Consider the following 576,716-nt stretch of genomic DNA (forward strand, 5'->3'; position numbering starts at 1 on the left):
CCTGGCAATGTTTGGATTTCAGTTATAAAGGGGGCGGCGTGATTTCTGTCACTGCTCTGTGTATGGAGATGGGCGACTGTAACCACGCCCCCTGCACTGACTGACAGCCACTCAGCATTAGTGGAGGTTCTCAGTCAGTGCAGGGGATGTGATAATAGCATTTTTACTGCTGACAGGACCCTCTAAATGATAAAAACAGAGGTTATACTGAGTCGTGTCTTAAAAAACTCTATATTAATCTTCTCTGCTATATAACATGATGTGTACAGATTGGTCTGCATCTTCATGGTGGCAAACTCCCTTTATGTCACTTTTTTTTGTGATTTGTATTTTTTATTTTTTTATATCAGAAAACTATTAAAAAAATAAATAGAAATCTTGCAATGTTCACAGCGGCTGGCGGGGCTATTTTAGACTAAAGGCGGCGTTACATGCTGCGATTTATCTGACGATCTCAGTAGCGATGTGACACGCCCAGATCGAAGTTACGATTTGCCGAGATCGCACATAGGTCGTTTATTAGCGGTCACACGTACACATCTCACCAACGACGCAACAGCGATAAGTGATATATTGTTTGACCAAGGCGGTCGTGTGGATGTTGTTCGTCGTTGGCAGGGTGTCAAACGTAGCAATATGTCTGCTGCGTTACAAACGACGACCAATATTTTGAAACTGAACGATATGTCAGCGATCAACGATTTCAACCTATTTGCGATCGTTCGGCGTCGCACATAGGTGTCACACGCAACGACGTCGCTAACGATGCCAGATGTGCATGACGGAATCCGTGACCCCGACGACATACTGTCAGATAAATCGTAGTGTGTAAAGCGGCCTTAACACTTCCTGTTTTATTTATTTTTTCTTAACAGAAGACTTATTATCTTCTTTATAATCACGGATTGAATTACAATGATATAAAAAAACTCTAATGATACAAAATCCACCTCTCAAAAAAGGCAATGTCACATCTGGCCTTGTCCCTTTACAATCCCCTTTGCACACGCTCATTAGATGCTTTAATACAATGAAATAGGGATTGAGTTATTCTATTGCTGCTAATGTACATGTAAATTTCATAAAAAGACAGCAAGTAGCGATCTAGAAAATACTCAGCAGTCAATGTGAGGATGAAAAGATTTCTAATTTTTTAATAGATTGTGATGTGAAAAAAAACACATTCCTTAAAATTTTGACGAACTACATTGAACATTAAAATCTGATTTAAGCAGTAGGTCAAAAATTGCACATCAAATGTCCAAGTTGATTTTTTATCCCTGAAAGAAAACAATGAAGTTTCCTATTTATTTGAAGAGAGCAGAGATTAAAAATAATACATACAAATTGCTTATCTCCATTATATAAAATTTGGTGAGATTTTCTGCAAGAAGATGAAAATTTGGGGGAAAAATCTGGTGCAGACATTTCAGCACCAAATTTGCATCTCCTGGCTGAAAACCTCACTGAAACAGCGTCAAAACAATTTTTGTGCATCTTTTTGCCAAGAGATGCAGATCTGGTGCTGAAATTTATGCACCATATTCCTGCACCAAATCTGCCTCTCCTGTCAAAAAATCGCATCACTATTGCATCAAAACTGCATTACGTGTTGATGCATTTTATTGCCAGAAGATGCAGATTAGGTGCAGGAATATGGTGTGTAAATTTCAGCACCAAATCTGCATCTCTTGACAAAAAAAACCCATGTTTTTCTGCCAGGAAATGCAGGTCTGTGAACTCCTTGACCTCACCTGAGATGAGGTCCCTGAGTTTAATGAGGTCTCCTAAGGTCAAGTTACTTTTCGTCACAGATCAAATAAAGGATTTTTTTGCATTATTTCTTTTCCCTTACAGATTAGTAATGGGGAATCTCATAGATGTCTCCCATTACTAATCTAGGGCTTAATGACATTGCACCAGAGCAATTGGGATGAGCTGGGTAAAGTTCTGGGATTGTCACATCTAATGAATGCAACAATCCTGGTTAGCTGCAGGCTGCTATTTTTAGGCTTTGGGGGCCAATAACCATGGGTCTCACCAGTCTGAGAATACCAGGCCCCAGCTGTCGGCTTTATCTTGACTGGGTATCAAAATTGGAGGGAGACCGCATGCTACTTTTTAAAATGATTTATTTAAATAACAATAATAATAATAATAATAATAATAATAAAAAGCCCCATGCGGTCCCTCTTATTTTGATACACAGCCAAGATAAGCACACAGATGGGGCTGCAGCCTGTAGCCACATGCTTTATCTGTGCTGGGTATTATATTATGGGGGGACTCTATGCCAATGTTTTTATTTATTTATTTTTTTACACCAATATAGACATGCACACAGTGTCTGTGATTGGTTGCAGTCAGACATGCTGTCACACAGGGTGGGGGCGCTGTCTGACTGCAACCAATCAGAGATGCCAGGATTGCCAGTGGGTGGGGGAAGCAGTGCATATGCATGAGGTTAATTATTGTCCCCGGAAGTAGTGTTATAGCCATGAGGGAGACTGATAAGTATAATGCGCCTGCTCTAATCCCCCTATCCCTTTTACCACCATGTTAAAGCACCAAATTCGGGTCCCCATAGACGTTTATGAGACCAGCGTCTGGGCAGATATTTGCGATCAATAATAAGACTGAAGAAAATTCAATGTCTTAAAAATATGCTACTGGTGAAGGATTTTTTCAATACCATGGATGGCATGAAGAACAAAGTAATCAATTTTGGAACAAATCATGCAAGACATGTTACTCGGAGCAAGGATCACCAAGTTACAACTTGCCCAGTTTGGACACATCATACGAAGAGAGCCATCACTGGAGAAGGAGGAAGACCAGCAACAACCCGATGGCTTGATACTATCAAGATAACAGCAGAGAAGTCCCTAGCTGACCTTCGTATGCTTGCACAAGAACAATCTTCCTACAGAGCATTCATTCATCCAGTCGCCATGACTTGAGAATGAGCTGAAGGACATTAAAAAAAATATAAAATAAAAAAAAATCATGATATACGGCCTCTGTACATTTCTCTTGCATCTGTTTCACAGATGAGCCATGATATTATATGAAAATTGATATCCATTGCTTGTTGAATAACTTTAATATAGTCTTTGTGGGGGGATACTGGTCAACTTTGTGTCATCATTCACCTGCAAGAAAGAAAAAGAGAAATTATTATTATTTTTTTTTTAACTTTAGCTTTCACAAGCATTTCAACATAATCCTCTGGCAACAAACTTGCTTAACATGAGTTATTTACTCACAAAGGTTTTCTTAATGATAATATCCCCAATCACTGTGGCCCTTAAGTACATTATACATTTATAGTACATAAAATATTTGATGCTCTCCCATGTCAAGCATTAGCACCAGGTGTTTGGCAGGGATGAAAATGACAATAATGGACATGCTAGTGATGCTGAATTTTTAATTAATGTACATTGTTGCAATGTTGTAGTCTAATTATTTATTTCTTATAATGTCTGTAGTTATTTTAGTATCGTGCACCTATTACGCTTTCGACTTTTTTTTCCCCCATAAAGTTTCATCATTCGTTCTATAAGGCATTTTTCATAACAAACTTTTTTGGTAATCTGTTAAAAAATTTTTAAAAGTGAGATTGAATTTATACCTTTCAAGTTACTAGTAGATTAACTGTCTTTCAATTAAACTGGCCCATGCAAAAGCTGAAAAAACCCCCAAGAGGTCCATCTACTACTCTTCCCTTTGCAAGAGCATATGTAGAACCCTTCTGGGCTCAGCAAAGCCGGAAGCATCAACCGAGGCTCTGGAATGTCAGTGCTACCGACACAGAACCGACAATACATTAATGACTGGAGGTATGGCGGTGAGTAGTGAAGGAGCCGAAGAGGTGGGTAAGCTTTTTTTTTTTTACATTTTAATGGTCTTTCATAATTTAATTAGTGCTGGATTCTATTTGCCTTATAAATTTGTGGGCTTTTGACCTAGGAAAGTCATGTTTGATTACAAATATGTCTAGATATCAGAAAAAGATTTCCTTTGATGTGGATGGTGGGCACACAAGATATTAGATCTAATTAGAAAAAGGTCCCCTTGACATGGTTGGAGGGCTCACAAGTAATCACCAAGCAATGCGCTAAGTATCTTATTTTTTGGATTATAAGACACACTTTTCCTCCCCAAAAATTTGGTAGGAAAAGGAAGAGTGCATCTTATAATCTGAATGTGGCTTACAGGGAGGTGGCGAATGGGAGCTGTGCTGGCTAAGGGCGCTGTGCTGGCTGCGGGGGCAGTGCAGGCTGAAGTAACTGTGCAGGCTGAAGGTGCTATGCAGGCTGCAGGCACTGTCCTGACTGTGGGGGCTGTGCTGGCTGTGGATGCTGTGCAGGCTGCAGGCACTGTCCTGGTTGCAGGGGCTGTGGTGGCTGCGGGGGCTGTGCAGGTGAAGAGAGAAGTTAGGTGATGGCCGACGGTTCGTTCCCCTGCTACAGATAATGTGAATATGTGTGTGCAGCTCCCATTTGGACCATAGGCATCAGCCGTTACCTTCGGGATCACCCCCATTTCTCCTTGCTGTTTCTTCGCCTTAGATGGGGGAAGGGTGGCAATAATTACATGTCAGTTTCTGGTAAAAACAACTGGAACTCCTTTATTGTGGCACACTCCGAATCCGAACTTCAGGTCTGTAGGACCGCTCATGATGCTTCCAACTAACCTCAGGGGAAAACTCTGCTTCAGGTCAACTTGTCCTGGGTACTGCCTTCCAGCAGCTAAATCCCATGTAACACTTCCCCCCGGAATCATTTCTGTGGGGCTACCGTATCTCACTCGTGCCCACGTCCAGGCATACTCCTGGCCAGTATGAAGTCCCGCTGGGGTCTCTGAGTCCAAACGTCCCACCGGTCTGAGGTTGACCTGCCACCCGTTCGCTGAGTGAGATCTTGACACCAGTGTGGGTACCCCCCTTGCTAGACAGGCCCTGGCACTGGGTCCTGCTATCTGCTTCAGCTCCTGCCACTTGACTAACTAATCACTTATTACTAATACTACTACTAATACCCTCTGCTTCTCTCCTCCCTCCTGTCTCTGTTTCCCAGACAACCAACCCCAGTGCTCACTTCCTATGACCCTGCTGAACCTTATGAGCTAATGTGACACCCTGGCCTATCAGGTCGTCACAAGGGTGCCATGCAATCTGCCCTTCTGCATGGTACCAGCTCCTCCGTGATTACGGGTCCTGTCACCTTGTTGTTGCTATCAATAGGTGTACACAAATCCTGAGGAACACTCTGCACCACACCCACCAAACACCCATTGGGCAGCTTGAGGGAAATAGGGCCACCCAGATGGAGGGCTGGTAGATGGAGGGCAGAAGTGTCAGTGCAGTTGAGAGTTGAGGTTCAGCAGTGACAGTGAGAGGTCACGTTGTGGAGCAGGGCTCCTGTACCCGTCCCAGGTGCCACACGATGGCCTGGCCAGAAGGAGCTGGAACCCCGGTCGCAGGGGGTAGTGGCAGGGAGTACGGTGCTGCTACAGAGAGCAGGCCGGCTGTCTTGTGCTACAACCGGGCAGGGACCAGGGCATGACAGGGTACGTGGACCTTAGGCTGGGAAGTAGCTTCATGCAGCCCAGTAATTCACCTGACGGGAACGGAATCTTCAGGAACCGTTCCCCACCCGCTCCAGAATCGGGGTACTAGCGCAATGAGCGGGATAGGACTTCCCACAACCGTCCAGAAAATCCCAAGCGTGAACCCTGAGAGCAAGCTCACCCTGCTAGCCACGCAGGTGAGTGGGACTCAAAACGCTTCAAGTGTAAGGGATCCACATGTAGGATACACAGTGCCAAGGGACAAGGCTTCAGGTCAACAAGCAGCACCAAGAGGACACAGACCCAGCGTGCCCATACAAGGACCACAGAGTGCTCAAGAGTTTGGTTTACCTGGTGTCAGCGTCAGTGACTTTGGACTGTGTGAGTACACGTTACCCCCCTTGCACCCGATGGGTTCCCCACGCCATCCATCACCGGGCACCGGGACACCACTCTCCTGCCCACGGAGGGGTTAACAACTTCAGCTGCTACGCACCAGTGTTCCCGGGCTCCCCAAACCGGCAGCGGTGGTCCCTCACGTTACCACACACCATGGCTGGCGTCACAAACCCTATCCCAAAACACCAAAAACTCCCCCTTTGTATTTTGAGAGGCCGCGCGACCCCGCCTCAGGCCCGGAGACCCCTCGAGCCACTGCGGATCCGGGTCCAAGGAGCCTGTCGGCTGTCGTGGGGGCGGCACACTAACTACTACTATTAACAACTTCAGCTGCCACGCACCAGTGTTCCTGGGCTCCCCAAACCGGCAGCGGTGGTCCCTCACGTTACCACACACCGTGGGTGGTGTCATGAACCCTATCCCAAAACACCAAAAACTCCCCCTTTTTATTTCAAGAGGCCGCGCGACCCCGCCTCAGGCCCGGAGACCCCTCAAGCCACTGCGGAAACCGGGTCCGAGCAGCCTGTCGGCTGTCTCGGGGGCGGCACACTAACTACTACTATCATCCACCTCCTGCTCTGCTTGGTCCCTGGTTACAACGTATTCCTATGCTTTTACTAATACTGCACCTATCCTTACCTTATTTCCTATTCCTGAATTTGCATCTACAACATGTCTGCCCTGTACTATATCCCCTGCCTAACATAGCAAGAAGGACCTGTATTCTCTATACACTTTACATGGTATTTACTACTACATGACCAGCGGTGACCACCAGGTGGAGCCGAACGGAGTGCCCGTTCAGCTCTGCTACATTATACCTACACATTACAATTACATTACAATGGCACTACCTTCGTAGGAGAGGGTGCTGTTCACCCCCACCTACACAGGTGGCGGTAGCTGTGCAGGCTGTGTGGAAAAGGGCAATGTGGCGGGTGTCCTAGATGCTCTGTCGGCGGTGCGGGTTTCAAACAGTAGCGTCCGGAGTCGGCGCATGTGCAGATGGAGCTCTTGGCTGAAGATCTCATCTGCACACGTGCCTCCCCCAGCCCATTGATCTCCCAGCTGCGGCGCGTGCACAGATCAGATCTCAGCTTTACACCAGATTATAAAATGGATGACATTTTTTTTACCTTTTTTTTTTTCTCTAAATTTGGGGTGTATCTTATAATCTGGTGTGCCATATAAAACAAAAAATATGGTACCTTTGTGGCACCCCTGAGTGTTAGGTGCCACAGGATACTGCATCTAACCCCGGATTCCTGGAAGACCCGTGCCAGTAAATAACATTCAAACACACACATCCACGCCCTTTTTCCCAGACTGGATAACAGGCTAGAGACGGAACTGAAGGATGGCCACCTATTGGTCGAGACTCATCCAATCTACTAGTCAGAAACCTGGGAGGAGGAAAGGCTAGTCAGTGGAGTGGACGGGAGACGGACATCTTATCAGATAGTCAAAAAGTCAGACAGTCAGTCAGAAGTTGAGGTGCTTACGTAAAGTGTAAAGTGGCTTATTTGGCTAAAGGAATACGGTTGCTAGGGAGAGTACGGTGTGAGTACTCACTGGACCGAGCACCGGCAGGGGTCAGAGCTCTAGTTTAAGAAGACGCTTCAAGCTCACCTGATAAATCTGCTCGGTGAGGGGATCATCACGGTTCCTCATCAACGTTAGTGTCCGGGGCACAGCAGCAAAGAGGGAACCCGGGAACGGGGACAGAGGTCCGACCCAAGAGAGGTTCAAGCTGCCTGCCATACGGGCCAAGACAGTGACAAGAGGAGGGGACCCCAAAACGCTTCAGGCCACGGGGACCCAGCAACTACAGACGGGTGCATGGAAGTATAGCTCACCAGGTCACTACATCGACACTGGAATCAAGGGGATACTGAGTCACCTGAGGCCCAGATTGGTAGAAACCAGCACCAGCTGGATTACAGCTACTCCAAACCAGTGAGTAAAGCACAAGTTAAACCACAGCCCCTGTGTTGTCTGAATTCTTCCTACACATCTGCATCACCATACTACAACCACCATCATCCTCCCCTGGGGCCTAGCTCTACTTGCAGAGAGCCATAATAGCCAAGCTACCCAATACTAACAGCCCCAGCAGTGAGAGACTTTGCAGTGGCGGCTTTCCCCACGTGGCGTCACGACAAACATTTTATTTTTCTTTTTCCCTTTTTATTAATCCCCTTTTTCAAGCGACCCCCAGGGTCACGGAACCGGGCAACGGCCACCCGTGATACGTCCCAGTAAATACAAGGCCCGGGGACCAAGTACCCCAAAGCCCTGGGGTGCGTCACCTTCATTTTCTAAGTATATATTATATAGTAGTAATACATCACAAGTGTCACATATTTAATGTTTGCATACCTGGCGCATACAGTGTGAGGCTGTATTCTTTGGTTTGTATATAAGGCTGTCCTAGCAGCTTGTGTGGCGCCCCTGACCTGGTCAGGCACCAAAGAGTACTGCACTCAGGCTGAGTGAGTACAAACAGGTAATCCCAAAGCCTGACTAGGGTGTGGACACACAGACACTTAGTAACCAGGAACACACACTCAGCTTAGAGGGGAATCCTGGGCAGACCCAGGGAGGGGGCATAGCCCTCGCATCCCAGCTAGTGGTGGGTAGTGGGACTAGAGATAGAGAGTTGTGCAGTGCCAGTCAGAGGAGTAGGAGTGGAGCAGCCGCGTCTGAGGTGTAGAGCAGAAGAGCAGGACACTGTCAGACCCTGCACCTGTAGTGGCTGCTGGCGGGGGAGAGTGGCTACCCAGTAGGGCTGCCTGAAAACCACCTAGTGAAGAGGTGGCTGAGTAAGGAGACTACCGGTAGGCCAGGCCCGCACAGGGAAACAGGTCCCCAAAGCAGGAACCCATCTACTCGGCCTGCTAAACCTGCTGGTGAGGGTGCTGGATGTAACTCACCGAACCACACAGAACCCGCAGCATTAACAGCAATGAGGGGGCCCATAAGGAGGATCGAGCCTGGAGCCATCTTATGCTTGGTCCACGCTGTCAGCAAATGGGTCAGTTGCGACTTAACTGGGTGATTCCCACAGTACTACAAGTCAGGGGTCACCCTAAATAAGAAGGGCTAGGAAGGCGAGTCAGCAGTCACCCCCTACATCAGCCGGAGGGATACCTGGTTCCACCTGGTTCATCATAGCATCGCTCGGGTTGTCTCACGTTAGTAAAAACCCTGAAAGACATTGCTGTCTGTGTGTGAGTTCTTCTGCGACCTGTGGTACTAAACACTTACACTAAGCCCCTGAGGCCAGCCTCACTCTCCGGAGGCCATAACATCAGTCTGCATTTACCATCTGCCCCAGAAGCTCCCTAAACTGCAGTGGTTGTCGCCCCTGACCGCAATTACCGAGAGTGGCGTCACGATTCCCATTGAAGTTAACCTGACCTGCCTGTTGTCGGGAGATTTCCAGCACGTGAAATCCCTGAAGACCCTGAGGCGACCTGAAGGTAATGGGGCTTCACATCTGCACCTGTTCACATTTATTGTATTTGGAGGTAATGGACAGTTTTGTTTTTATGCTACTATCCTTTTTTGTTTACTATAAAGATTTTCTGTCTTTATTTAGAATTATTTAAGGAAGTCCATATAAAAATATCATACATTTCACAACTGTATTTTTGCTTCATGCTCATATTTTAGCTCTGTGCAACCACTAAATAGTAAGGAGTCATAATACGACACTCAAGAAGTTTTCAATTAGAGTCATGCAGAAGCTGACAAAAAGAGAATCATGTCATGTTGTGCTATCGAGATATTCTCTGTAATGCTGTGCTGTGTGGAGGCACCATAAGGTAGCACATGAAGTGCCTATGGCTTCGTAATGTAGAGCCACAGGGACTCTGCATGTCTCCCCATAGACTCTGTACACATGGTTCTGCCGACTGTCTAATACTACGATAGATCTTAACAAATGCAATAAAAATATATGTCTAAGTCAATCAGAAGACTTCCAAAATTGTTCATTGACTCTTGTAGAAATTCGAATCACAACAAGCAGGTCAGAAGTAAAGTGTACAAAGGTTATTATGTACTACAGAGACGGCAAGTGTGCTGACCCGCGAAGGTCCGGTCACAACGTTCATACACTCTTAGTAAGATGGAATCAGTAACATTTTTATACTTGTCTTGGAAGATGTACAAATTATGTCTTTTTTTGGAAGTTGGTGTTTTCTAGGCCCAACATTTGGAGTGTCATTTTTACTTAAGAAATGTCATGTCACTATTTGAAAACAATTTGGGAAGAGAATAAATCATAGGAAATTTCAGTCAGTAATCACTTAATTTTGTATGAAACTCACAGTGACAAGTGTAAAAATGAATAAGACTAATCGACTATCACTACTGAAAGCTTATAATATGGCTACCTTACTGACTGAATTGGAAATAGAAAATAAATCAATATACAATAATGAGTAAAGAGGATTAAATCATTTACAATTTTAAAATCAGAATTCTGCAGCTGGGACAAATATTTTCAGAAAATTTCCAAAGGGTCTAATTGCCTGGAAGATCCCTATATAATGCTGAAGCTGTCATTCCGTCCAATGCCTGGATGGAAACAGGACACGCCCCCAGCTACTGATTGGCTTCAGCAGTGCACGAGAGACCAGTCACAGGCCACGCCTCTTTACTGCTGCAGAACTAAAACCCAGAAAGAAAAAGGGCCCATTTTTTTTTTTTATAAAAAGGGTATTAGATGTCCCCTCAGAATACGGCACATTATTTACAGGGACGGACATATCATTGGTGCAGCCCCACAGGAGCCCAAGAGGTAAGGGGGCCCACGCTACCTCCAAAGTACATTTTGATGCGCTCTTGAGCTGCAAAGGGCCCATACATTGTCCTTGCACAGGGGCCCTTTTCTGTCTGTGTCCGCCAGTGATTATATATATCAATCCCCTCAGTATACAGCTCATTATATACATTAGTCCCCTCAGTATACAGCTAATTATATATATATATATATATATATATATATATATACTAGAAGGTGGCCCGATTCTACGCATCGGGTATTCTAGAATTTACGTATTGTGTAGTTCATGTATGATTTTTGTTATAGATATAGATATAGATATATATATATATATATATATAGAGATGTTGTTGTGTGTAGTTACCAAGTGTTTGTGTAGGGGCTGTACATGTTCTGGGTGTTGTCTGGGTGTGGCAGGGGGTGAGAGCGGTGTTGTATGTGTGTTGCGTTGTTTGTGGAGCGCTGTGTGTCTGTCGCGTTGTGTGTGTGTGTTGCGCGGTTTGTGTGGGTGTGGTGTGTTTTGGGGGGAGGTATGTTTTGTGCAATGTGTGTGTTGTGCGGTATGTGCGTATATTTATGTATGCCGCGGTGTTTGTGTGTTGGGTGTCTGTGTATGGCGGTGTTTGTGGTTCCCTGTGTGTGTGTGTGTGATGGGGGGAGGTGTGCACCTCCCATTGTGCTCCATCCCCCATGCTGCACACCCCCCATCATGCCCCATCCCCTATGCTGCGCATTCCCCATCATGCTCCATCCCCCATGCTGCACACCCCCCATCGTGCTCCATCCCCCATGCTGCGCACTCCCCATCGTGCTCCATCCTCCATGCTGCGCACTCCCCATCGTGCTCCATCCTCCATGCTGCGCACTCCCCATCATGCTCCATCCCCCATGCTGCGCACCCCCCATCGTGCTACATCCCCCATGCTGCGCATTCCCCATCGTGCTCCATCCCCTATGCTGCGCACTCCCAAACGTGCTCCATCCCCATGTTGCACACTCCCCATCGTGCTCCATCCCCGATGCTGCGCACCCCCCCATCGTGCTCCATCCCCGATGCTGCGCACCCCCCCATCGTGCTCCATCCCCCATGCTGCACCAGCATCAGCCTCTCTGCCCCCAGCATCAGCTTCTCTGCCCCCAGCATCAGCTTCTCTCCTCCCAGCATCAGCCTCTCTCCTCCCAGCATCAGCCTCTCTCATCCCAGCATCAGCCTCTCTCCTCCCAGCCTTCCCCAGCATCAGCCTCTCTCCTCCCAGTGTCCCTCCTCCCACCCTCCCCCAGCATCAGCCTCCCCCTCCCAGCCTCCCCCAGCATCAGCCTCCCCCAGCATCAGCCTCTCTTCTCTCAGCCTACCCCTCCCAGCCTCCCTCCTCCCAGCCTCCCTCAGCATCAGCCTCCCTCTCCCAGCCTCCCCAAGCATCAGCCTCCCCCAGCATCAGCCTCTCTCCTTCCAGCCTCCCCCAGCATCAGCCTCCCCCAGCATCAGCCTCTCTCCTCCCAGCCTCCCTCGTCCCAGCCTCCCCCAGCATCAGCCTCCCCCTCCCAGCTTCCCCCAGCATCAGCCTCCCCCAGCATCAGCCTCTCTCCTTCCAGCCTCCCCCAGCATCAGCCTCCCCCAGCATCAGCCTCTCTCCTCCCAGCCTCTGTCCTCCCAGCCTCCCCCAGCATCAGCCTCCCCCAGCATCAGCCTCTCTCCTTCCAGCCTCCCCCAGCATCAGCCTCCCCCAGCATCAGCCTCTCTCCTCCCAGCGTCCCTCGTCCCAGCCTCCCCCAGCATCAGCCTCCCCTTCCCAGCCTCTCTCAGCATCAGCCTCTCTCCTTCCAGCCTCCCCCAGCATCAGCCTCTCTCCTTCCAGCATCCCCCAGCATCAGCCTCCCCCAGCATCAGCCTATAATGTATAAAAGACATTATACATATAAGATACCAGACACGTAGGAAATTCCACAATAAATGGACTTGTGCTCCTTATGAACTTTGGTATAAGACAACCAAATTAAAGTGTATTGGGACCTTGTTATGTCATTAACAGCAGTTTGTGGACATCATGTGACTTGAAGATGGCTGCACCTGTATGCAGGCTGCTGTCCACCGCGTGGTGGTGCAGGGCACAGGCTGTGCACGCCAGGGTTGTGGGATGCAGGGGTTTTGAATCCTTTTTGAGTTATCTAACTTAAACATAGCCTTATTAACATCCTTGTAATCTCAACATATGTAGTTATGGGTAGAAAAGGGGGATAATGATTTATTCCAAAGTAGTAAAGTATATTAGGAGGATTGTACCAAAAAATAAAGGTCATTATGTAATGTCTCCAATAATGACATAACAAGGTCCCAATACACTTTAATTTGGTTGTCTTATACCAAAGTTCATAAGGAGCACAAGTCCATTTATTGTGGAATTTCCTACGTGTCTGGTATCTTATATGTATAATGTCTTTTATTTATGCCACTTGAACTCCTCATACATGATTTAGATGGCTGTACAGCTTAGTAGACGTTGTTCTAACATCGACACTATAAAGGATGCCTATTGCAAATTTTATACCAAGCAGTCCTGTGCTACACTGACTTTCTCTGGCATTCATGACCGCACATAAATGTGGACAAACAAAGATGTCATCACATATGTGTCCTCTATGGTGCAGACAGAGCAACCATGGAAATGCAGGGGATTGTTTTTATTTCCTAGGAGACGGAAATTCTTCTAAGATCTAAGGGTACCGTCTCACTAAACGACGTACCAGTGATTCCTACCACGAAATGATTGGTCAGGATCAATGGTGCGTCACTACATGGTCGCTGGTGAGCTATCAATCAGGCAGATCTCACCAGCGACCAGCCACCAGCGACTCTGCGCTTGGTAGCCAAGGTAAATATTGGGTAACTAAGCAAAACGCTTTGCTTGGTTATCCGATATTTACCTTGGTTACCAGCGTACATCACTTAGCGCTGGCTCCCTGCACACGTAGCCAGGGTAAATATTGGGTAACTAAGCAAAGCACTTTGCTTGGTTACCCGATATTTACCTTGGTTACCAGCGTACACCGCTTAGCGCTGGCTCCCTGCACACGTAGCCAGGGTAAATATCAGGTAACTAAGCAAAGCGCTTTGCTTGGTTACCCGATATTTACCTTGGTTATCAGCGTACACCGCTTAGCGCTGGCTCCCTGCACACGTAGCCAGGGTAAATATCGGGTAACTAAGCAAAGTGCTTTGCTTAATAACCCAATGAGTACCCTGGTTACGTGTGCAGGGAGCCAGCACTAAGCGGTGTATGCTGGTAACCAAGGTAAATATCGGGTAACCAAGTAAAGCGCTTTGCTTAGTAACCCGATGTGTACCCTGGTTATGTGTGCAGGGAGCCAGCGCTAAGCGGTGTACGCTGGTAACCAGGGTAAATATCGGGTAACCAAGCAAAGCATTTTGCTTAGTTACCCGATATTTACCCTGGTTACCAGCGTATGCTGCTTACACAGAGTTGGTGCTCATTGGTCTCCCGCTGTCAAACAGGCCGATGTGTGCTGCACAGCAGGAGACCAACGAACAAAAAATGAACTGAACAGTGTGTAACTATCAGCGATTTCACAGCAGGGGCCAGGTCGCTGCTTAGTGTCACACACAGCGAGATCGCTGATGAGGTCACTGGTACGTCACAAAACCTGTGACTCAGCACCAATCTAGTGATCTCGCTATGTGAGAAGTACCCCTAAGTGTAAATCAACTTGTTATCTACATGGGACATTAGTATTTTTACTCCTCCTATGCACCAAAGACCTATTAACCCTTATGTGGATGTAAGCTTTATCTAATCTGCTACAAGCTCAGCTCAGTCTCTCCTGCTCAGCATTTATTAAAGTGAGAAAGAGCTATGCAGCTGCTTAGTTATCTCAGCGATATGATTTAAGTCATCAGGGAGGTCTGGCACTGCTGACCTTATTGACTGAAGACAATAAGATGCATATGTGGCGCCCCTGAGGCTTCAGTCACCACAGAGTATTGCACCCAAATTTGGGTGTAATGCTAAACCCGGATCCTGAGGAGGTCAGTCCCGGTTTCCTCACATTACACACTCAAATACACACCAGGTTGCCCTGTTCCCACTGGGCTAGGGTAGGGTAATAAAGGGGTTGCATACAGAGTGGCATTTACAGGATGCCCTCACATATGGGCCCCAGTCCCACTAGCTTAGGACCTGGGAGGGGGGAGTTGCAGCCAGCAGGGGGAGTCAGGAGCCAACACAACAGTTAGAAAGTTCTCCAGCTGGAGAGGAAGGGAGCAGTCACATCTTACAGGTGCTCAGGTGGGATGGAGAAGTTCACACGATTGCCATGGGGAGAGTGAATCTGCCCCTAGAGCACAGTGCCATATAGGATCCTGGGCCTAGGATAGCGCCAGATTCCACAGCGGAACCGCGGCACCTGCATATAGGGACAAGAGTTCTACTCTTGAAACCTAGGGTCCCCTCATAGCTTCAAGCCAGGGGATCCACAGCACAGGCATTACAAGGAGGGAACCCACCGAACACCAAACCGGATTGATCTCTAAACGAGTTTGGGTTCGACGGAGCCCATTACAGCAAGTGACTGTTATTACTTGTGTAACTCCCCTGCGGTAACCAGGTGTCATAAAAACAAGGTAAAAACAAGGTAACAGCCCGGGTCCAACATAACATGACAGTCAGAAGAGTTTAGGAGGAGGAAGTAGTAGGTTGGAGCTTGGGAGTCTGAGTAAGGAAGGGAAAGAGGAAGGAGTTGTGAATTGAGGAGACGAGTAAAAAGGAAAGGTGTCAAGACAGATCACAGACTCTTGAGACACATTGAAAGTAGCAAAGAATCTGTAAAGACCTGAGTAGAAAGATCAGCCACTCTGAGGAGAAAAGTAGCTGGAGAGCGAGAGAGCAAGGTCCAAGGACAGAGGGATCCTGTGGGGTGGACATCCAGGGCTCACAGTACTTTGCTGGCCGGGTGGGATTCCAGGACTCATCTGCCACCACTAACGTCTGAGGCATCAGCAGCAAAGAGGGGACCGGGAGAAATTCCCTTAAATAGTCCAAGATGCTTGCGGCAGGACCCAGACACCAGGAGGACCTCTAAGTGCTCCACGCCAGGGAGGACTCACATACACCAGAGTGCATCGGAGGTAGAGTGGCACCAGGTTGGCTGGCACAGCCAACAGGGACACTGGCGCACCTGGGATCCAGTACGTCCCTAGGGCGTGAAGCCAGTAAGTAAAGACAATCAAACTGCACTCTCTGTCTGCACTGCTTCATTGCGCTGCACCTCCACCTACCCTTGGGGAAAAGCCCTGCTTGTGGAGGACACCAAGATCCACGCTGCCCCCATCCATCATCCCCAGCGGGAACCCGCAGCAGCGACCCTACTATCCCTGGTCGCAAACCGCGAGTGACGTAGTCGGACTTTCTTTTTCTTTTCATTTAAAACGGTTCCACGGTAGCCCCGGATCGGGGACCCCTCGAGCCATGGACCGCCCGGATCCGAGCAACTCGGCTGTCCCGGGGCGTGACACCTGGGTGAGCAGCACAGCACAAAGAGTGAGTAAACAACCTGGAACTGCAGACATAAACTCTGTCTCTTGATTCCCGGCGCCATGGCCCTGCGCCTCGGCACCCACCATTACTACTCCCTCTCATCATCCTCTCCGGGGCCTGCTCCACCTGTGGGGAGCGATACCATCCATAGCTGCTACTACCATCCGTCCCGGAGCACAGCGACAGCAGCGACGGCTACTTCCCTGGCTGCATACCACAGGTGGTGTCACGACAAACACCTCACTACTACCCCCATCATCCTTCCACAGCCGTCTTCTGTACGCCTCAGGGCAACATAGCCGGGCTACGCTGCCCATGACAGCGACAGTCGACGACCCAGTGACGAGTAGGTTAACCGCCTGCCCCGTGGGGCGCTACATATATACATCTCAGCTAGATGTTATCTTAGTAAAAAATGCATCTTAAGGCCCTGTTACACGCAACGACATCACTAACAAGATGTCACTGGGGTCACGGGATTCGTGACGCACATCCGGCCTCGTTAGCGACGTCATTGCATGTGACACTTACGATCGACCGCTAACGATCCCAAATACTCACCAAATCGTTGATTGTTTACACGTCGTTCATTTTCAAAATCTTTTTGCTCGCTTGGGACGCAGGTTGTTCGTCGCTCCTGAGGCAGCAAACATCGCTACGCGTGACACCCCGGGAACGAGGAACAACAGCATTCCTGCGTCCTCCGGCAACGAGGTGGGAGTGATATTCTTGTGGCTGCTCTCCGCCCCTCAGCTTCTATTGGTGGCCTGCTGTGTGACATCGCTGTGACACCGCACGAACTGCACCCTTAAAATAGAGCTTGTTCGCCGGTTACAGCGACGTGGTTAGGAAGGTAAGTTGGTGTGATGCGTACCGGCAATATTGTTCACCACGAGCAGCGATTTGCCCGTGACGCACAAAAGACAGGGGCGGGTGCTATCGCTAGCGACATCGCTAGCGATGTCGCTGCGTGTAAAGCAGCCTTTATAGTCAGAAAAATACGGGAACTACTAATGGTGGCATTCGAAGTAAGACCAGTGCCTGTTGTTTTAGTCCATAATTATCTGACATGTTGTTTTTACAGATGATACAATATATGTAGTGCTAAATTCCATAATGTTTCAATTTCACAAATCAGCCGGTGTCTCATTCATACAGCTCTGCTGCTGAAAATCTTGGCAGCCATTTTTTGCCATGTAAGAACAGTTGAAGTAGCAGACCACAGTTTCTACCATGTGAAAGTGTCAGGCAGATATGTTTGCTGAGTATCTTCCAATGAAGCTAAGTGCACACAATTATTTTGCAGAAAACAGTACAATCCAGGTGGTTCAACAACAATTATGGTGAACTCGGACAACTTGGAATTCAATTTCCGCAAAACAGATGAATGAACACGTTTCTTGGGTCACAAAAGGCTCACTGACAGTGCAATGGAGGGAGAACAGAAGCAGTGGATGTAGATGATGATGGGGCTGATGACAACTGGCTATGAAAAAAAAGATCATAAAGAGAAGAAGGCCAGCTTGAATCTTGCTCACCCTTCTTGTTACTTTGTATTCATGTGCTGATGGGGAGATGTAGTTCCTAGCCAATGTATTCCAGGCTGCACACAGAATAATAAATCAAATAATAAATCAGAAATGCCTCCAATAAATTGGTCCTTCAGTAAACATGGAAAAGAATTTTCACATCTGCAATGCCCACAAAGGGCCACCACAAAGGGCCACCACAATTCAGTGCCCTATACTGCCTCCACCTCCACCCCTCAAACCCTACACACTTTCCCCACCATTCTTGGAAAAATGTGTGTAATATATATATTACACACACAATCCACACACAGTCATGGCCAAAAGTGTTAGCAACCTTGAAGTTGTTCTAGAAAATGAAGTATTTCCCTCAGAAAATTAATAATACACTCCCTACATGGACCCTCTCCATAATACACCCTCTACATCACTCCTCTCCATAATATCTCTCACACATTGCCCCAATGCACAATATCCTCCCACACACACTGCTCCTCAGTATAATATACCCCCACACAATGCCCCTGTGTGTAATATCCCCTCACACTACCCCTCTGTATCTCTCCCACACACACTGCTCCTCTGTATAATATCCCCTCCATACACACACTACCCTTCTGTATAATATCCCCACACACTGCCCCCTGTATAATATCCATCAAGTACACTGCCCCTTTGTATACTATCCACCCACACAAGCTGCCCCTCTTTATATATGTACACACACACACATATATATATATATCCTCCCATACACACTGCCCCTCTGTATATTGCCCACTACCCACTGTATATATCACCCCCACCACACACACCTTGCACCTCTGTATAATATCCTTCTGTTATATGTCCTCCTTCTGGTATATATGTCCCCATCCTGATATATACATCCTTAACCTGGGCACTTCCTGGTATGTATGTCCCCATCCTGGTTTATTGTCCCATTCCTAGCATATATGTCCTCCTCCTGGTATATATGTCCCAATCCTGGGACACTCCTTGTCTACATGTTCCCATCCTGGTTAATTTGTCCCAATCCTGGGATATATGTCCCATCCTGGGCACCTCCTGGTATATATGTCCCCATCCTGGTTTTTGTCCCCTTTATAGTATATATATCCTCCTTCTTGAATATATGTCCCATCCTGGGCACCTCCTGTTATGTATATCCATCTCCTGGGCATATTCTAGTATATATGTCACCATCCTGGTTTCTGTCTCCATTCTAGTATATATGTCTTCATCCTGGTATATATTTTCCCATGCTGGTTTACTTGTCCCCTTCCCAGCATATATGTCCCCATCCTGGGCACATTCTGGTATATATTTCCCCATCCTGGTTTTTGTCCCCATCTTGCTATATATGTCCTCCTTCTTGTATATATGTCCCTTTCCTGGGAATCTCCTTGTATATTTGTGTGCTACTAACAGAAAAAAAACAAACATTTTACTCACCCTCCCAGGCTCCCACGTCGCATGACGTCCTCTCTGAGCCAAAATAAATTTTAGCTGGATGTGCACCCTCTGGTGCACATCCAGCTGAATCAAGGCAAGGACTGGGAATGGTGGCTCCTCCTCAATCCCCGGCAGAGGTGTAACTAGGTGTTCAACTCAGGGAGAGAGAAAAATGAATGGGCCCTGGACCAGGTAACCATGTTTACCCCTCTGTCACAGCCTGCACCCCTGTTACACCCTACACCCCACATGTCCTTCTCTTCCCTCATTACCTGTTATGTGCCCTCATATTCTACAGCTTCTCCCTTATTCCCTGGGCTTGACGTTATCGCAGGTCCTGCAGCACTAGCAGGTATTTTCTTCCATCTGGGCCTGGAGAAAATTAGAGCTTCCCTGCCATTGCAGTACGATCATTTATTGAACCCAATCCACTCCCACTTAAAAAAAAATTGCTGGTTTTGCTACTTGGTCCGGCAAAGGGGAATGGGGGTTTAAAAAAAAAGTTGTGTGTTAACATGGCCCTGGGTATCAGTAGCTACAAGTGGGCCCCTCTAGGTCATGGGTCGGGGGCAACTGCCACATCTGCCCCCCTAGTAGCTACGCTACTGACCCCCGGTGATCTTCAGCTCATGGAGTGCCTACCTGTTCCCGCCAGATGCTGCGTCCTCGCCACCTTTGCATTGCCTGCAGCAGTGTGAAGACCTCATCACTCTGGGTTGTGGGATGACGCGTCACCTCCCTGCTTTGCTCCACTTACCTTGCCTCCCACCGCATGGCTAATTTGCATGTGATGCCCTAGAAAGGCTTTGCTTGCACCTTAAGGCCCCTTTACACACTGAGACTTTCTAGCGATCCCACCAGAGATCCCGACCTGGCCGGGATCGCTGGAAAGTCTCTGGTGAGCTGTCAAATAGGCAAACCTGGCCAACGACACAGCAGCGATGCGGACCTGCAGAACGACATAACTGGTCATTGGGGACGTGTCAAAGCAGCTATTTGAAAGGGTAGTCGCTAACAAAGTCATTGTAACGGTGTCAAACAATGATGTTTGCTGCGCAGCGGGAAACAAAGGACCAAAAAATGTTCCTGAGAGATGTGTAGCAATCAGCGACCTCACAGCGGGGGCCAGGTCGCTGATGCGTTTCACACACTGCAATGTCGCTAGGGAGGTCGCTATTACGTCACAAAACCGGTGACGTTACAACAATATTGCTAGCTATGTTGCAGTGTGCAAAGGGGCCTTTAGTCATGTGCAGTGGCTGAAGCGACACTGAAGAGCCCCTCTGATGCGGCTGTGTCTGGGGCCTAGTGAAGAAAGCGACCCAGCCCAGGGCTTCATAAAGCTAAGTAATTACCCAGGCCCCATACACCAGTCATGGTTGTAATGCCCTAATGGTGGCTCCAGCTGTGTTCTTAAATACTAACTTCCCTACTCTCCCCCTGATGACTTCTCCTCCTCAACACCCCCCTCCGGTTCCCAATCAGAAGCAGCATTATTTATGACCCAGTGTAAGAATTATCCTCAGCTCTCTGCTCCCATGCCTAGTTTCTACATTTAGATTTGCCAATGTCAATGTCAGTGACACTACCTCCATGGCTTGCAGAGGCAGTAACACAGGTAGGTGTTTGAATTGTGTCCTCCATCTCCTTCTGCTCCATTATTATAATTAGGGCAATCTGGCCATGGGCCTCTCAGAGCTTTAGGCCCAGGGTGGTGGCCCAGACTGCCTTCATTATAATCTACCTATGCCTGCAGCTATGACATCTATTGGATTATCATACCTTATACAGTGGTAGTCAGTGCCTGGGCCATCATAAGTCATCTTGTTCCCAGTGGAGCACAGATTGTATGACAGAATAATTTGCCATTTCCATAGTCACTGGGGAAGTGCCTGTTTTCTGTAGAATGTACAGTAAGTTCTTATGATCTGTAGGGTGTCTCTTCTGTAGCTTGTAAGCTCCTATCATCACCAAGGTTCTCTCTCTCTTTCTTCTGTAGAGTATAAGCTCCTGTGGTCAGCAAGGTCCTCTTTTTCGCTCTCTCCTGTAGAGTGTAAGCTTTATCTCCTCAAGCCCATGTGTATTTTTCAAAAAATTATAAGCTTTCCAACACTGAAATTATCGATAATATATTTTGCTGCAAATCAAATCTATCTGTCCGTACATATATCTATCTGTATGTAAATTTCAAGATGTAGTTTGATTACTTTTCAGCCTTCATTTCCAAATCTGTATCTCTAAAAATACAAAAAAGCTAAATGTTTTTTCCACCATGTTCTTTTTAGTAAACTGATGTTCTGAAAAATAATCTTTATGAATTCAATATATTTCAGATGTACATCATGTGCAGTATGGGGTTTGGTTTTGTAATTTATTGTGAAGTAACAACTTCCCTTGGGACTGTTCTTGTCAGAAACAAGGATACAAGTTGTCTAAAAAGTTGACTTTGTTCTAGGAGCACACAAGAAAACACTGAGCTATCGGAACACAGTGTAGTATTGCTTCTCTACAGTTTCAACTTTTTTGAACTGAAATCATAATTTAGCAAGAAGCAATATGGCACAATACCAATCATTTACAAAGATGGCTTGGATCAAGTGTAAGTTTAATGGATTTGCTTTATAATTGAAAGCTCATCATTATCAGTCATGATAATAGTAATACTAATAACAAAAATATGCAGATAGGGTAGGTACCTGTCTGATTTACTTGGTTGAGATATCATTCTTGCAGTGTATTTGTTGGTATAATGTTGCCTTAAGTGAATGACATTTTTTATTATTACTGTATACAGAACAACTGTGGCATTAATTGGAGTAAATAGCAATGGTATGCAACTTTCTAAACATAAGGAGGAATCAAGCTCGGTATTTTCATACACCAGCCTTGAATCAAGAACCCAAAGAAGAAAAGTGCATCATACCGTATATATTAAGAACACATAATGAAATTTCTTACATTTTTGGAATGACAGAGACACATAAAAAGAAAGATTTCAGCTACAACTCATACCAGTTTCCCACTGTATATTATACTACATTCTTTGCATGATGATTGGTGCCTTCCACTTGGATAAACCCCACCACTTCAAAAAATTGCTGGAATTGGCTCAAAAGGGCAAAAAGTCAATATTTTTCTGTATACTGTATACCTCTAAATAATGTTTTTTTTTTAAATTGCAGGAAGCTAGCGCATTGTAAAAGTATTCATACCCTGTTAATGCTCCTATATTTTTTTCATGTTACATCCACAAACTTAAATTTATTATGTTGTATATTGACACAAAGTAACAAGTATTTGTGCAGTGGAAAGGAATTGATACATGATTTTCTAAATATTGTAAAAATATAAATCTTAAAATTGTGACATGCATTTGTATTCAGCCTCCCTGAGTAAATATTTTGTAGGACCACCTTACTGACGCATGTCGTATGTTCTACCAGCTTTGCACATCTGGAAGGTGAAAGTTTTGTCCATTTTTCTTTGCAAAATAGATCTATCTCAGTGAGATTGGACAGAGAGCGTCTGGATAACAATTTTCAAGTCTTTCCACAGATTTCCATTATGGTTTAGGTTTGGACTTTGACTGGGCAATTCAAAGATATGAATTTGATTTGATGTAAACCATTCCATTGTGGCACTGTCCTGCTGGAAGGTATGTCCCAGCTTGAAGTTTTTTGCCGTCTTTAAACAGGTTTACCTCCAGGATTGCCCTCTATTTAGCTTTAGGCGGGCTTTGCACACTACGACATCGCAGCCCGATGCTGCGATGCTGAGTGCGATAGTGCCCGCCCCCGTCGCAGCAGCGATATGTGGTGATAGCTGGCGTAGCGAAAGTTATCGCTACGCCAGCTTCACACACACACTCACCTGCCGTGCGACGTCCCTGTGGCCGGCGACCCGCCTCCTTGTTAAGGGGGCGGGTCATGCGGCGTCACTGCGATGTCACACGGCAGGCAGCCAATCAGAGCGGAGGGGCGGAGATGAGCAGGATGTAAACATCCTGCCCACCTCCTTCCTTCCGCATATCCTACGGAAGCCGCAGTGAGGCCGGTAGGAGACGTTCCTCGCTCCTGCGACTTCACACACAGCGATGTGTGCTGCCGCAGGAGCGAGGAACAACATCGGACCGTCGCGTCAGCGTAATCATGGATTACGCCGACGCTGCACCGATGATACGATTACGACGCTTTTGCGCTCGTTAATCGTATCATCCAGCCTTTACACACTGCGATGTCGCATGCGATGCCGGAAGTGCGTCATTTTCAATTTGACCCCACCGACATCGCACCTGCGATGTCGCAGTGTGCAAAGTGCCCCTTATTCATCTCTCCATCAACTCTGTCCAGCTTCCATGTCCTGCTGAAGAACAGCATACCCTCAGCATGATACTGCCACCACCATGTTTCCTGGTGGGGATGGTGTTTTCAGGGTGATGTGCATTGTTAGTTTTCTGCCACAAATAGCATTTTGAATTTAGCCTAAAATGTTGTACTTTGTTCTAATCTGACCAGAGACCCTTCTTCTATATGCTAGCTGTGTCCCTGTAAGATGGCTGCCTGACATTTAGTTGATGGGAGGTATGTGTCGCAGAGGGGATTATTCTCTGTGATGTAAGACCGGGTGTAAGCTCTAGCACACTTAGTTTTAGGAGACTTCTTAGGGCGCATCAGGGCCACGTTTTACAAGCAGCCAGAGAGATGGGCATGTCTGGCTGCTCACATTACCCCACCCATGGATGTGATACATTTGTTAAAATAGAGACTATTTGTCTCACACATGGTCTGTGTGTGGAGGTTTTTACACCTCCAGTGGGACTCCTGTGGAAAGGAACTATGTATTATCCTGAGCAGACGATCTTGCAGCCAAAAATTACTTAGTATTTTCTGTTTGGTTCACTTTATCTCTAAGTAAGGCTTGCTGTATGTTTTCTGGAGAGCAGTTTATATAAACTGAAATAAACCAGCCAGATGTTTAAATCAAATCGTCACAGTCCCCTAAATGGCTTTTTGCAAGCTGCAAATGGGACTTCTTTTGGTTTGCTTTCAAAAATATCCTGCTTTTTGCCACTCTTCCATTAAGGACAGATTTGTGGAATTGTCAGTTTAGGTTCTTGTTAGGTTTGCAGATGTGCCTAAAGACTGCTTTACATGATACGACCGATTGTGCGATTTGACAATCGATCGTACCCGCCCCCGTCCTTTTTGCGTCACGGGCAAATCGCTGCCCGTGTCGCACAAAGTCAGTAACCCCCGTCACACATACTTACCTCTCGTGCGACCACGCTGTGGGCGGCGAACGTCCACTTCCTGCAGTGGGAGGGACGTTCGGCGTCACAGCGACGTCACACGGCCGCTGGCCAATAGAAGCGGAGGGGCGGAGATGAGCAGGATGTAAACATCCCGCCCACCTCCTTCCTTCCACATAGACGGCGGCCGCGGGAGGCAGGTGAGCTGCTCATTGTTCCCGTGGTGTCACACGGAGCGGCATGTGCTACCACGGAAACGATGATCAACTAAATTAAACGATATTATGGAACCTAGCGAGCAGTACACGACTCACGATTTGTGAGCGATACTGCATAGGAGGAGTCACACAGGCCGGCATCGCCAGCGATGCCGGATGTGCGTCACAAAAACCGTGACCCCGACGATGTATCGCACGATAGATTGTCTGGTATAAAGCAGCCTTTACTCCTTCCATTGTTAGACAATGGGTTGAACAGTTCTCCATTTGATCTTTAGAGCTTGGATTTTTTTTTTTCTTTAGAATTTATGCCTGATTTAGTCTTTTCCACAACTTTATGCCTTACCTGTCTGGTTTGTTCTTTGGTTTTATAATGCTGTTTGATCCATAATGTTTTCAAACAAATCTATGAGGCTTTCACAGAACAACTCTTGTTATATTGAGAATAAAATACACACAGGTGGACTCAATTTACTATTTAGGTGACTTCTGGAGGCAATTGGTCACACGGGATTTTATTTAGGGGTATTGGACTACAAGAGACTGAATACAAATGCACATCACAATTTTCAGTTTTAAATTTTTTAAATATTTAGGAAACAATGTATACTTTCCTATACATTTCATAGATACTACTTTGTGTTGTTATTTCACATAAAATCCCAATAAAATACATTTACATTGTGGGTGTAATGTAACAATTGCTATCTCTGATCTCAGTAATGGGAAAGTCTTCACTAAATACAGATTTTACCTCAGAATTGAGAATTTTGATGATGACTAATCAAATCTGGCTGAGAAAAAAGGAAATTTGATAAGTTACAAAGTTTTTTATTTTCATGTGTTCTATTGATTTATTAAATAAAAATTAAAACAAAGATTACGCTTTAACTGTGCTCCCTGATTACCATATTTTTCGGACTATAAGATGCACCGGACCATAAGACGCACCGGACCATAAGACGCACCCTGGTTTTAGAGGAGGAAAATAGGAAAATAAAATTTTTAAGCAAAAAATGTGGTCATGACACATTGTTATGGGACGAGGATCTGCTGCTGACACTGCTATGGGGGTAATTTAAAAAAAAACAAACAAAAAAAAAAATGGCATGCGGCAAAAATGGCGGTTCCCCCAATTTTGATAACCAGCCAAGATAAAGTCTCAGAGCTGGGGGCTAGTATTCTCAGGCTGGGGAGACTCATGTTATTGGGAGCCCCCAAGCCTAAAAATATCAGCCAGCAGCCTCCCAGAATTGTCGCGTCCATTAGATGCGACAGTCCTGGGACTTTTCCCAGCTCATCCCGATTGCGCTGATGCAGTGGCAATCAGGGTTATAAGGAGTTAATGGCAGCAGCCCATAGCTGCCACTAAGTCCTAGCTTAGTGATGGCAGGTGTCTATGAGACACCCTCTTATCACTAAGCTGTAACTAAAAGTAAATAAACACAAACACATAAAAATCCTTTATTTGAAATAAAAGACAATCCCTCCCTCTTTCACCACTTTATTAACCCTTAAAACACCCAGGTCCGATGTAATCCACACGATGTCCCACGACGCATCTAGCTCTGCTACATCTGAGAATCACAGAGAGCAGCCATAGAACACGACCGCTCTCTTTGAGGGTCAGGCCGCAAGTGAAGTGAGCTGCCGGGATCAGCAGTGACTTCAGCTGTCACCGCACATCTCTTGACTGAAGTCACCGCGGATCTCGCACTCACTTCAGCCGCGGCCGGATTTGCGGTAACAGCTGGAGGACTCCCGCTGTATACTCACATCTCCTCACTCCACGCAGCATCGCTCCCTTCCTGTCTGTGTGCCAACTGACCTGTTTGGAGCCGTGTGTACAGCGATGACGTCATAGCTGTGCTCACCGCTCTCTACACAGATCAGCTGACCGACAGACAGGAGGACATTGCGATGCTGCAGGGGAACAGTGAGTATATCGTACTTATTCACTGTTCCCCGTGCTGATGATGGTGCACGGGGGGCAGTGAATACAGCCACACATGATTACTCCAGGCTGTAGTTGCCTGGGGTGATCACGTGGGCCTGCTCTTTAGTATGCGCGCATCCCCCGCTCATCATCCCACCCACCTGTCAGTGCCGACTTCAGGGCTGAGAGATGATGGGCTGGATGAGGGGCGTGCATATCAAATGAGGTGGCCCACGTGGTCAGGGTAGTGCAGCTACAGCCTGCTCCTGCCTCTGATGAACTGCTCCACTACCACCGCACCCGCCTTCACCTGCTCCGCCACCACCGCACTGCAGCAATCGGACTATAAGACGCCCCCCCCACTTCCCCCAAAACTAGGGGGAAAAAAGCGCATCTTATAGTCCGAAAAATACGGTAATCCTCCTCTCCCCTAGATACTCCTCCTCCTCTGCGTTCTGTTACTCCCTTTTATAAGGAACCTGTCACCAGGTTTTCCCACCTTTATACCCACTTTTACAACATTTTAGTGTGCTGTATATATGTCCCCAATCCATTATGCAAGGCACAAAAAAATAACTTTTATTATACTCACAGATACGTAGCACGGTCTGAGCTGATGGGAGTCTCTTCTCATCTTTTGATTGCCGTTCTCATTCCCATCTTCATGTGGATGACGCGTCCTACTTCATCCACAGTGTCCCCCATCGTGCCCCTGCTAAAGGCAGAGCAAAGTACTGAAGTGCGCATGTGCCAGGAAAGACCAAAAGAGCACCGATGACCCATAGGTAAAGCCGGCGTATGCACATTACAGTGCTATTCTTTTACATAAGCAGGGCAGAGAAAAGTGTGCCTGTGCAGGAGTGTGATGTGGCACACTACAGTATGTTGATGAAGTAGGGCACTCTTTAAAGGGGGCAGTGATCATAAGAAGAAAGGAGGTGTTGGATCAAGACAAGATATGCATATCGGACCAGACTGCACTGTCTGTGACTATAATAACAAGTATTTTTTGGATCTTGCATAAGGGATTGGGGACATTCATACAGCATACTAGAGTGCTGTAAAAGAGGGGTTAAAGGTGCTGACTTTACATTCTATTGGGAGCAACTGGTGATTGGTCCCCTTTAAAAGCTTCTAATTCCCAAACAATTGCAGTTTATACTGCTAACAATGATTTACAAGGCTGCCCATGATCTGTATCTGAATAGATTTCCAAAATTATCTCCTGATATATTCCCCATGCATATCTATGGTCCTCACAAGATCTCCTTTTCTCCTCTCATACATTCCTCACCCAATTGCTTACAGGTAAAATATATCTTTGTACTGTGTTAGCCTGTAGAATGTACGTTCTGGTTCCAAGATTTTTCATGAGTATCCCCTGAACTCTGGAATTTAATGCCTCGGCATGTCCGATGGTTTCCCACCCTGAATCTTTAAAATGTAACTTGAAAACTCATCTCTTCTGGAAAACGTAAACTTACAGCCTGCACTAACTACCATCTGAGCTAATCCCCCGATCTGCTATCTCCTTCCCCATTAGTCTGTAGATTATAAGCCTGTGAGGTTAAGGTCCTCTGTACCAGGTGATTTGTTTACTTCATTTTATTTATGTATTATGTATGTAACTCTTCACACATGAACAACGCCATATATAATGGTACTTTAAAAATAAATGATAATAATAATGTTAATAATTTCTGTAAACTGATTTATACCTGTTGTATAAAGGTTTTATATTTGAGATCAAATTGTGCCTTTTTTGAATATCTGCATTATTATTGTGCTACATGGTAATTAGAAATTATAAAGAGATAACATTTGTCCTATTATGGAAAATCATGATCTATCTACAGTATCTATCTATCTATCTATCTATCTATCTATCTATCTATCTATCTATCTATCTATCTATCTATCTATCTATCTATCTATCTATCCCTCTATCTATCTATCTATCTATCCCTCTATCTATCTATCTATCTATCTATCTATCTATCTATCTATCTATCTATCTATCTATCTATCTATCTATCTATCTATCTATCTATCTATCTATCCCTCTATCTATCTATCCCTCTATCTTTCTATCTATCTATCTATCCCTCTATCTATCTATCTATCTATCTATCCCTCTATCTATCTATCTATCTATCTATCTATTATCTATCTATCCCTCTATCTATCTATCCCTCTATCTATCCATCTATCTATCTAACTTTACAGTGTAAATATGCTTCTTTCTCGTCTAATACATCATTCCTCTATTTATTTAATCATATATCAATTCTAAATTTTTGCCCGTAGTTTTAAAGGCAAAAGTAAATTTATGGAGATGGAGTGTTTAATATTGTGAAATATTTATCAGTCTTGATTGAGATGATAGCAGACTGCAAGAGCATATGTTCTAAATTTGAATTTAGACTGTCCTATGTAAAAAATATCTTTCTGTCTTCTGATGAGAAAGGCAAGGGGTCAGATTAGATGGAGCTCCTATCTTAGCATAATGGGTTTAACATTTCCATGACATCATCATGGATTCTGCAAGAGAGTCCGAGGATCATCTGAGTGGTCATTCTGCAGGTGTAAATATTTTATGAGGATATATAGAAGGAGGAAGAAGTGTTCAGAAAGGTGAAATTATAGTGTTCATTGTTCTGTGAAGACTGCTATTCTGTTAAGCTGGCTAAATTTAAAATTGTTGAATTTTCATTGTAAATGTAGTATTTAATCCTAGGATCCGATTGTTATGAGAGCCATGTACTTAAATAAAAATATAAAATCTGACTTATTTTGACAGAAATCATAATCGACTTTTCTTTCTTGGACAAACCCAATTCACTGATTTGTTTGCATTTTCTTTTTATTGTTATACACATTGTTTATACACATAAATAACTAGTTTATAAATATTTGTGTAAGCTCATTATAAATTGTAAAATATTCTTTTAAGATTAGTAAATAGGGTTATTTTCATCTGGGTTGCTGTGTTGAAGGGCTGAATATGGCACTATATTTAAGATACTAGTAACGTGATACATTTAGGATCTTAGTGTCTTAGATACTCTTCTGATTAGGAATGTAAGCAAAGCAGCAATTGTGTATATGAAATTAAAATTACTTACATAATAAAAGTGTATATCTATGCAAATTATCAGTTTACAGATTAATGCATGCGCAGATGAGATCTTGAGCTGAGAGCTCCATCTGCGCACACGCCGAGTCTGGTACCATTATTTGAAGCCTGCACTGCCGACAGCGCATCTCGAACACCCGCCGCTCCGCCCTGTTCCACAGCAGCCCGCACAGCCACCAGCTCAGGCAGCACAGCCGCCACCACAACCTTGACCGCAGCCAGCACTATAGCTAGCACAGCACAAACCGCAGCCAGCACAGCTCCTATTCTCCACCTCCCAGTAAGCTACATTTGGATTTTAAGATACACCTCTCTCATTTTGCTACCAAATTTGTGAAAGGAAAAGTGAGTCTTATCTGAAAAATACGGTAATACTTACCTTTGTAATATACTGTATGTATTACATTAATTTAAAACATGTACGTTTGAGGGTATAACATTAAAAAATGTTATGTTATATACTTACAAAGTAACATTTTTTATTGGGAGTTTATGTGAGTACTAGAAGGTGGCCCGATTCTAACGCATCGGGTATTCTAGAATTTATTGTGTAGTTAATGTATGTTTTTTGTTATTTATATCGATGTTGTTGTGTGTAGTTGCCAGTGTTTGTGTAGGGCACTGTAAATGTTCTGCATGTTGTCTGGGTGTGGGGGTGTGTGAGAGCGGTGTTGTATGTGTGTTGCGTTGTGTGTGTTGCATTGTTTATGGAGCGCTGTGTGTCTGCAGTGTTGTCTGTGTGTGTTGCGCGGTTTGTGTGGGTGTGGAGTGCGTGTGTGTGTTTTGGAGAGGTATGTTTTGTGCAGTGTGTGTGTTGCGCGGTATGTGCGTTTATTTGTGTATGCCGCGGTGTTTGTGTGTTGGGTGTTGTGTGTGTGCGGCGTTGTCTGTGTGTGGGTGTCTGTGTGTAGGTGTTTGTGTAGGGCGGTGTTTGTGGTTCCCAGTGTGTGTGTGGTGTGTTGTGTGGTGTGTTGTGCACTGCGCGTGTGGCGCTGTGTGTGTGTTTTGGGGGGAGGTGTGCACCCCCATTGTGCTCCATCCCCCATGCTGCGCACCCCCCATCGTGCTCCATCCCCCATGCTGCGCACCCCCCATCGTGCTCCATCCCCCATGCTGCGCACCCCCATCATGCTCCATCCCCCATGCTGAGCACTCCCCATCGTGCTCCATCCCCCATGCTGCGCACCCCCCATCGTGCTCCATCCCCCATGCTGCTCACCCCCCATCGTGCTCCATCGCCCATGCTGTGCACCCCCAATCGTGCTCCATCCCCCATGCTGTGCACCCCCATCGTGCTCCATCCCCCATGCTGTGCACTCCCATCATGCTCCATCCCCCATGCTGCGCACTCCCATCGTTCTCCATCCCCCATGCTGCGCACTCCCCATCGTGCTCCATCCCCCATGCTGCGCACTCCCCATCGTGCTCCATCCCCCATGCTGTGCACCCCCCATCGTGCTCCATCCCCCATGCTGCGCACCCCCTAACATGCTCCATCCCCCATGCTGCGCACCCCCCATTGTGCTCCATCCCCCATCCTGCGCACCCCCCATCGTGCTCCATCCCCCATGCTGTGCACCCCCCATCGTGCTACATCCCCCATGCTGCGCATTCCCCATCGTGCTCCACAGTCACACATCAGACAGTATACACGCACACATCTGATCGCATACACTCACACCCCACTTCTCCCTGTGCTCTCCGGTGGGCGGTCCCAGCAGCGGTGCTGCACGCCGTGCTCCTCTGCCTTCTGCCGACACTCACAGATCCGATCACATACACTCACACATCAGAACACACACACACATCCGATCGCATACACGCACACATACGATCGCATACACGCACACATCCGATCGCATACACGCACACATCCGATCGCATACACGCACACACACACTGACAATATCGCACATACACGCTCACACACTCACAACATCCGGAGATACCCCATGCTTCCGGCCATGTGATCCTCCGGCAGGTCCTGGAAGGTCACTGCACGCACAGTATCGCCGCCAAGAAGTAAGCGGTATCACTGGATGTTGTGAGTGTGTGGATGCGATCTGATGTGTGTGTGAGGTGTGTGTGAGAGTGAGTGAGTGTGATCTGATGTGTGTGTGTCTGTTCTTATGTGTGTGCGTGTATGTGTGTTCCGCCGCTGCAGGACCTTGATGCGCTCACCTGCTCCCGGTCGTCGTCTGGTGAGTATGACTGCGGGGTCTTCTTTCTTCTGTCTTCTCTCTTCTGGGGGTGCCCGCTGCCTATAATGAAGTGTCTTGCAGTGTCTTTAACTCTTTCACCGCTGCATGACACTTCATTATTGACTGCAGCGTATGCCGGCTCCCTGCACATGTGTACCGGGAGCCGGTGTTCGCTGGTAACCATGATACACATCGGGTAACTAAGGGAAGCGCTTCCTATAGTTACGCGATGTGTATCATGGTTACCAGCGTACACCGGCTCCATCACGATCCCAGCATCGCAAGGTTATGACCGCCGGGGGCGGGGCCGAGTGTGCCAACATGTGGCGGGGGCGAGCGGGCGAGGTGTCAGCGTATGCCGGCTCCCTGCACATGTGTACCGGGAGCCGATGTACGCTGGAGCGGGCGATGCGCGCGGAGGGCCGGGGCGAGCGGCTAATCTATGCGGGGGCGGGGCCAGGCCGAGGCGAGCGGCCATTCCGTGGGGGGGCGGGGCCAGGCCGAGCCCAGCGGCCAATCCGACAGTTGTCACTGATATGACACTGTCACGGTGACACAATTTTGGAGCAAGACAGACAGACAGACAGACAGACAGAATAAGGCAATTATATACTGTATATAGATTGACTCACGGTGGCTGAATACAAATGCATGTCACAATTTTCAAATTTTTATTTTTAAGAGTTTTAGAAAATCATGTACCAATTTATTCACTGTTCACAAGCACATTCTACTTTTTGTTAGTATAATACATGAAATCCCCCAAAAATACATGCTAGTTTGTGGGTGTAATGTGAACAGATATGGAAAAATAAACAGGATTTGAATACCTTTTTCAAGGCAGCATATATATATATATATATATATATATATACAGTACAGACCAAAGGTTTGGACACACTTTCTCATTCAAAAAGTTTTCTTTATTTTCATGACTCTAAAAATTGTAGATTCACATTGAAGGCATCACAACTATGAATGAAAACATGTGGAATGAAATACTTAACAAAAAAGTGTGAAACAACTGAAAATATGTCTTATATTCTAGGTTCTTCAAAGTAGCCACCTTTTGCTTTGATTACTGCTTTGCACACTCTTGGCATTCTCTTGATGAGCTTCAAGAAGTAGTCACCGGAAATGGTCTTCCAACAGTCTTGAAGGAGTTCCCAGACATGCTTAGCATTTGTTCGCCCTTTTGCCTTCATTCTGTGGTCCAGCTCACCCTAAACCATCTCGATTGGGTTCAGGTCTGGTGACTGTGGAGGACAGGTCAGCTGGCGTAGCACGCCATCACTCTCCTTCTTAGTCAAATAACCCTTACACAGCCTGGAGGTGTGTTTGGGGTCATTGATCTGTTGAAAAATAAATGATCGTCCAACTAAACGCAAACCGGATGGAATAGCATGCCACTGCACGCATGCATGCTGTGGTAGCCATGCTGGTTCAGTATGCCTTTAATTTTGAATAAATCCCCAACAATGTCACCAGCAAAGCATCCCCACACCATCACAACTCATCCCCCATGCTTCACGATGGGAACCAGGCATGTAGAGTCCATCTGTTCACCTTTTTACAAAGGCACGGTGGTTGGATCCAAAGATCTCAAATTTGGACTCATCAGACCAAAGCACAGATTTCCACTGGTCTAATGTCCATTCCTTGTGTTAAGTAGCCCAAACAAGTCTCTTCTGCTTGTTGCCTGTCCTTAGCAGTGGTTTCCTAGCAGCTATTTTACCATGAAGGCCTGCTGCTAAAAGTCTCCTCTTAATAGTTGTTCTACAGATGAGAAGGTTTGTCCAAACTTTGGGTCTCTACTGTATATATACAGTATATACTGTATAAATATATACTGTATATATACAGTAGATATAAATATATATATATATATATTTATTTCTAGATAGAGCACACGTGACCACTGGGAAATAAGTTAGTATTGTAGGTCCTCGTCACTGGATGAGCCATATAAAGCGCCTGGAGAACCAGGCAGCTGTCGGCTGGGATTCTCGGCAGCCTGCAGCCACTCCTGGAAATGGCGCATTGTTTCTTAGCGCCATCGACCAGCGGCACTGATGGCGGTGGCACGCTGGGTAATAAAGGAGTTAATACTAGCTTTGTATTTTCAGCTGCTACTAAGCCCGAAATTCATGGTGTCAGGCCAAATTAGACATGGCCACCATGAATTTCCAGTAAACAGTAAAAAAAAAAAACAACACAATGAAATTTTTTTTTATTAGCAATAAAACAAAAAAAAATTTAGAGACTCTATCTTTATTATAAAAAAATCCTTAGTCTGATGTAGTCCATAGATAGAGCAATGTCAGCTCAGCTTCATCACTCTGTACAGACAGTGTCTATACAGAGTGAGAAGCAGAAAACAGGAGAACAAAAGTGGCTAATATGCAAAGAATTACAAGTATTTATTCAAAAGTATACAATACATTACAAAAATAACGTGGAGAAGAGATACAAGACATGACAGAAAACTGGCATAATAGGTGGTAGAACAATTAGTACAAAAAGCTGCACTGAAGGCTGAAAAGGTACAATACTATGCATACACAATGTAAGTATATAATCAATCACAAAGACATACCCAGAGCAGCCAAAATGAAAAGGTATTAAAGTGCCAGTTGTGCAGAGGATGGAGGTCTGGATACCCCCCTAGGAAGGGTAACGCGCGTTTCGCGTGAGCAGAGTAGCACGCTTCATCAGACCGTGAGGGATACAATTTTCTCCGTTACCGGAAGTACTAAATGGGCCAGGTGACCCGTCACATGACCGTCGTTAACCAATGAATGGTGAGAAAGTCGGCGCATGCGCGGTCGGCGCAGGCGGCCGGGGATGCGCGCACAGCGTCAGGCAGGGCGTGCACGAGAGGGGGCGTAGACCCCAGTCCTGCACGCCGCTGCCAAGGAGACGCCGTCGGGCAAGCCGGGACGCCAAGCGCGGGCCACGCATGCGCACAGATACACCATCCACCTTGGGAAGACAACAACTAAAGATAATTCTTACTCAGTACGTAAACATAGATAGGGTCCGCCGGATGCCAAAAGTAGGTCATATCGAAACATATAAAAGTAAGTCCAGAGAATAAGATAGAATAATTGGCAGATGTTAGATATCCATGGCGAGCACACATGCAGACGTAAAAACTCCGAAGTGGATTCTTCAAAACGACAGTGGTGGTTAAATGCTGGTCACATAAAACGGAGAAAAGGAACTATGAAAAAAATGTGAAAATAAGAAAAAAATATATTAAGAACAGTATAAAAACATATAAAAATCTGGGACAAATGCCGAGGAATGAAAAGCAGGCAAATGCTCCAGAACTGAAGGGGGGGAGGAGGGAGGGACTACAAGAAAGGGGCAAAGCTAAGGGACTCATTCAGGCCAGCTGGGGTCATAGAGCCCAAGATGGTAATCCACTTAGTTTCCTTTTGGGCAAGGATTTTCCTAACATTGCCACCCCTGCTGCCGACATGAATTACATCTATACCCTTAATCCTAAGGGACTTGCTATTACAGTCATGATGACTCCGGAAATGTCGGGGCAGGGTTTTAAGGGTGGAAATATCCACCACCGTCTTGGCCGCACCAATGTCCCTCACATGTTCACGGACCCTGATTCGGAGTTCCCGTGAAGTCAGACCAATGTAGACCTTCGGACAGCCGCAAGTGGCATAATAAACCACATTCGAGGTTGCACAGGAAACGTAACACCTGATGTCAAAGGTGCGGCTGCCATCTACAGTTGTAAAGGTCTTGCTGCGGGGGACATTGGTGCAGGCAAGACAGTGGCCACACGGAAAACAACCGTGTATAGGGGCAATATGGCCAAAAGGATGGGACACCGCTGGAACGTAATGGCTACGCACAAGATAGTCCTTAAGGTTCTTAGAGCGTCGTGCCGTCATAAGTGGGTGGTCAGGCAGATGGGAACTCAGACTCGGGTCGCTCTTCAGGATTGGCCAGTGTTTATTAAGAATACCGCGCATAGTTTGCCACTCATGATTAAATGTCGAGATGAAACGAACCTCTCCGAACCCCCTACTCCCTCGACCAGAAGACTGTAGGAGCTCCTGCCTCTGGGTATTCCGAGCCCGATTGTAACCCTTCTTGATGGAGCGATGGCTATATCCCCTAGCAACTAATCTAGACTTAAGATCTTCAGCCTGGGTCTTAAAATTATCAGAGGTAGAGCAGATCCGCTTCATTCTGAGAAACTGACCAACCGGGATGGCTTGAATGGTACTAAAAGTGTGGGAGGATGAAGCGTGTAAAAGGGAGTTGACCGATGTCGGTTTCCTAAAGACATCCGTCTGTAGTTGCCGACACGGGTCAACTCCAATAGAAATATCTAAGAAATCAATCTGCTGTAAATCAAATTTGTATGTGAGTTTGAGATTAATGGAATTATGATTCAATGTATCCATAAATAAAGTGAGCTGCTCCGCTGTGCCCTGCCAAAGAATAAACACATCATCGATGTATCTAATCCAGCACTGCGCATGGGCCGCCGCCTGGACGCCCTCGTCGCCAAAAATGCCCCTCTCCCAATAGCCGAGGAACAGATTGGCGTACGAAGGCGCACAGGCCGCGCCCATCGCAGTGCCGCGTGTCTGTAAATAAAAACGATCTTTGAATAAGAAAAAATTATGTGTAAGAATGAAACGGAGCAGCTCAAGTATAAGTTCACAGAAATGGCCATCCCGGTTGGTGTTGCCCAGAAAGAAGCGGACCGCCTCCAAACCATCCTCATGATTGATGCTCGTATATAAGGCCTCAATGTCTGCTGTCACCAAGAGGGTATCAGTATCCACAAAAATCCCATCAACCCGATTCAGGACGTCCGTCGTGTCTTTGGCGTACGATGGTAAGGTCTCAACGAGTGGCTTAAGATAGTAATCTATAAATCGGCACACTGGATCGCAAAGACTATCAATGCCAGACACGATCGGACGCCCCGGCGGGTTTTCGGGATTTTTGTGGATTTTGGGCAGAAGGTAAAATGTCGGGATCTTAGGAAAAGTTACAACTAAGCCATCAAAGACTTTGTTCGTAATGATGCCATCCTCAAAAGCTCCAAACAGTATCCGGTGGAGTAGGTCGGAATAGGGGACCAGAGGGCTCGAATCTAATCTTGAGTAGGTTTGTCTGTCGCGTAACTGGCGATATGCCTCTTTTTCATATAAACTGTTGGGCCAGACCACAATGTTGCCTCCCTTGTCCGCCGGTTTTATCTGGACATCATCAAGATTTTGTAAATCACGAAGTGCCCTCCTCTGTGCATGGTTAAGATTATCAAATCTACGTCTTGTAGATAAAAGTTTAAATTCGTCAGAGACAAGTCTAGTGAAAATCTCTACAGAGGAGCAGAGGGACAAGGGAGGGAACCGTGTGGAACGTGGTAAGATGGAAGGTGGAAAGACGCCTTGTTGATCTACCTGTTGTTCACTCAGTAGGTCTTCCAAAGCCTGGAGAGCTTCTTGTTCTGCCCGGTCAGTAGAGTTAAAAGACAGAGGATTTTTGGAATGTAACTTTTTCAACAGGACCTTGCGAGAGAAAATATGGAGGTCCTTCAAGGCTGTAAAAAAATAAAATGAATTAGTGGGAGAAAAACTAAGACCTTTAGATAATAAATCAATCTGGGTTTGAGAAAGTGCATGTGAAGACAGGTTAATTACCTGTAGAGCATTTTTGTGCTGTTGTCTAGTCATGGGGGGATCAGTTAGAGGTCTAGGCGTATCCACCTGTTTCTTCTTATATTTCCTTTGGGGTATAAGCATCCTATTACCGGATGTGGAAGGATCGTACGCCTCTATGGAAGATTCCTCACCTGAGGTATAGGACCGTGTTGAGGTAGATCTGGAGCGTGATCGATTCTGATGAAATCGTCTAAATGGTCTAGATCGGTCAGATGACATTCTCCATTTATAAACCCTATTGGATTGCAGATCCAATTCATCTCGGTGGAATTTTTTGATTTTGCTGTCCTTAACTTCCTTCTCCCATCTGGACATATCATTCTCAATATCAGTCTCAAAAATTTTGAAGGCCTCCGTACTGAGTCCCGCAATGATCCTGTTTTGTAAATCAGCTGTCTCTGTTTCAATTGCCCGAAGTTGTGAGCTGTTAAGGTCACATAGTAGTTGAATGAAACCCTTCGAACAATTATTAGCAAAATCTTCCCATTTGTCTTTAAAGGTATTATCATCTATATCGAATGATGGGAACACCTGGACCCTCAGTCCTCGTGGTATGAGTCCCTGTTGTAGATACCGTTCCAAAAAGGCACGGTTCCACCATATTTTGGTGCGTTTATGAATGAGCCCCTTATACTTGGCCACCTCATCCCGCAGGCTCACCTCACCCGACCTGGCATCTGCACCACTGTCATGTCTGAAAAAATCATTGAGCTGAGACCGCCATGTCTCTTCTCGCACATGGAAATCCATAGCCGTCAATGGAGACACTGTGCAAAACACAGAAAGCAGAGTTAGAATACCATGAAAATCCATTAGGTATCACACATGATCTCAAAATGAGAGAAAACCACGGGAAAAACAACAACGGGGTTTAAAACCGTGGAGAAAGGTGCACACCACAGGCAGCAATCAAAAAACAGGAGAACAAAAGTGGCTAATATGCAAAGAATTACAAGTATTTATTCAAAAGTATACAATACATTACAAAAATAACGTGGAGAAGAGATACAAGACATGACAGAAAACTGGCATAATAGGTGGTAGAACAATTAGTACAAAAAGCTGCACTGAAGGCTGAAAAGGTACAATACTATGCATACACAATGTAAGTATATAATCAATCACAAAGACATACCCAGAGCAGCCAAAATGAAAAGGTATTAAAGTGCCAGTTGTGCAGAGGATGGAGGTCTGGATACCCCCCTAGGAGGGGTAACGCGCGTTTCGCGTGAGCAGAGTAGCACGCTTCATCAGACCGTGAGGGATACAATTTTCTCCGTTACCGGAAGTACTAAATGGGCCAGGTGACCCGTCACATGACCGTCGTTAACCAATGAATGGTGAGAAAGTCGGCGCATGCGCGGTCGGCGCAGGCGGCCGGGGATGCGCGCACAGCGTCAGGCAGGGCGTGCACGAGAGCGTGCACGAGAGCCGCAGCCGCACCTTTGACATCAGGTGTTACGTTTCCTGTGCAACCTCGAATGTGGTTTATTATGCCACTTGCGGCTGTCCGAAGGTCTACATTGGTCTGACTTCACGGGAACTCCGAATCAGGGTCCGTGAACATGTGAGGGACATTGGTGCGGCCAAGACGGTGGTGGATATTTCCACCCTTAAAACCCTGCCCCGACATTTCCGGAGTCATCATGACTGTAATAGCAAGTCCCTTAGGATTAAGGGTATAGATGTAATTCATGTCGGCAGCAGGGGTGGCAATGTTAGGAAAATCCTTGCCCAAAAGGAAACTAAGTGGATTACCATCTTGGGCTCTATGACCCCAGCTGGCCTGAATGAGTCCCTTAGCTTTGCCCCTTTCTTGTAGTCCCTCCCTCCTCCCCCCCTTCAGTTCTGGAGCATTTGCCTGCTTTTCATTCCTCGGCATTTGTCCCAGATTTTTATATGTTTTTATACTGTTCTTAATATATTTTTTTCTTATTTTCACATTTTTTTCATAGTTCCTTTTCTCCGTTTTATGTGACCAGCATTTAACCACCACTGTCGTTTTGAAGAATCCACTTCGGAGTTTTTACGTCTGCATGTGTGCTCGCCATGGATATCTAACATCTGCCAATTATTCTATCTTATTCTCTGGACTTACTTTTATATGTTTCGATATGACCTACTTTTGGCATCCGGCGGACCCTATCTATGTTTACGTACTGAGTAAGAATTATCTTTAGTTGTTGTCTTCCCAAGGTGGATGGTGTATCTGTGCGCATGCGTGGCCCGCGCTTGGCGTCCCGGCTTGCCCGACGGCGTCTCCTTGGCAGCGGCGTGCAGGACTGGGGTCTACGCCCCCTCTCGTGCACGCCCTGCCTGACGCTGTGCGCGCATCCCCGGCCGCCTGCGCCGACCGCGCATGCGCCGACTTTCTCACCATTCATTGGTTAACGACGGTCATCTGACGGGTCACCTGGCCCATTTAGTACTTCCGGTAACGGAGAAAATTGTATCCCTCACGGTCTGATGAAGCGTGCTACTCTGCTCACGCGAAACGCGCGTTACCCTTCCTAGGGGGGTATCCAGACCTCCATCCTCTGCACAACTGGCACTTTAATACCTTTTCATTTTGGCTGCTCTGGGTATGTCTTTGTGATTGATTATATACTTACATTGTGTATGCATAGTATTGTACCTTTTCAGCCTTCAGTGCAGCTTTTTGTACTAATTGTTCTACCACCTATTATGCCAGTTTTCTGTCATGTCTTGTATCTCTTCTCCACGTTATTTTTGTAATGTATTGTATACTTTTGAATAAATACTTGTAATTCTTTGCATATTAGCCACTTTTGTTCTCCTGTTTTTTGATTGCTGCCTGTGGTGTGCACCTTTCTCCACGGTTTTAAACCCCGTTGTTGTTTTTCCCGTGGTTTTCTCACATTTTGAGATCATGTGTGATGCCTAATGGATTTTCATGGTATTCTAAGAGTGAGAAGCAGGCTGACACTGAGGCTGGAGTTCCAGTTACGTATGACTTGTGCAGTCTCGCATCAGCATCACCCCGCACGGACTGACACTTTCTGGACACGAGTGCCTCAGCTGCATGGAATTTCATGAAGCTGACCGCTCCTGTCGGAAGAATGTGCAGCCGTACTGGGTGATGGGATGCCACACTCGCACAATGACAGTCAAAGTTCAGTTAACAAGACCTTCGATGATGTTGTAAGACGTGCACCGGGGTGGGCTCTTTAGGATACAGCGAAGTCACGAATGAGAAATAAACGGCCCGAAAACTAGATTAACTAACAAAAGTACTTTACTACAATATGGATATGAATGCAATCAAAACAGGGGAAGACACTCAGGGAAAAGCCACAAACACTCAGCGAAGAGGCTGAGACCCTTGTGCTATACAGGGTGGCGCCTTATAACATGAGTCAACTACAATATATACACTATATGTTACCTACAGGCATGACTGGATATTCAAACCACCAACTACCTATTAATACCTTTAAACATGAAAAAAACTTGGATGGGTGTGAAATACAAGCTGCCCGCGGTATAGCACAACAGTTTGCAAACTTAAAATAAATTTACTCTAACCCCCAATTGACTATTCCCCTGCCCCAATATAAATATAGTGCCCATTAATGGAGGATCTGTCCCAAGATTCACCTTGAATAACCAAACAACTTACTATATACAACGGTTGCTTAGTAAAGAGCATAAAAACTTAAATAAGTAACAGATATTTTGTTCAACACAAGTTCCCTCCTGGATGAGCTCAATTATGGCCTAAAGTCCGTGATGGGTCTTAGCAACATCCGGGTGTGAGGTCATTGTGATCCACAGAGAAACCTCAATGGCAAAGAATTAGATAATGTAGTCGTGGAAATGATGGTCCCAAATGGTGATTGTGGCAGTAACTCTGGCCTGACAGGGTTACTATGCCTAACTAAATTAACTACAGACCCTGCCTCAGTCTCAAATATTCTGGCGCCAAACTGATGTGAGGTGCGTGCACGGTTACCCACTGCGATGGTGCAGTGGGCCTTACTTATCTTACCGACTCGGGTCTGCTCTGGACAATATGTCTGAAGTATGCAGTCAGATGAGAGACCTCTCAAACAGATGAGCAATACTGTTTGTAACTATGGCTGGTTTCCTTGACATCTTATCAACTCCACTACAGCGTCCTTTTAGCCATCTTCTCCCTTCTGGTAAGGATTCGGATACCGTCACGGTCTGCTCCACTCTGTCACAGCTGTGGTCAAGATGATAGATTTCTACTTGCAAATATTCTCTCTTCCCTCTTCTGCATGTCCTCTGTCTCTGAGTTCATTAAGTGCCAACTGCCAACCGCTTCCAAGATGGCCGCTGCTCTACTTCCTGTGATGTACTTTTTTTTATCAGCCTGTAGCTCTGCCCCCATCTGAGCTACCTATTGTAGTCTTTCATCTGTGCTGAGAAACAGCGCCCTCTGTGGTTGAATAATGACATTTTTGTCCCTTATAAAGTATTATCACATCATTACTGACAGCAGCAGGTGGTAAAGTTACATACAATAAATACTGTTCACATTAATGAGACCAAATAAATACATCTAAACCATGCTTGTGAGGTGATACATGGGCTTGCCATGCACATCTTTAACCAGGTACATACTTCTGGCCATGAACAATGAGGGCTGTTTCACCATCTCGCAACTTCATAGCCATGTGACTGGTCTGTAAGCCAATGTCTGAACAACATTCACACCAGACTGGTCACATGGCTATGACATCATGGAAGGTCCTTTAGTCAGTGGTGCTTACTGCGGACACAGCAATGATCGGATGCGGAAGCAGACGCGGCATGGAGACAGAGTCTGTAGGACATGTCACGGGACCTGTAAGTGTGATCATAATGTGTTTTTAATAATGTGCTTTTTTTTACAGCCCCTGGACTTGAAATGGACCCGATCTGTAACACGAGCTGCCCAGGAAAGCTTGTGTTCGGGATCGTGTACACGATCACTATTTGTTCGGTACGAACCCCGAACATTACAGTTCGGGATCGCCCATTACTAGAGATGAGCGATGTTCGAGGTTCGCCAATTTTATGTTCGAGTGATTTTGGGGGGTGTTCGAGCTCGAGCTCGAGCTTTTTGCTAAAAGCTGGACAGTTTGAGTTAGGTTCGAGAACGGTTCGATCAACAAAAACGTGGCTTTTCACAGTAAGGCTATGTGCACACGTTGCTGTCTGCATGCATCCTGCGTCCCCAGCACAATCCCTCTCTCTTTCCTACTCACCGATCACGGGCGTCTCGCTGCATGGCTGTCACAAATCTGCGGCATCTTTTCCTCTTTAGAAAATGGCTGCCGCTTCATTATTCAATCAGGTATTCCATGTTTTCCCCACACACCGGCGCCCATGATTGGTTGCAGTCAGACACGCCCCCACGATGAGTGATAGCTGTCTCACTGCAACCAATCACAGCCGCCAGCGGGCGGGTCTATATCGTGCAGTAAAATAAATAAATAAAGAAAAAAAAAACAAAAATGCGGTTCCCCCCATATTTGATACCAGCCAGGATAAAGCCACACGGCTGGAGGCTGGTATTGTCAGGATGGAGAGTGCCATGGTATGGGGAGCCCTCCAGCCTAACAATATCACCCAGCAGCTGGCCCGGAATTGCCGCATCCATTAGATATGACAGTCCCGAACTCCACCCAGGTCATGACGAATTGCCCTGGTGCGGTGGCAATCGGGGTAATAATGAGTTTAATCATGCCAGGCGTCTCCCCGAGACACCTTACATGATTAAACTGAAACTAAAAGTGGGGAGACAAAAGGGCGCAATAGGGTCTTACCTGATATAACAAGTGGTGATAGGAAAGGAACAGTAACACTCACCTGATAGGGTTGTGCCAGTCACAACTCCTTCAAAAGCATGTGAGTGTCCGTGTGGTTCAAGCAGCGGCCCCGTATACACAATATAGAATGTAAAAATATACAGAGGAAAAACGGGTATATGCCGCGCTTAAAAACCACTGAGGTGGAAATAATGTGAAAATTTCTCTTTTATTTACAGCATTCCTACGCGTTTCAGAGACAAAGACCGTCTCCTTCTTCAGGGAAAAAAGAAATCATACAGACAGTCAAAAGCTGGTATCTTATAAAGGATCCATACTGCCACGTTGACAGCTATGACGTCAATCGCCCCTCAGGATTGCAGGGTGATGACTCCGAGTTATTAGGAGTCATCACCCTGCAATCCTGAGGGGCGATTGACGTCATAGCTGTCAACGTGGCAGTATGGATCCTTTATAAGATACCAGCTTTTGACTGTCTGTATGATTTCTTTTTTCCCTGAAGAAGGAGACGGTCTTTGTCTCTGAAACGCGTAGGAATGCTGTAAATAAAAGAGAAATTTTCACATTATTTCCACCTCAGTGGTTTTTAAGCGCGGCATATACCCGTTTTTCCTCTGTATATTTTTACATGATTAAACTGAAAGTGAAAGTAAATAAACACACACAGCGAAAAATCCTTTATTTGAAATAAAAGACAAAAAAACACCCTCTTTTACCAGTTTGTTAATCCCCATATACACATCCAGGTCCGACGTAATCCACATGACACTGTCAGCTCTGCTACATGAAGATGCAGCAGCACCGTAGAACACGATCGCGCTGTGTCCTCTCCACGTAGCAATGAAGTGAATCGCGCTGTCACGAGAGACTTCACTCTACAATGCAGACGTCAAGATTACCAAATCTACCTATCTTTACCATTAGAGGCAGTAGCTCAGTGGATAGAGCGCTCGCTTAAGAAGCATAACTTTACTGGTCCCGGTAAAGAATTTAATTTTTATTTTTTTATTTTTAATTTTAAATTATAATTATTGTATATTTATAGATAGAATTTAATTTAATTATGCACTGAGGGGAGGAGCTGGACATCAGCTGTGAGCCACGGGACACACCTCTAAAATCGGAGCAGTTCACGGAATAAGGCTGCATTGCTCTCTCCTCTCTCTCTTCTCTGTCTCTCTCTCCCTCTGTCTCTCTCTGTCTCTCTTTTTCTCTCTCTCTCTTTCTCTCTTTCTCTCTTTTTCTCTCTTTCTCTCTCTCTCCCTCTCTCTCCTCTCTCTTTTTCTCTCTTTCTCTCTCCTCTCTCTCCTCTTTCTTTCTCTCTCCTTTCTCTCTTTCTCTCTCTCCCTCTCCTCTCTCTCCTCTCTCTCTCTTTTTCTCTCTCTCTTTTTCTCAGTCTCTCTTTTTCCCTCTCTCCTCTCTCTCTCTTCTCTCCTCTCTCTCTTTTCTCTTTTTCTCTCTTTCTCTCTCACTCTCTTTCTCTCTCTCTTTCTCTCTTTTTCTCTTTCTCTCTCTCCCTCTCTCTCCTCTCTCTCTTTCTTTTTCTCTCTATTTCTCTCTCTCTTTTTCTCAGTTTCTCTTTTTCTCAGTTTCTCTTTTTCTCTTTTTCTCTCTCTCTCGCTCTCTCTCTCCTCTCTCTCTTCACTCTCTCTTTTCTCTCTCTTCTCTCTCTTTTCTGTCTTCTCTCCTCTTCTCTCCTCTTCTCTCATCCCTCTCTTCTTTCTCTCTCTTCTCTCTCTCTTTTCTCTCTATTTTTCTCTCTTTCTCTCTCTTTCTCGCTTTTTCTCTCTTTCTCTCTCTCCTCTCTCTTTTTCTCTCTTTTTCTCTCTCCTCTCTCTTTTCTCTATCTTTTCTCTATCTTTTCTCTCTCTTCTCTCTCTCTTCTTTCTCTCTTTCTCAAACCTGGCAATGATCAGCTGATGCGGTCACCTGACGGAATCAGCTGACACTATAAGTCGAGCGGTGTGGCCGGCTTTTTACCGCCCGGCCGGCTAAACTATCAGCTGATGCTGATTGACAGGAGTCTGCACTGAAGTGTGTAGTTTTTTTTTTTTGCACTGATGCATCAGCTGATTGTATAAAAGCCGTTTATACAATCAGCTGCTGTGTCATTTGATTCAGGCCCTTGAACCTGACACATCATCTGATCGCTTTGCCTTCCAGAAAACTGATCAGATGATATTGGATCCGGATTGGACGGCGCGGGACCCTTGACCCAGGATTACTGCGGAGGGGGGTTCTTTATTTCAATAAAGATGGAGTCACTAATTGTGTTGTGTTTTATTTATAATAAAAATATTTTTCTGTGTGTTGTGTTTTTTTTATCTGTACTAGAAATTCATGGTGGCCATGTCTAATATTGGTGAGACACCATGAATTTCGGGCTTAGGGCCAGTTGATAATATACAGCTAGCCCTAACCCCATTATAACCCAGCGAGCCACTCGTCACCAGGGCTGTTGGAAGAGTTGGATACAGAGCCAGAAGATGGTGCTTCTATGAAAGCACCATTATCTGGGGCGACTGCAGACTGCAATTCGCAGCATGGGTGCCCAGAAAGCTTGGGAACCCTGAGCTGCGGATTCCAATCCCTAGCTGCCTAGTTGTACCTGGCTGGACACAAAAATTGAGCTTCCCTATATTTTTGGTTCCCAGCCGAGTGCAAATAAGCAGCTGGGGTTTGGGGGCAGCCCGTAGCTGCCTGCTGTACTTGGCAAGCATACAAAAACATGGCGAAGCCCACATAATTTTTTTGGGGGGCAAAAAACTCCTGCATATAGTCCTGGATGGAGTATGCTGAGCCTTGTAGTTCTGCAGCTGCTGTCTGTCTGTATGGAGGAGAGCAGACAGCAGCTGCAGAACAAAAGGTACAGCATGCTCCATTCACTAGTGTATGCAGGAGAGCAGACAGCAGCTTCAGAACTACAAGGCTCAGTGTACTCCATCCAGGACTGTATGCAGGAGTTTTTTGCCCACCAAAAAAATAACATGGGCTTTGCCATATTTTTGTATGCTAGCCAGGTACAGCAGGCAGATACGGCTGCCACCAGCTGCCTATTTGTACCCATCTGGGAACAAAAAAATAGGGAAGCCCTTTTTTTAATTATTTCATGAATTTCATGAAATAATTAAAAAAAAAATCGACATGGGCTTCGCCCCATTTTTGTGTCCAGCCAGGTACAACTAGGCAGGTGGGGATTGGAATCCGCAGCACAGGTTAGCCAGAGCTTTCTGGGCCCCTCTGCTGCGAATTACAGTCTGCAGCCGCTCCAGAAAATGGGGCTTTCATAGAAGCGCCATCATCTGGCGCTGTATCCAACTCTTCCAGCTGCCCTGGTGACGGGTGGCTTGCTGGGTAATAATGAGTTAATACTAGCTTTGTTTTGCTAGCTAGTATTAAGTCAGACATTCTTAATGTCAGGCAAGTTTGACCCGGCGATTAGGAATCTCCAATAAAGGGTTAAAAAAAAGACACCACACAGAGAAAAAATACTTTAATAGAAATAAATACACAGACACACTTAGAGACTCCATGTTCCTTACTCCCTCGCATCCCTCCACAATCCATGGTCTTCTGTGTTCTTTGTTCTTCAACCCATGCAGCTCTGCTACATCAGACAGCGCTGCATGGGAGGAAGACACTGCTGCTTCCCGTGCAGTCTATATCACTCAGTGAGTATCAGAGGCTGCAGGCTGTAAGCGGTGACGTCACTGCTGACAGGCGCCTTGCTATAGCAACGGTGATCTCCGTTATTGACCGGCTTTGGCAGCCGGTGAATAACGGAATCGGGAAGCAGAATGGGGAGCCTACCATGTGCCGAGCATCTCGCCGGTACACGGGGATGCACAAACGAGCACCGCGTACCGGAGAGATGCACTGACAAGACCTAGCAATGACGTCTAGCCATGTGACCAGTCTGTAGCTAATGAGATAATAGACACGTGACTGGTCACATGCTTTTTTTGACGTCACGGAAGGTCCTATCATCAGTGCTGGTTACCGGGAGGACGCAGTGATTATCGGAAGGAAAAGCGGCGGGAGACAGAGTGCAGGACGCGTCGCGGGGACCTGTAAGTGTTATGGCAATGTTTATTAACTGTATGTGTACATTTATAATGTGTTTTTATGTGTTTGTGTTTGCCTGCCATTGGTTTCAATGGGGTTCATCGAACGGTTCGGTGAACCGAACTCGAGCGCGGCCTCTGTTCGATGAACCGAACCGAACTCGAGCCTCTAGAGGCTCGCTCATCTTTACCCATCACTAAACATAATGAAAAATGTAATTACATTTTATAGAAAAATAAAGATTTTGAATGAAAACAAACAGATGGATAAGATGGACAGAAAGCAGATAGTTTACCATCACAGTAAGAATCCCATTATGTCTTGATATTACAAACTATTACAAATTTGTTACATATTATTAATATTATATTAATTTTAATGAGAATTACTTAACCCCTTCACGACCGATCATGTACTGGTACATCATCGGTCGTGTCGCAGTAATCACTGGCGGTGATCCCTGCACATGTCTGCTGATTTGAACAACAGAAATGTGGGGCTAACAGGCGCTGGAGGATCTGCGATCCACCTGCGCTTGCTTGCCACTTAAATTGTACTGTCAAAATGTGACAGTGCGATTTAAGTGGCTGCGGAGGGGATAATTTTGTGCCGTTCCTGGCCGCCATCAGAGGCCCAGTGATGTGATCATGGGGAGCCGACGGTTGCCATGGTAGTTCGGAGTTATGGGACCATGATGTATTTCTGTAAGAGCTGACAGAGCGGCGGCTCTTAAATGAACAGTGCTGTGCAACTCTGATCAACAGAAATGCACATGCAATGTAGAATAAACTAGTTTTTCAAAATATGAAAAAGAAAAACAACTAAAAGTTCAAATCACCCTCCTTGAAAATAAAAAAGTTAAAAAAATAAATAATATACACATATTTGGTATCACCGCATTCAGAAGTGCTTGATCTATCAAAATATAAAATTAAGTAATCTGATGAGTGCACAGCGTGGTGAGGAAAAAAAATTCCAAACACCAAAATTATGTTTTTGGTAACTACAATTTTTTTTTAAACTGCAATAAACAAAATGTAGCATCTGCACAAAAATGGAATAATTAAAAATGTCAGCTCAAGACGCAAAAAAATAAGCCCTCACTGAGCCTCAGATCCGGAAAAATGAGAACACTATAGTTCTCAGAAAATGGCACCAAAATCTCTACTATTTCTTTGGACAAACTTCAGAATTTTTTTCACCCCTTAGATAAAAGTAAAAGTATACATGTTTGGTGTCTACAAACTCATACCAACCTGAGGCATCTTAGAGACACATCAGTTTTACCATATAGTGAACACTGAATTCATTAGCAGGAAATTATCACTAGAGGACTAGTAAACCTGCTGCTATGTAGTCCTCAATATTCATGAGCTCTGCATAACCACTCCCACACCTTTGCTGGTGGCTATCTGCCTATGCATAGTGTACACAGAAAGATGCCAACCATTGGTGTGGTTCGGGTTATACAGAGCTCAGTACTCAATTAACTAATGGATCTGTAGCAGATAATGCAGGGATTTGATCAAAACTGCATCAAGCAACTCACTAAGTGATACATTACTAGAATCAAGGTCTCCACCCCTAGATTTTTTTCAGATGGAATAGAAAAAAACTGCTGGCAGATTCCTTTTTACATATTATTTCCCTTATAGTGGTGCAACAAGAAAATTGAACACCGCTTTCTTCAGCAGCCTACTGGGGATCACTGTGGGTTCCAGCCACAAGTTGCCAGGGAAACTTCTACTTAAAAGGGATTGTCCAACATAGAAAGCCTCTTTTATTATAATGGACACCAAGCATGTCATTTGTTAGGGCCTATTTAATAAAATACCACTTTATATATCAGCGTATTTAAAAAAAGATGTGTGGCAATGGCCTGTATATTTATTTATTTTACTTGCTTATTTATATAGTCATGGCCAAAAGTGTTGGCTCCCTTGAAATTGTTCTAGCAAATGAAATATTTCTCTAAGAAAATTATTGAAATTACACCTGTTTTGTTATACACCTGTTTACTTCCTTTGTGTATATTGGAACAACACAAAAAAACAAAGGAAAAAAGGGCAAATTGGACATGATTTCATACAAAACTCTAAAATTGGGCCAGACAAAATTTTTGGCACCCTTAACTTAATATTTGGTTGCACACCCTTGGAATAAATAACTGCAATCAATCACTTCTTATAACTATCAACAAGCTTCTTACATCTCTCAACTGGAATTTAGGACCACTCTTCCTTTGTAACCTGCTCCAGGACTCTCCTATTTCAAGACTGCCTTCTCCAAACAGCAATTTTAAGATGTCTCCACATGTGTTCAGTGTGATTCGGACTCATTGCTGGCCACTTCATAACCCTCCAGCACTTTATCTCCATCCATTTCTAGGTGCTTCTTGAAGTATGTTTGGGATCATTGTCCTGCTGGAACACCCATGACCTAAGACACAAACCATCCTTTCTGACACTGGGCACTACATTATGATCCAAAATTCTTTCGTAAGCTTCAGATTTCATGATTCAATGCACACAGCCAAGACACCCAGAGCAGCATAACAACCTCATTGATATTTGACTGTAGGTAGTGTCCTTTTCTTTATAGAACTCATTCCATTTTTGTTAAACAGTAGAATGATGTGCTTTACCAAAAAGTTCTATCTTGGTCTCATCTGTCCACAAGATACTTTCCCAGAAGGATTTTGGCTTACGCATGGAAATTTTGGCAAACTGCAGTCTAGCTTTTTTATGTCTCTGCGTCAGCAGTGGGATCCTGCCATAGCATTTAATTTCATTCAAATGTTGTTGGATAGTTCGCACGGACACTGATGCAACCTGAGCCTGCAGGACAACTTTAATTTAATTGGAACTTGATTGGAACTGTTTATCCACTATCTGGACTATCCTGCATTGCAACCTTTCATCAATTTTTCTCTGCCATCCACATCCAGGGATATTAGCTACAGTGCCATGGGTTGTAAAATTCTTCATTATGATGCAGTCTGTACAAAGGAACATCAAGATCTCTGGAGGTGGACTTGCAGTCTTGAGATTGTTGAGACTGTCACGCCCCGAAGCAGCCGGATTGCTCGGATCCAGTCGATCTGTGGCTCGAGGGGTACCGGATCCGGCGGCACCGTCGACCAGTTTTTAAATGAAAAAGAAAAAGAAAAAGAAAATATAAGTTCGACTACGCCACTCGCGGTTTGCGGCCAGGGATGATAGGGCCACCCCTGCAGGTTCCCACTGGGGATGATGGATGGGGAGTAGCATGGATAGTGGAGCCCTTCGCAAGCAGGGCTTTTCCCCAGGGGTAGGTGAAGGGTTAATGTGGAGGCGCATATCAATGAAGCAGTCCAGACAAGGAGAGCAGTTTGATGGTGTTTACTCACTGGTTCGATGCCCTGAGACATACTGGATTCCAGGTGCGCCCTCGTCCTGATTGCTGTGCCTGCCAACCTGGGGCCACTCTCCACCTGTGCACTCCTGTGTATCTGGGTCCTCCCTGGAGTGGAGCACTTGGGGGTCCTCCTGGTGTCTGGGTCCTGCCGCAGGCAGCTTGGATTATTTAAGAGTATGTGTCCTAGTCCCACTTTGCTGCTGATGCCTCAGACGTTAAAGGGTGGCAGATGAGTCCTGGAAACCCACCCGCCTGGAAGAGTTAACAGAGGGCTTGAAGTCCGTGTCTGTTCTGGGGATCTGCACCCCTGCGTGCAAAGTGCTGTGAGCTTTGGATGTCCACCCCACAGGGTCCCTCTGTCCTTGGGGCTTGCTCTCTCACTCCACAGCTACTTTCCTCCTCTGAGTGGCTGTTCTTACTACTCAGGTTTTTCGCAGTCTCTTTCTCTCCTTCTATGTGTCTCAAGAGCCTCTGGTCTATCTTGACAGCCTTCCTCTTTCACTGTCTACTCCTAATTAACTACCACTTCCTGTCTTCTGCAGACTACCCACACTCCCCAGGTCACTATCTCCTCCCCCAGGTCTGGTCTCTTCTTCCCAGTTGGCTGCCTGTTATCTACAGTGCAGCCCTAGCAAAGTGAGGCTCCCAGCCGGGTACAGCAAGTGTAATGTCCTGGTGTGCTAGTGTGTGTGTAGTGGCTGGCACAGTTATGGTGGACTTGGGCTGTAACCTTAATTGTTACCTTTTTTTGTGACTCCTGGTTACCGCAGGGGCGTCACAAGATTTTTCCAGAATTTTGGTTCTCAAGTCCTCAGAGTATTCTCTTCTCATTTTATTCTCCATGCTTAGTGTGGCACACACAGACACACAATGCAAAGATTGAGTCAACTTCTCCCACTTTTATCTGGTTTCAGGTGTGATTTTCATATAGCCCTCACCTGTCACTTGCCACAGATGAGTTTAAAAGAGTATCACATGCTTGAAACAAATTTATTTACCCACAATACTGGAAAGGTGACAACAATATGAACCTTTTTGGTTTCTTTGTGAAATTATGTCCCATTTCACTTATTTGCCTTTGTTTTTTTATGTTGTTGTAATACACACAAAGATGAATAAATGTGTATGACAAAATATGTGTAATTGCAGTAATCTTCTGGGAGAAATACTTCATTTTCTGGAACAATTTCAAGGGTGCCAGTACTTTTGGCCATGACTGTAGAGCCATTAATTCCACAGCGCTTTATAGACATCATCATCACTGTCCCCATTTGGGGCTCACAATAAAAATTCTCTATCAGTATTTTTGGAGTGATGAAAGAAACCCACGCAACATGGGGAGAACATACAACTCCATGTAAAGTTGTTCTTGGCAGGATTTGAACCCAGGACATTAGCACTGCAAAGCAACAGTGCAAACCTCTGAGTCAGCGTATAAAACGTTTTCACATTTTGTAGCTTTGTACGGACCTTTAACATTTGAATAACTATTTTCCTTTATTTTAAGCATTTAAGACTAAACACTCCAAACACTCCATTCTCACTCCACCACAATAATAATGTTTTCCATTGTAGCCCAAATATAGTAATTATGTCCCACATTTTGACCCCATTAAAATAATAATGTCTCATATTCTGTCTCTCTTACAGTAATATCCCCTATTTTGACCCCAATATAGTAATATTGTTGCCCATTCTGGCCTAATATGTAATAATAACCTATATTCTGGCCCCGATACAGTAATGATGTCCAAGTTTTTGGCCCTGATCCTCTCAATGATGGCATCTCTTCCTCCCCTTTTTCTTTCATTGTCAGGTGCAGGTGGAGCAATGCAGAGACATGCATAACCTGCAATTTGACCGTGACGTAAGCTATGTGCCTCTGGTAGGCTAGTTATTGCAGTGCAGGAAGCTACTGTCTCTTTTTGCAATTCTTTTCAACTGAATCTGCAACCGAAAATAGTGGTGGCACCAGTGGGCCCCATCCTACCATAGGCCCCATCCCACCGTAGGCCTCATCCCACCCTCTGTGATCATTGTTGTTCCTGCTCAGACTCCCACTGAGGGATTCTCAAGTCCTCCAGTAAGCCAGTCCAACGCTAACTGTATCTATTAACATAATAGAGCATATCTGAGTGCATATGTTTTTCCTAGATTTACATGCCAATAAGCCGTCTCACAGAGACAAGAGAATGCACGCATGCAAACATCCATAACAATGTCTACACAATCCAAAATTAATTAGCTTTTACACTACAGGAATACAATGACCTTCCTCATCCACAATCAGATGCTGCCAACTTGGTATTTGAATCTGAAAAATTGCACTAATGAAGCTATTTGAAAGCTCTCGTGGACAACTGCATCCTTTTTGAAGATTAAATGAAGGATGTTGATGTGATTAATCTTAGTACAGGGAGTGATGCACAAGCCAGAAAATACCTTAGTGATTTTCATAATTAAACTGAATCAACATTTCAAAGAAATGCCAGTGTTATCACTTGTATATTGGAATTACATTCATTAGACAGAAGAAACAAATAATTTAAGCAAACAAGATTTTGCTCTCAGCGCACTGAGACTTGGGACATGCCTTACGGTGTACTCTAAATCACCATTACTGTTTCAGCTTTCATTTACACAACTATGGAGGTCAGATATTTTAAGGAACAATCCACAAAAAAAAGAATCTTGAAATATTCCAAGTTTACTTTTGCCACTAGAGGACAGACAATAGGATATTATTTGTTCCTCACTTTTTTTAAATTCAGGTGAATACTCTGGGGTAACCAAAATGACCTAATTAGAGATAAGTGAATCGGTTTCATGTGAATGGAAGTCATGTCAAAGTGTATGAGATTCACAGGTCCCAACAAATGTGAACAATTTGTGATTTGATTTGTGTGAATTTCCCCCAAAATGTCCGTCAACATTTTACACATTGCAGAAGATTGCATCAACAACAGAAGACTCACATGACTTAAGGCACAACCACACGTAATGCCTTGAAGCTATTACATCATGGGTTATTTAGCAGCTAATCAGGAGTCAGGAGGGACTATCATAGCTTGTGTAAAAGTAGAAGCAGGGAATGCAGCAGTCATTTTAGGATGATTCATCATAGTGAGAGTATGTCAAAGCTCACATCTCAGCAATAGATATCAAACAGAGCTGTGGAGAAAAAGCGCAAATAGGGTCTTAACTGGTAGACAGGTGGGTATAAAGGGTAAGACAGTGCTCACCTGTTGAAGTTGTGACAGGCACAACTCCTTTGCAGGCATAAAGCAAATTAATGCATAAGGTGGTCAGTCGCAGCCCCGAAGATGCAATAGAAATCACAGAGTAGGTGAAGAATTCGGGTTAAATGCTGCGCTAAAAACCACAAATCCAGGAGATGTAGTAAATTCTTACCTTTATTTTCACAGGTCAACGCGTTTCAAAGGCATCTCCGCCTTCTTCATCAGGACAAAGAAAGAACAGCAAGATACGGAGTCCACCGTCTGCCACCTAGCCAAAGGCACCAGGGCTCCGACCCTGACACCGTTCAACTTGAGCTTCTCCTCTGCTGGAGCTACACCTTGCTCCAGCCCACACTCCTCTCAGCTTGAACTACAGACTAATCTGCTCTAGACTGACTGTTTTCCCGCCCCGGGCTGTCTAGACCCCTAGGTGGGCATTTCCTAACCGCCTGGTCCTGTCCACTGGTGTGCCTGTCTTGCCCTGAGGGGGGTGACTAGGGTTTCAGGTCGGCTGTATGTAACCTAGGTGAGGGAAGGTGTTATGCGGAGGCCTACTGTGCGACTACCTGTTTTTTCCAGGGCGTCACAATTGTATTATGTGGTCCGGCCATCAATATAATAAGCAGGAGATTCAAATAATGCTGTATGAACCAGACACTAGCCAGGGAACCTGTCACTAGATTTTTCCCTTATGAGCTGCGGCCATTACCAGTGAGTACTTATATCCAGCATTCCAGAATACTGTATATAAGAGCCCAGGACACATAAAAAACACCTTTATTATACCCACCTAGGTGGTGGTCTGGTCAATGGGCATTGCTGGTCTTGGTCTGGTGCCTCCACGATAGCTGTCCTCCTTCTCAGCCCCGTGTGGATTATGCGTCCTATGTCATCCACACAGAGGCCTCAATTGTGCTCCTGTGCATGTGCACTCTTACCTGCCCGGCTGAGGGTAGATCAAAGTATTGTAGTGCGTATGCACGGGTGGTCTTTAACCTTTCCTCAGCAGGGCAGATCAAAGTGCTCATGCACAGGAGTGCAATGGTGGATGCTGTATGGATAACGTAGAAAGCGTCATTCACACGGGGATGAGAAGGAGGATGGCAATCAAATAAGATGGAGGAGGCGTCAGACCGAAACCAGCAACGCCCATCAGATCGCCCTCCAAGGTGAGTATAATAAAGGTGTTTTTTACATTCTACATAGTGGCCTGGGCTCTTATATACAGTATACTAGAAGGTGGCCTGATTCTAACGCATCGGGTATTCTAGAATTTATTGTGTAGTTAATGTATGATTTTTGTTATATATATAGATGTTGTTGTGTGTAGTTGCCAAGTGTTTGTGTAGGGGCTGTAAATGTTCTGGGTGTTGTCTGGGTGGGGGTGTGTGAGAGCGGTGTTGTTTGTGTGGAGCGCTGTGTGTGTGTTGCGTTGTTTGTGGAGCGCTGTGTGTCTGCAGTGTTGTCTGTGTGTGGTGCTGTGTGTGTTGCGCGGTTTGTGTGGGGTGTGTGTGTGTTGCGCGGTTTGTGTGGGTGTGTGTGTGGAGTGCGTGTGTGTGTTTTGGGGGGAGGTATGTTTTGTGCAATGTGTGTGTGTTGCGCGGTATGTGCGTATATTTGTGTATGCTGTGGTGTTTGTGTGTTGGGTGTTGTGTGTGTGCGACATTGTCTGTGTGTGTGGGTGTCTGTGTAGGGCGGTGTTTGTGGTTCCCAGTGTGTGTGTGGTGTGTTGTGCGGTGCGCGTGTGGCAGTGTGTGTGTGTTTTGGGGGGAGGTGTGCACCCCCATCGTGCTCCATCCCCATGCTGTGCATCCCCATTGTGCTCCATCCCCCATGTTGCGCACCCCCCTTCGTGCTCCATCCCCCATGCTGCGCATCCCCATCGTGCTCCATCCCCCATGCTGCGCACCCCCCATCGTGCTCCATCCCCCATGCTGCACTCCCCCCATTGTGCTCCATCATCCATGCTGCGCACCCCCCAACGTGCTCCATCCCCCATGCTGCGCACCCCCATCGTGCTCCATCCCCCATGCTGCGCACCCCCCATCGTGCTCCATCCCCCATGCTGCGCACCCCCCATCGTGCTCCATCCCCCATGCTGCGCACTCCCCATCATGCTCCATCCCCCATGCTGCGCACCCCCCATCGTGCTCCATCCCCCATGCTGCGCACCTCCCATCGTGCTCCATCCCCCATGCTGCGCACTCCCCATCGTGCTCCATCCCCCATGCTGCGCACTCCCCATCGTGCTTCATCCCCCATGCTGCGCACTCCCCATCGTGCTCCATCCCCCATGCTGCGCACCCCCCATCGTGCTCCATCCCCCATGCTGCGCACCCGCCATCATGCTCCATCCCCCATGCTGCGCACTCCCCATCGTGCTCCATCCCCCATGCTGCACACCCCCATCGTGCTCCATCCCCCATGCTGTGCACCCCCCATTGTGCTCCATCACCCATGCTGCGCACCCCCCATCGTGCTCCATCCCCCATGCTGCGCACTACCCATCGTGCTCCATCCCCCATGCTGCGCATTCCCCATCGTGCTCCATCCCTCATGCTGCGCACTCCCCATCGTGCTCCATCCCCCATGCTGCGCACCCCCCCATCGTGCTCCACAGTCATATATCAGACAGTATACATGCACACATCTGATCGCATACACTCACACCCCACTTCTCCCTGTGCCCTCCGGTGGGCGGTCCCAGCAGCTGTGCTGCACGCCGTGCTCCTCTGCCTTCTGCCGACACGCACACATCCGATCGCATACACGCACACATCCGATCGCATACACGCACACATCCGATCGCATACACGCACACATCTGATCGCATACATGCACACACACGATCGCATACACGCACACACACGATCGCATACACGCACACACACGATCGCATACACGCACACACACATTGACGATATCGCACATACGCGCTCACACACTCACAACATCCGGAGATACCACATGCTTCCGGCCATGTGATCCTCTGGCAGGTCCTGGAAGGTCACTGCACGCACAGTATCGCCGCCGAGAAGCAAGCGATATCACTGGATGTTGTGTGTGGATGCGATCTGATGTGTGTGTGAGACTGAGTGTGATCTGATGTATGTGTGTGTGTTTGTCTGTTCTTATGTGTGTGCGTGTGTGTGTATTCTGCCGCTGCAGGACCTTGATGCGCTCACCTGCTCCCGGTCGGCTTCTGGTGAGTATGATCGGGAGTCTTCTTTCTTCTGTCTTCTCTCTTCTGCACAAGTGTACCGGGAGCCGGTGTACGCTGGTAACCATGCTACACAATATTATCTGATGTGTACCATGGTTACCAGCGTACCCCGCCCCCCACACGCACGGGAGCCCACACCAGCGTACACCGGCAACCCCAGCAATTCGAGGGTATGTGTCGGCTGGGTTGTGGGCTCCCGGGGGTACAGCACTCACCTGGGAGTCGGGGCTTCGTGTCGGTTCGGGGAATGCGTGCGGGGGGCGGGGCCAGGGCGAGCGTGCAAAGCGTGAGGGGGGCGGGGCGTGGCCGAGTTGCCAATGCGTGCAGGGGGCCAGGGTGAGAGGCCAATCTGTGTGGGGGCGGAGGCTGGGCGAGTGGCCAATCCGTGCGGGGGGCGGAGCCGAGGCGAGGCGAGCGGCCAATGAGACGCTTTTCACGGTAACGACAGAATTTTGGCGCAAGACAGACAAACAGACAGACAGACAGACAGAATGAGGCAATTATATATATAGATTCCAGAACACTGTATACAAGGGCTCACTGGGCTGGCCGCAGCTCATAAGGGAAAATCCTGGCGCTTCTTCCCTTCTTCACTTTGTACTGTGCCTCAAAAATAGTTTTCAATCTCATATGGGGTATGGTTGTATTCAGGAGAAGTTGCACAACAAATTGTATGGTCCGTTATCCCCTGTTACCCTGGGGAAAATTAAATACTTGGGGTTAAAGCTACATTTTTGTGGTAAAATTGTATTTTCTTATTTTTTAGGATCAACGTTATAAATTATGTGAAGCATATCGGGGTTTGAGGTGCTTAATAAACATCTAGATCAATTCTCTGAGGTTCTAACTTACCAAAATGGGGTTACTTCTGGGGCGCTCCACTGTTTAAACACTTCAGGGGCTCTCAAACAAGACATGGCATCCACTAATGATTCCAGACAATTTTGCATGCAAAAAGTCCAATGGTGCTCCTTCCTTTCATCTGCCAAAACAGTTTATTTCCACCCTATATGAGACATTGACATAATCAGGGGAAATTTCACAACAATTTGTATGGTATATTTTCTCCTGTTACCATTGTAAAAATGAAAGATTTGGGGTTAAAGCAACATTTTTATGGTGACTAGCCAGACATTAGGGTCCCCGGCAACTTCTCCCCACCCACTGCCCTGGATTGTCAGGTATCTACCTACACAGATCAAAATGCTGTAGCTTTCAAATTCAGTCAAGAAAAAGAAAACAACTGGTATTATAAAAAAAGCAACCTTTAAAAATGCATTAATTAAAAAATGCAACAAAAAGCTGCAAAAATATTGTATGTCAACATAGCCTGTCAGTTGTCTTAAATTAAAAGTGCATAAATCTTGATATAAGTTTCAAATTTAGAGAATTAAGAAAACCAAAAGTGTTGGAACGGTTATTGATATGGAAATTACATTTGTGCCCTCTTGTGAGGAAGAAAATTGCGTGTTTTTTCCTGGGAAAGGAAAAAAGATATAACCTGCAATAATAAATCCCGAGAACCCATATCTATACCTATAGTACAGCTTTGGAGAAATTTCTTTACAAAACAAACAAAAATACATGATTACTGTAAACTCAGCCTTTCCAATCAGGACACATCAATATACATTTTAGTGCATTTTTTTTTCTTATTTCCTATTTCAAATTATGTCAAAGGCTCCTCTGTGACTTTTATTAACCTTGATATTTGCAGTATACAGAGGAGGCATCGCCCAATCTATTCACACTCCATGGTTTAATAGAATAAATAAATGCTATGTATAGATCACATGACCTAGGAATATACCTTTATTTCAGATACAGACATTCATATAAACTCATTTAGTTTTAATCAAAATTGTTTTGGTGTCCTGAGAAAACACATAAGACACATATCATTATTTAAGGCTATGTCTGCGCTTTGCATTGAGTTAGTTGCAGTTCTAAACTCATCCTCTGGCAGAAAATGTCTTTCTTAAATTTGGTTTTGTCCACAAAAACGCTAGAAATACGCATGCGTTTTTACCGCGTTTTTGATGCGTTTTATCTGCTTTTTCAGTGCTTAAAGTCAGATGCGTTTTGAATACAAATACACTACTAAATAAAGTTTAAACATTCAAACACTATGAAAAAATGGAAAAAAAATGATAACAAATATCTTGAATAAAATCATACACGAAATATCTAATTTTAATAAAATGATAACTGTGTTCTAATATTTTTGTATAAAATATCGTTAAATTAATGATTTTCATTAATTTAATTGTTGGACTATGTGTGTGTGTAAAGGGACATATCATGCCCTTAATATTTTTTCAAAACCGCAGGCAATTAAATTGTCAAAAAAGCATGTAAATTGCTTGGATTTTGATTAAGGATGCGTTTTGAAACATCTCATTGACTCTAATGTTAGCAAAACGCTGCCAAAATGGCAAAAACAATTGACATGTTGCTTCTTTAAACGCAGGTATTTTGACAAAATTTCTGCATCAAAAACGCAGCGTTTTTAACAGCATAGTGCGCACAAGAAATCCCTATTTCCCATAGACTTTGCTTGAAAATCAAAACGCATGCATTTTTGCATTAAAACGCTGCAGTTGAAAACGCTGCGGAAGCGCATGAAAAAAACACAAAGTGCGCACATGGCCTAAGAGAAGCATAGTATGCCGACATAATCTGTGTGAGGTCACAAAAGGAGTAATTTGTTTATAATTTAAGACCCATTACATACTGGGTATGTCATAGATCGTGTGAGGTTAATCCCCACGGGCTGCCATGGGCAGTCCGCGGATATCCGCATACACATCAGCTGATTTCAACAGCTAACATGTGTGCCTACCAGTTGCAAGTGGAATTGCGTTCCACCCGTGACTATTAACCCCTTACATCTCGCTGCCAAAATCTAGCAGCGAGATGTATGTGCGCACAGCCATAACGATAACTTAGCCACCCCCATCGGAAATCACGTGATGTGATCCCGTGACTTCCAGTGGTTGCCATGGTAGCACAGGGTCATGTGATGATGCCTGTAGCTATCATGAGTCACTTTCTCTCAATGCAGGCAGAGCGTCTGCAGTGAGAGTTAGGGTATGTGCGCACGTTGCTTTTTACCTGCTTTTTTGCTGCTTTTTCTTCTGCGCTGTTTAATGCCAAAATGGATGTGTTCTTCTATTCAAGCAAAGTCTATGGGAATTTGGGTTTCTTGTTCACACTATGTTGTTCAAAATGCTGCCTTTTTGTGGCAGAACTTTGGTCAAAAACTCAGCTTTTCAAAGAAGCAACATGTCAATTGTTTTTGCCATTTGGGTTTTGCACTGCAAAGCTGAGTTTTTGACCAAAGTTCTGCCACAAAAAGGCAGCATTTTGAACAACAATAGTGTGAACAAGAAACCCAAATTCCCATAGACTTTGCTTGAATAGAAGAACACATCCATTTTGGCATTAAACAGCGCAGAAGAAAAAGCAGCAAAAAAGCAGGTAAAAAGCAGGTAAAAAGCAACGTGCGCACATACCCTAAAGCAGCATATCTGCAGATCTCAAGGGTGAGATGACGCCACCCACAGTGTGTGGTGAGGTGGGACACCACCGCTGCTGTTACTGGGCACCCGGGGGGAGATGTTGTGCAGCAAGTTGTTAACCCCTCCGTGGGCAGGGATGGTGGCCCCGGGGCCCGGTTGGGGCGTGCAGGGGATGGCGACTGCAGGGAGTGCTGGTGTACTCACAGATAGTAAAACATACAGGTCTCTGGTAAACCAAGGTGATGGTGGCCAGTGCCGCGGCCGGTTGCGTTCTGGTCCCCCACTCGGCTGGTGGTCTCTATCCTTTTTCTGCACTGCTGTGTGTAAGGTGGACTTTCCTAGTGTGAAACTCAGGAGTCCGCTCCTGGCTGGATGTGGCCTAAGGAGCCGTGCCCGCAGACGCTGGGATCTATGGGCCCTGGCAGGGACCTCTTATCCCTAATCGGTGGGCTGTTGTCTTCTATGAGGGACTTTGGGTGGGACAGGACCTCTAGTCCTGGTCTCAATCGGTTAATTAACCAGGTCCAGTTAGTTCTGGTCCTGGCTTCAGGGTCCGAGTACCCCCCTTTGTGCTACGGTTTCCGGGTCGGTTCCCTGTGTTGGTACCGGCGGGCTACAACCCTGTCCCTGTCTACCTCGGTTCCACCAAGCCGTCTTTACGTCTCCTGCTAACGAAGACCACCGTCTGCCTCCTAGCCAGTGGCACCAGGGCTCCTACCCTGGTACCGTTCAACATGAGCTTCACTGCTGGAGCTACACTTAGCTCCAGCCCACACTACTCTCCAAGCTCCACTCTCAGCTTAACTACCTGTTTTTCCCGCCCAAGGCTGTCTGGACCCCTGGGTGGGCATGTTCCAACCACCTGGTCATGCCCACTGGTGTGTCTATCTTTCCCTAAGGGGCGGTGACTAGGGTTTTCTGGTTGGCTGTGTGTTTCCTAGTAAGGGAAGGTGTTATGAACAGGTGAATCCTTCACATGTGACCGCAAATCAGGCTGCGACACAGAGAGAGAGCTGTGCGATGTCAGTGAAATTAGGTGAAACTCTGACGTCACTGGTGCGGATTCCTCTGTCCTGTCACCGACCTCGGAGGTTCATCTGAGTTCATGACAGCACACAGAGAGAGAGCCGCGGAATAACAATGAAGTCGGGTGAAGTTCATCCGAGTTCATTCTCATCGCCCGTCTCTATCTGTGTCTGCTGTCAGTGGGCATGTAGCAGAGCTGAATTGCCGGGGGACCGCACTGACAAAAATGCATCCAAAACACATGTAAAATGCATGCAAAATGCATGCAAAATGCATCCAAATACATGTGTTTTGGATGCATTTTTTTTGTCAACACGCAAAGTTAAGTCTGCCAGAGGGTGAATTTATTTCTGCACTGGTCAGGACGCAACGTGCGCATGAGCCCATATACTGCAATACTCTGGTATCAGAGTACACAGAATAAGCGATCAAATGGTCATAGGTTTAAGTCCTGTAAGGGTTTAAAAAAAAAAAAAAGAAAGAAAATTACCAAAATTAAATAAATATTCTTAAATATAAAAAAAATAAAAGCTTAAATCACTCATATTTTCCATAAAAAAATTAAATAAAATATGAACATGAACATATTTAGTATCATTGTTTCTGCAAGAGTCTGATTTATTAAAATGTACAATTATTTTTACAACATCTTTAATGGTAAATACAAAAAAATTGAAACACAAGAACAACCTTTTTTTCTGTCCACTTCACTCCCAATAAAAAAATACAATAAAAAGAGATCAAAACATTGTATGTAAGTCAATATGGTATCAATAAAGATGTGAGCTTAGCTTGCAAAAATATTCAGGCCCTCATAATGACCAAAAAAAGTCTCAGAAAAAAAATTACACAAATTTATTTAGGAAATTCAACATTTTTTTTTGAAACCTAAAATATAAAATCCTACACATTCTGTGTCAGCGATGGATATCGCACATCAGCGCTGCACGGCACACCTTAATCTTCTGGCAATCTGTACTGATGAAGGGCTGAGTTGACCGAAACATCTACCATTTTTTGGATTGCAAGCACTTTAATAAAAACCTTAATAAAAAAATACCGCCACTTAAGTCAATAATCTGCCAAGTGTCATTGAAGGATTTGAAGTAAAAAGTTGCAAAATGTTTGTCCAAATTTTGTGACATTTGCAACAGTTTTATAGCATTTTGGGGGAGGTGCAAACTGATGAATTGAGGCTCGTTGCCTTTCATACTGGCCATTTTAAAGTGTCTACTGACATTAACTAACTAATAAACTATGTTTCTCTGTGTTTCATTATAATTTGGTGTTTCTTGTAATCCTTTTTCTGTCTAGTACCTGTTATCTCGTTATGTGCAGGTGTTTTTTAATTGATGTCATGTGATCTTTATGATCTTTAGTTGTAATACCTTTTCCTGTGCATTCATTTTCGTAGTGAACTTCATATGACTAAGGGTGTCTGTAGACGACAGAAACGCGTCAGGTTGTCCTGTTCAGCGACATTTGCACTTTTTAATATAATCTGAATATGGGTTTTTCATTTTAATTTTAATTTCCTGGAATAAATGTACCTTCACCATCATTCTATTTTCAAGCATATTATACTGAATATGCCTCACCAGTGACTTTTGCACCCGACCAGGACGCCACTGCATTTGAATTTTCATTACAGAGCGGTGAGCATTTTTTTCCTTTTTTTTCACCTAACTAAAACCCCTCTTGTTTTTGCATGCATTATTTCTTGCATCCAGATAATTATTGTAAAATCTGCTGTTCACTCACCTCTGTCTGGAATACCACTTGCCTTTATTGTGTGGCATCCCAGTCTTCGCAGATGCTCTCCTTGAAAGGTGATTTTTGACTACCTTCTTCCTACTGACAGAATTCTCCTGCTGGCACACTGGCTGCACTAATTTCAGACTTCTTAACACTAGAAGTCCCAGAAATTTCGAGCTCCCCCCTGAAGTCCCGAAAGAGGGTCAAATGACCCTTAGTCAATTATATTATCAAATACAATAAACTGAATAGAACTAACTAGAAACTAAATGGCTAAACTCAATGGAAAACAACAACCTCCTGTGGTGCGACAGTAATGGCCTTAATTATAGAACAAAAGACAGTGATTATAGGATGTTAGCTAAAATCCTTCAGGTCATTCCACCCATCTCTGGGTTCCAAAGGTAGAAATGTTAAATGACCCCTCTCTGGGACTTCTAGTGTTAAAGGGAACCTGTCACCAGTTTTGGTGACTATAAGCTGCGGCCATCACCATTCTAACATACTGTATATAAGAGCCCAGGCCACTGTGTAGAACATAAAAAACACTTTGTAATAATTACCTAGAAGGTCACTCCGGTGCACACCAGTTGGATGGGTGGCTTCGTTCTCCGGGACCGGTGCCTCCTCTTTCGGCCATCTTGGTCTCCCTTCTTCTGAAACCAGCGTACATGACGCGTCCTACATCATACACACTCGCCGCCACTGGCACGGAGGTCCTGTGCAGCTGCACTTTGATCTGCTCTGCTAAGGGCAGATCAAAGCATTGTAGTGCACCTGCACAGGACCTCAATACCGGCCTGTGTGTATGACGTAGGACGCGTCATGCATCCAGGCTTCAGAAAAAGAAGACCAAGATGGCCAAAAGAGGATGTGCCGGTCCCGGAGAATGGCGCCACCCATCTGACCGTTGTGCATCGGAGCGACCTCCTAGGTGAGTATTATAAAGTGTTTTTAAGTTCTACACAGCGGCATGTTAGAATTCTGTATATAAGAGCCCACTGGGGGTGGCCGCAGCTTATAGGCCCCAAAACTGGTGACAAGTTCCCTTTAAGTATCCAATGTAGTTTCTCTCCAGCCTATGCCCAATTGCCCTAGGTTCTATTTTCCATCTTTTCATGCCAGACCAATAAGGCCCTTTTGGTTCCAGAATCACGGCTATGTATGTGGTACTCTTAGGCTAGGGACCCCTTTGCGTTTTTACCTGCGTTTTAGGTGCTTTTTAGGTCCGTTTTGGGAAGCACCTTTTTCATGCCAAAAGGCATGCATTTTGATTTACCAGCAAAGTCTATGGAAAAAGTGGATTTTCCGACCTCACTTTGCGTTTCTAAACGCTGCGTTTAATTTGCATAATTTGTAAAACCATGCGTTCAAAGAAGCATCATGTCAGTTGTTTTTGCCATTTTAGGTGCGTTTTTCTAACATTGAAGTCAATGAGAAATGGCAAAAACCAAGATTCCTTCAAATTCCTGCGTTTTACCTGCTTTTTCAGTGCAGAAAACATGCGTTTTGGACTTCAAAAACTACTGTTTTTTGGACATCAAAATAATGAATTCATATGTCCCTTTACACACACATAGCCCGACAATTTAAATTAAGGAAATTAATACTTTTTTGCTATTTTTACATAAAATATCATATTACCGCAATAATTTAATGAATAAAATTTAATTTAATGATTTATTCTATGAATATAGATTTGATTCTTTTCTTCCCATTTTTTCAAAGAATTTGACTATTTAAACTCTATTAAGCTATGTCTTTATGTTCAAAACGCAACTATCAGAACGCAGGTGAAAACGCAGGTAAAAAGCGCTGAAAACGCATCAAATACGCGACAAAAACGCATGCGTTTTCAGCGCAAAATTTCTGAAAAAGGCAACTTTGGTCAAATCAATTAAGCCCAAAACGTGCGTTCTAAACTACAAGTAGGTGAACGCAAAGTGGGTCCCTAGCCTTAAGCGGGCTTTACACGCTGCGATATCGGTACCGATATCGCAAGCGTGGGTACCCGCCCCCATCTGTTGTGCAACACGGGCAAATCGCTGCCCGTGCCGCACAACATCGCCCAGACCCGTCACACGTACTTACCTGCCCGGCGACGTCGGTGTGACCGGCGAACCGCCTCCTTTCTAAGAGGTTCAGCGTCACAGTGACGTCACAGCTGCGTCACTGAACCGCCGCCCATTAGAAGCGGAAGGGCGGAGATGAGCGGGACGAACATCCTGCCCACCTCCTTCTTTCCGCATAGTGGCCGGGAGGCAGGTATGGAGAGGTTCCTCGTTCCTGTAGCGTCACACGGAGCGATGTGTGCTGCCGCAGGAACGAGGAACAACTTTGTTACTGCTGCAGTAACGATATTTGAGAATGGACCCCCATGTCACCGATGAGCGATTTTGCACGTTTTTGCGACGATGCAAAATTGCTCATAGGTGTCACACGCAACGGCATCGCTAATGCGGCCGGATGTGCGTCACCAATTCCGTGACCCCAACGACTTCGCATTAGTGATGTCGTAGCATGTAAAGCCCCCTTTAGACTTTAACCTGGCTTACCTTTTGATTTGTCTGCTCATCTTAAAAATTGAAAAGGAAATAAAACATTAATTCCCGAGGACTCCAACTGATCGTAGTACAATGGCATACCCTTATAAAATGGGTGTTCTTGCTTTTAATATTTTCAGTTATCCATGAGATAAGTGGTAACTGTAAAATTTGTAGCTTTAGTAGATTTCTGCTGGGGCCCACATTTGTCACATGAATGAGGGACCCCCATTTTTTGTCTCTCGTTACCAACCATGACAAAGAGGGGTCTTCTGGAAAAGTGTTAAGGGTGCTTTACACGCTGCGACATCGCTAACAATATATCGTCGAGGTCACGTCGTTAGTGATGCGCATCCAACGCCGTTAGCGACATCGTAACGTGTAACACCAACGATCGCAAAAACGTCAAAAATCATTGATCGTTGACGTGTCGCTCCTTTTCATAATATCGTTGGTGGTGCATGCCGCTGGTTGCTCGTCGTTCCTGCGGCGACACACATCGCTATGTGTGACACCGCAGGAACGACAAACAGCTCCTTACCTGCATCCACCGGCAATGAGGAAGCAAAGAGGTGGGTGGCATGTTCCGGCCGCTCATTTCCACCCCTCCTCCACCCCTCCTCTGCTATTGGGCGGCCGCTTAGTGATGCCGCAGTGACGTCGCTATGACGCCGATCGCACCTCCCCTTGAAGGAGGGATTGTTCGGCGGTAACAGCGACATCGCTGAAATGTTATGTGCGTGTGACGCTGCTGTAGCGATAATGTCGCACGAACGACGGGGCGGGTGCTATCACGCACGACATCGCTAGCTATCGCTAGCGATATCGCAACGTGTAAAGCACCCTTTAGTGTGTATACTGCTACATTACATAAGTGAGGGTTTTCTTAACATTTCAACCTCCCGTGACTCTACAAGCCCAGTTTGTAATTTTGTTTCCACTTGAAACTTTTAGTTTAAATGTTTTATTTCTTGGAATTATGCTCTAACATTAGCATAGTAAGTAAGAACAGATTCTAAAACTGAATAAACGAACTTCATATCACATAAATGTCTCGGTTTTCTGTTTCAAAAATATGAAAGCCACAGGCACATTTTATTACAGTGATGCAGAAAGTGTCTTTTGTTGGATAATTTATTAGTTTCTGTAAACAGTTTTATTGTGGTTCCTAAGTAATTTGAGACTCAAAACTCATAAGATTTTAAAAATGCTTCACTTGTAGAAATTCAAATGATAAAGTTTAGGTGCATTGTAATATTTTCAGCTCTTTATTAAATACTGTATATCAACTATACATATGTTTTCACTTACCCTTATATTTCTACAGGTAAGGCCCGTTTCACGCGTCAGTGAAAAACACTGATGTTCTTCACTGACGTGTAAAACACGCACATGTCACACGTGAGTTGTCCATGTGCAATCCGTGATCCGTGATCCGTGATTGCACATGGATATTACTTTGCCTTCGCTCCTGCTGTCCATGGTGCTGAAGTCTCCAGCTCTGCAGCGTCCGCCCACTGCTCTCAGCACCTACTTCCTGGTCGGCTATTCCTGCTCTCATGAATATTCATGAGCCAGGCAGGAGCTGCTGAGAGCAGAGGCTGCAGAGCAAATCGCAGGTAAGTTGAAAATATTTAATATTTAATATGTCCGTGATTTTATGGTAAGTGTTTCACTGATCACACATGGATCACACCATAGTGTGGTCCGTGGGTCATCAGTGATGCCAGAAAAAAACTGACTTGTCTCTGTGCAGAATCACGGATAAGGCCCGTTTCACACGTCAGTGAAAAACACAGACGTTCTTCACTGACGTGTAAAACACGCACATGTCCCTCCGTGTGCCGTGATTCACGTCACACGTGGGTTGTCTAAGTGCAATCCGAGCTCCGTTCTCCATGGTCTGTGAATGCACATAGAGATTAACTCACCTGTGCCCGCTCCCGCTCTCCATGGTGCTGAACGCTCCCGCAGTGCAGCATCCGGCCGGTGCTGACCTCCGCAGCAGCTGCTTCCGGGTAGGCTGTGTCATGCATTCATGAATATGCACGACAGTAATGAGCCGGCTCAGAAGCAGCAGGCAGAACAGGCTGCAGAGAGCGCGGCTGAAGCCGGGTGAGTAAAAATGATTTTTTATATGTACATTTTTTTTCTGGCATGTGTTTCATGGATCACTACACTGCGTGGACCGTGGGACATCAGTGATGCCAGAAAAAAATGGACATGTCTCCATGCGGCAATCACGGACATGCGGGTACGCCGCATGGAGACAAGGTCAGTGAAAAATCACTGATGTGTGTGCAGACGCATGGATTATAATGGGTCTGCGTATGTCTGTGATTCTGGTACGTAGAAAAAAAAGCACAAACGTACCAGAATCACTGACGTGTGAAAGGGGCCTAACCTATATTTTTCTGAACAATTTACTTGGCTTCGCCCTTGGAATGGAGGACATCGAAGGATCACTGTTATTGAAATAGGTGTTACCTTATGTCATTCATTCACGATCAAAGCCTTCAATTGCATTAAGGCCTCCGACACACATCTGTGAAAATGCATGCACGTGTGTTATGGTCCGTTTTTCGGGTCCGTGTCTCGTTTTTGTGTCTGTTTTTATGGTCCGTGTGGCATTTGTGTGACCGGCGTATGCTAGCCGTGTGTGCGTGTGTAATGCCCGTGTGTGCGTGAGATGTAACTGACGTGTGAATGTGTTTTCCATGTGAAATGTCCGTGTATGTGATGTAAAATGACGTTGATGCATACCCGCAGACAGCGTCGCATGCTGAGAATGAACTCGGGTGAACTTCACCCGACTTCATTGTCATACCGCGGCTCTGTCTGGGTGTCGCGTACTGATTAGCGGTCACCCGTGAAGGACTCACCGGTGACCGCTAATCCCCTGAGTGACTGAAGTGAGCAGCGCGATTAGCGCTGCTGTCACTCAGGTTACCCGCAGCTAGCTGGATCCTCCACCCATGACTGCACCTCACCTGTGACTTCATCGCTGTCACTCGGGCGACTTGCTGTCACAGTTGGAGGATCCAGCGGTGGCTGCGAGTAACCTCAGTGACAGCACAGCTGATCGTGCGGCTCTCCTCAGTTGCTGTGTGGATCTGGCAGGAGCGGCGGTGTTCTTCTGCCGCTCCTGTCATCTTCATGTAGCAGAGCTGGAAGCGACGCGGGACCTCCGTGGATTATGCCGTACATGGATGGTTATTTGGGGCTTAATAAATTGGTGAACAAGGTTTTTTTTAGTGTTTATTATTTCAAATAAAGGATTTTTCGTTGTGTGTGTTTATTTACTGTAACTTACAGATTAATCATGGAAGGTATCTCGAGGAGACACCGGACATGATTAATCTTGGACTTAGTGGCAGCTATGGGCTGCCATTAACTCTTTATTACCCCGATTGCCAACGCACCAGGGCAATTCGGGTAGAGCCGGGTAGAGTCCCAGAACTGTCGCATCTAATGGATGCGGCATTTCTGGGCGCCTGCTGGCTATTATTGTTAGGCTGGGGGGCTCCCCATAACGTGGAGCTCCCCATCCTGAGAATACCAGCCTTCAGCCGTGTGACTTTACCCTGGCTGGTATCAAAATGGGGGGGAACCGCACGTCATTTTTTTTTTATTATTTATTTATTTTACTTGACAGTATAGACCCGCCCACTGGCGACTGTGATTGGTTGCAGTGAGACAGCTGTCACTCAGCGTAGGGGCGTGTCTCACTGTAACCAATCATAGGCGCCGGTGGGCGGGGAAAGCAGGGAATACGAGATTGATTAATGAGCGGCCGGCTTTTTCAAAATAGTAAAAGCCGCAGGAGCAGTGTGAACGCCGTGCAGCGCCGCGCCGGTGATCGGTAAGTATGAGAGAGGAGGGAGACTGACCGACAGACAGAGAGAAGGACAGACAAGACAGAGAGAGAGTCCGACCGACAGAGAGAGACCGACAGACGGACTGAGGGAGATTGACCAACATAGACAGAAAAAGAAAGAATAGCCGACATTGCTACAAAAAAGCACAAACCGTACACGGAGCATATAGAGATGCATCCATGTCACGTACTTGTGCGCACCAAACCATTGACTTTCATGGTGTCCGTGTGTTCGTGTTCCGTGCAGGAAATGGACATGCTGGCGTGAAAAACGGAAAAACATACGGGTCACGGACACGGACATGATGAAAAACGCAAGTTTGACCACAAACATAGATTAACATTGGTGCACGTTTGTCTGTGTCTCCGGTATATACGGAAACGGACAAAACACGCACGTTTTTAACGGATGTGTGTCGAAGGCCTTAAAGAGTATTCTCATTTTATAAACTATAACTGGCACTTAGGATCTGTGATACCTTGTTGATCAATGGGATCACATCTGAGGCTGTAAAGTGCCTAGGTTAAAGAGAACCTGTCATGTGCAATATGCACTCAGAACCACGAGCAGTTCTGGGTGCATATTGCTAATCCCTGCCTAATTGTTCCATTATACTAGCATAGATAAAGAGATCTATAGAAAAAGTATTTCTAAAGCTCTTTTACCGTATGCTAATGAGGCCAGGGACTAGCCCCAAGGGCGTTGCTACCCCTGACTAGCCACCCTGTTAGCATGTTAGTATACCCTCAGGCAGGTGTGGGATTCAAATTTTTAACAACAGGTTCTCTGTAAACCCCACCAATTTGAAAAAACACACCCACTCTGTAACCACACCCATTTTTTAGCCACACCCATTTTCACACACTTTCCTCAACCAAAAAATACAAATAATTTAAAGTAAAATCTCTTTCCCCTTCTTACCCTCCTATACCTCCACTCCACTGTCCAGAACCAGTTGATCCAGTCACTGTCAATCATATTGTATTAAACGTTTTTTTTACAATTTTTAAAAATATTACTAAAGGAGCCCTTCTAAAATTGGAATAGACAACCTTCCCCATACAGATCTCATCCCATGGGGCTGCTTTTCCAATACAGATCCCATCCCATGTGACTCCTTTCCCCCTACAAATCCCATCCCATGTGGTCTCTTTCCCCTGCAGATCCCATCCCATGTGGCTACTTTCCCCCTACAGATCCCATCCCATGTTGTCTCTTTCCCTTGCAGATCCCATCCCATTTTGGCCTCTTTTCCCAGCAGATCCCATCATGGCCTCTTTCCCCAGCAGATCCCATCATGGCCTCTTTCCCCAACAGATCCCATCAGGGCCTCTTTCCCCTGCAGATCCCATCATGGCCTATTTCCCCAGCAGATCCCATCATGGCTTTTTTCCCCAGCAGATCCCATCATGGCCTCTTTCCCCAGCAAATCCCATCCTATGTGCTCCTTTTCCCCTGCAGATCCTGTCCTATATGGCTCCTGTTCCCATCTTATGCGGCTCCTTTCCCCCTACAGATCTCGTCCCATGTGGCTCCTTTTCCCATATAGTTCCCATCTTATGCGGCCTTCACTCCCCTGCAGATCCTGTCCCATGTGGCTCTTTTTCCCATATAGTTCCCATCTTATGCGGCCTCCACTCCCCTGCAGGCTCCCATGCAGATCCCATGCGGCCTCCACTCCCTTGCAGGCTCCCATGCAGATTCCATGCAGCCTCCACTCCCCTGCAGGCTCTCATGCAGATTCCATGCGGCCTCCACTCCCCTGCAGGCTCCCATGTAAATTTCATGCTGCCTCCACTCCCCTGCAGGCTCCCATGCAGATTTCATGCAGCCTCCACTCCCCTGCAGGCTCTCGTCCCATGTGGCTTCCACTCTCCTGCAGGCTCCCGTGCCATGTAGCATCCACTCCCCTGCAGGCTCCTGTCCCATGTGGCCTCCTCTCCCCTGAGGACTCCCGTCCCATGTGGCCTCCACTTCCTTGCAGGCTCCCGTCCCATGTGGCCTCCATTCCCCTGCAGGATGCCATCCCATGTAGCCTCCACTGCCCTGCAGGCTTCCGTCCCATGTGGCCTCCTCTCCCCTGCGGGCTCCCACCCCATGTGGCCTCCACTCCCATGCAGGCTCCCGTCCCATGTGGCCTCAACTCCCCTGCAGGCTCCCGTCCCATGTGGCCTCCACTTCCCTGCAGGCTCCCGTCCCATGTGGCCTCCACTCCCCTGCAGGCTCCCGTCCCATGTGGCCTCCACTCCCCTGCAGGCTCCCGTCCCATGTGGCCTCCACTCCCCAGCAGGCTCCCGTCACATGTGGCCTCCTCTCCCCTGTGGTATCCCTTCCCATGTGGACTCCTCTCCCCTGCAGAGTCGTTTCTTTGGCTCACAGAGCGCTTACCTGCTCCAAGTGCCGGCGGCCTCTCCTCCATCATCCTCTACGGCACTCTGTACACTGACGCTGACAGGCGGCAGCGTGGTGAGGTAATCTCACCACGTTGCCGTGTCCTCTGCAACATCATCACGCCGGGTCAGAGAGCAAACTAGCTCCAGTGAACTCGAAAGTGCGGCATGCACGAAGGTATGGGGTTTCATTTGTATCGGCCTCTTAAAGACGCCGATACAAATTAATACAGGGAACTGGGTCACGGACGCCGATTTTTGCCGATTTGGCAAACCGGCTGTTATTTTAACAACCGGTTCGCCCGAACCGGACAGAACCGGCTGAATCCCACCCATGCCCACAGGTGCGTGCTAACATGATATTCAATGCAGCATCACCAGCAGTGATGTGGGTACCTGTGTCCGCAGTTAACGCTGAGCTGAGTGTCCCGCACTTATGGTCATGCGCAGTATGAAGCCGGGTCTCTGCAAATGTTTGCTCCCCTTTGTCATCAGGGTGGCCAACATGCAACACCAGATCTGAATGTTTATCTTTTTCCAGATACATGGTGAGCTTATGAGAAAGATGGTGTAAAGCTCCCACACCTTTATTATAAGTTTAAACTGAATTTCATAACCTATTAAAACAAATAAAGGCCTTTTGAATCAACCCCTTTATGACGGTCTTACGGATTAAAACGGTGGCAGAAAAAGGTACTTATGCAAGATCGCTGTTTTAAAACGGCGGCTAGAAAAAAGTGAATAGCGCCCTCCAGTGTCAGAAAATCTTTAGGGTTTCAGCTACCGGGGGTAGCTGAGATCCTGGAGATCATGATTTGGATTGTTTTTTTCCAGTCCCTGGTCACGTGATTATCGGTATACACCATATACCAATGATCACATTATAGTAAATGGCAACGCCGGTAAAAAATGATTTATCTCCCACCTGGCATGATCAAACATGTCAGATCGGAGATAAATCTCCTCCCCGGGTCCCCTCCAGTCCTTCGGTGTTGCCAAAGTGCCCCCTTGACCCCCACCCCCTCACAATCATCCAAGATTGCGGTGCGCACGACCAGCGCACCTGCCGCATTTATCATCCTCCTCTCATTTCTGTAGCATGTGACATGTCACATGCGACAGAAAAATTGTCCCCAAGTCCTGTCAGGTCACCCACTGTCACCCCGTCATCCCCTGGTCTTCCCTGCTACCTGCTGTTGCTCTGGTCCTAGCGATCCCTCATCTTCCTTCTGAAAAGATGGAGGCCGCCTGTGTGATGCCCCAGGGCTGTGGGGTACCCGTTCCCGGGTGTGCAGTGCGCAGGGGGGGATTAGTTGTGGTCGCGGCCCATGCCTGGTTCCTTGACCCTGGGGGTCGGTCCGATAAAAAGGGGTGAAACAAAAGGAAATAAAAATAAAAGAGTTCTCGACTACGCCACTTGCGGTGTGCGGCCAGGTTATTTAGGCCACTGCAGGGTCCTGCTGGGGCTGATCGAGTAGCGCAGGCCCCAACAGTGGATGATGAGGGGGCAATGCTAGGGGACAGTCAGTGTATGGGTACGGAGGCGAGAAGGAAACAGTCCACACCGGTATTGTAGTTTTAACTTGCCTGTTACTTGTGGCTGGTACCTGGACCCGCTGGTGCCAGTTACAGGTGTTCCCGCTCCCCTTGTTCTCCATGCCAGCTATGACCTGGGTTATCTGTCCTCCATGCACTTGTTAGTGGTGGTCTCCCATGGCTTAAAGCTTCTGAAGAGCCCCTCCGTTTCAGTCTTGGTCCTATTGCAGAAAGCCTTGACTATTTAATGCGTGAACTTCTCTCCCTTGTCCCAGGTCCCCTCTTTGCTGCTGATGCTTCAGACTCTTTGGGTGGTGTAGGATCCTTGAAATCCCCTCACCTGGCAGAATTAACAGTTGACCATAAAGTGTCCCGCTGTCCTAGGGTCTGCACCCCGCCTTGTGCTGAGTCCTGTGAGCCTTGGTTCCAGACTTCCACAGGCGTCCCGCAGTTCCTGGAGTATTACACTTCCACAGGTAACCCACGGTTCCTTACTCCACAGTCCCTCACTCCGGTTACAGTGATCCGTTGTTACTTCAGGTCTTTTCTGTATGTGCACTCTCCTTGACTTCTTCCTCCACACTCCTTCTCTTCCATCTCTACACCATTTCTTTCCTTCACTTCTAACTCTCCTCTTCACTTCATCCCAGCAACTTCCCAACTGACCACTCGCCCCTCCCCTTGCTGGGTCTCTCCCTATAGATTGGGTGGCAGCTATCCAATCAGTGCCCATCCCTTTTACCTGTTGCTAGGCAGTCTCCCAGTCTGGTGTTGGGGTTGTGTATGGCCTGAAGGTGCTGGTGTGTTGACTGGCACGGATATTCCGGGGTTTGGGTTTCCACAGGTTACATTTTGTGGCACCTGATTCCTCAGTGGTGCTACCCATGCACAGAAAGTGTCTGTCAGCCAGCTCCTTGCAAGCAGGGAAGCTGAGCTCATTGATGCACATACTGCTGTACTATAGACCTGGGGAGCGTGACTGCTGTAATCTTCAGCCACACTCTTCCCATGGAGGACCTGCTGCTCCAGAAAATGGGGAATACGTTCTCTGAGCATGCCCCTCATATTTAGGAATAAGGTTACTGCAGGTCACTCTGCCTTTGGTTGGACTGGGGCAGTGTGAGTGCAGTATTCTCAGAACACTGCACCCACACTTCTCACATGGAGAGCTTGCTCTTCCAGAAAATGAGGGATACATTCCCTGAGCATGCCCCCATATTGTGGAAGGTCCAGAGTCATCGTGGGACCTCTAAAATGGATTACGGTGGACCAGATTTTTTTTCTTCTCAATAAATTGGTGAAAGAGGGAATGTATTGGGGAGCGTTTTTTCAAATAACATTTTTTTTTTTTTTAATATTTAACATTTTTATTAATTTTCAAATAAGATAGTTAAACAGAAACATTCAAGTTACATGGGGGAATAGTACATCGATACATTAATCACAATAAATGTGGGCCCACCAGTGAGAATAAATCTCTTCTTCTAGTGACAACCATCCAGGTCACTTCAAAACTGAAAATATTGTAACAAAGTGACCCACCCAATTTTCATTCCCCTTTTATGTTTTAAGACATACACATAAAGAAGGGAAACAATTGTTCCCCACACACATGAAAAAGAAACACCTAAACAAAAGATCTTTAGAAGGAAAGATAGTGTAAGGGAGAAAGGGGAAGGGGGGATTAGGATCCCATGGGAACCTCCACCTATTAGGTCCAAAATACAAAATTGCAAGGCGTACAGGTGCCTCTCATCCCAAGTATGGCTGCAAAACCGCGCACTAACTCAGATTCCAGAAGCCTGGATTGGTTAAGAAAGGTTCCCAATGAAACCATTTTATAGCATTGGACACTACATCGTTGCGGGACTGTGCCAGTATCCTTTCCATCCGATAGATCACATCCACTTCCCCCACCCATTCCTCCAAAGTCGGGGGATCAACCCATTCCTCCAGTGTCGGGGAATTACGGTCTTGGCAGCCTGAAGGAGGTGTCTGAGCAGAGATTTTTTGTACAATTTTTTAGATAACGGAAACATATATAGGAGGAACGCTTCCGGTCATCTGGGCACCACGATCCCTGATATCTCCTGGATCGCTTTCAGGACCCCATCCCAGAAAGCCGCCAAGACCGTACAAGACCACCATATGTGGGTTATGGTACCACCCTGCTGTCCGCATCTCCAGCAAACATCCTGCACCTCGGGAACCATCTGTGGAGCAGAGTGGGGACCCTATACCACCGTGATATAATTTTGTAGCTCGTCTCCTGAGACCTGGTGGTGGTCTCTGCAGACGATCCCCCAAAATCAAGGGGAGCGACAGTACTGTACCCTGCAACATGGAGCACGCGCAAAGGTGTTCCTTTGGTGGCCCCGAGAAAAGAGGCAGCGGATACCCCAGGGGGAAACCTCGGGTTGTCTGTTATTGGCATTAACGGCCCCATGGGTTGCAGTAAAGAGTGTTTCTCTCACGCAGCATGCAATGTTCGCAGAGTCTGTTCCACCCCGTAAGCAATAGTAAGTTTACTTTTGTTCAGCAGGGGCCAAGTCCAGGGCAGCATCAAGACTGATAAGGAACAGGTGTCCTGGGCAATGCGCACCCATAATTTGGAATTTCTATTATGTAGCAGATCAAGGGTCCTCGCATGTGCTACCGCTAAATGGTAACTCCTACAGTCCGGTAATCCCAATCCACCCGCGTCCTTCGGACGGGTCAAAACAGAGCTCCGTATCCTTGGACGACCCTTGGACCAAACAAATTGTGTAAATAGCTGCTGGACTTTGCACCAGAACGATGCAGGAATGTGGACAGGCACCGTCTGCAGAAGATATAACAGCCTAGGCAGGGCCGTCATCTTAAGGGCTACAACCCTGCCAAACCAGGACATGACTCCCCGATGCCACGTGTTAATATCCTTCTCCAGCCTGATGAAAAATTGTTGGAAATTAAGATGGAATAGCCTGGAAAAGTCAGAGGGTATAGTAATGCCTAGGTAGTAAATGCTATTACTTTGGGGCCACTTACAGGGGAAACCAGACCGCAACACCAAAACTTGATGCCGAGGTAGGGTCACATTGAGGGCCTCCAACGTCTCCAGGTTAATTTTAAACCCTGACCATCCACCAGAATCTTTCCAACTCGGACATCAACGCAGGAAGCCCAGCCGTAGGGTTGGATAGATAAATCAACAAATCATCCGCAAATGCAGAACATTTATATTCCTTATTCGCAATCTGAATTCCTCGGATGTCCGTGTTGGCCCAAATGGCCGCCATCAAATGCTCCATTACCAGAATGTATAATGAGGGGGATAGAGAGCATCCCTGTCGAGTCCCATTGCGTATCGTAAGGGGAGGAGGGGAGGGTACCATTTATTTTAATGCGAGCAGACGGAGATCGATAAAGCGCCAATATTTTAGAGGTAAGGTTAGGCCCCAGATCTAAATGACTTAGCGTTTGCGCGAGGGCCTCCCATGATATTCTGTCAAAAGCCTTTTCGGCATCCAGGCACAGAACCATGAGAGGGACCTCTTTTGCATGGGCATGATGAATGATATCCAGTGTCTTCAGAGTGTTGTCCCTGGCTTCTCTTCCGGGGACAAAATCGATCTGGTCTGGATGTATCAGATCTGACAGGAGGGGATTATATCTATTGGCAATAAGTTTTGCATAGAATTTGAGATCTACATTTAGGAGAGAAATTGGTATAAAGCTACCGCATGCATTAGGGTCCTTCCCCGCCTTGGGGATGACCCTAATATATGCTACTGTGGAGTCTGCTGGGAAAGAGAAAACCTCAGAGATGGAATTAAAAAATTCCAGCAACAAGGGGGCTAGAAGTTCCGAAAAACATTTATAAATTTTTGTCGTCATACCATCCGGACCCGGTCTCTTATTTACCGATGCTTCCTGAATGACCTGCTTAAGTTCCTCCTACGTGAACGATGCCTCTAGGTCCTCAATTATGGCTGTGGACATCTTTTTAAAAGGGGAGTCAGGAGCATAAGTGCTGCCTCCGGAGGCCACAGGGGGCGGGTTTAGGTTATATAGTTTAGAATAATAGCAGCGAAAGGCAGCTGCAATATCGGGTGTAGTGTGCACTAATTTATCCATTGAATTCTCAATGCATGGGATTAGGGATAATGCCTGTTTCGCCCATATCGCGTTTGCTAACAATCTCCTCGGCTTATCACCAAAATCATAGGATCTGCTTTTACCTATTTGAATAATGTGCCTATAAGCCTAGTCCATCAGTTTCTTAAGCTCTAGCCGGGCTCCTAAGAGCACTCTCAGATTAGTGGTATTGAGCGCACGTTTATGACGGAGTTCTAAACTAGTGACCTTCTGGAGGGCATCTTTTATGTCCTGTGACCTCTGTTTTTTGATCCGCGAGCCGTGTTTAATAAATATTTTCAGAACACTGAACCCACACTTCTCACATGGAAAGCTTGCTCTTCCAGAAAATGAGGGATATATTCTCTGAGCATGCCCCCCATATTGTGGAAGGTCCAGAGTCATCGTGGGACCTCTAAAATGGATTACGGTGGACCAGATTTTTTTTCTTTTCAATAAATTGGTGAAAGAGGGAATGTATTGGGGAGCGTTTTTTCAAATAACATTTTTTTTTTTTTAATATTTAACATTTTTATTAATTTTCAAATAAGATAGTCAAACAGAAACATTCAAGTTACATGGGGGAATAGTACATCGATACATTAATCACAATAAACGTGGGCCCACCAGTGATAATATATCTCTTCTTCTAGTGACAACCAACCAGGTTACTTCAAAACTTAAACTATTGTAACAAAATGACCCACCCAATTTTCTTTCCCCTTTTATGTTTTGAGACATACACATAAAGAAGGGAAACAATTGTTCCCCACACACACGAAAAAGAAACACCTAAACAAAAGATCTTTAGAAGGAAAGATAGTGTAAGGGAGAAAGGGGAAGGGGGGATTAGGATACCACGGGAGCCTCCACCTATGAGGTCCAAAATACAAAATTGCAAGGCATATGGGTGCCTCTCATCCCAAGTATGGCTGCAAAACCGCGCCCTAACTCAGATCGCAGAAGCCTGGACTGGTTAAGAAAGATTCCCAATGAAACCATTTTGTGGCATTGGACACTACATCGTTGCGGGACTGTGCCAGTATCTTTTCCATCCGTTAGATCACATTCACTTCCCCCACCCATTCCTCCAAAGTCGGGGGATCAACCCATTCCTCCAGTGTCGGGGAATTACGGTCTTGGCAGCCTGAAGGAGGTGTCTGAGCAGAGATTTTTTGTACAATTTTTTAGATAACGGAAACATATATAGGAGGACCGCTTCCGGTCATCTGGGCACCACGATCCCTGATATCTCCTGGATCGCTTTCAGGACCCCATCCCAGAAAGCCGCCAAGACCGTACAAGACCACCATATGTGGGTCATGGTACCACCCTGCTGTCCGCATCTCCAGCAAACATCCTGCACCTCGGGAACCATCTGTGGAGCAGAGTGGGGACCCTATACCACCGTGATATAATTTTGTAGCTCGTTTCCTGAGACCTGGTGGTGGTCTCTGCAGACGATCCCCCAAAATCAAGGGGAGCGAGAGTACTGTACCCTGCAACATTAAGCACGCGCAAAGGTGTCCCTTTGGTGGCTCCGAGGAAAGAGGCAGCGGATGCCCCAGGGGGAAACCTCGGGTTGTCCGTTATTGGCATTAACGGCCCCATGGGTTGCAGTAAAGAGTATTTCTCTCACGCAGCATGCAATGTTCGCAGAGTCTGTTCCACCCCGTAAGCAACAGTAAGTTTACTTTTGTTCAGCAGGGGCCAAGTCCAGGGCAGCGTCAAGACTGATAAGGAACAGGTGTCCTGGGCAATGCGCACCCATAATTTGGAATTTCTATTATGTAACAGATCAAGGGTCCTCGCATGTGCTACCGCTAAATGGTATCTCCTACAGTCCGGTAATCCCAGTCCACCCGCGTCCTTTGGACGGGTCAAAACAGAGCTCCGTATCCTTGTTGACCCTTGGACCAAACAAATTGTGTAAATAGCTGCTGGACTTTGCACCAGAACGACGCAGGAATGTGGACAGGCACCGTCTGCAGAAGATATAACAGCCTAGGTAGGGCCGTCATCTTAAGGGCTAAAACCCTGCCAAACCAGGACATGAAACCCCGATGCCACATGTTAATATCCTTCTCCAGCCTGATTAAAAATTGTTGGAAATTAAGATGGAATAGCCTGGAAAAGTCAGAGGGTATAGTAATGCCTAGGTAGTCAATGCTATTACTTTGGGGCCACTTACAGGGGAAACCGGACCGCAACACCAAAACTTGATGCCGAGGTAGGGTCACATTGAGGGCCTCCAACTTCTCCAGGTTAATTTTAAACCCTGACCATCCACCAGAATCTTTCCAACTCGGGCATCAACGCAGGAAGCCCAACCGTAGGGTTGGGTAGATAAATCAACAAATCATCCGCAAATGCAGAACATTTATATTCCTTATTCGCAATCTGAATTCCTCAGATGTCCGTGTTGGCCCGAATGGCCGCCATCAAATGCTCCATTACCAGAATGTATAATAAGGGGGATAGGGGGCATCCCTGTCGAGTCCCATTGCGTATCGTAAGGGGAGGGGGGTAGGGTATCATTTATTTTAATGCGAGCAGACGGAGATCGATAAAGCGCCAATATTTTAGAGGTAAGGTTAGGCCCCAGATCTAAATGACTTAACGTTTGCGCGAGGGCCTCCCATGATATTCTGTCAAAAGCCATTTTGGCATCCAGGGACAGAACCATGAGAGGGACCTCTTTCGCATGGGCATGATAAATGATATCCAGAGTCTTCAGAGTGTTGTCCCGGGCTTCTCTTCCGGGGACAAAATCGATCTGGTCTGGATGTATCAGATCTGACAGGAGGGGATTATATCTATTGGCAATCAGTTTTGCGTAGAATTTGAGATCTACATTTAGGAGAGAAATTGGTCTAAAGCTACCGCATGTATTAGGGTCCTTCCCCGCCTTGGGGATGACCCTAATATATGCTACTGTGGAGTCTGCTGGGAAAGAGAAAACCTCGGAGATGGAATTAAAAAATTCCAGCAACAAGGGGCCTAAAAGTTCCGAAAAACATTTATAAATTTTTGTCGTCATACCATCTGGACCCGCTCTCTTATTTACCGACGCTTCCTGAATGAGCTGCTTAAGTTCCTCCTACGTGAACAGCGCCTCTAGGTCCTCAATTATGGCTGTGGACATCTTTTTAAAAGGGGAGTCAGGAGCATAAGTGCTGCCTCCGGAGGCCACAAGGGGCGGGTTTAGGTTATATAGTTTAGAATAATAACAGCGAAAGGCAGCTGCAATGTCGGGTGTAGTGTGCACTAATTTATCCATTGAATTCTCAATGCACGGGATTAGGGATAATGCCTGTTTCGCCCGTATCGCGTTTGCTAACAATCTCCCCGGCTTATCACCAAAATCATAGAATCTGCTTTTACCTATTTGAATAATGTGCCTATAAGCCGAGTCCATCAGTTTCTTAAGCTCTAGCCGGGCTCCTAAGAGCCCTCTCAGATTAGTGGTATTGAGCGCACGTTTATGACGGAGTTCTAAACTAGTGACCTTCTGGAGGCATCTTTTATGTCCTGTGACCTCTGTTTTTTGATCCGCGAGCCGTGTTTAATAAATATTCCCCGAAGGACACATTAGAGAGCCTCCCATTTAAGGGCCGGCGCTGTGGTGTCTGATGTATGATCTGTGGCAAAATTAGTGACAGAAGACTGTATTTCTGAGGCACAGGACTCATCTAAGAGCAGAGACTCATTCAGCCACCAGGACCTCACTGTCTTCGTCATGGAGGGCACACGCACGGAGCAGAATACCGGGGCATGGTCCGACCAGAGGATATTTCCGATCCCCGTATTGGAGAGCCAAGACAGCGCATTATGCTGAACTAGGATGTTGTCCAGACGGCTGTACGAGTCCTGCGGGTGGGAATAAAATATAGCTCCTCTCTGAGGGATGTTGAATTCGCCACGCAATGGAGTAGTAATGGTTTTTAATCCGCTTAATAAATGAGTAGGATAAATTGGATCAGCTCTTGGAAATATCCAAAGCCGGGTCCAGTGTTACATTCAGGTCCCCGCATAGGAGCACCGGACCTCTCACCCAAGGCCAGGGCGGTATCTATTAACTTAGCGACAAAGAGCCCCTGGTTCTGATTAGGGGCATACGTATTAATTACCGTGAAAACCTGATTACTGAGTGAACATGCCGCCCACCTCCTTCCTTCCTACTTTTCCAGTGGACGGAGGTAAGGAGATGTTTGTCGTTCCAGCGGCGTCACACATAGCGATGTGTGGTGCTGCAGGAACGACAAACAACATCGTTACTGCAGCAGCAATGATAATTGGGAAGAGGGGGGCATGTCACCGATGAGCGATTTTGAATGTTTTTGCGACGATTCAAAATCGCTCATAGGTGTCACACACATCGCTAAAGCGGCCGGATGTGCGTCACAAATTCCGTGACCCCAACGAGATCGCTTTAGCGATCTCGTAGTGTGTAAAGCCACCTTTAAAGTGGGTCTCCTGAAAACAGGCCAAGTGTACCTTGCGTTTGTGTAGATAGTATAGGATCTGAGCCCGTTTCTCCGGTTTATTGAAACCCTTCACGATGAAGGAAGCGATGTTCAAGTCCGCCATTCATGATACTGCTCGGTTTCTGTGTTTGCCAATGGAGTAGACCTAGACTTCCATGAAGGGCACCCGTGGTTAGAACAGGAATAGAGATGGGGAAGGAGGGAAAGAACAAAGAGTAAGAAAGAGATAAACATAAACAAGCAGAGGTACCGCCTCTGCGTTTAACTCAAAGCGCTTAGTAGCGCACCCTGGGAACATGCCCGCTTCACACCAGACAGGCAGAGGTTTCCAACCTATGTGGGGGAGAAGGTGGTAAGGCATTGTAAAAGAACAGCTCCTGCACGCATAGGTAAGCACTAAAAAAAAAACCAAGGGATAAACATGTAGAAAACATCGGCATCCGAACAACAATTATCTCTAAAGTGTTGGAACAGTTGACAGTCACATTATTCTGCAAATAGATGGCCCAGGCACTACAGGAGATTGCCATGACTCTTCGCTCCGAAACCTTCTCACTGACAGAGGGTAATCAGACCCAGGGGGAATAAACCGAAATCAGCAGTCTACTCCTCGTCCAGGTAGAACGGGATCTAGGTGTTGTCCCGTGAATGGTGTTCTCGGTCATTCCTGCCATGCGTCAACCTGTTACTCCTCCTCCTGCTTGATCCACAGCTACTTCCTCCAGCTCCCATACAGGCCGCACGGGAGCTTCAGCTGACAGGCTCCTCGGTTCAGAAAGGTAAGCCTTGATATCGGGTCCCTGGAGAGCTGGGCGGATGGAGGAGCAGGTCCTGGACCGTCTGGGATTAGTTTTGCCCATGTTAGCAGATGGATGCCGGTGGATATGAAGTTAGTGCTGAGGAGCTGATACAGAGCGCGTCCTCACTCAGCCATGTCCAGCCATGCTCCCCCTTGTCTTTTTTTTTTTGTTACTGACTGGGTTATTCATGTCGAGTATCTGTTAGATGCCGTGACATCACTAACTTCTGGGCTTGATGCCAAGTGACATTACACAGCTGGTATCAACCCCATATAGTACCCCGTTTGCCACTGCACCAGGGCAATACGATGAGTTGGGGCGAAGTGCCAGGATTGGCACATCTAATGAGTACACCACTTCTGGGGCAGCTGTGGCCTGCTATTTTTAGGCTGAGAAGGGCCAATAAGCATGGACCTTCCCATCCTGAGAATACCAGACCACAGCTGTCTGCTTTACTTTGGCCTCTAGTCCAATTTGGAGGGGACCCTATGTTTTTTTATTACTTATAAATAATTGAAAAACAGCATGGGGTGACCTCCAAATTGGATTACCATCCAAGGTGAAGCTGATAGCTGGGGTCTGCAGGCTGCAGTCGTCTGCTTTACCCTAGATGGCTGTCAAAAATGGGGAGACCCCACGTGTTTTTTTTTTTTGTCTGACAGACATTCATGTGGTTTCTGGCCGTAGAAGGTCACAACATCTGGCTGCACAGAATGTTCCCTGATTTTCCATTGTTCCTGCTGTCAGTATTCATTGGTATAGGTAGCCTTCCTGCTGGATTCATCTCTCTCCCTTCTGGACCCAGCAGGAGCTCGACTTCCACCCAGCTGTTGATTATCAGTATTCCCTTGGTGTTTAAATATCCCTTCCTTACTTTGGACAGGGCTGGTGATAATTTCAGTTCCTTCAAGCCGAAGTTGCAAGCAGGTGGTTTGTACTCCTGATTAGAGTTGAGCGCGGTTCGCGGTTCGAGGTTCTCCAGTTCGCGGCTCGAGTGATTTTGGGGGCTGTTCTAGATCAAACTAGAACTCGAGCTTTTTGCTAAAGCTCGATAGTTCTAGATATGTTCGAGAACGGTTCTAGCAGCAAAAAGACCAGCTAATTACTAGCTGGCTTTCCGCTGTAATAGTGTAAGTCACTCTGTGACTCACACTATTATGAAATTTCAGTGTATAGTGTGCGGGAACAGCGCATTCAGATCACTGCTGTATGGATAATGGCGATCGTCATTTTTTTTTTTTTATCCTTGTCCTCCTTCCCTAAGCGCGCGCGTGTAGTGGGGCGGGCCAGCATGTCAGCCAATCCCAGACACACACACAGCTAAGTGGACTGTTAGCCAGAGAAGCAACGGCATGTGTGATAGGATGTCCATGTCACATGTCCCTGCATTATAAAAATGGGTATCTGCCCGTCCAGACGCCATTATCTCTTCTGCGTCTGGGTGTCAGTCACCACAGGAGTAGCTCCTGTCTCCGATACTGCTGTGTACACTCTATACACAGCGCTGTGCAGAATAGGGATAGAAGTTTCTATCAGTCCTTTTAAGGGCTAATACTGGCAGGGTCAGAGGCATAGGTGACAGGTCCGTGAAAACAGAGTTTAACAGCTACACAAGATGACAGCGTCTGTGTAGCTAAGGTCAGGGATTTCCTCGCTGCATTTCCCCATTAGGAGGGATAGAAAGGCAGGCTTCCTTTCCTCTACCCAGAGACCCACAACCCTGCCACTGTACCCTCTTGCCCTTTGCACACTCAAACTCATTGTTACTAAGCCATTATACTAGCAAACACTGAGTGAACTTAGTGGCATCCTAAACATGGCTGTTGGACTTCTGTATTGTCCCACTAGTGCAAAGATATTTGCAGCATGTCTGCCTGCATTGCACACTCAAACTCATTGTTACTAGGCCATTATACTAGCAAACACTGAGTGAACTTAGTGGCATCCTAAACGTGGCTGTTGGACTTCTGTATTGTCCCACTAGTGCAAAGATATTTGCAGCATGTCTGCCTGCATTGCACACTCAAACTCAATGATACTAAGACATTATACTAGCAAACACTGAGTGAACTTAGTGGCATCCTAAAAGTGGCTGTTGGACTTCTGTATTGTCCCACTAGTGCAAAGATATTTGCAGCACGTCTGCCTGCATTGCACACTGAAACTCATTGTTACTAAGCCATTATACTAGCAAGCACAGAGTGAACTTAGTGGCATCCTAAACGTGGCTGTTGGACTTCTGTATTGTTCCACTAGTGCAAAGATATTTGCAGCACGTCTGCCTGCATTGCACACTCAAACTCATTGTTACTAAGCCATTATACTAGCAAACACTGAGTGAACTTAGTGGCATCCTAAACGTGGCTGTTGGAGTTCTGCATTGTCCCACCAGTGCAAAGATATTTGCAGCACGTCTGCCTGCATTGCACACTCAAACTCATTGTTACTAAGCCATTATGCTAGCAAACACTGAGTGAACTTAGTGGCATCCTAAAAGAGGCTGTTGGAATTCTGTATTGTCCCACTAGTGCAAAGATATTTGCAGCACGTCTGCCTGCATTGCACACTCAAACTCATTGTTACTAAGCCATTATACTAGCAAACACTGAGTGAACTTAGTGGCATCCTAAACGGGGCTGTTGGACTTCTGTATTGTCCCACTAGTGCAAAGATATTTGCAGCACGTCTGCCTGCATTGCACACTGAAACTCATTGTTACTAAGCCATTATACTAGCAAACACTGAGTGAACTTAGTGGCATCCTAAACGTGGCTGTTGGGTTTCTGTATTGTCCCACTAGTGCAAAGATATTTGCAGCACATCTGCCTGCATTGCACACTCAAACTCATTGTTACTAAGCCATTATACTAGCAAACACTGAGTGAACTTAGGGGCATCCTAAATGTGGCTGTTGGATTTCTGTATTGTCCCACTAGTGCAAAGATATTTGCAGCACGTCTGCCTGCATTGCACTCTCAAACTCATTGTTACTAAGCCATTATACTAGCAAACACTGAGTGAACTTAGTGGCATCCTAAACATGGCTGTGGGACTTCTGTATAGTCCCACTAGTGCAAAGATATTTGCAGCACGTCTGCCTGCATTGCACACTCAAACTCATTGTTACTAAGCCATTATACTAGCAAACACTGAGTGAACTTAGTGGCATCCTAAACGTGGCTGTTGGACTTCTGTATTGTCCCACTAGTGCAAAGATATTTGCAGCACGTCTGCCTGCATTGCACACTCAAACTCATTGTTACTAAGCCATTATACTAGCAAACACTGAGTGAACTTAGTGGCATCCTAAACGTGGCTGTTGGAGTTCTGCATTGTCCCACTAGTGCAAAGATATTTGCAGCACGTCTGCCTGCATTGCACACTCAAACTCATTGTTACTAAGCCATTATACTAGCAAACACTGAGTGAACTTAGTGGCATCCTAAACGTGGCTGTTGGAGTTCTGCATTGTCCCACTAGTGCAAAGATATTTGCAGCACGTCTGCATGCATTGCACACTCAAACTCATTGTTACTAAGCCATTATGCTAGCAAACACTGAGTGAACTTAGTGGCATCCTAAAAGTGGCTGTTGGAATTCTGTATTGTCCCACTAGTGCAAAGATATTTGCAGCACGTCTGCCTGCATTGCACACTTAAACTCATTGTTACTAAGCCATTATACTAGCAAACACTGAGTGAACTTAGTGGCATCCTAAACGGGGCTGTTGGACTTCTGTATTGTCCCACTAGGGCAAAGATATTTGCAGCACGTCTGCCTGCATTGCACACTGAAACTCATTGTTGCTAAGCCATTATACTAGCAAACACTGAGTGAACTTAGTGGCATCCTAAACGTGGCTGTTGGGTTTCTGTATTGTCCCACAAGTGCAAAGATATTTGCAGCACGTCTGCCTGCATTGCACAGTCAAACTCATTGTTACTAAGCCATTATACTAGAAAACACTGAGTGAACTTAGGGGCATCGTAAACGTGGCTGTTGGATTTCTGTATTGTCCCACTAGTGCAAAGATATTTGCAGCACGTCTGCCTGCATTGCACACTCAAACTCATTGTTACTAAGCCATTATACTAGCAAACACTGAGTGAACTTAGTGGCATCCTAAACGTGGCTGTTGGACTTCTGTATTGTCCCACTAGTGCAAAAATATTTGCAGCACGTCTGCCTGCATTGTACACTGAAACTCATAGTTACTAAGCAAAAATACTAGCAAACACTGAGTGAACTTAGTGGCATCCTAAACATGGCTGTTGGACTTCTGTATTGTCCCACTAGTGCAAAGATATTTGCAGCACGTCTGCCTGCATTGCACACTCAAACTCATTGTTACTAAGCCATTATACTAGCAAACACTGAGTGAACTTAGTGGCATCCTAAACGTGACTGTTGGACTTCTGTATTGTCCCACTAGTGCAAAGATATTTGCAGCACGTCTGCCTGCATTGCACACTCAAACTCATTGTTACGAAGCCATTATACTAGCAAACACTGAGTGAACTTAGTGGCATCCTAAACGTGGCTGTTGGACTTCTGCATTGTCCTTCTAGTGCAAAGATATTTGCAGCACGTCTGCCTGCATTGCACACTCAAACTCATTGTTACTAAGCCATTATGCTAGCAAACACTGAGTGAACTTAGTGGCATCCTAAAAGAGGCTGTTGGAATTCTGTATTGTCCCACTAGTGCAAAGATATTTGCAGCACGTCTGCCTGCATTGCACACTCAAACTCATTGTTACTAAGCCATTATACTAGCAAACACTGAGTGAACTTAGTGGCATCCTAAACGGGGCTGTTGGACTTCTGTATTGTCCCACTAGTGCAAAGATATTTGCAGCACGTCTGCCTGCATTGCACACTGAAACTCATTGTTACTAAGCCATTATACTAGCAAACACTGAGTGAACTTAGGGGCATCCTAAATGTGGCTGTTGGATTTCTGTATTGTCCCACTAGTGCAAAGATATTTGCAGCACGTCTGCCTGCATTGCACTCTCAAACTCATTGTTACTAAGCCATTATACTAGCAAACACTGAGTGAACTTAGTGGCATCCTAAACATGGCTGTTGGACTTCTGTATAGTCCCACTAGTGCAAAGATATTTGCAGCACGTCTGCCTGCATTGCACACTCAAACTCATTGTTACTAAGCCATTATACTAGCAAACACTGAGTGAACTTAGTGGCACCCTAAACGTGGCTGTTGGACTTCTGTATTGTCCCACTAGTGTAAAGATATTTGCAGCACGTCTGCCTGCATTGCACACTCAAACTCATTGTTACTAAGCCATTATACTAGCAAACACTGAGTGAACTTAGTGGCATCCTAAACGGGGCTGTTGGACTTCTGTATTGTCCCACTAGTGCAAAGATATTTGCAGCACGTCTGCCTGCATTGCACACTCAAACTCATTGTTACTAAGCCATTATACTAGCAAACACTGAGTGAACTTAGTGGCATCCTAAACATGGCTGTTGGACTTCTGTATTGTTCCACTAGTGCAAAGATATTTGCAGCACGTCTGCCTGCATTGCACACTCAAACTCATTGTTACTAAGCCATTATACTAGCAAACACTGAGTGAACTTAGTGGCATCCTAAACGTGGCTGTTGGACTTCTGTATTGTCCCACTAGTGCAAAGATATTTGCAGCACGTCTGCCTGCATTGCACACTCAAACTCATTGTTAGTAAGCAATTATACTAGCAAACACTGAGTGAACTTAGTGGCATCCTAAACGGGGCTGTTGGACTTCTGTATTGTCCCACTAGTGCAAAGATATTTGCAGCACGTCTGCCTGCATTGCACACTCAAACTCATTGTTACTAAGCCATTATACTAGCAAACACTGAGTGAACTTAGTGGCATCCTAAACGTGGCTGTTGGACTTCTGTATTGTCCCACTAGTGCAAAGATATTTGCAGCACGTCTGCCTGCATTGCACACTGAAACTCATTGTTACTAAGCCATTATACTAGCAAACACTGAGTGAACTTAGTGGCATCCTAAGCGTGGCTGTTGGACTTCTGTATTTTCCCACTAGTGCAAAAATATTTGCAGCACGTCTGCCTGCATTGCACACTCAAACTCATTGCTACTAAGCCATTATACTAGCAAACACTGAGTGAACTTAGTGGCATCCTAAATGTGGCTGTTGGACTTCTGTATTGTCCCACTAGTGCAAAGATATTTGCAGCACGTCTGCCTGCATTGCACACTCAAACTCATTGTTACTAAGCCATTATACTAGCAAACACTGAGTGAACTTAGTGGCATCCTGAAAGTGGCTGTTGGACTTCTGTATTGTCCCACTAGTGCAAAGATATTTGCAGCACGTCTGCCTGCATTGCACACTCAAACTCATTGTTACTAAGCCATTATACTAGCAAACACTGAGTGAACTTAGTGGCATCCTAAACGTGGCTGTTGGACTTCTGTATTGTCCCACTAGTGCAAAGATATTTGCAGCACATCTGCCTGCATTGCACACTCAAACTCATTGTTACTAAGCCATTATACTAGCAAACACTGAGTGAACTTAGTGGCATCCTAAACGTGGCAGTTGGACTTCTGTATTGTCCCACTAGTGCAAAGATATTTGCAGCACGTCTGCCTGCATTGCACACTCAAACTCATTGTTACTAAGCCATTATACTAGCAAACACTGAGTGAACTTAGTGGCATCCTAAACGTGGCTGTTGGACTTCTGTATTTTCCCACTAGTGCAAAGATATTTGCAGCACGTCTGCCTGCATTGCACACTCAAACTCATTGTTACTAAGCCATTATACTAGCAAACACTGAGTGAACTTAGTGGCATCCTAAACGTGGCTGTTGGACTTTTGTATTGTCCCACTAGTGCAAAGATATTTGCAGCACATCTGCCTGCATTGCACACTCAAACTCATTGTTACTAAGCCATTATAGTAGTAAACACTGAGTGAACTTAGTGACATCCTAAACGTGGCTGTTGGACTTCTGTATTGTCCCACTAGTGCAAAGATATTTGCAGCACGTCTGCCTGCATTGCACACTCAAACTCATTGTTACTAAGCCATTATACTAGCAAACACTGAGTGAACTTAGTGGCATCCTAAGCGTGGCTGTTGGACTTCTGTATTTTCCCACTAGTGCAAAAATATTTGCAGCACGTCTGCCTGCATTGCACACTCAAACTCATTGCTACTAAGCCATTATACTAGCAAACACTGAGTGAACTTAGTGGCATCCTAAATGTGGCTGTTGTACTTCTGTATTGTCCCACTAGTGCAAAGATATTTGCAGCACGTCTGCCTGCATTGCACACTCAAACTCATTGTTACTAAGCCATTATACTAGCAAACACTGAGTGAACTTAGTGGCATCCTAAACGTGGCTGTTGGACTTCTGTATTGTCCCACTAGTGCAAAGATATTTGCAGCATGTCTGCCTGCATTGCACACTCAAACTCATTGTTACTAAGCAATTATACTAGCAAACACTGAGTGAACTTAGTGGCATCCTGAAAGTGGCTGTTGGACTTCCGTATTGTCCCACTAGTGCAAAGATATTTGCAGCACGTCTGCCTGCATTGCACACTCAAACTCATTGTTACTAAGCCATTATACTAGCAAACACTGAGTGAACTTAGTGGCATCCTAAACGTGGCTGTTGGACTTCTGTATTGTCCCACTAGTGCAAAGATATTTGCAGCACATCTGCCTGCATTGCACACTCAAACTCATTGTTACTAAGCCATTATACTAGCAAACACTGAGTGAACTTAGTGGCATCCTAAACGTGGCAGTTGGACTTCTGTATTGTCCCACTAGTGCAAAGATATTTGCAGCACGTCTGCCTGCATTGCACACTTAAACTCATTGTTACTAAGCCATTATACTAGCAAACACTGAGTGAACTTAGTGGCATCCTAAACGTGGCTGTTGGACTTCTGTATTGTCCCACTAGTGCAAAGATATTTGCAGCACGTCTGCCTGCATTGCACACTCAAACTCATTGTTACTAAGCCATTATACTAGCAAACACTGAGTGAACTTAGTGGCATCCTAAATGTAGCTGTTGGACTTCTGTATTGTCCCACTAGTGCAAAGATATTTGCAGCACGTCTGCCTGCATTGCACACTCAAACTCATTGTTACTAAGCCATTATACTAGCAAACACTGAGTGAACTTAATGGCATCCTAAACGTGGCTGTTGGACTTCTGTATTGTCCCACTAGTGCAAAGATATTTGCAGCATGTCTGCCTGCATTGCACACTCAAACTCATTGTTACTAAGCAATTATACTAGCAAACACTGAGTGAACTTAGTGGCATCCTGAAAGTGGCTGTTGGACTTCTGTATTGTCCCACTAGTGCAAAGATATTTGCAGCACGTCTGCCTGCATTGCACACTCAAACTCATTGTTACTAAGCCATTATACTAGCAAACACTGAGTGAACTTAGTGGCATCCTAAACGTGGCTGTTGGACTTCTGTATTGTCCCACTAGTGCAAAGATATTTGCAGCACATCTGCCTGCATTGCACACTCAAACTCATTGTTACTAAGCCATTATACTAGCAAACACTGAGTGAACTTAGTGGCATCCTAAACGTGGCAGTTGGACTTCTGTATTGTCCCACTAGTGCAAAGATATTTGCAGCACGTCTGCCTGCATTGCACACTTAAACTCATTGTTACTAAGCCATTATACTAGCAAACACTGAGTGAACTTAGTGGCATCCTAAACGTGGCTGTTGGACTTCTGTATTGTCCCACTAGTGCAAAGATATTTGCAGCACGTCTGCCTGCATTGCACACTCAAACTCATTGTTACTAAGCCATTATACTAGCAAACACTGAGTGAACTTAGTGGCATCCTAAACGTGGCTGTTGGACTTCTGTATTGTCCCACTAGTGCAAAGATATTTGCAGCATGTCTGCCTGCATTGCACACTCAAACTCATTGTTACTAAGCAATTATACTAGCAAACACTGAGTGAACTTAGTGGCATCCTGAAAGTGGCTGTTGGACTTCTGTATTGTCCCACTAGTGCAAAGATATTTGCAGCACGTCTGCCTGCATTGCACACTCAAACTCATTGTTACTAAGCCATTATACTAGCAAACACTGAGTGAACTTAGTGGCATCCTAAACGTGGCTGTTGGACTTCTGTATTGTCCCACTAGTGCAAAGATATTTGCAGCACATCTGCCTGCATTGCACACTCAAACTCATTGTTACTAAGCCATTATACTAGCAAACACTGAGTGAACTTAGTGGCATCCTAAACGTGGCAGTTGGACTTCTGTATTGTCCCACTAGTGCAAAGATATTTGCAGCACGTCTGCCTGCATTGCACACTTAAACTCATTGTTACTAAGCCATTATACTAGCAAACACTGAGTGAACTTAGTGGCATCCTAAACGTGGCTGTTGGACTTCTGTATTGTCCCACTAGTGCAAAGATATTTGCAGCACGTCTGCCTGCATTGCACACTCAAACTCATTGGTACTAAGCCATTATACTAGCAAACACTGAGTGAACTTAGTGGCATCCTAAACGTGGCAGTTGGACTTCTGTATTGTCCCACTAGTGCAAAGATATTTGCAGCACGTCTGCCTGTATTGCACACTCAAACTCATTGTTACTAAGCCATTATACTAGCAAACACTGAGTGAACTTAGTGGCATCCTATACGTGGCTGTTGGACTTCTGTATTGTCCCACTAGTGCAAAGATATTTGCAGCACGTCTGCCTGCATTGCACACTGAAAGTCATTGGTACTAAGCCATAATACTAGCAAACACTGAGTGAATTTAGTGGCATCCTAAACGTGGCTGTTGGACTTCTGTATTGTCCCACTAGTGCAAAGATATTTGCAGCAAGTCTGCCTGCATTGCACACTCAAACTCATTGTTACTAAGCCATTATACTAGCAAACACTGAGTGAACTTAGTGGCATCCTAAACGTGGCTGTTGGACTTCTGTATTGTCCCACTAGTGCAAAGATATTTGCAGCATGTCTGCCTGCATTGCACACTCAAACTCATTGTTACTAAGCCATTATACTAGCAAACACTGAGTGAACTTAGTGGCATCCTAAACGTGGCTGTTGGACTTCTGTATTGTCCTTCTAGTGCAAAGATATTTGCAGCACGTCTGCCTGCATTGCACACTCAAACTCATTATTACTAAGCCATTATACTAGCAAACACTGAGTGAACTTAGTGGCATCCTAAACGTGGCTGTTGGACTTCTGTATTGTCCCACTAGTGCAAAGATATTTGCAGCATGTCTGCCTGCATTGCACACTCAAACTCATTGTTACTAAGCCATTATACTAGCAAACACTGAGTGAACTTAGTGGCATCCTAAACGTGGCTGTTGGACTTCTGCATTGTCCTTCTAGTGCAAAGATATTTGCAGCACGTCTGCCTGCATTGCACACTCAAACTCATTATTACTAAGCCATTATACTAGCAAACACTGAGTGAACTTAGTGGCATCCTAAACGTGGCTGTTGGACTTCTGTATTGTCCCACTAGTGCAAAAATATTTGCAGCACGTCTGCCTGCATTGCACACTCAAACTCATTGTTACTAAGCCATTATACTAGCAAACACTGAGTGAACTTAGTAGCATCCTAAACGTGGCTGTTGGACTTCTGTATTGTCCCACTAGTGCAAAGATATTTGCAGCACGTCTGCCTGCATTGCACACTCAAACTCATTGTTACTAAGCCAGTTTACTAGTAAACACTGAGTGAACTTAGGGACATCCTAAACGTGGCTGTTGGACTTCTGTATTGTCCCACTAGTGCAAAGATATTTGCAGCACGTCTGCCTGCATTGCACACTCAAACTCATTGTTACTAAGCCATTATACTAGCAAACACTGAGTGAACTTAGTGGCATCCTAAATGTGGCTGTTGGAGTTCTGCATTGTCCCACTAGTGCAAAGATATTTGCAGCACGTCTGCCTGCATTGCACACTGAAACTCATTGTTACTAAGCCATTATACTAGCAAACACTGAATGAACTTAGTGGCATCCTAAACGTGGCTGTTGGGTTTCTGTATTGTCCCACTAGTAGAAAGATATTTGCAGCACGCCTGCCTGCATTGCACACTCAAACTCATTGTTACTAAGCCATTATACTAGCAAACACTGAGTGAACTTAGGGGCATCCTAAACGTGGCTGTTGGATTTCTGTATTGTCCAACTAGTGCAAAGATATTTGCAGCACGTCTGCCTGCATTGCACTCTCAAACTCATTGTTACTAAGCCATTATACTAGTAAACACTGAGTGAACTTAGTGGCATCCTAAACATGGCTGTTGGACTTCTGTATTGTCCCACTAGTGCAAAGATATTTGCAGCACGTCTGCGTGCATTGCACACTCAAACTCATTGTTACTAAGCCATTATACTAGCAAACACTGAGTGAACTTAGTGGCATCCTAAACGTGGCTGTTGGACTTCTGTATTGTCCCACTAGTGCAAAGATATTTGCAGCATGTCTGCCTGCATTGCACACTCAAACTCATTGTTACTAAGCCATTATACTAGCAAACACTGAGTGAACTTAGTGGCATCCTAAACGGGGCTGTTGGACTTCTGTATTGTCCCACTAGTGCAAAGATATTTGCAGCACGTCTGCCTGCATTGCACACTCAAACTCATTGTTACTAAGCCATTATACTAGCAAACACTGAGTGAACTTAGTGGCATCCTAAATGTGGCTGTTGGACTTCTGTATTGTCCCACTAGTGCAAAGATATTTGCAGCACGTCTGCCTGCATTGCACACTGAAACTCATTGTTACTAAGCCATTATACTAGCAAACACTGAGTGAACTTAGTGGCATCCTAAACGTGGCAGTTGAACTTCTGTATTGTCCCACTAGTGCAAAGATATTTGCAGCACGTCTGCCTGTATTGCACACTCAAACTCATTGTTACTAAGCCATTATACTAGCAAACACTGAGTGAACTTAGTGGCATCCTATACGTGGCTGTTGGACTTCTGTATTGTCCCACTAGTGCAAAGATATTTGCAGCACGTCTGCCTGCATTGCACACTGAAAGTCATTGGTACTAAGCCATAATACTAGCAAACACTGAGTGAATTTAGTGGCATCCTAAACGTGGCTGTTGGACTTCTGTATTGTCCCACTAGTGCAAAGATATTTGCAGCAAGTCTGCCTGCATTGCACACTCAAACTCATTGTTACTAAGCCATTATACTAGCAAACACTGAGTGAACTTAGTGGCATCCTAAACGTGGCTGTTGGACTTCTGTATTGTCCCACTAGTGCAAAGATATTTGCAGCATGTCTGCCTGCATTGCACACTCAAACTCATTGTTACTAAGCCATTATACTAGCAAACACTGAGTGAACTTAGTGGCATCCTAAACGTGGCTGTTGGACTTCTGTATTGTCCTTCTAGTGCAAAGATATTTGCAGCACGTCTGCCTGCATTGCACACTCAAACTCATTATTACTAAGCCATTATACTAGCAAACACTGAGTGAACTTAGTGGCATCCTAAACGTGGCTGTTGGACTTCTGTATTGTCCCACTAGTGCAAAGATATTTGCAGCATGTCTGCCTGCATTGCACACTCAAACTCATTGTTACTAAGCCATTATACTAGCAAACACTGAGTGAACTTAGTGGCATCCTAAACGTGGCTGTTGGACTTCTGCATTGTCCTTCTAGTGCAAAGATATTTGCAGCACGTCTGCCTGCATTGCACACTCAAACTCATTATTACTAAGCCATTATACTAGCAAACACTGAGTGAACTTAGTGGCATCCTAAACGTGGCTGTTGGACTTCTGTATTGTCCCACTAGTGCAAAAATATTTGCAGCACGTCTGCCTGCATTGCACACTCAAACTCATTGTTACTAAGCCATTATACTAGCAAACACTGAGTGAACTTAGTAGCATCCTAAACGTGGCTGTTGGACTTCTGTATTGTCCCACTAGTGCAAAGATATTTGCAGCACGTCTGCCTGCATTGCACACTCAAACTCATTGTTACTAAGCCAGTTTACTAGTAAACACTGAGTGAACTTAGGGACATCCTAAACGTGGCTGTTGGACTTCTGTATTGTCCCACTAGTGCAAAGATATTTGCAGCACGTCTGCCTGCATTGCACACTCAAACTCATTGTTACTAAGCCATTATACTAGCAAACACTGAGTGAACTTAGTGGCATCCTAAATGTGGCTGTTGGAGTTCTGCATTGTCCCACTAGTGCAAAGATATTTGCAGCACGTCTGCCTGCATTGCACACTGAAACTCATTGTTACTAAGCCATTATACTAGCAAACACTGAATGAACTTAGTGGCATCCTAAACGTGGCTGTTGGGTTTCTGTATTGTCCCACTAGTAGAAAGATATTTGCAGCACGCCTGCCTGCATTGCACACTCAAACTCATTGTTACTAAGCCATTATACTAGCAAACACTGAGTGAACTTAGGGGCATCCTAAACGTGGCTGTTGGATTTCTGTATTGTCCAACTAGTGCAAAGATATTTGCAGCACGTCTGCCTGCATTGCACTCTCAAACTCATTGTTACTAAGCCATTATACTAGTAAACACTGAGTGAACTTAGTGGCATCCTAAACATGGCTGTTGGACTTCTGTATTGTCCCACTAGTGCAAAGATATTTGCAGCACGTCTGCGTGCATTGCACACTCAAACTCATTGTTACTAAGCCATTATACTAGCAAACACTGAGTGAACTTAGTGGCATCCTAAACGTGGCTGTTGGACTTCTGTATTGTCCCACTAGTGCAAAGATATTTGCAGCATGTCTGCCTGCATTGCACACTCAAACTCATTGTTACTAAGCCATTATACTAGCAAACACTGAGTGAACTTAGTGGCATCCTAAACGGGGCTGTTGGACTTCTGTATTGTCCCACTAGTGCAAAGATATTTGCAGCACGTCTGCCTGCATTGCACACTCAAACTCATTGTTACTAAGCCATTATACTAGCAAACACTGAGTGAACTTAGTGGCATCCTAAATGTGGCTGTTGGACTTCTGTATTGTCCCACTAGTGCAAAGATATTTGCAGCACGTCTGCCTGCATTGCACACTGAAACTCATTGTTACTAAGCCATTATACTAGCAAACACTGAGTGAACTTAGTGGCATCCTAAACGTGGCAGTTGAACTTCTGTATTGTCCCACTAGTGCAAAGATATTTGCAGCACGTCTGCCTGTATTGCACACTCAAACTCATTGTTACTAAGCTATTATACTAACAAACACTGAGTGAACTTAGTGGCATCCTATACGTGGCTGTTGGACTTCTGTATTGTCCCACTAGTGCAAAGATATTTGCAGCACGTCTGCCTGCATTGCACACTCAAACTCATTGGTACTAAGCCATTATACTAGCAAACACTGAGTGAACTTAGTGGCATCCTAAACGTGGCAGTTGGACTTCTGTATTGTCCCACTAGTGCAAAGATATTTGCAGCACGTCTGCCTGTATTGCACACTCAAACTCATTGTTACTAAGCCATTATACCAGCAAACACTGAGTGAACTTAGTGGCATCCTATACGTGGCTGTTGAACTTCTGTATTGTCCCACTAGTGCAAAGATATTTGCAGCACGTCTGCCTGCATTGCACACTGAAAGTCATTGGTACTAAGCCATTATACTAGCAAACACTGAGTGAACTTAGTGGCATCCTAAACGTGGCTGTTGGACTTCTGTATTGTCCCACTAGTGCAAAGATATTTGCAGCACGTCTGCCTGCATTGCACACTCAAACTCATTGTTACTAAGCCATTATACTAGCAAACACTGAGTGAACTTAGTGGCATCCTAAACGTGGCTGTTGGACTTCTGTATTGTCCCACTAGTGCAAAGATATTTGCAGCACGTCTGCCTGCATTGCACACTCAAACTCATTGTTACTAAGCCATTATACTAGCAAACACTGAGTGAACTTAGTGGCATCCTAAACGTGGCTGTTGGACTTCTGTATTGTCCCACTAGTGCAAAGATATTTGCAGCATGTCTGCCTGCATTGCACACTCAAACTCATTGTTACTAAGCCATTATACTAGCAAACACTGAGTGAACTTAGTGGCATCCTAAACGTGGCTGTTGGACTTCTGTATTGTCCTTCTAGTGCAAAGATATTTGCAGCACGTCTGCCTGCATTGCACACTCAAACTCATTATTACTAAGCCATTATACTAGCAAACACTGAGTGAACTTAGTGGCATCCTAAACGTGGCTGTTGGACTTCTGTATTGTCCCACTAGTGCAAAGATATTTGCAGCACGTCTGCCTGCATTGCACACTCAAACTCATTGTTACTAAGCCATTATACTAGCAAACACTGAGTGAACTTAGTGGCATCCTAAACGTGGCTGTTGGACTTCTGTATTGTCCCACTAGTGCAAAGATATTTGCAGCACGTCTGCATGCATTGCACACTCAAACTCATTGTTACTAAGCCATTATACTAGTAAACACTGAGTGAACTTAGTGACATCCTAAACGTGGCTGTTGGACTTCTGTATTGTCCCACTAGTGCAAAGATATTTGCAGCACGTCTGCCTGCATTGCACACTCAAACTCATTGTTTCTAAGCCATTATACTAGCAAACACAGAGTGAACTTAGTGGCATCCTAAATGTGGCTGTTGGAGTTCTGCATTGTCCCACTAGTGCAAAGATATTTGCAGCACGTCTGCATGCATTGCACACTCAAACTCATTGTTACTAAGCCATTATGCTAGCAAACACTGAGTGAACTTAGTGGCATCCTAAAAGTGGCTGTTGGAATTCTGTATTGTCCCACTAGTGCAAAGATATTTGCAGCACGTCTGCCTGCATTGCACACTTAAACTCATTGTTACTAAGCCATTATACTAGCAAACATTGAGTGAACTTAGTGGCATCCTAAACGGGGCTGTTGGACTTCTGTATTGTCCCACTAGGGCAAAGATATTTGCAGCACGTCTGCCTGCATTGCACACTTAAACTCATTGTTACTAAGCCATTATACTAGCAAACACTGAGTGAACATAGTGGCATCCTAAACGTGGCTGTTGGGTTTCTGTATTGTCCCACTAGTGCAAAGATATTTGCAGCACGTCTGCCTGCATTGCACACTCAAACTCATTGTTACTAAGCCATTATACTAGCAAACACTGAGTGAACTTAGTGGCATCCTAAACGTGGCTGTTGGACTTCTGTATTGTCCCACTAGTGCAAAGATATTTGCAGCACGTCTGCCTGCATTGCACACTCAAACTCATTGTTACTAAGCCATTATACTAGCAAACACTGAGTGAACTTAGTGGCATCCTAAACGTGGCTGTTGGACTTCTGTATTGTCCCACTAGTGCAAAGATATTTGCAGCATGTCTGCCTGCATTGCACACTCAAACTCATTGTTACTAAGCCATTATACTAGCAAACACTGAGTGAACTTAGTGGCATCCTAAACGTGGCTGTTGGACTTCTGTATTGTCCTTCTTGTGCAAAGATATTTGCAGCACGTCTGCCTGCATTGCACACTCAAACTCATTATTACTAAGCCATTATACTAGCAAACACTGAGTGAACTTAGTGGCATCCTAAACGTGGCTGTTGGACTTCTGTATTGTCCCACTAGTGCAAAGATATTTGAAGCACGTCTGCCTGCATTGCACACTCAAACTCATTGTTACTAAGCCATTATACTAGCAAACACTGAGTGAACTTAGTGGCATCCTAAACGTGGCTGTTGGACTTCTGTATTGTCCCACTAGTGCAAAGATATTTGCAGCACGTCTGCCTGCATTGCACACTCAAACTCATTGTTACTAAGCCATTTTACTAGTAAACACTGAGTGAACTTAGTGACATCCTAAACGTGGCTGTTGGACTTCTGTATTGTCCCACTAGTGCAAAGATATTTGCAGCACGTCTGCCTGCATTGCACACTCAAACTCATTGTTACTAAGCCATTATACTAGCAAACACTGAGTGAACTTAGTGGCATCCTAAACGGGGCTGTTGGACTTCTGTATTGTCCCACTAGGGCAAAGATATTTGCAGCACGTCTGCCTGCATTGCACACTGAAACTCATTGTTACTAAGCCATTATACTAGCAAACACTGAGTGAACATAGTGGCATCCTAAACGTGGCTGTTGGGTTTCTGTATTGTCCCACTAGTGCAAAGATACTTGCAGCACGTCTGCCTGCATTGCACACTCAAACTCATTGTTACTAAGCCATTATACTAGCAAACACTATGTGAACTTAGTGGCATCCTAAACGTGGCTGTTGGACTTCTGTATTGTCCCACTAGTGCAAAGATATTTGCAGCACGTCTGCCTGCATTGCACACTCAAACTCATTGTTTCTAAGCCATTATACTAGCAAACACTGAGTGAACTTAGTGGCATCCTAAACTTGGCTGTTGGACTTCTGTATTGTCCCACTAGTGCAAAGATATTTGCAGCACGTCTGCCTGCATTGCACACTCAAACTCATTGTTACTAAGCCATTATACTAGTAAACACTGAGTGAACTTAGTGACATCCTAAACGTGGCTGTTGGACTTCTGTATTGTCCCACTAGTGCAAAGATATTTGCAGCACGTCTGCCTGCATTGCACACTCAAACTCATTGTTACTAAGCCATTATACTAGCAAACACTGAGTGAACTTAGTGGCATCCTAAACGTGGCTGTTGGAGTTCTGCCTTGTCCCACTAGTGCAAAGATATTTGCAGCACGTCTGCCTGCATTGCACACTCAAACTCATTGTTACTAAGCCATTATGCTAGCAAACACTGAGTGAACTTAGTGGCATCCTAAAAGTGGCTGTTGGAATTCTGTATTGTCCCACCAGTGCAAAGATATTTGCAGCACGACTGCCTGCATTGCACACTCAAACTCATTGTTACTAAGCCATTATACTAGCAAACACTGAGTGAACTTAGTGGCATCCTAAACGGGGCTGTTGGACTTCTGTATTGTCCCACTAGTGCAAAGATATTTGCAGCACGTCTGCCTGCATTGCACACTCAAACTCATTGTTACTAAGCCATTATACTAGCAAACACTGAGTGAACTTAGTGGCATCCTAAACGTGGCTGTTGGACTTCTGTATTGTCCCACTAGTGCAAAGATATTTGCAGCACGTCTGCCTGCATTGCACACTCAAACTCATTGTTACTAAGCCATTATACTAGCAAACACTGAGTGAACTTAGTGGCATCCTAATCGGGGCTGTTGGACTTCTGTATTGTCCCACTAGTGCAAAGATATTTGCAGCACGTCTGCCTGCATTGCACACTCAAACTCATTGTTACTAAGCCATTATACTAGCAAACACTGAGTGAACTTAGTGGCATCCTAAACGTGGCTGTTGGACTTCTGTATAGTCCCACTAGTGCAAAGATATTTGCAGCACGTCTGCCTGCATTGCACACTGAAACTCATTGTTACTAAGCCATTATACTGGCAAACACTGAGTGAACTTAGTGGCATCTTAAGCGTGGCTGTTGGACTTCTGTATTTTCCCACTAGTAGAAAGATATTTGCAGCACGTCTGCCTGCATTGCACACTCAAACTCATTGTTACTAAGCCATTATACTAGCAAACACTGAGTGAACTTAGTGGCATCCTAAATGTGGCTGTTGGACTTCTGTATTGTCCCACTAGTGCAAAGATATTTGCAGCACGTCTGCCTGCATTGCACACTGAAACTCATTGTTACTAAGCCATTATACTAGCAAACACTGAGTGAACTTAGTGACATCCTAAACGTGGCTGTTGGACTTCTGTATTGTCCCACTAGTGCAAAGATATTTGCAGCACGTCTGCCTGCATTGCACACTCAAAATCATTGTTACTAAGCCATTACCATTATACTAGCAAACACTGAGTGAACTTAGTGGCATCCTAAACGTGGCTGTTGGAGTTCTGCATTGTCCCACTTGTGCAAAGATATTTGCAGCACGTCTGCATGCATTGCACACTCAAACTCATTGTTACTAAGCCATTATACTAGCAAACACTGAGTGAACTTAGTGGCATCCTGAAAGTGGCTGTTGGACTTCTGTATTGTCCCACTAGTGCAAAGATATTTGCAGCACGTCTGCCTGCATTGCACACTCAAACTCATTGTTACTAAGCCATTATACTAGCAAACACTGAGTGAACTTAGTGGCATCCTAAATGTGGCTGTTGGACTTCTGTATTGTCCCACTAGTGCAAAGATATTTGCAGCACATCTGCCTGCATTGCACACTCAAACTCATTGTTACTAAGCCATTATACTAGCAAACACTGAGTGAACTTAGTGGCATCCTAAACGTGGCAGTTGGACTTCTGTATTGTCCCACTAGTGCAAAGATATTTGCAGCACGTCTGCCTGTATTGCACACTCAAACTCATTGTTACTAAGCCATTATACTAGCAAACACTGAGTGAACTTAGTGGCATCCTATACGTGGCTGTTGGACTTCTGTATTGTCCCACTAGTGCAAAGATATTTGCAGCACGTCTGCCTGCATTGCACACTCAAACTCATTGGTACTAAGCCATTATACTAGTAAACACTGAGTGAACTTAGTGGCATCCTAAACGTGGCAGTTGGACTTCTGTATTGTCCCACTAGTGCAAAGATATTTGCAGCACGTCTGCCTGTATTGCACACTCAAACTCATTGTTACTAAGCCATTATACTAGCAAACACTGAGTGAACTTAGTGGCATCCTATACGTGGCTGCTGGACTTCTGTATTGTCCCACTAGTGCAAAGATATTTGCAACACGTCTGCCTGCATTGCACACTGAAAGTCATTGGTACTAAGCCATTATACTAGCAAACACTGAGTGAACTTAGTTGCATCCTAAACGTGGCTGTTGGACTTCTGTATTGTCCCACTAGTGCAAAGATATTTGCAGCACGTCTGCCTGCATTGCACACTCAAACTCATTGTTACTAAGCCATTATACTAGCAAACACTGAGTGAACTTAGTGGCATCCTAAACGTGGCTGTTGGACTTCTGTATTGTCCTTCTAGTGCAAAGATATTTGCAGCACGTCTGCCTGCATTGCACACTCAAACTCATTATTACTAAGCCATTATACTAGCAAACACTGAGTGAACTTAGTGGCATCCTAAACGTGGCTGTTGGACTTCTGTATTGTCCCACTAGTGCAAAGATATTTGCAGCACGTCTGCCTGCATTGCACACTCAAACTCATTGTTACTAAGCCATTATGCTAGCAAACACTGAGTGAACTTAGTGGCATCCTAAAAGTGGCTGTTGGAATTTTGTATTGTCCCACTAGTGCAAAGATATTTGCAGCACGTCTGCCTACATTGCACACTTAAACTCATTGTTACTAAGCCATTATACTAGCAAACACTGAGTGAACTTAGTGGCATCCTAAACGGGGCTGTTGGACTTCTGTATTGTCCCACTAGGGCAAAGATATTTGCAGCACGTCTGCCTGCATTGCACACTGAAACTCATTGTTACTAAGCCATTATACTAGCAAACACTGAGTGAACATAGTGGCATCCTAAACGTGGCTGTTGGGTTTCTGTATTGTCCCACTAGTGCAAAGATATTTGCAGCACGTCTGCCTGCATTGCACACTCAAACTCATTGTTACTAAGCCATTATACTAGCAAACACTGAGTGAACTTAGTGGCATCATAAAAGTGGCTGTTGGACTTCTGTATTGTCCCACTAGTGCAAAGATATTTGCAGCGCGTCTGCCTGCATTGCACACTCAAACTCATTGTTACTAAGCCATTATACTAGCAAACACTGAGTGAACTTAGGGGCATCCTAAATGTGGCTGTTGGATTTCTGTATTGTTCCACTAGTGCAAAGATATTTGCAGCACGTCTGCCTGCATTGCACTCTCAAACTCATTGTTACTAAGCCATTATACTAGCAAACACTGAGTGAACTTAGTGGCATCCTAAACATGGCTGGTGGACTTCTGTATTGTCCCACTAGTGCAAAGATATTTGCAGCACGTCTGCCTGCATTGCACACTCAAACTCATTGTTACTAAGCCATTATACTAGCAAACACTGAGTGAACTTAGTGGCATCCTAAACGTGGCTGTTGAACTTCTGTATTGTCCCACTAGTGCAAAGATATTTGCAGCACGTCTGCCTGCATTGCACACTCAAACTCATTGTTACTAAGCCATTATACTAGCAAACACTGAGTGAACTTAGTGGCATCCTAAACGGGGCTGTTGGACTTCTGTATTGTCCCACTAGTGCAAAGATATTTGCAGCACGTCTGCCTGCATTGCACACTCAAACTCATTGTTACTAAGCCATTATACTAGCAAACACTGAGTGAACTTAGTGGCATCCTAAACGTGGCTGTTGGACTTCTGTATTGTCCCACTAGTGCAAAGATATTTGCAGCACGTCTGCCTGCATTGCACACTCAAACTCATTGTTACTAAGCAATTATACTAGCAAACACTGAGTGAACTTAGTGGCATCCTAAACGGGGCTGTTGGACTTCTGTATTGTCCCACTAGTGCAAAGATATTTGCAGCACGTCTGCCTGCATTGCACACTGAAACTCATTGTTACTAAGCCATTATACTAGCAAACACTGAGTGAACTTGGTGGCATCCTAAACGTGGCTGTTGGACTTCTGTATTGTCCCACTAGTGCAAAGATATTTGCAGCACGTCTGCCTGCATTGCACACTCAAACTCATTGTTACTAAGCAATTATACTAGCAAACACTGAGTGAACTTAGTGGCATCCTAAACGGGGCTGTTGGACTTCTGTATTGTCCCACTAGTGCAAAGATATTTGCAGCACGTCTGCCTGCATTGCACACTCAAACTCATTGTTACTAAGCCATTATACTAGCAAACACTGAGTGAACTTAGTGGCATCCTAAACGTGGCTGTTGGACTTCTGTATTGTCCCACTAGTGCAAAGATATTTGCAGCACGTCTGCCTGCATTGCACACTGAAACTCATTGTTACTAAGCCATTATACTAGCAAACACTGAGTGAACTTGGTGGCATCCTAAGCGTGGCTGTTGGACTTCTGTATTTTCCCACTAGTAGAAAGATATTTGCAGCACGTCTGCCTGCATTGCACACTCAAACTCATTGCTACTAAGCCATTATACTAGCAAACACTGAGTGAACTTAGTGGCATCCTAAATGTGGCTGTTGGACTTCTGTATTGTCCCACTAGTGCAAAGATATTTGCAGCACGTCTGCCTGCATTGCACACTCAAACTCATTGTTACTAAGCCATTATACTAGCAAACACTGAGTGAACTTAGTGGCATCCTAAATGTGGCTGTTGGACTTCTGTATTGTCCCACTAGAGCAAAGATATTTGCAGCACGTCTGCCTGCATTGCACACTCAAACTCATTGTTACTAAGCCATTATACTAGCAAACACTGAGTGAACTTAGTGGCATCCTGAAAGTGGCTGTTGGACTTCTGTATTGTCCCACTAGTGCAAAGATATTTGCAGCACGTCTGCCTGCATTGCACACTCAAACTCATTGTTACTAAGCCATTATACTAGCAAACACTGAGTGAACTTAGTGGCATCCTAAACGTGGCTGTTGGACTTCTGTATTGTCCCACTAGTGCAAAGATATTTGCAGCACATCTGCCTGCATTGCACACTCAAACTCATTGTTACTAAGCCATTATACTAGCAAACACTGAGTGAACTTAGTGGTATCCTAAACGTGGCAGTTGGACTTCTGTATTGTCCCACTAGTGCAAAGATATTTGCAGCACGTCTGCCTGCATTGCACACTCAAACTCATTGTTACTAAGCCATTATACTAGCAAACACTGAGTGAACTTAGTGGCATCCTAAACGTGGCTGTTGGACTTCTTTATTGTCCCACTAGTGCAAAGATATTTGCAGCACGTCTGCCTGCATTGCACACTCAAACTCATTGTTACTAAGCCATTATACTAGCAAACACTGAGTGAACTTAGTGGCATCCTAAACGTGGCTGTTGGACTTCTGTATTGTCCCACTAGTGCAAAGATATTTGCAGCACGTCTGCCTGCATTGCACACTGAAACTCATTGTTACTAAGCCATTATACTAGCAAACACTGAGTGAACTTAGTGGCATCTGAAGCGTGGCTGTTGGACTTCTGTATTTTCCCACTAGTAGAAAGATATTTGCAGCACGTCTGCCTGCATTGCACACTCAAACTCATTGTTACTAAGCCATTATACTAGCAAACACTGAGTGAACTTAGTGGCATCCTAAATGTGGCTGTTGGACTTATGTATTGTCCCACTAGTGCAAAGATATTTGCAGCACGTCTGCCTGCATTGCACACTCAAACTCATTGTTACTAAGCCATTATACTAGCAAACACTGGATGAACTTAGTGGCATCCTAAACGTGGCTGTTGGACTTCTGTATTGTCCCACTAGTGCAAAGATATTTGCAGCACGTCTGCCTGCATTGCACACTCAAACTCAGACTGTGGAGACCCGTATGTTTGAAGCGGTGCCCTCCCCTCTTCCCCCCAGTCCCCAAATGAAAACACGGGCAGGCCTAGATGGGGTGAAAACAGGTCGGTCACAGTTTATTAAGTTCATAGGTAGAGAAGGGGCCTTCCATGTCATTACGAGCTCGTCGCCGCAACCTTGTCTGCGACCGACCGGCGTGCAGCCAACGAGCTGTTACGACCTTGGCCCCCTCTCCGCCATTTTCCGCTGTGACGTAATTTCAAATACAAGGGTTGCATCTATATTCATATATTCAGTTAACACACAATTATTCTGGTAAAAAAACAATAAAACTAATAAGAGGGTGCTGAGCATATAAGGGAGGGAGGGTGGGACAAAAGCTTCTAGAGGGGCAGCCAGAGGGAAAGAGGAAATCGCTGACCCCGGGCACTGAATTTAACCCCTGTAGGTGTGGCTGGACCCCCCTTTCCCTTGCGATCCTGTTGGTCAGCTGGGCATCCCAATTAGTGGCTCACCTAGGGAATGGTGGGAAGAGGGGATATGGGCACGACCCTTGCTTCCTTTAGGATTGGTCAGGGGGGCTCCACAGTCAGAGACACGTTCCTTAAGCAGTATCGTGCCTGCCAGACTGTGGAGACCTGTATGTTTGAAGCGGTGCCCTCCCCTCTTCCCCCCAGTCCCCAAATGAAAACACGGGCAGGCCTAGATGGGGTGAAAACAGGTCGGTCACAGTTTATTAAGTTCATAGGTAGAGAAGGGGCCTTCCATGTCATTACGAGCTCGTCGCCGCAACCTTGTCTGCGACCGACCGGCGTGCAGCCAACGAGCTGTTACGACCTTGGCCCCCTCTCCGCCATTTTCCGCCACGGAGGATCATGTGTACCGCCTACACAGGACTCCGACCCCACCCATCACCTTCAGGGCCTGATCCACTCCGTCCTGTATCCCGGACAACAAAATGTCTTGACCAATGTCCGTAAGGTGCACTCCGTCTGCCCTCAGCAGTGCAGAGTTATCGCCTTCCAACTGGTGGTGACGCACCACGATTCCACATCTTTCTCTCATGAATTTTGCCATTCTCGCATTGATCTTTCTCCTTGACCGCTCTATGCCATTTGCATTTTTTGCTCCGTGCCATACCGCTCGTGGTACTATCTCTGACCACACCCATACTGTATCCAGGAAGAGGTAGGCCAAACGTTCGATGTCCGTCTTCATCACTGTTAGTAGTTCGACCGTACTGCGTTTCACCAAATCATTGCCACCAGCATGAATCACCATTACCAACGGCCCCGTGGCCGACCTGGAGATGTCCACCATCTCCGGGAAAATTTGTTGCCATCTTAGCCCTCTGATGCCTCTCCAATTGACCTCAACGTTTCTGAAGCCGAGGTTCTTTCCTCCTGGTCGAATCATGGCTCTTTTTTCTGCCCAGTAAATATAAGAGTGACCAACTACCCAGACTGCCGGTCTGCAGTCGCCTGTAATAGATAAACGTGTTATTTCAGCAAATCCGGTCTTATATATCTGGCAAAGCAAGCGGACTTCCATCGACCCATTCTCTGCACTTCAGCCTCCGTTACTCCTGCCCTCGCTGCCTCAGTGGCTGCCCCGATTCGGAAGGAATGGGTCCCGTATTCCTTCGGATTCTCCCCAGCTTTCGCTAAGCACTGTTTAAACATTGCTTGGAATTGATACTTGGTAAGCGGGGACCCGTCCGTATGGGAAAGAAAAAATCTGCTTGCGTGTCTGATCAGCGCGTACTGTTTGACTATTTTTAGTGGGCATACTGGGCCGTCTGCTGAGTTAACCAGGACCCACGTGCCCCTCCCGGTGGGGTCGCATTTGGATTTACGCACGCGAATGCGCAGGGCGTTGCTGCATATGACTACATCCTCGTTGAGTAACCCGCCTTCAGTTGCTGTTTTTGAGCGTGGTAACAATTCACCAATGCGCAGCGCGCCGAAAAAAACGATAGCGAAGGATGCTGATATGAGGGACGCCTCGTATGGAGACTTGCATATTGAGGGGGATATTGCAATAATGTCGTGTAGTAATTTCAGTGACATGGGGCGACGACATTCCTGACTAGGTTGAAGCCTTTTCCAGCCTTTCATGGCTTGCTTAATGACAAAGAACTTCGTCCCATCCACCCACCCTGCTAATTGAAAAAAGAAGGCTATCCCTGATAAATGCCGTTGTGCCGATGTGCCCGACGCCCCTTGTTCTTTGAGCCGAAGCAAAAATTCCGTCGTCACTTCGCTTCTTGCGCGGTCGCAGTTATGAACGGGCCTACCCTGGATTAGTGAACACCACTCCTCCCAAGCCTTACCATAGACCTGCCAGGTAGCCGGTGTAACGGAGGCACGGATTAGAGGCATTAGTGATTGGCTACAGTGTCCCATAGCGATGGAGGACACTGGATACCCTCTGGATGCGCCATTGGGAGATGGTCTGTGAAGGCCTGCCAATCGGAACATAAAAGAGAGTTAACAAGGTTATCGTCTATGTCTGCCGTTATATGAGCTCGGCACCAGATGTTGTGTCTCAGGCATAGAAGGGCGAGCCTGCGTAGCAGAGCCAGTAAGGGCAGCGACGCAGACGACATGTGATTTAAGCTCTTCGCCGTTATCGGATTTTTTTGTTGGAAATCGAATGTTTGAGTTTTCCAGCTGGTGACCCCATAACTCCATGGATAATACAATTGTGAAATATTTCTAGCAGGGCTGGGTCACTCCTCCAGCTTGATGTGGCCCACAGATCCGGCCAGCTGCCGGTACACCACTGGTTCTTGTAGATTGCCGCAAAGCTCTTTTTATTACGTCCTCCTACAGTGAGCCCTATGTCTGTGCTTGACGTCTCTTTAGCCATGACGCAGGTATGGCCATTGAAGGATTGAAGGAAAGTCTTCCAGACTAGTAAGTCTGCCTTCAGCGAGCGAGTGAGCCTGATTCTATGGCCTGGTTGGGAAATGCCCTTTGTTGCTAGTGATAATCGCCGAGAGAAGGCCCTGCCAACCGGCATTACGCGGCTGGCGAATGTCAGCAGACCCAGCAGGGACTGCATCTGTTGGAGGGTAACCTTTTTCGCCTCGCAGAAACCCTCCAGCATATGCAGTGTTTTCTGAATTTTTTCTGCTGGTAGGCGAAAAACCATTGCGTTAGTGTCTATCTCGATGCCGAGGAAAGGAAAGACGTTACAGGGGCCGACTGTTTTTTCGGGTGATAGCGGGACGCCGAACCGCTGAGCTATAAATTTAAATTTTATGAGGAGGAGGGAGCAGAGTTTAGAGTTTACGGGGCCGACGAATAAAAAGTCGTCGAGGTAATGGATCAGGGAATTGCTGCCTGTTTCGTAACGAACTACCCAGTCCAGGAACGAACTGAACAACTCAAAGTAGTGACATGAGATGGAACATCCCATTGGCAGACACATATCGTAATAATAGTGTTCGTTCACCTTGCAGCCTAGCAGGTGGAAGCAGTCGGGATGCACGGGTAATAGGCGGAATGCCGCCTCTATGTCAGATTTAGCTAGCAGGGCACCGGGCCCCGCTGCGCGGACTAATTCTACTGCTTTGTCAAAGGACGCGTATGTTACCGATGCTTCCTCTGGGGGGATTCCGTCGTTAACCGATGCGCCTTTTGGGTGGGACAGATGATGGATTAGACGATACTTCCCGGGTTCCTTTTTTGGGATAATGCCTAGCGGGGATATCCTGATATTTTGGAAAGGGATTGATTCAAAGGGGCCCGCCATTCGGCCTAGGTTTACTTCATTTTGAATTTTTTGTTTCAAGATGTCGGGGAATTCGCGAGCGGATTTTAGGTTATGTGCCAGGGTTGGTGTTCTATTAGGTTTGAAGGGGATAATAAAACCGTGTGTAAAGCCGGAGTGCAATTGCCTTGCAGCTTCTTTGTTAGGGTAGAGGTTTAACCAGGGGGCCATTGCGGTTACGCTCACCGGGGTTCTGCCTTGTAGGCACCCTGATTGCTGGACGGGTACACCTTGCTGCTGGGTGTCCTCCTCCACAAGCAGAGCAGTCGTGTCTGTATCTGCACGACGTGAGGAAACGGCAATTTCCTTCATTAAATAGCCAGCAGGGCCCGTTTTTTCGCACGACCACTGAGTGTTGGGCTGCGGGGTAGCTAGTGGTCGTAGATGAAAAGGGGGGCTGCTTCTGTGACAGCATCAGTCGTAACCATACGTCTGTCGCTTTAACTCCCCAGCCTAGGCTGGGTTGCAGGGCCAGCCGCCTGCGGAACTCCTCGTCATACCGCCTCCAGGCTGACCCGCCATGGGCCTTGTATGAGTTATATATCAGATCCTGATATATATGGAGCTCGGAGCAGCGTTCCGGATGCTTCTGGCCCATAATACAGCCTAAGACTGCGAAAGCCTGTAGCCAATTATTCATCGTCTGCGCTATTTTCGGTCTATTTCTGTCGTATGAACGGTCGTTTGTCCTCCTTTCTTTATCTATAGTCAGTTGGTCGGGGGATAATAGGGACCATATGTCAATATAGTCATTATTCCAGATTTTGTCTCTTGTCTCCTGATCTATGTGCGCCCCTAGGGGGCTAATACCGCAGAAGAACGCGTCCTTGTGAAGGCTCGCTAGCTGCGGTGTAGCTTTATCTTCTGGTGTAGCGCTAGAGCGCGTCAGCTGATGAATTAATGACTTAATGGTTGACGCTAGCTCGTTCCCCACTGCGTTATGCCCGATATCATGTACAGTGTCGTGTGCATTGGCCTCGGAGAACTCACCGCTGTGTGATGCAGGAAGAGCGACTCCATGTGATGGAGGGACCCCGGCTCCCACTCGATTGACGGACGGAGGAGCGACTCCATGTGATGGAGGGACCCCGGCTCCCGCTGGGATGATGGCTAGAGGAGCGACTCCAGGTGATGGAGGGACTCCGGCTACCGCTGGGATGATGGCTGGGGGAGCGACTCCGGGTGCTGGAGGGACTCCGGCTCCCGCTGGGATGATGGCTGGCGGAGCGACTCCGGGTGCTGGAGGGACTCCTGCTTGGATGATGGTCTGGTTAATTTCGCCGGGCGCCCTGGGAGATGACCGGTCTCCCTGGCTGACAGCCATGGATGCGGCTCGTGACCGCTGGCGTCGGTCGAGAGGCCGGGCTAGTCTGTTGGGACTCTCGGATTTGTCGGACCATTGTGATGATGATGATGGGGAACGCCATCTAGAGGACTGCGATCTGTGGCGGCTCCTATGGGAGCTGCGTCTCCGGTGGTAATGTGGGGATCGCCTTTTAGAGGGATGTGGGGAATGGCGTCGGGACTCGTCGGAGGAGGTTGGGGAGGACCTGCCGCGCCTATGCCTGCGCCTGCTGTGGCTATGGGTGCACTGGGGGGCGACCGAGGGGACATTATAACTTGTGCTAATTGTTTCGCAGGGCGGGTTATGTGCAGTAACTAAGTGGTTTCCGCTGGTTAATATTGGGGTGTGCACTGAATGTGGAGAGTTAGTGGGGATTACGTGGTTAGTGGTGTGCTGAGCATTGCTGGGGGGCAGGAGGGGGAGTATAGGGGGCATTGTATGTCTGGTAAGGGCTGTGTGAGGGGGGGCTGTTAGTGGGGCTGTGGTGTGTGTGTCAGTGGTGATTGGTGCACTGTGTGTAACGTTATAGCCCTGCTGCAGGGTGCGCTGATCGGTCAGGAGAGACCGAGCAGAGGAACCTGCAGCTGTGGACATTACACTGGTGATCTCCGCCTCCTGTGTAAGCATCACGCTGGAGCCTGCTGGAGGGGCGGAGCCTGTAGGAGGGGAGGTGCTCGCCTGCTGGCATTGCAACAGGGGAGTGGGCGGTGCCCGGGAATGACGCTGCATGGTGGGCGGAGCCAGGACGCTCGGCCTGGAAGAGGAGGAGGTGATTTGTCTCCTGGATCTCTGGAGGGGGCAGGGCGCTTCCACGTGGGGCTTAGCTTTTCCTGGCCGGCGCCGGTGATGCAGGGGTTCACCGGTGACCCGGAGGCGCTGTGGGGGGCGAGAGCAGCGCTGGGAGCGTCGGTCTCCCTGGGTCGGCAGCTCCCTGGGCTTGGCTTGGGCTGAGAGCTCCGTGTGCAGGGGGCTAGTGACCGGCTGGATCCCGGGGGAGCTAGTGCTGGAGTGTGGGGCTGCGGGGGAGGCTAGCGAGCACTCGGGCTGATCTATGGGGAAGTCCGGAGGGGCTGTGGTGGGGGCTTGTGAGGAAGAGGCCTGGGCATACAGATCTATGGGGTGGCCTGGAGGGGCTGCGGTGGACGGGGTCCCAGGGATGGATAGAATTCCCTGAGAAGCCGGAGAGGGCGCAGGGAGGGGAGCGCTGAGGCCAGAAATAGTGCTCACCTTCCTGTGCCGCTCTCTGCCGCAGGGCCTCCATCAGGGAGTCAGCCATGACGATCGTCTCCATGGGGTCCTCAGGAAGCCATTATACTAGCAAACACTGAGTGAACTTAGTGGCATCCTGAAAGTGGCTGTTGGACTTCTGTATTGTCCCACTAGTGCAAAGATATTTGCAGCACGTCTGCCTGCATTGCACACTCAAACTCATTGTTACTAAGCCATTATACTAGCAAACACTGAGTGAACTTAGTGGCATCCTAAATGTGGCTGTTGGACTTCTGTATTGTCCCACTAGTGCAAAGATATTTGCAGCACGTCTGCCTGCATTGCACACTCAAACTCATTGTTACTAAGCCATTAGACTAGTAAACACTGAGTGAACTTAGTGGCATCCTAAACGTGGCAGTTGGACTTCTGTATTGTCCCACTAGTGCAAAGATATTTGCAGCACGTCTGCCTGTATTGCACACTCAAACTCATTGTTACTAAGCCATTATACTAGCAAACACTGATTGAACTTAGTGGCATCCTATACGTGGCTGTTGGACTTCTGTATTGTCCCACTAGTGCAAAGATATTTGCAGCATGTCTGCCTGCATTGCACACTCAAACTCATTGGTACTAAGCCATTATACTAGCAAACACTGAGTGAACTTAGTGGCATCCTAAACGTGGCAGTTGGACTTCTGTAGTGTCCCACTAGTGCAAAGATATTTGCAGCACGTCTGCCTGTATAGCACACTCAAACTCATTGTTACTAAGCCATTATACTAGCAAACACTGAGTGAACTTAGTGGTATCCTAAACGTGGCAGTTGGACTTCTGTATTGTCCCACTAGTGCAAAGATATTTGCAGCACATCTGCCTGCATTGCACACTCAAACTCATTGTTACTAAGCCATTATACTAGCAAACACTGAGTGAACTTAGTGGTATCCTAAACGTGGCAGTTGGACTTCTGTATTGTCCCACTAGTGCAAAGATATTTGCAGCACGTCTGCCTGCATTGCACACTCAAACTCATTGTTACTAAGCCATTATACTAGCAAACACTGAGTGAACTTAGTGGCATCCTAAACTTGGCTGTTGGACTTCTGTATTGTCCCACTAGTGCAAAGATATTTGCAGCATGTCTGCCTGCATTGCACACTCAAACTCATTGTTACTAAGCCATTATACTAGTAAACACTGAGTGAACTTAGTGACATCCTAAACGTGGCTGTTGGACTTCTGTATTGTCCCACTAGTGCAAAGATATTTGCAGCACGTCTGCCTGCATTGCACACTCAAACTCATTGTTACTAAGCCATTATACTAGCAAACACTGAGTGAACTTAGTGGCATCCTAAACATGGCTTTTGGACTTCTGTATTGTCCCACTAGTGCAAAGATATTTGCAGCATGTCTGCCTGCATTGCACACTCAAACTCATTGTTACTAGGCCATTATACTAGCAAACACTGAGTGAACTTAGTGGCATCCTAAACGTGGCTGTTGGACTTCTGTATTGTCCCACTAGTGCAAAGATATTTGCAGCACGTCTGCCTGCATTGCACACTGAAACTCATTGTTACTAAGCCATTATACTAGCAAGCACAGAGTGAACTTAGTGGCATCCTAAACGTGGCTGTTGGACTTCTGTATTGTTCCACTAGTGCAAAGATATTTGCAGCACGTCTACCTGCATTGCACACTCAAACTCATTGTTACTAAGCCATTATACTAGCAAACACTGAGTGAACTTAGTGGCATCCTAAACGTGGCTGTTGGACTTCTGTATTGTCCCACTAGTGCAAAGATATTTGCAGCATGTCTGCCTGCATTGCACACTCAAACTCATTGTTACTAAGCCATTATACTAGCAAACACTGAGTGAACTTAGTGGCATCCTAAACGTGGCTGTTGGACTTCTGTATTGTCCCATTAGTGCAAAGATATATACAGCACGTCTGCCTGCATTGCACACTCAAACTCATTGTTACTAAGCCATTATACTAGCAAACACTGAGTGAACTTAGTGGCATCCTAAACGTGGCTGTTGGACTTCTGTATTGTCCCACTAGTGCAAAGATATATACAGCTCGTCTGACTGCATTGCACATTCAAACTCATTGTTACTAAGCCATTATACTAGCAAACACTGAGTGAACTTAGTGGCATCCTAAAAGTGGCTGTTGGACTTCTGTATTGTCCCACTAGTGCAAAGATATTTGCAGCACGTCTGCCTGCATTGCACACTCAAACTCATTGTTACTAAGCCATAATACTAGCAAACACTGAGTGAACTTAGTGGCATCCTAAACGTGGCTGTTGGACTTCTGTATTGTCCCACTAGTGCAAAGATATTTGCAGCACGTCTGCCTGCATTGCACACTCAAACTCATTGTTACTAAGCCATTATACTAGCAAACACTGAGTGAACTTAGTGGCATCCTAAACGTGGCTGTTGGACTTCTGTATTGTCCCACTAGTGCAAAGATATTTGCAGCACGTCTGCCTGCATTGCACACTCAAACTCATTGTTACTAAGCCATTATACTAGCAAACACTGAGTGAACTTAGTGGCATCCTAAACGTGGCTGTTGGACTTTTGTATTGTCCCACTAGTGCAAAGATACTTGCAGCACGTCTGCCTGCATTGCACACTCAAACTCATTGTTACTAAGCCATTATACTAGCAAACACTGAGTGAACTTAGTGGCATCCTAAACGGGGCTGTTGGACACTAGTGCAAAGATATTTGCAGCACGTCTGCCTGCATCGCACACTCAAACTCATTGTTACTAAGCCATTATACTAGCAAACACTGAGTGAACTTAGTGGCATCCTAAACGTGGCTGTTGGACTTCTGTATTGTCCCACTAGTGCAAAGATATTTGCAGCACGTCTGCCTGCATTGCACACTCAAACTCATTGTTACTAAGCCATTATACTAGTAAACACTGAGTGAACTTAGTGACATCCTAAACGTGGCTGTTGGACTTCTGTATTGTCCCACTAGTGCAAAGATATTTGCAGCATGTCTGCCTGCATTGCACACTCAAACTCATTGTTACTAAGCCATTATACTAGCAAACACTGAGTGAACTTAGTGGCATCCTAAACGTGGCTGTTGGAGTTCTGCATTGTCCCACTAGTGCAAAGATATTTGCAGCACGTCTGCATGCATTGCACACTCAAACTCATTGTTACTAAGCCATTATGCTAGCAAACACTGAGTGAACTTAGTGGCATCCTAAAAGTGGCGGTTGGAATTCTGTATTGTCCCACTAGTGCAAAGATATTTGCAGCACGTCTGCCTGCATTGCACAATTAAACTCATTGTTACTAAGCCATTATACTAGCAAACACTGAGTGAACTTAGTGGCATCCTAAATGGGGCTGTTGGACTTCTGTATTGTCCCACTAGGGCAAAGATATTTGCAGCACGTCTGCCTGCATTGCACACTGAAACTCATTGTTACTAAGCCATTATACTAGCAAACACTGAGTGAACTTAGTGGCATCCTAAACGTGGCTGTTGGGTTTCTGTATTGTCCCACAAGTGCAAAGATATTTGCAGCACGTCTGCCTGCATTGCACACTCAAACTCATTGTTACTAAGCCATTATACTAGCAAACACTGAGAGAACTTAGGGGCATCCTAAACGTGGCTGTTGGATTTCTGTATTGTCCCACTAGTGCAAAGATATTTGCATCACGTCTGCCTGCATTGCACACTCAATCTCATTGTTACTAAGCCATTATACTAGCAAACACTGAGTGAACTTAGTGGCATCCTAAACGTGGCTGTTGGACTTCTGTATTGTCCCACTAGTGCAAAAATATTTGCAGCACGTCTGCCTGCATTGTACACTGAACTCATTGTTACTAAGCAAAAATACTAGCAAACACTGAGTGAACTTAGTGGCATCCTAAACATGGCTGTTGGACTTCTGTATTGTCCCACTAGTGCAAAGATATTTGCAGCACGTCTGCCTGCATTGCACACTCAAACTCATTGTTACTAAGCCATTATACTAGCAAACACTGAGTGAACTTAGTGGCATCCTAAACGTGACTGTTGGACTTCTGTATTGTCCCACTAGTGCAAAGATATTTGCAGCACGTCTGCCTGCATTGCACACTCAAACTCATTGTTACTAAGCCATTATACTAGCAAACACTGAGTGAACTTAGTGGCATCCTAAACGTGGCTGTTGGAGTTCTGCATTGTCCCACTAGTGCAAAGATATTTGCAGCACGTCTGCCTGCATTGCACACTCAAACTCATTGTTACTAAGCCATTATGCTAGCAAACACTGAGTGAACTTAGTGGCATCCTAAAAGAGGCTGTTGGAATTCTGTATTGTCCCACTAGTGCAAAGATATTTGCAGCACGTCTGCCTGCATTGCACACTCAAACTCATTGTTACTAAGCCATTATACTAGCAAACACTGAGTGAACTTAGTGGCATCCTAAACGGGGCTGTTGGACTTCTGTATTGTCCCACTAGTGCAAAGATATTTGCAGCACGTCTGCCTGCATTGCACACTGAAACTCATTGTTACTAAGCCATTATACTAGCAAACACTGAGTGAACTTAGTGGCATCCTAAACGTGGCTGTTGGGTTTCTGTATTGTCCCACTAGTGCAAAGATATTTGCAGCACGTCTGCCTGCATTGCACACTCAAACTCATTGTTACTAAGCCATTATACTAGCAAACACTGAGTGAACTTAGGGGCATCCTAAATGTGGCTGTTGGATTTCTGTATTGTCCCACTAGTGCAAAGATATTTGCAGCACGTCTGCTTGCATTGCACTCTCAAACTCATTGTTACTAAGCCATTATACTAGCAAACACTGAGTGAACTTAGTGGCATCCTAAACATGGCTGTTGGACTTCTGTATAGTCCCACTAGTGCAAAGATATTTGCAGCACGTCTGCCTGCATTGCACACTCAAACTCATTGTTACTAAGCCATTATACTAGCAAACACTGAGTGAACTTAGTGGCATCCTAAACGTGGCTGTTGGACTTCTGTATTGTCCCACTAGTGCAAAGATATTTGCAGCACGTCTGCCTGCATTGCACACTCAAACTCATTGTTACTAAGCCATTATACTAGCAAACACTGAGTGAACTTAGTGGCATCCTAAACGTGGCTGTTGGAGTTCTGCATTGTCCCACTAGTGCAAAGATATTTGCAGCACGTCTGCATGCATTGCACACTCAAACTCATTGTTACTAAGCCATTATGCTAGCAAACACTGAGTGAACTTAGTGGCATCCTAAAAGTGGCTGTTGGAATTCTGTATTGTCCCACTAGTGCAAAGATATTTGCAGCACGTCTGCCTGCATTGCACACTTAAACTCATTGTTACTAAGCCATTATACTAGCAAACACTGAGTGAACTTAGTGGCATCCTAAACGGGGCTGTTGGACTTCTGTATTGTCCCACTAGGGCAAAGATATTTGCAGCACGTCTGCCTGCATTGCACACTGAAACTCATTGTTGCTAAGCCATTATACTAGCAAACACTGAGTGAACTTAGTGGCATCCTAAACGTGGCTGTTGGGTTTCTGTATTGTCCCACAAGTGCAAAGATATTTGCAGCACGTCTGCCTGCATTGCGCACTCAAACTCATTGTTACTAAGCCATTATACTAGCAAACACTGAGTGAACTTAGGGGCATCCTAAACGTGGCTGTTGGATTTCTGTATTGTCCCACTAGTGCAAAGATATTTGCAGCACGTCTGCCTGCATTGCACACTCAAACTCATTGTTACTAAGCCATTATACTAGCAAACACTGAGTGAACTTAGTGGCATCCTAAACGTGGCTGTTGGACTTCTGTATTGTCCCACTAGTGCAAAAATATTTGCAGCACGTCTGCCTGCATTGTACACTGAAACTCATTGTTACTAAGCAAAAATACTAGCAAACACTGAGTGAACTTAGTGGCATCCTAAACATGGCTGTTGGACTTCTGTATTGTCCCACTAGTGCAAAGATATTTGCAGCACGTCTGCCTGCATTGCACACTCAAACTCATTGTTAGTAAGCCATTATGCTAGCAAACACTGAGTGAACTTAGTGGCATCCTAAAAGAGGCTGTTAGAATTCTGTATTGTCCCACCAGTGCAAAGATATTTGCAGCACGTCTGCCTGCATTGCACACTCAAACTCATTGTTACTAAGCCATTATACTAGCAAACACTGAGTGAACTTAGTGGCATCCTAAACGGGGCTGTTGGACTTCTGTATTGTCCCACTAGTGCAAAGATATTTGCAGCACATCTGCCTGCATTGCACACTCAAACTCATTGTTAGTAAGCCATTATGCTAGCAAACACTGAGTGAACTTAGTGGCATCCTAAAAGAGGCTGTTAGAATTCTGTATTGTCCCACCAGTGCAAAGATATTTGCAGCACGTCTGCCTGCATTGCACACTCAAACTCATTGTTACTAAGCCATTATACTAGCAAACACTGAGTGAACTTAGTGGCATCCTAAACGTGGCTGTTGGGTTTCTGTATTGTCCCACTAGTGCAAAGATATTTGCAGCACGTCTGCCTGCATTGCACACTCAAACTCATTGTTACTAAGCCATTATACTAGCAAACACTGTGTGAACTTAGGGGCATCCTAAATGTGGCTGTTGGATTTCTGTATTGTCCCACTAGTGCAAAGATATTTGCAGCACGTCTGCCTGCATTGCACTCTCAAACTCATTGTTACTAAGCCATTATACTAGCAAACACTGAGTGAACTTAGTGGCATCCTAAACATGGCTGTTGGACTTCTGTATAGTCCCACTAGTGCAAAGATATTTGCAGCACGTCTGCCTGCATTGCACACTCAAACTCATTGTTACTAAGCCATTATACTAGCAAACACTGAGTGAACTTAGTGGCATCCTAAACGTGGCTGTTGGACTTCTGTATTGTCCCACTAGTGTAAAGATATTTGCAGCACGTCTGCCTGCATTGCACACTGAAAGTCATTGGTACTAAGCCATTATACTAGCAAACACTGAGTGAACTTAGTGGCATCCTAAACGTGGCTGTTGGACTTCTGTATTGTCCCACTAGTGCAAAGATATTTGCAGCACGTCTGCCTGCATTGCACACTGAAACTCATTGTTACTAAGCCATTATACTAGCAAACACTGAGTGAACTTAGTGGCATCCTAAACATGGCTGTTGGACTTCTGTATTGTTCCACTAGTGCAAAGATATTTGCAGCACGTCTGCCTGCATTGCACACTCAAACTCATTGTTACTAAGCCATTATACTAGCAAACACTGAGTGAACTTAGTGGCATCCTAAACGTGGCTGTTGGACTTCTGTATTGTCCCACTAGTGCAAAGATATTTGCAGCACGTCTGCCTGCATTGCACACTCAAACTCATTGTTACTAAGCAATTATACTAGCAAACACTGAGTGAACTTAGTGGCATCCTAAACGGGGCTGTTGGACTTCTGTATTGTCCCACTAGTGCAAAGATATTTGCAGCACGTCTGCCTGCATTGCACACTCAAACTCATTGTTACTAAGCCATTATACTAGCAAACACTGAGTGAACTTAGTGGCATCCTAAACGTGGCTGTTGGACTTCTGTATTGTCCCACTAGTGCAAAGATATTTGCAGCACGTCTGCCTGCATTGCACACTGAAACTCATTGTTACTAAGCCATTATACTAGCAAACACTGAGTGAACTTAGTGGCATCCTAAGCGTGGCTGTTGGACTTCTGTATTTTCCCACTAGTGCAAAAATATTTGCAGCACATCTGCCTGCATTGCACACTCAAACTCATTGCTACTAAGCCATTATACTAGCAAACACTAAGTGAACTTAGTGGCATCCTAAATGTGGCTGTTGGACTTCTGTATTGTCCCACTAGTGCAAAGATATTTGCAGCACGTCTGCCTGCATTGCACACTCAAACTCATTGTTACTAAGCCATTATACTAGCAAACACTGAGTGAACTTAGTGGCATCCTGAAAGTGGCTGTTGGACTTCTGTATTGTCCCACTAGTGCAAAGATATTTGCAGCACGTCTGCCTGCATTGCACACTCAAACTCATTGTTACTAAGCCATTATACTAGCAAACACTGAGTGAACTTAGTGGCATCCTAAACGTGGCTGTTGGACTTCTGTATTGTCCCACTAGTGCAAAGATATTTGCAGCACATCTGCCTGCATTGCACACTCAAACTCATTGTTACTAAGCCATTATACTAGCAAACACTGAGTGAACTTAGTGGCATCCTAAACGTGGCAGTTGGACTTCTGTATTGTCCCACTAGTGCAAAGATATTTGCAGCACGTCTGCCTGCATTGCACACTCAAACTCATTGTTACTAAGCCATTATACTAGCAAACACTGAGTGAACTTAGTGGCATCCTAAACGTGGCTGTTGGACTTCTGTATTGTCCCACTAGTGCAAAGATATTTGCAGCACGTCTGCCTGCATTGCACACTCAAACTCATTGTTACTAAGCCATTATAGTAGTAAACACTGAGTGAACTTAGTGGCATCCTAAGCGTGGCTGTTGGGCTTCTGTATTTTCCCACTAGTGCAAAAATATTTGCAGCACGTCTGCCTGCATTGCACACTCAAACTCATTGCTACTAAGCCATTATACTAGCAAACACTGAGTGAACTTAGTGGCATCCTAAATGTGGCTGTTGGACTTCTGTATTGTCCCACTAGTGCAAAGATATTTGCAGCACGTCTGCCTGCATTGCACACTCAAACTCATTGTTACTAAGCAATTATACTAGCAAACACTGAGTGAACTTAGTGGCCTCCTAAACGTGGCAGTTGGACTTCTGTATTGTCCCACTAGTGCAAAGATATTTGCAGCACGTCTGCCTGCATTGCACACTTAAACTCATTGTTACTAAGCCATTATACTAGCAAACACTGAGTGAACTTAGTTGCATCCTAAACGTGGCTGTTGGACTTCTGTATTGTCCCACTAGTGCAAAGATATTTGCAGCACGTCTGCCTGCATTGCACACTCAAACTCATTGTTACTAAGCCATTATACTAGCAAACACTGAGTGAACTTAGTGGCATCCTAAACGTGGCTGTTGGACTTCTGTATTGTCCCACTAGTGCAAAGATATTTGCAGCACGTCTGCCTGCATTCCACACTCAAACTCATTGTTACTAAGCCATTATAGTAGTAAACACTGAGTAAACTCAGTGACATCCTAAACGTGGCTGTTGGACTTCTGTATTGTCCCACTAGTGCAAAGATATTTGCAGCACGTCTGCCTGCATTGCACACTCAAACTCATTGTTACTAAGCCATTATACTAGCAAACACTGAGTGAACTTAGTGGCATCCTAAACGTGGCTGTTGGAGTTCTGCATTGTCCCACTAGTGCAAAGATATTTGCAGCACGTCTGCCTGCATTGCACACTCAAACTCATTGTTACTAAGCCATTATGCTAGCAAACACTGAGTGAACTTAGTGGCATCCTAAAAGTGGCGGTTGGAATTCTGTATTGTCCCACTAGTGCAAAGATATTTGCAGCACGTCTGCCTGCATTGCACACTCAAACTCATTGTTACTAAGCCATTATACTAGCAAACACTGAGTGAACTTAGTGGCATCCTAAACGGGGCTGTTGGCCTTCTGTATTGTCCCACTAGTGCAAAGATATTTGCAGCACGTCTGCCTGCATTGCACACTGAAACTCATTGTTACTAAGCCATTATACTAGCAAACACTGAGTGAACTTAGTGGCATCCTAAGCGTGGCTGTTGGACTTCTGTATTTTCCCACTAGTGCAAAAATATTTGCAGCACATCTGCCTGCATTGCACACTCAAACTCATTGCTACTAAGCCATTATACTAGCAAACACTAAGTGAACTTAGTGGCATCCTAAATGTGGCTGTTGGACTTCTGTATTGTCCCACTAGTGCAAAGATATTTGCAGCACGTCTGCCTGCATTGCACACTCAAACTCATTGTTACTAAGCCATTATACTAGCAAACACTGAGTGAACTTAGTGGCATCCTGAAAGTGGCTGTTGGACTTCTGTATTGTCCCACTAGTGCAAAGATATTTGCAGCACGTCTGCCTGCATTGCACACTCAAACTCATTGTTACTAAGCCATTATACTAGCAAACACTGAGTGAACTTAGTGGCATCCTAAACGTGGCTGTTGGACTTCTGTATTGTCCCACTAGTGCAAAGATATTTGCAGCACATCTGCCTGCATTGCACACTCAAACTCATTGTTACTAAGCCATTATACTAGCAAACACTGAGTGAACTTAGTGGCATCCTAAACGTGGCAGTTGGACTTCTGTATTGTCCCACTAGTGCAAAGATATTTGCAGCACGTCTGCCTGCATTGCACACTCAAACTCATTGTTACTAAGCCATTATACTAGCAAACACTGAGTGAACTTAGTGGCATCCTAAACGTGGCTGTTGGACTTCTGTATTGTCCCACTAGTGCAAAGATATTTGCAGCACGTCTGCCTGCATTGCACACTCAAACTCATTGTTACTAAGCCATTATAGTAGTAAACACTGAGTGAACTTAGTGGCATCCTAAGCGTGGCTGTTGGGCTTCTGTATTTTCCCACTAGTGCAAAAATATTTGCAGCACGTCTGCCTGCATTGCACACTCAAACTCATTGCTACTAAGCCATTATACTAGCAAACACTGAGTGAACTTAGTGGCATCCTAAATGTGGCTGTTGGACTTCTGTATTGTCCCACTAGTGCAAAGATATTTGCAGCACGTCTGCCTGCATTGCACACTCAAACTCATTGTTACTAAGCAATTATACTAGCAAACACTGAGTGAACTTAGTGGCCTCCTAAACGTGGCAGTTGGACTTCTGTATTGTCCCACTAGTGCAAAGATATTTGCAGCACGTCTGCCTGCATTGCACACTTAAACTCATTGTTACTAAGCCATTATACTAGCAAACACTGAGTGAACTTAGTTGCATCCTAAACGTGGCTGTTGGACTTCTGTATTGTCCCACTAGTGCAAAGATATTTGCAGCACGTCTGCCTGCATTGCACACTCAAACTCATTGTTACTAAGCCATTATACTAGCAAACACTGAGTGAACTTAGTGGCATCCTAAACGTGGCTGTTGGACTTCTGTATTGTCCCACTAGTGCAAAGATATTTGCAGCACGTCTGCCTGCATTCCACACTCAAACTCATTGTTACTAAGCCATTATAGTAGTAAACACTGAGTAAACTCAGTGACATCCTAAACGTGGCTGTTGGACTTCTGTATTGTCCCACTAGTGCAAAGATATTTGCAGCACGTCTGCCTGCATTGCACACTCAAACTCATTGTTACTAAGCCATTATACTAGCAAACACTGAGTGAACTTAGTGGCATCCTAAACGTGGCTGTTGGAGTTCTGCATTGTCCCACTAGTGCAAAGATATTTGCAGCACGTCTGCCTGCATTGCACACTCAAACTCATTGTTACTAAGCCATTATGCTAGCAAACACTGAGTGAACTTAGTGGCATCCTAAAAGTGGCGGTTGGAATTCTGTATTGTCCCACTAGTGCAAAGATATTTGCAGCACGTCTGCCTGCATTGCACACTCAAACTCATTGTTACTAAGCCATTATACTAGCAAACACTGAGTGAACTTAGTGGCATCCTAAACGGGGCTGTTGGCCTTCTGTATTGTCCCACTAGTGCAAAGATATTTGCAGCACGTCTGCCTGCATTGCACACTGAAACTCATTGTTACTAAGCCATTATACTAGCAAACACTGAGTGAACTTAATGGCATCCTAAACGTGGCTGTTGGGTTTCTGTATTGTCCCACTAGTGCAAAGAAATTTGCAGCACGCCTGCCTGCATTGCACACTCAAACTCATTGTTACTAAGCCATTATACTAGTAAACACTGAGTGAACTTAGTGGCATCCTAAACATGGCTGTTGGACTTCTGTATTGTCCCACTAGTGCAAAGATATTTGCAGCACGTCTGCGTGAATTGCACACTCAAACTCATTGTTACTAAGCCATTATACTAGCAAACACTGAGTGAACTTAGTGGCATCCTAAACGTGGCTGTTGGACTTCTGTATTGTCCCACTAGTGCAAAGATATTTGCAGCATGTCTGCCTGCATTGCACACTCAAACTCATTGTTACTAAGCCATTATACTAGCAAACACTGAGTGAACTTAGTGGCATCCTAAACGGGGCTGTTGGACTTCTGTATTGTCCCACTAGTGCAAAGATATCTGCAGCACGTCTGCCTGCATTGCACACTCAAACTCATTGTTACTAAGCCATTATACTAGCAAACACTGAGTGAACTTAGTGGCATCCTAAACGTGGCTGTTGGACTTCTGTATTGTCCCACTAGTGCAAAGATATTTGCAGCACGTCTGCCTGCATTGCACACTGAAACTCATTGTTACTAAGCCATTATACTAGCAAACACTGAGTGAACTTAGTGGCATCTTAAACGTGGCTGTTGGACTTCTGTATTTTCCCACTAGTAGAAAGATATTTGCAGCACGTCTGCCTGCATTGCACACTCAAACTCATTGTTACTAAGCCATTATACTAGCAAACACTGAGTGAACTTAGTGGCATCCTAAATGTGGCTGTTGGACTTCTGTATTGTCCCACTAGTGCAAAGATATTTGCAGCACGTCTGCCTGCATTGCACACTGAAACTCATTGTTACTAAGCCATTGTACTAGCAAAAACTGAGTGAACTTAGTGGCATCTTAAGCGTGGCTGTTGGACTTCTGTATTTTCCCACTAGTAGAAAGTTATTTGCAGCACGTCTGCCTGCATTACACACTCAAACTCATTGTTACTAAGCCATTATACTAGCAAACACTGAGTGAACTTAGTGGCATCCTAAATGTGGCTGTTGGACTTCTGTATTGTCCCACTAGTGCAAAGATATTTGCAGCACGTCTGCCTGCATTGCACACTGAAACTCATTGTTACTAAGCCATTATACTAGCAAACACTAAGTGAACTTAGTGGCATCCTAAACGTGGCTGTTGGACTTCTGTATTGTCCCACTAGTGCAAAGATATTTGCAGCACGTCTGCCTGCATTGCACACTCAAACTCATTGTTACTAAGCCATTATACTAGCAAACACTGAGTGAACTTAGTGGCATCCTGAAAGTGGCTGTTGGACTTCTGTATTGTCCCACTAGTGCAAAGATATTTGCAGCACGTCTGCCTGCATTGCACACTCAAACTCATTGTTACTAAGCCATTATACTAGCAAACACTGAGTGAACTTAGTGGCATCCTAAATGTGGCTGTTGGACTTCTGTATTGTCCCACTAGTGCAAAGATATTTGCAGCACATCTGCCTGCATTGCACACTCAAACTCATTGTTACTAAGCCATTATACTAGCAAACACTGAGTGAACTTAGTGGCATCCTAAACGTGGCAGTTGAACTTCTGTATTGTCTCACTAGTGCAAAGATATTTGCAGCACGTCTGCCTGTATTGCACACTCAAACTCATTGTTACTAAGCTATTATACTAGCAAACACTGAGTGAACTTAGTGGCATCCTATACGTGGCTGTTGGACTTCTGTATTGTCCCACTAGTGCAAAGATATTTGCAGCACGTCTGCCTGCATTGCACACTCAAACTCATTGGTACTAAGCCATTATACTAGCAAACACTGAGTGAACTTAGTGGCATCCTAAACGTGGCAGTTGGACTTCTGTATTGTCCCACTAGTGCAAAGATATTTGCAGCACGTCTGCCTGTATTGCACACTCAAAACTCATTGTTACTAAGCCATTATACTAGCAAACACTGAGTGAACTTAGTGGCATCCTATACGTGGCTTTTGGACATCTGTATTGTCCCACTAGTGCAAAGATATTTGCAGCACGTCTGCCTGCATTGCACACTGAAAGTCATTGGTACTAAGCCATAATACTAGCAAACACTGAGTGAACTTAGTGGCATCCTAAACGTGGCTGTTGGACTTCTGTATTGTCCCACTAGTGCAAAGATATTTGCAGCACGTCTGCCTGCATTGCACACTCAAACTCATTGTTACTAAGCCATTATACTAGCAAACACTGAGTGAACTTAGTGGCATCCTAAACGTGGCTGTTGGACTTCTGTATTGTCCCACTAGTGCAAAGATATTTGCAGCATGTCTGCCTGCATTGCACACTCAAACTCATTGTTACTAAGCCATTATACTAGCAAACACTGAGTGAACTTAGTGGCATCCTAAACGTGGCTGTTGGACTTCTGTATTGTCCTTCTAGTGCAAAGATATTTGCAGCACGTCTGCCTGCATTGCACACTCAAACTCATTATTACTAAGCCATTATACTAGCAAACACTGAGTGAACTTAGTGGCATCCTAAACGTGGCTGTTGGACTTCTGTATTGTCCCACTAGTGCAAAGATATTTGCAGCACGTCTGCCTGCATTGCACACTCAAACTCATTGTTACTAAGCCATTATACTAGCAAACACTGAGTGAACTTAGTGGCATCCTAAACGTGGCAGTTGAACTTCTGTATTGTCCCACTAGTGCAAAGATATTTGCAGCACGTCTGCCTGTATTGCACACTCAAACTCAATGTTACTAAGCTATTATACTAGCAAACACTGAGTGAACTTAGTGGCATCCTATACGTGGCTGTTGGACTTCTGTATTGTCCCACTAGTGCAAAGATATTTGCAGCACGTCTGCCTGCATTGCACACTCAAACTCATTGGTACTAAGCCATTATACTAGCAAACACTGAGTGAACTTAGTGGCATCCTAAACGTGGCAGTTGGACTTCTGTATTGTCCCACTAGTGCAAAGATATTTGCAGCACGTCTGCCTGTATTGCACACTCAAACTCATTGTTACTAAGCCATTATACTAGCAAACACTGAGTGAACTTAGTGGCATCCTATACGTGGCTGTTGGACTTCTGTATTGTCCCACTAGTGCAAAGATATTTGCAGCACGTCTGCCTGCATTGCACACTGAAAGTCATCGGTACTAAGCCATAATACTAGCAAACACTGAGTGAACTTAGTGGCATCCTAAACGTGGCTGTTGGACTTCTGTATTGTCCCACTAGTGCAAAGATATTTGCAGCACGTCTGCCTGCATTGCACACTCAAACTCATTGTTACTAAGCCATTATACTAGCAAACACTGAGTGAACTTAGTAGCATCCTAAACGTGGCTGTTGGACTTCTGTATTGTCCCACTAGTGCAAAGATATTTGCAGCACGTCTGCCTGCATTGCACACTCAAACTCATTGTTACTAAGCCATTTTACTAGTAAACACTGAGTGAACTTAGGGACATCCTAAACGTGGCTGTTGGACTTCTGTATTGTCCCACTAGTGCAAAGATATCTGCAGCACGTCTGCCTGCATTGCACACTCAAACTCATTGTTACTAAGCCATTATACTAGCAAACACTGAGTGAACTTAGTGGCATCCTAAACGTGGCTGTTGGACTTCTGTATTGTCCCACTAGTGCAAAGATATTTGCAGCACGTCTGCCTGCATTGCACACTCAAACTCATTGTTACTAAGCCATTATACTAGCAAACACTGAGTGAACTTAGTGGCATCTTAAGCGTGGCTGTTGGACTTCTGTATTTTCCCACTAGTAGAAAGATATTTGCAGCACGTCTGCCTGCTTTGCACACTCAAACTCATTGTTACTAAGCCATTATACTAGCAAACACTGAGTGAACTTAGTGGCATCCTGAAAGTGGCTGTTGGACTTCTGTATTGTCTCACTAGTGCAAAGATATTTGCAGCACGTCTGCCTGCATTGCACACTGAAACTCATTGATACTAAGCCATTATACTAGCAAACACTAAGTGAACTTAGTGGCATCCTACACGTGGCTGTTGGACTTCTGTATTGTCCCACTAGTGCAAAGATATTTGCAGCACGTCTGCCTGCATTGCACACTCAAACTCATTGTTACTAAGCCATTATACTAGCAAACACTGAGTGAACTTAGTGGCATCCTGAAAGTGGCTGTTGGACTTCTGTATTGTCTCACTAGTGCAAAGATATTTGCAGCACGTCTGCCTGCATTGCACACTCAAACTCATTGTTACTAAGCCATTATACTAGCAAACACTGAGTGAACTTAGTGGCATCCTAAATGTGGCTGTTGGACTTCTGTATTGTCCCACTAGTGCAAAGATATTTGCAGCACATCTGCCTGCATTGCACACTCAAACTCATTGTTACTAAGCCATTATACTAGCAAACACTGAGTGAACTTAGTGGCATCCTAAACGTGGCAGTTGAACTTCTGTATTGTCCCACTAGTGCAAAGATATTTGCAGCACGTCTGCCTGTATTGCACACTCAAACTCATTGTTACTAAGCTATTATACTAGCAAACACTGAGTGAACTTAGTGGCATCCTAAATGTGGCTGTTGGACTTCTGTATTGTCCCACTAGTGCAAAGATATTTGCAGCACGTCTGCCTGCATTGCACACTCAAACTCATTGGTACTAAGCCATTATACTAGCAAACACTGAGTGAACTTAGTGGCATCCTAAACGTGGCAGTTGGACTTCTGTATTGTCCCACTAGTGCAAAGATATTTGCAGCACGTCTGCCTGTATTGCACACTCAAACTCATTGTTACTAAGCCATTATACCAGCAAACACTGAGTGAACTTAGTGGCATCCTATACGTGGCTGTTGGACTTCTGTATTGTCCCACTAGTGCAAAGATATTTGCAGCACGTCTGCCTGCATTGCACACTGAAAGTCATTGGTACTAAGCCATTATACTAGCAAACACTGAGTGAACTTAGTGGCATCCTAAACGTGGCTGTTGGACTTCTGTATTGTCCCACTAGTGCAAAGATATTTGCAGCACGTCTGCCTGCATTGCACACTCAAACTCATTGTTACTAAGCCATTATACTAGCAAACACTGAGTGAACTTAGTGGCATCCTAAACGTGGCTGTTGGACTTCTGTATTGTCCCACTAGTGCAAAGATATTTGCAGCATGTCTGCCTGCATTGCACACTCAAACTCATTGTTACTAAGCCATTATACTAGCAAACACTGAGTGAACTTAGTGGCATCCTAAACGTGGCTGTTGGACTTCTGTATTGTCCTTCTAGTGCAAAGATATTTGCAGCACGTCTGCCTGCATTGCACACTCAAACTCATTATTACTAAGCCATTATACTAGCAAACACTGAGTGAACTTAGTGGCATCCTAAACGTGGCTGTTGGACTTCTGTATTGTCCCACTAGTGCAAAGATATTTGCAGCACGTCTGCCTGCATTGCACACTCAAACTCATTGTTACTAAGCCATTATACTAGCAAACACTGAGTGAACTTAGTGGCATCCTAAACGTGGCTGTTGGACTTCTGTATTGTCCCACTAGTGCAAAGATATTTGCAGCACGTCTGCCTGCATTGCACACTCAAACTCATTGTTACTAAGCCATTATACTAGTAAACACTGAGTGAACTTAGTGACATCCTAAACGTGGCTGTTGGACTTCTGTATTGTCCCACTAGTGCAAAGATATTTGCAGCACGTCTGCCTGCATTGCACACTCAAACTCATTGTTTCTAAGCCATTATACTAGCAAACACAGAGTGATCTTAGTGGCATCCTAAATGTGGCTGTTGGAGTTCTGCATTGTCCCACTAGTGCAAAGATATTTGCAGCACGTCTGCATGCATTGCACACTCAAACTCATTGTTACTAAGCCATTATGCTAGCAAACACTGAGTGAACTTAGTGGCATCCTAAAAGTGGCTGTTGGAATTCTGTATTGTCCCACTAGTGCAAAGATATTTGCAGCACGTCTGCCTGCATTGCACACTTAAACTCATTGTTACTAAGCCATTATACTAGCAAACATTGAGTGAACTTAGTGGCATCCTAAACGGGGCTGTTGGACTTCTGTATTGTCCCACTAGGGCAAAGATATTTGCAGCACGTCTGCCTGCATTGCACACTGAAACTCATTGTTACTAAGCCATTATACTAGCAAACACTGAGTGAACATAGTGGCATCCTAAACGTGGCTGTTTGGTTTCTGTATTGTCCCACTAGTGCAAAGATATTTGCAGCACGTCTGCCTGCATTGCACACTGAAACTCATTGTTACTAAGCCATTATACTAGCAAACACTGAGTGAACTTAGTGGCATCCTAAACGTGGCTGTTGGACTTCTGTATTGTCCCACTAGTGCAAAGATATTTGCAGCACGTCTGCCTGCATTGCACACTCAAACTCATTGTTACTAAGCCATTATACTAGCAAACACTGAGTGAACTTAGTGGCATCCTAAACGTGGCTGTTGGACTTCTGTATTGTCCCACTAGTGCAAAGATATTTGAAGCATGTCTGCCTGCATTGCACACTCAAACTCATTGTTACTAAGCCATTATACTAGCAAACACTGAGTGAACTTAGTGGCATCCTAAACGTGGCTGTTGGACTTCTGTATTGTCCCACTAGTGCAAAGATATTTGCAGCACGTCTGCCTGCATTGCACACTCAAACTCATTGTTACTAAGCCATTATACTAGCAAACACTGAGTGAACTTAGTGGCATCCTAAACGTGGCTGTTGGACTTCTGTATTGTCCCACTAGTGCAAAGATATTTGCAGCACGTCTGCCTGCATTGCACACTCAAACTCATTGTTACTAAGCCATTTTACTAGTAAACACTGAGTGAACTTAGTGACATCCTAAACGTGGCTGTTGGACTTCTGTATTGTCCCACTAGTGCAAAGATATTTGCAGCACGTCTGCCTGCATTGCACACTCAAACTCATTGTTACTAAGCCATTATACTAGCAAACACTGAGTGAACTTAGTGGCATCCTAAACGGGGCTGTTGGACTTCTGTATTGTCCCACTAGGGCAAAGATATTTGCAGCACGTCTGCCTGCATTGCACACTGAAACTCATTGTTACTAAGCCATTATACTAGCAAACACTGAGTGAACATAGTGGCATCCTAAACGTGGCTGTTGGGTTTCTGTATTGTCCCACTAGTGCAAAGATATTTGCAGCACGTCTGCCTGCATTGCACACTCAAACTCATTGTTACTAAGCCATTATACTAGCAAACACTGAGTGAACTTAGTGGCATCCTAAACGTGGCTGTTGGACTTCTGTATTGTCCCACTAGTGCAAAGATATTTGCAGCACGTCTGCCTGCATTGCACACTCAAACTCATTGTTACTAAGCCATTATACTAGCAAACACTGAGTGAACTTAGTGGCATCCTAAACGTGGCTGTTGTACTTCTGTATTGTCCCACTAGTGCAAAGATATTTGCAGCACGTCTGCCTGCATTGCACACTCAAACTCATTGTTACTAAGCCATTATACTAGTAAACACTGAGTGAACTTAGTGACATCCTAAACGTGGCTGTTGGACTTCTGTATTATCCCACTAGTGCAAAGATATTTGCAGCACGTCTGCCTGCATTGCACACTCAAACTCATTGTTACTAAGCCATTATACTAGCAAACACTGAGTGAACTTAGTGGCATCCTAAACGTGGCTGTTGGAGTTCTGCCTTGTCCCACTAGTGCAAAGATATTTGCAGCACGTCTGCCTGCATTGCACACTCAAACTCATTGTTACTAAGCCATTATGCTAGCAAACACTGAGTGAACTTAGTGGCATCCTAAAAGTGGCTGTTGGAATTCTGTATTGTCCCACTAGTGCAAAGATATTTGCAGCACGTCTGCCTGCATTGCACACTCAAACTCATTGTTACTAAGCCATTATACTAGCAAACACTGAGTGAACTTAGTGGCATCCTAAACGGGGCTGTTGGACTTCTGTATTGTCCCACTAGTGCAAAGATATTTGCAGCACGTCTGCCTGCATTGCACACTCAAACTCATTGTTACTAAGCCATTATACTAGCAAACACTGAGTGAACTTAGTGGCATCCTAAACGTGGCTGTTGGACTTCTGTATTGTCCCACTAGTGCAAAGATATTTGCAGCACGTCTGCCTGCATTGCACACTCAAACTCATTGTTACTAAGCCATTATACTAGCAAACACTGAGTGAACTTAGTGGCATCCTAAACGGGGCTGTTGGACTTCTGTATTGTCCCACTAGTGCAAAGATATTTGCAGCACGTCTGCCTGCATTGCACACTCAAACTCATTGTTACTAAGCCATTATACTAGCAAACACTGAGTGAACTTAGTGGCATCCTAAACGTGGCTGTTGGACTTCTGTATAGTCCCACTAGTGCAAAGATATTTGCAGCACGTCTGCCTGCATTGCACACTGAAACTCATTGTTACTAAGCCATTATACTAGTAAACACTGAGTGAACTTAGTGGCATCTTAAGCGTGGCTGTTGGACTTCTGTATTTTCCCACTAGTAGAAAGATATTTGCAGCACGTCTGCCTGCATTGCACACTCAAACTCATTGTTACTAAGCCATTATACTAGCAAACACTGAGTGAACTTAGTGGCATCCTAAATGTGGCTGTTGGACTTCTGTATTGTCCCACTAGTGCAAAGATATTTGCAGCACGTCTGCCTGCATTGCACACTGAAACTCATTGTTACTAAGCCATTATACTAGCAAACACTGAGTGAACTTAGTGACATCCTAAACGTGGCTGTTGGACTTCTGTATTGTCCCACTAGTGCAAAGATATTTGCAGCACGTCTGCCTGCATTGCACACTCAAACTCATTGTTACTAAGCCATTATACTAGCAAACACTGAGTGAACTTAGTGGCATCCTAAACGTGGCTGTTGGAGTTCTGCATTGTCCCACTAGTGCAAAGATATTTGCAGCACGTCTGCATGCATTGCACACTCAAACTCATTGTTACTAAGCCATTATACTAGCAAACACTGAGTGAACTTAGTGGCATCCTGAAAGTGGCTGTTGGACTTCTGTATTGTCCCACTAGTGCAAAGATATTTGCAGCACGTCTGCCTGCATTGCACACTCAAACTCATTGTTACTAAGCCATTATACTAGCAAACACTGAGTGAACATAGTGGCATCCTAAACGTGGCTGTTGGGTTTCTGTATTGTCCCACTAGTGCAAAGATATTTGCAGCACGTCTGCCTGCATTGCACACTCAAACTCATTGTTACTAAGCCATTATACTAGCAAACACTGAGTGAACTTAGGGGCATCCTAAACGTGGCTGTTGGATTTCTGTATTGTCCCACTAGTACAAAGAAATTTGCAGCACGTCTGCCTGCATTGCACACTCAAACTCATTGTTACTAAGCCATTATACTAGCAAACACTGAGTGAACTTAGTGGCATCCTAAACGTGGCTGTTGGATTTCTGTATTGTCCCACTAGTGCAAAGATATTTGCAGCACGTCTGCCTGCATTGCACACTGAAACTCATTGTTACTAAGCCATTATACTAGCAAACACTGAGTGAACTTAGTGGCATCCTAAACGGGGCTGTTGGACTTCTGTATTGTCCCACTAGTGCAAAGATATTTGCAGCACGTCTGCCTGCATTGCACACTGAAACTCATTGTTACTAAGCCATTATACTAGCAAACACTGAGTGAACTTAGTGGCATCCTAAACGTGGCTGTTGGACTTCTGTATTGTCCCACTAGTGCAAAGATATTTGCAGCACGTCTGCCTGCATTGCACACTCAAACTCATTGTTACTAAGCCATTATACTAGCAAACACTGAGTGAACTTAGTGGCATCCTAAACGTGGCTGTTGGAGTTCTGCATTGTCCCACTAGTGCAAAGATATCTGCAGCACGTCTGCCTGCATTGCACACTCAAACTCATTGTTACTAAGCCATTATGCTAGCAAACACTGAGTGAACTTAGTGGCATCCTTAAAGTGGCTGTTGGAATTCTGCATTGTCCCACTAGTGCAAAGATATTTGCAGCACGTCTGCCTGCATTGCACACTCAAACTCAGTGTTACTAAGCCATTATACTAGCAAACACTGAGTGAACTTAGTGGCATCCTAAACGGGGCTGTTGGACTTCTGTATTGTCCCACTAGTGCAAAGATATTTGCAGCACGTCTGCCTGCATTGTACACTGAAACTCACTGTTACTAAGCCATTATACTAGCAAACACTGAGTGAACTTAGTGGCATCCTAAACGTGGTTGTTGGGTTTCTGTATTGTCCCACTAGTGCAAAGATTTTTGCAGCACATCTGCCTGCATTGCACACTCAAACTCATTGTTACTAAGCCATTATACTAGCAAACACTGAGTGAACTTAGTGGCATCATAAAAGTGGCTGTTGGACTTCTGTATTGTCCCACTAGTGCAAAGATATTTGCAGCGCGTCTGCCTGCATTGCACACTCAAACTCATTGTTACTAAGCCATTATACTAGCAAACACTGAGTGAACTTAGGGGCATCCTAAATGTGGCTGTTGGATTTCTGTATTGTCCCACTAGTGCAAAGATATTTGCAGCACGTCTGCCTGCATTGCACTCTCAAACTCATTGTTACTAAGCCATTATACTAGCAAACACTGAGTGAACTTAGTGGCATCCTAAACGTGGCTGTTGGACTTCTGTATTGTCCCACTAGTGCAAAGATATTTGCAGCACGTCTGCCTGCATTGCACACTCAAACTCATTGTTACTAAGCCATTATACTAGCAAACACTGAGTGAACTTAGTGGCATCCTAAACGTGGCTGTTGGACTTCTGTATTGTCCCACTAGTGCAAAGATATTTGCAGCACGTCTGCCTGCATTGCACTCTGAAACTCATTGTTACTAAGCCATTATACTAGCAAACACTAAGTGAACTTAGTGGCATCCTAAACATGGCTGTTGGACTTCTGTATTGTCCCACTAGTGCAAAGATATTTGCAGCACGTCTGCCTGCATTGCACACTCAAACCCATTGTTACTAAGCCATTATACTAGCAAACACTGAGTGAACTTAGTGGCATCCTAAACGTGGCTGTTGGACTTCTGTATTGTTCCACTAGTGCAAAGATATTTACAGCACGTCTGCCTGCATTGCACACTCAAACTCATTGTTACTAAGCAATTATACTAGCAAACACTGAGTGAACTTAGTGGCATCCTAAACGGGGCTGTTGGACTTCTGTATTTTCCCACTAGTGCAAAGATATTTGCAGCACGTCTGCCTGCATTGCACACTGAAACTCATTGTTACTAAGCCATTATACTAGCAAACACTGAGTGAACTTAGTGGCATCTGAAGCGTGGCTGTTGGACTTCTGTATTTTCCCACTAGTAGAAAGATATTTGCAGCACGTCTGCCTGCATTGCACACTCAAACTCATTGTTACTAAGCCATTATACTAGCAAACACTGAGTGAACTTAGTGGCATCCTGAAAGTGGCTGTTGGACTTCTGTATTGTCCCACTAGTGCAAAGATATTTGCAGCACGTCTGCCTGCATTGCACACTCAAACTCATTGTTACTAAGCCATTATACTAGCAAACACTGAGTGAACTTAGTGGCATCCTAAATGTGGCTGTTGGACTTCTGTATTGTCCCACTAGTGCAAAGATATTTGCAGCACATCTGCCTGCATTGCACACTCAAACTCATTGTTACTAAGCCATTATACTAGTAAACACTGAGTGAACTTAGTGGCATCCTAAACGTGGCAGTTGGACTTCTGTATTGTCCCACTAGTGCAAAGATATCTGCAGCACGTCTGCTTGTATTGCACACTCAAACTCATTGTTACTAAGCCATTATACTAGCAAACACTGATTGAACTTAGTGGCATCCTATACGTGGCTGTTGGACTTCTGTATTGTCCCACTAGTGCAAAGATATTTGCAGCACGTCTGCCTGCATTGCACACTCAAACTCATTGTTACTAAGCCATTATACTAGCAAACACTGAGTGAACTTAGTGGTATCCTAAACGTGGCAGTTGGACTTCTGTATTGTCCCACTAGTGCAAAGATATTTGCAGCACGTCTGCCTGCATTGCACACTCAAACCCATTGTTACTAAGCCATTATACTAGCAAACACTGAGTGAACTTAGTGGCATCCTAAACGGGGCTGTTGGACTTCTGTGTTGTCCCACTAGTGCAAAGATATTTACAGCACGTCTGCCTGCATTGCACACTCAAACTCATTGTTACTAAGCAATTATACTAGCAAACACTGAGTGAACTTAGTGGCATCCTAAACGGGGCTGTTGGACTTCTGTATTGTCCCACTAGTGCAAAGATATTTGCAGCACGTCTGCCTGCATTGCACACTGAAACTCATTGTTACTAAGCCATTATACTAGCAAACACTGAGTGAACTTAGTGGCATCTGAAGCGTGGCTGTTGGACTTCTGTATTGTCCCACTAGTAGAAAGATATTTGCAGCACGTCTGCCTGCATTGCACTCTCAAACTTATTGTTACTAAGCCATTATACTAGCAAACACTGAGTGAACTTAGTGGCATCCTAAACATGGCTGTTGGACTTCTGTATTGTCCCATTAGTGCAAAAACATTTGCAGCACGTCTGCCTGCATTGCACACTCAAACTCATTGTTACTAAGCCATTATACTAGCAAACACTGAGTGAACTTAGTGGCATCCTAAATGTGGCTGTTGGACTTCTGTATTGTCCCACTAGTGCAAATATATTTGCAGCACGTCTGCCTGCATTGCACACTGAAACTCATTGTTACTAAGCCATTATACTAGCAAACACTGAGTGAACTTAGTGGCATCCTAAACGTGGCTGTTGGACTTCTGTATTGTCCCACTAGTGCAAAGATATTTGCAGCACGTCTGCCTGCATTGCACACTCAAACTCATTGTTACTAAGCCATTATACTAGCAAACACTGAGTGAACTTAGTGGCATCCTGAAAGTGGCTGTTGGACTTCTGTATTGTCCCACTAGTGCAAAGATATTTGCAGCACGTCTGCCTGCATTGCACACTCAAACTCATTGTTACTAAGCCATTATACTAGCAAACACTGAGTGAACTTAGTGGCATCCTAAATGTGGCTGTTGGACTTCTGTATTGTCCCACTAGTGCAAAGATATTTGCAGCACATCTGCCTGCATTGCACACTCAAACTCATTGTTACTAAGCCATTATACTAGTAAACACTGAGTGAACTTAGTGGCATCCTAAACGTGGCAGTTGGACTTCTGTATTGTCCCACTAGTGCAAAGATATTTGCAGCACGTCTGCCTGTATTGCACACTCAAACTCATTGTTACTAAGCCATTATACTAGCAAACACTGATTGAACTTAGTGGCATCCTAAACGGGGCTGTTGGACTTCTGTATTGTCCCACTAGGGCAAAGATATTTGCAGCACGTCTGCCTGCATTGCACACTGAAACTCATTGTTACTAAGCCATTATACTAGCAAACACTGAGTGAACATAGTGGCATCCTAAACGTGGCTGTTGGGTTTCTGTATTGTCCCACTAGTGCAAAGATATTTGCAGCACGTCTGCCTGCATTGCACACTCAAACTCATTGTTACTAAGCCATTATACTAGCAAACACTGAGTGAACTTAGTGGCATCCTAAACGTGGCTGTTGGACTTCTGTATTGTCCCACTAGTGCAAAGATATTTGCAGCACGTCTGCCTGCATTGCACACTCAAACTCATTGTTACTAAGCCATTATACTAGCAAACACTGAGTGAACTTAGTGGCATCCTAAACGTGGCTGTTGGATTTCTGTATTGTCCCACTAGTGCAAAGATATTTGCAGCACGTCTGCCTGCATTGCACTCTCAAACTTATTGTTACTAAGCCATTATACTAGCAAACACTGAGTGAACTTAGTGGCATCCTAAACATGGCTGTTGGACTTCTGTATTGTCCCATTAGTGCAAAAACATTTGCAGCACGTTTGCCTGCATTGCACACTCAAACTCATTGTTACTAAGCCATTATACTAGCAAACACTGAGTGAACTTAGTGGCATCCTAAATGTGGCTGTTGGACTTCTGTATTGTCCCACTAGTGCAAAGATATTTGCAGCACGTCTGCCTGCATTGCACACTGAAACTCATTGTTACTAAGCCATTATACTAGCAAACACTGAGTGAACTTAGTGGCATCCTAAACGTGGCTGTTGGACTTCTGTATTGTCCCACTAGTGCAAAGATATTTGCAGCACGTCTGCCTGCATTGCACACTCAAACTCATTGTTACTAAGCCATTATACTAGCAAACACTGAGTGAACTTAGTGGCATCCTGAAAGTGGCTGTTGGACTTCTGTATTGTCCCACTAGTGCAAAGATATTTGCAGCACGTCTGCCTGCATTGCACACTCAAACTCATTGTTACTAAGCCATTATACTAGCAAACACTGAGTGAACTTAGTGGCATCCTAAATGTGGCTGTTGGACTTCTGTATTGTCCCACTAGTGCAAAGATATTTGCAGCACATCTGCCTGCATTGCACACTCAAACTCATTGTTACTAAGCCATTATACTAGTAAACACTGAGTGAACTTAGTGGCATCCTAAACGTGGCAGTTGGACTTCTGTATTGTCCCACTAGTGCAAAGATATTTGCAGCACGTCTGCCTGTATTGCACACTCAAACTCATTGTTACTAAGCCATTATACTAGCAAACACTGATTGAACTTAGTGGCATCCTAAACGGGGCTGTTGGACTTCTGTATTGTCCCACTAGGGCAAAGATATTTGCAGCACGTCTGCCTGCATTGCACACTGAAACTCATTGTTACTAAGCCATTATACTAGCAAACACTGAGTGAACATAGTGGCATCCTAAACGTGGCTGTTGGGTTTCTGTATTGTCCCACTAGTGCAAAGATATTTGCAGCACGTCTGCCTGCATTGCACACTCAAACTCATTGTTTCTAAGCCATTATACTAGCAAACACTGAGTGAACTTAGTGGCATCCTAAACGTGGCTGTTGGACTTCTGTATTGTCCCACTAGTGCAAAGATATTTGCAGCACGTCTGCCTGCATTGCACACTCAAACTCATTGTTACTAAGCCATTATACTAGCAAACACTGAGTGAACTTAGTGGCATCCTAAACGTGGCTGTTGGACTTCTGTATTGTCCCACTAGTGCAAAGATATTTGCAGCACGTCTGCCTGCATTGCACACTCAAACTCATTGTTACTAAGCCATTATACTAGCAAACACTGAGTGAACTTAGTGGCATCCTAAACGTGGCTGTTGGACTTCTGTATTGTCCCACTAGTGCAAAGATATTTGCAGCACGTCTGCCTGCATTGCACACTCAAACTCATTGTTACTAAGCCATTATACTAGTAAACACTGAGTGAACTTAGTCACATCCTAAACGTGGCTGTTGGACTTCTGTATTGTCCCACTAGTGCAAAGATATTTGCAGCACGATTGCCTGCATTGCACACTCAAACTCATTGTTACTAAGCCATTATACTAGCAAACACTGAGTGAACTTAGTGGCATCCTAAACGTGGCTGTTGGAGTTCTGCCTTGTCCCACTAGTGCAAAGATATTTGCAGCACGTCTGCCTGCATTGCACACTCAAACTCATTGTTACTAAGCCATTATGCTAGCAAACACTGAGTGAACTTAGTGGCATCCTAAAAGTGGCTGTTGGAATTCTGTATTGTCCCACTAGTGCAAAGATATTTGCAGCACGTCTGCCTGCATTGCACACTCAAACTCATTGTTACTAAGCCATTATACTAGCAAACACTGAGTGAACTTAGTGGCATCCTAAACGGGGCTGTTGGACTTCTGTATTGTCCCACTAGTGCAAAGATATTTGCAGCACGTCTGCCTGCATTGCACACTCAAACTCATTGTTACTAAGCCATTATACTAGCAAACACTGAGTGAACTTAGTGGCATCCTAAACGTGGCTGTTGGACTTCTGTATTGTCCCACTAGTGCAAAGATATTTGCGGCACGTCTGCCTGCATTGCACACTCAAACTCATTGTTACTAAGCCATTATACTAGCAAACACTGAGTGAACTTAGTGGCATCCTAAACGGGGCTGTTGGACTTCTGTATTGTCCCACTAGTGCAAAGATATTTGCAGCACGTCTGCCTGCATTGCACACTCAAACTCATTGTTACTAAGCCATTATACTAGCAAACACTGAGTGAACTTAGTGGCATCCTAAACGTGGCTGTTGGACTTCTGTATAGTCCCACTAGTGCAAAGATATTTGCAGCACGTCTGCCTGCATTGCACACTGAAACTCATTGTTACTAAGCCATTATACTAGTAAACACTGAGTGAACTTAGTGGCATCTTAAGCGTGGCTGTTGGACTTCTGTATTTTCCCACTAGTAGAAAGATATTTGCAGCACGTCTGCCTGCATTGCACACTCAAACTCATTGTTACTAAGCCATTATACTAGCAAACACTGAGTGAACTTAGTGGCATCCTAAATGTGGCTGTTGGACTTCTGTATTGTCCCACTAGTGCAAAGATATTTGCAGCACGTCTGCCTGCATTGCACACTGAAACTCATTGTTACTAAGCCATTATACTAGCAAACACTGAGTGAACTTAGTGACATCCTAAACGTGGCTGTTGGACTTCTGTATTGTCCCACTAGTGCAAAGATATTTGCAGCACGTTTGCCTGCATTGCACACTCAAACTCATTGTTACTAAGCCATTATACTAGCAAACACTGAGTGAACTTAGTGGCATCCTAAACGTGGCTGTTGGAGTTCTGCCTTGTCCCACTAGTGCAAAGATATTTGCAGCATGTCTGCCTGCATTGCACACTCAAACTCATTGTTACTAAGCCATTATGCTAGCAAACACTGAGTGAACTTAGTGGCATCCTAAAAGTGGCTGTTGGAATTCTGTATTGTCCCACTAGTGCAAAGATATTTGCAGCACGTCTGCCTGCATTGCACACTCAAACTCATTGTTACTAAGCCATTATACTAGCAAACACTGAGTGAACTTAGTGGCATCCTAAACGGGGCTGTTGGACTTCTGTATTGTCCCACTAGTGCAAAGATATTTGCAGCACGTCTGCCTGCATTGCACACTCAAACTCATTGTTACTAAGCCATTATACTAGCAAACACTGAGTGAACTTAGTGGCATCCTAAACGTGGCTGTTGGACTTCTGTATTGTCCCACTAGTGCAAAGATATTTGCAGCACGTCTGCCTGCATTGCACACTCAAACTCATTGTTACTAAGCCATTATACTAGCAAACACTGAGTGAACTTAGTGGCATCCTAAATGTGGCTGTTGGACTTCTGTATTGTCCCACTAGTGCAAAGATATTTGCAGCACATCTGCCTGCATTGCACACTCAAACTCATTGTTACTAAGCCATTATACTAGTAAACACTGAGTGAACTTAGTGGCATCCTAAACGTGGCAGTTGGACTTCTGTATTGTCCCACTAGTGCAAAGATATTTGCAGCACGTCTGCCTGTATTGCACACTCAAACTCATTGTTACTAAGCCATTATACTAGCAAACACTGATTGAACTTAGTGGCATCCTAAACGGGGCTGTTGGACTTCTGTATTGTCCCACTAGGGCAAAGATATTTGCAGCACGTCTGCCTGCATTGCACACTGAAACTCATTGTTACTAAGCCATTATACTAGCAAACACTGAGTGAACATAGTGGCATCCTAAACGTGGCTGTTGGGTTTCTGTATTGTCCCACTAGTGCAAAGATATTTGCAGCACGTCTGCCTGCATTGCACACTCAAACTCATTGTTACTAAGCCATTATACTAGCAAACACTGAGTGAACTTAGTGGCATCCTAAACGTGGCTGTTGGACTTCTGTATTGTCCCACTAGTGCAAAGATATTTGCAGCACGTCTGCCTGCATTGCACACTCAAACTCATTGTTACTAAGCCATTATACTAGCAAACACTGAGTGAACTTAGTGGCATCCTAAACGTTGCTGTTGGATTTCTGTATTGTCCCACTAGTGCAAAGATATTTGCAGCACGTCTGCCTGCATTGCACTCTCAAACTTATTGTTACTAAGCCATTATACTAGCAAACACTGAGTGAACTTAGTGGCATCCTAAACATGGCTGTTGGACTTCTGTATTGTCCCATTAGTGCAAAAACATTTGCAGCACGTCTGCCTGCATTGCACACTCAAACTCATTGTTACTAAGCCATTATACTAGCAAACACTGAGTGAACTTAGTGGCATCCTAAATGTGGCTGTTGGACTTCTGTATTGTCCCACTAGTGCAAAGATATTTGCAGCACGTCTGCCTGCATTGCACACTGAAACTCATTGTTACTAAGCCATTATACTAGCAAACACTGAGTGAACTTAGTGGCATCCTAAACGTGGCTGTTGGACTTCTGTATTGTCCCACTAGTGCAAAGATATTTGCAGCACGTCTGCCTGCATTGCACACTCAAACTCATTGTTACTAAGCCATTATACTAGCAAACACTGAGTGAACTTAGTGGCATCCTAAACGTGGCTGTTGGACTTCTGTATTGTCCCACTAGTGCAAAGATATTTGCAGCACGTCTGCCTGCATTGCACACTCAAACTCATTGTTACTAAGCCATTATACTAGTAAACACTGAGTGAACTTAGTCACATCCTAAACGTGGCTGTTGGACTTCTGTATTGTCCCACTAGTGCAAAGATATTTGCAGCACGATTGCCTGCATTGCACACTCAAACTCATTGTTACTAAGCCATTATACTAGCAAACACTGAGTGAACTTAGTGGCATCCTAAACGTGGCTGTTGGAGTTCTGCCTTGTCCCACTAGTGCAAAGATATTTGCAGCACGTCTGCCTGCATTGCACACTCAAACTCATTGTTACTAAGCCATTATGCTAGCAAACACTGAGTGAACTTAGTGGCATCCTAAAAGTGGCTGTTGGAATTCTGTATTGTCCCACTAGTGCAAAGATATTTGCAGCACGTCTGCCTGCATTGCACACTCAAACTCATTGTTACTAAGCCATTATACTAGCAAACACTGAGTGAACTTAGTGGCATCCTAAACGGGGCTGTTGGACTTCTGTATTGTCCCACTAGTGCAAAGATATTTGCAGCACGTCTGCCTGCATTGCACACTCAAACTCATTGTTACTAAGCCATTATACTAGCAAACACTGAGTGAACTTAGTGGCATCCTAAACGTGGCTGTTGGACTTCTGTATTGTCCCACTAGTGCAAAGATATTTGCGGCACGTCTGCCTGCATTGCACACTCAAACTCATTGTTACTAAGCCATTATACTAGCAAACACTGAGTGAACTTAGTGGCATCCTAAACGGGGCTGTTGGACTTCTGTATTGTCCCACTAGTGCAAAGATATTTGCAGCACGTCTGCCTGCATTGCACACTCAAACTCATTGTTACTAAGCCATTATACTAGCAAACACTGAGTGAACTTAGTGGCATCCTAAACGTGGCTGTTGGACTTCTGTATAGTCCCACTAGTGCAAAGATATTTGCAGCACGTCTGCCTGCATTGCACACTGAAACTCATTGTTACTAAGCCATTATACTAGTAAACACTGAGTGAACTTAGTGGCATCTTAAGCGTGGCTGTTGGACTTCTGTATTTTCCCACTAGTAGAAAGATATTTGCAGCACGTCTGCCTGCATTGCACACTCAAACTCATTGTTACTAAGCCATTATACTAGCAAACACTGAGTGAACTTAGTGGCATCCTAAATGTGGCTGTTGGACTTCTGTATTGTCCCACTAGTGCAAAGATATTTGCAGCACGTCTGCCTGCATTGCACACTGAAACTCATTGTTACTAAGCCATTATACTAGCAAACACTGAGTGAACTTAGTGACATCCTAAACGTGGCTGTTGGACTTCTGTATTGTCCCACTAGTGCAAAGATATTTGCAGCACGTTTGCCTGCATTGCACACTCAAACTCATTGTTACTAAGCCATTATACTAGCAAACACTGAGTGAACTTAGTGGCATCCTAAACGTGGCTGTTGGAGTTCTGCCTTGTCCCACTAGTGCAAAGATATTTGCAGCACGTCTGCCTGCATTGCACACTCAAACTCATTGTTACTAAGCCATTATGCTAGCAAACACTGAGTGAACTTAGTGGCATCCTAAAAGTGGCTGTTGGAATTCTGTATTGTCCCACTAGTGCAAAGATATTTGCAGCACGTCTGCCTGCATTGCACACTCAAACTCATTGTTACTAAGCCATTATACTAGCAAACACTGAGTGAACTTAGTGGCATCCTAAACGGGGCTGTTGGACTTCTGTATTGTCCCACTAGTGCAAAGATATTTGCAGCACGTCTGCCTGCATTGCACACTCAAACTCATTGTTACTAAGCCATTATACTAGCAAACACTGAGTGAACTTAGTGGCATCCTAAACGTGGCTGTTGGACTTCTGTATTGTCCCACTAGTGCAAAGATATTTGCAGCACGTCTGCCTGCATTGCACACTCAAACTCATTGTTACTAAGCCATTATACTAGCAAACACTGAGTGAACTTAGTGGCATCCTAAACGGGGCTGTTGGACTTCTGTATTGTCCCACTAGTGCAAAGATATTTGCAGCACGTCTGCCTGCATTGCACACTCAAACTCATTGTTACTAAGCCATTATACTAGCAAACACTGAGTGAACTTAGTGGCATCCTAAACGTGGCTGTTGGACTTCTGTATAGTCCCACTAGTGCAAAGATATTTGCAGCACGTCTGCCTGCATTGCACACTGAAACTCATTGTTACTAAGCCATTATACTAGTAAACACTGAGTGAAATTAGTGGCATCTTAAGCGTGGCTGTTGGACTTCTGTATTTTCCCACTAGTAGAAAGATATTTGCAGCACGTCTGCCTGCATTGCACACTCAAACTCATTGTTACTAAGCCATTATACTAGCAAACACTGAGTGAACTTAGTGGCATCCTAAATGTGGCTGTTGGACTTCTGTATTGTCCCACTAGTGCAAAGATATTTGCAGCACGTCTGCCTGCATTGCACACTGAAACTCATTGTTACTAAGCCATTATACTAGCAAACACTGAGTGAACTTAGTGACATCCTAAACGTGGCTGTTGGACTTCTGTATTGTCCCACTAGTGCAAAGATATTTGCAGCACGTCTGCCTGCATTGCACACTCAAACTCATTGTTACTAAGCCATTATACTAGCAAACACTGAGTGAACTTAGTGGCATCCTAAACGTGGCTGTTGGAGTTCTGCATTGTCCCACTAGTGCAAAGATATTTGCAGCACGTCTGCATGCATTGCACACTCAAACTCATTGTTACTAAGCCATTATACTAGCAAACACTGAGTGAACTTAGTGGCATCCTGAAAGTGGCTGTTGGACTTCTGTATTGTCCCACTAGTGCAAAGATATTTGCAGCACGTCTGCCTGCATTGCACACTCAAACTCATTGTTACTAAGCCATTATACTAGCAAACACTGAGTGAACATAGTGGCATCCTAAACGTGGCTGTTGGGTTTCTGTATTGTCCCACTAGTGCAAAGATTTTTGCAGCACGTCTGCCTGCATTGCACACTCAAACTCATTGTTACTAAGCCATTATACTAGCAAACACTGAGTGAACTTAGGGGCATCCTAAACGTGGCTGTTGGATTTCTGTATTGTCCCACTAGTACAAAGATATTTGCAGCACGTCTGCCTGCATTGCACACTCAAACTCATTGTTACTAAGCCATTATACTAGCAAACACTGAGTGAACTTAGTGGCATCCTAAACGGGGCTGTTGGACTTCTGTATTGTCCCACTAGTGCAAAGATATTTGCAGCACGTCTGCCTGCATTGCACACTGAAACTCATTGTTACTAAGCCATTATACTAGCAAACACTGAGTGAACTTAGTGGCATCCTAAACGTGGCTGTTGGACTTCTGTATTGTCCCACTAGTGCAAAGATATTTGCAGCACGTCTGCCTGCATTGCACACTCAAACTCATTGTTACTAAGCCATTATACTAGCAAACACTGAGTGAACTTAGTGGCATCCTAAACGTGGCTGTTGGAGTTCTGCCTTGTCCCACTAGTGCAAAGATATTTGCAGCACGTCTGCCTGCATTGCACACTCAAACTCATTGTTACTAAGCCATTATGCTAGCAAACACTGAGTGAACTTAGTGGCATCCTAAAAGTGGCTGTTGGAATTCTGTATTGTCCCACTAGTGCAAAGATATTTGCAGCACGTCTGCCTGCATTGCACACTCAAACTCATTGTTACTAAGCCATTATACTAGCAAACACTGAGTGAACTTAGTGGCATCCTAAACGGGGCTGTTGGACTTCTGTATTGTCCCACTAGTGCAAAGATATTTGCAGCACGTCTGCCTGCATTGCACACTCAAACTCATTGTTACTAAGCCATTATACTAGCAAACACTGAGTGAACTTAGTGGCATCCTAAACGTGGCTGTTGGACTTCTGTATTGTCCCACTAGTGCAAAGATATTTGCAGCACGTCTGCCTGCATTGCACACTCAAACTCATTGTTACTAAGCCATTATACTAGCAAACACTGAGTGAACTTAGTGGCATCCTAAACGGGGCTGTTGGACTTCTGTATTGTCCCACTAGTGCAAAGATATTTGCAGCACGTCTGCCTGCATTGCACACTCAAACTCATTGTTACTAAGCCATTATACTAGCAAACACTGAGTGAACTTAGTGGCATCCTAAACGTGGCTATTGGACTTCTGTATAGTCCCACTAGTGCAAAGATATTTGCAGCACGTCTGCCTGCATTGCACACTGAAACTCATTGTTACTAAGCCATTATACTAGTAAACACTGAGTGAAATTAGTGGCATCTTAAGCGTGGCTGTTGGACTTCTGTATTTTCCCACTAGTAGAAAGATATTTGCAGCACGTCTGCCTGCATTGCACACTCAAACTCATTGTTACTAAGCCATTATACTAGCAAACACTGAGTGAACTTAGTGACATCCTAAACGTGGCTGTTGGACTTCTGTATTGTCCCACTAGTGCAAAGATATTTGCAGCACGTCTGCCTGCATTGCACACTCAAACTCATTGTTACTAAGCCATTATACTAGCAAACACTGAGTGAACTTAGTGGCATCCTAAACGTGGCTGTTGGAGTTCTGCATTGTCCCACTAGTGCAAAGATATTTGCAGCACGTCTGCATGCATTGCACACTCAAACTCATTGTTACTAAGCCATTATACTAGCAAACACTGAGTGAACTTAGTGGCATCCTGAAAGTGGCTGTTGGACTTCTGTATTGTCCCACTAGTGCAAAGATATTTGCAGCACGTCTGCCTGCATTGCACACTCAAACTCATTGTTACTAAGCCATTATACTAGCAAACACTGAGTGAACATAGTGGCATCCTAAACGTGGCTGTTGGGTTTCTGTATTGTCCCACTAGTGCAAAGATTTTTGCAGCACGTCTGCCTGCATTGCACACTCAAACTCATTGTTACTAAGCCATTATACTAGCAAACACTGAGTGAACTTAGGGGCATCCTAAACGTGGCTGTTGGATTTCTGTATTGTCCCACTAGTACAAAGATATTTGCAGCACGTCTGCCTGCATTGCACACTCAAACTCATTGTTACTAAGCCATTATACTAGCAAACACTGAGTGAACTTAGTGGCATCCTAAACGGGGCTGTTGGACTTCTGTATTGTCCCACTAGTGCAAAGATATTTGCAGCACGTCTGCCTGCATTGCACACTGAAACTCATTGTTACTAAGCCATTATACTAGCAAACACTGAGTGAACTTAGTGGCATCCTAAACGTGGCTGTTGGACTTCTGTATTGTCCCACTAGTGCAAAGATATTTGCAGCACGTCTGCCTGCATTGCACACTCAAACTCATTGTTACTAAGCCATTATACTAGCAAACACTGAGTGAACTTAGTGGCATCCTAAACGTGGCTGTTGGAGTTCTGCATTGTCCCACTAGTGCAAAGATATCTGCAGCACGTCTGCCTGCATTGCACACTCAAACTCATTGTTACTAAGCCATTATGCTAGCAAACACTGAGTGAACTTAGTGGCATCCTTAAAGTGGCTGTTGGAATTCTGCATTGTCCCACTAGTGCAAAGATATTTGCAGCACGTCTGCCTGCATTGCACACTCAAACTCAGTGTTACTAAGCCATTATACTAGCAAACACTGAGTGAACTTAGTGGCATCCTAAACGGGGCTGTTGGACTTCTGTATTGTCCCACTAGTGCAAAGATATTTGCAGCACGTCTGCCTGCATTGTACACTGAAACTCACTGTTACTAAGCCATTATACTAGCAAACACTGAGTGAACTTAGTGGCATCCTAAACGTGGCTGTTGGGTTTCTGTATTGTCCCACTAGTGCAAAGATATTTGCAGCACATCTGCCTGCATTGCACACTCAAACTCATTGTTACTAAGCCATTATACTAGCAAACACTGAGTGAACTTAGTGGCATCATAAAAGTGGCTGTTGGACTTCTGTATTGTCCCACTAGTGCAAAGATATTTGCAGCACGTCTGCCTGCATTGCACACTCAAACTCATTGTTACTAAGCCATTATGCTAGCAAACACTGAGTGAACTTAGTGGCATCCTTAAAGTGGCTGTTGGAATTCTGCATTGTCCCACTAGTGCAAAGATATTTGCAGCACGTCTGCCTGCATTGCACACTCAAACTCATTGTTACTAAGCCATTATACTAGCAAACACTGAGTGAACTTAGTGGCATCCTAAACGTGGCTGTTGGACTTCTGTATTGTCCCACTAGTGCAAAGATATTTGCAGCACGTCTGCCTGCATTGCACTCTGAAACTCATTGTTACTAAGCCATTATACTAGCAAACACTAAGTGAACTTAGTGGCATCCTAAACATGGCTGTTGGACTTCTGTATTGTCCCACTAGTGCAAAGATATTTGCAGCACGTCTGCCTGCATTGCACACTCAAACCCATTGTTACTAAGCCATTATACTAGTAAACACTGAGTGAACTTAGTGGCATCCTAAACGTGGCTGTTGGACTTCTGTATTGTCCCACTAGTGCAAAGATATTTACAGCACGTCTGCCTGCATTGCACACTCAAACTCATTGTTACTAAGCAATTATACTAGCAAACACTGAGTGAACTTAGTGGCATCCTAAACGGGGCTGTTGGACTTCTGTATTGTCCCACTAGTGCAAAGATATTTGCAGCACGTCTGCCTGCATTGCACACTGAAACTCATTGTTACTAAGCCATTATACTAGCAAACACTGAGTGAACTTAGTGGCATCTGAAGCGTGGCTGTTGGACTTCTGTATTTTCCCACTAGTAGAAAGATATTTGCAGCACGTCTGCCTGCATTGCACACTCAAACTCATTGTTACTAAGCCATTATACTAGCAAACACTTAGTGAACTTAGTGGCATCCTAAATGTGGCTGTTGGACTTATGTATTGTCCCACTAGTGCAAAGATATTTGCAGCACGTCTGCCTGCATTGCACACTCAAACTCATTGTTACTAAGCCATTATACTAGCAAACACTGAGTGAACTTAGTGGCATCCTAAACGTGGCTGTTGGACTTCTGTATTGTCCCACTAGTGCAAAGATATTTGCAGCACGTCTGCCTGCATTGCACACTCAAACTCATTGTTACTAAGCCATTATACTAGCAAACACTGAGTGAACTTAGTGGCATCCTGAAAGTGGCTGTTGGAATTCTGCATTGTCCCACTAGTGCAAAGATATTTGCAGCACGTCTGCCTGCATTGCACACTCAAACTCAGTGTTACTAAGCCATTATACTAGCAAACACTGAGTGAACTTAGTGGCATCCTAAACGGGGCTGTTGGACTTCTGTATTGTCCCACTAGTGCAAAGATATTTGCAGCACGTCTGCCTGCATTGTACACTGAAACTCACTGTTACTAAGCCATTATACTAGCAAACACTGAGTGAACTTAGTGGCATCCTAAACGTGGCTGTTGGGTTTCTGTATTGTCCCACTAGTGCAAAGATATTTGCAGCACATCTGCCTGCATTGCACACTCAAACTCATTGTTACTAAGCCATTATACTAGCAAACACTGAGTGAACTTAGTGGCATCATAAAAGTGGCTGTTGGACTTCTGTATTGTCCCACTAGTGCAAAGATATTTGCAGCACGTCTGCCTGCATTGCACACTCAAACTCATTGTTACTAAGCCATTATGCTAGCAAACACTGAGTGAACTTAGTGGCATCCTTAAAGTGGCTGTTGGAATTCTGCATTGTCCCACTAGTGCAAAGATATTTGCAGCACGTCTGCCTGCATTGCACACTCAAACTCATTGTTACTAAGCCATTATACTAGCAAACACTGAGTGAACTTAGTGGCATCCTAAACGTGGCTGTTGGACTTCTGTATTGTCCCACTAGTGCAAAGATATTTGCAGCACGTCTGCCTGCATTGCACTCTGAAACTCATTGTTACTAAGCCATTATACTAGCAAACACTAAGTGAACTTAGTGGCATCCTAAACATGGCTGTTGGACTTCTGTATTGTCCCACTAGTGCAAAGATATTTGCAGCACGTCTGCCTGCATTGCACACTCAAACCCATTGTTACTAAGCCATTATACTAGTAAACACTGAGTGAACTTAGTGGCATCCTAAACGTGGCTGTTGGACTTCTGTATTGTCCCACTAGTGCAAAGATATTTACAGCACGTCTGCCTGCATTGCACACTCAAACTCATTGTTACTAAGCAATTATACTAGCAAACACTGAGTGAACTTAGTGGCATCCTAAACGGGGCTGTTGGACTTCTGTATTGTCTTACTAGTGCAAAGATATTTGCAGCACGTCTGCCTGCATTGCACACTGAAACTCATTGTTACTAAGCCATTATACTAGCAAACACTGAGTGAACTTAGTGGCATCTGAAGCGTGGCTGTTGGACTTCTGTATTTTCCCACTAGTAGAAAGATATTTGCAGCACGTCTGCCTGCATTGCACACTCAAACTCATTGTTACTAAGCCATTATACTAGCAAACACTTAGTGAACTTAATGGCATCCTAAATGTGGCTGTTGGACTTATGTATTGTCCCACTAGTGCAAAGATATTTGCAGCACGTCTGCCTGCATTGCACACTCAAACTCATTGTTACTAAGCCATTATACTAGCAAACACTGAGTGAACTTAGTGGCATCCTAAACGTGGCTGTTGGACTTCTGTATTGTCCCACTAGTGCAAAGATATTTGCAGCACGTCTGCCTGCATTGCACACTCAAACTCATTGTTACTAAGCCATTATACTAGCAAACACTGAGTGAACTTAGTGGCATCCTGAAAGTGGCTGTTGGACTTCTGTATTGTCCCACTAGTGCAAAGATATTTGCAGCACGTCTGCCTGCATTGCACACTCAAACTCATTGTTACTAAGCCATTATACTAGCAAACACTGAGTGAACTTAGTGGCATCCTAAATGTGGCTGTTGGACTTCTGTATTGTCCCACTAGTGCAAAGATATTTGCAGCACATCTGCCTGCATTGCACATTCAAACTCATTGTTACTAAGCCATTATACTAGTAAACACTGAGTGAACTTAGTGGCATCCTAAACGTGGCAGTTGGACTTCTGTATTGTCCCACTAGTGCAAAGATATTTGCAGCACGTCTGCTTGTATTGCACACTCAAACTCAATGTTACTAAGCCATTATACTAGCAAACACTGATTGAACTTAGTGGCATCCTATACGTGGCTGTTGGACTTCTGTATTGTCCCACTAGTGCAAATATATTTGCAGCACGTCTGCCTGCATTGCACACTCAAACTCATTGGTACTAAGCCATTATACTAGCAAACACTGAGTGAACTTAGTGGCATCCTAAACGTGGCAGTTGGACTTCTGTATTGTCCCACTAGTGCAAAGATATTTGCAGCACGTCTGCCAGCATTGCACACTCAAACCCATTGTTACTAAGCCATTATACTAGCAAACACTGAGTGAACTTAGTGGCATCCTAAACGTGGCTGTTGGACTTCTGTATTGTCCCACTAGTGCAAAGATATTTACAGCACGTCTGCCTGCATTGCACACTCAAACTCATTGTTACTAAGCAATTATACTAGCAAACACTGAGTGAACTTAGTGGCATCCTAAACGGGGCTGTTGGACTTCTGTATTGTCCCACTAGTGCAAAGATATTTGCAGCACGTCTGCCTGCATTGCACACTGAAACTCATTGTTACTAAGCCATTATACTAGCAAACACTGAGTGAACTTAGTGGCATCTGAAGCGTGGCTGTTGGACTTCTGTATTTTCCCACTAGTAGAAAGATATTTGCAGCACGTCTGCCTGCATTGCACACTCAAACTCATTGTTACTAAGCCATTATACTAGCAAACACTTAGTGAACTTAGTGGCATCCTAAATGTGGCTGTTGGACTTATGTATTGTCCCACTAGTGCAAAGATATTTGCAGCACGTCTGCCTGCATTGCACACTCAAACTCATTGTTACTAAGCCATTATACTAGCAAACACTGAGTGAACTTAGTGACATCCTAAACGTGGCTGTTGGACTTCTGTATTGTCCCACTAGTGCAAAGATATTTGCAGCACGTCTGCCTGCATTGCACACTCAAACTCATTGTTACTAAGCCATTATACTAGCAAACACTGAGTGAACTTAGTGGCATCCTGAAAGTGGCTGTTGGACTTCTGTATTGTCCCACTAGTGCAAAGATATTTGCAGCACGTCTGCCTGCATTGCACACTCAAACTCATTGTTACTAAGCCATTATACTAGCAAACACTGAGTGAACTTAGTGGCATCCTAAATGTGGCTGTTGGACTTCTGTATTGTCCCACTAGTGCAAAGATATTTGCAGCACATCTGCCTGCATTGCACACTCAAACTCATTGTTACTAAGCCATTATACTAGTAAACACTGAGTGAACTTAGTGGCATCCTAAACGTGGCAGTTGGACTTCTGTATTGTCCCACTAGTGCAAAGATATTTGCAGCACGTCTGCTTGTATTGCACACTCAAACCCATTGTTACTAAGCCATTATACTAGCAAACACTGAGTGAACTTAGTGGCATCCTAAACGTGGCTGTTGGACTTCTGTATTGTCCCACTAGTGCAAAGATATTTACAGCACGTCTGCCTGCATTGCACACTCAAACTCATTGTTACTAAGCAATTATACTAGCAAACACTGAGTGAACTTAGTGGCATCCTAAACGGGGCTGTTGGACTTCTGTATTGTCCCACTAGTGCAAAGATATTTGCAGCACGTCTGCCTGCATTGCACACTCAAACTCATTGTTACTAAGCCATTATACTAGCAAACACTGAGTGAACTTAGTGACATCCTAAACGTGGCTGTTGGACTTCTGTATTGTCCCACTAGTGCAAAGATATTTGCAGCACGTCTGCCTGCATTGCACACTCAAACTCATTGTTACTAAGCCATTATACTAGCAAACACTGAGTGAACTTAGTGGCATCCTGAAAGTGGCTGTTGGACTTCTGTATTGTCCCACTAGTGCAAAGATATTTGCAGCACGTCTGCCTGCATTGCACACTCAAACTCATTGTTACTAAGCCATTATACTAGCAAACACTGAGTGAACTTAGTGGCATCCTAAATGTGGCTGTTGGACTTCTGTATTGTCCCACTAGTGCAAAGATATTTGCAGCACATCTGCCTGCATTGCACACTCAAACTCATTGTTACTAAGCCATTATACTAGTAAACACTGAGTGAACTTAGTGGCATCCTAAACGTGGCAGTTGGACTTCTGTATTGTCCCACTAGTGCAAAGATATTTGCAGCACGTCTGCTTGTATTGCACACTCAAACTCATTGTTACTAAGCCATTATACTAGCAAACACTGATTGAACTTAGTGGCATCCTATACGTGGCTGTTGGACTTCTGTATTGTCCCACTAGTGCAAAGATATTTGCAGCACGTCTGCCTGCATTGCACACTCAAACTCATTGGTACTAAGCCATTATACTAGCAAACACTGAGTGAACTTAGTGGCATCCTAAACGTGGCAGTTGGACTTCTGTATTGTCCCACTAGTGCAAAGATATTTGCAGCACGTCTGCCTGTATAGCACACTCAAACTCATTGTTACTAAGCCATTATACTAGCAAACACTGAGTGAACTTAGTGGTATCCTAAACGTGGCAGTTGGACTTCTGTATTGTCCCACTAGTGCAAAGATATTTGCAGCACGTCTGCCTGCATTGCACACTCAAACTCATTGTTACTAAGCCATTATACTAGCAAACACTGAGTGAACTTAGTGGCATCCTAAACGGGGCTGTTGGACTTCTGTGTTGTCCCACTAGTGCAAAGATATTTGCAGCACGTCTGCCTGCATTGCACACTGAAACTCATTGTTACTAAGCCATTATACTAGCAAACACTGAGTGAACTTAGTGGCATCCTAAACGTGGCTGTTGGGTTTCTGTATTGTCCCACTAGTGCAAAGATATTTGCAGCACGCCTGCCTGCATTGCACACTCAAACTCATTGTTACTAAGCCATTATACTAGCAAACACTGAGTGAACTTAGGGGCATCCTAAACGTGGCTGTTGGATTTCTGTATTGTCCCACTAGTGCAAAGATATTTGCAGCACGTCTGCCTGCATTGCACTCTCAAACTTATTGTTACTAAGCCATTATACTAGCAAACACTGAGTGAACTTAGTGGCATCGTAAACATGGCTGTTGGACTTCTGTATTGTCCCATTAGTGCAAAAACATTTGCAGCACGTCTGCCTGCATTGCACACTCAAACTCATTGTTACTAAGCCATTATACTAGCAAACACTGAGTGAACTTAGTGGCATCCTAAATGTGGCTGTTGGACTTCTGTATTGTCCCACTAGTGCAAAGATATTTGCAGCACGTCTGCCTGCATTGCACACTGAAACTCATTGTTACTAAGCCATTATACTAGCAAACACTGAGTGAACTTAGTGGCATCCTAAACGTGGCTGTTGGACTTCTGTATTGTCCCACTAGTGCAAAGATATTTGCAGCACGTCTGCCTGCATTGCACACTCAAACTCATTGTTACTAAGCCATTATACTAGCAAACACTGAGTGAACTTAGTGGCATCCTGAAAGTGGCTGTTGGACTTCTGTATTGTCCCACTAGTGCAAAGATATTTGCAGCACGTCTGCCTGCATTGCACACTCAAACTCATTGTTACTAAGCCATTATACTAGCAAACACTGAGTGAACTTAGTGGCATCCTAAATGTGGCTGTTGGACTTCTGTATTGTCCCACTAGTGCAAAGATATTTGCAGCACATCTGCCTGCATTGCACACTCAAACTCATTGTTACTAAGCCATTATAGTAGTAAACACTGAGTGAACTTAGTGGCATCCTAAACGTGGCAGTTGGACTTCTGTATTGTCCCACTAGTGCAAAGATATTTGCAGCACGTCTGCCTGTATTGCACACTCAAACTCATTGTTACTAAGCCATTATACTAGCAAACACTGATTGAACTTAGTGGCATCCTATACGTGGCTGTTGGACTTCTGTATTGTCCCACTAGTGCAAAGATATTTGCAGCACGTCTGCCTGCATTGCACACTCAAACTCATTGGTACTAAGCCATTATACTAGCAAACACTGAGTGAACTTAGTGGCATCCTAAATGTGGCTGTTGGACTTCTGTATTGTCCCACTAGTGCAAAGATATTTGCAGCACATCTGCCTGCATTGCACACTCAAACTCATTGTTACTAAGCCATTATACTAGTAAACACTGAGTGAACTTAGTGGCATCCTAAACGTGGCAGTTGGACTTCTGTATTGTCCCACTAGTGCAAAGATATTTGCAGCACGTCTGCTTGTATTGCACACTCAAACTCATTGTTACTAAGCCATTATACTAGCAAACACTGATTGAACTTAGTGGCATCCTATACGTGGCTGTTGGACTTCTGTATTGTCCCACTAGTGCAAAGATATTTGCAGCACGTCTGCCTGCATTGCACACTCAAACTCATTGGTACTAAGCCATTATACTAGCAAACACTGAGTGAACTTAGTGGCATCCTAAACGTGGCAGTTGGACTTCTGTATTGTCCCACTAGTGCAAAGATATTTGCAGCACGTCTGCCTGTATAGCACACTCAAACTCATTGTTACTAAGCCATTATACTAGCAAACACTGAGTGAACTTAGTGGTATCCTAAACGTGGCAGTTGGACTTCTGTATTGTCCCACTAGTGCAAAGATATTTGCAGCACGTCTGCCTGCATTGCACACTCAAACTCATTGTTACTAAGCCATTATACTAGCAAACACTGAGTGAACTTAGTGGCATCCTAAACGGGGCTGTTGGACTTCTGTGTTGTCCCACTAGTGCAAAGATATTTGCAGCACGTCTGCCTGCATTGCACACTGAAACTCATTGTTACTAAGCCATTATACTAGCAAACACTGAGTGAACTTAGTGGCATCCTAAACGTGGCTGTTGGGTTTCTGTATTGTCCCACTAGTGCAAAGATATTTGCAGCACGCCTGCCTGCATTGCACACTCAAACTCATTGTTACTAAGCCATTATACTAGCAAACACTGAGTGAACTTAGGGGCATCCTAAACGTGGCTGTTGGATTTCTGTATTGTCCCACTAGTGCAAAGATATTTGCAGCACGTCTGCCTGCATTGCACTCTCAAACTTATTGTTACTAAGCCATTATACTAGCAAACACTGAGTGAACTTAGTGGCATCGTAAACATGGCTGTTGGACTTCTGTATTGTCCCATTAGTGCAAAAACATTTGCAGCACGTCTGCCTGCATTGCACACTCAAACTCATTGTTACTAAGCCATTATACTAGCAAACACTGAGTGAACTTAGTGGCATCCTAAATGTGGCTGTTGGACTTCTGTATTGTCCCACTAGTGCAAAGATATTTGCAGCACGTCTGCCTGCATTGCACACTGAAACTCATTGTTACTAAGCCATTATACTAGCAAACACTGAGTGAACTTAGTGGCATCCTAAACGTGGCTGTTGGACTTCTGTATTGTCCCACTAGTGCAAAGATATTTGCAGCACGTCTGCCTGCATTGCACACTCAAACTCATTGTTACTAAGCCATTATACTAGCAAACACTGAGTGAACTTAGTGGCATCCTGAAAGTGGCTGTTGGACTTCTGTATTGTCCCACTAGTGCAAAGATATTTGCAGCACGTCTGCCTGCATTGCACACTCAAACTCATTGTTACTAAGCCATTATACTAGCAAACACTGAGTGAACTTAGTGGCATCCTAAATGTGGCTGTTGGACTTCTGTATTGTCCCACTAGTGCAAAGATATTTGCAGCACGTCTGCCTGCATTGCACACTCAAACTCATTGTTACTAAGCCATTATAGTAGTAAACACTGAGTGAACTTAGTGGCATCCTAAACGTGGCAGTTGGACTTCTGTATTGTCCCACTAGTGCAAAGATATTTGCAGCACGTCTGCCTGTATTGCACACTCAAACTCATTGTTACTAAGCCATTATACTAGCAAACACTGATTGAACTTAGTGGCATCCTATACGTGGCTGTTGGACTTCTGTATTGTCCCACTAGTGCAAAGATATTTGCAGCACGTCTGCCTGCATTGCACACTCAAACTCATTGGTACTAAGCCATTATACTAGCAAACACTGAGTGAACTTAGTGGCATCCTAAACGTGGCAGTTGGACTTCTGTATTGTCCCACTAGTGCAAAGATATTTGCAGCACGTCTGCCTGTATAGCACACTCAAACTCATTGTTACTAAGCCATTATACTAGCAAACACTGAGTGAACTTAGTGGTATCCTAAACGTGGCAGTTGGACTTCTGTATTGTCCCACTAGTGCAAAGATATTTGCAGCACATCTGCCTGCATTGCACACTCAAACTCATTGTTACTAAGCCATTATACTAGCAAACACTGAGTGAACTTAGTGGTATCCTAAACGTGGCAGTTGGACTTCTGTATTGTCCCACTAGTGCAAAGATATTTGCAGCACGTCTGCCTGCATTGCACACTCAAACTCATTGTTACTAAGCCATTATACTAGCAAACACTGAGTGAACTTAGTGGCATCCTAAACGTGGCTGTTGGACTTTTGTATTGTCCCACTAGTGCAAAGATATTTGCAGCATGTCTGCCTGCATTGCACACTCAAACTCATTGTTACTAAGCCATTATACTAGTAAACACTGAGTGAACTTAGTGACATCCTAAACGTGGCTGTTGGACTTCTGTATTGTCCCACTAGTGCAAAGATATTTGCAGCACGTCTGCCTGCATTGCACACTCAAACTCATTGTTACTAAGCCATTATACTAGGAAACACTGAGTGAACTTAGTGGCATCCTAAACGTGGCTGTTGGAGTTCTGCATTGTCCCACTAGTGCAAAGGTATTTGCAGCACGTCTGCCTGCATTGCACACTCAAACTCATTGTTACTAAGCCATTATGCTAGCAAACACTGAGTGAACTTAGTGGCATCCTAAAAGTGGCTGTTGGAATTCTGTATTGTCCCACTAGTGCAAAGATATTTGCAGCACGTCTGCCTGCATTGCACACTCAAACTCATTGTTACTAAGCCATTATACTAGCAAACACTGAGTGAACTTAGTGGCATCCTAAACGGGGCTGTTGGACTTCTGTGTTGTCCCACTAGTGCAAAGATATTTGCAGCACGTCTGCCTGCATTGCACACTGAAACTCATTGTTACTAAGCCATTATACTAGCAAACACTGAGTGAACTTAGTGGCATCCTAAACGTGGCTGTTGGGTTTCTGTATTGTCCCACTAGTGCAAAGATATTTGCAGCACGCCTGCCTGCATTGCACACTCAAACTCATTGTTACTAAGCCATTATACTAGCAAACACTGAGTGAACTTAGGGGCATCCTAAACGTGGCTGTTGGATTTCTGTATTGTCCCACTAGTGCAAAGATATTTGCAGCACGTCTGCCTGCATTGCACTCTCAAACTTATTGTTACTAAGCCATTATACTAGCAAACACTGAGTGAACTTAGTGGCATCCTAAACATGGCTGTTGGACTTCTGTATTGTCCCACTAGTGCAAAGATATTTGCAGCACGTCTGCCTGCATTGCACACTCAAACTCATTGTTACTAAGCCATTATACTAGCAAACACTGAGTGAACTTAGTGGCATCCTAAACGTGGCTGTTGGTCTTCTGTATTGTCCCACTAGTGCAAAGATATTTGCAGCACGTCTGCCTGCATTGCACACTCAAACTCATTGTTACTAAGCCATTATACTACCAAACACTGAGTGAACTTAGTGGCATCCTAAACGGGGCTGTTGGACTTCTGTATTGTCCCACTAGTGCAAAGATATTTGCAGCACGTCTGCCTGCATTGCACACTCAAACTCATTGTTACTAAGCCATTATACTAGCAAACACTGAGTGAACTTAGTGGCATCCTAAATGTGACTGTTGGACTTCTGTATTGTCCCACTAGTGCAAAGATATTTGCAGCACGTCTGCCTGCATTGCACACTGAAACTCATTGTTACTAAGCCATTATACTAGCAAACACTGAGTGAACTTAGTGGCATCCTAAACGTGGCTGTTGGACTTCTGTATTGTCCCACTAGTGCAAAGATATTTGCAGCACGTCTGCCTGCATTGCACACTCAAACTCATTGTTACTAAGCCATTATACTAGCAAACACTGAGTGAACTTAGTGGTATCCTGAAAGTGGCTGTTGGACTTCTGTATTGTCCCACTAGTGCAAAGATATTTGCAGCACGTCTGCCTGCATTGCACACTCAAACTCATTGGTACTAAGCCATTATACTAGCAAACACTTAGTGAACTTAGTGGCATCCTAAACGTGGCAGTTGGACTTCTGTATTGTCCCACTAGTGCAAAGATATTTGCAGCACGTCTGCCTGTATAGCACACTCAAACTCATTGTTACTAAGCCATTATACTAGCAAACACTGAGTGAACTTAGTGGCATCCTATACGTGGCTGTTGGACTTCTGTATTGTCCCACTAGTGCAAAGATATTTGCAGCACGTCTGCCTGCATTGCACACTGAAAGTCATTGGTACTAAGCCATTATACTAGCAAACACTGAGTGAACTTAGTGGCATCCTAAACGTGGCTGTTGGACTTCTGTATTGTCCCACTAGTGCAAAGATATTTGCAGCACGTCTGCCTGCATTGCACACTCAAACTCATTGTTACTAAGCCATTATACTAGCAAACACTGAGTGAACTTAGTGGCATCCTAAACGTGGCTGTTGGACTTCTGTATTGTCCCACTAGTGCAAAGATATTTGCAGCATGTCTGCCTGCATTGCACACTCAAACTCATTGTTACTAAGCCATTATACTAGCAAACACAGAGTGAACTTAGTGGCATCCTAAACGTGGCTGTTGGACTTCTGTATTGTCCTTCTAGTGCAAAGATATTTGCAGCACGTCTGCCTGCATTGCACACTCAAACTCATTATCACTAAGCCATTATACTAGCAAACACTGAGTGAACTTAGTGGCATCCTAAACTTGGCTGTTGGACTTCTGTATTGTCCCACTAGTGCAAAGATATTTGCAGCACGTCTGCATTGAACATCCAAGCTCATTGTTACAAAGCTATTATACTAGCAATTTATGCTGCCAGTTTAAGGGCCGTAGTTGCATTGTCAGGGATAATTATTGTTGTTTATTCTGCTGTTAATAAAGCTAGACTACCGCTGCAATCTACACCACCTCTCAATTTTTAATACCACATTTTAAGTGCACAATCTTGTCGCAATCAAAATGAGTGGCAAAATGACAGATGCTGGTGGAAAGGGGAAGAGGAGTGTTGGAAAAGGAAAAAAAGGGTTTGTCCGTGGGGATGGTGGCAAAGCTCCATTAACATCTGCTGAAGATAGACCATCTTCCAGCAAAAGTAAGATGTCTACTACTTACCGTGGACAATCCGATGTGCTCCCTTTTTTACGGACACGAACAACTGGAACAAAGGTAGATGATGGCCAAAAAAGGAAAATGCACCCTTGTTGGGTTGGTTCATAAAAGGATTAAAATGGGCCTGACTCGAGCAGTGGCAGTAACTAGATATGTACAGGGGAGCGGAAGGGTGGGCTACATGTCAATGTTAAATATTTGAAATCTGTTATTCTGCTCTTTGTGGAGCAGTTGTTATTTTGTATGTTCTCGAGTTGGTCTTTAAAATAAAGAATTTAAAAAAAAAAAAAAAAGGAAAATGCTTGAATGGATCTCAAGTGGTCCAACAAGTGCCCTCTCTGCCACCTCAACTACCGCATCCAAAAAACACCAGTCCTCTGAGTTGTCATCCCAATCAAACTTGCTTTCTCCCAGCTCTGAAGTCTCCATCCGCCCTGCACAGTATGGTGGAACTGAGATGGCTGAGTCTGCAGAGCTGTTCAGTCACACTATAGCCTGGGAATCAGAGGTCTGCTCCCAAGCTACAGTGAGTACAGACCAGGAAATGGTCTGCAGTGATGCCCAGAACCTTTGTGACTCTGATTCAGGCCGTGAGGACCAAGTTTCTGAGCATAATGTTGACGCTTTTTCACAAACTGTAACACCTGTTGTAATAGACAATGAGGAACATACTGATGACGATGAGACGCAGTTACCAGATTGGGATGACAACTTAAATGTTCGGTCAGGGCAAGAAGAGGCTCGGTCTGAACACAAACACAACAATTGATGAGGAAGCTCTAGCTCCCATCTACTGTCAACCCACAGTCAGGTACTCGAGGAGGTCAACAGAGGCGATGGAGGAGGATGCAACCGACGACGAAGTTACCTTGCGCCTTCCTGGACAGAGTCGGAGCACTGGTAGCACGTCTACAACTGCATCCTCAGCCACCACTCTGCCTCTGAGCACTAGTCGGGGGAGCTCAGCAGGTTGCATGCCCTCTAAGCCTTGCCTAGCCTGGTCCTTTTTTGACATAGCAAAAGATCGGCCAAATTATGTGATCTGTAAAATTTGTCATGATTCTGTTAGTAGAGGGCAAAACCTCAGCAGTTTGACAACTTCTTCCATGAATCGTCACATGAATAAATATCATATGGGCAGCTCACCGTGCTGCAATGCGGCCTAGCGGAGCAAACCATCCACTGCCTGCCCCTTCCAGTGCATCCACGCGCTCTTCATCTTCTAGGACTGTGGGGACAGCTGTCACACCTGGTTTTCCACGCACAACTTCCATCTCTGTAACCGCAACAGGCAGTTTGCTTGGTAGGTCATCAGTTGGTTTGGAAGGGGAAACAAGTGCGTGTGTACAGCTCTCTCAGACATCGATAGCACCAACGTTGGATGAAGGCAACATCATGTCTACGCCTGCACTTTCCTCACAAACCTGCATTACAGGGACACCCTACTCAACATCGTCTACACACAGCAGCCAGATCTCTGTCCCTCAGATGTGGACAAATAAAAGGCCATTTCCTGCGACCCATGACAAAGCTAAGCTGTTGACTTTATCCCTCTGTAAGCTCTTGGCTACCGAAATGCTGCCTTTCCGCCTGGTGGACACACAGGATTTTAGAGACCTTATGTCTGTCGCTGTGCCCCAGTACCAGATGCCCAGTTGCCACTACTTCTCTAGGAAAGGTGTGCCCGCGCTACACCAGCATGTCGCACACATCATCGCTTCCTTGAGAAACTCTGTGTGTCATCGGGTGCATTTCATCACCGATACTTGGACCAGTAAGCATGGACAGGGACGTTACATGTCGCTGACTGGGCACTGGGTAACTATGGTGATAGATGGTGAAGGGTCTGCTGCACAAGTCTTGCCGTCCCCACAACTTGTGTGTCAATCCTCTGTCTTTCCAAGTTCTGCCACTGCTTCTGCCTCCTCCACCTCATCTGGGTTCTCCACCTCCGCCCCAAGCCTGCCTGGTCAGGCCACCAGCGTTCTCACTGCGCAGAAGGAATCACGCACCCCTCATTACTAGAGCGCAACGGCATCAGGCGGTCTTTAGCTTGACATGTCTTGGGAATAGGAGTCACACAGCTGAGGAGTTGTGGTCAGCTCTGCGGTCCGAGTTTAATAAATGGTTGTCTCCACTCAACCTGCGGCCTGGTAAGGCCGTGTGCGACAATGCTGCAAACCTGGGTGCGGCCCTTCACCTGGACAAGGTGACACACGTGCCTTGTATGGCTCACGTGTTGAACCTTGTTGTCCAGAAATTTTTAACACACTATCCCGGCCTAGATGGCCTTCTGACCAGGGCACGAAAACTGTCTGCTCACTTCCGCCGTTCAACCGCCGCAGCTGAGCGACTTGCATCGCTCCAGAAGTCTTTCGGCCTGCCGGTTCATCGCCTGAAATGCGATGTGGCGACACGCTGGAATTCGACTCTCCAAATGTTACAGCGACTGTGGCAGCACCGCCGAGCCCTGGTGCAATATGTCATGACGTATATCCTGGGCCAACGAGATGCAGAGGTGGGGCAGATCACCCTGATGGAGTGGTCTCAGATCAAGGACCTATGCACCCTTCTGCAAAGTTTCGACATGGCGACGAATATGTTTAGCGCTGACAATGCCATTATCAGCATGACAATTCCAGTCATTTACATGCTGGAGCACACGCTAAACACTATTCGGAGTCAGGGGGTGGGACAACAGGAAGGGGAGGAACTACAGGAGGATTCATAGGCGCAAGACACAACAACATCACCAAGGTCCAGACATTCATCATCACCAACGCGGCAGGCATGGGACCATGGGGGACAGGGATCAACAAGGGCACATGGTAGCAGGCGAAATGTTGAGGAAGGTGCAGGAGAACATGAAGAAATGGAGGACGAACTGTCCATGGACATGGAAGACTCAGCGGATGAGGGAGACCTTGGTGAAATTTCAGTTGAAAGAGGTTGGGGGGAGATGTCAGAGGAAGAAAGAACGGTTAGCACCTCTATGCCACAAACACAGCGTGGAATTGGTCTGCATGGCTGCGCAAGACACATGAGCGCCTTCTTGCTGCACTACCTCCAACATGACCCTCGTATTGTCAAAATTAGAAGTGATGATGACTACTGGCTTGTCACACTATTAGATCCCCGGTACAAGTCCAAATTTTGTGACATAATTCCAGCCTTAGAAAGGGACGCACGTATGCAGGAGTATCAGCAGAAGCTGTTACTCGATCTTAGCTCAGCTTTTCCACCAAACAACCGTGCAGGTGCAGGGAGTGAATCTCCCAGTTGTAACTTGACAAACATGGGACGGTCTCGTCATCTCCAACAGTCTACCCGTACCAGTAACACCGTATCTGGTGCTGGTAACAGCAATTTTATTGAATCTTTTCATAATTTTTTTAGACCCTCCTTTGCAAGGCCACCAGAGACAACAAGTCTGACACATAGTCAACGGCTGGAGAGGATGATACAGGAGTATCTCCAAATGAACATCGATGCCATGACTTTGCAAATGGAGCCTTGCTCATTTTGGGCTTCAAATCTTGAAAAATTGCCAGAGCTCTCCACTTACACCTTGGAGATTTTGTCGTGTCCAGCTGCCAGCGTTTTCTCTGAACGTGTCTTCAGTGCTGCTGGGTGTGTGCTGGAAGATAAGCGCACGCGTCTGTCCAGTAACAATGTGGACAGACTAACGTTCATCAAAATGAACAAGTCATGGATCCACAAGGAATTTACTACCCCTGTGTCATCCTGGGGAGAGTAAATGCTTGTGGATTTGGAATGTGCTTGATGCAAATCAAAACATCCTGTTTGCAACTAGGGCACAAGTGCTGCCACTGAATGGGTGGGTGTGTGTGGGGCACAATTTTTTGAAAAAAAGGGAGACTCCGCTTGGAGTAACCCTTGCTTGCTGTGTTTTTTAAAAGGAGCCAAGATGAACAAGTCATGGTTCAGCAAAGACTTTGCTACCTACCCCGGTGTCATCCTGGGGACGGTTAAGTATGGCGTATTTTTGAATGTGCTTGATGCAAATCTAGCTGTGAAGTGTACAACTAGGGCACAAGTGCTGCCACTGAATGGGTGGGTGTGTGTGGGGCACAATTTTTGGAAAAAAAGGGAGACTCCGCTTGGAGTAACCCTTACTTGCTGTGTTTTTTAAAAATGATCCAAGATGAACAGGGCTGGGATCAGGAAAGAATTTGCTACCAACCCCGGTGTCATCCTGGGGACGGTTAAGTATGGCGTATTTTTTAATGTGCTTGATGCAAATCTAGCTGTGAAGTGTACAACTAGGGCACAAGTGCTGCCACTGAATGGGTGGGTGTGTGTGGGGCACAATTTTTGGAAATAAAGGGAGACTCCGCTTGGAGTAACCCTTGCTTGCTGTGTTTTTTAAAAGGAGCCAAGATGAACAAGTCATGGTTTAGCAAAGAATTTGCTACCTACCCCGGTGTCATCCTGGGGACGGTTAAGTATGGCGTATTTTTGAATGTGCTTGATGCAAATCTAGCTGTGAAGTGTACAACTGGGGCACAAGTGCTGCCACTGAATGGGTGGGTGTGTGTGGGGCACAATTTTTGGAAAAAAAGGGAGACTCCGCTTGGAGTAACCCTTACTTGCTCTGTTTTTTAAAAATGATCCAAGATGAACAGAGCTGGGATCAGGAAAGAATTTGAACCTACCCCGGTGTCATCCTGGGGACGGTTAAGTATGGTGTATTTTTGAATGTGCTTGATGCAAATCTAGCTGTGAAGTGTACAACTAGGGCACAAGTGCTGCCACTGAATGGGTGGGTGTGTGTGGGGCACAAATTTTGGAAAAAAAGGGAGACTCCGCTTGGAGTAACCCTTGCTTGCTGTGTTTTTTAAAAGGAGCCAAGATGAACAAGTCATGGTTCATCAAAGAATTTTCTACCTACCCCGGTGTCATCCTGGGGATGGTTAAGTATGGCGTATTTTTGAATGTGCTTGATGCAAATCTAGCTGTGAAGTGTACAACTAGGGCACAAGTGCTGCCACTGAATGGGTGGGTGTGTGTGGGGCACATTTTTTGGAAAAAAAGGGAGACTCCGCTTGGAGTAACCCTTGCTTGCTGTGTTTTTTAAAAGGAGCCAAGATGAGCAAGTCATGGTTCAGCAAAGACTTTGCTACCTACCCCGGTGTCATCCTGGGGACGGTTAAGTATGGCGTATTTTTGAATGTGCTTGATGCAAATCTAGCTGTGAAGTGAACAACTGGGGCACAAGTGCTGCCACTGAAGGGGTGGGTGTGTGTGTGGCCCAATTTTTGGAAAAAAGGGAGACTCTGCTTGGAGTAACCCTTGCTTACATTGTTTTTAAAAATGATCCAAGATGAACAGACCTGGGATCAGGAAAGACTTTGCTACCTACCCCGGGGTCATCCTGGGGACGGTTAAGTATGGCGTATTTTTGAATGTGCTTGATGCAAATCTAGCTGTGAAGTGTACAACTAGGGCACAAGTGCTGCCACTGAATGGGTGGGTGTGTGTGGGCCCCAATTTTTGGAAAAAAGGGATACTCCGCTTGGAGTCACCTTGCGGTGTTTTACATGATTTTAGAAGGGCGTGCCATGCCTATATCTGTGTCTCCTTCTCTTTTTCCTTGTCCTGCTCTTTTGTTTTCGCATGAGTATATGTCCTTGTCACTTTCCCATGTGTTTGTGTTGTGTTGTGAGTTGTTTGTCACTTTTTGGACACCTTTGCGTGTGTTTTCTAGGTGTTTTTATATGTTTGTGATTGCCTGCCATTGTTTCCTATGCAGTTCGAGTTCGGTTCGTCGAATGTTCGACGAACCGAACTCGAACGAGACCTCCGTTCGGCGAACCGAACTCGAGCCGAAGCGGGACCGGTTCGCTCATCTTTACTCCTGATATCGTTGCTGAAAGCTCTGCTGAAGTTTTGAGTCATCTAATGATAAGTAATTCATGCTTTTCCCCCTGTGTGTCCCCCTTGTGTCTTCTATAGCTATTTATTGGGGTTGATAAAGAGCTCATCCCATCCGTTCCCTATTTAGGGCCCAGCATTAAGGATACCAAGGGTCAGGTATCCAGCTTGGCGCATAGGTGCGGAACCTATCTAGGGTGGTGAGGGACCCCAAGATTACCCAGTTTCCATCATTTAAATCAAATTAGGACTGAAAGAGAATGCTTAGAAAATGAGCGGCTTTCATAAAGTTCCCTGTTTGGGTGACAAGTACTATTTCTTACAATCATATAAACATTTTTATCCATTTGCATTTATAATTAACGCTTCAGTTTTAAAAACAGATTTATTTTTGTACTGTATGAATTAATGAAGACACTAGTTCTAGTATGTTAAGCTATGTTTTATTTATTGGTTTTCTTATTAGGATGTTTATTTCTTGATGCTTTTATTTGTTTTAATAGATTATGAAATTCAGTTTAAACTTACAATAAAGGTGTTCTCTCTTTCTCTGCTCTACATTCTACCCTCTTTGTGCTTGGTTGGTTCTTAAAAGGTTAAAATTGGGCCAGACTCGAGCAGTTGTAGGGATGGGATTTGTACATGTGTGCAGATTGTTAGAATACATGTCAATGTTATATTCTTGATATAATTTATGCTGCTCCGTGTGGAGCAGGAGATACCTTGTTTTGCTACGAGTTTGTCTTTAAAATAAAGAATTAAAAAAAAAAAAAAAACAACAAAAAAAACCTTACAATAAAGGTGTGGGAGCTTTACACACTCTGTCTTTTCTCATAAGCTCACCATGTGTCTGGAAAACGATAAGCATTAAGATCCAGTGTTGCATGTTGGCCACCCTGAGGACAAAGGGGAGCAAACGTTTGTAGAGAAATTGACCATTATACTAGCATGGGTATGTATGCAAAGAAGGTACTCAGGTTTCAGTCATATACAAGTCTGCACAATCTTAAAAAGGTAATCCCAAAATCAAAACATTGTCTCATAATTAGAGACATATACCGGTATATGTATTAATTTGTGCTACTATAGTTCATTTTTAACTCTGTACGTTTTTGCACATATCACCACCAAAAGATGCCCCTCTGGGCTCAATTTACCTTGCATTTGCATTTGGACCCTCTCTGTCATATTTACAGAGCTCCTGTTTAATCATGTGCAGTGCAGTGTTTCTCAATTGGTTTCCTGCCACCATAGCTCTGCTCTGCCTCCACCAATGACATATTGTGTATTCTAAGTTTAGAATACATCCTATGCTCCTGGGCATCATCTGCTCCTGTACAGTACTCTGCCTGGTCGATTTTATCTTCTCTCATCTACATCAGTATAGCTACTTGTGTGGTTATAAATAGAGAGATGGGCGAACCCACAGATGTTCGGGTTCGCCAGATCTGGTCAGACTTAAAAAAAAATGCCTGGTTCAGGACCGGACTTGTTGTGGACTGGACCCAGAATTGCAAACTCCAAATAAATCCATGGGGGCCGAAACTTAAGCGTTATAAAATGGTGGTAGTAAGGGCCAGGGGGTTGCAAAACAAAGCACAACGGAGATTAAAGCAGGCCAATTACTTACCGAGTTTCCTTGCAGCTGTCACACTATTTCTTGGACCGCTCATTAAACTTTATGAATATTCTCTGCTTCCCCCACAAACGCTGTGTGACAATTCCTGTGACTGGTTGCAGTCAGACTGTGCCCCCACCTTCTGTGCCTGCATCTGTGCTTTATAAACCTCACACTAGCTTTCTGGGTCACCAAAGAGGAGTATAAAAATAAATAAATATTTTGAAAAAATTACGTGCGGTCACCTGTATTTTGACAAGCGGCACATCTAAAGCAGATAGCTGGAGACTGCAGCCCCCAGCTGTGTGATTTATCTTGGTTGTGCATCAAAATGCAAGAAACCCCATGCATTTTTTAAATTATTTAAAAAAAGTTATGGGGTCCCCCCTAATTTTGATACCCAACCAAAATAAAGCAGACAGCTGAGGGCTGTAAATCTCAGGCTGGGGAGGCCGATGGTTATTGGGCTCTCCCCAGCATAAAATTATCAGCCCGCAGTCACCTCAGAATTGGCACATCCATTAGATTAGCCAACCCTGTCAGGACTATTATACAGTTTTGGGCCTACCTTGGGGGTCATAATATGATTTCAGGGAGAATATACAGTTTGAGGGCTACAGTGGGGGCCTTTATACATCACGGAGGACTTTATACAGTGTGTGAGCTACCGTGGGGCTTTCATAAACTGTGGGGACTACTTTTGAGGCCAATATACAGTTTGGGGGCTACTTTAGGTGTAATCATACAGTGCGGGAGTCCTTATAAAGTGTAGGGGCTACTGTGGAGGGCATTATACAATGTGGGGGCTACTGTAGGGATCATTAAACACTGTCGGCTAGTATGTGCCTATCATACTGTGTATAGGGGAGTTGAGGGCCCATTATACTGTGTACTGGGGAGCTGTACATGGGGGAGAACTCAGGAGACATTATTAAATTTTAAGTGAACACTTAAGAAGCATTATTATTATAGAGTCACTCAGGTATTGCGACTATCAAAGGTGTACAGGGGGGCATAATTACTTTCTGGGGCAAAATGTACACACTTTTTTAGGGCCCTTGCACAGGGTATTATGTTCTAGGGGCCAATTTTACTATCTAGAGCTCAGAAAAGAAGCATTTAACTATGTAAGGGGCATAGTGGTAGCATTATTATGTGGAGCATTAAGAGGAACACTGTTTTTATACCTAGACCAGGTGCAGTAATGGGGATACATATAGCAGCAGCGGCTCAGTATTGGGGTGTCAGTAAAATGAGACGTTTGTACAGGTTGGGAATATATGGGGACTGTGCTGGAAATGGGAGAAGTCAAATATGTCTTTGTTTTAATCTCTGCAGATGAGTTGTGGCTGTAAGAAAATGTTATCTCAGTCTGGGCCAGATGCAAGAGTAGGGAAAAGTGAATAAATCCATCAGAAAGAACATCAGCTGTAAAGGCCCAGTCACACGAAACAACTTACCAGTGATCCCAACAACGATACAACCTGATAGGGATCGCTGGTAAGTTGCTAGGAGGTCGCTGGTGAGATGTCACACTAAGCGACGCTCCAGCGATCCCACCAGCAACCTGACCTGGCAGGGATCGCTGGAGCGTCGCTACACGTGTTGCTGGTGAGCTGTCACACAGGCAGATCTCACCAGCAACCAGTGACCAGCCCCCAGCACCGCGTGGAAGCGATGCTGCGCTTGGCAACTAAGATAAATATCAGGTAACCAACCCAATATTTACCTTGGTTACCAGCGCACACCGCTTAGCGCTGGCTCCCTGCACACCTAGCCACAGTACACATCGGGTTAATTACCCGATGTGTACTCTGCTACGTGTGCAGGCAGCAGGAGTCGGCTTCTGCGGACACTGGTAACCACGGTAAACATCAGGTAACCAAGAAGCCCTTACCTTGGTTACCCGATATTTACCTTCGTTACCAGCGTCCGCCGCTCTCACACTGCCAGTGCCGGCTCCCTGTTCCCTGCACTCCTAGCCACAGTACACATCGGGTTAATTGCCCGATGTGTACTGCGGCTACGTGTGCAGAGAGCAGGGAGCCGGCACTGACAGCTGAGAGCGGCGGACGCTGGTAACGAAGGTAAATATCGGGTAACCAAGGTAAGGGCTTCTTGGTTACCCGATGTTTACCGTGGTTACCAGCATCCGCAGAAGCCGGCTCCTGCTGCCTGCACATTTAGTTGTTGCTCTGTCACTGTCACACACAGCGATGTGTGCTTCACAGCGGGAGAGCAACAACTAAAAAATGGCCCAGGACATTCAGCAACAACCAGCGACCTCACAGCAGGGGCCAGGTTGTTGCTGGATGTCAGACACAGCGACATCACTAGCAACATCGCTGCTACGTCACAAAAGTTGTTCCTTAGCAGCGATGTTGCTAGCGATGTTGCTTAGTGTGACGTGGCCTTAAGTCACTATCTTTAACTGTACTGTAATCTCATATTTCTTGTGCAGGATCAGTACCTACCATTCACCCTATAGTGGAAATATTAGTGTTGGTTTTTGTGTAGCAACTTATTTTCAGTAACAGCGTGTTCATCTTCTGAGGTTCTCTTATACCCACTATTAGGATGCGCCACTGTAGTAGTTAGGATGGTTACCTGGTTAGAGCCTACTAAGATATTTCGCTGAACCTCTAGATATGCCTCTGGACATCACTGATCTCCCATCAAAAGGCAACAAACACAGCTCAGCTGCCTAATAATGACAAGCTCTGAGCTTTGTTGTGGAGAAATGCAAAAGAGTTGATCTCTGCTAGAAACCAGCTAACAATGATGTAACTAACCACATTAGCAGCTATACTGATGTAGATGGCAGAAGATAAAATTGGTTAGGAATGGTACTGCACAGGAGCAGAGAGTGCACAGGGGTAGAAGCATAAGGTGAATTCTACTATAAGATTAGATTTATGATAACGCAGAAAGGTGGAGTTAGTCAGGAGCACACAAGAGAGGGAGGGGTATGGAGCACTAAGCAGATGCAATGTGCTGCTGTTAACTATAGTTTTAGCAATGTAAAAATAGGACCGTCCATTCAGCAATATGAAATTGGGTGCACACAGGGGCAGATAGAGATGAGAAAAGGAAAAATGGTACAATAAAGTAATGTTTTGTTGAGCTTAGTGGATAGCCCTTTAAAATCCTTGACTTTGTATAATACTTTGGTACTAGAATTAAGGCTTTTTCACTTGTTACATAAAACCCTGTTTAAAAATTACCAATGCTTCAAGTCTACTGGATTATTTCACCTAAGAAAAATGGTTTGATGCAGTTGAAATTCTCATGGCAGTATAATCCCTAGATGTGCCCTACATTTGTTCTTTGTTTCCTGGCTTGTTTTACACAAATTCTCTAGAGAAAATAAAACTCTCTTCAGGATTTTTAACATTACATGTGTATCCTTGAGTGTGTTCAGTATGAGTTATAAAATAAGAAAGTATAATAAATTACTCATCCATACATAAAATTAGCTCTTCCATGTTTGAATCTCTGTTCCATGTTTGTCTAATCTAAAGCATTTTAAGATTGCATTTGTGCTAATGGATTCAACAGCAATAAATCTAATCTCCATTGTACTTGCATTTATTACTACTATCAGGGAAATTATATTCTGTATATCCAGAAAATCAGAAACAAGAAACTTTGACTTATTAGCTCATATATTTTTAAATTATTTAGTTAAAGGGGTTTCTCATGAACAGGTTACATTTTTATTAGTAGATCTTGGAGTAAAAATCACTTACACAATTGGATGTGTTAAAAAAATGTGCCTGTGCTGAGATAATCTTATAAATGTGCCTCTGCTATGTACTGTGTAATAGTGGAGTCTGACCATGTAGAGCTGCTCTAGTTCATGGTCTGAACATATCACATCTCCCTGACCAGGGGAAGGGAAGCAAAATAACATACATATAGGCAGTGCTTTTTTTGTGGCGGTACGTGCCGGTACGGCGTACCGGAAAATCTGAAGAGTGCTGAGGGCCAGCACCTCTGGCTCTGTCCACATGGCTAATTTGTAAACTATACAAATTAGCCATGTGTGGAGTGGAGGCACAAGCAGAGCAGCTACTGGAGCTTCAGGACCTGTGATGATGTCACGTACATGTGACTCGGGTGGGCGGAGCCATGGAGTTTTGCCCAGCGGGAAAGAAGCTAGAGAAGCTGGAGGAGTGCAGGGTATGTGAGAGAGGTGTGCAGAGGGCGTCAGGCTGTGCAGGGGGAAGTAGGATGCAGGGGGATAGAGTGAGATCAGGGGTATGGAGAATTGAGAGACAAGGGGGATGGAGGATGGAGAGATCAGGGGATCGAGGATGGAAGGAGCAGGGGGATGGAGGATGGAGAGACCAGGGGGATGGAGAATGGAGGGAGCAGGGGGATGGAGGATGGAGGGAACAGGGGATGGAGAATGGAGGGAGCAGGGTTCATTGAGTTTTGTTTTGTCAAACTTGTCTTAGATGGATTAAATAACGCACTATTTCTCGGTCGGTGCAGCTGCGGCACGCAAAAGACCCCGAACAGACGTGGAGACAGAAGGAAATCAGATGATAGAGCAGAACGTGGCCACTGGTTCTTCAACTATCGAACCTGCATCAGCTAGTGTTAATGATCCTGATGAATTTGGTTGAAATTTGGCGTTTCTTATTGAATACAGCCTAGGTAAGTCGAAAACCATAGTTTTCAAGTGAAAAAAAATGATTATATAGTATTAGTTATTTTTTATTTTGAAATCTGAATTACATTGTTTTTGATTGAAATTAGCATTCAAACTACAAAACTGAATGAGAAATAGGGCCGCTCTGTCCATTGGACAAGTTGAGCAGTTTGCTCAGACGGCACTATATTCAGGGGGCGGCAATGTGGCCGGGGGGCGGAGCTGTATGGGGACTGCCGTTTTCCGCCGCCCAGTTCCTCAACAGGTAAACCGTGCACAGAATCTCCCGGCCGCCCTACAGCACGAGAGCACCCCCTCGCCGCTCCTCAACCCCGGCCGCTGGCTGACAGATCCTCCCCCTGCTCCTCAATCTCGGCCGCCGGTGCCTGACAGCCCCCCCCCGCTCGTCGCCTCAGAGATGCGTACCGGCAAATATTTTTTTACATAAAAAGCGCTGCATATAGGACAGCATATGATCACAGATAATACTTTCTGTGGGGTAAAATATGTTTTTTAACAAGGCAGGGATTTTTTTTACCTCAGAGAAAGAGTCAGCTATGATCCCATGCTGTAATATTTGTATATGTTTTTTACTTCCCTCTGCCTAGGAGATTTGTTATGTTTAGACCTTATCCCTGTACGGTCAGACACTGCCATTACAGAGTACATGGCAGGGGCACATATATAAAATGATCTCAGCACAGGAACATTTTTTTTTAACACATCTTATTTTGAAACTTATTATTATTCCAAAATCTATTGATTAAAATGTACTCTATTGGTGGAGCAACTCCTTTAATCCAATAAGGCCCAGGGTGTTTTGAACCTTTAGGGTTCACTCACTCCACTGTAAAAATTGGACATGTGCTATTTGTCTTTTTGTATAGGATGTCACACTGACATATGTTAGTCAAGGAGGCAAGGAAAATGTTTCATTTTTTTAAATGACTGATTTTCTCTGTGAAAAAAAATTGCAGTATGCTGAAATTTTACTTGAAAATTGGATGAGACTCACCTATTCATTTCTATGGATGTGAGAAAAAAATCAGATGCCATATTATAGATACTGTACATTACAATACTGTAGCATTGGGAACTGTAAATGATTAAATATTACTGCTACTTTAAAAAAAACGTATTGTGCACAGACAGCATACGGACAGCACACGGATGACAAGTAAGAAACATATTGCACCACTTTTCTGGAAGAAAATAGGACTTTTTTTTATACTGTTCTGTGACCTTTGCCTTAGATTAAGATATGGCTTATACATAATTTTTGCTTTTTTATTTTAAAAATAGAATACAACCTATTCTTTATTTTTGTTTCATTACTCTAAAATAACCTGTATTTTGTATTTATAATTTTCTTATACTTTACTAGCTGTAGTACCCGGCGTTGCCCAGGATAGTAACTGTCTCATTGTCTGTCTCCCAGTCTCTGTCTGTCTGTCTCTTTGTGTCTGTCTGTCTCTGTGTCTGTCTCTCTGTCTGTCTCTTTCCCTGTGTGTCTGTGTCTGTGTGTCTGTCTCTCTGTCTCTATCCATGTCTGTCTCTATCTTTATACATGTCTGTCTCTGTCTGTCTGTCTGTCTATGTCTATCTCTCTAGCAATGGAAAGATGACAGCATCCTTTGGGTGAAAAAACTTTCTCTTTTCTTTATTCCGTCAGTGCACAGAAGAGCAAGGTTTCGACCAATTTGTCTTTGTCAAGCTTGATAAAGACGAATTGGTTGAAACATTGCTCTTCTGTGCACTGACGGAATAAATAAAAGAGAACGTTTTTCCACCCAAAGGACACTGTCACCTTTCCTTTGCTGCGGTATGTGCAATCAAGTGATCCCTTGATATTGGACGTGCGTCCAAATGCTGCTATATTGTGCGATGTGCATGAGCAGCTAGTGACAGGAGATGCTGCAGTTTCTGCTTTTTGTACGTATGTCTATCTCTCTGTCTGTCTGTGTCTATCTCTGTCTGTCTCTGTATCAATCTCTCTCTCTCTCTATGTCTGTGTTTGTCTGCTCTCTCTATCTCTGTGTCTGTCTCTGTCTGTCTTTCTCTATCTCTGTCTGTCTCTCTCTATCTCTGTGTCTGTCTGTGTCCGTCTGTCTCTATCGCTGTGTCTGTCTGTGTCTGTCTGTCTCTTTCCCCATCTGTCTCTTTCCCCATCTGTCTCATTCCAGGTCTGTCTTTTTCCCAATGTCTTTACTCGTCTGTCTCTTTCCCCATCTGTCTGTCTCTTTCTCTGTCTCCGTCTCTTTTGCTGTCTCTTTCTCTTGTCTGTCTCTTTTCCTGTCTGTGTCTCTTACCCTGTCTCTATCTCTTTTCCTGTCTCTTTCTCTTTCCCTGTCTGTCACTTTCCCTGTCTGTCTCTTTCTCTGTCGGTCTCTTTCTTTGTCGGTCTCTTTCCCTGTCGGCCTTTGTCTGTCTGTCTGCCTGCCTCTTTTGCTGTCTGTCTCTTTCCTTGTCTGCCTGTCTGTCTCTTTCCCTGGCTGTCTTTTTCCCTGTCTGTCTCTTTTCCTGTCTGCCTTTGTCTGTCTCTTTTGCTGTCTGTCTATTTCCTTGTCTATCTGTCTCTTTCCCTGTCTGTCTCTTTGCCTGTCTCTGTCTCTTTCCTGTCTCTATCTCTTTTCCTGTCTCTTTCTCTTTCCCTGTCTGTCACTTTCCCTGTCTGTCTCTTTCTCTGTCGGTCTCTTTCTCTGTCGGTCTCTTTCCCTGTAGGCCTTTGTCTGTCTGTCTGCCTGCCTCTTTTGCTGTCTGTCTCTTTCCTTGTCTGCCTGTCTGTCTCTTTCCCTGGCTGTCTTTTCCCCTGTCTGTCTCTTTTCCTGTCTGTCTTTGTCTGTCTCTTTTGCTGTCTGTCTATTTCCTTGTCTATCTGTCTCTTTCCCTGTCTGTCTCTTTGCCTGCCTCTTTCCCTGTCTGCCTGTCTCTTTCCCTGTCCATGCCTGTCTGTGTCGTTCTGTCTCTGACTGTCTCTTTCCCTGTCTGTCTCTGTCTTTCTGTCTCTTTCCCTGTCTGTCTCTCTCTGTGTCTCTTTCCCTGTCTGTCTCTTTCCTTGTCTGTCTCTATCCGTCTCCACACCGACATCAAATTACCTCACACATAAGCTTCTTACACTAAGAATGTTCTTTCTTCCTATAGCAACCAATCACAGTTCCTATTAATGACCTGTAGTTTCTAGCTCCATTGACTTTAATGGAGGCAGGTTTTTTGGAGAGTAACTGTAAAGCGAGGGGTTAAATTTCCCTGTCATAACATAGTCTATGATGTTCCCTGAGTCACATGAGGTATCTGTGCAAAATGTTGTGATTGTAAATGCGATGGTGCAGATTCCTTCAGCGGACATACATACCCACATATACACATACATACACTCAGCTTTATATATTAGATTACTAGTTAAGGATAAAATAATCAGAGCAAAAAAAGAAATTAGGATATTAGCTTTGTTAGAGACTTTTAGCACTGCTAAGGATGTGGAGCCTCCTTTGACCACCATCCCAATGACCAAACGACCAGTTCTTGATTACCAAAACCATTAAAGGGGTTAAACAATAGAGTGCTGTGTATGTAAAAGCTTAGGAATTGATAACTGAAGTTAAGTGAATGAGCCAAAATTCAAATTCACTAAATTCACATTTGGCTGGGAAATACATTTTTTATTAATTCCTTACTGAAAAATGATGTAATGGTACATCATATGTTGACTCCCTGTCTTTGATGCCATCGTCACCATTAACAGCTACGAGTGGAGTGGAATTCCACTCACAGCTGTAAATCTGTTAAATGCAGTTATCAATCTCTGACTGTGGCATTTACAGCGCATGCCCCTGGGGACACGCTGTTCTAAACGCCCATAGTTGTCCATGCGGATGGGTTGCCATGAACCTCATGCCTGTTATAACGGTACTCCTATGAACGTGAGCATCTGGCTGGCATACGAAGGACACTGTGATTTTTGCAACATAAATTTTACTATAGTATTTCTGCACATTTTAGAGCAATCAGACAAACAATCACAGGTTCAAGTCCTCTATGGTGGCCTAAAAAATACAGTAAAAAGTTGAAAAAAAACAGTTTTAAGGAATGTGAAAAATTAAATAAAACAAATGTTTGAATCACCACCTTTTTCCCGTTTAAAAATAAAGAGATTTAAAAAATAAAATAATACACATAGGTGGTATGCTATATAGAGAGGAGGGGAGAAAAGGAAGGCGCTCTGCCTCTTAGCCCTCCCATCTGCAATATAATATTGTCAGTACCAACTGTCATCTGTTATTTCAGTAATATATTCACAGAATGTAATTGAGAATTTTGAGAGTGAAACATCAGGGGGAGAAACAAGCAAATTTGTCTGATAAGATATATTAAACAGTAGCTTATTTTTAGGTCTACTATTTATTTATGAAATTAAAAATGAAAACAATGGTTCTATTTTAAATTTAATTAATCTGATTGGTAAATGCTGTAATGAGAAAAAAAATCTAAACATCAGAACTGAGATTTTTTGGTCATCACAAACCCACAGAAAAAACCCCAATTAGATTAAAAGATCATATCTACACCACAATGGAATCAATAAAAGTGTCAGCTCCGGGAACAAAGGTACAACTCGTCTTGCAAAAAATATCCCTCAGATGGCTATGTCAATGGAAAAATTGAAAAGTCATGTATCTTTGAAGAAGTGACGTATAAAACAAAACTGCAAAAAGTCATTTAGTCGGGAAGAGGTTAAACTTAGTGGGTACAAGGTTTTGCTGGTAAAATCTGTTTATTTTGTGCTAAAGGTATTCCAGATCTGGAATTGCTGCCGGTGTTTTTTTTATTGCATCTAATATGGAGTGATGTCATTTAGGCTGGCTGTGCACTCCACTCCAACCCCCACCTTACCCAGTAGCTACAGGTGCTTTTATTATTTAGTAGTGGGTCTATCTTCACTCAAACATGTAGGATTTTTTTAAAGCCAGTCAGAGGCAAAAAGGAAGAGTAGGACCCAGCACAATAAGGTTGCTGTGACATGGCTGCTGGGCAGGTATTAAGATGGCCATTTTAATATGCTAAACATCTCAAAAAAAGTTTTTCTAGATTGATATTAGGGGTTTAAGCTCTGCCATCTTAGTGTGTGACTGTTCCTTTCTTTTTATAAATATTATGCATTATGAATAGATACGCACCTGTTCACACCAATGGAAGTGCTGCCAGTCTTTTTTTGTTTTCTTTGAGGTATTCCAGATCACCGAACATGATAAACAGAGGGGTCAAAAAAATAAAAAAAAATGATCTTCACCTTTCCCCCTACCTGTACTAAACCTTCACAGGCTTTTTCCTCCCCCACTCTTGTCTTCCCTTCTGCATTCACTCTTCAGTATCTCAACTGCTGAATAAAGGGCCATTTACACGCTGCAACATCGCTAATGATATATCGTCGGGGTCACGGTGTTTGTGACGCACATCCGGCATCGTTAGCGACATCGCAGCGTGTGACAGGCTTCAGCGACCTTAAACGATCGCAAAAGAGGCAAAAATCGTTTGTCTCAGAGAGGTCATTTATTTATGAAAAATCATCTGGTCAGTAGCGATGTTGTTCCTCGTTCCTGCGGCATCACATATCGCTATGTATGACACCGCAGGAACGACGAACATCTCCTTACCTCCGTCCACCGGCAATGAGGAAGGAAGGAGGTAAGCGGCATGTTCCTGCCGCTCATCTCCGGCCCTCCTCTGCTATTGGACGGCTGCCGTGTGATGTCCCTGTGACGCCGCACGAACCGTCCCCTTAGAAAGGAGGCAGTTCGCTGGCAACAGCGACGTCGCAGGGAAGGTAAGTCCGTGTGACGGGTGTTAGTGATGTTGTGCACCACGGGCAGCGATTTGCCCGTGATGCACAACCGACGGGGGCGGGTACGCTCTCTAGCGATATCGATACCGATATCGCAGTGTGTAAAGTATCCTTAAGCCTCAGACAACAACATGACAATTATATTACGGGATGCGGCTCCACTGTATATGAGGTGTTCTTCCAAGATCAGTATGAAGTTTATGTTGTTCAACAAGAGAGCTTTAGGGCGGCGTCAAACGCTACGATATATCGGGCGATATGTCGTCGGGGTCACAAATTCCGTGACGCACATCCGGAATCGTTAGACATATCGTAGCTTGTGACAGCTACAAACGACTGTTAACGAGCAAAAATACTCACTTTATCGTTGCTTGTTGACACGTCGTTCCTTTTCAAAATGTCGGTATTCCTGTGCCCCGGTTGTTCATCATTCCTGTGGCAGCACACATAGCTCCGTGTGACACCCCGGTAATGACAAACACAGCTTACTTGCGTCCCGCCGGCAATGCGATAGGAAGGAGGTGGGCGGGATGTTACGTCCCGCTCATCTCCGCCCCTCTGCTTCTATGGGCTGGCTGCTGTGTGACGTCAAATGTCGCTCCCCCTTCAGGAAGAGGATGTTCGCCGCCCACAGCGACGTCGTCCAGGAGGTAAGAACGTGAGGTTTAACGACTTTGTGCGCCACGGGCAACTAATTGCCCGTGACGCACAAATGATGGGGGCAGGTACGATCGCTCGATAGATCGTACCATGTGACGCCGTCCTAAGTGGGGCTTTACACGTTGCGACATCTCTTCCAAAATATCGTCAGGGTCACGTCGTTAGTGACGCACATCCGGCGTCGGTAGCGACATCGCAACGTGTAAATCCTTGGTGCGATGATAAACGATCGCAAAAGCGTCGAAAATCAGTGATCTGTGTAGCGTCGTTCATTTCCATAATGTCGGGTCGACCGCATGTACGATATTGTTTGTCGTTCCTGCAGCTCCACACATCGCTGTTTTCAAACCCGCAGGAGTGACAAACATCTCCTTACCTGTGTCCCGACGGCAATGCGGAAGGGAGAAGGTGGGCGGGATGTTATGTCCCGCTCATCTCCGCCCCTCCACTTCTATTGGCTGGCCGATTAGTGACGTCGTGGTGACGTCGCTGTGACGCCGAATGCATCTCCCCTTTGAAGGAGGGATAGTTCGGCAGTCACAGCGACGTCACCGAGCCGGTATGTGCGTGTGAAGCTGTCGTAGCGATAATGTTCGCTATGGCAGCAATCACCACATATCGCATGTGCGGCGGGGGCGGGTACTATCGTGCTCGGCATCGGTAGCCGATAATAGCGATGTTGCAACGTGTAAAGTACCCCTTAAGCGGCTTTACACGCTGCGACATCGCCCGAGCGATCTCGTTGGGGTCACGGAATTTGTGACGCACATCCGGTCGGTTTAGCGATGTCTTTGCGTGTGACACCTATGAGCGATTTTGAATCGTCACAAAAACGTTCAAAATCGCTCATCGGTGACATGGGGGTCCATTATCAAATATCGCTGCTGATTGGTGTATGAAGTAGTTCGTCGCTCCTGCGGCAGCACACATCACTATGTGTGACACCGCAGGAACGAGGAACCTCACCTTACCTGCGGTCGCTGGCAATGAGGAAGGAAGGAGGTGGGCGGGATGTTACGTCCCGCTCATCTCCGCCCCTCCGCTTCTATTGGGCGGCGGTTCAGTGACGCTGCTGTGACGTCGCTGTGACGCTGAACGAACTGCCCCCTTAGAAAGGAGGCGGTTCGCCGGTCACAGCGACGTCGGTAGGCAGGTAAGTAGTTTGACGGGTCCGCGCGATGTTGTGCGCCATGGGCAGCGAATTGCCCGTGTCGCACAACTGATGGGGGCGGGTACGCACGCTAGCGATATCGGTCACGATATCGCAGCGTGTAAAGTGGCCTTTTGTCTTATCTTTACTGTAAAACAATTTAGATATATCATAGGATATATAAAAGTGGGAATTTATCCATAATGTGATAGCTATTGTACACAAATACTAAGGTGGAGTTCTCAGAAACATCCTATAGGCAGAGCTTAGGTTTTCAGTGAGGAAAAATCCAACCTTGGCCTCAATTCTCTGTCCCACTAAGATCTGATTTAAATTCGATCTGAGGAAGAATTTAAAGACATTTTTGTTTAAAAGCGTCTGTCAAGTTTTGCCTGTCATTTTTACTATATGATTCCCTGATGTCCGTTGTTTTTAATGCATTAAAATAAAAAGTTTTTTTTATTTAGCTTATTTTTTTGAGCAACTTTAATAATGGAAGCATGACTTCCAGGTGAAGTGATGGAGCCTGACTTTCTATATGTGCCCCAAAATTTTATTTTATCTTATTTGTGTATCGCCCCCATGTCAGCGGCCGAGCCGCTCGGATCCGGAACCACGGTGGCTCGAAGAGTATCCGGACTCGGGGGTTCGTGCGGACACTCGAGTTTGAAAAGGGAAGTATGTACAGGGGAGTTAAAAGTTTGTGACGCCACCCACGGTGCGTTGTAATGCGGAGTACCACCACTGCTGTTGGGGAGCCCGATGGCGGTGATATGGCAGCAAGATGTTTAACCCCTCCGTGGGTAGGGGGTTGCACCTCGGGGCCCGGTGGTGGTAGTGAACGGGTGCCGTTGGGAGGAGGAAAGAGGTTTCTGTGTACTCACTCAGTCCAAGAATACTGACACCGACAACTTGTAAACCAGAATTCTGAGCACCACTGTAGCAGGGAGGGAGCACGCGTGGATCCGAGCCCTTGGTGTTGCTTGTTAGCCTGTGGCCTTTTCCGTGGCACCTTCTCACTTGTTGGACCCTATAGTCTGGAACTAATCGGGTCCCGCTCACCCGTATGGCTAACAGAGTGAGCTTGCTCTCAGGGTTCACGCTTGAGATTTGGTGGACTGTGTCTTTGGGAAAAATCCTATCCCATCGGTGCGCTAGTACCCCAATTTTGGAGCGGGTGAGGGATGAATCTTGAAGACTTCACCCCCGTCGGGTAAATTACCAGGACACTTGAAGCTACTTCCCGGCCTAGGGTCCGCGTACCCGTCGTGCCCTGGCCCCTGCCTGGAGATGGCTCAAGGCCGCCGGCTGCCCTCCTCGGCAATCCATGCCCCAGAAGTTCGTGTTGGTCATGCCAGTCCTGTGACCATGGTCCATATTTACTTATATATAAAAACTTTAATGGAGTCCATGTACCGGGTGTACACATTTTGACAATTTTCTAGCAAATCTGGTAAGTTTCACTCTTTTCATTAAAACTGGTTGATTAGGCACTTATTTACTAACAGTTTCTATATGAAAAACAAAAAACTGTGGAAAACAATAAACAAAAGCACCGATACCTAACAGTTCTATGGCATCGTAAAACTAATGGTATTATAACATTTTTCAACATTCTTCTCTGTAAGACCCTGAGCAACCTGGTAGCTGTTGCCCCTTGCGCCGACCCCCACCGGGGCCTCCTGGTGCTGTCTACCAGCACTGCACCTCACGAGGCCCTGATGGCCTTTTCCCTAGAACAAAGATTGGGAGAAAATTTCAACAAGGAGAGCGCAGTCTATTTAAAACCTTTAAGCTTGCAGGTTCCGGTCCCCTTTTTAGTGCTGGTTACCTCCTGCACACACTCTTGCAAAGTGTCCTGGCAAACCACAGCAACGGCACACAGGCACCACTTCCATTGCATCTACTGAGATCTTCTCATCCGAAGTGGACTCTGCTTCCATTTCAATGATCTCTAATGCCAACTGTGCCCGTGACGACAGGATCATCCTGCGGCCGTTTCCTCCATAACGGGGTACCCACGCAGCTTCTCGGGTACTGGAACCCGAATCGCCATCCTCCATCGTCTCCGGTTCTGAGTCCACGGTAACCGGGTAAATTTGGTCGGATGTTTCAGACTGGTCATCTTCTCCAAAAGTTGCACGCTCCGCTGCCGATGGTACGGGCAGTGCCTCTGGGTCAGCCGCAGCGGGGAGTGAAGGTGACAGCGACTCGGTGCTGGCCTGGAGCGGGGGCGGCTCGGATCCCACAGCCGCATCGGCTGGATTTGAGAAATCATCTGGGACTGGGTAACCGCTTACCTGCTCCTCCCGTGGAACTATGGTTTCATGTTTTTTGCACTGTTGCAGCCATCCTCCGCGTCTCCATCCGCGGAGCTGCTCCGGGAGCCTCTTTTGAACAGTCGCGCTGCTCCGCCATCTTGACACTGCGTCTTCCAGGAACGTTGTTGCAGAGTCCTGGCATCCCTGCTCCACTTCCGCTGTTGTTACATTCCAGCGTCTGGCGCCGACATCTTTGCGCGCGCCCCTTGGTCTTTTCTCAGCACTCTTTAACGCGCTGTGGCCCTCCGGGAACTTCCGGTTCCGGCCTCACATGCAAGACGAAGGGCGGGGCTTAGGCTTTGCGCACTTTCTCGGGGAAGACTGTTTTGGCGCGAAAAGATGGCGGACAATGATGGAATTGGCGGGAAAAGGACTCTTGACTTGCGGTTTTCAGTTTACAAGGCGCACATCACCCAGGTAAGTGGGTCCTGCTCGTATCCTGTTCGTGATGCCAGGTTTTTCGAGGTGTACCGCCCCCGTGTCAGAGGCCGAGCCACTCGGATCAAGAACCGCCGTGGCTCGAGGGGTCTCCGGACCCGGGGGTTTGTACGGACACTCGAGTTTGAAAAGTGAAGTATGTACAGGGGAGTTAGAAGTTTGTGACGCCACCCACGGTGCGTGGTAATGCAAAGCACCAGCGCTGCTGTTGGGGAGCCCGGTGGTGGTGGTATGGCAGCAAGATGTTTAACCCCTCCGTGGGTAGGGGGTTGCACCCTGGGGCCCGGTGGTGGCAGGGAAGGGGTGCCGTTGGGAGGAGGAATGAGGTTTCTATGTACTCACTCAGTCCAAGAATACTGACACCGACAGCTTGTAAACCAGAATTCTGAGCACGACTGCAGCAGGGAGGGAGCACGCGTGGATCCGTGCCCTTGGTGTTGCTTGTTAGCATGTGGCCTTTTCCGTGCCCCTTTCTCACTTGTTGGACCCTATAGTCTGGAACTAATCGGGTCCCGCTCACCCACATGGCTAACGGAGTGAGCGTGCTCTCAGGCTTCATACTTGGGATTTGGTGGACTGTGTCTTTGGGAAAAGTCCTATCCCATCGATGCGCTAGTACCCTGATTTTGGAGCAGGCGAGGGATGAATCTTAAAGACTTCACCCTGTCGGGTAAATTACCAGGACGCTTGAAGCTACTTCCCGGTCTAGGGTCCAGGTACCCTGTCGTGCCCTGGCCCCTGCCCGGAGATGGCTCAAGGCTGCCGACTGCCCTCCTCGGTAATCCGTGCCCCTTGACACGATTCCAGCTCTTACCAGGCCCAGACCAATGTCTGCCACATAGTAGCTTCAAGGAGCCCTGCTCCTGACCTCCTCTCTCCTTCACCTGCAACACAACACTCTTCTTTTTACTTTGTCACTTTCCCCTACCAACCCCCCAAGTGGGCGGCCCTATTCCCTTCAGGCCCCCAATGGTGTGTCTGGTGGGTATGGTGTAAAGTGTTCCTAGGGTTTTGACTGGCTCTGCTCTTAGCAACACCAAAGGACCAGGATCCATAACCAAGGATGATTGGATACCGTGCAGAAGGGCAGATTGCACAATACCCTGCGACGACCTGATAGGCCAGGGCATCACATTTGTTAATTGATTTCATTTTAATAACAAAATGTAGCAATGTTAAATATTTTTTCAGATGGCAACTGAGTAGACAAATCTGAATTTATGTGGAGTAATACATTCATGCCTTTTTATGTAAGGATTTGGTGCACATGATCAGAAATATTTCCAGCCATTGGCTGTTCAACCATAGGAGTAGCCATATTAAAATCAGATCGGTAAGCTGAATATACAGTGGCAGAAGAGAAGACCAAATCTTCTATACACGTAATATTCAAAACGACTCAACATAATAGGCAAAAAGAAAAAATACACCAGATTTACACTGAATTTATGAGCAGAGTGCTTCTTTGCTGTAGATATATGACTTACACAGCAGCCATCAATTACCACAGAGAGGCGTGTAGAGAGGTGGGTAAGGCCGGTTTCACACATCCGGCTTTTTGCCGTTTTACCGGATCCGGCGCTCTCCCGTACAGATAATACAGTACAATGACAGCGCTGTAACTTCCGGGTCACATGCGCCGGTAACATGACAGCATGTGACCGGCGCTTGTTGCTCTGTCATTGTACTTTATTAACTGTACGGGAGAGCGGCGGATCCGGCAAAACGGCAAAAAGCCGGATGTGTGAAACCGGCCTAAGGCATAAGGAGTACTCCCTTCACGAATACAGTGAATTTATAACTAATTGTTACATTCACAGCTCCCTTTAGCCATATGGCTCTATATTTTTTGCACTGTTTTGGCTAATAGGATTATGGACCTGTGGCTGTAATATGCTGCCCTCACATAGACCAACATATTCAACTGACATCGGCTTTAATCAGGGGAGATAACTCTGTAATATATTATTTAGCAGTGAAGATCATTTCCTAGCCTCTGTTATTTATTAGTATTCGCTATGTTTGATACACTGTAGACCAGATGAACAGCCTTTATTGCAGAGGTCACAGGCTCTTTTTCTATTCAACTCTGTATCCATGCTGATGAAGCTGGTAACCTTTTTTGCTGACCTACAAGAGTTTCCTCTGGACTTTAACATTCTGAACATCTGTCTTCAGGCTTCTGTCTAGAACCTCAAGAGGCCATGTTGTGCATTTTTATCGTGTATAGTAAAATCCACAATGGATTCTCTGTGAAAACTCAGTATCTCTTTATACCTCAGATTGTTTTACTGTCAATGTCAGTCAATTACCCTTTCGTTCAACAGTTCATAAGGGTTCTCAGATATCAATCATTGAATTTAATGGAAAACTGCTGATTTAAGTCAAACCAGATACATCATATTTATTTGTTCAGAATTATTTTGAAAATGTGTTTCACAAAACCTGTTAACATTTGCTTAGTATATAGGGTCACATTTACCATCACTACTGTGAAAAAAAGATCTTTCTTTGTATTTGTATTATTAGTCACTTAAAGCTTCCATTTATTACACGATCGCTTCAGATTTATAGTGATGAATTTTAACAATAATAATAATAATACTAATAATAATAAATAATAAATAAACTTATAACTCGCCACTATAAATCATTTGGGTCTGAAATATTTGTATAGTATCACAACTTTTGGCATTTTAATTGTTTACCAAAACATATTCAAGATACAGTAATATAATCAATATAGGATAAAAGTGCAGAATCTGAGGTTTAATTCAGGGTTATTCACATTCTAATTGTAGTAAGGTTTAAGGAATTACAGCTTTGTAATACACAGCATTTTCAAATGACCAAAAGTAATTGGACAATTATCCCTAAAGCCTTTTAATGGTCTCATTAATTCAATATCAATTAAAAAGGTAAAAGGTCTGGAAAAGGTAAAAGGTCTGGAGCTGATTCCAGATGTTTCTTTTGTATTTGGAACCTCTTGCTTTGAACCCACAACATGTGCTGAAATGAGCTCTCAATGGAAGAGAAACAGACCATCATTAGGCTGAAAAAAAGACGAAATCCATCAGACAGGTAGCAGATATGTTAGGTGTGGCCAAATTATTTTGCAAAAAACAGAGGGCACTGGTGAGCTTTGGAACTCAAAGAGGCCAAGATATCCACAGAAGACAACAGTAGTGAATGATTGCAGAATCATTTCAATGGTGATAAAAACCCTATTCACAACAACCACCCAAGTGAAAAACACTCTCCAGGGAGTAGGTGTTTCAGTTTTATAGGACTATCTTTAAGAGAAGTCTTAATGAAAGTCAATTCAGAGGGTTCACCATAAAGTGCAAACCATTTATCAGCCTTCAAAATACAAAGGCCATATTAGACTTTGCCCCCCAAAAATCTAAAGAAACCAGTCCAGTTCTAGAAAAGGATTCTTTGGACACATGAAACTAAGATCCATCTGTACCAGAATAATGGGAAGACAAAGTAAGGAAAAGGCTTAGAATGGCTCATTATCCAAAGATTTCCACATTCTCTGTAAAATATGGTGGAAGCACTTTGATGGCATGGGTATGCATAGCATCCATTGGCACTAAGTGTCACACAACAAGCGTGGCGAGAGCGTTCAGACCAATCGAAGTCTGACAAAAAATGAAAAACACAACTCAAAAACACCACAGACAAGGGGGAAACACCCAGGACACAATAACAACGGTGGGCCCTGGGACTAGTGAGTGAGTAGGTGGGCACTTCCTAACCTCACCTGTAGCTGTCACTACTCTCTTAGCCAGTCCCTATACAGTGTCTGCAACTGTTGCCGAGCAGCACCCTGGGTCCCTGCAAAAACTCTATAGAAGCCCTGGCTAGTGAGAGGCCGGTGAGGTCCACTAGACCCACTGCTGCACTAAAGATACAAGAGGGTAGGAGAAACAAACAGGTGATAAATATCCAAAATGGAGAGAATACAACTTCAGGAGAATCCACAGCAGCTCCTTCCACCAAGGCAGCTTTCATACAAATGGCTTTGTATAGTCAGCAAAGCGTGCTGGGAGACCTAGCTATTTAAGCACAAAGGGAGGTGTCTACAAAGCAGGTGCAGCTGATCTAAACTGCAAAAGAGCTGCTGAGAGAAAAACTGATATTTAATTACTTCAGTACCAAATTAAATAAAACAACATTTAGATGCAGAGTACTAGATAGAGATAAGGGGCTCCAGTCTTCAAGCTGCTACTAGTCTCCAAAATAGGGAGACGACCATGACAGTAACCCCCCCCCCACCTTAATGAGAAGCCTCCGGACTCTCATAACTGGTAACATCATCCAGCTCAATTGTGAACAGGTCCCTCAGGTTACCAGTGGGAGGTAACACACGTTTCCGGAGCAAGGACCTGTGGACTACAACGTGGGTTTTAAGTACTGGTGGAAGCTCCAGCCATACGGCCATAGGATTAAGAATTTTAGTTACCCTAAAGGACTGACAAACCTAGAGCTTAGAGCTTCAGACACACACTTCCACCTGGAATTGTTGATGGTCACTCATACTTAGTCATTTTTTGCACAGGTCTGGACCTGGACATTTATTACCATACACACACCTGATAATAGAGGGAAAACTCCTGACTGAACTAACAACGGAGGAGTCTCTCCATCAATTCCACACCTTATGCTCCAGTACCGCACATTTAGTAGGAACGGCTACCCTCCCCTGATCCTCTCTACAGGAGCTGCACTGAGGCCTTATTTTCCACTGAGGTGAGGGTAGTGCACCTTCTCTTTTCTTAGACACTTTGGTGGTAACTATTGGTGGACAGGTTGGCGGGTCTTTAATAAGTACCGCAGATATGGTGGCACACAGGAGCCTGGTTTCACAGAAACTGCCCAAACTGACTACTTCTCCTGACTGCCAGTCAATCAAGCTGTCACTAGTCTCCAAAGACAGGGAGATGACCGTGACACTGAGTCACTAGTGTTTATTAATAATGTGACTGAAGACAGAAGCAGCTGGATGAATTCCGAAGTGCACAGGGCTATACTTCTGCTTCACAGTACAGATGGACAATGACCCAAAACATATTGCTAAAGCAACCCAGGAGTTTTTTAAGGCAACGCAATGGAATATTTTGCAATGGCAGAGTGAATCACCAAATCTCAACCCCATTGAGCATTCATTTCACATGCTTAAGACACAACTTAAAGGAGTTTTCCAACTAATAAAATGTTAATTTTAAAGTTGATTTTAATCAATAGATCTTGGAATAAAAATAATTTCCAATTGGATATGTTTATTTTTTTTCCCTGTGCTGAGATAATCTTATATATGTGTCCCTGTTATGTACTGTGTAATGGCCGAGTCTGACTGTACAGGAACATGGTCTGATCATATCACAGCTCCTGGGCTGGAGAGGAGGTAAAAGAGTATTAAGATATTACAGCAGGGGACAAAATCTGTGAAAAAAAATGGATTGTTTGGTAAAGAAACCTCAGAACAAACCACCATTGATAAATCTAAGAACCACAATACAAAATATTCATGTGGGTTTTTTACAACTTTTAACAGATCTCACAAGACCATTAGGAACATTTTATCTAAGTATTGGTCTACTTTGGGAAGTGATCACATTTTATCTGGTCACCTACCTACTGTACCAAGTATCATAAAGAAATAGTATCAAGAATCTTATAGCTCCAAATGTAAATGTGGTTGTATGATTGCTCCACTTTTCAATCATTAGTTACTAAGGATATGTTTCTAATTGATAATTTTTATAGCTAAAATTCTTCATTGGTTATTCGTTATTTATTTACCTGAGTGCAACCATCAGTACGTTGGAAGAATTACACAACCTGTTCATTGTAGGCTTAATAAGTATCAATTTAATATAAAAACTGGTGTTCTTAATCATAGCCTAGCTAAGCATTTTGCATTAGAACATAATAATAAGTAAAGTAATAATAAAAGAAATAACAAAAAATATTTCAATAAATCTACACTTAAGTATATTGGAACACATATCAGATCATTTGCCCAATAGAGTTCAAAGACTAGTTAATAGTGATGAGCGAGTACTAAAAAGCTCGGGTTCTCGAAGCTCGGGCCGAGCCTCCCAAGATACTCGTGTACTCGGGCCGAGCAACGAGCCCAATGTTATCCTATGGGAGACCCGAGTATTTTTGTGAAATGACCCCCCGGCAGCATGTAGAAACCCTAAAAATGTCACAAAAGTCTCAGAAGAGTGCTCAAATGACATGGCAACAGCATGGGGAAGACCCCTTGAAGCATTTATCACTCAAAAGTCACAGCTGTGAACAATTTTGTCCGCGTTTCACGCCATTTTTACGGACTCACCAGAAAACCTTCCAAAATGACCCCAAAATGATTTTTCATGGCAGAAATGTTAAGGGCACATACCCAATAGTGAGATAGAGCTGGTGTATGTTACTTTTTGAGATTAATACATGAAAGATTTTACGTGAAAACATTGTGTGGCACTCCGATGTCCCTGAGAAGAGACGTACATGAAGGCCTCTTGAGTCTAATGTGCCCATTTTGAGGAAGTGAGTCTTTGTAGTATTTTCCTTTGCCAGGGCAGTCCAAAATTGTGAGGTTCACCAATGCCCCTGCATACAGACGTGCATGAGGGCCTGTAAACCTGAAGTGCCCATTGTAAGGAAGTGGGTCTATTGTAGTATAGCCCTTAGGCAGGGCAGCCAAAAATTGGGAGGCTCCACATTGTCCCTGGATAGAGACGTGCATGATGGCCTGTAAACCTGAAGTGCCCATTGTCAGGAAGTGGGTGTATTATAGTATAGCCCTTAGGCAGGGCAGCCAAAAATTGGGAGGCTCCACGTTGTCCCTGGATAGAGACGTGCATGAGGGCCTGTAAACCTGAAGTGCCCATTGTCAGGAAGTGGGTGTATTATAGTATAGCCCTTAGGCAGGGCAGCCAAAAATTGGGAGGCTCCACATTGTCCCTGGATAGAGACGTGCATGATGGCCTGTAAACCTGAAGTGCCCATTGGAAGGAAGTGGGTCTATTGTAGTATAGCCCTTAGGCAGGGCAGCCAAAAATTGGGAGGCTCCACGTTGTCCCTGGGTAGAGACGTGCATGAGGGCCTCAAAACATTAAGTGTCCATTTTAAGGAAGTGGGTGTATTATAGTATAGCCCTTAGGCAGGGCAGCCAAAAATTGGGAGGCTCCACGTTGTCCCTGGATAGAGACGTGCATGAGGGCCTGTAAACCTGAAGTGCCCATTGTAAGGAAGTGGGTCTATTATAGTATAGCCCTTAGGCAGGGCAGCCAAAAATTGGGAGGCTCCACATTGTCCCTGGATAGAGACGTGCATGATGGCCTGTAAACCTGAAGTGCCCATTGTCAGGAAGTGGGTGTATTATAGTATAGCCCTTAGGCAGGGCAGCCAAAAATTGGGAGGCTCCACGTTGTCCCTGGATAGAGACGTGCATGAGGGCCTGTAAACCTGAAGTGCCCATTGTCAGGAAGTGGGTGTATTATAGTATAGCCCTTAGGCAGGGCAGCCAAAAATTGGGAGGCTCCACATTGTCCCTGGATAGAGACGTGCATGATGGCCTGTAAACCTGAAGTGCCCATTGGAAGGAAGTGGGTCTATTGTAGTATAGCCCTTAGGCAGGGCAGCCAAAAATTGGGAGGCTCCACATTGTCCCTGGATAGAGACGTGCATGATGGCCTGTAAACCTGAAGTGCCCATTGTCAGGAAGTGGGTGTATTATAGTATAGCCCTTAGGCAGGGCAGCCAAAAATTGGGAGGCTCCACGTTGTCACTGGATAGAGACGTGCATGAGGGCCTGTAAACCTGAAGTGCCCATTGTCAGGAAGTGGGTGTATTATAGTATAGCCCTTAGGCAGGGCAGCCAAAAATTGGGAGGCTCCACGTTGTCCCTGGATAGAGACGTGCATGAGGGCCTGTAAACCTGAAGTGCCCATTGTAAGGAAGTGGGTCTATTATAGTATAGCCCTTAGGCAGGGCAGCCAAAAATTGGGAGGCTCCACGTTGTCCCTGGGTAGAGACGTGCATGAGGGCCTCAAAACATTAAGTGTCCATTTTAAGGAAGTGGGTGTATTATAGTATAGCCCTTAGGCAGGGCAGCCAAAAATTGGGAGGCTCCACGTTGTCCCTGGGTAGAGACGTGCATGAGGGCCTCAAAACATTAAGTGTCCATTTTAAGGAAGTGGGTGTATTATAGTATAGCCCTTAGGCAGGGCAGCCAAAAATTGGGAGGCTCCACGTTGTCCCTGGGTAGAGACGTGCATGAGGGCCTCAAAACATTGTTCCCATTGCAAAGGAGCGGGTCTCCTGTCGTTGTAATGTCCATTCTGCAAAGAATGGGCGAAAAAATTTACCACTGGGGGTATACCTGAAACAAAGGCCTAAGTATTGCAATTTGTAACGGTCATCATCATGGTGGCGCATGAGGAGAAGGAGGAGCAGTCCAGCGATTATCCAAAGTCCAGAAGTGTGTACCCATGAGTGAGTGGAGGTACATGGCAAACTTTAAATTCCGCTCTCATTTGCTGGTGGTGTGGTGAAGTCTGGCCCAATCCAACCCTTGTTTATCTTGATCAGAGTCAGCCTGTCAGCATTTTCAGTTGACAGGCGGGTGCGTTTATCTGTAATGATTCCACCTGCGGCACTAAAAACACGCTCTGACAAAACGCTAGCAGCAGGGCAGGCCAGGACTTCCAAGGCGTAGAGAGCCAATTCATGCCACGTGTCCAGCTTGGATACCCAATAATTGTAAGGCACAGAGGAATGTCGGAGTACAGTTGTTCGATCTGCAAGGTACTCCTTCAGCATCTGGGCAAACTTAGGATTTCTTGTGGCACTACCCCGCACCTCAGGGGCTGTGGTACGTGAGGGGCTGAGAAAACTGTCCCACATCTTAAAGACTGTTCCCCTACCTCTGGCGGATTGGACTTGTGACTCTCTCGGCTGTACGCCTCGGTTGTCCACTGATTCCTGACCTATGCCGCTAGCGTTTTGTGAGGGGAATGCTTTGCCTACTTCCGTGAGTATGGCCTTCCGGAACTGCTGCATTTTGGTTGACCTCTCCTCCACGGGAATAAGAGACAAAAAGTTCTCCTTGTAGCGTGGGTCTAACAGTGTTACCAACCAGTAATGATTGTCGGCCAAGATGTTCTTAACGCGAGGGTCACGAGACAGGCAGCTTACCATAAAGTCAGCCATGTGCGCCAGACTCTTAACAGCCAGGACTTCAGTAGCCTGACCAACAAGATGACTGAACATGCTGTCCTCCTCCTCCTCCTCCTCCTCATCTACCCTGTCCTCTGGCCAGCCACGCTGAACCGAGGATATGACTGGTGTGCATGTCATATCCTCAATTTGGCCGGAGAGTTGCTCCATGTCTTCATCCTCCTCCTCGTCATAGTCCTCCACTGCACGTTGTGATGAGACGAGGCTGGGCTGTGTGTTATCACCCACACCCACTACTGTTTCTTGCTGCAACTCATCGCGCTTCGCCTGCAATGCATCATGTTTGTTTTTCAGCAGAGACCGTTTTAGAAGGCAGAGTAGCGGTATGGTGACGCTAATAATGGCGTCATCACCACTCACCATCTTGGTGGAGTCCTCAAAGTTTTGGAGGATGGTACATAGGTCTGACATCCATCTCCACTCCTCAGGTGTTATGTGTGGAGTTTGACCCATTTCCCGACGGCTTAGGTGATGCAGGTACTCAACAACTGCCCTCTTCTGCTCACATATCCTGACCAACATGTGCAGAGTTGAATTCCAACGCGTGGGGACATCACACACGAGTCTGTGAGCCGGAAGATGCAAACTGCGCTGAAAGCCGGCAAGGCCGGCTGAAGCAGTAGGTGACTTTCGAAAATGTGCAGACAGGCGGCGAACTTTTACCAGCAGATCAGACAGCTCTGGGTATGACTTTAGAAACCGCTGAACCACGAGGTTGAGCACATGGGCCACGCATGGAACATGTGTCAGCTGGCCTCGCCTCAAAGCCGCCACCAGGTTCCGGCCATTGTCACACACGACCTTTCCTGGCTTTAGGTTCAGAGGTGTGAGCCAGTGATCTGCCTGCTGTTTCAGAGCTGTCCACAGCTCTTCTGCATTGTGGGGTTTGTCACCTATGCAGATTAGCTTCAGCACAGCCTGTTGCCGCATCGCCGAGGCAGTGCTGCAGTGCTTCCAGCTTGTGACTGGTGTGGAGGGTACAGTGGATGAGGATGCGCAGGAGAAGGAGGAGGCTGAAGAGCATGACATTCCGGAGCTGTAGAGTGTGGGTGAAACACTGACTGAGGTAGGGCCTGCAAACCTTGGTGTGGGAAGGACGTGTTCCGTCCCTCGCTCAGACTGGGTCCCAGCTTCCACAATATTAACCCAGTGTGCCGTCAACGAGATGTAGCGGCCTTGCCCACAAGCACTTGTCCACGTGTCTGTGGTTAGGTGGACCTTGGGTGAAACAGCGTTGTTCAGGGCACGTGTGATGTTTTGTGACACGTGGTTATGCAACGCGGGGACGGCACACCGGGAGAAATAGTGGCGGCTGGGGACCGAGTAACGTGGGACAGCTGCCGCCATCAGGTCACGGAATGCTTCTGTCTCCACCAGCCTAAAAGGCAACATTTCCAGCGCAAGCAGTCGCGAAATGTTAGCATTTAGAACTGTGGCATGTGGGGTGTTGGCAGTGTATTTGCGCCTGCGTTCAAAGGTTTGCTGAATGGATAACTGAACGCTGCGCTGGGACAAGGACGTGCTTGATGATGGTGTTCTTTCTGCGTAGGCAACTGCAGGTGCAGGAGTGGAGGAGGCTTGTTCGCAGGCAGCATGGACAGGGGATTGGCTCGCATGCACAACCAGCGAAGACGTAGCAGTGACATCAGCAAGCACTGCTCCTCGACTCTGTTGTACTTCCCACAAAGTCGGGTGCTTGGCTGACATGTGCCTGATCATGGTGGTGGTGGTCAGGCTGCTAGTTTTGGTACCCCTGCTGATGCTGGCACGGCAGGTGTTGCAAATGGCCTTTTTTGAATCATCTGGATCCAACTTAAAAAACTGCCAGACTCGGGAAGACCTAACATTTGTACAGGCACCTTGTGTCGTCGTGTTGTTCCGGGGAACGGTTGCCTGACTTCTGCCTGGGGCCACCACCCTGCTTCTTACTGCCTGTTGTGATGCTACGCCTCCCTCCCCCTGTGCACTGCTGTCCTCGCTCTGCATATCCTCCTGCCAGGTTGGGTCAGTTACTGGATCATCCACCACGTCGTCTTCCTCTTCCGCACCCTGCTCCTCCTCCTGACTTCCTGACAATTGTGTCTCATCATCGTCCACCACTTGTTGAGACACGTTGCCAACTTCGTGAGAACGTGGCTGCTCAAATATTTGGCCATCTGTACAGACGATCTCCTCATGACCCACTTCAATATGAGCTGGCGAGAGGCCAGAATGTGTGAATGGAAACGTGAACAGCTCTTCCGAGTGTCCAAGTGTGGGATCATTAATGTCCGAGGAGGACGTGTACTCAGCCTGGTGGTAGGAAGGAGGATCAGGTTCAGAAATGTGCGGTGCAGTATCACGGCTACTGACACTTGACCGTGTGGAAGACAGAGTGTTTGTGGTGGTGCCAATCTGACTGGAAGCATTATCTGCTATCCAACTAACAACCTGTTGACACTGGTCTTGGTTCAAGAGCGGTGTACTGCTGCGGTCCCCAAGAATTTGGGACAGGACGTGCGAGCGACTAGATGTGGCCCTTTGTTGTGGCGAAATTAGAGCTTGCCCACGACCTCGGCCTCTGCCTGCACCACCATCACGTCCACTTCCTTGTTCCTTGCCAATGCCCTTGCGCATTTTGCAATGCTGTGCACTGCTGACGTGTATATTCACTACTTGTGCGTTATATCAAAGTTTGTGGAAATTGCACACAAGTGCACCTGTACGCTGCCACCAACAGGCACACACGTGCGGTTTTAAAAACCAAGCACGGACGCAATAAGAACCTAACAGGTTTTTTTGGGGAGCGACAATTACAGACAAGTCAGACACTATCTGGACTGTTTTACACTGTGTACACCAGCCCCAGATATGATGAAGGCTGGTATACGGTCACCACTACCCTGTCTGCCTGCCTGCCTGTATACTGGTACAATAGTCCTGACAAGGACTCTTTTGGTCACTAGCCTGTATTCAGACCTGGCTATACCCTGCCTGTATATAGCAACAATAGTCCTGAGAAGGACTCTGCTACTGTACTCCGACCTGGCTATACCCTGCCTGCCTGTATACAACTAGAATAGTCCTGAGAAGGTCACACTGTTTGCAGCCCTGCAACTGAAAAAGCTATAAAGGGCCGCAAAGCTTTCCCTGAATCAGCGACACTCTCCCTGCACTGACAGTCTGGATAGCTGTGAGCAGAGCACAGCGCGCCGGCCGATATAAAGGCTCGGTCACGCTGTGCAGGCCGGCCAATCACTGCAATTCCACAACTAACAGGGCTGTGGCATTGCAGTGGTCTGCCAGCCAATCCCTGCATGAGGGCTGGCTCTCAAAAGAGCGCCAACATGCAGAAATGAAGACCACGAGTACAGCACGAGTATCGCGAGATTACTCGGTCCCCGCCGAGCAGCCCGAGTACAGCGATACTCGTGCGAGTACCGAGTAGTTACAAGCATGCTCGCTCATCACTACTAGTTAACGTTAACCATATTGGATCTTTAAATTATCCACTCTAGCGCATGAAGGGTTAAATGAGACTGTTGAGAACACTCGTGAAGTTGTTCAAATATTAGATTAGAAGTAACTGTACAGTGCTATCAAAAATATATCTAGACTCTTGTTTACAATACTATGCAGTACTGATATTAATATTATGCTTTATTTTTTTCCCTCTTTAAGGTAATGGTAATGTTTTTTAAGGAAGTTTTAACATTGGCATTTATAATCTGCATTTTAATTGGTTGAAAACACCACACCCACTTCCTTCATAATATGTCAGTATAATTATGTGTATGAAAAGTTAAGAAGGAGCTATACCAACTCCAAAATGCATTGTTTTAAGCCTCTGCAATAAATCCTTGATCCCATTACGTGACTCATCGATACTCTCTGATGGTACCTGGATCATTACCATTCTCTAGATCTCTATTCAGGATACATACACCTAGGCCTATATCTACATTGTAAATATCTATATAAAATCATCACAACTGGAGAGACCAAAAATCAGTTTTTTTGTGCTGGGAATTTAAATTTGGCATGTCTCACTTCATGTAGCAATTACCTTTATGTACTCTCAGGAATTGTAAGGCCCTGTGCGCACTTACCGGTTTTTGCCACGGATTTCCTGCATTTTTGCTGCATGTTTTGCTGCATGTTATTTTCATACCATCTCTGCAGTGATTCACCAGGAAATCCTATGGGAAAAAAAAATGCTGTGCGCACTATGCGGATTTTGACAGCTGTATGTTTTGCCGCAGCAAAAACAATTGCATGTCACTTCTTTTCCGCACGTCGCTGTGGCATTTCACTCCATTGACTGCAATGTAATCGGGAAATCCCACAGGGAATAACGCAGGTAGCAAATTCTGTGCGGTTCATTGCATTTTCCTGCGTTATTCCCTGTGGTATTTCGCGGTTTCGGGACATAATGTTCATCACTGCCTGCGGTTTGCAGGGAAGTGATGTCATTAGGACAGGAAGAGGAAGCGGAACAGAGTAAACACACACACAGATTCAGACATAGAACACACACATATCGCACTCACACACAGACATAGACATATAGAATACACATAGAAATCAAACGGACATATAAAAAAAAACACGTGGGCTCTGCCGTATTTTTACCATCCAGCCGAGGTAAACACGCAGCGGCGGCCTGATATTCTCAGGCTGGGGAGGGTGAGGGCCAGGGTTAATGCCGAGAATATCAGCCCGCAGCTGCCCTGAAACTGTCGCATTCATTATGCGGCAGTCCCGGAGTGTTCCCAGCTCTTCCTGACTGCCGTGATGCGGTGGCAATCAGGGTAATAATGAGTTAATGGCAGCGCATTGCCGCCACTAAGTCCAGGCTTTAATCATGCACGCGTCTATGAGACAGCTTTCATGATTAACCTGTAAGTAAAGTGAATAAACACACACCGAAAAATCCTTTATTTTAAATAAAACACAAAAAGCCCCCACTTTCACCACTTTATTAACCCCCCCAAACACACAGCTCCTGCGTAATCCACAGCGATGTCCCACGACGCTTGCATCCAGCCGCGACTGACACTGTACAGAATTCAGCGTCGTAACGAGCCTACAGAGAGGTAATTACAGGTCATTTCCCATGGCCGGTGATGTGAACAACACATTACCGCTCAGGAGAAATGCAGCGTGGCGATTGTTGATTGATCTGTCCTCTATCTATCTATCTATCTATCTATCTATCCCTCTATCTATTCTTCTATCTGTCTATTTATTTATCTATTTGTCTATCTATCTACTATCTATCTCAGAAGGAAATGACTTTTTTTCTTCAATGTGCTTTATTCTATTGAATGCATTAAAACACATGTACCGACCCGTGGCAAAACCGCAGTAATACCGCTGCAATACCGCAGTAATACCGCAGCAAACCGCATGCGGTTTTCGGGTGCGGTTTGCCGCGGTTTTTTACCGCGGGTGCGGTAATCTTTCAGACCCTGCGGAATTTTCTTAAGAAAATTCTGTTTTCCAGTGCGCGCAGGGCCTAATACTGTCTTTTTTTCCCCATGACACAAAGTTTATTTTTAATTAAAAGTAAAGTTAGATCTATGTTTTGATTTTCTTAATAACTTAAAGAGGTTGTCCACTAGTTAGACATTGATGGCCTATTCTAAGGGGTACTTTGCACGCTGCGACATCGCAAGCCAATGCTGCGATGCCGAGCGCGATAGTCCCCGCCCCCGTCGCAGCTGCGATATCCTTGTGAAAGCTGCCGTAGTGAACATTATCGCTACGGCAGCTTCACATGGACTCACCCGCCCTGCGACGTCGCTCTGGCCGGCGACCCGCCTCCTTATTAAGGGGGCGGGTCGTGCGGCGTCACTGCGACGTCACACGGCAGGCGGCCAATAGGAGCGGAGGGGCGGAGATGAGCGGGATGTAAACATCCCGCCCACCTCCTTCCTTCCGCATATCCTACGGAAGCCGCGGTGACGCCGGTAGGAGATGTTCCTCGCTCCTGCGACTTCACACACAGTGATGTGTGCTGCCGCAGGAGCGAGGAACAACATCGGACCGTCGCGTCAGCGTAATTATAAATTACGCCGACGCTGCACCTATGATACGATTACGACACTTTTGCGCTCGTTAATCATATCATCTAGTCTTTACACACTACGATGTCGCATGCGATGCCGGATGTGCATCACTTTCAATTTGACCCCACCGACATCGCACCTGCGATGTCGTAGTGTGCAAAGCCCGCCTAAGGATAGGTCATCAATCTGTGATTGGCTAGGGTCCGACACCAGGCATCCCTGCCAATCAGATGTTTTTGGTGCTGCTGAAAGCATGATACTAAAAACACTCAGTTATGGAGCTGCCCCATCTTCTAATAGTTGCCGTGGCCAGGTACTGCACATTCCCCTTGTATTCAGATCAATAGGAAGAGAATTTTCAGTACTTGGCAACGGCCAATATCAGTTGACAGGGCAGCCCCGGAACTGAGAATTTCTGGTCTCCTGTTGCTGCGTCTGACACAGAGAATAGCTGGTCGATGGGGGTACGGGGTGTTGTACCTTGGCCAATCAGATATTGATGACATCTCCTAAAGATAGGTCATCAATGTCTAAGTAGTGGATAACCTCTTTAAAAAATTTAGAAAAAATTACTTGTTTCAAAATATTTCAGTGTTTACCCTTAACCCCTTCACCTTGGCCGATTTTCTGTTTTTCTTTTTTTTTTTTTTGCTCCCCTTCTTCTGAGAACCATAACTTTTATTTTTCCATCAATCTTGCCATATGAGGGCTTGTTTTCTGCGAGACAAGTTGTACCTATAAATGAAACTATGAGTTTTACCAGATAGTTTACTGGAAAACGGCAAAAAATTCCAAGTGCGGAAAAATTGCAAAAAAAATATTTTATTCACTGTGTTCACTATATTGTTAAAACTGATGTGTCAGTGTGATGGCTCAGGTCAGTACAAGTTTACTTTTATCTGAGGGGTTAAAAAATCAGAGGTTTGTCCTAAAAAAGTGGCACACTTTTTACGCCATTTTCTGAGACCTATAGCGTTCTCACTTTTTGGGATATATGGCTCAGTAATAGCTTATTTTTTGTGTCTCAAGCTGACATGATATCGAAATGATACAATTTTTGCGCAGATGGTATGTTTTGATCGCCTGTTAATGCATTTTGCTAAAAATTTACGGCAACCAAAACTAGGAATTTTGCCATTTGGATTTTTTTTGCCGCTACGCCATTTACTGATAAGATTAATTGATTTTATTTTTTGATAGATCGGGCATTTCTGAATGTAGCGATACCAAATGTGTGTATATTTTTTATTTTTTTAACCATTTAATTTTCAATGGGGCAAAAGGGGGGATTTGAATGTTTAGTTTTTTTTTATTTTTTAAACTTTTTTTTATTATTTTACTAGTTCCCCTAAGGGACTTTAAGGATCACCAGTCTGATCGCTTATTCATCTTTGTTGATCACAGCTACACAGCAGAGATCACCAGAAATGCTCATGTCTTGTAACAGGCAGCACTCGGCCAGCTGAAGCAGAAAGTGAGTTATGTGAGCTACAGGAGTTATCATATGACCCTGTGCTACCATGGCAACCATAAGCTCACAGTGATCACGTCACTGCGCCGCCGATGGAGCCGGGTGAGTGAACATTTACCGCAATGGGCATTTAAATCATGTTGTCCCATTTTGACAGCGCGATTTAAGGGGTTAACAGGCACAAGTGTATTGCAGATCCATATGTGCCTGCGAGGCACACATGTCTGCTGTACAAATCAGCAGACATATGCACAGATCACCACCAGCTTCCCGCAGCAGCCGCAGGTAATTACACTATGATGGGTTAAGGGTTAAACATTCAGTCATACCATGCAAAATAATGATAATGATAATTTTCCATGTGTCTACTTTATGTTGGCATCATATTTTATACATCGAATTATCTTTGATGACATTAGACTTTTAAAAATCTTGCAACAATTTTTCAAAATTTTCAAGAAACTGAGAAACCTATTTTGTAGTGGTCAATTCAGTTCTCAAGTGTCTTTAAAGGGCTGAAATATTAGAAACCCCAAAGAAATCACCCCATTATTAAAATTCTCATGTCTTATACTCTTTAGAATAGTATATAGGAAGTTTGTTTACCCTTTAGGTGCTTCACATGAACTACCGCAAAGGTGAATGAAAAATGAAAAATTCCATATTTTACATTGCAATATAGCTTTAACACCAAATGTTTCATTTTCGCGTATAGTGACTTTAGAAAAAAATACACTACAATTTGTTACCTAATGTTTGACAAGTATTGCATTTATATATGATTGTAGTTAACAGCTTGGGAGCACGGCATGGCTAGAAAAGAAAGAAGCAACATTTGGCTTTTGGAGTGCAATTTTTGTTGGATTAGTTTTTTTTTGCCATCTTGAGGACTTTCATTTTCAAAGGCCGTGTGCTAATTATTAAAGAAAAGACTCAGAATTTTGATTTTAATGGTGTTTACTTGGAGGGATAAATAGCATTATATGGTTTGGGTTGTGACTAGTGATGAGCGAGTACTAAAAAGCTCGGGTGCTCGAAGCTCGGGCCGAGCCTCCCAAGATACTCGTGTACTCGGCCCGAGCAACGAGCCCAATGTTATCCTATGGGAGACCCGAGTATTTTTGTGAAATGACCCCCCGGCAGCATGTAGAAACCCTAAAAATGTCACAAAAGTCTCAGAAGAGTGCTCAAATGACATGGCAACAGCATGGGGAAGACCCCTTGAAGCATTTATCACTGAAAAGTCACAGCTGTGAACAATTTTGTCCGCGTTTTACGCCATTTTTACGGACTCACCAGAAAACCTTCCAAAATGACCCCAAAATGATTTTTCATGGCGGAAATGTTAAGGGCACATACCCAATAGTGAGATAGAGCTGGTGTATGTTACTTTTTGAGATTAATACATGAAAGATTTTACGTGAAAACATTGTGTGGCACTCCGATGTCCCTGAGAAGAGACGTACATGAAGGGCTCTTGAGTCTAATGTGCCCATTTTGAGGAAGTGAGTCTTTGTAGTATTTTCCTTTGCCAGGGCAGTCCAAAATTGTGAGGTTCACCAATGCCCCTGCATACAGACGTGCACGAGGGCCTGTAAACCTGAAGTGCCCATTGTAAGGAAGTGGGTCTATTGTAGTATAGCCCTTAGGCAGGGCAGCCAAAAATTGGGAGGCTCCACGTTGTCCCTGGGTAGAGACGTGCATGAGGGCCTGTAAACCTGAAGTGCCCATTGGAAGGAAGTGGGTCTATTGTAGTATAGCCCTTTGGCAGGGCAGCCAAAAATTGGGAGGCTCCACGTTGTCCCTGGATAGAGACGTGCATGAGGGCCTCAAAACATTAAGTGTCCATTGTCAGGAAGTGGGTGTATTATAGTATAGCCCTTAGGCAGGGCAGCCAAAAATTGGGAGGCTCCACGTTGTCCCTGGGTAGAGACGTGCATGAGGGCCTCAAAACATTAAGTGTCCATTGTCAGGAAGTGGGTGTATTATAGTATAGCCCTTAGGCAGGGCAGCCAAAAATTGGGAGGCTCCACGTTGTCCCTGGATAGAGACGTGCATGATGGCCTGTAAACCTGAAGTGCCCATTGGAAGGAAGTGGGTCTATTGTAGTATAGCCCTTAGGCAGGGCAGCCAAAAATTGGGAGGCTCCACGTTGTCCCTGGGTAGAGACGTGCATGAGGGCCTCAAAACATTAAGTGTCCATTGTCAGGAAGTGGGTGTATTATAGTATAGCCCTTAGGCAGGGCAGCCAAAAATTGGGAGGCTCCACGTTGTCCCTGGGTAGAGACGTGCATGAGGGCCTCAAAACATTAAGTGTCCATTGTCAGGAAGTGGGTGTATTATAGTATAGCCCTTAGGCAGGGCAGCCAAAAATTGGGAGGCTCCACGTTGTCCCTGGGTAGAGACGTGCATGAGGGCCTCAAAACATTAAGTGTCCATTGTCAGGAAGTGGGTGTATTATAGTATAGCCCTTAGGCAGGGCAGCCAAAAATTGGGAGGCTCCACGTTGTCCCTGGGTAGAGACGTGCATGAGGGCCTCAAAACATTAAGTGTCCATTGTCAGGAAGTGGGTGTATTATAGTATAGCCCTTAGGCAGGGCAGCCAAAAATTGGGAGGCTCCACGTTGTCCCTGGGTAGAGACGTGCATGAGGGCCTCAAAACATTAAGTGTCCATTGTCAGGAAGTGGGTGTATTATAGTATAGCCCTTAGGCAGCCAAAAATTGGGAGGCTCCACGTTGTCCCTGGATAGAGACGTGCATGAGGGCCTGTAAACCTGAAGTGCCCATTGGAAGGAAGTGGGTGTATTATAGTATAGCCCTTAGGCAGGGCAGCCAAAAATTGGGAGGCTCCACATTGTCCCTGGATAGAGACGTGCATGATGGCCTGTAAACCTGAAGTGCCCATTGTAAGGAAGTGGGTCTATTGTAGTATAGCCCTTAGGCAGGGCAGCCAAAAATTGGGAGGCTCCACGTTGTCCCTGGGTAGAGACGTGCATGAGGGCCTCAAAACATTGTTCCCATTGCAAAGGAGCGGGTCTCCTGTCGTTGTAATGTCCATTCTGCAAAGAATGGGCGAAAAAATTTACCACTGGGGGTATACCTGAAACAAAGGCCTAAGTATTGCAATTTGTAACGGTCATCATCATGGTGGCGCATGAGGAGAAGGAGGAGCAGTCCAGCGATTATCCAAAGTCCAGAAGTGTGTACCCATGGGTGAGTGGAGGTACATGGCAAACTTTAAATTCCGCTCTCATTTGCTGGTGGTGTGGTGAAGTCTGGCCCAATCCAACCCTTGTTCATCTTGATCAGAGTCAGCCTGTCAGCATTTTCAGTTGACAGGCGGGTGCGTTTATCTGTAATGATTCCACCTGCGGCACTAAAAACACGCTCTGACAAAACGCTAGCAGCAGGGCAGGCCAGGACTTCCAAGGCGTAGAGAGCCAATTCATGCCACGTGTCCAGCTTGGATACCCAATAATTGTAAGGCACAGAGGAATGTCGGAGTACAGTTGTTCGATCTGCAAGGTACTCCTTCAGCATCTGGGCAAACTTAGGATTTCTTGTGGCACTACCCTCAGGGGCTGTGGTACGTGAGGGGCTGAGAAAACTGTCCCACATCTTAAAGACTGTTCCCCTACCTCTGGCGGATTGGACTTGTGCCTCTCTCGGCTGTACGCCTCGGTTGTCCACTGATTCATGACCTATGCCGCTAGCGTTTTGTGAGGGGAATGCTTTGCCTACTTCCGTGACTATGGCCTTCCGGAACTGCTGCATTTTGGTTGACCTCTCCTCCACGGGAATAAGAGACAAAAAGTTCTCCTTGTAGCGTGGGTCTAACAGTGTTACCAACCAGTAATGATTGTCGGCCAAGATGTTCTTAACGCGAGGGTCACGAGACAGGCAGCTTACCATAAAGTCAGCCATGTGCGCCAGACTCTTAACAGCCAGGACTTCAGTAGCCTGACCAACAAGATGACTGAACATGCTGTCCTCCTCCTCCTCCTCCTCCTCCTCATCTACCCTGTCCTCTGGCCAGCCACGCTGAACCGAGGATATGACTGGTGTGCATGTCATATCCTCAATTTGGCCGGAGAGTTGCTCCATGTCTTCATCCTCCTCCTCGTCATAGTCCTCCACTGCACGTTGTGATGAGACGAGGCTGGGCTGTGTGTTATCATCACCCACACCCACTACTGTTTCTTGCTGCAACTCATTGCGCTCCGCCTGCAATGCATCATGTTTGTTTTTCAGCAGAGATTGTTTTAGAAGGCAGAGTAGCGGTATGGTGACGCTAATAATGGCGTCATCACCACTCACCATCTTGGTGGAGTCCTCAAAGTTTTGGAGGATGGTACATAGGTCTGACATCCATCTCCACTCCTCAGGTGTTATGTGTGGAGTTTGACCCATTTCCCGACGGCTTAGGTGATGCAGGTACTCAACAACTGCCCTCTTCTGCTCACATATCCTGACCAACATGTGCAGAGTTGAATTCCAACGCGTGGGGACATCACACACCAGTCTGTGAGCCGGAAGATGCAAACTGCGCTGAAAGCCGGCAAGGCCGGCTGAAGCAGTAGGTGACTTTCGAAAATGTGCAGACAGGCGGCGAACTTTTACCAGCAGATCAGACAGCTCTGGGTATGACTTTAGAAACCGCTGAACCACGAGGTTGAGAACATGGGTCACGCATGGAACATGTGTCAGCTGGCCTCGCCTCAAAGCCGCCACCAGGTTCCGGCCATTGTCACACACGACCTTTCCTGGCTTTAGGTTCAGAGGTGTGAGCCAGTGATCTGCCTGCTGTTTCAGAGCTGTCCACAGCTCTTCTGCATTGTGGGGTTTGTCACCTATGCAGATTAGCTTCAGCACAGCCTGTTGCCGCTTCGCCGAGGCAGTGCTGCAGTGCTTCCAGCTTGTGACTGGTGTGGAGGGTACAGTGGATGAGGATGCGCAGGAGGAGGAGGAGGCTGAAGAGCATGACATTCCGGAGCTGTAGAGTGTGGGTGAAACCCTGACTGAGGTAGGGCCTGCAAACCTTGGTGTGGGAAGGACGTGTTCCGTCCCTCGCTCAGACTGGGTCCCAGCTTCCACAATATTAACCCAGTGTGCCGTCAACGAGATGTAGCGGCCTTGCCCACAAGCACTTGTCCACGTGTCTGTGGTTAGGTGGACCTTGGGTGAAACAGCGTTGTTCAGGGCACGTGTGATGTTTTGTGACACGTGGTTATGCAACGCGGGGACGGCACACCGGGAGAAATAGTGGCGGCTGGGGACCGAGTAACGTGGGACAGCTGCCGCCATCAGGTCACGGAATGCTTCTGTCTCCACCAGCCTAAAAGGCAACATTTCCAGCGCAAGCAGTCGCGAAATGTTAGCATTTAGAACTGTGGCATGTGGGGTGTTGGCAGTGTATTTGTGCCTGCGTTCAAAGGTTTGCTGAATGGATAACTGAACGCTGCGCTGGGACAAGGACGTGCTTGATGATGGTGTTCTTTCTGCGTAGGCAACTGCAGGTGCAGGAGTGGAGGAGGCTTGTTCGCAGGCAGCATGGACAGGGGATTGGCTCGCATGCACAACCAGCGAAGACGTAGCAGTGACATCAGCAAGCACTGCTCCTCGACTCTGTTGTACTTCCCACAAAGTCGGGTGCTTGGCTGACATGTGCCTGATCATGCTGGTGGTGGTCAGGCTGCTAGTTTTGGTACCCCTGCTGATGCTGGCACGGCAGGTGTTGCAAATGGCCTTTTTTGAATCATCTGGATCCAACTTAAAAAACTGCCAGACTCGGGAAGACCTAACATTTGTACAGGCACCTTGTGTCGTCGTGTTGTTCCGGGCAACGGTTGCCTGACTTCTGCCTGGGGCCACCACCCTGCTTCTTACTGCCTGTTGTGATGCTACGCCTCCCTCCCCCTGTGCACTGCTGTCCTCGCTCTGCATATCCTCCTGCCAGGTTGGGTCAGTTACTGGATCATCCACCACGTCGTCTTCCTCTTCCGCACCCTGCTCCTCCTCCTGACTTCCTGACAATTGTGTCTCATCATCGTCCACCACTTGTTGAGACACGTTGCCAACTTCGTGAGAACGTGGCTGCTCAAATATTTGGCCATCTGTACAGACGATCTCCTCATGACCCACTTCAATATGAGCTGGCGAGAGGCCAGAATGTGTGAATGGAAACGTGAACAGCTCTTCCGAGTGTCCAAGTGTGGGATCATTAATGTCCGAGGAGGACGTGTACTCAGCCTGGTGGTAGGAAGGAGGATCAGGTTCAGAAATGTGCGGTGCAGTATCACGGCTACTGACACTTGACCGTGTGGAAGACAGAGTGTTTGTGGTGGTGCCAATCTGACTGGAAGCATTATCTGCTATCCAACTAACAACCTGTTGACACTGGTCTTGGTTCAAGAGCGGTGTACTGCTGCGGTCACCAAGAATTTGGGACAGGACGTGCGAGCGACTAGATGTGGCCCTTTGTTGTGGCGAAATTAGAGCTTGCCCACGACCTCGGCCTCTGCCTGCACCACCATCACGTCCACTTCCTTGTTCCTTGCCAATGCCCTTGCGCATTTTGCAATGCTGTGCACTGCTGACGTGTATATTCACTACTTGTGCGTTATATCAAAGTTTGTGGAAATTGCACACAAGTGCACCTGTACGCTGCCACCAACAGGCACACACGTGCGGTTTTAAAAACCAAGCACGGACGCAATAAGAACCTAACAGGTTTTTTTGGGGAGCGACAATTACAGACAAGTCAGACACTATCTGGACTATTTTACACTGTGTACACCAGCCCCAGATATGATGAAGGCTGGTATACGGTCACCACTAGGAATGGCTATATATACCCTGCCTGCCTGCCTGCCTGTATACTGGTACAATAGTCCTGACAAGGACTCTTCTGGTCACTAGCCTGTATTCAGACCTGGCTATACCCTGCCTGTATATAGCAACAATAGTCCTGAGAAGGACTCTGCTACTGTACTCCGACCTGGCTATACCCTGCCTGCCTGTATACAACTAGAATAGTCCTGAGAAGGACTTTTGGTCACACTGTTTGCAGCCCTGCAACTGAAAAAGCTATAAAGGGCCGCAAAGCTTTCCCTGAATCAGCGACACTCTCCCTGCACTGACTGTCTGGATAGCTGTGAGCAGAGCACAGCGCGCCGGCCGGTATAAAGGCTCGGTCACGCTGTGCAGGCCGGCCAATCACTGCAATTCCACAACTAACAGGGCTGTGGCATTGCAGTGGTCTGCCAGCCAATCCCTGCATGAGGGCTGGCTCTCAAAAGAGCGCCAACATGCAGAAATGAAGACCACGAGTACAGCACGAGTATCGCGAGATTACTCGGTCCCCGCCGAGCAGCCCGAGTACAGCGATAGTCGTGCGAGTACCGAGTAGTTACAAGCATGCTCGCTCATCACTAGTTGTGACGTGATGATGATGTATACATATAGTTTATATTTTAACACTTCTTTGATAGTAAGCTTCAATATTTCTAAAATAATAATGTTTTTATGAGTTGCCATATTGTAATATAATATAATTCTAAATTTTATATCTTGATGAAATGGTATGAGGGCTTATTTTTTATTTGATGAAGTGTAGTTTTTATTGATACCATTTTGGAGTTCATGATCATGAGACATTTTATTTGCTACTAGCTTAAAACTTTTTAAAGCACAATGATCATAATCCAGCTTTCTGGCTTCTTTTTATGGTATTTACTCCAACTTCCATTATTTTCCCTGTGTGTCGGGCAGCGCTGTGCTTGGGTATGGGTGATGCTCAGCCCTGTGAGAGCCGCTACCAGTGTTTGAACAGCTCACATTTGGGATACAATCAACATGATGCTGTACATGGGTGGAGACATAAACTGCTCAATCAATGACTTCCATTGAGGTTTGGATCAAGTCAGGGTCACAAACCCAAAGGTTCGAATGTGCCTGGTGAACCGAACCTCCAAAGGTTCACTCATCTCTAGTATGGAGAGCCATTATACTATGCTATGTGTGGGGGCCATTATACTGCTTGCAAGACTATGAGGGGGCCATTATTTTGTTTACATAGCCCTTTCAGGGACCATTAAACTGTTTTGTTTGGCTATGTGAGGGGCCATTATACTGTTTACATGGCTATTTTGGGGTCATTATATTGTTTGCAGAGCTATATAAGGGGCTATTATACAGTTTTTAGGGCTATGTAGAGGGCAATTATACTGTTTGTAAGGTTTTATGTGGGGGAACAGTATACTTTTTGTTTTCATGACTATGTGAGGCCAATTATATTGTTTGGAGGTCTAGTGGGGACCTTTATACTGTATAAGCGCAATTATACAGCGGGGAGGGTTGTGTGGAGTTCATCATATTGTATGAAGGGTTGTGTGGGGGTTATTATACTGTTTGGAGTGCTATGTTGGGAAAATATACTGTTTAGAGGGTTTGTGTTGGTAACTATACTGTGTGGGGGCCATTATACAGTGTGGAGGGTTGTGTTGGGGCCATTATACCGTGTGAAGGAATGTAAGTGCCATTATACAGTATGAAGGGCCATTATACTGTATGAAGAGATGTGTGTGGGCCATCATATTGGTTGGTAGGCTGTGTTGGGTACACTGTGGAGTTCATCATACTGTAGAGCAGTGTTCTCTAACTCCAAGCCTCAAGAGCCACCATCAATGCTTATTTACAGGATTTTCTTTGTGTTGCACAGGTGATAATTTAATTAGCTGGACAGGTGATGATTCCAACAGATGTGCATTGCTAAGGAAATCCTGAAAACACGACCTATTGGTGGCTCTTGAGGACTGGAGTTGGGGAACACTGCTGTAGCCGTCACTATGATCATAGTGTTTTGGAGTCACTGTGGGGGCATCACACTATGCGGGGGCTTATGTAGAGTGATCATACTGTGTATTTGCAGGGTGCTGTGGAGGAATTTACTGTGGGGGTATCATAGTGTGTTTGAGGGGCAGTTTTATTGGCATCATACTTTATGGGTGCATGAAAGGGTTATCTAAGGGTCTTCAATAGGAGTAAAATTACTTTGCAATGGTTGAAAAATTGTGAGATATACTGGTTGTGACTGCAATGAATATTTTTTTTTGTGGGGGGCCAATTAGGACTTAGGCTATTGGGCTCCATGATTTCTATGTACTCCTCTGCCCCTTAGACTCACTATCAAAGGCCTCTCACTCAGACAACCAATTGTCCAGCTTTGCACTAACAAGTGTACTCTGTCTACTCTTTTTGCATGAAGAGTACAATCTAAATTAAGAAAATAGTAAACTAAAAATCTACAGTACTGACCAAAAAGATAAGTCAAGTGTGGGAAAAGGAAAATAATGTTGCAACATAAGAATGCATTAAAAATGGAAGCGTTAATAGTTGATTTTTATCAATTAACAAAATGCATAGAGGATCAAAAAAATGAGAAATCAAATCAATATTTAATATGTCTTCTGTTTGTCTTCAAAACTGAATCAATTTTTATAGCTACATGTGCACAAAGTCAAGGATAATATATGATTATTATCATGTGTATGAGTAATCAATTATATAAAACAGGTACAGCAGCAAAATACAAAGCAGTAATATTGTGTTAGTAGGTTGTATCCTAGGCAAGATTTCAAAGCAGACATAGGGCGGCTTTGCACACTACGACATCGCAGGTGGGGTCAAATCGAAAGTGACGCACATCTGGCGTCACTTGCGATGTCGTAGTGTGTAAATCCTAGATGATACGATAAACGAGCGCAAAAGCGTCGTTATCGTATCATCGTTGCAAGCTCCGACTTTTCCATAATTTTGCTGCAGCGATGGTACGATGCTGTTCCTCGTTCCTGCGGCAGCACACATCGCTGTGTGTTACGCCGCAGGAGCGAGGAACTTCACCTTACCTGCCGCCGGCGGCTCTACGGAAGGAAGGAGGTGGGCGGGATGTTTACATCCTGCTCATCTCCGCCCCTCCACCGCTATAGGCCGCCTGCCGTGTGACGTCGCTATGACGCCGCACGACCCGCCCCCTTAGGAAGGAGGCGGGTCGCTGGCCAGAGCGACGGTCGCAGGGCAGGTGAGTGCATGTGAAGCTGGCGTAGCAATAATTTTCGCTACGCCAGCTATCACAAGATATCGTACCTGCGACGGGGGCGGTGACTATTGCGTGCGACATCGCAGCATCGGCTTGCGATGTCGCAATGTGCAAAGCCCGCCCTAGGGTTTGTAGATGTGCTTTTCAAGTTCTTTTGAAGAAGCAATAGAAAAATGGACAAAGTTAAGGACTATTTATGCAGAGGTCAGCCAAAGAAATGTGATGCAGCAATTGAAAGACATGTCATGCTTTTTTCACTTCAAAATCAGAAAATGTCCAGCAGTGCCATCACCTCAGAAAAAAAATCGAAAAAGTCCGTGGAGCCTCTGTTAGGAGTCTCGACACAGAAACTAGCCAGATATCCCTCCAGGAAGGTCCTAGCCAAGGAGTGGCTCTTTTTAGGAGATCACCATAACCACCACATTAAGTGGCCCTTTTAGTCAATATCCAACTCTTTGACAAGTTTAAAGATATCCATCCACAGACAGCTGTTTCAGGGTATTGCCCCTCATCAGTGTGGAGTAGGATTCTGGCCAGGTGGGAGCAATGTCTAGTAGACCAACAAGACAAAACAATCACTGATCTCGTGGAGACCAGCCAGAGAAAATACTGCCGGCAGCCAACGAGGGCGGTCAACACTGTGAAATCCTAGGTACATTTCCCCCTGGAAAATATGCAAATCAAAAAAAGTCCGTGGAGCCTCTGTTAGGAGTCTCGACACAGAAATTAGCCAGATATTCCTCCAGGAAGGACCTAGCCAATGTCTCCTAAAAATAGCCACTCCTTGGCTAGGTCCTTCCCGGAGGGATATCTGGCTAGTTTCTGTGTCGAGACTCCTAACAGATGCTCCACGGACTTTTTTGATTTGCATATTCCCCAGGGGGCAATGCACCTAGGATTTCACTGTGTTGAGCGCCCTCGTTTGCTGACAGCAGTGTTTTCTTTGGCTGGTTTCCCCGAGATCAGTGATTGTTTCGTCTTGTTGGTCTACTAGGCATTGCTCCCACCTGGCCAGAATCCTACTCCACACTGATGAGGGGCAATACCCCGAAACAGCTGTCTGTGGATGGATACCCGGCCTTGGTATTTCCCTTGTCATATCTTTAAACTTGTCAAAGAATTGGATATTGACTAAAAGGGTCACTTAATATGGTGATTATGGTGGTCTCCTAAAAAGAACCACTCCTTGACTAGGTCCTTCCCGGAGGGATATCTGGCCAGTTTCTGTGTCGAGACTCCTAACAGAGGCTCCACGGACATTTTTGATTTGCATATTTCCCAGGGGGCAATGCACCTAGGATTTCACTGTGTTGAGCGCCCTGGTTGGCTGCCGGCAGTGTTTTCTCTGGCTGGTCTCCCCGAGATCAATTATTGTTTTATCACCTCAGAACAGGCAACCAGTGGTACCCAGCTATACCGTTTACTGTTAGAAGAAGTCTGGTCAGAAGTAGTCTTCAGAGAAGAATTGAAATCAAGAAGCCTTACCCACCAGTTAAAAACAAGGCCAGGAAACTCAAATATGCATGAAAACATAGAAACTGCAGTGGAGAAAAATAACAACAGATGTTCCTGACTCAAGAGTCAAAATTTGAAATATTTTTTTCCTTGGTTAGATAAGTTGCTGGCAAAAGAGTGTGGCAGTGGCTCCTTTGCACAGAACACAGTAAATTTCAGTATAGTGTGTGTGGAGGAGTCTGGAAATATAATTGCTGGCTGAATGATCGGACACACTATTTTTGGCCAAATATTGTATGTGGGATCTCATTTAGTGCAATGTTAAAAGGAATTTCTTAGTAGGATCAACCCTTCTAAGGCTGCGTGCACACAGAGTGTTTTTGTTGCCTTTTTAACCGTGCTTTTTCTTGCAGATTTTCACAAATCTACAAAGTTATCCTTATGCAAAGTCAATGAGAATCCTCAACTGTTGTGCACATGTGGCGCCCCTGAGGCTTCAGTCGCCACAGAGTATCTCACCCAAATTTGGGTGTAATGCTAAATCCGGATCCTGTGGAGGTTAGTCCCAGCTTCACCACTTACACACTCAAATACGCACCAGGTTGCCCGGTTCTCACTGGGAACTCGGCTAAGGTCGGGTAATAAAGGGGTCGCTGACAGAGTGGCATTTACAGGATGCCCTCAAACAGGGGCCTTAGTCCTACTAGCTTATGACCTGGGTGGGAGGAGGAGCAGCCAGCAGGGGTAGTCAGAAGCCAACACAACAGTTAGAGAGTTCTCCAGCAGGAGAGGAAAGGAGCAGACGTGTCTCACGGGTGCTCTTGTGAGAAAGAGGAGGATTTCACACGATTGTCATGGGGAGAGTGCATCTGCTCCCCTCGGAACTGGTGCCACACAGGGCAGCAGGACCCTAGGGAAAATCATACTTCATGTTGGTTTTCCAGAAACTGCCTGGACGGGGAAAGTTTCAAGCTTCCCTGCCCACACAGCCTCCGACAGCACAGTGCAAGAGAGAATCCGGGACCTCGCATCACGCTGGACCCCATATCGGAACCGCGGCACCTGCATTTAGGGACCAGAGTACTATTCGTGAAAACCCGGGTCTCCATGTAGCTTCAAGCCAGGGGATCCACTGAAAGGCGCTATAAGGAGGGAACCCACCGAACACCAAACCGTACTGATCTCTAAAGGGATTCGGGTTAGATGGAGCCCATCATTGCAAGTGACCAGTATTACCTGGGTGAGCGGCACAGCAAAAAAGTGATTAAACAACCTGGAACCGCAGCCATAGACTCTGACTCTTTATTACCAGTACTGCCGTTCTGCGCCTCGGTGCTCGCCATTCCTACTCCCCTCACCATCCTCCCCGGAGCCCGCTCCACCTGTGGGGAGCGATACCATCCATAGCTGCTACCACCATCCGCCCCGGAGGACAGCGACAGTAGCGGCAGCCGATTCCCTGGCAGCATACCACAGGTGGCGTCACGACATTCACCTCACTACTACCCCCAACATCTCTCCCCTGCCATCTTCTGTATGCCTCAGGGCAACGGAGCTGGGCTAGGCCGCCTGTGACCACAACAGTCGATGGCCCTGCGACGAGTAGGTTAATGCACCTGCCCCATGGGGCGCTACACACACATTCAGGAATTTTTTTGTTTCAGAAAAAATCTGCAGCATGCCAATTCTTTCTGCAGTTTTTCCTGTGTTTTCATCATTAAAAGCAATGAAAAAAAATGCACAAAAACTCAGCAAATCACAGCAGAAAAGTGAGGTCTTGCTGCAGCTTTTTCCCTGCCAGAACGTTCAGATTTGGTTGCAGACTGTTTGCAACCAAATCTACAATGTGGGCACATAGCCTACATTGTCTATATAGACACGTAGGTCATAACAAGCTGAATAAAGTGATATACATTGATATTGTTGATCCAATGTCTTATTCTTCACATTTTTCTTAATATGTAAATGAGCCGTGAAGATCTATTCATTTGGACAGAAATTTCCCTGAGACTCTGCCTACAGAGCTTATTATAAGTGAAAGGGGGAGCTACCAGTGTGAAGCATGTAGATCAGGAGAACAGACTGTCAGTCATTACATGTCTCCCTTACATTCAGAATATTATCTGGAGGCAAATTCACAGGGAGATCTGTGACCAAACTTGGATCTTAACAGCTCATTTACATATAAGAAAAATGTGTATTTCTCTGGAATAAAACATCAAAGTATCATTTTATTCAACATTCAGTGATCTCCATGCCCATATGGACAGCTTAGGAGGGTTGATTCTACTGACAAATTCCCTTTAAGGGTATACTTATAACCGTATGACTTGGATGAGTGCAATGCAAGAAAATTTGGCATTGTATTTGGACCAATGTTATTCAATGAGGGAGAGCAGATGGTAAGCTTTTTTGTCATCTAGAATCTACATCGGAGTGCAGTATGACAATCGCATCAGCTGACAACGGAAGAGATGAGGAGATTAATCCCTCCCTCTCCTTCGCAGCTCCCACCTTCTCCTCCGCAGCTGTGATCCGATCGCTGGCAGCACAGCAGAAGCCGAGGTCATTAGCATATTACATCCGATGCACTTGCATCAGATACCATATGATCGTGTGATTCCGGCCTTAGGTTTATGATGGTCCTAGAGGAAAATCCCTTGCTTAGTACTGCTTTCTATTAGCAAGCTCACAAAACTGCTATACAGGTAAAATATATCTTTGTATCGTGTTAGCCAGTAGAGATAAAAAATTGTTTAAAAGAAAACTGCTATACTGCAAATAGGTCAAGAAGGAAATTAGGGAGGAAATAAGGGATTTCAGCTAGTAGATAACTACAATCAGCGGATGGCAAGCAGACTTTCATTTAAAGAAGGTGTTGTCTAGACACAGCCTTTACTGATATGCCATGCTACACATATATTTGAGAAAAACAGGTATTCCATATATTAGCAATACAGGAACACAGCAAAGTTGTCAATTAGGGATGATCGAATATCACAAATATTTGGCAATATTCGGTTTCGCGAATATTCGACGAATAGGTCGCCGCTATGCGAATATTCAATGTGTAATATAAGTATATGGGAAGGCCAAATAGTTCTGAATAGTTGATATTCGAGTTTCCAGTAGACTTACATTGCACATCGAATATTCGCAAATAGTCGAATAGCGGCAACCTATTCGTCGGATATGGGAGTAGCCGAATATTTGAGGTATTCGATCATCCCTATTGTCAATATACTGGGAAATAGATAGTGCCAGTATATTACTTCAGTGTCACTTTTGTAGACCATAACTTATTGATATGATATGCTCACTGACTTAAATTACATTCATCTATGAAAAAATATAATAATTATCCAAATGAACTATAGCTATTAAATTAATTTATAATTTGCCTATTCTTATTAATGACTAGAATAGAAGACTTGTGTATATGCTGACTGTAAAAAATATTTCCATATTCAATGTAATATTCATCAGCGTAGATAAGGCTGTGCTACAAATGTAAAAACAATAACAAGAAGCAACCTTCTCCAATACGGCGATATTTGTGACGGGCATCGTGCACAAGAATGCAAATGAGAGTTAGGATATTACTTATTCATAAGCATTTAACATGTTGTTCACTAAACACTAATACCTTGGGATATTGCTTTGCTGCCAAAAAAATAACAACCGTTTTTATCACTTGCAGGATGTATTCCAGGGACAATATGAAAAAATATATTTCTATTCAGTAAAATATAGGAGCAGCCGGTGAGGGACAGAAATGTAATTCTGTATCTTGGTATAATCCATGTACTTACTGATAACCGTATTATTAGAGCAAGAATATGTGCCCTGTTTTACTGACTTCTAGACAGAATGTTATAATATAAAGTACGCACAAATATATTATATACGGTAGTCACGATTTAGTGTTGTGATAACTAGCTACTAAAGTTGAGTGAATAAATGCGGCCTTGGGCCAGTGACAACCCTGTGAACCGCCTTCTACCTACTAGAATCCACGGTTGATCTTGTGAGTTGTAGGCCGTATGCAACATAATTGGTGCCTGACTTCACACTGAGCCTACCAATCAGAGCCACTAGAAATGCTAACAGGTAGGAGGTAGTTTCCAGAGCTCCTGTCCAGCTACCATGCACTACTGCCTTGGACACCAAATCAGGGTCCTGCAAATTATTTACTCATTTCTGTTGACTCCCCTAAGGCTATTTCCTAGAAAGTAACCACACTGCATTTATAAAAGTCAGGGAGGTTGTAACAAACTTGATATTGTACTGTCACCATCCAAATATTTTTTAAAACCCAGACAAGATGTAAACATGGCTATACACTTATTTTAGTGTGTTTTTTGTACACTTACTGTGGATCTGTCCCGATTCCTCTGTGCAGAGCATCTTGCAGACTAGAAAATGCTCTGTTGTGTTTCCTAAATTACATTCCTGTCAGTTACACGATTCCGCTGTGCAGCGCAGATTACCTTTGGAGATGCTCTTCTGTACCTTCCTGGGTTACTGAGCTAGCAGGATTCCATGTTGATACTAATTACTCCTTATTGGTAATTGATCAGGCTGCATGCTTGCCCAGAACTTTGCCAGTTGTATTTTCTGGTTCTGCTGTTGTGCTGTTGCCTCTACTAATTTTCTGATCTTTGTGTTCTGACCCCAGATTGTTATTTGACTTTTCTCTGCCCGCTTCCTGTTCCAGTCATGACCTCCTGCCTATTGCCTCGGACTGTTACCTTACCACATCTCTGTTTTCTCCCTGAACCTATTATGTGCGCTCCTGGATTTCTGACCCTCAGATATTGACCTGACAACACCTCTGTTTACTCCCTGTACTCATACGTGTCCTCCTGTTACCAGACCCTGGCTTTCCTGGCTGCTTTTCCATCCGTTCTGCCCGTAAGTAGTGACTGCATCACAGGATCACTGCTTGTTTTGGCAGAATGCTTCATGTAAAAGTATTGCTAATAGATCATTACAAATAGCTGCAGAAAGGTAGATGAAGTATTCCAATTTTACCTATACAGCTTCACAAATTGCTATTCATTAATGATTTAATGTTTTATTTTGCAAATGATATAATAGTAACTAAATATGTTAGACAATAATTGCAGAATTCAATTGCAATGCTCAAGTGTAATGTCGGTGCTTGCTATTTAGAGTTGGTTATATACAGTAATTCAAAGCCATCTGGCAGTATTTTGTCAGTTGAAGCACAGGAGATCCCATCGTAGAGATCAGATTCTCTAAACCAGCATGGTGAATACAGAACTTTTTTGTAATTTTTAATCAAAGAGAGATAAATACAAGTTTTATTCTCATATCGTAATGTATGAGTAAGATTTTTATATTAGCACAGCCAAGGGGCGTAACTACAGTCATACAGGCCGCGGGGAAAGTTTTGGACGTGGCCCCCAACAACCATCAGGTTTTTGCTTTCATGTGTTGGCCCTGTGAGTTTGATTAGATCTTTAAAGATGCGATATATGTTCCCCCTCCCTAAAAAAAACACAAACAAGCAAAAGAACATAAAATATATAAATAATACTGTCTCACAGTTAGATTATGATATCACTATACAAGGAAACATACCACCACATTGTTACCGAACAAAACCTACTATATTAACACCTATAGTACCAACAATACCACTACATAAGGAACAAATATTTCCACTACATGACTACATATTACTTTCACATAGCGACTGAAATTTACAACCAGACTGTTCATTAACAAAAACCACTGCACTAAGACCTATATTACCACCACACAGTGACCATGTAGTGGTAGATACCGGTTGTACACAGATGTTCTGTGTACCAAATATGTCTATAGTGTACAGATAAATCCTGTAACTTACTGTTAAAATTCTTTCTGCCTGAATTCCTAAATTTACCCTATTCTTCTCCGTCTGACCCAGACCACCATTGCAACTTCTTCCATCTACCTCTTGTTTCTTCTCAATTAAAAGCACTATTTGGCTCATCAATTTTACCCAAATCTAAATAAACTAAATATTGCCCTGTGCATTATTAATTAAATCTCCTGTGGCAGAGATACCTTTTTTATCCCCACAACTAACACCATACCCCTTTTACCTCAGCACAGATATAGTGCCCCATATTTGCCTTGTCAGAGTTATTTTGCTCCCTTTGTACCCCCATACATAATTCATTAACCATTTGCAATGTCTACCTTTTCATCTTAATACAATAATTATGTCCCTCTTTGCAGCCCCATAGAATGATTATGTCCCCTTTTTGTGGCCTCATACAATAATTATGTCCATCTTTGCAGTTTCATACAATAATTATGTTAATTATTGTATCGGGGCACAAAAAGAGTATGTCCCTCTTTGTGCCCCCATATAACATTGATGTCCTCTTTTGCCCCATACAGTAATAATAATGCACCCTTGGGCCCATACCATTATTACGATGCCCTATTCACCACATCACACTAATGATGTCTTTCTTTGTGCCCTCTTAATTGAAAAAAGTTTTGTTCTGATCCCAGGATGAGTGGCGATATTCCCCTTCTTTTTCTAGGTCGCTGTGAGGCGCAGGCAGCGTGATTATATAATGTCACCACAATGATTTATATTCAAGCACTTATTTTGCGCTTTCAAACTCTGATAGACTACAGGCCTTGAGGAGCCTGAGACCAAACAGCGTTAGTGATGTCAGGGCGTGCAGTTCCTCTGAAGTGTTAAACTGTTTCCGTTTTATGAAAATGAGGATACAGTTAATATCACTGGATGCTAGGAGGATTTTCCTCCTATCCAGGGGTGGGATTCAAATTTTTAACAACAGGTTCTCTGTAAAACCTGCCCATTTGAAAACCATGCCCCATTCTGTAACCACACCCATTTTGTTAGCCACACCCATTTTTTTTGCGCACTTTTCTCAACCACAAAATACAAGTAAATAATAAAACATTCCTTTTCTTACTCTTCCTATACTTTCACTTTCCTATTAAGTACCAGTTGTTTCAGTCAGTGTCAGTCACTTATTTACTTGGCATATTGTATGAAAGTTTCCCTACAATGTTTGAAAACTATTACTAAAGGAACGCTGCTCAAATTGGAACAGACGACCTTCCCCATACAGATCCCATCCCATGCAGGCCTCCACTCCCATGCAGGCTCCCACTCCCATGAAGGCCTCCTCCTGCCCTGCAGGCTCCCACTCCCATGCAGGCCTCCTCCTGCCCTGCAGGCTCCCACTCCCATGCAGGCCTCCTCCTGCCCTGCAGGCTCCCACTCTCATGCAGGCCTCCTCCTGTCCTGCAGGCTCCCACTCCCATGCAGGCCTCCTCCTGCCCTGCACGCTCCCACTCCCATGCAGGCCTCCTCCTGCCCTGAAGGCTCCCACTCCCATGTAGACCTCCTCCTGCCCTGCAGGCTCCCACTCCCATGTAGGTCACCTCCTGCCCTGCAGGCTCCGACTTGCATGCAGGCCTCCTCCTGCCCTGCAGGCTCCCACTCCAATGCAGGCCTCCTCCTGCCCTGCAGGCTCCCACTCTCATGTAGGTCTCCTCCTGCCCTGCAAGCTCTCACTCCCATGCAGGCCTCCTCCTGCCCTGCAGGCTCCCATTCTCATGCAGGCCTTCTCCTGCCCTGCAGGCTCCCATCCCATGTGGCCTCCTCCTGCCCTGCAGAGTCCATGTTGCCTCCTCCTGCCCTGCACAGTCCATGTGGCCTCCTCCTGCCCTGCAGAGTCCATGTAGCCTCCTCCTGCCCTGCAGAGTCCATGTTGCCTCCTCCTGCCCTGCAGAGTCCATGTGGCCTCCTCCTACCCTGCAGTGTCCTTGTGTCCTCCTCCTGCCCTGCAGAGTCCATGTGGCCTCCTGCCCTGCAGAGTCGCATCTTTGGTTCACAGAGCGTTTACCTGCTCCAAGTGTCGACGGCCTGTCCTTCGTCCTCCTCCGCGGCACTCTGCATACTACTGACACTGACAGCTTGCAGTATGCTGAGGTAATCTCACACACTGCCGTGACCTCTACAGCATCATCACGCCACCGGACGCCATGTCAGAGAGCAAACTGTCTCCAATGAACCCGGAAGTGCGGCGTGCACGGATGTACGGGGATTTATTTGTGTCGGCGTCTTAAAGACACCAATAGAAATGAATACAGGAAACCGGGTCGCGACGCCAATTCTTGCCGTTCGAGGAACCGGCTGTTATTTTAACAACCGGTTCGCTCAAACCGGACAGAACTGGCTGAATTCCACCCCTGCTCCTATCCTTCCAGGCTCAGTCATGGTCGAACTATGTGTAACCATGAATGTTATGCCTCTGGCTTTGCCTGTGTTGGGTTCATCAAGAAGGATCACTAGAAAGCTGATAGGACTTATGCTTAGCAGTATTTTTTTTTCTAATATTCCTCAAAATAGGTGTCATATACCAATATATGTAGTAACATACAGATAGAAATAAGCATCTCCTAAATAGAAAAAAAACACAAAATATAATGAGACACAAAAGGGTATTAAAAAAATGAATTTAACTGCTAATCAAATGTTCAAAAGAACAACCACAACCAAAGCAATTATTGCAGTGGAGCAGCTAAGTGTTAGAAAGGCTGAGAACTCAATGACAAGGAATGCTTTTCCTTTCTTGGGACTTACCGTTGATCTAGTCATGTGGGTGCTACTTGTGCACAAGATCTTATATGACAAGGCAATGAATCCTTTAATTTTTATTTTCTTAGAAACCGCACAGTAGGGCTGGATTGATTAGGATGCTATAAGAGTAGTTGAATATTGCTTCTATTGCAACATCTTGCATATAAATATATACTTACTATGACAACTCTCTTCTTCCTTTTAGCTCAGTGGAATAGCATGTGGTCTGCTGTGTAAGAGGGCTCTCCATATTTTGGTATTCCATTTCATTCATCTCTCTATTTAAGAAATCTCTTGAAGAACACCACTTGGACCATAATTCTGAAACAAAAAGTTTACATTATTAATGAGGGATCACTGTTTTATGTTTTATTTTTCTATTTCTGAATTAATCAGTTACATTTAACCAATTTCTAATGTTCTCTGTGAATTACAGTTTTCCTCCCAAATCCTAAGTTTCCAAAAATTCTGTTGCAAAAATTAGCATGAACTGATTGCTCACTTATATGTCAAACTGTTCCCTACTTTAAAACAAAAAATCAGCTTCAATAAACTCTATTTCATCAATAATTCCACATCCCTCTACTCCTGTAACCAATGAGCCTGTGCACTTCCAGTTTCTTTGTTCCCTCCAAGTTTACTGGGCTCAACTTGTAAACTGTTTGTTTGATGACACAGTGCCTTTAGAGTTTTATGGAGCAGGGAAGAGCAGAGAGAGAAGCAGAGATAAAACTAAGGCCCAGTCACACACAACGACTTACCAGCGATCCCAACAACGATAAGACCTGATAAGGATCACTGGTAAGTCGCTGCGAGGTTGCTGGTGAGATGTCACACAGTCAGATCTTACCAACGACGCAGTAACAATGAGCGTCCTGTATAACGATCTTGGCAGGCGTTGGGACTGTGTTAGCATTTCGTTGGTAGGTGTCAAACACAGTGATGTGTCCTGCCCAGCAGGACATCACCTTTGAAGAAAATGGTTAAGACTATTTGGCAGCAACTAGTGATCTCCCAGCAGGGGCCTGATCGCTGGTAGGTGTCACACATAATGAGATCGCTGGCGAGATCGTTACTGCGTCACAGAAATTGTGACTCAGCAACTATCTCGTTAGCGATCTCGTTGTGTGTGACGGGGCCTCTAGACGCAGAGACCAATGCTTTTGCTGTCTAGTTAATGTGTATCTCATCCCAAAGCTGGATTCACAAATGCAATTCAATGCTCATTACTGCTTTATATTGTACTCAGTGCTGTCGCTGCTTTTGTGTTGTGATTTTACACTTTTGCATGATTTGGTTTTAACATAAATTCTAATAAATATTTGATATTTTATCTATATACGTTGTCTCTGTCAATATTTTTGATTCTGGTGGTTTTGTTTTCACCCCGTAAGGAATTTTTGATTTGTAAGCTCATGCATGGTGATTAATGATGGAGTTTTTTGACTATTGATACAATAAGGTTCCCCTTCTCCATCTTTGTTTGTTTCTGTGTGCTCTAATTTTGGCAATGAACGAAAATAATAATAATAATAATAATAACAAATTAGAATTAAAACATACGTCAATTAATACATGTAAAAAGGGCTTCAGTGTAGATTTCTCTAATAATTCTTACGTGTTGTCAGTTTCGACTAGCTGAATGTCCCCTACAGGCGTATGAAGCCCTCTTCTTATAGCACTAAAGTCGAAGATAAACACATCTAACGTGTTTTCCCATGTTTCTTTGTCTGTCTTTCTTCTGGATATTACATGTCAAGGTTAATACCTTAGACGCAGTTTAAGGCAGTCTTTTCTGTCAAACATAGAATAGACCAAAAAGATTACTGTATAATAGCTTTGATGAATGTATCCCTAGGTGTCATGAACTATGATTGAAAGCTAAAAGTGACAATTAGAAGCTGCTATAGACATTAGCTATAGATTTAGATTCCTTACACAAAACCGCTGTTGATGGTTGTGATTAAATGTTGTGTCATTCTATCCCCAAGCTTTCCTGCTTCTTCACTTCAGGGGATATCAACACTAGTAATTGTCAGGCAAGGCGCAATTGATTATCCTCAAAATTTGTTCTAGCTATTGACCATAATGGAATAAAAATTGTGCCTCTAAATTATTCAGAATGAAAACATACACAGGAGAAATCGATAAGGCACATCTGATGTAAAAGGCAAATTAAAACCAGCTATATAATGGAGCTCAAAACGACTTATACATACTGAAAGATACCACATGCATTGTAGAGACAAGTCCATGCATCAGTAGGAAGCATAAAATGAATATATACCTAATGGTTTAATATGTGCAATAAAGGACTAGTTTCTGGCTATAGAAATTATAATGTCAATAAAGAAGATGTATGTAAATGTATAGTAAAATAAGGATACATAAAAAATTATCCTAAAGCTCATAATGATTAAAAGAATAAAGATTATGAATAGTATTTTTTATCATATATTGAATGTTCTGCAGTGCTTTCTAGGGAGTCCTAATATTTTTGGTCTCATTTATTATCAGATTTTTATAATATATGTTATATATTTTTTTCGATCATATTATCCCATGTCCTGCCCCGACTATGGCCCCTTGTTACATTTGGTGGGTAATGCATCAGTTATGGTTCACAATGATATGAAGTTGCTCTCATGAGTCAAACGACTCACTGAAATGAAGTGATATACTCCAGGGAATGACAAAGAGTCTGTCTTGAAGAGAAAGGAAATAACTCCACTTTCCCAGATGAAAGTTATGTTACAAATCAATAGACTACATCAATAATAATTACACAGTTCAGAGGTGTTCATTTTACATTTTCTGCTGAATCTTATTATTTTATATGAAAAGAAGCTGGCTATGTAAATGAGCAATCAAAGTTATGAAAATTCCTCTGTGAAACTTCTAAAACTGGATATCAAAACCGCTGATGCAGGATAGCACTGATTGTGTATGGTTATAGGGTGAAGGATAATCTGCACAACCCATAAATATATATGATTAGCTCAAATTCGGAATATCGAATTCACAAGAAGTTTGTAAATTGTTTACCAAAAACTATATATTTTTAACTTGAAGAGCAAAATAATCTAGATATTAAAATTTTACTTATAAAAATGTTACATAAAATGCTACAAGAAAAATAAGTACGGTATATAACACACACTCTACTCATATTAATATGTACATATTAATGTGTAATATAAATTTTGTTGGAGACAAGTAGGGTTTTTTTGGGGGACTAAATTCAAATATTGGTAGACATTTAAAGGATTTTTTTTACTTAATATTTGTAAAACACAGAAATATCTGCTTGTGAACATGCAAACACAAAAAATACTTTTAAATCAATAGGTATAAAGTGCTATTCTCCCAAATTACTATTTACAACAGTTAACCAATATTAGCACCAATGGTCTACATTAGATTATCCAGTAATTGGACCAGATTCAAAGAGATTCGTTGTCTACGGTACCAGGTAGACACTACTGTGTAGGTACAAAATCAGAAGTAACATAGCAGTTAAATAAAAAGACAAAAAGTTCAAGTCTTACCGCTTCTGTCGACATAGTGTTGAAAGCATTCAAGAATCAAGACTAATAAATCAAATAGTCCAGTAATTGTCTGCGCCCATGTTATGCCCTGGGGATGGGCGAGTATTAATGATAGACCTAACCTAGGATACCGCATCCTTGTGAAGAAGCTGCTGCCTCCTGCAACTTTGCCCTAAAAAAGTCCCCATCATTCTGCTATAGAAATAAGAGCCAAATCAATAACATCTGCTTCTTTCCAAAAAATGAAGGTGACTAATCATGGTATATAAAACTTGAGAATCTTGTGGGTCACTGTGGAGGAATGGCTGTGGTCCTGGGTTCAAATCAAACTAAGGATAACATTTGCAAAACGTTTGTATGTTCTCCCTGTATTTGCGTATGACAGCTACAACTAATAAGGGTGGACAGTGTGCTGGATATAGATAGTAAGAGTGGACAATGGCAGGTAAAGCTTATAAGACCATGCAAAAATTGAAGAATTTGGCAATATTGATGCAAGATGATATACACAGTTATAATCCACACATAGCTAGCTGCCATAATGCATAGCCTGCTGTTGATTGCCTGCACTCACCCCTCTGATTATTATTGCTTTCTAAGGAATAATAAAGAAGATTTTTCTATGATGTGGTGAGTGCCTCATCTTCAATTCTATAGCTTGGGACTTAAAGCTAGTAAAAGGGTACATTGTGATGTATATAGCTTATCAGGGCAATGTCAATGAGATGGATATACATAATAAGGGCAGAGGGTGTGGTGGTTATAGCTAATAAGCCTGGCTAGTAAGGCAGTTATACCTAAAAAGGGCAGGACATGCGACAAGTATAGCTACCAAGGGCAGATTGGACAGTATGAGGGCCATAGTTAATAAAGTTGATGTTACACTTCTGTCCCTGGTTTGGACTCCACTCTATGTGAGGCTTCACAAATATTCTGGTGTGTTTCAATATGGCAAACTTACATAGCTTATTTAAGGGCTTCTTGGACTCACACCTGGGCTCTGGTGGTTTTGCTAGAGACTAAGCATGTTTGAGCGAGTTCTGAGGGTCTGAGCTGGAGTTGTATTGTTATGCTGCATCTTCTGTTGAACTCCAGAGTCCTGTCTGTGACCTTCCCTGGGTCTTTAGAGCTTCTGTCTCAAGTCTTTCTTCAGTTTGGTGTGGTTTCCGAGGTTGTCAGACTTCCGTTTTACTCCTGAAAGTCAAGTACCTTCTGCCTGTGGTCATTAAATCTGCAACCTGCCTGCAAGTGGTCAGTAGTCAGCATTTTACCTGTCTCAACCCATTTGTACCTCTGCTACCTGTCTGTCTGCAGTCTCCAGTTATCCTCTTATCTGACTCGACTTGTCAGTATCTCTGCTACCTGTCTGTCTCCACTCTTCAGTCATTCTGCTATCTTCCTGCCAACAGTCTACAGTCATCTTGTTACCTATCTCGACTCATCGTTATCTCTTCTACCTGTCTAGTAGACCTCTTGTCTCTAGTCAACTTGTTACCTGTCTGCCAGCAGTTTCTAGTGTGAGAGAACAGAATCTATTTTCTTTTTATAATTTCCATCTTGTCCTATAGCTAATGATGTCATAGGATTCAGCTAACACTGATGGCAGGGAAGTTTAACATTTCTGTTCACGCCCCTATTGTTTCTATTGGTGCATAGTTCAGATGGACAAGCCCTTTGCCTGTAAGCTAATATAAACTGGTTACATGCACTACTTAAGCAGAATTCTTTGAGTACACCATACTAAATGTGTGCTTTATTGACTTCCCGAGCGCTCGTATAACAAATCTTATTAATTTGGTGTTACAGAGGCATAGAAGGTGTGTATTTCACTCACACCAGTAATCCTGTTACTTGTCTCAAGTTGTCAGTAACTCTACTACGTATCTTACAGCTACCTCCAGAAATCCTGTGTACAGTAGTCTGTATTCCTGCTATTTGTCTAAGGTCTTCTGCTACTTCGCTAGCTGTCACAGGTCTTCAGTTTCCTGCCATCTGCCCATGCTGTTCAGGTTATGTTGGACCATTATATTTTGTAACACAGTGGGTGATTTTTGGTGAAGGAAGAAGAGAGGAGACCGGAGTCAAGACAGCATGATCTTTAAGACACAGAATGCGAGACAATGCCGAGGCTATAGACAGACCTCCAAGTAGAGTGACTGCAGACAAAAGTGTCTGGAGAATGAGATTTCAAGGCCTCAAGCCTAAAATGTAACTGGTGAAAACAGACTAGTACATGATGAAAGTTGGCTTTCCTGGGCAGAGTTTCTGCAAGCATCTGGGAGTGCAAGGCTCTACTCTAGCACCACTGGCTACCACTTACCCCCTCTTCTAAGAGCCGCAAAAAGGGAAAGTGACTGTTACTGATTGAACTGTAGCATTAGGCTGGGTTGTGCTTGGATTCACAGGACCAGTAAGATCAGGAACACCTCAGCGGCAAATGCAAATGTGTCAAAGAATGCTTTCTACAATGGAAACGTGCTGGAAGATGTGTGCCTGCTATCTCGTGTGTAGAGTTGATGAAGATAAACCATTAAATAAAGGGTTGTAGTTAAAACTGAACTGGTGGTCTCCTTGTGAAATCGAGTTGTCGTCTACTCCTAGCCAATGGCAACATGAGGCCTGATCGGGTTTACAATCCACACGACACAAGTCCACACACCCAGCAAGGGCCATGTCTGCCATGTAGCTTACCGGGGAGTCCGGAGTGAATCCCTCACCCACGACTACCATCCCATGCTACTCTACATTTACACAGAGCATACACATACACACATATGCATACACAGAAAAACATACACACATATGTGCACATGTCGTTTTTCCTTTATGTCTTTGACCACCTTTATATTCAGGGACTTATGAAAATAGCAGAATTTAATTTTAACTATTGAATTGTATTTAAAGTATAACATGTATAGTAAGTTGCTAACACTACTACTGTTACTGCTGCATCCATGAAAATAATATTCATTGCCTTCAAGAATATTTACATGGTTTTTATATATGAATGAAGATCTTGAGCTAAATAATGTCCCAAGATGTTAAGATTTAAAAATCAGAACCAGCTCTTATTTTATTACAGACAATTAAAATATTCATTTGTATTGTAGTCTACATTGTTGAAATACTTAGAATAATTATAATGATTTGCATTGTCAGACATACATAAATATTGGAGGAAGACACGCTGGGGGTCTGTGATATGTAAATAATAGTCTTCAGATGTCCTCAGAAAATGGTGAAATAACCATATAGTATTTGCTGAATGTTCTGTTTAATGCAAACACAATGCAATCACTAGCACACACACACACACGCACACGCACACGCACACACACACACACACGCACATATCTTACACCTTGCAATTGTGTCACATAATGTGCTCATAAATATTGCATATCACAATACTGAAACTATCTGATATTGAGTAAGAGGGCAAACTGTAAATAAATTGATATGATGGTGATTGCGTTAAAACATGTGTTCACTTTCAGTATCAGATATTGTGTTGGAACTGCAAATTTTTCATGGTGAAGGAAGAAAGCTCCGAATTTTCAGTATCTGCAAAAATGTAAGTTTTGATTACCCCATTTTCCATAAATTAATAGGAATGTGCCCTTTATGACTATGGAATATATTGGAACTATTATTTGTATTATAAAAATAAAGCTCCACTTAAACGAGTTTTCCCCTACTTATTTGACTCCCTTTCATTTGTCCTAACTCTTGCTAACAGTTTCCAAATATAGTTTTGATATCTACCCTGCTCCTGTAAGCTGATCTCTCTACGGCGCATTTATATCCGGTATACGTGTAATAGAAGAAAGGGTTAACCCGCACTGCCTTGTGGATGGTAGAGTCACTCGGGAGAGATAATGTTTGTGATTTTATCAGTGCGTAACTAGAGTTTCAGGGGCCCTGGTGCAAAGTTGGACCTGGGCCCCCCCTCCACGTAAACCGACACTTGGGATAAGGGATAGGAGGCAGGGGGCCCAGTGTCAGCGGCGGCACCAGGTCATATAGTGGCCGCGTGGTCTACGACAGAACAGCGCAGCTACTCTCTCACATATATTTACCATATGAATGCCATCTTTAACTCCTTAATGATTTATGATGGACTATGTCCACCATAAGTTGGCACCCTGTCTTTGATGTGGGCTTGAACACGGAGCCCGCATCTTTCCTGGCATATGATAGCTATGATATTCAATCATCATCTGATTCTAACAGATGCAGGTGGAGCAGATCTCTGTATGAGGCTGTTAACCTGTTACATGCCACTGTTATTCTGTTACAGTGACATTTATTGTGAGCTGGCAGATGGTGCACACTTCTGACCCCTCATCAGCACTCTCACAATGCGATCAAGGTATGCCAAAGTGTTGCCATGAAAGTCTGCTAAAGGGCTTTACATGCAGCGATATCGCTAGCGATATTGCTGGTGAAAGCACCTGCCACCGTCGGTTGTGCATCACGGGCAAATCGCTGCCCGTGGCGCACAATATCGTTAGGAGCCGTCACACGGGCTTACCTGCCTAGCGACGTCGCTGTGGCCGGCAAACAGCCTCCGTTCTAAGGTTTGTGCTGCGTCACAGCGGCGTCACTAAGCGGCCGCCCAATAGAAGCGGAGGGGCGGAGATGAACGGCCGTAACATCCCGCCCACCTCCTTCCTTCCTCATTGCCGGCGGCCGCAGGTAAGCTGCAGTTCGTCGTTCTCGAGGTGTCACACGTAGCGATGTGTGCTGCCTCGGGAATGACGAACAACCTGCGTCCTCAACAAGCAACGATTTTTTTGAAAATGAATGACGTGTCAAAGATCAATGATATGGTGAGTATTTTTGATCATTAACGGCCGTTCGTTGGTGTCACACGCAACGACGTCGCTAACGATGACGGATGTGCATCACGGAATCCGTGACCCCGGCGATCTATCGTTAGATACGTTGCTGCATGTGACGGGGCCCTAAGACCCCTGTGTCTGTCATCAAAGTACTCTTGTGAAAGCCAGCCTGTTTCCGGCATTTATAAGAGACAGTGATTTCTGCCGTATACCGTGGCAACAACAGAAACAAATGTAACAACAGATGATCAAAACATCATATACCCCAAAATGAGACCAATAAAAACATCAGCTTTAGGTGCAAAAAAACAGTCTCCTATCCCAAAAAGTTAACACATTATGGCTCTTGGAAAGTAGCGATACAAGCAACATTATTTTTATAGCTCTGAATTTTTGTCAGCATTTAAAACAAAACCATGCATGTTTGGTATCTCCATTATTGTACTGACTTGGAGAATCATATTACCAGGTCATTTGTACCATGAGATCAATGCTGTAAATAAAAAATACATAGATAATTTTAGAATTGCACTTTGTTTATAATTGCCATATTTTGTTTTTGTTCCCCACTTGTCAGTACATCATATCATAAAATGAATGGTGTTATTTAAAAATACAACTTGTCTGGCAAAAAAACATCCCTTCACATAACATTATTGATAGAGAAATAAAAAGTTATGGCTCTTGGAATAAAAACAACTAAAGCACAAAAGCAAAAATATCGCACAATCCTGAAGGGTTGAAAAAAAGCACACATTTATGACATCCTGGTAACTGATATAGCCCATGTTTGCGAGTACATCCCCAAATGTTCTAAAAATAATGGTGTTCAGCAATTAGCATATACAAAATTGAAGAAAAATTATAATCTCATTTCCTTAATCCCTTCACGACCTTGGACGTACTGTATATGTGTCCAAGGTCGCCTACCCCAGTTACTCCGGGCTCCAGTGGTGAGTCCGTGGTAATCTCTGCACATGTCTGCTGATCCAATCAGCAGACATGTGCTGCTAACAGGCATGAATGGATCAGAGACGCACCCACGCCTGCTAACCACTTAGATCGCACTGTCAAAATGTAACAGCATGATTTAAATGGCCACGGTGGGGATTGCGTCATTCCCCGCCATTATCGGCAGCCCCGTGATGCAATCACGAAGTGCCATGGTGTTGCCATGGCAGCGAGGGGTCAGTTGATGACTTCTGACGCTACCATGACTCACTTCCTATGAGAGCCAAAAGAGCGCCAGCGCTCACAGAGAAGCGGTATTTTTGCTGATCAGAGCGATCCTGCAGCATTGTTCTGATCACCACAAGCAATCAGACTGTGCAGTGATAACTTCCCCTAGGGGAACTAGAAAATCAGTAAAAAAAAGTAAAAAAGTTTGAAAAAACATGAAAAAAAGCAAAAAACCCTAAGAGCTCAAATTGCCCCCTTTCGCCCTCATTGAAAATAAAACAATAAAAAAATGTAAAATTACACATATTTGGTATTGCCTCATTCAGAAAAGCCTGGTGGGTGTGGCTTGGCCGGAGATGTGAGAGGAAGCTAAGAGGGAGATCTCCTGCCGATTATCCTGACTTCCACTGGGCCGTGGAGAGGACAAAAATCATTCGTGCAGCAATCAGAGACCACCCTGCACTTACTGCACAGCTTGGATGGTGGTTACATGGCCGGGGGGATGAGCAGGAGGCAGAAGGTGGCGGCGGCAGGAATGGAAGGTACCGCACAAAATGGTGGTGAGACACAGACACCAGCCTCCAAAGCAGGGAGAGCTGCAGCCATGCACGCTGCTGAAAAACTGTCTGAGTATGCCAGGGGCACAGAACGCGGGGCTCTCATGGTACACAGGGATGGAAGAGCTGAACAGGGGAGCTCCAGGCAACACAGCCCTCACAATACAGTGGGGGAGGAAAGAGGAACTAGTGCAGACTCATTATTATTACAGCAAGGTTTGCAAAACAAGCTGGAGCCCCCTGCATCCATGCATAATAAATGTCCCCCTGAGCCTGCCACAACTTTGCAGGGTGCTGAGCCCACTCTGAAAGACGTGCCTGTGTGATACCCTGGCAAAACCAGGTAGTCACAGAAAGAGTTAAACCTCCCTGGTACCACCTAATCCCACACTGGTACAGTGAAGCAGCCGCATCTCCCCCCCAGTGAAACTAAAGGAGCAGGAGGGGAGGAGTGTAGTCAGTCGGTGGAAGGAGGGAGAGGAGTGCAGACAGGGTTGTAGTCCCTGTGCTGCAGGGGAAGTCAAGCAAAGAAAAGCTGAAGTGGAGAGTAGGGTCATGGGAACCTGTAGTGGACCAGGGCAGGGTAGTGGCCCGCCGGTAGTGTGCACGGGACCTCGGACTTGTGCAAAGCGATGACTTCCACCGTCCATTACCCAGAGAAGGTGACTCTTAGCTGGAGTGCAGGAGAGAGAAAGGGCCCTGCTTCTTGCACCGGGTGTGGGATCTGAACACCCCCGTACCAAAGGCCTACAGACACTGGCAATTTCTGGTTAAGTAATGGACTCTGTGTTTCCTGACCCTACAGATGAAAGCAGCCTAATCCAACACCAGGACAACCTAACTGTGAGTTTCCTGCTCCCTGCAATCCCTCTCACACCACACTGGGCCCCGGAGCACCCATCCCTACCCACGGAGGGTTAACAACATCCAGCTGCCAGCCCAACGCACCCGGGAGTTCCCTCAACGGCAGCGGTGGTACCCCATTTACCACATACCGTGGGTGGCGTCACGTACAAACTTTCCAAAATCCCATTCACCATAACCCCCTTTTCAACTGAAGTGACCGTGAGACCCCCGGGTCTGGAGACCCTCGAGCTACCCACAGAAGGACCGGATCCGAGCAGCTCGGCTGCTGAGAGTGGGGCGGTACACTTGCAGCTATAGCTCAAAATGGCTCCACGATGACATCTCCCAGCTTCCAGATGGGCCAAATCATGGAGGAGTTATCAGGTGTGAAACAGAGCCTCCAAAAAGTGAATGACTGCATGACGGCGTCAGAGGGGAAAATCAGTGACTTAGAGGACAACATGCCCCAGGTTACCCGTGACTCCCGAAGGCATGATCAGATTTGGCGCAGAGGTCCTATCCCCCCTGTATGCTGTAGAGAGAGCCCACAGAGTGCCCACCAGACCCCTGCCTCCGGGAGCTCCTCCAAGACGTGTCCTGGTCAAACTACTACATTATAGAGACCGTCGTTATGCGATCCTAAGAGCAGCTAGAAACAAAGGGTCCATAACTGTGGACGGCCACAAAATATCCTTCTTTCCTGATTATTCAGTTGAAATTTCAAAAAGAAGAGCTTAATTCACAGATGTCAAACGATGCCTGAGAAATGCACAAGTCTCATACTCTATGCTGTACCCAGCGAAGCTCAGGGTGGCTGCTCTTCGAGAGACATTCTTTTTTGAAAATCCTAAATATGCTCTCAGATGGCTTGACATTAATGAGTAATGACTCAGGCAAAGTCTGCAAAATTGATATGTAACCCTTTAAGGACATTATGGGTGATGAATACTCGACTGTCTGCTGCGATTACATAGGATAGGCCTAGTGGATAAAATTATTATGATACCCACTGATTGGTTCCAGCAGAACTCCCTGGAAGAGGAGTTTGGGTTTCCTTTCTTTCCCTTTTTCACTTCTAGAGACAGTTTTTGTTTTTCTCACTTCCCTGCATTTTTCATTGTTCTCAGGCTTTTTTCTCTTGCCTTAAACCATTTTGGTCAGTGGGAATTTTATTGTCTCTCTTGTTTCAGCTTCAGGATGGACTGGTGCCTCAGTTTCAACGTTTATGTTGTGGGACAACTGTTAGATACGGGGGAGGGGGGGAGGATGGAGGGGGGGAAATGTTTCTGCAGCTTTAATGATCCTTTTATATTTATGTCTGCTAATAGTTCTCATGTGGTTCAGGAAGGTGGAGGAGGGTTGGAACTCTTTGCCGGGTGTGATTGCCTGCACTACATACGCATACCAGCAGGATGGCGGGTAGGATTAACATTCTTTCTTGGAATGTCCGTGGCTTGGGGGACCCCACAAGAAGGGTAGCAGTAATGGAACAGATCAAATCCCACTTTCCAGCAATCATCTGCCTACAGGAGACACATTTGGAGGGCGACAAAATAGCATACATGAATCGCTCATGGGTGGGCCTTGTTTCCACTCAACCTACACAGCTCATTCCAGAGGTGTCAGTATCTTAGTCCACAGAGCAATCCCATTTGAGAACATTTCATCCACAGTAGATCAGGAAGGTGGATTCATTTGCGTGCACTGTAAAATATTTAACAAGGAGCTCCTTATGATAACAGTTTATATACCGCCTCCATATAATAATACTGTTATGAGCAAAATTGTGGAAATGATTAGCAAGACCCCCAATGTACAGGTGGTGTGCACGGGAGATTTCAACAACATCATTCACCCATACTGTGACAAACACAATGCGGGTACTCACTTAGAACACTATCCTAACTCCAAATTTGGGAACACGGGGGCTGAACTGGCACTTTCAGATCTGTGGCGAATCAGAAACCCTGGAATCAAGCGATTCTCGTGCTATTCCAAAACACACAACACTCTGTCCAGAATAGACCTGATCTTGGGCTCGGAGGGTATACTACCAATGGTGGAAAACACAGAATACCTTCCTAGAGGTTTATCAGACCATTCCCCACTCTTGACACGACTTAATATTTTACCCGGGCTTGATCGTAGCCGTAGCTTGTGGTCCTTCAATCCTTTTTGGCTACAGATTATAGATGTGGGCCTGGTTGAACTAGCCCTTGAATACTATTTTCAGGACAACTGTACTGGGGAGATGTCGCTTAACACTGTTTGGGATGCCATGAAGGCCTGTCTAAGGGGGTCACTGATACAGGGGGTCAGTAGATCTAAAATTAAGTCGGCACAATTTGAAATTTTTCTTAAAGAACGGGTCCAGATGACAGAACAGAAGTACATTCTGTCAGGGGATACACGGGACTTACTGGAATGGAGGGAGGCACAAGAAGCATATGATTCTCACATTAAGGAACGGGCCACTAACAAAAGACTTTTTTCACAGCAGAGATTCTTTGAAGAGGGAGAAAAAGCAGGTCATTTATTAGCGGTGATTGCTAAAGCACAAAGAGGGAACACATTTGTGGGGGCACTAAGGGACAAAACCCGGACCATAGTCAATCAACCTGACCAAATTTTGGCTACCTTCTCTAAATTCTACAAACAACTTTACAATACTAAACTGCAATATGGTAGGGAAAAGATAGCTTCTTACCTGAAAGACATCCCCTTGCTCTCACTTTCAGATGAGGACCGGGCTATACCTAAACAGTCCACTCACACTGGAAGAGTTGCATTTAGCAGCATCCTCCATGCCCAATAATAAGTCACAGGGTTCAGATGGGATCCCCACAGAGATTTACAAAAAGTTTGGAGACATTCTGCTCCCCCAGCTGCTGTCAACCTTCCAGCAAGCAGCCAAAAATGGCTCCTTGCCCCAATCGATGCGAGAAGCAGTGATAGTTGTCATACCTAAACCTGGCAAGGACCCCCTCATCCCTGACTCTTATAGACCTATTTCTCTGCTACCTACAGATATCAATATAATAGCTAAAGTACTAGCTTCCAGACTTAATTAGGTTATACTTTCACTAATCCATTCGGAACAGTCGGGGTTCATGCCTTCCAGATCAACAGCAGTGAATATACAACGGTTACTCCTCAACCTACAACTGCCAGTTGATAACTCAGGGGATAGATTAATTTGCTCCCTAGACGCAGCTAAGGCTTTCGACTCTATTGAGTGGGAGTTTCTCTGGGCAGTACTTGCCAGATTTGGATTGGGGAGGGATTTTATTTCCTGGGTAAGACTTCTATATAATAACCCTACTGCTAGTATCAAAGTTAATGGATGCATTACTTCTCCTTTCCACCTAGGTAGGGGCACCCGCCAGGGATGCCCGCTATCCCCCTTACTATTTGCTCTGGTCATTGAGCCTATGGTGGCAATGGTTAGATCCAATCCAGACATAACAGGGTTCAGGAGGGGTGGTCAGGAGGAAAAAATAGCATTTTATGTAGATGACACTCCTTTTTCTGGCCAATGCAACATCCTCACTGCCAAGGGCAATGGGGGTTATACAAGAGTTTGGGAAGTACTCAGGTTTATTAATCAACTGGGAAGAGTCTGTATTACTTCCGGTGGATGGAACCACAAACTCACCTAACTACGTACACTCGGGCCAACAGGTTGTTGCCCAGTGTAAATATTTGGAGATAATGGTTACCACTCATGTTGATGATTTTGAAAGTCTCAACCTAACCCCTATTCTGTTGAAATTTAAGGATAAGAAAAAAGTCTGGTCTCGCCTGCCCTTCTCAGCAGTTGGCCGCACTAACCTGATCAAAATGATCTGGATGCCCCAACTACTATACAAGCTACACAACTCTCCACAATGGATCCCACAAAGATTTTTCCATAAGGTAAACACATTATTCCGGGAATTTATCTGGGGTGGACAGATTCCGCGCATTAGGCTCGAGACCTTGCAGAGGAAGTAGTGAAGGTCTGGCGGTACCCAATCCATGGGTTTACTATTTGGCGACTCAGCTTCAGCACATTCGGGGATGGGAGGACCCTGGAGGGGGAGCACAGTATATGATTCTACAACAATATTTTCACTCCACTAGTCTATACAAGGTTCTAGAGTCAGGAGGCTTCGGAGCTGCTGCTAATAGTTGCCCAACCCTACTACTAATCCAAAAACTTTGGGATAAAACTAAAAAACTACAAGACATTCAGGGAATTTCACAATACACCTCTATATGGAGAACTCCATGGTTACCTAACTTGCATCGTTTAGAGGGGTCTGGGAGATGGGCTTTGAGAGGGATAAATAGATTCACACATATTGTGGAGGGGGGCCAACTCAGAAGCTTCCCTCAGTTGCAAGCAGAGTTTGGGATCCAAAATTCGGAGTTTTATAAGTACTTGCAACTGAGACATACCTATCAGGCAGAAATCTCTATTAAGGGTAGAACATTGGAGCAGAACAAAGTCATGCAATGCATAGCAACCTCTAGAGGCTCAGCGGGAGTGATCTCTCATTTATATTGGGATCTATTATATCTGGTGCACCGGAGTTGTCTAGTAAACGCAAAAGAAAAATGGGAACGAGCTATAGGACCTATTGAGGACAACCAATGGGTAGAAATTTTAGACAGAATTCCTAGTCTAGCATTGGGGGAGGCATACAGACTGTCACACCTGTACGTTATTCACCAAGTATATCGAACTCCTAGATTCCTGTTTGATATTGGAGTTAGAACTGACCCCTTCTGCCCACGCTGCAAAATATGTTCCGCAGATCTATTACATATGATGTGGTCGTGTCCTGATATTGAACATTACTGGAGAGAGGTGACAGAAATAATCAATAGAGTATATATGATAGAGATGAGCTTAACTCCCTTTGTATGTATTCTGGGATACGTGGAGGATCTACCTTTAGAGGAGGAGGGAAAAGTGGCCGTATCTAGACTATTATGTATTGCCAAGAAACAAATCGCTCAACACTGGATTTCAGACCACAGTCCTACAATATCTGAATATGTCAAAAACGTTAATTGGGTGATAAATGTGGAGAAAAGTATATAACGGAAAAGAAATGGCGTCATCAAAGTTGAAAAAATATGGGCACGACGGATATACGGGTCAGGGTTGGCTTTGAGGGAACTGGTTAGGTTTAGATTGGGCCTACTCTAAATTGATAACAAAGTGAGACATTTCTGCAGAACCTATCTATAATGATGACGGAGGTTTGGGGAGAAGAGAGTAGCATGGGAACAGGTTAGATTCTTCATAAAAAATGACATTTAAAGGTGGCTTTACACACTGCAACATCGCAAACAACATCGCTGTAACGTCACCAGTTTTGTGACGTAATAGCGACCTCCCCAGCGACATTGCAGTGTGTGAAACACATCAGCGACCTGGCCCCTGCTGTGAAGTTGCTGATCGCTACAAATCGTTCAGGACCATTCTTTGGTCCTTTGTTTCCCTCTGTGCAGCATGATCGCTAGAAAGTCTCAGTGTGTAAAGGGGACTTTACAGCGACTTCATTAGCGACTTCCCTTTCAAAAAGCTGCTTTACAACGTCCCCAATGACTAGCTAGGCCGTTCTGCAGGTCCGGATCGCTGTTGCGTCGTTGGCCAGGTCTGCCTGTTTGACAGCTCACGAGCGACTCACCAGAGACTTTGTAGTGATCCCGGCCAGGTTAGGATCGCTGGTGGGATCTCTAGAAAGTCTGAGGCTATGTGCGCACGTGTGCGTAATTCATGCAGTTACGCTGCGCTTTGTAGCGCAGCGTAACTGCATGCGTCCTGCGTTCCCTGCACAGTCTATGGAGATTGTGCAGGGGCCGTGCGCACGTGGCGTCTTAGAGCGCAGCGCTTCGGCTACTGCCCGAAGCGCTGCGTTCAAGAAGTGACATGTGACTTCTTCCGTGCGCTTTTCCGGCAGCTCCTGCTCTGTCTATGGCAGGAGCTGCAGGCAGAGAGCATGGAATCGGCTTTTTTTTTTTTCTCTACGGACATTTTCTGCAGCGATTTGAAGCGCACATGTGCTCTTCAGATTGCTGCAGAAAATTCTGCAGTGACTGTACGCAATGTGTGCACATAGCCTCACTGTGTAAAGGGGCCTTAACTGTGTACAATGCCAAACAAAGCAAAAACTCATAAAGAAAAACAAAAGTCTAATTGGACTAATTGATAAATGTAATAATGGTACTTAAGAACTTTTGTCTAGGTATGTGTGGAGCTGCAGATTTGACATTATCTCTCCTTTCTACAAGACTGTTTAATGTTTGTTTGGGAGGGGAGGGTTGGGAGGGGGGTAGAGGCTGGGTAGCCTCCAATGTTTATTTAGTTGTAACTTGTAAAACTTTAATAAAAACATTTAATCAAAAAAAGAAATGCCCGATCTATCAAAATATAACATCAATGAACCCTAGAACGCATGCCTGGGGCCTCACAGGCCTGCTAGGTTACTTGTTTTCTATGGTTGATTTCTAGGGTTGTGTGTTCTAGGGTTAATCTGATCTGTACACAGTGTAGCAAGAAAAAAATTCCAAATGCCAAAATTATGTTTTTTGGACGCCTCAACATTGCATTAAAATATAATAACAAAACCTTGCATCTATGCAAAAATAGTATAATTAAAAACGCCAGCTTAAGACGCAAAAAATAAGCCATCATTGAGCCCCAGATCTCGAAAAATGGGAATGCTACAGGTTTTGGAAAATGGCGACAAAAGTGCTACTCTTTTTTGGACAAACTTCTGATTTTTTTTTACTCCTTAGATAAAAGTAAGCCTATATATGTTTGATATCCATGAACTCATACTGATGTGAGGCATCATACTGACACATCAGTTTACCATATTGTGAGCGTGATAAATAAAAGACCCCCTAAACTATTGTGCAACTGCATTTTTTTTTGCAATTTCACTGCACTTGGATTTTTTTTCTTCCATTTTCCAGTACACTATATGGTAAAACTAATGGTTTAATTCAAAAGTACAACTCATCCCACAAATAAAAAGCCCTCATGTGGCATGATTGACATAAAAATAAAAAAGTTATAAGGGGAGGAAAAAAAATGAAAATCACCGAAGGCTGAAGGGGTTAACACATTCTACACTTCATAATACATAGAGAAAGTATGTTATGAGTGCTCAAAAACAAGGGGGAATGATACATTAACTAAGGGATGAACAATATTGTCACTGTAAGGCTGGGGCCACATGGGGATTACTGCATATGCATAACACTCGGCTCACGATGGCAGTACAGCAGAGCCGAGTGTCATGTGAGTGTCCCTGTGACTGAGGTCCGACCGTGCAAGCGGACCTCAGCTGCAGGGGCCCGACCGGCACTGAGGAGTGGAGGGCCGGCTCTGCGGAGGGCGGTGGCTGGCACTGAGGAGGAGCAGGAGGGATTTATCTCCCTCTCTCCTCCGTAGCTGGCTAGTGCCATCCTTGCCCTGCACTCGCGGTACACCGGTGTACTGCGAGTGCAGTGCGATTTTTCTCTCTCCCCATACACTTGAATGGGTGCGAAAGAGTCTCGCATTACAGTCCCAGCATGCTGTGGTTATTTTCTTGGTCTGATTAGGGCTGAGAAAATAATCGCTCATGTGCGCTGACACATAGGCTAATATTGGTCCGAGTGGAATGCGATTTTTTATCGCACTCCACTCGCACCAATTTTCATGCCGTGTGGCTTAAGCCTAACATGGACATTCACATGGGCTCATGTAACATCTTTATTATTATCATCAATATTATTTATTCATTGTTTATATACATCCATCATGCATTCTAGTCTAATTTTCCTCCCTTATTTCTATCACACATACATACTGTAGTGATCATTTGTCATGTGTAGATCTATATTTTATTTGTATATATTATTTACTGTGTCATCTGAATATCCAAAGCATAAAACATTAAATATGAACATAAAAGGTGTCTTACAAGTCCTATTGGATATCATTGGCTCCACTATCTCTTTCTAACAGGATATCATTTGTTTTAAACTGGTAGAATATTCCATTTCTTCCTCACTGTTATCTCCTAAGACAAAAGTTAAGGGTTTCTATTCCCTTATTATCAGCAGCGCCGTTATTTTAGATTTCTTTGTTAATCTAGACATTACACAGCTCCAGCATTCATTATTAAACAGAGGCAGAATTGGATTCATTCGCTCAAATGTTCGCTGTTGTTGTGACACTTCCAGACAAAATGCATCAAACACTCATTGACTTTGTTCATCCCATTATGCTTGTTGCTTCATTTTCTTTAAAATAGATATAGGACAATGAGCATGGAGTCTGCGATCCATGTGCCAATAAGGTCCAAATCTGCCATTAAAGGCCACTTGATGACCTGAGCATTATCTCTCTAGAATATAATTCTGCTGCCATTCATTTAGTAGGCTGCATACAGCAGGCATTTCTACAGATGCTAAGCATTCCATCCTGAAGGCTCCACTTTATCATCAGGTAATTAGTATTTTCATTAACTTGCTTATTGTCAAAGAAAATGAGCCTTGATCATCTAATTTTTCCTCAATGAGTTGAATATTGTAATATATCTATAATTAATGTACTTTATGCCACAAACGTGTAATGGAGTAGAAATAGGAAGCTGCTCCCAGCAGTCACTGTCAGTAAATGTTTGATGAATAAACAGAGTCTTTCTAATGGGAATGGTGGCAACTTTTATAAGCAGAAACAATAAAGGCTTTATTAACATGCTTAAGAAGTATTCGGGGAAAAAGAATGGGATACAACATTATAACAGTGAGTGAATGAGGTGTAGACACCTCTCTGCCTCGGCATGTCTCACGTATCATTTATAAAATCTATTTAATGCCCTTACCATTTTAAGTTTCATTTATGCATTGCAGTCATATTTAGTCACTTTACAGAATCAAGTATTTCAGTTTGAAATATGCTAAAGCTTAATCATCTTGAAACATTTCTGTATCATTATGTTTTATATATATATATATATATATATATATATATATATATATACAGTATATATACACTGCTCAAAAAATAAAGGGAACACCAAAGTGCAGCATCCTTGTTTACGTGTTCCCTTTATTTTTTTGAGAAGTATATATATATATATATATATATATATATATATATACACATGTATATATATATATATATATATATATATATATGTATAAGCAGTATATATCCATTGATTGTGTTGTGCTGTGCTCACCTAACTTTTGTTTACTTTTCGTATAAATAATTGAAGAGAATGGCAAATTTCATTTTGAGTTAAAAAAATAAAAATACAATTTTTTAGCTCTCAATTTTAAAGACACAGTAAAATCTATCTAATGACTCAATAGAACCCAAGTATAGAGGCTCTGAATAAGGCTATGTGCCCCACACTGTGGAGAATTAGCTGAATTTCCCGTGATTTTTTTGCGGAAATTCCGCGGATTTCTCAAAAATCCGCAGTACAGCGAGTCCCCAGCCATTTCTATGGCATTTGGGGAGTGCTGTTTCCAAGCTGCGTTTTTTTCCGCAGCGGAAATAATGTGGATTTCCCTGCGGAAAAATCTGCAGAATGTAATTTATTACTGCAGATTTTTCTACACAATACCATACTTACCTGCCTTGATAGAAGACACCGGAGTCACTTCCTCCAGTGCAGAGGAGCGCGGTGGAGCCAGGATGTAATGCCTGCCTGGATCCACAGACTCAGACGGGCTGTAATGGACAGGCTAGAGGGAAGCAACTCACCAAGCAGGACCCCCAGAACCTTGAAACCCTTAACCCCTATACAGGGATTTGGAATTACACAGGGCCCTGGAGGTCACTATCTGTGGCAGGTTGCAGTCCAAGAGAGTAGTAGTCAGGCAGGGTCAAACCAGGAATTGCGAAACAGGGACAGAATCGGCAGGCAAGGACGTAATCAGAAAACGTAGCAGAGGTCAAATTCGGATCAGGCAGCGAGGTACATAAACAGCAGGAAGAAGGGTAGTCAGCAAACAAGCGGAAGTCAGAACACCAGAATCACTAAACAGAAATGGGCGGAACAGGAACCAGAATATCAGAACTATCTCTGGCAGTGGTCAGCAGACAGGAGGGGAATTAAGAAGGGTGTGGTGTCTTCCCATTGGTTGTAGCTGAATGATGGTAACTTCAGCTAGAAGACAATGCACCTATAGTCAGCCAGTAGTACAGATCCCAAGGAAACCCAGCCCAGTGGATGGGCGGAGCCTGTGCCCACCGATGCCGCTGGCATCGACTCCTCTTCCATCACCAGCACTATCCACTTCAGGAACACAGCGTCGCCTGGCGATCGGAGTAGAAGTCGCTGCGGCGGACTCCGGTGGTGACGTAACACAGGAGCGGGAAGCAGGAGGTGGGCGGGGCCTGCACGAGTTCCGGTCATGTGACAGCCGGAGATAGTTCAGGCCCGCCCACCTTCTTCTGTAAAGTGAGGACAGACACGGCCGGAAAGTGAAGTGCTGCGTGATGGAGGTAAGTATGAATGCCCCGATCACTCCATCACTTGTTCTGCATTGAGGATGCAGTGCCGAAGACATGGTACTTTATCTTCAATGAGAATGACCGCAGGACATTCCGCAATACAACCGCAGCATTAAAACAGAAGAAGTTGTGCTGCGGTTTTCTGGGAGCTCCTGCGGAATGTCCTGTGGATATATCCGCAGGACACTTTCTCCGTGGGCACATAGCCTTAATATTTTCTAGAGAAAAAAACAAATCTTCTGTTCTGGGGTGCACAGACGTTTTTGGTGTACATTGTTTGTTTGTACTATTATCTGAGTGTGCAAGTAAAATTTTACTTAAATGGCAACTACAGTCTTAATAAACTTTGCATAAATAAACAGAACATATGGTATGTATATAAACAACTTTGATTTATCTCCTTATCAAAATATAATTATTTCTCCACATATGAGCTATTTCTTCCCCTGTCTGTCTGAGCTTATAATCCAGTCAGAAAAAAATAACTTAACTCTGACAACAACATAGTGAGATGTCAGGTTACACCTCCTACAGTATGAAGAGGGGAGGACGAGTGAGAAACAGAGTGAGAAAACATGGAGGAAGAGACAGAAAGATTGTGCAGAGTTTTTTCAACAAGACTTTCATCTCATACAAGAGCTGGATTCACATGTAGACAGCTAAGTACTGCTGAAGAAATTCCTCCATGCTAATGGTACTAATATCTGGGAAGGATTGAACAACATGAATTACTCTTTCTAAGCAGAAATGGAGCAGGGCTGACACTAGGAATTTCAGAGCCCCTGACTGTCATAATTTTGGGAACCCATTGAGACTCCACCCCAGCTCCGCCTCCGTCCCTGCTCTGCCGCCACACCTCACACACAAAACAATAAATGAAGCTTGAAGGGGCCCCCCTTCTGTTGGGGCCCCGTACTAGAGTTCTGTTTGTCCCCCCTTGGTGGCGGCCCTGAATGAAGACATAATAACAGATAACATCCTCCCACTACCTCCCACTAGCTCAGAGTCAATTGCTAATTAAAACATACAGCATGCGGAGGGAAACACTGTTGAGCATGCAGGAGAAAATACATATCATTCCAGAAATGATGGTATTCTTTATGTACACACATATTACAGCATATTTTGCAAAGGTATTTGATAGTACAATTACCTTTTAAAGCGGTTGGCCGCCACCTTACATGTCCATTTCAGGTGAACTAAGCATTTAATTAAATATCCTACTTTGTCAAAGCCTGCTGTAACCTGAGGTGCTCATCTGGTCACATGATCACTGGCTGAGAATATCCTGTCTTATGTCAGGTTCTATCTCATTTCCAGGCTTTGGAAACTGACAGCATGGTGGGGCTGCCGTGTGATTAGGTGGGGCTTGTTATGTATACAGTAGGGTGCATATACATGTACATACACTGCTAGAAACCCTGTGTAATATATATATATATATATATATATAAAAATATACAGTATATATATATATATATATATATATATATATGTATCTATATATGCATACACACAGTACAGACCAAATGTTTGGACACACCTTATCATTCAAAGAGTTTTCTTTATTTTCATGACACTGAAAATTGTAGATTCACATTGAAGGCATCACAACTATGAATTGACAAATGTGGAATTAAATAATTAACAGAAAAGTGTGAAACAACTGAAAATGTCTTATATTCTAAGCTTTTCAAAGAAGCCACCTTTTCCTTTGATTACTGCTTTGCACACTCTTGGCATTCTCTTGATGAGCTTCTAGAGGTAGTCACCGGAAATGTTCTCACTTCACAGGTGTGCCCTGTCAGGTTTAATAAGTGGGATTTCTTACCTTATAAATAGGGTTGGGACCATCAGTTGTGTTGTGCAGAAGTCTGGTGGATACACAGCTGACAGTGCTACTGAATAGACTGTTATAATTTGTATTATGACAAGAAAAAAGCAACTAAGTAAAGAAAAATGAGTGGCCATCATTACTTTAAGAAATGATGGTCAGTCAGTCCAAAAAATTGAAAGTGTCCCCAAGTGCAGTGGCAAAAACCATCAAACGCTACAAAGAAACTGGCTCACATGAGGACCGCCCCAGGAAAGGAAGACCAAGAGTCACCTCTGCTGCGGAGGATAAGTTTATCTGAATCACCAGCCTCAGAAATCGCAGGTTAACAGCAGCTCAGATTAGAGACCAGGTCAATGCCACACAGAGTTCTATCAGCAGACACATCTCTAGAACAACTGTTAAGAGGAGACTTTGTGCAGCAGGCCTTCATGGTAAAATAGCTGCTAGGAAACCACTGCTAAGGACAGGCAACAAGCAGAAGAGACTTGTTTGGGCTAAAGAACAGAAGGAATGGACATTAGGCCAGTGGAAATCTGTGCTTTGGTCTGATGAGTCAAAATTTTGAGATCTTTGGATCCAACCACTGTGTCTTTGCGCAACACAAAAAAGGTGAACGGAGGGACTCTACATGCCTGCTTCCCACCGTGAAGCATGGAGGAGGAGGTGTGATGGTGTGGGGGTGCTTTGCTGGTGACACTGTTGGAGATTTATTTAAAATTGAAGGCATACTGAACCAGCATGGCTACCACAGCATCTTGCAGAGGCATGCTATTCCATCCGGTTTGCGTTTAGTTGGATCATCATTTATTTTTCAAAAGGACAATGACCCCAAACACACCTCCAGGCTGTGTAAGGGCCATTTCACAAATTTCGACAAATTTCTTCGAACCCCATTGAAAACAATGGCAGGCAAGCACAAACACATAAAAACACATTATACATATACACATACAGTTAATAAACATTGCCATTACACTTACAGGACCCGCGACGCGTCCTGCACTCTGTCTCCTGCCGCTTTTCCTTCCAATAATCGCTGCGTCCTCCCAGTAACCAGCACTGATGATAGGACCTTCCATGATGTCAAAATATCATGTGTATTTTCTCATTGGCTACAGACTGGTCACATGGCTAGATATCATGCTAGGTCCTGTCAGTGCAGCTCTCCGGTACGCGGTGCTCGTTCCAGCATCTCCGTGTACCGGCGAGATGCTTGGGCACATGCTTGGCTCCCCGTTCTTGCATGTCGGCGCTCTTAACAGAGTCAGCCCACATGCAAGGACTGGATGCCACAGCCGGTGAATAACAGAGATCACCGTTGACGTCACCGCTTACAGCCCGCAGCCTCTGCTCACTCACTGAGTGATAAGACTGCACGGGAGCAGCAGCGTATTCCTCCCATGCAGTGCAAAACACAACATAATTAGTGACTCCATCTTTATTGAAATAAAGAAAAAACCGTTGTAGATAATGATTAAGGGAACATAAACTGTACACCGTGAGAAAAACCCTTAAAAAATTCAATTCTTTAATAATAAAGTTTAAAATAGATATCCCAACATGAAATTCACACACAAGTATACATACAACAAAACAGGGAAACAAGTGCTGCAGTGCAGACTGGGAGTGGTCAACGCCCCTTCACTTCTCCCTACCTAGCCTGCGGAGGTCGGCACCCTAGATTGCGTAAAGGCGCCCCCGCTCACCGTCGGCTCGCCCTCCTTTCCCTGCACTAAATTTAAAAAAGTGCAACTAGTCTGGGAGTATAGGAGTGCTCAAAATGAATATTGCTGCACTGCAAAAATTACAGGGTTGCAAGGAATGTCGGGAATAACCCTATTGACATCTGGCACACATGTGGGTGTGACTCTACAGGAATGCTATCATGACCGGCTATATAATGTGAGATGCTTGAAATAAAATAGAATAACAAACCACCTCAATATGAAATTTATCAGTGTACACCGTGCAGCCGTATGGATGTAACCCACGGAGCCATCTACATGGATACCAATTGTCCTGTGCGTTCAATAAAGGCATATAAATGGACACATGTTATAGTGCTAGGCAAAAAGTTACTAAAATGTGCGCAAGTGACTCTAATAAGCCTTGCCTCAGCCTGCTCCCACCAAAACCTTATGAGAGTCAATCAGCAACTCAACACATGACTCCACAGTAGGCACACTGTAGATGTAACAATAACATATTATAGTACTTAGCTTTTTATGCAGACTTGGACTAATCGCCAGATCAACGGTAATACTTCAGTGCACGGTGTCCACTGATAAATTTCATATTGAGGTGGTTTGTTATTCTATTTTATTTCAAGCATCTCACATTATATAGCCGGTCATGATAGCATTCCTGTAGAGTCACACCCATATGTGTGCCAGATGTCAATAGGGTTATTCCCGACATTCCTTGCAACCCTGTAATTTTTGCAGTGCAGCAATATTCATTTTGAGCACTCCTATACTCCCAGACTAGTTGCACTTTTTTAAATTTAGTGCAGGGAAAGGAGGGCGAGCCGACGGTGAGCGGGGGCGCCTTTACGCAATCTAGGGTGCCGACCTCCGCAGGCTAGGTAGGGAGAAGTGAAGGGGCGTTGACCACTCCCAGTCTGCACTGCAGCACTTGTTTCCCTGTTTTGTTGTATGTATACTTGTGTGTGAATTTCATGTTGGGATATCTATTTTAAACTTTATTATTAAAGAATTGAAATAAAGAACCCCCCTCCGCAGTAATCCTGGGTCAAGGGTCCCGCGCCGTCCAATCCGGATCCAATATCATCTGATCGGTTTGCTGGAAGGCAAAGCGATCAGATGATGTGTCAGGTTCAAGGGCCTGAATCACATGACACAGCAGCTGATTGTATAAATGGCTTTTATACAATCAGCTGATGCATCAGTGCAAAACCCCCCACAAAACTACACACTTCTGTGCAGACTCCTGTCCGACAGCATCAGCTGATAGTTTAGCCAGCCGGGTGGTAAAAAGCCGGCCTCCCCGCTCGACTTATAGTTTCAGCTGACTCTGTCAGGTAACTGCATCAGCTGATCATCACCAGGTGTGAGAGAGAGAGAGGAGAGAGAGAGAAAAGAGAAAGAAAAGAGAAGAGAGAGAGGGAGAGAGAGAAGAGAGAGAGAAGAGGAAAGAAGAGGGAGAGGAGAGAGAGAGAAGAGAGAGAGAAGAGAGAAAAAGGAGAGAGAAGAGAGAGAGAAGAGAGAAAGAAGAGAGAAGAGAGAGAGGAGAGGGAGAGAGAGAAGAGAGAGGAGAGAGAAGAGAGAGGGAGAGAGAGAAGAGAGAGGAAAGAGAAGAGAGAGGGAGAGAGCGAGAGAGAGAAGAGAGAGAGAGAAGAAAGAGAGAAGAGAGAGAGAAGAGGAGAGAAGAGGAGAGAAGAGAGAGAAAAGAGAGAAGAGAGAGAGAAGAGAGAGAAAGAAGAGAGAGGAGAGAGGAGAGAGAGAAAAGAGAGAGAGGAGAGAGAGGGAAAAAGAGAGACTGAGAAAAAGAGAGAGAGAGAAAAAGAGAAAAAGAGAGAGAGAGAAAAAGTGAGAGAGAGAAAAAGAGAGAAAGAGAAAAAGAAAGAAAAAGAGAGAGAGAAAACGAGAGCGAGAGAAAGAGAGAAAAAGAGAGAAAGAAAGAGAAAGAGAGAGAGAGGGAGAGAGAAAGAGAGAGGGAGAGAGAGAGAAAAAGAGAGATACAGAGAGAGAGAAAGAGAGAGAGAGAGAAAGAGAGAGAGAAAGAGAGAGAAAGAGAGAGAGAAAGCGAGAGAGAGAAGAGAGAGAAGAGAGAGAGGAGAGAGCAATGCAGCCTCATTCCGTGAACTTCTCCAATTTTAGAGGTGTGTCCCGCGGCTCACAGCTGATGTCCGGCTTCTCCCCTCGGTGCATAATTAAATAAATTATAAATAAATAATAATTTAAATTCTTGACTGTCCGGGACTCGAACTCGTGAACTAACTCTCCTTAGGCGGGCGCTCTATCCATTGAGCCACTGCCTCTCATGAAAAGCATAGGAATATTTAGTAATCTTGACCTCTATACTGCAGTACAGAAACTAGAAGCAGATTGTTCAGCTGCAAGGATGGATGGATGGGCGGATGGATGGATGGATAGGCGGATGGATAGGCGGATTGGCGGATGGATGGATGGTCGGATGGATGGGCGGATGGGCGGGCAAAAACCGGCAATACCGCACTCATCACCGAACACACGCAAGCACTACAACCCCCATCATCACCGCACACGCAGGCACTACAACCCCCATCATCACCGCACACGCAGGCACTACGGCACTCATGCTTGCACACACGCACACACTACAACCCCCATCATCACCGCACATGCAGGCACTACGGCACTCATCATCCTCGCACACATGCAGGCATTACAACTCCCATCATCACCGCACATGCAGGCACTAGCTGGGTGAAGTCTCCGCTGACAGCGTGGCTCACTTCATTGCTCCGTGGATCTGACACAGAGCGCTCATGTTCTACGGCGCTCCTGTCAGCTTCATGTAGCAGAGCTGGATGCGTTGCGGGACCTCTGTGGATTACGTCGGACCTGGAGGGGTATTTGGGGATTTTAATAAAATGGGGAAAGAGGGTGTTTTTTTGTCTTTTATTCCAAATAAAGGATTTTTTCGTTGTGTGTGTTTATTTACTTTTACTTACAGGTTAATCATGGAAGGTATCTCGGGGAGACGTCTGCCATGATTAACTCCTTATAGAGTAGAGTATAGGGTAGAGTCCCTGGACTGTCACATCTAATGGATGCAGCTATTCCGGGCGGCTGCTGGGTGATATTGTTAGGATGGTGGGCTCCCAATAAAGTGGCGCTCTTCATCCTGACAATACCAGCCTCCAGCCGTGTGGCTTTATCCTGGCTGGTATCAAAATTGGGGGGAACCGCATTTTTTTTTTTTATTATTTTTTTATTTTTACTGCACGATTTAGAGCCGCCTGCCAGCGGCTGTGATTGGTTGCAGTGAGACAGCTGTCACTTATCGTGGGCAGCCATTTTCAAAAGAGGAAAAGTCGCCGGAGCTTTGTGACAGCCGTGCAGCCTCACGCCCGTGATCGGTGAGTAAGAAAGAGAGAGGGATTTTGCTGGGGATGCAGGACGCATGCAGATACGCAACGTGCGCACATACTTACTATGAAAAGCCACGCTTTCGGTGATTGAACCGTTCTCGAATGGTAATTCGAACTTTCGAGCTTTAAGCAAATTGTTCGAGTTCGTCAAAATCACTCGAATTTGAAATTGGCGAACCATTCGACTTTAGCATTGCTCAACTCTACTTCTAGTGTGATTCCAGTGATGTCAGAACTGACGTTCCTGTGGCCCACTCACAAGCCCTGCACCTAATCAGCATCGGCTTCTCTCCCAGCATTCGGATGGTTAAGCAATTACCAGGAAGTGAGAGCTACAGCTGGCAATTCACTTCTTTTTGATTACTTAGGCATTTGAAGGCAGGGAGAGAGAACCTGCTCATTATCTGGTGCAGGGCTTGTGTGTCATAATAATGCTATGTAAGCCCAGGAACGCAAACTCTGATACTGCTGGAATCGTGCCGGCAGCGGAGGTGAGTATAACTGTTTTTGTTTTTGTAGGGGCGAACATAGGGGATGAGAAAGTGCTGTCCAAGCAGTGAACAACCCCTTTAACTAAAGCGCTACATTCTCTTATGTATTAAATACAGGATAAGTGCAAAATATATTGACCCACTACTGTAGAAACAAAACCTTCAGATATAAACTCCTTATCCCTCTTATAAATAAATCTTATACTGCAGATTAAGATGAAACAAAGATTTGAATACAGCATCCCATGTAATTATCAAAGTTATTTTTAATCCTGGGACCTGGTGTGGATCACGTCGAACCTGGGTGTTTTGGGGGTTAATAAAGGGGTGAAAGAGGGTTTTTTTTGTATTTTATTGCAAATAAAGGATGTTTTTGGTGTTTTTATTTATTTATTTTCACTTACAGATTAGTAATGAAGGGGTCTCATAGACACCTCCCATTAATAATCTAGGGCTTAGTGGCAGCTGTGAGCTGTCATTAACCGCTTATTACCCCAATTTCCACCACACCAGGGCAATTGGGATGAGCCAGATAAAGTTTTGGGATTGTTGTATCCATTAGATGAGTGGCTATGGACTGCTATTTTTAGGCTGGGGAGGCCAATAACCAATCACCTCCCCAGCCTGAGAATACCAGCTCCCGTCTTTCAGCTTTATTATTGTAGAGTATCAAGATTGGGGAGAACCGCAAAGCATTTTTAAAAATGATTTATTTACATAAAAAAAGCCGCAAGCGATTCTTCTTATTTTGATACACAGCTAAGATAACGCGCATGGCTGGGGGCTGCAGCCTGTAGCTGTACGCTTTATCATGGCTGAATATCATAATATGGGGGGACTCTGTGCCACTTTTTTATTTATTTATTTTTAAACCAATCTAGACACAGACAGCATGTGTGATTGAAAGCAGTCAGACATGCTGTTAGACAGAGTGGGACGCTGTCTGTCTGCAATTGACCAGAGATGCGGGACTGCCATTGGGTGGGAGAAGCCGTGCATATGTATAAAGATAATGAGCGGCTATGGAAGCAGTGTACAGCCGCGTGGAGATTGGTTAAAATGAAGCGCTTTCTCCAATCCTTCATCTGTTCTACCACCATTTTTTAGAGCCTGATTCAGGTCTGCATAGACTTATATGGGGACTGGCATTAAACCAGATATGGGATCAATACTGGGCCTGAACCATTTTTTTTTATCTCAGTTGGACCCGCTGATCCCGGGTATTTGTGGGTCCGCCCATTACTACTAAAGGCCACTTTACACACAGAGATAAATCTTTGGCAGATCTGTGGTTGCAGTGAAATCATGGACATATTGTTCCATTTGTACACAGCCACAAACCTGGCACTGATTGTCCACAATTTCACTGCAACCACAGATCTGCCAAAGATTTATCTTTGTGTGTAAAGTGGCCTTTAGTCTACATGATATCTGCAGTTTTTTGGCTGGTGGCATGTGAAATAGATTTAAATAGTAGAGAAAATGAAAACTTTTCCCCATTCAAGTTATTTTCAAGATTGAGTCATTGGTAACAGTCATCACTTACATAGAAAATAATAAAAAATAAAAAAATGTTTATATTTCTGTTTTTAACTTTATTTCCTGGAAGAAAATGGGGATGGGTTCCCTTTAAGAAGGGAACTATCTTATTTTTTCATTTTCTGCAGTTTTGATTTATGTAATCTACATATTAGGGCTGTTGGGGTTTGCATGTTTCAATGTTTACTTTTGATATTATTGCTTTTTTATTATCACTGTTTTAAATATTTTATTTCTTTCTTAAATATAATGTAAGAAATACTATTATCTCTCAGTCCTCCAGAGGTTTGTAGAAGAAAAAGTATTTTAGGTGAAGAAACATTCTCAAACCCAGCTGGATTTCTTGAAGAAAAGGCAACAAAAACAAATAATCTTACATTTAATTATAAGCACCAGCATCTAACTAAAGTGATACATAAACTTATACTAGAGTTCTTTTAGCTGAATTCGAAGAAAGTAACCCATTCTCGTTTTCATTGATGAAAAGCTATAATTTCAAATAGCGTGTAAATATACTACACCAACTGAAACTGTGTTCACAACTTAAAATATTTAACTAGCACATAATTAGATTTTAATAAAGACTTCCTAAAATAGTTTGTAAATAGAAGATTTTAAGGATTTTTTTCCCAATGAAGTTTTACTCTGAGAAAGAAGAACAATATGTGATTTCAATTAGTGGGTAAATAAAGTCAGCTATTTAAATTAACAACTCCCCACAAACAGGAACATGCAATAATACAGATTTTTGTGTTTACATTTAATAATTTTGAATGACCATGCAAATAAGTTTGGGTAGAAGGTCAAAGATGAGAAAATATAATTTCTATACAAACATTTTAAAATATGTACTAGGTGGGTATAATTAAATTTTTCTAAAACAAAAATGTATCTCAGTGTCATAGAGAATCAGATTATTAGGGTCTGTCTGCACGTTGCATTTTGGGTGCGTTTTAAACTGCACTGTGTCATTGACAAACCGCATGCTTTTGCTTTCCAGCAAAATCTATGAGAAATAAAAATTTCTATTCGCACATTGCTTTTTTTAGGAAGTATTTTGTTTGACAAAAATTTGTCAAAATCTTTGACAAAAAAGCCTTTTGGTCACGTTTTGTCACCCATTTGAATGAATGAGGTGACTCAAAATGCAACTAAAATGTTAGTTGTGCATTTGCACTGCGTTTTGGTTGCATTTCGGATGCATTTTTGGCAACAAAAACGCAGGTCACCAACTTTTCTCCATTTCTTCTCTCTCTCTCTGTCTCTTTCTGCTTCATACTCACCGATCACTGGTGTGGTGTGGCTGTCACATTGCTCCCGTGGCCTCTCTTGCTTCTGAAAGTGCCGACCACTCATTAAGCTCATTTCAAATTCACTGCTTCCCCTGACCACAGGCACCTATGATTGGTTGCAGTCATACGCGCCCACGCGCTGAGTGATAGCTGTCTGACTGCAACCAATCACACACACTGGTGGGTGAGTCTATATTGTACAGTAAAATAAATAAATAATTAAAAAAAAACGGAGTGCGGTCGCCATAAATTTTTTGATACCAAGCCAAGATAAAGCCTCACAGCTGGGGGCTGGTATTCTCAGCCTAAAAATATCAGCCAGCAGCTGCCTGGAATTGCCACATTCATTAGAAGTTACAGACTTTACCCGGCTCATCCTGATTGCCCTGGTGCCGTGGCAATCAAGGTAATAAAGGGTTAATGGCAGCCCATAGTAGCCACTAAGTCCTAGATTAGTCATGGCAGGCATCTATGAGACACCCCCTCATCACTAATCTGTAAGTGAAAGTAAATAAACACGAACGCTGAAAAATTCTTTATTTGAAATAAAAGACTAAAAAGCACCCTCTTTCACTACTTTATTAACCCCCCAAACACCTCTTTAGGTCTGACGTAATCCACAAGAGGTTGCACGACGCTTCCAGCACTACTTCATCTGACACTGACAGTGAGGATGGAACAAGACTGCCCACTGTGAGCTCCATGCTGAAACTGAAGTGAGTCGCACTATTAGCTGTGATGTCACGCAGGTGATTTCTGGTCACAGCTGGAGTACTTTACCTGTGACCACAAATCAGGCCGTGACACAGAGACAGAGCCGCGCAATGAAAATGAACCCGAGTGAACCTCTGACATCACAACTGTGGGCCCCACACTACTGCCTGTGTCATGGCACTGACATCAGAGGTTCACCCGAGTTCATGACAGCACACAGAGACAGAGCCGCTCAATGAGAATGAACTCAGGTGAATCTCTGACGTCACAGCTGCAAGCCCTGCACTTCTGCCTGTGTCACGGTACTTCAATTAAGAAATAAAGTCTGGAACACCAATTCTGAGTCTGAACTGGGTGCAAAAACCTAAAAAATCTACACTATATTGAGAGAAGGTATGCACACCAGTGACTATGTAAGGGGAATATATGAAAAGCAGAAACTTCTGTGTGAATACTGACATGAAAAATCCAATAGCTATATGTATGTGTACATATAGCTATTGGATTTTTCATGTCAGTATTCACACAGCAGTTTCTGCTTTTCATATATTCCTCTTACATAGTCACTGGTGTGCATACTTTCTCTCCATATTGTGTCACGGCACTGACATCAGAGGTTCACCCGAGTCAGTCAGCGGGCAGACATGCTCTATGGTGCTCCTGTGACTAGTGGGATGTAGCAAAGCAGAATCGCCATGGGACCTCGTGTGGATTACTTTGGACCTGCAGGTGTGTTTTTATGGGTTAATAAAGTGGTGAAAGAGGGTTATTTTTGTATTTTGGAGGTGTATATGTTTATTTACTTTGACTTACAGATTAGTGATGGGAGTGGGGTCTCGTAGACAACTGTCATCACTAATCTAGGACTTTGTCAAGTCTGACAGAGGGTGCATTTTTTATCAAATCAAGAACACAACGTGCAGACATACCCTTAGTCATGTTCACTTTGTTTATTGAAAAAGAGCATGAGGTAGACAAGGAATCTCCACTCAACTGGTCAGGATATAGAATGTGTACTTTTTAATCCAACTCTGATTTGTAGATTTTTACATTTCATTTTCCCTACTCGACTATTGGGTTTTTTGTTTTGCAGCATTTATCTGAACATAAAAAAAGGCTAAAAATGTCTCAATTGGGTAGATGTATCTTAACCCTTCATGACCGGGTGATTTTCCGTTTTTCGTTTTTGTTTTTTGCTCCCCTTCTTCCGAGATCTTCAACTTTTATTTTTCCATCAATCTTGCCATATGAGGGATTGTTCTTTTGTGAGACAAGTTGTATTTTTAAATGTAATCATGAGTTTTCCCGATAGTGTACTGGAAAATGGCAAAAAATCACAAGAGCAGAGAAATTGCAAAAAAAAAGTGCGATTGCACAATGGTTTTTGGGGTAATTTATTCACCGTGTTCACAATATGGTAAAATTAATGTATCGGTGTGATGCCTCAGGTCAGTACGAGTTTATAGACAGCAAACATGTATACGTTTACTCTTACCTAAGGTGTAAAACTAAACTCCAGAAGTTTCCCCAAAAAATTGCCACACTTTTTGTGCCATTTTCTGTGACCCGTAACATTCTCATTTTTCGGGATGTGGGGCTCAGTGATGGCTTATTTTATGTCTTGAGCTGACGGTTTTAATTGTACCATTTTTATGCAGATGCTACCTTTTGATCGCCTGTTATTGCATTTTTTCTGCAAAATTTGCAACAACCAAAAAGCATAATTTTGGTACAGAATTTTGGATCAGTTAACATGAATTCTGTACTCTATGCTGAGCATTTACGTCAGAGTTTCTATGTACATCTCCAAAATACGTGATTTAGGTGAAACCCCTCATGGAGCCATTCACTAGTTAGGCAGCATAGTTACTCTGGACTCTGTCTGTCCTTTCAAAGGTGAACAAAACTGTTAATGACCGCACTTTTGTGCATGTCTTATTATACACGTAAAAATATGGACTCCGCTCTGGGACCATCATTGCCTGTGAGAGCTGGGGCTCGGCCATTGGGAAAGCTAAGTCCCCGGGGGCAATCCTTTATCTATGTCATAGGTTGGAAACTATTTCCCTTCTAGGATGTATAGTAGAGATGAGCGAGGTTCGAGGTTTGCCAATTTCATGTTCGAGGGATTTTGGGGGGTGTTCGAGTCGTTTGACGAACTCGAACGATTTGCTAAAAGTTCGGCAGTTCGAGTTACGTTCGAGAACGATTCGATCACCAAAAGCGTGGCTTTTCACAGCAAGTATGTACGCACCTTGCATATCTGCATGTGTCCTGCGTCCCCTGCACAATCCCTCTCTCCTTACTACTCACTGATCACGGGCGTCTCGCTGCACGGCTGTCACAAATCTCCAGCGGCATTTCCTCTTTTGAAAATGGCTGCCGCTTCATTATTCAATTAGTTATTCCGTGCTTTCCCCGCCCACCGGTGCCCATGATTGGTTGCAGTTAGACACACCCCCACGATGAGTGACAGCTGTCTCACTGCAACCAATCACAGCTGCCGGCGGGCGGGTCTATATCGTGCAGTAAAATAAATAAATAATACTAATAAAAAAAAAATGCGGTTCCCCCCATATTTGATAGCCAGGCCTGGATAAAGCCACATGGCTGGAGGCTGGTATTGTCAGGATGGAGAGCACCACGTCATGGGGAGCCCACCACCCTAATAATATCACCCAGCAGCCGCCCGGAGTTGCCACATCCATTAGATGTGGCAGTCTCGGGACTCTACCCAGCTCATCCCGAATTGCCCTGGTGCACTGGGAATCGAGGTAATAAGGAGTTAATCATGGCAGGCGTCTCCCCGAGACACCTTCCATGATTAAACTGTAAGTGAAAGTAAAGAAACACACACAGCGAAAAATCCTTTATTTGGAATAAAAGACAAAAAACACCTCATTTACCACTTTATTAATCCCTAAATACCCCTCCAGGTCCGAAGTAATCCACACGACACTGTCAGCTCTGCTACATGAAGATGACAGGAAGCGCCGGACGTAGAACACGATCACTGTGTCCTCTCCACGCAGCACCTGAAGTGAGCCGCGCTGTCACCAGAGACTTTAGTCTGCAATGCAGACGTCAAGATTACCAAATCTGCCAATGCTTCTCATTAGAGACAGTGGCAGAATGGTTAGAGCTCTCGCCTAAAAAGCATTAGTTCACGAGTTCAAGTCCTGGCCGTCCCGGTAAAGAAGTTATTTTAAATTATATTTATTATCGATTTATAATTATAATTTAATTTAATTATGCACTGAGGGGAGGAGCCGGACATCAGCTGTGAGCCGCGGGACACACCTCTAAAATCGAAGCAGTTCACGGAATGAGGCTGCATTGCTCTCTCCTCTCTCCCTCTCTCTCTTTTTCTGCCTCTCTCTTTCTCTCTATCTTTCTCTTTCTCTTTCTTTCCCTCTCTTTTTTCTCTCTCTCTCTCTATCCCTCCCTCTCACTTCTCTCTCTTTTTCTCTCTTTTTCTCTATCTTTTTCTCTCTCTCTCTTTTTTTCAGTCTCTCTTTTTCTTTTTCCCTCTCTCTCTTTCCTCTCTCTCTTTCCTCTCTCTCTTCTCTCTCTCTCCTCTCTCTTCTCTCTCCTCTCTCTCTTCTCTCTCTCCTCTCTCTCTTTTCTCTCTCTCTCCTCTCTTTCTTCTCTCTCCTCTCTCTCCTCTCTCTCTCTTTTCTCTCTCTCCTCTCTCTCTTTTCTCTCCTCTTCTCTCTCTATTCTCTCTCCCTCTCTCTCTTCTCTTTTTTCTCTCTTTTCTCTCTCTCTTTTCTCTGTCTTCTCTCTCTTCTTTCTCTCTCTCTCTCAGACCTGGCGATGATCAGCTGATGCTGTCACCTGATGGAATCAGCTGACACTATAAGTCTTTTTACGGCTTTTTACCGTCCGGCCGGCTAAACTATCAGCTGATGCTGTCGGACAGGAGTCTGCACTGAAGTGTGTAGTTTTTTGTTTTTTTTTTTGCACTGATGCATCAGCTGATTGTACAAAAGCCGTTTATGCAATCAGCTGCTGTGTCATGCGATTCAGGCCCTTGAACCTGATGCATCATCTGATCGCTTTTCCTTCCAGCAAACCGATCAGATGATATTGGATCCGGATTGGATGGCGCGGGACCCTTGACCCAGGATTACTGCGGAGGGGGGTTCTTTATTTCAATAAAGATGGAGTCACTAATTATGTTGTGTTTTATTTCTAATAAAAATATTTTTCTGTGTGTTGTGTTTTTTTTATCTGTACTAGAAATTCATGGTGTCCATGTCTAATATTGGCGTGACACCATGAATTTCGGGCTTAGGGCCAGTTGATAATATAAAGCTAGCCCCAACCCTATTATTACCTAGTGAGCCACCCGTCACCAGGGCAGCTGGAAGAGTTGGATACAGTGCCAGAAGATGGCGCTTCTATGAAAGCGCCATTTTCTGGGGCGGCTGCGGACTGCAATTCGCAGCAGGGGTGCCCAGAAAGCTTGGGCACCCTGTGCTGCGGATTCCAATCACCAGCTGCCTAGTTGTACCTGGATGGACACAAAAATTGGGCGAAGCCCACGTAATTTTTTTAAATTATTTCATGAAATTCATGTCTGTATGGAGGAGAGCAGACAGCAGCTGCAGAACTACAAGGCTCAGCATACTCCATCCAGGACTGGAGTTTTTTGCCCCCCAAAAAAATGACGTGGGATTCACCATATTTTTGTAAGCTAGCCAGGTACAGCAGGCAGGTATGGTTGCCCCTAACCCCCAGCTGCCTATTTGTACCGGGCTGGGAACAAAAAAAATAGGGAAGACCTTTTCTTAATTATTTCATGAATTTAATGAAATAATTAAAAAAAAAATCGACATGAGCTTTGCCCCATTTTTGTGTCCAGCCAGGTACAACTAGGCAGCTGGGGATTGGAATCCACAGCACAGGTTAGCCCGAGGTTTCTGGGCCCCTCTGCTGCGAATTGCAGTCTCCAGCCGCCCCAGAAAATGGTGCTTTCATAGAAGCGTCATCATCTGGCGCTGTATCCAGCTTTTCCAGCAGCCCTGAAGCCGGGTGGCTTGCTGGGTAATAATGAGTTAATACTAGCTTTGTTTTACTAGCTAGTATTAAGCCAGAGATTCTTAATGTCAGGCAAGTTTGACCCGGCCATTAAGAATCTCCAATAAAGGGTTAAAAAAAGACACCACACAGAGAAAAAATACTTTAATAGAAATAAATACACATACACACTTAGAGACTGCATGTTTATTACTCCCTTTTATCCCTCCACGATCCATGGTCTTCTGTCTTCCTTCTCCTTCAACCCATGCAGCTCTGCTACATCAGACAGCACAGCATGGGAGGAAGACGCTGCTGCTCTGTGCAGTCTAATCATTCAGTGAGTGAGCAGAAGCTGCATGCTGTAAGCGGTGACGTCACCATTGAAAGGCGGGTTACTATAGCAACGGTGATCTCCGTTATTCACCGGCTGTGGCATCCAGTCCTGTAAAGAGCGCCCACATGCATGGACGGGGAAACCGACCATGTGCCAGAGCATTTTGCCGGTACATGGAGATGCTGGAACGATCACCGCGTACCGGAGAGATGCACTGACAGGACCTAGTATGACGTCTAGCCATGTGACCAGTCTGTAGCCAATGAGATAATAGACACGTGACTGGTCACATGCTATTTTGATGTCACGATAGGTCCTATCATTAGTGCTGGTTACCGGGAGGACGTAGTGATTATCGGAAGGAAAAGCGGCGGGAGACAGAGTGCAGGACGCGTCGCGGGGACCTGTAAGTGTTATGGCAATGATTATTAACTGTATGTGTACTTGTATAATGTGTTTTTATGTGTTTGTGTTTGCCTACCATTGTTTTCAATGGGGTTCGAGTGGTTCGTCGAACGGTTCATCAAACGGAACCGAACTCGAACGCGGGTGGCTCATCTCTAATGTATAGGTACATGCAAGGTCGGGAAGGAGGTAATTAATATATACAATCTTTACTGCATATACAGAGAGAGTGTAGTGAACCCATGGGTCTCTTGCCTTTGCACAGTGAAAAACATTTGGCCATGTGACCATGATGGAACAGAAGGTTCTTCTCAGCATTGTTACCTCAGAAACTGCACTGAAAATGTAGGACTACGATTATCAATGTAGTATCTATTTTATTTTTTTTTAAGATAGGTGGCCCATGGACTAACTGGCCCACTGAGCCTGCACTAAAGATAGGTTCCCAGTTTGTCCCCCTCTTACTCGGATAGGCAGTAGGTGAGAGCTTCTCTTGCAAGAAACACATGTGACACATGTAAAATAATTCATTCCTCGTTTTCCACTGTTTGCATTGCCATATTATTTTAATAGAGTGTATATATAATTATTAATTATACAATTATATATACCTATATATACTGCAACTAATGTATATATATATATATATATATATATATATATCTACACACAGTATATATGTATGTAGGCCGATTTGCTAGCCTTTCAGCCCTGCTCACATGGCCGTTACTCATTTCAGTTCTTCCATGGTAACAACATTCATAATTCTCCCAAGAGCTATTTAAAACTTGCTGACATTTTTGGTTTCTAGCAAACTAAGTTATCCGATCAGCGCAATATCACACATGAATGTATGTAGCATTAGGAAAAATCCCTTTTTATATTAAATTGTAGGCAGGTTTTATTTCAAATCATCACAACTTACTGCAAGCAAATTATATAAATAGGATAAATCTGATTTGTTGCATTTGGGCATTATAGATTGTAGTGGGAATTACATATTATTTTACTTGTTAGTGTCATACATCTGAATAGCTGCTGGATTGAAAGGTTTATTGTGCAGAAAATGCACTTGAAGATATTTTGTAATATCATGAATCTAGAAATCTTGTGCAGGAAAAGATGCTTCCTGAAAAGATTCATGGAGACAGACACACACAAATTGTCTGATATTGGGCTACATGGAAGGCCTTTTGGCAGAAATATACTCAGCAATGATGAACTTATTTATTATATTATTAAAAGTAATTATTAGTCCAGTCTTATTTATTTTAACGCATTCTTGTAATTCTTGGTAAAATGTCAGTTTCCATAAATCAAAATTTTTAGGTACTTATCTTTTTGTTCTTGATAAATATACAAAATTACATTAATACTAGATGAAACTTTGGTATCTGATGTGTGATCTACAGTGCCTTGAAAAAGTATTCATACCTGTGAACTTTTCCACATTCCTTTCTTGTTTAACTCACAAACTTAAACCTCCTTCAAATTTCTGTGTGGCATGTACTAGCATTCGTTTATTCACAACTAGTGATGGGTGAACCCGTACTGTAAAAGTCCGGATCCGCGCGGGATACTTAGTATCTGTGTATCAGACTGGAGTTCTCAGGGAAATCCATGTAACTCTCCAGATTCATCCACCCGGGTAATTAAAAATGAAAATAAAGGAAAAAGCAAGAAGATAGGAATAAAGCAGGAGCGTTACACTTATCGAGTCTCCTTCATGGCTGTAACACTACTTTCGGGGCAGCTCATTACACTCATACATATTCATTTCTTCCCCCACTCACCGGCAGTCTCGGTGTCTATGATTGGTTTCAGTCATACCCTGCTCCCACCCTATGTGACAGGGTGTCTTACTGCTTGGAATCATAGATTCTGTGTGCGTCTCTATCATGGTATAAAAATATAGAAATAAAAAAATTGGTGTAGGGTCCCCCATATTAAGATACTCAGCACAGCTAAAGCACACAGCTACAGGCTGTAGTCCCCAGCTGTGTGCTTATCTTGGTTGCGTATCAAAATAAAAGTGACCCCCATGCGGCTTTTTAAAAAAATATTTAAATAAATAATTTTAAAAAATGGTGTGCGGTCCCCCCAATTTTGATACACATGGTTATTGGATCCCTCAGTCTAAAAAAAGCTGCCCCTCAGCAGTCCCATATCGTCGTATCAACTAGATGTAACAATCTCGGCATTTTACCTGCCTCATCCTGATTGCCCTGGTGTGGTGGCAATTGGGATAATATCAGGAGTTAACCACAGCTCACAGCTGCTACTAAGTCCTAGATTATCAATAAAAGAATGGTCAACCTGTATGAGAACACTCCCATAACAATATGAAATTCATCATGAAAAAATTACCAATATATTTTTTCAAAAAGGAGAATACAAAATCCAATTCAAATCATGAATATTTTATTTGTGAAAGAAAGATCAAAACAATAACACCAATACCAATAAAATGAGATGTATGCAGAATATTAATGTAGAAATAGGACTAGCAGTATCCCAAAATTGTGCATGATAAAATTTATAACCAATCATATAAAGTGACAAGTGCCTCAAGCTTGATCAGAGCTACTGAAAAACAGAACATGCCATTTAATTGATTCAAAGTGCAAATTGCAATTGCACATATCCCTTTATACAAGGCAAAAACCTGCTCTGAGAACTGCAGCTGTGTAAGCAACGGGCCCGCCACTACTGATGGTATGAAAAGACACGTGCTACCACCCGGTATCAAAGATCACACCGCAGTGTGGTAACCGATGTTAGCCTGTGCTGACTGCAAAGCACAGCATGAGCGCAGTGTGACGATGTAAGTATAAATGCACATCATCATGCCGCGCACCACAGTAAGAACAATCAAAGTATTAGATAGTGGATTACCTGGGTGGAGAAGTATCTACGTGCTGCTGTCCTATACATCCTGACGCGCGTTTCGCACCCGGCTTCAACAGGGGGCATGCCAGGTAAGAGGAAACATGGGGATTAAATACGTACATCCGACCAATCAGGGGGGCAGTAGCGCTCGCGTCAGTCATTCTCCTCTCTCATTAACAGACTTCCTGTCGGGCACCTCCTGGAACGCAACCTGCATGTCAAACACCGGTATTGGTGCAGTGACGCAGGTTGGTCCCATAATATGCGCCCTTCATTTAGTTCCGATAGGATAGTGGCCGCGCGAGCGCATACCCCCGACGGCACACATGGATGTACCAAGTTCAAAACAATAAAGATATTAGATAGATGCCAGAATTAAATTATGACTATAGTCCCCACCCAAGTATGTATCAACACATTATGTAGTGGAAACTCGCTCATTCCTTATGAGAGACTATACAGAAAGCTGTAAATCGCATGACACACTGCAGTACCACAGCAAGACAGAAAAATGATAAATACGTAAAAAATTGCATATGTGGCTAATCAATATAAGGTATTACACATGTTCACACTCAATCCCAACAACATAACACAATTAGTAACATCCGCATATCCATCGATGTCGGGAACCAATATGTGCAGGGGTCCAAATGGTCATAACTTGCTGATAGATCAAACTTCCTCCGAGAAATACATATGGTCAAAAAATGAATACTCCATCTCTAGATTAAATAAGCAAGGAATATCTATGAAGCAGAAGAAGATAATAAACAATTAGAATAGCACCTACAACATTCAGAATTTGAACAGCTCCCGAATTACTCTATACCTAGCACGCTGCATAACCAGATTAAAAACATTAAAAACATGAATTTAAAAAACACCGGAATAGGCGAATCAATACCAAAAATTGCCTCACAAAAAGGCCCCAAAACCCAAGGTCTCATTTAGACCCTGAGGGCTGAGGGTGCCTAACCGAAAAATTCAGCTGCTTTCAATTCTGGCAAGAATTTTCCCCAAATCACCTCCTCTGATGCCAAGAACCACCTGATTGATGGCCTTCACCTTCAAGGAGTGGGGGTTGCAGCCATGAAACTCCATGAAATGCCGCGGTAAAGTTTTCAGTAACGTGGTATCTTCCACAGTCTTAGCCTTAGCTATGTCCCTACAATGCTCACGTACCCTTATCTTCAATTCCCGAGTGGTAAGGCCTACATACAGTTTTTTACACTGGCATTCTCCCAGATAAATAACTCCCTTGGAGGAGCACGTGAGTTGTTTCCTAATCGTAAATTTCCGGGACCCATCAAAATTTTCAAAACCTTTTGATTTTATTAAATTGCCACAGGCCTTACACAGACCACATGGAAAGAAGCCTTGATCACGTGCTGGCACCATCTTCTTATCCTTCATGTGTGGGTCGAAGTGACTATGCACAAGTGTGTCTCTTAAATTTCTCGACCTCCTAGCCGTAATAAGAGGTTTCTCAGACAGCACGTTTCTTAGGACTGGGTCCGACTGCAAAATACCCCAATGTTTCGATATAATGTCCCTCATTTCTCCCCAACGGTTATGAAATGTGGTAATAAAGCGTACCTGTTCAACCTGCTCCTTCTTGTGACCACTTGGATTCCCAGACACATTGTCATTTGCAAACAGCAGTGAGCTTCAAGGGGCTTTCTTAGCTCGATTGAAGCCTTTTTTGATGATTCTCTTACTGTATCCTCTATCTAGAAATCGTTGCGCCAGTTCACCAGATTGTGTCTCAAATGTTTCAAAATCCGAACAAATTCTTTTAGTTTGCAAGAACTGTCCCTTAGGTATCCCTGTGATGAGTGACTTGGGATGGGAGGAGGACGCATGAAGAAGGCTCTTGGTAGCAGTGCTTTTCCTAAAAATTGTTGTGGACAAAAAACCATTATCCAAAGTTTTTACAAAAATGTCCAGAAAATCCAGTTCTCTACCCTGCTTGAACGTCAACCTTATATTCTGATCATTGTTGTTCATCATCTGCATGACCTCCTTAAGTTCATTGGGGGTGCCATCCCAGATAAACAGAAAGTCATCAATGTAGCGCATCCAATTATGGATGTTGCTACAACCCGGGATGGCCTCCCCCAAAAAGATGTCACACTCCCAGGCACCCAAAAACAAATTGGCATATGAGGGCGCACATGCCGCCCCCATTGCTGTGCCCTGTATTTGCAGAAAGATTTTTTTATCAAACGTAAAAACGTTGTGTGTCAATACAAATTCAAGCAAGAGTAGCAGTAATTCCACCATATCTCCATCAATAGTGCTATTCTGGAGAAAGAAAGACACAGCCCGAAGGCCATCTGCATGTTTAATCGAGGTGTACAAGGACTCGACATCGGTCGTCACCAGGACCATATTCTGAATCAGTTGAATACTGTCCAGTCTCCGTAGGGCCGATGTCGTGTCCTTGATAAAGGATGGTAACTCCGTGACCAGCGGTTGCAAATAGTGGTCAATAACATTGCAGATGACCTCACAAAGTACGCCATTACCTGCCACTATGGGCCTTCCAGGAGGATCCGTTATGTTCTTATGCACTTTGGGAATTAGATAAAATGTTGCCAGCCGAGGATGTAAATTCTTGATACACTCCATAAGTTTCTTGGGTATAATTCTCTTTTCAAAAGCCGCCACAAGGATAGAAAGAAGCTCATCCTGAAAGGCAGGTAAAGGGTTACAAATCAATTTTTTTTTTGTAGCATTGGCGAACATTCAATAATTTGTAAGCTTGTCGTTCATACATGGTGATTGGCCAAATCACCATCTTCCCGCCTTTGTCGGCTGGTTTAAACAACACATCCTCCCATGACTGTAGATCCTTCAATGCTACTTTTTCACGGTTAGTAAGATTCATAGGGCCGGTGAGAAAAGAAAACCGCTGTTGAAACTCCTGGGACACCATTCTAGTAAAAATCTTGATGGCCGGACAAGAATTAAAGGAGGGAAACTTGGTAGATTTTTTTAACAATGCATGAGGAAAGTTACTTACCACTTGAGGTTCACTTTCCTCCTCCAAGGATTGGAGTATGGACAAAGCTTCCCTCTCTTGTGTGGAAGACAGGTCCGCGACACATTCAGATTTGCTATATAGTCTCTTGAAGAATAACTTTCTAGAAAAGAGGTGAAGGTCTTTTATGGACGTAAATGCGTCTGCTGGACATGAAGGGGAAAAGGACAACCCTTTACTTAAAAGAGACACATGCGATTCAGATAATTCATGTTCAGACTGGTTAATTACCTTCAATTGTTGTTGGTCACCTGCATTGTCCTTACTGAAAATGTCATAGGTACGCTTTCCTGCCTTATGCTTGTTCTTTGAACGTGTATTAAATGTGTGACTTGATTCCACCGAGTTACTACTACTACTCGCCACACTTGATGGAAGAGATTGGACAGAGGAACTCCTAGAACGTTGGGGTCCTTGCTCCATTTTTCTCATCTGCCATCGAAAATTTTTTTTATTCTCAAAATCACACACATCACGCAAGTATTTCTTCTGCTTGTCAGCACTTATATCTTTTTCCCACTTTTCAAAATCTTTTTCAAGCTGGGTCAATAAATTTTGAAAACCATCATCACTCATCTCTTTTTTTAGAGTCAGCTGGATAACTTCAATTTCCTTTTCAATTGACTTCAAAGTTATTGAATTTTTTTCAATGATTATGCGAATAAATTCAAGCGAACAAGTAGTCGCAGCAGTCATCCATCTCTGTGTAAGATTTTCATCCTCCAAGTCAAAGGCAGGATAAACCTGTATCCGAAGTCCCCTCGGGACTATTTTCTGTTCTAAATAGCTATCTAAGGACATGCGGGTCCACCACAATTTGGATTTTTTGTGAAGCATATTTCTGTATTTCTTCGCCAACTCCTTATGTGTACCGTATGCGTAAGTCCTAGATTAGTAATGAGAGGCATCTATGAGACCTCCCATTATTAATCTGTAAATTAAAAGAAATAAACTCAAACACTGGAAAAATCCTTTACTTGAAATAAAATACAAAAAACACCCTCTTTCACCCCTTTCTTAACCCCAAACACCCAGTTCTGACGTAATCCACATGAGGTCCCACGATGATCCCATCTCTGTTACATACTGAAGTCACAGCGCACGAGCACAGAACATGTCTGCATGCTGCAGCTTCAGGCAGAGACTGACTGAGTCTCAGTTGTAAGCGGTAATGTCACTCAGTTTATCTGCAGTCACAGCTGGAGGTTCTCACGGCACCCCTCTTTGACCGCAGGTAAATTGACCTCAGGTGAATTGAGTTCAGAGACCTGCATCTCCTGGCAGAAAATCGAGGGTTTTTTTTGCCAAGAAATGCAGACTTGGTGCTGAAATTTATACACCATAGTCCTGCATCAAATCTGTATCTTCTGGAAAAAAGTATTTTTGAATTGTAAAGAAAATTATACATTGTTTTCTAAACATTTTGAAAAATATGACTATACAAATTGGGAAGTGCATTTGTATTTGTATTTGTAATCTGATACTACTAAATAAAATCCTGAGTGATCAATTACCTCCAGAAGTCATGTAATCAGTAAATTGAGTACACCTGGTGTATTTTATTATAACTACAGCTGTGAAGGCCTCAGAGGTTTGTTTGAGAGCATTATTGTTCAAACAGCATCATAAAAATCAAGGAACACACAAGACAGGTCCGAGATAAAGTTGTGGAGAATAGTAAAAACAGGGTTAGGTTATTAACAAATAATCTAAACCAAACATCTCATGGACCTTGTTCAATCCATCATTCAAAAATAAAAGGATTGTGGCATAAGTGCAAACCTACCAAGACATGGCTGTCCACCTAAACTGGGACACAAACTGAACAATTGAATGAAAAGGGGAACTTTAATCCCTGATGGGATATTTCCATGTTTGTTACAATAGAATGCCTGTGTTCATACCTAACCACTGCTCCATTCATTCTCCATGGGGATACACAGCACTCGTCAGTCTGATTGAGAAAAATTGTAGCTGCAGTCAAGAATACGCACCACTGAGTAGTGTGGGTCCTAGTGTCGCGGGCGGGGAGGAGGGTGTCAGCACACCGTGCTCACCCCTTCTGCTCGGGTCCGGCAGTTGCTCCTGGTGGCTCGAGCTGTGGGCCGGATCCCGGGGTGTCTCGAGCGACACTCCTCGCCCGTGAGTGAAAAGGGGGTGTTTGTTGGGATTATAGTTCGTGACGCCACCCACGGTTGTGGTGATGGCACCACCGCTGCTCAGTGTGAGGGTCCCGGGGATGGTGATGGGAGCAGCCAGGTGTTGTGTTGCCCCTCCGTGGGTAGGGGTTGGTGTTCCCGGGGCCCGGTGAAGAGATGTGAAGGGTAGGGCCTGGAGGGCGCAGGGACGCGGGGGCAGCGCTATGCCTTGCGGCACTGTGGTACTCACTCAGCCTGAGACACGGACACAGTTTGTACGGTAAACCAACGGCTGGTAGGACGGTCCCACAGACGGTTGCACCTGCACTCCCGGTAGGTGACGGTGACGTCTCTCTTCCTTGCACCTGTTTGACTGATGGTAGCGGTGGATTCCCTCCGGTTACCCGCTCCCCGACTGCAATCTGGGCCGGAGGAGCTCTACACTTTGCCCGCAGGCGCTGGCCCTGGGGAAACTGGTGCCTTGGCGGTGGCGGTGTCTCCCCGTTAATGGTCGGGCTGTTGCCGTCAATCGGGACTTTGTTGCTGGGGGATCTGCGTCCCCTTCACTGACGGATTCGGCAAATTGGGCGACTCCTAGCCTTGCCGGGGTCCGAGAGGCCCCTGCCCTGGTGCTGACTGTCCTTCGGAACACTGCTCCAGACCACCGGGCACACAGCCAACGGGGTCCTTCCAGGAACTTCCGAACTGTCCCACTCCGGACAGTCACCGCCGTCGCTGACCTTGCTGTTCTAGCCCTACACACAGCTGGGCTCTCAGGCTTCTCCTTCTCTCTGCTCTGTCACCACCTCTTGCTTTCCTCCTTTTCCACTTTCCTTTCCTTCACTTTCACTTCTGGTTGTTTCCTCTAGCCCCTGCCTGGGCTACTCTGCTGTTCACTCGTTCATGTCCCTGACTGGACTGCCTGGTAACTTCCTGCCTCCAGAGTTGTAAGCTCCTTGGTGGGCGGAGCCAACCACCTGGCCCACCCCCTGGTGTGCATCACAGACTCCTGGAGGGAGGCAACAAGGATTTCTGGTTAGCAGATGTGCCTACCTGGAGTGTGGGGTGTAGTGGTGTTGTCATCTGTGTCCCCTGGCTTGCCCAGGGCGACACACTAGCAGTGGAACACCCACCTATTAATAGGTTATACCCTATCTTGCGAATAGGTTGAAACTTGTTTTAACTGGACAAACCCTTTAAGATTCCCAAAAATATTGCCATTTTGGTAGGCCCTTCCATACTACTTTTGTGCAGTGCACACATTACTCTTCCGGGGGTTCTGTCTGTAGAAATATTATCACATGGAATAATCATACCTCTTTTCAAAATGTCGTATGTTTGTACTGAAGCTCGGGGTACACTCTGTGTGCCTCTGAACACAACAACCATGCTATGCTCCTTCAATTGTTAGATATGTGCTGATTTTCCACATAGAAGCAAACAGAGTGCAAAATCAATTCCATACATATGGAAATGTAACAAGATTTTGACATAGTTTAGAGGCATCGGTTTTTTCACTGTTACTGCTTGTGAGGATGACAGGTTTTGAAGCAGAACATTTACTATAACTTATACCTTTTAGGAAAACTTGGTGGAACTTATATAAAATACTTATCATAAGTATAGAGTGTAATAAATATTTCTATATCATTTATTTCCTTTGATTCCATTGAGATAATAGATTTCATCACTTGTCCGTGGAAACATTTTACGTATTTTACGTATTCTGTTAAAAAATGTTGCCTTCATTTTAGGTTAACATTCTTCAATGTACTTCTTCATTGACAATTATTTTATTACCGTAATTTCTTTTCTTTTCTTTTTGTTTTAATTAGTTTTTCTGTACAGTATAGAATATGAAAAATATATATTTTTTAAAAGCTATTTCTTACCAAACAATACTTTGATTTTTTTTTTAAGTAAATACATTTGGGATCAGTAAGATGTCAATAGTGGCACACAAAAAAAACTGAATTAGTCACACTCATGCAGAGGGCACTGCATCAATAAGTAGAGCAGCAGACGACCATTGAATGGGAGCCCATTTGCCTCTTAATCCAAATGAATAATTAATGGTAATTATCATGCTGCCGTTATTATATGTGATAACAATATATCCTTAAGGTGAATTAATTTAATCTGCTTTCATCTAGAAACTGCAGTTCATAATCCTGGCAAAAATATTGATATAATTATTTGTAATAATGGTCAGGAAAAGCTTTAACAGTGAAATGGAAATTCAGAAATGTGGAAGAATGAGGATACATTTTACTGCACCATATCATAATTGCTTTGTCCTTGGGTTACAGCTGAGTACATTGTTACACATTTATTAGAATTTGCAAGATGTAGTAACAACAAATTTTATGGTGTTTTTTTCATAGGGAAGAAGCAACAAAGATCATTTTTTTTAATTCATCTTTTCATAGGCGAACACTGAAGATATTGAAGCTATATGACACTGAAACAATGTAAAATAGTCAGTGTCCAGCATGTATGACAGTGTAAATAAATTTGGTGTGACTTCTACATTACTCAACACAAAGCCATTAATGTCTAAACTGCTGGCAACAAAAGTGAGTACACCCCTAAGTGAAAATGGCCAAATTGTGTGCAATGTATCAATATTTTGTTTGACCACCATTCTTTTCAAGCACTGTCTTAACTCTTTTGGGCATGGTATTCAGTAAAGCTTCACGGGAGTCAATGGAATCCTCTCCTACTCCTCCATGATGGCATCATGGAGCTGGTGGATGTTAAAGACCTTGCGTTCCGGCACCTTCCATTTGAGGATGTCCCACAGATGCTAAATAGGGTTTAGGTCTAGAGACATGATTGTCCAGTTTAGCCCCTATTCCCTCAGTCTCTTTAGCAAGGCAGTGATCATCTTAGAGGTGTGTTTGGAGTTATTGTCATGTTGAAATACAAAGAGAAGGGATTATGCTCTGTTGTATAATTTCACAGTACATGCTGTCATTCATGGTACCCTCAATGAACTGTAGCTCCTCACAGCCAGCAGCACTCATGCAGCCCGAAACTATGACACTTCCACCACCATGCTTGACTGTAGTCAAGACACACTTGTCTTTGCTCTCATTTGGTTGCCACCACAAACACTTGTTCCCATCTGAACCAAATAAGTTTATCTTGGTCTCATCAGACTACAGGACATCGTTCTAGTAATCCATGTCCTTATTCTGCTTGTCTTCAGCAAACTGTTTGCAGAATTTCTTGAGCACCATCTCTAGAAGAGGCCTCCTTCTAGGATGATAACCATGCAGACCAATTTGATTGAGTATTTCCAAACTCAATATCCCAATAAATACACATAAATACAGTTAGGTCCAGAAATATTTGGACAGTGACACAATTTTTGTGAGTTGGGCTCTGCATGCCACCACATTGGATTTGAAATGAAACCTCTAAAACAGAATTCAAGTGCAGATTGTAACGTTTAATTTGAAAGTTTGAACAAAAATATCTGATAGAAATTGTAGGAATTGTACACATTTCTTTACAAACACTCCACATTTTAGGAGGTCAAAAGTAATTGGACAAATAAACCAAACCCAAACAAAATATTTTTATTTTCAATATTTTGTTGCGAATCCTTTGGAGGCAATCACTGCCTTAAGTCTGGAACCCATGAACATCACCAAACACTGGGTTTCCTCCTTCTTAATGCTTTGCCAGGCCTTTACAGCCGCAGCCTTCAGGTCTTGCTTGTTTGTGGGTCTTTCCGTCTTAAGTCTGGATTTGAGCAAGTGAAATGCAGGCTCAATTGGGTTAAGATCTTGTGATTGACTTGGCCATTGCAGAATGTTCCACTTTTTTGCACTCATGAACTCCTGGGTAGCTTTGGCTGTATGCTTGGGGTCATTGTCCATCTGTACTATGAAGCGCCGTCCGATCAACTTTGCGGCATTTGGCTGAATCTGGGCTGAAAGTATATCCCGGTACACTTCAGAATTCATCCGGCTACTCTTGTCTGCTGTTATGTCATCAATAAACACAAGTGACCCAGTGCCATTGAAAGCCATGCATGCCCATGCCATCACGTTGCCTCCACCATGTTTTACAGAGGATGTGGTGTGCCTTGGATCATGTGCCGTTCCCTTTCTTCTCCACACTTTTTTCTTCCCATCATTCTGGTACAGGTTGATCTTTGTCTCATCTTTCCATAGAATACTTTTCCAGAACTGAGCTGGCTTCATGAGGTGTTTTTCAGCAAATTTAACTCTGGCCTGTCTATTTTTGGAATTGATGAATGGTTTGCATCTAGATGTGAACCCTTTGTATTTACTTTCATGGAGTCTTCTCTTTACTGTTGACTTAGAGACAGATACACCTACTTCACTGAGAGTGTTCTGGACTTCAGTTGATGTTGTGAACGGGTTCTTCTTCACCAAAGAAAGTATGCGGCAATCATCCACCACTGTTGTCATCCGTGGACGCCCAGGCCTTTTTGAGTTCCCAAGCTCACCAGTCAATTCCTTTTTTCTCAGAATGTACCCGACTGTTGATTTTGCTACTCCAAGCATGTCTGCTATCTCTCTGATGGATTTTTTCTTTTTTTTCAGCCTCAGGATGTTCTGCTTCACCTCAATTGAGAGTTCCTTAGACCGCATGTTGTCTGGTCACAGCAACAGCTTCCAAATGCAAAACCACACACCTGTAATCAACCCCAGACCTTTTAACTACTTCATTGATTACAGGTTAACGAGGGAGACGCCTTCAGAGTTAATTGCAGCCCTTAGAGTCCCTTGTCTAATTACTTTTGGTCCCTTGAAAAAGAGGAGGCTATGCATTACAGAGCTATGATTCCTAAACCCTTTCTCCGATTTGGATGTGAAAACTCTCATATTGCAGCTGGGAGTGTGCACTTTCAGCCCATATTATATATATAATTGTATTTCTGAACATGTTTTTGTAAACAGCTAAAATAACAAAACTTGTGTCACTGTCCAAATATTTCTGGACCTAACTGTACACCATACCTCATCAATTCATGAGTCTTTATTGATGACAGATTAAAACATAAATCACAAAGGACAAAATTAAAAAACATTATTAAAAACATTGGGCATGGAGAGCAGGTCATATTCCAGTTAACCATGAATTTATATTCAAATATACATATGGGGGTTATAACTATTTAAAGATGGTGGTAATCAATATAACACTTTTACAATATTACCATATAATTCACCAATGATGCATTCAATTCCATGATATCATAGCATTATATGCATAGCATCATCAGTATAGCCACTCCATTAGTAACATCACATAGACAAACCTGATGCCATGGTATAACGAGTATGACACTGCTCCCCCGCCACACACTCCAACGCGCATTTCACAACCGCTTCTTCAGGGAATGACGTGGAGGGGAGCAGTGAGCTTCTTTTTTTCCCAGGGACCCGCATATTGTATCAATCAAAACGTTATCCCATACCACTACAGGGCACCGCCATGATTGCACACTTGACCGGAAACTGGAGATGCATCACCGTCGGCCGCATCATCAGACATGCGCAGTAGGCATCCGATGACGCGTCAGAGGGTGTACACGCCCCATAACAACCGTGAGCACAAACATAACGGCATACAACACAGGAATGATGCAAATTCAATATTCTCAGGAGGAATCTCATTTAATTCAATATAAACCAACCTCTCATTCAACTTATTAAAAGAATTTTAACATAATTTAATCACATATCATTTTTTTATTTTTCATTACTTTATAAAAACAATGCTGTAAAAACTATATTAATAATAAATAAATAACACTGATATTTAATAGCTAACCATATGTGCAAAATTTCTTAACATAATCATTATAACATACATCCACAATACATACACAACCAAATCAATCCATTATATAAATACATAAATATAGTACAATATATTTAATAACATACAGTGTAAACATGCATATATGTACATATCTGCATAATATATATATATAATAATAATAATAATTTTATTCATTCATTTATATAGCGCTATTAACTCCACAGCACTTTACATACATTGGCAATGTATATATATATGTATATATATATATATATATATATATATATATATATATATAGTGTAAATCTATCAAATAAATATACAGTGTACATTATAATATCCATAATTATGCAGTGTGAATAGTGAAAAATACAAAAATATACTAGATAAAATGACAATTTGATTTAGTGCATGTTGTATGGTCTGAGTACTGAGATGTTGACCCATCCACCAATGTAACCTCTGCAGTAATGCTGGCACCATTCATATGTCTGGTTTGCAAATACAACCTCTGGATATATGACACTGAGCCCATGCACTGAACTTCTTTGGTCGACCATGGTGAAGCCTGTTCTGACTGGAACCTGTGTTGTTAAACTGTACTTTTACTGTTTGTAAAAAATAAAATCTGAAAATTGGGGCGTGCAATATTATTCGTCCCCTTTAAGTTCATACTTTATATTGCCACCTTTTGCTGAGATTACAGGTGCAGTCGCTTGGGGTATGTCTCTATCAGTTTTACACATCGAGAGACTGAAATTCTTGCTCATTCTTCCTTTGCAAACAGCTCGAGCTGAGTGAGGTTGGATAGAGAGCGTTTGTGAACAGCAGTTCTCAGCTCTTTCCAAAGATTCTCGGTTGGATTCAGGTCTGGACTTTGACTTGGCCATTCTAACACCTTGATAAGTTTATTTGTGAATATTCCATTGTAGATTTTGCTTTATGTTTGGGATCATTGTCTTGTTGGAAGCAAATGTCCATCCCAGTCTCAGGTCTTTTGCAGACTCCAACAGGTTTTCTTCAAGAATGGTCCTGTATTTGGCTCCATCCATCTTCCCATCAATTTTACCCATCTTCCGTGTCGCTGCTGAGGCAAATCAGACCCAAAACATGATGCTGCCACTACTATGTTTGACAGTGGGGATGGTGTGTTCAGGGTGATCAGCTGTGTTGCTTTTACACCAAACATATCGTTTGGCATTTTGCCCAAAAGGTTCGATTTTGGTTTCATTTGACCAGAGCACCTTCTTCCACATGTTTGGTGTGTCTCCTAGGTGCCTTGTGGCAAACTTTAAACGACACTTTTTATGGATATCTTTGAGAAATGGCTTTCTTCTTGCCACTCTTCCATAAAGGCGATATTTGTGCAGTGTGCAACTGATTGTTGTCCTATGGACAGACTCTTCCACCTCAGCTGTAGATCTCTGCAGTTCATCCAGAGTGATCATGGGCCTCTTGGCTGCTTCGCTGATCAGTCTTCTCCTTGTTTGACATGAAATTTTTGATGGATGGCCGGGTGTTTGTAGATTTGCAGTTGTATGATACTCCTTCCATTTCAATATGATTGCTTGCACAGTGCTTCTTGGGATGTTTAAAGTTTTGGAAATTTTATTGCAACCAAATCCAGCTTTACATTTCTCCACAACAGTGTCATGGACCTGCCTGTTGTGTTCCTTGGTCTTCATGATGCTCTCTGTGCTTTAAATAGAACACTAAGGCGGGCTTTGCACACTGCGACATCGCAGCCCGATGCTGCGATGCCGAGTGCGATAGTGCCCGCCCCCGTCGCAGCAGCGATATGTGGTGATAGCTGGCGTAGCGAAAGTTATCGCTACGCCAGCTTCACACACACACTCACCTGCCGTGCGACGTCCCTGTGGCCGGCGGCCCGCCTCCTTGTTAAGGGGGCGGGTCGTGCGGCGTCACTGTGACGTCACACGGCAGGCGGCCAATCGGAGAGGAGGGGCGGAGATGAGCAGGATGTAAACATCCTGCCCATCTCTTTCCTTCCGCATATCCTACGGAAGCCGCAGTGAGGCCGGTAGGAGATGTTCCTCGCTCCTGCGACTTCACACACAGTGATGTGTGCTGCCGCAGGAGCGAGGAACAACATCGGACCGTCGCGTCAGCGTAATCATGGATTACGCCGACGCTGCACCGATGATACGATAACGACGCTTTTGCGCTCGTTAATCGTATCATCCAGCCTTTACACACTGCGATGTCGCATGCGATGCCGGAAGTGCGTCATTTTCAATTTGACCCCACCGACATCGCACCTGCGATGTCGCAGTGTGCAAAGCCCGCCTAAGACTATCACAGAGCATGTGCATTTATACAGAGACTTCATTACACACAGGTGGATTATATTATCATCATCAGTCATTTAGGACAATAATGAATCATTCAGAGATCCTCAATGAACTGCTGGAGTGAGTTTGCTGCACTGAAAGTAAAGGGGCCAAATAATATTGCACTCTCCAATTTTTCAGGTTTTTATTTTTTACAAAAATCTAAAATAAGCAGTAAATATTGTTCACTTTCACAATTGTGTCCCACTTGCTGTTGATTCTTCATATATTAATGCACCCTCTGTAAAATGTAAGTTTTAAAACAATATCTCACTGAACAAAGGAACAATTTCCCAAAGCCTGAGTTTCATAGAGCGACAAGAGTTAAACCCCTAATATGAAAGTAAGACTATTATTTATAACTTTCGTTACAAAATCTCTAGTCAAATTAATTACTGCAAAAATGAATACACCCCACATAAAAAATGACTGCATCTTTATTTTCTATGACCTTCATTATTTTTAAGGACAGAATTAAGTCTTTAAGGCATGGAATGAACAAGTTGGTGACAGAATGTAACTTCTAGCTTGTTCCATTCTTCAAGAATCACCTCTTTTCTTTTAGAGAAAACAGAGGAAACTGTCTGCAAGCACCTCAATCAGGACCTTTTTTCTTGGAAACTCTGAGGGCAATATGTGATGCCCTGGCCTATCAGGTTGTCACAGGGTATTGTGCAACCTGCCCTTCTGCACAGTATCCACTCCTTCTTGGTTACGGATCCTGGTCCTTTGGTGTTGCTAACAGCTTAGCCAGTCAAAATCCTAGAAACACTTTACACCGAACCCACCAGACACACCATTGGGGGACCTGAAGGGAATAGGGCTGCCCATATGGGGGGTTGGTAGGAGAAAGTGACAAAGTGAAGGGAGTGGTGTGGTGACTCTCAAGAGGAGAGGTCACAGGTTAGGAGCTGGGCTCCTAGAGTCTACTAGGTGGTACACATTGGTCTGGGCCTGGTAGGAGCTGGAACCCTGTTCGCAGGGGATCGCGTCAAGGGGCACGGTCTGCTGAGGAGGGCAAACGGCGGCCTTGAGCCATCACCGGGAAGGGGCTAGGGCATGACGGGGTACGTGGACCCTAGGCCAGGAAGTAGCTTCACGCGTCCCGGTAATTTAACCGACGGGGATGAAAACTTCAAGATTCATCCCCAACCCGCTCCAAAATCGGGGTACTAGTGCACCGATAGGATAGGAGTTTCCCAAATACAGTCCAAAGAAATCCTACGCGTGAACCCTGAGAGCAAGCTCACTCCGTTAGCCATACAGGTGAGCAGTACTCGAAAATTTTCAAGCTTGAGGTTCCAACTAGTGAGAAGGTGCCACGGAAAAGGCCACAGGCTAACAGCAATACCAAGGGCACGGATCCCAGCGTGCTCCCTCCAGGCTGCAGTGGTGCTCAGAATTCTGGTTTACAAGCTGTCGGTGTCATTATTCCCCACCCCCAATCACCAACATCCCAATGGGCCCGGGGCACAATTCCACCTACCCATGGAGGGGTTAAAATACCTTGCTGCTATATGACCACCACCGGGCTCCCCCACTAACAGCAGCAGTGGCACACCATCTTACCAGGCACTGTGAGTGGCGTCACAAACTTATAATCATCCTGTACATAGTCCCCTTTTCATTGAGTGGCCGCATGACCCCCGGGTCCGGAGACCCCTCGAGTCACCGCGGCTTCGGATCCGAGCTGCCCGGCTGCTGGCACAGGGGCGGCACAAATACACCAAAAAATAATGGCGCACATCTAAAACCAAGGCGTCCATTTAGAAATACATCACAGAAAATGAAGGGTAGATAGCTTCCCAATAAGGTGAAAATTATGAATTTCTTTACTACGGGAGAGCAACATTTCGACCCATCATAGATTTTATACTTTTTTTAAAGTCTGGATGAAGGATGTAGAGTACTGCTCAACTTGCCTCTTCAGAATTCCCAATAGATGTTCAGTTGGGTTCACATCAGGACACATACAGTGCCTTGTGAAAGTATTCACCCCTTGGCATTCTTCATGTTTTACTAACTCACAAGTTGAAATTTCACTGTTTTTAGGGTTTACATCAGTTCATAAGCATCCTTAATAGGAAATGTGTACCTGTTTCTCCTAAAATATTACCTACCCTGAAAATAAGCCCTAGTAGGACTTTTGAGGCGTTTTGGAGTATGTTGAAAATATAAGCCCTACTCCAAAAATAATCCCTCGTCGTGACTCCATAAGGTAATGTCCAAGCAGCTTAAAAGTTAAAGAAAACAGCAGGACACTTCATCAAAGAAAGCAGGCATCCTCAAAAGAAAGCAGACACCCCCCCCAAAAGAAAGCAGACACCTCAAAAAGTCCAAGGGGACCTGACAGTGATGCAGATTTGTATGTGAGAGCCCATTCACTTTCTTACTCTAATTGGGGTCTGGTAAGTGCGATTCTTTCAGGGGGTTTCTGATTTCTTTAGTGGGTAAATATAGCAGTACATAGACAATAATAAATTTAAGCAGGTAATTTAAACCATTTACAATATGGTATGTGACGCACCCCAGGGCCTTGGGATACTCGGTACCAGGCTTTGGAATTGCTGGAAAATCTTACGGGTGGCCGGTGCCCGGTTCCGTGACCCTGGGGGTTGCTTAAAAAGTCGAGGAAAACTAAAAAGGAAAATAGTTTTCGTGACGCCACTTGTGGTATGTGGCTATATGTGGAAAGCCGCTGCTGCAAAGTCTCTCACTACTGGGGCTGGTGGTATTGAGCAGCTCGGATGTTATGGCCTTCTGCAAGTAGAGCTAGGCCCCAGGGGAGGATGATGGTGGTAGTAGTATGGTGCAAGTTAATGATTCAGCAGTGCAAGAAGAATTCAGACAACACAGGGGTTGCGGTTTAACTTGGTTTTTACTCACTGGTTTCGTGGAGCTGCAACCCGGCTGATGCTGGTCTCTACCAATCAGGTGTTTTAGTATTCCCTTGATCCCAGTGCTGGTGTAGTGATTTGGTGAGCTTTACTTCCTTGCACCTTTCTGTAATTGATGGGTCCCCGTGGCTTGGAGCATTCTGGGGGCCCCCTCCTGTTGTCACAGTCCTGCCCGCATGGCAGGCAGCTTGAATCTCTCTTGGGTCGGACCTCTGTCCCAGTTCCCGGGTTCCCTCTTTGCTGCTGTGCCCCCGACACTAACGTTGGTAAGGAACCTTGATGATTCCCTCACCGGGCAGATTTATCAGGTGAGCTTGAATTGTCTTCCTGAACTAGAGCTCTGCACCCCGCAGATGCTTCTAGTCCCATGAGTACTCACACCGTACTCTCCCTGGTGACCGTACTCCTTTCAACCAACAAGTCACTTTACACTTGTTGTCTTTGCGTTGACTTCTGACTGACTTCAGACTCACTGTCTGACTTAATGCTTTCAAGATGTTTGTCTCCTGTCAACTGACTGACTAGCCCCTCCTCCACCCATGTGTCTGACTAGCGGATTGGATAAGTTCCGACCAATTGGTGGCTATCCACTAGATCCACCCCTAGCCTGTTACCCAGTCAAGGGGAAAGGGTAGAATTATGTGTGTTTGAATGCTATTTACCAGCACTGGTCTTCCAGGAATCAATGGTTAGCACCGCACCTGTTACTGGATGCGATACCCTGTAGCACCTGACGCCTCAGGAGTGCCACATATGTACCCGCTACTATAGGACTGGTTTCTGCACCATAAGAATAGCAGATCAGATAAGAAAATCTGCATCTAAACCAGTAATACGATTAACATAAAATTATGATCCAGAATGTGATGACATGATTATATTTGAAGAAATATTGCTTTTTTTTATTAAAAAATAAATGTGGATTGTTGTTCATGGGACAATATAAGACACCATCTGAAATTAAGCCCTAGCGCATGTATCAGAGCAAAAAATAATATAAAACTCTTATTTTTGGGGAAACACAGTATATATCCTCAAAGATTGAGACAGAGAAACTTATTGCCAGAGAAAGTAAAAATAATCTAAATTTGTTCTTTAACTACATAAACAGTAAGAAACTCAAAAAATTATAGTTTTGACCCCCTCACCTTAAATTATAAGCTATAAAACATTTTTTTTCAGGATACGGGAAGTATTATTTATGGGATGAATTTTATTTTTATGTAATGATTTATGGAACAAGAAATGAAGTAGAAGTGATAAACAAAGTGCTATAGGATTAATGGCATTGCTAATTTTGTATGGACAAATGACATGATTTCCAAATTAGCAGACGGGACCGTGAGCTTTTATTGATAGACGACCATAGCTTGTACGCAAATTTAACCCCTACATGACAGAGGTATTTTGGCTTTTTTCTTTTTGCCTCCCTTTCTTCCAAGAACCTTAACTTTTTTTTATTTCTCCATCAACATTACCATAATGGCTTATTTGCTGTGGGACAAGTTGTACTCTTGAATGACACCATTCATTTTATCATGAGATGTACTGGAAAGTGATAAAAAAAAAATCCAAACTCGATGAAATTGCAAAGAAAAGGGCAATTTCACAATAGTTATTTTTTTTTTAATTTACCATGCTCAGTGACAGTGACCTGGCAATATAATTCTCCATGTCAGTACGATTAGGCAGATTCCAGACATGCATAGATTTTTTTTGTTTGAGGTCCCGCGCATGCACACTACAATACTTTGATCTGATCAATTTTTATCAAAGTGTGCTTGCGCAGGACCTCAATGTCGGCCTGGGTGCATGACGTAGGACGCGTCATGCACACAGGCTTCAGAAGAAGGCGGACAAAGATGGCTGAAAGAGGAGACACAGGACCCGGAGAACGGAGACACCCATCCAACCAGTCTTCACCGCACCGACCGTTTAGGTGAGTATTATAAAATGAGTTTTACATTCTACACAGCGGCCTGGGCTCTTATGTACAGTATTCTGGAATGTTGTATATAAAAGTCAACTGATGGTGGCTACAGCTTATAGTCACCAAATCTGGTCACAGGTTCCCTTTAATTATCCATTATCCTGTACAAACCACACAAGGAGATCAAGATTTTGTTTTTCATATGGTACCCTCTACAACCAGGGCCACGTTTCCATAGGCTGTGTGACATTACATCTCTGTTACTAGGACTGAATTTCAATACCAGACATATCCCATGGGCAAGAGAGGAGCTGTCTATGGTAAAAAACAGATACTTATTTTCTAATCTTGTAAAGTCCCTTTAAGCTTTATAATGCACTGTTCTCTGCATAAATAAATAAAAAATGAAAAAAATTATAACAAATCCTTTGTATTTTGGTTACATATGAACGAACGGGTAAGACATTTTTGAACCTATATCTATTTGTTTATATTCTGGTCTACACAAAATGATCCAATGCTATTGGAGTCTGAAACTGCCTTATAAATGCAAATGTAAGTAACCAAGAAGCATTTCCAAGGAAAACATTACAGTTTTATTACAGCTATAAATAGCAGACAAGCAACTACAGTTTGAATCAGAAAGAGTACATTAGTTGCATTTTATGTGATGGGTCTTTTCAGGGCTAGATGCCATCTCTCCTTTCTTGAAACACTTTGTGATGCTTGCATGAATTGCTAAATTCATTTATTATGCTTACACGACAATGCAGCTATTGTGAAGATAATGGCTGCTATGCATCCACTTTGGAGCTTGTAACGAGTGCTGCTTTGTGTTGGGAGAAGTTTAAGTTTCTGTTATATGTACTTTATTTAGATTTGTTGATGAAACTTTAAGCAAGGGAATGTGATTAATTGCATGGGATCAAATATCGATTTCTGTTTAATATTCCACTCAACATTGCTTGTACATAGCCTTAAATGGCCTATAAAGCCTTCAAAAACAAATGACTAACTTATCTGCTTAGCACTTTGCTTCAGAGTATGTTCACTAATGCTGAGAATCCAAAGTTTTTTTGCAAAACAGACACTTCTACAAAGCCTAAAAGATGGTTCGTATAGAGAGAAAATAGACAGCTCACCTGAGAGGTGTCCCATGTACGGAGCTCGGATAATGCCCGGTGTAACGTGGTAAGTATATTAAAAAAAAAAATCCAGATCCTTGGATGAATAAAATCGCAAAGGCTTTAATGTACAAAAATGATGATAAAATCCAGAATAAAAAAAAATCTAACAAGATGCACAAAGGAAATTGAGTGGTTCCAATGAGGAAATAAAATCGCTAATAGGACTGAAGAAGCTGGTGCAAACAGCTACGTGATTCAGACCTTTGTCCTTTGTCAGTAAGTGCTGGTGGCCACATATGACACTTCATCCCCATTGATCCGTATAGTTTAATAGTTTAATAGTTAGGATAAGTGATCATGGTGGGGTCCAACTCCTAGAATCCACATTGTTTTTGAGAACAAGGCTCTGACATGACTTATCACAATAAAGTTGCAGCATATGCACCACCTCTAAATTCGATATGTGGCTGTTGAAGTCAGCCTATGGAACAGTGATTGCTTTAAAATTTAGGGTACCACTTAGTTATCTCTGCAGGGATGTCCAGCCTGGAATTTGCAGGATGAAATTGTGTACTTGATAAGGAAAGTTATGTTGACCATTCTTGTGTTCATGTACATTGCAGTGACAGAACTTGTGCCGTACTCCAGTCCCACACCACTCCTGCTGCTATTGATGATCTTTTTTGTTAGAATGGGGGGTGAGGTGACATTATCAAGAAGATGACTGAGATAAAAGAGGCATTTATGATTTCACTTCTATTCTGTCCATGGATGTCCTAGGTAGTTGGAGGGGTAAGTCAAAATTTTTAGTTAACTTTTGTGGTGTTAATTTAGTAACTCTCTTGTGAGGTGTAATGGCTGAAAAGACTGAATCTGGAGCACTTTATAAAGGTACCTTGTGGCTAATTATAACATATACGTTTGATATAAACATACAACTATAGCTCGTCCTTTAAATTAAAAGAATGATTAATAAAATAGATATACAGTACTAACAGGTGTATAGATGAAAAATACCTACAACTTTTGCACAGTATTGTATATGATACACAGATGCATTAGCAGGTAGTTAAATAAATGACTGAATAAAATAAAATTGGATAGCTAGAAGATAGATAGATAGATCGATCGATCGATAGAATGAATGAGGAAACTCAACACTCCAAAATAACAAAAACTGAGGACTTCTGATTGCCCATCACACTTTGACTTTCTTCAAGTAAGTCCAGATGTTTGGGTTCAGTGGGTCTGGCTGAAAGTAGAAAAAAGTCTGGTTCGGGACCAGACTTGCACTCGAACATGAACCCAGATGTCAAACCCCATATAAGTCTATGGAGACCTGAGCATTGTGCTGTAAATTGGTGCTAGTAAGGGCTAGGGGGCTGCAAGCAAGAGAATTATACTTACCGAGTCTCCCACTTATGTGCTTCCGGTACCGATAATTAGATCTAATGCATATTCACTGCTTGCCCCGTCATTCCTTTGTGACAGCGTCTGTAATTGGTTGCAGTCAGACTGCCGGTGTGCCAGTGTTTGTGATTCGTTGTTGAGTGTAAAAATAAGTCAATAATTGGATACAAAATGATGTAGGGTCCCCTGTATTTTGATACCCAGCACAGATAAAGCAGACCACTACAAGCTGCAGATTCCAGCTGTCTGTGATATCCTGGCTGTGTATCAAAATATGAGGACCCCATTTGGCTTTTTAAAAATTATTTAAATAAATATTTTTAAAAAACGGCGTGCATTCGCCCCTAATTTTCATTCCTAGCCAAAATAAAGCAGACAGTTTAGGGCTTGTATTCTCAAGCTGGGGAGGCCCTTGGTAATTGGGCCCTCACATCCTAAAAATAGCAGCCACTCTGAAATTGTCACATCCATTAGATATAACAATTCCGATGCTTTACCCACCTCATCCCAATTGCCCTAGTGCTGTGGCAATCTGCTTAACATAAGAGGTTAATGATAGTTGGGATTTGACAAACAAAATGACAGCTGCCATCAAGCCCAAGGTTAGTAATGGGGAGGGGCCTATGGGACACCCCTATTACTAACCTTGTAAACTAAAGGAAATAAACAGAAAACACAGAAAAATTCTTTAAGAAAAAAACCCCCACTTTCTCCAATTTATTAACCCCCAAAACACTCCTGCAGGTCTGATGGTCGGAAGTCGCAGTGTTCGGTCACATTAGAAAACATGACCCCTCACTGTGGCTTCAGAGAGACAATGATGGAGCCGCAGCTGTCCCTGCAGGTCTGACGGTCTGAAGTCGCAGTGTGTGGTCACATTAGAAAACATGACCCCTCACTGTGGCTTCAGAGACACACTGACATCAGTGAGTTCACCTGAGGTCGTAGCTGGAGGTTCCCAAGATACCTGAGGTGTGACCTCAGGTGAACTCACCACAGGTGAAGTCATTGAACTCAATGCCAGATTACTGGATTAGGCAATGTCGTGCACATTGAGTATTTGGTTGTAGATATTTCTCTACCAAAATTACATCTCCTGGCTAAATACCCCACCAAAATCGCAACTGTCATTAATACCTTATACTACGCCGATTGCTACTGCAACAGGGTAATCGGGATGAGCCAGGTAAAGTGCTGGAATTGTCACATTTAATGGTTCTATAGGCTTGCACCCTCCATTTAGCAAAAGTACTGCTTAATCTCAGCATTAGGGCTCGTGCAGGCAACCATCATATTTTTAGTCCAAGTGACAAAACGTCGAATCGCACTCAGACCAATATTATTCAATGAGGCTATACGCATGTCCAATGTTTTTTTTTAACTGAGTGGTCAGAGGAACTAAATCGCAGCATGCATGATTTGACTTTGAGAATTCACTGATACTCAGCCATTTAAGTCTATAAGTCTGTGAAAAAATCATATTGTGCCCAGATGCCATCTAAGTGCTGTTTAATTATCTTGGACTGACAGAATGGGGAAGATGGATACTTTTTTTATATTATTTTCCATATCTGAGAAAAATGGATCCCAACTCTGATCAAACTCTGTTAAAAACCAGATCAAAGTCAGACTGTTTTACTCAGATGGAGAGAATACAGTTGTGTGAACCCAGCCTTAGATAGATAAATAGGCAGAAAATAAATAAATAGATATAGATTGAGAGGGGTAATAGTTACAGATATCTAAATGAAAAGTTAATTATACAGATAGCTTTGTATCATTACTACAGGCTTACATTATGGACAGATTTATTAAGCCAGAATTCTAGCTTAAAGGTATGGTTCACCCATTTTTAATTTTTTCATTATCAATTTAAATCCCTATTATAAGTCGCTTTTTAATTACCTTCTATTTCCAGTTCTGGCACTGAACTGCGCTATTCTGCTCGCTCAGTACCAATCACATGACCCCCGGGTGCTGTGGCCACTGGCATCCGCTGATGTCACGTCAACGTTCGGGCTCTGAAAGTTGACGTTACATCAGCAGCTGCAGCTGCCTCTGATATCCTGAGTGACTGGGCTGTGGGCGGGGTTTCCCCTCACATCACAGACCAGTATCAAGAGGAGGGCTTACCCATCCTGCAGCTGTGTGTGGGCGGGCACAAGGATTCAGAGGAGAAGGAGAAGAGGAGTCACGTCGGGTGCATATGTTATTGCATGGGGGGTGGGAGGATGAGCAGAGCTTAGTGTGTGCACAGTATGTGAGAGCAAAGCACTGTATGTGTGTGTGTGTGTGTGTGTGTGTGTGTGTGTAGAGTGCAGAGCACCGTGTGTGTGTAGAGTGCAGAGCACAGTGTGTGTGTGTAGAGTGTGTGTGTAGAGTGCAGAGCACAGTGTGTATGTGTGTGTACAGTGCAGAGCACAGTGGTGTGTGTGTGTAGAGTGTAGATCACAGTGTGTGTGTGTGTGTGTGTAGAGTGCAGAGCGCAGTGTGTGTTTGTGTATTGTGCAGAGCTTGGAGCTGCTGCTATGTCACTAATGTGATTTCTCTCAGTGCTTCGATAACATGCACAGACAGGGAAGAGGGCAGGGATAAGTCTTTGGATGGAGATCTGAGTAGGTGTGAGATACAGACTGCAGGGCACCACAAAGGATCATGGAAGTTGTAGGAATTGAACCCAGGAAGTCAGGAGAAAGATTATCTCCATTAGAGCTGTAGCCAGCAATGAGGACATGCTGCTACAGCATGATAAAAGGTAATATTGCTAAAATAACATAATAGATGTGTAGAGAGGCACATATTAGCAAGATTTAGGAGAAAAAAAAATCAGTTTTGGTAACTGGACAATTTCTTTAAGTTGTAGCAAATAAAACATTTACTATATATTTTAGATACTTTTATAAAAACATACCTAAAATTCATCAGTGTAGCAAAATTATACCAATATTTTGGCACAAATTACTTGTGCGAAGTAAATCAATCAATAGATAGTAGTTAAGCGGGCTTTACACACATCGACATCGCTAGTGATGTCGATAGTGAAAGCCCCCGCGCCGTCCTTTCTAAGGGGGCTGTTCATTCGACGTCACAGCGGCGTCACTAAGCGGCCACCCAATAAAAGCGGAGGGGCGGAGGTGAGCTGCCGCGGGAACGACGAACAACCTGTGTCCTGCAACAGCAACGATAATCGGGATCAGAACGACGTGTCAACGATCAACGATTAGGTGAGTAATTTTGATCCTTAACGGTCGTTCGTGCGTTTCACACGCAACGACGTTGATAACGAGGTTGGATGTGCGTCACGAATTCCATGACCCCCAACAACATCTTGTTAGCGATGTCGTTGCGTGTAAAGCCCGCTTTAGACTAGAGTCTAAAAATGCACCAAATTTAGTGAAAGTGTAAGCCACAGTGGTAACGTTGGCATTTTTTTCCTAAGTTTTCTCCATCTGAAAATGATACAGGATGGCCTCAATTAATCAATGCTTTTTCACAAGAAAAAAGCTTTGAAAAGTTGAAAAATTTTGGCCCAACATGAGGCTGAGCAAAAATATTACAGCTATGGAAAGGGTTGCGGTGGGATGAGGCAACCCCTGCTATTCAAATTCAGGGCAAGCAGCGGCATGCCATACACCACAAATTGTCTTTGACTGGAATAAGATTTGTAGAGAGACACATGAAGGCACACTTCAATTCACAAATCTCCTGATTCATTAAGAGACGTGCTTCTCATAATGAATCAGGAGCCTCACACTCCACCCTGCTCCCTCATTAAAGGGAATCTGTCAGCAGGTTTTTGCTATGTAATCTGAAGACAGTTTGAAATAAGGGCTGAAAACTTGATTTCAGAGATGTGTAATTTATTATGCTGTGTGCTGTTGTTTACTTACAATGAAGATTTTATCACAAAGACATTATCATTGCTGGGACTAGTTGCCTTATGCCAAGTCATCTGACCACACCCCTCCTGTGATAAGCAGCTCACTGTAAATAGACTATGTATGCAGAGAGCTCTCATGTAGGCGGAGTTAGCTTTTTGAGCTTTGCTACATGCTACATCCAAGTACAATGATTGGGTCACAACTGCTGCACCCAGTAAACTAAATGATACATTGTTGGAATCAGGGTCACTTTTTCTATATTATGCTGCTCTCAGATATAATAGCAAAAACCTGGCCATAGATTTCCTTTAAGACAGACATGAAAAACGATGGTCTTGATGAATCTGAGCCAATTACTGTAATTTCTGTCACAAATTATGTTTATTTGCAGAATAGGCATAGTAGTTAACACTTAACATCCCTGTGGTGTTTATAAAATATTTTACAGAAACTATTCCAGGTGTAATACCTTAATGTTAACGTTCACTATCTGCATTATTAGTCTTGTTGTGAAATTGGTGAACTTTTATTCATCCAAAGAAAAGGAGAAAGAAACAACTGAAACAGATTAGTATTATGCTGAATTCCGTATGCAAAATCTATGTATTAAATGAAAAGTATTATCTCTAAATAAAATAGATCTCTAAAATATGAAAAGTTTGCACCACAGTGAATTCATACAGTAGTTCTACAATTATCTAATAGCAAATATACAATTCCCAATTGTTCTCAGAAAAGGGATATTTTTCTATCTATTTTCTTATGCAAGCTAATTTGAAATGTTGATATTGCTCAACAGCAAAGACAATCTGCTCCTGTCTATTATGTTGTGTATGAAGATGCAAAGTAACCAAGATTCGCCTTTCTGCACTGAAATTATTGGATCGTATTCATTTTAATGCTTAGCACATCTTCATTAATTTTTCTGCCGCTCTCTTGTTAAGGAATGTACAGGAGGCAGAAATGACAGAAATACAATCGTTCCTATATAAATGATTTATGTTGTAATAATAATAATGATTAAACATATTTATTTCAAAGATTTCATAAAATAAGAATTTACTGTTTTTTCCAATTTACTATATTTTTTGGGGGCAAAAAAAGAAACTAAATGGTGTGAGTATACGATAACCGAAATGCAACAAAAGTAAAACTATGTATTTCTGTCATTAATAATATAGGATTATACTTAGACACAAGTTAACAGCTACCTGCAACATCAGCAAAACAATTATTTGTGTCTCCAAGACTAAAATTGTATGGGTTAAAGACGTTTTACAGCACTAATATTACACCGAGGGCACTCGGAAGCGGGCCGGACTAGTCCGGGGATGTCAGCGGTGTTGGGGGTCCGGCTCCATGACCCTGGCGGTGTCTCAAAAATAAAGGAAGGATGAAATGCTGATGGGAGTTGTATTTCTGGATAGATGAAGTTCGTGACGCCACCTGTGGTTTTGCAGCTGTGGCGGGACCTCCGGAGATGGTGTTATGGCAGCTGAGGTATTTTTGCTCCCACAGGTATAGCGGGACCCCGGGGCAACCGTTAGGAAAGTCTATGATGGAATTGAATGTGGTGCAGGAAGAAGCAGACGACACGAGGCTTTGCAGTCAAGATGTTTACTCACAGTCTGTTCCAAAAACTGCAGCTGACCGATTTCCTCGTGGTGTACCAGGATTCACTGTTGCGGGCCTCCGCCGTTCCCGAACAGGTCAAAGGTCAGTACCAGTGCACCCCTCAATGTGTCTGTCCTGGCCGTTTGAGTATGAGTATGAGACAGGGCCATATTGTCATCAAGGGACTTTGACCTGTAATCATTTAATTTTTTTGGCAATGCTTTGCAATAGTTTATATTCAATAGTGAACTGATTGTCACTTTTTCAGTCATAGCAGAGTGGAAGCCTTTGTTAGGTCCCATCATCGTATCAAGCTTCTCAGATGTCAAAGACACTGTTGTTGGGATGTTGGATGTATAATTCAGATGATACCCAGAGACATAGCGTGATTTTCCTCACCAAGGAAAAATTGGTGTCCTTATCCTGTATCTACCGTGTTTTTCCAAAATTAAGACAGGGTCTTATATTATTTTTGACTCCAAAAGATGCACTAGGGCTTATTTTCAGGGGATGTCTTATATTTTGTATTGGCATTAGTCTTTGGGTCACCTGTTAATGGAAAATTAATATTCACTCCCTTCCCCGCCCACCCCTCTATGCCGGCATCAGTGATTGGAATATGTGTTAACTGCAAATTAATATCCCCCCTTCCCCTGCCCATAATCCTGCCCTCCCCTCTGTGTTGGCATCAGTGATAAGCACTTATGTTATTGGAAATCAATATTCACACCCGCCAATATTCTCGTCCCCTCCTCTGTGTCGGCATCAGTGATTCGGTCAGAATGCTGTAATACTAACCGAGGGTCACATCGCAATGCTCATACTGGCCGGGGACTCTCCTGACCCTAATTTATCAGGCTGTATTTCTATGCAGTTGTCACACTCTAGTGAGGAAAGCTGCTGGCCAGTCTGAGGATTGCGATGTGATCCTCAGACAGTAATACTGCAGTCTGACTGAATCACTGATGCTGGCACAGAGGGGTGGGCAGAGGAAGGGGGCCAATATTCATTTACAATTAACCATCGTTCCAATCACTGATGCCAGCACAGAGGGTTGGGCATGAAAATGTACAAAGGAAGAAGTTTAATAATCATTTGCCACTAACACATGCTCCAATCACTGACACTGGCAAAGAGAGGTGGGAGGTGGAAAGGTGAATATTCATTTTCCATTAACTAGTTGGGATGTGTCTGTAAATTTCCTGGGCTTACAGCAACACAAAAGGGCAACGTACAGCAAAAAAGGTTACATGCCCTGAAATGGTACGCAGCTAAAGTTTATTTTTGGAGTAGTGCCTATCTTATAAGCATACTCCAAAAGTCAGGAAAATCCTGCTAGGTCTTATTTTCAGTGAAACATCTTGATTAAAACAGTGATTTCTTGGCCCACCTTTCAACCCACTGTTGGCAACAAATATAAATGTTACGATGTAGTTCCTTGGCTTAATAGCATCCACTAAGGCTATGTGCCCACGGGAGCTCGCACCTGCGGATATATCCGCAGGTTTCCTGCAGCTATCCATTGCTTCAGGATTCCAGTGAAATAGCTGAGGTAAACCTACGGACATTTGTGCGACTTACCTGCGGACGTCCCGGCCTCTATCTCCATAGTGGAGGGCCGGGATTTCCGCAGGTATTTCCGCAGGAATAATTGACATGCAGTTATGTGCAGCTGCGGGACATCCGCAGCATATTTCACAGCTGCACATACCACAGTATGGACACAGCACTCCCAATGTCCCAGAGGATAACATGGGGAGTGTCTGTACTTGCTAAAACCTGTGGATTTATCTAGAAAATACAGATAAATCCGCAGGCTTTCCGCGGCAAAATCCGCAGGTACAGAGTTCCGTGGGCACATAGCCTTAGGGGACATTTACATCTTATTGTGGTTATAAGACTTCAATTAATGTCCTTATGTCCTTTTGTGCAAATGGGTTTAAGGGAACCTATCACCTTGAAAAACATTATTTATCTTCTGATATAGGAGGCTTAATCTGCAGGTAAATAGCTTTGCAATGCAGCCTGGACATGTTACTGAAAGTACGGCCACTGGGAGAAAATTAATCTATTTCTTCCTGGGATTCTCCAGCTTTCAGTCATGGGGGTATGAAGAGTGATTATAGTCATTACTCACAATACTGTGATCAGCTGCAAGCACTGAATAGCCAGCTGTCAGTCAAAAGGCCAGGGCATGCTTACAGCTGCCGCACACAGTATAAGGAGTGCTGCCTTGAGCAATGACTGTAGCCTCTCCATGCACACCTCATGACCCCATTACAGAAGTCTGGTGGTTCCTGGGAGAAAATAAGTTAATTTTCTCCCCATAGCTGCAGTGACAGTATAAGGGCCAGGCTGAATTTTAACCCTATTTACCTGCAGGTAAATTGCAATTTTTAATGCATCAGGTACCCCTTAATAATATTTTTTTTGTCAAATCTAAGTTCAATTTTAGATTTAGTGATATGCAAGATATTTTTGGATGGATTTATGGACTCTAAATTATAGTTTCATATATTCTGGTTGTAATAATTAATAATTAGTAGCTTCATATCTATGTCATGTATTATTTTATTGGCATCTTCAAATTTTGTGTGTTCATTTTCTTGTGTTACATAGAAGCTAATAGGCAACATATCACATCTTCTGGTTTGCTATCAAAGTCTAGAGCCTGTCAAAGAGGAAAAGTACTGGTAGATTTTAAAGGACTGAAAATCAATTGCTTTCAGTGGGATTTTTTATGCTTTAATAAAATGTGGTGTCTTTCATGTTCCAGTTTGCCCCAGATTTAGAGCCAGGAGAATGTGATGAATGGACCCCTAATGACTTTGCTTTCTATCCTGATGCTCTGTAGGGAAATTGTCCAAGATGCAGATATGGCAGTGTGGATGAACTCTGCAGATTGACACAGATTGGAAGGGATTTCTGTGCAGGCAGACAGCGCATTCAAATCTTCAGTGGTATCATTTAGCTGTGTGCTGTATTCGACATATACACATTCATTCTCTAATCTATTTGAAACACATTGTATTGATCCTAATGGTAAAACAGTGAAGAAATAAAATTATGCATTTTCTATACTCATTTATGCACAGGGGAAATCAGAATGCAGAAGAATATTCTATCAGCGCTTATGTGATAGTCTATAGAAGTGGAAAAACTAACTTGTGACTCCGCATAGAAAATGATCAAGTATCGTTCCATTTGCATTTTTTTATTTTGTTATTGAAAAATTAATTTATGTATCTGCTAAGAGATTGAAACAAAAAAATGTATATGAATTCCCACGTTTATACAGTATGTATCCATACATACAGTATGTGCATACTGGTATATACACAAGTCACTTACCAATGGCTCTCCATTCTTTGGATGGATATTGAACAGCATTGTAATTCCATAATAGATCAATAACATAAGTACCTTGGCAGCAATGTTTGTTTAGTCGCCATAATTAGATGCTAATGGGACTATAATTTCCACTGCAAGCAAAAACAATAGATTGCAACTTTGACTTACACTAAAATCTTTGCTGCTAATCAGACCCATTATTTTCTGTCAAATAAAGATGCATGCTTAATTATAAGAAGAATAAATGTTTTGCTAAGCGGCAGCTACTTTACTCGTTCTCCTCAGCCTTACACAGCCGAGCTATGTGCTGCAATTTTCTTTTTCATTATTTTTCCCATTAAAAGTATTTTACCCTCATGAAAGTCAATCTGTGAGAGAATTTCATAGTTGTCAATGAAAAAATTAAAACAATGATCATAGTCTTTAGAAAGTTTTTAAAGTGCCCTTTAAACAGGGTGGGATTTCAAGTGGGATTTGAAGGCTTCAAATGTGGGTGGGAGTCGGATCAAGTGGGGGGCTGAGATCCAAAGTGTGAACAGGAGATAGTCATGTGAGAACAAGCCAAGTGGAGGTGAAAATAGGGGAGGCATTGTAGGGGGTACCAGGCTCAGCCACCCCCCCCACAGAAGTGTCTAATCGCATTCTACTGATGTATTTGACTCGCCGACCCCAGGGCTATGGGACACCCGGTGCCGGGCCGGACTTGTCCGGGGGTCGTCAGTGGTGGCCCTGGTGGGTTGTCAATTAAAATGGCTGGTGACTTGGGGTGAATAAAGTTTGTGTTCGTGACGCCACCTGTGGTATGCGGCTATTAAGCCGCCGCTGCTGTATGAGGCCTCCGGGGTGATGGAATGGCAGCAATGATGGTACTGCTCCCCACAGGTGGAGCGGTACCCCGGGGCACAGTTGGTGCTCGTGAGAGTCTATGGTGTGGTGGAAGTCTATGCAGGCGACAATAACTGAGACAACACCAGAGGGTGCAATTCCAAGGTCTTTACTCACACTTCCTGGGCTTAAGCACACTGGTGCCTCTGGACTGCTGAGACCCACTGTCAGGGACCTCCGCCGATCCTGGATAATTCCTGGAATGAAAGCCGGTACCCTTCTCTCTAAAGTGTCTCTGTCTTCAGCTGTCTCCTTAAGCCTAGCTCTTTTAGGATGAACCAGCTCAGCCTCCACTACAGCCTCCAGGCTGGGAGCTCACCTGTCGGTTGATTGCCCCCTTTCTAGAGGCTCTGCTGTGGGCTGTGGCCCGGGGAGTTTGCATCTTTCCCTGGGCCTCGGTTTTTACTGTTAGAGATGATTTTTCACTCCTTCTGTTTCTAGGGACCGTCCCCTGTTGCAGCTTGATCCCTCCACCGATGTTCTTGTGGAACAGGCCACCAGCTCAAAAGCTATCCGTGGCCCTGGAATCCCTTTGTTCCCTGCTTGGTGTCACCTGGACCCTCTGAGTCCCAGGGTCTTCACCAGGAAGCGTCACTTTCTTCTCTTAGCTCCTGTCTGACTAGAGCTTTCTTTCTTTTTCTCCTTCTCGTCTGCCTCCCGCAGACCTCCTCCTCCTTCTCCCCTCTCTCTCTATTTGACTAAACTTGGCCTTCCTTTCCCTGTCTGCTCTCTGGTGGCTCCTCCCACCTCCCCAGTTGCTAAGCTGTACCCTATAAGAGCAGGGATGGGTCTTACGGCCCCTCCCAGCATGCAGCATGGGAGGGTTGCTGCCACTATCCCTGGTCCCAGTGTGTACCTAACAATGGGTGTTGTGTAGATTTGCCTGGGGACCGGCGTTCACTCCTTTCTTTACCCAGAATGGTACATCACACCGCTGGATGGGGTGCAATGTTCCTGTGGCGACGGAAGCCTCAGGGGCGCCACACTCCCCCACAGTGAATCCCAGCACGTCCTCGGGCTGAAAAACAACAGAAAAATGTGGAAGGAACTGCAAAATTTTTGTTATGCATACATAAACAGTAAAACTTTTTCTTCCCTTTATGGGAGGCACAGGTACTTTAATGTTTCAAACATTCTTATAAAGAAAAACTCTAAGTGAGCACTTTCAGTCCATTGAACGGTTTGGCACTTCCACCATAATTCTGGTAGGGGGCACAACTGGTGCAACTATATACATAGGGGTCTTCTGACCACACAGTCCAGTGGCCCAAAACGTCTTTTAACTTTCTTAATTTAAGGGGGTTGCAAAGAAAACGAACCAGCCACTAAGTCCAGTGGCCTGGTAACACAGGACACATTACACTCACATTCACCGGTGACCACATTCCAGTCCAGTGGCCCGGTAACACATACACATGGGGGGTGACATCTTCAAAAAGCACAAGGGGCAGTAAGGCAGGGTAGGGTGTCGTCTTCAAAAAGAACATGAGGGCAAAACAAAAGGGACATCTTCACAAAGGGATGAGGGGCAAACAGGGGCTATATACAGTTCAGCATCTTCATTTCTTTACTCGCGAGGGTAGATCCTAGGATCCCACTCTGGCATTTCCCCAGGCAACAGGTATGCCGAGGAAATCATAGTCTGAGTCTCCTGGGTGCTGGTCACTGACCTACTGCGGGACTCTGCAGCCTGGGTAGGAGTGGGGCTGCTTGCAGGCACAGCACGGCTTTCTTGCAAAGGACTGCTTGCTCGCAGGGGGCTGCTGGCTTGCATGGGGCTGCTGGGGTCTTTGGGGTCGCGCTTTGGCAGGGCCCTGGGCAGCATATAAGCCATGGAGATCCCGGTATGCATCTCCCGAGTGGCTTTAGCAGGCCTGCTGCATAGTTCTGCGGCCTGAGCCTGCTTTGAGGAAGTGCTGCTGGCGGGGGCGGTACTGCACGCTGGCATAGTGCGGCGCCACTCTGGTTCTTCTAGGGCTGCCTCCTCCCGCAGGATGTGGACATTCAGGGCGTACCAGCCATGGCTCCCCATCAGCCTGGTGTACTCCACTGTGTCGCCAGGCTTAGCATCGCGCTCTGGGTGGCCTCTGGGCAGGTGCTCCTCTATGTCACGGCGGGCAACAAACACATCCTTGCCCAGTCCGGGCTCTCTGATAAAGCCCCAGCCGCCTTTCTGCCTGAAGTCTATTACCTGGCCCCTTCTCACTGGGCCCTGAGATCCCTTGAGGGCCTTTCGGATCTGCTCTTTGGAGGCCAGGTTGGACGCCTCCTCGGCCCTCCGCTTCTCCTTCCGGGTCTCCCACTCCCGCTGGTACTCCTCCACCATTTTCTGGCAGGCTAGTACATTAGCCATGGGGGTCTCTTTGGGGCGCAGTGGCTGCTGCAGTCTCCCGCTGTCAATGGGCGCTGTGTCCCAGTTTACTCCCGGTGATGTTGCTCCCAGGAGGTTAACAGGGGGACTTGGAAGGGGGCCCACTAACTGTTCGGGGTCCAGCCCACCCCAGGCGCCGTCTTCGGGGGTCTCCGGCAGGCCTCCGGTGCCCCACAGGGCGTCAAGCGGGGCTGGCGGGGGAAGCTAGCGGAACGGTGGAGGGACTGGGCGGTGGCGCTTGGTAGGACCGTGGGTCCGTATGGGTCAGGGTTGTAAATAGCTCACCCGGGCGCTGCTCGGTGGCCTCCATCCTGTGGCCCACGTTCTCCGGCGCCATCGGGTTTTCTCTCCACCGGTCCACCTCCATCTGCATGGTGCTCAGCCTCCGGGCCAGGATCTTCATCTCCTCCCGAAGCAGGTCCAGCTCAGGATCCATGTTCCCGGTCCCTGGTGTGCACTTCTGCAGCCTCTCTGCCATGCTGCCGACCTGGGGAAACGCTTGCTGGTACACTGCTCGGGTGCTCGACCACGCCACTCAGCTACACCCTTTCCCTTCTCGGAGGCGGGGCCGGAGGCTGTACCAGCATCTGGCGCCAGACTGGTGCCCAGCCCATCACGGCCGGCACCGCTCCGCTTGCTATCAGGTACATTTTCTTTATCTGCTGGTCTGGCATTTAGACTCGGGTTGCCAGCCAGCCAGCTTTTCTAGGCGCCATATCTTCTTCCTCCGCTCTCCATCGCGGGCACCACTTCGCGCTCTTTTCTTAGACAAAGGGGCGGGGCTTCTTTTTGCGCCCTTTCTCCAGGCACGCCCCCCTTCTTCCCACGCTCAGTGGCTTCAATGGCGGCAGTTTCTCACTATAACACAGTCTTTTAAGCACAATTCTTCAGGCGCACAGTACCCGGTGGAACCGGGCACGAAATCCTGTTTGTGACACCAAAAGTTGACTCGCCCACCCCAGGGCTATGGGACACCCGGTGCCAGGCCGGACTAGTCCGGGAGTCGTCAGTGGTGGCGGGGCCCGGCTCAGTGGCCCTGGTGGGTGTCAGTTAAATATGGCTGGTGAATTGGGGTGAATAAAGTTTGTGTTCGTGATGCCACCTGTGGTATGCGGCTGTTAAGCAGCCGCTGCTGTATGAGGCCTCCGGGTGATGGAATGGCAGCAATGATGGTACTGCTCCCCACAGGTGGAGCGGTACCCCGGGGCACAGTTGGTGCTCGTGAGAGTCTATGGTGTGGTGGAAGTCTATGCAGGCGACAATAACTGAGACAACACCAGAGGTTGCAATTCCAAGGTCTTTACTCACACTTCCTGGGCTTAAGCACACTGGTGCCTCTGGACTGCTGAGACCCACTGTCAGGGACCTCCGCCGAGCCTGGATAATTCCTGGAATGATAGCCGGTACCCTTCTCTCTAAAGTGTCTCTGTCTTCAGCTGTCACCTTAAGCCTAGCTCTTTTAGGATGAACCTGCTCGGCTTCCACTACAGCCTCCAGGCTGGGATCTCGCCTGTCGGTTGATTGCCCCCTTTCTAGAGGTTCTGCTGTGGGCTGTGGCCCGGGGAGTTTGCAACTTTCCCTGGGCCTCGGTTTTTACTGTTAGAGATGATTTTTCACTCCTTCTGTTTCTAGAGACCGTCCCCTGTTGCAGCTTGATCCCTCCACCGATTTTCTTGTGGAACAGGCCACCAGCTCAAAAGCTATCCGTGGCCCTGGAATCCCTTCGTTCCCTGCTTGGTGTCACGTGGACCCTCTGAGTCCCAGGGTCTTCACCAGGAAGCGTCACTTTCTTCTCTTAGCTCCTGTCTGACTAGAGCTTTCTTTCTTCTTCTCCTTCTCATCTGCCTCCCGCAGACCTTCTCCTCCTTCTCCCCTCTCTCTCTATTTGACTAAACTTGGCCTTCCTTTCCCTGTCTGCTCTCTGGTGGCTCCTCCCACCTCCACAGTTGCTAAGCTGTACCCTATAGGAGCAGGGATGCGTCTTACGGACCCTCCCAGCATAAAGCATGGGAGGGTTGCTGCCACTATCCCTGGTCCCAGTGTGTACCTAACAATGGGTGTTGTGTAGATTTGCCTGGGGACCGGCGTTCACTCCTTTCTTTACCCAGATTGGTACATCACACCGCTGGATGGGGTGCAATGTTCTTGTGGCGACGGAAGCCTCAGGGGCGCCACATATTGTTGTTAATAAAGATTCCTATTGTGTGTGGTGTGGCCACTAGTTGGCAGTGTGACCTAAGGGACTGCTCCCCAGGACTCCTGGGTAGGAAGGGGTTAAGAACAGGGAGGGCTAGAGGCTATATAAGCAAAAGGAAAGAGGAAGAGTAGGAGAGTCCACAGGAGAAGCAAGAAGAGATAGCCCCAAATAGCGCAGATTATGCTGACCCTCAGGGTCCTTCCCATTGCTGTCCGAGGCCTAAGTGTGGGCCCCGCTGGGGCAGAATTCCAGATGAGGGGATCGGAGGCTGTGTCCAGAAGGAGCTATCCCACGATTCCCTTTTTAGCAGAAGACAGACAGTTAGTAAGCCCTAATATAGGGTGGGAGCCAACGTGGGAGCAGTCAGTGAGCTCACCGTGTGTGGTGTGTACAGTGCAGGGGATAGTGGACCTGGTGATGACTAATGGAGTCACAGAAGCGGGTAAGCAGTCAGCCGGACAAGTATATCAAGTAATTGAATCCCAAAGGAATCCCGCTGGGATCAGAAATGGCACCCTTAGGGTGCAGGAGCAGAAAGGAGTTGCTATGAGGAAAATGATTTGTAAAAGTGACGGTATTGCAGTGACAAAGGAAATCAGTTTAAGTTTGGAATTGGAAAATACAACACCAGTGTCCAGTTTACTGCTTCAGCGAATTAAAGAGTTTGTGGATGGACTGTTACAAGAGTGGTGACCGAGGCACGAGGGGTTAAAGACCGGCTGTGCTGTGGCCTAGCAGCCCCTTCAAAAGTGAAGACCATTAGCCACCCTTACAACATTGTGAGGACAGACTTGCCAGACATGGGAAGGTTGTGAAGGTGTAGGGATATTAGATCAGAAATATGTGGGGCACTGGTTATTAACAGCACTTTAAAGGGAACTTGTCATGTCATTTTTTTACATTAAATCCCCCCCAAAGTGTTTTAATTGATGCAATGTGCATCAATAACATAGTTTTCTAATAAAAAAAAAACACAGGCTATTTACTTCATGCAGCATTTGCTTGGACCTGTCCCGCCCACAGCCATGACTTAGTCATGGGTATGGGATTGAAATAGACCAGGTGAGTGCTGCTAAGAGCAGTTCTACTATTCATATGTGAGGCCGTATGGCACATTTTATAAAAATATTTTAGTGTAGGACTGCCTCAAATGAGATTTGCCGTGACGTGGCGAGGCAGCTCAAGAAATTGCAATTTTTTGCCAAAAATCTTAAAATTTTTATAATAAATACAGTTTGGAATGTTTAGTGTGAAGTGCACATTTAGTGCTGGCTTTTTGTTTTTCTTCATTGAATTGGTCGGTGGTTGACCTCCACCTTGCTATGCACCCCAATTTGGGATGTATTCCATCTGTCTAGATTTTGGCGGTTGGTGACTGTTCATATTAAGTCATCAGGCCCTGTCCACAGGCTATTTACTTCATGCAGCATTTGCTTGGACCTGTCCCACCCACAGCCATGACTCAGTCATGGGTACGGGATTGAAATAGACCAGGTGAGTGCTGCTAAGAGCAGTTCTACTATTCATATGTGAGGCCGTATGGCACATTTTATAAAAATATTTTAGTGTAGGACTGCCTCAAATGAGATTTGCCATGACGTGGCGAGGCAGCTCAAGAAATTGCAATTTTTTGCCAAAAATCTCCAAATTTTTATAATAAATACAGTTTGGAATGTTTAGTGCTGAAGTGCACATTTAGTGCTGGCTTTTTGTTTTTTCTTCTGAATTAAAGAGTTTGTGGATGGACTGTTATCTACAAGAGTGGTGACCGAGGCACGAGGGGTTAAAGACCGGCTGTGCTGTGGCCTAGCAGCCCCTGCAAAAGTGAAGACAGTAGCCACCATTAGCCACCCTTACAACATTGTGAGGACAGACTTGCCAGACATGGGAAGGTTGTGAAGGTGTAGGGATATTAGATCAGAAATATGTGGGGCACTGGTTATTAACAGCACTTTAAAGGGAACTTGTCATGTCATTTTTTACATTAAATCCCCCCCAAAGTGTTTTAATTGATGCAATGTGCATCAATAACATAGTTTTCTAATAAAAAAAAAAAAAAATCATGTATTTATCTTAAAAAAGGAGTTTATATGCTTAGGTGAATGCAATACAGACCTTTTGTCTCAGTCATAGGGGCGGAACTTTTGCATATTCAGTCACTATCAGTCATGATCTTTTTTGAACTTAGTCCCACCCCCTGCATTGTAATTGACTGCCATCACCACCGCTCCTTCACAACTACTACTTCTGCAATGCTGAGCTTTGCAGATCATGGTCACATGGTTGTGATATCACCACAGGTTCTTCACAATCACTTCTCCTTTGCTGAGCTCCGCCCATTATAGTCACATGGTTGTGATATCACTAAAGGTCTATTATGGTCACAGTGCTCCTAAGAAGACATGTAACACCCCAAAGCTGTGGCAATAGAACCATAATGTGCAAAGCTCAGCATTGGAGAAGTGATGGTGAAGGACCTGTGGTGATGTCACAACCATATGGCCTTAATGGGCGGAGCTAAGCATTGCAGAAGTAGTGGTTATGAAAGACCTGTGGTGATGGCAATCAATTACAATGCAGGGGGCGTGACTAAGTTCCAAAAAGATCATGACAGACATTACAAAATCACCACCTCTATGACTGAAACAAAAGCTCTGTGCTGTATTCACCTAAGCATATACAATATTTTTTTAAAGTGAAATTTGTGGAATTATTTTTTTAGTAAACCATATTAGTGATGCACATTGCATCATTTAAAATACATTGGGGGTGGTTTAATGTCACAAAATGACATGGCAGATTCTCTTTAAGTGATTGTTTGGATTCTTAACTGAATTTGAAGGCTAGCCAGTGATGGGACTGGCAGAGGGGAAAGCCAACACAAAAACAAGAGAGTAATACTATATGTAATAAAAAAGGGGAGACATAGGGGAGTAGCTTCCTAGTGAAGTACCGTTAAAGGAGGGAAAGAAGACATACATGGTTGTGCTCATCTTGTGAGCGAAGCAAAACATCATGGCACAATAGAGAAGTCATTGGCTACTGCCTGCCTCTTGAAGATGAATACCAATAGTCATCACTTTCTGACTGCAGACTTCAGAACCTTTTCAGTGTGTGCATTGGATGCTGTCAGGATTCTCTGGTGTTAATGGTGAGATTGGGCAGGAACATCACTGCAAGCATGCAAATTGCATAATTTTGTCCATAATCCTACTAGATGTGCTCAGCTTCACTCAATTCCCTTGTATTGAGCGAAGTCAAGTATGTCTACTAGGTACGTGGCCTCATGTATGTAAATTACTCTTGCTCTCAATGGCCACACGAGACCTGACAGTATGTGATCACTACCTGAAAGGATTCAAAAGTCTGTAGTCATTCAGTGACTTCAGACTTTTATCAAAAGATCGGACAAGCCATTTAATAACCAGAATCAATCAATAATGCAACAAAAAGTTGTACTGTAGCCCAAATCTAGGGAGCTTTGATTAGTAGAATCAGGGAACAAATTTAGTTAGCCATCCCAAAGTCATGAGCACAGTGACTTCTTAGTACAGATCACAGCACTGGGTTAATTAACGCAATGGTAAACCAAAATCATAGTACACAAGGTTATGTCACAGTACATAAACAGTGATGCCATAAGTCATAATACAGAAAGGGCACACTGTTATTAGAGGTGGGGGTGGGGTGAGGATTATTTCTTTTATCATGTTGATGAGGTTAGTGGATGTAGGACTGACAGTAAAAATAAATATATTATAAATAAATTACACCTCAAAAAATAGTTTGCATCAACTGTATTGAGATTGAATACTCTATAGAAAATATTTGACATGACTGGTGGCACACTAGACACAACACTCTTAATTATGACACTTCACAGCTGTTGTATATGTGCCAATATTTATTCCACAAATGGTGCTAACATATACTAGATGTGACAAAATCATTTGGTGTTGTTTAATCACACCTCTGGGATTTTACCAGATATAGCAAGGAACCCTGAAAGAAGATCTATCGAGAGGTGGTATGGAGAGGCGCCTGTCTGGTGGCACCCGGACATATCACTGCTTGATAGATCTTCTTCCAGGACTCCATTTTTTTTCCACCCGTGGGTCTGATTGGAGCAGCAGCTTTGCAACAATCCTTTGCTGATGGTGGAGTTTTGCCAGTCACAGGCAGCGGTAACAACCGTCGGTCCTTTACACAAGGAGCCCTATCCTCTCTTTTTGTCTTCTTTCAGATAAATCACAGAACAAGACATAAATAATTGTGATGATTTTTTTACATTTCTTCTTCTTTGAGCTTTTTTTGTTACATGCCACATATACCAGGTTTCCATATTTTTACCATTGCCACATCAGTTGATACCAAGTGTTACCCAATTTCAATCACTTTTAAAAATGTACCTAAAAGTTTTCCTGTAAAGCTCAGCTAATAAAGCGAACAATAGGATATTTAATCTGAAATAGAAATAAATAGAGTTTTGCCAGCATCCCTGTTCCCGAATCACTCTCATTATTTCTAGACACATCATTGACAAGCATGGGATTCTGATTATGCAAATGATCAATTATTGCCAAGGGTGGGAATGATAAAGAATGACATAATTAAATAATGCAGCACAAAAAGAGCGGCTTACAATTGCCAAATGCACGGATTTGCTTTCTTTTTCTTTATTCAGCAGTAACTATTCTAAGTGGCCATAAAAATGCTTACTCGGGTGTAAACTCACAACAATTATAAAGCCGAAAAATCTCGCCCAAACTTAACAATAAATGATGTTATTCAACCTTAATGCAAAAATGCTTATTTTAGAAAAGACAGGGGAGAGAGTTTAAAATGACTGTACATGCAGAAATACATCTAAGTTCTGCTGGGAACCCTTTAATCATCAGCATTAAAGAGCAGCGCTTCAGAGAATCATAAGCTACATACTAAAGTATACATTTTTCTAGTCGCTTCATGTGCTGCTAGCTATTTTTCTCGGAGGGTTGATGTTGATGTGAAATGACAATTGCACCTGTTGTCACCATCTTTTGGTAATTAGCATAGTGCCCTAAGTAGAAGCAAGGCCATCACATCCAAACACAAGCCATTAACATATTGCATCTGTCATCATGAGAGGAAGCTAATGGAGCTGGAGATTTGCAGCACACAACTACATACCTTGGCTTCTCTAGCAGAACTCTCCATATTGGGGTCATTGGGGATGGAAAAAAAAAGAAATGCAAGCTGTAGTCAGTGAGGAGTGAAAAAAATACATTTTACTAGAGGTTTACTTTCATGTATTATGCATGCCTTTCAAGGTCACTGCTTGATCACTTATAAGATTTTAATGAGATATCAAAGTAGAAAGGATAAAATGTAATTAATGTAAAATTATTGAAAAATAAGTATTTGTGCTTGGTCAAAATTCTACATTTGACAAGTGTAAATAAGTCATGGGCAAAATGGTTTTGCAGCTTGGCTGCAATAATTACGTTCTTTTCAGTCAATTCTTTATAGATTTCATGTAACTTGGTGTACAGTATATAGTTAATTCTTTCTACATAAGCATATAGGTAAATGTATATTAAAAAGGACAGTGATAACTAAAAGGTAGACATGACAAGATAATTGCATTTGTTTAAAGTCTAAGGTGGAAGTATGGATATGTATTATTCACTGAAGGAGAAATGTAGAGATCAGAATTTCCTACCAGGGGATATTTAAGAAGAGGACATGAAGAAGCCCTGATACTCTATATACAACCTAAATCCCTTACATGCCATATTCAGTCAATGGAACTATCATAACATTAATTTCTATAGAATGGCAAAAACACTCCACCTGTTGGAAGATTAGGTTTGGCTGGATTTCCCTTTTATCATTTGTTAAAGCGCACCAATCAGCAGGATTTTTCTATATAACCTAAAGCCAATGCTATACTGGAACTATCATGCTGATGCTATATCTCGTTCTCTCACACCACTTCCTCATCTCGCCCCCTATCTGTCGGTGTCCACCAAACTTCAATTCTTGGACCCCTGCTGTTCTCCATCTACACCTTCGGCCTGGGACATCTCATAGAGTCCCATGGCTTTCAGTATCACCTTTATGATGATGATACGCAGATCTACCTCTCTGGACCTGACATCAGCTCTTTACTAACAAAAATCCCACAATGTCTGTCTGCTATTTCATCCTTCTTTTCTGCTCGATTTCTAAAACTGAATATGGACAAAACAGAATTCATCATCTTTCCCCCACCTCACACTACCACTCCACCTGACCTATTCATCAAACCCAATGGCTGCTCTTACTCACCAGTCTTGCGTGCTCGCTACCTGAGGGTAACTCTTGACTCTGATCTCTTATTCAAGCCACATATCCAAGCACTTTTCATTACCTGACGACTCCAACTCAAAAATATTTCCCAGATCCGTACATTCCTTGACCAAGAATCTGCAAAAATCTTAGTGCATGCCCTCATTATTTCCCACCTAGACTACTCTGGTGTCCCTTCTAACACTCTAACTCCACTCCAATCTATCTTAAATTATGCTGCCTGACTAATCCACCTGTCCCCCTGCTATTCCCCAGCCTCTGATCTCTGCCAATCTCTTCACTGGCTTTCCATTGCCCAAAGATTCAATTTAAAAACAGTAACCATGACAAACAAAGCCACCCGAAATCTGTCTCCTCCATACATCTGTGACCTAGTCTCCGTTACTTACCTACACGCAACCTCTGATTTTCACAAGAGCTCCTTCTCCCCACAATCGCATACAAGATTTCTCCCATGCCTCCCCCATATTCTAGAACTCTTAACCACAACACATCAGATTCTCGCTTACTGTGGAAACCTTCCAAAAGAACCTAAAGACCCACCTCTTATGACAAGTGTACAACCTGCAGTAACCCTCACTCCACCATAGTGTCCACCATACCCTCAACTACTCTATCCTCAACCCCTTCCCTGTAGACTGCGATCCCTCACAGGCAAGGTCCTCTCTCCTCCTGTACCAGTCTGTGCATTGAAATGTTCACCATTATTGTACTTGTCTACGTATGCCCCTTTTTCACACGAAAGTGCCATAGAATATATGATATAAATGTATGCTACTGTAGATTTTTTTTAATCTTTAGATATGATATTAAACCATTTTTTAATTTTTCTTTTTAGAATTTTTCATATTCCAATTATACTAATTCCAAAGAATTCAAACTTACATTTTACAATATAGAAAATATACTGAATCATGCAGGAACCAGATTCATTACATGAAGATGTGAATGTGCCGCCCAGGGTTATGGGTTACTCAGTCCCAGGCGGTGTACAACTGGGGAATGTCACTTTGGTGGCCGTTGCACGGTCCTGTGCCCTGGGCAATCTTTATAAAGGAGATATTTACAGGGAATTAGAATAATGTTCACACGTGACGCCACTTGTGGTGTTGCGGCTATGTAGATGGAACCGCCGCTGCACAATGTCCACTACTGGGGCTGGTGTTAATGGCAGCCTGGATGATAGGCCCTCCGCAAGCAGGGCCAAGCCCCAGAGGGTAGGTGATGTGACGGGTGTCGGAAAAAGGTAGTCCACACAAGGGTTCAGTGCAACTGGGTTTTTGCTCACTTTTGCTGGTAATAACTGGTTGCCCGAGGCCGGCTGGTTTCACCTTCTGGTCCCCTTTGTCCCAGTGCCAGTTTCGTAATCTGGTACCTTCTTCCCCTGCACCCGTCTCTGGTTGGTGGGTCCCCGTGGCGTAGAGCAACTGGGGGTCCCAGTCCGGTGGTTTTTCCACTGCTATTCACCTGATGGTAGCGTGAACCCTGTGGGGTTGGAGTCTCTGGTCCTGTCCCCGGTTCTCCCTATGCTAATGAGTCTCGTATTTTTAGGGTCAGCGAGGTCTTTGATGGTCCCCTCACTGTGCAGGTGTTAACAGGCCTGCCTGGAGCTTCTGCCTGTCCAAGGGTCCTGTACCCCATCGGTTCGTAGTTCTGGGAGTACTCCACCGTAGTCCACTAGCAACTACACTCCTGGGCACCACATTACTGTCAACTCCTTGTCAGTGCGTCTCCTCCTGTCTACCTTCACTTCTCGACTCTCTGTCCTCAGTCCGCCCCTCTCACCTGGTCAACTAGTGGACTGGACTGGCTCCACCTCTAAGCAGCCAACCATTGGTCCGAACCTAGCACTCTACCATTGTATGGGGGATTGTTGGGGAAAACTGGGATTACCTGGAGTTGGGGTAGGCTCTGCATCCTGGTGAGGATGTGTCATGCCAGGATGGCACTGGTGTACTCACGATTAATTCACACTCAGAGTCACTGGTAAACAAAAGTTCGGATGTGGTCGGTCCCTGCGGCCGGCTGCTGATGTCCCCTGTGGGGTTGATGGTGGCCCCTTTTCTCGTGCACCTCTAGTAGTTGTGTTTCGGCTCCCCTGCCTGGGCAGTGGTAGCCCGCTCCCCGGCGTTGAGCTGCCGGAGGAGCCCTTGGTTTCCCGCAGGCGCTGGCCTTTTGGGTGTTTAGCCCTTGGCGGTGGCGCTCACCCGGTCTCGGTGGGTTTTTGCCTTCTTTCGGGACTTTGGGTGTGGATGAACCCGTGAGGTCCAGCCAGCAATCAGTCAATTTGCCTATACTCAGTGGCTTCTAAGCTAGGACGGGGTATGAGTACCCAGTTTCTGGTGCTCCGGTACACGGTTGACTCCCCGGTTCAGGATCGGCAGGCTCCAACTCAGGCGCGGTCCGTACGGTTCTGCCGGTTGCTGTGCCGGTACTCCTGCAGACGGCCACCACCGTCTGCCTGCCTGATGTTTTCCAAGGGGCCCAGGCTCCAACCCGGGTCCCTGACAGCTATTCCACTACCACTCACTGTCACTGTCCAAACTAATCTGCATGAACTTCCTGCCTCAGGACAGTAGTCTCCTCGGTGGGCGTGTCTTTCCGCCTGACTCCGCCCACCTGGTGTGCCCTACTGACCCTGAGGGAGACATCAGGTCTCTCTTTCGGGTGACGTGTGTGTGACCTCACAGGGGGTGGGGGTGTGTGTGTATGTGGTAGGTGTTATTACCTGTGACCCCTGGGGTCCAGGGCATCACATACCCCCTTGGTTTAATGCAAACCATCCGCGGGCTGCCCGAACAACTCCGGTTTATTTTAATTTTTCAACTGTAAAACGGGAAAAACGGGAAAACACTTACAATTATAACATTTATACACACTATGGGTACTGAAGATCTACCCATAATGGGAGGCATTTTGCTTTAACGTTTCAAACTTTATTAAACGGAACGGGTTCATGTCCTTCCGCCTTTCCCACCCAAACAACCTAGCCTTGATGCTGCCCCTAGGAAATGGGCAGCACCCTTTTTCCCCAGTCCGGAAACAGGAACATGGCAGATCACCCAGGCGGGAACGGGTACGGTGCGGCGCACCCGGCAGTTGTCAAAAAGCTCCCCGGAGGATGGTCACTGGTCCCGGTGGTGACCGGACCCCAGCCTGCTCTGCTGCGGATCCTTCCTCCAATCTGCCTCTCCGGAGGCCAACGGAACAGGAAGGCATGATAAAGGGGGCAGATAGGGCAATATTTACAAGCCCAAAAGTTTTTGGGTGGCCGGCAAGTCCATGGCCTTGTCCATGAGCAGTCACTCACGCAACAGAGTTAAACGGAGTTTCCAAACACAAGTCCCAATGGGGACGGGTCCTTTTTATAGCCAACGGGCTACCAGCTTACTCCAGCTCTTCCTCAACCTCCACATCGGGGGTGTGCGGTGGAGGAGGGGGCTGCCTGCCGCTCCGGACATCCAGGGCAAACCAGCCCCTCTCCCCTTGGTGCCGGGTGTAGTGCACCAAATCTCCGGGCAGGAGGTCGTGGTCTGGGTGCCCGAACGGGAGGTGGGCATTCACATCCTGCCGGGAAAAGAACACCTCCATTTCCAGGCCGGGGTCATAAAGGAACCCCCTAGCCTTTATCCCGGTTAAACCTTTGGACCTGGCCCTGGTAGGTCGGCCCCGCACCCAATATCCGGCACTCCTCAGGTACTCCTTTCCTTCAATGGTGCGGGCAAGGACCTCCTCCCTCTTCCTTTCTCTGGCCGCAATCTCCCGGCTCAGCTGGCTTGGCTGCCGCTCCCAATACGGTGGGTTTGCATGCCCGGGGTCTACATCAGTGGGGATCTGGCCCAGCCGGCGCTCCCCAGTGTCGACCACGATCGGCACTCTCTGAGGGGAGCCCCGCTGTGTCGCGACCGGCTCTGCTGCCTTGCAGCTGCCTCCCCGCAGAACCTCAGTTGAGGCCCATGGCCCTGGAGCGGCTTGCCTTGACTTCTGGGCCTTCTTGGCCGGGTGGGTTGTGGGAGCCTGGGCACTCTTGGGCGCGGTCACTTCCGGGACAGCCGGCATCGCCTCCAGATCAGGTGCCGGCCTATAACAGGTCTGTTTGGGCAACGGATACAGCGTGGCCGGGTTCCACAGCAGGTCCGGGCCAGCCTCCCCAAGCAGCTTCCCAGGAGCACCCGGGACGGACTCAACCACCGATGTCGGGGGTGGGGATACGGGTGGAGGAGCAGCGACAACCGCCGCGGGCAATGGAGGAGGTGGTATGGCGGGCAGCAGCAGACCGAGCCCCTCAGGGGCGATGGCCGACCCCTCAAGGGCACAGGGATGTGGGTCGCCTTCCCACCCCGCCAACACCGTCATCCTTTCACGGGTGCACATGGCAGCCACTATCTCCCCCATCTCCGCCACCCAGTGCTCCACCAGGAAGCTTACCTGGTGCTGGAGGTGGTGACACATCTCCTCCATCCGGGCCTTCACCCACGCCGCCGTTCCTTGTGCGAGCTCGGGGGTCTCGGGACACAGGACAGGAGTCGCAATGCTGTACAGTCTGGATCCAGGAATGGAACGGATGCAGGGTCCTGGAGTCCCTGCCTTTTTATCTTCACGGTTACATCAGGCAGCCTTCTCGCCCGCCTCCCCCTTGGTTTTCTCTTAGCACTCCTCCTTCGGGGGCAGGGCTTCACTTTCGCGCCTTTACTGCTCGGGGAAGACGACTCGAGTGGGAAACTTTCGCACCAAGATGGCGGGACTTCAACTTTTTCGGCGGACGGAAACTTCTAAGGCGCACTTTCCACAGGTAAGTGGACTGTCCGAATCCTGTTTGTGATGCCAGAAGAGTCGATGTGTACCGCCCTGAGAGGGGCCCGGCCGCTTCCTCCGCTTCCTCGGGCCGAGCCGCTCGAGGTCCGGGCTCGGGTTGTCGGTGGCACGAGCTCCTCCGGACCGGGGGCCACGTCGCTCTGTTAGAGGGAGAGAGGTAGTGGGGTGGTGGTGATGGTTGGATGGGGTGCACAGGCGGGAAGGGCCGCGCTGTCGTCTCACGGGTCGTGACGCCACTCACGGGTCGTGGTGACGGGATGCACCACTGCTGCGGCTGAGGCGATGGCAGGCTCGTCCGGGATCAGTGTTACGGCCGCAGCCGAGATGGTAGCCCCCTTCATGGGTAGGGGTGGTGTTTCCCAGGGCCCGGCTTGGGGGACTGCAAGCGCTGATGTTGTCGGGGTGCAGGGTGCCGTGCCACGGTGTAGTGTCGTGCCCGGATGGCACTGGTGTACTCACGATTAATTCACACTCAGAGTCACTGGTAAACCAAAGTTCGGATGTGGTCGGTCCCCACGGCCGGCTGCTGATGTCCCCTGTGGGGTTGATGGGGTTGATGGTGGCCCCTTTTCCCATGCACCTCTAGTAGTTGTGTTTCGGATCCCCTGCCTGGGCATTGGTAGCCCGCTTCCCGGCTTTGAGCTCCCGGAGGAGCCCTCGGTTGCCCGCAGGCGCTGGCCCGTCGAGTGTTTGGCCCTTGGCGGTGGCGCTCACCCGGTCTCGGTGGGCTTTTGCCTTCTTTCAGGACTTTGGGTGTGGATGAACCCGTGAGGTCCAGCCAGCAATCAGTCAATTTGCCTATACTCAGTGACTTCTAAGCTAGGACAGGGTCTGAGTACCCGGTTTCTGGTGCTACGGTACACAGTTGACTCTCCGGTTCAGGACCGGCAGGCTCCAACCCAGGCCTGATCCATACGGTTCTGCCGGTTGCTGTGCCGGTACTCCTGCAGATGGCCACCACTGTCTGCCTGCCTGACGTTTTCCAAGAGGCCCAGGCTCCAACCTGGGTCCCTGACAGGTACTCCACTACCACTCACTGTCACTGTCCAAACTAATCTGCATGAACTTCCTGCCTCAGGACAGTAGTCTCCTCGGTGGGCGTGTCTTTCTGCCTGACTCCGCCCACCTGGTGTGCCCTACTGACCCTGAGGGAGGCATCAGGTCTCCCTTTCGGGTGATGTGTGTGACCTCACAGGGTGTGGGGGTGAGTGTGTATGTGGTAGGTGTTATTACCTGTGACCCCTGAGGTCCAGGACGTCACAGATGCAGAACCTCGAAGCTCCCTGATGGCTTCAGGGGCACTACATGAACAAAGTCTTATACTCACTTATTGTGAACACTATGCACTGCTCAGTACAAATTAATTACTATATATTTAATCCAATTGATCAATTTGAGTAATATCCCCTACAAAGTTGTCCAATTAGACAAACCATCTGTAGTGATGTTAAACTAATCAGTACAAACATGCGTAGACACACACACACACACACACACACATATATATATATATATATATATATATTTATATATATATATATATATATACACAAACATTCATATGTAAGAATATATACATTGATGCATACAAATACATATTAGTGCACTGTACTCTTTTATGATATCAGTGTCATATATTATTGATATTGTTCTAAGAGATGTACATGATTACACTGTTGCACTTGCTACTCATTTTTGATATGTGACTATCATTCCTAACCTTTAAAAATAGTTAATTAGCTCATAACCTGGAACAGGAATGTAGGGATATATACAAATATATACCCATTTGTTTATCAATTGCAGTATTTCACCTCATTTGACAGGATACAGATTGTGGTATTATGAGATAAAATACTTTAAAATGCATGGAAACTCCAGCTTTCCATTTCGAAAAGGTTAAGTTCCCCTAAGCTATGGAAGAAAAACACCATCTGAACACCCAGAAAAGCAGTAAACATTGGTGGCAAGTGACAGAAATTGATCTTTCTTTTCTTTGCCTGTCATGTCTCCAAATTTTATTTCTACTATAGCTAGTATAGCAAGAAAGATAAAGTGTACATGCTGGACTATGGCCTGAGGGCTGTGGTAGCGGAATTGCTGACTTTTCTTCAATTAGTGGTCCTCCTTACCTGATTGTGGAAGACATGTATATAACAAGGGACTTAGAAGCCTGCAAGATATTGATTAGCTATAATGTGAAGTCAAATCTTAATAAAAAAGCATTGTGATCAAGCAGTCCTCATTGGAGACAATCTGCCCTCTAAGTCAAGGGTTTCACATTTCTGAAATGTTGCAGAAAGATTGTCTGAGGTCCTTGGCCTTTGCAGCTATCGGCTTTATTGATAGAAATGTGTAGTGGTCGGACTTACTTTCTGAACAAAATGATCCTCCGTAATTGACAGGTACAGAACATGGATTGTTTCAGTCAGAGCTTGAAAAATGGCAAAAGTACACAATAATAGTGTGCATCTTGTCAGTGACGGACAGAAAGAAATGATACAGATACATATACAAATGGATACAACATTATGAGATGGATAATTATGAGACTAATTGATAGACACATTAATAAGTTCTGAGATATAATAGATACATATGACATAGATCAACATTTAGATATGAAACAGATAAGATGATAGACATCAGATAGATACGAGATTTAGAAATAAATAGAGTTTTGAAAGTAATTACAGGCAGGGACATTGATAAGCTTTGGTAACATTTTATATGTACTTGCATGTGACAAGAATATAATAAAATAATTAAAAATAAAGTTTTATGTAATATATAATTATCTTTTCTTTGGAGCAGAAAACACATTTACAGAAATACTGTACATAGCCATTGTGCGCTCGCTGGGAATTATACATTATGTAAGCCTGTGTGGATTTGGAATACTAGGCAGCCACTCCACGGATGTTTGGTGGGTTAATACGTGGTTAAATCATTAGTATTTTGCTCCTGTGCTGCCCCATATCATGGAAGTCTGCTGAATCCTGGTGTGCATATATGTCTTGACAGTCAATTGTATATAAATATGGTATAGGGACTTGCTAGATAATGAGGACCCTTGACATGGGTTGCAAGCTTGTGCATTTTGGTTAAAATGTTGACCAATACCTGATGCATTATATACATATTTTTATTTTATTTATACATAAATAATTATGCTATCTGTTTGCAATTGCCTTGCTGAGTCTTGTGGTGCTTTGGCACTTTTCTCATTACTTTTCCTTGCATTTTACACTTTTTTAAGTATGTTTTTCAATAAAATAATATAATTTTATTGGTACATTGTCTTTTTGCTACATTTCTTTTTCAGTTTTGTTGTTATTGTAGCCTGGGTCCATTTATTGGAGATTATTTACTACATATATATGCATCTCCTCCTTGGCGACACACTTTGGTATTGATAGACTCTCATCAGTAAAAGCTGCCATCTTCTATCTCAGGAATGGGAAAGTCTTCACTGAGTACAAATTTTACCTCAGAATTGAGAATTTTGATAATGACTTATCTATTCTGGCAGAGAAAGAAGCAAATTTGTCTGATAAGATGCAGAATCTCACAAAAGTGAGTACATCCCTCACATTTTTGTAAATATTTTATGACACTTTGATATAATGTAAAGTAGTCAGTGTACAACTTGTACAACAGTGTAAATTTGTTGTGCTGACAAAATTACTCCACAAAGTCATTAATACCAAACCGTTGGCAACAAAAATGAGTACACTCCGATGCGAAAATGGCCTAATTGTGCTCAATAAGCTATTTTCCTTCCCTGGTGTCATGCGACACATTAGTGTTACAAGTAAGGATGAGCAAACCCGTGGAAATTTGAGTTTGCTAGGTTCAGGCGGACTTTAGATAAAGTCCACTTCGGATCCCATGACTTGACCTGAACTTGATCCCAAAGCCTGACCCCCATTGGAAGTCAATGATTGGGCAGTTCGGCTCTCCACCCACATACAGCCAGTCATACACAGATCATTCTCAAAGGAGCAAGGGCCCATTTTTTTTGTAGACACAGCATCTGAAAACATTGTTTATACCCCCCCGTTATTGCCATTCAGAGACTGCAAGCAGCTCCCACTGGGTGGAATACTGAGCTTGATTGAGTGGTTAACATATTGACATCACCCAAACTCAGACACTACATTTTTTAAAAGTCCATGTTCAGGGCAAACCCTAAATTTTACAGTTTGGGTTCACTCATCTCTAGTTACAAGGTCTCAAGTATGAATGAGTAGCAGGTATGTTACATTTCGTGTTATCACTCACACATTTTCATACTGGTCACTGGAAGTTCAATATGGCACCTCTTGGCAAAGAATTCTCTGATGATCTGAAAAAAAGAATTGTTGCTCTATATAAAGATGGCCTAGGCTGTAAGAAGATTATCAACACTCTGAAACTGAACTGCAGCATAGTGGCCAGGACCATACAGACGTTTAACATGACAGATACTACTAAAAACAGGTCTTGCCATGATCGACCAAAGATGTTGAGTGCATGTACTCAGAGTCATATCCAGATGTTGCCTTTCAAAATAGACATAAAAGCACTGCCAACATTGCTGCAGAGGTTACATTTCTGTCGGGTGTGTGGGGTGGTGGTAAGCCTGAAAGTGCTCAGATCATAAACCTCACACTGCATCAAATTGGTCTGCATGGCTGTTCTCCCAGAAGGAAGCCACTTCTAAAGATGATACTGAAACCATGTTGACTGATGACACCAAGATAAACTTATTTGGTTTAGATAGTGTCAAGCGTGTGTGAAAAATTTTCACTCCTTAAAGAAAATATGTCAGCAGGTTTTTGCTATGTAATCGGAGATCAGCATGAGGTAGTGCCCGAGCTGTTGATTATGCCACTTGCTGCTATGCACAATGTTATTTTAATAAAATTCCTGCTTATTCTGCAAATCTAGCAGTGCTTAGAATTGGACCCCTGTCAAACTGCACCCACACCATTAATTTACAGCTTTCTGTGCACTCTATTTTTAGACAGAGGGCTACTAATTATTGGTGGGGTCGGGTTACACATAGCAGTTGACCAGGAGGCACCTGAGACCCAAACCTGTAATGATAATTTCCTGCAGATTTTATAGACAGCAGCACAGCCTAGTAAGAAACATCTCTGGAAACAGGCTCTCTGTCTCTACAATACACAGTACTCATATTACGTAGAAAAACACCTGATGACAAATTTCCTTTAACCCCTTCACAAATATTTGACAAATAGGTCGCCGCTATGCGAATATTCGATGCACAATGTAAGTCTATGGGAAGCCCGAATAGTTGCTATTCGGCAACTATTCGGGTTTCCCATAGACTTACATTGCGCATCGAATATTCACAAATAGTCGAATAGCGGCGACCTATTCGTCGAATATGGGCGTAGCCGAATATTTGAGGTATTCAATCATCCCTAGTAATAACTCTAGAACGCTTCAACAGATCCTGGTGATTCTAAGGCTCTGTGCGCACTAGAAAAATGATTTTTCTTAAGAAATTTCTCAAGAAATTTCTTGAGAGTGAAGGATTAGCGCAGCTGCGTTAAAATAACACACAAATAACGCAGGTAATAACACATGCGTTATTACTGCGTTTTGGTGCGTTTTTGGTGCGTTTTTTTTTGCAGGTTGGTCCGTGCGTTTTTTAATGCTTTTAACAGCTGCTTTAACAGATAATATATAGATAGAGAGATAGATATAGAGATAATAGATAGATAATAGATAATAGACAGATAATAGAGAGATAATAGAGAAATACATAGATAATAGATACATAGATAGATACATAGATAATAGATACATAGATAGATATATAGATACATAGATAGATAGATAGATACATAGATAGATACATAGATAGATACATAGATAATAGATACATAGATAGATACATAGATAGATGGATACATAGATAGATACATAGATAATAGATACATAGATAGATACAGAGATAGATAGATAGATAGAGGGATAGATAGATACATAGATATATAATAGAGGGATATATATTCCAGCTTTATTTATGATGTTTGTGTTCACCCCCCCACAGTATTTATCAATCAGCTGTGACACACTGAGGACATACTGCAGTTTCTTGCGGCTGGTAATGTGTTCACATCACCGACCGTGAGAAATGTCCTTGAGTTACCTCTGCAGCCTCGCTCAGGAGCCGCATTCAGCACTTGCTCAGTGAACGAGGCTGTGTGGAGAACTGTCAGACGCGGCTGGAGCAGTGGTGGAAGCATCGGTGTGGCTTACGTCGGAGCTGTGTCAGGGGTTCAATGAAGTGGAGAAAGAGGGGGCTTTTTGTCTTTTAATCCAAATAAAGTAATTTTTTGGGGTGTGTGTGTGTTCTTATTGTCACTTACAGATTAGTAATGGCGTGTCATAGACACTGCTATTACTAATCTTGGACTTAGCGGCAGCTATTGGTTGCCGTTAACTCATTATTTCCCTGATTGCCACCGCATAATGGCAACAGGTAGAGCCGGGGACACGCTGGGACTGTCGCATAATGGATGCGACAGTCCCGGGGCAGCTGCGGGCTGATATTCTGGGCTGCGGGAGGAAGGGGGGCATTAACCATGGCCCTCGCCCTCCCCAGCCTGAGAATACCGGGCCGCCGCTGTGTGTTTACCTGGCTGGATGGTAAAAATACGGCGGAGAACATGCTTTTTTTTTATTATTATTTTATTTTTAATATGTACATTAGATTTCTATGTGTCTGTGCATTATATATGTATACTTCCTACACCACTGAAAATGGAGGAACTTTCTCTTCCTATCCTAGTCACATCGAACTTTTTCTTCCTCTCCTAGTCACATCACTTCCTTGCAAAACGCAGGGCAGTGATGTACACTATGTCCCAAAAAACGTGAAATAACGAGGGAATAACGCAGGAAAGCACAATGAAACGCACATAACTTGCTACCTGCGTTATTCCCTGCATGATTTCATGATTACATTATAGTCAATGGAGTGAATAACGCAGTTCGCTGCAGAAAAGAAGTGACATGCTCAATCTTTTTCTTAAGAAAATCTACTGAAAAAATTTCTTAAGAAAAAAATGCAGTGTGTGCACAGCTCATTTTTTTGCCATAGGTTTTGCTGGGGAATGTCTGCAGAAAGGTACAACCATTTTCTCAAGAAATTTCTGCAGCAAAAACACAGGTAAAAACACAGTGTGTGAACATAGCCTAAGAATGTTTTTTTCATGACAAATTGACTTCATGATAGTTGTAAAATTAGGATGATATTTTTCTTTATTTGTGAAATTATCGTAAATCTGGCAAAAATTTTGAAAATTTGGCAATTTTCAAACTTTGAATTTTTATGCCCCTAAACCAGAAAGCTATGTCACACAAAACAGTTAATAAATAACCTTTCCCACATCTCTACTTTACATCAGCAAATTTTTTGAAACATCATTGTTTAAGAAAGTTAGAAGGGTTAAAAGTTGATCATCAATTTCTATTTTTTCCTGGGAAAATTTACAAACCATGTTTAGAGACCAAATCATATTCGAACTAATTGAGGTGCGTATGTACCCAAAAGTGACACCATTCTAAAAACTGAACTGCTCAAAGTGCTCAAAACCACATCCAAGAAATGTATTAACCCTTTAGGTGCTTCACAGGAACTAAAGCAATGTGAAAGGAAAAATGATAATTTTACTTTTTTCCCACAAAAATGTTAGTTTGGAAACAAATTTTGCATTTTCACAAGGGTAACAAGAGAAAATACACTATAAAATGTATTGTGCAATGCTCTCTTGAGTATACTGATACTCAATGTGTGGTGGAATCTACTGTTTGGGAGAATGACAGGGAAGGAAAGGAGCGCTATTGGACTTCTGGAATGCTAAATTTTCTGGAATAGATAGCAGACACCCAGTCATGTTTGGAGAGCCCCTGATGTGCCTAAAAGGTGGAAACTCCCCACAAGTGACCCCATTTTGGGAGCTAGACATCTCAAGGAATTTATCTACATGTTTGATAAGCAACTTGAACAACCATGTGGTTCACAGAATGTGATAATGCTGCGGTGTGAAAATTAAAAAATACATTATTTACCACAAACATTTTGCTTTTAACCACAAAAGTTGCATTTTCACAAGGATAGCAGAAAACAATGTAGCACACAATTTGTGTGCTGATACCCCATATGTGGTGGAAAACTACAGTTTGAGCCTTAAAAATGAAAAAAAAAAATACACTTTTACCACAAAAATGTTGCTATAACCCCAATTTTTCCTTTTTTTACTAGGGTAACACGAGATAATGGACCATACAACTTGTTGCGCACTTTCTCCTGACTTCGCTAATACCCCATGTGTGGGTGAACGCTACTTTTGAGGCATAGTACAAAGTGAAGAATGGAAGGAGCGCCATCCATAATTTCAGATTTAGTTCAAATAGTTTGCGGGCGCCATGTCACATCGGCAGAGCCCCTGAGGTGCCAGAACAGCAGAAGTCCCCCACAAGTGACCCCATTTTGCAAACTGCACCCCTCAATGAAATTTATCTAGGGATGCAGTGAGCATATTTACACTACAGGTATGTCACAAAATTTTATATTATTGGGAGGTGAAGAAAAAATAATTACATTTTTAGCACTAAATTGTTGTTTTAACCCCAATTTTCTAATTTTCATAAGGATAATAGGTAAAATGGGACTCATAATATGTTACCAAACTTGTCATGGCTATACCCCACGTACGACTGCACAGTACTGTTTAGTCACATGACAGGGCTCTGGAGTGAAGAAACTCCATTTGATATTTGGAGCACAAATCATCCTAGAATAGTTTGCAGACTTCATTTGCAAAGCTACTAAGTGCCAGAACAGATAAATCCCCCTCAAGTGACCAAATATTGGACATTACATCCCTCAGGGAATTCATCTATGGGTGTAGTGATGATTTAGTCTCTGTAAAACACCAATGAAGTCAAATGCAGTGAAAGTTTCAGAATTAAAAATTGCAAATAAGCACTTGCAAAGCTCAGTACATTGTAGTACCCATACATTCTGCCCAGCTCATGCTTCTGGAAACACACAATCCGTAAGTGGGCTGTGGTGAAATGTGTCCATTTTTTCAAAGGTGCACAAAACTGTTGTTGACCGCACTTTCGTGCTTGTCTAAAAAGACACCTAAAATGATAGCCAGCACTGGACCACAAGCCAGATGGGAGTTCACATGGACTCTTTCTGCCTCATTAAAGTGAATTTACGCATAGAAATTTTATCTAAGTCCTGTTTTTCAGAGATTTACAAGTAATTCCCAATGTAAGTGCTCAATGTAGAGACTAGAGTTGAGCGCGGTTCGTGGTTCGTGGTTCTCCAGTTCGCGGCTCGAGTGATTTTGGGGCATGTTCTAGATCGAACTAGAACTCGAGCTTTTTGCAAAAGCTCGGTAGTTCTAGAAACGTTCGAGAACGGTTCTAGCAGCCAAAAAACAGCTAAATCATAGCTTGGTTTCTGCTGTAATAGTGTAAGTCACTCTGTGAATCAAACTATTATCACATTTCAGTGTATAGTGTGCGTGAACAGCGCCTTCAGATCACTGCTGTTTCTATAATGGCGATCGCCATTTTTTTTTTTTTTTTTCTTGTCTTCCTTCCCTAAGCGCGCGCGTCTTGTGGGGCGGGCCAGCATGTCAGCCAATCCCAGACACACACACAGCTAAGTGGACTTTGAGCCAGAGAAGCAACGGCATGTGTGATAGGATCTGCATGTCACATGTCCCTGCATTATAAAACCGGACATTTTCTTCACGGACGCCATTATCTGCCTTCTGCGTCTTTGGTGTCAGACATCACTGTCGCAGCTCCGTCTTCCTGAGTCCTATAGCCGATACAGCTGTATGCGCTGCATACACAGCGTTAGACAGCTTAGGGAGAGCACTTTATAGCAGTCCTTTTAAGGGCTCCAACCGGCAGGGTCAGAGAGCCATAGGTGACAGGTCCTGCAAACAGCAACAGCGTCTGTGTAGCCCAGGTCAGGGATTTCCTACCTGCATTTCACCATTAGGAGGGAATAGAAAGGCAGTCTTCCATTCCTCTACCCAGAGCACCACAATCCTGCCACTGTACCCTCTTGTCCTCTGCACACTCCAACTGATAACTAAGCCATTATACTAGCAAACACTCAGTGTACCTAGTGGCATCCTATACGTGGCTATTGGACTTTGCTATAGTCCCACTAGTGCAAAGACATTTGCAGAGCGCGTCTGCCTGCATTGCACACTACAACTCATTCTAACCAAGCCATTATACTAGCAAACACTCAGTGTACCTAGTGGCATCCTATACGTGGCTATTGGACTTTGCTATAGTCCCACTAGTGCAAAGACATTTGCAGAGCGCGTCTGCCTGCGTTGCACACTACAACTCATTCTAACCAAGCCATTATACTAGCAAACACTCAGTGTACCTAGTGGCATCCTATACGTGGCTATTGGACTTTGCTATAGTCCCACTAGTGCAAAGACATTTGCAGAGCGCGTCTGCCTGCGTTGCACACTACAACTCATTCTAACCAAGCCATTATACTAGCAAACACTCAGGGTACCTAGTGGCATCCTATACGTGGCTATTGGACTTTGCTATAGTCCCACTAGTGCAAAGACATTTGCAGAGCGCGTCTGCCTGCGTTGCACACTACAACTCATTCTAACCAAGCCATTATACTAGCAAACACTCAGTGTACCTAGTGGCATCCTATACGTGGCTATTGGACTTTGCTATAGTCCCACTAGTGCAAAGACATTTGCAGAGCGCGTCTGCCTGCGTTGCACACTACAACTCATTCTAACCAAGCCATTATACTAGCAAACACTCAGTGTACCTAGTGGCATCCTATACGTGGCTATTGGACTTTGCTATAGTCCCACTAGTGCAAAGACATTTGCAGAGCGCGTCTGCCTGCGTTGCACACTACAACTCATTCTAACCAAGCCATTATACTAGCAAACACTCAGTGTACCTAGTGGCATCCTATACGTGGCTATTGGACTTTGCTATAGTCCCACTAGTGCAAAGACATTTGCAGAGCGCGTCTGCCTGCGTTGCACACTACAACTCATTCTAACCAAGCCATTATACTAGCAAACACTCAGTGTACCTAGTGGCATCCTATACGTGGCTATTGGACTTTGCTATAGTCCCACTAGTGCAAAGACATTTGCAGAGCGCGTCTGCCTGCGTTGCACACTACAACTCATTCTAACCAAGCCATTATACTAGCAAACACTCAGTGTACCTAGTGGCATCCTATACGTGGCTATTGGACTTTGCTATAGTCCCACTAGTGCAAAGACATTTGCAGAGCGCGTCTGCCTGCGTTGCACACTACAACTCATTCTAACCAAGCCATTATACTAGCAAACACTCAGTGTACCTAGTGGCATCCTATACGTGGCTATTGGACTTTGCTATAGTCCCACTAGTGCAAAGACATTTGCAGAGCGCGTCTGCCTGCGTTGCACACTACAACTCATTCTAACCAAGCCATTATACTAGCAAACACTCAGTGTACCTAGTGGCATCCTATACGTGGCTATTGGACTTTGCTATAGTCCCACTAGTGCAAAGACATTTGCAGAGCGCGTCTGCCTGCGTTGCACACTACAACTCATTCTAACCAAGCCATTATACTAGCAAACACTCAGTGTACCTAGTGGCATCCTATACGTGGCTATTGGACTTTGCTATAGTCCCACTAGTGCAAAGACATTTGCAGAGCGCGTCTGCCTGCGTTGCACACTACAACTCATTCTAACCAAGCCATTATACTAGCAAACACTCAGTGTACCTAGTGGCATCCTATACGTGGCTATTGGACTTTGCTATAGTCCCACTAGTGCAAAGACATTTGCAGAGCGCGTCTGCCTGCGTTGCACACTACAACTCATTCTAACCAAGCCATTATACTAGCAAACACTCAGTGTACCTAGTGGCATCCTATACGTGGCTATTGGACTTTGCTATAGTCCCACTAGTGCAAAGACATTTGCAGAGCGCGTCTGCCTGCGTTGCACACTACAACTCATTCTAACCAAGCCATTATACTAGCAAACACTCAGTGTACCTAGTGGCATCCTATACGTGGCTATTGGACTTTGCTATAGTCCCACTAGTGCAAAGACATTTGCAGAGCGCGTCTGCCTGCGTTGCACACTACAACTCATTCTAACCAAGCCATTATACTAGCAAACACTCAGTGTACCTAGTGGCATCCTATACGTGGCTATTGGACTTTGCTATAGTCCCACTAGTGCAAAGACATTTGCAGAGCGCGTCTGCCTGCGTTGCACACTACAACTCATTCTAACCAAGCCATTATACTAGCAAACACTCAGTGTACCTAGTGGCATCCTATACGTGGCTATTGGACTTTGCTATAGTCCCACTAGTGCAAAGACATTTGCAGAGCGCGTCTGCCTGCGTTGCACACTACAACTCATTCTAACCAAGCCATTATACTAGCAAACACTCAGTGTACCTAGTGGCATCCTATACGTGGCTATTGGACTTTGCTATAGTCCCACTAGTGCAAAGACATTTGCAGAGCGCGTCTGCCTGCGTTGCACACTACAACTCATTCTAACCAAGCCATTATACTAGCAAACACTCAGTGTACCTAGTGGCATCCTATACGTGGCTATTGGACTTTGCTATAGTCCCACTAGTGCAAAGACATTTGCAGAGCGCGTCTGCCTGCGTTGCACACTACAACTCATTCTAACCAAGCCATTATACTAGCAAACACTCAGTGTACCTAGTGGCATCCTATACGTGGCTATTGGACTTTGCTATAGTCCCACTAGTGCAAAGACATTTGCAGAGCGCGTCTGCCTGCGTTGCACACTACAACTCATTCTAACCAAGCCATTATACTAGCAAACACTCAGTGTACCTAGTGGCATCCTATACGTGGCTATTGGACTTTGCTATAGTCCCACTAGTGCAAAGACATTTGCAGAGCGCGTCTGCCTGCGTTGCACACTACAACTCATTCTAACCAAGCCATTATACTAGCAAACACTCAGTGTACCTAGTGGCATCCTATACGTGGCTATTGGACTTTGCTATAGTCCCACTAGTGCAAAGACATTTGCAGAGCGCGTCTGCCTGCGTTGCACACTACAACTCATTCTAACCAAGCCATTATACTAGCAAACACTCAGTGTACCTAGTGGCATCCTATACGTGGCTATTGGACTTTGCTATAGTCCCACTAGTGCAAAGACATTTGCAGAGCGCGTCTGCCTGCGTTGCACACTACAACTCATTCTAACCAAGCCATTATACTAGCAAACACTCAGTGTACCTAGTGGCATCCTATACGTGGCTATTGGACTTTGCTATAGTCCCACTAGTGCAAAGACATTTGCAGAGCGCGTCTGCCTGCGTTGCACACTACAACTCATTCTAACCAAGCCATTATACTAGCAAACACTCAGTGTACCTAGTGGCATCCTATACGTGGCTATTGGACTTTGCTATAGTCCCACTAGTGCAAAGACATTTGCAGAGCGCGTCTGCCTGCGTTGCACACTACAACTCATTCTAACCAAGCCATTATACTAGCAAACACTCAGTGTACCTAGTGGCATCCTATACGTGGCTATTGGACTTTGCTATAGTCCCACTAGTGCAAAGACATTTGCAGAGCGCGTCTGCCTGCGTTGCACACTACAACTCATTCTAACCAAGCCATTATACTAGCAAACACTCAGTGTACCTAGTGGCATCCTATACGTGGCTATTGGACTTTGCTATAGTCCCACTAGTGCAAAGACATTTGCAGAGCGCGTCTGCCTGCGTTGCACACTACAACTCATTCTAACCAAGCCATTATACTAGCAAACACTCAGTGTACCTAGTGGCATCCTATACGTGGCTATTGGACTTTGCTATAGTCCCACTAGTGCAAAGACATTTGCAGAGCGCGTCTGCCTGCGTTGCACACTACAACTCATTCTAACCAAGCCATTATACTAGCAAACACTCAGTGTACCTAGTGGCATCCTATACGTGGCTATTGGACTTTGCTATAGTCCCACTAGTGCAAAGACATTTGCAGAGCGCGTCTGCCTGCGTTGCACACTACAACTCATTCTAACCAAGCCATTATACTAGCAAACACTCAGTGTACCTAGTGGCATCCTATACGTGGCTATTGGACTTTGCTATAGTCCCACTAGTGCAAAGACATTTGCAGAGCGCGTCTGCCTGCGTTGCACACTACAACTCATTCTAACCAAGCCATTATACTAGCAAACACTCAGTGTACCTAGTGGCATCCTATACGTGGCTATTGGACTTTGCTATAGTCCCACTAGTGCAAAGACATTTGCAGAGCGCGTCTGCCTGCGTTGCACACTACAACTCATTCTAACCAAGCCATTATACTAGCAAACACTCAGTGTACCTAGTGGCATCCTATACGTGGCTATTGGACTTTGCTATAGTCCCACTAGTGCAAAGACATTTGCAGAGCGCGTCTGCCTGCGTTGCACACTACAACTCATTCTAACCAAGCCATTATACTAGCAAACACTCAGTGTACCTAGTGGCATCCTATACGTGGCTATTGGACTTTGCTATAGTCCCACTAGTGCAAAGACATTTGCAGAGCGTGTCTGCCTGCGTTGCACACTACAACTCATTCTAACCAAGCCATTATACTAGCAAACACTCAGTGTACCTAGTGGCATCCTATACGTGGCTATTGGACTTTGCTATAGTCCCACTAGTGCAAAGACATTTGCAGAGCGCGTCTGCCTGCGTTGCACACTACAACTCATTCTAACCAAGCCATTATACTAGCAAACACTCAGTGTACCTAGTGGCATCCTATACGTGGCTATTGGACTTTGCTATAGTCCCACTAGTGCAAAGACATTTGCAGAGCGCGTCTGCCTGCGTTGCACACTACAACTCATTCTAACCAAGCCATTATACTAGCAAACACTCAGTGTACCTAGTGGCATCCTATACGTGGCTATTGGACTTTGCTATAGTCCCACTAGTGCAAAGACATTTGCAGCACGTCTGCCTGCGTTGCACACTCCAACTAATTATAACTAAGTTGCATTGTCAGGGATATTTATTCTTTATTATTCTGCTGTTAATAAAGCTAGACCACCACTGCAATCTTCACCACCTCTCAATTTTTACTACCACATTTTCAGTCCACAATCTTGTCGCAATCAACATGAGTGGCAAAATGACAGATGCTGGTGGAAAGGGGAAGAGGCGTGGTGGAAAAGGCAAAAAAGGTTTTGTCCGTGGGGAAGGTGGCAAAGCTCCATTATCATCTGCTGAAGATAGACCATCTACCAGCAAAAGTAAGATGTCTACTACTTACCGTGGACAATCCGATGTGCTCCCTTTGTTACGGACACGAACAACAGGAACAAAGGTAGATGATGGGCAAAAAAGGAAAATGCTTGAATGGATCTCAAGTGGTCCAACAAGTGCCCTCTCTGCCACTTCAAGTACCGCATCCAAAAAACACCAGTCCTCTGAGTTGTCATCCCAATCAAACTTGCTTTCTCCCAGCTCTGAAGTCTCCATCAGCCCTGCACAGTATGGTGGAACTGAGATGGCTGAGTCTGCAGAGCTGTTCAGTCACACTATAGCCTGGGAATCAGAGGTCTGCTCCCAAGCTACAGTGAGTACAGAACAGGAAATGGTCTGCAGTGATGCCCAGAACCTTTGTGACTCAGATTCAGGCCGTGAGGACCAAGTTTCTGAGCATAATGTTGACCCTTTGTCACAAACTGTAACACCTGTGGTTATAGACAATGAGGAACATACTGATGAAGATGAGACGCAGATACCCGATTGGGATGACAACTTAAATATTCCGTCAGGGCAAGAAGAGGCTCGGTCTGAGGGGGAGGGGAGTGCAAACACAACAATTGATGATGACGTTCTAGATCCCACCTACTGTCAACCCCCAGTCAGGCACTCGAGGAGGTCAACAGAGGCGGTGGAGGAGGATGCAACCGACGACGAAGTTACCTTGCGCCTTCCTGGACAGAGTCGGAGCACTGGTAGCACGTCTACAACTGCATCCTCAGCCACCACTCTGCCTATGAGCATTATTCGGGGTGGATCAACAGGTCGCATGGCCTCTAAGCCTTGCCTAGCCTGGTCCTTTTTTCACATCGAAAAAGATCGCCCAACTCATGTGATATGTAACATTTGTCATGATTCTGTTAGTAGAGGTCAAAACCTCAGCAGTTTGACAACTTCTTCCATGAATCGTCACATGACTAAATATCATAAGTCCCGGTGGGAAGCTCACCGTGCTGCAATGCGGCCTAGCGGAGCGAACCATCCACCGCCCGCCCCTTCCAGTGCATCCGCGCGCTCTTCATCTTCTAGGACTGTGGGGACAGCTGTCACACCTGTTTTTCCACGCAAAACTTCCACCACTGTAACCGCAACAGGCAGTTTGCTTGTAAGGTCGTCAGTTGGTTTGGAAGGGGAAACAAGTGAGTGTGTACAGCTCTCTCAGACATCGATAGCACCAACGTTGGATGAAGGCAACATCATGTCTCCGCCTGCACTTTCCTCACAAACCAGCATTTTTCCAGGGACACCCTACTCAACACCGTCTACACACAGCAGCCAGATCTCTGTCCCTCAGATGTGGTCAAATAAAAGGCCACTTCCTCCGACCCATGACAAAGCTAAGAGGTTGACTCTATCCCTCTGTAAGCTGTTGGCTACCGAAATGCTGCCTTTCCGCCTAGTGGACACACAGGATTTTAGAGACCTTATGTCTGTCGCTGTGCCCCAGTACCAGATGCCTAGTCGCCACTACTTCTCTAAGAAAGGTGTGCCCGCGCTACACCAGCATGTCGCACACAACATCACCGCTTCCTTGAGAAACTCTGTGTGTGAACGGGTGCATTTCACCACCGATACTTGGACCAGTAAGCATGGACAGGGACGTTACATGTCGCTGACTGGGCACTGGGTAACTATGGTGATAGATGGTGAAGGGTCTGCTGCACAAGTCTTGCCGTCCCCACGACTTGTGTGTCAATCCTCTGTCTGTCCAAGTTCCGCCACTGCTTCTGCATCCTCCACCTCATCTGGGTCCTCCACCTCCGCCCCAAGCCTGCCTGGTCAGGCCACCAGCGTTCTCACTGCGCAGAAGGAATCACGCACCCCTCATTACTATGCTGGCAGCAGAGCGCAACGGCATCAGGCGGTCTTTAGCTTGACATGTCTTGGTAATAAGAGTCACACAGCTGAGGAGTTGTGGTCAGCTTTGCGGTCCGAGTTTAATAAATGGTTGTCTCCACTCAAACTGCAGCCTGGTAAGGCCGTGTGCGACAATGCTGCAAACCTGGGTGCGGCACTTCGCCTGGGCAAGGTGACACACGTACCTTGTATGGCTCACGTGTTGAACCTTGTCGTGCAGCAATTTTTAACACACTATCCCGGCCTAGATGGCCTTCTGAACAGGGCACGAAAACTGTCAGCTCACTTCCGCCGTTCAAGCGCCGCAGCAGAGCGACTTGCATCGCTCCAGAAGTCTTTCGGCCTGCCGGTTCATCGCCTGAAATGCGATGTGGCGACACGCTGGAATTCAACTCTCCACATGTTACAGCGACTGTGGCAGCACCGCAGAGCCCTGGTGCAATACGTCATGACGTATAGCCTGGGCCAACGAGATGCAGAGGTGGGGCAGATCACCCTGATGGAGTGGTCTCAGATCAAGGACCTATGCACCCTTCTGCACAGTTTCGACATGGCGACGAATATGTTTAGCTCTGACAATGCCATTATCAGCATGACGATTCCAGTCATTTACATGCTGGAGCACACGCTAAACACTATTCGGAGTCAGGGGGTGGGACAACATGAAGGGGAGGAACTACAGGAGGATTCATATGCGCAAGGGACAACAACATCACGAAGGTCCAGACGTTCATCATCACCAACGCAGCAGGCATGGGACCATGGGGGACAGGGATCGACAAGGGCGCATAGTAGCAGGCGAAATGTTGAGCAAGGTGCAGGAGAACATGAAGAAATGGAGGACGAACTGTCCATGGACATGGAAGACTCAGCGGATGAGGGAGACCTTGGTCAAATTTCAGTTGAAAGAGGTTGGGGTCAGATGTCAGAGGAAGAAAGAACGGGTAGCACCTCTATGCCACAAACACAGCATGGACTTGGTCCGCATGGCTGCGCAAGACACATGAGTGCCTTTTTGTTGCACTACCTCCAACATGACAGTCGTATTGTCAAAATTAGAAGTGATGATGACTACTGGATTGCCACACTATTAGATCCCCGGTACAAGTCCAAATTTTGTGACATAATTCCAGCCATAGAAAGGGACGCACGTATGCAGGAGTATCAGCAGAAGCTGTTACTAGATCTTAGCTCGGCTTTTCCACCAAACAACCGTGCAGGTGCAGGGAGTGAATCTCCCAGTTGTAACTTGACAAACATGGGACGGTCTCGTCATCTTCAACAGTCTACCCGTACCAGTAGGACCTTTTCTGGTGCCGGTAACAGCAATTTTATGGAATCTTTTCATAATTTTTTTAGACCCTCTTTTGCAAGGCCACCAGAGACAACAAGTCTGACACATAGTCAACGGCTGGAGAGGATGATACAGGAGTATCTCCAAATGAACATCGATGCCATGACTGTGCAACTGGAGCCTTGCTCCTTTTGGGCTTCAAACCTACAAAAATGGCCAGAGCTCGCAACTTACGCCTTGGAGATTTTGTCGTGTCCAGCTGCCAGCGTTGTCTCTGAACGTGTATTCAGTGCTGCTGGGTGTGTGCTGACAGATAAGCGCACGCGTCTGTCCAGTGACAATGTGGACAGACTGACGTTCATCAAAATGAACAAGTCATGGATCCAGAAGGAATTTACTACCCCTGTGTCATCCTGGGGAGAGTAAATGCTTGTGGATTTGGAATGTGCTTGATGCAAATCAAAACATCCTGTTTGCAACTAGGGCCCAAGTGCTGCCACTGATGGGGTGGGTGTCTGTGTGGCCCAATTTTTGGAAAAAAGGGAGACTCCGCTTGGAGTAACCCTTGCTTGCTGTGTTTTTAAAAGAAGCCAAGATGAACAGAGCTGGGATCAGGAAAGACTTTGCTACCTACCCCGGTGTCATCCTGGGGACGGCTAAGAATAGCGTATTTTTGAATGTGCTTGATGCAAATCAAAACATCCTGTTTGCAACTAGGGCCCAAGTGCTGCCACTGATGTGGTGGGTGTCTGTGTGGCCCAATTTTTGGAAAAAAGGGAGACTCCGCTTGGAGTAACCCTTGCTTGCTGTGTTTTTAAAAGAAGCCAAGATGAACAGAGCTGGGATCAGGAAAGACTTTGCTACCTACCCCGGTGTCATCCTGGGGACGGCTAAGAATAGCGTATTTTTGAATGTGCTTGATGCAAATCAAAACATCCTGTTTGCAACTAGGGCCCAAGTGCTGCCACTGATGGGGTGGGTGTCTGTGTGGCCCAATTTTTGGAAAAAAGGGAGACTCCGCTTGGAGTAACCCTTGCTTACATTGTTTTTAAAAGAAGCCAAGATGAACAAGTCATGGGTCAGCAAAGACTTTGCTACCTACCCCGGTGTCATCCTGGGGACGGCTAAGAATAGCGTATTTTTGAATGTGCTTGATGCAAATCAAAACATCCTGTTTGCAACTAGGGCCCAAGTGCTGCCACTGATGTGGTGGGTGTCTGTGTGGCCCAATTTTTGGAAAAAAGGGAGACTCCGCTTGGAGTAACCCTTGCTTGCTGTGTTTTTAAAAGAAGCCAAGATGAACAGAGCTGGGATCAGGAAAGACTTTGCTACCTACCCCGGTGTCATCCTGGGGACGGTTAAGAATAGCGTATTTTTGAATGTGCTTGATGCAAATCTAGCTGTGAAGTGTACAACTGGGGCACAACTGCTGCCACTGAAGGGGTGGGTGTGTGTGGGGCCCAATTTTTGGAAAAAAGGGAGACTCCGCTTGGAGTAACCCTTGCTTGCTGTGTTTTTAAAAGAAGCCAAGATGAACAGAGCTGGGATCAGGAAAGACTTTGCTACCTACCCCGGTGTCATCCTGGGGACGGATAAGAATGGCGTATTTTTGAATGTGCTTGATGCAAATCTAGCTGTGAAGTGTACAACTGGGGCACAACTGCTGCCACTGAAGGGGTGGGTGTGTGGGGCCCAATTTTTGGAAAAAAGGGAGACTCCGCTTGGAGTCACCTTGCGGTGTTTTACATGACTTTAGAAGGGCATGCCATGCCTATATCTGTGTGTCCTCCTCTTTTTCCTTGTCCAGCTGTTTTGTTTTCGCATGAGTACATGTCCTTGTCACTTTCCCATGTGTTTGTGTTGTGTTGTGAGTTGTTTGTCACCTTTTGGACACCTTTGAGGGTGTTTTCTAGGTGTTTTACTGTGTTTGTGATTGCCTGCCATTGTTTCCTATGGGCTCGAGTTCGGTTCGTCGAACGTTCGACGAGCCGAACTCGAGCCAGACCCCCCGTTCGGCGAACCGCCTCGAGCCGAACCGGGACCGGTTCGCTCATCTCTAGTAGAGACCAGAATAAATGTGAGCTGTGTTCTATTATGATCTTTGGGAGTCAGAATAAACAAATGAACAGCAGTTGAAGATTCGGCTTTATTTATTAATTTTTTACGCTGTTCATCTTGTGATATAAGTGATTAGGTAGCTTTATTCCTCAGGTCAGTACTATTACAGCTATACCAAATTTATATAGTTTTTTTACATTTGGCTATTATCCCACTAAAAGCATTTTTTTTACAAAATAATGGTTTTTTGCATCACCGATTTTTGAAGACTATAGTTTTTTCATTTTTCTGCTGACAGGAACATGTGAAGGCTTGTTTTTTGAGGGATGACTTTTATCTTTTATTAGGACCATTTTTGGCCATATAATATTTTTTGATCACTTTCTATTCTGCATTTTTATGAGGCTGAATCGATAAGAAACAGTAACTCAGGAATAGTTTTTTTTATGCTGTTCACTGTGTTGTAAAATTGATCATACGGATTTATTCCTCATGTGAGTATGATTACAGCAATACCACATTTTTATTGTTTTTGAATGTTTTGCTTCTTTACACCATAAAAACATTTTATAGAAAAAAAATAGTTTTTGCAGTGCTGTATTTCTGAGAGCTATAGCTTTTTTTATTTTTTTTGCTGGTGGCGGCTTTTTTTTGCAGGAGATGTCGTTTTCAGCTATAACATTTTTATTTACATCTGGCTTTTTGATTATGTTCTATTCCACTTTTTTGTCAACTGTATGATCAAAAGACCTACTTATAAGTGACTTATGCTTCCCCACTGAGTAGGAGCTATGGTTTGCACCAACCATGAACTGAAGCATCTCCACATGGTTGGACACAGTAAATAAGACAGTACATAGCAAGAGCATATGTATAAGATTATCTTTGCATAGGAACATTTTTTAACTCATCCAATTGTAGAAATTACTATTATTACAAGATCTATTAAATAAAATCTACTTTGTTTGTGAGGCAACCTCTTTGAACTTTATTCTTCTCTAACCATTCCCTTGTAGAATGACTTGTGTACTTTGGGTTGTCTTGCCACCTGAACCTTGTTTTTGTGAGATTCAAATCATAGATAGATGTCCTGTTATTTTCCTTCAGAATTTCCTTGTATAATTCAATTCATTGTTAAAATGAGGATCATTTAATCGTGGCCCATAACAAGTAAGCCAGACCCAAACTATAGTATTAAGACCACTGTGTTTTACAGATGGTATAAGGTTTTTATGCTGTAATGCAACATTTTTCTTTCTCCAACCATAACACTACTCATTTAAACCAAAAGCTCTATTTTGGTCTCATCTATCCACAAAACATTGTTTCATTAGCCTTTCTTTTTAGAGATGAGCGGACCCATGAAAGTTTGGGTTTGCCTGGTTGAGCCAGACTATATTTAAAAGTTTGGTTGGGGACCCCAGACTCCGAACCCCATATAAGTCAATGGGGACCTGAACTTAAGGACTCGAGTAACGAGTATAATGGAAGTCAATAATTGGGCAGTTTGCTCACCGCCCACATACAGCCAGCCATAGACAAAGCATTTCCAGAAGAGGGAAAGTTGTGTTTTTTTTTGATACAGCATTCTAAAACATTGTTTTTACCCCCAGTGAGAGCCATTCAGAGTCTGCAAGTGGAACTTATTAGATTGAGCACTCCGATACTCGATCGAGTGGTTAGCATATGAACAGTACGCAAACTTGGGTTCGATCATCTCTACTTCTGATGTGTCAAGGTGATCTTTAGCAAACTGCAGACAGGTAGCAAAGTTGTATTTTGAGACTAATGACTTTCTTCTTACATTCCACCATTGTTGTTCATTGTCTTCATGAACATTAAGTTTATTTGATGTGAGAGAGGTAGGGATGAGCGAACTGCGAAGTTGTGCAAATGCAATTCCTAGCAAGAGTGGTGATGACGTCAATAACCTTAACTGACCTCACTACTCTCGCGATTGCAGAGGGCAGTGCTGGAGATTACCATGAGCAGTAAGGTTGTGTAAGGTTACTGACATGAGCGTCCATGGGAAAATCCAGAGCCTGTGCTGAGCGACAGTAACCTATGGACCCTCGGTCTGAAAATTTTCTCAGAATGAGACTACATAGGAATCAATGAGTGTTGTGGGGCATTACCTGTTGGATTATTGTTGAAACTTCCAGGATTTTTTTTGTTTAATAAATTTGTGAACAAGGGTGTGTGACGGAGTCTTTTTTCAAATAAAGTATTTTTTCCTGTATGTTTTTTCTAACCATTAACTTGCCAGGTTAGTAATGGGGGTGTCTAATTGACCCCTATCCATTATTAACCTCTGTGCTTGATGTCACCTGTCAATTCACAGCTGATCAACCACATTAACTATTACTCTGATTGCCACCACACCAGGGCAACCAGGAAGAGCAGTGAAAAGCACCTGATTTGGTGTATTTAGTGGATGAATCACTTCTGGGGAAACTGTGGGCTGCTATTTTTAGGCTGGGAAGGGCCAAATAACTATGGCCCTTTCCAACCTGGTAATACCAGCTTCCAGTGGTCTGCTTTACCTTGGCTGGTGATCAAAAATGAGGGAGATTTTAAATAATTTAAAAAAACTGCATACAATTCCCTTTATTTTTGATAGCCAGCCAAGGTAAAGCAGATCCCGAGAGTTGCAGCCCATAGCTGTCTGTTTTACCCATGCTTATTATTATCATTATAATTTTTTTAAACAGTCTGGCCAAACCCAGTGAATTCGAACATTCACAGGACTGCTTATCTTTAGAGAAGAGCAAACCTGAACTGTAACTTTCATGGTTCTTACCGAACACAGACTTTAAAAATCAGTGTCCGAGTTTGGAGTTTGGTTGCTATACACATGCTAACCAATCTATCGAGCATGAGGGTACTCAGATATGGTTGGTGGTCGTGCCAGTGGGAACCACTTGCAGTCTCTGAATGGCTCTCCCTAAAAACATTGCCCTACCTCCCCAGAAATGCTTTATTTATGCCTGGCTGTATGTAGGTGGGAGATAAACTGCCAATCAGTGACCTCCAATGAGGTTCTCACTCCGGGATCAAGTTAAGATCTAGTCTGGATGCCGAAGTGAACTTTATCTAAAGTCAGGCTGAACGCAGCGAACTCGAACTTCCATGAGTTTTCTCATCTCTACTCAAATCTAGAAAGAAGCTTTTAGTTGTTTATAGGTTTCTTTGAGTTCCTAAGGAGAGAAATAAAATGTCATCTATTTGTAGACAATCTGTCTAGTAGAGTACAAACTATTTAGAGCTAGTGTCCTAAACTTTTCCAGCCTGATGAGTATCAGCAACTTTTTTTCTGAGCTCCTCAGAAATCTCTTTTTTTTGCGTGCAATTAAACACTTTCACAATTATATTACGTAATGAAGAGATTTTGATAGATGCCTGTTCCTTAAAGGTGTTGTATGGTCTGAAATATCAAGTCTGCAGTAATTCTATTTGACTGCTGACTTGTGAATCTTGTGAGGGATCAAAACTTTCAAACACAAATGTATGTATCCCTCGTACTTCTCTATCATCTGTCTATTTATCGTGCCTAGTTCCAACATGTTTGACCACACAATAAATATAGTATGTGATCAGATTATTTTATTGATTGCTAATAGTCAGTGGAATAATACATTTATTTCCTGTGATATACCTTACATAGTTCCACCCTTAATGAGTAATCCCAGCACATTCATGACCTTTTCATTCATGGTTCTCATTTATTTTAATTCGTAAACTTTAGAGATATTGCTGCAAAGTCACCTCTTCGACTAACTGTTTAGAGGCAGATGATAGTCAAGCATGAAATAGCTTTCCCTACCCATAGACAGTCTAAACACTACTATTCCTATTAATATCTGTCCTCAATGATTGGATTGTTAACAGCCACACGGTGGTTGCTTTTGCCCCATGTAAATTATTTATGGAAGCAATACAGATTTGCTGTAAAATACATATATACATGGACAAATTTTTCCACTCAAACATGATCATATCCTTTAAATGTTTAGTTACCACTAGTATGGTTTTTCCCAGACATTGTAAATTAGATTAAATCAGTACAAGCCATGTCTGTATTTACATTGCCTGTGAAAAATTATCTATGTATTTGCTTTTAGGACATGTTTACACCTTCACTACAAAACAGATCTTCATTATAAGTAGTCATGGGCGAACTTTAAAGTTTGGGGTCTTTACCAAACATCTAGTGTCCATGCATGGACCCCAAAAATGGACTTCTCAAGGATGTACGTGTTACTGTTTGGGTTTGGCCACCCAGATAAAAATAAAAACAGGAAAAAGGAAGCAAAGTGGGGATTAAAGAAGGAACATTATACTTACCGGGTTATTGGGTATTTCCTATCCTAAAAATAGCAGCCCGCAGCCGCCGCAGAATTGGCGCATTTATTAGATGCGGTTATGACTCATTTTTTCTGCCAGAAGATGCAGATTTGGTGCAGAAGTTTGTCTGCATCTCCTGTAAGAAAAACACACCAAAAACGCGGTACGGTTTTGATGCATTCTTCTGCCAGGAGATGCAGATTTGGTGCAGAAATTTATTTCAGAAATCTGCACTAAATCTGCATCTTTTGTCAGAAAAACTCAATGCAGTATTACCGGCTTAGGCTATGTGCGCACATTGAATATTTGGCTGGAGAAATTTCTGCACCAAATCTGCATCTCCTGGAAAATAAATGCACCAAAAACATGATGCTTTTTTGACACATTTTTTCTGCCAGAAGATGCAGATTTGGTGCAGAAATTTGTTGCAGAAATCTGCTTTAAACTGCATTTCCTGGCAGAAAAACACACCAAAAACGCGGTTCGGTTTTGACGCATTTTCTGCCACTGGATGCAGGTTTTTCTGCCAATAGATACAGATTTGGTTCAGAAATTGTTGCAGAAATTTGCACCAAATTTGCATCTTTTGACAGAAGAACTCAATGCTGGATTATCGGCTTCGACAATGTGCGCACATTGAGTATTTGGCTGCAGAAATGTACCATATCTGCCTCTCCTGGTTGAAAGATGCACCAAAAATGTGATGCAGTTTTGCCACGTTTTTCTGTAATGAGATGAAGAATTGTTGCAGAAATTTCTGTAACCAAATACTCAACGTGCGCACATAGCCTAAGCCATCATTGAGTTCACCTGAAGTGATTTTTTAGAGTTCACCTGAGGTGAGTTTACTGAGTTCATTGAGTTCACCTTAGGTCAGTTCATCTAAGGTCCCAGTTGGGGTAATGTGGGAATGGACAGCTGTGATCTCAGGTGAACTCACTGACGTCACCACTCTCACAGCTGCAGCTCTGTCCGTGTGTCCTGCAGGCTGCAGTAATCAGTCACGTTTTCTAATGTGACCATGCACTGCAACCTCAGGATGCAGCAGAGACATGTTTGTCATAGGACACCATGGAATAGATTACGTCGGACCTGCAGGGGTATTTTGGGGATTAATAAATTGGAGAAAGAGGTTTTTTTTAAAGGATATTTCTCTGTGCCTTGTGTTTATTTCTTTTAATTTCTAAAATTAGTATGGGCTTGATGATAGCTGTGATTGTTTTGACAAATCACAGCTGTCATTAACCCTTTACATTACCGTGTTTGCCACCGCATCAGGGCAATTGGGATGAGCCGGGTAAAGTGCCAGGATTAGCGCATCTAATGGATGCGCCAATTCTGGGGCAGCTGCAGACTGCTATTTTTAGGCTTGGGAGTGCACAATAACCATAAGCCTCCCCAGCCTGAGAATACCAGCTGTCGGCTTTATCTTGGCTTGGTATCAAAATTGGTGGAGACCACAAGGCATTTTTAAAAAAAATGTATTTAAATAATTTAAAAAAAAGCAGCATGAGAGTCCCTTGTATTTGATACACAGCAAAGGTAACACACAGCTGTGGGGCTTTATCTGTGCTGGGTATCAAAATTTAGGTCACCATTTGCCATTTTATCCAATTATTTATTTATTTTTACACTCCACTTTGGGACCCAGACAGCTAGTGTGAGGTCAACCAATCACAGCTGCCGACATGCCGGCTGTCTAACTGCAATCAATCACAGTCGTTGTCTCAGAGGGTGGGCAGGGGAAGCAGATAATATTCATGAGAGACAGCTGCGTGAAAAATCGGTAAGAAACTTTCTTTAATCATCATTCAGCTTCCTTTTGCAGCCCCTTGGCCCTCATTAATGCCATTTTATAACGCTTAAATTCAGGCCCCTTAGACTTATATAGGGGTATGGCATCCAGGGTCAAGTTTGGGTCAAGTCTGGTCTTTTTATCAAGTCCAGCCGCACCCGCCAAACTATAAAAATCTGCAGATTTGCTCATGTCTAATTATAAGTTAATGGGTTATTTGTGCTATAAGATTAACATCCCATGATGAGTTTTTCGTGAATTTTTGACACTGCATATTTTCAATGCACAAAAAAACGCAGCATCTTATGTTTCTCCAAAGTTAATGGGAATTACACTGTGTGCAGAATTATTAGGCAAATGAGTATTTTGATCACATGATAATTTTTATACATGTTGTCCTACTCCAAGCTGTATAGGCTTGAGAGCAAATACCAGTTACCGTATTTTTCGCTTTATAAGACGCACCTGATTATAAGACGCACCCCCAAATTTGGTGAAGGAAAAGAGAATTTTTTTTTAATGTTAAATGGGGTCCATCTTATAATGCCAGTGTCCGTCTAACAAATCATATAGGGTATATGTCCCTCATAGCCCCCCATCCTAAAATTAGCCCCCCTTAATCTTAATATGGACCCCTTATATTGAATATAGCCCCATTGTGCTGGGACACGTCCCCCTGTGCTGCCCATGACCCCTATAGATGGCACACCTCGCCTGCGTTAGATGTGGCCCCCATACTGCTGCCCATGGCCACTATAGATGGCACATCTCCCCTGTGTTTAATATGGCCCCCATACTGCTGCCCATGGCCACTATAGATGGCACATCTCCCCTATGTTTGATGTGGCCCCCATACTGCTGCCCATGGCCACTATAGATGGCACATCTCCTCTCTGTTTGATATGGCCCCCATACTGCTGCTCAATGCCACTATAGATGGCACATCTCCCCTGTGTTAGATATGCCCCCCATGCTGCTGCCCATAATAAAATAAAACACTCTTTCCTTACCTTCTCAGCGCTGTAATCCCTGTGTCTCCTTCCGTGTGGTTGAGCTCTTCCTCCACTTCCTGGTTCTGGTGCCGGTCATGTGATCGGCACAGCAGATTGATATCATCTCTGCATGCCTGATCACAGACAGCAGCAGCAGAGACAACGGGAGATCAGCGCTGGAGGTAAGTAAAGCTTTTTTTATTTTACTATGGGCAGCAGTATGGCGGCCATATCTAACACAGGGGGTATCATGTGCGATCAAAGGAGGGCACGGGCAGATATAATATGCGCCGCTGCCCCAGTCCATCAGCACAATGTGGTTTCAGCACCTCGGTGATGGACAGCGGCAGTGCATATTATATGAGCGGGAGCAGGAGATCAAAGGCTCCCTCCCGCAGCTTCACCAGCTCCCAGCACCACTCCAGAGCTGCCCCCACCTCCCCTGGACCCTGCAGTATACATAAATATACACCCACCTATATTAGGAATATAAGACGCACCCCTTACATTCCCCCTTAAATTTGGGGGAAAAAAGTGCGTCTTATAAAGCAAATAATACGGTAAGTAAATCAGGTGATGTGAATCTCTATAAGGGTACTTTCACACTTGCGTTGTTTGGCATCCGTGCGTTGTAAATAGTGTGATAATAAAGCCAACGGATTTCTGTGAAATAGCGCGTTGCGTTAGTTTAGCCGAGAGAGAGAGCCCCCATCATCACCGCACACACCGGCACTACCGCCCCCATCATCATCGCACACACGCAGGTACTACTGCACCCATCATCACCGCACACACACAGGCACTACTGCACCCATCATCACCGTATACACGCAGGCACTTCCACCCCCATCATTACCTTACACACTGGCACTACCTCAGTGATGTCCCCGCTGACAGCGCGATTCACTTCAGTTGCTGCGTGGAGCTGACAGAGAGCGGCGGTGTTCTACAGCCGCTCTTGTCAGCTTCATGTAGCAGAGCTGGATGCGTCGTGGGACCTCGTGTGGATTACATCAGACCTGGAGGGGTATACGAGTAGCCCGCCACAGCGCTGCCGCGGTAGCCTGCGGGACACTCCCGGAACTTCTCTATAGGGACTCTTCTGGCCCCAGGTATGTCAGGTTCACTTGTATAGGAGTCATGACGCCACTCTCAGTTTTGCGGTCAGGATGAGGTGTGACCGCCACTGCTGTTTAACGAGCGTCTGGGGCTGATGGTGTCTGCAGTTTGGTGTTATGGCCTCCCGAGATGAGGCTGGCCCCAGGGGCTCGGGTGTATGTGCGTAGTACCACAGGTCGCAGAAGAACTCACACACAGTCCAGAAATCTCTTTTAGGGTTTTTACTCACGTTCAGGTGTTCACTGTGAGGTAACCCGGGCGATGCTGAGATAGACTGCAGGGGGAACCAGGTATCCTTCAGGCTGGTCCAGGGGTGACTGTCAACTTGCCTTCCTAGCCCTTCTTGTTTGGGGTTACCCCTGACTTGAAGTATTGCGGGAATCACCCAGGGAAGTCGCAACTGCCTTTTCTCCCCTTTCTTGCCCGTTTGCTGGCAGCGTGGACCAAGTAAAGATGGCTTCTTGCCCTATCTCACTTATGGGCCCCCTCGTTGCTGCTGATGCTGCGGACTCTGTGTTGGTTGGTGAGGCACATCAAGCACCCTCACCAGCAGGTTTAGCAGACCGAATAATTGGCTTGCTGCTCTAGGGACCTGTTTCCCTGTGCGGGCCTGGTCTACCAGGAGTCCCCGTACTCAGTCACCCCGCTTCTTCCTGAGGTGTCTTTCAGGCTGACTGTGTGGCAACCGAACTCCCCCGCTGACAGCCACTAAACGTGCAGGGTCTGACTAGTGACACCGCGCACGTCCTCCTTCTGCGACTGCACACTGCGCTTCCTCACTTCAGACTGGTTCACTACTGCCTCCCCTCTGTGCCTTCCACTGCAACCTAACAACCAGGTTCTCCATCGCACACCTAGCTGAGATGTGGAGGCCATGCCCCCTCCTGGGTCTGCCCAGGGGTCCTCTCTATGGTGTGTGTGAGACCTAACCACTATGTGTCTGTGTGTACACCCTATTCCAGCCATCAGGATTGCCTGTTTGCACTCACCCAGAGTGGGTGCAGTACTCAGTGGTGCCTGACCATGTCAGGGGCGCCACATATATGGGGATTAATAAAATGGTTAAAGAGGGTGTTTTTTGTCTTTTATTCAAAATAAAGTATTTTTTGGGTGTATGTGTTTATTTCCTTTCACTTACAGGTTAATTATTGGGGGTGTCTCATAGAAGCCTGCCATGATTAACCTAGGACTTAGTGGCATCTATGGGCTGCCATTAACTCCTTATTACCCCGATTGCCACCGCACCAGGGCAATTCGGGATGAGCCAGGTAGAGTCCCAGGACTGTCTCATCTAATGGATGCAGCAAGTCTGGGCGACTGCTGGCTGATATTTTTAGGCTGTAGGGCTCCCCATAAGTGGGGCTCCCCATCCTGAGAATACCAGCCTTCAGCCGTGTGGCTTTACTTTGTCTGGTATCAAAATTGGGGGGGGGACCGCACACCATTTTTTAAAATTATTTACTTATTTATTTATTGTACTGCACGATATAGACCCACCCACCGGCGGTTGTGATTCGTTGCAGTGAGACAGCTGTCACTCCCCGTGGGGTCGTGTTTAACTGCAAACAATCATAGGCGCCGGTGGGCAGGGGAAGCAAGCAATACGAGATGGAATAATGAGCGGCTGGCATTTTCAAATGCAGGAGAAGACGCCAGAGCAGTGTGACAGCCGTGCAGCGCTGTGCTGGTGATCAGTCAGTGATCGGTGAGTATAAAAGAGGGGTTGAGAGGGAGAGACCGACAGAGAGAGATAGACACTGGGAGAGAGAGACCAACCAACAGACCGCCCGACAGAGAGAGAGACTGACTCACAGAGAGTGAGAGACCGACAGACAGAGAGAGAGAGACCGACAGACAGAGAGAGAGAGACCGACAGATAGAGAGAGACCAACTGACCAACAGAGAGAGATAGAGAGAGAGAGAGATCAGGAGTGATTTTACATGATTTTGCACGTTCTGCTGGACATGCTGAGCATGCTCAGTAGATTGTGATGGAATCCTGCACTGGAATCCGTAGCCATGCAATCCAGCACCATAGACATTCATTATGCCTCTTAATGGATCCCGACAAAATCCTGCGGAGTCCGTTTTTTTTACAACAACAAAAACGCTACTTTCAGCGTTCCTTCCGCCCGACGGGCACTGATGGTCACCGACAAAACAATTGATGCGCTGCGGGGTGGATGCAACACAAGACCAAACATTGCAATCCACCCTTGATAGAATCCTATGAGGAATAAACTGCTTCCTGCAATGGTCACCGTAATTCCTCAAGGCAGTGGATTGCAATGGATGCCGCACAACGCAAGTGTGAAAGTACCCTAATGAGGAGGTGTGAGGGAAATCCTGAGATATGATGAGAATTATGGCAAAATCGGCCAGCTGGCCCCACACCTACACCCCCCTCCCTGCACCCACAGAGATTCCCCTCAGATCACTCAGCATCTGGGAAGGTGTCAAATCCAATTACACTGCCAAGCCAGAAGAAGATCCCCTGGGGGAATATGTCCATTAATCAAGGGAGTGGGTGGGAAACTGGAAAACCTTCAGAAGCTTCAAAGGGGATCCAGGACCCTCTGTCCCAGCAGGAGTTCATATTCCTGACTCCGTAATGTCATACACAGTTATAATATTACCGTGCGTCTAAGCCATACACCCACTACATCGTTAAAATTGGGACTCCAAGCTGCATCTCTGCATACCCTCGAATTCTTTGTCGCGCCCTGGGGCAGCGAGATACAGAGAACTGCGAGTAGGAGTCTAGTAGAGGAGTCCTGCTTGGACTCAGTAGGCAGAGGGGACACAAATGGATCTGATGACACCAGAACCGTCCCGATCGGACCTCCCAGTCCGGAGTTGCAGATCATATTCACTTTGGCATATTAGTTTAGACTCAGGACAGGGGTGGGGCAGGACACCCCTGCGAGGTCACCAGGGGGAGGGGACATGGATTGTAGCCAGTTTGATAAAGACAATGTGTACATTCTTGGCTTGTCTTTACTCGGGGGTCATGCGTACTATACACATGTGAGAAAGTCCATGAAACCCTGGTCGAACGGCGCCCCCCCTGTGGCCAGATGCATAAGGTAACTGCTTGATCTGACTCTATTTGTAACCACGTCTTATCTGTAAATGTACTCTGACCTATAAATATATATATTCTTTAAATTCCATATTGTATATATTGTAGTATCCAGTGTGCCCTTATGGCGATTAAAAATATATAATTTAATCTTGGACTGTTCTGTTATATCGATCCTGAATTCCACGTCTGTGGGCTCGGCTTAAAAGTCATCGTAATCGATTGGTGGCAGCGAGTTTATGCCAAGGATCATTGTGGGGCAACCAGTGAGATCTGGTAGGATTAGATATATTCCGCCCACGGGAGTCGGGAGAATATATACCTTACTCTCACCGGGAACCCTTCAATCATCGGCATAGTAGAAAAGAGGCCTCCTTGCTTATTGTCGGGCATTTCCATAATAGGCCTGACTATAAGAGGGCCCCTAGAGAGCGAGTAACGTGCTCTGTCGGGTGGAAAGGAGGGGTGTAACTTCCTTTTCCTCCCCACTTTTCGTGACAGGAGGGGTGTGGTGTAATGACATCAACACCCTATATAAGGTGTGCTTAATTATTAGTCAACTTCCTTTGCTTTGGCAAAATGGGTCAGAAGAGAGATTTGACTGGCTCTGAAAAGTCCAAAATTGTGAGATGTCTTGCAGAGGGATGCAGCAGTCTTGAAATAGCCAAACTCTTGAAGCATGATCACCGAATAATCAAGCGTTTCATGGCAAATAGCCAACAGGGTCGCAAGAAGCGTGTTGGGCAAAAAAAGGCGCAAAATAACTGCCCATGAATTGAGGAAAATCAAGTGTGAAGCTGTCAAGATGCCATTTGCCACCAGTTTGGCCATATTTCAGAGCTGCAACGTTACTGGAGTACCAAAAAGCACTGCCATACTCATGGACATGGCCAAGGTAAGGAAGGATGAAAAACGACCACCTTTGAACAAAAAACATAAGATAAAACATCAAGACTAGGCCAAGAAATATCTTAAGACTGATTTTTCAAAGGTTTTATGGACTGATGAAATGAGAGTGACTCTTGATGGGCCAGATGGATGGGCCAGAGGCTGGATCAGTAAAGGGCAGAGAGCTCCACTCCGACTCAGACGCCACCAAGGTGGAGGTAGGGAACTGGTATGGGCTGGTATCATCAAAGTTGAACTTGTGGGACCTTTTCGGGTTGAGGATGGAGTGAAGCTCAACTCTCAGACCTACTGCCAGTTTCTTGAAGACAACTTCTTCAAGCAGTGGTACAGGAAGAAGTCAGTATCGTTCAAGAAAAACATGATTTTCATTCAGGACAATGCTTCATCACATGCATCCAACTACTCCACAGCGTGGCTGGCCAGTAAAGGTCTAAAAGATGAAAAAATAATGACATGGTCCCCTTGTTCATCTGACCCATAGAGAACCTGTGGTCCCTCATAAAATGTGAGATCTACAGTGAGGGAAAACAGTACACCTCTCGGAACAGTGTCTGGAAGGCTGTGGTGGCTGCTGCATGCAATATTGATCGTAAACAGATCAAGCAACTGACAGAATCTATGGATGGTAGGCTGTTGATTGTCATCATAAAGAAAGGTGGCTATAATTTTTTGGGGTTTTGTTTTTGCATGTCAGAAATGTTTATTTCTAAATTTTGTGCAGTTATATTGGGGGGTTCAAATCCTCAGCATGGGAAGCTTTCTTCTGGGTTTTATGTGCAGATTTTCCCCATAGAATTGCATTAGATGCATAGATATTGAAAGTCTGCTAGTTTAAAACGCATATGTGGAAGAACACTAAAAACGTAAGTGATCCACCCGATTTGATCAATAAAGTTTTGACAAAGACAAATATCAGGAAGTATCAAAAATAAAGAAGTATTATCCAAAACATGACATACTAAAAAGTGACATAAAAACTGCAAAGCATGTAAAAACTACTCTACAAATGCAATGAAAGAAACACAAATAACCTAATTTACCTGCTCTCTTGGCAGTAAAAACTGCATTCAAAACATCCATACTGCAATGTTTTCATAGCAGTTTTGTAGCTATTTTTGCAGCATTTTCTTTGGCGGCAGATTACATGTGTGAGTAGATGTTTAATAAAATTAGTTTTATTCAACAAAAGTACCATGAAAAATGCAGCGAATTCAGTGTCAGTGCAAAATTTTTTTTTTTTTTGCAGTGTTATTTTACTTCCTCTTAGCTTCTTATGGGTGAAAAATGCAACAAAAACGCTGCAATACACAAAAAATTTACATACTGAAGATTTAAAAAATAAAATAAAATAATAATTATGCTACATTTCTCAAATTCAGTCAGGAAAACAGAAACTGGTGTGTGCCTGAAATTTCTGAAATCTCATAGCTTTTGCTAGTACTATAAAGAACGGCTATTAATTTACCGTATTTTTCGCTTTATAAGACGCACTTGATTATAAGACGCACCCCCAAATTTGGTGAAGGAAAAGAGAATTTTTTTTTTTAATGTTAAATGGGGTCCATCTTATAATGCCAGTGTCCCTCTAACAAATCATATAGGGTATATGTCCCTCATAGCCCCCCATCCTAAAATTAGCCCCCTTAATCTGGATATGGCCCCCTTATATTGAATATAGCCCCCTTGTGATGGCACACGTTCCCCTGTGCTGCCTATGGTCCCCTATGGATTGCACACGTTCCCGTGTTAGATAACGCCCCCATGCTGCTGCCCATGGCCCCTATAGATCGCACAAGTCCCCCTGTGTTAGATATCGCCCCCATAGTGCTGCCCATGGCCCCTATATAGATCGCACAAGTCCCCCTGTGTCAGATATCGCCCCCATAGTGCTGCCCATGGCCCCTATATAGATCGCACAAGTCCCCCTGTGTCAGATATCGCCCCCATAGTGCTGCCCATGGCCCCTATAGATCGCACAAGTCCCCCTGTGTTATATATCGCCCCCATAGTGCTGCCCATGGTCCCTATAGATCGCACAAGTCCCCCTGTGTCAGATATCGCCCCCATAGTGCTGCCCATGGCCCCTATAGATCGCACAAGTCCCCCTGTGTCAGATATCGCCCCCATAGTGCTGCCCATGGCCCCTATAGATCGCACAAGTCCCCTGTGTCAGATATCACCCCCATAGTGCTGCCCATGGCCCCTATATAGATCACACAAGTCCCCCTGTGTCAGATATCGCCCCCATAGTGCTGCCCATGGCCCCTATAGATCGCACAAGTCCCCCTGCGTCAGATATCGCCCCCATAGTGCTGCCCATGGCCCCTATATAGATCGCACAAGTCCCCCTGTGTCAGATATCGCCCCCATAGTGCTGCCCATGGCCCCTATAGATCGCACAAGTCCCCCTGTGTCAGATATGGCCCCTAGGCTGCTGCCCAAAGTAAAATAAAACCCTCTTTCCTTATCTCCTCCAGCGCTGAGCTCCCTCCTGTCTGGCTCCGTGCTTCTGTTCTTCCACTTCCTGGTTCAGTGCGGTCATGTGATCGGCACAGCAGGCTGAGCTCTCTGCCTGCCTGATCACAGTGGAAGCAGGGACACGGGGAGAAACGCTGCAGGGGTAAGTAAAGCTTTTTTATTTTAGAATGAGCAGCAGCCTGGGGGCCAAATCTAACACAGGAGTGGGCATGTGCGATCACACTGGGACGCAGGCTCATATAATATGCACCGCTCACCAGCCCCTCACTGCGGTGCGATTTCAGCACCATTGGAGATGGACAGCGGCTGTGCATATTATATGAGCGGGTGCAGGAGATCAAAGGCTGCGTTCCTCTGTGCTCCAGAGCTGCTGCCCCCACCTCCCCTGGACGCTGCAGTGTACATATATATATATACCACCCCCCCCCCGTATATTCGGCTTATAAGACGCACCCCCTACTTTCCCCCAAAATTTGGGGGAAGAAAAGTGCGTCTTATAAAGCGAAAAATACGGTACATAAAAAACGCAGCAGGACAAATGCTGAAAAAATACTGAATGTGAAAATGAGCGGAAACTGTCCAAATATTGTTTTAAATCTAAAACTCCTCAAAAACTTGGAGTATCCAGTCAATTTCTGCTTTCAAAACTCAAGAAGAAGACTCCGTGTACACATAGCCCAATACAGTGGTTCCTGATGTATAATACACTATGTAAAAAATACCTTAAGTGCAGCTCTTAGATCTAAAACTCATAGGGCCTTTTGTTTTGCTCTATTTTCTTTATCTCTGCCAACATATCTAAGATAATGATTATTCTACATTTTTACAGTATACATTTCATATCCTTTTACTTTAAAACTTTTTAAATCCTTTGTGCTGTGTGCAGTATTGTGAAATGATGCATTTGTCTACATGGAAATAGTCAGCAAGCTAGGTTTATGGTTTATGGTTTGAATCATTAATACCTTACCCACAACAGTGCACAGTAGCAATTTTTAAGACATAAACAATTGTGTTCAAAGTTGACATACCTTGGTAGATTTTTTGCTTTCTTGGCCTTTTTTTCAGAGAATAGGAATGATAACACAAAATCTTTTTTTCCACTCATGGTTAGTGGTTGGGTGAAGCCATTTATTGTCAAACTACTGTTTTCTCTTTTGAAATGTTAATGACAACCAAAAACATCCAAATGACCCTGATCAAAAGTTCACATACCCCAGTTCTTAATACCGCGTATTGTCCCCTCTATCATCAATGACAGCTTGAAGTCTTTTGTGGTAGTTGTAGATTATTACTATTATTATTTATTATTATAGCCCCATTTATTCCATGGCGCTTTACAGTGAAAGAGGGTATACATACAACAATCATTATCAGTACAAAACAGACTGGTATAGGAGGAGAGAGGGAGAGAGGACCCTGCCTGCGAGGGCTCACAGTCTATAGGGAATGGGTGATGGTACAATAGGTAAGGACAGAGCTGGTTGCACAGTGGTGTACTGGACTGAGGTTTATTGTAGGTTGTAGGCTCGTTGGAAGAGATGGGTCTTGAGGTTCCTCTTGAAGCTTTCCACGGTAGGGGAGAGTCTGATATGCTGAGGTAGAGCATTCCAGAGTATGGGGGAGGTACAGGAGAAATCTTGTACGCGATTGTGGGAAGAGGAGATAAGAGAGGAGTAGAGAAGGAGATCTTATGAGGATCTGAGGTTGCGTGCGGGTAGGTACCGGGAGATTAGGTCACAGATGTAAGGAGGAGACAGATTGTGGATGGCTTTTTATGTCATGGGTAATGTTTTGAACTGGAGTCATTGGGCGATGGGAAGCCAGTGAAGGGATTGGCAGAGTGGCGAGGCTGGGGAATAGCGAGGGGAGAGGTGGATTAAGCGGGCGCAGAGTTTAGGATTGATTGGAGGGGTGCAAGAGTGTTGGAAGGGAGGCTAGAGAGCAGGAGGTTGCAGTAGTCGAGGCGGGAGATGATGAGGGTATGCACTAATGTTTTTGCTGATTCTTGGTTAGGGAAAGCACGGATCCGGGAGATATTTTTGAGTTGTAGTCTGCATGAGGTGAAGAGGGCTTGGATGTGTGGCTTGAAGGATAGAGCAGAGTCGAGGGTTACTCCAAGGCAATGAGCTTGTGAGACTGGGGAGAGTGAGCAACAATCAAGTTTGTTGGAAAGGCTTCTTGGAGGGGATGAGTGAGGAGGAGGAAAGACAATGAATTCTGTTTTGTCCCTGTTAAGCTTTAGGAATCGCGCACTTGACGCTTTTTATTTTTTCAGATGGTAAAGTTCCTGTAAATTCCTGGGCTTTCTTGAATGAACTGTGCGCTTGAGTTCTCCCCAGAGTGACTTAATGATATTGAGGTCAGGAGACTGAGATGGCCATTCTAGAACCTTCACTTTGTTCAGCTGTAGCCAATGACAGGTCGACATGGCCTTGTGCTTTGGATTGTTGTCGTGTTTTAAAGTCCAAGTAAGTCCCATGTGCAGCTTCCGTGCTGATGAGTGCAAATTTGCCTCTAGTATTTGCTGATAACCTGCTGCATTCATCTTTCTTTCAACTTTGGACAAGTTTCCTGCGCCTTTGTAATTCACACATCCCTACATCATCAGCAATAATTCTCCATGCTTTACAGTAGGAATGGTGTTCCTTTCATCATAGGACTTGTTGACACTTCTCCAAATGTAACGTTTATGGTTGTGGTCAAAAAGTGCGATTTTGGTCACATCACTCCAAATTACCTTGCTCCAGAAGTTTGTAGGCTTGTCTCTGTGCTGTTTGGTGTATTGTAATCGAGATACTTTGTGGCATTTGCGCAGTAATGGCTTTATTCTGACGATTCGACCACGCAGCCCATTTTTCTTGAAGTGCCTCCTGATTGTGCATCTTGAATAGAGGTGAGCGGTGTTCGAATCGAACTGTTCGCCAATCTCAAATTCGACCTCTTTTAGGCGATGTTCGAGTCATTCGACGAACGCGAACAATTAGTTTCAAGTTCGACAGTTCGAGGTTATGTTCGATAACGGTTCGATCACCAAAAGCGTAACTGGCTTTTCACAGTAATACTGTCATTCAATGTTAATACAGTGGAACCTTGGTTAACGAGAACAATCCATTCTGGGAGTTAACTGCTTGTTAACCAAGTTACTCGTTTAGCAAAGCAAGATTTCCCATAGGAAATTATTGCAATGCAGACAATTCATTCCACAACTTGTTATATGTCCCATCCTTGTCCCCTATTGTGCCATTCCACACATGCACAAACACACACAAACACACACAAACATACACATACATACACGCAAACACACATATTATGCTCACCTTACCTTCCGTTCCATCGCCGGCCTCCTGGGACTTGCAGTTTGCTGGTACAAGATGTGTATAGGGTAACCATCGCAACTGATGCCGGAACTTCCACTGCCAGAGCGCTGACGTCAAAGGCAGGAGCCGCTTGCCTCTGATTGGCCAGCACGCTTCCTTTGAGTAGCGTCTGAGAAAGGAAGTTTCTCCCTCGTCGCGATGGTTACCCGATACACGTAGTTCGCCGCTACAGGATGTGTATTGGGTAACCATCGCGACAAGGGAGGAACTTCCTCTGTCAGTCGCTACTCAAAGGCAGCGCGCTGGCCAATCAGAGGCAAGTGGCTCCTGCCTTTGAGGTCAGCGCTCAGTCAGTGGAAGTTCCGGCATTGGTCGCGATGTTTACCCTATACAGATCTTGTACCGGCGAAATGCAAGTCACAGGAGGCCAGCGATGGAACGGAAGGTAAGGGGAGCATAATATGTGTGTGTGCGTTCGTGTTTGTGCATGTTTGTATATGTTTGTGTTTGACTGCCATTGTTTTCAATGGTGTTCAAAGGTGTTCGAAAGTGTTCAATGAACATTCGACGAACACACCCCAAGTTCGACGAACCAAACTCAAACACTAGGGTGGTGGCTCATCTCTAATTTTAAAACAGCCACACAGCTAGTTTTCAGTGAGTCCTGTATTTCAGCTGATGTTATTTGTGGATTGTTCTTTGCATCCTGAACAATTTTCCTGGCATTTGTGTGTGGACACATTTTTGTTGGTCTACCTGATTGTGGTTTGGTTTTTACAGAGCCTGATTCTCCATTTGTCAATCACAGTTTGAAAACTGCTGACTGGCATTATCAATTCCTTAGATATCTTTTTGTATCCCTTTCCTGTTTTATACAGTTCAACTATCTTTTCCCGTAGATCCATTGACAATTCTTTGGCTTTCCCATGACTCACAATCCAGAAATGTTAGTGGCTGGATGAAAGATGCAAGAGTCTGTCTGGATCCCAGAAACTCACTCAGCTTTTATGCACACACACCTATTACAAGCAAACAGGTCACAGGTGAGGATGTTACCTTTATTAGCCATTCAAACCCATTTGTGTCAACTTAAGTGCATGTTATCAGGCCAAAATTACCAGGATATGTGAACTTTTCATCATGGTCATTTGGATGTTTTTGGTTGTCATTATGATTTAAAAAGAGAAAACACGGTAGTTTGACAATAAATGGCTTCACCCAACCACTAACCTTGGGAGAAAAAAAAGATTTTGTGTTAAGGCCGCTTTACACGCTACAATTTATCTGATGATATGTCGTCGGGGGTCACGATTTTCGTGACGCACTTCCGTCATCGTTAGCGACGTGACACCTACGTGTGACTCCGAATGATCGCAAATTGGGTTAATTGTTGACATGGCGTTCAGTTTCAAAATATTGTTCGTCGTTTGGAACGCAGCAGACATATTGCTACATTTGACACCCTGCCAGCGACGAACAACATCCACACGATCGCCTTGGTCAAACAATATATCGCTGAACGATGTAGCGTCGTTTGTGAGATGTGTACGTGTGACCACTACAAAACGACCTATGAGCGATCTCGGCAAATCCTAACAACGATCTGGGCGTGTCACATCGCTAATGAGACTTCTTGTGTGTAAAGCAGCCTTTAGCATTCATATTCTCTGAAAAAAGGCCAAGAAAACAAAAAAACTCTGCTGTGGTATGTAAACCTTTGAGCACAACTGTATGTGCAATTAGCAAAAATACTAGGTCAGTATATACCATCAGTCTAAGTGAGTACCAAATCTATATGTACCCATAAATATCACATTTTCAAGTTGCAACGAATCATGTTATCCTGAGCATTCATAGAGGCCATATAATAAAATAAACAATTAGCAGCAAGAATACTGCATGTGCATTCACTTTAGCGATCCATGGACATGTTCCTAAGCAGGAAGCTGATGTGTGCTGTTTTCTCCATGATAAGATATTGAGGGATGGTCCTCTGGCATATGTCTGTACTCATTACATGCCTTTATATTTAGTTAATAAATTATTTTTCTTGAAGCGTGGACTCTACCAGTATTCTAATTTAGCACCGCTAGCACAGGAGGTACCAGCTTTAGGAGAAAGCAACAGGCAGCACTGCTAACTAGAGCAGGATTTTGTCAGTCTTAGGGGTACTTTACAAGTTGCGACATCGCTGCCGTTATATCGTCGGGGTCAAGTCGTTAGTAGAGATGAGCGAACCGGTCCCGGTTCGGCTCGAAGTCGGTTCGCCGAACGGAGCTCCCGTTCAAGTTCGGTTCGTCGAACGTTCGACGAACCGAACTCGAACCGCATAGGAAACAATGGCAGGCATTCACAAACACATAAAAAACACCTAGAAAACACCCTCAAAGGTGTCCAAAAGGTGACAAACAACTCACAACACAACACAAACACATGGGAAAGTGACAAGGACATATACTCATGCGAAAACAAAAGAGCAGGACAAGGAAAAAGAGGAGACACAGATATAGGCATGGCACGCCCTTCTAAAATCATGTAAAACACCGCAAGGTGACTCCAAGCGGAGTCTCCCTTTTTTCCAAAAATTGGGCCACACAGACACTCACCCCTTCAGTGGCAGCACTTGTGCCCCAGTTGTACACTTCACAGCTAGATTTGCATCAAGCACATTCAAAAATACGCCATAATTAACCGTCCCCAGGATGACACCGGGGTAGGTAGCAAAGTCTTTCCTGATCCCAGCTCTGTTCATCTTGGCTCCTTTTAAAAAACACAGCAAGCAAGGGTTACTCCAAGCGGAGTCTCCCTTTTTTCCAAAAATTGGGCCCCACACACACCCACCCCTTCAGTGGCAGCAGTTGTGCCCCAGTTGTACACTTCACAGCTAGATTTGCTTCAAGCACATTCAAAAATACGCCATAATTAACCGTCCCCAGGATGACACCGGGGTAGGTAGCAAAGTGTTTCCTGATCCCAGCTCTGTTCATCTTGGCTCCTTTTAAAAAACACAGCAAGCAAGGGTTACTCCAAGCGGAGTCTCCCTTTTTTCAAAAAATTGGGCCCCACACACACCCACCCCTTCAGTGGCAGCAGTTGTGCCCCAGTTGTACACTTCACAGCTAGATTTGCATCAAGCACATTCAAAAATACGCCATAATTAACCGTCCCCAGAATGACACCGGGGTAGGTAGCAAAGTCTTTCCTGATCCCAGCTCTGTTCATCTTGGCTCCTTTTAAAAAACACAGCAAGCAAGGGTTACTCCAAGCGGAGTCTCCCTTTTTTCCAAAAATTGGGCCCCACACACACCCACCCCTTCAGTGGCAGCAGTTGTGCCCCAGTTGTACACTTCACAGCTAGATTTGCATCAAGCACATTCAAAAATACGCCATAATTAACCGTCCCCAGGATGACACCGGGGTAGGTAGCAAAGTCTTTCCTGATCCCAGGTCTGTTCATCTTGGCTTCTTTTAAAAAACACAGCAAGCAAGGGTTACTCCAAGCGGAGTCTCCCTTTTTTCCAAAAATTGGGCCCCACACACACCCACCCCTTCAGTGGCAGCAGTTGTGCCCCAGTTGTACACTTCACAGCTAGATTTGCATCAAGCACATTCAAAAATACGCCATAATTAACCGTCCCCAGGATGACACCGGGGTAGGTAGCAAAGTCTTTCCTGATCCCAGCTCTGTTCATCTTGGCTCCTTTTAAAAAACACAGCAAGCAAGGGTTACTCCAAGCGGAGTCTCCCTTTTTTCCAAAAATTGGGCCCCACACACACCCACCCCTTCAGTGGCAGCAGTTGTGCCCCAGTTGTACACTTCACAGCTAGATTTGCATCAAGCACATTCAAAAATACGCCATAATTAACCGTCCCCAGGATGACACCGGGGTAGGTAGCAAAGTCTTTCCTGATCCCAGGTCTGTTCATCTTGGCTCCTTTTAAAAAACACAGCAAGCAAGGGTTACTCCAAGCGGAGTCTCCCTTTTTTCCAAAAATTGGGCCCCACACACACCCACCCCTTCAGTGGCAGCAGTTGTGCCCCAGTTGTACACTTCACAGCTAGATTTGCATCAAGCACATTCAAAAATACGCCATAATTAACCGTCCCCAGGATGAAACCGGGGTAGGTAGCAAAGTCTTTCCTGATCCCAGCTCTGTTCATCTTGGCTCCTTTTAAAAAACACAGCAAGCAAGGGTTACTCCAAGCGGAGTCTCCCTTTTTTATAAAAATTGGGCCCCACACACACCCACCCCTTCAGTGGCAGCAGTTGTGCCCCAGTTGTACACTTCACAGCTAGATTTGCATCAAGCACATTCAAAAATACGCCATAATTAACCGTCCCCAGGATGACACCGGGGTAGGTAGCAAAGTCTTTCCTGATCCCAGCTCTGTTCATCTTGGCTCCTTTTAAAAAACACAGCAAGCAAGGGTTACTCCAAGCGGAGTCTCCCTTTTTTCCAAAAATTGGGCCCCACACACACCCACCCCTTCAGTGGCAGCAGTTGTGCCCCAGTTGTACACTTCACAGCTAGATTTGCATCAAGCACATTCAAAAATACGCCATAATTAACCGTCCCTTAGGATGACACCGGGGTAGGTAGCAAAGTCTTTCCTGATCCCAGCTCTGTTCATCTTGGCTCCTTTTAAAAAACAGAGCAAGCAAGGGTTACTCCAAGCGGAGTCTCCCTTTTTTCCAAAAATTGGGCCCCACACACACCCACCCCTTCAGTGGCAGCAGTTGTGCCCCAGTTGTACACTTCACAGCTAGATTAGCATCAAGCACATTCAAAAATACGCCATAATTAACCATCCCCAGGATGACACCGGGGTAGGTAGCAAAGTCTTTCCTGATCCCAGCTCTGTTCATCTTGGCTCCTTTTAAAAAACACAGCAAGCAAGGGTTACTCCAAGCGGAGTCTCCCTTTTTTCCAAAAATTGGGCCCCACACACACCCACCCCTTCAGTAGCAGCACTTGTGCCCCAGTTGCAAACAGGATGTTTTGATTTGCATCAAGCACATTCCAAATCCAAAAGCATTTACTCTCCCCAGGATGACACAGGGGTAGTAAATTCCTTCTGGATCCATGACTTGTTCATTTTGATGAACGTCAGTCTGTCCACATTGTCACTGGACAGACGCGTGCGCTTATCTGTCAGCACACACCCAGCAGCACTGAAGACATGTTCAGAGACAACGCTGGCAGCTGGACACGACAACATCTCCAAGGCGTAACTGGATAGCTCTGGCCATTTTTCTAGATTTGAAGCCCAAAATGAGCAAGGCTCCATTTGCAAAGTCATGGCATCGATGTTCATTTGGAGATACTCCTGTATCATCCTCTCCAGCCGTTGAGTATGTGTCAGACTTGTTGTCTCTGGTGGTCTTGCAAAGGAGGGTCTAAAAAAATTATGAAAAGATTCCATAAAATTGCTGTTACCAGCACCAGATACGGTCCTACTGGTACGGGTAGACTGTTGAAGATGACGAGACCGTCCCATGTTTGGCAAGTTACAACTGGGAGAATCACTCCCTGCACCTGCACGGTTGTTTGGTGGAAAAGCCGAGCTAAGATCGAGTAACAGCTTCTGCTGATACTCCTGCATACGTGCGTCCCTTTCTATGGCTGGAATTATGTCACAAAATTTGGACTTGTACCGGGGATCTAATAGTGTGGCAATCCAGTAGTCATCATCACTTCTAATTTTGACAATACGAGGGTCATGTTGGAGGTAGTGCAACAAGAAGGCACTCATGTGTCTTGCGCAGCCATGCGGACCAAGTCCACGCTGTGGTTGTGGCATAGAGGTGCTAACCGTTCTTTCTTCCTCTGACATCTCCCCCCAAACTCTTTCAACAAAAATTTGACCAAGGTCTCCCTCATCCGCTGAGTATTCCATGTCCATGGACAGTTCGTCCTCCATTTCTTCATGTTGTCCTGCACCTTCCTCAACATTTAGCCTGCTACCTTGTGCCCTTGTTGATCCCTGTCCCCCATGGTCCCATGCCTGCCGCGTTGCTGATGATGAACGTCTGGACCTTGGTGATGTTGTTGTCCCTTGCGCATATGAATCCTCCTGTAGTTCCTCCTCTTCCTGTTGTCCCACCCCCTGACTCCGAATAGTGTTTAGCGTGTGCTCCAGCATGTAAATGACTGGAATTGTCATGCTGATAATGGCATTGTCAGCGCTAAACATATTCGTCGCCATGTCGAAACTGTGCAGAAGGGTGCATAGGTCCTTGATCTGAGACCACTCAATCAGGGTGATCTGCCCCACCTCTGCATCTCGTTGGCCCAGGCTATACGTCATGACGTATTGCACCAGGGCTCGGCGGTGCTGCCACAGTCGCTGTAACATGTGGAGAGTTGAATTCCAGCGTGTCGCCACATCGCATTTCAGGCGATGAACCGGCAGGCCGAAAGACTTCTGGAGCGATGCAAGTCGCTCAGCTGCGGCGCTTGAACGGCGGAAGTGAGCAGACAGTTTTCGTGCCCTGTTCAGAAGGCCATCTAGGCTGGGATAGTGTGTTAAAAATTGCTGGAAAACAAGGTTCAACACGTGAGCCATACAAGGCACGTGTGTCACCTTGCCCAGGCGAAGGGCCGCACCCAGGTTTGCAGCATTGTCGCACACGGCCTTACCAGGCTGCAGGTTGAGCGGAGACAACCATTTATTAAACTCGGACCGCAGAGCTGACCACAACTCCTCAGCTGTGTGACTCTTATTCCCAAGACATGTCAAGCTAAAGACCGCCTGATGCCGTTGCGCTCTGCTGCCAGCATAGTAATGAGGGGTGCGTGATTCCTTCTGTGCAGTTAGAATGCTGGTGGCCTGACCAGGCAGGCTTTGGGCGGAGGTGGAGGACCCAGACGAGGTGGAGGAGGCAGAAGCAGTGGCGGAACTTGGACAGACAGAGGATTGACACACAAGTCGTGGGGACGGCAAGACTTGTGCAGCAGACCCTTCAACATCTATCACCATAGTTACCCAGTGCCCAGTCAGCGACATGTAACGTCCCTGTCCATGCTTACTGGTCCAAGTATCGGTGGTGAAATGCACCCGTTCACACACAGAGTTTCTCAAGGAAGCGGTGATGTTGTGTGCGACATGCTGGTGTAGCGCGGGCACACCTTTCTTAGAGAAGTAGTGGCGACTAGGCATCTGGTACTGGGGCACAGCGACAGACATAAGGTCTCTAAAATCCTGTGTGTCCACCAGGCGGAAAGGCAGCATTTCGGTAGCCAAGAGCTTACAGAGGGATAGAGTCAACCTCTTAGCTTTGTCATGGGTCGCAGGAAGTGGCCTTTTATTTGACCACATCTGAGGGACAGAGATCTGGCTGCTGTGTGTAGACGGTGTTGAGTAGGGTGTCCCTGGAAAAATGCAGGTTTGTGAGGAAAGTGCAGGCGGAGACATGATGTTGCCTTCATCCAACGTTGGTGCTATCGATGTCTGAGAGAGCTGTACACACTCACTTGTTTCCCCTTCCAAACCAACTGACGACCTACCAAGCAAAGTGCCTGTTGCGGTTACAGTGGTGGAAGTTGTGCATGGAAAAACAGGTGTGAGAGCTGTCCCCACAGTCCTAGAAGATGAAGAGCGCGCGGATGCACTGGAAGGGGCAGGCGGTGGATGGTTCGCTCCGCTAGGCCGCATTGCAGGAATGTGAGCTTCCCACCGGGACATATGATATTTATTCATGTGACGATTAATGGAAGAAGTTGTCAAACTGCTGAGGTTTTGACCTCTACTAATAGAACCATGACAAATTTTACAGATCACATAATTTGGGCGATCTTTTGCTATGTCAAAAAAGGACCAGGCTAGGCAAGGCTTAGAGGGCATGCGACCTGTTGATCCACCCCGACTAGTGCTCAGAGGCAGAGTGGTGGCTGAGGATGCAGTTGTAGACGTGCTACCAGTACTCCGAGTCTGTCCAGGAAGGCGCAAGGTAACTTCGTCATCAGTTGCATCCTCCTCCACCACCTCTGTTGACCTCCTCGAGTGCCTGACTGTGGGTTGACAGTAGGTGGGATCTAGAACTTCATCATCAATTGTTGTGTTTGCACTCCCCTCCCCCTCAGACCGAGCCTCTTCTTGCCCTGACCGAATATTTAAGTTGTCATCCCAATCGGGTATCTGCGTCTCATCTTCATCAGTATGTTCCTCATTGTCTATAACCACAGGTGTTACAGTTTGTGACAAAGGGTCAACATTATGCTCAGAAACTTGGTCCTCACGGCCTGAATCAGAGTCACAAAGGTTCTGGGCATCACTGCAGACCATTTCATGTTCTGTACTCACTGTAGCTTGGGAGCAGACCTCTGATTCCCAGGCTATAGTGTGACTGAACAGCTCTGCAGACTCAGCCATCTCAGTTCCACCATACTGTGCAGGGCTGATGGAGACTTCAGAGCTGGGAGAAAGCAAGTTTGATTGGGATGACAACTCAGAGGACTGGTGTTTTTTGGATGCGGTACTTGAAGTGGCTGAGAGGGCACTTGTTGGACCACTTGAGATCCATTCAAGCATTTTCCTTTTTTGGCCATCATCTACCTTTGTTCCTGTTGTTCGTGTCCATAAAAAAGGGAGCACATCGGATTGTCCACAGTAAGTAGTAGACATCTTACTTTTGCTGGTAGATGGTCTATCTTCAGCAGATGATAATGGAGCTTTGCCACCTTCCCCACGGACAAAACCTTTTTTTCCTTTTCCACCACGCCTCTTCCCCTTTCCACCAGCATCTGTCATTTTGCCACTCATGTTGATTGCGACAAGATTGTGCACTGAAAATGTGGTAGTAAAAATTGAGAGGTGGTGTAGATTGCAGCGGTGGTCTAGCTTTATTAACAGCAGAATAATAAAGAATAAATATCCCTGACAATGCAACTACGGCCCTTAAACTGGCAGCATAAATTGCTAGTATAATGGATTAGTAACTATGAGTTGGAGTGTGCAATGCAGGCAGACGTGCTGCAAATGTCTTTGCACTAGTGGGACTAGACAAAAGTCCAATAGCCACGTTTAGGATGCCACTAGGTACACTGAGTGTTTGCTAGTATAATGGCTTAGTTATAATGAGTTGGAGTGTGCAATGCAGACAGACGTGCTGCAAATGTCTTTGCACTAGTGTGACTAGACAAAAGTCCAATAGCCACGTTTAGGATGCCACTAGGTACACTGAGTGTTTGCTAGTATAATTGCTTAGTTATAATGAGTTGGAGTGTGCAATGCAGGCAGACGTGCTGCAAATGTCTTTGCACTAGTGGGACTAGACAAAAGTCCCATAGCCACGTTTAGGATGCCACTAGGTACACTCAGTGTTTGCTAGTATAATGGATTAGTTATAATGAGTTGGAGTGTGCAATGCAGACAGACGTGCTGCAAATGTCTTTGCACTAGTGTGACTAGACAAAAGTCCAATAGCCACGTTTAGGATGCCACTAGGTACACTGAGTGTTTGCTAGTATAATGGCTTAGTTATAATGAGTTGGAGTGTGCAATGCAGACAGACGTGCTGCAAAATGTCTTTGCACTAGTGTGACTAGACAAAAGTCCAATAGCCACGTTTAGGATGCCACTAGGTACACTGAGTGTTTGCTAGTATAATGGCTTAGTTATAATGAGTTGGAGTGTGCAATGCAGACAGACGTGCTGCAAATGTCTTTGCACTAGTGTGACTAGACAAAAGTCCAATAGCCACGTTTAGGATGCCACTAGGTACACTGAGTGTTTGCTAGTATAATTGCTTAGTTATAATGAGTTGGAGTGTGCAATGCAGGCAGACGTGCTGCAAATGTCTTTGCACTAGTGGGACTAGACAAAAGTCCCATAGCCACGTTTAGGATGCCACTAGGTACACTCAGTGTTTGCTAGTATAATGGATTAGTTATAATGAGTTGGAGTGTGCAATGCAGACAGACGTGCTGCAAATGTCTTTGCACTAGTGTGACTAGACAAAAGTCCAATAGCCACGTTTAGGATGCCACTAGGTACACTGAGTGTTTGCTAGTATAATGGCTTAGTTATAATGAGTTGGAGTGTGCAATGCAGACAGACGTGCTGCAAAATGTCTTTGCACTAGTGTGACTAGACAAAAGTCCAATAGCCACGTTTAGGATGCCACTAGGTACACTGAGTGTTTGCTAGTATAATGGCTTAGTTATAATGAGTTGGAGTGTGCAATGCAGGCAGACGTGCTGCAAATGTCTTTGCACTAGTGGGACTAGACAAAAGTCCAATAGCCACGTTTAGGATGCCACTAGGTACACTCAGTGTTTGCTAGTATAATGGCTTAGTTATAATGAGTTGGAGTGTGCAATGCAGGCAGACGTGCTGCAAATGTCTTTGCACTAGTGTGACTAGACAAAAGTCCAATAGCCACGTTTAGGATGCCACTAGGTACACTGAGTGTTTGCTAGTATAATGGCTTAGTTATAATGAGTTGGAGTGTGCAATGCAGGCAGACGTGCTGCAAATGTCTTTGCACTAGTGGGACTAGACAAAAGTCCAATAGCCACGTTTAGGATGCCACTAGGTACACTCAGTGTTTGCTAGTATAATGGCTTAGTTATAATGAGTTGGAGTGTGCAATGCAGGCAGACGTGCTGCAAATATCTTTGCACTAGTGGGACTAGACAAAAGTCCAATAGGCACGTTTAGGATGCCACTAGGTACAATGAGTGTTTGCTAGTATAATGGCTTAGTTATAATGAGTTGGAGTGTGCAGAGGACAGGAGGGTACAGTGCCAGGGTTGTGGGGCTCTGGGTAGAGGAAAGGAAGCCTGCCTTTCTATTCCCTCCTAATGGTGAAATGCAGCGAGGAAATCCCTGACCTTAGCTACACAGACGCTGTCTCTGTTTTCAGGACCTGTCACCTATGGCTCTGACCCTGCCGGTACGAGCCCTTAAAAGGACTTATAGAAAGTGCTATCCCTAAGCTGTCCAGCGCTGTGTATGGAGCGCATACAGCAGTATCGGCGATAGGACAAAGGACGGAGCTGCGCCAGTGATGTCTGACACCAAGGACGCAGAAGGCAGATAATGGCGTGCTGGAGGAAAATGTCCGGTTTTATAATGCAGGGACATGTGACATGGACATCCTATCACACATGCCGTTGCTTCTCTGGCTAAAAGTCCACTTAGCTGTGTGTGTGTCTGGGATTGGCTGACATGCTGGCCCGCCCCACAAGACACGCGCGCTTAGGGAAGGAAGACAAGGAAAAAAAAAAAAAAAAAGGCGATCGCCATTATACAAACAGCAGTGATCTGAAGGCGCTGTTCACGCACACTATACACTGAAATTTCATAATAGTGTGAGTCACAGAGTGACTTACACTATTACAGCGGAAAGCCAGCTAGGAATTAGCTGTTTTTTTGCTGCTAGAACCATTATCGAACGTTTCTAGAACTATCGAGCTTTTGCAAAAAGCTCGAGTTCTAGTTCGATCTAGAACAGGCCCCAAAATCACTCGAGCCTAGAACTGGAGAACCTCGAACCTAGAACCGCGCTCAACTCTAGTCGTTAGTGCCACACATCCGGTGCCGGTAGCAACATCGCAGCGTGTAACACTAATGAACGACGTTCAACGATCGCAAAATCGTTCCAATACGGGATCGTTGAAACGTTGTTCATTTCCTTAATATCGCTGCTGCCACTGGTACGATGTTGTTTGTCGTTCACACCGCAGGAATGACGAACATCTCCTTACCTGCGTTCACCGGCAATGCGGAAGGAAGGAGGGATGTTACGTCCCGCTCATCTTGGCCCCCCCGCTTCTATTGGCTGGCTGCTTAGTGACGCCGCAATGACATTGCTATGACGCCGAACGCACCTCCCCCTTGAAGGAGGGATTGTTTGGCGGTCACAGCGACGTCGCTGACCATGTATGTGAGTGTGACGCTGCCGTAGCGATAATGTTCGCTACGGAAGCGAGCACCAAATGTCGCATGAGCGGGAGCTATTGCGCTCGACATCGCTAGCAATCGCTAGCGATGTTGCAGCGTGTAATGCACCCTTTAGGCTGGAGTCAACCTGTGTATAACTCACATGAGTGCAATGTGAGAAAATCTCGCATTGGCCTTGAACCAACGTTAATCAATGAGGCAGCTTCGATCTGTTTTGTTTCTCAGCTCCGATCTGTTTTTTTTCTCAGCTCCAATCAGAATGAGGAACAAATGGCAGCATGCTACGATTGCAAGAGTATCTGTCACGCTCCCGGTCCGACAGCGCCGCTCACCACCCGTCGCTCCAAACCATCTGGTCCCCGCTCCCCACCGGGTCCGCTCTCCTGCAACCCCATCCAGACCTTTACCCCATCGACTCCGGCTCCGCGCCGCTCACTCACTGCAGACACCTGCGCCCCAGCGTCCTGCCTCTCTTTCTGTGATCTCGGCTCTGACTTCCGAGTTGCGGCCTTCACACATGCACACCAGGGGGCGCGCGTGCACTCACCTAGACTTAAAGGGCCAGCACAGCTGTCCAAAATATCACTAATAGTAACCTTGGGTATTTAAGACTTGCTACTCCCCATGGCCAGTGCTTGTTCAATGTGTCCCTGTAGCTTGTCTCTTGTACTAGTTGTTCAGGTCCCTCTATGCCTGGGCTTGGTGTAACTCTGTCTCTGCTTGCAGATCCTGAGTATCATTCTGACCACACACTCCAGCATGATCCCAGTAACCTCCACCAGTCTCCGGTTCTGGACTTCAGCCTGATCCCGTTAACCTGCACCAGCCTCCACCTCCGGACCTCAGCCTGATCCCATTAACCTGCACCAGTCTCCGCTCCTGGACTTCAGCCTAATCCCTGTGACCTGCACCAGTCTCAGTTCTGGACTTCTGCCTGATCCCCTTAACCTGTATCTGGTCCAGATCGGATCCTGCATCCAGTGACTCTTGCTGATCCTGGCTTCCATGCATCTACGCCCTCTGCGGTTATGCCCGACAGTCCCTGTATAGGGGTTCGCTCGAGGCGGCATCACAGGTGAGTCCGGTGCATGGTCCAGTGGGTCCATTCCCAGGACTATCCTTACAGTATGTGTTGCCCAGGGACCAGGGGGTACTCAGATCCGGGCCACGGGGTCACTTCTGTGGGTATCACGGTGGCGTGACCCGGTCTGTGATCCCAGGCTCCACAGTGAAAAGGGGATTGGTAAGGGAGATAGTTTATTGTCCGTGACGCCACCCACGGTTGTGGTGATTGTGTGGACACCACCGCTGCTCTGGACGGGGATCCCGGGAGTGATGATATGGAGCAACTAGATGTTATTTCTCCCCTCCGTGGGTAGGGGGTTGGTTGTCCCGGGGCCCGGTGATGGGGTAAGCAGGGAGCAGGGCGCAGTGCTGCGGTGCAGTGCCTGAGGGCACGGGCGTCCTCACAAGTAGTTTACACAGAGTCACTGGTAACTAGGAATTGCCGGTGTCCGCAGCCTTCGGTACGGGGGTGTTAGTGTCCCACACACGGTGCAGCAGCTCCTGTTGTTCTTTCCCTGCAGCAGGTGCCTTTCTCTCCACTCTCTTCCTCTTTCTCCTCAGCCGGGAACGGGGAATCCACTCCCCTGCAGTGATCCGGGTCACCCTAGGTACCGAGGGGCCACCGCCCTGCTCCGGCTACCTCTGGCCCCTTCCTCACTACAGCCTGTCCCGGCCCTCTCGGAGCACGCTTTGCTATCAGCCTGGGAGCTACAACTCCAGACTCCTCTTCTGTCTGCCTCTCCAAACACTCCCCTCTGCTCTGCTTTTCTCTTACACTGGGGGCTGTGGTTTGTCCTGCTGCACCGGTGTGAGATCAGATTACCAAGGAGGATTAACTCTTTCTGTGACAACCTGGCTTTGCCAGGGCGTCACAAGTATCTTGCCAATGCAAGTCTTCAGGTGCGAGAAAAAAACAGATGTCACACAGACAGCATACTAACAGCACACTGACAGCACGTGGATTACAAGTGAGAAAAAAATCGTCCTACTCTCTGACATGAGAATTGGACTGATTTTTCATATGCAAGTGTGACTCCAGTTCTAAATGGTATACTCCTTCATTGCAGGCATAATGTGCTATCATAAGCGGATGAATTTCTGTATAGAAGCAAATCTCTAAATACTGTTATATTATAGTTAAATATAATAATCTGATTTTTTTACTTTAAAATTTATAAAAAATAATGAAGAACAGTATCAATAATTCCATTTTTAAATAGGTTTTTCAGGGTCTAAAGTCTAAACAATGTCTGTAGTTACTCTGTTTGCCCACTGCAATTTACATACTTAGGGCTCTTCTCCACTGGCGTTTTTTTAATCACAGCGATACTCGGCTCAAAATGTGAGTCGAGTATCCTGCATGTGTCCTGCGTGTGATCTGCGTACGGTTTGTTTTTTTTTCCTCACATAGCATCCGTATGACATGTGAGTGTCATGCGAGTGCTATGTGAGTTTTTATGCATATCGCGTAAGACTGTCAACGGGAAAAATCTCCTATAAAACCAGTCCTGGCCGCGGTTACCTGCACTGAGCACCAGAGCTGTAATCTGAGCTCCAGAGTTCTGCCTGATCTGTTTGCAGCTGTGCTGACCTGAACAGCAATCGCCGGGGAATCAGTCACTCATCGCTCGTTGTTCAGGCTGCACTCCAGAGCTCAGGTGACAGCTCTGGGGTTCAGAGCATGTTACCGCGGCCAGGACTGGTTTTACAGGAGATTTCTCCGGTAGCCAGACTGACACAGTATGCAAGTGTCAGGATCCGTGTGACATGCGCATGCCACCCGGATTCTGACTTTTCTCTCGCCCCCATAGGGTTGCATGGGGGGGAGAGAGCTGAGAATCGCATCAAATCGCAGCATGCTGCGATTTGAAGGTGAAACCATGTAGAGACGTAAAAAAACGAGTAAAAGGAGACAGCCTCATAGGAAATCATTACACAGATTGCAATCCGTTTTTTCAAATGATGGGATTTGGAGAAAAAAAACGCCAGTGGAGAAGAGCCCTTATGATCATGTGCTGACTGAATTCTTATCAATGTTCTGTTGTGAGATGCAGATGACAATTTAGTCGGCACGTGATCACAAATATGCAAATCACACTCGCGGTGGAAAAAAAATGACATGGTTATTTTTTTCTTTCTTCAGTAAACCCATAAAATACGGTAGTTATACAAATATGATGCCTACATGAATGTTTGTCAAGATGCAAAATGTCATAAAAAAACAAGATCTTGTACAGTAAAGAGTCAAGCTTATGTAAAAATAAAAAAGTTTTGATGTTACAATTGTGAAAGAATGAACAATAACTATTGTCTGGTTGTCTCAACATGTGTATCACAAAAATGTCATTATTTTACATGCGTGTTCATAATGTTAATATGCATATAAATGTGTTGCATGTGGAGGGGATTTCTTGTCCCTGACAAGTCTTGTCCAGGCAGGGACCCTTCAGTGTTAGTGTCTGCCCCTTAGCAGCAGATAACGTGTTTGATGTTAGTTTCCAGGTATAAACTGTAAGCAACAAAAACATCATGTGAATATACAGTATTAGTACAGTGGTACCTCGGTTTTCCTTGATCTCGGTTATCGTTGGTTTCGGTTTTCGTTGATTTTTTCCACTAAAAATTTGCCTCGGTTTTTGTTGCTTACCTCGGTTTTCGTTTGTTTTCATCTGCATGCCCACGTGATTACACTGCTATTTTTGCAACAACAAAAGGTGATCCATTCTCCTGCTCTGTGTGGCATTGAGGGACTATCACCCCACTTGTCAGTTTCAAAATGTATGTAACAAATGTAAGATAAAATATATTTATTCTTTACATTTGTATTTTATATTAATGTAATATTCCTTTTATATTCATTTCTTATTGTTTTTAGTATTAGACACTATCTTTATTCCCTATAAAATGTGTTTTTTGTATATATTTTACAGTGTCTAAAAAAAATTAATTGGATTTACACTGATTCCTATGGAAATAATTGCTTCGATTTTGATTTTTATTGATTGTATTCAGACTGATTATCAACGAAACCCGAGGCATCACTGTATTTCATACTCTTGCATGCAATTTGAATTAATACATACAAGAATGTTCTTCAGCCGTGGATCCAGTAATAATTATGATTTTTGCTCCAAAAAAATTAAGACGAATCATATCCCTCAGTACATCTAAGGTAAGAGAAATAACTTTGTCTACGCGTTTCGGAATATGACCTTATTTATGGATAATCTGCATTAATATCGCTCAATTATATCAATGGCCCTATTGTGAATGATCTATCTATAGTCTATTACTCACTTCCATGCTGTAAAAATGAGTTCTCAATAATGATTAATTGATCTAATATTAGACTTACAGATAAACATACTTTGTTCCTATAAATTGTAGTATCTAATCCAGGTGTAGAATTAGGTTATTGTTCCTCATTGTGTCTATGTATTTGTCTGTCTCACAAACTGGTCTTATTTTTAGTATTTCCACAGAACACTGTCTGGAACTTTACATCAGATGGTCTTGTTTCAGCCTTAACAGGAACAAAAGACTTTAGCTCACTCCTAAGGCAATTGTGCATTGACTGGAGAATTATCTAGGGCCTGTCATGTGGCTTTGTCAATCCTAATAAATGCTTTCCATGTTATGCCCTCCATTGGGGATTGTCAAAATTTTCCATTTATTTGATAAGGAAAGGCTTGTGAACACGGGTACTTAGATACACTTTCCCTTTGGGGATTAAACACATATATAAGAACCTTAGGATGGGTGATTGAATGCTCATGTGAAATAGAAAAAGCACATGTTAGTTTATTGTAAAATATAATGTCTCTCACCCTCTCTGCACTTTACATCTGCTGTAATGGTCATTGCAGCTAATCATACCTGGACAAGCAGGCTGTGACCTATCAATCAAACTGCACAGACTGGCTGTCGCCACCTTCAATCATCTGATACTAAACAGACAGTTGTAGATGATGAGGCATATTTTTTTAGCTGCATCTTTTAGATTCTAAATAAACTTTAATTAAGCTCTGTCATTTCAAGAAAAACATTAGTATAGGCATATATAAATCAGTAGTGTAAGCGAATGTTAGAACCTTTGCAATACACTGAGGAGCAAAATTGTAACAATGTTTTAAATTATTGACTTTCAGGCTCCATATCTCATCATCCACTACAGCTTTGAACTTGAGACTACCTTAATTTTATAGGTAATCATCTTGGCTATCATAAATAAATTTCCCTTTAACTATTAAGCATATGATTAGTTATGCAGATTCTTGTCATGTCATTACGTTGTTACTGTTTTGCTCCTGGTGTTTGAGAAGTCTCTTTATTCCTTTATTCTATAAACTACAGCCTGTTCTCACATTCCTTAACATGTGTTATTAGGTTGATTCACAAGCAAAAGATCACTAGTTGGAACCAAGAAGCAGCCACGAAGATTTCCCAAAAAAAAAGAGAAACAGCATTATCCAGCTTATCGATAATGGTCTCTCGGCCAATAAAATTGCCAAACTACATCATGTGAGTGCCATGACCATTGGAAGAATATGAAATGAAATCCATCCATTCAAAATACAAGACATGGATGTCTAGGCAAAATATCGATATCAACAAGTTGGCTCATCACAAGGTCTATCAGTTCTGTTGCGGCAAACATGGCAGTGGCGGTGGCTTGTATGCTTCATTAAAGTGAGATCATAGCTGTCTATGCAAGCTCCATGCAACACATGATTCACAAGTCTGGAATTTTAACCCGAAAAGGTGAAGAAGCCTTGACTTCAATATTGGCATAAGAGGTGTTGGTGAGTTTACGAAAAAATACGAAATGGGGACAGTAGAATACTAGAAATAGGATCAATGAAATGAAAGTCACTAAACTAGGCTTGATTGCTGTAAATGGGTCTGGAAGAAACAAGTGAAAGGGGGCCAATGAATCGAGAAATTGAAGGAGAGGTCGCGTTTGGTGGAGAAAGCCTGATCATATGGGTTTGTATCACAACCAAAGGCATTGGACGGTTTACCAGGATCGATGGTGGCCTTAATGCTGAGCTATATGTGAGTGTCCTACAAGATAAGTTACTTCATACACATGAGTACTATAGATTTGAAAAGGACTACATAGGGTTCCAACAGGACAATAACCCAATGCATATGTCGTGATTGGTGAAGACATGGTTCAATGACAATGACCTAGAAGCACTGGTGTATGGGGCACTTACTGATGTATGGGGCCCAGTGAAGAGGGGTCCCAGGCCCAAGGGTAATTAGCTTTATTAAGCTCCGGGCCCCAGTCATAATCACAGCCTGCAGATAATTAAAAGTATGGTTGTAGCAGAGAGGTCCGGCCATGTTGCGTCGGCCACTTTACGCTGAGTGAGTGTGCACTACCACATGGCTAATTTGCATGTGATACAGATAAGTAATTACCACAGGGCCTGTGCCCCCCTTCACCAGGCTCTAGACACCAGTAAGGACAGTAAAGCCCTGATGGTTGCCCTGATCACTAGAGGACTACTTGGCCTGATGCCAGGTAGTCCAACAACACACACTCCACTGATTGGCAACTTTCTGCTCATGCACAGTCTACAAAGAGAGCTGTCAATTAGTGGTAGAGGTGGGCTTATAAAGCGCTCAGCATTCAGAGAGCTGCTAGAACACATAGCTGAAATCATGGACTCGGGCTCTATATCATGCTGCTCTGGGTTGATAAAAACCTGGTTACAGATCCCCTTTAATCTGTGTGAGACTTTTTCATGCAGAATTAACCACTATAATTGAATCACTCAATGTTTTATCTAACAGTTTACAAATTCAGGTAAACTAAATTTGTGTCATTTGAAAAGTTATATGGATTTCCCTTTGAAATCAATGGGAAGAGGATTCAAATAAAGTAGTTTTCAGTGAGGAATACAATCCAAAATCTACATTAAAATAAAAATTCTGTGAATATACCCCAAAACTTTAACTAATAGGATTTTAATAAAGTACTTCCAAGGAAATGGAGGTGAGCATAACGGAAAATGGTCACAGAAATATATTTTATGTGAAAACAATATCTACAACTTGTTTGGTATTTGAATTTTTTTTTTGACACAGACGACATTTCATACTCAAGATGTCTATGTACATAGCTTTATTCTCAAAATTATTGTCTAATATATTTTTAGGCCATGTAAGGTGTTCAGACGCTGTTGAAATACACTGCCGTTCAGCAAGACACAGAGGAACACAAGATATCAGACAACGGCTGACAGCTCCTGCAGATGGGTTCTAAACTCTTTCCACATTTAAAGCCATTATAGTTTTCCAGTCCTTACAACAATCCATATCATATTTCAGAGATAATGATACATCATCCTGCTGTTTAGATTCATGGAACAAATGTATGTCTGTATTTGTAGCGTGTATATATGTAAGAAGGTTTTTTCAGGTGAGAAAATTCATTTTACACACATATATACACTCCTCATCATTGAAGTCGTAACAATAAGATGGGAAAGTCATGGAATTATGAAAATCACTGCATAGCTAGACATGTTAATGAAATGGAAATTACAAAAAAATATAAAAACATTTTGAAACCCTCTTGATTTATTCAGTATCAAGTATAAAAGTAAGAGCCATATGCAGAAATACACACACATACACACACACACACACACACACACACACACACACACACACACCTTGGCTGCTATCAATGAGGTTTATACTGGATGTCTGAAGAATATTCTGCTATGCTGAATTAATTTGAACAGGCAAATTATCAAGATCCTCTGCTGGCAGCTCCCCTTGCAATTGCTGATCAATGTTGTCCCAGATGTGCTCGACAGGAAACAATTCCTGAGATGCTGCAGGCCATTGTAGCATGTATAGGCCATGCAGGTTGCTCACGGTCACACAAACAAAATGGAGCCTGGTGATGACATATTGAAAAACTGCTTCTGGGACACCTTGAAGAAATTGCTGTACCACTAGTTCTAAAACTGAATAATTCTGTACTACAATTGAAGTTGGACATCATATGTCAAGCTTAAAGTGTGAAACAGAGTCTACACAAACTATAGGAAGGTATTTGTATGACAGACATTGAGCTCCTAGCCATACATCCAGCTACAGGTTTTCCATGATGGCATTACAAGCTGCTATGGAGACCTATCCTCTTCTGTAATGAATTTATCATGGATGCAATGAGAGCCACAGATTGGTCTGGAGACCACATGGTCAGTCCCATGAAAGATTAAAGAACATTACACTGGTCCTACTCCCAGGAATATAATGTTGGGTGGAATAATGTTTGGTATGCTGACGGCTCCATTCTTCATTCAAGGCACACTAACAACTCAGTGTTACCTTGATTTGGTTCTGCAACCAGTGGTACAGATATTTCTCCAAAGCGTCTTGAGCAGTTTTTGGACAACACCCAGCAGCATGTTGCTAATTCTAGTATGAGCAGTTTGTGTGACCTAAACATGCTATGATAGCCTGCAGTATCTACTGGCTTATCTCACACTTACCACATCTGGGACAAAAATTGCAAAGGGAGCTACCAGCATGAAATCTTGATTATTTCCAAGCCCAAATGGATTTAGTGTGGCAGCAAATGTCCTCAAACAACAATTAATAACCTAATTGTTAAGATTCCAATTATAGATGAGCGATTCTGATCGGCAAAGAATGGAAAATGTTAAAATCGTACCATCTTTGGCCGGATCGGGATCTGGCATCAGATCATTTACTGCAAAAGTTAACGATCTTGCAAAGGATCGATAAGTGTTCAGATGGCAAAAACCATCCTCTCCCAGCCCATCACAGCCATGTCAAGTATTGGCATGGCTGTGATTGGCCACTGTAAACAAATGAAGTAAAAGGGTTAAAGCAGTACATACTTACTGAGTCTCCTGATGGCTGCAGCGCTACTTCCAGGTCCAACAATTATCTCTCATCCATATTAACTGCTTTCCCCGTTCACCGGTGTCTGATTGGCTGCTGTCAGACCCCAGGAGCTGTAGATTGGGTGCAGGAATATGGTGTAAAAATTTCAGCACCAAATCTGCATATCTTGGCAAAATGATGCACAAAAATGGTTTTGTCTCCATTTCAGTCCAGTTTCCTTCCAGGAGGTGCAAATTTGGTGTTGAAATCTGGTGCTGACATTTCAGCACCAAGTTTGCACCTCCTGGAAGGAAACTACACCAAATTGGCATTAAAACCGTTTTTGTGCATTTATTTTCCCCAAGAGATGCAAATTTGGTGTGAAAATTTGTATGCCATATTCATACACCCAATCTACACCTCCTGGTAAAAAACATATTACTACCGCATCATACTGCATGTAGTAGTGATGTGTTTTTTTTTTGTTTTTTTTTGCTTGGAGGTGTAGATTGGGTGTAGCGATATGGTATAAAAATTCTAGTACTAAATCTGCATCTCTTGGCAAAAAAACACAGTTTTCTGCCAGGGGATGCAAATCTGTGAACTCAGTGAGTGTTCATTGAGGTCACCTGAGATCAGGTTACCTGGGATGACAGGTGGAGGATTGTGGGGACCTCCAGCTGTGAATGGAAATAACCTGAGTGATTTCACCGCTCATCGCTGAGGGTTAGTCTCTGCCTGAAGTTACAGAATTTGGTCATGTTCCATGATCGCGTGCTGTACCTTCAGTAATGTAGCAGAGGTGGAATCACTGTGGGACCTCGTGTGGATTATGTTGGACCTGCAGGGGTGTTTTTGGGGTTAATAAAGTGCTCAAAAATTGTGTTTTTTTTTGTCTTTTATTTCAAATGAAGGATTTTTGGGGTGTTTGTGTTTATTTCTTTTTACTTACAGATTAGAAATAGGGGCGTCTCATAGATGCTTCCCATTACTAATGTAGGTCTTAGTGGCAGCTGGGAGCTGCAATTAACCCCTTATTACTCCGATTGCCACCACACCAGGGCAATCGAGAAGAGCCGGCTAAATTCCCGGATGTGGCAATCTTGGGTCACCGCAGGTTGCTATGTTTAGGATGGGGGAGGCTAATAAGAATAGGTCCCCAGCCTGAAAATACCAGCCAACAGCTGTCAGCTTTATCTTGGCTGGGTATCAAAATTAGGGGGAACAGCATGCCGATTTTTATTTATTTATTTATGTAAATAATTTTAAACAATGCCACATTCGTTTCCTCTTATTTTGATACACAGCCAAAATAAGTGCATGGCTGGGGCTCCAGCCTGTAGCCATAGCTTTATCTGTACTGGTATTAAAACAAGGGGTGTAACAGCAAGGTCTGACAAGCAGACAGATAATGCCCAATAGTCCAATTTAAGGTAAGCAAAAGCAGGGACTAAAACTTAACATTTAATATATATCACGATAAAATCAATAGTTCATTAATGCAGTAAAAATATGCCGTTTTGGCAACAATAAGGAATAGTCTCACCCAGATGTTTTCAGGGGTAAGATGACACACCGATCCAAGGTTGATCACAAGCCGGAAGAATCAGGAGAAGGCACCGGGAGGTAGATAAACAAAAAACCCCTGTCATGCCCCGTGATCATACTTCCGCCCTGACAAGGGCAGCACCCAAGTGAGCTGTCTGCCCCGCAACCATGCAATTAAACCAAGAAACGTTCTCCCGACGCGTTTCCCTCTAGATAAATAGAGTTCCTCAGGGGAGAAAAGTGATCAACCTGCAGTGGCAGGGACCAATAAGTTGATCAACCTGCAGTAGCAGGGATCAAAGGATAAAGCCTATGTGTGCAGGTAAACGGTGATGCCCCTTGATTAAAACAAGGGGGCCCTATGCCAATTGATTTATTTATTTATCAACATATAAGGAAACAGACAGAGTTTGTGATTTCAACCATTCACAATTGCTGTCTGAGAGGATGGGGCGTGGTCCAACAGCAGCCAGTCAAAGACGCTGGTGGAAGGGGAAAGCAGTGAGTATGGATGAGGGATAATTGTCGGCCCCAGAAGTAGCACTGCAGCAGTGGGGACTTGCCACTTACCAGTGGCAAGGTTTTTTTGTTTTACAATGACACACCATGGACATAGACATTTTGATAATATATAGATGATTTTTTTTTTTTATCCAGTTAGTTATACATTTTGCAGATTTTTTTTTAAATGCATACATCTCAACTTAGTTAAAAACATGACATGAATAAAGCTTTCTATTTACATAGGAATATTTTCCTAAATATCCTGTATATCTAATGTGGACCTCTTGTATACAATATAATAAACTTTGCCAAAAAATGTAATCTTTATAGCTTTGCCCTTTAACAGTGTAATTTATCCTGTGCACCAGAGATGGTTAAAGAATATTTTTGCACTTTTGCTGTTTCTTGACTCATCAAAGAAAGGGAAGTAGCAAAGGCACTTTCTTAAGCGTTTGATGTTTTGTAGGTCAACAAAACTAAAGCAGGTGCTGATGATCATTTGGAGGTTAAGAAACTGCCAAAGCCGGTATTTTCTCTCACAAAAGCTACAACACAGTGTAATTATAAGCATCTATGGAAATGAAACATGCCGAACCATAGAATTGTAGAATTGACACTAAAGAATATGCAGCAATATGTAAAATACTCCAGAAACATAACAAATGTCAGATTATATTCTTTAAAAAATTTCTCACTCTTGTTCGGTAAGTTAGTGTGTCAGAACATGTATCTGTACCAAACAAGACTTCCACAGAATCAAAAGGTTTGTTCCTTAGCAACTCTGTCAGCAAATTTAAATTGCTGCATTTCACAGAAACAGCGCAATTATTTACATTCCACATTTGTAAACATCACAACGATCTTATGTGTTTTCCCTGGCAATGGCACATAATTAACAAGAGGGCAGGAAATGCTTCAATACATATTTATGATTTAAAAGTCAAATGTATTACATACCAGCACTTGACTTTACATACTGTACATTTCCAAAGGATTTAAGGAGCTTGCCACAAACTGCTACAATGTGAGATCGCGGCATCAAAAAGGCAAGTAGAGAAATGTGCTACGTGTGGACCAATGTGGCACAATTACTTTTTAAATTGAGACAGAATTTTGGTACATATGTCATGTGTCACATTTATTTAACCTTCGTCCGGCTGAATAGGTACAATTGTAACTATTCCCTTTTTAAATTGCAATAATTTTTTTTTCGAAAAGCCGTAGAGGGCTGAAATTTCGTGACATCTCAGCAGTTTTGGTCCAGAATATATTGGCCAAATTTCAATAAAATATCTCCACCCCCTTCCGAGATAAGGGGTCGTGAAATTTTGGCAAAATTATGCAGCCTGATAAAGGTTAATGCTTTAAACACTTATTATGTCACATTAAACAAGATTGTGAGTATTACCATATTTCCCCGAAAATAACACAGGGTTTTATAGTACTTTTCACTCCAAAAGATGCGCTAGGGCTTAATTTCAGGGGATGTCATATATTCCCATGAACAACAATCTACGTTTATTCTTGAAAAAAAAAAATCAACATTTATTCAAATATAATCATGTCATCACATTCTGGGACATCAACATTTTGTGTTAGGCCTAAGGCTATGTGCGCACGTTGCGTACTGTCACTGCAGAAATTTCTGCAGCGATTTGAACAGCACAGGTGCGCTTCAAATCGCTGCAGAAACAGTCCGTAATGGAAAAAAACAAAAGCCGATTCCATGCGCTCTGACTGCAGCCCCTCCCATAGACAGAGCAGGGCTGCAGGCAGAGCGCAGGAAAGAAGTGACATGTCACTTCTTAGAACGCGCGCTTCGGGCAGCAGCCGAAGCGCTGCACTCTAATACGCCACGTGCGCACGGCTCCTGCACAATCTCCATAGATTGTGCTGGGGACGCAGGATGCATGCAGTTACGCTGCGGTGCAGATCGCAGCGTAACTGCATGCAATTACGCAATGTGCGCCTTAGACATGGCATGAAAATCGGTCGAGTGGAGTACGATAAAAAATCGCATTCCACTCGAACCAATATTAGCCTGTGTGTTAGTGCACATGAGCGATTATTTTCTCAGCCCTAATCGGACCGAGAAAACAATCACAGCATGCTGCGATTGTAATGCGATCATTGTTTCTCTCACACCCATTCAAGTCTATGGGGCGAAAAAAAAATCATACTGCAGTCGCGATACACCGGTGTACCACGAGTTCAGTGCGAGAATGGCAATAGCCGGCTACGGAGGAGAGAGGGAGAAAAATCCCTCCCTCCCCTTCTCAGTGGCGGCCCGCTCCCCGCAGCTGAGGTCCCCTTGCACGATCGGACCTCAGTCACAGGGACACTCGCATGACACTCAGCTCTGCTGTACTGCCAGCATGAGCCGTGTGTCATGCGAGGGGATCGCAGTAATCCCCGTGTGGACCCAGCCTTAATCTCATTACTGGTTAAGATGCTCATTTTCTTTTTCTGATCTGCTATTCTCATGGTGCAGAACCAGTGTTATAATGGGTTTATACCATATTTACAATGGCGTAAATACCTACTTAAATTGATAATTCTCTATGTTATGCTGGGTTTAACCTGAAAAGAAAGCAGACGCCCCCTAAAAGAATCACATTTACCAGACCCCAAACAATTAGAGTTGGCAAATGAATGGTCTCTCACACACAAATCTGCATCACTGTCAGGTCACCTTGTGTTCTACAGCAGTTGGCTTTCCCTGGTGACTGGAAGTAGTATCCCTCTCGTGGAGTGATACTGGCACCCCATCTGTTTGAGAGAGCTGCTGTGCAATGCAGCTGGAACACTAAGGGAAGGGCCAGCAATGTAGATCTCTGTGTGAGAGCTCATCCACTATCTGCACTTGCCAAATGTATTTGTAATGTAATTTGTTTGGGGTCTGGTGAGTGCGATTTGTTTTCTTTTTTTTTTTTTTGAAAGGGGGTCTGTTTTTTGGGGTATGGCTGCTTTCTTTTCGGGATGTCTGCTCTCTTTGATGAAGAGTCCTGCTGTATTCTTTAACTTTTTAGCTGCTTGGACACTTCTTTCTGGAACCACAGCTAGGGCTTATTTTTGGAGTGGGGTTTATATTTTAAGCATACTCTAAAAAGCCCAAAAATACTAGTAGGGCTTATCTTTGGGGTAGGTCTTATTTTCAGGGACCTTCTTTGTGCTGCTCTTTTGATGTAATAATTAAAAATCCACGATCAAGAGAGGTAATAGCAACTGTGGTTTATTTCAATGCATTTCAAAGCCTATCCTAGCTTCATCTTCAGGAAGAACCACAATCCTGATCGTGGATTTTTCTTCATTACATCAAAAGGGCAGCACAAAGAAGGTCAATATAATACTCATCATCATTACCTTCTTGCGTTTGGATTTCCAGCAGCCCTACCTACATGCACTATATCATTTTCACCAGGTGAGCACACCTGATATTGTTAACCTCTTCTTTACCACCAGATAAGACCCTATTGTGCACCTTTTTATTTCCCAGTACTTCCTACTGTTCATCAAGATTGTGGCTTCATTGAAGTGAGGCATCTCTTAACATGGGCCAATTTTCTCTTTAACTTTCAAATTTAAGGAATGAAGTATATCATTCTCTCTGATATTTCCTGGAGTCAGAAAGTTTCAAATTTTGGAATTTTTCTAAACATAGATGGTGGGGTTTTGCAAAATGGATATGTTATACCATCTCATGACAAATGTACTATAATCTACGCCAAAAAAATAATATACATTGTAGCTGAAATCCATGGCAGCTCATGTCTAGCATAGATTTACATTTTTTACACACAAACAGTCCAAAGATGGTCCAAATACCATTAAGAGGTTGCATCCCTTACTAAATTTGGCTCGCTATACTTCAATAGGATATAGGTTAAAGAGAAACATGCAAGACTCAAAAAATACAATTGTGGAGAATATATTTGTATAAATCTCAGTACTGGAAGGCTTGTAATTGCTTAAAAAATACCCAAGGGGGATAGGAGAGAGAGAGAAAACCCATTGACAGTAAGATCTTATACTCTACAGGTAAGAGATAGCACACTGTTGACTGTAGGAGCATAGAATATATACGTGAAGGAGAGGACCCCCTACCATGCATTTAGAAAAATGAGTTTAGAAATATAAAAGAGATTATAAGTAAAGATACCTGCTACAGAGAGGACAAACAAAGAGCGTCAGCTGACACCATGTCTGAGTACATGCATCATGAAAGGTGTGATGTGATTTCACTTACATCAGAGGGGGGGAGAAGATCAACCTTTACCCATCCTAATCCTGGTACACACGTAAGCCCCAACTGAGACTTTCTCCTGTTGCAGACCTGTGGTGATGCACTCTTTCTCATGAACGCAGAAACTCTTGTACCACCTTTCCTCTTCCTTAGTATGAATGGCAACTCCAGCCTCTGATGATTTCCAATGCAATCTTCACTGCTTCTAGTCCACCACACTTCAGTTTTCAAAGAAAAATTTATTTGCTATAACACAAGCCGTGTAGCTCTTGTTATATCAAATAAATGTCTCTTTGAAAACTGAAGTGTGGTGGACTAGAAGCAGTGAAGATTGCATGGGAAATCATCAGAGACTGGAATTGCCATTCATACTAAGGAAGAGGAAAGATGGTACAAGAGTTTCTGTGTTCATCAAGAAGGAGAGTGCGTCTCCACAGGTCTGCAAAGGTGGATCATCTCCCCCTGTGAAGTGAAATCAAATCACATCACACCTTTCATGATACATATACTCAGAAGCGGTGTCGGCTCTTTTTTTGTCTTTTCTGTAGCTGGGATTTTGATCATGGCGTCGTACACAGGGCGTCCGGTGTGGAAGCTGCAGGCAGACCCAATGCACTAGAAGGTCTGTCTGTTATGTGAGTGGTCTTGTGCCACTCACAGAGTGTAAATTCCCCTGCTCCTTTTCTTTCTTTACTTTTAATGTTTTTTTTCTTCTCATATAACGGTTTGTTTTATGTCTGATTGATAGCACTGGGATAAAGCCCTTGTTTTTCTGTTGTTTCTTTATAAAAGTGGTGGCAGGGTCCTTTGCACTTTTCCAACATAACAATGATCACAAACATACATCTATTGCATTTCTGAAGACCAGGGTGAAAGTGATTCAGTGGCCAAGTAAGACTGATCTAAACCTAACCGAAACACCTACGGGGAATTCTGAAAAGACAAGTCGAGCATCATTCTCCATCCAGCATCCAGACTCTACAAGAGTATATATTAATAACCTTAGTTTCATATTATCGGTGCATAAAAAGTTCTATGAAACTCAGTGTTGTCAAAATTTTGAAAATTGTCCTTATATTCAATAAGATGTTGATTAAAATCTTTCTTTTCAAAGGGGTGTACGTATTTATGCTGAGTACTGTGTATGCAGTATGCTAAATTTATAACCAGCAAAATAACAGGTCAAAGTCAGCTATACTAACATTAAAGGGAACCTGTTACCGAATGTTCATAATACTTAGCTAACGGTCGATCAAAGTGCGCCTGCACAGGACCTCACTCAAGCCAAGAGTGCTTGAAAATTCTTCCATCGTATGCAGCAGCAACTGTATCCCGATATGACACTTCCTTTTATTGTAGATAATAATACTATATGACGAAAATTCAAAGCCTATTTATAATCTATGTTTAATGCAACTGGCACCTTTTGTGTATTGTTGGATAGTTGTAATGCATTTGGGTTTTTATATGGATATTTTATGAATAAATAAAGGCTTTCTTTTACAGATCCTGTGATGAGCATGGAGTAGTTGTGGTTAGTTGGAAAGGGCATAACATCACATTTGTATTCTGGCTTCTGCTAGCTTCTTTTGTGTCACCCAGGGCTATCGGGTTCTCTGCCCCGGGCCGTATATGTACGGGGATGCTGTGGTACGGTTGTATAATGGCCGATGCCCAGTACCGTGACCCTGGGGACGCTTTTTAAAAGGGGAGTATATACAGGGAAGTGGAAGACTTTGTAATGTGATGCCACTTGCGGGTTGCGGTTATGGTGATGGAACTGCCGCTGCACAGTCTAGTACCTCTGGGGCTGATAGTGGTGGCAGCTGAGATGATAGGCCCTCCGCAAGCAGGGCTGGGCCCCAGGGAATGGATGGAGGGGTCCAATGCAGAAAGAAGGGAGACCAGACAGTGGGGATGTAGTGCAACTTCTGTTTGCTCACTGTCAGGTGGAATGGTGGCTTCGAGGATGACTGGTTCAGACCCGTGGTCCCTTTTGTACCAGTTGCCGGTGTGGTGACCTGGTAGTCTCTTTCCTTGTCACCTCTCAGTTGTGGTTGGGACCCCGTAGCCTGGAGCGTTTGTGGGTCCCTTACTGTCTTTTAGCAGTCTCTTGTCCGTACGGTGCGAATTCTGTATGGTCGGTGTTCTATTCCGGTTCCTGGTTCAATCTTTACTGTTGGTGCCCCTGGATTCTTTGGGTCAGTGAGGTCCATGAAGGAATCTCTCACTGTGCAGGTGTTTGTCAAGTTGCTTGAAGCTGTCGCCTGACCTAGGGCCCTATTCCCCATTGGTGCTCTGGTTCCAGAGATACCTGGCTGTACCATCCCTGGCAACCACTCTCCTTGCTACCTGGGTCACCGTTACACGACCCTGTCTAGAGAAATGTCTTTTCCCTTTCACTGTCACTACGAGACTCTCCTGTTGAGTGTCTGTCTGTGTCTGTCTTATCCCCTCTCACCGGGCTGCTGCCTTCTAGTGGACTGGACTGGCTCCACCTCTAGGTGGCCATCCATTGGGTCCCGGACTAGTCAGTTATCCCTAATGGGGAGTGGGGAACTGGGGATGTTAGGTGTGTTGTTGGTACCGGCACTGGGTTTCCAGGTCCCTGGGGGTAGGCCCTGCATCTTAGTCAGAATGCAGTATTTAGTAGTGCCCTGTGGAGTTCAGGGGCGCTACAGTTACTCTCAAAAGCTTACTCTTTGGTACTTTACAGTTGGCTTTAGATGACCTGTTAGAAAGCTGCATAAGCAACATCGCTATCACGTGTATCCTATGGTGTCTCCTTTCTACTAGTTCCAACTGGCCCACTAGAAATTCAGTGTTTACTTCAGAGGCCGACAGCATTGACAGTTATAAAATGGAAGGCATATCCGGATATACGTATGAACAACATAAATACACACACACATGGTCCAAATTGTTGGTACCCCTCATTTAATGAAAGAAAAACCCACAATGGTCACAGAAATAACTAGAATCTGACAAAAGTAATAATAAATACAAAATATATGAAAATGAACAAATGAAAGTCAGACATTGCTTTTCAACCATGCTTCCACAATTTAAAAAAAAACAATAAAAAAACTTATGAAATAGGCCTGGACAGAAATTATGGTACACCTGAAAATAATGTGACAAAAGGGATATGTTAATGTGATGCCCCTGCGGTAACCAGGTGTCACAAAAACAAGGTAACAACTCGGGTCCTACATGACTGTGCCAGTCATCACACACACACTAGCACACCAGGATATTTACCCTCACAACCAGGGTGGGAGACCACCCCCCTTAGAACCAGGTGACAGTGCTGGGCACTGTGAGCTAACAGGCAGCCAACTGGGATGGGAGGGACCAGATCTGGGGGAGGAGAGAGTGACCTGGAAAGTGTGGGTGGACGGCGGAAGGAGTTAGTTAGTTGGAAGGAGTTGAGAAGAGGTGTGAGAAGTGAGCGGCAATAAAAGGAAAGGTGTTAATACAGACAACAGACTCTTGAGACACATTGAAAGTAGCAAAGAATCCGCAAAGACCTAAGTAGAAAGATCAGCCACTCAGAGGAGAAAAGTAGCTGGAGAGCGAGAGAGCAAGCTCCAAGGACAGAGGGATCCTGTGGGGTGGACATCCAGGGCTCACAGTACTTTGCACGCACGGGGTGCAGATCCCAGAGCAGACCAGGACTTCAAGACATCTGTTAACTCTGTCAGGCGGGTGAGTTTCCAGGACTCATCTGCCACCACTAATGTCCGAGGCATCAGCAGCAAAGAGAGGACTGGGAGAAATTCCCTTAAATAGTCCAAGCTGCCTGCGGCAGGACCCAGACACCAGAAAGACCTCTAAGTGCTCCACGCCAGGGAGGATTGACAAATACACCAGAGTGCATCAGTGGATGGTGCACCAGGTGCTCACGGAGGCCTCCACCATCCAAGCTGCCCTCATCCATCATCCCCAGCGGGAACCCGCCCTACCATCCCTGGCCACAAACCGCGAGTGGCGTAGTCAGACTTTTTATTACTTTAGTTTTCTTTTCTTTTCATTTCAAACTGGTCGACGGTGCCCCCAGATTCGGAACCCCTCGAGCCACGGACCGTCCGGATCCGAGCAGCTCAGCTGCCCCGGACTGTGACAGCTTTTAAAAACTGGAGTAGTTGGCAGGATTTAGAGTAGACCCTCCAAAACGGTTGACATCGTGCCTTTTTGGACTTTACCGCCCAAATTTAAACTAGCCACCATTTTCTGGACTGAAAAAACAGCTGCACCATCAGTAAAAGAGCATGAACCTGGAACTCCTCACCCCTTGGGAGTGTCCAGGATGTAAGAGGACAGCCCAAGGCAGAGACCCCGGAACTGCAAGACCATGTTTCTGGCTGCCGGAGGGGAAGGATGTCTGCCCCAAGGGAGCAGGAGCCCAGCAACCTGGAGCCAGGCACGGCCACCTGGCTGGACTGGGAGCTGACCCAACTCTGTGTCTGAGTGCGGGCGCAGTCACTCTGGCAATTGATGGAGTGGTGTGTGAGATTTAGCTGTGGCGGTGTGGGCCCATGAAAGTCGGGCTGCGCGACCAGTGACAGGCCGGGAGGTGGCCACCCAGACCCCCTTGCTGATGAAAGGACACGCACGCACCTGGGATCCAGCACTTCCCCAGGGCGCGAATTTAGTAAGTAAAGACAATTAAACTGCACTCCCTGTCTGGACTGACTTATTGCTGCGCGCCTCCATGTTAACCCTTCACCTACCCCTGGGGAAAAGCACTACGCGTGGAGGGCTCCACCATCCACGCTGCACCCATCCATCATCCCCCGCGGGAACCTGCAGTGGAGGCCCTAACATCACTGGCCGCAAACCACGAGTGGCGTAGTCAGGCTTTTTATTATTTTATTTTTCTTTTCTTTTCATTTAAAACTGGTCGACGGCGCCCCCAGATTTAGAACCCCTCAAGCCACGGACCATCCGGATCTGTGCAGCTTGGCTGTCCCAGGGCGCGACATTAATTATAGGTGTGTCCACTAATTAGCATCACAGGTGTCTACAATCTTGTAATCAGTCAGTGGGCCTGTATATAGGGCTACAGATACTCACTGTGCTGTTTGGTGACATGGGGTCTACCAAACTCAACATGGACCAGAAGAAGCGAAGGAAAGAGTTGTCTCAGGAGATTAGAAAGAAAATTATAGATAAGCATGTTAAAGGTAAAAGTTATAAGACCATCTGCAAGTAGCTTGAGGTTTGTCTGACTACAGTTGCACATATTATTCAGAAATTTAAGATCCATGGGACTGTAGCCAACCTCCCTGGACGTAACCGCAGGAGGAAAATTGATGACAAATCAAAGAGATGAACAATACAAATGGTAACAAAAGAGCCCAGAAAAACTTCTGAAGAGATTACAGCACAACGTCAAGCTCAAGGAACAATGGTGTCAGATCACACCATCCGTCGTTGTTTGAGCCAAAGTGGACTTCATGGGAGATGACCAAGGAGGACACCATTGTTGAAAAAAAATCATAAAAAAGCCAGACTGGAATTTGCTATATATTGACAAGCCACAAAGCTGTCTGGGAGAATGTCCTATGGAAAGATGAGACAGAAATGGAACGTTTTGGCTAGGCATATCAGCTCTATGTTCACCGACAGAAAAGTGAAGCATATCAAGTAAAGAACACTGTCACAACTGTGAAACATGCATATGGCACAGGGTGTTTTGAATCTGTGCTGGGTTCAATGAAATCTCGAGACTATCAAGAGATTCTAGAGATAAATGTGCTGCCCAATGTCATAAAGCTTGGTCTCAGTCAGAGGTCATGGGTCTTGCAACAGGGTAATGACCCAAAACACACAGCAAAAAACACCCAAAAATGGTTAAGAGGAAAACATTGGACTATTCTGAAGTGGCCTTCTATGAGCCCTGATCTAAATCCTATTGAGCATCTATTGAAAGAGCTGAAATATGCCGTCTGGAAAAGGCAACCTTCAAACACGAGACAACTGGAGCAGTTTGCTCTTGAGGAGTGGCCAAAAAGCATGTCGAGAGGTTCAGAAGTCTCATTGACAGTTATAGGAATCATTTGATTGCAGTGATTGCGTCAAAAGGTTGTGCAACAAAATATTAAGTTAAGGGTACCATCATTTCTGTCCAGCCCTATTTTATGAGTTTTATTTTTTTTTTTTAATTCTGTGGTAGCATGGTTGAAAAGCAATGTCTGATGTTCATTTGTTCATTTTCAAAGATTTTTTTATTTATAATTACTTTTGTCGGATTCAAGTTATTTCAGTGACCATTGTGGGTTTTTCTTTCATTAAACGAGGGGCACCAACAATTTTGACCACGAGTGTACATGGGTGCCGATATGAATGTGCAAAAAATTCATTACAACATATTTATAAGCTGTCCTATTGCATACAGTCATGGACACACCATTTATTTACAACATATACATATTAATGGCTCATCTTCTTTCAATCAAATGTAAGGGTGAGGATCTACGGTCGTGTGCTACCCCTGAAGACACTAATGTTCTTAATGTAAGAGTGTAGTGTGTTTCCTATGTGATATTGTGTAAGGTATGACATGGTGAGAGAAAGGTTCTGCCTATCTGGAAACGTGAAGAAGTTCACAGCTCAAGAAGGGACCTTTGGATGGAATCATTGTCTGTGGTTGTAGGTTTGGGACCCATTGAAACACATTGACACGTGGGTCCCGGAGACGTTGTAGAAGACTAATCTAAGTGCCTGAGTGTGGTAGCCACAGCATGACACATTGACCCATGTGGTCCCGTAAAAAGAGAAGAAGGAGATGCCCGTATTTTGTCATGTTCATTTAATGTACACATGTAGATTACTGTTGCCAGGGATCATTGTGAATGTGTCTTTTTGCTGTGTAGAAGTTAAGATGAAGTGTGCTGCCTGCTGTCCTATGTACCGAAGTTGCCTGCCAAGTAAAGTATGTTCTGTTTGTAACATCTTGTCTGGTGTCCTTATCCTGAAGAATGAGGGGCTTAAGGATGAACGGGACACCCAGGTCCAGAAGCGAAGGTGTTTATGGTAATGGCATCATACCACTCACACACACACACACACACACACACACACACACACACACACACACACAGCCAGCAATCCTCATTTCTGTAGCGTGCCAGGGCGGGGAAATCGAGATTTCTCGCCCATGGCTACTGCCCTGAGCACGCTTACACAAATATAGATATATTTAGGTGGAATCTGTCACCAAGTTTTTGCTATATAATCTGGCAGCACCATGATGTATGGGCAGATATTCCATGATTCCAGGGAAGTGTCAATACCTAGGCTATGTTTAGCTGTTTCTATGCAAATAGTGTTTGCAGGAAGTTATTAACACAAGGCAAGCAGCTTTGCCCAACCACTGATTAGCAGTTTTCTGTCACTATAGATTGTGCACACAAAGCTGCCAATCAGTAGTGTGGGCAGGGTTATAAACAGCCCAACAACTGAGGTGTACTAAATCTGTAGCAGACAAAACTGTGATTCTATCACAACTGCTGCAAACAGTAAACTAAGTGATAAATTACTGGAATCAGCTGTCTTTACCTCTTGCTGCTGTCAGATTAGATAGCAAAAATTCATACATTTTATGTGTTACATGACCCTCTTCCCACTGGAAAAAATAAAGTTGGATCCAAAATGGCCAACTTCAAAATGGCTGTCTTGGACACCACCCATCTTGAAAAGTTTCCCCCCCTCCCATATACTAATGAGCCATAAACAGGAAGTTGATATCACCAACTATTCCCATTTTATTTAGGTGTATCCATATAAATGGCCCACTCTGTACTTTGTTCATGTGTGTTAAAGGGAATATGTTAGCTGCTTTTTGCTATGTATTCTGACAGCAGCATGAGGTAGGGACAGCTGATGGTGATATCAACTTCCACAAACAGGAAGTTGATATCACCAACCATTCCCATTTTATTTAGATAATAGTAAATGGACTTTGCAAAAGCAAAAGAAGCAAAAATATTGCAGTTCTTCAATTTGCTTTAGTAGCTCTAATACCTGATAATAGCCCTTTGGCGCAAACAACCTTCCTTTAAAGGGAATCTGTCAGTAGGATCAACCTTCCTAAACTGTCAATATTGGCATGCAGGTCATATGACTTGAATTAAATCATACTTTGACATCTGCGATACAATGTCTTAGGGGTACTTTGCGACATTACTACTGCGATATCGTCGGGGTCAAATTGAAAGTGACGCACATCCGGCGCCGGTAACGACATCGCATCGTGTAAAGCCTAGATGGGCCGATAAACAATCGCAAAAGCGTCGAAAATCGGTGATCTGTGTAGCGTCGGACATTTTCATAATGTCGCACCAATAGGAGATACGTGGTTGTACCTCGTTCCTGCGGCAGCACACATCGCTGTGTGTGAAGCCGCAGGAGCGAGGAACATCTCCTTACCTGCTTTCACCGCCAATGCGGAAGGAAGGAGGTGGGCGGGATGTTTACGTCCGGATCATCTCCACCCCTCCGCTTCTATTGGCCGCCTGCCGTGTGACGTCGCTGTGACTTAGGAAGGAGGCGGGTCGCCGGCCAGAGCGACGTCGCAGGGCAGGTAAGTGTGTGTGAAGCTGCCGTACCGATAATGTTCGCTACGGCAGCTATCACAAGATATCGCATGTGCGTCGGGGGCGGGTACTATCGCGCTCGGCATCGCTAGCATTGGCTAGCGATGTCGCAGCGTGCAAAGTACCCCTTATTCCAGAGAAATCCACAATTTTCTTATATGTAAATGAGCTGTTCCAGGTGAATCTGCCTGAAATAAGATATAAGACATCAGCTATCAGGGTATCATTTCATTTAGCTCCCTATGACTTATATGCCCATATAGACTATTTAGGAGGGTATAGCCTACTATCAGATTCACTTTACTTACGGTATAATACAAAAGTGAGTACACTGCTCACATTTTTGCAAATATTTTATTATATCTTTTCATGGGACAACTCTGAAGATATGACACTTTGATAAAATGTAAATTAGTCGGTGTACAGTGTGTATCTCAGTGTAAATTTGGTGTGCCCTCTAAATAACTCAGCACAAAGCCATTCATATAAAAACTGCTGGCAACAAAAGTGAGTACACCCCTAAGGTAAAATGTACAAATTTTGCCTATTTAACCATTCTGCCTCCCCGGTGTCATGTGACTCATTAGTGTTACAAGGTCTTGGGTGTGAATGGGGAGCAGGTATGTTAAATTTGGTGTTATTGCTCACACTCTCTCATACTGGTCACTTGAAGTTCAACATGGCACCTCATGGCAAAGAGTTCTCTTAGGATCTGAAAAAAAGAAATGTTACTGTGGCGCCCTGGACTAGCCAGGTCGTCACAGGTAACACACACACACACCCACCCCCACTAGACAGTAACATTAGTCAAACACAAAATCCTTGGTGCCTCCCTCCAGGGTCTGATGTCCACACCAGGTGGGGCGGAGCCAAGCATTTGGCCCCGCCCACCGAGGTGTTCACAGGCCTGGAGGCGGGAAAAGTGACAGATTTGTCCTGGAGGTTGAAGTGAGAGGAGTCAAGTGGAGAGTGTCTGGGTTTGTGGCCCAGGCACTGACAAGAAGGTTGGCAGACGGTGGTGGCCGTCTGCAGGAGTTGTGGATCAACTTGGAACCGTAGGACCAGAGTCGGGCGGTGGCCCGCCAGTACCGACCGGGGAGCGAAGTGAAGCCAGCACACACAGGCAGGGCCATCGGACCCCGACTAGGCTTGGAACTGCTGTCAACAGTCAAATCTGAGTGTGACAGGAACCCCAGGGGTTTCCTAACAACCAAAGACCCGTTAAAAGGCAACCGTCCGCACCGTGAGGGTATACAGCTACCGCCAAAGGCTAGAGACCCAAGGGCCAGCACCTGCGGGCAAACTGACTCCTCCAGCATCCATACACTGGGCAGCGGACTACCGTTGGGGACCCATCGTAGTCAAGACAGTACACAAAGGTGCAGGGAAAGACAGCCGCCATCACCTGTCCGGGGAGAGACACTGCAGCCGGCTGCGGGACCCGTCCATCAAGCAGTTTGGTTTACTGAGGACTTTGTGCATCTCTTGCTGAGTGAGTACACCCGTGCCATCCGGCACCGCGCCGTGCTGTCCCTGCAACCCTGCACCTCACCTACCCTGCCTCCTCGTCACACCACCGGGCCCCGGGACCACCAACCCCTACCCACGGAGGGGAAAAACAATATCCCAGCTGCTCCCTACTATCGCTCCCGGGATCCCCGTCACCAGCAGCGGTGGTGCCCATCTTCACCACAACCCGTGGGTGGCGTCACGGACTAAATCCCCCAAACCAACCACCCTTTTCACTCACGGGCGAGGAGCGCCGCTCGAGTCCCCGGATCCGGCCCACTACCCGAGCCACCAAGCAGCAGCCGCAGCAGCGCCGGACCCGAGCGTTAGCCATAAAGATGGCCTTGGTTATAAGAAGATTTCCAACACCCTGAAACTGAGCTGCAGCATGGTGTACAAGACCATATAGCAGTTTTACAAGACAGGATCCACTGAGAACTGTCCTCGCTATGGTCGACCAAAGAAGATGCTCAGCATTATATCCAGAGGTTGTCTTTTCAACATAGCATATGAGTGCTGCCAGCATTGCTGCAGATGTTAAAGAGGTGGTGGGTCAGCCTGTCAGCACTAAGCCCATACACCACAGACTGCATCAAATTGGTCTGCCTGGCTGTCATCCCAGAAGGAAGCGTCTTCCAAAGATGATGCACAAGAAAGCCCGCAAACAGTTTGTTGAAGACAAGAAGACTAAGAACATGAAATACTGTAACCTTGTCCTGTAGTCTGCTGAGACCAAAATTAACATATTTGGTTAAGATGGTGTCAAACGTGTGTGGTGGCAACCAGGTGAGGAGTACAAAGACAAACATGTCTTGCCTACAGTAAAGCATGGTGGTGGGAGTGTTATGGTTTGGGGCTGCATGAGTGCTGCTGGCTGTGGAGAGCTACAGTTCATTGAGGGAACTTTGAATGTAAACATGTACTGTGACATACTGAAATAAGATCTTCTTTCAGAACCTGGGCCGCAGGGCAGTATTCCAACATAATAAAGACTCCAAACACATCTCTAAGATGACCACTGCCTTGCTAAAGAAACTGAGGGTTAAGGTACTGGTTTAGCCAAGCATGTGTCCAGACCTAAACCCTATTGAGCATCTGTAGGGCATCCCCAAAAGGAAGGTGGAGCAGCACAAGTTCCTTAACATCCACCAGGTCTTTGTTATTGTCATGGAGAAGTGGAAAAGGATTCCAGTGGCAACCTGTGAAACACTAGTGAACTCCATTCCTAAGAGAGTTAAGGGAGTGCTTTAAACTAATGGTGGCCACACAAAATTTTAACACTTTGGGCACATTTTGGCAATTTTCACTTAGGGGTGTACTCACTGTTGTTGCCAGCTGTTTAGAAATTAATGGCTGTGTGTTGATTTATTCACTGTTATACAAGCTGTACGTTGACTACTTTACATTGTATTAAAGTGTCATATCTTCAGTGTTGTCCCAAAAAAAAAAAAATATTTACAAAAATGTGAGGGGTGTACTTCACTTTTGTGATACACTGTATATTCCAGTTTCTGATTTTAGCTATATTTTTTTTCCTACTTTTGTAAGCAATGGATATTTTTAAAGAATTTATTGCTTGAAAAAACATTCCAAACTGCTATAGCATTTCACTCTGATTTAGAGCTAGGTGCCAATTTGACCATTTATTTTCTTTTAGCTGTTTTATATGTTTAGGGTCATTATCAAATTGGAAGGTCCACTTTCTGCTGAATTTAGTGTTGTGTCTCTTATCATAATGTGGTGATGTTTACCTACCATGTTTGTTTTAGCTTCAGGATTTTTTTATTTTCATTTTTGGACTACATTGCCTTGTGCAGTTCACCACACCCCGTACTGTGATTAGAAGCTTTTCACTGTCTGACATTGTACATATAGATCTGCTGTATGGCTAAATCTACAAACTCTGATTGTATCCAAACCGCTGCACCCAGTAATCAGAGTGATACATCTTTGGATCCAGGAACTTTTTCTCTACATCATGCTGCTCTCAGATGAGGTAGCAAAAACCTGCTGACAAATTCCCTTTAAACTGTATTTTCAAATCTCTCTTCACACTTAAGTTAGCCATACCTATGAAAAAAAAATAATGTCTAAGGGAATGTGAAAACTGCACATTGATGACATATGGATAAAGATTGGTCATGAAGATGCTGAAACCTCTATTCTTGTCTTTCTTTGGGTTATAAGCTGAGGATGGAAGAGTCTGATAGCATCCTGTATTACAGATATAAATAAACATGCACATTCATGCAAGTTTTATTGTAGAATTGGCAGAACTAGCTGATGTTCAAATAAGAGTTTAGTCAACAGTAATATCATCTTCATGGCTGTTTTCTAGATGTCAATCTAACTTTCTTCCTAAATGACCCATTTAGCTCAGTTGATTTACACAAAAAGGAACTACACTATAAAAAAAGTCTGAGGTTTAAGGCTAGGGCTAGATATCACCTATGGTGACTCTCCATAAAAATCATAAAACTGAAACATCAGGAGAGCAGACTACTCATGTTTAAATTTCAGGTTAGCTACTACTTAGGGCTAGTGATCGGTGGACTTGCAGATACCCAGGATTGGCGGAATCAATGGGGTAAAAAAAAACCTGTTCAGGCCTGGAATTGATCCCAAATATCTGTCTGGACACCCATCCCCACATAAGTCTATGAGGACCAGAATGGTGGAGGAAGGGATAGTGAGATTGGAGCAGGCATATTATACTTACTAAGTCTCCTTGCGACTCTAACACTACTTCTGGTGCTGCTCCTTATCCTTCATATATATTCCCCCACCCATCTGCAGTCCCTGCTATTTGGATGCTGTCAGACAGCGCCTACAGCCTGTGTTTCAGCGTATCTGACTACTTTCAGTCAGAGGCGCTGTGTGTTGATTTCTATTGCTGTAAAAATAAATAAAATAAATAAATAAATAAATAAAAAAGTGGACCCCCCCATGATCGCAGGTAACCTCATCTGAGGTCACTCAGTTCTATGAGGTCACCTGAGGTTACTGTGGTCACAAGTGGAGAACCATGGGAACCTCCATCATGACCGCAAATAACCTGAGTGATGTCACCACTCATTGCTATGGCTGTCATTTTCTGAGTGAAGTTCACAGTGGGCGGTCATGTTCTATGGCCTCGCACTGTCACTTCACATTTAGCAGAGCTTGAATCATTGTGGGACCTTGTGTGGATTACGGCGGACTTTTGCATTTTGGGGGTTAATAAAGGGGTGAAAGAGCATATTTTTTGTATTTTATTTCAAATAAAGGATTTTTTGGGTGTTTGTAATTTATTTCTTTTCACTTACAGATTAGTAATGGGCTGTCATAAACACCTCCTATTACTAACTGAGGTCTTAGTGGCAGCTATGAGCTGTAATTAACCCCTTATTAATCTGATTGCCACCACACCAGGCAATTGGGATGAGTTGGGTAAAGTCCGGGATTGTCGCATCTAATGGATACAATAATGCTAAGTGGCTGCAGGCTGCTATTTTTAGGCTGTGGTCGCCCAATAAGCATGGGCCTACCCAGCCTGAAAATACCAGCTCCAAGCTGTTGGCTTTATCATGGCTGGGTATCAAAAGTGGGGGGGACCGCATGCCGTTTTTCCATTTAATATTTCTTTATTATGTTAAACAACAGGAGAACATAGAAATATACAGAAATATTCCGTTGCTCACAAAACAGTATTCTGATGTATTATATATCCAAACTAAGCTTTCTGTTCCTATACTTTATATATAAAAACAGTATTTATTACAAGCTTGAGAATATCCAAACAAAATAATTGTTATCAGATATAATGAAACCTGTGTCTCTATTGTTTGATGATTATATACCAAACAGATGTATGAAAGATATAACTGAAGTAAATGAGAATGAGGAGTATAGAAATAGAAGGGAGAAAAGAAAGAAAGGAGAAGGACAAAAGAGTTTTGATGGCTACTTTAAGCTCTAGGTCCATAAACTCCTCTTCTAATTCTGCTGTCTCCTCCTCCCCAAGAGGATCTGGCGCATACTTGTTCAGGTAGTATAATGTATTTTAAAGCGTTCGAATAGGAGCTAGAGAGCATTGCGTTTGAATGTTATACAAGTGTCCATAATAAGTTCTAAATTCCTCTAATATGTCCGATGTAGAGTGAATTGAGATTCCTGACTGTGAGTTTAAGGTAAGAACAGGAGGCTGAATATGTCTGGGATGTAACGTTCTGGCCAGCAGCCTCCCACTCTTACCACCAATCTCAAAGATATTTTTTGTGGAATTTATACCTCATAACGATTTCCGATCTAGTATGGATAGTATTTGATGGCAAAGATTGGAGATTTCGGCCTTGAGTATATCACTAGATCTGGTTTTATTTGTTGTCTCTTTCTGGCCAAGTTGTACCAGCAATTCTTTTAATTCTATTGAACTCTCTTTTTTAAGTCTAGATCCATGTGATATACAGACTCCATGGATCACGCATTTCAGCTTTTCTCATTTGAGCGGGTTGGGCGTAGGGTCAGTCGCATGATCCGTTTTAAAGTTCATGATAACTCTGTGTATTTCTTCCAAACACTGCTCGTTCTTAAACAAGTTGTCATTTAGTCTCCAGGTGTATTCCACTCTTATCCCAAGCTCCCTGAATACTGGCGTGTGGTCCGACCAGAGGAAGATGTCTATCAAGCAAACTGGGGAGTTATCTAGTAAGTCGTGTGAAATAAATATGTGATCCAATCTAGAGTAGCTGTTGTGTACTGTCGAATTAAAGCTTTAGTCTTTGACTCCGGGATGTAAAACCCTCCACAGATCTATCAATCTAAGGGATACCAGCTCTTTCTTCAGACTACATAGTGCTGAGAATGGGACTGCTGACCTACCCGAGAACGAGTCCATAGCAGGGTCCAGAATTAGGTTGAAGTCTCCTCGCAGGATAATGTGGGAACCGCTTGCAAAATCCGCTAATCTTCCCAAGATCACCATCCCGAAATCCACCTGGCCCTGATTAGGAAAGTATACATTAGAAATAGTGTAGAAATTCCTCAGGAAAGAGACCTTAAGGAATAGATAGCACCCGTCCGGCCCAAATAAGCATATCAATGATGTCCGGTTGAAATGACTTATGAAAGGCAATGGATACCCTTGTGGTTGGGGTGGGGGCTATGGAACCAATTCGGGAAGTTTTTGGTTTTTACATCTAGGTGTATTGGAGGCTATAAAATATGTCTCTTGGAGGAGAGCTATTTTGATTCCTTTCATATGAAGACGGTATAAAATCTGGCTCCTTGATTCTGGTTTGTTCAGACGCTTGGCATTTTAGGTACTGTAGGTTAGCTGCGACATCATAGGGAATAGGAGATAGATGGAAGAGAAAAGTGAAAGAAAAAAGAGAGAAACAAGTAAGGTAAATAGAATGAGGGAGCCTGCAGCTCCTATGTAACTAAATAGACTATTGTCTAGTGTGGCAAATTGCCACATTCCTAAGTGAGGTACGGGAAAGCTTCTGGCGAATTGAGAGCCCCTGCCCACACGATGCAACTTCATGCAAAGTATGACCCAATGAACGAAAAAGTGGAACACGGAAAGGAACCGTCAAATTATACAGAAAATACAGCATCTAATGCATAAAGTGTAGTAGACAGTACACCCAGAACAAAACACCATATACAAAACACAATATACAGGGTACCCAAAACCCCACCACTGGATATCATAGGGGATCAGGCATCTAAGTTGGATTGAATCTTGGTCTGGGGTATGCACCCTAAGGGAGTGCTTAGCTCGCTAAACTGTGCCACAGCGCAGATGCTGCAATAGTGGACATGTTTCTGGTCTGAAAAAAAATGATATTAATAGAAATACACGCAAGAAACTGGAGCAGTTTAAAAAACAAGTGTCGAATGTCTCATCTTTAGTAGTCTCTGTGAAGGCCATGGATGTCCACCGACGCTGCCTTGCAACTTTTGGACTTTTCCAACCGACTTTTTCCAATCCAGCAGGTGGTCAACAATTTCCAGATCGGGGAATTTTTCATCCTTTTGGCTCTGGACCTGGCACCATTGCTCTCTTGGGAACAAGGGCGTAGGGCCTCCTGATAGTTCAAAGGTCCCCAAAAGGATGGCGAGGTTCTTCGCTATAAGTTGGAAAGGATATCCCCTTCTATATGGAATGTCTTTATCTTTGAGGGCCAAAAGAAGTGGGTTTTAAAGCTTTGCATAAATGTAGGGTACTGTGTGCCAGGTCTGGAAGTCCAGCTAGAGAGGTCCCTTTGTATTAGTCTGCTCCTTTATCCCTACAGCAGTTCAGTATGGCTTCTTTTTTTTTGTAGAAGTGGACCCGACAGATTACATCCTTTGGTTGGGCAGGGTCAGATGATTTAGGACCCAAAGCTCTATGGATGTGGTCCAGTTCAATGTACTGTTTTGGATCACGTTGGAGGAGGTCTGTAAAGTATTTGTGAGCCCAGTCCTCTAACTGTGATAGTTCTACTGACTCAGTGAGGCCTCTAATGCGCAGATTGTTATGGCGGTGCTGATTTTCAATATCATCTAAGTTGGTCAGAATGTTCTGGATTTGTATGGTGTGATCGGACAGTACTTGCTGGTGTGATTCAATATGAGAGAATAGCTGTTCCTGCGTATCCTCCATATCTGCCATTTGCTGACCTATATGTTTAATTTCTGCCTGTATGGAGGCCATATCCTGTTTATGAGACTTTTTCAGTTTCCCAAGCAAAACATCCATCTCCTGCCTGGTCGAGATTGCTCTAATGTGAGCTTTCCAGTCCCAGTCCATCACCCCGTCTTGTGTCTGATCGGGTTCTGAACATTTGTTCTCTTCTCCCCTGTGTTTGTGGGGTAGAGTGACTGAGCTGGTGTGTCTCTGTTCTCTGGTTAGAGAGTGCTGATGTGGTGGAGTATGGTGCCCCACAGATTGTGTAGATCTGCTCCCTGTGTCTGCAGCTTCCTGGTTTGGATCAGGTGAGCCGAGGTCTAGGCCTAGGCCCATTTGCGGTCTGTTTGTGGGACGCTGCAAGAACCCGGTGGTGGCTTCTCTGGTGCTCACATTTACAGGGGTTTGCTGATCTATACTAGGTTAGTGGTCCAACCTACCCAAGTCTGAGGCTACATTCCGAGGAGCCTCTCTGCTGGCTGGCTGCTGGGGGTTTGCCTCTGCCGGCGCCATCTTGGGAGGCATGGTTGTGTTCGACAGTGCTGCTCTAGCTCCAAAGAAGCCAGCTATGTCTGATCCTTCTCCATCCGAGACCACTGCTTCTGCTGCTTCCTGTGGACCATCACACTGGTTTGGGACCCAAAGTATTGCTCTTGATTGGGGTCATGTCGCGGATATACAGGAGCTCTGTCTTTTTCCGGCTTATCCTGTCATCAGCTAGCTCCACCCCACACTCTGTTTTTTAAAACTATTAATTTAGATAATTTTAAAGAAAGCCATATGCAATTCCTCTTATTTTGATACACAGCCAAGATAAGTGCATGGCTGGGGGCTGCAACCTGTAGCCATATGCTTTATCTGTGCTGGATATCATAACATGGGGGACTCTAGGCCAATTATTTTATTTATTAATTTTTACATCAATCTAGACAGGCTGGGGGCGCTATCTGACTGCAACCAATCAGAGACGCTGGGACTTTCGGAGGGAGGGGAATCAGTGAATATGTATGAAGAATAATGAACGGCCCTGAAAGTAGACTGATCGTTCTGGAAGCCGAGTTACAGAGACCGATAAGTATAAAGAGCCAGCTTTATTCTTATGTTCTTTTTTCTTTATTTATATATTTATTTATTTTATTTTATTTTTTTAACCTGGGTGGCCAGACCCGAATTGTTAACCAGATTTCTCTGAACTACGGGCCCGTGGTAGGGGCTCGAGTTCTTTTGAACCAGCATGGATCCAGACTTTTACAGTCCGGGTCTGCCCATCCTTACTTAGGGCATCATTGACAGATCTTCCTATTAGGCTGGAATCACATTTGCGAGTGTAAAATTGGTCCGATTCTCATGCCAGAAGTCGGACGATTCCTTCTCACATTTCATCAGTGTGCTGTCAGTGTGCTGTCAGTGTGCAATCAGTTTTTACCCTCAGCAGCTGCTATTCATGTACTGTTATGTACAGGAGCATTTACATTGTTCTCTGCTACATGCTAGAAATCTATTGAGAAAAACGGATGTCACTAGGTTGGTCCATGTGCCGTCCTTTTTTTTTTCACGCACCCATTGACTTGCATTGAAGAGACTCGCGTGAAAAACTCACCAAAACGCAGCATACTGCAATTTTTTTCTCAGTACGATTTGGACTGAGAAAAAAATAGCAGATCTGAGCTGCCTCATTGATTAACATTGGTCCGAGTGCAATGCGAGATTTTCTCGCATTGCACTCGTGCGAGTTAATTGCAAGTGTGACTCCAGCCTTACGCATTGAACTCGGACCAATGTTAATCAATGAGGCAGCTCAAATCTGCTATTTTTTTCTCAGTCCAAATCGTACTGAGAAAAAAATCGCAGCATGCTGCGTTTTGGTGAGTTTCTCGCGCGAGTCTCTTCAATGCAAATCTATGCGTGCGTGAAAAAAAAAGGATGGCACAGAGACCATCCTAGTGACATCCGTTTTTTTCAATAGATTTCTAGCATGTAGCAGAGAACAATGTAAATGCTCCTGTACATAACAGTACATGAATAGCAGCTGCTGAGGGTAAAAATTGATTGCACACTGACAGCACACTGACTGCACACTGATGAAAAGTGATAAGAAATCGTCCGACTTTCTGGCATGAGAATCGGACCGGTTTTACACTCGCAAGTGTGATTCAAGCCTAAAGCCCGCTTTACACACTACAATATATCTTACGATGTGTCGGCGGGGTCACGTCGTAAATGACGCACATCCGGCATTGTAAGGTACATTGTAGTGTGTAACAGCTACATGCGATTGCGAATGAATGGTAAAACGTTCATCGCACGCACGTCGTTCATTCCTCATGAATTGAACGTCAGGTTGCTCATCGTACCCGGGGTAGCACACATTGCAGTGTGTGACACCACGGGAACGATGAACAGATCTTACCTGCGTCCTGCGGCTCCCGGCCAGCAATGCGGAAGGAAGGAGGTGGGCGGGATGTTTACGTCCCGCTCATCTCCTCCCCTCCGCTTCTATTGGCCGGCTGCCGTGTGATGTTGCTTTGACGCTGAACGTCCCTCCCACTCCAGGAAGTGGACGTTCGCCGCCCACATCGAGGTCATATGGACGGGTAAGTATGTGTGACGGGGGTTCATCATTTATGCGGCACATTCAACAAACTGAACGTGCCGCACATACGATGGGAGCGGTTACGATCGCATACGATATCATATGCAGAATCGTAACATGTAAAGCAGGCTTAAGACCTTAGTAATCGTAACATTTTTTACTTCATCCACCTTTAAAGTAGTAAAAAAACTTATATTTCAGTGAACACCATAATATTTATTAGATTGTTATACTATGTTGACATTAAAATCTATCTTGGCTCTATAGTCTGCTTCCTTCCATTTACACGATTAAACAGTGTATAAAATAAGGTAACAACCTAATTTAAATAACCCAAATAACTGTACCTATCTAGATAAAGAAATAAACATAAAATCAGACTATTTTCTAGGATTTCCAATTAAATATATATAGTAATATAAGGATATTTGCTTTTCGAAAACAATGTGGATCTTAAATTTGTATCATTGTGCACATTGTATCTAAATAGGAAATTGAAGCTAAAACTCAATAAACTGCTCTTTGGCACTAATAAAAGTCTGCCATTTATTTAAATGCATTAAATATAAAGTCGCTGTCATTTTCAGCTACATTCTTAGCCAAGTAAAATACAGAACTTTCATTAGCTAAAACAATAGACAACAGAGCTGTGCTATGGATTTCATTTTATTGTTGGGAGACTTACAGTAAATACTTTTAGAAAAGAAAAAAGCTGGTAATTACCCTAGTAAGTCAATTTACTGCACTGCGGCCATTATTATGATTATGCCCAGGATTATTTTTCCTTCATTTTTTTTCTATTAGCTTTTACAGGAAAACATAGGTCTATACTTACACAGCAATGGAAAAGGAATAGCAGAATTATATATCAATTTCTAGGCTTGTTTCTTAGGTTATTAGACTTCCTGAGACAGCTTCGGAATTTTCTTAACAGCTTTGCTCGTAATATTTTGCAGAAAATCAGCCTACTCGGCAAAAGTGGTGCAAGGCTGATTTTGTCATTTAGCTGTCATTTAGCTTATTCATAGTTGGATCAGTTTATCTCAGTGCTACCTAAAGTAAAACCAGAGCTAACATATCAGGATCTCACCAAGTGACAAACAATCTAGTGCTCTGTGTTGTATCCAGTATGTTTTCATATCAGTCTTTTGGTATTTTTATTATTAAAAGAGACAAATTATGTTATAGATCAGCACAGAGCGTTGTGGGTATTCGTATTCATTTTTATTTGTAATAGGTACTTCTAACTGTTTTTGTAATTTAAAAAAAAAAAAAAAAAACAACTAAAAGAAATTTATAATTCTGTTCTTCTGTTCTCAACGCCTGATTAGAGATGAGTGGATCTGTGGAAGTTCGTTTCGGTGGGTTCAGCCGAATTTTAGGTAAAGTTCGGTTTGGGACCTGGACTTGATCTGAACCCCTAGGGAAGTCACTAATTGGGCAACTCGAGTCTCCACCTACATGCAGCCAGCCATAAACAGATCACTTCCGGAGGCGGGTTGGTGGGGTTTTTCCAATTTTTCGCTGCACTCTACATGCGATCACCCTGTTGTTACCCCCAGTGCAAGCTGCTCAAACACTGGAAGTGGCTCGCAGTGGGCTGAGCACTGAACATACCCGAGCACAGCGATGTTCACGCTAGTGTTGTTCATTGGTAAAGCACCCGAACTTCGAATCCAAAGTTTGTTGTTTGTTGTAAAGTATGTGTTTGGTACGAACATTGAACTTCGGGTTTGCTCATCTCTATTCCTGACTAGTGATGGGTGAACCCAAACTGTAAAGTTTGGAGTCTGTACCGGACACCAAGTGTCCATGCATGGACCCCAAACAAGGATTTCTCAGGGAAGTCTGTGTTACTGTTAGAGTTTGCCCACCCAGAAAAAAAAGAAAACAGAAAAAAAGAAGCAAAATTGGGATGAAAGAACAATTATACTTATTGAGTTTTCATGCAGGTGTCACACTGCTTCTGGGTCCACTCATTAAAGCTTATTTATTCACTGCTTCCTCCACCCACCCTGTGTGAGAGCATCTGTGTTTGGTTGCAGTCAGACTGCCGGCATCTGTGATTGGTTGCTGCCACACTAGCTGTCTGGGTCTAAAAGTGGAATGTAAAAATAAATAAATAAATAATTGAAAAAAATGGAGTGTGTATTTTGATAACCAGTGCAGATAAAGCAGATAGCTGTATGCTGCAGCCTCCAACTGTGTGCATAATCTTGGCTGTGTATCAAAATATGAGGGACTCTGTATAGTTTTATTTTAGTTGTTTAAATAAATCATTTTTAAAAATGGCATGGGGTCCTCCCCAATTTTTATACCCAGCCAAGATAAAAAATGTTCCAAAAACACAATGCGGTTTTGTTGCGTTTTTCTGCCAGGAGATGCCGATTTGTGGCAGAAATCTACACCAAATGTGCATGTCCTGGCAAAAAAACACACCAAAACCGCATTGTGATAAGATGCAGGAACCTTATCAGCGTCTATGAAACTAAACCACAAGTGAATACCAGCATGCACATTGATGAAGGTCCGGGTTATTAGAACTGAAACGTCTGTGCTCTTTTCACTCTGTATGGATTTCAAAATAAAAAATCACAGCTTTTGTTCAGCAATGTGAGTTCCAAGTCTTTCTCTCATAACGCAGTCATCTTAAATAAACCGCTGACTGCAGACGTCGATCATCAAGGGGACCACGGCCCTGCGGGCAGCAAGAAGCAGCCTTAGGGGCCCCATGCAGCCCATGGGCCGTGTGTTTTAGACCCCTGGTCTAGATACAGAATTGATCACAGAGGCCTTTGTTATATAAATCTAAAGCTGCCTGCTTCTTCCCTAAATAGTTCATGCATAATTTGGAGGTGTTCTTTGGGTCATTGTCCTGTTGTAGGATGAAATTAGTTCCAATCAAGCGCTGTCTACAGGGTATGCCATGGCGTTGCAAAATGGAGTAATAGCCTTCCTTATTCAAAATCCTTTTACCTTGTACAAATCTCCCACTTTACCAGCACCAAATCAACCCCAGACCATCACATTGCCTCCACCATGCTTGACAGATGGCATCAGGCACTCTTCCAGCATCTTTTCAGTTGTTCTGCATCTCACAAATGTTCTTCTGTGTGATCCAAACACCTCAAACTTCGATTTGTCTGTCCATAACACTTTTTTCCAATCTTCCTCTGACCACTGTCTGTGTTCTTTTGCCCATATTAATCTTTTTTTTTATTAGTCAGTCTCAGATATGGCTTTTTCTTTGCCACTCTGCCCTAAAGGCCAGCATCCCGGAGTCAACTCTTCACTGTAGACGTTGACACTGGTGTTTTGCGGGACTATTTAAAGAAGCTGCCAATTGAGGACCTGTCAGGCATCGATTTCTGAAACTAGAGACTCTTATGTACTTGTCTTGTTGCTCTGTTGTGCAGCGGGGCCTCCCACTTCTCTTTCTACTCTGGTTAGAGCCTGTTTGTGCTCTCCTCTGGAAGGAGTAGTACACACCATTGTAGGAAATCTTTAGTTTCTTGGCAATTTCTCACATGGAATATCCTTCATTTCTAAGAACAAGAATAGACTGTCGAGTTTCACATGAAAGTTCTCTTTTTCTGGCCATTATGAGAGTTTAATGAAACCAACAAATAATAATTGGAGTAATGCTCCAAATGTAATGCTCCACATTCTGAACTAGTTTAAAACGTCAGTTTTATAGCTTCTCTAATCAGCAAAACTGTTTTCAGTTGTGCTAACATACGTGCATAAGGGTTTTCAAGGGATTTATAAACAATCTTTAGCCTTCAAACACAGTTAGCAAACACAATGTACCATTAAAACATTGTAGTGGTGGTAGTGTACCTACTTTTGTCAGTTGACTGAATACACCCTCTTTCACCCTTTCCTTTACTTTTCACATAAAATTCACACACACACACACACACTCACACACACACACACACACACACACACACACACACACATACATATACATATATATATATATATATATATATATATATATATATATATATATATATATGTATACATACACATCAAGCATTAATCTTGAACAGCAAGTTAGAAACCTTCATATGAACATCCAAACATGCGTGTCAAGCTCTATGGCACTTTAGCTGTACTACATATTCGCTTTAATCTAACCTCTTATCTCATTTTTAGCTCTGCACCTTTTCTAATCCCCGTTTTGGTGTCCACTCTTCCCCTACTCTGTGGCTTCACCCTCACTCCCCAATTATCCTCTTTTTGCCTCTCCAGCTATAGCTCCATCTCTGTGGTTTTTATACGCCACCTCCCTCCATTTGTCTTTTCTGTATTATCCTTTTTTTCTTTATTTGTTTACTTTTTTACATAATCTTTTCCACACTTATCTCTCTCCCTACTTCTTTCTTGATATTACATTTAAGTTTCTTCCCATCGCCTGCTCCCGTTTTCCTTCCTCTTTTTTTAGTTTGTATTGGCATCTTTTTTTACTTGAAAAAGATGCCAGTACGGCATAGAAACATAAGCCAATAAAAGACCCTTCATCTACTATTTTTGCAGCAAGAGACATTCTTCCAGCCGAGCAGACTATTTTCAAGTGTTTTTTTTTCTTCTGAAGAAAGCTAAAAAAGTTTCTTTCAGAACCCGAGTTGACATCTATGATTTGGAAAAATGGCAAAATGCGGGCAGTTCCAGCCTGTGATCAGATTAATCTTAGGGAACTAGTCTGACAAGTGATTGTCTAAAGGGGAAACCCCCTTTCAGATTTTTGTTTTTAGAATTTTTTCATAATTTTATCATTATAAACATATTTAGTATGTAGCGTTCTGTGTAGAGTTTGGACATTTACAGGAAGTTTATTTTGTTTGTAAATAAATGTCATTAATGCAATGTATTATTGTAACAATATGCCACAAAATGAGAGGAAGACATTCATTTCATCCTTTTCCCATCCCTGAAAGGTTGTAATAGCTTTTCTCGAGGCTCCTAGAATGCACCGCCATTTGTTACTCTTATACATTCTATAGTCTATTGACAGAAGACAACCATTTTATTCGAAATATGCTCAAATAAAAAAGAAAATGCTCACAGTCATCCAAATATAAAACCCTTTCTAAGACAGTCCAAGTGGCCCCGCATTTTACATTTCTTACTCTTAATTTGCCAGTTCTGGGATAAGAGCACTTTAGAAAAAAAAATAGAGCAATCTCAATGCATCAAAGTTAGGCAGAGGCGAGATTATCTCTCCGTGAAATTCACATAAGCATTCCCCATATGAAATATTATTTATCACAGCATATCCTCCAGAGGTTTCAGAAATGACAATGGTGGCAGGATAGCTTTTTTTTTTTTCAAAGCACAGGAAAATATTCTAGAGTTTAGATTGATTCTGTGGAGACATTGCAGCCCCACCAATAACGTAAGGACCGAACATAATTGAGAAGAGACATATCTTAGCTTAAATACCTGGTAATCCAATGTCATTACCCATAAACTTGGCCTTTTTCCACCTTTTTTTCCCCAAAGACCAGCTTTGCAGACCTGTTAAGATGCTAGTGGACAGCTAAATCACCATCGTCTCACATGAGCAATGTTAAATGGTGTGCTTGACTGATCTCATGAAAATCTAATCAAGTATTCATCACTGAGATCAAACAGTTCTCAAATAATAATTATCCAAAACCAATCTGATAAACCTGAGCAAGTGTCATTTCTGACACAATTTGCTCCACTTTACGAAAAGCTTCCTGCATTTTGTAAGTAAAGATTGCCACTGATAGAATTGTGATTATATTTCATGCTTACCAAGCAAGCCAGCACTCCTGAAATCAATCCTTATAGTCAATATTATTACATTTCTCCTTTCTGTTTTGAGACTTAAAATGTAATTGTGAAGATTGTTTAGTATTTAGACATGTCTGTAAGTAAAAATGTATTCAATATTACTACCATAAAGAGCCTGCGCCCTCCATATTAGATGCAACCATATGAATAAAGTGGGAAATAGACACCAAGCAGCCAAAACATTAAAACCACTGACAGTTGATATGAATAACATTGAATATCTATTGACAACGAAGGAGTTACACATATTAAATGGCAAGTCAATAGTAACCCTCAACTCTGCTCTATCCTTCAAGCCACACATCCAAGCCCTGTTCACCTCCTGCCGACTACAACTCAAAAATATCTCCCGGATTCGTGCTTTCCTTAACTAAGAATCCGAAAAAACAGTAGTGAATGTCCTCATCATCTACGATCTCAACTACTGCAACCTCCTGCTCTGTGACCTCCCTTCTAACACTCTTGCACCCCTCCAATCTATCCTAAACTCTGCGGCCTGATTAATCCATCTGTCACCCCACTACTCCCAGAACTCTCCTCTGTCAATCCCTGGATTCCCATTGCTGAAAGACTCCAGTTCAAAACCCTAACCATGACATACAAAGCCATCCACAACCTGTCTCCATACATCTGTGACCTAGTCTCCCACAACTTATTTGCACACAACCTCAGATCCTCACAAGATCTCCTTCTCTACTCCCTTCTTATCTCATATTCCCACAATCGCACACAGGATTTCTCCCGTGCCTCCACCATACTCTGGAATGCTCCACGCCAGCATATCAGACTCTCACTTACCATGGAAACCTTCAAAAGTAACCTGAAGACTCACCTCTTCCGACAAGCCTACAACCTACAATAACCCTCAGACTAGTACACCACTGTGCAACCAGCTCTGTCCTCACCTACTGTATCCTCATGCATCACCTGTAGACTGAGCACTCATGGGTAGGGTCCTCTCTCTACCTTCAACAGTCTGTTTTGTAATGTTCATGATTGTTCTTCTTGTTTTTATGTATACCCTTTTCACTTATAAAGCGCCATGAAATAAATGGCACTATAATAAGTAATAATAATAATAATAATAGTCCGCTCTTCAAGATGATATCATCACATGACTTTGTGCTACCATGGCAACCATCGGAAGTCACGTGATCACGTCACCTGACTTCCGATGGCATCGGGTAAGTGAATGCTTACCACGGTGCGCTATTACATCTCGCTGTAAGATTTTGACAGTGAGATGTAAGGAGTTAATAGGCGCGGGTGAAGAACGAATCCACTCATGCCTGGTAGCTGCACATGACAGCTGTTCAAATCAGCTGACATGTGCGCGGATTGCCGTGGGCTGCTCACGTCAGCCCGTGGGGATTACAGTGACATGATCCATGCTGTACCTAGTACATCGTGTGTCATAAAGAGGTTAAGAACTTCCTATACATTTCAATCTATGAAGGCAAAACACTGCTAACTACATTGTTTTTACCCTTCCCCCACTTTAAAACATTTTTAAAAACATTATTAAAAATACTATACCCTTAATTCCAATTGGTTTATATTTATTTATTTTTTTATCTGGCACTATGAACAATCTGTGTCTCACCTTACAGGCATTTTAGGTTATTGACACACGTTCTCCAGTTTATGTGTTCCTTTTAGGCAGCAATGAGAAGTGAGAAGGATACCTTAACTTTACCTGTAAGAACAACTTTTCGTGATTGAGTTGCATGTATTTAAGGTGGAAATTGATTGAACCTATGAAGTTTGACATTTTAGTCAAGTTCCAGTAGTCCCTGGCATAGCGGTTACAGAGAAAATAGTTTCTGCTCAGAGACTAACACCAAAAGATATTAGGTGTATATCCTTTTTTGAACTTGAGCCCCTTTTCAATGGGATGAAAATAGGTGATGAAAAAGCAAATTTCAGGAAGCTTGTTGCAAATCTGTTATGTTCTTATAAAGAAACATCCATGTGTTGTGCTAATCTGAAGCCAGCCATTTTATATTTTATTCTACTACAGAAAAGTAATCTGTGTTAAGTCCAATAGGTATCAATCAGGATCAATGAAATGCAGTATATTACCTATATTACCAACAAATGTTATTAAAGAAGATATGCTGCGGCTGTGCATCTACTCTGCACTAAGGCGGCTGCACCATCTGTAGAAACGCTTGTTGCGGTGACCCGAGCGTTCACTTGTATTTTGCCAAAATGGGTGGTGCTGCCTAAAGCATCTGTACAGTTTGAATAGCAACCAGTTCTGTAAGTTTCTCTGGTAAACTGGTCAATATCAGCTTACAGCACATTTCTGATAAATTATTTTGTCCCTATGATGTAAAATTTTACTGATCATTTAAGGAAGTTTTCCATATCTAGAATATTACTGTTCCCTGATTGATGTTTGTTTAAAAAAGACAAACTCTGCTTTGCTGACTCTTCCCAGGTCCAGCGTTGAACCTTCGACACTGCTCTGAGTCCTGATGTGTCACTAAGCAGCAGTGGAGGCTCAGAGGTGGCCCCATGAGTGTCACTAAGGGTTCATTTAGGCATCAGTATTTCTCATATGAGTGCTTTGTTTTTCACAGAGAACTCTCATATCCATGATAATTTATGTTCTAGTTAACATGAGTGTTTTTCATCTCAGACTGAGGGTCAACACAAAAGCACAGAAACTTGTCCACTATTGATCCTAGTGTCAGATCAAACTCAAAAATGCAAGCCCACAGATCTGTGATAAAAATCGGACCGCACTCCAATCCTATCCGTGGGCTGTCCTCTTTTTACGGAGTGTTTGATAGGAGAAGCTTGAGAAAACTGTGTTAGTGTTCTTACTTATTTCATCTAAGAAGTACTGATGAAACGCTGTCAAAACTAATGGTAAAAACTGACCAAGCTCTGAGAGCACGCTAATCCAAAACACTGAAGAAACTAAGACAGTTTTTTGGCGTATGAGAAGAATGACGTCTGAATGAGCCATAAAGCACGATTTGCTTTTTTTACCTCTTCAGCATACTATTTTTTTTTTTTAGCTCACAGCTTTATAGCGGGTACATTATTTTTAGCTCAGAGCAGTATATTTAGACCATATTCACTGAAATGATTTCTGAGGAATTCCTCAATGTTAACTACAATATTTACATAGGAGACAAAGCCTGCTTTACACACAGCAAAATCGCTAGCAATGTCGCTGGTGAAAGCAACCGCCCCCTTTGGTTGTGGGTCACGGGCAAATTGCTGCCCGTGGCGCACAACATCGCTAGGATCCGTCACACGTACTTACCTGCGTAGTGACGTCGCTGTGGCTGGCGAACCACCTCCTTTCTGTGGGAGCGGTTCATGCTGCGTCACAGCGACGTCACACGGCAGCCGACCAATAGAAGTGGAGGGGCGGAGAGCAGCCAAAAGAAAGTGACGCCCCCCTTAGTTGCCAGAGGACGCAGGTACAGTGTTGTTCATCATTCCTGGGGTGTCACACGTAGCCATGTGTGCTACCTCAGGAACGACAAACAACCTGCGTCCTGCAACAGCAACGATATTTGGGATTAGAACGACGTGTCAACGATCAACGATTAGGTGAGTAATTTTGATCGTTAGCGGTCGTTCGTACGTTTCACATGCAACAACATCGCTATAGATGCCAGATGTGCGTCACGATTTCTGTGACCCCAACGGCATCTCGTTAGCGATGTTGTTGCGTGTAAAGCCCCCTATAGGCGAATACAATTAAATTAGATAAATTGTATTTTTCGTGTCATATTAAGTAGTTTGCAGGAAAATTAAATCTGAACCTAAAAGAGATGTCCCATAAAGTACAACTATCACCTGTATAAAAGAGAAAAATAAATAATTAAAATCCATATGATAAATGTATATGCGGGCACCTACACTTTCACTTAGTGAGCATGTATAACTACTGCTTCATTCATTGTCTATAGGAGAGGTAGTCTGACATTGTCACTAATAGAGATGCATGACTCGATTTGGAAGACCTTGGTCCAGAGGCCATGGCAATATACTATGGCTGTCAGATGGGATCCCTTCAAGCCATCTACTATCTGCTGGAATCCTAGGTGCCTCTCCTAACCCATATGTCTGGCATAAAGTCATCTTTGTGGCATGATGTATGAATAACATTGTGCTGTGCCTCCTAATCAGAAGAGGTGCTTGGGTTTTGGTAAGAGTTGGTTCACAAGGCTCCCATCCGGCAGCCACCTAATATTGATGTGACCTCTAGATCAGGGTGCAGCTTATCAGTTTGCCCATTTCTAGTCACTACAGCTCCATCCACACAGGAGACTTTGGGGCCCACATTTTATATTTCGAGTTCCAGTAATAGGACTACCAGTGATCATATATTTATCACCCATCCTGTGAATTTGTGGTATACATTGTCTATGTCTATTTCAGAATTTTCTGAATAAATCTAGTCACCAAAGCTTTAGTAATGGCTTTGGCCAATGTTATTGGCTACTGCTTAGAAATAAATAGGAAGTCACATGGTAGGCCAATCAATTAAAAGACATTTTCTAAATTCTGATAATAAAATCACAAAAAAAAACAATTAATTTTTTATAATCATATAAATTCAGAAATATCACAGTATAAGTTGTAAAACAACCATAAAAATACAAAATTATATTTATTATATAATTCTAGTGTTTTGTCCAAAACAGAAAAGCCAATCTGGGTGCTGATTTCACCTGCCTTGCTAAATTTAACTGAAAACTATTGTAGAATCTTAAAGACTATTAATTGAACTGAGATATAGCTAAACAAATCCTAATGTTATTTTCCATGAAAGGTAACCTAGAATTAGTAAATTCTAAGAATACGATGTCAGTACACACCCAGCGCCCTTTTATCCCCGTTCCTTCTACATGGATCGGCAGTACAGGTGCATAGGAACAGATTGGTACAATTTGTTTAGCTGCCCTAGGGAGACTGGTAAACAAAAAAAGGGCATGTAGTGAAAAAGGATTTCTAGATAGGAGTCAAGTCACTCAATTGATTTAAATGGTCAAAGAAAATATCGGGGCTTTGAAGAAATTTCGGAATATTTGATCTGCTTCTTAGAGAATAAAATGAGTAGAGTAGTATATGTTGATTAGTTAACTACATGTACTATTTTTAATGTGCATCAGTGTGACACTTAACAAACAGTCTTGAACTGAGTTCCATTTGCATATGATTTCTGTCACAGCACGAAAAAAAGCCTTTGCTGCTTTCATCTGCCTTCTTTCTTTATGCATTTATAAGCAAGTGCTCATCTGTATAGACACTCTAAAAGATTCCTTTAGGAGGCCGTCTTATGACATTTGGAAATCCCTCTTTGACAGAGATCCATGTTTATGCTTGCACAACCAGTGGCAAGCTCATATGCATATTTTCTTGGCATAACATATTTGCATTAATTATTTTTATGTCTTATCTGTCAACGCAATAAAGCTGGTCTATATTTCCTTTAAGTAGAATATGTTTTGCTGCTACATAAATTATTTTTGTGGGAGATGAGGGAATCCAAGTATCTCCATGTTTTTCTGCCATTCAGCATCAGGAATCCGTTCATTTGTAATCAATCGAAATGTCCGATTTTTCCTATATTACCACAGTACCAAATGATGTTCATTAAAACTGTCATGCATCATGGACTATTTCAGTGTCACACAATTGTCCTTGATATAGAGTATTTCTTTATTATACAACAATAGTAGAACAATAAATATATAAAGAGAAACCGTGAGGTTACCAATATGTTTCCTTGTGAATCATAGTCCATAGAGTCCTCACGGAGGCGGGTGGGAGCCAGCTGCACAAATCAGTAAAGGAAAAAAGAAAGAGAATCCAGCGGACAAGAGAAATGGAGGCAATATGTGGGTTCCTTGACAGTTAAATAAAACGTCTTTATTCATCCAAAAATATAAAGTTAAAAAAGGCTACTTAACTTCTATGGCAGATCACAGGGTCCAGTAGGGACTACGCATCATGGACAGCGAGGAAGGCGCATTGTAGTGTTTAAACACATAGTCCCTACTGGACCTATACCCTGTGATCTGCTATAGAAGTGAAGTAGCCATTATTAAGTTTATATTTTCGGATGAATAAAGACATATTTTTTAACTGTCAAGGAACCTACATATTTCCTCCATTTCGCTTTGCCGCTGGATTTCTTTTTTCCTTTACTGAATAGTAGAACAACTGTATTTCATTAAATATTTTTAGACCTCAATCATTTTTAGACGTATGAGAAAAACGGATGTTGTTTCATCACTGATTTCAGAGTTTGGTCAGAAATTCATCAGTTTTTTTTCACAAATGATAAAAAAAATTCCACGTTCTCCAATCAGTCATTGAACAATGGACAGCACACGGATGGTATTCCATTTTTTCCACAGACTCAGACTTTCATTACTGAGATGAACAGACCAGTGGATATGTGGATTCCCCGGGTGCAGTTGGTCTTTAGTTAAATGTTTGGTTCAGTACTCGGACTTTACACAAACTTGACCCGGACCCTATATAAGTCAATGGGGACCTGAATTTTGGTGCTTTCAAATGGTCGTAAGTAGCTAGAGGGCTGCAAAAGGAAGCAAAATAGGGTAAGAGCAGGATAATTGCCCTGCAATCAAATGTGGATCGGGAATAAATTAAAAACAAAAAGTGGGCTGCAGCACTCAGCTGTTTGCTTTACCTTGGCTGGTTATCAAAAATAGAGGGGACCCAAGAACGTATATTTTTTAATTATGTTTGCATAAATATATAACATAAAAAATGGTGTGGGGTCCCCCTATGTTTGATAACCTGCCAAAGTAAAGCAGACAGCTGGGGGCTGGTATTAGCAGGCTACGAAGGTCCTTGATTGTTTGGCCCTTCCCAGGTTAAAAATAACAGTCTGCCACCATCCCAAAAGTAGTGCCTCCATTAGATGCGCTAATTATAGCTCTTTCTGATTGTCCTGGTTTGGTCTTAATTGGGGTAATATTTTTGGGGTTGATATCAGCTGGGAATTGACAACTGACATGAAGCCCAGGGGTTAATAATAATGAAGAGACATCTATCAAACACCCCCATTACTAAACCGGTAAGTGTTCAGTGAAAAAATACACATATATTTTCAACAACTTAGTAATTTATAAAAATCCTTGAAGTTCTGATATAATCTAATGATGACTAAAGACTCCCTCACACCCCCCGTTCACCAATTTATTAATTAAAAAAAGTCCTCGAAGTTCAAACATAATGGAGCCTTGTTCCGAGAATGTGGCTCTATAAGTAACTCATGCGCTTGAGAAATTCCATACCTTCTGCTGAGCACAAGTGACCTATGGAGCCTCATTCTCAGAACTTTCTCAGAACAAGGCTCCACAAAATTCAATGGACATTGTGGGACATTACAACATTGGATTATGTCAGAATGTCTAGGTTTTTTTTAATTACTAAATTGGTGAACAAGAGAGTATGGTAATGAGTGCAGGGACTAATCCCAAGGGCATTATATCCCCCCAAATAGTCAGCCTTATTAGCATGACAGCACACATTCTATTCAATGCATCACCAGTGGTGCCGCGCGTACCTGTGTTCACTGTGACCACGCTTCTGAATGCCGGGTACTTCCGGTCATGCACAGTATGAAGCCAGATGTACAAGTCCCGGCTTCAAATAGGTCTAGTGTACATGACCAGAAGTGACAGGACATTCAGCTCAGCAATCACCGCGGACACAGGCACCCAAAGCCCCGCTGATGACCCACTTCTGTGGGCGTACTAACATGATTAGAGGGTGGACTAGTCAGGGGATATAATGCCTCAGGGACTAGTCCCTTCACTCATTAGCATATGATATAAGATCTTTAGAAACACTTTTTCTAAAGATCTCTTTATCTGTGCTAGTGTATGCAGGGATGGTAAGGCAGGAATTAGCAATATGCACCCAGAACTGCTCGTGGTTCTGGGTGTATATTACACCTGACAGGTTCACTTTAAGAATCTGTAACAAGACTTGCTATTCACAGATGCTCGCCATCCAAACTCACTGAACCCAAGCTAAATTTCAAAGAAGAATGGGCAAAAAAATCAGCCACTAGAACTGCAAAACTGGTAGGGACATACCCCAACAAATTTGCAACAGTAATTGCAGAAGAAGGTTGTCCTTCAAATTATTGACTCGGATGTGGGGGAGGGGCTAAATACAAATGCATGTCACAATTTTCAGATTTATATATTTTAAATATTTGGAAAACCATGTATAATTGCCTTTACATGTCACAAATACTTGCTACTTAGTGTTGGTATATTACATAAAATCCCAATAACATACATTTAAGATTGTGGGTGTAATGTGGAAAGTTCCCTAATTATGAATACTTTTTCCAGCACTGTAAATAAGCATTTGTAAGCGCCTCCTGCCTAGTCCAACTCCACAAATATTTAACGAATCTGTACATTCCTAAACCAAGAATCTGCAAAAACAGTAGTGCATGCCCTCATCTCCCACCTCAACTATTACAACCTCCTGCCCTGTAGCCTCCCTTCTATCACTCTCACACCACTCCAATCTGTCCATTATGCTGTTAAACTAATCAACTTCACAAGCCTCTCCTCTCTGCCAATCCCTTCACTGGCTCCCTATTTCACAAAACTCCAGTTCAAAACCCTAACCATAACATACAAAGCCATCCACAACCTGTCTTCTCCTTACATCTGGGACCTAGTCTCCTAGTACTTACTTGCACACAACCTCTGAATCTCACAAGATCTTATTCTCTACTCCCCTATTATCTCCTCTTCCCACAATCGCATACAAAATTTGTCTTCTGCATCCCCCATACTCTGGAACTCTTTACCGCAACATAGACTCTTTCCTAACGTGTAAACCTTCAAAAGGAACTTGAAGACTCACCTATTCAGATAAGCCTACAACCTGCAGTAACCCACATTCCACTAAACCGCTGGATGGTCAGCTCTACCCTTACCTACTGTATCCTCACCCATGCCTTGTAGACTGTGAGCCATCATGGGCCGGGACATCTTTCCTGCTTACCTTCCTTTCCTGTACCAGTCTGTGCCTTGTATTGTTCATAATTATTGTACTTGTTTTTTTGTATACCCCTTTTCTAATGTATACCCCCTCCAAATAGAAATATCAATTAATTAGCCATGGTATGCTTTCCCCTAGTTCATTACCAGTCACTTTTGCGTATCCTCAACCCCCAATGACTGTGCCCCTTCTGCTCCCCCAACTCACTGTAATTACCTATCCTCCCTAAACTCATTATTATTACATACCTGCCAATTTATTATGTCATGTCTTCTATTCCTCCCACTATCCCAATTCGCTATTGTCTTCTATCCTCTCTTCCCACTAATTCATTATGATGTACTGATCTCTCTTTTACTCTAAATTCACTAAAATATATTGTCCTCTCTTTTACCCCTCACCCTCAATTTATTCACTTCAAAGAAAAAAAAAAAAGACTACTTACTTCTCCTGGCGATCCTCTGTGCCTGCACTTTCTTCCTCTTGTGGCCTGTTTCTATATGCTAAATGATGGCAGCTAGCACAATGATGTCATTGCGCTGGATGAGTTATATAGAAGGTTAGGAGGTAATGGTTAGGAAGCCAAGAATGCTTCCTCCAGGTGTGCTGCTTTTCTCTATTCCTGGCAGCAGAGCTACAGCAACCCTGCCCGTCAACAAGCACCGCCGAAGGTGATGCAAAATATTATGATGAGGGAAATCTAGCCATAGGCTCCCAGGACCCTAAGGCCCTGTGCGCACTGGAAAACGGAATTTTCTTAAGAAAATTCCGCAGGGTCTGAAAGATTACCACACCCGCGGTAAAAATCGCAGCAAACCGCACCCAAAAACTGCATGTGGTTTGCCGCGGTTTGCTGCGGTTTTACCGCGGTATTGTTTGCGGTATTGCCGTGGTTTTGCAACATGCAGGTTGGTACATGTGCTTTAATGCATTCAATGCAATAAAGCACATTGAAAAAAAAAAAAAAAGTCATTTCCTTCTTAGATAGCAGATAGATAAATAGATAGATAGAAGAATAGATAGAGAGATAGATAGAGGGATAGATAGACAGAGTCCCTGTGAACACACGCTGCATTTCTCACGGTCGGTAGTGTGTTCACATTACCGGCCGTGGGAAATAACTGGTAATTACCTCTCTGCTGTCTCGCTGCGAGGCTGCATTCAGCAGTGTGTCAGTCGCGGCTGGATGCAAGCATCGCAGGACATGGATTATGCCGGAGCTGTGGATTACGCCGGAGCTGTGTGTTTTGGGAGGGGTTAATAAACGGGTGAAAGAGGAGCTTTTTTGTGTTTTATTTAAAATAAAGGATTTTTCGGTGTGTGTGTTTTTTCACTTTACTTACGGGTTGATCATGTCAGCTGTCTCATAGACGCTGCCTTGATCAAGCCTGGACTAAAGGGGGCTTTACACGCTGCGACATCGCTAATGCGGAGTCATTGGAGTCACGGAATTTGTGACGCACATCCGGCCGCATTAGCGATGTTGCTGCGCGTGACACCGATGAGCGATTTTGCATCGTTGCAAAAACGTGCAAAATCGCTCATTGGTGACATGGGGGTCCATTCTCGATTATCGTTACTGCAGCAGTAACGATGTAGTTCGTCGCTCCTGCGGCAGCACACATCGCTATGTGTGATGCCGCAGGAACGAGGAACCTCTCCTTACCTGCCTCCCGGCCGCTATGAGGAAGGAAGGAGGTGGGCGGGATGTTCCGGCCACTCATTTCCACCCCTCCGCTTCTATTGAGTGGCCGCTCAGTGAGGTTTGCTGTGACGCCACATGGACCGCCCCCTTAGAAAGGAGGCGGTTCGCCGGTCACAGCGACGTCGCCGGGCAGGTAAGTATGTGTGACGGGTCTGCGCGATGTTGTGCGGCATGGGCAGCGATTTGCCCGTGTCGCACAACAGATGGGGGCGGGTACCCACGCTAGCGATATCGGGACTGATATTGCAGCGTGTAAAGTAGCCTTTAGTGTCTGATCGCCTGTGCATTTCTGTTGATCAGAGCTGCACAGCTCTGAGCAGCAGAAATGCTTCTTTCCTATGAGTGCTGTCACTCTATTGACTCTGACAGGAAATATGTCATGATAGTGACAGGGGTCATCACATGACCCATTGCTACCATGGCAACCATCAGCTTCACTTGATCACATTACGGGGCCTCCGAAGGCGGCGGTTAATGGTGCGTTTCCTGACGCGGCCATTTAAATTGCGTTGTCACAGTTTGACAGCGCAATCTAAGGGGTTAAAAGGCGTGGGTGGATTGCGGATCAACCTCGCCTGTAAGCAACACATGTTTGCTGTTTGGTGTTGTGTGACACAAATGTGCTTTTTATGTTCCTTGATATACAATAAAATATTTTTAATTAATTATGTATATGGTGATCCCTCAGTGTTTTGGCACTTCTTTTCTCTCTATTAATTATTAGCTTTCAGTGCCAGGGGTGATCCCAGGATTTGGTGCCCTCCTACTTCTTGAGTAAACAACACATGTCTGCTGTTCAAATCAGCAGAAATGTGCAGGGATCACTGCTGGCTCACCGCAGCATTTCTTGGTGATTACCCCAACATAACCAAGGACGTACCGGTACGTCCTTGGTCATAAAGGGGTTAAGTAGCAATTGTCCCACAATGAATCTAGTGCGTCTGGTGCATGGCCAGAAATGAACCCCAGCCGGGGGCTGGATTACATTTCTAGGATAAGTTATGCCACCTTAATGATGTAACTTATGATTCATTTTATGGGCAGGTGTGACGTCCTGGCCACATTGTGCCCATAATGGAGTAGCTAACCGACACTGGCATGTAAATGCCAAAAGTCACAATATTTTTGCGACTTATTAAGGTGTTCAGAACTCTGGAGTAAGTATCTTGATGAATCTTAGTAAGTGCATTAGAATCTAAAGCCTCATTCAGACTTCTGTAATTTCTATCATATGTTAAAACACAGACCATTGCTCATCATCATCAGTCATTTAAATCTAGTTTTCACCAGTGTTTGGTCAGTTTTTACCATCAGTGTCTCAACAATAATTTTCACGTATATTAGTATAAATAGATAGATTGCAAATCACCTCCAATTCATAACAATATTAATAACGGACAGGACACATACTGTACACTGGTGCCATCTGTGTGCTGTTCGGGATTATTATGGACCCATAGACTTGCTTGGGTAATTTTGATTTGTGACTGATTAAAAACGGGCATGTCCCTGTGATTTTCTGCATTCCACAGTCTGTAAAAAAAAATAAAAAAAAAAATAAAAAAAAAAAATACTGACATGTGAAGAGTGCCATAGACTATAATGGTTTTATGTACTATCTATATAGAAAACAAATAAAACAATCGTGTAGCTCACGGACAGGGCCGGCTCCAGCTTTTTGTGGGCCCTAGGTGAAAGAGTCTCAGTGGGCCCCATCTACACATAGACATGCACAGATACATACACATACAGGCATACGTACACATATATATTTAAAGAGAAATTCACAAAAACACATATAAATAGACATAAATCTAGACACAGTCATATACACTGACATACAAAGATACACATCATACATGCACACACAGACACATTATTTTTATATTTTTATATATTTATATATATTTCTAATATTTGGAAGGCTACAACAGCCTCATTCACCTCCCTGCTTGTCTCCATCCAGCTACTCCTGGGCATGTGCCTATGCCACACTGATTGGTGGCCATCACTAACAGACATGGCGGCACATAGCGCATACTAACACTGCTGTATATACATCACAAGAGAGGCTGGAGACATACCTATTACTCGGGGCATATATATTACTGAGAAAAGGGGTATACAGCAATGCGGGGCATACAGCTCTAGAGGGGGGCAGTGGCTCTGAGGTGGGGGAACAAACAGCCCTGAGGTGGGGGGAAAACTTGCTGCTCTAGGGGTATACAGATCTGCGGTGGGGGGACATACAACTCTGGGTGGTATACAGCACTGGGGTGGGAGGGCATACAGCTCTGAGGGGGTATACAGCACCGGGGTGGAGGGGACATACAACTCTGGGGGTATAGTAGTATGCAGCCCCCATATTCCTCCATATAGTGTTATGAAGCGCCACAGTCCTCCATAAAGTATTATGTAGCGCCCATGTAGCATTATACAGCCCCCATATTGCACTATGCAGCCCCTATATGGCATTATGTAGCCCCCATATGGCACTATGCAGCCCCCATATGGCACTATGCAGCCCCCATATGGCACTATGCAGCCCCCATATGGCACTATGCAGCCCCCATATGGCACTATGCAACCCCCATATAACATTAAGCAGCCCGCATATAGCACAATGCAGATCCATATAGCAGACTCATGGCGTTGAGTGGTAGCCCTCAAGCTGTGAGGAGCTCTGAGGAGGCTGGGAGTTGGAGCTCCCAGAGGAGAAGAAACTAGGTCGCAGACAGTGGTCTGGACCCAGAGGAGTCAGACTCCCGGTCACAGGGGATTGAGGCTAGGTGCCTGGAACCCATCAAGGAGGATGGTCAGCAGCCTGGCCCTATCACCAGTCCAGGACCAAAGACACGTCGGGGTACAGGGACCCTAGGTCGGGGAGAAGCTTCAGGCGACCTGACAATTAACCTGCGGAGGACAGGGCCTTTATGGACTATTCCCACCCAACTCAAAGATCGGGGGCACTAGAACAACAAGGGGGATAGGGCTTTCCTAGAAAGCAGCCCACTGAAATCCCAAGCGTGAGCTCCAGAGAGCAGGCTCCTTCACTTAGCCATATTGGGGAGCGGGGCCCGGAAAGCTCCAAGCTACCGGGCCACAACAGACAATCTAAAACTTTTGTGCCAGGAGGCAAGTTATGGACCACCGGCAGTGCTGCAGGGAATGGAACCCGGACGACCTCCCCTCGAGAGGCAACAGCATTCAGAGACTTGGTTTACCCTGTTGTCAGCGTTTGCTTCATTGTTGAGTGAGTACCTGACTGACCCCTGCACTGTGTCCCCACATCACCATCCAGAGTCCCGGGGCCTACCCCTACCCGTGGAAGGGCAACATCACCAAGCTGCCCCACTCCATCACCCTGGATACTCCCAACGGCAGCGGCGGTACTCCCAATTAACGTAAACCCCGGGTGGCATCAGGAACTATACCAAATCTCCTGTAAATACTCCCTTTGCCATTTGAGTGTGGCCCCAAGCCTCCGGGTCCGGAGACCATCGAGCCACGAGTAATCACCACCCCCAAATCCGAGTGGTTCTATCCTCTGCAGGGGCGGCACATATATAGAACAATGCAGACCCAGATAGCATTGGGCACCCTCATGTAGTATACAGCCCCCATATCATTTAATGCACCCCAATGGTCGTCTGGCCAAAGTGATGAAATACATACTCAATTCGTCTTCTTCTCGTTCCCCAGCTGATTCGGTCTCCTTATTACGTCCACTGCTGTCGCTCTGCCCTCACTTCAGGCACACAGTGATGACATCACTGCACTCCGCTGTTGAGCTGTCAGAACGCCGACAGACAGAGCGGGAGAATGATAAGAGAGGTAGCATGCCGCTCCATCTCACAATTGCTCTCAATTGTATCGGCAACTGCAATGCCGATACAATTGAAAGCACAATCCTCGGCGGAGGAGGCTGGTGACAGAGCGGGCACCGGGCCCCCCTTACTAGGGGTACACCACTCCTCCCACCGCGAGTGGGCCCCCCTACATGCCCAGGGCCTCGGCATTTGACTGGGTTTGCTGGGTGCTGACACCAGCCCTGCACACGGACATATGAATGAGGCCCTTAGTACTCTGAAAATAAGATAAAAATTTAAACATTAAATGAAAACATTTAATCACAATATATACAGTATTGGCTAATGAAATGTGTTTTTAGGATTATCGATGATTCATGTTAGAATTTTACCCCAAACATACATGCAATGAGATTGTAAAACCTGAACATCTAGTCTGTATAGCTGTTTTTCTTGTATCATCCCTTCAGATTGAATACACAGTGTCAGCTGATCAGCCTTTTCTAGTACTGGTCATGAAATCTTGGTAGATTTTGGTGCAATTCATCGGTAGACAGTGTTATATAGCATATTTATGGTAAATGTAATTGTGCATATTTGAGACTCTAGAGTTTGGTTTTCTGGGGGAGCTAGTGGGGTTTATATACTTCGATTGGTTTGATGTCCTGTCCTTAAAGGGACTCTGTCGCCAGGTTTTTTCTCCCCCATCTGAGAGCAGCATAATATAGAGACAGAGACCCTGATTCCAGCGATGTGTCACTTACTGAGCTGTTTGCTATAATTTTGATTTAACCAATGTTTTCTCCGCTGCAGATCTAGAAGTTATACAGAGCTCATGAATATGCTGGACTACCTGGCAGCATGCCAAGTAGTCCTCTAATGATAATCTACTGCTGATTATACAGTGATTTTATCAAAACTACACTAAGCAGCCAGTAAGTGACACATCACTGGAATCAGGATCTATGCCCTTACGTTATGCTGCTCTTAGATTAGGTGGTAAAAACCTGGTGACAGGTTCCTTCATGGTGACTTACAGATTCACGCAGAATTTTGGCTACACATTCATATAGATCACACTTTCAATCCCATTTTCATTTTCACTCCTATTTGAATATTTTAGTAGCTACATGAACTTCTCCAAGGACCAATCATCCATAAGACCTTCACTTTCATGACCGGGCCATTTTTTCAATTGTGACCACAGTTATTTTGACAGGTTATAAAACTGTGGGTCACAGTGATTCAAAGAATGTTTTTTTGTGACTTAGTGTACTTCATGATCTAGCTTAGCAAAAATTTTGAACATTTCACAATTTTCAAACTTTTAATTTTCATGCCCTTAAACTAGAGAGTTATGTCACACAAATAGTTAATAAATAACATTTCCCACATATCTAAAGCAGCACAATTTTTGAAAAATATTTTTTTGTTAGGAAGTTAGAAGGGTTCAAATATTATCAGCAATTTCTCAATTCTCCAATAAAATATACAAAACCATTTTTTTTAGGGACCACATCACATTTGAAGTGACTTTGAGGGGCCCAGGTGATATAAAATACCCAAAAGTGACCCAGCACCCCTGAAACTACTCAAAACAACATCCAAGAAGTTTATTAACCCTATATGTGCTTCACAGGAACTAAAGCAATGTGGAAGGAAAAAAATGAAATTTTATTTTTTCCCACAAAAATGTTACTTTAGCCCCAAATTTTGCCCTTTTAGAAGGGAAACCAGATAAAATGGACCATACAATTTGTTGTGCAATTTTTCCTGAGAACAGCGATGACCCATGTGGTGAAAATCTACTGTTTGGGAGCATAACAGGGCTCGGAAGGGATGGAGCTCTATTTTAATTTTAAAGCATAGAATTGTTGGGAATACATTTCAGACAGTAGCGCTCGCCCACAACTGACCAACTTTGGAAACTAGACACCTCAAGGAATGTATGTAAACATTTAGTCAACACCTTGAACCCTCAGCTGCTTCACAAAATTTTATAACATTGAGCCGTGAACATTAAAAAATATATTTTCATCATAAAAATGTTGCTTTCACCAAATCTTTCATTTTCATAAGTATAACAGGAAAAAAAATCACTGTATAATTTGTTGGGCAGTTTCTCCAGAGTATGCCGATACCCCGTATGAGGTGGAAACATACTGTTTGACCAAAAAGCAGAGCTCAGAAGGAATTTTTGAATTTGTTTAATCCAAAGTTGCCTGGAATCATTAGCGGATACCATGTCGCATTTGCAAAGCCTTTTATGTGCCTAAACAGATGTCCCTATAAGTAATGCCATCTTTTTATACTAGACCCCTAAAGGAATTTATCTAGATGTTTGGTGAGGACCTTGAACCCCAGGTGTTTCAAAGAATCTTATAACATTGAGCCGTGAAAATGAAAAAAATTCTCCTGAAGGTGGCTATACCTTTTGTGACAGTACAGTACTGTTTGGCCACACGGCAGGGCTTGGAAGGGGAGGAGCGCCATTTGATTTTTGGAGCTCAGACTTTCCTAAATTAGTTTGTCCACTCTATTTGCAGAGCCTGTAAGTGATAGAACAACAGAAACCCCCTCAAGTTACCACATTTTGGAAATTACACCCCTCTGGAAGTTCATTCACGGGTGTAGTAACAATTTTATCCCTGGTAAACCTCAATGGAGTCAAACGCAGTGAATGTTGCAGAATTAAAAATTGCAAATAGGTCCTTGTCATGTCCAGTAAATTGCAATACTTTTTAGTGCCTAGTACAATGTGCCCAGCTCCTGCTTCTGGGAACCTGCACCCCGTAAATTAAACGGGCTCTCTTCACTACAATAATGCTAAACATGTGGATGTTAACTGTGGTTTGGGCACATTGTGGTGCTCAGAAGGGAGGGGGCATTAGGATTTAGGAGCACAGGGTTTGCTGGTTTTCTGTTTGGGGCGAGGTGGCATGGCGCTTTACAGAGTCTTTGTTCTAGTAGTAACGTGGAAGCCTCTTATATTTCCATTAACAGATGATGGACCTGAGTGAGAATTTGTCTTTTTTTTGTTTGAGATGAGTGCTATTTGTGGTAATTTGGGGTACAGAACATTTTGGATCAGTTCACATTTATCTTGTGTTCTATGTTGAGCACTTATATCAAGGTTTTCATGGACATCTCCGAAATACGTGATTCAGGTGAAATCCCCGATGGATTCATTTACTAATGAGGCAGCAGAGTTAGGGCTCATGTGCACATTGCGTAATATCATGCATTTACACTGCATTTAGCACTGCAGCGTAAATGCATGCGTCCTGCGTCCCCAGCACAATCTATGTAGATTGTGCATAATCTGTGCGCATGTTGTTTTTTTGAATGCAGTGATTTGGATGCTAAAATTTTGACCCAAATCCGTGCGTTCAAAAATGCAGCATGTCAATTAATTTGTGCGCTTTGGATGCTGCTCCCACTCTGTCTATGGGAGAGCCAGCATCCATAGCGCATGAAATCGGCATGTAATCTGCTGAAACACTGCATCCACTACGCAGTGTTTCTGCAGCGATTTGAATCACTCATGTGCTGTCAAATCGCTGCAGAAATTTCAGCATTTAGGTGCGAACAAGCCCTTACTCTGGATTCTGTTTGCCCTCTAGTCAGCAGTGTCCTTCTTTTCAAAGTTCCAGAAAACTGTGGTTGACCGCACTTTTATACATGCCTAAAAATATGCATAAAAAGATGGACACCACCAGACCACTGGTTAGATGGGAGTTCAAAGTGACTCCCTCTGTCTCATTATAGTGAATTTTCTCTTGGGAATTTTGTCTAAATCACGGTTTTCTGAGATTTACACATAATCGCTGATGTAAGCGCTCAGCATAGAGTACAAGATAAACGTGAGCTGAGCTTTACAGCAAGCTTTGGGAAGCCGAATAAACAAATCAGCAGCAGTTGAAGAATTGGCTTTATTTATTTTTTATGATGTACACTGTTCGGTATAAGTGATTGGGCGCCTTTATTCCTCAGGTCAGTACAATTACAGCGATACCAGATTTATATATATTTTTTTTTTAGATTTGGCTACTATCACACATTAAAAATGCTTTTTAACATAATAAAGGTTTTTTACATCAATAAATTTTGAAGGCTATAGTATTTTTTTTTTCTGCCAACAGAGTCATGTGAGGGCTTGTTTTTTGCAGGATGAGTTAGAGTTTTTATTGGTATAATTTTGGGCCACATAATTTTTTTTATCACACTTTTTGTGAAGCAGAACAAAAAAAAATAGAAATTCAGGATTCAGAATTTACGACATGCCATCAAAGTGGTATGACAGCTTTATTCTTCGGGTCAAAATGATTACAGCAATACTACATATACATATTTTTTTGTTTTGCTGCTTTTACACCACAAAAACTCTTTTATTGAAAAAATAATTATTTTTTCATTATTGTGTTCTGAGAGCTATAGCTTTTTTATTTCCACGCTGATGGAGCTATGTGGAAATGTGTTTTTTGTGGGACAAGATGTCACTTTCACTGATACCATTTTTATTTATATGTGATATATGTATATGTTTTTTCTTGCGTTTTATTCCACTTTTCTCGGTGGTACAATGAAAAGCAGTGTTTTTGCCACTTTTTTTTTTTTTTTTTATACAGTGTTCACTGAAGGTGGTTACGAGTATGAAAATTTTATATAACGGGTCTTTCCAGATATCAAATGTTTGTACTTTTTTGTTTATTTTTTTCTTACATAAATATATGTATTTATTGATGTCATATTTTTTGCGCTTTATTTTGTTTGGGTTTTTTTAAATATGTTTTTTATTTTTTTAGGCCTTTTTACTTAGTCCCTTTATGGGACATTACTTTTTATCACTTCGATTATTCATAAAATCCATTGCAATGCACGCACGATCATTGCAATGGATTATATCTCAGTGCTGCACTCGCAGCCCTGACAGCTCGCTTCTCACACCATGCATCTGGCATGATGCGTGAGGCTTTCCATAGGTGGGTAACCAGGGGATGGTCATGATGATGACCCTTGATTACTATTTCAGTGATCGGATCCCTTTGATTGAGTCACGGGGTCCCGATCACTTGGGAGAATAGCGTGATCCCCTTCCAGCCACCTAAACACCTAAATGCTGTGATTGCTATTGATTGCAGGATTTAGGGGGTTTAACTGCCAGGAACAGCTTGGGCAAGGCTCCTGGCACTAAGAGCCAGGTCTCGACTTTAACATAAGTCAAAGATTTAGCAGCGATTGTGCAAGCACACTGCTGGGCCAGCAAAAGCGCCATGACATACTGGGTATGTACCCGGGACATCCAATGTTGCAAAGAGGTTAAAAAAAGCATTTTACCTTGACTAAAAAGTTAGTGCCAATAGACAAATTTCCATTCTATATATCATGCCAGCTTGTGCTTCTGCATTCACTTTGGGTGCCAGTCTTGAATTTTTTTCTAAATACATGATAAAAAATAGTTGTACAGACTTCAAATATGGCTGTATCGGGTAAATGGATGGTGAAGGGAGCCTAAAGGGTACTTTACACACTGCGACATCGCTAGCGATCTCTTTAGCGATGTGAAATTCTAGATCGCAAGTGCAAGTTCGAGATTGCACATAGGTTATTTTACGCATGTGTGATCTCGAAAGATCGCACTTGCGATCTAGAATTTCACATCGCTAACGAGATCGCTAGCGATGTCGCAGTGTGTAAAGTAGCCTTAAGTGGCAAGAACCATTGCAAATTCTACATCCTAAAATTCTCCCTCAAATGAAAAATAAATAATTGTTAATAATTTTACTTACTGCGCATATCAGCGTATTTTATTTATTACCATTATTAAATATAAGTAGAGTAGACAAATTAAACCTCAGTTCTTCAGTTATTGCTTTTATTTAGAAAAGTTTCAACTCTAATTTTTTTTGTAATTCATTTGAGAATAGTTTAAAGGAACATTGTTGTTCAAGTAATTTTAATGCTTCCAAAGGCTTTGTAAGATTTATTGAAGTCATTGCAACTCCTGTAAAGTCAGGTTTACTTGGTGGGAGTGAGTTAATCATTTTGAAGAATTTTTGGCTTTCGAAGCTTGCTTTCTTCACAGTTTGAAATGTAAGCAGTACAAAGGGTATTTCACACAGCACAAACTGCTAAGATACAGAAGCCTGTACCCAAAAGAAACAAAATGCTAATACCTAAGGGAAAGCAAAGAATAAAAATCTCATTATAAAAAGTGAATATAATGCCAGTTATCATCATCAGTCCACATTGTCAATGGCCTAAAAATGTAAACAAAAAAATCTAGGAACTATTATAAAGTTAGTGAAAATGTAATGAGATGAATAAAATTATTTACTTTTGTCTAAAAATGAAATCATCTTTCTTGAGCTAGATCTAGTTAATTAGAATTTATTACTTCTAATGTACAAAGTTGAGTATGTGAACCACTGTGGCTTATATTATATTTATTACTAGCAATAATATTACTACTAATATACAAAGTAGAGTATATAAGCATGGTGGCTCAGTGGTTAGAACTAGGGATGAGTCGGCCCGTTGAATTTCGGTTTGGCGGCTTCATCGGAAAGTTTGATTTGGGACCTGGACTTGACCTGAACCCCCAAATGAAGTCACTAATTGTGCAGTTTGGGTCTCTGCTCACGTGCAACAGCCGTAAAAAAAAAAGTTTCCAGAGGCAGGTGGGCGGTGGTTCTCCATTTTTTTTTCTGCACACTATATCTGATCACACTGTTGTTACCCCCCATGAGAGCTGTTCAAATACTGCAAGCGGCTCGCAGTGGGATGAGCTCTGGGCGTTTCCAAACACTTTGATGCTCGCGCTAGTAGTGTTCATACATAGAACACCCAAACTCCGAATCTCTGTTTTTTTTTGGTAAAATCTGTGTTTGGCATAAACACTCAACCTCAGGTTCTCTCATCTCTAGTAAGCACAAGTGACACGCCCAGCCACAGGGCCTTAAGCAATACCCGGAAGCGGGCCTGACTAGTCCGGGGATGTCAGCGGTGGTGAGGCCCGGCTCCATTACCCTGGAGCTGTCTTTTCTAATAAAGGGGATAATGATGGGAGTTATATTTACAATAAAATAAAGTTTGTGATGCCACCTGTGTTTTTTGCGGCTATGTGGGCCGCCACTCTGCTGCGTGTTCCACGGGGCAGGTGGTGATGGCGCAGCTGAGGTGTTCTTGCTCCCCACAGGTGGAGCGGGACCCCGGGGCAACTGTTGGAAATATGAAAAGTCTATGATGGTAGATTGTGATGCAAGAGAAATGGAAACGACATCAAGGCTTTGCAACAACAGTCTTTTACTCACTGCACCAGTTCCAAGTTGACAGCCAGTTAATCCTCCCACGATATGCTGGGATTCCTGGTGATGGACCTCCACCAATCCCGGGCAGGTCAGAAGTCAATACCGATGCACCCCTCAGATGTGCCTTTCCTGGTCATCTCAACTGCGCTGACTCTCACCCGCCTGTCCTGCGCCTCCACGCACAGTGCCCTGAGCCAGGGGCTGCGGACCTTCAAAGGGACTTCTGCCTGCTTGGCTCCCTGATCCTTTGTGACCCCCTTCCAGTGAATTTGTGTGCTGTTTGTGGCCCAAGGGTGCATACAGCCACCCTGGCCTCCGGTGTTACTAAAAGGTCCTGAAGTATCTTCCTAGTCTAGGAACTGGGACTCCGTTTGCGACCAGATCCTACCATCCCGTGTTCTGTGGAGCAAGCCCACGGGTGCTTCCTGCACTTCCGTGTCTCTAGGATCCCTTCTTTTGTGACCCCCAGGTCTCTACACTCCAGTCACCTCCTCACCACACCTCTAAATGACTGACACTATCAGCTGTCAACTTTCAAACTTCTCTCCGCCCACTCACCTCAGACACCTCACCCACTAAGCTCCACCCCCAGGCTGGTTTCAGAGACAGTGCTAACCACTATACAAGTCCAGCTGCAATAGGCCCTAACCACGGTTTAGTGGAGTGTTGTGATGAGTCTGTCTGTGTGAGTGTGTCATGTGAACCGGTGGATGACCCCCTCCTTACCCTGGGATGGGATACCACACCTCTAGATGAGGTGCAGTATCTCTGTGGCAACAGAAGCCTAAGGGGTGCCACTTAAGTGATGGGCGAACCCAAACTGAAATGTTCGGGCTATGAACCCTGAACATGAACCGCTCAGGGAAGTCCATGTTACTATTCTGGTTTGGCCACCCGGTGTGCATCTGTCACACTGCTTCTCCCTCTGCTTAGTAAACCTTTTGAATATGCACTACTTCCCCCTCCCACGCTCTGTGACAGCGTCTATGATTGGTTGGAGTCAGATTGCCGTTGTACCAATGTCTGTGATTGGTTGCTCTCACACTAGCTGTCTGGGTCGCGGAATGGAGAGTAAAAATAAACAATAGGAAAAACTGACGTGTGGTCCCTGCAGCCCCCAGCTGTGTATCAAAATATGAGGTACCCCATGCAACTTTTTTTAATTATTTAAACAAATAATTTTAAAAAAAAGGCATGCAGTGTTTCCCAATTTTGATAACCAGCCAAAATAAAGCAGACATAAAACACAGAGAAAAGTCCTTCATTTAAAAAAAAAAACAAAAAAACACACTCTCATTCGTCAATTTATGAACCCACAAAACACTCCTGTAGGTCCGACGTAAACCACACCACGATATTCCACAAAGATACCAGCTCTAATACATACTGAGGTTGCAGTGCATAGTCACATTAGGAAATGTGACCAATTACTGCTGCTTTCAGAACACACTGACAGAACTGCACCTCTGAGTGATGACGTCAGTGTGTTCACCTGAGATCACAGCTGTTGATTCCCACGGTATTCCACCTGTGACCTTAGGTGAACTCAATAAACTCATTGAACTCATCTCAGGTGACGTCTATGAACTCACCTGAGGTGAACTCAATGAACTCAATGCTGGATTACCAGCGTAGGCTATATGCGCACTTTGAGTATGTGATTGCTATACGGTTTTGATGCATTTTTTTATCCAGGAGATGCAGATTTTCTTCAATCAAATACAGTTCATAAAGTTCACCTGAGGTGAGTTACCTGAGTTCAGTAATTTCACCTGAGGTAACAGCTGGGGCACCATGAGAACCACCAGCTGTGACCTCAGTTGAACTCAGGCTCCATCAATGTGTCCCTCATGGCCCCAGTAATTGGTCACGTTTTCTAATGTGACCGTGCACTGCAACCTTAGATGTAGCAAAGCTGGGATCGTCGTGGGACATTGTGTCTGTGGATTATGTCAGACCTGCAGGGGTATTTATGGGGTTAACAAATTAGAGAAAGAGGGGTTTTTTTTAAATACATAATTTTTCTCTGTTTTGTGTTTATTTATTTTTACTTTGATGATTACTAATTAGACCCCTCCCCATTAGTAACTTCAGGCTTCATGATAGCTCAGATTTTTTGAGAAATCACAAATGTCATTAACCCCTTATATTACCCTGATTCCCACTGCTCCAGGGCAATCGGGAGAAGCCGGGTAAGCACCTGGATTGACGCATGTAATTGATGCATCAATTCTGGGACAGCTGCTGGCTGCTATTTTGAGACTGTGGAGGGCCCAATAACAATAGCAAGATGGAGGGCCCAATAACAATAGGCTTCCACAGCCTGAGAAAACCAGCCCCCAGTTGTCTGCTTTATCTTGGACTAACTGTCTTGGCTGGGCATCAAAATTGGGGGGAACCACATTCCATTTTTAAAAATTAGTTATTTAAGTCATTATAAAAAATACACTAGGGGTCGCATATTATTATACACAGCCAAGATAACATACACTGCTGGAGGCTGCAGCCTCAAGCTGTCTGCTTTATCTGCCATAGGGAAATGTGGGGGACCACATGTCATTTTTTTCCAATTATTTATTTATTTTTCCACTGCAGGGACTCAGACAGCTAGTGTGAAGGCAACCAAACATAGATACCAGCATGCCGGCAGTCTGACTGCAACCAATCACAGATGCTATCCCAGAGGGTGGGTGGGGGAGGCAATGCATATTCATAAGGTTTAATGAGCTGACTTGAAAGCAGTCTGACAGCTTGGCAGAGACTCATTAAGTATAATTGTCCTGCTTTAATTTCTGTTTTGCGTCTATTTGCAGCCCCCTAGCCCTTCTAACACCATTCTATGGCATACAAGTTTGGATTCCCATAGATTTGTATGGGGTTTTTGGTCAAGGCTGAAGTTTGGGTTCAAGTCCAGTCCCAAACCGGACTGTTTTTTAGTCCGGCCTGACCTGCCGATCATTGGATGGTTAATCCATTTCTAGTTAGCACTGTTGCTTTGTGGCACTGCTGTACTGAGTTAAAATCCCAGGGAGAAGATCTGCAAGGAGTTTATATATTCTCCCCATGTTAGCCTGAATTTCCTCTGGATTCTCTGGTTTCCTCCCAAACACCAAAGACATATTGATAAGGAGTATAGATTGAGTCCCAATGAGCACAATGATGATAATGTCTGTCAAGCTCTGTGGAAATTAATGCCACTATATAGGCAAGTAAAATTAGTTTAAAAAAAATGAGGCATAGAAAATAGAATCATTTTATATCATATTCTTTCATTCGTTCATCAGATGTATTGGTTAATGAGTCATTTAGATGGGTTGATAAGTGGAAAATGAGCATTTGTAAGAATGTTAATTTCTGATTGCAAAGGTCTTGAAAATATGGGTTTATGAAAATTGTTTACAATTCAATGACTGATTCTTATCAATTAAAAAAACCCCACTTATGGTTTTAACCATAACATATATGGATTTTGCTCAAAAAGAACTTGAAATTACGTACAAGCAAGATGAACAAGAAATATATTTATTATAGCCAAAAATGTACCCAAAATTATATATAAAAATGTATTGAACACTAATTCTGCAAACTTATTGGCAATGTATTCTTGCACATTTTACTTTGCTCTTCAAAGCTTCTTTTGGTACCTATTCTCTTTTAGAAGGCCTGCTGATCTTCTCTGTGAAGCATCCAGCAGTCGTCTCCTATTATGTTCACGTTCCAACTACCTTGGTAATGTCGTTCCATCTACTTGATAACCTTATGAATACTTTCTCCTTGCTCTTCACTAAGAGCACCATGGTTTTTAGGAAAGTAGTCAAAATGGGAATGTAAAAAAAGTAATTTAAAATTCATCAGACAACCAAAGGTTTTGAAATGTTTTAGTATGTTCTTCACGTTGGACTTAAATTTTTTATCTTTTCTGTTACCTACAAATTTCTTCATGGCTTCTTTAAAGTAATCTAAAGAACTTTTTGTCAACAGCATTCGCTTTTGTTTTGAACATGCCATTCTTTATGAGTTTCCAAATATCTGGTCCCATAAAATGTCTTAATTCAGTTTTGCTTTGGACAGTCCCTAAAACTTGGTACATAAATACTTTAAAGTCTTTCTTTCTCATGGTAGAGGGTTCACAAACTGCTTTATCAGTCCAAACTTAATGTGGAGTGGTACCAGGAGAACATTACTGGGGTCAACTAAACATTCTGCAAATATGTTCTTGAGTCAAATTCGCAAAGATGTTCTCATTAGCCAACTTTTTTTGGCTTCACTGATGAGTTCTATTCTGGCTGTCCTATTCACACAAAAAGCATGGGTACTTTGTATCCTCCTTGTTGAGCACGGAGTAAAGAGAGAACTTTAAGATCACTATATATTGACCATCCTTAATCCTCGTAGTTAGTTTTTTTGAGAATAAAGTCTAAATTCGTTCAAGTGCACAGAATACACTAAAGACACTGAATAATACTTGCTGCCACTGTACAATAGCACAGCTTTCAGACATTTTTGCATCAGCCCAGAAACATCACTGCAATTTACTAGAGCACCGTCTTGAGAAAATTATGGAAGGAATTCCTTTTCTCTGCTTCTGTACCATGAAAAACATCCACCAAAGGTCATGCAAAGAGGTCAAACTGTTGTGCAAAAAAAAACCTATGGAGCCACTGTTTGCGAAAAATACTACATGATGACATTTTTTCAACATATTTACAGAGTTCAGAGATCAAAAGTATATAAAAATCACCTCTTAATTTTCAAACAATTCTGTGTTATCTGTTTATGTACTGGAATTTTCAGACTAGAAGATGCACAAATTTGGGAGGAAAGTAGGGGGTAGCATGGGGGTAGCGTGCTGATGAAGCATACCTGGCGGCAGTAAACAGCAATCACAGAAACCAGAGTCACCTACAGGAAACCAGTGTTTGGAGCAACCACGTGTGCAAGTTATTTAAGAAAATGAATTATCATGGCTCACCATGTCTATAATCCCGTCTACCTCTTTACACTGAAGTCGGCACTAGAGTTCAGCAATGTTCGGTGTTCTAGGTTCGCCAATTTCATGTTCGAGTGATTTTGGGGGGTGTTCGAGCTCGAACTCGAGCTTTTTGCAAAAAGCTCAACAGTTCAAGTTAAGGGTACTTTACATGCTGCGACATCGCTAGCGATCTCGTTAGCGATGTGAAATTCTAGATCGCAAGTGCGATCTTTCGAGATCGCACATGCGTAAAATGACCTATGTGCGATCCAGAAAGATCGCACTTGCAATCTAGAATTTCACATCGCTAACGAGATCGCTTTAGGTTCGAGAACGGTTTGATCAACAAAAACTTGGCTTTTCACAGTAAGGCTATGTGTGTTCGTTGCTATCTGCATGCGTCTTGCGTCCCCAGCACAATCCCTCTTTCTTTCCTACTCACCGATCACGGGTGTCTCGCTGCACGGCTGTCAGAAATCTGCGGCATCTTTTCCTCTTTAGAAAATGGCTGCCGCTTCATTATTCAATCAGGTGTTCCGTGCTTTCCCCACCCACCGGCGCCCATGATTGGTTGCAGTCAGACATGCCCCCACGATGAGTGACAGCTGTCACTGCAACCAATCACAGCTGCCAGTGGGCGGGTCTATATCGTGCAGTAAAAAAAATAAATAAATAATAATAATAAAAAAAAAAAATGCGGTTCCCCCATATTTGATACCAGCCAGGATAAAGCCACATGGCTGGAGGCTGGTATTGTCAGGATGGAGAGCACCACATTATGGGGAGCCCACCACCCTAACAATATCACCCAGCAGCAGCCCGGAATTGCTGCATCCATTAGATGCGACAGTCCCAGAACTCCACCCAGCTCATCCCGAATTGCCCTGGTGCAGTGGCAATCGGGGTAATAATTAGTTTAATCATGCCAGGCGTCTCCCCGAGACACCTTCCATGATTAAACTGTAAGTGAAAGTAAAGAAACACACACAACGAAAAATCCTTTATTTGGAATAAAAGACAAAAAACCATCCTCTTTCACCATTTTATTAATCCCAAAACAACAATCCAGGTCCGAAGTAATGCACACGACACTGTCAGCTCTGCTAGCTTTGCTACATGAAGATGACAAGGAGCGTTCTGTGTCCTCTCCACGTAGCACATGAAGAGAATCGTGCTGTAATCTGAGACTTCAGTCTGCAATGCAGAAGTCAAGATTACCAAATCTGCAAATGTTTTTCATTAGAGCCAGTAGCTCAATGGTTAGAGCGCTCAACTCACAAGCATTAGTTCATGAGTTCTAGCCCTGGCCGTCCCGGTAAAAAATTCAGTTTATTTTGAATTAGAATTAGTTATTTATAATTCTAATTTAATTTAATTATGCACTGAGAGGAGGAGCCGGACATCAGCTGTGAGCCACACCTCTAAAATTGGAGTAGTTCACGGAATGAGGCTGCATTGTTCTATCTCTTTCTGTCAGTCAGTCAGTCAGTCTCAGTCAGTCAGTCTCAGTCAGTCAGTCAGTCTCAGTCAGTCTCAGTCAGTCAGTCAGTGTCAGTCAGTCAGTCAGTCTCAGTCAGTCAGTCAGTCTCAGTCAGTCAGTCTCAGTCAGTCAGTCTCAGTCAGTCAGTCTCTCTCTTTCTCCACTCTTCTCTCTCTCTCTTCTCTCTCTCTCTCCTCTCTTCTCTCTGTCCTCTCTCCTCTCTCTCCTCTCTTCTCTCTCTCCTCTCTCCTCTCTCTCTCTCTCTCTCCTCTATTCTCCCTCTCCTCTCTCTCTCTCCTCTTCTCTCCTCCTCTCTCCTCCTCCCTCTTCTTTCTCTTCACTCTTCTCTCTCTCTCTCCTTTCTCTCTCTTCTCTCTCTCCTCTCTCTCTCCTCTCTCTCCTCTCTCTCTTCTCTCCTCTCTTCTCTATCTTCTCTCTCTCTTCTCTCTCTCTCCTCTCTCTCTTCTCTCATCTTCTCTGTCTCTCTTCTCTCTCTCTCTCCTCTCTCTTCTCTCCTCTTCTCTCTCTCTCCTCTCCTCTCCTCTCTTCTCTCTCTCTCTCCCTCTCCCTCTTCTCTTTTCTCTCTTTTCTCTCTCTTTTTTCTCTTTTTTCTCTCTCTTTTCTCTCTCTCTTATTTCTCTCTCTCTCAGACCTGGTGATGATCAGCTAATGCGGTCACCTGATGGAATTAGCTGACACTATAAGTCGAGCGGTGAGGCCGGCTTTTTACCGCCCGGCCGGCTAAACTATCAGCTGATGCTGTCGAACACTGATGCATCTTCTGATTGTATAAAAGCCGTTTATACAATCAGCTGCTGTGTCATGTGATTCAGGCCCCTGAACCTGACACATCATCTGATCGCTTTGCCTTCCAGCAAACCGATCAGATGATATTGGATCCGCATTGGACGGCGCGGGACCCTTGACCCAGGATTACTGCGGAGAGGGTTCTTTATTTCAATAAAGATGGAGTCACTAATTGTGTTGTGTTTTATTTCTAATAAAAATATTTTTCTGTGTGTTGTGTTTTTTTTTATCTGTACTAAAAATTCATGGTGGCCATGTCTAATAATGGCGTGACACCATGAATTTCAGGCTTAGGGCCAGTTGATAATATATAGCTAGCCCTAACCCCATTATTACCCAGTGAGCCACCCGTCACCAGGGCAGCTGGAAGAGTTAGATACAGCACCAGAAGATGGCGCTTCTATGAAAGCGCCCTTTTCTGGGGCAGCTGCGGACTGCAATTCGCAGCAGGGGTGCCCAGAAAGCTTGGGCACCCTGAGCTGCGGATTCCAATCCCCAGCTGCCTAGTTGTACCTGGCTGAACACAAAAATATGGCGAAGCCCACGTAATTTTTTTTAAAATTATTAATGAAATTCATGAAATAATTAAAAAAAAGGGCTTCCCTATATTTTTGGTTTCCAGCATGGTACAAATAGGCAGCTGGGGGTTGGGGGCAGCCCGTAGCTGCCTGCTGTACCTGGCTAGCATACAAAAACATGGCGAAGCCCACGTAATTATTTTGTGGGTCAAAAAACTCCTGCATACAGTCCTGGATGGAGTGTGCTTAGCCTTGTAGTTCTGCAGCTGCTGTCTGTCTGTATGGAGGAGAGCAGATAGCAGCTGCAGAACTACAATGCTCAGCATGCTCCATTCACTAGTGTATGCAGGAGAGCAGACACCAGCTGCAGAACTACAAGACTCAGCATACTCCATCCAGGACTGTATGCAGGAGTTTTTTGCCCACCAAAAAAATAACGTGGGCTTCGCCATATTTTTGTATGCTAGCCAGATACAGCAGGCAGGTTTGGCTGCCCCCAACCCCCAGCTTCCTATTTGTACCCGGCTGGGAACAATAAAAATTGGGAAGCCCTTTTTTTAATTATTTCATAAATTTCATGAAATAATTAAAAAAAAAATCGACATGAGCTTCGCCACATTTTTGTGTCCAGCCAGGTACAACTAGGCAGCTGTGGATTGGAATCCGCAGCACAGGTTGGCCTGAGCTTTCTGGGCCCCTCTGCTGCGAATTGCGTCTGCAGCCGCCCCAGAAAATGGCGCTTTCATAGAAGCGCCATCATCTGGCGCTGTATCCAACTCTTCCAGCTGCCCTGAAGCCGGGTGGCCTGCTGGGTAATAATGAGTTAATACTAGCTTTGTTTTACTAGCTAGTATTAAGTCAGAGATTCTTAATGTCAGGCAAGTTTGACCCAGCCATTAAGAATCTCCAATAAAGGGTTAAAAATAAAGACACCACACAGAGAAAAAATACTTTAATAGAAATAAATACACAGACACATTAGAGACTCCATGTTTATTAATTCCTCTCATCCCTCCACGATCCATGATCTTCTGTCTTCTTTCTCCTTCAACCCATGCAGCTCTGATACATCAGACAGTGCTGCATGGGAGAAAGGACGCTGCTGCTACCCGTGCACTGCAGTCTATTCACTCAGTCAGTGAGCAGAGGCTGCAGGCTGTAAGCAGTGATGTCACCGCTGACAGGCGGCTTGCTATAGCAATGGTGATCTCCGTTATTGACCAGCTGTGGCAGCTGGTGAATAACGGAACGGGGAAGCAAAACGGGGAGTCGACCATGTGGCAGAGCATTTCGCTGGTATACGGAGATGCTGGAACGATCACCGTGTACTGGAGAGTGCAATGACAGGACCTAGCATAACGTCATAGACATGTGACCAGTCTATAGCCAATGAGATAATAGACATGCTTTTTTTGACGTCACAGAAGGTCCTATCATCAGTGCTGGTTACCGGGATGATGCAGCGATTATCGAAAGGAAAAGCGGCGGGAGACAGAGTACAGGACGCATCGCGGGGACCTGTAAGTATTATGGCAATGTTTATTAACTGTATGTGTACATTTATAATGTGTTTTTATATGTTTGTGTTTGCCTCCCATTGTTTTCAATGGGGTTCAAGAGGTTCGTCGAACGGTTCGCCGAACCAAACTCGAACGCGGCCTCCGTTCGACGAACCGAACTCGAGCCTTTAGAGGCTGGCTCGTCTCTAGTCGGCACATTGAGATGAGCAGGATTATGGGCTGGAGTAGAAGTGAATATTCATTTTGGATTAATAGGAGGCAGTAGTAGTGTGCCAGCAGTCCATTCAGCATATGCCTTGTGCTCAGGTTAATGCTTTCTGCCTGGCCCTGCTGAAATCACTGCCACTGAGCTAGACAGGAGGAAGTGGGTGGTCTCTTGTCCAGATGACAAGATTCAGTGACTAATCTGAGTGCACAGAGAATCTGTTAAAAGGCAAGTTTTTTGTTTTTTTTTTTAAAAAAAACCAAACAAACAAGAGTACTGCAAATAAAAGATAAAAGCACTGTATCTATTGCTGTGGTGAAAATAACTCCCAGCATGCTATAGGATTTGCATAATATGCTGCGACTTCTTGTTCTTTGCAAAGGCATAAGGATAATGGTCAGGTTCTGGCTGTATGACTTTAAAAACCACCAGAACTGACCTGTACTGAAGACTACTCACCACATGTTTTGCTTCAACATTTTTTCCCGTTTTCCACCTCTAACACTTAGGTGTGTCTTATGGTCCGGTGTGTCTTGTAGTCTAAAATATACAGTAAACACTATGAACAAGCAAAACACTCTTTGAACAAGCAAAACACTCTTTTTTTGGTATTTGGATCCTTTATATAAACAAAAAAATAATTGTTATTGTCAGGACATCACAATATGTTATTAGTGGACTTTCTGTCCAAAACTTGATATTATATAAGCCCTTCGATAGAAGCTAATGCAAAATGCCTGTCAGGTGTGGTCTTGGTGGTATAAGCTGCATGGTAAATAAGAGCGGTTTTCTCATTACTTTTTTCGCTTATATTCTTGTATATTGAATCCTTGTTAACAGAACATGCTGTAATTGCTCTAAGCATTCTCCATTTGGAGATCTTTACTTTGTATACTTTGGAGTATAGTATGCACATTTAAATAATTTTGCATAAGAGGACTTTATAGCTGTAATTATTTGTGGAGGAATTTATGACCTATATGTGCTTTATCTATATTGCCTTTATAATCATGTATATGTGGCGCCCCTGACCTGATCAGGCACCACTGAGTATTGCACCCATGCTGGGTCAGTACAATACAGGTAATCCTGAAGGCTGACTAGGGTGTGGACAAACACAGACACTTTGTAACCAGGACACGCACAATGTAGAGGGGACGACTGGGCAGTCCCAGGGAGGGGGTGTAGCCCTCGCATCCCAGCTAGTGGTGGATAGTGGAACTGGAGACCAGAGAGTTGTGCAGTGGCAGTCAGAGGAGTAGGTGGTGAGCAGTCGTGTCTGAAGTGCAGGGCCGAAGAGCGGAGCACTGTCAGACCCTGCACGTGCAGTGGCTGTTGACGGAGGAGAGCATCACCACAAAGTTGCTTTGAAAGACGCCTGAATAGAGGGAGAAGTACGGAGTCGAGTACGGGAACTCCTGGTGATGAAGCACACATGGGGTACAGGTCCCCAGAGCAGAAATCTATTTAGTGGAGCTGCTTAATCCTGCCGGTGGGGTGGACAAGAAGTCCCACACCAACCATACAGAACCCGCAGCACCAATAGCAATGAGGGGACCCATGAGGAGGATCGAGCCTGGAGCCATCTATCCTTGGCCCACGCTGTCAGCAAATGGGTCAGAAAGGGGAGAACGTCAGCAGCGACTTCCCTGGACGCATCCCACGATACACTTTAAGTCAGAGGTGATCCGAAACAATGGTGCAGGAAGGCGACTTCCCTGGACGACATCAGCAGTCATCCTTATCTCAGCCTGAGGGATACCTGGTTCCACCTGGTTTACCATAGAATTGCCCGGGTTAACTCACGTTACCACCAGAAAAGTGAGTAAAAACCCTGAAAGACATTGCTGTTTGTGTGTGAGTTCTTCTGCGACCTGTGGTACTAAACACTTACAGTGAGCCCCTGGGGCCAGCCTCACTCTCGGGAGGCCATAACACCAGACTGCATTAACCATCAGCCCCAGACGCTCTCTAAACTGCAGTGGCGGTCACCCCCTGACCGCAATACCTAGAGAGGCGTCACGATTCCCATTGAAGGTAATCTGACCTACCTGTAGCCAGAAGATTCTCTGCATGTGAAGTCCCTGAAGACCCTGAGACGACCTGAAGGTAACGGGGCTTCACATATAGATTTGTAATTACTGTAGAATATTGCAGAATACCCCCTTATCTTTTTTTCCGCAACTTTTCTTTTTCTCTGAATTTTAATTTTTGTATTGTAATTTTGTAATATTATTAATAAAGCACTATAATTTTATAAAATTGTGCTATATAGGATACTTTTGAATCAAAATTTCAGATCAATGTTTGATCCATTGCTTTTTTCTGAAATTATGTAATCTACATTGATCAACATTTAAAGAATTTTTTTGTAAGGGGTGCACCATGCCACTAGAACAGTGTTTTACAAAGTTTATCCACATTAAATCTTTATTTTGCCCAGAACATGATGATCATAATTTCAGAAAAGCAATGACTGTAGCACAGAAAAAGATTATAATTAAATTTTCTGAAGGTAACAACAGTAACCTATCAGTAGGAAGTGTACAGGCCTTTGCTTTCAATGACTTCAACACATCTGTAGCCACAGGTCATCACTAGTCTCTCACGCTGCTCTGGTGTGATTTTTGTCCACTCTTCTTCCACTCTCTTCCACAGTTCTTTGACTATTGTGGATTTCTTGGCCATCACTTTGTCACCCAAGATTTTCTAGAGATTTTCTATTGGGTTTAGATCAGGACTCGGGACTGGCCATTTCATTGTTTCAATGTTTTCTGTTTCAAGGAACTACTTTACCCATTTTGCTGTGAGAGAAGGGGCATTGTATTGCATGCAAATTGCTGGCTGATTGAAATTGTCTCTTCAGGGAGGAAGGAGACGAACTCTAGTGCCACCTATTGGAGGTAGCAATCCTAAAAGTCAAAAGTGGCTCTTTAACAAGCCTTTTCATATGACCTAGGATTTATGCCAGATCAGATCCTCAATTTGCAGACACGGTGTTTTGCGATGATTGTGCCTCGTCAGTGCAAAGTATGAGGTTTGATCTGGCTTTATGAGAAGCTAAAGTGGAGTCTAAGGGCATAACTTTTCTCCTTATGGAGACTGACAAACCAGTCTGGCTGTCAGTGGTGGGAAGTCTTATAGCTGCAATGCTCCTCTGGGAAATATTCAAATTGTCTCTTCAGGGAGGAAGGAGACGAACTCTATTGCAACCTATTGGAGGTAGCAATCCTAAAAGTCAAAAGTGGCTCTTTAACAAGCCTTTTTGAGTGATAAATGCAAGTAAGGAACAATATGTTGTTGAAGAAGGTTTCGATACCCACTTGCATTCACTCTGCTATGTAGTTGTATGAGAGGTCCAACTCCTGCTGCAGAAAACATTCCCCAAACCATGACACTTTCACCACCACCTTTCACTGACTTCTTAATACACTTTGCGCTTAGTCTTTCCCAGTTTGTCGATGAACATAATGTTTCCCATCAGACCCAAATAAATTAAACTTGCTTTCATCGCTAAAATGAACTGTGGTCCACTTCTCCTCTGTCCACACAACATGATCCTCACCAAAGACGACTGTAGCCTTTTGATTCTTTCTGCTAATTTGAAGTTTGGTCACTGTAGAGGGGCCTTTCAGTCCAAATGCTCTTAAATGTCATGACACTGTATGACGAGACAGATCCTTACCCTGTTCACTACTGAACTGCTGAGCAGGCCCACCTTCAGTGTTGAAACGATTACCCCTGGAGATTCTCCGCTTTATCCTGTTCTCACTTGCATTTGTCTTTTGAGGGTGACCAGCCTTCTTGGAGGACTTGAAAGAGTTTGTGATGTTGCAAAGATCCAATATTCTTAAAATCGCAGACTTGAAAAGACCAACTTCTCTTGCTATGGCTAATAGGGTCACCCCTTTGGCCTTCATCTGGACAACCTGCTACCAGAGGGTTTCAGTCACTTTGGAACAGCACACCATTTTGCAGTCAATCCAAACGGGAAAGTTAGGCTGCCAGTTACATAGGGTTTGTCAGATAATTAAGGAAATTAGCACCAGGTGCCAGATTAACACCAATGACTTGCAGGTATCTGGAAGTCTTCTCTAATTTTGATCAGTGTTTTTTTTTCATTTATCTCATTTACATTTTTATTATGTGCTTTAGAATAAATTCAATTTATGAAATAAGCTTAAAATACTACTAGTTTACTCATGTTAGGATATAATGGGTGGCACGGTGGCTCAGTGGTTAGCACTGCAGCGCTGGGGTCCTGGGTTCTGGTACCACTCAGGACAACATCTGCAAGAAGTTTGTATGTTCTCCCCGTGTTTGCGTGGGTTTCCTCCGGGTACTCCGGTTTCCTCCCACACTCCAAAAAACATACTGATTGGGAATTTAGATTGTGAGCCCCAATGGGGACAGTGTTGCCATTGTATGTAAAGCGCTGTGGAATTAATAGCGCTGTATAACTGAATAAATACTATATTATATTTTATTATTATATAATCACATAAGACTACACAATGACCTTAACATTTAGGAAATTGTGTGTTGTACTCTAATTTTGGTCTCCAGTGTATGAGTCACATAGACTCTGATTATTTATTGGACCAAGTCCGTTGATGATATTGTATGGGGACAAAACGATCATATCACTATCTTTCTGTCCCTGTCATTGTTCGTTGATCAGTAAATAAACACCCCCCCATGTATAGTTGATTGATAATTGATATTCTTTTTTGTTTTTGCTTATATATTCACTATTAATTCCACAGCGCTTTATAGGTGTGATCATCTTGACTTCAGTAAAGTATTTGACAAAGTATCTCATACAATCCTTATTGAAAAAATGACCAAGTGTGGAATGGACAAGGCAACTGTTAGATGGATTCGTAACTGGCTAAGTGATTGGAGTCAAAGAGTGGTCATAAATGGCTGCACATCCAGTTGGAAGGTTGTCTCAAGTGGGATACCACAGGGCTCTGTCCTGGGCCCCGTGTTGTTCAACATCTTTATCAATGATTTAGATGAAGGTATTAAGGGTAAACTGATTAAATTTGCTGATGACACAAAGCTAGGAGGAATAGCCAATACTAGAGAAGAGAGAGAGAGGATTCAACAAGATCTAAACAAGCTGGAACAATTGGCAGAAACTAATAGAATGGTTTTTAACAGGGAGAAATGCAAAGTCATACATCTTGGCAAGAATAATGAAAAGAGCATATACAGCATGGGAGGAATAGAGCTTTCCAAAAGCATGTGTGAAAAAGACTTAGGTATACTAATAGAACACAGACTGAACATGAGTCAATAGTGTGACGCAGCAGCAAAAACGGCAAACACCATTCTAGGATGTATTAACAAAAGCATACAGTCTAGATCCCGTGAAGTCATTATCCCCCTTTACTCCTCTTTGGTCAGACCTCATCTGGAATATTGTTTCCAGTTCTGGGCACCACATTTTAAAAAAGACATCAACAAACTGGAACAAATTCAGAGGAGAGTGACCAGAATGGTGACTGGTCTGCAAACCATGTCTTATGAGGAACGGTTACGGATTTAGGATTGTTTAGCTTGCAAAAGAGAAGATTTAGAGGAGGCTTAATAGCTGTCTACAAATATCTTAAAGGCTGTCACACTGTAGAGGGATCAGTTGTATTCTCATTTTCACAAGGAAAGACTGGAAGCAATGGGATGAAACTGATGGGGAGGAGACACAGATTAGATATTAGAAAAAACTTTTTGACAGTGAGGGTGATCAATGAGTGGAACAGGCTGCCACGAGAGGTTGTGAGTTCTCCTTCAATGGAAGTCTTTAAAAAGAGATTGAATGGACATCTCTTAGGGATGATTTAGTGGATCCTGCTTTGAGCAGGGGGTTGGACTAGATGACCCAGGAGGTCCATTCCAAATCTAATATTCTATGATTCACTGTGCCCATTGGAGCCATAATTAGAGATAAGCAACCCCCCTACTGTTCGAGTTCGGTTCGTTGAACGGCGGGTGTGTTCGGCGTACGTTCGACGAACACCTTCAAACCCAATTGAAAACAATGGCAGGCAAACAGAAACACATACAAACACATTATACATGTACACATACAGTTAATAAACATCGCCATTTTACTTACAGGTCCGCGCGATGCGTCCTGCAGACTCTGTCTCCCGCCGCTTTTCCTTGCGATCATCGCTGCGCCCTCCCGGTAACCAGCACTGATGATAGAACCTTCCGTGACGTCCTCATAACATGTGACCAGTCACGTGTCTATTATCTCATTGGCTACAGACTGGTCACATGGCTAGACTTCATGCTAGGTCCTGTCAGTGCATCTCTTCGGTACGCGGTGCTCGTTTGAGCATCTCCGTGTACCGGTGAGATGCTTGGGCACATGCTTGGCTCCCCGTTCCTGCATGTCGCCGCTCTTTACAGAGTCAGCCCACATACAGGGACTGGATGCCACAGCCAGTGAATAGCGGCATCGGGAATCAGGTGATCAGAGATCACCGTTGCTATAGTAACCCGACTGTCAGATTACTATTGCAATGGTGGCAGCGGTGACGTCACCGCTTACAACCCGCAGCCTCTGCTCACTCACTGAGTAATTAGACTGCATGGGAGCAGCAGCGTCTTCCTCCCATGCAGTGCTGTCTGATATAGCAGAGCTGCATGGGTTGAAGGAGAAAGAAGACAGAAGACCAGGATCGTGGAGGGGTGAGAGGGAGTAATAAACATGGAGTCTCTAAGTGTGTCTGTGTATTTATTTCTATTAAAGTATTTTTTCTCTGTGTGGTGTCCTTTTTTTAACCCTTTATTGGAGATTTTTAATGGCCGGGTCAAACTTGCCTGACATTAAGAATCTCTGGCTTAATACTACCTAGTAAAACAAAGCTAGTATTAACCCTTTATTACCCAGCAAGCCACTTGGCATCAGGTTTGCTGGAAGAGTAGGATACAGCGCCAGATGATGGCACTTCTATGAAAGCGCCATTTTCTGGGGCAGCTGCGGACTGCAATTCGCAGCAGAGGGACCCAGAAAGCTCGGGCCAACCTGTGTTGCGGATTCCAATCGCCAGCTGCCTAGTTGTACCTGGCTGGACACAAAATGTGGCGAAGCCCATGTTTGTTTGTTTTTTTTAATTATTTCATGAAATAATTAAAAAAAGGGCTTCCCTAGGTTATTAGTTCCCAGCTGGGTACAAATAGGCAGTTGGGGGTTGGGAGCAGCCGTACCTGCCTGCTGTACCTGGCTAGCATACAAAATATGGCGAAGCCGACGTCATTTTTTTTGGTGGTCAAAAAACTCCTGCATACAGTCCTGGATGGAGTATGCTGAGCATTGTAGTTCTGCAGCTGCTGTCTGCTCTCCTGCATACACTAGTGAATGGAGCATGCTGAGCCTTGCAGTTCTGATCCCCCTGCCTCTCCCTCCAGCATACAGTCCTGGATGGAGGATGCTGAGCCTTGTAGTTCTGCAGCTGCTGTCTGCCCTCCTCCATACAGACAGACAGCAGACAACAGGTGCAGAACTACAAGTCTCAGCATACTCCATCCAGGACTGTATGCAGGAGTTTTTTGCCCCCCAAAAAATTACGTGGGCTTTGCCATTTTTTGTATGCTAGCCAGGTACAGGAGGGAGCTACGGGCTGCCCTCAATTCCCAGCTGCCTATTTGTACCCGGCTGGGAACCAAAAATATAGGGAAGCCCTTTTTTAATTATTTCAGGAATTTCATTAAATAATTTTTAAAAAAAATGACGTGGGCTTCACCCAATTTTTGTGTCCAGCCAGGTACAACTTGGCAGCTGGGGATTGGAATCTTCAGCGCAGGGTGCCCAAGCTTTCTGGACACCTCTGCTGCGAATTGGAGTCCGCTGCCGCCCCAGAAAATGGTGCTTTCATAGAAGCGCCATCTTCTGGTGCTGTATCCAACTCTTACAGCTGTCCTGGTGACGGGTGGCTCGCTGGGTAATAATGGGGTTAGGACTAGCTGTATATTGTCAACTAGCCTAAGCCCGAAATGCATGGTGTCACGCCAATATTAGACATGGCCACCATGAATTTCTAGTATAGATAAAAAACAACATAACACAGAAAAATATTTTTATTAGAAATAAAACACAACTCAACTAGTGACTCCATCTTTATTGAAAGACACAGCAGCTGATTGTATAAACGGCTTTTATACAATCAACTGATGCATCAGTGCAAAAAAAAAAACTACACAAGTCTGTGCAGACTCCTGTCCAACAGCATCAGCTGATAGTTTAGCCAGCCGGGCGGTAAAAAGCCGGCCTCACCGCTCAACTTATAGTGTCAGCTGATTCTGCCGGGTCAGAGAGAGAAGAGAGAGAGAAGGGAGAGGAGAGAGAAGAGAGAGAGAAGAGAGAAAGTAGAGAGAGGAGAGAGAGGAGAGCAATGCAGCCTCATTCTGTGAACTGCTCCGATTTTAGAGGTGTGTCCCGCGGCTCACAGCTGATGTCCGGCTCCTCTCTTCAGTGCATAATTAAATTAAATTATAATTATAAATAAATAATAATTATAATTTAAAATTATAAATAAATTAAATTCTTTACCGGGACAGCCGGGACTCAAACTCGTGAACTAATTAGGCAGCAGCTCTACCCATTGAGTCACTGCCTGTAATGAAAAGCATAGGAAGATTTGGTAATCTTGACCTCTGTATTGCAGTACAAAAACCAGAAGTAGATTATTCAGCTACAAAAATGAGACAGAGAGAAAGGAGACAGAGAGAGATGAGTGAGATGAGTGTGAGAGAGAGAGGAGAGAGAAGAGAGAGAGGAGAGAGAAGAGAGAGGAGAGGGCGAGAGAGAGAGAAGAGAGAGAGAGAGGAGAGGGAGGAGAGAGACGAGAGGAGAGAGGAGAGAGAGAAAGAGAGAAGATAGAGAGAGAGGAGAGAGAGAGAGAAGAGAGAGAATAGAGAGAAGACAGAAAGAGAGAGAAGACAGAGAGAAAAGAGAGATGGGAGAGAGAGAATGAAAAGAGAGAGAGAAGAGAGAGAGAGGAGAGAGAGGAGAAAGAGAGAAGAGAGATAAGAGAGAGAAGAGAGAGAAGTGAGAGAGAGAAGAGAGAGAGAGGAGAGATAGGAGAAAGAGGAGAGAGATGAGAGAGAGTGGAGAGAAAGATGAGAGAGAGAGGAGAGATAGTTCAGGGGGCTCTGGAGGACGAGACGCATTTCCTACTGCACTGTGACAAATACTCAGCAGTGAGGGCCTCCCACTTCCAGAAATTTACCACCCATAGCCCGGGCTTTCCATCCATGGATGAGGACATGAAACTCCGCTTCCTACTGGGGGAAGAGGAATCAATGGTGGAGATCGCCGCCCAATATGTCACCACATGTCATAAGCTGAGGGGAACCTAAGACCCCTAAATGGACTGTCAGAGCCCAAATTGTGCCCCCCAACTCCCCATAACCCTGATCCCCTCCCACCACACTTACTGTATTTCTCTTGCTTTGGCAACACTAATTGTATTTTGGTCCTGCCAATAAAGCATATTTGAATTTGAATTTGAATTTGAATAGAAGAGAGAGAAGAGAGAGAGGATAGAGAGAGAGGAGAGAGAGAGAGAAAAGAAAGAGATAGGAGAAAGAGGAGAGAGATGAGAGAGAGTGGAGAGAAAGAGGAGAGAGGAGAGAGAGAGGAGAGAGAGGAGGGAGAAGAGAGAGAGAGGAGAGAGGATGGAGAGGAGAGAGAAGAGAGAGAGGAGAGAGAGAAAAGAGAGAGAAGAGAGGAGAGAAGAGAGAGAAGATAGAGAGGAGAGGGAGATAGAGAGAAAAGAGAGAGCGAGAAGAGAGAGGAGAGGAGAGAGAGAGAAAAGAGAGACAGGAGAGAGAGAGGAGAGGGAAAGAGAGGAGAGAGAAGAGAGGGAGAGAGAGAAAATAGAGAAGAGAGAGGAGAGAGAGAAGCGAGAGAGGAGAGAAACAGAAGAGATAGAAGAGAGATGAAGAGAGAAGAGAGAGATAGAAGAGAGAAAGAAGAGAGAGGAAGGAGAGAGAGAGGGAGAGAGAAGAGAGAGAAGAGAGAGAAGAGAGAACGAGAGAAGAGATAGAGAGAGAGGAGAGAGAGATGACAGAGAAGAGAGAGAGGAAAGAGAGACAAGAGAGAGGAGAAAGAGAGAAGAGAGAGAGGAGAGAGATGAGAGAAGAGAGAGAGGAGAGAGAAAGAGGAGAGAGCGAGAGAAGAGGGGGAGAGAGAGGAGAGAGAGAAGAGAGAAGAGAGAGAGAAGAGCGAGAAGAGAGGAGAGAGAAGAGAGGAGAGAGAAATAGGAGAGAAGAGAAGAGAGAGAAGAGAGAGAGAAGAGGGAGAGGAGAGAGAAGAGAGAGAGAAGAGAGAGAGAAGAAAGATGAGAGAGAGAGATGGGAGAGAAGAGAGAGAGGAGAGAGAGAGAAGAGAGAGAAGAGAAGAGAGAAGAGAGAGACGAGAGAGAGAGACACGCAGGCACTACCTGAGTGAAGTCTCCGGTGACAGCGGGTCTCACTTTAGTTGCTGCGTGGAGCTGACACAGAGCGCTCGTGGTCTACGGCGCTCCCTGTCAGCTTCATGTAGTAAAGCTGAAAGCGTTGTGTGGATTACTTCGGACCAGGATGTCTGTTTGGGGATTAATAAAGTGGTAAAAGAGGGTTTTTTTTGTCTTTTATTCCAAATAAAGGATTTTGTGTTGTGTATGTTTATTTACTTTCACATACAGGTTAATCATGGAAGGTATCTCAGGGAGACGCCTGTCATGATTAACCCAACCTTATTACCCCGATTGCCACCACACCAGGGCAATTCGGGATGAGCCAGGTAGAGTCCCGGGACTGTCGCATCTAATGGATGCGGCAATTCTGGGTAGCTGGCTGATATTGTTAGCGTGGTGGGCTCCCCATAATGTGGCGCTCCCCATCCTGACAATACCAGCCTCCAGCCGTGTGGCTTTATCTTGGCTGGTATCAAAATTGATGGGGACCGCAATTTTTTTTATTTTTTTAATTATTTATTTATTGATTTTTTTGCACGATATAGACGCGCCCGCCGACAGCTGTGATTGGTTGCAGTGAGACTGCTGTCACTCAGCGTGAGGGCGTGTCTGACTGCAATCAATCAAGCAGGGAATACCAGATTGAATAATGAGCGGCAGCCATTTTCAAAAGAGGAAAAGCCACCAAAGCTTTGTGACAGCCGTGCAGCTCCGCGCTAGGGATCGGTGAGTAGGAAAATAGAGGGATTGTGCTGGGGATGCAAGACGCATGCAAATAAACAACATGCGCACATAGCCTTACTGTGAAAAGCCATGCTTTTGGTGATCGAACAGTTATCGAACGATAACTGGAATGTTCGAACTTGAAGCAGATCGTTCGAGTTCGTCGAACGACTCGAACACCGCCCCAAACCACTCGAATTTGAAATTGGCGAACGGTTCGATTCGAACATCGCTCATCTCTACTCATAATCTACATTTCCTATCAGTCTTTGGAAAGGGACGAGAGAATCTGGAGGAAACCCACAAAACCACGGGGAGAACATATCTCAAATTCATCTCATCTAAATGCACCATAAGAATTAGAGACAGATTTGTTTGGGATGGAAGGTACAGAAAATGTAATATCTGGTTAATACTTCATTTAAATTAAAAACATTTTTTTCAGTTATTTATATTTATTTTTGCATTAAATTTTGACATCACAGTGCTAAGTCAGTGTGATTAAATAGTTAAATAAACATAATCATTAAATTGAAAAAATACAAATAAAGTGTTGAAAGCAAAAATAGTTTAGGACTGGAAGTTTCATCTCGCAACAACGCAGTATTCTCGACCTTTAGGGCTTTATGTAGCAAGCCTAATTAGTGCAGTGAAAACAGTGTCAAAATGAATGGCAAAAGATAATGGAGAGCTTATGGGAGGTCAAGCTGGTAAAAGACACTTGTTTCATACATATAGTGTGAGCCACTTAAGGTTTTTCTCATTGTTTTCAAAACATTGACTTTTTATATAGTATTGTCAGCCAAATATACTTAAAGATGAAACTATTAGAAACACAATTGGTGAATTAATGTCATGAAGACTGCTGCTGGAAACTCATCAATTTTTGATATGCCACTCAGACAAATGAAACATAAGCCACCCTGAACAAGGGGACCTTTTGACACTTCAAAGGAAACCCCTATGGGTGGTTTCCTCTTGAAGCCTCACTAAACTGGCTCGATCTCCCCAGCTGGAAACTGCCAATGTCTCATTAACCCCTAAACAGGCTCTGCATGAGATTTTCGTTTTAGCTATAATTATGCCATGCGCCCCTGTTATGCTGTTCAGAATTGCAACACTGTCGCTGGCATATAATAAACATCTATCCTAATTGAAAAGCAGATTAGACTCTTGTGTTAATTAGCCAAAAAGCCCGCCTACTTGCATGCATTATGATTGCCTCTTAAATACTGAGGATGTTGAAATCCCTCAGAAAGACAAGACAGACTTAATTGCAGTAACCTGCAAATTAAGTTTAATTTACTTTAAATTTACCGGTTTAGCTGGCTCATTTGATGGTGTTAATGTTCTAGCAAATTAATTATCTGAATTAGTCATGCCTGATGGAGTTTTTCAGCAGAATATATTGTACATGGCCTATTAATAACACACAAACAAGAGAACATTTATAAAGAAGTTGTGATCATTCTTTATGATTAAATCGAAGCCATGCAAATGTAGATGACAGAGGTAAATATACAATTACAAGCCAAAAAAAAAAACAAAACAAAAGTACCAAAGAAAAGTCAAATTAGGAGCTGAGATAATACTTAATCATTAGCAGAGAATTGGAAATGTAATCTGTTTTCTTAATCCGTTAGTCTGAATTGTGGTTTTAAAGCCAGACAGCAAGGCTGGTTCATTGTAACCACTGTCTGTGCCATAATCTTTACTGCGGGAGAAGAAATAGCGTCTGATAAAAAAATTGAATTACTTAATTGTGAACAGTGTGGATGAGGAATAAGTAAAATAATAAAGCAGTTGAAAAATGAAAAAAGATGAGCACAATCTCACATTTTTATTATTTTTTTATATACACCGTAGCTAAAGGTTAAAATCATGTTGGATAATGTATGTTTATTAAGAAATATATGTGTTTTGAAAGTTATGGTATATAATTAATGTGGAAATTTTACTTTTAGTAACACTTAAAGGGAATCTGTCAGCAAATTTTTGTAATAGAATCTGATAATAGCATATTGTAGAGGCTGAGAGTATGATTCCAGGGATGTGTCAGTTCCTGGGCTGCTTTGTGCAGTTTTCATAGAATCCCTGTATTGTCTGAAGTAGATGTAGCAGAGCTGATACTTCTGAGCACTGTTCATCCCCGTGATCTCATTGAATAGAGTGTTTTCCCTTGGACACCAGCACTATTTGGGTCTGCAGTGTGCTATTTATCAACAGGATCCCCTCTTTGAATCCACCATTTGGCTACAGAGGGTTTCCTTGAACCACCATTGTAGTTTACTATTGGCCTCCTGAGGAACTCACTTCTTGGAGAAGCTTGAAATTACCATTCTGTTCAGATCAATGACATAAGTTTTTGATTTTTCCTCCCTACTGTCTACCCGCCACACCAATTTGTTTGTTGCACTCATCTTAGGCACTGCACCTTTTTTTCCAGCAGGGACTTCAGGGGCAGCAGGGAGAGTTGTCGTGGAGTGGGGGCACCATATCGCATTTTTAGGGTGCCAACCTAAGGCAGTTCAGATAGGTGCAGCAGTGCACAGATAGGTGCAGCTTTTGAGGGCTAGCAATCTATCCTGTGCACTTTTAGTAATCACGGTGTGGTTTAAGTGATTTAATAAAGCATTTAACTTTTATAGAGACAGTCTATATGCATGTATATTGTTATTTCCTAGCTGTAAGCACATATATGAGTCTAGCACTGTTCATCTCCACCCACATCAATGACTGGCAGCTTCCTGTGTAAACAGTGATCTGCTAGGAAGCTGCCAATCAGTGGTGGGGCGGGGATAGACAGATTAGCCTGACTGGCTGCATGTAACAACATTTTTTGCCCATTCAGATACTGTATTAATTTGAATATCTTGATTTTACTGCTCTGGATTCTACCATTGTCATATAAACATTTTCAAGCTAGAGTCTGCATAGTCACAACAATGGTGTCACTGCTATCCCATTGTGACATCATTGTTATCGTTACAGCCATGTGGTGCTGGTTTCAACTTGAATAGAATTTTGTTTCTTCTATTATTTTGCACTCTGACCTTAGTATTGTTAGGATCATGATTTCACTGTTGTCCAGAAAATTACAATCTGTGATAATATAAAATTAATTAACCTCTTTACGACCAAGGAAATAACTGTACATACTTGGTCATGTCTGGGTAATTACTGCTGGCTGCTGCAATGAGCAGGCAGTGATCCCTGCCCATGTCTGCTGATTTGAACAGTAGAAATGTGGGGCTAACAGGCTCGGCTGGATCCACAATCCACCCATGCCTGTTAACCCCTTATATGGCACTGTCAAAACGGCCACGGTGGGGAACGTGTCATTCCCCACCACTGCAGACCCCATGACGGGATCACTGGGAGCCAATGGTTGCCACCATGGTAGCAACAGGTCTTGCGAGGACCCCTGTTACTGTCATGACATATTTCCTGTTAGAGCCAACAGAACGTCGGCTCACACAGGAATGCTGAATGTCTGCTGAACAGAGCTGTGCAGCTCCAATCAAAAGAAATGCACAGGCGATCAGACTGCTGATTCATAAAGTATCCTAAGGGGACTAGTAAAATAAATAAAAAAATGTAAAAGAGTTTTTAAAAATATGAAAAAATAAAAAAAACCTAAAAGTTCACGTCACCCTTCCATTCACCCCATTGAAAATAAAACAGGTAAAAAAAAAAAAATATATACACATATTTGATATCTCCGCTTTCAGAAATGCTAGATCTATCAAAATGTAAAATCAAATATTCTGATCGGTACACGGCGTGGTGAGAAAAAAAACTACAAATGCCAAAATTACGTTTTTAGATCGCCACAAAAATTTTTTAAAATGCAATAACAGGCGAGCAAAACATACCATCCGCATAAATATGGTATAATTAAAAATGTTAACTCAAAACACAAAAAGTAAGCCATCACTGTGTCCCAGAATCTGAAAAAAGAACGCTGCGAATCTTGGAAAATTGCACCAAAAGCGCAATTCTTTTTTTGGACAAAGTTTTGATTTTTTTAACCCCTTGGAGAAAAGTAAAAATATACATATTTGGTGTCTACGAACTCATGCTGACCTGAGGCATCACAATGACACATCAGTTTTACCATATAGTGAAAACGGTGAATAACATATCCCAAAAAAAATTGTGCAATTGCACTTTTATTGCAATTTCACTGTGTGTCGCCAGGGGTTAAGGGGATACTCAGAAGCGGGCCAAGGGGTCGCTTCTGCAAAGGGTATCACGGTGTCATGACCCGGTCTGTGATCCCTGGTTCCACAATAAAAAGGGGGGTTATGTACGTGACGCCACCCGTGGAATGTGATCAGAGATGACCACCACTGCTGCAGAACCTCCGGGGGGTGATGGATGGCAGCTTGAGATGGGACAGCTCCCCACGGGTAGAGCCTTCTCCCCGGGGCAGTGTGATAGTTTATGGGGGAGTGCAAGACATGAGCACAATAAACAAGCAGACTCACGGTTTTGCAGTTCCTTAGCCTTTGCTGAAGATAGCATTCAGCAGAGTACTGTCCACAGAGTCTGTGCAGGGTTTAGGGTTTCTCCCACCCAGCCGGGCTGTTTTGGCACCCTTTTCTGAATTGTGCTTGTGTGGCCCTGCTGCTGTGTAAACTAGGCAGACGGCCCTGTTCTCCTCCCGGGTACTGACCTGACAGGCAACTTGAGTCCTTACTTGTATGTTCCTGAACTCTGCGGTGTTGCTGTGTCTGTGGTACAGATGAATAATGTGGAGCCTTCACTTTTCCGGTGTTAACTGTGCAGTGTGTAATCTGCACAGCCTCGGATCCGGCATCCGCTCTGTGTGCTCCACTGGGGTGAGTTTAGCAATACTCTGTCTCCCAGGTATGTTCCTCTGTTTAATCTGTCTCCATTCCTCAGACCCTTGGCTTAGGCCTGGAATTGGTCAGCGGACCCTGTGGTGCGCTTGAGCCAGGTCCAACCTACAGATCCTTCTTTCTCAGTCCTCTCAGGAACTGAACTGCACTGACTGAACTCACCACTTCCTCTCCACACCAGAATATATAGTGAAGCAGCTTGGTCTCCCCCATCTTGCCAGGAGGTGCTAGTGTTGTGTGGGGAGTTAACACTTTGTGTTGTTACTGTGGCATATGAACCCTGGGGGTGCTACAACTGCACTTTTTCCCCGTTTTTTCAGTATACTATATAGCCAAACTAATAGTCTTTTTTTTTACAACTTATTCCATAAAAAACAAGCCCTCATATGGTAAGATTGAGAGAAAAATAAAAAAGTTACAGCTCTCGGAAGAAGGGGAGGAAAAAACAAAAATGAAAAATGGAAAATTGCCCAAGGTAAAGGGGTTAAACTAATCTATAAAAACTGTAAAGAGAAAAATATTCTAAATACTAAAATTACAGGTTTTTGATTATCACAGCTCCACAAAAAAAGTATTAATAAGCAATCAAATGGTCAATCATATTTCCAGATCATTTCTCACTGCAGAATGGAAGCAGAGAAAGCAAAACCCCCAAAACAATTGTGGAATTGTATTTTTTGCTTGCAATTTCACTTTATTTGGAATGTTTTCCCCATTTTACAGTAAATCATATTCTAGTGTCATTTAAAAGTACTAGTCTAACAAAAAACAAGACCTATCATGGCTTTGTCAGTGGGAAAATTAAAAAGTTACGGCTCTTGGAAGAAGGGAAGAAAAGAACGAAAGCTCCAAAATAAAAACTGCTCTGTCCTCAATGAGTTAAAGGTATAGATAGCTTAAGGTACAATTATTATTGTGATTTTATTTTTGTATTTTGGGTTAAAAATCATTCTTACAGTTGGGCTTCATTATTCACCATTTTGTCCCATTTAGTTGGACTTTTTTCCCCTTTGACATTGTTAGCTAGAGTTAGGCCGGAGTCACACTTGTGAGTGACTCAAGCAAGTCTCGCATTGCACGTCTGCACTCTCCTGAAAGGAGCGGACTAGCTTGCATGTATTTCTATGCAGTTGAGATGCTCCTGTCCGGACGGTATCAGGACGTGCCAGGTGATGCGATCCAAGACTCGCGCGAGTCACTCACAAGTGTGACTCCGGCCTTAGTCAGCTCATTTTGATGGGAGAGGTTTTTTTTTTCCTGAGATTCCCTCAGCTATGACCACAAAATTCAGCTCAACTTTGATATAATCTGAGTTATAAATTAGCAGAGAGAAGTTCAGAAAAAGACAAACTGAGTAACAGACTGCCCGATCACAAGAAGCTGACAGACGCATTCTTAGTTAACTCATTCTGCAGCCACTACAACACAAAGGCTATAGAAGGGAAATGGTGCAAATTTTCTAATTATATCTAATTGCAAAAATTATTTTTATAGCAAAAGATATGCATTTAACTATAAAAATGCCTAATAAGAGATCCGTATATTTTAATAAGGAGTAACTTTAAAAGATGTAAACTAGAAGGACCCTACATCAATAGATTAATACGTGTATACTGAATATTATACTATGAGAATGGATTAAAGTGTTCAATTTTTATTTGTTGAAATGAAGTATATTGTGGAGATTGGTGGAACTCTGGGTCTTGGATGCACAGATGTTGCTGGGGATTATCATGAGGATTCAATGGATTTTCTGTACTAAATTAAGGTTTGATCATTTTTCTTTCACTTTTTGATTACACAGGTCTGCAAAAATTTTTTTTTCGAGAGTTGTTTTGGTTATTCCACATAATCTTTATGTTTTTGAGTGTGCTGAATCTGAAAATGACCTCTGTTTTGTCATAAAACATCACATTTTCTGACAATTTAAGAAACTATGTTAAATAAGACAATACCTCAAAATAAATGAAAATAGACTCATAAAATAAATTTTTTATTACAAATGTTTCATGAAAATCATTTTGTAACTGTAATGAGCTCACTAACACACACTAAAAGCGATTCTTCTTCCCTGTGAGGCTTCTCTTGGTACATTTACGGTTGTGAGTAGCATCTGTAATGTCTCTCTGAAGCGTCCAACAGTAGTCTGCCATCATTGTAATGCTCCATCTTCCCTGGTATATTCTTTCCATCTCTTTAATGTCCTGGTGGAATCGTTCACCTTGCTCTTCACTCACAGCTCCCAAATTTTCAGGAAAGTTGTCAAGGTGGGAATGAAGGAAATACACTTTCAAACTCATCAGGCAATCTAAAGCTTGAAATGCTTCCAGCATTCGTCCGACGATTTGTTTGTAGTTAGGGTCTTTGTTATTGCCTAAAAATTTCTCTACAACCTCTTTAAATGCAATCCACCCTTCTTTTTGAGGATGCGTCATGGTATTGATAAACTCTTGATCAGCTATAAGCCTTCTAATGTCTGGTCCGACGAACTCACATTCCTTCAATTTTGCCTCCGAGAGGCCTGGAAACTTGGCGACCAAGTATTTGAAGCATTCTCCATCTTTTGGAAGTGATTTTACGAATTTGCTTCATCAATCCCAATTTGATGTGGAGAGGTGGTAGAAGAACTTTATGGGGAGGACATTATTTTTTCACCAACTTGAGCACCCTCGGCTGCCAATTCTTCTTGGTCCAGTGATTTTGACGGTCTCAACTGTCCCATAGACACAGAAAACAAGGGTATTTGGTATACTCAGCTTGTTGCCCGAGCAGCATGCACAAGACTTTCAAATCCCCCCACACTTGCCAACCATGGACTTCATATTTAAGTTTACGAAGAACCAATTCCAAGTTCTTGTAGGTTTCCTTGAGGTGTATGGAATGACCTACAGGGATGGAAGCAAATAAACGCCGTTGTGGAGTAAAACTGCTTTGAGACTTCTTTTTGAAGAATCTATAAAAAGATGCCATTGCGCTGAATCATATTGGATTTTGAATTGACCCATCAAACCTTCGACATCGATGCAATAAACCAACTTATCTTCCTTGGCAAAGTAAGGAACTAACTCGTCTTCACGATGTCTGAACCATGAAAAAGACACTCCTGGCAACAATAAATTCTTGCTTTTGAGCCTTGAGCCGAGTAACTCAGCGGCATCTTTGGGAAGATTTAAGTCTCTTACCAAATCATTCATCTCCTCCTGGGAAAACAATTTTGGTCTTGCATCATCTTCAAATTCAGAACTTGATTCATTTGGTTCAGGTATGACTCCACCTTCATCGGACATAGTTATCTCTTCCAAGGTAGCAGGGGCCTTGAGTACTGGTATATCTGTGCCATGGGGGAAGGGACGAATTGCTGAGTGAATATTGGGGTATGAAATGGAATGCTTCCATTTTGAAATTATACCCTTTCACATCGCAGGAACAAAAGTAACAATCGTCACTATGGTTCTTTTGCTCTCGCCATACCATAGGAATCCCATAACGGAAAGCTTTTTTCTTACCCTTGAATCAATTTCGGAGGTCCTCAACACACCGTTTGCACACTTTATGAGGCGCCCACGCTTTATCTTGATCTCCAAGCTTTAGTCCGAAATATGCGAAGTATACTTTTTTCACAAAGTCTGTAATATTCAGCTGTTGCTTCAACACTGTATATTCACCACAAATGTAACAGAAACTGGCAGGCGAATTAATACTCTTTCGCTGAGCCATAATGCTAATTTTGGGAAACACGGTTGAATATGAAGAGCTAACACGAACTGAGATTAAAAAGTGTGAACAGGCGAGAACAAAGATAAAACAATTGAAACAAGCACAGGCATGTCAGAGCCCGCTCATTCAACTTTCAGAATGTTGATGCTGGTTTCATTAGCTCACTCTGAAAGTTCTTTTCTTTGAAAGTAACATTGTTTTGGCATTCTATATCTTCAATTCATTGATATGAATTAATAGTATTTTGACTTTCAAAACCCTAAAAAAAAAAAAAAAAAAGAAAAAAATTATGAAAAATTTACTAAATTTGCAGAGAATTTTGCATTTTGTGGCAAATCCTGACATGCAGGATTTTTATAAATATTTTTTTCATTTTCAGCACACCAAAATACATGGAAATTAGATGAAAATAATCAAACAGCTTTTTAGTCGCAGACCTGTGTTATTGCATGAACGGAAACCTTTTTTAAGTTATTTAAAATGTGTCAAAACATTGCGATTAATATAAAAAAAAAATTACATTTTTGTTGCTTTCTGCCAGTCAGAGTAATATGCGATGGCATTCCATGTCATTGTGAAAAGTGCTAACAATATTTTATCTATATTTCATATTTGCACTTCCTATGTGCACATAATGTAGATGTCAGTTTATGAAATATATATCTTTCCATTGTGAGATCTAGTGTTACATAGGAATATCAGAAAGTGAGAAATAGAATAGTAGATCTTATTATATGAGAGGAAACCATAACTATGTTCCAGCTACATACAAGAAAAGAATTCGCAATGTGGGTGCTTTCTTCTTTCATAGAAGCAGTTCATGCACACTGCTAATACCATGCACTCAAAAGAAGGAAAAAGTAGCTTACAAACTTTTACAATTCATCATGATTGGATACTAGAAGTATCTTTGAAAAAAAGTGAAAAATTGAAAATAGAGGATCCAACTTTCAACAAGGGTGAGTGAATAAAAATCAATCCTAGGAATTTACCTTTCATCGATATGACTGGTCTTTCCTTTTTAGAAAGTTAATTAAGAAAAACAGTCTTAAATCTGGTCTAAGGAGTAAATGTTAAGGATGCTTTTAAACAATAAAATGCATTTTCTTGCTTAGCTCAAAACTGTCAGACTTCATTCAAAGTAACGGTGCCTGACAACCCACAGAAGCTCTTAAAAACCAGGGTGAAGCTTTTGTGGTTGTAAGATTATGTGTTAAAGCATGAAAGTGCTGTATTTTATCCAGGCAAAGTGAAAAATGCTGTTCTCCCCTGTCATGCACCCTGTTATATTGAAGCCGACTGCTCTATAAACACCCTTATCAGCCTTATCTAATGCATTCACGGCACTGGAAATACTCATCCAGTCATATATACACTGGCATTTCTATGAAAACATCTTTGACAACAAATCATGACTAAATCAATGAGGAATTCAACAGGCCAACATGATATAACATGGTCAACAGCTATATTAAAAATGAGAACAAGTGGCAATGGTAAATGTGTCCTTTGGAAATCCAAAGAATTACCAATTTTCTATAAGTTTATAAATCTTTCATGTATCAATGATAACATTGGCAAAATTGTGTTTATCCCTTGAAGTCAAACATATTTTACAGTGGTCATCAAGACTTTTTATTTCAAAATCTTACCCTTTTACATGGGTTCTTCATAATAAAGTAATGAAAATTGGTGCTTTCATACATTTACTGTAAATTTATACCCAAACTGATACTAAAAAGGAGTATTTTGGCTAACGTGAGGAATATTCATTGGTATACTCAGTGTGCTTATTAGTGTCCATATATCTTTTAAGCCCAGACCAATGCTTACTGGTGGGTGAGTTTTGTTCTAAATCTTATCGTTAGAGCCTATTAGCACTGTAACTGCCAGCACTTTATAAAGGTGAAACAGCTATGATCTAAGTGTCCTAAAATTTCAATTGTATCTGTGTTCACAAATGCAGAACCAAATTAAAAGTCGTTATTTTTGCTTGAGGCACCTGGAGTGCACAATAAAAATGGCTAACAAAATTGTCACATAGGGTAAATACAGTTGTCTTATTTTATGAGTACTAGGGTTATACTAAATTAAATTGGTTACCACTTCTTGGACAACCACTTCTTCTAATACTTACCTCCTGAGGCCGTGTGGTTCCAGTGGTGTTGTCCTTCGCTCTCTCGGGGCTTATTGAGGTTCTTACGGCACACAAGCCCTTGACCAATCAGTGCCGGCCACCCACCTTCGGATGATTAAGTAATCAAGATGAAGTCTGATATGTTGTTGTTCTCACATTCTATTCATGTTTCATATTTAGGAAGATAATGACAGTAAAGCCAGGACTAATTGTGTACAGAGCTTGCATGTCATAACAATCTTACGTGAGCCCCGACAGAGTGAGTGACGACACAAGCACAAGAGGTAAGTATACAAGTATTATTTTAACTGGGGTAAACATAGGGAATGAGTAGTGGACAACCCCTTTAAGGATTGTATTGTGCTTAAAGCTGTAATTGTCTTAGGATGAAATTAAAGTTAGCATTACAATTATTATATTTTCAGGGGATATATATATATATATATATATATATATATATATATATACACAGTATATATATATATATATATATATATATATATATATATATATATATATACATATATGTATATATATATATATATATATATATATATATATATGTAGAGAGAGAGAGAGGTCCAAAAGTAGACAGTATGTAGAATAGGGTTATGAAGGGGGAGATTTATCACACATGGTGTAAAGTGAAACTGACTGAGTTGCTCTTAGCAACCAATCAGATTCCACTTTTAATTCTTCACAGACTTTGGAAAATGAAAGGTGGAATCTGATTGGTTGCTAAGGGCAACTGAGTCAGTTTCACAGATCCAGTTTTCACAGATAAATCTCCCCCAAATCTGTTTTCTTCTCAGATAATTCAGATAACCCATAATGGCAAATACTGTAATTCAAATACAGATCAATGAAAATGGATTTTAAAAGAGTAGTGGAAATCTCAAAATGCTGAAATCGTTGGAGAAAATTGGGTTGAAACATTTGGTACTCAAGCCTCAAAGAGACAAACCATTTACCGCATTCGTGACAAATTCAATGCCACTGGCTCAATCCTTAATGCTGCAAAAACTGGTCGACCCAAAACAGCCTGTACAGAAAATAATAAACAATTTGTTGCTTAAACATTTGTTCAGAGTCCAAAAAAGTCCACCAGAAGAGTCTCTTTAGAATTGGGAATTTCACGAGCTTCTATCATGCGAATCCTGAAATCTATTGGTGTGAAAGCTTATCGTCCACGTCTAATTCATGGTTTATTGGAGGATGATCCAGACAGGCGGCTGCAATTTAGTGAGATTCTGCTTAACAAAATTGAAGAAAATCCATTAATTTTAGATAACATTATGTGGAGTGATGAAGCTTTTTTCAAATTATCCGACCATATAACAGGCATAATTGTATTCACTATGTGAGATGCCGAGGGGAGAAGTACTAGAGAACAGGTATGTTTCCCCTCGGTTCATTTCATATGTCTCCATGTATTGATTGTGGAGCGGTTGGCCCATGCAAATGGGCTGGGAAAAGTTGGGAAAGTTATATCTGGCTCAGCAATAAGTTAGTCACTGAAGCCTGTTTATTTCATTTTAATTTTGGGCTCGGTTTTTCCTGGAGCAATCAGTAGGAATGGCAGTGGGACTGGTTGCTCCCTTCTCCACATTCAATCCAGGGTTTTGATTCCTCACTGGATCAGCTGAAATAATCAGGAGACATTCAGAACAGAGAGGCTGCTGAGGAGAGGTACAGGCTCATGGCTGCTGGGGCTGAGACTCCATACCTCCACTGGCTGTGCTGAGGAACCCACACAGTAAGAGAATACTGTTTTGTTTGTTACATAGGTTTATTTTGTAGTTAGCATTCTGTTGTTAGTTAGTGGCCAGACGGCCTTAGACGTTTATTTTCCTGTTTTTGCATGTGTAACACTGAGGGATAAGTGTACACAATAAACACGGCAGTGGCCGTATCTGTTTGGAACCTGCCAGTCTGCCGCTGTCATCTGTGAATCTATAGCCACTCGCTTGGACCAAAGCAAAGATCCCAGCTGAGCTATATTCCCTGTCTCACAAATGGTGGAGAATGCGGGCATTAGTGGCTATTGGACTGTGACTGCAGATAAACCGTTCTATGGGCATTGTCTCTTGTTAATGTCCTGGCTGAAAGCTCCAGTGCTGCTGAAGAGCCAAAAGACCAGCAATATGGAGGAGCTGCTGAAACAGTTGGTGCAGGCCAACATTAACCAACAACAGACCAATGCCCAGCTACAACAGGCCAATGTGCAGCAACAACAGGCCAGTGCCCGGCAACAACAGACCAATACTTACCTCCAGAAGGCACTGGAGCAGCAGCATCAAATGCACCAAGAGCAGTTAAATGCAGTAAAGGAGGCCTTGGTTCGGCAGCCGCGAGACGCGGAGGACCGTGCACAAAGCCCTGCCAGTGCGTGGAAAGCTGTACAAAAGACTTTACTTAAAATGACTGCTGATGATGATGTGGAATCATATCTGGCAGTGTTTGAACGTATTGCAGAACATGAGCACTTACCGGTGGACAAATAGGCTGAAGTGGTCGCTCCATTCCTGATTGGAGATCCGCAAAAGGCATATAATGATCTAAGTGGAGCTGATGCTATGGACTATAGTAAACTAAAAGGTGAAATCCTGGCAAGGCTGGGAGTAAACACATATGTACGGGCACAGCGGGTACATCTATGGATTTTTGTGGCACATCAGCCAGCTTGTTCACAAATGCATGACCTCATCCATCTGGTAAAAAAATGGCTGCAACCAGAAACTTTGACGCCCGCACAGATGGTGGAACGTGTTGTCCTAGACAAGTACCTGCGAACCTTACCGGCTAAGATCCAGAGGTGGGTCCGACAGGGTGACCCAACTAGCGCTGACCAGTTGGTGAATATGGTCGAGCATTACAGCGCTTCTGAAAGCCTACTCCAGGGGACGCTTTCACCTTGCTGGGGTTCTAGGAAATCGCCTGAAAGTCCTGCTAAAACTACTCCTTTTCCAAAAGAGAATGTTGCAACTAGGCGTAGCAGGTCCACAAAGGACTATGTTAGTGGTGTAATTTCTCAGCAAGTCACCAGGCCCAGACTGAGGTCCCCAACTGGGAGGCAAGGGCCTATACAGTGTTGGCGATGTCGTGGGCTCGGCCACGTAGCTGATAACTGCCCATTAACTACAGAGCCTATGGACTGTAACACTACAAGGCATCTGTCATTATATGTACAGTCAGTCTGTGCTGCGGAGATCCTCACAGGAAATGAACAACATGTGTGTTGCATTGACGTCAACGGCTATAGTGTGAATGCCATCTTAGACTCTGGCAGTCAAGTAACCTTGGTACATGCTAGCTTGGTGGACCCTGGAGTAATAACAGGTTCAACTGTGGGCATTAGTTGCATACATGGCGATACTAAAAACTATCCCACAGCCTGGGTAACTCTTGCCACGCCCTTGGGGGCCAAAAGACATCAGGCGGTGATTGTAAAGACTATGTTGCATAGTGTAATCCTGGGGAGAGACTTTCCCTTATTCTGGGACTTGTGGAACGTTAAAAATGGCGTGAACACCCTGGTTGAAGAAAAACTGGTGAACGATACCCTGGGGTTAGCCCCTGAGCCACTGGAGCAAGATGATAGGGGACCCAACACAGGGGTAGCGCCAGAATCTGTAGACTCTCCTCTGGCTGTGTTTGCAGGTGAGGCGGACACGCTAGAGGATGTTATAGAGATGCTAGGTCTTGAGGTGGCCCGTGATAATTTCGGGACCGCTCAACACCAAGATCCAACTTTAACAAGGGCATGGGAAAATGTGAAGGTCTCTGAGGGAAACCCAGTGTACCCAAGGGCTCAAAATGTGTTTCCACATGTGGCAGTGCAACAGGGCATGCTATACCACATTGACAAGATGCGAGGAGTGGTACAGCTAGTGGTACCCAAATCCTTTCGTCAGGTGGTTTTAGACCTGGCACATAAACATCCCTTGGGGGGCCACCTGGCTGGAGAAAAGACAAAAGACCGTATTCTGCAACGTTTCTTTTGGCCGGGTCTGGTGGGAGATGTAACTCGGCACTGTCAATCCTGTCCTACATGCCAGTTGACCGCGCCTATGACACATTTTAGAAGCCCCCTGGTACCCTTGCCAATAATAGAGGTGCCCTTTGAGAGGATAGCAATGGATATAGTTGGTTCATTAGTTAAATCTGCCAGGGGTCATCAATACATTTTGGTGGTACTGGATTACGCCACCCGTTATCCGGAGGCTGTACCCTTACGGAATGCCAATGCAAAAGCAATTTCAAAGGAGCTTTTGAACATGTTTTCTCACACAGGCATTCCGAAAGAGATACTTACGGATCAGGGGACCCCCTTTATGTCTCATATTCTCAAAGAACTATGTAAATTACTAAAAATCTCCCACCTGCGTACCTCAGTGTATCACCCTCAGACGGACGGTCTGGTCGAGCGCTTTAATAAAACCCTAAAGGGGATGTTGAAAAGGGTAGTGGATAAGGACGGGAGGGATTGGGATACCTCCTGCTATATCTCTTGTTCGCCATCCGAGAGGTACCCCAATCCTCCACGGGCTTTTCACCTTTTGAATTGGTCTATGGGCGGTGTCCCAGAGGCCTGTTGGATATTGCCAAGGAGACTTGGGAGCAAGAGGTGACTCCTTACCGCAGTGTAGTTGAACATATAACACTTATGCAGGACAGAATTGCGGCAGTTATGCCAATAGTCAAAGAATGTTTGGAGCGCGCACAACGCGCCCAAAGCAGGGTGTACAACCGAGCGGCTATAACACGAGTTTTTCAACCCGGGGATCGAGTGTTAGTCTTGGTACCTACTGTAGAAAATACATTTCTTGCAAAATGGCAGGGGCCATACGAGGTGCTGGAAAGAATAGGTGAAGTGAATTATAAGGTACACCAACCAGACAAGAGAAAACCCCAACAAATCTACCACGTAAACTTGCTTAAGTCCTGGCGGGACAGAGAGAGTCTGGTAGTGGAAACTACCCTTGATAGTGGGCCTCGAGTGGCACCAACATCTGAGGTAAGTGACCCCCAGATAGTACCACCAGAGGTGGGTATTGCAGACACGCTATCCAAGACCCAAATACAAGAAACCAAGGAGTTCGTACAGAGAAATGCAGATATATTTTCAGAACTACCTGGCCGTACTCACCTAATTAAACATGACATTGTCACCGACCCTCAGACACGTGTACGGTTAAAACCGTATCGAATTCCTGAGGCTCGGAGACAAGCCATTGCCCGGGAAGTAGAGAAAATGCTGGCGCTCAGGGTTATAGAGGAGTCCCGGAGTGAGTGGGCTAGTCCTATCGTGCTGGTGCCCAAGCCTGATGGGACTATCCGGTTCTGTAACAATTTTCGCAAGTTGAATGAGGTATTGAAATTCGATGCCTACCCCATGCCAAGAGTTGATGAACTTATAGAGAGATTAGGTTCAGCCAGATACATATCCACTATTAACTTAACAAAAGGTTATTGGCAGATTCCCCTCACTGACTCTGCCAAAGAGAAAACTGCCTTTGTTACGCCACAGGGACTATTCCAGTACCGGGATATGCCATTTGGTTTGCATGGAGCCCCAGCCACCTTCCAACGACTAATGGATATTGTCCTAAAGCCCCATGTCCAGTATGCATCCGCATATTTGGACGATATTATTATCTTTAGTGATAACTGGGAAACTCATTTGCCAAAGGTGCAAGCTGTCTTGGACTCTCTAAGGACTGCCGGCTTGACTGCCAATCCAAAGAAGTGTACATTGGGGTTGGAAGAAGCTCACTATCTGGGATACATCATTGGTAGAGGAGTTATAAAACCTTAGGCAAACAAAGTGGACGCCATTCAGAATTGGCTACAACCGGTCACCAAAAGACAGGTCAGAGCCTTTTTGGGGATCGTTGGTTATTACCGGCGGTTCATTAAAAATTTTGCTACCATCGCAGCCTCACTCACGAATCTTACCAAGGGGTCAACCTCTGTCCAATAAAGTGGAACGCAGAAGCAGAGGACGCCTTTCAAAGGTTGAAAAAGGCTTTATGTGACCAGCCAGTGTTGGTTACCCCAACCTTTACACGGGAGTTTATTGTTCAAACAGATGCCTCTGGTGTTGGCCTCGGCTCTGTGTTTTCACAAGAAGTGAACGGCGAGGAACACCTAGTGGTCTATCTAAGCAGAAAACATACGGAGGCAGAACAAAAATACAGTGTGGTTGAGCGAGAAGCCTTAGCTGTGAAGTGGGCCCTGGAAACCCTGCGCTATTATTTAGTAGGACGCCGATTTAGGCTAGTGACGGACCATTCACTCCTGACATGGATGTCCCAGGCAAAAGAGGGCAATGCGCGGGTGACACGCTGGTTCTTGGCGTTACAAAATTTAAAATTTTCAGTGGAGCACAGAGCAGGCACGGCGCATGGGAATGCAGACGCGTTGTCTAGAACGCACTGCTTGCTAAGTCATTGTGTCAGACCCCACGGGCTCGAACAGAGGGGGGGAGTATGTGAGATGCCAAGGGGAGAAGTACTAGAGAACAGGTATGTTTCCCCTCGGTTCATTTCATATGTCTCCATGTATTGATTGTGGAGCGGTTGGCCCATGCAAATGGGCTGGAAAAAGTTGGGAAAGTTATATCTGGCTCAGCAATAAGTTAGTCACTGAAGTCTGTTTATTTCATTGTAATTTTGGGCTCGTTTTTTCCTGGAGCAATCAGTAGGAATGGCAGTGGGATTGGTTGTTGCCTTCTCCACATTCAATCCAGGGTTTTGATTCCTCACTGGATCAGCTGAAATAATCAGGAGGGATTCAGAACAGAGAGGCTGCTGAGGAGAGGTACAGGCTCATGGCTGCTGGGGCTGAGACTCCATACCTCCACTGGCTGTGCTGAGGAACCCACACAGTAAGAGAATACCGTTTTGTTTGTTACATAGGTTTATTTTGTAGTTAGCATTCTGTTGTTAGTTAGTGGCCAGACGGCCTTAGACGTTTATTTTCCTGTTTTTGCATGTGTAACACTGAGGGATAAGTGTACACAATAAACACGGCAGTGGCCGTATCTGTTTGGAACCTGCCAGTCTGCCGCTGTCATCTGTGAATCCATAGCCACTCGCTTGGACCAAAGCAAAGATCCCAGCTGAGCTATATTCCCTGTCTCACAACTGGTATAATGAGAACATGCATTTAACATTAGAGCAACAACTAAATGAGCCTGGTGTCAATGTTTGGGGTTGTATTTCAACTTTTGGTGTTTTAGGACTAATAATTTTTGATGGAACAGTCACAGGAGATAAGAATCTCGAAATTCTAATGAATCAAGTTGTTCCCCAGTTACAGCAACAGCCTAATTCAAATGACCTTTATTTCCAACAAGATGGGTCCCCTCCACATTATTCAAGAGTAGTCTGTGGGTATCTTGATGAAACATTTCCTAATGAATGGATTGGCCGAAGAGGCCCACTTGATTGGCCAGCACGTTCACCAGACTTGACCCCAATGGATTTTTTATTTTGGGGAGTACTCAAGGACAAAGTTTATAGTCGAAAACCAAAAAGTGTCAGTGATTTGAAAATTACATAAGAGAAGCATTTCAAGAAATGAATACCCAAAGAGACTTGTGCAAAAATGTTTCTCGAAGCATAAGAGGCAGACTTCAAAGCTGTGCAAATTGTAATGGAAAACAGTTTGAGCACCTGCGTTGATAAAATTTAAGGGCTTTTGTATTATTGTTCAGAATAAAATTTAATTGTCAATGTTATGCTTGTGGTAGTAAATATAATTTTTTTTATATTTTCTGTCCATCTGTCCACTTACTTTTGGACCACCCTGTGTATATATATATATATATATATATATATATAAAAAATTATTTTGAACTAGAATTGTAAGGAAAATATAACAGCATCAAGTAAAAAAGGACTATCCTTGTCAGTACTATTTTTGTCCTGAAGAAGGGGGATGTGACCTCAGAAACCCATTGACCAGTATATAGCATTCTTAATAAAGACTTGGATGAATTAATTGCCGTTTCTCAAGTGGTGACAAACGCGGCGAGAAAAATAGTTTTTCCCTTGATGTTCCTACCCACCTTGTCTTTCTGAATGCTCTATGACTGCTGTGAACTGGAGATAGCCTCCACTATGTGCTACCAAGCTATCTCCAGGTCATAGAAGTAATGTTTCATACTGCACATGCTCAGAGGCACCTGTGCAATTAACATCCTAGGACAGGCTTCTCTCAGTGTAAAAAGACAACTGCCATTTTGATGCACTACAGTCATTACTTCCCCAGACAAAACTAATGTGAATAGTTAAAGGTATTTACAAATGTATTTTTAATGACTTTTTTTAATACTTATTTCCTTTGTGGAAAAAACCTCTATGGGGCAGAAAAAAAATTGACCTTCAAAATATAGACTAGATAATCTGTAAAAACATTATTCTAATGTGTATTCTCAACTTTTTTTTAGAATATATAGTAAAAATACTAGGGGTCATTTACTAGTTAAACCCAGACCTGTTTTCCAGACAATCTACGTTTAGCTGAACTATACAGTAGGATTGGTTTTTCCCTACATTATTTTAAAGGGGATGGCCACATTGTCTTGTCACCATCACCATGATGTTTGTTCAACCATGTTAAACTGGCTATGTTTTACCTTGCATGAACAAAAATTATGAGGTTGTGAGTTAGATACAACACTGTCCACTGCTATTGGAGATGGGGTTATGTCTGTTATCGAGGATGTTTTGGAAGTGTAATAGTCACTTCTTGGTGGTGGAACCAGACAGAGTTTATATCCATGAAGGCTTCTATACCTATCCTGGTTGTGATGCATCACTGCTGCTGAAAACATTCACCTAGTGGACCATGAAAGACATCTCAACTCTTCCTGTCCATAGTTGCTGCTCCAAGTGTCCCAAGTGTCTATGGTGAATTTGGAGATCAAAGTCAAGTCAAGAAAGTGGCCCTCTTTTTTGTGCATGTGAGAGCACAGAGAAGGCACACTTTTTAGGGAGAAATAATGGCGGCTAAGTATATTTGTCGCGGGCGGGGAGGAGGGTGTCAGCACACCGCTCTCGCCCCCTTCTGCTCGGGTCCGGCGGCCGCTGCTCAGTGGTGGCTCGAGCCGTAGGCCGGATCCTGGGGGTTTCTCGAGCGGCACTCCTCGCCCGTGAGTGAAAGGGGGTTTGTTGGGTGCGGGGATTGTTATAGTTCGTGACGCCACCCACGGTTGTGGTGATTTCACCACCGCTGCTCAATGCGGGGGTCCCGGGGATGGTGATGCGGAGCAGCCAGGTGTTGTGTTGCCCCTCCGTGGGCAGGGGTTGGTGATCCCGGGGCCCGGTGATGGTTTGTGAGGTGCGGGGCCTGGTGGGCGCAGGGACGCGGGGGCAGCGCTGTGCCTTGCGGCACTGTGGTACTCACTCAGCCTGAGACACGGACACAGTTTGTACGGTAAACCAAACGGCTGGTAGGACGGTCCCACAGACGGCTGCACCTGCACTCCCGGTAGGTGACGGTGATGTCCCTCTTCCTTGCACCTATGGTTGACTTGTGGTAGCGGTGGATTCCCTCCGGTTACCCGCTCCCCGACTACAATCTGGGCCGGAGGAGCTCTACACTTTGCCCGCAGGCGCTGGCCCTGAGAAACTGGTGCCTTGGCGGTGGCGGTGTCTCTCTGCTTCAGGTTGAGCTGTTGCCTTCACTCGGGACTTGGTTGCTGGGGGATCTACGTCCCCTTCACTGACGGATTCGGCAAATTTGGCGACTCCTAGCCTTGCCGGGGTCCGAGAGGCCCCTGCCCTGGTGCTGACTGTCCTTCGGAACACTGCTCCAGACCACCGGGCACACAGCCAACGGGGTCCTTCCAGGAACTTCCAAACGGTCCCCCTCCAGACAGTCACCGCCGTCGCTGACCTTGCTGTTCTGGCCCTACACAAAGCTGGACCCTTCAGGCTTTCCTTCCTTCTTGTCACCTCTCTTGCTTTCCTCCTTTACCACTTTTCTACTTCCACTACTTGTTTACTCCTTCACTTAGCTCCTCACTCAAGCTCTGTTGTTTACTCTTGCCCTCCCCAGGCTACTCTCTTTCACGTCCCTCACTGGACTGCCTGGTACTTCCTGCCTCCAGAGCTGTGATCTCCTTGGTGGGCGGAGCCAACCGCCTGGCCCACCCCCTGGTGTGAATCATCAGCCTCTGGAGGAAGGCAACAAGGATTTGTAGTTTAGCTGTGATGTGCCTACCTGGAGTGTGGGGTGTGGTGGTGTTGTGACCTGTGACCCCTGGCTTGCCCAGGGTGTCACATTCCCCCTTAGCAAAATGCAGACCGTCCGCGGGCTGCCGTCCTACACCGGTTTTATTTTTCTGAAAAAGATAACATTTGGAAAATCAACATATATACATTTTTAATAACTCTTCCCAAGACGGGAGGCACATTTACTTTTAACGTTGCAACGGTTTACGGTTACGGTTTCCGCTCTCTCCCACCCAAGCAACCTGGCCCTGATGCTGCCCCTAAAACCCAGGCAGCACCCCTTGACCCACAGTCCAGCACACGGTACCCGAGCGGGATCTGTCCTTCCCTCCAGAGGGTAGCCACCGGTTCCTTTGGTGGCTGGGCCCCAGCCTGCTCTGCTGAGGGCCCTCCCTCCAACCTGCCTCTCCGGAGGTGGCATTGCGGAAAACGGTAACGGTAACCAACATATTTACAAGCCACTAACGTCTGTGGTTGCCCTGCAAGTTCACGGGCTTGTCCATGGATAGTTCCCATGCATTTTTTAAACGGTCCCCACGGGGACAACGGTGCCGGCTCCGGCCGGTTCAATCACTTCAGACAATCAGGTAACTGTTCAGTAATTATCATTTTCATCATTTTTCAAACTTTCAACAAACAATGGTGGTCCCAACGGGGACTGGACAACGGTGCTCCGCTGCCCTACTCCGGTCCTTCTGCTGCTTCATCTGAGGGAGGGGGTGCAGGGCTCACCTTGCTCTCTTTGCTGCTCCTGAGCTTTACATCCAGGGCAAACCACCCCCTCTCTCCGCAGTGTCGGGTGTACCGCACCATGTCTCCCGGTATGAGGTTACGGCCAGGATGCTCCTCGGGCAGGTGGGCATTCACATCCCGCCGGGCTACAAACACTTCGGCCTCCAGGCCCGGTTCATATATAAACCCGTAGCCCCGGCGGACATCAAACCGCCTCACCTGCCCCTCGTACAACGGGCCCCGGACACGGAAGGTCGCTTGCCGAAGATTTTCTTTTTCCGAATGGCTCGGGCCACCAGCTCGGCTTTCCTTTTCTCCCTCTCAGCGATCTCCAGGCCCAGCTTTGTCGGCTCCCTTTCCCAATATGGCGCTTCTGCCAGCTCCGGCACACGGGTCGGGCCCCGCGGGACATCCAGAACGTTACCCACTGTCAGGAAGGTGGGCGGCGTATCCCGCGGTGTCATGGCCTTGGGCGCTGCCCTGCAGCAACAACCCGGCGCCACCTCAGCCGAGGTGTGGGGGATGGGCATAGGGGCTTTCCGCAGCTGGGCCTTCGGCTCGGAGGGGGTCAACGGCTCCGGCTCGGGAAACTGCTCGGGGACTGTCTCTGGCACAATCTTCGGGGCCTTCCATGGCAACACCTCCGGTTTGCTACGGGCTCCGGCTACAGGTCGGTCCGCTGGGGCGGACGGGCTGGGTATCGCTACCAGTTGCGGTGGTAGCAGGCCTAGTGGCGGGGTCACGGCCCCCGAGACGGGTGGCGAGGGAGGCAACGGGGGGAGAGGGCTTGGACCGGGTCCCTCAGCCGCAGCGACCGGTCCCTCCGGGACATAGGGGCGTGGGTCACTCACCCTCCCTTCCTCCGCTTCCTCCTCGCGTCTCCGCACGGTGGCTATAACGTCCGCCATGTCGGTCTCCCACTCCTCCAAGAGGAGCTGCATCTTGACCTGCAGCCTTAGGTGGAGCTGCGCGGTCCGGATTTCCACCCACGCTGCGGTTCCCGGCGCGGGGGGCCACGGTGTTTCGGGACGGCATCCACATGATGACTTTCTCTTTTCTTTCCAGGAACGGTATGCTTGCAGGGTCCTGGCGTCCCTGCTTTTATAGCCGCAGCTACATGCAGCCAGCCGCCATCGCGTCCCCCTTAGCTCTTTCCGGCCCCTCCTCTCTCGGGGCGGGGTCTTGGCCTTCGCGCCTCTACTGCTCGAGAAGACGCTCGAGCGGGAACTTTTCGCGCCAAAGATTGCGGCTTCTGCAATTTTTCTGCTGGATACCTCCGGCGGTAACAAGGCGCACCTCTACCAGACGGCAGAGCGGTAAGATCCTGTTCATGACGCCAAGTTGTCGTGGGCGGGGAGGAGGGTGTCAGCACACCGCGCTCGCCCCCTTCTGCTCGAGTCCGGCGGCCGCTGCTCAGTGGTGGCTCGAGCCGTAGGCCGGATCCCGGGGGTTTCTCGAGCGGCACTCCTCGCCCGTGAGTGAAAGGGGGTTTGTTGGGTGCGGGGATTGTTATAGTTCGTGACGCCACCCACGGTTGTGGTGATTTCACCACCGCTGCTCAATGCGGGGGTCCCGGGGATGGTGATGCGGAGCAGCCAGGTGTTGTGTTGCCCCTCCGTGGGCAGGGGTTGGTGATCCCGGGGCCCGGTGATGGTTTGTGAGGTGCGGGGCCTGGTGGGCGCAGGGACGCGGGGGCAGCGCTGTGCCTTGCGGCACTGTGGTACTCACTCAGCCTGAGACACGGACACAGTTTGTACGGTAAACCAAACGGCTGGTAAGACGGTCCCACAGACGGCTGCACCTGCACTCCCGGTAGGTGACGGTGATGTCCCTCTTCCTTGCACCTATGGTTGACTTGTGGTAGCGGTGGATTCCCTCCGGTTACCCGCTCCCCGACTACAATCTGGGCCGGAGGAGCTCTACACTTTGCCCGCAGGCGCTGGCCCTGAGAAACTGGTGCCTTGGCGGGTGGCGGTGTCTCTCTGCTTCAGGTTGAGCTGTTGCCTTCACTCGGGACTTGGTTGCTGGGGGATCTACGTCCCCTTCACTGACGGATTCGGCAAATTTGGCGACTCCTAGCCTTGCCGGGGTCCGAGAGGCCCCTGCCCTGGTGCTGACTGTCCTTCGGAACACTGCTCCAGACCACCGGGCACACAGCCAACGGGGTCCTTCCAGGAACTTCCAAACGGTCCCCCTCCAGACAGTCACCGCCGTCGCTGACCTTGCTGTTCTGGCCCTACACAAAGCTGGACCCTTCAGGCTTTCCTTCCTTCTTGTCACCTCTCTTGCTTTCCTCCTTTACCACTTTTCTACTTCCACTACTTGTTTACTCCTTCACTTAGCTCCTCACTCAAGCTCTGTTGTTTACTCTTGCCCTCCCCGGGCTACTCTCTTTCACGTCCCTCACTGGACTGCCTGGTACTTCCTGCCTCCAGAGCTGTGATCTCCTTGGTGGGCGGAGCCAACCGCCTGGCCCACCCCCTGGTGTGAATCATCAGCCTCTGGAGGAAGGCAACAAGGATTTGTAGTTTAGCTGTGATGTGCCTACCTGGAGTGTGGGGTGTGGTGGTGTTGTGACCTGTGACTCCTGGCTTGCCCAGGGCGTCACATATTTAAGTGAAGCTAATCGCATGCCCTACTTTCTTGGAAGGCAGCCAACTACTGGAAGAGGTACATTAGTGACAATATCAGCAGGAACTTGACCAAGTAGGAGTTTAGTAGATGACTGATAGTGTAACCTGTTCCCAAGACACACAATCAGTGATAGACACTGTACATAGCGGTGTGAGAGAGAATAAAGGAGGAGTCTGATTACAACAAACAATACTTGTGGATGACGATGGTGCTGATGGCACCAATCAAAAACTGCTTAAGGATGTAGCCTAACTATCTTAAAGATGAGCATAAGGACAAGGTGTGGGAAGACAACTGAAGCTTTACTCAGATTGCTACCAGATTGTTTCAAATATAAGCAGGTGATGTCTCTACATGTGCCTGTGGAGAGTCATAGTTCATACTCTAAGGGGTACTTTGCATGCTGCGACATCGCTAGCCGATAGTAGCGATGCCGAGCGCGATAGTCCCCGCCCCCTCGCAGATGCGATATATATTGTGATAGCTGCCGTAGCAAACATTATCGCTACGGCAGCTTCACACGCACTTAACTGCCCTGCGATGTAGCTCTGGCCGGCGACCCGCCTCCTTCCTAAGCATAGCAGGCGGCCAATAGAAGCGAAGGGGCGGAGATGAGCGGGACGTAAACATCCCGTTCACCTCCTTCCTTCCTCATTGCAGGTGGGACGCAGGTAAGGAGATGTTCCTCGCTCCTGTGGCTTCATACACCGCGATGTGTGCTGCTGCAGGAGCGAGGAACAACATCGTACCTGTCGCTGCAGCTAAATTATGGAAATGACCGATACTACACAGATCACCGATTTTCAACGCTTTTGCGATCATTTATCGGTGCTGCTAGGCTTTACACGTTGTGACGTCGTTACCGGCGCTGGATCTGCGTCACTTTTGATTTGACCCCGACAAGATCGCAGTAGCGATGTTGCAACGTGCAAAGTACCCCTAAGTCTAGACACTCAAAACTTATTTTCCACCTGCAAACTTTGCAGAATACCAAAGATATGTCTGTCAGCAATAAAGAACCCCCCTCTGCAGTAATCCTGGGTCAAGGGTCCCGTGCCGTCCAATCCGGATCCAATATCATCTGATCGGTTTGCTGGAAGGCAAAGCGATCAGATGATGTGTCAGGTTCAAGGGCCTGAATCACATGACACAGCAGCTGATTGTATAAACGGCTTTTATACAATCAGCTGATGCATCAGTGAAAAAAAAACCAACAAAAAACAAACTACTCACTTCTGTGCAGACTCCTGTCCGACAGCAACAGCTGATAGTTTAGCCGGCCGGGCGGTAAAAAGCCGGCCTCACCGCTCGACTTTTAGTGTCAGCTGATTCCGTCAGGTGATCGCATCAGCTGATCATCGCAGGTCTGAGAGAGAGAAAACAGAAAGAAAAGAGAAGAGAGAGAGGGAGAGGGAGATAGAGAGAGAGAGAGAAGAGAGAGAGAAGAGGCAAGAATAGGAGAGAAAGAAGAGGAGAGAAGAGGAGAGAAGAGAGAGAGAGAAGAGAGAGAGAGAAGAGAGAGATGAGAGACATGAGAGAGATGAGAGAGTAGAGAGAAGGAGAGAGAGAAACGAGAGAGAAGAGAGAGAGAAGAGAGAAAGAGAGGAGAGAGAAGAGAAAGAGAAGAGAGGAGGAGAGAAGAGGAGAGAAGAGGGAGAGAGAGGAGACAAAAGAGAGAAGAGGAGAGAAGAGGAGAGAAAAGAGAGAAGAGGAGAGAAAAGGAGAGAAGAGAGAGAGAAGAGAGAGAAGAGAGAGGGAGAGATAGAGAGAAGAGAGAGAGGAGAGAGAGAGGAAAGAGAAGCGAGAGAGAAGAGGAGAGAAGAGAGAAAGAAGAGGGAGAGGAGAGAGTATAGAGAGAGAGGAGAGAGAGGAGAGAAGAGAGAGACAGAGAGGAGAGAGAAGAGAGCGCGAGAAGAGGAGAGAAGAGGAGAGAAGAGAGAGAAGAATGAGAGGAGAGAAGAAAGAGAGAAGAGAGAGAGAGGAGAGAGAAGAGAGAGAGAATAGGAGAGAAGAGGAGAGAAGAGAGAGCGAGAAGAGAGAGAAGAGAGAGAGAAGAGAGAGAGAAAAGAGAGAGAAAAGAGAGAGAGGAGAAAGGGAGAGAGAAGAGAGAGAGAAAAGAGAGAGAAAAGAGAGAGAACAAGAGAGAAAAAGAGAGAGAAAGAGAGAGAAAGAGAGAAAAAGAGAGAACAAGAGAGAACAAGAGAGTGAGAGAAAAAGAGAGAAAAAGAGAGAGAAAGAGAGAGAGAGATGAGAGAGAGAAGAGAGAAAGAGAGAAGAGAGAGGAGAGAGAAGAGAGAAGGGAGAGAGAAGAGAGAGAAGAGAGAGAGGAGAGAGAGAAGAGAGAGAGAAGAGAGAGGAGAGTGCAATGCAGCCTCATTCCGTGAACTGCTCCGATTTTAGAGGTGTGGCCCACGGCTCATGTCGCTGATGTCCGGCTCCTCCCCTCACTGCATAATTAAATTCAATTAAATTATAATTCTAAATAAATTAAATTCTTTACGGGGGCGGCCAGGACTTGAACTTGTAAACTAATGCTTCCTAGGCAGTAGCTCTAACCATTGAGCCATTGCCTCTAATGAGAAACATAGGAAGATTTGGTCATCTTGACCTCTGCATAGCAGAGTGAAGTCTCCGGTGACAGCGCGGCTCACTTTAGGTGCTGCGTGGAGAGGACACAGATCTCTCGTGCTCTACGGGGCTCCCTGTCATCTTCATATAGCAGAGCTGACAGTGTCATGTGGATTATTTCAGACCTGGATTGTTGTTTGGGGATTAATAAAGAGGTGAATGAGGTGTTTTTTTTGTCTTTTATTCCAAATAAAGGATTTTTCGCTGTGTGTGTTTCTTTACTTTCATTTACAGGTTAATCATGGAAGGTGTCTCGGGGAGACGCCTTCCATGATTAACCCCGTTATTACCTCGATTACCACCGCACCAGGGCAATTCGGGATGAGCTGAGTAGAGTCCCGGGACTGTCGCATCTAATGGATGGGGCAATTCCGGTTGGCTGTGGGGTGATATTGTTAGGGTGGTGTGCCAATAACATGGCGCTCCACATCCTGACAATAACAGCCTCCAGCCGTGTGGCTTTATCTTGGCTGGTATCAAAATTGGGGGGGACCGCATTTTTTTTTTTTAAATTATTTCTTTATTTTTTGTACTACACGATATAGACCTGCCCACCAGCAGCTGTGATTGGTTGCAGTGAGACAGCTGTCACTCATCGTGGGGGCGTGTCTGACTGCAACCAATCATGGGCACCGGTGAGCGGGGAAAGCAGGGAATACCTGATTGAATAATGAAGCGGCAGCCATTTTCAAAAGAGGAAAAGCCGCCGGAGATTTATGACAGCCGTGCAGCGCCGCACCCATGATCGGTGAGTAGGAAAGAGAGAGGGATTGTGCTGGGGACGCAGGACGCATGCAGATACGCAACGTGCGCACATACTTACTGGAAAAAGCCACGCTTTTGGTGAATGGACCGTTCTCGAACGGTAACTCGAACTGCCGAACTTTAAGCAAATCGTTTGAGTTCGTCGAACGACTCGAACACCACCCAAAATCACTCAAACATGAAATTGGCGAACCGTTCGACTCGAACATCGCTCAACTCTATGCCATACTACTGTTGGGTATCCAAGCTGGACACGTGGCATGAACTGTCCCTCTATGCATTGGAGGTGCTGGTCTGTCCTGCTGCTAGAATTTGTCAGCATTTTTTTAGTGCTGATGGGGCATAATAACTGATAGGGGCATTCACTGACAGTACTGACAGGCTGACTCTTATCAAAAAACAAGGCCTGGATTGACCCAGATTTCTCAACCCCATAATAAAATAAAATAAACAAAAATGTTCCTTTTTTAATTTTGCATTCCTATGCACCCTTTCCAAATCAAACAGGGGTATACAGTTCTTATTTTCTACCCTCTTTATGTTCTACTCGTCCTCCTCCTCTACCCTATCAAGAGGATCATCATGCAACCCTCGTCTTAAACTTTTCAGGATGTTTGTGATGCCCTACTACACAATGTTTAACAGCCTACCTCTAATAATCTCAGATATATATATATATATATATATATATATATATATATATGTGACGCCCTGGCCTATCAGGTCATCACAGCGTATTGTGCAGTCTGCCCTTATGCACAGTATCCACCTCCTTGGTTACAGGTCCCTGACCATTTGGTGTTGCTAGGCGCTAAGCTAATCAAAACCCTAGGAACCCTCTGCACCACAACCACCAGACACCCCAGTGGACAGCCTGAAGGGAATAGGGCTGGAGACTAGGGGGGTTGGTTAAGGGAGGGTCAGAAGTGTGAGGAGAAGTGAGTGTGTGTGAAGTGAGACCCTCGAGAGGAGAGGTCAGGAGCTGGGCTCCTCTGATACCAGGTGGCAGACGTTGGTCTGGGCCTGGTGGGAACTGGAACCCCGGTCGCAGGGAATCGTGACAAGGGGCACGGCATTGCCAAGGAGGGCAGCTGGTGGCCTTGTGCCATCTCCGGGCAGGGGCCAGGGTACGACGGGGTACGTGGACTCTAGGCCGGGAAGTAGCTTCAAGCGTCCTGGTAATTTACCCGACGAGAACGGAGCCTTCAAGATCCGTTCTCCACCCGCTCCAAAGTCGGGATACTAGCGCAATGAGGGGGATAGGACTCTCCCAATCTACAGTCCAAAAAAATCCCAAGCGTGAACCCTGAGAGCAAGCTCACTCTGTTAGCCATATGGGTGAGCGGGACCCGACTAGTTTCAAACTACAGGGGCCAACAAGTAAAGACAGTGCCAAGGAAAAGGCAACAGGTTAACAAGCAACACCAACGGGCACGGGAACCCAGCGTACTCCCTCCTTGCTGCAGCGGTGCTCAGAACTTTGGTTTACAAGTTCACGGTGTCAGCGTTATTGGAGTACGCAGTGCCCCCTTACCTCCTCCACGGGATCCCTACACCACTATCATCAAGCCCACAGAGGTGTTAAACACCTGGCTACCATTCCATCGCCGCTGGGTGCTCTCAACGGCAGCGGTGGTATTCCACCTTACCACACACCGTGGGTGGCATCACGGATTTTATATACACCCCCATCCCCTGTAAATATCCCCTTTTTGTTTTGTGTGGCCGCATGACCCTCGGGTCCGGAGACCCCTCGAGCCACCGCGGATCCATATCCGAGCAGGCAGGCTGCTGACCCAGGGGCGGTACATATATATATATATACTGTATGTATATATATATATATATATATATATATATATACATATATATACAGTACAGGCCAAAAGTTTGGACACACCTTCTCATTCAAAGAGTTTTCTTTATTTTCATGATTCTGAAAATTGTAGATTCACATTGAAGGCATCCAAACTATGAATTAATAGATGTGGAATGAAATACTTAACAAAAAAGTGTGAAACCACTGAAAATATGTCTTATATTCTAGGTTCTTCATAGTAGCCACCTTTTGCTTTGATTACTGCTTCGCACACTCTTGGCATTCTCTTGATGAGCTTCAAGAGGTAGTCACCGGAAATGGTTTTCACTTCCCAGATGTGCTCTATCAGGTTTAATAAGTGGGATTTCTTGCCTTATAAATGGGGTTGGGACCATCAGTTGTGTTGTACAGAAGTCTGGTGGATACACAGCTGATAGTCCTACTGAATAGACTGTTAGAATTTGTATTCTGGCAACAAAAAAGCAGCTAAGTAAAGAAAAATGAGTGGCCATAATTACTGTAAGAAATCAAGGTCAGTCCGTCCGAAAAATTGGGAAAACTTTGAAAGTGTCCCCAAGTGCAGTGGCAAAAACCATCAAACGCTACAAAGAAACTGGCTCACATGAGGACTGCCCCAAGAAAGGAAGACCAAGAGTCACCTCTTCTGCGGAGGAAGTTTATCCAAGTCACCAGCCTCAGAAATCGCAGGTTAACAGCAGCTCAGTTTAGAGACCAGGTCAATGCCACACAGAGTTCTAGCAGCAGACACATCTCTAGAACAACTGTTAAGAGGAGACTTTGTGCAGCAGGCCTTGATGGTAAAATAGCTGCTAGGAAATTACTGCTAAGGACAGGCAACAAGCAGAAGAGACTTGTTTGGGCTAAAGAACACAAGGAATGGACATTAGACCAGTGGAAATCTGTGCTTTGGTCTGATGAGTTCAAATTTGAGATCTTTGGATCCAACCACCGTGTCTTTGTGCGACGCATACAAGGTGAACGGATGGACTCTACATGCCTGTTTCCCACCGTGAAGCATGGAGAAGGAGGTGTGATGGTGTGGGGGTGCTTTGCTGGTGACACTGTTGGGGATTTATTCAAAATTGAAAGCATACTTAACCAGCATGGCTACCACAGCATCTTTCAGCGGCATGCTATTCCATCCGGTTTGCGTTTAGTTGGACCATCATTTATTTTTCAACAGAACAATGACCCAAAACACACCTCCAGGCTGTGTAAGGGCTATTTGACTAAGAAGGAGACTGATGGGGTGCTACACCAGATGACCTGGCCTCCACAGTCACCAGACCTGAACCAAATCAAGATGGTTTGGAGTAAGCTGGACCGCAGAGTGAAGGCAAAAGGACCAACAAGTGCAAAGCATCTCTGGGAACTCCTTCAAGACTGTTGTCCATTTCAGGTTACTATCTCCAGAAGCTAATCAAGAGAATGCCAAGAGTGTGCAAAGTAGTAATCAAAGCAAAAGGTGGCTACTTTGAAGAATGCCTTCAATGTGAATCTACAATTTTCAGAGTCATGAAAATAAAGAAAACTCTTTTTCTGACCAGTAGTAAAAAAAAAACTGTTTTGAAAGGCCCTCCTCTACATCTCTTCTAGAGGGGGAATCATATTTCTATGAGCAATACATTTTTCATTTTGCATAAAGACTTGTTTTCATTTGATGAGCTGTAGCTTTTATTGGTACAATTTTAATGTTCAAAAAACTTTGTGATCATTTTTATTGCATCATTTGGGTGACAGGTGAATTGACCAAAAAACAAGAAATGAGTGAATATTGCTTTAGCCACAGAGGACTGACATAGACTCAGGCGGGATTGCTTGGGCTTCTTCAAAAGGACTTGCAATTATCACATCACATGGTATAGTGAGACTATCGTTTGTATAAAAGTTTAGTCAGGGAATGCAGCAGCCATTTTTGCGGGATTTAATATAGTCAGAGGAGGTCAGAACTCAAAGCTCAGCAATAGTAATAGGAAGAGAAAGCCCTACATTAATAGACAACTGCAGAATGAAGAAACTGACTGCAGTAGTTTGGGGATAAGGCCGGAGTGCTGCTTTCCAGACAGGAGCATCTCAGCTGCATAGAAATACATGCATCCTACCCGCTCTTGTCAGGAGAGTGTGTGGCCGTGCTGGGTGATGCTGATGCCGATGCAAGACTCTTGAGTCACTCGCAAGTGTGACTCCAGCCTAATGCAAAGATTGATAATTGATAAGTGGAGAGAGAGATAGGAGAATTGCTAGCAGAAGCAGTTCTAATCTGGTTAATCAATTAAATGGTATAGATGGAGTCTTTACTGCTACATTTGAGTTATATTGTACTTGAATAGATAGATAAAAAATGATAGATGGCTAGATAGATAGACAGACAGACCGATGTCAAACACATATATAATGTCCCACATCCCTGCATATTCTAAGCTGGCACCCTTTATTGACTTTCATGTTGCACTAAAGGGTGCCTAGCCTTGTATTTAGCAAAAAAAATAATTAAAAAAACAAGTGACGTGGGTTCCCCCCATTTTTGATAGCCAGCTAGGGTAAAGCAGATGGCTGCAGCCTGTAGACAACAACTGGCAGCTTTATCTTGGTTGGGGATCAAATTTGGAGGGCCCCCAGGCTCTTTTTTATAATTATTTATGAATACATAATTTAAAAAAAACTGGGGTTCCCCCAAATTGGTTCACCAGCCAAGGTACAGCGGCCAGCTGTAGTCTGGTATTCTCAGGTTGGGAAGGTCCATAGTTATTGGCCCTTTCAAGCCAAAAAATAGCAGGCCACAGCCACCCCAGAAGTGGCGCATCCATTAGATGCGCCAATTCTGACGCTTCACCCCAGCTCATCCCGTTGTCCTGGTGCAGTGGCAATCGGGGTAATAAATCGGGTTGATACCAGATGTGTAATGTCACCTGACTTCAAGCCCAGCAGTTTTTGTTGTCATGGCGTCTATCAGAAACCCAACATCACCAACTATCAGTAATAGTAATAATAATAATAATCTGTATTTCTATAGCGCCAACATATTCCGCAGCACTTTACAATTCAGGAGGATCATATACAAACAAGTAACAGTTATAGAAAATACAATATTTAGAGGGAAAAAGGCAACCCTGCTCGTCAGAGCTTACAATCTACAATGAGATATGGGGGGGCAAGTTACAAGTGCTTATTTACAATGACAATCCAGCCATCTCAAGGAAATGGGGGATAGATAATGGCTTCCTGGACCAATTGGCCAGAACTTTGAGATGCATTTGGGTGACATGGGGTTTGACGTGGGGTTATGTTGTGAGAATTTGTAGAGGGACAATGTGATTTGGATTTGATTAGGGAGTGTGATAAGCCGCCCTAAAAAGATGCGTTTTTAGGGTGCGCCTGAAGCTGAGTAAGTTGTGATTCGTCCTAACTTCTTGGGGTAGAGCGTTCCAGAGGATTGGTACAGCTCGGAAGAAGTCTTGAATCCGGGAGTGAGAGGTTCGAATTAGTGTGGATGTTAGTCGAAAGTCATTTGTACAGCGTAGAGAACGGGTGGGGTGATAGACTGAGACCAGGGTGGAGATGTAGGGTGGTGCCACACTGTGGAGAGCTTTGTGGGTGAGAACAAGCAGTTTGAATTAGATCCTGTGATATATGGGCAGCCAGTGTAATGACTGGCACAGAGCAGAGGCATCTGAGTAGCGGTTAGCCAGATAGGTGACCCTGGCTTCTGCATTAAGGATGGACTGTAGAGGAGAGAGTCTAGTTAGGGGGAGACTAATTAATAGAGTTGAGCGCGGTTCGTGGTTCGTGGTTCTCCAGTTCGCGGCTCGAGTGATTTTGGGGCATGTTCTAGATCGAACTAGAACTCGAGCTTTTTGCAAAAGCTCGGTAGTTCTAGAAACGTTCGAGAACGGTTCTAGCAGCCAAAAAACAGCTAAATCATAGCTTGGTTTCTGCTGTAATAGTGTAAGTCACTCTGTGAATCAAACTATTATCACATTTCAGTGTATAGTGTGCGTGAACAGCGCCTTCAGATCACTGCTGTTTCTATAATGGCGATCGCCATTTTTTTTTTTTTTTTTTCTTGTCTTCCTTCCCTAAGCGCGCGCGTCTTGTGGGGCGGGCCAGCATGTCAGCCAATCCCAGACACACACACAGCTAAGTGGACTTTGAGCCAGAGAAGCAACGGCATGTGTGATAGGATCTGCATGTCACATGTCCCTGCATTATAAAACCGGACATTTTCTTCACGGACGCCATTATCTGCCTTCTGCGTCTTTGGTGTCAGACATCACTGTCGCAGCTCCGTCTTCCTGAGTCCTATAGCCGATACAGCTGTATGCGCTGCATACACAGCGTTAGACAGCTTAGGGAGAGCACTTTATAGCAGTCCTTTTAAGGGCTCCAACCGGCAGGGTCAGAGAGCCATAGGTGACAGGTCCTGCAAACAGCAACAGCGTCTGTGTAGCCCAGGTCAGGGATTTCCTACCTGCATTTCACCATTAGGAGGAAATAGAAAGGCAGGCTTCCATTCCTCTACCCAGAGCACCACAATCCTGCCACTGTACCCTCTTGTCCTCTGCACACTCCAACTGATAACTAAGCCATTATACTAGCAAACACTCAGTGTACCTAGTGGCATCCTATACGTGGCTATTGGACTTTGCTATAGTCCCACTAGTGCAAAGACATTTGCAGAGCGCGTCTGCCTGCATTGCACACTACAACTCATTCTAACCAAGCCATTATACTAGCAAACACTCAGTGTACCTAGTGGCATCCTATACGTGGCTATTGGACTTTGCTATAGTCCCACTAGTGCAAAGACATTTGCAGAGCGCGTCTGCCTGCATTGCACACTACAACTCATTCTAACCAAGCCATTATACTAGCAAACACTCAGTGTACCTAGTGGCATCCTATACGTGGCTATTGGACTTTGCTATAGTCCCACTAGTGCAAAGACATTTGCAGAGCGCGTCTGCCTGCATTGCACACTCCAACTCATTAAAACCAAGCCATTATACTAGCAAACACTCAGTGTACCTAGTGGCATCCTATACGTGGCTATTGGACTTTGCTATAGTCCCACTAGTGCAAAGACATTTGCATAGCGCGTCTGCCGGCATTGCACACTCAAACTCATTTTAACTAAGCCATTATACTAGCAAACACTCAGTGTACCTAGTGGCATCCTATACGTGGCTATTGGACTTTGCTATAGTCCCACTAGTGCAAAGACATTTGCAGAGCGCGTCTGCCTGCATTGCACACTACAACTCATTCTAACCAAGCCATTATACTAGCAAACACTCAGTGTACCTAGTGGCATCCTATACGTGGCTATTGGACTTTGCTATAGTCCCACTAGTGCAAAGACATTTGCAGAGCGCGTCTGCCTGCATTGCACACTACAACTCATTCTAACCAAGCCATTATACTAGCAAACACTCAGTGTACCTAGTGGCATCCTATACGTGGCTATTGGACTTTGCTATAGTCCCACTAGTGCAAAGACATTTGCAGAGCGCGTCTGCCTGCATTGCACACTCCAACTCATTAAAACCAAGCCATTATACTAGCAAACACTCAGTGTACCTAGTGGCATCCTATACGTGGCTATTGGACTTTGCTATAGTCCCACTAGTGCAAAGACATTTGCATAGCGCGTCTGCCGGCATTGCACACTCAAACTCATTTTAACTAAGCCATTATACTAGCAAACACTCAGTGTACCTAGTGGCATCCTATACGTGGCTATTGGACTTTGCTATAGTCCCACTAGTGCAAAGACATTAGCAGAGCACATCTGCCTGCATTGCACACTACAACTCATTCTAACCAAGCCATTATACTAGCAAACACTCAGTGTACCTAGTGGCATCCTATACGTGGCTATTGGACTTTGCTATAGTCCCACTAGTGCAAAGACATTTGCATAGCGCGTCTGCCTGCATTGCACACTCAAACTCATTTTAACTAAGCCATTATACTAGCAAACACTCAGTGTACCTAGTGGCATCCTATACGTGGCTATTGGACTTTGCTATAGTCCCACTAGTGCAAAGACATTAGCAGAGCACATCTGCCTGCATTGCACACTACAACTCATTCTAACCAAGCCATTATACTAGCAAACACTCAGTGTACCTAGTGGCATCCTATACGTGGCTATTGGACTTTGCTATAGTCCCACTAGTGCAAAGACATTTGCAGAGCGCGTCTGCCTGCATTGCACACTCCAACTCATTAAAACCAAGCCATTATACTAGCAAACACTCAGTGTACCTAGTGGCATCCTATACGTGGCTATTGGACTTTGCTATAGTCCCACTAGTGCAAAGACATTTGCATAGCGCGTCTGCCTGCATTGCACACTCAAACTCATTTTAACTAAGCCATTATACTAGCAAACACTCAGTGTACCTAGTGGCATCCTATACGTGGCTATTGGACTTTGCTATAGTCCCACTAGTGCAAAGATATTAGCAGAGCACATCTGCCTGCATTGCACACTCCAACTTTTTTAAACTAAGCAATTTTACTAGCAAACACTCAGTGTACCTAGTGGCATCCTAAACGTGGCTATTGGACTTTGCTATAGTCCCACTAGTGCAAAGACATTTGCAGAGCACGTCTGCCTGCATTGCACACTACAACTCATTGTTACTAAGCCATTATACTAGCAAACACTCAGTGTACCTAGTTGTATCCTAAACGTGGCTATTGTACTTTTGTCTATTCACAGTATTGGAACGATATTTGCAGCACGTCTGCCTGCATTGCACACTCTAACTTTTTTAAACTCAGCCATTTATAGTAGCAAACACTCAGTGTACCTAGTTGTATCCTAAACGTGGCTATTGTACTTTTGTCAATTCACAGTATTGGAACGTTATTTGCAGCACGTCTGCCTGCATTGCACACTCAAACTTTTTTAAACTCAGCCATTTATAGTAGCAAACACTCAGTGTACCTAGTTGTATCCTAAACGTGGCTATTGTACTTTTGTCTATTCACAGTATTGGAACGATATTTGCAGCACGTCTGCCTGCATTGCACACTCTAACTTTTTTAAACTCAGCCATTTATAGTAGCAAACACTCAGTGTACCTAGTTGTATCCTAAACGTGGCTATTGTACTTTTGTCAATTCACAGTATTGGAACGTTATTTGCAGCACGTCTGCCTGCATTGCACACTCAAACTTTTTTAAACTCAGCCATTTATAGTAGCAAACACTCAGTGTACCTAGTTGTATCCTAAACGTGGCTATTGTACTTTTGTCTATTCACAGTATTGGAACGATATTTGCAGCACGTCTGCCTGCATTGCACACTCTAACTTTTTTAAACTCAGCCATTATACTAGCAAACACTCAGTGTACCTAGTGGCATCCTATACGTGGCTATTGGACTTTGCTATAGTCCCACTAGTGCAAAGACATTAGCAGAGCACATCTGCCTGCATTGCACACTACAACTCATTCTAACCAAGCCATTATACTAGCAAACACTCAGTGTACCTAGTGGCATCCTATACGTGGCTATTGGACTTTGCTATAGTCCCACTAGTGCAAAGACATTTGCAGAGCGCGTCTGCCTGCATTGCACACTCCAACTCATTAAAACCAAGCCATTATACTAGCAAACACTCAGTGTACCTAGTGGCATCCTATACGTGGCTATTGGACTTTGCTATAGTCCCACTAGTGCAAAGACATTTGCATAGCGCGTCTGCCTGCATTGCACACTCAAACTCATTTTAACTAAGCCATTATACTAGCAAACACTCAGTGTACCTAGTGGCATCCTATACGTGGCTATTGGACTTTGCTATAGTCCCACTAGTGCAAAGATATTAGCAGAGCACATCTGCCTGCATTGCACACTCCAACTTTTTTAAACTAAGCAATTTTACTAGCAAACACTCAGTGTACCTAGTGGCATCCTAAACGTGGCTATTGGACTTTGCTATAGTCCCACTAGTGCAAAGACATTTGCAGAGCACGTCTGCCTGCATTGCACACTACAACTCATTGTTACTAAGCCATTATACTAGCAAACACTCAGTGTACCTAGTTGTATCCTAAACGTGGCTATTGTACTTTTGTCTATTCACAGTATTGGAACGATATTTGCAGCACGTCTGCCTGCATTGCACACTCTAACTTTTTTAAACTCAGCCATTTATAGTAGCAAACACTCAGTGTACCTAGTTGTATCCTAAACGTGGCTATTGTACTTTTGTCTATTCACACTACTGCAAATCTATGTGCAGCACCTCTGCATGACAACCTCGTGCTCTGTTTTTAATAAGCTATAATGATAGCACAAAATACTGCCATTTTGTGGCATCATAGAACTGGCTGTTGTATTCCATTAGTGCCCCACTGGTGACAAGCTATTTCTAGCACCTCTACATCACACCCTCATGCACATTTAGCTACGCTAATGTTATAGCAAACTCATGGAATTCATTGCTGCATTTCATAATTCGGAGGGATAGAAAGTCAGGCTTCCTTTAGCTTTTCCTTCTGTTCATAGACAGCATCTCCAAGACAAATTTCCCCTCCACGTCTAAGTGTGGAGAGGCAGCTAGTGCGCATGCGTGTGCCGATGTACCCCAGCTGCAGCATAATTACAGTGTTTCGCCTAGTGAGTATGCTCAGCCTGACTGTGCCATTCCTGACGCTAAGTCTTCATTTCGGGATACAGCGCATGCTCCCACACTAAGTGTGAAAAGCCTCTTTGCACAGGTGCTTGCATTCTGTGCCGGGTCTAAGTCCTGTTTTGTGCCTAGACACCATGCTAAAGCTGATAGTCTTTTTTCAGAGACTGTATTTCATGCTACTGAGCATGCTCAGGCACTTCCTGCATCAGAGACTAGGTCCGGTAATGAACTCTTTGGCCCTGGCCCTGATGTGGGGGTCCCATATAGACCACAGGGCATCAGGTGTCCTCCCAAATGGCTTGCAGAGGCCCACACCTATGACTTGTCACCGCATTATTGATGGTCAGACGATGACTGGTGAGGTGTTTGGGTCATGGCAGCCATGAGGTCATCATTGAAGTTGCGTTTCCAAATAGGACGCTAGTTATGCCACTCATGACGTGTCACTCTGCTTTTGTCTCCAGGAGGTGCATTGTGGTTCACCCTGGTTTGGGGCGGACCCAGGTTATAAAAGGGGCTGGAGCCAACAAGGAGGTGCGCAGTCTTCTATTATGCTCCGAAAGAGCACACCTCCATGTGTTGAACCCATTGCGGCTTTAGGCCAGAGGTAGGCAGGGATAGGGTGGTGGATGCAGGCCACCACCACAGTTGGTAACGCAGAACGGTTAAGACCAGCTCCTGTCCTAACAGTCCTGCTTGTGCAGCCCAGTGGCATTAACAGGCCTGCTGCTGCTGATGCGCCTGCTGTCCACAGGTGTGGCCCCTACGCACACGGTCAGCGTACTCAATGGCCCCTGTGTTGTTAACAGGGAGTTCCTGGGCTGGGTGGGCATGTGGACCCTGTGACGCTAACAGGGCTCACAGTCTCCAGATCCGAATGGCGTCTAACTCGGTTCAGGCTACTATTAGTTTCATAGCCACACAGCTCTGTATCCTCCACCAAACCTTCAAGTTGCCAACCTCTCCTTTTCCAACTGGGAGCACGGTGGACACTGACTGCTGAAGGTGATATATACCTTTCTCTTTCTTTTCTTATTAATTTTTGTTATATAGCGGTCACAGATTATATACCACTTTATCCAAATCTGCCAGTCCCACTGTAACAGATGTTGTTTCTTCAGCAAATGTTACAGTTGTTTAACCACCAAATCCACGGACCAAAATTTTTTTCCCCTTTCCAACACACCTGTTCCCCTTTCCAACAGCATCTGTCCTTTTTCAACTCATTTTGGGATATGACCAAAAGTGCAACTGTGCAGGGACACCGTACTCAACGCCATCTCAGCACAGCAGCCATCCCTCGGTCCCTCCGATGTGGACAAGTAAAAGACCATTTCCTCCTATCCATGACAAAGTGTTGAGATTCACTCTGTGCAGCACTGGTGTTTAGTGGAAAAGTAGATCTAAGATTGCGTACCACATTCTGCAGATACTCCTGTATACGTGCGTCTATTTCTATGGCAGGAATTAGTTCGCCAAATTTTGTCTTGTACCGGGGATCTAACAGTGTGGCAACCCAGTATTCAGGATTACTTCAAATTCATACAATCCGAGGGTCATGTAGGTAGTGCAGCAAGAAGGCGCTCATGTGTCTTGTGCATCCAGGAGGACCAAGTCCTTGGTGTGTTGGTGGCAGAGAGGTGAGAATCGTGCATCCTTCCTCTGCCCTCTACCCACAACCTCGCACAACCGAAATGTGAGCAAGCTCTCACTCATCTGCTGAGTCTTCCATGCCCATCGCCAGTTCGTCCTCCATTTCTTCATGGGCTCCTGCACTTTCATCAACACTTTTTGCTGATACTATGCGCCCTTGTTAATCCCTCTCCCTCACCATGACTGCCGCATAGGTGCCGCTGACCATCTGGACCTCGTAGATCTTGTTATCCCTTCCGCATATGACTCCTCCTGTACTTCCTCCCCTTCCTCTTGTCCCAACACCTGACTCCGAATAATAATTACAGTGTGCTCCATCATGTAGATGACCAGAATTGTCACGCTGAGAATGACATTGCCAGTGCTAAACATCTTCGTCGACATTTCAAAACTGTGTAGCAGGGTGCATAGGTCCTTGATCTGACACCACTCCAGCAGCGTGATCTGCACCACCTCTGGATCAACTTATCCCAGGCTATATGTCTTACCGTATTTCAGCAGGGCTCTGCGGTGCTGCCACACACGCTGCAACATGTGCAGATTCCAATTCCTGCGTGTCGGAACATCGCATTTCCGGCGTTTAACTGCCAGACCCTAAGACTTCCGGAGTGATGAAAGTTGTTGAGCTGCTGTGTGCGCACGATGGAAGTGAGCACATAGCGAGCGTGCCCGCTGCACAAGGCCATGTAGGCCGTGATGGTGTTTTAAAAATTGCTGGAGAATTCGGATCAACACGTGAGCCATAAAAGGCACGTGTGTCACATTGCCCTGAGGATGGCCCGCAGCCAGGTTTGCATCATTGCCGCACACGGCTGTTAAGTCACCAACGGAGTCCGCTCCGTCAATTTGTACTCCGGTCGCCAGGTGACAACGTGTTCCTTTCATGAATAGTGCTGATGATGGGAGAGTAGTCGATGCCAGCGGCGCAGGTGGACGCAGGTTATGCTCACCCACTGGGCTGCATTACCTTGACAGATGCAGAATCTCTGGCTGAATGTAGCTGGTGGGTATCTCACAGATGAAATACCATCATTCAGCTACAACCAATGGGAAGACACCACACCCTTTTTTATGCCCATCCTGTCTGCAGACCACTGCCAGACATAGCTATGAACCTCTGGTTAATTTTACCCCCAGTTCAGTTTTATGATTTTGTGTGCTTGTTACCTGACTACTTTTCCTGCTTGCTGTTTATGTACCTTGTTGGCCGATACGCATTTCACCTCTGCTTGTTTTCTGATTAAGTCCTGGCCGTCCCATTCTGTTCCTGTTCCTCAATTAATGTTTTGACCCTGCCTGACTACTATTCTCTGTAATAGCGGTGTGACTCACATTTCCCATACATTTCAAAGTAAAACTTTGACCGCCTGATGGCATTGAGCTCTGCTGCCAGCATAGTAAGGAGGTGTGTGGTAGTCCTTGTGCGCAGTTGCAAGGAAGGGTGGCCTGACCACACAGGGTTTGCGCAAAGGTAGAGGACCCACACGAGGTTGAAGAGGCAGAAGCAGTGTATTAACTTCTACATACAGAACAAGGATTGAAACAACTCGTGGGGACGGCAAGACTTGTACAGCAGACCCTTCTCCATCTCTCACCATAGTTTGCCAGTGCCCAGTCAGTGACATGTAATGACCCTGTCTATGCTTACTGGTCCAAGTATCTGTGTTGAAATGCACCCTGTCGCACACAGATTTTCTCAAGGAAGTGGTGATGTTGTGTGCGACATGCCGGTGTAGCGCGGGCATGCTTTTCTTGGAGAAGCAGTGGTGATTGGGCATCTGGTACTGGGGCACAGCGACAGACATAAGGTCTGTAAAATCCTGTGTGTCCACTACGCGTAAAGGCAGCATTTCGGTAGCCAACAGCTTACAGAGGGATAGAGTCAACCACTTAGCTTTGTCATGGGTCGCAGTAAGTGGCCTTTTATTTGACCACATCTGAGGGACAGAGATCTGGCTGCTGTCTGTAGACGGTGTTGAGTAGGGTGTCCCTGGAAAAATGCAGGTTTGTGAGAAAAGTGCAGGCGGAGACATGATGTTGGCTTCATCTTGCCTTCAGATCTGTTCATCTTGTATCATTTTTAAAAAACACAGCAAGCAAGGGTTACTCCAAGCGGAGTCTCCCTTTTTTTCCAAAAATTGGGCCCCACACAGACACCTTATCAGTGGCAGCACTTGTGCCCTAGTTGCAAACAGGATGTTTTGATTTGCATCAAGCACATTCCAAATCCACAAGCATTTACTCTCCCCAGGATGACACAGGGGTAGTAAATTCCTTCTGGATCCATGACTTGTTCATTTTGATGAACGTCAGTCTGTCCACATTGTCACTGGACAGACGCGTGCGCTTATCTGTCAGCACACACCCAGCAGCACTGAAGACACGTTCAGAGACAACGCTGGCAGCTGGACACGACAAAATCTTCGAGGCGTAACTGGAGAGCTCTTGACATTTTTCTAGATTTGAAGCACAAAAGGAGCAAGGCTCCATTTGCAAAGTCATTGCATCGATGTTCATTTGGAGATACTCCTGTATCATCCTCTCCATCCGTTGACTATGTGTCAGACTTGTTGTCTCTGGTGGCCTTGCAAAGGAGGGTCTAAAAAAATTATGAAAAGATTCCATAAAATTGCTGTTACCAGCACCAGATACGGTCCTACTGGTACGGGTAGACTGTTGACGATGACGAGGCCGTCCCATGTTTGTCAAGTTACAACTGGGAGAATCACTCCCTTCACCTGCACGGTTGTTTGGTGGAAAAGCCGAGCTAAGATCGAGTAACAGCTTCTGCTGATACTCCTGCATACGTGCGTCCCTTTCTATGGGTGGAATTATGTCACAAAATTTGGACTTGTCCCGGGGATCTAATAGTGTGGCAAGCCAGTAGTCATCATCACTTCTAATTTTGACAATACGAGGGTCATGTTGGAGGTAGTGCAACAAGAAGGCACTCATGTGTCTTGCGCAGCCATGCGCACGAAGTCCACGCTGTGTTTGTGGCATAGAGGTGCTAACCGTTCTTTCTTCCTCTGTCATCTCCCCCCAACCTCTTTCAACTGAAATTTGACCAAGGTCCCCCTCATCTGCTGAGTCTTCCATGTCCATGGACAGTTCGTCCTCCATATCTTCATGTCCTCCTGCACCTTCCTCAACATCTCACCTGCTACCATGCGCCCTTGTTGATCCCTGTCCCCCATGGTCCCATGCCTGCCGCGTTGGTGATGATGAACGTCTGGACCTTGGTGATGTTGTTGTGTCTTGCGCATATGAATCCTCCTGTAGTTCCTCCCCTTCCTGTTGTCCCACCCCCTGACTACGAATAGTGTTTAGCGTGTGCTCCAGCATGTAAATGACTGTAATCGTCATGCTGATAATGGCATTGTCAGCGCTAAACATATTCGTCGCCATGTCGAAACTGTGCAGAAGGGTGCATAGGTCCTTGATCTGAGATCACTCCATCAGGGTGATCTGCCCCACTTCTGCATCTCGTTGGCCCAGGCTATACATCATGACGTATTGCACCAGGGCTCGCCGGTGCTGCCACAGTCGCTGTAACATGTGGAGAGTTGAATTCCAGCGTGTCGCCACATCGCATTTCAGGCGATGAACCGGCAGGCCGAAAGACTTCTGGAGCGATGCAAGTCGCTCAGGTGCGGCGGTTGAACGGCGGAAGTGAGCACTGCAGACAGTTTCCGTGCCCTGGTCAGAAGGCCATCTAGGCCGGGATAGTGTGTTAAAAATTGCTGGACAACAAGGTTAAACACGTGAGCCATACAAGGCACGTGTGTCACCTTGCCCAGGCGAAGGGCCGCACCCAGGTTTGCAGCATTGTCGCACACGGCCTTACCAGGCTGCAGGTTGAGTGGAGACAACCATTTATCAAAATCAGTCTCCAGAGCTGCCCACAACTCAGTCGCTGTGTGACTCCTATTTCAAAGACATGTCAAGCTAAAGACCGCCTGATGCCGTTGCGCTCTGCTACCAGCATAGTAATGAGGGGTGCGTGATTCCTTCTGCGCAGTGAGAACGCTGGTGGCCTGACCAGGCAGGCTTGGGGCGGAGGTGGAGGACCCAGATGAGGTGGAGGATGCAGAAGCAGTGGCGGAACTTGGACAGACAGAGGATTGACACACAAGTCGTGGGGACGGCAAGACTTGTGCAGCAGACCCTTCACCATCTATCACCATAGTTACCCAGTGGCCAGTCAGCGACATGTAACGTCCCTGTCCATGCTTACTGGTCCAAGTATCGGTGGTGAAATGCACCCGTTCACACACAGAGTTTCTCAAGGAAGCGGTGATGTTGTGTGCGACATGCTGGTGTAGCGCGGGCACACCTTTCTTAGAGAAGTAGTGGCGACTAGGCATCTGGTACTGGGGCACAGCGACAGACATAAGGTCTCTAAAATCCTGTGTGTCCACTAGGCGGAAAGGCAGCATTTCTGTAGTCAACAGCTTACAGAGGGATAGAGTCAACCTCTTCGCTTTGTCATGGGTCGCAGGAAGTGGCCTTTTATTTGACCACATCTGAGGGACAGAGATCTGGCTGCTGTGTGTAGACGGTGTTGAGTCGGGTGTCCCTGGAAAAATGCAGCTTTGTGAGGAAAGTGCAGGCGGAGACATGATGTTGCCTTCATCCAAAGTTGGTGCTATCGATGTCTGAGAGAGCTGTACACACTCACTTGTTTCCCCTTCCAAACCAACTGACGACCTACCAAGCAAACTGCCTGTTGCGGTTACAGTGGTGGAAGTTGTGGGTGGAAAAACAGGTGTGACAGCTGTCCCCACAGTCCTAGAAGATGACGAGCGCGCGGATGCACTGGAAGGGGCAGGCGGTGGATGGTTCGCTCCGCTAGGCCGCATTGCAGCACGGTGAGCTTCCCATCGGGCCATATGATATTTATTCATGTGACGATTCATGGAAGAAGTTGTCAAACTGCTGAGGTTTTGACCTCTACTAAGAGAACCATGACAAATTTTACAGATCACATAATTTGGGCGATCTTTTTCTATGTCAAAAAAGGACCTGGCTAGGCAAGGCTTAGAGGCCATGCGACCTGTTGATCCACCCCGAATAATGCTCAGAGGCAGAGTGGTGGCTGAGGATGCAGTTGTAGACGTGCTACCAGTGCTCCGACTGTGTCCAGGAAGGCGCCAGGTTACTTCGACGTCGGTTGCATCCTCCTCCACCGCCTCTGTTGACCTCCTCGAGTGTCTGACTGTGGGTTGACAGTAGGTGTGATCTAGAACTTAATCATCAATTGTTGTGTTTGCACTCCCCTACCCCTCAGACCGAGTTTCTTCTTGCCCTGACCGAATATTTAAGTTGTCATCCCAATCGGGTATCTGCGTCTCATCTTCATCAGTATGTTCCTCATTGCCTATAACCACAGTTGTTGGAAAGGCAGCATTTTGGTAGCCAACAGTTTGCATATGATGAAAGTCAACCTCCAAGCCATTTCATGCCCTTCTAAAAGCATGTAAAACACAGCGAGGGGACTCCAACCACAGTCTCCCTCGTTGCCACTAACTGGGCCACACACACCCCACTTGACTGGCATCGGTTGAGCCCCCTTTTGAAAAAGAAAAAGATGCTTTGCATGAAGCACTCTCAAAAATACGCGTGCCTTTCCCGTCCCCTGGCTGACCCAGGGGAAGAAAAGTCCTCTGAGAGCCATGACTTGTTCATCTTGGTTCTTTTAGAGACACAGCGAGGGGACTCCAACCACAGTCTCCCTCGTTGCCACTAACTGGGCCACACACACCCCACTTGACTGGCATCGGTTGACCCCCCCTTTTGACAAAGAAAAAGATGCTTTTCATGAAGCACTCTCAAAAATACGCGTGCCTTTCCCGTCCCCTGGCTGACCCAGGGGAAGAAAAGTCCTCTGAGAGCCATGACTTGTTCATCTTGGTTCTTTTAGAGACACAGCGAGGGGACTCCAACCACAGTCTCCCTCGTTGCCACTAACTGGGCCACACACACCCCACTTGACTGGCATCGGTTGACCCCCCCTTTTGACAAAGAAAAAGATGCTTTGCATGAAGCACTCTCAAAAATACGCGTGCCTTTCCCGTCCCCTGGCTGACCCAGGGGAAGAAAAGTCCTCTGAGAGCCATGACTTGTTCATCTTGGTTCTTTTAGAGACACAGCGAGGGGACTCCAACCACAGTCTCCCTCGTTGCCACTAACTGGGCCACACACACCCCACTTGACTGGCATCGGTTGAGCCCCCTTTTGAAAAAGAAAAAGATGCTTTGCATGAAGCACTCTCAAAAATACGCGTGCCTTTCCCGTCCCCTGGCTGACCCAGGGGAAGAAAAGTCCTCTGAGAGCCATGACTTGTTCATCTTGGTTCTTTTAGAGACACAGCGAGGGGACTCCAACCACAGTCTCCCTCGTTGCCACTAACTGGGCCACACACACCCCACTTGACTGGCATCGGTTGAGCCCCCCTTTTGACAAAGAAAAAGATGCTTTGCATGAAGCACTCTCAAAAATACGCGTGCCTTTCCCGTCCCCTGGCTGACCCAGGGGAAGAAAAGTCCTCTGAGAGCCATGACTTGTTCATCTTGGTTCTTTTAGAGACACAGCGAGGGGACTCCAACCACAGTCTCCCTCGTTGCCACTAACTGGGCCACACACACCCCACTTGACTGGCATCGGTTGACCCCCCCTTTTGACAAAGAAAAAGATGCTTTTCATGAAGCACTCTCAAAAATACGCGTGCCTTTCCCGTCCCCTGGCTGACCCAGGGGAAGAAAAGTCCTCTGAGAGCCATGACTTGTTCATCTTGGTTCTTTTAGAGACACAGCGAGGGGACTCCAACCACAGTCTCCCTCGTTGCCACTAACTGGGCCACACACACCCCACTTGACTGGCATCGGTTGAGCCCCCTTTTGAAAAAGAAAAAGATGCTTTGCATGAAGCACTCTCAAAAATACGCGTGCCTTTCCCGTCCCCTGGCTGACCCAGGGGAAGAAAAGTCCTCTGAGAGCCATGACTTGTTCATCTTGGTTCTTTTAGAGACACAGCGAGGGGACTCCAACCACAGTCTCCCTCGTTGCCACTAACTGGGCCACACACACCCCACTTGACTGGCATCGGTTGACCCCCCCTTTTGACAAAGAAAAAGATGCTTTGCATGAAGCACTCTCAAAAATACGCGTGCCTTTCCCGTCCCCTGGCTGACCCAGGGGAAGAAAAGTCCTCTGAGAGCCATGACTTGTTCATCTTGGTTCTTTTAGAGACACAGCGAGGGGACTCCAACCACAGTCTCCCTCGTTGCCACTAACTGGGCCACACACACCCCACTTGACTGGCATCGGTTGACCCCCCCTTTTGACAAAGAAAAAGATGCTTTGCATGAAGCACTCTCAAAAATACGCGTGCCTTTCCCGTCCCCTGGCTGACCCAGGGGAAGAAAAGTCCTCTGAGAGCCATGACTTGTTCATCTTGGTTCTTTTAGAGACACAGCGAGGGGACTCCAACCACAGTCTCCCTCGTTGCCACTAACTGGGCCACACACACCCCACTTGACTGGCATCGGTTGAGCCCCCTTTTGAAAAAGAAAAAGATGCTTTGCATGAAGCACTCTCAAAAATACGCGTGCCTTTCCCGTCCCCTGGCTGACCCAGGGGAAGAAAAGTCCTCTGAGAGCCATGACTTGTTCATCTTGGTTCTTTTAGAGACACAGCGAGGGGACTCCAACCACAGTCTCCCTCGTTGCCACTAACTGGGCCACACACACCCCACTTGACTGGCATCGGTTGAGCCCCCCTTTTGACAAAGAAAAAGATGCTTTGCATGAAGCACTCTCAAAAATACGCGTGCCTTTCGCCTCCCCTGGCTGACCCAGGGGAAGAAAAGTCCTCTGAGAGCCAGGTCCACATTGTCAGTGGACAGACACGTGTGCTTATCTGCCAGCAGACCCCCAGCAGCACTGAAGACAGGTTCCGAGAGAACGCTGGCTGCAGGACACGACAAGATCCTCAAGGCGTACGTGGCGAGCTCAGGCAATTTATCCAGATTGGAAGCCTAAAATGAGCAGGGCTCAAGTTGCACAATAATGGAATCGATGTTTCTTTGCATATACTCATATATCTGTGTGTCTCCCTCTTTTTCCTTGTCCAGCTGTTTTGTTTTCACATGAGTATATGTCCTTGTCACTTTCCCATGTGTTTGTGTTATGTTGTGAGTTGTTTGTCACCTTTTGGACACCTTTCAGGGTGTTTTCTAGGTGTTTTACTGTGTTTGTGATTGCCTGCCATTGTTTCCTATGGGCTCGAGTTCGGTTCGTCGAACGTTCGACGAGCCGAACTCGAGCCAGACCCCCCGTTCGGCGAACCGCCTCGAGCCGAACCGGGACCGGTTCGCTCATCTCTACTAATTAATAGAGAGTTACAGTAGTCAAGGCGAGAGTGGATCAGGGCCACGGTGAGGGTTTTTGTCGTTTCCATTGTGAGAAAGGGGCAGATTCTAGAGATGTTCTTGAGGTGCAATTGGCAGGAGCGGGCAAGGTATAGTATGTGGAGAGTGAAGGAGAGATCAGTGTCAAGTATAACACCCAGAAAGCGGGTTTGCTGCCTAGGACTTATAGTTGTGCCACACACAGAGAGGGAGATGTCAGATATAGGAAGGTTGGAAGACGGAGGGAAAAGAAGAAGTTCAGTTTTGGAAAGGTTAAGTTTCAGATAGAGAGCAGATATGACATTGCAAACTGCAGTCTGGCAGTCACTTGTGTTCTGTAGTACAGCGGGGGTGAGCTCAGGGGAAGAGGTGTATAGCTGTGTGTCATCAGCATAAACATGGTACTGAAAACCAAATCTGCTGATGGTCATTCCAATTGAGTTAGTGTAGAGGGAGAAAAGAAGAGGGCCAAGGACTGAACCTTGAGGGATCCCAACAGTGAGTGGAAGAGGAGAAGATGTGGAGCCAGCAAATGATATACTGAATGAACAGCCAGAAAGATAGGAAGAGAACCAGGAAAGCACAGTGTCCTTTAGGCCGATAGAATAGAGCTTAGAGAGAAGGAGATGGTGGTCAACAGTGTCGAAGGCGGCAGAGAGGTCAAGAAGGATAAGCAGAGAGTGGTCACCATTACGTTTTGCTGTCAGTAGGTCATTGGTCACTTTGACAAGGGCAGTTTCTTTTGAGTGTAAAGGGCGGAAGCCAGACTGTAAAGGATCTAGAAGAGAGTGAGTGGAAAGGTAGCCGGTGAGGCGAGAATAGACCAGGCGCTCAAAGAGTTTGGAGATGAAGGGGAGATTGGAGACTGGTCTGTAGTTGCTTGTGCAGGACGGATCAAGGTAAGGTTTTTTAATAATGGAGTAATGAAAGAGTGTTCGAGGGAGGAGGGGAAGATACCAGAAGAGAGAGAGAGATTGAAGATTTTAGTTAGGTGAGTGGTGACAACCGGAGAGAGGGACTGGAGTAGGTGTGAGGAAAGGGATCAGTAGGACATGTGGTAGGATAAGAAGAAAAGAGGAGCCTGGAGACTTCCTCCTCTGTTACTGGATCAAATGTGGAAAGTGAGCTGGATGGGATATGGGGAGGGATGGGATTCACAACACTTGGTGGCTGGGAGCTGATCTCTCAGCGGATGTTTTCTACTTTTTTTTTGCCTTCCTCTGGATCAACATGTTAGGCTATGGGTTGAACTAGATGGACTCAGGGGTACTTTGCACGCTGCGACATCGCAAGCCGATGCTGCGATGTCGAGCGCGATAGTCCCCGCCCCGTCGCAGCAGCGATATCTTGTGATTGCTGGCATAGCGAACATTATCGCTATGCTAGCTTCACATGTACTCACATGCCCTGCGACGTTACTCTGGCCAGCGATCCGCCTCCTTCTTAAGGGGGCGGGTCGTGTGGTGTCACTGCGACGTCACACGGCAAGCAGCCAATAGCAGCGGAGGGGCGGAGATGAGCAGGATGTAAACATCCCGCCCACCTCCTTCCTTCCGCATTGCAGCCGGGACGCAGGTAGGAGATGTTCCTCGCCCCTGCGGCTTCATACACAGCGATGTGTGCTGCAGCAGGAATGAGGAACAACATCGTACCTGTCGCTACACCGGCATTATGGAAATGTCGGACCCTACACCGATGATACGATAACGACGCTTTTGTGCTCGTTAATTGTATCAAAAAGGATTTGTACACTACGATATCGACTGCGATGTCGGATGTGCGTCACTTTCGATTTGACCCCACCGACATCGCACCTGCGATGTCGTAGTGTGCAAAGCCTGCCTTAGAGTCTCCCTTCAACCTTAAAAACTATGATACTATGATACTATGATTTTCTCTGTAAAATACGAAGCCAGGTCATCAACATGAAGGTCTGTGATGGGGGTCTGTGCTGTTCTAAAAATAGAAAAAAAAATAGACGACAAAAAAAAATATTTGAAAAAACACTCCCCAACACATTCCCTCTTCACCAATTTATTGTAAAGAAAAAAAAATTCCCCTGTAATCCATTTTCGAAGTCCCACGACGACTTTGGACCTTTTAGAATATGGGGGGCACGCTCAGGAAACGTATCCCCCATTTTCTAGGAGTGCAGACCATCCATGTGAGGAGTGTGGGTGTAAAGACTCTGCACCTACTCTCCCCGGGTCCACAGCAGCAGAGTGCGTGCAGTCAGCACAGCCGTTCTCAAAGCAGGAAGCTGAGCTGACAGCCGCTCTCTGCGAATGCGCCCAACGTTTATTGTGAAGGAGGAGGGATCGTGGAGGATGAACGCTGCAAAAAGGTACAGACACCAGGGGAACACTGGGAAACACCGGGTGGGTATGGGAGGGGACTTAGCTGTACACGGAGAGGCGTTTTCTGTCTTTCTGTCGCATGTGTCATGGCACATGCGACAGAAATCAGAGGAAGAAGGTGAATGCAGGCAGCGCCGTGGTGTGCGCCCTGCCATCTTGGATGAGATGGGGCAGAAATGCAGTCAGGCACCTTCTACAGGCTGTGCCCATACTGTTTCAGCCTTTTCCCATCCATTTCAGCCTTTTCCTCAGTTACCACAGGTCACCGTTAGGTCGAACATGATATTATTCTGGTTTCCCATAGATTTACATTGGGTGTTGAATATTCGCAAATAGTCGAAAAGCGGCGAGGTATTCGCCGGATATTTGGCGAAGCGAATATTAAGGTATTCGATCATCCCTAGTCGTGAGACATTACACCATTTCATTACGTCAGAAATTCCAGGATTTCTTTATCTATATATATAATTGCCTTATTCTGTCTGTCTATCTGTCTGTCTGTCTTGCTCCAAAATTGTGTCCTTACGGTGACACAAAGCTGATTGGCCGCTGGGCTCGCCATGGCCCCGCCCCCCCGCACGGATTGGCCGCTCGCCCAGGCTGCGCCCCCACACGGATTGGCCGGCCGCTCGCCCAGGCTCCGCCCCCCCAGAGATTGGCCTCTCGCCCCGGCACCCTGCAGGCATTGGCAACTCGGCCACGCCCCGCCCCCCTCACGCAATGCACGCTAGCTCTGGCCCCGCCCCCCACGCATTCCCCGAACCGACACGGTCACGGAGCCACGACTCCCAGGTGAGTACTGTACCCCCGGGAGCCCACATCAGCGTACGCCGCCAAACCAGCCGACACATACCCTCGCATTGCTGGGGCTGGCCGGCGTATGCTGGTGTGGGCTCCCGTGCGAGCGGGGGACGAGATACGCTGGTAACCATGCTAGCATAGTTACCAGCGCATCAAGGTCCTGCAGCGGCGGAACATACACACACGCACGCACATAACAGCACACACACACACATACACACACACACATCAGATCACACTCACTCTCACACACACCTCACACACACATCACATCGCATCCACACACTCACAACATCCTGGGATATCGCTTGCTTCTCGGCGGCGATACTGTGCTGTGAGCTTCCAGGACCTGCCGGAGGATCACATGGCCAGAAGCATGTGGTATCTCCGGATGTTGTGAGTGTGAGCGCGTATGTGCAATATCGTCAATGTGTGTGTGCGTGAGTGTATGCGATCGGGTGTGTGTGAGTGTATGCGATCGTGTGTGTGTGTGTGTGAGTGTATGCGATCGGATCTGTGAGTGTCGGCAGAGGAGCATGGCGTGCTGGAGGAGGCTGGGAGGAGAGAGGCTGATCCTGGGGAAGGCTGGGATGGGGAGGCTGAGAGAAGAGAGGCTGATGCTGGGGAAGGCTGAGGCTGGGGTAGGCTGGGAGGAGAGAGGCTGATGCTGGGGACCGAAAAGGCTGATGCTGGGAGGAGAGAGGCTGATGCTGGGGGAGGCTGAGGCTGGGGTAGGCTGGGAGGAGAGAGGCTGATGCTAGGAGGAGAGAGGCTGATGCTGGGAGGAGAGAGGCTGATGCTGGGGGAGGCTGAGGCTGGGGTAGGCTGGGAGGAGAGAGGCTGATGCTTGGAAGAGAGAGGCTGATGCTGGGAGGAGAGAGGCTGATGCTGGGGGAGGCTGATGCTGGGGGAGGCTGAGGCTGGGGTAGGCTGGGAGGAGAGAGGCTGATGCTGGGGACAGAAAAGGCTGATGCTGGGAGGAGAGAGGCTGATGCTGGGAGGAGAGAGGCTGATGCTGGGGGAGGCTGAGGCTGGGGTAGGCTGGGAGGAGAGAGGCTGATGCTGGGAGGAGAGAGGCTGATGCTGGAAGGAGGAAGGAGAGAGGCTGATGCTAGGAACAGAAAAGGCTGATGCTGGGAGGAGAGAGGCTGATGCTGGGGACAGAAAAGGCTGATGCTGGGAGGAGAGAGGCTGATGCTGGGATGAGAGAGGCTGATGCTGGGGACAGAGAGGCTGATGCTGGGGACAGAGAGGCTGATGCTGGGAGGAGATAGGCTGATGCTGCGGGTAGAGAGGCTGATGCTGGGAGGAGAGAGGCTGATGCTGGGAGGAGAGAGGCTGATGCTGCGGGTAGAGAGGCTGATGCTGGTGCAGCATGGGGGATGGAGCACGATGGGGGGTGCGCAGCATGGGGGATGGAGCACATTTGGGAGTGCGCAGCATGGCGGATGGAGCACGTTTGGGAGTGCGTAGCATGGCGGATGGAGCACGTTTGGGAGTGCGCAGCATGGCGGATGGAGCAAGTTTGGGAGTGCGCAGCATGCCGGATGGAGCACGTTTGGGAGTGCTCAGCATGGCGGATGGACCACGTTTGGGAGTGCACAGCATGGCGGATGGAGCACGTTTGGGAGTGCGCAGCATGGCGGATGGAGCACGTTTGGGAGTGCGCAGCATGGCGGATGGAGCACGTTTGGGAGTGCGCAGCATGGCGGATGGAGCACGTTTGGGAGTGCGCAGCATGGCGGATGGACCACGTTTGGGATTGCGCAGCATGGCGGATGGAGCACGTTTGGGAGTGCGCAGCATGGCGGATGGAGCACGTTTGGGAGTGCGCAGCATAGGAGATGGAGCATGATGGGGGGTGCGCAGCATAGGGGATGGAGCACGATGGGGAGTGCGCTGCATGGGGGATGGAGCACGATGGGGAGTGCGGAGTATGGCGGATGGAGCACGTTTGGGAGTGCGCAGCATGGCGGATGGAGCACGTTTGGGAGTGCGCAGCATGGTGGATGGAGCACGTTTGGGAGTGCGCAGCATGGCGGATGGAGCACGTTTGGGAGTGCGCAGCATGGGAAATGGAGCACGATGGGGGGTGCGCAGCATAGAGGATGGAGCACGATGGGGAGTGCGCTGCATGGGGGATGGAGCACGATAGGGAGTGCGCTGCATGGGGGATGGAGCACGATGGGAAGTGCACACCTCCCCCCAACACACACACACACACACGCGCGCGCACTGCACAACACACCACACACACACACTGGGAACCACAAACAACTGCCCTACACAGACACCCACACACACAGACAATGCTGCACACACACAACACCCAACACACAAACACCGCACACACAAATATACGCACATACCGCACAACACACACATTGCATAAAACATACCTCCCCCCAAAACACACCACACACACACAAACCGCGCAACACACACACACACACAACGCTACAGACACACAGCGCTCCACAAACAACGCAACACACGTAACACACATACAACACCGCTCTCACCCCCCGTCACACCCAGACAACACCCAGAACACGTACAGCGCCCTACACAAACACTTGGTAACTACACACAACAACATCTATATATATATATATATATATATATATATATATATTTATATATATATATATATATAACAAAAATCATACATGAACTACACAATACGTAAATTCTAGAATACCCGATGCATAGAATCGGGCCACCTTCTAGTAATTAATAAATTAATCAACAAAGGAGTGTGGGTGTGACTTTATTCATCAAATGGATTAATTAGTGAATGAGGGAATGTGGGAGAGTGTTTATTCAAATAAACTATTTTTTTATCTTGTGTGTGTGCACGCTCGCGTGCGCAAGTATTTTAACTCTAAAGTTGCTGGATTAGTAATGGGTAGTGATGAGCGAGTACTAAAAAGCTTGGGTGCTCGAGGCTCGGGCCGAGCATCCCAAGATACTCGTGTACTCGGCCCGAGCACCGAGCCCAATGTTATCCTATGGGAGACCCGAGTATTTTTATGAAATGACCCCCGGCAGCATTTACAAACCCTAAAAATGTCACAAAAGTCTCAGAAGAGTGCTCAAATGACATGGCAACAGCATGGGGAAGATCCCTTGAAGCATTTATCACTCAAAAGTCACAGCTGTGAACAATTTTGTCCGCGTTTTACGCCATTTTTACGGACCAGAAAACCTTCCAAAATGACACCAAAATGAATTTTCATGGCGGAAATGTTAAGGGCACATACCCAATAGTGAGATAGAGCTTGTGTATGTTACTTTTGGAGATTACATTAAAGATTTTACGTGAAAACATTGTGTGGCACTTCGATGTCCCTGAGAAGAGACGTACATGAAGGCCTCTTGAGTCTAATGTGCCCATTTTGAGGAAATGGGTCTATTGTAGTATAGCCCTTTGGCAGGGCAGCCAAAAATTGGGAGGCTCCACGTTGTCCCTGGATAGAGACGGGCATGAGGGCCTGTAAACCTGAAGTGCCCATTGTAAGGAAGTGGGTCTATTGTAGTATAGCCCTTTGGCAGGGCAGCCAAAAATTGGGAGGCTCCACGTTGTCCCTGGATATTGACGTGCATGAGGGCCTGTAAACCTGAAGTGCCCATTGAAAGGAAGTGGATCTATTGTAGTATAGCCCTTTGGCAGGGCAGCCAAAAATTGGGAGGCTCCACGTTGTCCCTGGATAGAGACGTGCATGAGGGCCTGTAAACCTGAAGTGCCCATTGTAAGGAAGTGGGTCTATTGTAGTATAGCCCTTTGGCAGGGCAGCCAAAAATTGGGAGGCTCCACATTTTTCCTGGATAGAGACGTGCATGAGGGCCTGTAAACCTGAAGTGCCCATTGTAAGGAAGTGGGTCTATTGTAGTATAGCCCTTTGGCAGGGCAGCCAAAAATTGGGAGGCTCCACGTTGTCCCTGGATAGAGACGTGCATGAGGGCCTGTAAACCTGAAGTGCCCATTGTAAGGAAGTGGGTCTATTGTAGTATAGCCCTTTGGCAGGGCAGCCAAAAATTGGGAGGCTCCACATTGTCCCTGGATAGAGACGTGCATGAGGGCCTGTAAACCTGAAGTGCCCATTGTAAGGAAGTGGGTCTATTGTAGTATAGCCCTTTGGCAGGGCAGCCAAAAATTGGGAGGCTCCACATTGTCCCTGGATAGAGACGTGCATGAGGGCCTGTAAACCTGAAGTGCCCATTGTAAGGAAGTGGGTCTATTGTTGTATAGCCCTTTGCCAGGGCAGCCAAAAATTGGGAGGCTCCACGTTGTCCCTGGATAGAGACGTGCATGAGGGCCTGTAAACCTGAAGTGCCCATTGTAAGGAAGTGGGTCTATTGTAGTATAGCCCTTTGGCAGGGCAGCCAAAAATTGGGAGGCTCCACATTGTCCCTGGATAGAGACGTGCATGAGGGCCTGTAAACCTGAAGTGCCCATTGTAAGGAAGTGGGTCTATTGTAGTATAGCCCTTTGGCAGGGCAGCCAAAAATTGGGAGGCTCCACGTTGTCCCTGGATAGAGACGTGCATTAGGGCCTGTAAACCTGAAGTGCCCATTGTAAGGCAGTGGGTCTATTGTAGTATAGCCCTTTGGCAGGGCAGCCAAAAATTGGGAGGCTCCACATTGTCCCTGGATAGAGACCTGTTAGGTTCTTAGTGCGTCCGTGCTTGCATTTAAAAACCGCACGTGTGTGTCTGTTGGTGGCAGCGTTCAGGTGCACTTGTGTGCGTTTTGCACAAACTTGGATATAACGCACAAGTCTAGTGAATACACATCAGCACAGCATTGCAAAATGCGCAAGGGCGTTGGCAACGAACAAGGAAGTGGACGTGATGGTGGTGCAGGCAGAGACCGAGGTCGTGTGCAAGCTCTAATTTCGCCACAACAAAGGGCCACATCTACTCGCTTGCACGTCCTGTCCCAAATTCTTGGGGACCGCAGCAGTAGACCGCTCTTGAACCAAGACCAGTGTCAACAGGTTGTTAGTTGGATAGTGGATAATGCTTCCAGTCAGATTGACACCACCACAAACACTCTGTCTTCCACACGGTCAAGTGTCAGTAGCCGTGATACTGCACCGCACATTTCAGAACCTGATCCTCCTTCCTACCACCAGGCCGAGTACACGTCCAAGGACATTACTGATCCCACACTTGGACACTCGGAAGAGCTGTTCACGTTTCCATTCACACATTCTGGCCTCTCGCCAGCTCCTGTTGAAGTGGGCCATGACGAGATTGTATGTACAGATGTCCAAATATTTGAGCAGCCACGTTCTCACGAAGTTGGCAACGTGTCTCAACAAGGGGTGGACGATGATGAGACACAATTGTCAGGAAGTCAGGAGGAGGAGCAGGGTGCGGAAGAGGAAGACGACGTGGTGGATGATCCAGTAACTGACCCAACCTGGCAGGAGGATATGCAGAGCGAGGACAGCAGTGCACAGGGGGAGGGAGGCGTAGCATCCCAACAGGCAGTAAGAAGCAGGGTGGTGGCCCTAGGCAGACGTCAGGCAACCGTTCCCCGGAACAGCAACACGACACAAGGTGCCTGTACAAATGTTAGGTCTTCCTGAGTCTGTCAGTTTTTTAAGTTGGCTCCAGAGGCCATTTGCAACACCTGCCATGCCAGCATCAGCAGGGGCACCAAAACTAGAACCTGACCAACACCAGCATGATCAGGCACATGTCAGCCAAGCACCCGACTTTGTGGGATGTACAACAGAGTCAAGGAGCAGTGCTTGCTGATGTCACTGCTGCGTCTTCGCTTGTTGTGCATGCGAGCCAATCCCCTGTCCATGCTGCCCGCGAACAAGCCTCCTCCGGCCCTGCACCTGCAGTTGCCCACGCAAAAATAACACCATCATCAAGCACGTCCTTGTCCCAGCGCAGCGTTCAGTTATCCATTCAGCAAACCTTTGAACGCAGGTGTAAATACACTGCCAACGCCCCACATGCCACACTTCTAAATGCTAACATTTCGCGACTGCTTGCGCTGGAAATGTTGCCTTTTAAACTGGTGGAGACAGAAGCATTCCGCGACCTGATGGCGGCAGCTGTCCCACGTTACTCGGTCCCCAGCCGCCACTATTTCTCCCGGTGTGCCGTCCCCGCATTGCATAACCACGTGTCACAAAACATCACACGTGCCCTTAACAACTCTGTTTCAGCCAAAGTCCACCTAACCAAAGTCCCGTGGACAAGTGCTTGTGGGCAAGGCCGCTACATCTCGTTGACGGCACACTGGGTAAATATTGTGGAAGCTGGGACCCAGTGTGAGCGAGGGACGGAACACGTCCTTCCCACACCAAGTTTTGCAGGCCCTACCTCAGTCAGGGTTTCACCCACACTCTACAGCTCCGGAATGTCATGCTCCTCAGCCTCCTCCTCCTCCTGCGCATCCTCATCCACTTTACCCTCCACACCAGTCCCAAGCTGGAAGTGTCGCTGCGCTCCCCCACTGCTCGGGTCCGGCTGCCGCTGCTCTACGGCTGCTGCTGCTCGGTGGCTTGAGCGATGGCCGGATCCCGTGGACTTGAGCGGCGCTCCTCGCCCGTGAGTGAAAAGGGGTGGTTTGGGTTTTGGGGATATTGTCCGTGATGCCACCCACGGTTGTGGTGATTGTGTGGACACCACCGCTGCTCTGGACGGGGATCCCGGGAGCCTGTGACAGGGAGCAGCTTTGTTGTTATTTCTCCCCTCCGTGGGTAGGGGGGTTGGTTGTCCCGGGGCCCGGTGATGGGGTAGAGATGGATGACAGGCGGGTTGCGGGGCCTGATGAGGTGCAGGGTCGCAGGGGCAGCACTGTGCCGCACGGCACGGAGGTACTCACTCAGCCCAATGATGATGACACAGTTCACGGTAAAACAAGCGGCTGGATGGACGGGTCCCTTGGACGGCTGCGGTTGTTCCTCCCTGCAGGTTAGTGATGACTGTCTCTCCCTGCACCTAAGTTCAGTGTTGGTAGCGATGGGTTCCCACCGGTAACCCGCTCCCCGACCTGGATATGGGCCGGAGGAGCCCCTTTTGCCCACAGGCGCTGGCCCTGGGAAACGGTTGCCCTTGGCGGTGGCGGTGTCTCTCCTTCACGGTTGGACGGTTGCCTTCTATCGGGACTTGGCTGTTTGAAAACCCGGAGGTCCCCTTCACTAACGGATTTGGCAAATTCACGGCGACTCCAAGCCTTGCCGGGATCCGAAAGGCCCCTGCCAATGGTGCTGGCTTCTCTTTGTATACCGGTCCGGTTCCGCCGGGTCACCACCCGTCCACGGTCCTTACGGCAGACTCCAATCGGCCTCCACTGCAGACGGTCACCACATCCTGCCAACCTTGCTGTCCTGTCTGGGCCACACACCCGGACCAACTTCAGGCTCTTTGCCGTCACTTTTCTCCTCTCTACTACTTTTTTCCTTCCACTTCCTTAGCTTAACTCTCACTGCCTGTGTTTTCCCTCCTCCAGGACTGTGAACTCCTTGGTGGGTGGAGACCAACCGCCTGGCTCCACCCCCTGGTGTGGACAACAGCCCCTGGGGAAGGCAACAAGGATTTTGTGTTTTGACTATGATGTGCCTGCAGGGAGTGTGGGGTGTGTAAGTGTTGTGCTCTGTGGCCCCTGGCTTGTCCAGGGCGACACAGAAGCACTGCAGCCCTGCGTCGGCGAAGCGGCAACAGGCTGTGCTGAAGCTAATCTGCATAGGTGACAAACCCCACAATGCAGAAGAGGTGTGGACAGCTCTGAAACAGCATGCAGATCACTGGCTCACACCTCTGAACCTAAAGCCAGGAAAGGTTGTGTGTGACAATGGCCGGAACCTGGTGGCGGCTTTGAGGCGAGGCCAGCTGACACATGGTCCATGCGTGGCCCATGTGCTCAACCTCGTGGTTCAGCGGTTTCTAAAGTCATACCCAGAGCTGTCTGATCTGCTGGTAAAAGTTCGCCGCCTGTCTGCACATTTTCGAAAGTCACCTTCTGCTTCAGCCGGCCTTGCCGGCTTTCAGCGCCATTTGCATCTTCCGGCTCACAGACTGGTGTGTGATGTCCCCACGCGTTGGAATTCAACTCTGCACATGTTGGTCAGGATATGTGAGCAGAAGAGGGCAGTTGTTGAGTACCTGCATCACCTAAGCCGTAGGGAAATGGGTCAAACTCCACACATAACACCTGAGGAGTGGAGATGGATGTCCGACCTATGTACCATCCGCCAAAACTTTGAAGACTCCACCAAGATGGACATTATTAGCGTCACCATACCACTTCTCTGCCTTCTAAAATGGTCTCTGCTCAAAAACAAACATGATGCATTGCAGGCGGAGCGCGATGAGTTGGAACAAGAAACAGTAGTAGGTGTGGGTGATAACACACAGCCCAGCCTCGTCTCATAACAACGTGCAGTGGAGGACTATGACGAGGAGGAGGATGAAGACATGGAGCAACTCTCCGGCCAAATTGAGGATATGACATGCAGTCATATCCTTGGTTCAGCATGGCTGGCCAGAGGACAGGGTAGATGATGAGGAGGAGGAGGAGGAGGACAGCATGTTCAGTCATCGTGTTGGTCAGGATACTGAAGTGATGACTGTTAAGAGTCTGGCACACATGGCTGACTTTATGGTAAGCTGCCTGTCTCGTGACCCTCGCGTTAAGAACATCTTGGCTGACAATCATTACTGGTTGGTAACACTGTTAGACCCACGCTAAAAGGAGAACTTTATGTCTCTTATTCCCGAGGCGGAGAGGTCAGGCAAAATGCAGCAGTTCCATAAGGCCATAGTCACGGAAGTAGGCAAAGCATTCCCCTCACAAAACGCTAGCGGCATAGGTCAGGAATCAGTGAACAACCAAGGCGTACAGCCGAGAGGGGCACAAGTCCAATCCGCCAGAGGTAGGGGAACAGTCTTTAAGATGTGGGACAGTTTTCTCAGCCCCTCACATACCACAGCCCCTGAGGTGCGGGGTAGTGCCACAAGAAATCCTAAGTTTGCCCAGATGCTCAAGGAGTACCTTGCAGATCAAACAACTGTACTCCGACATTCCTCTGTGCCTTACAATTAATGGGTATCCAAGCTGGACGCGTGGCATGAATTGGCTCTCTACGCCTTGGAAGTCCTGGCCTGCCCTGCCACTAGCGTTTTGTCAGAGCGTGTTTTTAGTGCCGCAGGTGGAATCATTACAGATAAACACACCCGCCTGTCAACTGAAAATTCTGACAGCCTGACTCTGATCAAGATGAACAAGGGTTGGATTGGGCCAGACTTCACCACACCACCAGCAAATGACAGCGGAATTTAAAGTTTGTAACGGGAATTTGCCATGTACCTCCACTCACCCATGGTAACACACTTCTGGACTTTGGCTAATCGCTGGACTGCTCCTCCTTCTCCTCATGCGCCATCATGATGACCATTACAATAGTTAGGCCGTTGTTTCAGGTATACCCCCAGTGGTAAATTTTTTCGACCATTCTTTCAGAATGGGCATTACAACGACAGGAGACCCGCTCCTTTGCAATGGGAACAATGTTTTGAGGCCCTCATGCACATCTCTATCCAGGGACAATGTGGAGCCTCCAAATTTTTGGCTGCCCTGCCTAAGGGCTATACTACAATAGACCCACTTCCTTACAATGGGCACTTCAGGTTTACAGGCCATCATGCACGTCTCTATCCAGGGACAATATGAAGCCTGACGCTGCCACCAACTGCCACACACGTGCGGTTTTTAAATGCAAGCACGGACGCACTAAGAACCTAACAGGTTTTTAGGAGCGACAATTACTGAGAAGTCTGACACTATCAGACACTGCTGACTGACGTGTATTATACACTAGACTTGTGCGTTATATAATAGTTTGTGCAAAACGTGCACCTGTACGCTGCCACCGACAGGCACACACGTGCGGTTTTTAAATGCAAGCATGGACGCACTAAGAACCTAACAGGTTTTTAGGAGCGACAATTACTGAGAAGTCTGACACTATCAGACACTGCTGACTGACGTGTATTATTCACTAGACTTGTGCGTTATATAATAGTTTGTGCAAAACGTGCACCTGTACGCTGCCACCGACAGGCACACACGTGCGGTTTTTAAATGCAAGCACGGACGCACTAAGAACCTAACAGGTTTTTAGGAGCGACAATTACTGAGAAGTCTGACACTATCAGACACTGCTGACTGACGTGTATTATTCACTAGACTTGTGCGTTATATAATAGTTTGTGCAAAACGTGCACCTGTACGCTGCCACCGACAGGCACACACGTGCGGTTTTTAAATGCAAGCACGGACGCACTAAGAACCTAACAGGTTTTTAGGAGCGACAATTACTGAGAAGTCTGACACTATCAGGACTGTTTTAGACTGTGTACACCAGCCCCAGATATGATGAAGGCTGGTATACGGTCACCACTAGGAATGGCTATATACCCTGCCTGCCTGTATACAGCTACAATAGTCCTGAGAAGGACTCTTCTGGTCACTAGCCTGTATTCCGACCTGGCTATACCCTGCCTGCCTTGCCTGTATACAGCAACAATAGTCCTGAGAAGGACTCTGCTCCTGTACTTTGACCTGGCTATACCCTGCCTGCCTGTATACAACTACAATAGTCCTTAGAAGGACTTCTGGTCACACTGTTTGCAGCCCTGCTACGGAAATAGCTATAAAGGGCCGCAAACCTTTCCCTGAAGCAGCAACACTCTCCCTGCACTGACTGTCTGGATGGCTGTGTGCAGAGCACAGCGCGCGCGCCGGTATAAAGGCTCGGTCACGCTGTGCAGGCCGGCCAATCACTGCAATTCCACAACTAACAGGGCTGTGGCATTGCAGTGGTCTGCCAGCCAATCCCTCCATGAGGGCTGGCTCTCAAAAGAGCGCCAACATGCAGGGATGAAGACCACGAGTACAGCACGAGTATCGCGAGATTACTCGGTCCCCGCCGAGTAGCCCGAGTACAGTGATACTCGTGCGAGTACCGAGTAGTAACAAGCATACTCGCTCATCACTAGTAATGGGGGCTCCTGATAGACTGCTATCCATTACTAACTCCAGGCTTGATGCTAGCTGTCAATTCATAGCTGACATCAACCCCAAAAGTATTACCCTAAGTGCCACTGCACCAGGGCAATCGAGAAGTGATAGGCTCATTTATATCCTCTTTAACCTTATATGTATGGGAGCTATAAAGTGTAAATATCAATTCAGGAGAACTTGAAGAAAAGTGTCAGTATCTGCCTCCATCTGAATCTTATGAGCAGCAACTATCATCTCCTATGTAAGTAATGTGAAGATCTGTCTTCATCGAAGGCAGATTTTACCTGTTAATTGAGAGTGAATGATAAGGCTAGAAAGATGCAGACTTCTCTGATAAGATATTGCAAGTAGAAATTAGCTGATCAATGCTAGGAAGAACAAGCTTTCATTGAATTTACTGAAATTTGCAATTTCAAGCTAATTTAAATTTTTTGATATTCACTTTGCTGTTGAAGCATCATGTAGTAGGCCAATGCCATTTTATTTTACCTGGCAGGCTTCCCCATACTGCTCTACAGCTCTGACATCTTCCATATTAACATAAAATATACAGTGGTGATCAGTAGATGGGTCATTATACCATTATGTCAGGAAGAAAAGGGTCTAACAATCTGCATTGCCAGTGAAGGAAAGAGGAAGCAGAATGTGTACTTCAAGTAGTTTGTTAGGGTCTATGCATTTCGAAGTAATAATTTCTTTAGGACCAAAACTACTATAAAAGTAGTTGTAGTAGTTTCTATCTGGAGGAAGTTATTACTGCAGTTTTCCTGTTGATTAATTATTTGTCCAAAGGCGGGGAGAGATAAACAGGCAGTTTTTGGGTGTGTTGTTCGCGCGACGTCACAACCTCTCGAGAGCCTTGAAATGCTAGCACTGGCACTGCTGGAACAGCGCCGGTATGGAAGTTGAGAATAGGCTTTTTTATTTTAATGGGGCCAAACATTGGGAATGAGAATGGGTTGTCTAAGTAGTGGACAACCCCTTTAAGTTACAGCACATGTAATGTACAGTAAGTGAAGCACTGAGAGGAAGTGCGAAACGACCGTTGTCTGACGTGTCGGTGGTCCTCTCCCTCTCTCCTAGCCCAAGTATGTAACCTCCACATGTATATAAAGAAATTCCTGCACAGCAAGAACCGGTGAGTGCCGCTTTCTTTATAACTTTACCTGGATATGCCTCCTCTGAAATGAGCACCCCAGAGCAGCATGGAAATCTGCCTGTTTACTTAGGATATGATGGACATTGATCGCAGAGTATGAGTAGTATAGTAATGTTTGGAGCAGTACCCCGTTTTCTCTTCTAATTTTTTGGAGTTATACTTTACCCATTTAATGAAAGACTTGATGGCATTTAGGTTTAACTAGCTGAATGAATGCTCAATATTAAGCAGTATCATATCTGTAAATAAACATAGTAAAAACAGTCACCTTGGGCTAAAAGAAAAAAAAAATGGCAATACAACATAAATTAAAATAATACACATTTTAGTGTTGACACAGCAAACTGTTGTAGCGGTCACGGAGCTTGCAATCCCATTACTGGAGGTTATATTATGCATGCAGTACAGCTTGTGCTCATTATGTATGAACAAGTATATTGCTAATTGAATATTCATACATATGATATCACAAGGAAATCCCATACAAAGCATGTGATACGTCCTGAAAGCACGTTCATGTCTACAGCAGAACGGCAGCCTGTAACGGCTGTCAATATGACACCACTATAAAGCAGTAGTATTGTTATTATGCACTATGGCTATATGACTGCTTAATGTTGTTTATCCAAATGTAAAGCTTAGCTTCCAAAATAAATAGTTTAATACTTCTTGAAACAGCTGTCATAACCGCTCGGTGTTCAGCTTTTACGCAGTTTGTTTAATGCTTACTACATGGCGCTTAATCATAAGTTTTATTCGTTGCAAGTAGAAAAAAAAGCCAATCCTACTGGGTCAGATACAATATGGTTAAAATGCTAAGAAATAAGCTTTGTGTGCGGCCTCACAGAACGCAATTCTTCTTACAAAGAAGCGGTAACAGCGTGTTTACCCTCTGGTAAAATAAAACCTACGCGGTGACAAAGTATTTTCTGCGCTATTTTGTTGTAATGCAATAACCACTGCAATAATTGATTTTGTAAATTAATCAAGCAGAGGTAGGAGATGTCTGTTAACCTGACATAAGTGCTAGCATGCTGGCTTGGAGTTTATTTCATTAACCAATATATTTCATTTAGCTCGTCTACGCACAACTGTAATCCGGTTCGCACATATGAAATCTTAAAACTTCTTTCATGGCTCAGTTTCATTGGTCACTAGGGAAATTCAGTTAAGGTTTCCCCCCCACCAAAACAGACTCGCCAATTTTACACGTATAAAAGCTAAGCTAGGTGGCTTCCAATTGGCAGGCTAGTGTGTTTTAGTGGTTTGATATGGATACTAAAGAGTTTATGATGTGACAGATGTTACACTGCACTATTGTGAAATGAATAGATTATGAGAAGTAATTAGATGTACATTGGAATCAATGCTGTTATCATCGAGGCCTTCAGGCTATGCAGTAGATGAGAGTCATGGCAGCAGGTGGTCCAATGGCTCAGAGACAGGAAGACACACCGCAGGAGACTGAGTGACAGGTTTCACAGATCCAGGGGGTGAGAGATCTGAGCTAGAGCCTGCATTTGTAATCTTTGCTCATGTATAAATAATAACAGCTATACTATGACTTAGTATGCAATGTCATAGCCCCTGCAAGCCCTCCCCATTAAAATTATAACATCCATTGTGTCTTCTTCCTGAGAAACAAGTGGGTATAGTTGCAGGGACATATGCAGGGACATATGCATATGAGTCTACAGATTCATAACTTTCAATGTCAGAAGGGAAAACATTCATTATATAGTGAAATACTCCAGCAGCATCTCTCACTATTGCAGTCCTATGTAATACTCAACTGAAGATATGTAAACCACAACACACAACATTGCTGATACATTCAATGTAATAGAAGGCACAAAGTCTATTGTAAAGTGCAAACTACTTAACATTCGTCTCACACATAGAAATGTAACAGGCATGTTCCACTCTTACAGGCACATATACTATTAAAGTACTGAAACATGAACCCAATTGGGATATAGAAAATATATAATATAGAAACGTAACAGTTTAGTTTTTGCTCCCATTTTTTTTTTAGCTGAACTTAAAGATGTAAAACTTTCACAAAAGGCCTTTTTCACTCAAATATTGTTCACAAATTTGTCTAAATCTGAGTTAGTGAGTAGTAAAGAAATGAACATTCAATTTATGGGCAACAGCCCTAGTGGACATTCCTGCATTCAGCATGCCAATTACATAGTCCCTCAAACTTCGTGCTGTGTGATAAAACTGCACATTTTGACATGGCCTTTTATCATGGCAAGCCTAAAGGGGGCTTTACATGCAACAACATCGCTAACGAGATGTCGTTGGGGTCACGGAATTAGTGACGCACATCCGGCCTCGTTAGCGACGTCGTTGCATATGAAATGTACGAACGACTGCTAACGATCAAAATTACTCACCCAATCGGTGATCGTTGACATGTCGTTCTAATCCCAAATATCGTTGCTGTTGCAGGACGCAGGTTGTTCGTCGTTCCTGAGGCAGCACACATCGCTATGTGTGACACCGCAGGAACGAGGAACAACACCGTACCTGTGTCCTAGAGCAACAAGGTGGGCGTCACTTTCTTTCGGCTGCTTCTCCGCCCCTCCCTCTTCTATTGGACGGCTGCCGTGTAACATCGCTGTGACGCCGCACGAACCGCCCCCTTAGAAAGGAGGTGGTTTGCTAGCCACAGCGACGTCGCTAGACAGGTAAGTACATGTGACGGGTCCGAGCCATGTTGTACGCCACTGTGAAGCCCCACAAGTGCTGTATCGGTGCATCACCTTCAGGGACTCCACGTGGATGGAACAGTCTGGTCACAGGTAGGAAACCTTCTTTTAGGATTGTCGTGACGCCACTCTCAGAATTGCGGTCAGTGGGGACCGCCACTGCAGATTAAGGGATGCCTGGGGCTGATGGTGGGTGCAGTCAGTTGTAATAGCCTCCTGAGAGTGAGGCAAGCCCCAGGGCCCTATGTAAGTGTGTGGAACCACAAGGCGCAGAATAACTCAACACAAGCAGAATGTCTTTCAGGGGTTTTACTCACATTAGGTGGCAGGGTGAGTAACCCGGGCGTAGCTGGGATGAACCAGGCTGGAACCAGGCGTCCTTCAGGCTGACTTGTGAGGGTGGCTACTGACTCGCCTTCCTTAGCCCTCTGTTGTTTGTGGTAACCCCGACTTGCAGTCCCTATGGGGGTCACACAGGGAAGTTGCTGCTCCCCTCGTTTCGGCCCGTTTGCTTGTAGCCTGGACCAGGTCACTCCGGCTGCTTGCCTCCTGTGAACTATGGGCCCTCGCTTTGCTACGTGGCTGCGGACTCTGTGGTGTTGTCTTGGGGGTGTAAAGTGCCCCCTCAAGCAGGTTTGGCAAGGGAAAGGTGAATCTATCCCTGCACTGGGACCTGTTACCCCTGCGGGCCTGGTACCTCCCTGGCAGTCCTCTTACTCTCCACTCCGTTGCTCTCTCTTTAGCCTTGTGTGGATTTCGGACGGCACCACTAGGTGACCGTTCTCCCCCGTCAGTAGTCACCGCGCGTACGTTGTCAGAATTGTGTAGAGCTGCAGGGTCTGCTTCTGCCCTTCCCGCACTCCACCACTCAACTGCCTGGCTCACTGTTCCCTCCTCTCCTGTTCTTGCCTACGTCACCTAGCAACCAGGCTCTCTACCACACCCCTTGAGTGGAGATGGAGGCCTCGCCCCCTCCTGGGATCCCCAGGGGTCCTCCCAAAGGTACATGTGTGAGACCTGATCACTATGCGCCTGTGTAGTCACACCTCGGTCAGCCTTCTGGATTACCTGTTTTGTACTGTCCCCAGCATGGGTGCAGTACTCAGTGGTGCCTGACCAGGTCAGGGGCGCCACACCACAAGCAACGATTTGCCCGTGACGCACAACCGACGGGGGCGGGTGTTTTCACCAGCGACATCGCTATCGATGTCACTGCGTGTAAAGCAGCCTTAAGACACACCTGTGCAATAATCATGCTGTCTAATAAGCATCTTGATAGGCTACACCTGTGAGGGGGATGGATAATCTCAGCAAAGAAGTTCTCAGTAACACAGTTTTAGGCTCTCTTCATATGTCCTAATTTCAGGTTTGTGTGATATCTATTTTCACACGTATTTAAACAATGAGAACACCGGAGTAATTGCGCATTACAATGATACAAATTTTATTACACATGTATACTAGACAATGATAAAACCATACATAAACATTAAAATTGAAGTGTTACAGTGTTCAAAACACACACAGATGCACAGGACAAAAATACAGGCTGATTATCCATTGCAATAAAGTGATTAACGTAACAAACAGGAAGGGCCTACATAGGTCTATTCCTCCTGCCAATACAGAGCAACAGATATGTAATTCACCTAGATGCTATAATTAAAGTGCTTAGTGCAAATAACAGGTAAATGATTGCTGTGTTACCCATAGAGCAATATAATCACCATGTCTGGTCAAAAGAGGGATTGTAAAAAATGCAATCACCATATATATGACCCAGTGTAAAAATTGGACAAATGACTGGGCAGATTATGGATCTAAACACATGAATCCACAATCGTTATACAGATATACCTTATACAGTCGACTTATGACACATGTGGTCCAGATCACATAATCTAACATAGCAAGATAATATTACCCATAATAAAAGGTGAATCAGCACATAGCACATATGGTCCAGATCACATAGTCTAACTTAGCAAGGTAGTATTACCCATTATAGAGAGGTGAACCAGCACTGTGAGTCCTCCACCCCAATGTACATTTTGCAGAAAAAATGCTTCCTCAGGGGGCTGCCATTAATCCATGCACCCACACCTTTTATACTGTTGTGATTGAATCAGGTCTCACTTGCGATCCCACGCCGACGCATGCGCGATGCCACCGCACGTGCGTTCTCCACGGCAGTAACACCATTACGCATATGCGTCGGCGCCCGGTCCCACCTGCGATCCCACATCGGCACATGTGCGATGCCATCCACCATTCCCCCGGAAGCGTCGCTCGTCAGCGTCGCACGTGCGTACTGAGTGGCCGTAATGCCATACGCACATGCGTCGTTTGTGACAGCAGCATCATCCAGGAGAACAGGCGGAGAACAGCACAAACGCGCACAGAGATGCACCTGGGACACGATACGTCCTTTTGAGGGGACATAATCCACTGTTCCACATATCATCACTTTAATATCAGTAAGTACAAAATGTGCATATACAATAAAATGCACAAATGTCCAAAGTTGCACACAATCGTGGTGACTTTTTTCTCTACAGAACAGGATGTCCCCAGATGGTGAAAAGGATTCAATAGGGGTCACAATCACAAAGAGAGTTCTCCTCAAGGCGATAGGGAAAATTTAACTGTAAAAAAACAAAAATGTATACACATTAAAAAATGATTAAAAGCAGTGTAGGAGAACAGTGGAGAAAAAGCTGCTGTAACCACTAAGGGATACACATGTATGTGTACATACACATATATGCACATATGCACATGCGCACACACTCATGTGCACACCCGCATAGGCGCACACACATATATGCACATGTGCATCTCAAGCATGCTGCGCCAGAATCCTAAAATAAAAATAAAAAAATAAAAATAGACACCCCTTTCATATAATCCATCAAGTCAACCTACTCAGAGAAAGCATGCAAATGACTTGGTTTTATTTAAACCTGTAGGTGACTCAGTCTGTAGCAGGGTGATCCATTTACACTCCTGCTGCAGTAGTTTTTTGTGAATGTCACCTCCACGGATCCCCACTGACACTCGCTCTATACCCCTAACCCTAAAAGTGCTGGGGTCACAGCCATGTTTGAGTCTAAAGTGACGTGGGATTGTCTTAAGTTCATCTATATTGGGAGCAATTTTTGCAGCTAATATGTCACGGACATGTTCTCTCGTCCGAACACGCAGTTAGCGAGATGTCAACCCGATATAAATCAGGTTGCATCCGCAGACCGCATAGTATATTACCTGCGTAGTGGAGCAGGTCATATACTGCCGGATTTCATATTCTTTATCACCCCCAGAGGACTTGAACGTTTTCGCTCTACTCATATTGGCACAAGCCTTACATCCACCACAGGGAAAAAAAACCCTAACTGGTGTGCCCGTGCCAAATGGTGTGTTGGTGGTTGTCACATAATGGCTTTTAACCAACAAGTCTTTCAGAGTTTTGTCTCTCTTATAAGACATCTGGGGGTAATCCATTAAATAGTTCTTTAGAGTTGGTTCGGTTTGGAGAACTGACCAGTGACGCTGCAAAATTCTCTTAATTTCTTCACTATGAGAATTGAAGGTTCACACGTACTGGATACAGGTAAAAGCGCATACTAATTAAAGTCAATAGAAATCTTCACACCTCCGTATTTTCACACTGACCATGTGTCCCTATGGACCATTCGTGTGTCCGTGTACTTCATATAAAGACATGTCATTTGTTTCCAGCAGCACAGGTCAAATACGGACAGCATATGGATGACACTGATGTGACATCTGTGTGACATGTACCCCCCAAAAATGGATGATACTAAAATGAATGGATTCCTTGGTGTAAAAGATGTTCAAAGCCAGAAAAATTATAGATAAATGATAGATAGATAGATAGAATAGATAGATAAGATAAATAGATAGAATAGATAGAAAGATAATAGATATATACTGTAGATAGATGATAGATACATAGATAGATAGATAGATAGAATAGATAGATACATAGACAGATAGACAGATAGATAGGTAGAGAGAGAGAAATAGCTCGTACAGCTATTTAGCAGAATTAATAAATAATATAAGGAAAAAAAAATACATGGAGTCCTCGCCCTAATAACTAGCACAGGTTCAGCAGCAGCTGCAACCCTCAGCTGTCAGCTGTACCTAGGCTGGTTTTGAAAAATAGAGGGGATACCAGGTTAATTTCTTAAATTACAGTGGAACCTTAGTTAATGAGAACAATCCATTCTGGGAGTGTGCTTGTTAACCAAGTTACTCGTTCAGCAAGCAAGATTTCCCATAGGATATCATTGCAATGCAGACAATTCATTCCACAACTTGTTAAATGTCCCATCCTGGTCCCTTATTGTGCCATTCCACACATGTACAAACACGCACAAACACACACACGCACATACACGCGTATATTGTGCTCACCTTACCTTCCGTTCCCTCGCCGGCCTCCTGGAACTTGCAGTTCACCCATACATGATGTGTATCGGGTAACCATCACGACCGATGCCGGACCTTCCGCTCCCAGCACACTGATGTCAAAGGCAGGAGCTGCTTGCCTCTGATTGGCCAGCGCGCTGCCTTTGAGTAGCGGCTGGCAGGGGAAGTTCCTCCCCTGTCGCGATGGTTACTGGATACATATCCTGTAGCGGCAAACTACAAGAACCTTGAGGCCGGCGATGGACCGGAAGGTAAGGTGAGCATAATATGTGTACCTTCCGTTTCATTGCTGGCCTCATGGTTCTTGTAGTTCACCACTACAGGATGTGTATCGGCAAGCATTGCGACGAGGGAGGAACTTCCCCTGTCAGCCGCTACTCAAAGGCAGCGCGCTGGCCAATCAGAGGCAAGCGGCTCCTACCTTTGACGTCAGTGCACTGGGATCGATGGTTACCCGATACACATCCTGTACGGGCGAACTGCAAGTTCCAGGAGGCCGGCGAGGGAACGGAAGGTAAGGTGAGCATAATATGTGTATGTGCGTGCGTGCGTGCGTGTTTGCTTGTGTGTCTTTGTGTGTGCTTGTGTGTGTTTGTGTGGACTGCAAAAGCGGGTTAGAGCATGGTGGATGTACGAAACCAGAAGTGTGTGTAGTGAGTATTTTGCTCGTACAGCAAAGCTTGCTCGTAAACCGAGTTACAAATTTACAGCAAACTTTGCTCCTTAAGCGAAATACTCGCTAACTGGGTTACTCGTTAAGCAAGGTTCCACTGTATTTTAAAAAATAATTTAAAAAATGGTGTAGAGTCCCCCCTATTTTTCAAAACCAGCCATGGGACAGCAGACAACTGTGGGCTGAGGGAAGGGACATGGTTATTTGACCTTTCACAGCCTAAAAATAGCAGTCCACAGCCACCCCAGAAGTGGCTCATCTATTAGATGTGTCAAATCTAGTGCTGTACTTGGCTCTTGTCATTGCCCTGGTGCCCTGTGAATTGACAGCTGGCATCCATCTCTAGTATTAGTAATGGCTGGGCGGCTATCAAAATAGAAAAAAAAAATAACAAGCACCTTCATACTACAGACCTCGTTCACCAATTTATTGAATTTTTTTTTTTAAAAAAAGTCTGCCATTAACTCATGATGTCAACGCGGCCAGCTCTCAAGATACTTTCATGTGAGAACTGCAGGCAGTGAAGTGAGTTGAACTCATGATGTCCCTGCTTGTCACTGCCCACAGTGGCTCACACGCTACCGTGTGAGCCACATGTTGTGACCTGCAGTTACCTCATGAGGTCATCGCAGTTCACTGAAGTAGTTCTCACACAGCACTATGTGTCAGGCTGCAGTGGCTGCTGTCCCAGCCTGTAGGGAACAATCTCTTCTTTATAGGCTGGAACAGTGAGTCTGCAGACGCTGTAGGGTCTCCTTATGGATTACGGCGAGCACAGAGTAGGGATTTTGCAGGCAAATAAATTATTAAATGAGGGTTTCTCTTGACTTTATATCTTTAATAATTTTCTCTTTTTATGTCTTTCAGGTTTTCTTTTGGGGAACGTCATGGGATCTTGATATGGATTATGGAAGACCTTTTTTTTTTTTAAATTGATGAACGAGGGCTGTAGTCAGGGGGTGTTTTTTCAAATATTTTTTCTTTTTGTTTCCAACCACTGGATTAATAATGAGGGTGTCTGATAGATGACTACCCATTACTAATACCAGGGCTTGATGCCAGCTGTCAATTCACAGATGGCATCAACCCCATATATTACCTTGTTGCCACCACTTTACTGCAATGAGAAGAGCCGAGTACAGTACCAGAATTAGCGTATCTCATAGATGTGCCACTTTTGGGCAGTTCCAGACAGCTCTTTTTAACCTGGGCAGGGACCAACAACCATGGGCCTTCCTGCCCTAATAATATCAGCCCCCAGTTCTTTGCTGTCTCTTGGCTGGTTTTGAAAATATGAGCGGACCCCACGCCATTTTTTAATCAGTGTGGGATCTACTCTATTTTTCAAAGTCAACCAAGGTACATGTGACAGCTGAGGATTGCAGCCCGCAGCTGCTGCTGTACCTGTGCTGGTTAGGAAAATTAAGGGATATCAGCAAGATGAGGAGTTTGTGCAGATTGGGGATTGATGGGGATGGTGCTAAAGAGGGAGAACTTGACTTTCCAGGGATCCTCTCATCTCTGCTGCTGAGGTTCTCCTACATTCACTACTAGGGTGCACCATCATAGTTGTACACATGCTTACCTTGCTTGGGGGCCCACTCGGAACTTTTGCCTCCCCCCTGAGCAGAAAGCCCAGTTATGCCTCTGTTAAACCATATCCTGTCACCTCACTAGATGTGCCATTTCCATAAGGCATCTTTCACACATCAGTTAAAAACACACACGTTTTTCACTGACATGTTAAAGGTACGTATGGCCCTCCATGTGCTGTAATTTTGGCACATGTGTGATCTCCGTGTGCTATCTGTGATAATACACGGAGATCAGGCACTTACAGTCAGGGCCAGAAATATTTGGACAGTGACACAAGTTTTGTTATTTTAGCTGTTTACAAAAACATGTTCAGAAATACAATTATATATATAATATGGGCTGAAAGTGCACACTCCCAGCTGCAATATGAGAGTTTTCACATCCAAATCGGAGAAAGGGTTTAGGAATCATAGCTCTGTAATGCATAGCCTCCTCTTTTTCAAGGGACCAAAAGTAATTGGACAAGGGACTCTAAGGGCTGCAATTAACTCTGAAGGTGTCTCCCTCGTTAACCTGTAATCAATGACGTAGTTAAAAGGTCTGGGGTTGATTACAGGTGTGTGGTTTTGCATTTGGAAGCTGTTGCTGTGACCAGACAACATGCGGTCTAAGGAACTCTCAATTGAGGTGAAGCAGAACATCCTGAGGCTGAAAAAAAGAAAAAATCCATCAGAGAGATAGCAGACATGCTTGGAGTAGCAAAATCAACAGTCGGGTACATTCTGAGAAAAAAGGAATTGACTGGTGAGCTTGGGAACTCAAAAAGGCCTGGGCGTCCACGGATGACAACAGTGGTGGATGATCGCCGCATACTTTCTTTGGTGAAGAAGAACCCGTTCACAACATCAACTGAAGTCCAGAACACTTTCAGTGAAGTAGGTGTATCTGTCTCTAAGTCAACAGTAAAGAGAAGACTCCATGAAAGTAAATACAAAGGGTTAACATCTAGATGCAAACCATTCATCAATTCCAAAAATAGACAGGCCAGTGTTAAATTTGCTGAAAAACACCTCATGAAGCCAGCTCAGTTCTGGAAAAGTATTCTATGGACAGATGAGACAAAGATCAACCTGTACCAGAATGATGGGAAGAAAAAAGTTTGGAGAAGAAAGGGAACGGCACATGATCCAAGGCACACCACATCCTCTGTAAAACATGGTGGAGGCAATGTGATGGCATGGGCATGCATGGCTTTCAATGGCACTGGGTCACTTGTGTTTATTGATGACATAACAGCAGACAAGAGTAGCCGGATAAATTCTGAAGTGTACCGGGATATACTTTCAGCCCAGATTCAGCCAAATGCCGCAAAGTTGATCGGACGGCGCTTCATAGTACAGATGGACAATGACCCCAAGCATACAGCCAAAGCTACCCAGGAGTTCATGAGTGCAAAAAAGTGGAACATTCTGCAATGGCCAAGTCAATCACCAGATCTTAACCCAATTGAGCATGCATTTCACTTGCTCAAATCCAGACTTAAGACAGAAAGACCCACAAACAAGCAAGACCTGAAGGCTGCGGCTGTAAAGGCCTGGCAAAGCATTAAGAAGGAGGAAACCCAGCGTTTGGTGATGTCCATGGGTTCCAGACTTAAGGCAGTGATTGCCTCCAAATGATTCGCAACAAAATATTGAAAATAAAAATATTTTGTTTGGGTTTGGTTTATTTGTCCAATTACTTTTGACCTCCTAAAATGTGAAGTGTTTGTAAAGAAATGTCTACAATTCCTACAATTTCTATCAGATATTTTGTTCAAACCTTCAAATAAAACGTTACAATCTGCACTTGAATTCTGTTGTAGAGGTTTCATTTCAAATCCAATGTGGTGGCATGCAGAGCCCAACTCGCGAAAATTGTGTCACTGTCCAAATATTTCTGGACCTAACTGTATCTGTCCATGCCGCTGCTCTCCATGTTGCTGAAGTCTCCTGTGATGCTGTGTCCGACCGCCGCTGTCTCTGCTTTTCAGCTACTTGTGGGTCATGGTGCAGTGCATATGCATGAGGATAATTAGCCAGCCTGGAAGCAGGAGACAGCAGTGGCTGAAGATAGCATCGCTGGAGGCGGGTGAGTTTAAAAAGCTTTTTACTTTAAATGTCCGTGCTTTTCTGGTACGTGTTTCATGGATCACACAATTGTGGTCCTTGGAACATCAGTGATGCCAGAAAAAACGGACTTGTCTCCTTGCAGAACACATGGACACGCATGTACATCGCATGGAAACACGTCAGTGAGAAATCACTAATGTGTGCGCAGACCCATTGATTTCAATGGGTCTGTGTATGTCCATGATTCTGGTACATATAAAAACAGTAACATATCTATCAGATTCACTGACATGTGAAAAGGGTCTTAGGATGTGAAAAAGCCACTGGCTCTTTACCACAATATTGTAATTCTGAGACTACGGCTGCATTCAATGTCCCCTGCTAGCAAAGATATAACATAGGAAATTTCAGGCTGTGCATGTTTGCAACAGGTTATCTCTTTGCATAACATTGTCCAAATGGTAGCAGCATGTAATGAATGGGAAAGAGGGAGGCTGATTTTGAGGTATCAGTGTTTGCTATGGCAACTAGAAGCCTAATAATGGCCTGCGGGTCTACTATGGATCAAAGTCTAAAAGACTTAGCCACAAGCTTGATCATACTCTGCACTGATAGGCTAAATAGACTAGATATTGCTCTGCTGTACATAGTAATGCCGGCGTCACATGGTATGATCTATCGTGCGATCGCACGAGCGATCGTACCCGCCCCGTCGTTTGTGCGTCACGGGCAATTAGTTGCCCGTGTCGCACAAAGTCGTTTACCCCCGTCACACACACTTGCCTCCCGGACAACCTCGCTGTGGGCAGCGAACATCCTCTTCCTGAAGGGGGTGGGACGTTCGGCGTCACAGCGACGTCACACAGCGGCCGGCCAATAGAAGCGGAGGGGCGGAGATGAGCGGGACGTAAACATCCTGCCCACCTCTTTCCTTCCGCAAAAGCTGTGTTCATCGTTCCTGAGGTGTCACACGGAGCGATTTGTGCTGCCTCGGAAACGATGAACAACCGGCGCAGAGAAGAAGAAACGACTAATTTAAAATGAGCGACGTGTCAACGAGCAACGATAAGGTGAGTATTTTTGCTCATTTACCGTCGCTCGTAGCTGTCACACGCTATGATATGTCAAAGGATACCGGATGTGCGTCACTTACGACGTGACCCCGCCGACATATCGCCCAATATATCGTACCGTGTGACGCCGGTATAAGTGCAGTGCATTATCAATTTGTTACTACGAGGAATGCAGGTTCAAGTTTCCATGTAGGACTAATAAATATTGTATAAATAAATAAAAAAAGTGTATAAAAAATGTAAAAAGAAAAACAACATAACATTTTCAGCATAAAAAGTTAAATCTAATAAAAAAACAAACATCGAAAAGATGAAACTTATCTGATATCGTCACGTTTGCAATTCCCAGTACAATAAAATATTTTATTATTCATTCCGCTCAGTAAATATTTTAAAAAAAACAACCTACAACAGTTTTTCTATTTTTGCTCACCTTGCCTCAGTTAAAAAAAATAAAACGTGATAAAAAAATTGAATGTATCCCAAAATAATAGCAATAAAAATTACAGCTGCTTGTGCAAAATGAAAAGCTCTCATAGAAATTAATACTCAGAAACGCTGTGGTTGCAAGATATGCTGATAAATAAAAATTATTTTTTCTTATAGTAATTTTCCTGTCAAAGAGTTATAAAACATAGAAAAGTTATAAATTGGTTATCACTGTAAACATATAGACTTGTACACTCCCTGACAGACGTTCTGTCGCTTATCCATGTTATGTAAATAAAAGCTTTTATTGGTTTTATAAGTTACTCTTTTGAAAGTTGAAACCCTCCCAAATTTGGTTTAGGTTATGAAAATAAAGTTGCTGCAAAGCTGAAATATTGATCATTTAATGAACACAGAAAGGTCAGATTTTGGCAAGACAAAAGTTTTGTTGCCCAGAGAAAGTAATGTGAAATTCAAACAAATAGGTAATTAACTTCTAATACAAAGATATGTTGCATAACATTGTTGAATGAAGTTGTGATGCTATTAGAGCCATATTTAATATTTTGTGTGACTTCCATGAGCTTGAAGGACTGCATCCATGCGGTTCAACAATGATTTATACAATTTATTAATGAAGTCGTCAGGAATAACAAAGAGTGAAGTCTTACATGCCTCCAAGAGTTCATCTAGATTCTTTGGTTTTGTCTTCAAAGTTTCTTCTTTCATCCTACCCCAAACATGCTCAATGATCTTCATGTCTGGTGACTGGGTTGGCAAGTCCTTTAGCACCTTGATCTTCTTTGCCAGGAGGAACATTGTTGTAGAGATGGATGTATGAGATGGAACACCATCCTGCTGCAGAATTTGACCCTTTTTATGATTGGGAATGTAAGAGGTAACTAATACTTCTTGATATTTTAGGCTATTGATATTGCCTTTCACCTTGCAAATGTTTTGCACACCCCCATACTGAATGTAATCCCAGACCATCATCTTTCCACCACCAAACTTAACTGTTTTTTGGGTTTATTTTGGATCCATACGGGCTCCAGTAGGTCTTCTGCAGTATTTGCGGCGGTTGTGGTGTAATTCAACTGAAGATTCATCAGAGAAATCCACCTTCTGCCACTTTTCCAGCGTCCATCTGTTTAGCAGGCTGTGGGACTTGGCAAATGCCACGTTTTTTTAATTGCCTTGTTTAGTGCTGGCTTCTGGGCACTGATTCGACCATGGAGGCTATTTCGAGACAGAATCCTACAAACTGTTCTAGTTGACACATGGACTTGAGGTGACCAGGCCTGTTGGAGCTCTGCTGCAGTGGAAGAGTGTCTGGCTTTGGATTTTCTAACCAACAAACGTTCCTCCTGAGCAGTTGTCTTGTGGGGTCTGCCGGACCTGGGCTTATCAAAATCATTTCCAGTCTCTTCAAATCTCTTTTTAATTCTTTGAACTTGACCCTGAGACACATTAAAGGTGCCAGCCACCTCTGCAGCGGATCTGATCTTCAGCCTCTTGATAATCAAGGCTTTGGCCGCAGGGAGGATTTTTGGCATGTTGTCAGAGTTCAAGTTGCAGTTCAAGTGAAGGTCTGGGGTGCTGAGTTTATTTTTATATACACCCACTAATTAACCAATCATTTAGTGAGCATAGGTGAGGATGTAAACTAGGATTGGGTGCATTATATGACAAGATGACAAAACTTTTGTCTTGCCAAAATCTGACCTTTCTGTGTTCATTAAATGATCAATATTTCAGCTTTGCAGCAACTATATTTTCATAACCTAAACCAAATTTGGGAGGGTTTCAGCTTTCAAAAGAGTAATTTATAAAACCAATGGATGAATTTAAAGTCAGGTTATAAGATTTTATTTACATAACATGCATAAGCGAGAGAACGTCTGTCAGTGTACAATAAAACTATAATTTATTATCCCACATGGAGAACACAAGGAAAACAAAGTACAAATAATAATTCCAGAATAGAAGTTTTTTTGTCATCCCTGCTACAAAAAAACTATTTGAATGGAAAATAATAAAAAATTGCAATGTACCTGTAATGTGGTGTAGCTTGGGGTGGTAGGTAGCTGCGGGCAAGGTACTTGTCTCCTACACTCCAGCATATTACTTGAAGTTGGGGGTCCTGGATAGTTATGTGCTAGTGGGGTGGTACACCCTTGTAGGCCGCATGATGCTGATGGCTTCTGTTGGCCAAGACACAGCTCAGTGAGGGAGACCACTAGTTCTTTGAAAACAGTGTTTTAGTAAACAGCCACTTGACGACAACTAAGATAACGGACACATAACTTGTTGTTCCTCTTCCACACAGAGCATTTTTATACACAGCCTCTTGCTTCTCCAACTTCACTTAGTCCTGCCTCCAACAGTGTCACTTTCTTCACCACAACCCAGCTTAGCCCAACAGTCCAGTTAGCGAAAGTCATATTTTCAACCCACAGTTCTGCATCCTACCTTCCTCTCAAATGAACTGATTTGCCAATATGATTGAACTTAGCTTATTGCTTGTTGACACTTAGGGAACTGCAACCAGAGCACTCACTTCATCTCACGTTCTCTAGTCCATCCTAGCCCATAACTTCTATGAGTTATAAACTCGGGGCCATAATGCTAAGCATCCAGTCCCAGGACCCATATCCAGTCTCTCTGTGTTTTGGTTAGTTCTCTTACTCAGTGTTCTGGATCACGCTATCGTCTACTTCGTTAGTTGTTGAGTATTTTAGTATTCGCCTCTTGAGTTTCAAGTCCCCTGCCCACATATTTGGCACATGATTTTCAGCCACCTAACATGTGGGGATTGCCTACCAATCACAGTAATGCTGTAGCTGTATTTGTTATTGGCAATACTGTGATTGGCAAGTACAGTGAAAAACAAAATGACGTGCGGTCCCCCACCTATTTGTCATAAACAGCGCAGGTAAAGCAGACATATATGAGGTTGCTGTCATCTGTGATTTATCAAAAATCACAGCTGTCATCAAGCCCTGGGTTGGTAATGTAGAGGTGTCTATGTGAGCCCCCATTGCGAACCCTGTAAGTAAAAAGAAAAAACACAAGAACACAAAAATCCCCAAAAGACCCTCACAGGTCCAATGTAATCAACACATTGTCCATGACGATCCCAGCTCTGCTGCATCCAAAAGCTGAAGTGATGGAAAATGCCACCAATTACAGCAGCCCCTGGGACACACTGAGGGAATTGAAGGACCCAGTTGTGAGAAACGGTGATGTCAGTCAGGTCACCGGAAATCACAGCCAGGTGCCCATGGTACTAAGTGTGACTACCGGTGAACCCACTGTCGAATTCAAGGACTGACAAATTGTGGGACACAGTGGCACAGCAATCCAGCAATCCGGTAGACAGGTCACCAAAGTTCACACTCAGAGGATTCCCCATTGACCTCAGTGAAATCAGTTGAACCTGCTGATAAGAGTTCCCAGCCTCCAGATATCCCAGCAGCTGGGAACTCAAGGAACCTTAAAGGCTCCATTAAAGTAACCAGGTTGACAGTTGCCATGGGACCTGGTGGTTGTGAGCTCTGGTAACTGACCCACCAGGTCTCCAGGCAGCTATTAGGCCCAGAAACCTTAAAGGAGACTTTAAGAGAGAGTTTAAGGTTTCTATAGTTTCCAGCTATTGGAACATCTGGAGGCTTTGAACTCTAGTAAGAGTTCACAGCTTCCAGGTGTCACAACAGCAGGGAACTCCATGAATCTTAAATGAACTTTAAAATGCTCCTTTAAGGTTTTCGGGTCTCACAGCTACCACACTGTGGAACTGAGCTACTACTGTGACACGCAGTCCGACAGTCCGGCACTGAGTTCACCTAAGGTCACTTCTGGTAGCTCTCATGATATCCTCTCTGTGAACCACCAGCTGTAACCTCAGGTGAACTCAGTGACAGATTGACGGAATCAGCTGTCTCCGTGACACTAAGGGGTACTTTGCATGCTGCAATATCGCTAGCCGATGATAGCGGTGCCGAGCGCGATAGTACCCGCCCCCGTCGCACATGCGATATCTTGTGATAGCTGCCGTAGCCAACATTATCGATACGGCAGCTTCTCACGCACTTACCTGCCCTGCGATGTCGCTCTGGCCGGCGACCCGCCTCATTCCTAAGGCGGCGGGTCATGCGGCGTCACAGTGACATCACACGGCAGGCGGCCAATAGAAGCGGAGGGGCGGAAATGAGCGGGACGTAAACATCCCGCCCACCTCCCTCCTTCCGCATAGCCGGTGGAGGCAGGTAAGGAGATGTTCCTCGCTCCTGCGGCTTCACGCACAGCGATGTGTGCTGCCACAGGAACGAGGAACAACATCGTATCTCCTATTGGTGCGACATTATGGAAATGACCGATGCTACACAGATCACCGATTTTCGGCGCTTTTGCGATCGTTTATCGGCGCATCTAGGCTTTACACATTGAGACGTCGTTACTGGCGCCGGATGTGTGTCACATTTGATTTGACCCCGACGATATCGCAGTAGCGATGTCGCAACGTGCAAAGTACCCCATAGTCCGACAGTCCGGCACTGGGTTCACCTGTGATCAGGACTGGATTCAAGTCGCATACAAGGTTATCCTGGAAAAACAGTTTCTTCCTTCTGCTCAGGCAATGTTCTGCAAACTCTCAGGACTGGTTCAATTGAAAATCTCTGGAATGTAATCAAGAGGAAGCTGGATAGTCACAAGCCATCAAACAAAGAAGAACTACTTAAATTTTTGCACCAGGAGTGCCATAAGGTCACCCAAAAGCAGTGTGAAAGACTGGTGAAAAGCATGCCAAGATGCATGAAAGCTGTGATTAAAAATTATGGTTATTCCACAAAATATTGATATCTGAATATCTGAACTCTTCCTGAGTTAAAACATTAGTATTGTTGTTTCTAAATGATTATGAACTTGTTTTCTTTGCATTATTTGAGGTCTGAAATCAATGCATTTTTTTTTGTTATTTTGACCATTTCTCATTTTCAGAAAATAAATACAAAATGTATTGCTTGGAAATTCTGAGACATGTTGTCAGTAGTTTATGTATACCTATAAAGAGAAAAATCCGAAAACTGAACATTATGCAGTGGTCTCTTAATTTTTGCCAGAGTTGTATATAAGATTATCTGAGCACAGGAACATGTAAAGAATAGTGATGGGAGCACTACCATACTCAGGTACTCAGTACTCGTAGTGCTCGCTCATCACTAGTAAAGAATTGAGTTGAGCGATGTTCGAGGTTCGCCAATTTCATGTTTGAGTGATTTTGGGGGGTGCTCGAGATCGAACTCGAGCTTTTTGCTAAAAGCTCGACAGTTTGAGATAGGTTCGAGAGCGGTTCGATCAACATAAACATGGCTTTTCACAATAAGGCTATGTGCACATGTTGCTATCTGCATGCGTCCTGCGTCCCCAGCACAATCCCTCTCCCTTTCCTACTCACCGATCACGGGCGCCTCGCTCCACGTCTGTCACAAATCTGCGGTGTCTTTTCCTTTTTAGAAAATGGCTGCCGCTTCATTAGTCAATTAGTTATTCGTGCTTTCCCTGCCCACCGGCACCTATGATTGGTTGCAGTCAGACAAGTCCCCAAGCTGAGTGACAGCTGTCTCACTGCAACCAATCACAGCCGCCGGCGGGCGGGTCTATATTGTGCAGTAAAATAAATAAATAAATAAATAATAAAAAAAAAATATGCGGTTCCCCCCATATTTGATACCAGCCAGGATAAAGCCGCACGGCTGGAGGCTGGTATTGTCAGGATGGGGAGCGCCACGGTATGGGGAGCCCGCCACCCTAAAAATATCACCCAGCAGCCGGCTGGAATAGCCGCATCCATTAGATGCGACAGTCCCGGACTCTACCCAGCTCATCCCGAATTGCCCTGGTGCAGTGGCAATCGGGGTAATAACAGGGTTGATCATGCCAGGCGTCTCTTCGAGACACCTTCTATGATCAACCTGAAAGTGAAAGTAAATAAACACACCGCGAAAAATCCTTTATTTGGAATAAAAGACAAAAAAACACCCTGTTTCACCCCTTTATTAATCACCAAATACCCCTCCAGGTCCGACGTAATCCACATGACACTGTCAGCTCTGCTCCCTGAAGATGTAGCAGCACCATAGAACACCATCACACTGTATCAGGTCCACGTAGCAATGAAGTGAATCGCACTGTCAGCAGAGACTTCAGTCAGCACTGCAGGCTTCAAGATTACAAAATCTGCCTATCTTTCTCAATAGAGGCAATATCTCAGTGGATAGAGAGCTCGCATATGAAGCATTAGGTCGTGAGTTCTAGTCTCAGCCGTCCCGGTGAAGTAATTATTATTTTTTTTTTATTTTTTTTATTTTTAATTATATCGTGCAGTAAAATAAATAAATAAAAAAAAATGCGGTTCCCCAAATATTTGATAGCAGCCAGGATAAAGCCGCACGGCTGGAGGCTGTTATTGTCAGGATGGGGAGCGCCACGGTATGGGGAGCCACCACCCTAACAATATCACCCAGCAGCCGCCCGGAATAGCCACATCCATTACATGCGACAGTCCCGGAAATCTACCCAGCTCATCCCGAATTGCCCTGGTGCGGTGGCAATCAGGGTATTAATGAGCTTAATCATGCCAGGCGTCTCCCCGAGACACCTTTCATGATTAAACTGAAAGTGAAAGTAAAGAAAAACACACCGTGAAAAATCCTTTATTTGGAATAAAAGACAAAAACCATCCTGTTTCACCTCTTTATAATTCCTCAAATACCCCTCCAGGTCCGACGTAATCCACACGACACTGTCAGCTCTGCTACAGAACACGAGTGCTCTGTATCAGCTCCACGTAGCAATCAAGTGAATCGCGCGTTCAGCAGAGACTTCAGCAATGCAGAAGTCAAGATTACCAAATCTGCGTATCTTTATCATTAGAAACAGTAGCAGATTGGATAGAGCGCTTGCATTAGGTTGTGAGTTCTAGTCCCGATAAAGATTTTTTTTTTTAATTTTTAAATTATATTTAGAATATATTTATAATATATTTATAATTATAATTTAATTATGCACTGAGGGGAGGAGCCGGACATCAGCTGTGAGCTCTTTCTCTCTCTCTCTCTTTTCTCTCTCATTCTCTCCTTTCTTTCTCTCCTTTCTTTCTCTCCTTTCTTTCTCTCCTTTCTCTCTCTCTCCTTTCTTTCTCTCCTTTCTCTCTCTCTCCTTTCTCTCTCTCCTTTCTTTCTCTCCTTTCTCTCTCTCTCCTTTCTCTCTCTCTCCTTTCTCTCACTCCTTTCTTTCTCTCTCTTTCTCTCTCTCCTTTCTCTCTCCTTTCTTTCTCTCTCTCCTTTCTCTCTCTCCTTTCTCTCTCTCCTTTCTTTCTATCCTTTCTCTCTCTCTACTTTCTTTCTCTCCTTTCTCTTTCTCTCTCCTTTCTCTCTCTGCTTTCCTTCTCTCTTTTCTCAATCTCCTTTCTCTTTCTCTCTCCTTTCTCTCTCTCTCTCCTTTCTCACTCTCCTTTCTTTCTCTCCCTCTCTCTTTCTCTCCTTTCTCTCTCCTTTCTTTCTCTCTCTCCTTTCTCTCTCTCTCCTTAATCTCTCTCCTTTCTTTCTCTCCTTTCTCTCTCTCTACTTTCTTTCTCTCCTTTCTCTCTTTCTCTCTCCTTTCTTTCTCTCCTTTCCTTCTCTCCTTTCTCTCTCTCTCCTTTCTCTCTCTCCTTTCTTTCTCTCTCTCTCTCTTTCTCTCCTTTCTCTCTCTTCTCTTTCTACTTTCTTTGTCTTCTTTCTCTCCCTTCTTTCTCTCTCTCTTCTTTTTCTCTCTCTTCTTTCTTTCTCTCTCTCTTCTTTCTCTCTTTCTCTCTCTCTTCTTTCTCTCTCTTCTTTCTCTCTCTTTCTTTCTCTCTCTCTTTCTCAGACCTGGCGATGATCAGCTGATTCAGTCACCTGACGGAATCAGCTGACACTATAAGTCGAGCGGTGAGGCCGGCTTTTTATCGCACAGCCAGCTAAACTATCAGCTGATGCCGTTGGACAGGAGTCTGTACTGAAGTGTGTAGTTTTTGGGTTTTTTTTGCACTGATGCATCAGCTGATTGTATAAAAGCCGTTTATACAATCAGTTGCTGTGTCATGTGATTCAGGCCCTTGAACCTGACACATCATCTTATCGCTTTGCCTTCCAGCAAACCAATCAGATGATATTGGATCCAGATTGGAGGGTGTGGGACCCTTGACCCAGGATTACTGCGGAGGGGGGTTCTTTATTTCAATAAAGATGGAGTCACTAATTGTGTTGTGTTTTATTTATAATAAAAATATATTTCTGTGTGTTGTGTTTTTTTTTATTGGTACTAGAAATTCATGGTGGCCATGTCTAATATTGGCGTGACACCATGAATTTTGGGCTTAGGGCCAGTTGATAATATATAGTTAGCCTCAACCCCATTATTACCCAGCGAGCCACCCGTCACTAGGGCAGCTGGAAGAGTTGGTTACAGCGCCAGAAGATGGCACTTCTATGAAAGCGCCCTTTTCTGGGGCGGCTGCAGACTGCAATTCGCAGCAGAGGGGCCCAGAAAGTTCAGGCCAACCTGTGCTGTGGATTCCAATCCCCAGCTGCCTAGTTCTACCTGGCTGGACACAAAAATATGGCGAAGCCCACATCATTTGTTTTTCAATTATTTCATGTAATAGGTGAAGTAATTAAAAAAAACTGGCTTCCCTATATTTTTTGTTCCCAGCCGGGTACAAATAGGCAGCTGGGGGTTAGGGGCAGCCCGTTGGTGCCTGCTGTACCTGGCTGGCATACAAGACATGGCGAAGCCCACATAATTTTTTGGGGGGGGCAAAAATCTCCTGCATACAGTCCTGGATGGAGTATGCTGAGCCTTGTAGTTCTGCAGCTGATGTCTGTCTGTATGGAGGAGAGCAGACAGCAGCTGCAGAACGACAAGGCTCAGCATGCTCCATTCACTAGTGTATGCAGGAGAGCAGACAGCAGCTGCAGAACTGCAGGGGTCAGCATACTCCATCCAGGACTGTTTACAGGAGTTTTTTGCCCACCAAAAAAATGACATGAGCTTCGCCATATTTTTGTATGCTAGTCAGGTACAGCAGGCAGGTACGGCTGCCCCCAACCCCCAGCTGCCTATTTCTACCTGGCTGGGAACAAAAAATATAGGGAAGCCCGTTTTTTTTAATTATTTCACGAATTTCATGAAATAATTAAAAAACAAATGACGTGGTCTTTGCCCCATTTTTGCGTCCAGCCAAGTACAACTAGGCAGCTGGGAATTGGAATCCGCAACACAGGTTATCCCGAGCTTTCTGGGCCCTTCAGCTGTGAATTGCAGTCCGCAGCCGCCCCAGAAAATGGCGCTTTCATAGAAGTGCCATCATCTGGCACTGTATCCAACTCTTCCAGCAGCCCTGGAGCCAGGTGGCTTGCTGGGTAATTATGAGTTAATACTAGCTTTGTTTTACTAGCTAGTATTAAGTCAGAGATTCTTAATGTCAGGCAAGTTTGACCCGGCCATTAAGAATCTCCAATAAAGGGTTAAAAAAAGACACCACACAGAGAAAAAATACTTTAATAGAAATAAATACACAGACACACTTAGAGACTCCATGTTTATTACTACCTCTCCACGATCCTGCTCTTCTGTCTTCTTTCTCCTTCAACCCATGCAGCTCTGCTACATCAGCAGCGCTGCATGGGAGGAAGATGCTGCTGTTCCCGTACAGTCCTTTCACTCCGTGAGTGACCAGAAGCTGCTGCCTGTAAGCGGTGAAGTCACCGCTGACAGCCGCATTGCTATAGCAACGGTGATCTCCGTTACTGACCGGCTGCGGCAGCCAGTGAATAACGGAACATGGAAGCAGAATGGGAAGTCGACCGTGTGCCAGAGCATGTCGCCGGTACACGGAGATACACAAACGATCACCGCGTACTGGAGAGATGCACTGACAGGACCTAGCATGACGTCAAAGCCATGTGACCAGTCTGTAACCAATGAGATAATAGACACGTGACTGGTCACATGCTTTTTTTGACATCTCGGAAGGTCCTATCATCAGTGCTGGTTATCGGGAGGACGCAGCGATTATCGGAAGGAAAAGCAGCGGGAGACAGAGTGCAGGACGCATCGTGGGGACAGGTAAGTGTTATGGCAATGTTTATTAACGGTATCTGTACAATTATAATGTGCTTTTATGTATTTGTGTTTGCCTCCCATTGCCTCCCCATTGGTTTCAATGGGGTTCGAGAGGTTCGTCGAACGGCTCACCGAACCGAACCAAACTCGAACTCAAGCCTCTAGAGGCTCGCTCATCTCTAGTAATGAATTGTTTCTTGTTGCACAAAACTGGGTCTGGACACCAAAGTATATAATAATGAAGCTTCAATTCACAGGAGCTGAACACAACATATGTGGCAAATGCTGGCTATATTGTATAGCCAACATCTGTGTCTAATAGCCATGGCTGGAACAAAGGTCCATCTGCATTTAAATGGAATCCTCACTGATGCTCTCCCACTCTGGCACCCACTTGCTTTCTGCAATGTGATCGTGCATGCTGTATGTTGAAGAAATCACAGTCTGCTATGATGGCTGGTCAGAGGCTGGATTTCTAAGTACTGTGATGACAGACACAGGGGTCTTCAGCAGACCCTTAGCTATCATGACAACACATTGGTGGCTCACAACAGCTTGCCACCTTACAAGAGATTGACAGTGGCATTTAACAGGTTAATAGCCCCGGACAGAGTGCTGCTCCACCCACAGCCGTTAGATGCAGATGAAGGCCAATTTGCAGGGAAAGATGCAGTCTCAGTGTGCAAAGCCGCATCAAATGGCTTGAATAGCATGTCATTCATCGTTAAGAGGTTAAGTCACTAATAGTGCCTACATTTTTTTCAATGAAATGAGATCAAAATATTGTGTTTTGTCACTAATTGATAGTAATAAACCATTGACTCACCATAAGAAGTTAAGAAATGATCTGGCATTTTAGAGAAAACAGTTTAAAGCTCCACCTGGGGGTAAAAGACAAAGATGAGGCTAGTCTTGCGCTGCCCAAGGGCGGTTTCTCCTACCACTGCTCTAAGTGATTGACCGGCTCCTCCAATGCGTGTACCTAAGGAGATACCTTTCAATCAACTAGAACAGTGTGGTGAGAAGCCGGGCAGGAGCGGCACTTGACTGCTTTAGTCTCTCCTTAAGGTCTCTGAACAGATCGTGCATCCAGGCTCCTTGGATCTTTGTGCAGACGGATTTTGCAATTTTCAAACTTTTAATTGTTATGCTCTTAAAGCAGATAGTTATGTCACACAAAATAATTAATAAATAACATTTGCCACATGTCATCAGTTAAATCATTTTATAAACTGCACACCTCAATGTGCTCAAAACCACATTAAAGAAGTTTATTAACTCTATAAGTGCATCATAGAAATTAAAGTAACGTGGAAGGAAAAAAATTGAAATTTTACTTTTTCCCACAAAACTGTTGTTTGAGCCCCAACTTTTTCATTTTCACAAAGGTAGCAGGAGAAAATAGACTGTACTATTTGTGCAATTTCTCCTGAGTACACCAATAACCCATATATGATGGAAAAAGTACTGTTTTGATGAGTAACAGGGCTTGGAAAGGAAGGAGCACTAATTGACTTTTGGAGAGCATAATGATATGGAATAAATAGCGGACGCCATGTCACATTTGGAGAGACCTCATTTTGGAAACTTGAGCCCTTAAGGAAATTATCTAAAGGTTTAGTGACCATCTTGAACCCAAAGCTGCTTTCCTTCGCAGAACTTTTTCAAGGATGCTGAAGACCATATTTTTTTTATTTTCACAAGAGTAACAGGAGAAAATGGACCACATAATTTGTTGTGCAAGTTCTCCTGAATACGCGAATACCCCATATGTGATCGGAAACTACTTTTCTGGCACAATAAAATGCTTAGAAGCGAAGAAGCTCCATCTTGAAGTGCAGATTTTCTGGACTGGCTTGTGGGTGCTATGTCACATTGGCAGAGCCCCTGAGGTGTCAGGTCAGCAGACCCCTCATGAGTGACACCATTTTTAAAACCTCACCTCTTAATGAAATCATCTAGTGGTACAGCATTTTGACACCACATGCATTCAAAATTTTATATCACTGGACATTGACGAAAAAAAAAAATTCAATTTTTACCACAAACATTTAGTTTTAGTCCTAGATGTTAAATTTTCATAAGGGAAAATTGGTAAAAATTACCACATATTTGTTACAAAATTTCTTGTGAACGTAGCAATGCCCCATATGTCTGTACAGTACCATCTGACTATTTGACTTTTGGAACACAGATTTTTCTAGAATAGTTTGCAGACTCCATTAGCAGAGTCCCTATGTAGCAGAAGAGCAGAATCCCCCTAAGTGACCCCAATTTGGAAATTACACCCCTCTGGGAATTCATCTACAGATGTAGTGACAATTTTGAATCTATGGTTGTTTTCCAGAAACAAGCAGCAAGAGTGAACATGCAAATCTGTAAATACTGCCCAGTACATTTTAGTGCCCAGTACATTGCAGTGTCCAGCTTGTGCTTCTAGAGATATACATCCCGTTAATGAGGTTCACTTTCCTCACTGCAATACTGCTAAACATGTGCGTGATAACTGCTGTTTTTGCATACTGACTCTGGATGTCCAGATTTCTTTCGATTTTTTGGGGAGGGCTAGGCGCCATAGCTATTTTCCGGAGCCTTTGTGCTAACACTAAGGTGGAAACCCCTATACTTTTTTGTGGGTTGAGTAGAATCTTTTATTAGTAACATTTTTGAGTACAGAACATTTTTGATTGGTGCACATTTATTCTGTGCTCTACACAGCACTTACATTAGAGTTTCCATCTAAATGTACAAAATATGTGATTCAGTTGAAACTCACAAGGAATCCACTCATTAATAAAGCAGCAGAGATATTTTTTACTCTGTGTGACTTCTGTTCAGCGGTATTTTTCTTTTAAGAGGTGCACAAAACTGTGGTCGACCGCACTTTTATGCACGCCGAGTAGGATGGACACAGACAGGTCATAGATCAGACAAAATCCAAGTGTTTCCATTTGCCTCATTATAGGGAATCTTCCATCAGGCATTACGTGTGATTCACGTATTTTAGAGATTTACATGGAAAGTATAGCACGCAGGATAAATGTGAACCAAGCCTTATTGTGATCTTTGGGAGGCAAAATAAACAAATCAACAGGAGGTCAAGAATTGGTTTTATTATTTTTTTTTATGGCATTCAACATGCAGTATAAGTGATTAGATGGCTTTATTCTTTTTATAGATTTTTTATGGTTGACTAATATCACACTCTAAAAAAATGCTTTTTTTTTACAAACAAAAGTTTTTGGATCACCATATTTTGAGAGCTATAATTTTTCTATATTTCATCTTTTATGTAGAGTCATGTGAGGACTTTTATTTTGCTTTATTAGTTACATTTTTATTGGTATTATTTTTGGGCACATACTATTTTTTGATCGCTTTCTATTCCAATTTTTGGGAGGCAGAATCAATCAAATATATGAATTTGCCACTTGTACACAATAATTTTTTTATAGAAAAAGTATTGTTTTTGTATTGCTGTATTCTGAGAGCTATAGGTTTTTTTTATTTTTCCATGGATGGATCTGTGAGGAGCTTGTCTTTTGCATGATAAGATGACGTTTTCAACTATACAATTTTTATTTAAATTTAATTTTTGATCAAATTTTATTCAATTTTTTTCAGTGGTATGACATAAAAAGCATAGTTTAATTCCAATTTTATATTTATTTTTTGTATGGTGTTCACAGTAGGGGTTAAAAAGCATGACAGTTTTATAGATCGGATTGTCCTGGATGCAGCAATATCAAATATGTATAGCTTATTTATATTCATATTTATTGGAATAATATTTATTGTTTCTTATGATAATTTTTGCAAGTTTTTGTTAACTTTTTCTTTACTTTTTTACTTAGTCCCTCTATGGGACTTTAACTTTTAATACTCTGATCACTGGTCTCATGCATCATCATCATGCATCATCGATGAGAGAAGGAGTCTCCTCCCTCTCACAACCTTCTAAATGCCGAACCGCTATCTATCATGGCATCTAGATGGTTACTTAGCTCGGGGCATTACTGGTACTGACCCTGGCTGTTACTGCAGGCAGGGCCGCCATCAGGGCATTACTACTGTGACTGGTGTACCGGGCTCGGTGAAGAGTGGGGCCCGGCCGAGCCTGAGGTAATTACTTAGCTTTATAAAGCCTCGCCCCCCTCTTCACCGAGCCCCAGTCACAGCCGCAGCAGAGGGGCCTGGCCGTGTCACTTCAGCCACTAGTGCACATGACTAAAGTGCGTGCGAAGCCCTTCTAGGGCATCACATAAAAATTAGCCATGTGGTGGGGAAGGCACTGTGAGTGGAGCAGAGCAGGGATGCTGCGTGTCATCACTCTGCACTTCATCGCAGTTCTGCGGGCAATGCAGAACTGGCAAGCGAGCGACATCCGGCAGGGAGAGGTAGGCGCTCTATGAGCTGAAGATCGCCAGGGCGAAGGGGCCCACTGTCTGCAGCACAGGGTGGTGGGGGCCTGCTGACTGCAGACCAGGGTGATGGGGGTGCCTGCTGACTGCAGCCCTGGGTGGTAGAGGGGCCAGCTGACTGCAACACAGGGTGGTGGGGGCCTGCTGACTGCAGCACACAGTGGTGGGAGCCTGCTGACTGCAAATGCAGGTGGTGTGGGCCTGCTGACTGCAGCTCCGGGTGGTGGCAGCCTGCTTACTGCAGCTCTGGGTGGTGGGGGTTTGCTGACTGCAGCATAGGGTGGTGGAGGGGCGCATGCTGATTGCAGCCCCGGGTGGAGCTGACTGCAGCTCCGGTTGGTGGGAGCCTGCTGACTGCAGCTCTTGGTGGTGGGGGCTTGCTGACTGCAGCTCCGGCTGGTGAGGGCTTGCTGACTGTAGCACAGAGTGGTGGGGACTGCTGACTGCAACACAGGGTGGTGGGGGCCTGCTGACTACAGCACAGGATGGTGGGGGCCTGCTGACTACAGCACAGGATGGTGGGGGCCTGCTGACTACAGCACAGGATGGTGGGGGCCTGCTGACTGCAGCTTAGGGTGGTGTGGGCCTGCTGACTGCAGGACAGGGTGGTGGGGGCCCGCTGACTGCAGCACAAAGTGGTGGAAGGGACCGGTGACTGCAGCCCCAGGTGGTGGGGACGCCTGCTAACTGCAGCCCTGGGTGGTGGAGGGGCCAACTGACTACAGCTCTGGGTGGTGGAGGAGCCAGCTGACTGCAGAACAGGGTGGTGGGGGCCTGTGGACTGCAGCACAGGGTTTTGGGGGCCTGCTGACTGCAGCACAGGATAGTGGAGGGGCCCACTGACTGCAACCCCGGGTGGTGGGGGCTCCTGCTTACTGCAGCCCCGGGTGGTGGGGGCGCCTGCTGACTGCAACCCCGGATGGTGGGGGCTCCTGCTGACTGCAGCCCTGGGTGGTGGGGGTGCCTGCTGACTGCAGCCCCAGGTGGTGGGGGCGCCTGCTGACTGCAGTCCCTGCCTTGCTTTAGCTGGATGTGTGGAGGGCATACACGCAGCTGAAATGCATTGCTGCTCAGGGTGAGCAATTTTTTTTTTCTTTTTGCAGTAGACAAATATTCAAGGAGAGGCCCAGGAAGGGCACATATATACAAGACAGAGGCAATATATACCAGGAAGGGGACAAAAACCAGGATGGTGACATATATACCAGGAGTAGGACATATATAAAAGGAAGGGGACAGAAACCATGATGGGGACATATATACCAGAATGTGCCCAGGAGTGGCATATACAGTCAGCACATCTGAACCCAATCGAGATGGTTTGGGGTGAGCTGGATCGCAGAGTGATGGCAAAAGGGCCTATGTTAATTCATAGTTTTGATGCCTTCAATGTGAATCTACAATTTTCAGAGTCATGAAAATAAAGAAAACTCTTTGAATAGAAGGTGTGTCCAAACTTTAGGTCTGTACTTTATATACTGTATATATATATATATATATATATATATATATATATATATATAAAGGGGCATCTTGTGTGTTGGATAGTGTACAAAGGGGCAGCGTACTTGATGGATATTATACAGAGGGTCAGTGTGTGTGTGTGTGTGTGTGTGTGTGGATATTATACAGAGTGGTAGTGTGTGGGGAATATTATATAGAGGAGCAGTGTGTGTGTGGGGATATTATACATGGGGCAGTGTGTGTGAGGGATTTTATACAGAGGATAAGTGTGTGGGCATATTATACACAGGGGTATTGTGTGGGGGTACACTGAGGGGCAGTGTGTGAGGGGATATTATACATAGGGGCAGTATGGGAGAGATATTATGGGGAGGGGAAGTGTAGAGGGTATATTATGGAGAGGGAAGATGTAGGGGTTGTATTATTAATTTTCTAAGGGAAATGCTTTAATTTCTGAAACAACTTTAAGGGTGCTAACATTTTTGGATTGTGTGTGTGTATATATATATATATAAATACACACATATGTTTTTCTAAGAATGGTGGTGAAAGTTTGGAAGTTTTGAGATGTGGAGATAGAGCTGGGGTGGTTCCTGGGTGGAGTCTCAAGGGGGCCCCAAAATGTTGCCAGTATGGGGTCTTGAAATTCCTTGTGGCGTCCCTGACCACAGGAGCTCATCTGTTAGCTAAGCAGATCTCCATAGTTGATCATACTGACAAGTGCTGATATTAACTGATTGTTCACAGTGATCAGAGTGGGCATCACAGCAATTGGTCTAGCATCTCTAGCTGTGGCAGTTAGCAGTGTATGATAGCTGCTGGCACAGAGCGGTCTCTGCGTGTTTTCACACAGTGACAGTTTAACTACATGCTGGGTATAGGACCTCATGATGCAGGAACCGAAACCTTCTCATGAGATGCTATGCCTGTCATAGGGCATTAATGGGTTAAATGAGACCTAGTGGCTAATATGAACATTGTAAGCTTTTATATTTTGTTTCAAATATACATAGTTTTATGAAATATAAAAAAAAACTACAAAAAATGTTAAAAAATACATTAAAGAGAATCTGTCACCAGATATTTGCTATGTGATCTGAGAGCAACATGATGTAGGAGCAAAGGCCTTGATTTGAGTGATGTGTCACTTACTAGGCTGTGTTTTACTGTTTCAAAACAATCAGTGTTTTAACTGCAGGAGATTATCATCAAACGATGAGCTGCCCCATGCTTCTAAGTCCAGCCACGCCCCACTCCCACCCTCATTAGTAGCTTTCTGTCAATGTGCATAGCGCATGAGTGGGTTTACACAGGGATCAACCTTCTAAACCATGCTACACCTGCAGCAGAGAAAACTGGGATTCTTTCACAACTGCTGCACCTTGTAGGCTAAGTGATAAATTGCTGAAATCAGGGTCTCAGCCCGTACGTCATGCTGCTGTCAGATTACATAGCAAAAAGCTGCTCATGTACAGTCAGACACGGCCATTACACAGTACATAGCAGAGACATATACAGTGTGTCCACCCATATCCTGTCCACCGCCATTAACTTGAGAACAGCGGCATAGAAGTGGTGTCTAGGTATAGTAAGTATCCATGCGCTACGCAATGAAACCACCTATAGCGCCACCTGGTGGAAAACAACGGCGTTAGCATTTTTATCTTGAAAATGGAACAAGATAGAGAAAAAACGTGAATTACAAAGTTGTAGGGCAATATCAATTCAATACGAATCGACACCTTGCATACAGAAATGCTATAATTAGAACGTGTAAAACTCACAAGGCTGCGGACATGAAGCGATACCTCATGGAGACCTTCCTACAAGTCATTGGGTATGGTGGCTGCATGAAGTAGCCTCCACGCTCACCTGACCTGGCGCCATTGGACTTCTTTCTGTGAGGTCACATCAAACAGCAGGTGTATGCCACCCCTCCACCAACATTGCAGGACCTACAACGACGTATCACAGATGCTTGTGCAAACGTGTCACCTACCATATTGCACAACGTGCAGCAAGATACAGTATGCTGTCCAGAGTCCAGATGTGCATTGCAGCTGATGATGGCCACTTTGAGCATCAAAGTTAAATGAGCGCCATATGCGTGACCAGCATTCAATGTTTTGGGGAGGTCATGGGTTTCATATCATAGCATTTCTGTATGCAAGGTGTCGATTCTTATGGAATTGATGATGCCCTGCAATTTTTTAATTCACTTTTTTTCTCCATCTCGTTCCGTTTTCGATATAAAAATGCTAACTCCGTTGTTTTCCACCAGGTGGCGCTATAGCTAGTTTCATTCCGTAGCGCATGGATACTTACTGTACCTAGACACCACTTCTATGCCTATAGCTGCAGCCGTTCTAAAGTTATTGGCGGTGGACAGGATATGGGTGGAAACATACTGTATATAACATTATCTCACCAAAGGAACAGTTTTAAACACATCAAATTGTGGAACTTATTATTATTCCAAGATCTATTGACTGAAATGTGCTTTGTTCATGGGACAAACTTTTTGCTGTTGTACTTCTCAGGGGATATTGGGTACCTGAGTATAAGTATTTTTTTTCCTGTAGCACAAAAGTAGCATATTTCTTTGCTGGGCATTCAAAAAGCATAATTGCTTTAAAAAGGGCAGTAAAGAGCCCTAATTACTTTTTAAAGGAGCTTCTAATTGCTATTACTACTTTTTAAGAGTGCACTAAGGGATCATTATTATTTTGTGAAAGGACACTATTACTTTTAAGGGAAATAACTGCTGAGGGCAGGTAATTTATAGCTTTAATATAGCTTTAAGGGGGCAAAATTACTTTTAAAGGTGGAAATATGGGGCTGTAATTCTTTGAAGAAGACACTGTGGTCAACAAACTGGGTGCTATTAGGTTGTATAGTGGTATTATTGTATAGGGGCTGTGAGGTAGCGGCGTTGCCTGGGCAAAAACGTGAGGCAGCAGCGTGTTCACACCAACAGTCTATTTATTGTTGCAGCATAAATAGATCCAATTTCCCACAATCAAAGTCTCTTCCGGATCACAACCGGTGCATATAGACAAATCCTTGATATAAAAAGTATTGTTACCTTAGGACCCCGTTAACCGCAGGGGTCTTGTTAAGGTTCTCCTAGGCTCACACTCTTGGCCTGTGTTCACTCCACACAGAGCCAGTGTGACGCCCTGGGCAAGCCAGGGGTCACAGGTCATTGCACCACCACACCCTACACCCCAGTTAGGAACATCAAAGCTAACCCAAATCCTTGTTGCCTTCCTCCAGGGGCTGATGTTCACACCAGGGGGTGGGCCAGGCAGTTGGCTCCGCCCACCGAGTAGTTCACAGCTCTGGAGGCGGGAAGTACCAGGCAGATTAGCCCAGGCAGGGCTCGAGTAAAGTTCAGTTTAGGAGGTGAAGGAGTAAACATGAGTTGAGTTAAGGAAGTGAAAGTAGAAGGAAGTAAAGTGGTAAAGGAGGACAGTAAGAGTGGTGACAGGAAAGAAAGAGTGAGGAAAGCCTGAAGTTGGTCCAGCTGTGTGCAGGACAGAGTCAGCAAGGTCAGCAACGGCGGTGATTGTCCGGAGGGGTGACCGTTTGGAAGTTCCTGGAAGGACCGCGGACGGGTGGTGGCCCGGCGGTCTGGAGCAGTGTACAAAGGACAGTCAGCACCAGGGCAGGGGCCTCTCGGACCCCGGCAAGGCTAGGAGTCGCCATAATTTGCCAAATCCGTCAGTGAAGGGGACGTCGATCCCCCAACAACCAAGTCCAGATTGAAGGCAACAGCCCAACCATTACAGTAGAGACACCACCACCGCCAGGGCACCAGTTTCTAAGGGCCAGCGCCTGCGGGCAAAGAGTAGAGCTCCTCCGGTCCAGCTTGAAGCCGGGGAGCGGGTTACCGGTGGGAACCCATCGAGACCATAAACAACATCAGGTGCAGGAAAAGGGACATCACCGTCACCTACTTGGGAAAGCAAGTGCAGCCGTCCATGGGAACCGTCTTTCCAGCCGTGTGTTTTACCGAGAACTGTGTCAACGTCTCAGGCTGACTGAGTACCACAGTGCCGCAAGGCACAGCGCTGCCCCCGCGTCCCTGCGCCCACCAAACCCTGCATCTCCCACCTCATCACTGGGCCCCGGGATCACCAACTCCTACCCACGGAGGGGCAACACAACAACTTGCTGCTTCACACCATCACTCCCGGGATCCCCACACCGAGCAGCGGTGGTGCTAACAAATCACCACAACCGTGGGTGGCGTGACGGACAATAGACAATATCCCCACAACCCAATCCCCTTTCACTCACGGGCGAGGAGCGCCGCTCGAGAACCCCCGGGATCCGGCCCACCGCTCGAGCCACCACTGAGCAGCAGCAGCCGGACCCGAGCAGAGGGGTGAGCGCGGTGCTGGCACCCTCCTCCCCGCCCACGACACCAGCTCAGCTCACACAGCATGTGGTAGCTTCATCAAGCCTGTCTCTCAACTGAGACACACCCTGATGTGCTTTGCCAGATTTAAACGAAAATGCTGGACATGAGGATTGCTACAAAACCTGGACTGGGAGGAGGGATCTGTTTCCCTGTTACCCTTTGTGCTATACTCCCCGTAATAGCTATAGCAAACTCAGAGGGTTTCCAGACACATTCTGGGGGACACATAGCGGTCTTCAAATATTACCCCTATTACTGCCTCACATATCCCCCCCCTCAGTTCAAACGGGCAGGTTTGAACTTTTGCCAACATACAGGGACCTCTGGACAGGGCATCCGCATTGCCCTGCAACCTACCAGCCTGGTGTTCCACAGAAAAGTGAAAGTTCTGCAAGGAGAGAAACCACCTGGTGACTCTAGCATTTCTCTCCTTAGCATTCCTCATGCAGACCAAAGGGGAGTGGTCTGTCACCAGTCGAAAGTGTCGCCCCAGCAGGTAGTAGCGTAGGGATTCCAGAGTCCATTTTATGGCCAGGCACTCCTTCTCCACTATGCTATAGTTCTTCTCTGCCGGGGTGAGTTTTCTACTCAAATAGGTGATCGGGTGCTCCTCTCCATCTACCTCCTGGGACAGAACTGCACCCAGACCCACCTCAGAGGCATCTGCCTGTACTATAAACTCCTTTTGAAAGTCAGGGTTGACAAGGACAGGCTGACCACATAGGACAACCTTTAGTGCCTGAAAGGCTTCCTCTGCTTGTGTATTCCAGTGGACCATAACCGACTTCTTCCCCTTTAAGAGATCGGTCAAAGGCGCCGACCTTCCAGCAAAATTGGGTATGAATCGTCGGTAATACCCCATTATACCCAGAAAGGCTCTTGCCTGTTTTGTGGTAAGGGGATGAGGCCAGTTTTGAATGACTTCAATTTTGTTGACTTGTGGCTTGATAACCCCTTGGCCTATCAGATACCCCAAGTAACGTGCTTCTTTGAGACCCATAGCACATTTGTTTGGATTCACTGTCAGACCAGCAGCTCTGAGCGAATCCACTACCGCTTGTACCTGAGATAAGTGGGTGCTCCAGTCACTGCTATAGATGATGATGTCATCCAAATATGCGGAGGCATACAGTTGATGGGGTTCTAACACTATGTCCATTAATCTCTGAAACGTGGCTGGAACCCCATGTAAACCAAATGGCAAGACGACATAGTGATAGAGCCCCCCCTGGCGTGACAAAAGCGGTCTTTTCTTTTGCCGCCTCTGTCAGCGGCACCTGCCAGTAACCTTTAGTGAGATCGAGAGTCGTGAAGTACTGGGCCCATCCCAGTCTCTCTATCAGCTCATCGACCCTGGGCATGGGATACATATCAAATTTCGAAACCTCATTTAACTTTTGGAAGTCATAACAGAATCTTAAAGAACCATCTGGTTTCGGGATCAGCACAATGGGACTGGCCCATTCGCTCGTGGATTTTTCAATAACCCCCAGTTGGAGCATCTTTTTTACCTCCTCCGCAATGGCTTGCCTACGAGCCTCTGGTACACGGTATGGCCTCAGCCGTACCCTTACTTGAGGCTCGGTGACAATATCATGGTGGATTACGGTTGTTTGGCCGGGAAGGCTTGAGAACACATCAGTATTCCGCTGCACTAACCTCCGAGACTCCTGTCTCTGCTGTTTTGAGAGAGAATTCCCTATCCTTACTCCCGATTCATCATCAGGGGACTCCTCCTTGGTTGTTGTTAAGGCACCTGAAGAGGTTAGGTCCAACGTTACATCAGTCACCATACATTCTCTGTCTTTCCACGCCTTTGGCAGGTTAACATGGTATATTTGCTCTGGTTTTCTTCTCCCTGGTTGATACACCTTATAGTTTACTTCCCCTACTTTCTCCCGGATCTCATAGGGACCTTGCCATTTAGCTAAGAACTTACTTTCTGCGGTAGGTATTAGAACTAAGACACAATCCCCCGGTTTAAAAGACCTGACCGAGGCCTTTCTATTATACTGAGTACTTTGGGCCGCCTGAGCATCCAGCAAATGCTCTTTAACAATGGGCATTACTGCCGTGATACGATCCTGCATACTCATAACGTATTCCACCGTGCTTTTGTGAGGGGTGGGCTCCTGTTCCCAAGTTTCTTTAACAATATCCATCAGTCCCCGTGGATGCCTGCCATACAGTAACTCAAATGGCGAAAACCCGGTGGAAGTTTGTGGGACCTCGCGGATAGCGAACATTAAATAGGGCAATAACATGTCCCAATCTTTCCCCTCTTTGGAGACCACCTTTTTCAACATAGCCTTCAGAGTTTTATTAAAACGTTCCACTAGACCATCGGTCTGGGGATGGTACACTGACGTGCGCAGCTGCTTGATCTGGAGGAGTTTGCACAGTTCCTTCGTAATTTTAGACATAAAGGGAGTGCCCTGATCGGTCAGGATTTCTTTGGGTAACCCCACGCGACAGAACATAGCAAACAACTCCCGAGCAATAAGCTTCGCCAAGGTGTGACGCAGTGGAACGGCCTCCGGATAACGCGTTGCGTAATCCATCACTACCAGGATGTGCTGGTGACCACGGGCTGATTTTACAATGGCTCCGATCAGATCCATAGCAATCTGCTCAAAAGGCACCTCTATAATGGGTAAAGGTATCAGAGGACTACGGAAACGGTGTGTGGGTGCGGTCAACTGACAAACGGGGCAGGACTCACAGAACCTATTAATTTCTGCGCCAACCTCTGGCCAGTAAAACCGCTGAAACATGCGTTCCCGCGTTTTCTCTTCACCTAGGTGCCCACTCATTAGGTGATTATGAGCCAATTCCAAGGCCTGACAGCGGTACAGCTGAGGGACCACAAACTGTTCCACTATTTCCCCCCAGATTTTATCAACCTGATAGAGCAACTCTCGCTTTAGAGCCATGTAGGGAGTTTCCAGCTTGGCACCAGGCCTCTGGGGTACCCCATCAATTACCTGTACATTTTCACGTCCAGGAGCCAATGTGGGGTCCCGGAGCTGAGCTGTTCCAAAATTATCTGGAGACACGTTCAACTCCGGGATTGCCTCGGGTGGCTCAACCTATCCTGCCATTACCTCTAGGGGGAACCTGGCAGGGTTACACTCTGTCCCTATACTGGTGACCCCTACGGCAGGTATCCCTGAGTCGGGATCGTCCGGCTCAGGGCCTGGTTCAATCATACACCTCGGAGGGCTAGGGCGCCTCCCACATAATGTCCAGAACAGGGGCAAGTCTCTTCCCAAAATAACATCATATGGAAGTCTTTTCATCACCCCCAAGTCATGTTGAACCCCTCCACATGAGGTAGCAATGGTGACCCTTTCCATAGGGTATTTTCATAGTTTTTAAGGTTGAAGGGAGACTCTAAGTCCATCTAGTTCAACCCGTAGCCTAACATGTTGATCCAGAGGAAGGCAAAAAACCCCAATGTGTCAAATAAGCTCCAATGGGGAAAAAAATTCCTTCCTGACTCCACATACGGCAATCAGACTAGTTCCCTGGATCAACACCCTGTCATAAAATCTAATATACTGGTATATATTTTTCAAGAAAGGCATCCAGGCTCTGCTTAAATGTTAGTAGTAAATCACTCATTACAACACCATGCGGCAGAGAGTTCCATAGTCTCACTGCTCGTACAGTAAAGAATCCTCGTCTGTGGTTATGATTAAACCTTCTTTCCTCGAGACTTAGCGGATGCTCCCGTGTTCCATTCACAGGCCTAGGTGTAAAGACATCTTTGGAAAGGTCTCTGTACTGTCCCCTCATATGTTTATACATTGTGATTAGATCCCCCCTAAGCCTTTGTTTTTCCAAACTAAATAACCCCAAGTTTAATAACCTGTCTTGGTATTGCAGCCCACCCATTCCTCTAATAATCTAGGTCGCTCTTCTATCTACCTGTAAGATTATGCTATTTATAACATTCTATACTTTTGCTATCAAGAAAAGCATCCATTCCTCTCTTAAATTCATTCAGTGAGTTGGCCATCACCACTTCCTCAGGAAGAGAGTTCCAGAGCCTCACTGCTCTTACCATGAAGAACCCTCTTCTACGCTGATGTAGGAATTTTCTTTCCTCCAATCGAAGAGAATGCCCCCTTGTTCTTGTCATAGTCCTTGGTACAAACAGATCATGGGAGAGATCTCTATATGGCCCTCTGATATATTTGTACATATTTATTAGGTCTCCCCTAAGTCTTCTCATTTCTAGAGTAAATAGACCTAATTTTGATAACCTTTCTGTGCATTGTAATGCACCCACTCCATTTATTATTTTAGTAGCCCGCCTCTGAACCCTTTCAAGTTCAGTAATGTCTTTCTTGAGCACCGGTGCCAAAAATTGCACACAATACTCCAAGTGTGGTCTGACGAGTGAATTGTACAGAGGGAGAATGATGTTTTCATCTCGTGCCCCCAGACCTCTTCTAATGCATCCCATCACCCTATTTGCTTTGGTGGCTGCTGCCTGACACTGGGCACTCCAATTTAGATTCTTATTGACTAAGATGCCTAAGTCTTTTTCCATGTCTGATTTCCCCAGCGGTTTCCCATTTAGTAAGTAATCGTAGCATCTGTTTCTCCTTCCCATGTGCATAACCTTACATGTATCTGTGTTAAACCTCATTTGCCATTTTTCAGCAAAATTCTCCAATTTACTCAAATCCATCTGTAGTTGCAAACTGTCCTCCTTTGTGTTAACTACCTTACATAGTTTTGTATCATCTGCAAATACTGATATTTTACTTTGTAAACCATCCACCAGATCATTAATAAATATATTAAATAGTAGGGGGCCCAATACAGACCCCTGTGGCACCCCACTAGTAACCCTGGCCCAATCTGAGTATGCGCCATTAATAACCACTCTTTGTTTTCTACCACTAAGCCAGCTACCTACCCATCTACACACATTTTCCCCGAGCCCAAGCTTTCTCATTTTACTTAGCAGTCTTTTATGTGGGACATTGTCAAATGCTTTACCGAAGTCGAGATAAATTACATCCAATGATTCTCCTCGGTCCATGTGAGAGCTTACATCCTCATAGAAGCTGATCAGGTTAGTTTGACAGGAGCGATCCTTCATAAATCCATGTTGATATGGAGTTAAACAATTATTAACATTGAGACATTCCATAATACATAGTTACATTGTTACTAAGGTTGAAAAAAAGACCTAGGTCCATCTAGTTTAGCCTTCCTCCACCAGTTCTACACCTGGTCACCAAGTAATTTATAACCAACAATGTTGTGTGTACTGAGGAAATCATCCAGCCCTTTTTTGAAAGCTGTTATAGTATCTGCCATTACTACCTCTTGTGGTAGGGCATTCCACAGTCTGACTGCTCTAACTGTAAAGAACCCTTTCCTATTTAGCTGTCGGAATCGCTTTTCTTCCACTCGCAGTGAATGCCCCCTGGTCCTTAGTATTGTCTTCGGAAGAAATAAGTCATGTGCCAGTCCTTTATATTGACCACACATGTATTTATACATATAAATGAGATCTGCTCTGAGACGTCTTTTTTCTAAGCTAAACATATCTAACTTTTTCAACCTGTCGTCATATGGGAGGCCTTCCATTCCTTGTAATAGTCTAGTTGCCTGCCTTTGAACTGACTCTAACTTCTGAATGTCCTTTTTAAAATGTGGAGCCCAAAACTGAATCCCATATTCCAGATGTGGCCTTACAAGTGATATATAGAGGGGTAACAATACGTTGGGATCACGGGATCTACTCTCTCTTTTTATACACCCTAGAATCTTGTTTGCTTTTGCAGCTGCTGCTTGACACTGAGTGCTGCTGCTCAGCTTATTTGTAATGAGAATACCCAAGTCCTTCTCCTGTTCAGTAGTCCCGAGTTTACTTCCATTTAATGTATACGCAGTTATAGGATTACTCCGTCCTAGGTGCATTACTTTACATTTATCAACATTAAATCTCATTTGCCAAGTATCTGCCCATTCTGACATCTTATCCAGATCTTTTTGTAATATTATACTATCAAGTTCAGTTTTTAATATCCTACATAGTTTGGTGTCATCAGCAAAGACTGACACTTTACTATCAATCCCATCCACAAGGTCATTAATAAAGAGATTAAAAAGAATTGTTCCTAGCACAGATCCCTGCGGCACCCCACTGCTGACTATGGCCCATTTAGAGAATGTTCCATTTATGACTACTCTTTGTTACATAGTTACATAGTTACATAGTTACTTAGGTTGAAAAAAGACCTAGGTCCATCTAGTTCAACCCTCCTCCACTAGTTCTACATTTTGTTGTTTCCTATCTTTTAGCCAATTCCTTACCCAGTTGCATATAGTTTCCCCTAGTCCTTGCTTCTGGAGCTTTAGTATAAGGCTATTATGTGGTACAGTATCAAATGCCTTTGCAAAGTCCAAATAAATCACATCAGCTGCATTACCAATATCCAGGTTTGCACTTACCCCCTCATAGAACACAAACAGGTTGGTTAGACACGACTTATCTTTCATGAATCCATGCTGTCTGTCAGTTATTATATTATTTTCTGCAACATATTTTTGCATGTCATCCCTTAAAATACCCTCAAAAACTTTGCATACTACTGATGTCAGGCTTACTGGACGGTAGTTGCCTGGATCTACCCTCTTACCTTTCTTAAATATCGGTACCACATCAGCAATCCTCCAATCCTGAGGCACGAACCCTGTTACAAGCGAGTCTAAAAAGATGAGATACAGCGGTCTGTCAATTACGGAGCTCAATTCCCTCAATATTCGTGGATGAATGCCATCTGGCCCTGTAGTATCCCTTAAAAACCCTTCAAACATTTTACCCACAACAGATGTTAAGCTTACCGGCCTATAGTTTCCAGGTTCCCTTTTACACCCTTTTTTGAATATTGGTACCACATTTGCTAGCCGCCAATCCAGTGGAACAGACCCAGTTTCTATAGAGTCTTTAAATATAAGGAATAGAGGCCTGTCTATCACATTACTTAACTCCCTTAATACCTGAGGGTGAATTCCATCAGGGCCTGGTGATTTGTCAATTTTAATGTTACTAAGTCGGTTCTGCACTTCTTCCTGGGTTAGGCAGGTCATACTTAATGGGGCATTTACATGATCACTCTGCATTTCCCGTGGCATATGCTTTTCCTGTGTGAACACAGTTGAGAAAAAAGTATTTAAAACATTTGCTTTTCCCACATCGCTTTCTATGATTTTACCCTCATTATTCTTTAAAGGGCCAACACCATCAATTTTAATCTTTTTTCTGTTTATATAATTAAAGAATCGTTTGGGCTTTGTTTTGCTTTACTTAGCAATGAGTCTCTCAGTTTCTACTTTTGCTAAATGTAACAATTTAAGACAAGAATTCAGAGTTTTTAAAGTGCAAGTGTACATATTTTATTTCACAATTGGTGACAATTTCAATAAAAACTTTTTTGTAAAAGTCAAAAACGCCAGGACTGAGCCAGAAAGATTATTGTTAGTATATGTGTAATACAAAGTCTCCCGAGGTTCACAAGGCACATATATATAAATAGATGGTACATAACCACAACATAAGGGAGCAGACCTCCAGGACAAACCTACAGGTTGATATAATTAATTTTGTGCAGAAAACATATAAGCACAAATGCATTAAAGGACAGTCAATGACATAATTTGGCATAGGTGTACAAAAATTATTAGTCCAGAATGCAGGAGAGTCCCGAAGAATCCACTACATAAAGTGGTTTTTACTCCACAAGATAGTGCTTGTGGCGTGCCTAGTAACAAGCCCCATAGAGACCCATAGGGTAGAAAGTACAATGGACAATCCAGGCGTTTGGGAAGGCCCCCATTACGCCCTACGTACGTTTCAATTCTTTAGATTGTAGAGAATTTTCCTCAGGGGTCAAGGTGCCGTAGTGGATTCTTCGGGACTCTCCTGCATTCTGGACTAATAATTTTTGTACACCTATGCCAAATTATGTCATTGACTGTCCTTTAATGCATTTGTGCTTATATGTTTTCTGCACAAAATTAATTATATCAACCTGTAGGTTTGTCCTGGAGGTCTGCTCCCTTATGTTGTGGTTATGTACCATCTATTTATATATATGTGCCTTGTGAACCTCGGGAGACTTTGTATTACACATATACTAACAATAATCTTTCTGGCTCAGTCCTGGCGTTTTTGACTTTTAGAAAAAAGTTTTTATTGAAATTGTCACCAATTGTGAAATAAAATATGTACACTTGCACTTTAAAAACTCTGAATTCTTGTCTTAAATTGTTATGCTTATGAGTTTGTGCCACCCGAGGGATTTCTGTAGGTGCAGAACCCAGGGGAATTGTTTTAGTATGGTCTTATGGAATCTCCTTCTAATTTTGCTAAATGTATTTGTTTTTTTACACATTTTATTTTTTTCTCTATATATTTTTAATGCTTCTTCGCTGCCTTCTTGTTTTAGCTTTTTAAATGCCTTTTTCTTATTATTCATTGCCCCTTTTACATCCTTATTTAGCCACATTGGTTTTCTCCTGTTCCTAGCCCTTTTATTTCCGTATGGTATGGCTCGCTCGCAGTGGGTGTTTAATACCGATTTAAAAATTTCCCACTTATTTTCTGTGCTCCCATTTTTGAGGACATTGTCCCAATCAATTTGGCGAAGGTCTTCTCTAAGCTGATCAAACTTTGCTTTCCTGAAATTCAGCGTTTTTGTAACCCCCCTCCAAGGTATTCACGTAGGTCTCCATGAATACAAAGTACCCCTACTTTATGTCCCGTAGGGTTTTCCCCAGAGACCAAGGAGGCATGTACAAGAGTCACTACACTTACTGAGTCCAACAAAGCCTCTGCTGTATAGCCATTAACACGTACTTTGCAGAGATGGGGCTCCTCCCCCATAGTAACAGTGCTTACGGCACCATCAGAATGGTCATACATTGATTCCTGGCGAGCGTACTGACAGTCCATGGGTTCTGATGTGAGTGGGCACTGTGCCATCACATGCCCGAGCTGATGGCACCGCCAGCACATAACAGCAGAGGTGTCCCTGTTTCGGGTGTCCGACTTTGGGGAACCGGGACTCCGGCTGACCTTAGTCTGGGGTTTACTCTCTGCCAGGGCTAAAGACGGGGCAGCACCCGAGGAGGGATGAGAGTCTTTCACTAACTGTGAAGGGGGCGTATCCCTATGGAGTGCCCGCCGTGAAGCAGAGTCCCGGACCAACTCCTGGGTAGCTGTGTAGCGTTCCACCAAATTCACTAGTTGGTCCAGGGTACTGGGATCCCCCTGTCCCACCCACCGTTGAATGGGGGCTGGCAAAGTCCGCAAAAACCGTTCAATCACCACCCGCTCGATCATCTGTCCGGGGTTCAAGGTCTCCGGCTGGAGCCATTTTTTCACAAGGTCCAGTAAAACATGGGCCTGTGAACGTGCAGGTTTTCCCTCCACAAAGGACCACTGATTCACTCGCTGGGCCCGGAGATAAGTGTTAACCCCCATTCGTGCAAGGATCTCACCTTTCAGGGTGCCATAGTCCTTGGCATCCTCCGTGCTGAGATCCAGGTAGGCTTTTTGGGGTTCACCTATCAAGAACGGGGCCACGACATCAGTCCAACGGTCGATAGACAATTTCTCTCGCTCAGCGGTCCTCTCAAACACGGAGAGAAAGGCTTCTGGGTCGTCCTCTGCACTCATCTTCGTAAGTGCCGCCCTTACTCTGTCCTGGGCCGCAGGAAGCACTGGATGACCTGGCGTTACCGCTGGGAGCGCGTCTCGCAGAGCCGCAAGCTGCTGAGTCAACAAGCTGTTTGTCTCCCGTTGCTGAACTAACACCCACTGGAGCTGGGCATTTGTTTGTTGCTGCTGAGCATTAGCTTGTTGCTGCTGAGTATTAGCCTGTTGCTGTTGTGCACTGGTTTGTGCAAAAGCCTGCTGTAGTTGAGCACTAGACTGGGCCAGCTGCTTTACAAGATCCTCCATGGTGACTGCTGAGTTAAACTGTAACTTTGCAGGCTTGATCATAAACATGTGGGAACTTTGTTGTTGCCCCTAGCAACCAGGTTGCAATGCCTGCAAGCTTCGTGGACCCGCCGATCCACCGCAAACAGTCAGTAAAAAAAAAAAATCTCTTTTTTTTTTTTTTCTTTTCCAGGGAAGTACATCTTAGGCCATTGCCCTTAGCAACCAGACTCCCATGCCCGCATTCTCCACCATAATGTGAGGTAGCGGCGTTGCTTGGGCAAAAATGTGAGGCAGCAGCGTGTTCACACCAACAGTCTATTTATTGTTGCAGCATAAATAGATCCAATTTCCCACAATCAAAGTCTCTTCCGGATCACAACTGGTGCATATAGACAAATCCTTGGTATAAAAAGTCTTGTTACCTTAGGACCCCGTTAACTGCAGGGGTCTTGTTAAGGTTCTCCTAGGCTCACACTCTTGGCCTGTGTTCACTCCACACAGAGCCAGCTCAGCTCACACAGCATGTGGTAGCTTCATCAAGCCTGGCTCTCAACTGAGACACACCCTGATGTGCTTTGCCAGATTTAAACGAAAATGCTGGACATGAGGATTGCTACAAAACCTGGACTGGGAGGAGGGATCTGTCTCCCTGTTACCCTTTGTGCTATACTCCCCGTAATAGCTATAGCAAACTCAGAGGGTTTCCATACACATTCTGGGGGACACATAGCGGTCTTCAAATATTACCCCTGTCACTGCCTCACAGGGCACTAAGAAAATCATATCTACCGTACTTAGTGGGACACTTATATATGGTACAGTATTATTTTGGGGGTCACTATCTACTTGGCATCATTGTTTTCAGAATGTTGTCTTATTGTCACTTTATTTGGTGGGTAAATGAAGCAATGAGGCCATAATGCGATTATTTCTGAAGCATTTGAGGACATATCTCATACTGCAAGTGCAAAAGCAGATCAGGAATAAAGTAGATGTGGAATTGTTACTGCGCTGCTGAAGATATGACATGAATCCAGGAAAATTGAATGAAGGTGGTTTTATTCAACACACTAGTGGTGCCCCTGAGGGTCCAGTTGCCACAGAGGTACTGCACCTTATTCAGAGGTGTGGGACCCCATTCCCTGGTAAGGAGGAGGTCACAGACTATTGCAGGCACACACACTTCTGATTTAGCTACACTCCATCAGGCCATCGTGAGGGCGAGGTGCTCCTTTGGGAGAGCACAGTCTCAGAACCAGTCTGGAGGTGGGGTTAGTTAGGGGGTGGAGACTTAGAACAGCAAGAGCAGAACGAAGGAGACATGGAGGGGAGCAGTCCTGAGGACTAGAGTTGCAGGAGCTCATCCAAGGGACCGCAAAGGAGTAGGAGGATAGGAAGAAGGAGTCTTAGGGCCATGGGAAGTGAGAAATCCATCCATGGGCTCGCATCCACAGCCATTGTACCGTTGTGGAGGGACTGTGCCGCAAAGGGGACTGTCCCCTAGACTAGTGGAGAACAACCAGGCTCAGCTAGCAAACCGGAGGCTATGGTAACTTCAAGTGCCGAAGCCACATCCACATACATCCATTGCATAGGTGACCACAGAGAACCAAGGGATAGGACAAACAAGCCACCCATAACAGGGCTCAGGGCTCTTTGTGTGAGCGCGCAGGGCAGGAGGGAGAAGCCAGAGCAGGGAGACGACCTGGGAAGGTTTTTACAGAAAGGAACATCAGTCTTAAGCCTGCTTTACACGTTGCAATTTCGCATACGATATCGTATGCGATTTGCAACGCCCCCATCGTATGTGTGTCACGTTCAATTTGTTGAACGTGCTGCACAAACGATTAACCCCCGTCACACGTACTTACCTTCTATACGACCTCGATGTGGGCGGCGAACATCCACTTCCTGGAGTGGGAGGGACGTACGGCGTCACATCGACGTCACACGGCAGCTGGCCAATAGAAGCGGAGGTGCGGAGCTGAGCGGGACGTAAACATCCCGCCCACCTCCTTCCTTCTGCATTGTGGGCCGGGAGCTGCAGGACGCTGGTAAGATCTGTTCATCGTTCCCGGGGTGTCACACACTGCAATGTGTGCTAACCCGGGTACGATGAACAATCTGACGTGCAATTCTAGAGAAAGGTATGATGTGTATGCGATGAACGTTTTAACGTTCAATCACAATCGCACTTACGACGTGACCCCGCCGACACATTGTAAGATACATTGCAGCGTGTAAAGCAGACTTTAGGCCACCTAATTACCCAGGATCAGCTGGATCCCATCACAGCAGGACTCGGCACTCCAAGGGCAAACGACCTGGAGCTGACAACTGTGAGTAAAGAACTGGTAACTGCGTCCCACTGGGTTGTCCAGTTATTGCCTGCATCTTCGGTCCTGCACCCCAACGTTAATTCCTCCATCATACCCGATCACCAGCTCTGGGGTTAAGCTCTACCCATGGAGAGCTGAATCACCTCTCACCTCTGCTGCATCACCACTGACCCCAGGGGAACTGAATGGCAGCAGCGGCCCATATCATGCCGCATACCACTGGTGGCATCATAACATTTAAAACGACACCGCCAGGGTCACGGAGTTGGCATCTGCCACCGTGACATCCTCCCAGAACAGAACTGGCCTGATTCCGAGTGCCCCAGTGGCCCTGGTGGGCGTGTCACACTTGACATGTCTCCCCACTTCTTCATCAGGAAATCCACTGATATAACCTGATGAAGAAGAGGGGTGACACTTCAAAACGTGTAGAATAAAACCACCTTCATTTAACTTTCCTGGATTTATGTCATCTCTTCAGCAGCGCAGTAACAGTTACACATCTACTTTGTTCCTGATCTGCTTCGGCTTTTTTAGCATGTGCAGCAGTTGACTACATACTTTTGAATCTGGTTGTGTGATACACAACCCCATAAGGTGAGCACTTTCCTTATTACTTTTATTTGTAAGTTGGGTAAGATCCTATTGCGTTTTTCCCTTCAACTTTTTTTATACTGCATGTGCATTATTAGGGGCAAATGGGACAGCGACAGGTTTAGAATTGGGGGAATGCAAGTTTGTGTAGATTGGAACTAGATGAAAATGGTGCAACAAATGTGAAAAGTGAGATGTCTGAGTTTTGAGCTCTGCCAATCACTCATGGCTGGGATATATCATCATGGTGATCTTGGCAAGGTGGAAAGACCCCCCCCCTGTAATCAGAAATGATGGTAGCAATACTGGTATTGGTCTTTTTAAACTGGTTTTGATTTAGTAAAAACATTTCCGTCTTAACCCCTTTACAATCTAGGACATACGTCTTAGGTCGCCTCCCTTCCTATAATGCGGGCTTGCATGGCAAACTCATGTTATTCCTTAAACATTTCTGCTGACATGTGTAGCTAACAGGCGCGGGTGGATCAGAGATCCACCTGTGCCTGTTTACCCCTTAGATTGTGCTGTCAATCTGTTACAGTGCAATCTAACTCACACTACAGGGGATTGCGCTATTCCCAGTTGTCATTGGTGACCTCGTGATGCGATCACAGGGCGCCAAGGGTAGTCATGACATCGCGGGATCAGCTTATGATCCCTGATGCTATCATGACTCACTTCCTGTGAATGTCGGTAGAGCGTTGGCATTCACAGGAGAACAGCATTTCTGCTGATTAAAGGGATGTTGAAACATCGCTCTGATCAGCAGAAATGATCGGAGAGTACAGGCATAAAGTCCCCTAAGGGGACTAATAAAATCAATGAAAAATGTAAAACAGAAAGGTTTTTTAAAAAATAAAATGTAAATGATCAAATCACCCCCCTTTTGCAACATTGAAAATATAGCAGTTATAATAAAAAATACACGTATTTGGTATTGCCACATTCAGAAATGCCCGATCTATCAAAATATAAAATGAATTAAACTGATTGGTAAAGTGCAAACCAAGAAAAAAAAATCAAAACACCAGGTCGCTGCAACATTATATTGACACATCGCATCTACCCAAGAATGGTATAACTAAAAATGTAAGTTCAAGATGCAAAAAATAAGCCATTACTGAGGCTCAGATCCCAAAAAATTGAATGCTACGGGTCTCGGAAAATTGCAACAAAAGTGCAAATATTTTTTTTAAAAACTTCAGAATTTTTGTTTCCCTCTTAGATAAAAGTAAATCTATACATGTTTGGTATCTACTGTACAAACTCATACTGACCTGGGGAATCAGATTGCTGAATCAGATTCCCCCAGTGGCGTAGCCACTGCTTTTGCCGCCCGGGGCGGTTGTCAAATTTGCCGCCCCCCTCCGTTGGCCATTGATAATCCAGAAATTTTCAAAAATTTGGAAAACCATCAAAATATTTATTTTTCATGGAACTACAATCAAAGATCTAATTGTAGACTGCTGCTCTTAGTCCTAGACTTTCACCTTTTTACACACATGTAGGCCTATTATACACACACACAGCTCTGCTGCATACATACAGACACACACATCTCTGCTTCATACATACAGGCACACAAAACTCTGCTGCATACATACAGACACACACACAGCTCTGCTGCATACAGACACCCAACTCTGTAGCATACATACAGGCAGACACACACAACTCTACAGCATACATACAGACACACACAACTCTGCAGCTGCTGCATACATACGGACACACACAACTCTGTAGCTGCTGCATACATGAATACATACAGACACACACAACTCTGCTGCATACATACAGACACACACAGCTCTGCTGCATACATACAGACACACACAGCTCTACTGCATTTATACACACACACACACAGCTCTACTGCATACATACAGACAACTCTGCAGCATACAATCAGACACACAACTCTGCTGCATACAGACACACAACTGCATACAGACAGACACACAACTCTGCAGCATACATACAGACACACACAACTCTGCAGCTGCTGCATACATATTATATATATATACATACATACAGGCACACACAACTCTGCAGCTGCTGCATACATGCATACATACAGACACAACTCTGTAGCAGCTGCATACATGCATACAGACACAACTCTGCTACATACAGACAGACACACACAGCTCTACTGCATACATACATACACACAACTCTGCTGCACATATAGACACACATGCGGCTTTTGGGGGCCCGCACATGCGGCTGCTGCAGAGCTGAGGCTTCACCAAGCACAGGGCAGATGTAGCAGAGCTGAGCCTGCACCAAGCACAGGGCAGATGTAGAGGAGCTGAGCCTGCACCAAGCACAGGGCAGATGTAGCAGAGCTGAGCTTGCACAGAGCACAGGGCACATGTAGCAGAGCTGAGCCTGCACCAAGCACAGGGCAGATGTAGCAGAGCTGAGCCTGCACCGAGCACAGGGCAGATGTAGCAGAGCTGAGCCTGCACCAGACACAGGGCAGATGTAGCAGAGATGAGCCTGCACCAGACACAGGGCAGATGTAGCAGAGCTGAGCCTGCACCAGACACAGGGCAGATGTAGCAGAGCTGATCCTGCACCAAGCACAGGGCAGATGTAGCGGAGCTGAGCCTGCACCAAGCACAGGGCAGATGTAGCAGAGCTGAGCCTGCACCAAGCACAGGGCAGATGTATCAGAGCTGAGCCTACACCAAGCACAGGGCAGATGTAGCAGAGCTGAGTCTGCACCGACACACGCGGCTCCTGGGGGCCCGCACATGCAGTTCCATTGGTGGGGAAAGCCCATGCAGCTCACTGGGGCCCATAAACCGGGTGGCTGGGAGGGAGTATACAGGTCGAGGGGGGGAGGGGGGTAGCACTTACCGCTCGGACACGGATGAGAGGGGGCCCACACAGCGCCGGAGGCCAGCGCTGTGCTGGGGGTTGCTGGCTGGCACTCCTTCATCTCTGTGGGACAGAGCAGGATGCCGGGCGGTAGCTCCGCCCACAGATGAAGCTCAATCCAGCAGGACACTGTGGTCTGCATGCCTTAAAGGGACAGCAGCCACAGTTTCCTGCTGAGGACTCCGGTCCCCGGAACTCGGCCCGGGGGCAGCAGAACTGAAGGCGAGTGGCCAAAATGCCTCCCCCTGACACGTGCCGCCCGGGGCAGACCGCCCCCTCCGCCCCCCCCCTTTGCTACGCCACTGGATTCCCCATATAGTGAATACAGTAAATAAAAAAAACAATTGTGCAATTGCACTTTTTATGCAATTTCACCGCACTTGGAATTTTTCCTCCATTTTCCAGTCCAACATGGATGGTGTCATTCAAAAGTACAACTCATCCTGCAAGAAAACAAGTCCTCAAATGGCAATATTGAATGAAAAAATGTTATGGCTCTTGGAAGAAGGGGAGTAAAAAACAGAAAAAGAGTTGCCAACTATGCGCACTATAATTCAATTAGGGTGCACCTCTGCAGATTTAAATATAAATTGCATGGAAATATATATAGTACATTTATGTGAAATACATATGTGTACCCACAATGTATACATGTGTGTAATGTGTACGCGTGTGTTGAATGTGTATATATGTGAGCATTTTAAATATCTATTAATACTGCAAGAATCAGCATCATATGAAATTAACAATTTCACTTCAAACCCTTAGGAGATATGTTCAGGCTTGATTAATCATGATCACATAATATGTATATGCACATAATCAGATCTGCTCAATTAGGAAATGTCATTCTTGTAATGTTGATCGTATGCATATAGAATGAGTAAAAATCTTTCACCCATTTAATATGCATATTATTATGAAAAGTAGCACATTTCAATATATATAAGTACGATGTGACATGATAGTCATTATACGAAATAAAATAGGACATTGCTGTGCATTAAGTGGAGGACTGTATTTTATATCTGGAAGCGTTTCCTCTGGCCTGAGAAGGAGGTAGGTCTGCTAATTAGCAATTACTTTGTTTCACGTAATCAGAATCCTCATTAACAAAAACTCACTATATGGTCTATTAGGAATGGATTTTAAATGCTAATTTAGTGAATGAAACATTAAATGAGCTCTACCCTGGATGCTTGGAGTGGCTGCCAGGACAGTGCTGGCCAACACCTGCCCTCGATTTCCCCTCCAGCTGAATGTTTCAGTCTGTTTCAGGCTTAGCATTTTAATTGACCCGCTCATGATCTCTGCCACAATTAACATATGCTTTTCAGTAATGGTTGGTTAAAGATCTCAAACTGACACAGTTGACAAAATCTAATAGAGATGGCACGCCATGGGAAAACAAGAACTAATATTTCCCTCACTGTGACATTTCTTGTAAAGTAATGATGTGAATACTGAACAAGTACAATAGAAGTAATAAAGAGTGCAGATGAGGACACTTAATATATTACTCAGAGGAATGATATTATTAAAAATATTGGTAGCTTTTTTATTTCTAACTCACAGGGGATGTTTAGCACTTTTTTGTATTTAAAGCACCACTCCAGCTTTTTCTTTATTGCACTGCTGGAGTGGGGCTTTAAATGTAAGTCCTCTGCTACCTGCTGGTGGCTTCATCTTTTTCCAGCAAATCTCTGGATAGTCTCCAGCGATTTATGATCTGCCAGCAGCTCGAATGATTCATGGAGTGCGCCGGATGTCACAAATCAGTACAACTCCATGAGAGCCTTATTCAGGCTCTCATAGAGTTGTATTGAAAGCTTTTGATGTAACGAGATGGTACTGCTGGACTGGAGTGAAACAATAAAAAAAAAAACAAAAAAAAAAAAAAAACAGCCAGTGGGTAAGTATAATACAGGAGGCCTTAAATTTAAATCGCAAACCCATCATTGAAAAAAATCCCCATCTGGAGAAGTGCTTTAAAAACAAATCATGGGCATGTAAAAAAGAGTGTGATATGATGTGGGAAGAGACACCCCCCTGAGGAACTCAACGCTAGACGAAACGCACGTTGGGCTGAGGACAGGCAAGCCTCACAGACGCTGATTTATGTATTTATTTACAGTCTCCATTTCTTTACATGCTAATTTTCATACGGCATCCCCAGTGGTAATTCTATTTAGCACTATTGTACTTTACTTTTTAGACTTAAGGCCACTTTACACACCCGCCCCCGTCGTCTGTGCGTCACGGGCAAATCGCTGCCCGTGGCGCACAACATCGCTAGGACTCGTTACACATACTTACCTGCCTAGCGATTTCACTGTGGCCGGCGATCCGCCTCCTTTCTAAGGGGGCGGTTCGTTCGGCGTCACAGCGACGTCACTAAGCGGCCGCCCAAAAGAAGTGGAGGGGCAGAGCTGAGCCGACCGAACATCCCGCTCACCTCCTTCCTTCCTCATTGCGGGCAGCCGCAAGTACGGTGATGTTCCTCGTTCCTGTGTGTCACACATAGCGATGTGTGCTGCTGCAGGAATGACGAACAACCTGCATCCTGCAACAGCAACGATATTAAGGAACGGAGCGACGTGTCAGCGATCAACGATTAGGTAAGTAATTTTGATCGTTAACGGTCGTTCCTGCATTTCACACGTGCCAGGTGACATTACACATCTGGTATTAACCCCATATATTACCCTGTTTGCCACTGCACCAGGGCAACGGATGAGCTGGGGCGAAGCACCAGGATTGGCGCATCTAATGGATGCGCCACTTCTGGGGCGGCTGCGGCCTGCTATTTTTAGGCTGGGGAGAGTCCAATAACCTTGGACCTCCCTAGTTTGAGAATATCAGACCCCAGCTGTCTTCTTTACCTTGGCTGGTGATCCAATTTTGGGGGAACCCCACGTCATTTTTTGTTTAAATTTTTTTTTTTTTGGTAAATACAAGGCTAAGCACCCCTTAGTGCCACATGAAAGGCACCAAAGGGTGCAAAACTACAAAATGCAGGAGAGTGGGACATTATAATGACAGAAAAGACTGATATAAAGTGTACAAGCACAAGAAAATCACCAGAGCGCTCTACGCTGTGAAAAGCAGTAGAAAATGGCACTGGAGTGAACATGTGACCGCCTCATGTAGGTTGAAGCTATGGATCCTGGGTAAATTTATGTATTTTACCTCCTTCAGTTTTTTTGCAGTACGCAAAAAAAACGGAAGGCACACGGATGACAAACGGATGACATACAGACCGTATACGGAACGGAAACGGATGCCACACGGATGCACCCGTGAAAAAAATTTACCATTTTTTGCGGACCGCAAAAACGGATCGGTCATGTGAATGAAGCCTTATTCTGATCTGCCGTTTATAAACAGCAGGCAGAAATAAGTGAATAGCGCCCCCCAGCGTAAGAAAATCTCTGGGCTTTCAGGGGGTAGCTGAGACCCTGGAGAGCATAATTCAGGCTGGTTTTTCCAGTCCCGGCTCACGTGATCACCGGTATACACCGTATACCGATGATCACGTTACAGTAAATGACAGCGACGGTAAAAAACGTATTTATCTCCCATCTGGCATGAACAAACATGTCAGATGGGAGATAAATCTCTTCCCCGGTCCCCTCCGGTCCCCCGGTGTCGCCAAAGTGCCCCCCCGACTACCTCCCGGAAATCCAAGATGGCCACGCACACAGCAGCGCGCTGGCCGCATTCACCCTACTCCTCTGATTTCTTTCGCATGTGCCATGACACATGCGACAGAAAACTCTTCCCCAGGCCCTGCCAGGTCACCCCCTATAAACCCACCGGTGACTATCCCAGATGGGGCAGGGAGGCCGTGGTCTTGGCGGCTGAACGATAGTCTGCTTGGGGATCAGGGGTGCATGAAGGATCTACAGAACACGATTGATGAATTTTTAGAAATACACTCAGAAGACCCCACAGCCCTTCCCGTGCAGTGGGAGGCACTTAAATGTGTGTTGAGAGGGGTTTTGATCAAACATGGGGCTAGGCTTAAGAGAGAGAGAGCCCAAACCATTTTGTCCCTACTTCAGAATATTTCAGATCTGGAAAGGGCCCATAAGAAGACATTATCACCTTTGACACTGGCGGAGCTAGTCAAAAATAGAGAGGAGCTTAAATCGATTCTCGACCGACAGTATGAGCGACATAGGACTAGAATAAAAAGATTCCTCTATGAGTATGCAGATAAATGTGGTAGACCACTAGCTAGGATTCTACACCCTAGGGGAGACCCCAGCCACATTCCCATGATTAAACAAGCAGACGGCTCTTCGACTCAGAACCCAACTCTCATCGCGGAACAGTTCCAAAAGTATTATAGAGACCTATATAACATAAAGGGCAAATTTGGAGACATGCCACATGACGCATTAGAAAATAAAATAAACGACTACGTATCCAGAACGGCCCTACCGGTTATACCCAGCGCTGAGGTTGAAAATTTAGAGACGGACTTTACAGAAGCAGAAGTGGCATCTATCATTAAAGAATCTCCCTCAGGCAAAAGTCCGGGTCCAGATGGGTTCACCCCTAAATTTTATAAAATATTCCAAACTCAGCTATCCCCGTTCTTGACTAAAGTATTTAATTCCATCTCAGAAAATTCCCAATGGGTGGCGCAATCTCTCGAAGCCCATATATGTGTTATCCCCAAACCGGGGAAGGATCACATGTTAGTTACAAATTACAGACCCATTTCACTGATCAATCTAGACCTAAAACTTTTTTCCAAAGCCTTAGCCAACAGACTTGCTCCTTCCTTGCCCGGGATAATACACACAGATCAAGTGGGGTTCGTACAAGGTCGGGAGGCGCGTGACAATACCAACAAACTGTTCCTCCTGATGACTCGGTCGAGGGCTCATTCTCTTCCCATGTGTTTACTCTCAGTGGATGCGGAGAAGGCCTTTGACCGGGTCAGTTGGAATTTCATGATGGCCGCTCTAAAGCAGGTGGGTTTGGGCAAAAAATTTTTAGATAGGATTGCGTCCCTTTATTCGAGACCCTCAGCAAAAGTTAGGACGGATGGGTTTCTGTCGTCATCGTTTCAGGTCCAGAATGGAACAAGGCAAGGATGTCCATTGTCACCTCTGCTCTACGTCATTGTCATGGAGCATCTCGCAGTCGCCATAAGAAATAATGCTAGTATCCATGGGATAGAGGCCGGGGGAGGGAATCGCAAGTTAGCTTTATTTGCTGACGACCTTCTCATGTTTATTTCCCAGCCACACATATCCTTCCCGTCTTTGCTCAAAGAGTTCGAGGAGTTTGGTAACTTAAGTAATTTTAAAGTGAACTTCTCTAAATCAGAGGCTATGAATGTGACCCTGTCGGCGGAAGATCTAGCCCGTACAACCCAAAATTTTCCCTTTAAGTGGCAACCGTCAGCTATAAAATATCTGGGGGTAGTTGTACCTCGGGATCCAACAAAAATTATGCATCATAATTTTCTACCCCTGTTAGAGAGGACAATTAGGGATTTAAAGAAGTACGACAAAAAAAGACTATCGTGGTTTGGGCGTATCAACGCTATTAAAATGGATGTTCTTCCTAGGTTTCTTTTCTTGTTCCAAACGGTACCTATTCAGCTGCCGGGGAGTTACTTTTCCAAAATTCGGACGGCTTTGTCAAGGTTCGTTTGGGGGAATAGGAGACCTCGGACAAGCATAAAAACTCTTACCAGACACAAAAATAATGGAGTGGCAGGGCTCCCAAATTTCCAGTTATACTACAGGGCAACTATTCTAACGAGGATAATGGATTGGCACTTCCATAGGAACTCGAAACAATGGGTCGCGATCGAACAGGACGGATTGGGAGTCCCTTTGCACTTCCTCTCATGGATGGGAAAGGAGAGTAGGTCACAGATAGAGAAGGGAATGGAGTTTATTTGGACAGTGATGGGGACGTGGGACGGTGAGGTTAAGAGGGGTTCTCTCTCACAGGGGAGGGGTCCACTTACCCCCCTCTTTGGCAACCAGGAGTTCCCTCCGGGGCTTCATTCCAATAAATTTCTGGGATATGCTCGGGTGGAGGAAACTCGTTTTTTTCATGTGCTCCAGGGAAATACCCTGCCCCCTTATGCATCTCTACGGGCCACAGGGAGAGAGGTTTCCTGGATAGAATATATGCAGCTGAAATCGTTTCTATCCAACCAGGACAGGGAGAGGAAGTTGAGGACCCCCCCTACTCCATTTGAGAAATTGTTCTTGCAGGGTTCGTCACCTGGGCATGTCATATCTCTTATTTATAAAATGCTGAACCAGAGAGACATGTCGGACAAACCCAAATTTGTCTATAGATGGGGAGAGGAACTGGGAGAGGACATTTCGGAGGACAGATGGAGCAGGGCGTTTCTGTGGACCCACAAACTTTCTCTGGCTTGTGCCGCCCAAGAGAAAAACTATAAAATTCTCACAAGGTGGTACCAATACCCGACCAAATTGCATGCTATCTTTCCCTCAGTGTCCGACATGTGCTGGAGATGTGGTACAGAAAAAGGGTCTATGTTACATATATGGTGGAGCTGTGCTAAATTGCAACCATTCTGGGACTCAGTGTTTTCTCTGTATAAAAAGATGAGTGGGGGTGAGGTGGAGAGATCTCCCCAGGTGGCCCTCCTCTCTATCCTCCCAGGTTCATTCAAGTCACAAAAGAGGGACCTGCTGCGATTTTGTTTAGCGGCAGCCCGTATAATTATTCCCAGATACTGGAAACAGACTAGATGCCCCACGTTAGCTGACTGGGTAGAGGAGATGGCAAACCTCCAGAGAATGGAGGAACTCACAGCTGAACTAAATGGGCTCACGGAAAAATTTATCACAGTGTGGGGACCGTGGATTACGTTCATGGAGTCTCCTGAGTTCACGGTGAGTCTGGCAGGTTATTTGGGATGAGAAATGGTGACATACCTTGTCTTCCCCTCTCCCCACACACTTTTTTCCCCCACCCCCTCTTTACCCTACTTTCTTCACTCTATTTGATTCCTTCTTTTCTAAGCTTATATCTGTTCTTTTTTTTTTTTTTTCTAGTTTTCTACTTTTTCTTAAATGTTTATTCAATAACTTAAAAGGGGATTGTTTTATGCTGAGAGTGATCTTGTCAATTATCAGGAAGACATGTTTAGCTGGAACTCTGATTTCTAGTGTATGGTTTGTCATGGAGTGTTAGCATAAGGATAGCTTATAGAGTTCCAATGAAATCTACAATGTGATGTTATTTTTGTCATTCCGAAACTGAGAGATCACTGTTTATGTTTTATAATCTTTATAAATGTTCAAGATGTATGCTTGATTTATAAACTTAATAATAAAACAGATTTGAAATAAACCCACCGGTGTTCCCCGGTTTCCCACGGTATCTGTGCAGCGTTGATCCCCCACGGCTCCCTCCTTCACAATAGACGCTGCCGCATGCACAGAGCGGCTGTCAGCTCAGTTTCCTGTGTTCAGACACAGTGAGTGGTGGTAACCAGGTATCTGTAAGCTACTGCAATGACCTGCTCATGAGGTAAGGAACATAGTTGATCAGGAGAGCTATACAACATTTCCAAATGGAGGTATTTGATTTTATAGTTGCCCTGCTGAACGACTACCAAACATGAGAGTCCGTTATACGCCACAAGAAAACATGTCTAAATAGAGAGCTCTGTTGTTTAGTATTCATTCAGCTGGATAACTGGACTTAAAGGGGTATTCCATCTCCAAGATCCTATCCCCAATATATAGTAGGTGGAACAGCAATAATATCAGCAAATACCAATATTTGGAAATGTAGAATAGTTCTCCTGATTAGGCATGCCCTTACCTCATGAGCAGGGCATTGCAGCTTTGGTAGCAACACTTACGACATGGACTCTGCTGCTGTGGACCCGGGGAGAGGTCCACATATGGAGGGTCTGCACTCCTAGAAAATGGGGGATACGTTCCCTGAGCGTGTCCGCCCATATTCTAGATGGTCCAGAGTCATCGTTGGACCCCCTTATTTTTTTTCCTTACAATAAATTGGTGAAAGAGGGAATGTTTTGGGGAGTGTTTTTTCAAATACATTTTTTTGTCTATTTGTTTTGTTAGTACTGACAGTTTGTGATGTCGGGTATGTGATAGACGCCATGACATCACAAACTGCTGGGCTTGATGTCAGATGACCATACAGCTAGTATTAACCCCATTTATTACCCCGTTTGCCACTGAACCAGGGCACGGGATGAGCTGGGGTGAAGCGCCAGGATTGGCACATCTAGTGGATGTGCCACTTCTGGGGCGCCTGCGGCCTGCTATTTTTAGGCTGTGAAGGGCCAATAACTATTTACCTTCTCACCCTGAGAATACCAGACCACAGCTGTCCGCTTTACCTTGGCTGGTTATCCAGTTTGGGGTGGACGCTACTTTTTTTTGTAATTATTAATATTTATAAAATAATTGTAAAAAAAAAACCTGGGGTGACCTCCACATTGGATCCCCAACCACGGTAAAGCTGCCAGCTGTGGTTTTTAGGCTACAGCCGTCTGCTTTACCCTAGCTGGCTATCAAAAATGGGGGGACCCAACGTCATTTTTTTTTTTAACTATTTTTTTAAATAAAAAAAATGAATGGGCTTCCCTGTATTTTGATTGCCAGCCAAGGTAACGCCAGGAAGATGGGGGTGGCAACCCATAGCTGTCTGCTTTATCTGCGATGAGAATGAAAAATACCGCGGAGCACTACGTCTTTTTTTTAAAGATTTATTTTTACAGCACTGTGATGTCCAGCAATCAAAATACAGGGAAGCCCTTTTTTTTTTTAGTTATTTAAATAAATAATTAAAAAAAAAAATATATGGGCTTCCGCTGCATTTTTTATATTGCTAGCTAAGGGTAATCCAAGCAGCTACTGGCTGCCAACCCCCACTGCTTGGTGTTACCTTCACTGGCAATGGAAAATCCAGGAAAGCATTTATTTTTTTTGCCAAAAAACTACAAAAAAATGACGTGTGCTTTGCCATATTTTTGTATGCTAGCCAGGTACAGCAGGCAGGTACGGCTACCCCCAACCCCCAGCTGCCTATTTGTACCCGGCTGGGAACTAAAAATATAGGGAAGCCCTTTTTTGATGAAATGATTAAAAAAAAAAACACGTAGGCTTCGCCCCATTTTTGTGTCCAGCCGGGTACAACTAGGTAGCTGGGGACTGGAATTCGCAGCACAGGTTAGCCCGAGGTTTCTGGGCCCCTCTGCTGCGAATTACAGTCCGCAGCCACCCCAGAAAATGGTGCTCTTATAGAAGCGCCATCATCTAGCGCTGTATCTAACTCTTCCAGCAGCCCTGAAGCTGGGTGGCTTGCTGGGTAATAATGAGTTAATACTAGCTTTGTTTTACTAGCTAGTATTAAGCCAGACATTCTTAATGTCAGGCAAGTTTGACCCAACCATTAAGAATCTCCAATAAAGGGTTAAAAAAAGACACCATACAGAGAAAAAATTCTTTAATAGAAATAAATACACAGACACACTTAGAGACTCCATGTTTATTAATCCCTCTTATCCCTCCACGATCCATGATCTTCTGTCTTCTTTCTGCTTCAACACATGCAGCTCTGCTCCATCAGCAGCACTGCATGGGAGAAAGACGCTGCTTCCCGTGCAGGCTTTTCACTCCGTGAGTGATCAGTGCTGCTGGCTGTTAGCGGTACTGTCACCGCTGACAGACGGGTTGCCATAGCAACGGTGCTCCGATCACGTGATTCCCGGTGCCGCTGCAGCTGTTAGCGGTGACGTCACCGCTAACAGGCTCGTTGCTATGGCAACGGTGATCTCTGTTATTTTCCGGCTGTGTCAACCGGTCAATAATGGAACGGGGAAGTGTCGCGGGCGGAGGGGTGGGAACGCCGCTCGTCTGTACTCGGTGGCGCTCGGGTTTCTGTGCTTCTGCTCCTCGGTGGCTCGAGCATGGGGCCGGACCCGGGGCTCGAGCAGTGCCTCCTCGCCCACGAGTGAAAAGGGGAGGTTTGTGGTGGGATGTCGGTCGTGACGCCACCCACGGGTTGTGGTGATGGTGGGCATCAACGCTGCTGGTGACGGGGAATCCCGGGGTCGATGGCGGAGAGCATATGAGGTGTTGACCTCTCCGTGGGTAGGGGCTGTTGGTCCCGGGGCCCCGGCTGGGGAGGTAGGGAGGAGGGTATAGGTGCAGGTGCCGATGCGGGGAGGCAGCGTGGGCGCGGGTGCAATGTTGCGGTGCAGCGCGGTGCCGGATGGCACTGTTGTACTCACTCAGACACAGAAGGACAGAGTCTCTGGTAAACCAAACGGCTGGATGGACGGGGCCCACAGCTGGCTGCGGTGTTCTCACTCTCCCCAGACGGGTTGATGGTGGCTGTCATTTTCCTGCACCTGTGTATGTGTGTTTGACTCCTATGGTTTCCCACGGGTAGTCCGCTCTCCGGCGTGTACGTGTCGGGAGAGCCCGTTTTGCCCGCAGGTGCTGGCCCTTGGATCTCTGGCCCTTGGCGGTGGCACCTATCTAGACGGGTTGGGCTGTGTTCTTCTGACGGGACTTGGGTGGGAAGGAACCCCTGAGGTCCTGACCGCAATCAGAGAATTTGACCATTTCGGCGGCTCCTAGCCTAGTCGGGGTCTGAGTACCCTGCCTTGGTGCTTGGCTTCAATCTGCTCCCCGGTTCGGTACCGGCGGGCCACCGCCTGACCCCGGTCCTACGGTTCCGCTGACCTCCACCAACTCCTGCAGACGGCCACCACCGTCTGCCGACCTTGCTGATCGTGCCTGAGCTCCAACCCAGACACACACAGTTATTACTCCTCACACTTCCACTCTCAACTCCTGAACTCAACTAACTACTTTTTCCCGCCTCCAGGCCTGTGAACTCTTCGGTGGGTGGAGTCAACCACCTGGCTCTGCCCCACCTGGTGTGGACATCAAGCCTGGAGGGTGGCAACAAGGATTTTGTTTGACTGGTGTCACCTACCTAGGGGAAAGGGATGTGTGTGTGGTGTTACTGTACTGTGACCCCTGGGGGTCCAGGGTATCACAGAAGCAGAACAGGGAGTCAACTGTGTGCCAGAGCATGTCGCCGGTACATGGCGATACCCACCGTGCACCATGTACAGGAGAGTGCAATGACAGGACCTAGCACGACGTCAAAGCCATGTGACCAGTCTGTAGCCAATGAGATAATAGACACGTGACTGGTCACATGGCTATTTTGACGTTACGACAGGTCCTGCATCACTGCTGGTTACCGGGAGGGCACAGCGATTACCGATGGAAAAGCGGCGGGAGACAGAGTGCAGGACGCATCACGGGCACCGGTAAGTGTTATGGCAATGTTTATTAACTGTATGTGTACATTTATAATCTGTTTTTATGTGTTTGTGATTGCCTCCCATTGTTTTCAATGGGGTTCGAGAGGTTCGTCGAACGGCTCATCGAACGGGGCTCCGTTCGAAGAACCAAACAGAACTCGAACTCCAGGGGGGTGGCTCATCTCTAGTTATAATATATACATATTCACCTACCAGGCCAACAGCCACTGATCAACTGCTTAACATTCCATCTGAACTGGAAGCGATATTGGGGGTAATTAATCAAAACCAGCAATTTTCATGCCGGTCTTGATGAAGAGTTGTGTTGGAGCAAATGCTCCTTATTTATTAAGAGGTGTATTCCTCCTAATGAATCAGGTGAGAATCATAGTGGCAAGTCCACACTATCAAGTGTGCCTCGCCACAAATTTTACTCTAGTCTTTGCTAGAGTAACATTTGTAATGTAGTTTGTCGTGAATTTGACTAGCAGGAATCGCTATACCCTGTTCTGCCTCAGCTCTGCCCACTTTGTCAGAGCTTGGGCAAGAATGGCATGAAAAGCTTTGATGAATTGCCCCTAGGTCAGATGGAATCTCAAAGCTACAGCTGTTCAGGGTGCTAATTAGCTTTGATGGTCACATGTAAAGATATTGAGATGAGCAAATCAATTTGATGAAAATCAAAAGTGTGAAGAATTTCCATGAATTTGTTGAACCTGGCAAATTTGTACAATTTTGTAAATATCCTTATTTTACACATTCCAGAGGATTGCACCTATGGTGCCCCTGAGGCTCCAGTCGCCACAGAGTATTCCACCTTATCTAAAGTGCAATATTCGCCTCGGGTAAGGATGGGGTTAATCACCTGTGTTCCACATTTACACTTTACTTACAGTATTAGGAGCCTTCTCACTGGGGAGCTGGACTAGGGTAGGCATGGGGGTTGGCCATCCCGAAGCGTGGGACTTCCCAGTCACTAGGACAAACACCATCACTCAAACAATCTTCAGTCAGTCTACCCGGGACTTCAGTTCTGGGACACGACACCATCTTCTTCCTTTTTCTTCTTTCACGGGGCCTGTGGCTTGGAGCGGAATGCTCAGCCCGGGTTCCTCACTACTGGAGGGGAAACTTTTACAAAGGACACTTTCCAAACACCGGTGGCTTCTTCCAACTTATTCGAGGTCAACAGGGCCCATCACAGCGGTGACCAGTGTTACTGTGGCAGCAACCAGGCTACTTAAAAGAACTGTGAGTAAAGACACCTGGAACTCGCAGAGACTGTGTCCATCTGTTCTTGCTCGCGCCGCCGCCCAACGCCTAGAGGCCCGCCACAACTACTCCCCTCATCATCCTCCTCGGGCCCGCTCCACCTGTGGGGAGTGACATCATCTCGGCTGCTATTACCATCTGCGCAGAAGGGCAGCGACAGCAGTGGTGGCTAATCCCTGGCCGTGTACCACAGGTGGCGTCACGACAATCATTCAGTTACTATCCCCCATTTATTGTGGACACTTCGCTGCTCGAACCTCGGCAGGGCCATCTGTGACAACCCCTGATGCACTACCAGACCCGGCGACGAGTAACAAAGTAACCCCTTCCCCCTGGGTTCCACACACCAGCCAGAGTAGGCTCCTTGATTTTAGCTCAAAGGTGTCCTTCCCTAAAATGCCTTGCTGCTACCTATCACATTGTATGGCATAGCACAGTCAATCTTCAGGGCTATTATGGCTTGTATAAAAACAGAGGAATAGCGTGCAGCAGCCACCTTAGAGTGAATCTAGTTAGTGAGAAGACATCACAGCTCACAGCTTAGATAGAGAGATAGGGAGATAAATCCATAAACAGTCAACAAATTTGCAGCAATGAAGAATGTTAGTGTATGTAAAGAAAAAAGAATAATACAGAGATTCATATCATAGGAGAGCTGGCCGTGGCTGATCACACTGGGTACAGTACAGCTGGTGCATTTCAATTATACATTTATTATTTCATTCTTCATTTAGAAGAAGGCCATCAATATTGTATAAAGAAAAACAAATCTGATTGCCTCACAAAGTATTCATGTCAAAAACTACATTTTTTTTTGCACATCCTATCTGTCTAATTTGACATAAATACATGACATGCCGGTACTGAGGCCTGTTGCCGTGTTGTGTTTTGTATTTTTTGGGCATGCCATGTGTCCAGAATTTCTTAGATATTTTATTTGGAAAGCATTGGAATTGTGTTAAAAAATACAAAAGAGAAGCAAAAATAAAATCAAACATTTAACTGTGTGATTGTCATCCTCACGAATTGTGTGTGTCACAAGCCACTGTCGTTTTGCACACTTATTTTATTAAAATTTGAGGTTTGTTCAAGCCATGCCACAACTGTTGCTGTTTCTTAGGCATATGCTAGCATTTCTCATTCATTCCTTTTTTTGGTAAAGGGAATTGTGGTAAAAATACAAAAGAGGAGAATAATATAAGGTACAGTATTTGAATGTCTACCTCACAAAATGTTCATGGCACAACTTTCAAAAATTCCATTAGTTTTGCTGAATTGGTTCTAGTTTTTGAGATAATGGACATGCATGAAAATAATGCATTGTGTGTGATAATAAATGCAATAGCTTTTAAAATGTCTTTTGACTCTTTATCAGTGTTTTATGTAATGAAATATGCCATCATGTAATGTTTCTTGTGTGGCACCTTAGTTCCTTTATATAGGCTATCAGGTGATCCAGCTGATATGTTTTACTAAGTGGTAGGATAGCTTTCTAATTACGGATTCAGCTGGTGTCAAGAATGGATGGAGCACTGCAGAGGCCTTGCCTAGGGATGGGGCCCCACAGAGAGGGGATGGGGCGCTGCGATCATGGAGCCTGGATTAATGCATGTGTCGCGGGCGGGGAGGGGACGCTGCGCTCACCCACTGCTCGGGTCCGGCTGCTGCTGCTCGCTCGGTCGGTGGCTCGAGCGGTGGGCCGGATCCCGGGGACTCGAGCAGTGCTCCTTGCCCGTGAGTGAAAGGGGGGGGTGGTTTGGTTTAGGGATTTTGTCCGTGATGCCACCCACGGTTGTGGTGAGGTTGTGACACCACCGCTGCTCTGGACGGGGATCCCGGGAGCGATGACAGGGAGCAGCTTGGATGTTGTTTCTCCCCTCCGTGGGTAGGGGGGTTGGTCGTCCCGGGGCCCGGGTGAGGGTTAGGGATGGCAGGCGGGTTACGGGGCCTGGTGAGGTGCATGGTCGCGGGGGCAGCGCGGTGCCACACGGCACGGTGGTACTCACTCAGCCAATGATGAATGCAAAGTCTCCGGTAAAACAAACGGCTGGATGGATGGGTCCCACAGACAGCTGCGGTAGTTCTCCTTGTAGGTTGGTGGTGACTGCCTTTCCCTGCACCTATGTTGTGTTCACAGTTCCAATGGCTTCCCACCGGTAACCCGCTCCCCAGCTTAGATGGAGGCTGAGGGAGCCCCTTTTGTCCGCAGGCTCTGGCCCTGGGAACTGTAGCCTTGGCGGTGACTGTGTTTCCCTTCACGGTTTGAGCTGTTGCCTTCAATCGGGTCTTGACTGCTGGGAAACCCCAGAGGTTCCCTTCGCTAACGGATTTGACTGGTTTTACGGCGACTCCTAGACTGGTCGGGGTCCGTAAGCCCTGCCGAATGGTGCTGGCTTCTCTTCGCTCCCCGATCTGGTAACGGCGGGCCACCGCCCGTCCCCGGTCCTTATGGTTCACTTCAATCAGCCTCTCCTGCAGACGGTCACCACCGCCTGCCAACCTTGCTGTATGTGCCCGGGCCACGCACCCGGACACGGTCAGTCTCCTCTACTACCACTTCACTCTCCAAAACTAATCTGACTCCTTTTCCCGCCTCCAGGACTGTGAACTCCTCGGTGGGCGGGGCCAACCGCCTGGCCCACCCCCTGGTGTGGACATCAGCCCCTGGAGGGAGGCAATAAGGATTTTTGTTTGACTACGGTGTGCCTAGCCGGGGTGTGGGGTGTGTTGTTGTAGTACCTGTGACGTCCTGACTTGTCCAGGGCGCCACACATGCAGCCCCCTGGTCCTGACAGATCCTTTGATCAGCAACATGGTTAGGGCAGGGGGTGCCAACGGGTATTGGGGGGCTTACGTCTGATGGAACTGGGGGACTGTTTGAGCTTCTGTGTAGCATTCGTGATTTGCTGGCGTGGATATCTTCTGTGTCATTGTTATTATATTGTCCTGAGGAATGGGGCAGAGATCCCTGAAACATGTAGACTTTGTTCATGCTCCTTTAAGGCTATCTCCGCACTTTTCCTCATCCTAGTTGCAGTTCTAAACGCATCCTCTGGCAGAAATTGCTTTTGCCAAATTGCTTTTGACCACAAATTAGCGGTAAATACGCATGCGTTTTTACCGCATTTTTAGCGCTTTTTACATGCTTTCCCATTGCGTTTAGATAGATGCGTTTTGAACATAAGGACACTGCTAAATAAAGTTTAAACAGTCAAACACAATGAAAAAAGGGAAAAAAAAGAAACAGATATATAATTATTGAAATAATAACGAAAATAGTTATATTTCATCTAATTATAGCTGTTTTATAATATTTATCGCTAAAATAACAATAAATAGATATTTTTCTTTAATTTAATTGTTGGACTATGTGTGTGTGTAAAGGTACATATCATTCCATTATTTTGATGTCAGAAAAGCATGCGTTTATGCAGTCCAAAACGCATGTTTTCTGCACCCAAAAAGCATGTAAAACGCTGGAATTTTGATGTTTCTTGCTTTTTGCAACTTCTCATTGACTTCAATGTTAGCAAAACGCAGCCCAGATGGCAAAAACAATTGACATGCTGCTTCTTTGAATGCATGGTTTTTGCAACAAATTCTGCAAATTAAATGCAGCGTTTTGAAACGCAAAGTGCGGACAGGAAATCGTCATTTGCCATAGACTATTATTGAAAATCAAAACGCATGCCTTTTGGCATGAAAACTCTGCAGTTCAAAAGACTGCGGAAACGCAGGTGAAAACGCAAAGTGCGCACATAGCCTAATAAATGATTTGGAATAACATCTTTTTGGATTCAATGGTGACAAGCGCAACAATGATCCCCGATTTCCTTTAGAAGATTCTGATTTCAAGAAGAAGGTGAGGGAAAAGATCTGGAAAAAGGAGCATGTCGAGATCTTTTCCCTCTTCCCATTGGCAAAATTTAATTTGGACAAGGGGAACAAGGAAGATAGCAAAAAGGAGGATGAGAAGAAGTGCTGGTGGCGCTTGATTCCTCAGACATTTGCTAATTGGTTGCAGGCGTTTGTGATCTTGGCTAGTGTAATTGGTGAAAAGGCGCCTGAGAATTGTTCTCATTTGTTCTGCTACATAGACTCGATTGGTGAGGCCTATATAGTTTATGGTGGGCAGACTAGGCCCCACTATGACGATCAGTTTTGTCAGCGGAAGCCTATTCATCCATGCATAAGATGGGATCAGAAAGATATAGGGTTGTGGTTGCGGGTGATGGCGCCGGCCAAATTTGGTGCAGTCTTTTCAAGGCATAGCTAATCAGGAAGTCAGGGAGGTAGTAGTCAGTATGGGCAGGCAGGGTCCCAGAAGCCCGGTTTGTGTTGGCAATTTAACAAAGGACAATGCAAGTTTAGTGCCACTTGCCGCTTCAAACATTTCTGCATTCATTGTAACGGAGCATTCTGTGGGACATCCAAGTGTTTTAAGAACTGTAAGCCTATGGTCAGATGCCAGTGAGACTAGCCGTGATGCTTCCATGCCTAAATTGGTACCCTGATAGGGAAAAGGCAGCAGTTTTGAGGTTGAGATTTGTGGAGTGTTTCAGGATTCCTGCTCCTGCTTTCGAAGTTCCGAGGACAACTAAGAATCTCCATTTGGCTTATCAGCATGCAGCAGTTGTGGCTGAGAAATTAGGGAAGGAAGTCGTGTTGGGGAGAATGGTGGGCCCATTCCAGGCCCCTCCTTTTCCTGATTTGTTGGTTTCACCTTTATGAGTTGTACCTAAAAAAGAGCCAGGGACGTTTCGGCTGATTCACCATTTGTCTCATCCCAGAGGCAGGTCAGTTAACGACAGTATACCACCTGAGCTTTGCTCAGTTGTCTATACAGTACGTAATTTGATGAGGCCACAAAGTGGGTGAAAAAATGTGGCAGGGGTGCATTGATGGCAAAGACAGATATTGAGTCAGCCTTTCGGCTCTTGCCAGTACATCCAGATTATGTTAGGTTCCTGGGTTGTCTTTGGGAGGGGGAATATTTTGTGGATCGTTACCTGCCCATGGGCTGTTCAATATCGTGTGCATTTTTCAAAACTTTTAGTTCATTTTTGGAATGGGCTCTTTGGGACATTTCTGCCTGGCCTCACTGGTGCACTACCTGGATGATTTTTTGTGTGTGGAACCTGCTTATTTGGCACAGTGCGCGAGCATTCTTGGAACATTGGAATGGGTATCAAAGTGTTTTGGGATGCCTTTGGCACCTGAAAAAACTGTCGGACTAACTACTTGCATCTGCTTTCTTGGTATCGTGATTAACTCCATGGCTTGGGAAGTTCATCTTCCGGATCATAAGGTAACTTTGTTAAAGGATAAGGTGTCGAGGGCATTCCGGGTGAAGAAGTTGTAATTAAGGGAGTTTCAGTCTCTATTGGTAAAACTAAATTTTGCGTGTCAGGTGATGCCAATGGGCAGGGTCTTTTCTCGGAGGCTAGCTTGTGCCACGGCAGGGGTGCTAGTACCCCACCATTGCATACGTTTGTCGGCGGAACATAGAGCGGACTTATTGGTTTGGGGCGAATTTTTGGAGCAGTACAACGATCGATCGCTGCTAATGGATGATATAGTGAATAACTATGAACTGGAATTTTACACGGATGCTGCGGGCAGCTTAGGTTTTGGGGCCTTCTTTCAGGGTCAATGGTGTGTTAATCAGTGGCCGGAGAGTTGGATTGCAGAGGGACTGACCAAGAAAGTGACATTATTGGAATTTTTCCAATATTAGTTGCGCTTCATGTGTGGAGAGAGCAGCTGGCGAATAAGAAAATTAGTTTTAATTGTGACAACATAGGGGTGGTGTTGGAGATCAATAATGTTTTGGTGTCTTCCCCCCAGTTGTTCAGGTGTTGCGGCAGCTGGTGTTGATTTGTTTGGAAATGAATGCATGTGTCACAGCGGCTCAAGTGCCAGGAGTGGAGAACTTAATAGCCGATTCCCTCTCTCATTTTCAGTGGGATCGTTTTCGGGTTTGCACTCCGGAGACAGAAGCCAGTGGCTTGGAGTGCCCTGTACAGCTCTGGAAAGTGGTCTTCCAGCAGCAAGACCACTGATTCATGCTTCTTGGGGGCAGCATATCATTCCGCAGGGGTTTTTTGGGAGCAGTGGTTGGGAGTGGATGGTCGGATGTTGCCCGAGGAGGAGCAGGTAGGAGTATTGCTGGAAAAATTGGATGAAGTGGTGGTTGCTGGTTGTTCTTCCTTGAAGGTGAGTCGTTTTATTGCTGGTTTGGCATTCGGTTTCAAGTTGTGAGGTTTGTGTGACTTGTCTAAGAATTTTTGGGTCACACAGGCGTTGATGGGTTTTTGTAGGGGCCACAGGCCGCGTGATGGTAGACATCCTGTGTCTTTTAGCTTATTGCAACGTTTGGGTAGGGAATTGGAAGCTGTTTGTACATCCATGTTTGAGGAGTTATTGCTTCGCTTAGCTTTTTCATTGGTGTTTTTTGGGCCTTTGCGAGTCAGCGAATTAGTGTACCCCAGTAATAAATCCCCTGGGGGCTTGGGTCATGGCGACATTATGGCTTTGGAGCATGGGATTGAATTTTGGATCCGGAAATCAAAAACTGATCAAGTTGGAGTAGGCAGGTGAGTCTGTTTAGGGGCTGTGTTCAGCTTCGTGTATGTGTCCGTTGAAGTGTTTTTGAGTTTTGAAAGGGTCGCCCGTGTCAGGACAGCCCCTTGTTATGCCATGGGGACGGTTTCTTGTTTGAGTTCGCTGGGTTTGGATCCGGGAACGTTTGCTTCTCATTCTTTCCGCATCAGAGCAGCAGCAAAGGCCTCTATGTGTGGTCTTCCTGCTGAGGCGGTTCAGTGTATTGGTCGGTGGAAGTCTCCGCGTTTTAAGTTGTATGTTCGCCCCTAGGCAGTGGCGAGCAACTAAGCTGGGCTGATCTGAAGGGAGGTGGTTTCACCTACTCTGTTAGTAAGGGAATTAAAGGGTGCTTTTTTGTCTTTTTTACATTTTGTATTACAGAACCCCCCTCCCTTGTCTAGTCTGGATCTTGTACCATTCATATATTTACTGGGGAGTGTGGTGAGCAAATGCAAGAAGGAATGGGAGACAGCTCGGTTTTGAGAAGGACAGGTCCGTCAGGTGGCTAGGGATAAGGGGTTGGAGGTGGAATAGGGTGATGCAGGATGTGCATAGGTATGCCCGTTTCGACAGGCCCCCTGATATTCTGGTGTTACATGTCAGGGGGAGCGACTTGGGTGAGCATACGTTCTGCATTTTTATAAAATATATTAACAATAATTAGTTGCGTTTGTGGGTATCTTTTCCAGGTATGATAACCGTTTGGTCAGAGATAGTTCCAAGCAGGAATTGGCAAAAAGCGCGATCAGTGAAGAAGTTGAATAAGGTGTGGGGGAAGGTCAATAGAGCTATATCAAAATTTGTTTGCCACAAAGGTGGGGTTTCAGTCCATCATTTTGAGCTGTAACGGAAGGAGGAAGAATTTTGGTTGGCAGACATGGTGCATTTGAATGCAATAGGCACTGATTTGTGGGCCCAGGGATTACAAAGAGGAATTGAGCGGGTTCTGCTGTTGTGGGTGTCTCAGGCACTTGAAGCTTATCAAGGTGCCCTTGTGGCAGGTTTCTTGGTGGGTCCTTGAAGTTGGTTAAAATTGGTTTCGAGAATCCATCGGGGTATGGATTCCCTCATTGACAAAAAATGGTTGGTCACCTGGTGATTTTTGGGGATCCCGACGGAGTATGTCAGGGCCCCCATGTGTGTTTTGGTTACTGGAGTAAATAACACTTACTGTTTGGTACTCCTGAGCCTGTGAGGGTAACGGCTGGGAGCAAGTTGAGCATATTCGTTTGGTTATGTGAATCACCAGGGTTTTTAGCTTCAAGGACCTTACCACATTGTAATTTTTATATGTATTTGTATAATAAATGGCTCCTATGGCCAAATTATCCAAAGATAAAATCAGTGTCTGAGTAGTCATTATTAGATAAGATGGGCAATAGAGGGGTGGGGTGTCCTTACGTAAGTCCAGAATCTACAATTCCAGGGTCATGACATTTCATGGATTTCTACACCTTTTTTATTTTTTCTTTTTTTTTATATCAAACTTTATTTGATAACAAAAGAAATTATAAACGATTAATTATTGAAAAACAGATTTTGGTTGTTTAACCATATTCTTATGAAGGTAAGTCTTGTCATCATCCTCTTTGTTTTTTTTTGTTACAACATTTATTGATAACTCCAATTTTTCAATATTCGTAACAATATGAACCACCTACCTAACTATTCCAACTAAGTATCTTGTAACTTCCCTAACTTCTCTGTTAGGTCTTCAATACTATACAACAATGTGTTTCTAAACACCTTTACTAATCTTGAAATCTCCAACTGAGTAAAACTATGTTCAGCAAATGTTCTCCACTTTTTAAAGAATGTTTCCATATTTTTCTTTTTGCTTTTCTATTTCGTCAAAAATCATCAGCTTCTTTAGTATCTCCCCTACTTCTGATATCCATGCCGTCTGTTTTTCTAACCAGTGTCTGAGAATGCATTTCTCTGCTACCAACAATAACAAGTGGATTATTAGGGGGACAC

Source organism: Anomaloglossus baeobatrachus, chromosome 2, assembly GCF_048569485.1.
Source record: "Anomaloglossus baeobatrachus isolate aAnoBae1 chromosome 2, aAnoBae1.hap1, whole genome shotgun sequence".
NCBI lineage: Eukaryota > Metazoa > Chordata > Amphibia > Anura > Aromobatidae > Anomaloglossus > Anomaloglossus baeobatrachus.